Consider the following 479,612-nt stretch of genomic DNA (forward strand, 5'->3'; position numbering starts at 1 on the left):
ACTCATTCACTCCCAACTGAGTAAAAAAAAAAGACGTATTTAGCCGTCAATGGTATTGAATGAGTTAAAGAAACACAAAATGTTGGTTGTAATGTCACTAAAAACCTTTGAAGGTTTCATAAAGAGACAGTTTCCCTGGAATGACAAGCTAGATGACGATTTCAGCGACGACAAAAAAAAAAAAAAGGAAACTGAAATCTGCTGCTACTGTCTGGACTCAGGCTATACTAGAAATGTTCATGAACAAAATACTTTGACTCATTTTGACAAGATGATGCAAATTGTCATTAAAAACATTTTATTCATATCCATTTCTTGTCCACACGAAAAGAGAAACCGTTTTAGTTGAGTTGTGTGTTGGTTGGAGGTTGGGAAACGGAGCAGCACTTTCTGCGTGGACGTGTTTTCCTTAAGCTGAAAACGCTGCTCCATCACTCGACAACAGTCCCAGAAATGTCATTCAAGCACCCTTGCCTTCTTTGCTTCCCTAAACTCCCGAAACCGGCATCATTGAGCCTGCAATTTTAATGTAACGTTCAAGATCACGACATACAAGAAAACATCCAATTTTGCGTTTAATTTCATGTCGTAATATGAAGACGGTTTGCATCATGTACCGTGGTTTCATGACTTCCCGAACCATGATGGAAAAAAACTGCCGATTGTTACTTGCTAATGGTACGAGGCGTTTATTTAATTGCGGATGATTTACTGTGCTGGAGTGAAATTTCATTGAAATCCAATGAGAGGAGAGTTGAGAGAAAAAATTATAAACAACATGACGAGCAAGGTTTGAAATAAATATATAAGTGGACATTATACCTTTGACAAAAGTACTTGACCACATTGGTGTCCAGCAATTCGAATGAAACATTTTCAACATCACATTCTTCCAAGAAAATGGAATGTTTTTCATTCAAATTGCCAAAATGCTGGTCAGGGTACTGCCATGTAAACAAATCTAGAAATAATTAGATGCTCAAGCATCATTTAATTTTGGTTATATGATGGCCAGTTGTGGCCTGGTGACAAGCAATAAACGTGAGGAATTGTAAAACATTTCTTGTGTTATTTTAATGAATCCACAATTTGAATACACTGTTGCTGTTAGCCTCTTTTGAAATCCTGCTCACTTAAATGTTTACACAGTTCCATAGTTGTGCACCATGCAAAACTTGAAGTTGAATGCCTGAACCTTTGCACATATGTAAAGATTTTTCGTTCCGCACCAACTAGAACTTTTTCGTCAACATTTTTAAGTATTTCGATTTCAGTATCTAAAATTGCTCATTTATTTTGTCTTTTGGATTCTTTGAGTAGAGGGTGACTTTCCAAGGTCAGTGCTTTGTTTTATTATATATTTTAAATTTATTTTAATAACCCTGCTTAATGTATGAGATCTCGTGAGTTGTTTTTTTTCTCTTTTTGTTTTATTTTGCAAATTGTTCTCTTTTTGTGACGCCAATTAAAAGCAGCGAGTCTCTATGATGGGTGGACAGCTGTGAGACTTTAATTTGGCCTGGTTCTCTTTTCCTTGTTATGCTCACAAGAGGAATCAAATACGCGGTAAAAGTCATGTTGCTACACAATCTGCAGACATTCTCCAGTCCACATATGCGGATATGATGGCGGTTATAGCTTGTAGGACTTGTGGGTCACTGCCAGATGTTATTTCATCTCGCTACTGCAGCATCCCCAAATGAAAAAATGATGCAAGTTGATGAATGTTGGCTTGCTCGCAGGAGGGCAGCAAGCAGCATTTTCATTTGCCAGATGCGGGAGGTAACAAATTGGGTTTCCCTCTTCAAGTGTAAAGGCTTCTGCCTCATACCTTGAAATCTAATCATGATCTTCTTCTTTCAGACAGTACTGGTTGATATTATTTGCTCTTAATTCCCCTCCACAATAACGCTAGACCCAGATATTGGTTTTAATATTTGGTTTAACCAAACCTCCCACCTCAAAGTGCACACCATCAATAGTGTGGCGTTAGTCCATTCAATTAACTTTTGAATGAAAGTAAAGGAAAATTATTAATAGTAAAATTAGTTGTTGCATAATACATTTTAGATATTAAATTTTAGATTCAGACAGCACTGGGTTACCTGAATAGAATAACAAATTGATGTGGTTTTGTCATCAAAAACAAAAAAATATAAATAATAAATAATAGATTTACTGGTCACACTTGCAATCGTGGATGATTAATTTATTTAGGATGTGTCATATTTTACGAGTAAAATGCAACCATCTAGGGGCCATCTGGAGCCCTTTCTATTGTCACGATTGATATTTTGGCTATTTCAAAAGTTTATTTTTTTTTCTGTATTTACCTGTAAAAATAAATTGGTTTACTTTGCACATTTGCCTCTTCTAATAAGTGACAAAAAATCTGAAATATGAGATGATATACACACCAAAAAAAAAACGATAGTGACAGACATGACAACAATGTCTGATTTAAGGAAGGAGGCGGGTCTCGTTTTTCTGCAGTGGACGCCATCATATGGAGACAACATCCTTGTGACTTAATAGCGGTACCTGGCGGCCCTTCGGAAGTTTTCACTGTGCTTCAGATAGACCACTTCAGGCCTGCTCATTGATCATTCCTGGATGTTCACCATCCTTAACTAGTCTGAACTTGAATCATTTCTTTCACGTTTGGAAGCTCTCTGTCCCCTGGCAGTCTGTTGGCACCCCAAGGGAGACAGTTTACGCTCGCCCATCAGTGGGCTTCCCCCTCCCTTTGATGAATCTTACACTTGTGTAATCATCGACATATCCATACATAATGCGATCAGAACATGCCCTGCCGTTTGAAGACATTTTGCTTTATTTGGGAACCGCGTGAGTCTTCATCCAACACATTCTGAGAAATACTGTTTGGTGAGTAAGCATGGACTCATCTGTCAGCACCACAGGAGGAGAAAGCCGAGTGACTTTTTGTTCATTGAGATAAACTATGATTCTGCCTGGTATACACTTCCTCCAACAGAATTAATTCCTGCAGTGAGGCTAGATGAATGATCTCAAGTGCGCCACAGCGTTTGTTGTAGTGTGGAATTTTTATTCCAAAAGAAGCAGCAACGTCAGTCTTCACAGCGTTCACAGTGATTAAAGAGAAGTAGCGGCTTTGCAGCCGCTAACACAGAAACACCAGGATAAAAAATAATGTGGCGGGGAGGCAAAGAAAAAAAAAACACAATCAACTATGAGCTGACAAAGCCTGAACAAAAAACTGCCCCAAAAAAAAAAAAAAAGAAATAGATGGAGGCTAATGAGACAACAAAACCCAGCTGGACACAAGTAGAAAGAAGTTGCTGATTGATGGAAATATGAGCGCATCCATTGAAGAAGCATAACTCAGCGTCCTTTTTGTTTGCCCAGTATCTTCTTTTATTGTGTGCTTTATCTTGCGTCAGTAAACACCTTCCCCAAAACGCTCCAGTTCTGTTTCATCAGAAAATGACACTTCACCAAATAGGAAAAACGGAGGCGTTTCAGTCATGTTTCTGCTTTCAGCAATCTTTGTGGGTGCCGATAAAATCTCAAGAAAACCAGAGCATCCTGGAGCAAAATATTATGCCTAGTATTACAAAGCTACAGTTGATGTAACTGGATAATGACCCTAAAGACAGTTTAGGATGGACACAAGAATGGCGAAGAATATATATAACATGTATATATGTATATATGTGCCGAAGTAGTTTTGATACCTTGGTTAGCTAGTCGTTCACCACAAATTAATTGAGTTGCTGTGGTGCATGGTTGTCACCTGTTATGATGAAACAGTAACTTTGGAAGGAATTTTGCCAAAGTCTTTTAAATGTTTTGTGACCCATCTGCATCCCCATTGTTTCCCCATTTCTTGCAGAAAAAAAAAATCCCGTGGTTGTTGGTTTTGGCGCATTTATTGCAAGGAGTTAAACAATTGCTTTTTAAAATAAAATCTTTATGAGACTGATTGGACTCAAAACAACCAACTAAAGTTTGGGACCTCCTGACATAGGCGTTGGGTTTCATCTTTATTATGTGGACCGGGAATGCAGCACTTCACCCGTTGAGCAAGAGATGCAACAAGCTGCAAACAGGAAAGAAGAACGCGCCAGTTGGTGCAACCAGTGTGTGGTGGGAGCTCTAATGTCAACAAATGAGCTGCCAGCCATGGAAAAGACGTCCTACCTTGAGCACAGCCGGCTAATAAATGAATCATACTCAATCAATGCACCTTCCACCGCTACTGTAAGCAATTTGGAGCTTTGCGGGCTTGGGAGGACCCACGCTTGTACTGTACTCTGTTGAATTACTAACAAGACAGATTGTACATCGAAAAAGATTCTAAGAGCAGCGAGAAGGCCAAAGTTCAGTCAGGCATTCGTTCATTGCCATTAGGACAAGCTGTCTGAGGCACATTATTTAATAAGTGTCAATGTGCTCATATTACATCTATAATGAACATTTGGCTCCATCTGTTGTTTGTTTTTTATCTCATGATGGGCAGGGTACCAACTGGTGGCAAGCTGCGATAGCCGCGTAGTAATCTCTCTCAACCAGTATGAGATCAATTCTCAAAAATAGTTTTTTTCATTTCGTTGGTTCCTTGAGTTAAGAATTTAATTTTATAAAATAATGTTGAAATTAGTTGAAATTCCAATATTCTGTCCCCTCCCCCAAAAAAAACAAGTTTTTTTTTTAATGTCCTTTTACAGGGGAAATTAGCACTCTATATTACCTTTATAAAAACGCACGATGATAACATAAATAAAATACAAATAATTACATAGTTTTATGATTAATTAATTATGGCTCATTCGGTTGTGCATGGATTGGCCATCACAGGAAGGTTATTGGAAGACAAAAATTCATTACTCCTGGAAATGACTCAGTAAGCATCCATATTCAATGTTTTTTTTTTTTTTTAATCAGATCATTAAGAATATTTTTAAATTTGTGGTAAAGAATTCATGAATAACAATGAGGTAATGAGTAGCGCCGTGCAATGGATCATAACTGAGATCAACTTTTTGGATTTTGTCAAAACCTTTTTTTTTTTTTTTTGATACATGGGGCACTGTGACTTATTTCCCCAAATGGAAATTTGTCATGGACACTCAACTGGTCATGCAGTTTACATTTGGCAGCACACCACGGCGACACACATCAACCAGACAGGTTGCACCCACATCAAGGGTGATAAAACAGGCGCAGTCCCGGAATAACTAAATAATTTCAGTAAACACTAACCTACATATTTTCTCTTCATGATCTTAATAGATGTGCATATAAAAGAATATTCGTAACGGTTCAGCCTGCTCCTAGGATCTCTAAATCTCCTGCCAGAAGGAAGAAGCTGCTACTCTGGGTAGAGCATCTGAGTTTGATCAGACAGTATTTTTCAAGCCTGTCTAATAATGGATTGTTCATAAATAGTGATTGAGAGAAGGATGATTATTAGTGCCCATCATTTTCATGGCAAGGGATTTGCACAATACGTTCATTGCAGATGAGCACCAGCCTCAAGTCATTCAGAACTTTAAAAATGAACACCATTTCTTCAGTTTTCTTTCGATTTAGCATCAGGAAATTAGAGTCCCACCGTGAACTGCCATCATTGTGCAACAAACCCAGGATGCCAGCGTCATCTGAATATTTGATGATGTAATTATTAGGGTGGACTTTTATACAATCGTTAGTATATAATGTAAAGAGCATAGGTGAGCAAGATATGCCTGAGGGGCAGCAGTGCTGGAGAGTCTGAACTCAGAGAGCACATTATTAACTCTGACATGCTGCACACGGTTAGTTAGAAAGGACATAAGTCATATTCATTTGCATATTCTTTAGTTTTCTCAATCAGTAAATGTGGCTGCAGCGTATTAAGCGCTGAGCTAAAATCTACAAACATAAGCTTTGGGGTCTTCCGGATTTTTTTGTGACCAGATGAGTAATCGTATTAATTGCTTCATCTGTGTCATGCCCCTGCTTATCAGCAAATTGAAAAGGATCAAGTCGTGAGTTGACATCCTTCTTGAGTGAGGGCATGATTCTCTGAAAACATTTTATTTGTTAGTGCAACAGGATCAAAATCATTATTTTCCTTTTTACGATTTTTTTTCTTTGGTTCCGTAATATCGCTGATTTCTTCCAGCAAGTGGGAACGGTGTGCTTATTGCTGCCCTACAGATTTTTGAAAGACAGGACACAGTGCAGGTGAGAGTTCGTCCGCACAGATTTTAAAAAGAAATGCGGAAATGTCGTCTGGCCCTGTGGCTTCCTTGGCAACACTGTTTTTGAAAAATGACTGGACCTCTTCGGGGTCAATCATCAGCTTCGTAGAGTTCATAGCGTGAACTTTTTGTTCAATTGTATCTTTATGTCTCTTTCTCCCTTCCCTGAGCATGCAGTATTTTTTTTTGTTTAGTTTTTTTGTTACAGTTTTTAGTTGCATTCTCTCCTGGTTCTAAAATGCCAACTTTTTACAATTGTTGCACTCGTTCACCTCTTTGGTTATGTAAAGTTTATTGTTTTGGTATATAATTATTTCTTTATGAGGTATGACAATGTCCACATATAAATGGATGTAATCAGAAACAGTCTCAGTAGCATCATTCACATCCATGTCATAAAATATGCTCCATTCCTTCGACAGAAAGCATTATTTAAAAGCCTCAATGCTGTCGCTGGTCTGAGTTATTAACACTTTCGCTTTGCAGTTTGCTGCATGTGAGAGCAATTCTGTAGGTGAGGATGAGATACACCATATTGTGGTCAGAATTTGAGAGTGGGGAGGTTGGCTCTATCTACATAAGCATTGCTAACGTTACCAAAGCATGTATCCAATTTTTTGTCCCCTTGGTAACCACATTTAATGTATTGTTGGAAACCGAGATGTGATAACTTGAGTTTGCATTGTTTGAAATCTCCTAAAATGTTATTCGTTAGCCCATCTATGGCATTTTGTATTGTTAGAATTCATCTCAGAAATTTGCTAAGGCAAAGTTATGTGGTTGTTTTAAATACTCAGCATCTAATTCATCTTTGTCTGATGTTTACCTTGACAGTAAAATTCAACTGGGAGTGGCGTTAAACTTAAAACCTCCTTTTTGAAGAATTGTTCCGTAACCATGATCAGGCGTCTTGGATTGTTGTAGTTCAGTCATATTGATCATAGGGCGTAAGGCACAATATATTGGGAAATTGGGTAAACAAAAACTGAAGGGACCCGACCAATGTCTTGACACATATCCATTCTACTAATTAATCCTAATAAATAAATTAAACAAAAATGGAATGGCACAGATAGCAGTTTGGAATGAAAATGCAGTTTGCGGCCCATTTCAACACGGTTATCTTGCTGCTTGACATAATATTGGCATGGTAGACAATCGAGTCAGTACACAATAGAGTGTCATGTCAATATCCTCATTTTATATTTGCATTTTTGGAAAAGGGATACTATGTGGTCATACTTGTTTCTTCTTCCAACAAAGTGTCGCCTCCATGCAATGAATGCAAAGTTAGGCTTAGTTTCTGCAAATCAAACAAACAAACAAACAAACAAACCAAAACAGCCCTACACCTGAGCAGAGGAGTGAAAAGCAGGGATTTCTTTCCACCGGCTTGGATTTGTCTCAGCTTTTGTGTCTTGATGTAGGCCAGGTGTGAAGAGATTTACCCACTTGCAGTCTTGCAAATCCTCACCTTCAAACTTAATTAAATCAAATCGATTGGATCGAGAGCAGATGTGCTTTCCGAGCCGCGGTAATCAGAAGAGACACGGTATATCTGAAGGATTATTTGTTAGGTTTTTCCACTGCGGTTGCCATAATCCACTCACCGTTTAATTTATGCTTTGAAAGCTCCTATTGTTTAGGACTTGTTTGTTTTGTGGATTACTGTGTTTAGGATGTGTTTGTTAGGTTTCCTTTCAGAGCACCCACAGACCACATCTGCCTACCTTGGCCATTCAGGGTGGTGGGAATTAGAGACTACCCGCGACATGACATTTTAGTGATTCATACATGACTGTGATGAGCAGTAAATAAGAAACAATTAGGATCAACATGAAGTGTACATTTTGAACTCAAAAAGAAAATAGTGCAAATGGACATGGCATATTTATGGTGCAAAATCCTCGCAATAGGTTTTGCTTTTTCAAAACAATATACTACTTGAAAAATAAGATTCGGACCGGAGAGGCCAGGTTTTGATTTTAAACTTGTACATACCATACTGCTGACCTGGGCCCCCTTTTCTAAACGCAACAATCTCGAACTTGGGTCTTAAATTGCGCAGCAATTTTAAATTGGACCGGCAAATCTGAGCAGTTTTAAATCCATCTCCGGCAGCTGGCCAAGGAAAAGCCTCTCACTTCGCAACACCAATTTGAAACAGAAATGCATGCCATTGTCACATATTGGCTGCATTATTGAAATGTGCTTTATTTTGGATTCAGCCAGTCCTCCCTCAAGCGTCTCCAGGTGGTCCAAAATGCTGCTGCCCGTCTCCTAACTGGTGCTCATAGAACACATAACTCTGGAATCCCTTTACTGGCTCCCAGTAAAGTTCTTTTTAAGATTATTTTATTTGTTTTCAAATTGTTTAACGGTCATACCTCGCCGTACTGCTATATAATATATATATATATATATATATATATATATATTAATCCATTGTATCCCACATCAATCATGTTGGTCCCCGTCGATGCATAATGGGCTTCAGGGGCAAAGGTCACGGCGTTCCTGAACAGCCTGTCAAATCTCGGTGGAGAGGAATAGAAAATCACGAGGCTCATTTAGTCTTGTGACACCGAGGACCTTCATTTACATGCCGCTGCATGATCCTCAGTACTCTATCAAATGGCCTGAGGTGAACAACCAAGGTGAATAAATTGGATGGTTAACTGGTATGGATATTTGGTTTCAGGCTTGGTGAGAGTGCTGAATGTGCGAGTGAGAATGCGCCTCCGCAATTTAAAACTCTCTGCCTATTACGCTCAATAATCAAGTCCTCTTTCCGTCCTGTCAGCTCACTGATAAATTGGTTAAAGTACAAATCTAAAAGGTGACAGCGCTCTGCGGACATAATGGATTAGAAATGACAAGGAGGATAGTCGAGCTATAAAATGATAATCTGAGAGACAGAAAGTTGCTGGTCCTCAGGAGTACTTTGTTACCACCTGCTTAGAAATTGACTTGAGAGCCATTAGCCGCATGTTCCTTTTGCAATGGTCTGTTGATTTTGGTTTAATATTTAGTTTTTCCTTGTGCTCCTTTGTCTTGTCAGCTGATTGTGTTCACCTATGCTGGTCGTCCCATTCCCGAGTGTTAACCAATCAGCTCCCTCCAACCCTTTGTGTCTTGAAATGCCAATATGTATCCTAATTTTTTTTCTTATCTTCCAAAAATATTGCTAAATAACTTGGGCAATTATGTTATACGACCAATAATTTTCCCGTAGGAAGTAATGCAATTGATAATGACCCATTCCAAGGTCAAGCTGTTATAAATTTATCAATTAATAATAAATGACAAATCTTTTAATCTGGCCAAGCAATAAGAACAGATACTTAAAAATTTGGTAAGCATACATATAAATTAACCACTGTTCATTTGAAATCAGAAATCATAATAAAACAAATTCAGTCGGAAAAAGTGAACAAGCAAATGCCTTTATTTTTTTCATTCAAGTAAGTCAATTAATAATAATAATAATAATAATAATGCCTTTATTAGTCCCACAATGGGGAAATTTGAGATTCGAACCCAGGCCTCCTGGGGAGACTGGGTCCTGAACGCGGCGCCTTAGACCACTCGGCCATCCTGGCAGCCACGAGTTTCGAACCCAGGCCTCCTGGGGAGACTGGGTCCGGAACGCGGCGCCTTAGACCACTCGGCCACAATCAACAGCCACAAGTCTGCCACTGTTGCTTCTTTCCACAGATGCACATTAATCATTTCCACATCAGCCACCCCGGCTGCCACTTGCGTCTGAAAATGACACCAGTGCTCTATTTTGCCGACATTGTGACTAACTTTCACCTTCAATTGAGAAGACATTCACTTGTTTTGTTTTAATGTCTCTGTTTTCCTTGCTTGTCTTGAAACTTTGAATTTTGAATGTGCCAAATACAACGTTCGAGACAGAACTTTGCTGATATTTTATATTTTTTTTCAAATTACAGGACTTCCGAGGTACCACTGTGTGTTTCATTACTCAACTTCAAATTAACTAATACATCTTGAAGTGGTTGAGGTCAAGGGTTCTAAATCACGTGACCAAAGATGGCCCAAGATTCATATCTGCACTTTAGGAACATTTTTCCTTATACTCTCAAGGATTAATTATCACTTGAAATCGGAGCAGGAAGGTTTGGGATTTTGAGCAACATCTGTTGAGCGATCCTTATGGTAGCTTGAGAGGATCAATACGAGCCCCCTGGTCATATCCCCAGCACACCCATGAGTGGCAGCCCATCTAGTTGCAGGACATGGAGCGTTTACTGAGCCACCCCCACAGCTGCACATTATTATTATTATTATTTTTTTTTTAAGCATGAGTAAAAGGGGATATGGCGAGGGGAAGTAATAATTCCTTGATGGCAGCCAAGTTCTCCAGAGATGACCTAGACTGAGTATTGCTCCTGGCAGCCACAATTATCATTCGGCTTGACTCAATGACTCTGTTTGATATCTGCCAAGGTAATTTAGTGGGAAATATTGAACTGAGATTTTTTTTTTTTTTTTCACCCCCTCTGCATCGTGAATGCAATGAAGACGCTTTCAGCGCCGGCAGTGTTCTGCATCATCATCTCTCTCTCTCTGCAACAACATTTGTTTAAGGGTTTGTGAACTGGTATAAAAAAGGTCCTTGAGCAATATTTACTATACGTGATGTTGGTTCGGATGATGGCGGTATTAAAATATGCATGGAATGAGGAGAAGGTTAAGGTCATCCAAAGATGTTTATTATGACAGTGTTGAAAGTATGCCGCAACGTAAATTGGGTTACATGACGTTTACTGAATGCACATTTGTGATATAGTCGGTACACCATAAAATATCATGAACGTGAATAACCTCAATGGAGACTGGAGCATGCACTGAAAGCCGAGGCACACAAGCGATGGTGAGTGACGGGGCTTGCAAACCGTGCAGCGCCTCTAAGATAGTTTGGAGCCGTGATCAAGGTCACCTCTCGTCGTGATCCATACTATCGCTTCAAAACTAGTTTTGCAATTTCTCTCTATCTGCAGCTGGACTAGAACCGATGAAGCGCAGATTCCGAAAACAGAGTTGCCAGAGGTGAACATGATGGGATTTAGGTTTTTATGTGCATTTTGATGCAACATGGGTTTCTGTAGTACATGACTGACTTGGACATGCCAACGCAGTTCATGCAATCTTACAGCATTGAATTTTTGAGGGAATTGAATTTTACTTTTCTTATTGAGTTCATGTGCGGATTATGCCGCCCTCGTAAAAATAATCAATAATACAGAAAATATTAGTGTAAATTCAACTTATCTTTTTTAAGCATAACCATGACAAACGGCACATCCGATGTGGATTAGTTTCCTGAGCACATCCTGTGGTAATGTTCATCATGCTCAGCCAATAATCAACAGCCACAAGTCTGCCACTGTTGCTTCTTTCCACAGATGCACATTAATCATTTCCACATCAGCCACCCCGGCTGCCACTTGCGTCTGAAAATGACACCAGTGCTCTATTTTGCCGACATTGTGACTAACTTTCACCTTCAGCTTACTGTTGCACCTGAATAACATCTCATAAGATATGAATGATTCAATCAAGATAATAGTTTTCTCCAAAAAGAAGTTCTGCATGTTTCAACAACCTAAAAAAAATACCAAATCAACAGTGACGTTACATCGCATCAATAAATATGCAAGCACCCGTAAGCTTTCCCCAATTAGCATGTGTGCTTGCGCAGATGGTTTTAAAATAAAGGATGATTAGAATTTGTGTGAAGTGAAAAGTGCTGACCAAGCGGGCTCTTGCATCTTTCTGGAAGAAAGGGAAGTAAAAAGCAAAGGATGGAAAGCCGAGTTGGTAAAAATCCCAGAGGTAGCGCCCTTTGTGTGAATACAGCTTTGTCATTACTTGCAACAATTCACACAATACAAAAACACATTTTGCAGTTGTTCAGGCCAATATTTTGTCAGTTGTTTAGTTCATATATTAATGTCCAAAATAGTAGTTGAATGAATGTTTACTCTCACAAAAAAATGCTAGCAAACAACAAATTGGCAACAGGCATAAAAGTGGTGGAGACTTCCATTTTTGGAGTGGATTTTGTGCTTTACAGAGTTGCGATGGTTGTGAAAATTTGGGGGAACAAATGAAGTTTGAAGTGTTGAATTGGAAGTTTTAGTGTAAGATAAACAAAGCCGTAAGCCAAAGAGTTAGGCAGCAAACTCCACCTGTGATTTAGCCATCTCAGGGGGCGGCCATTTTGTCACGTTTTGTCGCCTGAAAAATCACAGTTGCTGAGGTCTCAGCCAACAATCAATCATGACTCAGTTCCAGAAAACAGGTGAGCCACGATTCGTCATTACCTGAGCCCTGAACCGCAGTGATATCATTTTCAGTCGGCAAAAAGTAACAAAATGGCTGTCCCCGAGATGGCTGATTGAAATCTGCATATCCAAACTACTTTGTAGTTTTGTCTTGGTGGCTATCAAAGCAAAATAAAATCCTGCCTCACAAATATAGGAGTTTGCAGATGAAACTAGGATGAAGGATACCCGAGTATTGTGTTTTGACTTTAATCCATAAGGCAAAGAGGTTTAAAACATGGATCCCAGATCAGTATCATTTACAACCTCAAGAAGTTCTTCGACTTAGAGTAGAGAAGGAGTTGCTTCACCTGGCTTCTTCACAAGTGGGTTATGGATCAATTTCTTTTCCATTCCAGAATCTTTTGTGACGGGGGGGATAATGCTGAACCTCTTTTGAAAGCTACACCGGTGAGTCCTACACCTGCTGGGAGAATGGAGTTCATGTTCTTTTTCCATAATTCCAGGTTGGTGTTCGAGAGCTGCAATCTTATCTTATCATTTGAAGGCAGTGGTCAACTATCCTTTATTTGAAAGATTGAGTCTGTCGAGCAGGTTTCATCAGTGTCACACAGGTAATCATGTTTTAAGTGAACTCTCATATTTCACAAACTAGTCAAGAAAGCCATGTAGTGTTCCGCGTGTTCAAGAAAAGGCATTTTTCTTCAGCTTTCATCTCCTCACAGAGCTGCTCAAACTGATGCCAATTAAGGGTGTGTGCTTTATTGTGATTAACATTAACCGTATCTTGCAAAACACTATCAAGCTCAAATGACATTTTTCAGCTGTCATTGCAAAAAAACAACCACTTGCCAAATGTGGGCACTTGACCCTTTTTTTGACACTCAGTCCTCCGCCCTCGGGCCACGACCTGGGTACCATTCAGTCCTTGACCCTCCAGCCTTATTCATAAAAAATATGAACCCCGGAGGGCCAGACCGTTTTGTAGCCATTCAACTGCTATACATAGTTTGGCAGTGGTGGCATTGGTGAGCAAAAATACTGCATTTTACGAATCCATCATCCTGAAAAATATTTGACTTAAAAACGAGTAATATTGTTTTGTCAAGATCAGTAGATTGATCTACTGCAATCTCGGACAATGGTGACTCATAAATCCTATTTAATAACTGCGTCTCAACGTTCTCCAATATTTCATCAATTCTTCTTTTTTCTGGTGCTTGCCGAAAGAGGGACAATTGCTCCTTTTTTCTTTTTTTCACCGCAGCCTCACCAAAAAGTTCCCCAAAGTCCTTGAAAGAGACTAAATCAGTTCTTACCGTAAAGGGCTCTTTCACTTTAGCGGTGTGTTCTTTCAGTGCATATTTGTTGAAGGGGTGAACCACAATAACTGTTTTTGGCCTTCCAAAATTACGAGGGCTTTTGAAGTAGGTTGTTTTGTCTCAGCATGCTGAAGGAGTTTGTATCGGGATTTATTAGCAAGTCGCTCACCACAAATGACATCTAGCAGGTGTGGAGCTTGTGTCACCTGTTGCAGTGAACCCATGACTTAGATAGGAATCATGGTGTTTTCTTTTAAATGCAACTTTCTTTTTGCAGAAAGCACGTAACCCGTCTGCAGGCCAATCATCTTCTATCAGGCACGGTATTTCAAGATGCAAAAGAAGCCATCGCAAAACGTCTTAGTTTCCATATATGCTAAATAAATGTACCTATACTAATCCTATAGAACACGCAATGAACTGCGCTTCAATTTTGCGTGTTTGGTTGACATGATTAGAAGATCGGCATCTTGATTTATTAGCATGAGCAGTCAGTTTTGCACATCCTAACATTTTTTTAAAATCAAACTCCAAGACTGTTTTAGCACAAAATTCTGTAAAACGGAAATGGTGAAACATAGTTTAACTCTTTATCTGCTCAATTGAGTAATCCATACTTTTCAGTCTTTGCACGTTTTCAGCAATTTTCTTCAACTCGGTGCTGTATTTAGAAACACTTTTCTAAATTTACTTTACGGAATTTTTAACCTTGGAACTAAATGCCAGGAGGGGCCTGTTCTGGTAATTTTTTGTCACAGCTGTGGTGTACGTTATATGAGCATATTCGATCCAACGAGCCCCCGCCTATTTGAGGTTCGCTATTCACGTTTTTTTCCGCTAGTTGCTTAAAAATCTATTTGCCGCATGTGCATGTTCTGAGCTCCTCATTGAGGCCACGAAAAATTTAATTTCGATCCAGTATGCTAGCTGTGTCTATATGCTTTACAGGACTGGAGCATTAAAGCGCTGCCAGTCAGCGTGCGAAAAACATACTAACGGATTCGAAATCAACTGAATCTACTTGTACAAGTCCTTACAGGACATTGCAATCTCCAAAAGCACAAAAACACCAAAGGCTGTGCTACGTCCGCAATGTGGGAAGATGTAGACTTTCGGAAATGAAACCTGAGGAATGAATTTCTCACAATCAAGTCAGACGTTGTGGAAATAAAAATGGCCACATACTTAGTGGTGTACAACCAGGGATGCAATGTTCGATCGCAATGTGCCTACGAATGGCCCGAGCGATGTGCCCAAATGGTTCAGCCCGTGAAATGGATGGTTGAACGACCGGGCACCACTTCCATTATAATAATGATCATAATATTAGGTCCAATGTAGCATCACTTATTTGAGGTTCCCTTTTCACAAACGTTTCCTCATGTCTCTTCAGCTACTTGCAGAAAAAGCCATTTGCTTGTACACATCTTTTTCCCAAATCAAATCATCTGTAAACCATTGAGAGTTGAAAAAAAAATAAATCATGTTCTCCGGCCTACTTACTTTGTGACAGGGTGTTTGATGACTGACTGCATCGCTACTTTAGTAGTTGATAAATCGAGCTGTCTAAACATGAATCTACCCGGCTCTATCCTTGTGAAGGAGTCCATGAGCTGACCATTGACAGTTTTGAATGTTTGAAAATTCGAACAACATCGCCATTACCCTGCGGGGCTCACAATTACCTTTGGCTGCCCTTCAATGAAGTGCTGAAGGATTTATAATCACCTTAATTTAAGCAATAATGATGTCGCTTTTGTTTCCCTAATTCAGGTCATTTCTCGTTATTAATTTGAAGGTTAAAGTCAAGCATATGTAGTTTGGCAGTGCTTGTTTCGTTGTTTAAAAACACATTACAACTATTTTGGGGAAGGCTGAAATGGATTCACGGCATTGTCGTTTATTTCATTGGGGAAACATTTTTGTCATCATGTGTAGGGCAATGTTGGCCAACCAGTCAGAGGCAAAGAGTGACAATTTTTATTGTGTTACTGCAAAGAGTCACATCCCACACGTAGGCACACACAAATTGCTCCATTTTTCACTTACAAGCTCAGTTTAGATATTTTTTTTATCATGGAACTGAAATTAGTCATCATTCCCGTTTTTATCTATTATTTTTGAAGAAATTGGGAAATAAGTGACGACTTGAAAAATGTCTACTTGAGGAATATAGCCACGCCCCGCCCACTCTCTCCATGTCTCGTTGGGAGTCCCGATTACAAACCCTCCATTGGAAATCATTGTACTTTCATTGTGTGATTGCTTATAAAGCCCAAATACGGTGATCAAATGGCACCAAAATTCATGTCGACATCCCTACCTATGACCACTTCAACATATCAAAAGGATGAACCTCTCCGTGACTGGTTTATAAGAGAATGAGGAACTGTGGAAGTGAGCAGAGGTACACAGATTATGCTGTTTCGCTTCTTTACTGATCACGATGAAAATGCATGACATTAAAGCACCAGTCGGGATATTTACAGAGACTGAAGTGGGAATGAGTAAACGTGCACATTTATTTGGATGAGGATTGGCCCCTGTTTTTCGACTGTAGACGACGTTAATACCTACAACACACAGTTTAGTTTGGAATGCGACAGCTCTGACGAGTTCTTGTATTCTGATTCTTCATTATCTGTGGCTATTGCAGTAAGATTCAATATGTTCCGATTTGCTTTCTCTAGTGCAGCCTTCAATATCAAGGAGTTCTTCTTTAATCACACAATCTTTTGATAAAGACCGTGCAGATATTGCCAACTGAGGGTCGTATTGCACGTCACGACACAAATTCAATGCGACACTGAAATCCTGACAGGCTTTAAGGTTGGAGTGCAGCTGTGATTCAATTGCCGATATTCTCTGTTCAATCGTGTGGCGGGGCAGTCGGGATGTCTCATGCAACACATTTAAAAAGAAAAGGACATCTTTATCTTTATCTTTAAAAAACTAATCTCCCACTGCGTAAAAAATGCCTTGTGCTCCTCTTTCTATTTTCATTTTGCTGTGCGCAGTTTCCCCGACATAGCAAATAGCATGCGTTCACGAGCCACAATGTTTGCACGCTTCCTTTTTTTCTCCTCTGTAATGATCGAATGCCTTAGAAATGGGCTTGATAAAAGACAAAACAAGTGCATAATCGGCCAATAATAATGATGTCTGAAAACTCTATCCGCGTACTAGATAATGAGAGCTCACACCATTGAACAACAGCCTTGAATAGCTAGATAAGAAAATCATTTTCTACTGCGATGATAAGTTAATGTTCATGCTTTCAATGACCTTTAGTGGGACTGTCACCCCAGCCAACACGGCACCTGTGTTAGCCTGCTCTAGTCTGTACTGTGTATATGTGGCAACCCTAACTTGGGTTTAAAACCCCCATTTGAAACATCAACTAGTTTCAAATCTTACTTTCAAATTCTTAACACTTATTTGAAAATCTAATGCAAATTTGAAATCCTATTTCAAAACCCTAATACTAGTTTGAAACTCTCGCTTGAATTTATTACCCTAATTTGAAACCTCAGTCCTACTTTGAAACTCCAGCTTGAAACCCTACTCCTAGTTTGAAACTTCAAATTCAGAACCCCTACTCAAAACCCATCTCTTATTCACTACTACTTTGAAACCCTAATTTAGGACCCAGAGTTCGGTTCGGTTTAAAACCTTAATTTGAAAACCTAATCTGTGTCTTAAAACTTTCATTTGAAACCTTAACTCTGGTTTAAAAGAGTACTTGGAAAACCTTGACCCTAGTTTAAAAACCGAATTTGTTAGTCTTGATATGCCCTGCGACTGACGACTTGTCCAGATAGACGTGGCTAGACGCTAGTACACCTTGATGAATAAAAACATAAAGTGGCATTGAAAATGAATGGCTGGATTATGGCCATTTCAACTATGATATAAGACCTACTTGAGTTTTTTTCCAGTTCTTCTTTCTTCCTCAATTAGAGACAAACTCGACAGGTACAGCAGACAAGTGATCGTTCCAGGGTTTCCACAACTTGCCATGATTTCTTCCTCCATTCAAATTCCATCCTGTTCAACAATTGCATTTTTATAAAAAGCACTTCTTGGAGACAAAATATACCGACAGAGTGATATTAAGGTTTTGTGGCGTAAATGGAACACAGCTTAGGCTGAGCGATGGACTGCGGTGAGTCATTCTAAGTCTTCAGAAAAGTGCTGACGTTGAGGCCAAAAAATGCTAATAAATTCGCAAAGGGAAGGACCATTACAGGAGAGGCATGCAAATGACAGGTGAAGAAATAATCTCCAAGGAGTTATTGATCACACCGTTTAATGTGGTGGGTAGGGCAGGGGAAGGGGCTCTGTCCTCATTCTCCTACACAAGCACCTTAATGGTCAGCTTTTAATTAGATATTGATTTGCATTGTCAATGAGTATTTCAGGATAGTGTCTTCCTTCTTGAGGCAATTCTTGTTAGGTCTCAAACGTAATGTCTTCATTTTTAGAGTAGAAGCTGAACTAGAGTTTTTATGCTAAGAAGTCTAAGCATGATGTAACGTAAAATCAATGCAATCTATATAAAGTGTACCATATCTGAAAATGTGCAAGATGGGTTCATTGAATAATTATTACTATTATAAATATTCTAAATCAGGGATGGGCAACTTAAATGCTTTGAGGGGGCCACAATTTTTCATTAGTGTTACTGGGAGGGGCCACAATGGACTGCACATGTCCTGACCAGATGCTTGACAAAAATAATAATAATAATTCAAATATGGACAAAATATGCGCACACCTGAAAAATGTGTGCACCGTATTATATAAAGGGTTCCCTGGCATCAAAATGTCATTCAAGGATGGCATAAGAATGCTGAACAAGAAACATTAATGAAGAATTCATTTTGTGATGATTTTCTCAAATATTAATTCAAATGCACTCGCAAGTTTGTTCTGTCATTCCAAATCCACCAAAAATATTAGCCTTACTCACGTAGTATATGGATGAAAAGACCCAGTATAAGTGTAACTAAAACATCTCTGCCATCTAGTGGTGTATGGTAATATTACCACTCAAAACTATAACCCCTGCATATTCGCGATTCAGCAATAGTTAAACATATTGAATGTTTAGGATTGTTCTTTGAATATTTTGTGATTGAATGTTTAGGATTGTTCTTTGAATATTTTGTGTTTGATAAAAGCAAAAACAAAATGTTTTTTTAAAAAAGAAATATCCACTATGCGGTCATGGACCACCTCCAGTTGCCCAACCGTGCTCTAAATGTTCAATCGATGCAAATGTGTGCTTGTCTATGACAATGTGTGTCATAAATGTTCCAGGACTGGTCTCACAAAAGATACATACATATGTGTTGCACATGAGTAGGCATTTGATCAATATCAATTATGTATAGAAACCAAAATCACGGTATTGTTTCTTGCAAAAATTACACATGCCTTCAGATTTGGAACAGTGAATAGTTAGACAGACATCCATTTGATCTTAAAACAAGCATACAGTATACATACTGTATGAGTGTGTTTGACTTCCTTGAGCCAAACCCTGCAGATTGCTGCTTTTTAGAGGATGCCAATGTGTTTCCGGCGACTCAGGGGACATTTATATCAATATGCTCTTGTTCCCAAAATGATTGCACCAGCGTCCATAAATTATTGATTTCTTGATGGAATTGGCCTCCGAGATACTTAAGACGGATGATGAGTCAATTTGAAGGCCGAGCCTAAGTTAAGACCCACAGCTCAATATGTCGATAGAAATAAAGGGTCTGAAACTACGCTTGCTTAGCGTTGATACAATGCAACACGTTTGACTGCAATTCTTGATAGAATTTTTTTTTTTTGGGCAATTGTCGAGTATTTGAGTCAATGACTTGAGTATAGGCGTGGGAACAACAAAATGGTATTGGATGGGTAATACTAATCTACTTTTACAGTGGAAATGTATTCTCCCACATTCAGACTCTAGGTATGCACGAGGAACGATTAGGGGTTTTGTTTTGGGCTGAAGGACACATTCACGGGAAGTTTTAGTGCAAAAGGAGCACTCACCCTAAGGACACTAGAAGAATTTTAATTTGTACAAGGTAGCACCAAGGTTATAAAATAAATTCACGATAACGCTAAATGGGTGTTTCTGGCTGAGAGAACAGTGTTGCAAAGTCCATATTAGATTCAGGCTCAAGCGTCAAGTTCTATGTTTGTCTAATTAGTTCTTGGTTTCTGAGCTCCCCCTAGGGGGTTGAAGTCTAATTGACTGTGAACGTCCGTTTGCTATATGGCTTATCCTGTTCAGAGCAGGGATGGCACTGCACCGGTGCTAAGGGGGGGGCTATAGCCCTGTCAGAAATCTGTGTCGCCACAGTTAAACCATCCAACATTTTAGTTGAATATATGTATTGGACTAAAGGACGACACCATGGACTGGTCAGTCGCAAAACACATCTCGGGACAGACAACAATTCACCCTCATATCTCTGTTCACACACACATAGGCACATTTCAAACTCACAAATGGACACATTTCTTCCCGTATAAATGGCTTTTATTATATAATTGCAGAGCCCGGAAGCCATTTCTCCCAAATTCTCCCCCACTCAGTGAGCTCACCGACCTGATTAAAAAACACCGATGCACCAGATAGTCCAAAATAGAGCGGTTTAAGTGAGAGCATCACAACCGCAGGGCTTCTTCAGAAGCTGCAGTCTTTTTTTTTTCTCTCTTTTTTTTTACCCAGCAAATCTTTTGATTTCTGTAGGTCCTGTTTTAAGTATTCCTTTTGATGACTTCTTTTATATCCTCCTTCATTACGTTCTCACATATAAGCTTTTTACATCTCCAGTGGGCATGTAATTATCCATGAATCCACAGGGGGAGAAGAAAATCATCAGCGCTCCAAGATTGTCTTACATCTTGCGAATATTTGTCTCATCAATTTTTTTAAGAGACGACTTGGCAGGTCCCTTTTGGAAGTCCCACACCCAATGTTTTTTTTATTTTATTTTTTATCCTTTGGCTTACAACAACTGCACTGCAACTACACACACACACACACACACATATACATATATATATATATATATATATATATATATATATATATATATATATATATATATATATATATATATATATATATATATATACATATATATATATATATACATCGTCATAGGAAAATAACACACCAATGATTTTCTTTTCTTTTTTAACTTACATGCACCCACTGAAAGCACTTTGATGTGCCGCCGTCAATCTTCAATGTTGGAAATTGCCTCATTTCATCCCCAATGTATGTATAGCTCATGGCACAGACACTTTACCACACTCCTATTTCACTCTCTTTCTTGCATGCACCTTAGTTCTTGTAATGTGAAAACTTTAGTTGCATGTAAAAATAAAATGTTGTGTTTTTAGTAAAGAAAATTGTTATGATCGCTTTTGTTGATTTTAGGTTTTGACTTTATTTCCTTGTATGCCTTGGGTTCCTTTGGCTCTTCTATCTTTTTATGCTGATTGTGTCCACCTGTGTTTCTTTGTTCCTTCTCTCATCAATGAGTTTGTATTTAGTTCTGTTTCCTTTCGGTTCTTGTCGCCTTATTGTCCATGTCAATATCTCCAGTCAAGTGTCTTTTAGTAGTCTTTGTCTTGAGCAAAGTTTTGCAACTTTTTTTAGTTTTGTTACTTTAGTCATATTGTTTTACACTTTGAACCTTTTGTTTGGTTCTTTTGGAAATTATACACTTTTTTGTTAACGTTTATAACACTGTTATTACATTTGTTAACCCGTTTCTGGTGTTTTGCATCGTGAGTTAGCATTAAGCAAATGAAGAAAAAGTTCTGGCACTGAATTTGAGCAGCAGAGCATGACCATTAAAAGGGACAGTGTCAATAATGTCTCTCCTTGTGCTTGTTATAAATAGGCCATTCAATAAGATACTGCAGTTGTTTCACTGATGTTAAACATGAAGAATAAGCATTGGCTCAAAACTAACACATTCCCCCTCGACGATGGTGTGCCGGAGTCCCATGTTCTCAAAGCAAGTCTTCCAACCCCTCTAAGCAACTCTCCAGCTGCAGTCAAAGCAGGAGATTTTCACCGCTGCAAACACAAGTGAGCTTGCACTAAGCTGCTGCTGGCTTATTCTCCTCCTAGTTCTTACATGCGGATGCTGCACTTCATTTACACTTTTACTGCGCAGATCTGTGTGTGTAGTGCAAGCAGCAGACTTCACCAAACACAAGTACAGCCCCACGTTCGTCTGCTACATCCAGCGGGCTCCCCGAGCGACTAATTCTTATGCAGAAACCCCGTTCGTGCTTTAAGAATCGATATCTGTATATGTCAGTTATTCTGTCTTTATTCGATAAACAGGAGTTGACCTTCGAACTCTATCTACCACTTCATCTTCATCTTGGCAGCAAGATACCATACTGTCACTCCTAAACTTGTCAAAACAAGAACATAGTTTTCATTTTTCTGTGTGAGATTTGATATGGTGTCAGGGAGTTAAAAAGTTTCTCGCAACTCTCTTGGCTGTCTGCGCAAGATTAACCTGGGAATGAAAAGGTAGACAGCAGGTTTATTACGTTGCAGTGAATTTATCTTTCATCTTTTGTCGTCAATAATCCTCATTCATTTTCTTCAGTTTTCTGCGTTCAGGGTCAAGATGAGGTTGAGCTTCTGCCGACTGACTTTGGGTGTGAGGCGGGATACACTCTCGACGAGCCATCAGCTCATTTGCAGGGTACTTTTAACAAACCATGGGACCATTCATACGAACGTGTTGGCTTGAAGGAGTTGAATCAATTCCATCTGCACGCAATTCAGGCGAGTGAACCAGTATGCCATCAGTGACCCATTTCTGCTTCCTTATATATCACATATCGTGCACTGATTAATCCACAGCACTGCTTCCGTTCCACCAACTGCAGAGTACGCACCACCCCTAACTGGTTCTAAGAAGATAGTGACGCTAATCAGCCCAGGTTAATAATGCACAAGCTCGTGTTACATATTACAGATCACATCTTTTTCTCGTTTTTCTTTGTTATTCAACTATTTTTTTTCAGTCAAAATGTAGCTCACACTCTTTAACGTACCCCACAAATGAGGTAATCAAGAGATACATCTCAGCCAATGAATTTGACTTGTCCATCCCTAATTGCACTGAGACACTCATTTTGCAATCAGTCAACCTTATCTTAAAGGCAACTTTGCAATTTACTACTATAATTTACTATTACTGTTTTTTAAGTAGCCACCGTGCCCAAGGAAAAAGAACCAATCAGAGACGGCGTGACCACCCTTTCAACCTCCCTCGTTACGTTTTGGGAGCGTTTCTGAAACCATAGTGAAAAAAAAAATGTCCTGCAGTGAAAGGCTTCAGGAGCGACCCAAAATTTGTAACATTTCTCCTCTTTTTGATTTTTCATTAAAAAAAGTCAAACATTTCAGCAGCTGTGACTTGCGTTGGCTTACACGTTGCGTGCAGAGCTCATCTCATGCATGATTACAATGGTGAGCTTTGATCAGAGACTCAAATTGGGGGCGAGATTAGTGGACTTAGGCTACATTCAAATCTTGCCAACTCACGCTCTAACTTTGACTCTGTCGGGAGATGAACTCAACTAGATGTCAGGCTGAAGACACTACGAAGATTATAGAATATTTACATTGTTTTATTTAGTCAGTGATATAGCGAACCATGGATGGTGATTGAGCACAAAACAGCAAAGTAGGTGATTTTTGAGTGGATAACGGATGATGGGCTCCAGAAAAAATCCGTTGCATTGTAAATTTGCAAATGCAGCAAATATGTGGGGCTGCTCACTGAACATAAGTCATTGTTGAGAACCCGCTTTATTATTTCTACAACACTACTCATGACAACCAGGATGTTGAGAATGTCCTAATAAAAGCAAAGCAAACTTCAACCTTCTGATTGTCATCATCTATCATGGTAAATGTGCTGAGTGGCCCGTCGTTCTTCCTCAGGGAAATAAATGCCTGAATACAAGTCCGCTTGACTCAGGAAAGCAGGCCCATTCAAATGCTCATAAATTACATTTCTGACTCCATAAACAAGGCCCATTTCGGAGTAGTTCACGGTTTTCATTTTTTAAGGTGCATGCTTTGGGAAGTAAACACTTCCACAACGTGAGGACCTTGTTTTAATTTTAAGCCCCCACGATCACAACTGGATTCCCCTTCAATATTGGCATTCAGCAACTATCAATAAATCATGAAGGATTTTCACCACGGAGCTTGTTGTTGACTCCCAAGGACATCGTGCCAAAAGTGCTGGTAATAGTTTTTCGGGGCTTTGTATTTCTTCCTAGTCTTAGAGAATTACGGAAAAACATTTTTTAACTTCTTTATTAATTGGGTACCTTAGTACTTGCAAACAAATACCAAAGTAATCCTGTTTTCGTGCTTTCTTAATTTTATAATTATGTTTACTTTTATTAGCAATAGTTATGCAAAGTCAATTTTGTATTAAAAAAACAAATGTTCCTCTGACTTTCATTTTCCACGTCCTTTACCGAGCTGCACTGAAAAGACCATTTAGATTTCTGCAAATTTGCCCTGGCAGGCACCCCAAAGAACAAAATTGCCCATGAAAAATAGCTACATAGCTTCATGTCATTGACATGTCAATGATTGCCATTTGGATGGGAAATGCGCACCTGCTTGTGGTATGAGGCGCCGTTCGGGACATAATTCAGGAATAGCTCTCACACTCACTAGTGAAATGCGCTCATACACACTAGTGAAATGCGCTCATATACATACATATACACATATATATACACACATATATATATATATACACACACATATATATACACACACACACATATATATATATATATATATATATATATATATATATATATATATATCCTCCTCAATGACTCTCCCTCTCCTGTCTGCTCCCGGGAACTTAGTGTCTCATTCCCGTGATTAAAGGTAAAGTTGACTCCCATCACGCAGGATTTCTTTGAGATTCCCAAGACCCACGGGATTCTCGAAAATATGTCAGCCGCTAGCGTGGGTGTGTGCGTTGGTCTCGCACAGGGTTCCAGTCAAGCTAGGCTTGCCACTAATTGAGACCGACAAGATAAGCACATGTTGCAACATGCTCACCTCATGCAAACTTCACCATATAAAAATGCGACACAAATCACGCTTTTGAAAAAAAATGAATGAGTGTATATTGCAAAAATCAAGTCATCCTAATGGAAAGAACTAATTTGTCCTAAATTAAAAAGAGCCTTTTACAACGCAATAAAATGCTTGCAACGCCCTACACAGCACATTACTAACAAAAAAAAAAATGGCAATGATAAGTTTCTGCAACACAGTGCAAAATAAGCCATTTGATCATGAATTCACAGTAACAGGAAAAACTACCATGTACTCAGTACACTACGCCCGCATGGAAACCTACCTCCTGCAAATCATGTGACCAAACACAGATCAAAGTCACTTTTGACATTCAACAAATGACAAGAAACACAGAAGCAGCAGCGTTTAAAAACAACGCTGAATCCTGTGGGTCTGAGTCTCTACTTTTTCTTTGGTTTTGTTTGTTTGTTTGTTTGTTTTTTACATCTTGGTCTGTGTGAATTCTCCCTCCTCATCCGAGCTGGAATCAGAACACTTCTCTTCATTACGACGCTCAACTGAGTCCTTTCCACCCATGTTCTTCTGCTTATCCTTGGGCTCCATCTCTCTGAACTGAGCTTCGATCTTGGTTGGGTCAGTGTACGTGTAGAAGTAGCCCATGATGGCGAAACTGATGCACACTCCCACCAGCAAGGAGGCAAAGAGAATGTATTCGGCCCACTGATAAATACAATTATTCATATTATTATTATTAGAGTTATTATCATCACTATTATTTATATTCAAACATTAGAAGGCACCCACCTGATCTTCAAGTGTTGCTGCCTCGGCAACAATGAGCACAATGATATTACCAACAGCAACTGTTAGCAGCCAACCAGCCTGCAGCACTGATTTCATGTTGCTGGGTGCCTGGGAAGAAGTTAGCGTGGACGTAACTTATTTCAACAAAACGACATACCATAGACTGTCCGTATGAAATATTGCAGTAAGCGAAGAGTGAGAAATGTTGATTTGAAAAAGGTTTGAATTGCTCTAGCGTCAGAGATAGTTGGAAATTGCAATGCAATGTCATGTAAAATTCATGTGAGTGAACACTCTAGGTGCATTCTAGGTCAGTGGTTCTGAATCTTTTGATACCAAGGAACACCTCAAAAAATATTTGGCTCTCCACTTGTGCACGTATTCACTAAAAATATTCTTACAAGGCATATTTAATAATATTGTAAGCTTCTGTAACACTACACGTATATATAGAAAAATCAAAATACTATACTCAATTAAAATTTATTGCACATAAAAGTTATATAAAAATGTAACTTCAATAAATATTACAAAACAAACAGTTCCAAAAGATCAAATGCAAATGTTGTACAACTAAAGTTAAATACAACTGAACAAATTTTGTTGTTTGAATATTTACTTCAGTGATTCTTGCATGTACCACTACGTCGGTCATATGATTCTTCATATTTGACCAATAAGGAGGAATATGTTTTATGACCGTCAAGACAGGAATTCTTACGAGGTTTATATTCAAAAGCCAAACTAATTGGAGGGTGACCAGTGCCAAACTGTTGCTTTAATGCAATGTCTGAGCTGTTTTCGAAGGCATGCAAATAATACCTGTGAGTAGGAGAATTCCAGGCCTGTAACAGAAAAGACCACTTCTCCCGCAGTGATGAGGAAGTACTGCGGAATTTGCCAGGCCATGTGGACCGAGTTTGGTCTGATGTCATTCACTTGACGGATATCCTGTTCACACTGGAGGACACCAACAAATCACTGTGATGCACATTCTTAGTGGATAAGGTGGCACACACGTGTCAATAAATATGCTCTTACATTTGGTCCAAATGTGAAAGTAGGCGGGATGATCAAGGTATAAGAGCTGCCGAAGCCTAGTTGCTGGTTATATTTGCACTCGCCTCCTGTATTGTTCTTGATCAGGAACTTGGCACTGATCACGTGAAGACAAAAAGCAAGAGTCATGGCATTTCTCGTTCATTTTCACATATGAGCCGAACATAAAAACTCCTCACGTACTTCCCATGTGGTACTGCCAAATATTTTGACATGTTTGAAGCAATGACACCCTTAAAGTCCAGATTTCCAACTGTTATATTCAAAGTAGAGCCAAGGCCATTGTAAAATCTGCAGAAGATGATCAAATTAGTTACAACGTGACAATATAATACAATATGAGTAGATTAAAATCCTTAACTCGCCTTATCGCATTAGCTCCCTGTTCTGGCTTGGCTGTGACATCCTCAAACTGTAGATAAGATCATTCATACTTTAGATTCAAGTTCTAGACATGCTTCCTTGACCTAATTTGCTTGCCTCCCTTACCACTTGTGGTCTGGGCAGAACCCCATCCTGAAGGATCACCACAGTATTCCGAGACCCGTCACTTAAACTGATCGGATAAACAGCGTTGGGGCCCAGTCCCAGCGAAAATGAGTCATCAAAGGTCAGGTAGTCGGTGTTGGCCTAATGAAGAGAAATTAATCAGTAGGTCTGGTGACTTGCATTTAGTGGATCATGTTGTCGGTATGCTTAATTACCGTGAAAGCATCCAACTTAAATGAGTGTGACCCAGCCTTGATGTCTAACGTCTCGTTCACCATGTTGAGAAACTTCACTTGGTGCTCAGTACTTAATGGAAAGGTGGGCAGGGTTTGCTAAAAGAAGAGAGTGAAAAAAAGGTCTGAAAAATGTCATGGGCTTCCTGTGTGTGAGTGTTTTTGCAGGTGTCACACTCACGTCAATCTGGATCTGGACCAGGCCTGCAGAAATAAACGCCAACGCGGCGAGGAACATACCCACGGTCATCCTCTTCAGCGGACTGCAATACAGCACAAATTAATTTCACTGACAGCAATCCAACCACTTTCCCGATTTGTGGGTGGTTTGTTTCACATGCGGTGCGTGGGTACGTCACGTCCATGTAAATATTTACTGTGAGAATAATTTCAAGACAGTGGCAGCGTAGTTTAGTGATAGAGAAAGTTTGGGCTAGGCTGTTGCCGTGGGAACGAAACTCCTTTATTACTCAAGGACCCCTAGTATACGATATTTCTTTTCAAGGTGAAAGGCGACCAGTGGAAGGCTAAAGGCGTTGAACATGACTGCAACACTCACGTGAAGTTTAAATTGCACTTGGAGATGAGTGGGTAGAGCAAACTGTCCACGATTGGCACCAGAATCAGGATCAAGATGGGGTTGACCGTCTGGCGAGCCACAAATTCACTTGCTCAATTCATCCAAAGAGAACCTGACAATGATTATTCACAAAAGAGCTCACCTGCATCTGGTCAGGCTGGATAACAAGGACTCCCTTTTGAAAACAGAATTGTGATAAGTCATTATTTTTGGGACTTTAAAGAAAGTTTGCGATCACTCGTGACTTACAAAGTCACCATCCATGGTCGTCGCCTGGAGGGTCCACCTTGATCCCTGTGGAATGGACACAACTTATATTTAGGCAGAGCTTCTTTGCCCATGTTTACTCCCATAATATATGAATAAGATGCGGGAGTGAGGAGTATTGGCTTGTCACCTGCTGGTCAAAGAGAGCCCAGAACATTGGTAGGGGGATGTAGAGGAACATAACCTTAAGCACCATCTTCACCTGGGCAATCAAAAGTTTCTACAACAAGCGGAAGAAAGAATGTTATTCTTGCATGTAATGACAAAGAAAAAAAAAACATGTGCATGATAAACATTTTACAATGAGCAATATCATCGCCACGGAATCCAAAAGACAAATTGTTTGATTGTTTGACAAGTTGCTTTTGTTTCCAGTCACATGATAAATGGGCTCATACATATACAATTCACATATATATTTTTTTCCAAATTTTTTTGCTTCAATTAATTCGACATTATGTTCCTGGCCACCTGGGGGCAATATAATACAGACATTCATCCAATTTCCATACTGATTATCCTCACTGGGGTTTGCCGGTGTGATGGAGCCGATCCCAGCTGACTTTGTGCCAGAGGCAGGTTACATCCTGAACTGGTCAGCAACCAAACACAGGGCACGTGTAGACAAACAATCATTCGCACTCACATTCATACCTGTGGACAATTTGTATTCAATAAACCAACAGACATACAGATATACATAAAGACGGTCACAGTTTTTTCAGTAAGCTGCAAAGATACAAAAGGTTCTTTGCTGAGTATAAAGAACATGTACCTATGACTATCATTACATCATCTGTTTACATATTTTGCTATACTGTGTAAAAATATCAGTTTTGTTGGTTTACATTGAGCGACAGCTTTAATTGGTGTGCTGAACTCAAATCGCTTTTCTGTAAAAAAAAAAAAAAAAAACACACAAGTAGTATGTCGTTTTTGGTGCTAAAAAATATTTTAAAATTTGAATTGTAACTAATTTAAAATGGAAATTATTGCCACTTGAGGCAACAGTGTTACATTGTAGTTAGCACAACAAAGCCAGCAAATTGTTTGCTGCATGATTTTTACAGATAGCGTTCAGTTGGGAGATAATACAAGTGACAATTAGTTCTTATAAATTGAATTTTGAGTTCTCATTTCTGTGTTAAAAATGAAGCAAAGTCAATCTTCACAGAAGTTTTCACATACCACTTTGAGGTGTGTGATTTCAGGTGTTTAATGTGTGAATATTCTGATCTTACGTCATATTTTTCTTCAGCCCAGTCCATCCAGTGCGCTCTTTTCGGGTATGATGGATGACGATGACTGAAGCGGTTACTGATGGCAAACTGCAGCAGAGGAAAATGCACAATTAATAAATTTTTTTCCGTTGAACCACACAGTCAAAAGTTACGGTTTCGTTAGGCGCACATACCCCGATGCATTTGCACACTTTCACCATGATGTTTCCCTGAGGAGCAGTCTTGTTGTACATTCCACTTCCCACAATGAACACAACTGGATATACACACACACACACACACACACACACCCACACACATGATAATAAAAAAAAGAATTGGCACTGAGTCCCTGAAAAAGTTTTAAGCGTTTTTCATATTGTGCAGGAAATTGTTCCACCGGGTCAACAAGGTCAAATTAAATATTTACAGTTTTGTGGAGGGAATAAACTGAAAATATAATCGGCACCTAAAAATAAATACCCCTCTCAGTTTTGACCCCAGCTGCCATCAGCTTCCAACAGTGGATTTTAAACGATATCGGATTCTTGTTCTGACATAGAAATAGAAAAAAAAAACAAGCGGCCAACTTCGCCTTCTTAGTTTTAGATGTATTCAAGATTACAATGTTCGCGCTTTAATCTAAAACAGTCTCGAAAAGAATGAGTTGGATACTGAACACTTAACATGGCTTAGCAAATGGATGTGTTCTTACTCAGAGCGACCACCATGAGGGCTGCGGGAACCCCAAAAGCCAGGGAGTAACATTTCTGCTGGCTATAGATCCCACATTCCTGAGCTAGAAAGCAACACAAACAAAAAAAAAAAAAGCATATTACTCCGGCTGTCCATTCCGCACCTTTCGTGCATTCCTTTTTTGGATGCATGCCAAGCCATACCTCTGAGGGTAGGGGTAATGACAGTGGACAGCAGACTGCCTGCATTGATGGACAGGTAGAAAATGGAAAAAAACGTGCTTCTTTGCTTCTCCTGTTGGAGACAAGATGTTGAAAAGGTCAAGAAGTGATATTATGCAACATGCAGTAATCTTTGTACTTGGCCTTGGACAATGTTATCAAGCGAGTGAGACAGAGGTTCCTATTGGTAATAAACACCTCAGCAAAAAATTGCTGAGAAGCATCAGATAAGTGCCTTAACGAGATAATAGTCAAACCCCGACGCGGTCAAAACTTGCATACACAGCAGGAAATTTGTCAGAGAAGTTATGATTACATGTTGCCAAACTGTAAGCAATAGCCTTTTTTCAAAGCGCAAAAGAAATGGTTTTACTTGAACTTTCAATAAATATTCTGCTATCCAATTCAGTTAGAATTTTCTGGAGTATCGACATTGGGACAAAACAGTCTCCCCTAGAACAGTTTGAGGGTTTAGATCAGAGGTGTTAAAACTATGGACTCAGGGTCTTTTGGAGGCCCGCGGCATTAACAGCAAACAAAGTTCAACATAGTTTTTTTTCCTGATGTTTTTTTTTATTCTAGCAAAAGACAGAAGGTTTTGTGCAAACACTGCCGACTACAATTTTGTATCTTTCAATCTACTTTTTCTAAGGCCCCACTTGCAGGTGATTAATTTTCTATATTGGCCCTCGGAAGAAAACCAATCTTGACCTTGAACCATTTCAAGGAACTTATGGTTTAGGCCGTGTTCCACTTTAGACTGCCCTACCTGATGGTCTTCAAACTGGTCTCCGCCAAAGGCTGCAACACAAGGTTTAATGCCTCCTGTTCCCAGGGCTATAAGAAGCAAGCCCACCATGGACAGAGCTCTGAGGACAGAATACCGCCAGTCGAGTTGAATACGTTTCACAATTTGTGCAATTCGGTGCCAGAGTGCTTACACGTGAAAAGCCATGTTATCCGGGATTCCGTCATGGTTGGTGTCGGTGATGTCATGGATGGCGCTGACTGCTAAGACCACCTGCCCTAATGTGTATACAATGGACAGGTAAATGATGGTCCTGCATGAGGGAAAGAGTGAAGAAGTTATGGAATCTTGTGTTCCGTTTGCCATCAGAAGAAGTGCCGTGAGACCCACTTGAACTTGCCCAGCCATGAGTCGGCCACAATAGCACCCATGATTGGGGTCAGGTAGCAGAGGGCAACAAAGGTATGGTAGATTGTGGTGGCAAAGTCATCATCCCACCTCAGGAAGTACTTAAAGTAAAGCACGAGCACAGCTGCACGCAGGCAAGGGGGAGACGGTTCAAAATGATTTTCAAGTTACATTTGCATTCAACACTGTCCAATATCGTTTGATTATTCCTGGAACTATCATGTTTGTCAAATTGAGATTCATTATCTGTCAACAAAGATACTCACCTCGCATGCCATAATACGAGAAGCGCTCGCAAAATTCATTGACCACAATAAAAAAGATGCTAACTGGGTAGCCACACACCAAAGTCTGTAAGAGATGACATTCAGATTGCAATTAGTGCTCTGGTGATGCCAGACGTACTAAGAGTAGAAAAAAGAAGTACTTATTTTTCAAAGTATAACATGTGAAGAATCTGGATTATGACTAATGTTAATATTGTGTACCGCATGAAAATAAAAAATATACATTACTTACACTTTTTGACTTGGACTTCTCCATTTCCTCTTTCCCTGCAAAATAAAAGGAATATTTAAAGTAAAGCATCACTACAGATTAATTTTACTCGTTTAAAGATGCTGCGTATACATATACCTGAGTATAGATTTTAGTTGTTCATTGATTTATGTCGTGACCATTTAAATCCCACTAACCTGCCATAGCTGAATGTCAACGGTGAGATCTTTTCCCCCTCGCTGCTCAAATCCCTTAATACGTCAAGTCTGTTCAAACTTGAAGCAAGCAAGGTGAGCTTTTATAACCTCCCCTCTGCCAATACCTTGAGTGCAAGTCACAAACTGAAAATGCACGTGGATGAACTGTGTATGCGTGTTATCAAGGCTAAACGTGCAGATAAGGTCGGTTATATACTGGCCGATCATTCACAGTATAATTGTGCAAACATGTAATGTCTGCATGTGTGTGATGTACATGTATGTGTGTGAACTTTACCTCAGTCGTTCAAATAGTAAGAAAGGGATTTCCAAAGCAATATTATTTTGATTGTGACGGTCAGATTTGTGAGGAAGCTGATGGGATGCCTGTGCCTCAATGAATCCAGAAAAATAATTATTCATCTGCGAGATTACTAACACATAATCAACCTGTAAAAAGTGCAGTTACTCAACTTTAAGACCTTCCCCTATGACCAAGCATCTCACACTATCTCTCGACATTCCATAAAGAAAACTCATTTTTATCTGTGATTGTGTTTTTTCTGTCCCGACTCACAGTTCAGTAAATCGAGAGCTTCAGCTCTCGGCTCAGCTCCTTACTTTAAAAGACTGATATGGAGTCACTTTTAAATAAGATCTCAGGATACTTGAACTCCTCCATCTGGAGAGAGTTGTCAACGCCGATATGGAGAGGATACGCCAACCTTTTTAGACTGAGGATCATGGTCTCAGATTTTTGTACCATCCACTTCACACTTGGCTGTGAACCGCTCCAAAGAGACGTGGAGATTCCAACTTGATGAAGTCAACAGAACCACATCTTCTGCAAAAGGTAGCGATGGAGCAGCCGTGGAAGAGTCCGACCCTCACTTGAAACCAATCGGAGTTGCAGCCGGTGATGCAGGCCAAACTCTGACACCTCGCCTGTACCTCCAATATTTTGTTTTGCATCTGTACTCCTTAATGTTCCTTTCTCCGGTCACATTATTAGGTACGCGTGTGTCTAGCCAGTGCTAGGGTGTGTGTTCTGCTCAAAATGAATTGAATCATATTTTTTTTGAAAAACAATTTATTTATTTCAAATATCAACTTCTTATATGTTCATATGCCTCAAATGTAATGGCATGTTGACCTCACACATAATAAAAGGCAAATCAACTGTACTGTCAGTTCCGAGGAAATTGTGCCGATCCTGCTAGTGTGCACTCCTTTCCCACCTTGGAGCAGGATAATACAGACAAAAAAACTATACATGACTATGACCATTGAGTAAATTGCAGAAATATTTCTCACAGAGGATAAAGAATATATGCTTGTAAGTATTGTTATATAAGTGGTCCACGTGCTGCTCACAAGTAAAAAAAAAAAACAATTTGTTTAGCTTGTCTTGCTTGTTCTTCAGCATTAGCCAAACACTGAGTAATAATTGTTTGAAGCTGGGAAAAAAGCTGCAGATATTAAATGCCAGACAGACATTGTGGGAATATACACAAGATGGATGTACGCATGAGTCTCTTGAAATCTGTGCCGTACATAATGATCAATAATGAGACAAGGCTGAACTCAATGGCGGGCAAATGAAAATTTCAAAACTTGAATGTCAATAACTATTCACTGTTGTCTCCACGGGAAACAAGGCAAGCACCTATCGATCACTACAGGAGGGTGCACCATAAAGAAATAGCTGCAAATGCTGGTTTTTACCCACTTATTTAGGAACTTAAATGGAGACGTGACTGAATCTCAATTGACAAAGATGAGAGAGACTGGAGTTGGATGTGAACATTTCCATATCAGAACATAGTTGCACTGTTGGGTGTGCCGCTAATGGCATTGAAGATGCCCATTGAGTCTGACAAAGAGGCTCTGGTGCCATCATTCACAGGGTTGATCTGGAAGAAATAGTTCATTATTAAAGATAAGGAATTGTGCTCACTTTTTAAGAAGACTGTGTCGTTAAATTTGTTCCATGACCATCCTCATGACAAAAATGGATGGAAATTACATGACATTTTTCAAATGAATTTTATATGATAAACTGCTGCTTGTTGTGAAGTGAGGATAAGGGCATTGTGACAGCTCTACGCTGATCTCATATAATTTTCAGGCAGTTTCTATTTCACAGTAAATAAAATGAAAATGCACCGCCATCACATCATCTAAAAGACTGATCCAGTATTAGCATTCTGATTACCTGCTCATGCATGATGTTTGACAGCTCCCGGGTCAGATCCCTGTAGTTGGCCTTCATTTCATCATGATACTCCTGCTGATCCTCTTTAATCAATCGCTCATTTATACCCAGTGCCTGGCCGCAGGCCTCTGCAAAATGTCTGCCAAAGCACAGCCAAAATTTTTAGTGCCAATTGAAAGCTACAATAAATGTATTCACAATGAAAGATATAAAAGAAAGTAATGGCATACGGTGCTTTTGTGCTTACCGGAAGACCTCTTTGAGCTGCTTGACTTTATTGTCCGGATATTTCTTGGCACTCGTGTCATCTAAGAAGGCTCTGGCATAAGCAAGAGGACCAGCATTGACCTGGAGAAGATGATTTGTTGATTGTTACTGTACAGATCCATTTTTTTACCCATCTTGCTGGTGATGTCAAGGTGTACAATACTTTTTTTCCATAAACCATTCATTAAAACATCTTTAACCCCAACATACAAATTTGACCGATTTCGACTGCAAGACCTTGAAAGTTAACCCTGAAATGTGATGGGATTTACAAAAGTGATCCAAAATGCAAAAGAAGAAAATAAAATAATTAAAAAAAATTTGGGGGGGGGTTATACAAATCGTGTGTATTCTTATGAAATAGATTTTTGATTTTACTCAAGTTACTGAGACACCATTAAAAAATTTATGCGACATTGGTAAGTGTTAATTAGCTAGAAACAGTCCCTAGAAGCGTCTATACATTCCCACCACATTTGCACTGGTTACCACAACATGCAATTGTGTGTATTTTTTGTAAATTATGGTAATATTTGATGACACCATCTGTGATTTTTATGGCACAATAGACATGGTAAACAAGTCCAAAATAAACAGTCTAGTGTACAGCACTCCTGACGTCACAGGGATTACATGAAGTGGTCCAAAATGCTCAATATATATCATTGTTTTGTTACTTAATCGGCTTAAACATTTTTTCAAGAAATCAGATTCCATTGTTGTTTGCACTTTTCTACCTTATGCACGCTGACTAATCAAATGCCGGACAATGTATTTTGACCAGTCTGTTCCTTTAATGCTTCATCTGTCCAGCACCTCTGAACACAGCCCAGCAGTGTTCTTTCCTTGAATTTAAGATCTGCTCTAAAAATATGATTTTAATAACATTGTGATCTGTCAATTAGGTTTTATATAATTGATGAATAATGAATAATTTTAAAAAACTATCCAAATTTCCTTCCTTTTATTATACAATAAAAGGATATTATTATAGGGGCGGCACGGTGGTCAACTGGAAGACATGATGGCCTCACAGTAAAGCGGTGCAGAGTTCAATTCCAGCTCCAGCCTTCCTGTGTGGAGTTTGCATGTTCTACCCGTGCCGGCGTGTGTTTGTTTTCTCCAGCTACTCCTGTTTCCTCCCACATCCCAAAAACAGGTCGATTGAAATACTCTAAAATGTCGCTAGGTGTGATTGTGAGCGCGGCTGGTTATTTGCCTTTGTGATCCCTGTGATTGGTGATTGGTAGAGTTTTGTGATGGATAATGAAAGGTATTGCCGACATATACCGATCACATCTGTGTCTAGCACACGAATCGGCCGATCGCAATCTCACTACTTGAGCGTCAATATAAATTGACATTTCATTCAACTCTTGAATATCAGAATCAGAATCAGAATCAGAAACCCCTTTATTGTCATTGTACTCAAGTGTGCAACGAGATTAGAGAGCTCCCCTCTCCAGTGCAATACAACAATAATTCAGATAAATAAATATATAAATTAGATAAACAAGAGAATAGTTAGTGCAATGGAAAATAATACTGAATAGGATATATAAAAACACATCACGTTGCTGTTCTGCAAGGTAAGGGTGGTCGTGTGTGTGTGAGAGAGTTTAGAATGAAAGAAACTGTTTCTCAGTCTATTAGTCCTTGATTTGATGCACCTGTAGCGCCTGCGAGAGGGCATCAGGTCGAACAGGTGTGAGTTTGGGTGGGTATTGTCTTTGACGATATTGAGAGCCCTGCTGAGGCACCGGGCGGTGTAGGTGTCCGACAGTGAGGGGAGAGGGCAGCCAATAATCCTTTGCGCTGTTTTGACTGTCCTCTGGAGCCTCACTCTGTCCGCCTCAGTGCAGCCGCTGTACCAGGTGGAGACACAGTACGTCAGCAGGCTCTCGATGGACGAGTGGTAGAAGGCCAGCAGCAGTTTCCTGTCCAGGTTGAATTTCCTGAGGACTCTCAGGAAGTGCAGACGCTGATGGATCTTCTTTACCACTGCTGTGGTGTTGTGCGAGATCAGATCGACCACTGTCGTGTCGTCAGCAAACTTGACGATGGTGTTGTTACCGTGGGCCGGGCTGCAGTCGTAGGCGTAGAGGGCGTATAGGAGAGGGCTCAGCACGCATCCTTGAGGGGAACCGGTGCTCAGCGTACGGGTGGAGGACATGTAGGGGCCGAGCAACACAGTCTGGGGTCTGTTGGTCAGAAAGTCCTTAATCCAGATGCGTGTGAGGGCAGGGAGGCCGAGAATGTCCAGTTTGGCGACGAGGATGTCCGGGATGATTGTGTTGAATGCAGAGCTGTAGTCCACAAAGAGCATCCTTGCATAGTTCTGCTTTTGTTCCAAGTGGCCCAGCACAACATGCAGAGCAGTGTCGATGGCGTCCTCGGTGGATCTGTTAGCCCGGTATGCAAACTGGTAGGGGTCCAGAGTGGGAGGAAGGCAGTCCCTGATGTGCTGGAGAACCAGCCTCTCGAAGCACTTCATGATGACTGGCGTGAGAGCAACAGGACGGTTGTCATTCAGGAGGACGGCGGGTGACTTTTTGGGGACAGGAATAATGGTGGAGGTTTTCAAGCAGGAGGGGATGACTGCTTGAGCCAGGGAGCGGTTGAAGACCCTGCAGAAAACATGTGACAGTTGGTGGGCACATGCTCTGAGGACCTTGCCTGGTATTCCGTCGGGTCCAGTAGCTTTCCTGGGGTTAATAGCCAGGAGCGCGCGCCTCACATCGTGTTCCTCTACGGTGAGTGGGGGGGAGTTGAGGCATGAAGTGCGGGGGGGTGACGGTTGGGGCGAGTCAAAGCGAGCAAAGAAGCAGTTAAGCTCCTCTGCCAGCGATGCACTCGGGTCTACAGAGGTCGTGCTGTTGCCTCGGAAGTTGGTGATGCTCCGTAGACCCTGCCACACCTCCCGTGGTCTGTTGCTGGCAAGGTGGGCCTCCAGCCTCCTCTTGTAGTTAGCCTTGGCTAGCTTGATGCCTTTGCTCAGGTCAGCACGAGCCACCCTGTACTGGGCTTTGTCGCCTGACCTGAAGGCAGCGTCACGGGCCTTGAGGAGAGAGCGGACCTGACTGGACATCCAGGGCTTCGCATTTGGGAAGGTTCGTATGGTCCTGTTTAGGGACACAGTTTCCATGCAGAACTTGACGTAGTCCAGTACACAATGCGTGTAAACATCAAGGTCCTGATGATCAAAGAGGTCCCAGTTGGTGTCTTGAAAGCAGTCCTGTAATTCACTCATTGCGTCATCACGCCAGGTTTTCACAGTCTTTGTGGTGGGCCTGAATCTGCGCCTGAGAGGGGTGTACGCAGGTGCGAGCTGCAAGGACAGGTGGTCTGACAGGCCGAGGGGGGCGAGTGGGAGGGCCCTGTATGCGTGCTTGATGTTCGAGTACACATGGTCGAGAGTGTTGTCTCCCCTCGTTGGGCACTTGACATGCTGGTGGAACTCTGGGAGTACAGTCTTTAAATTGGCCTTATTAAAGTCCCCCGCTACTATGTGAACGCCATCAGGGTCACTCAAACACGAAACCTTATAATGTTCAAGGTGGTGTTTGCGCCGTTGTGGGAGTAAACACAGTCAACTTGTTTCCAGGCCAATGGAAGTGGCTCCTCTCTTTTCCATTAAATTCGGCACAAGAGAAGCATGTGGACTAACATTGAAAATAGAGCCCCTAATGTCAAACTCAAGGAGCCAAGTGCGGACCGCCACATCATTTTATGTCTTGCTAAAGTACATGAAGTGTCTACTTCATGTTTTATGCTCAATGGATTTGTACTTCTCATTTTCGCAGAAAATAGTTGAATTTTTAATCCTTAAAAAAATGCAGTCTAGAGGGTTTTTTTTCTTTTCAACTGCGTGTTTCTATGACCTCTAAATCTTTAAATGGTATAATGTTGTGTTTTCATGTAAAACATGACATTTTCTTTGTCCGTTTTAGGATGCAAAGACCTCTGTGGACCGTGATGCATGCACCTGAACACAGACGCTGCCTTGCAGTTTAAGCTGTAGCCGGATCATGTCCACCTCGGAGGCTGAGCACAGCAACTGCAGTTCAGCCACTTTGGCGCTCATCTCATCTATGGCGACCTCGATGGGGCTGAGGTCACTCTGGTGTTGGTACATGACAGCAATGCGCTTCTTCACATAGGGGAAACAGTGGGTGGCTGAGAGGGAAAAACAATGACATCATCCAAACGCTAAAAGGAGAATCATCAAGCTGCATTTGTATTATCATGATTAAATCTGGACTTTGGGATGAATTAAGCAGGAAGAAACCTTCTTATTCACTTCCTGGCAGTGATTGAAGATAAATAGTTTGAAACAAAAACAATAATTCGGTGAGTATTTGGACACCAATAATGTTCAACCTACTGGTGAGAATAGTCCGTCGTTTGCACTGTTCCTCCACACCACCCTGTTTCTTGCCTGACACCGTAAAAGGCGTCTCAAACACAAAACGACGGATGTTGTGGCTTTTCTCAAAGTCAGTCTTCCTCTCCTCCAACTCCTTGTCATCGAGGTATGGCACGACATGGGTCACCTGGATGTAAGCGTACTTGGAGTCCAGATCCTTTGGGTTCACCTGCGGGTTTGGAATAAAAAAATTGACATTGAAATTGACAGAAATATTGGGATACATGACACTGTACCGACAGTGACGAAAAATGGAAGGACATATGATTTTGGTAACCTTTGCAGTATGAACACGCCATGCCTTGATGGACTATTTGTACTCGGACGTACTGGAGCACAAAAGCCCTTTTCTAAAACATTCTCCTCAATATTATGTGTGGAATTGTGCCTAAGGACAAATGCTTTTGACCATGTGAGTGTGCTTTACAGACACACTGTCTGAACCTTAAAATGGACAGTGCACAGCAATGCATGACTCAGTTACTTAACTCAAACATAAATCCTCAGTACCAGGGCCACTCTGCACCTCTGCACGTAAATTCAAGTCGCATATTAATACAGGCATGTTCTCCTGGGACTATTGCACAACACTTAGTAAGGCTCCACTTTTAATTTGTGCAACTCTGCAAATGTGTTCCCACCTTTCCTGAGTCCTGGATGATCTTGACATTCTCTTGACCAAACTTGTATGAGTAAAGCTTCAACAGCCTCTGTGAAATCTCAGACAGAGGTGTGAATTTTGGCTCTTTGTAGATGTATTCTTTGCCATCTTCATCCTCAAAAAAAACCTACATGAAAGTGAAAGTGGTCAGAAAACACTGTTCTTACAATTCCATAACATACCATTGAATTCGAAGCATGTTCAATTGTCATATAAAGACATGACAGGAATAAATCACACCCACACACACACACACGTATAGAAGCACTGCAGACTTTGAGCAGAGTTGGAATGGGATGGAGAAGAAATCTCAATAAAAACATTCTTTGGCACCACAGTATCATGAGTCATTCTTTAAGTGTAGTGCATTACCTGTCCAAAAAAGGCCACTCTGAAGTATGTGCCCAGCACACGTTTGCCAGTATGCATCACCTCCAAAACTTTAGTGTAGGCACGATGGAGGGTATCATACACGTGCGTCAGTCTCTGCAGCACCAAAACACAAACATTGCATTGCGTCAGTGTCTTTATATATGGGATACGTTTGGGTCCTTTGGTGGTGGTGATGGTCTGACGTCCATGGGTTGGCATAATGAAGAGGCAGCTGACTGGCAGCAATGAGTTAGATGAGCGCATCGGTCAAGCGCAACAGATATTTTTAAGATTGTTTTTAAGTCTTAAAATTCATGCCTGGCAAGTCAGTCTGTGTTTACCTCAGATATTTTATAATGGAGCTAATGATATATTTTATATACCACATATTCTGTCCTGGTTCTCACGGAAGATGGAGTGTATCCCAGCTGATTTAGGACTGACCCTGGATTTATCATCCATCAATAATTAATGTTGCCTATAACCTGTTCGACTCAATTGTAAAGAAAAACATGTTTTTGCTAGAACTGACCAGTCACCAAAGGAACACCACGCCTACAGTGAAGCATAGTGATTGCAGCATCATGCTCTGGACCGGCTTGAAATTTTTTAAATTTACGTCTACTGCCCGAAGGCAGCAGGGAAAGGTTCCAGCACCCTCGTGAGGTGAAGTGGCTTGGATAAAGGATGGATGGATTAAGACCAAACCAGTAACTGAATCATATTTCATTTATGTTTCGGCATTCTCTCTTTCTGCATGCTTTTCTTTTATCTAATTCATCGCAGAATGGAAACAAAAAAGTTTGGATTGTTAAAATTAATTACACCCTTAGTAGAATTTATAAAGCCAAAGTAAGTTTACACATTTGCACATATGGGAGAGGGAAAGAGGCCTGGTTGAAGCAGCTTGGCAGATGTCATCATCACATCATGTCATGTGCATATTTGAATGCTATTAAGATGTTGTCTTAGTGAGTAATAGTGCATAATATGCCACCTGCTCAGATGCCTTCTCAACAAAAATGGCAATGTTCTCGTAAAACAAGATGTGTGGTTTGTTTAACTGAGCTCAGGAAAGAGCAAAGTGAAAACAAGTGTGGCACTCGAGCCTCAAGAAGTACAGCACTCATAGCGCTGAAAGACTTCGCACCAAAGCTTCTGGGATTTTAGACTCCAACCGCTTACGCTATACTACATCCATGGATAGTCACGAGTGAACAATAAATCTTGAAAGATATTGGTTGCTTTTGAGACTCTTTCTGGCTCTCTGCGTCTTGGCAGAAGCTCAGAGCAGTTATTGACGACATGAATTTGACTGACAATTCCTTTCATGGCTGACGCGGCCGATGTTTGAACCTAGAATACACTGCCAATGAGAACATGTCAAGCGAATCATGGGAGTCCTACTCGGATGGCTGCACTGATTTTGAGACAATTGCCTTCAATTATGACTTCCTTTAATGCCTCTTCATCGGAACTAGGATCAAGTCATATTTTAAGGTGAATCTGTCCAATCTAGGGGTACAGTAAGATTCCATTTGTGTCCTTCCATAAATTAAGTACCTCAAAATCTCTGCGTTTCTCATGAATGGGAATGATGAGCCTGTAGACATCAGCAATGAGTTCATAGCGCTCTGCATTCCAAAGACCATCAGCACACTCCTCCAACAGCTCCATCAGTACCTCCTGTACAAATATAATCATTGCAGATTTTATTGTCTTATTCTTTGTATGAATTATCCATTGAGGTGTGGTTCACTGACACAGCGCCATAAGTGTGCTCAACAGCACACTAACCACACCCTGTGTCAAAGTCTGTTTTGAGTTTCCCATCATAATTTCACAGAACAATTAACACTCTCGACAGAGATAAGGGCAGTGGTGCGCAGGCATTAGGTGACGCGTGAGATAATGGAGAAAGAAAAATGCTGCATCAGGGCTTTGGAGTGACACGTAGAGGACGGACCTCGTTAAAATGCACATCCTGCATCCCTACGTCCTCCATCATGGCTGCCTCTTCGTCAATGTTTGGAGTGATGACGCGAAAGGCTGAGCAGCCGTGCTTGAACATTCCTTCCAAATAAAGAGAGGGAAGCCAAACGTCAGGCCTGTTCCTTTCTGTACTTGTGTAATCTAAAGTTCAGTGGGACCATAAAAATGTTGGAGCAAAGGGGCAACAGTAAGCTCACCTTTCCTCCACAAGTACTCAGCAACCAGCGCTGCGACATGCACGTAGCAAATGGCTGCCTAAAAGAAAAGCAGACAAAACAGAAGTGTTCTTCAGAATATAATTTTTTTTTTGTTTGTTTTTGTTTTTTGTGAAAGCACCTCTGAAAGGTCACCATTCTTGTTGTGGATCCGCGCCATGCTGTCCAACCAGGTCTTGCGGAGCTCTGGCGTGCTTGTGTACGACTTGGCCAGACTATACTGAAGGTCCACCAACATCTCCGGGTCGTTCTCGTGCTCCTTCATTTGCTCAGTGGCCATTAGTACCGTTCTGATTCGTTTGGTCAGGTCCTTCACATCTGATGGGAACGCAGTGTGCTATAGAAAACACGGCAGTGCACGTGCCACTACATTTAAGCAACGTAACCAAAATTCAGTACAAAGCACCACATGCTTTTAGTTCACTTCAAGATATAAAAACTTCCTTTGAATTGATTGTGGACTGAACTCAAGATAGGTAAAGTAAACAAAACAGTCAAACAAATCACTCAGTCATTCATGAACTAAAACGACCATTAAGTGAACTGAAGTGACCCGCATCAAGTGACATAAGCGAATACAACAGTATGTACTTTAGGACTGTGTGCTTAATTAACAATTTTGTTATTTGAATTGGTTGTAGACAAAGCCATAAAATCTGAGATTTCATTTAAGTGTCACACATCACCAACCCACCGCTGACCTTGATGCTTTGGTCACCGTTTGCACAATTGTTAATGATAGACAGAGACTGCTGGAAACGCGTGCTCCCGATGCCGATGACGTCGGCGATCAATTGACTGACAGCAATTACCACCTGTGCAGAATTCAGAGCAAACCAATCTGAGATGCAAACATGGACAAAACAGGAATGCTTTTCATCAGAAAGATGTACCTGCAGATGGGTTCTGACAAATGATTTACGTCCGGTGTAGTCAAAGTTGCTCTTCATGAGGATGTAAAGGAGATTGGCGGCGGCATTGCGGAGGGAGCTCAGCTTGGAGTTGCAACACTTGAGGATCTCATAGCATAAGGAGGCGCACATGTCGGCCCGGCCATCGAAGAAGGAGCAGGGGAACTGGAGGACACATGGGTGAGAAAATCACATTTGCAGGATCCGGCAAAATCTGATGTGTGTCAGAAAATTTCCAGGACTAGCATCACTAAATCTGCTTCACTGCATGCCAGGCAATCAACCAGCACATCCATGAAGAGATCCGGCGGAGTTTGCTTAGATGAATACCCAAGAAATTCGATTTATGGCTACTTCACCCCAGTGACCTGAGCATCTGACAGTTCCTGGCCAAGAAGAACGTCGCTGTGTTGGAACAACCTCACTTCTGACCCAACCTGGCTCAGCCTGATTTGTCTTCCTCTTTGCTAAGATCAAGTGGATCAGCAAGGGGGCCCGTTTTGAAAGCATGGATGACATCAAAATGGCTGTGACGACGGCGCTGCAGAGAATACCGGAATAATCCGTCCAGGAGTACACGAAGACCTGGCTGGGAAGGCTGGAAAGTGACTTTGATTCCAGCGGGATTACTTCAAACAGGAAATCTCTTAATTTGGATTTGAAATAAATCTTTTGTAACACCAGTCCTGGAACTTATCTGACACACTTTGTAACGTCCTTTCAAACACTGCATACAAAAAAAGAGAACATTCTCCATTCTCCATTGCAGTTCAACCCAGATGCACCTTTTCTTTTCTTTCACTCCAAATTGATTCAACCATGCCTTTATGGACCTTGCTTGTGCGGGAACTAAGTAGCCTGGTCCTAACAATGATTGATTAACCAATCAATAGCTCATTCATTAGAGGCTTTTTTCCCCATATACTTTTGTGTTTTTGAATCATCAACACACATTCCAATCAAGACTGTTCACCTTGTAGATGAAATTCCTCAGTGAGATGAAGACCTGCTTGAGAGCAGCCTCGGACTGAGGGATCTGCAGAAAGCACAGTTGCACCTCAAATACTTTCTTCATCAGTGGGTTGTGGCCAAGATCTGAGTTCAACTGGGTCTGAGAGTGGAAACAGTGCGGGTGTGTCAACATATTGGATGTGGCATCATAAGAATAAAATGACAAAGATAATAAAAAAATGACTGGTTAAATCTAATAATCTGTCCGAGGGGTATTTTTCTTTCGGTTCGGTGCAACGGCTCGCATTCAATGTGTTTCCAAGTCATCACTGCAAATACTGTACCTTGAATCCCATCATGAAAACGCTCAGTGTGTCGAGCACAGTCAGACACACTTCTGTCGACACGTTGGCTTCCAGCAAACATTGACTGTTCACATCAGCTTCTGTATGGGAGTGTACTAATGGCAACAACACAAGGTAGATTTATTATAGCCATATCATGTATCAGATAATTCCCAAGATATTGCTTGATTGCCCAATGTTGCTTGGGAGCAGATAAGTGTTATTGTAATTCTCGTGAGCTACCATTAATATTTGATAGCTTGTTTGAGTAGAGAAATAACACACAGATGAGTTTTACTCTTTTTTTTCCCCATGTTTTGGTTTCCATGGTTATTGAACCTCAAGCAATAATAGTTTACTGTCGCTCCCTTCCCTCATCTACAAGTAAGATGAAAATTATTTTCCAGGAGAACTCAAACATCTAAGACTTTTTCTAAATACACAAAAGGCCCATTTCTATTAATATACATCTTACAAATCTCTCAGAATCTGTGTTAGTGTGCACTTCTCCTTAGCCAAAATATTTCATCCTCCTCTCAGGGGTGGCAAGATACTATTGGGACAGCAGTGTAAGTTGTACTGTCCATAATAAAATAAATAATAAATAAAAAAACAGTAGAATCTCACTGTTGTTGAGCGTGTGCGAATTCTCCAACGCCCCAAGTTGTTGTAAGCGGGCGTGCAGGATCCCTGCCCTGTTTCGGGATACAGGCAGCGTCAAGGGCTTCCTGTCGGCACCCAGAGGCACTGCCGTTTCATGACTCCTGTTAGCAGCAAAACAAATGCTCGTCAGAAGACAATGTGCTTTCACAGAAACCAGATGTGAGGTAGGAGAACAAAATGATATCATAAAAAAAAAAAAAACAACAACATCAAGCAAAGTTAGCGTGAGTAGCTAAGGGCCATAACATTAACCATATCAATACTTCACCAGTAGCAGTAATGACGGCAGATCAAGCAAAAGGATTAAATGACTAAAAGAAAAAGGGGTAGACGATTACTAAATGTCAACAGATATTAAAAACAACATTTACTCCACCTGACAATGACTCGCTTCCCCATGTATCTAAACTGATGAAGACAGACTCTGCAGATTGGAGTAAATTAAATAAAACATGAGCTCAGGGTAGCCACTTATACGCAGTATGAGATGCTATATCTCCATACTTACTCCAGTAGTGTAAAAAAGTCCATTAGCTCAGATGATAACGCTTTGTTCCAGTATGCATAAAGGGCATCTGAGGGTAATAAAAGTGAGCTGTTATAAACTCCTTGCTCCTATTGTGTGAATGTTGTCACATCATAACATCCATCCATGAACCCGCTGCTCAGAGGTGGCTGAAACCGGTAGCTGAATCAGTTTGTTTGTTTCTTTCTTTCTTTGTTTAAATCAGTTTTGACCTTCTGTGCACTGTTGCTATGTGTTCTGTAAATTGCCCTTAAAGTCCGGTCATTGCCTAGTCATGCAGAGAGCGCTCACAGCTCCTAGAAGAGACAATGTATATCCAGCATCTTCACTTTCTTTCTTTGAGATTTCTGCTGCAGCAACAGGATTCGCACACAATTTCTGAGGGGATTGTCATTTGCCGGAAATGCGAATACGATAATACCACAAAGAAATGGACATACCTTCTGACATGCTTTTGAGGACGTGCAGAAAGCACATGAGCAGATTTTTGCTTTCATCTCGGTCCATTTTTTCACAACGCAGCACGGCGCTACACAGATTTGAGGAAGAGTGGTTCTGATTCAAAAGAGAAGGAAAAAAATCAAGTTAAACTCTCGAGAGTTGTGAGCAAATGAGATTTACTCGTAGAAATATACATTTTACTCAAAAACTCACAAGCAAAGATAAAAACTAAAGCGTATTTGCTGCAAAAGTTGCCAAGAAAAATATTTTAAACAAAACAAAAAATATATAAGGGGATAAATGGAGGAGATGTAGCCATTTTTCAAATTTAAAGCAAATCTGGCATTTTAATGAGGAATACTGAAAAAAATACAAATGAAAGCACACATTGCTGGTGAATGTAACAGTAAAAGTCAATAACATTATGCACGCTTTGAACACTCCCCGCTTAACTATAGTCAAAATAAAAAAAAAATGTCCATCGATACGTTTTCAATTACTGTACAATGTATCGCACATGAAATTGACATTGACAGAGTGACAGAGTGCCTAGATTTCTCCTTCGGGGGCTTTATGCTCAAGGTGTGTGGTTGTCACACAGCACAAAATTGAATGAAAACGTTTTTTGAACAACAACAAAACTGCAATGTGTTATCCGTGGAACTGTCTACCTTCTCCAGGGAGTGCGTCCTGTCGCAACTCTTTTCCAGCAGGCTGCTTTCAGAGTCGGTAGAGACCAGGGAGACTCTGGAGTCTGTAAGATGAACTGAACCAACATTGGGAGTAGAGCGTGTGAGGAGAGGCTGCAGTGATGAATTAGGGTTAGTGCACAGCTACATTAAAGTTTGCGTTTTAGAATTATCAGCACTCTCACATGTCGCACGGTGAAAAGTTATTATACAGTAGAAGGGCCCCAGCTGTAAGAGGGAACGTCCGAGGCAGCCCGTTAACAAAACATTGTGGCTTAAAATGTACTTTTATCTGAAGTAAAGCAGGAGGCCGGTTGATATGTCCGAGATAACTATTCTTAAAGATCCGGTCAAGTAAATTCAGATATACCGCAGACACATTTTGTGGAATATTGTGTTAAACTGGTTTTCACAGTTTTTTTGTGTGCGTGTGTGGGGGTGTGCGTGTGTGTGTGTGTTTGTGGTTTCGCAGTAGTTGGTGGTGAGAGTGGAGATAACGGCTTGAATTTTCATATTTCGAAGGTGTTATACAATTGGCAGTGAAAGCGGTTGCATGGCACAAGGAACAAAAGCACTCCTATGAGTTTAACGTTCTCCTGTGCAGTCATTCCCGGAAGGTAGAATTAATCTTTGCTGAAATGAAGTTGAAGGAACTCACTTGCTCCGAAAATGTCTTTGTGAAGAGCACCGTCTATGAACACGCTATGCTTTTGGGGGGTCACCACCGGTGAGTCCTCTCGTGGTTTCTGGAACCAAAACACAACAAAATAGGCAGGAACATTTTTTTTAAACATTCTGCACTTTTCCTAAATTTGTGGACAGCCTCTATTAAGATCCTATATTCAAACTTGTCATGTTTTAACAGGATCTTCTTTTTAATCTATAGTTCTATGTAAATACGTGCCAGAGCGGTTGTATGTTTTTGTTACTGCATTTTTTATTTGTTTATTGTTTGAGAGACAAATCAGCCGTTTTCCCTCAAGAATAAATTAAAAAGCGTTAAGTGCCTGCAAAGGAAGATTCAATATTATTTGGCCATTTTAGAATGCAAAACTAAAAAGGCAAAATTTTAATTATTGTTACACATATTGATTGTATTGTACTGATGTAACTTGGTCATGAGTCGACTTCAGATCTAAGGTTGCAGGTTCGAATCGCTGCTCTGGCCTGTGTGAAGTTTGCATGCGGTCCCCATGTTTGCATCAGTGTTCTCCGGGTATTCCATTTTAACCTCACATTACGAGAGCATTTATCTTATTTTAATTGAAGACATTTCCCATCGGCGATAGATTGGCAACTAATCCAGGGTGTACCTTTTTCTAAAAGTCAACTGGGAAAAGGTTAAGCTAACCCACGACAGTCATGAGGACAAGCAAATTGCATGGATAATAGAAAGTGATTTCTTGCGTTCATGAAAAGTGTTTTTCAACTCCGACGTGCCGTTATGCTTCTAGCTGCAGTTCGATGTGGTACCAGCAGAGGTCAGACTTACATTGATCTGGCATGGAAGGATAAACTCCTTGCTTTCCAGCCTGTGGGTGTTCTCTTGTAGTAGGCCAAACATGGGTAGGTAGAGGGTGGCAAGTCTGGCCTGATGGCTCTGGAGGTCAAAGGTCATGGCAGAATTAGAGGACATTTTCTGTCTCTGCCGCGATATTTCAAGTAATCCATAGACAAAACATGCATTTGTAGTGTAAATGAGACAAATTGGAAATGCAGCTGCAGTAAAAGTGATTCCTAAATATTATTTAGAATACCTAAAAGCTCTTGAGCAGCACCTAAAATGTAGTTTTCCCCCGCTTGTCCCTCCTTACATACTGTAGTTAGATTAATACTACATAAAATTTGTATTAAAGCGTACCATTGATGTTGCAGTTGAAAGTATCTAATAAGCTGATGGTTTATAACCTTTTTTTCTGACTACTAAATTTGAATTACTTATGAACTGGACACTCACTTTGGCAGCATAGCGGTCATCAAATGCGTGTTTAACCATCAGCCCCTTCAGCACCTGGATGGCGATCTGCTGAATCTCTCGGCTCTCCTGTAAGGCGCTGCCCACCTCCCTCAGCAGCAACCCCACCAAAAAGTGGTTTCGACAGAAGTCGTCAGTCAGCGAGTAGTCCAGTTGAAGATCTATGAACCAAAGTTAACAAAAATTAACAAATTGACTAAAACTAAAATTAAAAAAACTATTCTGGCAAAGAAGTAAAATAGAAGCGAGAGTGCTAAAAAAAAAAAGAGAGGACTAACTCAAATTAAATGTTACTTTTATAAAACTATAAGTAGGGCAAAAATGAACTTTACTTTATGACACAATATTTTGTGATATTCTCTTATTCCATATCCCTTGGCAAATAGCCCACATATTTAAAAAAATAATACTAAAACTAATCAAATCGAAACTAAAAGAATTAATAAAATAAATAAAAACGAATAAACCCATTCTAAAAACAAAAAAGAAAGTCAAAATTAAGTAGAAATAAGATTAATTGAAAAACCCCAACCAATTATTACCCTGCTATGAACAGCAATGGAACTCCAGCATGACGAGGTCTAGATCATGAGAGTAATACGGAATCTAACTTACCTTGGAACCTGTGCATGCGTCCTTTTCCGAATGGCATGGGAAGATTGAGAGGAACATAATGCTCATGGTTGCACACAATTCTCAAGAATTCAAACTTAAACTCATACAAAGTCTGAAAAAAAAATGAGACATTTTACAATGTGGCTTTAAGGGAGTTTAACCGAAAATCTGAGAGAAATGTATTTCAAAACCTTGGGATCTCCAGGTATGAAGCAATTCATGTAATTATTGATCTGCTTGAACACAAATCCACGGTCCATAAAGGTGAAGCAGCGCTGATGGGAGAACAAGGGGGATAAAGACAATGTTTTCAACACTGACATGTTGACCCCAATCCAGTTGGGAATATCGACCAAGAGAGACAGATGTTTTACTGCAAATTGTGAGAGTGAAACCAACCTTAATGAAAATTGCCAGGCTGTGATTAGCATTGCGTGCCGCATCCAGGTTGTCTTTGTATTTCTGGGTGATGTGAGGCATCAGCATGTTGACCAAAATCTCAACAGCATGGTAGAAGGAGGCAGAGAAATGTTGGTTTCTTGACAGCTGTACCAAGACAGGAAATTAAAGACAGACTTTGCGTTTGGGATGTGTGAGGTGGGCTGTAACAACAACAGAAAACTAACGTACCTTGACTCTACCACTCTCTGTGAGATAATGAGCCATTGATTTGACTAATGCTTCAAAGAAGTACCAAGAATGCTGCAATGTAAAGTGAAATCTGTTTACAAGAACATCCGACCAGTGCAAGTTTTAATGTAGACTTGCTTTAAAGAGTTTCATGAGTTTGGTTTACCTTCAGCAGCTTGTTGCTTGTTAGGAAATCAGTGGATGGCTTCAGAATTGCTGTCATGGCTTTAGTCAGCTCCTCGTGAATGTTGTTTTCATTCTTCGATGAACGAGGCTCTGGTTTAAAGACAAACTGTACAAAGGAAAGATCAACATCTATATTTTTTTATTTGGCGACAGCATAGCCATTGTTTATATTGTATCCACAATATACATTCCAACCTTGACATAAGACCTCAGATAATGTTCCAGCCCCTCTTCGTGGCATTGTGCTACAATGTGCACCATTACCCTAAAGAGAAAGCAAGAGCCATCTTGTTAAATGGGAAACAAAAGTGTAGTATAACCCATTATGCTGGTGGTTTTAGTCTCGCCTCGTCACATTGACAGCCACATCTTCATGCGAGGCCCCGGTGAGGACACAGAACAGCTGGTTGAGGATGGTGGGAAGAAAGTTCACCATGATATGGCCTTCCACAGCATGGAGACTCTGGCAAGGAAGGGAGTAGATGGCATTTAAAGGGACATGAATACATAGCAAATCTTGTTTTAGTTTAGAAGATGAAATATGTAACCTTTAGGAATTTCACCAGCCCGCCCTCTGGTGCTTGTTCTGACAATTCGATTCTTTCACAGTGGTGGAAGAAGTTGTGCAAATGTTGATCCTAAATGAATTGGGATTTGTTAAACATTTTTCACAAACAGACAATGCAATGTCAGTAGAAATGCTGATGCTATCTCTAGACAATGGACTGAAATGCTGTGGAATTAAGTAGAATGTGAGACTTGTAGTTGCAAAGGTTGAAATCAAATTTGTCAAAAAAATGTGAAAGGCAAAGTTAAATATTTATAATAACTAATCACTAATTTTCTTGTGAAATTGTGGGGATTTGCGGTATATTTTATATATATATGGTGTGTTGGAGGAGGGAGACATCTAAAAAAGTATGAATGGGGGCCGAGAACTGGACTTGGGCACCTCGGCTTTACATGATACCTGAGTGTAAATTGTGGAAACAAGATGTGTTGAGACTTTGAAGAGCGGCTTTCCTCCGTCAACCCACTTGATGTCCAAGCCAGAATGCTGCAATGACAAAAAGTGGATTGAGACTTTTTGTTAGAATGGTATTTTTTCTGTAAAAGCTCTCAAACCCATTTTTCAAATAGGAATGAGATAAACGTCTGTTCCGTAAACCAAATGTCCCTTACAAATGAGCTGATGTGAACATTTTACTTTTCACCTTATTCACAGCATCCTGACAAGTGAGGTAGCCCGCGGGCAAATGAGCAGCCACTGGTAGCTGCTGTTCAGTCATGTTGACTCGACCATCTTTTAGCAGAGGCCACCATGCTGAGCCCACTGTTGGAAGAAAGGATATATTTTTTACCAGTCGCCTCTGGATAACAATTACCATGAAAATAAAAGCACAGAAGCCACTAAGGTTGATGTAAACTCCATTTTACCTTACAAATTTTTCATAATGGTGGTCTTTGATTCTATAGCTTTATTTATTATTTAATTATTGCTACTAGCCTCGTACAACTGCTATCACCACTTTACCTTCTTGTGACCCATTCTCATAGAAGGGAAAAGATGGCGCAAATAACATGTAGAGTAGAAGCAAGAGGACGTACGTTGCGTGTATTACAGGTCAACGGTTTGCCATTGTAAAACCTGTTATTCCCACAGCGTAGGGAGAGACTGTATTTTGTCTGCATGTGTTGCTGCTGTGTTAAAGTCACAGTTTGTACCATAATATCTCTGCTATTTTTCTTGAACTTTACTATTATGTTTCATATTATGGGCACTATTTTCGCAGACAAGTACACGTGCGCTTGGTGTAAAAACTGGTGCATCTTGAGTTTTGTGCCGGAGCAAGTCTAGTTTGGCGAGTTTGGGAATTTGGCAGACCACACTACACCACTGTTGCTGTTCCAGCGGACTGAGCGGTGTTTACTATTACACACCCCCAGGACACCTGACAATTTAGTGACAAGAAGTAGACTAGACCTAAGACTGACTAAAATCAGGTCTAAGTTGTGGTTCAGGTGGTGTAACGTGATTTTGGATGGATTTGATCAAGTTGCAGGCAGACAAATTCACTCCACTGGCATGTTTGGTGAATGTCATCATATTTCATTCATAAATATGAAAAGAGCGTGCATCGAAAACTCTGAATCATTGTTGAAATTAATTAATTGAATGCATCATTATTAGTATTAACATCTTCAATATATTATTAAAAGCAGCCCCCTGACTACAACATAACGTGTGTGCGTGTGTGTGGGGGTGGGGGTGTGTGTGCGCGTGCGTGAGTGTTTGTGTGTTGCGGGTTGGTTGGTAGTCACACATAGATACAACTTTATATCATCCACAAATGGAGTTCCTTATGACAGTACATTGAGCGTGTTGAATCAGGTCGACTGTGTTCACTCCCACAACGGTGCAAACGGCTTTTTCTAACTTCACCTGTCTGCCGAAATGCCAAAATAAAGCTTCACCCACATTTGCACAGTTAAATTACACTTTGCACTTGAGTGGGCATGAAAAAAATATTGTCTTTTGTTGTATTTTCATTAATTTAGTATGTTATGCTCTGAAAACAATTTACCTGGGGTCTCTACCACATCTTTCTTCTTCTTGTTGTTGTCACAGCTAACGTGATAGAAGGTAAAAAGAAGGTGGTGCTTTTGGTGGAGTTGAGTTGGCAGTTCTATCTTTATCTGGGTTGCGGGAGAGAAAGAGATTCCTTGATATTGGTTCTCGTAGAGTATTCAGGTCGCACTGAAAAACAGTCTTATCTCATCAAATGAACACAAAGATTACTAGAGGGATAAATTGAGACAAAAAGTAACCTCATCATAGAATTCAGGGTTCTGGTGATGGTGCAAAACAGCTGCGTAGGCTTGCTTGATGAATAGAGAACTTCCAGGATGACCATAGATGCACTGTCGTTAATTGAAGAAAGCAGCATGAGGTTCATTAAATAAAACCTCCAGATAAAACAAAAAGTCAAATTAATCACATCATGCTGTTGACTGGAAATGACATCACAACTAATCACATGACCAAACTCAGAAAACTGCCGTGAGCAACTGCAATATCATTTTCAGTTGACATCAAGTGACAAGATGGCTGCCTCCTGAGATGACTAAAAACGGATGCATTTGTCTACTTAATTCAAATTCTAAAAATGCAATATTAATCAGGAAGCCATGTTCAGACTAATGCGGGTGCATTCGACATATTGTTAAAAACATTTTGGAGTTGACTAAACCTTTAGATCTTTGCTTTGTGTCATGTTGCGACAAAGTATGACTTGTGTTGTGACTCATGACTAGATTCAACTTACTCGAAATTCAGCAGGGTCTCATCTTGACTCGCTTTATTTTTACTACAGTAACTTGGGACTTGCTTGGTAACAAAGGTGGGCATTCGTCAGTGCGTAAGTGTGTCAGTGAGCTTTCGTCAGTATTTCAGGCCCCCCCAGTCGGTCCAAGTTTGCCAAACGGCATTGAGAACGGTTTTACCATCCCGCATAACTGACATGCAGCCAAATAACGAAAAAAGAAAAAAAAATGACACAGTGCTGTATAACTTTCAGTCCCACAGAGCGCAATGACAAATCCTATTATTTTTAGTTCAATGATTATGTTTTTTTTCCATTAGTTAGCTGCGTGTCTGCATGTGCGGCGGTGGCATGGAAATGATGTTCTCCACGCCGATTGTCTGTTGCCGGCAAAGGTTGGACTTGATACACGTGGGTCGGCTTGAAATGCTGACGGACTGACGATGCCCACCGCTTGTCAAGACTTGAAAATTACTTATGACGTGCACATACTGTAACTGACTTTCTTTTTTTGTTTCTTTCCGTTGAGTGTACATTTACTAAATCCCTAATGTATCCTTTTCATTACAAATTCTGAACTCGCACATACCATGTGGTGATTAATTCTCTTGATGGTTTTCTCTGCCAACTCCTTACCTGACATGCATAAAATCATTGTGTAAGCATACCCTCAGTGGCTGGGCTTCTTCTTTGTCACAATCCTTGAATTCAATGCAAACGGCAATATTCCTGGCCTGTGGAGACAAGAAGTACATCAGGGGAGGCTGACTCCGACAAAAATTTGGAAAAAACATTCTACTCAGACAGTGACATAGCGGAATCCTGCTGACAACTAAAATAAATGGAAATTGAAACAGAAACTTCCCCTGCCAGTGAAGGGAAAATATTTGGGGAAAACAGCGAGGGAAAGAAAATCTGCATGCTTCAATAAAAACAGGGCCAATAAAAAGGTAAAAGTAGTACAGGTGAATATAATCCAAATCAGTCAAATGTTCCTAATGCCTGCTTGCAGAACATACCTTAGCAAACGATTTCTGACCATCATATTTGAGGTGATTTGGATATACATAAAGATGGTTTTTATAGTTGGTAAAGGGTTGGGAGCACTTGGCAATGGAGGGCACAAATTCCTCCACCTCCAGAGCGGCGCTGCTTGATTTATTTACTTCAAAGTTCCTCAAAGGGATGTAGGAGGAAGTGAGGCAATCTGCAGTCAGACGACAAAAGCTGCTTTGATGTATATTTGCTCACATTACCTTACATTACATTAGATTATTTTTGTGACAACGATGAGTATATTTACTGGTCAAATCCGGAGCCACACATTCAATTGTTACATCCAGATTCCCCAACAGCACAGGAAGTTTAGCCATTTTCTCAGGTCTGTAGGGAAAACAGAATAATGAATGGAAAACAGCTGTGAGAATATCTTGCAGAGATATTAGCACAAAGGAAGGAAGGGGAAAGATTACTTTCTAAAATCACTGAGAAGTTTGAACATGTCCTCATCCGACAACTTGCTGCTGTCTTGACGGTAAAGAGCTGAGAAGAAAGCGTTTCTATCCAAAGTTCCTGATGCATCTTTGAACACTGGCCTGTGGGAATAAATAATAAAAAATCACATTTCAGTTTAGCTTCTCTTAGATACATTAAGTCAGCGAGGGCAGATCTTGGAATAGAGTGACTGAGCCTCACTCTGGCCTGATTGAGCCAACCCGCCCACTCGATGCACATAATAATTGTATGGAATGCTAACTTGCCTGACCTCTTAATATTTACTACTAATCAGGAGTTAAGGACAATGGGCTTTTGGAGGAAACTGCAAGATGATCGCAAAATGAACTACAACCTTAAACCTAATTTGGCCTTTAACTTTTAAATGCACATGTCCATCTTTTGCATGTTTCATTAATATTTGCTCTACTTACTGTTCTCGAAGAAGGAACTGAAAGGCAAAATTCTTCTTCATGCTGTTTACATTTTGATCAACGCAAGACAAAGACGACAACAGTACGCTATGGGGCTGTGACTATTTAATATTTTTAGAATTGAGTATTTTCCTGATTACTCTTGTCATCGCGTAGCACACTGCGCTATTTGTTATGTGGAAAAATGATCCCTGAGCAATAAACAGATGACATAACCCCGCTGATAATAATTAAACGTAACATAAAGGCACTGATTCTGCGACGATCTTTTCGTGTAATCAAGTTATTTGAGTTATTTAATTAACTGTTTCAGCCATAGTACGATCAATTGCAGGCTTCAAACACAATGTTCTCAGAGGGAAGTGGCCACTGAGTGTCATGAGCAGGTTGCAAACAAAGATTCCACAAGCCGTAGACCAAGATGTCTTTAGAAAAGATTTTAGCACCTACTCTGAGTTTAGCTGTTCAGCTCTTTAGAAGACAGCAAGTGGTGCAAAAAGTACTCAAACGGTGATTCGTTGGATATGTGCATTCAGTATTTTAGTTCACCTGCAAATGTGCATTTTAAGTTAATCCGCAAATGTACATGGAAGTATTCAGAATTGAGTGGGAAAAAACACCTTGCAGACCAGGCGAACGGCATCCGGTATCGGCCCAATCTGCTGCAGGCTATCTTTGCATTCTTCAGCACCCTTTGAGCCATCTAATCGGGACAGGAGATTATTTTTCAGAAAAAAATACAAATAAATAGAGGAAGTAGATTAACTTGCGGCAACTGTCATGTCGGCACCTTTGTGGAGTCTGAGCTTTTCATGTAGGGTTCAGTACAATGGGTGATACCCCCTTGGAGGACCTTCTCAATCCTCGCCACCAGAAAGATCTCAGGATGGGGGCACGTGACTGAAAACACAGCCTGCTTGGGGTATTGGAGAGCTGTCTCCGGAAACCCGCTGGCCAGCCTTTGGCTGCCAAAGGGATCCTCGCTCCTGCAACCATTCATGTGCAAGTCGTGGTCACAAGCAGAACGTGGTGTCATTTGTCGGACCGAAGGGTGATTGAGATCCACATGGAAATCAGCGGAGATTTTTCTGCTGTTCTGAACGTCAAAGAGGGACAGAACTACGTAGAAAGGTTCCACCTTTGAGGAAAGAAAGAACACATTTATCGTCATCTAAATGAATGTTTTAAGTCTTCAAAAAACGGACACAAGCTGTTTTCTGACTTTTATAAATTAGAGAACGTACATTAGTTGTTGGTCCTTCTTCATTCTCTGCAATGCAACATTGCAGGTTGAACAACAAGTCATGACAGCTGACTAACACGCTTTTCCCAAATTTCTCCTCAAACTGATGCACATCTGGTTCAATGCGAGTGAAATCCAGTTTCTGGGAATAGAGGCAGCCTTGCCATAAAGCCATTGTCAATTTATCATTTGGATTTCAACACATTACCTGTGTGTCAGGGTCCAATGTAAATAATTTCAGTCTGGCTTCACTCCTCATTTTAAACTCAATATCTCTGGCCGTCTAGAAAGAAAGCAAAACACGTAATTGTTACAAAATTCAACTGCAAACCGATACAACTTTATTTGTATAGTAGTAAAAGTGAGTGTTTCACAAATTTGTGTGTTTTGCTTTTCATTGCCATTGCTTTAATATTCTTGCAATGAGCATTGATGATGTTTCTAAAAATGATTTACAAAATAATGTTCGTGTCTCTGAGATTACTTCTGAAGAAGAGTTGACAATAATTGCTCAAAGCTGAAGATGGAGAGAGGAAAAAAAACAATCCACCTGAAAACTGTCCTGAAAACTTCCAGAGGACAGGTTAGCTTTTCCATCATCCTCATCTGTGGAAAAGATCAAATGATGGCATTATACAGAACATCTATCTATCTTCAAGGCGGAATTCTTTTTGGATGAATGAAAGGATATTATAGTGATATGTGGTGATAATGAATAATACAAAAACAAAACATACCATCTTGTATATCCCTGTGATGTTTCTCCTGCGCGGCTTGTTCAAAGTTGCTGTGGAGAATTTTGTTGAGGGTACTGATCCATTCCTCCATCTCCAGTTCACTCTCTGCAGCCAGCAGAAATGTGCTCTTATCCTGCATCTTCAGCTCAAAGCCTAACCTCCTTACTTTATTGTTCTGGAAAACCATGATATGAATTAATAAATGAGAAGTTTATTAGTTTATTAGTCTATTATATATGCATATTTCGAAGCTTTATGCATAATATCTATACAAAATGCGCATGTGAGGTACACTGTTATTGTTGTCTACTTGGGGTCACCATTCGCATAGTCTACACTGTAGTATATGCGACTCTGAATGTGTGTGGCTTTAAAAGTGATTATTTTACAAATTATTTTCTATTTAAATTAATGAGTGTAAAAGTGCTGGTATTCTTTGTCAACCAAAAACATGTTGCTTTTTTTTTTTTACGATTGTCGTGACTGCATAAGTGTGACGCTGACAAAAAAAAATCAGTCTTTACAAAAAAATTCTGTTTTGCTTGACACGGTCTGAGTGGTTTTACCTTAATGTTTGCATTATTGTGATTGTAATTTTTACTCGTGTGAGGAACTGCACTGCATCATAGTGAGAAGTGTTGTCCAAAATTTTTGTCCCTCCCATTGATCTTGATCAATTTCCCCAAATATTCCACATTCCACGCAGTTCAGTATGCAAGTCTACAATTGTGCAAACTATCTAATAATCACAACAATAAACATTGTTAATTCAAGTAATGTTTGAGTGTGTGTGCAGCCCTTCACTCCTAACCTGAACAACCCCCATACATGAGTCAAGAAAGATCGTTCCCTTGGGTTCCTTGGAGGTGTTTTCATCCTTGTAGAAATTTAGATTGTATGATCCGTCTCCAAGCTGAGCCAGGCGGAAGTATCTCCTTTTGAAGGACTATAGAATGACAATTTGCGGTGCGTTGTTAATGAGGCAGCTGTAAGAAAAGTATAACAAATATCTTGAAACATAACTGAAGGGAATATTTTGTGCTGGCCTTTAACACTCTAATCCATTACCCCCAGTTCTAGCCCTGATTAAGGAAAACTGCAGATCTGAAACCTACTATCAGTGTTGAGATGAGATAATCAAGAAAAAAAAAAGAACTGCACGTATTGATCTTAAAGACGTGAATACCGACCATTGACCGCCTCTGGAATGGGGCGAGACCATTGTTTTGGTACTCACTCGCATAGTAACACTGATTGCACTGTTCATGTTGCCTTTGTACAGCCAGCCGCGTTTAGACACTCCTCCCTTGTGAGACCCAAGCGAGACTGTGTCCTGCCAGGAAAACATGTGAAGACATAAAGAAAAATGTCCTAAAAAATACGAAAACAACTCACAGCAATAACATGATGGGCTACATATTTTAGTCATACATGCAGTATATGCTCCATTCACATTTAGTTTCTGGACAAATCTGTTGAAATGTGCTTTTAAGACGCCAGTACATCATCAATTTAGGAACAATATCCAATTGCTAGTTCAAGGGGGGCAAGGGGGAACATGGTCAAATTTGTTACCTCATCTTTTTCCACATCTTCATCCACCTCAAACAGGTGAGTGACCAGCTTCTCGGGCCTCAATATTTTACTGAAGGGAAGAGTACATTTGATCTGATTTGATATACACATAACAGTATTCAAAACTTAATACTTTTCACTTATTTAAAGGCACATGGTGCAGGAGTGCTTGTCAAGTGTTTTGTTTAGCTGTTGATTGTTTTTCCTTTGCTCCTTTCAACAGCTAACTTCCTCTGAGCATAAAGTCAGGGCCAAGGCCAGTGTTTTGCGGTCTTGTCCTCGCTAATATCTTAACCATGACACTCAACTGGTGGTCTTGTAAATGAAGCATTGTGGAAACACTTTTCAACTGTTAACAAATGATATCAGCATCAGTGGCCGATAAACAATAAACCTCGATTGTTTTGCATTGTTGCACACATTTCTCTGTGTTCTTCAATCCGAGATTTGCAAAACGTGCAAACTTGGCTTGTGCATCTCTGACCATGACCTTTGAAAGACTTTACCCAACATCCAGCTTACTAAAAACTCACTTGGGAAGCTGTCGAAAGTCTCCAGAATATTCCTCATACTTGTAATTTACCACATGCCAGTCGGACTTATATGTTTTCATACACTGTGGAGAGACAAAGTAAAATATTGCGTTGTAAAGTAAATATACAAAAGCCCAAAAGACTACTTAAGAAAAAGATACAGAGACATATGTCATGATTTGTATTTGTTATTTTTAGTTTAGTATTTGGTTTCATGTTTTGGCCTTGTATATGTGTCTTGTCTCGTCTTGTCTATTGTGTCCACCTGTGCTCGTTTACCCAAGCCCTAGTGTCAACCAATCCGGTCCTTCCAACCCTCCATGTCTTATTCAGGTGCTCCTCGTTGTCTCGTCAATTTGTGTGTATTTAGTTCCCTGGTTGCTTTCAGTTCTTGTTGGTTCATTGTCATTTTAAGTGTCGCTTGTCCCTGTCGCTTGTCCCGGTTGCCTGTCCCGGTTGCCAGTTCCTGTCGCCTCTCCCTGTAGTTGGTTTCCTGTCGTTAAGTTTTTCCAAGTTCCTTGTTTGCCTTAGTTTTCTGTTTAATAAATGCCCTTTAAGTTACCCCTGCCTGGCTTCCCTGCGTTTGGGTCCTCATCTTCCTCAACCCCGACAACATAACTATCGTGTAAATTCAGAACATGTGGAGTGAGGCAAAATCTCTGGAATCTGGAACCATTCCCATTTGTCTCCCGTATCCCAGGTCATGATGTCATTTCTGGCTCTTACGAAGACAGAATGTGCTTTACACTTACAATCGGGCCGCACCCAAACCAAACTCAGCACAGTCTGCTGAAACATGCGTAGCATCAAAAACGCCCATCTGCTGTGTATTTCATTGAGAGTGGAAAAGTTCAATCTGATAATAACATTTGCAACCCTTTCTGCCAATGTTATTTTTCTGATTCAGTCGACGCTTCTCCAGCCTTTGAAACTAAATTCAACGCATTAGCACGGTTGTTGTGGTGGTTTTACCTCTTGGACAAACAGTGAGTGTGCTTCTTGTTCTGCATTTTCTGGCACAGTGGAAAACAAAGTCCGGCCCTGGCGCCTCAGAATGGAGATCTAATGAGATAGGCACAAAATTCAAACAGAAGTGGGATCAAGCATGTTTGGAGCATAAAATACTGGTTCAGGATTTGCAGTCGCGGCAACTGTTTTTAGGATGTGCTTACCACTGCGACTTCACAGAATCCATGTTTTTTTTTTTTTAAATTGTTTTTTTCTGAAGAGCTGTAAATGTATCGCTTTGCTGTGGAGTGCATTAAAAGTCATCGCCACAAGGTTTCCCATAAATCAGATTTGGTAAATTATCATCATCAAAGATTCCCACACATGGCCGATTTAAAGGTTTCGCAATGAGAATTAATGGTAGTGTAGGATGCTTAGTTAAAAAAAAACAAAAAAAAAACTCTTCCATTTTATTAGACATAGAGCCAGAAAAGAGAAAATCAATGCTGGCGCCGCAGGGCTTGGAGAGTGCGATACCATTAAATGTTACTCAACACGGGCAACTTGTGTTGGAAAGAGCTCCAATGACCTAAATATGCCATTGCTCTTCAATGTCTCATATTCTGACGCAAGCAAGCATTTTTGGCACTCATTTGATGTACGGACAATGATCAGAGTTATATTTTAAGGGTTAGAGTGGCTGCTAAAGGGTATCATTTTAATAGAGAGAAAAAGATAGCCACAGCTCGCCGTTACAAATACAAAACATGAATACTAACGTGGCAGCGATTTTATTACCTCAGGGGGAAAAAAATGCCAAACATTGCAATTGCATAAAGACTAAAGGGCTGTAATTTCATAAACGTCACACCTGCACCTTGGCCCAAACGCCGGCGCATATTTTCTTTTCGTATTGGCGCAAAGCTCACTACACTTGTCGCTGCGATGGAAATTGGCAATTTCCATTGCATAGCAAGTGTGTCCTTGGAGATGTTCCCGGCAGAGTAACAATTTGGTGGCAGAAAGTCAATTTAAATCTTACGTCTTCTAAGGCACATCTAAATACTGTCACTGCTCGTCTAACGTGATTTCGGTCGATTTGATCGGAGCCCAGGCAGACAGATTCTGTTCTCCATGGGCAAGTTTAGTGGATGTCAAAAATATTTCATTCAATCAGATGTGTTTGGAGGAGAGAAACAGGATAGCGGCCCTCGAGAACCGGAGTTTGACACCTGTGTCATAGAAGATATTTCGCCTCTCATCTGAACAGGCTTAGATTATGAATCAAGGTAAGGACTGCACCAGCCGTTGAGGTGAAACATTAATGCATGCAGAGCTTGATGCATAAAAGAGATGCGAGAAGGGTGGCATTTTGGCGCGTTAAACAAAGCAAGGAATTCCTCAGTCAGACCACGCTCTCTTACACGCACACTTTGCGCGCTCACATGCACTTGCAAGAGGGCGGAATGTGTGCATGTAAACTCCTCTGAGACTGCCAACCTCACAATCGCTTCCTTCTCCTCTCCTCTTCTCTGGGGCCAGTGATTGAAAACATACGCCAGGTTAGACAGCAGAGCAAAAATGAATTTGATTTTCGATGCTTCAGAGCACTTGTGCTTGTGAGCACCAGCAATATACAAGTTAGATGGATATGTCTGGCTTTGAGCAACCTCCATCAGTCACTAAAATATTCACCCCTGTCTCAACTTGCCTAATGGATGGTGATTCCTGCAGCAATTTCTTTCTATTTACAATGAAAGGAACACTCATTTCAAGTGTTGCTAAAATTGCAAACACAGAGCGACACAGGTTACTGAGGATTATCACGCAGGCTAAGCCCACCCTTATCTCCATATGCCAAACCCATATGAGCCGGGCTGAGAAAATGAGCTGCGTCATTGTGGCAGCAAATCCGCTAGTTTAAAAACTTCTAAACTGAAAGCCAGAGCAGATTCCTTAGAAATGTAACTATCGATTCTGCCTGGTAATCTCAAATGCTAATGAAGGAGTGAGTCCCCACAGTGGGTATAATGCTGTAGCATTTCTTACCAGTACTTAAATATGCCCCCCTGGGCTTTCAGTAGTTTTGCAATCACATAATTGGAATCTGATTGCATGTTTAAAAAAAAATTGAGGTAATTTTTTTTCCGGATCTCACAATTGAGGCTCTTGCATTTTTTGTTGTTAAAGGGGAAAGCAATTAAACAAAATATTTTAAATTTGTTGTATGCGGCCCTCACAAGTCTAAACATGGTATTCTGATTAATAGTCGTTTTGTGCAATATGAATTAAGCAGCAAAATTCACCCCACCATCTCAAGGGGGTCCATTTTGCCACTCGCTATCGACTGAAAACGTCCAATAACGGCTCAACTTGAAAACATCACATGACCAAACTCAGGAAACACGTGAGCTGCTCGTTACCTGAGTCCTGAGAAACTATGATGTAAAAAACAAATAGTATAATGGCCGCTGCCTCAGATGCGGAATTTGCTGTATATTTCACATTCCACATTTGCTATATTATTAGACTGAATTATTCTATTATTATTTAGAAAATATTGGCTTGACTTCCCCTTTAAAAATATGTTTGTGTTTTGGTAGAGGAACTGCAACAGATTATTTGCCTTTCCATCCATTTCGGTGCAGAAAGATGATTTGAGACGTGAGTGTTTTAAGAAATGAGCATGATCCTGAATTAAACTCATAGCTCAAAGCACCACTGCAGGTCCCCGTCATGTATAAAGAAATAATCACTGGCTCCGTAACACCTTTTGAAAAATCAAGCATCTTATTTCTCTTCTCGTCTTGTATAACCACTCTGTTCAATTCCTTGATTAAGGTCGCAAGTTCATAAACTGAAGTTGCAATCATAAACTTTTACCTGAAAGTCATCCAGTGGGAACTGCAGCATGTCCCGCAGACTATCACTGATTATCTGCATTTTGCTTTGTATGATCACACTCTCGTAGTCCAGAGGCTCGATGACCTTGGGCTTGACCTAAAGAAAACAATAACAAGGCGTCAACATGTAGCAAAACAAACTTGGGACCGGTAACTGTAAAGCATATCAGAGAAGTTGTTGTCAAGAGGAGAGGGGTATTCAAACTGTGTGGACAAGTTGCCATTGTTCTTTCACAAGTGGTCAACAGTCCGAGCAGCTTGATACGTGAAGGGAGCGATGGAGGGATGAGCATGCTGTGTATGTGTGTGTATGACTGTACCAGTCACTATGTCATGAGCTCAACTACGAAACCGGCAACTAGTGGAGTACTCCTCTTAATCGTGACAGTGGACTAGCGGTGGGTAATAAAGTAGTAAAGTAATCTAGTAGTAGTAGTAAAGTACTAGTAGTAAAAAACTTAAGATGTTTCAGGTATCTACACTAAACTTGTTTAATTATTTTTCAGACAATTTTGTACTTCTCTTCCATTTACATTTGGAGATTTTAGTCTTTGCCAAAATAGGTTTTGTCCGCACGACTTCATGACTTCCACTTTTATCAGACTTATTTTACACAAGTATGTGTAGATCTCAATTATAATTGATGAGTTTTTTTTTTATTTAATTTTAATTCTCAATATAATCCATTCATCCATTTTCACAGCGCTTGTCCTTATTAGGGTTGCATGTGAGCAACAGCATGTCCCAAATTACTTTAGGTGAGAGGCAGGGTACATCTAAAATCAATTTAGAGTGATCAAATAACCTAACATGCATGTTTCTGGGGTGCCGGAGAAGGCGGAGTACATAAAGGCAGAATATCGAACGTCAGCTGTGAAGCAAATTTGCTAATCACCATGGCACCGTGCTGCTCTGATTAAACTCTCTCAGGGGGCAAGTACAATTTACACTCTGCTGTGTATTCTTCAGAGAACATTATACACGCAGATGAAAAAGTAGACGAGTGAAACTGCGAGTGATGGGGTTTGTGATTAGTTCAAGGGTCCCGTGACATTTATCAGGGCGTCAACGAATATCTTGCCAACCACGACAGAAGTTGCTGTTTTTTTTCTCATTTTTTTGCCCTCAGCATAAGTCCAACTGTCCTTACAAATGAGCTACGGACATTCAGAGGGTTGCAAATACAGTATTGTCAAAATTGTTCAATATGCAAAATATGGAAAATCGAAATTTTGAATGGAGTAAGAAAAGATACAAAATTAACTCAGAAGTTGAGGTCCTACTGCATCTCCAAATCTTATGTTTTTCCATTTTATATCAACAATAAATTGCATCCCCTCCAAACGTTCCAGCTTCTGACGTATCAGAGGCATTACAGAATCGGACCACCGCCAGCCATGATCCGAGTGCTCAGGCCCCTTTGTGTAGAAAGTATTCATCGCTGTCCCAGATACCGGAGTAGATAGTGCCATGCGTCCATTTTTCTGGCGAAGCCACAGTTTCTGCGGGTGCATTTCAGCGAGTTCGATCTGAAAGTGCGGGAAAATAAATGGCGGCTCCTTTGATGGGCAAATTTACCAAGAAGGCATTGAGTAAGCGGCCTAAATATGCCCTTTAATTGACTGGCAATAAGTCCAGAGTGTACCCGACGTCCCGAATTGCGCTGTGATGCACTGCAGCTCACCTGCCACCCGGAATAAAATTAGTGGTAGAAAATTAATGGCTGGTTGTATTTACCAGAATACAGTCTTAGACACACGGTGACCTTTGCAACATAATGTTTCATCAGGCGTGTTGCTGAGCGATTAGCACTGATACCTCAATGCAAGAACATTCTCAATACAGCTCTTGTCATTAGAGATGCATACCTATCAAATGGTTGGAGAGTGTATGCTGTATTTCTTACTTTTCTCTGTCCAAAGCATGTGTCAAGATTGCAAACGTCCAGAATCAGTGGCACGGGAAGAGTTAAGGAGCAAAAGGAACTCTAGCTCCTAAAAATAAGTATCAACATTCAACCCCCTAGAGAGGTATACCCCGGAGCTGCTATTTCCCATTTCCGTCCAGTCGCTTTTTAAAAGGCATCTTCAAAGCTGTTTTTAAAAGCCAATCTGGGAGAGTTTGAATGTGTTTTAAACAAACTGATCTGATTGCTTCTATACAACATCCGACTCACTCAATAAAGTGTACGATGGACTAACATCAGTAACTTACCAATGTCACGTGTGAACCAGCCTCCACCTCCGCCTCAATCTCAGCCAAGCACTTGTACTTCTGTGGCGACTCTATCACCATCTCCCGTTTGGGGGTTTTTCCTGCCCGGCCCTGCATGGCGCTCAGTGCCCAGCTCACTGCCAGCCTGTGATCTGGTGTGAGCTTCACTCCGCTGTGCGCGCTGTCATGTTGTGAGGTGGACTGAGACAGCTCCAATGAACTTTTCCTTCTATGCTAAATTACTGCCTGCCTCTCGCTGTCTCAGCAGAGGGCCCCTCCCACCTTTACAGCTGGGATAGAGTGTCCGTCTGCGTGTGTGAACGTGCATGCGCTTATGTGTGGTCTGTTATGTGTGCAAGTGGAAGGAGTTGAGAAACCCGCCTTTCCTCCATTAAAACATGTCAATGGGCCAACTCCACCTAAGTGTCTATCATATTATGAACTTTTTATTTAAACAAAGAAAATTGACTTTTTCCTGCAAATGCCAAAGTAACGGACACCCAAAGAGTTATTTATTATACTGCTAACAGTCGCTGGCTCAGAGGACATATTTTCATGGTATCAAGGGAGTGATTTGATTCCCAGGGGCACAGTATTGGACTAAAATAATAACACTTTTTTATTTTTTTAACCAAGACCCAGAATTATTACTCTGACAACCATTGTGGAATATACAAAAATGACAACACTAATAAAAACACTACAATACACTGGGTGTAATAAAGTTGTAATAACAATAAATAGTGTTTTTCTGTTGAATATGATGGATCTCAAAATCACAGTAGAATTCTTTCAACAGAAGAATAAAATAAATGATAGTATTGCTCCTGATTATATGTTATAGAGTACAAACAATGGGCAAATAAGAGAATTTCAAGCAAAACTAAAAACGGGGCATAAAAAAAAACCCAGTGTATAGAATTTATGAGTGAAATGACCATCAAGTCCAGAAAATGAAATGATCACGTGGAGCAGCCTTGCCCACAACGCACCTGATGGTTGGGTGACCGAAAGTTGTCTGCGTTTGGCGTAAAAGTGGACACATTCTCATTTTCATGCAGGGACAATGGTTTAGTTTGGCATGTTTGTGAATTTGGTAGACGCGCTACCCCTCACTGGGAATTTCTGCCTTGCCCCGCGAGGCATCAGCAAATTTATTTACAAAAAGTAGACTAGGGACAGAATGGACGTAATGTGCGATGTATAAACCGTTTCAGCCTCAATTGTACCTTCCAATGTGGTTACAAGGTAAATCTGTGAGCTAGCGACCCAGAATTTTAGCTCAGCGGTTAGTGCTTCCAAGCCGAGGGCCCGTCTGAAATCCCCAAGGTGTTTTTTCTTTGTTTCTGCAATGTCAGGCACGTCTTTATCGGCTCAAAGTCTATCAAAATACCAAACGACTTGCGCCTGGCATGCAAACAGGGCCCAATTGCTCAAATAACTGCTATTTAAAAACACTAAAGTTGAGTGGAGCATATTTGCCCTTCAACTCAATCATCACTGCTCTGATGTTTTCTTTTTGCCGAAAAGTAATTGATGTACCAGGCCAGTCTTGTTGAGCCAGTGATGGCATTGTCACTTCTTCATGAAAATAACCCTCTTGTCAAAAGGCCTCCGCTGCATGAGGTCATCCCTGTTACATTCATCAACATCTGACCAGAATCTCACACTATTTAACCTTCAAATGTCATTGTTGCTATTGTAACATGCAAATTGCATGTGCAAGCATATAAGAAAGTGGTGTTTACATTAGATCAGACAATTACAAGGGTTTTTTTTTTTTAAAAGTGGAGAAAGCAGGAAATGGAGTAAGATGATCTCCATTTGCTTTTTGCACAGCTTGAAACCATTAGGAAGTGTTAGCTTTCCACACCCTTCCCAAGAGACCGGCATGCTCATTCTCACATGCAAAGATGACGTTAAAGTTCTGAAGCACAGACACACATGCACATGCACGCCTACCTTATAAGCAGGTTGATGTAATGTTTGGCAACCGACCAAGACTGCAGGCACTCAGATAGAAGAAAGTGCAAAGGTTTGGCCTGAGAAGTAATCAAACTTCATTTTTTAACTGCTGTTCCTACATAGACAGAATTAAGAGCAGGTAGTGCATGAAAAACATGTGGGAGACGGTAAATGAAGCAATTTGAGAGGGGAGTTCCAAACGTCTCAATGAAGTGAGCAGTCACAGTGATGCAAATGTCCTTGGCTAAGATTTGGTATTGCTGAACAAAATTAAGAGCTGAGATTGATTTATCCAAATGTTACAAAAAAATACAAGCGTCTGTTTCTAATTTGCTCCACACAGGTTGTATTATTTTTTTTTTTGGTGCCACCTACTCTATGCTGCTGTTTGCCAATAACCAAAAAATTATTGTGAGGAGGTGGTGCATAGGCAAAGGAAGACTCAAAAATTATTTTACCATCTGTATACATTTAACTCATTCACTGCCATTGACGGGTATAGAAGCCGAAAAGTGCATTCATTTTACCTGTGCTGGTCGTGAATTTAAGAGTTCGTAGACGTGTCAAGATAAAAATACAAAAACACAGACACGAACAATCTGGGTGGAATGAGGTCTCCAAGTGCCAACTTCACAGATCTGTGATCTCCCTGGCCAACTTCAGATCATCCACCTGGAGGTGGAGTTGCAGCTCTTTATGACTGCACTTTATCTCATCAGTTTCTTCTTCTGTTATGTCAAGGACTGTGCGCTTCTTATGTGCCGATATGAAAGGGAATGAGAGAAACCACATGATTAGTGGTGAATCAAGTATTCACACGTACGCTGGCACAAAATGCTTATTTTTACCTGCACCAAGCTGACTGAGTCTGCTAAAACACCAAAATTTGGTCCAGCCTGCCTCTGCGCAGATTTAGACCACACCTCACACCAGACTTGCATTAAAATAGAGCCCAATGAGATGTTGTGATTAGAGTATGGCAGAAAGAGTACCTTGGTTCAGAAAAATTAGGCTTTTTTTTTATGCTTCGAGTACCCGCTTATTTATGAGTACATTGTCCGGAAGAAGAAGTCAAGCGACCCGCACACAACATGAGGAGTCCATGCTGCCAACAAGTTAACAAGACCAACTTCAAAATAAATATCAATGCCTAGATATGCCTTTTTTTTTTAAGTTGAGCTGAGAAAATTGTCACAGCTTCATTTTGGCCAGTGTGGCAGACTCAAGAATCCCCCTCTGTTTATTCACTGGCAATTTTGCAAAACGCGCCATTAACAGTATCACCCAGCATGGTGCAGCGCTGTCTACCAAATTCTCAAACACGCTAAAGGCAGCGTGGACCTGCAAAAAAAAGCAAGAGCCATCCAAGCGTATCTGCGCTGTCGACGAAAAGTGTACCCTGAGTGCATTAGGGACCGTGTGAGGGTAGTAATGACACATCAAGATGACTGACACACATTTGAATACACGTCCGTGATATCATCAGTTATCTATCCTCCTGTCTAATGACCCAGATACGCTGTGGGATACTAATACTAAAATGTGCAAAGCTGCAGATTATTCCTTCCAGTTATTTTATACTCTGAGCAGGCCAAATCCTCTGGAGAGGAGCTGTGTGCTGATAAATCAGCACAACATGGATACTAAAATTCGGGGGCTATTGCAAGTGGGAGTTAGAGGTAATGTGTGGATGTGGATGGTGTGTTGGTGGTATTCACGGTCAGTAGGTGTATGGTCAAAAACACCAACCTGAAGAAAAGAAACATCTATTTTCTGGAAAATTTGGAGAGGAAGTGTTTTTTTGAATCGGCGTAGATAATCAAAGTGAGTCGTTTAGAAATCAAGTATCCTTATCTGTGTTTTCAATCAATGATCACAAAATGTACACTTACACAACTTAATGAGATCCATTAAAGGAGCTTTATCAAACATTCTGCCGTTACAAAGATTAGATGCAGTTTTGTTTTATATTTTCCAAGAGATCTGAAATTGAAAATTCAGTTGCAGTCAGAAATCATTTAGGTCTGCAATACTGCAATGCATCATACTAAAATTTGTTGTCAAAAATGTCTCCCTTTTATGAACTGCAGCTAAATCCAGTGCGGTTGTGCAGGTGTACCTCATAAAGTGCACATTATATTTGTAGATGATTTATCATTGGCTGCTTGCAAGTATTCATAATTGATGCACCCTTGAGTGCTTATAGCATAACACCCAATGAAATAGAGGAGAGGTTCAAAATAGCCTGAACACCTACCATGAATCTATTAATTATTGAATATGACCATGAGATATAATCCCACATCAATTGTGGCACTCAACACACACGCACACACACTGGTGCAGTGTGGTGAATTAAAGTATTTTTGATTGTTTTACCTTATGGCTCTTTCAATGTTGTTCACACTTGAAGCTACTAACACCACAGTGATACAAAGTAACACAAATGCAGCGCTTCCCTATTCAGTAACAATAAAATGAGGTCCCCAAAACAGTTAAAACAGACAGTAAAAACTGCACGTTACGTCACAGCTTTATTAATTTCTCAATTTATCACTAGAGTGGTTTATTGGTAGTGTAGAGAATGGCAGGTTTTATAGCTGACCTGTGCTCAATTCCTGGTCAATGTCCAATTCCTAATCATCGTGTACCTGACAAGTGAAAAGTCGATGGTAGCCAACGGGCTCCATGTTGTATCAAACTGGTAGTCTGGTCGCATTAATCAGTACTCAATTTGCCTCTATCTTGACTCTGGATACAAAGTCCGAGTGACTATGGATCAGTTGTTTGCAAAATTGATGGATAGATGGAAGGGTTGGATGATTATATTACTCAGGTGTTTCTGTCAAAATTCTGCAGTTGGAATGGATACTTGGAGTGTGTGGTCGAAAGTCGGATGACAGAACTCTACCAATTAAATACGTGTACGCGCATTTGTGTGTCGCTTCATTGTCCTTTGTGAGTATGGCATGTTTTAGTTACCTGGCAACTTCCTTGCATCAAGAAGAGATGAAACCATAGTGCCTCCTGGCCACCTCTCGTCAGATTTTCAGATTATATCTAAAGAGAGGTCTGAGCTGTCCTGAACACACAACGTTTAGATTTGAAGTTGCAGCATCCATTGTTTTGTCAAAATGCCTCCTCAGTTCAACAGCAGACTAATGCTCCCTCTGCGCATTATAATCTTACATCGCCCTCTGCTGGAATATTCACATGTGTACAAGTGTGTGTGTGTAAATACTGAACATACTTTATACAGTATACATACATATACACGCATAGACATTTATACAGATACACACACGCACATATATATATATATATATATGTATATATTTTGCTACTTAACTCATATCCAACGAACGGAATATAAATCAGGATGCCATGATTAGATTAGTGAAGGCACATCTGTGGCAAAGAATTTTAGGGGGTTGACTTCCCCTTTTTGAATTTCCTTAATTGTGGATTAATACTTAAGTCATCAACATTGTTCAGAAATATTGATCGAATTATTTGGAAACAAATGTTTTTTTTTTCAATCAAGACAGAAAATGTTTAATAATTAAGATTATTCACAATAGACATATTTTCCATCAGTTTGGTATTTTCTCAGTCAGCTTTATGGCATGGATGAGTGTTTATAACCTGGAATGACTTTCATTTCTTTGATCAAGAATTATTATCTTCAACTTCTTGATCTCTTAATGGGGCATTTGAATTTGAAGGTGTTTCCAGACTTTTGACTGTAACTGTATACATACAGTGCATATTTATGTTTTAGGGGTTTGCATCTCTCCGATTAATAATAAAATGTATTTGATACACATCTCGATATTTTTTTTAAGTGGAATAATTTGATTCAGCTCGATTTGACGCGCTTGTATTTTTTTTTAATGAAAACCCATGTCTCTAAACGTTTTTTTTTTGTTTTGTTTTTGTTCTACAGTTAAATTAATAAATACACATTTTGGGAATAAAATAAAATTTCTCTTTTGGCCTCCAAAATAGAGCAGAAACATTTTGGTAGTACCTGGTGTAAAAAAATTCCTGAAGCAGAATTCAGTCAGTCAGAATTCAGCAGATACTGTATAATACCAAAAGTATTAGCTATTGTTGGATTGTATAAGAAAAGGTGTTCTTTCGATCGAGGTCAGGAATTTGTTAAGTGCAGTCTCATCCACACCAAAACTCTCTCATCCATGTTTTTATGGACTTTGCTTTGAGCATTGGCACTGTTCCTACAAAATTGGAGCATGCAATTGTCCAAAGTATTGTCCCAGTGAAAGGAATTTTGAATGTTTCCAGCATACCAAGATATTTTTGGGGTATTTCCATGCAGCCAACTTTGTGGGAACAGTATAGGGGATCGCTCCTCCATGTTCAAACATGGCGGTACTGTGAATACTTTCAGCAATTTTAGTAGAACTGTGTGTGGGGCCTGTGACGTTCCTTTCCCTTCCAGGGTGTTGTACGCACCGTCTGCGGCATAGCGGCGCTGCGGCACCCGTGTTTGGCTCACTTGGACTGCACTCCTCCTCCTCCGCCCTCCCGACGCCAACCCACAGCAACACGATACCGGAGACGAGCGGTCCAAACAAGCCTGCAAATAAATGAGGCGTTCCCATCCGCCCAGCCTGTCTGTCTGTCTGCCTAACGGAGCTCCAACGCGTCTAGAACGAGCGCAGTCGAGCGCCCCGGGGAAGATCAGCTCCAGAGATAGACGCCCCCCCCCCTCACCGTCGCTTGCAAGCTCCCGAGTGCTGTTTTTTGGGGGGTTTTTTTCGTGTGAGGAAAGGAGGAAAAGTCACTGCGTTTGGAAGCATTCCTCTCTTTAAGACTGAAAAATAAGCTCAGACGCTGAAGAGGAGGACGAACTCGCTAGCAGTTGGCTAACGTCGGCGAGCTTCCATAGCATTTAGCCATCTAGCCAAGCTAATTGGCTAACGTGTAATTACATAGGAACGTCCTGTTTGCAGTGCAGACGGTGGACGAAATAATTCGGTTTACACTCGAGAATGGTGTATGGATAATTCAGTGGAATATGCGTCGTATTAAGCGACGATTTTCGTCTTTAGCTAAGTTTTTAGAGCAGGAGACGGGCTTCCAGTGGCTAGCATGTCAGCTTGTAGAGATGTCTTGTTTTCGCAATTGCGTTTTATATACGCCAAACAACTCGAGCGCATAGATTTTATGCAGGAATCAATCACGGGACGGCGTTAACTTAAGTTGATTTCTCCCCCTTGACGGCACAGCGAACATCAAATGTACATGCCAGGAAGAGCATTTCGACGAATTGAGCTGACCCGAGGACTGAAGGAAGATACATTTGTGTGATAACTGCAAATAGAAGAGGACCAGAAAGTGCATCAAGTGTGTGGATTAGCTCCAAGAGAAAGACCAAAGTCGATCTTGACGATCATGCCTATGGGTCGAACTACAACCATGCAGTGTTTTGCAAAATTCGGCTTTTTCCTGGCTCTTCTCCTTACTCCGGTGGCTGGTAAGTGTTTTAGCTGTGTATGGATTATTGTCTTGTAAATATTTAATGTATGTACTGTAGTTTACACCAAACACGCCACTCGATATCACTTAGTGTTGTTCCGTTTTTAAGTCCCCACAGTGCTCATTTTCTCAAATCCCTTCCAAATATCATCTTTCTGTCTGCCTCCATCTCTGAGATTTCTGCAGGGCTCTCTGGAGCTCATCTCGTTGTTGTCCTGTAGCCTTCAGAGATAACTCATCTTGAGCGCTGAAGCACATAGCCATCCTGGCTCCTTTTGAATCGTTCTGTGTACAAAGGCCTGGAAAAACACTGCCAAACATACTGCAGGCCTTGTCTGCTAAGTTGTGCCCCAACCCCCCTTTGCCAGAGTCTGGGTTGAGGCCAAGCTTCTGTGAGACCTTGAGCATGATAAGATACTCGCTTGGACCGCACTGAGATGGAGGGACAGTGAATGCGGAGAATGTGTGGGAAGATGGGAAATATATGTACGCATATATTTACACATATATGTACACTTATATATACACACATAGTTTTAAGTTTTAATGACAGACTGATTACATAGCTTGGTCTGCAGTGATGTGCAGCGATTGGTGCATTTATACTGTAAATGTATTAACCTCAAGACATTCTTAATTTTACGCTGCCCTTCCTGCTTTTGGTATAGGAATGAGAATAGATTAATATCTAGATTATTTTAATTAACATGCTCATGGTTATGCCTGATGTTTACTTTTAGCAGGTACGTGGTTATCAGCGCCATAAAAAATGCAGGCAACGCTTAATTATATGCAGAGGTAAAACAATTAATCGATAAGTAATCGATTATCAAATTAATCAATAATTATAATTTATAGCTAAAGAATCTTTGCAATACCTTTTTTTTATTTAAAAATATCCAATGCAAGGAATTTCAACATCTCAACGGTAAATATTAACCCATTTCTATGAACCTATGTGAACGCGAACTGATTATCTTCGTCTTGCATCAAAATAGAACATTTACATTTATTTTGGAAAACAGTGATGAACATTTTTTTTCTTACGTTACGGACCGAACCGGCAACTGAATCCTAATTGTTATTTGTGCGTTTTCTACGCTGTCAATTTGATATGATGTCCTATTTTTTAATAATTGCCAAAATAATATAATAATCATAATAAACAGATTAATTATTGAAATAATGGCTACTTGCAGCACAAATATGTGTAAATGCCCAGGGAATGTTTAGTGTGCAAGAATAAAACACAGTGTACCATGATCACATGCACTGTTGTATATAAAATATGCATTGAAAATCTGATGTAGAAGAATGTTGCGTGACCTCTATTACGAATGCACCAGTACCACTTTTTCAGACAGAGTAAAAATACGACTACTTACTTTTGAGTACTTGTCGATACTGAGTACCATTACTTGATAATGCCATGAGATTAATACCGTCATTACAACTTGATAACATTAAGAGAATAAATCCCATATTACCAAAGTAAAGAAAACAAAATTCATCATTACAACTGTGAACATATTGTGTGTATGATCCAAAACATTCCAATACAAATGTGAATTTCCATTATATTGTCATGGACAGAAAGAAATATACAAATCTACTTTCATTTACAAAGTACATGAACACAGCTCACGCCTCAGCCATTACGTGACTGCCAGCATAAACATGAATGGTAGCTGCACTAAAAGCAAACAAGCATTAAATACAAGACAAAATGCAGCAAAATTGACACACAAGGTCCATATACACGACACAGAAACAACTTCACAAACAAATTCATGTTTGCGTTCACAAAATGTGAAGACAGATCACAGTTTGAACTCATAACAATTTCTAAAAGCTGTCATTATCATGTTCCACTGTAAAATCCGAAACGCAAACAGAATACGAACACGTAATTCTCAACTGTTACGCACCGTAAAAGGAACGCGACTCGTCACTCATGTGCTTGCGGAGTGGGCGACAGGGCTGGCAAAAGTTGATGGTTGGCGGTTGAATTGGCAGCTGCCTCAATCAGTGGCCTTTGGATTTGTCATCCATTTTGTAGAGCTAACAGTGTTGTCGCATGTGGAGTTTCTATTCACTCTCTAATACACACACACACACGATTGTCAATGCTGTTACCTTGTGTGTATCGGAACATTTTTACAAGAAAACTGGTATCGGTTTGGGTGCATCACTAGCTTGTATAAACAACCACAGAGATGGCGTGATCTTGCAATGTGGATGACACAAACACATTTTTAAAGTTGTTTGGAAAGTTGTCTGGTTTAATTAAGACTGGATTAGAGCAATTTAAAGCAAATATTAATATTGCAATGTCATTGGCAATATAGTATGGCTTGGCCAACGTCGATGATAAAAGGATGCTGTTGCACATGAGTTGGACATTTTAATGTCTGTGCGTCAATCCCATTTCAACATTGTTGTTGGCTTTTATCTGCTAAGTATTTTCAGGGTCTGATTGTGTGTCAATACAAATCTGTTAAAGGAAGTCATATTTTTGCGGTACCGATGGATGTGGAAAAAACATGTTTTGATTACATTATGACCTCAGTATAAAGTTGTGAAAATGTTATTTTACATATGGATCTGGTTGAACTAAGACAGAATCATTTCCAATCGAGTCCATATACTGTATGCACATTCTCAATTCTCAATATATTAATTATTCACACAGATAGTGATATTGTTTTCAAATGGAATGATTTCCCTATGATTTTAGTCTGTAGCCAGCACCGAAAGATGGTTACTTTTCGCAATTGAACTGGATGTTTTACTTAGCGGTACCTGGGAATCGATACTCAACTGTATAAATTTCCGTCCTTTTGGTCTGTCGTTTGTGGTGATAAATGTTCATTTATTTAACGCTACTTAACAATGGCGTAGTGATGGATTGTCAATTCCAGTTTTGGTTTGGCTTGATAAAATGATAGCCTGACAATGACGGACAGGTGGCCCAGCCGCTGGCAGAGGATGAATAACAAACTGGCAAAATGTACTGACCCGTCCACCTTTGCAATTAAGCTATTGCTGGTCCATTTAACGTGATACTTATAGTTTGGGATGATTTGTGTGACCTAGAAAATTAAGAAAAATGATCTTTTTGCCCTTATCCCGCTCAACAAATTGGCCGATCATCTTGCCCGTCTTAGTATTTTTCTATGATGAAATAATGATGACACTGAATGGAATTGGTAAAACTATTATGTGAGCATCGGTGTGTACCAGCATCCAAAAATTGTTTTGGGATTCAATATTTGGGGTATGGCACACAGTTTGTTTTGGTTTAGCTTCTGTTTTTCCCTCCAAGTAGGAAAAAGTATTGAGGAGACGAGTTAGGTATGTAAAGAGAAGAGTAAAACACAATGACAATTTCAAATATACAATCCGAGGAAGCGAGGTTGCTGATAATGTAAGACATACGAACAGTTGATGATCATCCTCACGCATTATTGCAAATGTGACAAGATGCTCTTATGTAGATGCACCATTTGAAAAAAACTCAATATAATTTGTGTCACATATCTTTTCATTTCAGGCTAAATGTTGATACATTACCTGTTTTTGCTCTCTTCGACAAATTTTAATAGTCACAGCAATATTGGAGATCTAACAAACACTTTAGCAAATGTTTTCTGTGTTAAAGTGTGTCGATAAAGACTTCTAAATAAAAATGTGCAGCTGCACATTAAATATAAATTAGAAGTTGATTAAAAAAGTCATTATCGGTCAAAAGTCAGCTCTCAAACAAATTACAGCGATGAAGTGTAATTACAGGTTTTCCCTCACTGCGAGATATCAAATAGTGCAAAAAGCAATGAAAACAATATCAAAACAAAAATAGCGGCCCATTAGTTTGATAGAGTAAAATTTTGGAGTAGATTGTTTTAATCCATAGCCAGTAATTTTTTGGGCATATCTCTTAAATTTCCAGTCTTTTCTAGGTATGCACAGCAACACATTTTTTCTGATGGTATGGACAGTACTTGATTCAAAATACAAATACTTGTTAATGCCATTTCCTCTTGTAATCGTGTTGAAAATGTGTTCAGAAACATAAAAAATGAACATTTTGTGGACGTGACGAGTTTTTTCAGATGGCTCCAGGTCCCCTTTGCGGGAAGCTTTACTGTATGTGCGGCTGGTGAAGTGCTTTCATCTCTCTAGTATTATTTGGAGTATGAGTACAGATACAAAAGCATCAATCTTTTCAACGACAATAACTATTGGAGTGCCATCACGGGTTTGCCTCCTGCAAGGCTTGCAAAGAAAAGTGTAAATGGCTACTGATACAAATCTGTGTGGGCCGTCTTGACAAATTTTGAAGCGGTATTAGGTATTATTTTTTTTACAATAGTATTGCATCTATCTCAAGTGAAACACTCCAGCATATTTGAACGTATTACAATTATCCAAGCCTAATTTTGGGGCTTTTGCAACAACAGGGATGACCCTTTTGATGCCCTCTTCGGGAGTTACAATTCTCACGACTTTTGGGGGCTTCAACGTTCCATCCGAATAGCTAGACAGCAGCACTAAATAAAACATATCCGTCAGAGAGGGCCGCTCCAACTCAAACCGCAGTGGGATGAGAGAAGTGGAGAGATTGCTGTAAAACAAGTCAGCTTTTTCCACAGAAAGTTCAACAAGCAAAGGCGAAGCGTGTTTATATGATTTGCCGTGACGACTTCTGTCGCGCATCAGGGAGGAATAACTAGAATATCATGCCGCAAAAGCAAAGTTGAAGAACATGAGTTGACCAAAATTGCAAAACAACCTTCAGTTTGAATTCTGTGATGTGTGTATTCTCAAATAACACCCCACATTACTACAACAAATACAAATAAATACCACTTCATTGAGTCACAGGAAATCTAAATCTTATGTGTTCATGTAAATGTTTAAGTTTTTAACTACTTTTTATCAACAGCATAATATCACAAAGACGACTAGAATGTGTGTTTTAATCTTTTGATTCACATTTTCAAATATTATTCGAGAGTGTGAGATGACTTATTGAGAAGGAAAAGTGTGGCTTGGATTTGCAAACTCACTCCAATGTTTACTTCACACTGTTTTAAGGGCCCCGGGGCCATTTGCAGCCCGCGCTCGAACACAGCCGACCTTCTTCCTGTTAACATTCTTGTGACCAATCGGAGAAGAGAGTTGCAACCAGTTGTTTGTTTTGATGCGTTCTGGCATCAGAATTGTTTTTTCTAACCAAACTATGTAAGTAGGGATTGAATTGCTGAAAATATATATTTTGGGGTGTTCAGAATCAAACTTACAATAGGCACGCTTTTGGCACATGTGTGCCGTTTACATTTCTGTGATCATTCAGATTACTAAATTAAGAAAAATGACAACAAAATGATGTAACAAAGTTTTATAAACTGTAGAAACACGATGCATCTTTACCATATTGATCGAAAAGCAAAAGCTTTTGAATATAAACAATCTGCTCATGATTCCGACCATGCAAGGCAAACTAATCTGTGAAATTTAGTGGAGAGAATGTCTTTGCTTTGGCTTTCATGGCTTCGTGTAAGACTTGCTCATTAATTCTTTTGTTGTAAAACACGGTGGCACCACACTGACTGGGAGATCCTTTACCATGCAGCAAGATAATGACCCAAAACACACCAAAGGGCTTTGTAAGGGCAACAAGTGGAAGTCTTTGGGCTCTGTCTTTTGCCAGCTCAAGAGGCGATTGACGGCAAGTAAAACTATGAAAGGTAATCCCACCAAATGTTGTGGGTTAGTGAAAATAGTTGCGGTTCCAAAATGAGACAGTTATCTCAATCTTAATGAAGCTATACACCCCACCCAACCCACCCCGGTTATATATTTTGTCTTTCAATGATGTTTTTATTTCAGCGGCATGTGGCAGTCATGTGCACTTGGCGAGAGGGGTAACAAAAACGTTGCTTTTCTTCTCTCTCTCTCTCTCTCTCTCCTCTGCCTCTCAAATTGTACGATTATATTTAAAGTATTTCATATTGAAATCAGATTACAGATACAGTATCACAAGAAGGACCTAGGGCAGATTTTCAACAGCCGCCTTTGAAGAATACTAGCAGTACCAGCATGGATTGCGGTTGGAGACGTACATATGATTTGTAATACAGTGTGTTCACACTTAATTTGATTGTCTGCTTCAAACAAAGCAGAACATTTTGAATTCATCATTCATCTGAATTTGTTTTCGGGAGCTATTTTCACCAGTTCAAATCGAACAATGTTGTTGTGCAACTACCAAATGCAAATTTGCTGTTTTCATAATTTCCAAAAGTACAGTTTTTTGGGGTTTTTTGGGGGTGGGGGGGTGTTCACTTTACATTGTCACATATTTACATATTTCGGCTTTACGTAACCAAATGTGAACCAACCGTAAATTGAATTTATGTTTGTTTAGTTCATTGAGTTTCGTCCAGTTTTAGCTTTAGTTTTGGATTATGCTTCATCGGAAAATTGCAACTACTAAATGTTACTTGGTTGTAATTTTGCAGTAATATGTAGGTTTTGTACAGCTCCAATAAAAGTCAAATTGTGAGACTGCAAGCAAATTAAAAATACATTACTTGTTGTGGTGAAGTGTATTGTAATGCTAACTTTGCAAGTGATGTTCATTTTTTCAGCTATTTTAAAATCTTGCCTCAATTTTAGTCCAGTTGTAATTGTTTTTTTTTTATCACATTTAGTCAACCTCATCCTGTTTTTATTCAGTTTTAGTCAAAGAGAAGTTGTGTATTTCAGTCCAAGAAAACATCATTTTATTTGTCTAGCTTTAGTCAACAAAATCGGTCAACATTTTAGACTAGTTTTAGTCAATTACCTTTTTATATGAAAGTATAGGTTAAAGTTGTTTTGCATGTGGCGTATTATTTCATTTTATCCAGATGAATTATTTTAGTTCATTTTAAGTTTTTAGTTAGCATCCATGTGTCGCTGAACAGCTGATTTGTGTTCACTATAGTTTGCTTGCAGCTCCTACATGTGCTCATATTTCTGTCTGCTTTTACACAACTTGTAATCCAACTGAAACCATAGTTGTCCGACCAGTATAACGACTCTCAGTCAACCCAAATAAATCTTCACAAACAATTATATCCACAATCGTTAGTTTGCTGTTGACTTAAAGTTGTTGTTGGAGCATTCTAACCGTTGTTTTAATGTTACGTTATGAACAATCACCACCAAAGTGCGAGGTGTCTTTTAAATTGTGTTTTTTTTGTTTTCCAGCCACCTTGTGCCCCCATTCCTTCTCTTTGACTAAATGAAGCAGAAGGATTTTTTTTCTCCACTTCAATGTAGCGGAAACATCTTGATGTGTAGCGTCTTCTCTTTCTCTCGAACCCCGTGCAAAGCATGGCCATTAATGCTTTACTTACGCTGCGGTTATTTGGAAGTCAGTCAAGAAAGTGGTACTCCACACCAAGAAAGCATATTATTTTTGTCTGGTCTTTGAACTAAAATTTCCATAGATTTTAGCCCATTCTTTCTATTATAAACTATATTTTCATCTCTTCTTCATTAATCCACACAAATGCATAATGATTTTGTACCACTTATCATTTATTAATGGTGGTTTTAGTCTCGGTGAAAAAATGTGCATTGTTGAACATATTTTTGTTTAGTGTTCGTTAACGAGATAAACATTTCATTGAACAAAAATCAATAATTTAAGAGTATTTCTTATTGCTTCGGTTTTGAGAGGCCCAAGTGCCGTGAATTGAAGCAATATTGAGCTCATAGGACTGTAATCATACAACCAAGTTAGGACTTCATTTGAATCTGGATTTCTGACCCATTCTTAGAAGCACAATTTGATTCTCTTTAAATAAATACATTTTTAATCAACATATTGTTGTGATATGCTATAGTTAATCCAATAAAATGATAAATAGAACCGCACAACTGCTTGATTTTCATCTCGGTTCACAACTGCAACACCGAAAGGCTCGCCTACTCCTGGAGGATTGGCAATTTCTGAGTAATTAGTAGTACTCGTCATGTTTCCTCCTCTCCTCTTCTCCGCTTCGCCTCATTGAACAAGCATTAGCGGTGTCCACAGTTTCGCTCACTGCAGTCAGATGACCGTCACCGGGAAAAGTAGTCGCATGACACGCAGTAAGAGGAGGCTTGCGAAAGAAATGTATCTTTGATCCAAGGTTACATTTATGAATTCTCTTTATGAAACAAAAAAAAGTTATATATGAATCTGTCACTTAATGTGACAACCTTTCTTCATAACGCTTTCACTACCTTTTAAAGAGATACAGCATATGCCAAAGTCCCATGTCCGTTAATACTTTATAAGACTGCTATACAATATCAGCGTCCCACTTCACTTCATTCTGCCATGCAGAAGTTTTAATTCAAGCATACACGAAAAAGTAAAATAATTTTGAGTTTAGTAGTTTGGTTTCAACCAAAGTATGTTTATTTTTTTCTTTTTGTACACCTGTCCTTCAAACTATGTTCTCATATGATTAGTGGCACTAAAGTCTTTGGGGCATGCTGCCTTTATATAAAAAATAAATATATATATCGCTGGCTTTGAGCCGGAACCTCCTCAGTCACGATTGTTGTACATGTAATATATTGTCTAAAATGTATTCTATTTCTCACTCCAAACGTATGGGCGTTATTTTTATGGACCAATCTAACGTGTTGAAAATGGCCTGATGATACTGTGTTAATAATGGTTGAACAAACATGCCATTTTTTGGGTGCTGCAGGTACAAGAATTCTGTCCGACGTCAACAATAAGCGTGTAATGAATCAAATAACTTCTTTTTTGGGTCCCCTGATGCTTAAACCAAAAATGATATCAATTACAAGCAGAATAGGCAGCAATTGGCAATTCTTTTGTGTGTGGGGAGCTTAGAATGTCATTAATTTTGTGTTCAAATGCAAAATAATAATACATTTTTAATCAAAAATAAATATTTTTTGCCAATTTTAAAAAGGATAATATTATCCAATAAAATTTGCCGGGCTCTACACTACACACCCAAAAACGACTACTATGAATCAACCAACTCTTTTTGGGATAGGCCACTGGTGATCACCATGTGCTTTGTTCATAAATCATCCGAGATTATCCCCTGTGCCCCTTGTTGAGTAACAGCACACCACCTCAGTCATCTGTTTTCATCACATATTTGGGAAAGTTTGGGTATGGAGTGTGGCTAGGGGGGGGGGGGGGGGTGGAAGCCCGGTTGTGGTACAAAAGCATTGTGGTCAGTAATCGTGGCCCTATGATTTGAAGGGAGTGTAAACTCTGGGATTAGCATAACTGTACCAGACCCAGACAGACACAGACAGAGTCGTGGTGGTGTTTTAAGGGGGTGCTAGTCTTTACGCAACAGATGGCACGGATTAAGAGTGTGCTTGCCCCCACCTCATCTCTCCCATCCTTAAACAGGCTTGAAATATTGGGGGTGTCAGCAAAGGCCTCTGAATCCAACCCATCCCACCTCAGCAACGAGAATGCACCCAAACAACAGCCGTAGAAGGTAGATTAGGGCTGATAAATAGCTTGACTTTCCGCAATAATAGAAATTTCAGTCCAGAGTGGTAAAAGTAATAACCTAAAATATTGAGTTGCTAGGAATTTAATTGAAATTCTTTAGGGACATAGAGTGGCTTTTTTAGTTATGGCTGAATTTTTTTTAAATCTCTCAACAATTCTCAAATTTGAAACCTTATTATAGGGGGAAAAAACAATTCTGATGGTCAGATGCTGCCCATATTACCTTTGAAAATGTTTATTATTTAGAATTAATGAGATTTATGTGAAGTCATTTATAATAATTAAAATTATTAAAAAAACATGTTATATTGATCACTTATACAACAGCCCTAGAAAATCACAACATCCCATTACTGGTGAGCTCTTTTTCCAACAGCAGGCTCACATTGTCCTTGGGGGCTACCTGGTGCCCACTGGTGTCGACAGTACCATAATGTGCATAAGATATGCAACCATGAATTTGCATTTCCCCTCACGAGACTTTAAGGGGCACCCAGTAGTATTTTAACTGCGGTATCTTGCATGTCTCCTATGGGCCTTAGCAAAAGGGTCAGATTAGATCTGTTGTTTTTCAGCAATGAGGCTGAGCGGAAGGGGTTGTTTGAGGGGGAGTGCGGGGGCACCAAGGGCTAGTTCTGTGGAGGAGGGTTTACTAGCCTGGAGTGGGGGTAGACGGACGGAGGGGGTGAGTATTAACAAATATCTGGGCCATGGGTAACCACTAAGTGCCAGCCATCGTCCAATGGGCAAGCTACACCCGAGCCTTTCTCTCTCATGTGTCACGCTTCACTGGGTTTGCCTGCACACTCTAACCCACTATCCAGGACAGCAGTAGAAGCAGAGCTCCAGCTCTGCAGAGCAGATCCAGGAGCAGAGTCTGCCATGACCAATCACTGATAAACACTGGGATTGGCATCCAACCAGAAATGTTCCAAAGAGATTGAAAGAATTTAGTCAAAGAACCATCCTCCGTCGAGCAAAGCTTCCTGGAGTGTTCCCGTAGTTGAAATTGCAAATAAGTAAAGCCTTGTTGCAGCCAGGGTTTGAGCACAATTCTGTGGCTTCGCTGTTTATTGCCTCAGCATTTTATTTAACAATCTTTTGCTTTTAGTATGTACATGCATACATGCATAGGCTAACTGCCATGTTACCGACTGTCCTGAATTTTATCCTATCAAAAAATTGGACAGAATAATCATCTATTCAGATCAACTACATTTTTAGTTAATGACAAATCAACCTATTGGTTTCCTTGAAATATGCTTCAGTTTGGTTCAAAAGCAGGCTCTAACTTGGGCTCTCATCACAATTATTTACAAAGGTCCCACCGGGACTGCGGTGTATCCTGTCTCCCGAGTCTCTCACCGAAGGAGTGGAGGCATATCTAAAAAGCCCTTGCTAGCGCCGTTCCTTTTTTTAAATATTCGGAACAGCCAGGACATGTTGTGGGCGTTACGGTTTGGCATTCCAGGATTTCCGTAACATTTGCCATCTCTGTTCCTGTTCGAGTAGAGTATGACTTTTGTGATCTTCAAATTATGGCTGCTGGTAAAGGTGATCCCCCCCCCCTCCCAAGCTTATGTTCAAGTATAGACAGGAAAAAAAATTACGAGACAAAGGTGATACTTGTGGATTCCCGTCAAACCATCTTTAGCCAACAAGGTCAGTCTGTTTGTTTTACCGTCTCGGGTGTTGTCACTGGCTGTTCACTTCCTTCTATTGTTTCTATATATTTCCTCCATTGCAGCATGTATCCTAATTTCCGCTCCTCCCTGCAGCAGGACATTTCTAGTAATTTCGAAGCATAGTCAAGGAAATGGATTCATGGAAGAAAGGATTTTTTTTTTTTTTGCACAAGAAATTTATCCTTATAAGAAAGTTTAAGAACTTTATTATTCATTTCGGAATAAGAAATAATTTTTTCCCTCACAGAGCCGCACACAGTTTTGAAGAGAACATTTTACAAAAACTAATTGTGGTAAATATAAATGGACAGTGGTAAATAATAATAATAATAATAATAATAATAATGCCTTTATTAGTCCCACAATGGGGAAATTCGAGATTCGAACCCAGGCCTCCTGGGGAGACTGGGTCCTGAACGCGGCGCCTTAGACCACTCGGCCATCCTGGCAGCCACGAGATTCGAACCCAGGCCTCCTGGGGAGACTGCGTCCGGAACGCGGCGCCTTAGACCACTCGGCCATCCTGGTGTGTAAGTGGTGATTTTTTTTTTTTTGCGTGAAACCTTCCCCTATAATCAATTCTCTTATTAGCGCAAAAGGCAGTGTTTTAAGCGACACTTAATAAATCGAAACATGTAAAAAAAAAAATAAATAAATAAAAACACGCACTAGCACTAAACAGGTTTACATTGGCCAATCTGATGGCTTTTCATGTGCATGGCACATGAGAGAAACCCCCGTCGACCACTCTACCAGGCTAGCTTGACCTTGAGCAGAACACATCCACCCTTGCCTCCATAAGAAGTGCAGGCCCCCACACCCTCCGCCCAAACAGGGGAAAGGGAGGATCTGTTTATAGGACATACAATATAGCATATCGTGTTTCTTATCTCACATTATCCATGATGCAGATGCATGCAGACCCACACACTGACTTTGGCTCAACCTTTTCTACTCGGCCATCATTTTAGCTCCGCTAAAGTGCACACCAGCAAGTGAACAGTTTTCTTTCGTGCTCATTGTTGATTTCAGAGCAGTGTTTGGATGGGCTGTATTGTACTCGTGGGGGGAGGCGATATGGGCAAAAAAAAAGAAGAAGAAGAAGAATTTGACGGTATTTGACAAAAAAATACAGTTAATCTGCCGCAGAACAATTATGGATGGACTGTTTATGAACAACTCTTGTTTATATTTTAAATTGCTTCATTTTTTACTACAAAGTTATAACACGTGCAGAATGTGGTTTGGCAATGTCTTGCTGACATGAGCAGGGGCGTCCATGAAAACAACGTTGCTTGGATGGCAGTATATGTTTCTCCAAAACCTGTATGTACCTTTCAGCATTCATGGTGCCTTCACAGACGTGTAAGTTGCCCATGCTTGTTTCACTAACACAGATGCTGGCTTTTGAACTTTGCTCCATAAAATTCTGGATTGTTCTTTTCCTGTTTGGCCCGGAGGACACAAAGTCCGCAATTTCCCAAAACAATTTGAAACGTGAACTCATCAGGCCACAGAACACGTTTCCGCTTTGCATAAGTCCATCATAGATGAGCTCGGCCCCAGGGAAGTCGGCGGCATTTTTGGGTGTTGTTGACAAATTGCTTTTGCTTTGCATAGGAGAGTTTGAAGTTGCACTTCCGGAATCAGAATCAGAAATCAGAAATCCCTTTATTGTCATTGTACTCAAGTGTGCAACGAGATTAGAGAGCTCCCCTCTCCAGTGCAATACAACAATAATTCAGATAAATATATAAATTAGATAAATAAGGGAATAGTTAGTGCAATGGAAAATAATACTGAATAGGGTCTACACACTTCTGTGTGGGTTCTGACCTTTACGCTAAAAATTAAAAAAAAAAAATGTAAAATGTCAGATGTTGGAATGGATTGTTCATATCCCAAAAGAAAAATGCATTTTGTCCGGAAATAACTGTTTCCAGTATAGTGATAAACCGCGATAACATTTTAAAGGACTAAGACAAAACCTGTTCTGTGCTGAATATGTTTTGCGCCACTCACAGTGTTGTTTGTTTTCATCAACTAAAACATTGCAGTGTGGATGAAAGGTCAAAACACACTTGTGATGAGTAGATGTTCAGCAAAAGCACTGCACTTTTGAATGTGATTCATACTCAAGTCCCCATCCTCTGTCTCTTTGTAGCGGCACAGGGCAAAGAGCGAGAGTGTGCCTTCACAGACCAGCAGCAGCAGTCGGAGGTGGAGCGAGTGGCAGGGGGCGAGGGCCGGGTCTCGCCGGAGAATACCACCATCCGATGCGCCAAGGGAAATCATTGCTTCGGCTTGTGGGAGAAAAGTCCACCGGGTGAAGTCCGACTAGTCAAACAAGGTAGGACGGAGGGCAGACTGGCAAAATAGGCTAAAGTGCCCATTTATGATAATCACAATGATGTTACGATTACTGCATTACTACATTCAAGTGCAGTATACCACTCATGCATCGTTTTTCATTGTGGCTTATGTTACATAAATCAGGGCTGACTTCATATGGGGCAGATGAAAATAAAACAAAACTGGTTTGAAAATACACACGGAAAGCGTTTGATTTTTATCTCACACTTGGAGGAAAAACATAGTCTACAATTCCCTGAATCCTGCTAGCATGCCACCGCTGGCAGATGTAAAAAATGTATAATAGCCTTGAAGCGAGATTGAGATGATAATGTAACCAATCATGTGCGTCAGTGGCCGCGTGGGTTTTTGGGATGGCTGTATGCAATTAGTATCCAGAAGTTTAAAAAACTGTTGATTATATATAAAAGAAAACCAATTGTTCATTTGTCATATTATTTTTTTATTGTTTAATAAAACATTTTCTTCAGGTAACAAAAAATTGCTCCTCAAAATTAGAAAGTTGCTCCTCAAATTAAGTGATTGATTAGCAAAACTGCTTCACCAAGACAAAAAGTTATTTCGAGCCTCGTCTTTTGTGACTGGAACCTTTTTGACACACCTCAATATTTAATTCACCACAGTTGATAGTCCCTTCCGAGTGGGCAGTGACGCGAAATCACAATCGGACACTTGGATTTAAATTCAGCCCTTGTAATTTCTCAATATCTGTGTTGTTGTCAACCCCCGACCAGGTTGTTGGACCCACCTTGGCGACCATCAAGATTGTCGCGATGACCGCTGCGTGGTGAACAAACTGTCTCCTCAGACCCAGAATGGGACGTACCACTTCTGCTGTTGCGCCAGTGACATGTGCAATGTCAATTTCACGGAGGACTTCTCGCCTCCCAGCCCCACCACTGCACAGCCAATCTGTATGTGCACACGCACACTCATGCACATTTACAGTACAGTACATGCTAGCAACTAACTATGGATCATAGATTAAGACAATTATACACTTAACAGTTAACTGCCAGCAAACTGGCCAAGTAGCTTAACACACGTGTTGAAATGCTAAATATTTTCAATAATGTGCCATGCACGGACACCTCCAGTCGTCATACGTTGAAACGTCGTCAGGCAAAGCAAGCCCATGTATTGCCCATTGTTCCTTCTTCAAGGTTTCGCAGTGAATAAAACGCAGTGTGTTGTGTGTGTAGGGGCAGGTGGCGGAACACACACGCACACGAGCATTCATGTTGCCACTCCACATTCCTCGGAATGCAAGGCGTCTGTGTTATCAGTCTGTCTGCGGGTGGGTTGGCGACTGTTCCGCTTAGCAGACAGGTGACAAGACAAACCCGAGAAGAAGTCAGAAATAATGATCGGATGTCTTCAATTAGTTTTGGTATAAACATAAGATTTGATATTGACCTGTACTTACTTATTGTTAAGTTTCTTTCAAAGTTGTGTAGTCTAAAAGGTTAAAATGTTCAAGATTAACTGGAGAACAAGATGGCACAAGTGACATTGCGTTTTTTCCAGAGAGGGAGCCATTTACTTTTTGTCTTATCTGTGAAAAAGTCTGCAAAGTCATTGTGTGATTTATTGGACAGTAATTTAGAAGCGACTGATGCTGTGCTACACTCGTTTACTTGCCGATGATGTCATAAGCCTCCGGCGTACACTACCTCTCTAGACATGAGCGACGCGCTTGCGTTAAAACGCTTTTTGGGACTGTCGAATGTTAATTTTTGTTATTTTGCTATTCAGTGTGCTTTGATGGGACGCAAAATGCAACATTTGCCTGAAAAACTGTAATGCAAAACCGCTGATTTCAAACCTTGCTACATGTGCTAAATAGTTTGTTAAAATGGCCTTGTTCAATTAAGATGCGCTCCTATCTATTATCAACCTTGCAAATCAATTTTAGGTTGGATTATGTTGTGCAGCCCCTTGGCTGCATCTGGCGCAGGGTGACTTAAATGCAGGGTACAATGAAATCTCAAAACAATCAAGGCATTCTGGAGCAGAGTGTGCTGCTCTCTGCTTGAGCTTGGTTTCAGTCACAGGTCATGGATCCTCCCACAGCAATAATGACCCAAAACAATCAAATGAAAATATATGAAAGAACTGTCTTACCATAGGCCCTGATATCAATACTATTCCCCGCCTGTAAGAAATGATGCATGGAGTCCGCAGAAGGCAATTTTCAAACCTGAAACTGTTGGATCAATGGGCCCATGTGCATAAATCTCGCTGTGGGTGACTGAAATTGTTTTATTGCATCAAAAAAAAAACAACATTAATAGAACCAGGCCATTTTATTCGGGTTGCTTTGAGTGCTTTGAAGGTAGAAATGTGCTATGAACGTTACCATTCTAACAAACATCAACATCATTGATATGAATCACTTTTTAAATCTCAATTAATATTTAAGGAGGAGTTTGAGATATATTTTGGAAATTGTCTATTTCGGCCAGTTCTGCTTTCTTATTTTCTCTTAGCATATGCTTATTTTTTTAATCTGTCGTCCTTGCAGACCCTCACACTCTGCGCTATGAAGAGACAATAATCATTGCCTTGGCAACCGTCTCTGTGCTGGCCATCGTCGCGGTAGCTGCTTTCTTTGGTTACCGCATGATGCGTGGTGAGTTTCCATGGCGCCACGTTGAGAGCAAAAACAGACCACATTCAGTAGCTAAGTTTGTTAAATGCTTTGGTGGGGTCGTAATTGCTGGAATAAATGGGATCAGAGAGGACCTTCTTTAAAGTACTTTGCGTGTATGCATGTTTTTTTTTTTGTCTCATTTTTTTTTTTACAGGGGACAGTAAGCAAGGTCTTCACAATCTAAACATGATGGAAGCTGCTGGTTCTGAGAGCTCTTTGGACCTGGATAATCTCAAACTGCTTGAGGTCTGTTCCTGGGACAAGATAATTTTTTGTTCCCTAGAGAAAGGATACTACTTATTCTGCATAGCACTCTAAGTGGGACAATTCCCTTTCACTTCCAACATCACTGATTCAGCATTCAATGGGTCTCATTTCAGGACAGGCTTAAAAAAAATGAAAACATAAAAATGATCCATCAGAATTTCGAGAATTATTCTTGTTCATTGACAAATGGATAAATTACTTACATTTTTCAAGTTTATGTTCAGCACTGTAAGCCAACTGAGAATTCTTTTTTTTCTCTGTTATCCTTCCATTCCCCTGTACTTGTAGCTGATTGGCCGGGGACGATACGGCGCTGTCTATTGCGGCTCCCTCAATGAACGACCTGTCGCCGTCAAGGTCTTCACCGCCAACAACCGTCAGAACTTTCTGAATGAATGTTCCATCTACCGGCTACCGCTCCTGGAGCACGACAACATCGCCTGCTTTGTGGCTGCCGATGAGCGGACGGGCCCGGAGGGCCGCACCGAGTACCTGCTGGTCATGGATTACTACCCACACGTGAGTCAAGTGACCCGCAGTGTCCTTTGGCAATCAGTGGAACATGCAGTGGAGTTGCAAATATGCGTCTTGCTATGAAGACATCGCAAAGGCACCTCTTATGCAATGGAGTTCATGATAAAATAGAACTAAAACAGGATGTATTTACAAAGTTTTGATAAGGTAATAGTAAAAAGGCGAAGCTTAATGGAAGCAGAATTATTTGCTCTGATAAACACAGTGATGAAATGTGTGTCATCACCTGGATGTGGCGCATGCGAACCGGTGAAATCAGCATGTCGCTTGCCCTTTGTCGAGCAGTGTTGTGAAGTGACAAAGACTCAGCGGTTTTCTCCACACACGTCGCAACTCGTTTTGTCAGAGCTCAAGAGCGACGCGGACAATTTCTTTGACTTTGCTGCCTCATCACCTTCACATCTCAAGACGGTGCCCCTTTTTCTTGGTCCTACCTTAGGGATCTCTGAGCCGCTACCTGAGCGTTCAGACCAACGACTGGGTCAACAGCTGCCGGCTTGCTCACTCCGTCACTCGTGGATTGGCGTATCTGCACACTGAACTCTTCAAAGGAGGTGAGCTGGCGAATACCACACACACAGGTTTTTGGTCCCTTTTTTTGTTTGTTTTTATGAGTTAGGCAGTTTTATTCGAATTATTCGTGAATCCTGCTCTTGCAGCCAAGAACTTAAGCCGCTTTACAGCCTGCACAGTACAACTGCGTGTGGGTCTTGGTTCACTTTGCATCATCGCATTTGGGCAAACGCACACTTCCTTGCCGCCTGCACGGCCAGGCCAGACCTATTTATAGATTGGCCTCTCGCCTGCATCCGAGTCATACAAAATTGGAGAGAAAGATGAAGTGAACTGATGTGAATATTCCCCAGGCTCAGTGAAATCATTCTTCTTAGGCAGAACTGACAGCCAAACAGAGCTACAACTCCTTTGGTCCTCCTCATTCTTCTCAATCACCAGGAGTACTCATCACAGCAGTCAGCGAGGCTTACAAATAGGGAGGAAGAAAACGAAAAGCAGGTGAATGAGCAAGTGACAGGCGAAGACTCAAAAGGGAAAGCGGAGTTGGCTGCGGTAAATGGAGCTGCGATCAGGAGAATCTCTCTGGATTCCGTACATCTGGTCAGTAAGATTGCACAGGCAGAGGATATTAGGCAATCTGGTCATAATCCTATTTTTGTACATTTGATAGAGGGGATGGAGTTCAGCAGCCTATTAACTGCGCATCCTGTTTTGGTAGGATGTCAAGAAGAGAACATGAAGCAATATGAGGGAGATTTGATTGATGTTGTATGATTCAGTACAAATATAATGTGGTACCTTGACTTACAAGTTTCATTTGTTCCGTGACCAAAGGTTGTAACTTAATTTCTTCGTACAGTGCACCCCATTATTTACCGGGATAAGTTGCAGGCTGGCCCATGAATACCAAAAACCAGCATATAATTGATGCCCTTTATGAATTAATGGAGGAAAAAAAACAAACACTTGTATGGGGGTTTTGCTGTGTGTCGTCAATGGGGGCGTGGCCTATTGGATGGTCAGAAGCTCTGACTCCGGCACGACTTGGCGATTTGCCTTTTGACTAACATATGCTTCATGCTGGGTGAGCGTTTTCATTCTGTACTAGTGTGTTTGGTTGCTTGTCACATTCAATAAATGATTGAACGTGCATTGGTGCGTGTGGCTCTACGTTTCTTGTTCCCCAATTCACTGATAAGGCAGCGCAGCTGAAGTTTTAGCTCCCATGTTAGGGCACTGGTAGGTCAAGGTACCACTGTAGTGTAGCTATCCCTCCCTAACTGCAACTAACGTTCTATTTTCTTTTAATAGCGTAACGTCCCTAAAATGAGTGAATTTTCTTCTTTCCTCCTTTCAAAGACATGTACAAGCCAGCGGTTTCCCACAGGGACTTGAACAGTCGGAATATTCTTGTTAAGGCCGATGGCACTTGTGTAATCATCGATTTCGGCCTATCCATGAAGCTGACGGGTAACAGGCCAGCACGCCACGGGGAGGAGGAAAACGCCGCTATCAGTGAGGTGAGAGCGGACCCCTCGTAACAGATACTCGCTGGTGAATTGAAGTATTCCAAATGGAAATTTCATTTCCTTCCATTCTCAACCTCTTTGTAGGTGGGCACCATCCGCTACATGGCGCCGGAGGTGCTGGAGGGAGCGGTGAATCTGAGGGATTGTGAGTCTGCACTGAAACAGGTGGACATGTATGCGCTGGGCCTGGTCTACTGGGAGACATTCATGAGATGTACAGACATTTTTCCTGGTAAGACTTCACTCATACGCATGTACACGGATTCTTTTATAGTATGAGCATAAAAGCTAGTTCCTATTAAATTTCACCTCTCTCTTTATTTACCACCTGTAGGCGAATCTGTACCAGAGTACCAGATGGCCTTCCAGGCGGAAGCCGGGAACCACCCGACGTTCGAGGACATGCAGGTGCTGGTGTCGAGGGAGAAACAGCGGCCCAAATTCCCTGAGGCCTGGAAAGAGAACAGCTTGGTATGTGTGTATAGCAGGGCAGAGTCAGAAGGGGAGCAAAAGCAATTCCAGAATAGCAAAGCTCATAGGAAAAAAGCCTGCTAAATACAAATGTTTGATGTCAGTGAGACACAAGTTTGATCGTGAATGTGAGGAAAGGTTTTGCAACGTCTGTTCACTCTCAATTGGCAACAGGGCTCCATCCCAATAACCCCCAAATACTCTATTTGCTAAATATTTTGCAAGTTATGTATATTGTTTTCTGGCGATCACCATGTGTCTTTTGTCTCTCATCTGGCAGGCGGTTCGCTCTCTAAAAGAGACAATGGAAGACTGCTGGGACCAGGATGCGGAGGCCCGCCTCACAGCCCAGTGTGCTGAGGAACGGCTGGCAGAGCTGCTGCTCATTTGGGACCGCTCCAAATCAGTCAGTCCCACCCTCAACCCCATGTCGACCACTCTGCACAATGAGAGGTAAAAAGCTTAACGCCGTTTTTTTTTTTACCCATTTAAATGCCTGCTTGCTCTTTAAAACCGGAAATACTTTCCCCGCCGTTTCCATTCAGAAACCGGGTGACGCCCAAGTCTGGCCCGTATGCTGAGCATTCCTCCACTTACATCGAAGAGCATGAGGGCGTGGCCAAAAACACGCAGGCCGATACCATGACCTCTGCAGGTGGCCGAGTGGGGGGCGGGACCGGGGAAAGGAACAGAAATTCCATCAACCAAGAACGCCAGCAGCAAGCGAACGCCCGGCTGCCCAGCCCAGAGGGAAGCAGCAGCAGTGGGGCTTGCTTGGGTCTCAGAGGGAGCCCCTCCGCCTCCACCACAACCACCACTATCATTTCTGAGTCTGAGGGGCCTACGGGCTGTGCCACGGTCCCCGTCTGCCTCCACCTAACTCAGGAAGACCTGGAGACCACCAAGCTTGACCCCAAAGAGGTGGACAAGAACCTGAAAGAGAGCTCAGACGAGAACTTGATGGAACACTCGCAAAAGCAATTCTGCTCGCCAGATCCGCTGAGCCCGGGGAGTTCCAGCTTGCTGTACCCTCTCATCAAGATGGCGAGCGAAGCCTCGGGTACGTCTGAACCGGCCGCCTCCATGCCTGCCAGCGTCTTCCCTCTGCCCAAGCAGCAGAACCTGCCCAAAAGGCCGTCAAGCTTGTCCCTGCGTAGCAAGCCAGCCAAGAAGGAGTCGTCGTCCTCTTCGCTCAGGTTCAAGTTCGGACGATCGGGGAAATCCAACCTACGGCAGGTGGAGGGATCCAAGATTAACAGCGGCGCTGTAACGGGCCCAAACATGGATGCAGAAGCTCATCGAGACCCGGGCATAAATAATATACCCGCTCTACGAGACTCGCACGTTAATGGCAGCATAAATGGCGCCATTAGCGGTCACAACAGCGGGATTGCCTCCTCGGCGGCCATAGGCGGAGATGCGGGTTTCGGGGGATCCGGCGTCATTCCCAGCGGAAGCGGAGCTTTGCGGTCCGATGACAGTCGCCTCAGCCTCGGCGTCATCACGGCCAGCCCGGACGAACACGAGCCGCTTCTGAGCCGCGAGCAGCCAGATCCCAGGGACGCTTCGTCGAGCGAAGCCGCGTTGCGCTCGGCTCGACCCAACACCAACAACAACAACAGCAACACAGGCCATGGCCGGGGCGACGGCGAGAGCGGGGGTGAGAGCGAAGGCGGTGGGGACGAGGACACGTGTATGGAAGGAGGAAGCGGGGCTCCGACGGGACCCCCGGGAGAAAGCGCGGGGCCCGGCTCCAGTGCCTCGAACTTTCCCGTGACGGTCACCATGCGAGACGAATCCCTGCTCAGGCAGCCCAGAGTTCGCAGACCCGAGAGACCAAACTCCTTGGACCTGTCCTTCACCACACAGGACCTGGCCTCATTAGGTGAGACAAAGGCTGATTCTTCCAGTTCGCTGAATACGTCATTGCCCGTCAATACAGCGGTACCTTGCCTTGCCAGTTCCTCAAATTACAAGATTTTTCACGTTACAAACCGACGCTTGATTTCCTCTTTTTTTTTTTCCCCTCGCTTCGAGTTGTTTGCTAACTGTGGGGGCACCAACCACTGAATTATTTATCAAATATTGTAGTATTTGTGTATCCCACTGAAAATTCTGGCAAATAATTGAGTATCAACATTTTTTTATTCCTTTTTTAAAGAACAATTCTGAATAGACAAGAAAAAATCCATTAGAGCATTAAATAAATGATCAATTGTTTTTCTCTTTTAGATAATCAAAAACTTTCTTAAATTTAAAAACTGTATTTTCTTGCCTAGAGACATTCAGCAGACACTCCCTATCTAAGTTGTTGGAAGTATAAGTTGTCCTTTCACCCTAGACTCAATAATTAAGCCTCCCAACTAATAAACCAATAATTTTTGGTCTTCAGGTGCCTCCAACACCATTTTTATGAATGGAATATTAACATGGGATTTTTCTTTTTTTTTTTGGAACATTAACATCAAAAGACAAGGACAATATTGTTACACTTAGGTTTACGTCGCTGCAGTTCATCATGCTTCTAATCGAGTTTTCGGCCTGAATCTATTCCCTTCGACATCTCTCAAAAATCACAATGCATGAACAAGTGTGCCAAGTACTACAACTGTGAAACAAAAACGACATTCATTTGACTCAACTAACTCCAATTAATTAACATTTTTGAGAGCAAAAACTTGGATACCTCAACTGTCATTTGAAAATATCCGTTTTGTTTATCTGCAGTGGTGTTGTTGATTAATTTAAATATCTTGTCCCAGGTAAAGGAAAATCAAACATGTCCTGCCACATCTTGCATGCATTGTACGGAGCTCTCCTGATTGACTTTGGTGTTAAATGAAAGCCATATATTGTCCAATTTATTATTTATTATTTACGCCTCTTTCCAATGTATTTTAACGCCTCGTTCATGCATCCCAAAAGTGGGACGCCATTTGTGGTTCGGACTTTCCTCTGATAATTCGGTTTCCACACCAACACTCCGGCTGTTAAGGCTTTGAGGAGAAAATCTTAGACAACCAGAACTTTCCAGTTGCAATCAAGCTCATACCCTGTTGAACAAATTGACCCGATGAATGAAAACATTCACAGATGTCACCGAATTTGTGGTAGTGGGGTAGTGAGCAATCCACCGAGAAGATTGCGTGGGGGGCTCCCCTATTGTCTTCATTGACCATTTCCATATATTTCTCGGGGATATGGCTGAGCCCTGCCTCGAAAAGTAAAAGCTCACAAATAATTGACACCCCAAATCACCTTCACATGATGCTAATAATGACTGTTAATTGCCATTTGCAGGCGGCAGTTTGGGGCACCCAGACAGCGCTTTGGGCACCGGCGATAAGATCAAGAAACGAGTCAAGACACCGTATTCCCTGAAGAAATGGCGGCCGACCACGTGGGTCATCTCAACAGACACCCGGGGGCTCGAGGTTAACAACAACGGGTCCGGACGGGGCCACGGCCACGGCCACAATCGGCCCAAGTCCGCTTCAGCCATCTACCTACGTGGCGCAGACTTGGTCGGCGAGCGCGGCGACACACACGTGTGAGCGTACCGTAACCCTGGCGAAGACTGAACAAACCCACTGAGCTTTTTTTTTAAGGGGGCAGGGGTTGAGCTCAACTCAGAATCAGCAAGAGGAAGCTACGGGGAATCGTGGCCTAAGAGTCGAGATGTCCGATGTACAGTACACTAATTAAGGTCTCGCTGCTGTGTGTCTTTTCCGATGACATCATTTGCTTTAAACGCAATCCAAGCTATGCAGCGTTCTCTCCCGCTCGTCCGTTTTTATGCGGTGTCCCTTAATGTCCGCTCTTCACAAGCATCCAAGTGTTTTTGTTTTTTTTTTCTACGTGCACTTTGAGCCGATGAGATCGGCGTTTGGTCCTGCCCTGCCCGTCGTGACGCAACACCGCACGGAATTCAATCATTCGCTCAAGTTTGTTTTCATTCAAGCACAATGCCCGGTTGAAAAGAAGAAACGGTCTTAAAAGACAGAACAACTTTTTATTTGTAATTTTTTTTTTTTTTTGATTTTTGTATGCAAGACTTGTTGTCGTGGACTATCCATGTTTTGTATCATCACATAAGTTTAATTGTGCAATAGGATGTAGCTTTTAGATGCTTTTTATGTTTAATTCTATCTACTTTTTTGGTTTTTAAACATCAATCATATTTTGAATATGTCAATCTCCTTTGCACTTATGATTAGTCACAATCGTCAACCTCGGCCCACACCCCAGACTGTTGCGGAAATGCAAATGACAATCCTTCATTTTCCGTCTCTGGGGCATCTTAAGGGGGGGCACGAACAATCAAGCTCATATGAGTGGTTGAGAATATTGGGACTTCCCCCCCCCCCCACCCTCTTTCCACACAATCGCACCATGATTTTTTTTTTTTTTTTTAGTTCAATCTAAGGTTCTTGTCTCAGTGTCACCTGACTTCATGTTTGACTTTATGTATGTGACTGAATTAGATCCGCGAGACTAAAAAAAAAAAGAATTGTCCTTCTTGGAACTTTACTGGAAAAGAGAAAAAAATAGAAAGACAAAGAATACCAAACCCCCTTCCAAAGCACGCTGAATATTATTTGTGCTTCTATTGATCACATTGCTTAATGTTTGAATGGATGTTTCTATAGTATGTTTGTTTGTGTGTTATTATAAGTAATTTTGTTTTGCTGGATCCAGTCCAGCGCTGTACAGTCTATGTATGTTGTACTCATTCTGTATTCTCAGCGCCACTTCAGGATCGAGTAAACAAGATCTCATTTATGTTTTTGTAATCTGTAATTTGTATGCAAGAAAAAAAAATACACTATTATTGCATTTATTTGCATATTTTTATGGGATTCCGTGTTGCATTCAATGGACATGGATGACCTTTGATTCCATTGCTTCACGTTTGCTTGATACAATTTCCCTAAACCTTTTCAAGACACTATGGAAGAAAAAAATCTCAATAAATGTATGAAAACTTGGGGTTCGTCTGTTTAGGTCAATTGGGGGGAATGTCCAGTTTTATATTTATAAGTATTTCATTATGGTGCAGGGGTGGCAACCAAAAAATAAAGCATGGCTCCATGCTCCAGTGACCACATCTGAAAACAGGGGCGGAGCTACATGGTGGTCTAGGCGTAACCATGGCCACGCCTCGTCACTCTAGCCTGATTTTTCTGCATTTTTTACACGAATGCAGCATTCATTGATACTCTGCCACAAATTATTTCTATACACTATATATTTAAAGGTCAAACATGCTTCCCAGAAGACGAACAACGCATCACCACACAGCACCGAGGCATTTTGCCGGATAACAGAACATCAGTAGAGCAGCTCACCGGACAATAAGCAATGCATTTCAATGGCGACTATCGTTCCGAGGTTCTGTAAATGACGTCATTCCCGAAGAATACCGGAGATTGCCGAACAAAAGCATTTTTGTTGTTAGGGCGTTGCTGTGGGCCTAACTATGAATCTAGGATGTTTGGGTTAAGAAAAACTAGTGAGTATTCTTAAAATAGATGTATTACTCAAAATATGGTTAGTCAAGTTTAGTTCACGCTTAGTCTTTAATATGAAGCCTTGGTGCAGTAGTCTTTCAAAATAGCTTTATAAAAAACAATGTGTCATTAGTTGATTGATTGGTTGGTTGGTTTTAGTGTGATTAATATGTTAAAATAAAAATGGGTTTCAAACTGACCCATCCTTCTATTTCTTCTGTAAGCCATCCAGCCACAACATACGATTGTGTATATATACAGGTACCGAAACTTGAGATCCAACAAGAGGATCCACAAAATCATTTTAAGTGCATACACACTGTGCATATGGGGGCCAGAAGGTCAATTGAAAAAAAACGACTGTAAACAATTATTTCCTACCTTAACTTTAGGGCAATTAAAAGCTTGATGTGAAAACCAACATGCAATGTCTTTACCCTGTTATTTTTTCTCTTATTCAGATTCAATTCATTTTAATTCCTCCTCAGTCCAGCTATTATTTTTGTTTTTACTTTGTTGTTTTGTTTTGTTCAGTAATAGTGTATGTCGGAATCTTGCCGCTCTGACAATTTAATATCCTCACGGAATGGATAAAATGTCTGTTTGCATCAAAGATTCGCAGAATAGCATCGAAGTTCGCCGCACGAGGGCGACATTTTCCTTCGAGCACACCCCCAACCCGAAAAAAAATTGTTTACGTCTCTGCTCTCTGCTCCCGCGCCCTAGCAACTGCAGCATCAGCACGAGCGACGAGCGTCGGTGTGCTACGTCAGAGCGCCATTGTCGGCCTCAAAGTCACACAACCTCTGGTAAGACGAAACGGAAACACGTTTTCGCCCTTCACAGTAGAATCAAGTAAGGCAACTATTTGACATGAGCTCATTCACTGCAAATAATTGTTTACGTCCAATCACCAGATGTATGTTGAGTCGCAATTTGGGTTCATTTTAACGAGCTTATGTTAATGAGGGTCAGTCTAGAATTGGAGGACAATTAAAGCACCAACATTTTTGAAAACAGATTTTGTAATAAATGTTATAATTTCTTATAATGGTTTCAAGAAAAAAAAAAGTTTAGTTGCGTAATTTCATTCATCGGCTCAACCAGCATTGTATATTTTCTATGAGATATTTTGTCATATTAGTATTTTTCATGTACATGTGTAATTTAAAAAATATTTTAGAAAATATTCTAGCTGGTCTACATGTTCATTAAACTTGTCATAGAATAATTCTGGACTAGACCAGACTAGGAATTAATCAGCCGAGCGAGAGTTCACTTTGAATGTGAAAGACCGATGATCATTTGTTTGCACAAAATACACTTTATCTCTATTTTTTTTACCTCAATATAGAGGTGCATTTTTCAAAGCTAAACTAATTAATTAATACCAATCAAACAACACATCTAAAATTATGGAAGACTCTTCAAATAAGTTTTATTTGAACACTAATCACATTTTAATATTATTCATACGACAGTAATAGGGTAGCAAACCAATGCTAATGGTAGCGTTTTTGCTCAATTACAAACTAATTGTGTTAGCAGCTATATTTACTGGTCGAGATTTTTTGCTTTTTATCAATATTTAATAAAAACGACTTTGATATTTTCTGATTATATGAAACTGTTGTTTGAGTGACATACTCCATGAGATTTGAAACATTGAAAGATTTGAAAAAAATAAATCTTACCCATAATCAGAGCAATTAGCTTGATTATTCATTTCTGTTGAATCAGCTCCTCCTCCAAATGACTAAAAACGTTTTAGAAATAGGGTTGAGACACACTTCTTCGGACCATATTTACTATTGATCAAATTGTTTTGGTTTGGTTTTTCATTTTGAAAGGTTTTGGGCAGAGGGTTTTTATTATTCAAGGAACTAATTGATTGTTCAAATTCGCTTTACTTGCAAAGAAATCTGGTGACATTGATTATTTTATTTAAAATTCATTTCTGGTGATGATAGAACATAATGTTTGCATTTATGAGACCTGATCATGAATGTACCCTCATATCCCATTTAATTCCCACAGATTTCCATCATCCCATTGAACTTTACAAAATGACCCTTCTTAACTTCTCAGATAATTTTACAGAAATCTTTCCAGAAATGTACTGGAAATTATTTCGATTTATTTAGTAATCCTTCAACGACGCTTGATGTTAACCACTGTGAAGCAAAAATCTATCCTCTCTTTTATTTGGACAGCCGTCACCGGAAGTTGCAAATATTTGTTGTACCTTTACACTGGTCCTCCTCCCGTCGTACCAAGCGAAGCTAGTCGAGCATCACCGCCCTCTTTCTACCTTCTTTCTATCCCTTCTGTCTTTTCTGTCATTTTCTATATAATTTCCGGATTCCACCTGACGCAAAGACTGCCTTTCTTCCGTTTCCCACATTTCATTACGAGCGCAAAGCATTTTTTCTTGATTTTCCTAGCCGCCCGTAACGCGACAAAAAAATCCATCCTGCGTCGCCTATTCTGACACCATATGTCTCGCCAGTTTGCACCTCGTTCACCTTCTACGTGTGTTTTGCTGTCGGCAAATGTCCTCCTCGTTTTCTTTCTACTCGCGGTAGCATTTTAGAAGGCGGCGAGCATCAGTCAGGTGGACGACGAGCTCCCATGCCGCTTTGCGCATCGCGGGACGACAACTCACCTTTGTCGGTAAGTCGCGTTGAGACAGAGCAGCACATGTATCGCTTCGACAGCTTCGAGGTCCATGCACTCGTGTGCTCTCGGACTCACTAGTTGGACACATTTGGCATACTGATAGGACCACTACAATCATGTTACTAGTGAGGTGGTTGCCTACATTTTTCCTACTACTAGTGCCCTAGGCATTCTCCTAATTTGCTGACTTGAGTGAGATTCAAGACGATGGGTGTAAAGACTATTCAGTGCACTAATACGACTAAGGTGCACTAGTACAATGACTGTTTTACTTATAATGTTTTCCACTTCTACTCTTAAAACATTTCTGTCCATTCGTGCGCTACTAGTACCACTTGTGTGTGCGCGTATATGTATACCAGCAAGCTTTTTAACTAATTAATCTAAAAAATAATAATAATAATCAGTAATTCATTCCGTTTAATCACATTTTTCAACTAATATTGTTGGTGACGCTTGTAGCTGATATTTACTTGAATAATATCTTGGAATTAAAGTAGAATATCCAAATATGAAGTATGTTTTAATGCAAGGCCTGTTCTAATAGCTTTATTTGATGATTGAATATGATCTAAATGAAGTCATCTTTACAGGCATTTTTTTTTGTGCAGGCAACAATTCTCCAAACGTATACAGTATATTTAGTACTGCCCACAAGCACCAGACTCCTGCAGTGTTTGTTTGCATGGCCGAATGGTAACTTGAGCAGGGTGTTTTGTTCTGAGATGATCTGCTAAAGATGTACAGCTAATATGGTACCATATTTGAATTTCACTATGCAAAGTATGCAAATTGTTTTTGAACCAAATTAAACTGAGTTAAAATATTCAACTGTGTTAAAAAAATAGATTATTCCCGAGAGGTAACGCTTTAATTTTGACAGTCATAACGTATGCATATATATTTATAGATCGACAGACAGATAGATAAATAGATTAGATAGATAGATTAGATATAGTGAGCTTGGCTGAAGCTAGGCAGAATTTGTATTTGTCCTTATTGCCGAGCAACAACTGCTGCACCGGTCAAAGACCCGGCCAAATTTAGTTGCAGAATCGGAACATGTGCTCTCTGGATTTCTGCTGATTTAAATGTTGATGCTACAAGAGGGTGTCAGCAGACCTTTATCAGGGTCAGCCGGGAATCAATTGCCCCCCTGTGTCTCCCCACTACCTACTCTCCCACTTTAAAATGTGTTAATGCCAGTAGGGATTAACATCAATCCTGTACCACGACACACAAGCCGAGTTCCTAAACGGGCTCATGCTGTCTTTTACCGTGTTGACGATTGACATGTTTACATTTCCAGGACGACCTTCCTCCTGCTCCTCAGAAAGCATCAGTGGCCTTAAACTAAATAATCCAACCTCCCCTTCGGCCGCCCTCGGACCTTCCCTCATTCTCCTGTCCGCCTCCCACCAACTCGCCCAGCTGTGGCCCTCACAGGGCGCGACCGCTGGCACTCACCTGGAAGGTCCTTGGCCTCAGGACGACTGCCAGCACCCGCACCTTTCCTACATGAGGGACAAGGCCACACAGGTATGCCTTGTTCAAGACAAACTTGCAAATCAAGGTTCCACTGGACTTGAGTGCTGACTGTGATCTTTTCATGTGTGCCAGACTCCCAGGGCCTGGGCAGATGAAAGGAGGCGAGGCTCTCACAAGCGTTCGGCCTCCTGCGGGAGCACCGACCAGCTCAAGGAGGTTGTTGCACTAAAAAAAAAAAAAAAAAAGTGTTTTAAAAAATGTCTGAGTAAAATATTTGGGCAAGCGAGCAAAAAAAGTGACTGATTATTTTGTTTGTTTTATAATCCATCACAAAAACAAACAGATATACATGGGCTTGAAAAATGTTCTGATACTATGCCATCGATACCACTTCACCAGCATGCCACATCCTCCGGGTGGAGCCATGTTAGCCATGTGGAGACACTCAACTTCAAGTTGAACGTGGTTGCCAATAGTTTAACGACTGCAAAAGATGTGCTCCAAAATGGCTAACAGAGAATGCTCAGAAAGTGACCGAGGCAGCAGCCAATTAAATTTAAATGCGCACACGTTAAAGTACAAATTACAAAATTGTCATGTTTTCATTGCCGAATGAAAATGGAAAGAAGGAATTATAAACCGATTGAAAACATGCATGTGTCAAACCTCTTCCAGATCGCGAAGCTGCGTCAACAACTCCAGCGTAGCAAGCGGAGCAGCCGTCATCGGCGGGACAAAGAGCGCAAGTCGCCCTTTAATGGCAGCCACACCATCATGCAGTCACAGGTGATGTATAGCGCGGGGGCGGCGAAGCAGACTGTGTCCCTGGTGTAGGCAGCTTGAGGACATCGTGTTTGTTTTTCACATTCTTGCACACGCCGCCTGCATTCACAATAATGGTATGACAACGAAACTGCCCAAAACAACCGAAAAGTTCGATTGAACATCCCTAATTCGGATCATATCCTGAGCTGTGTCTTTTGTTTAAACATTCTAGGTAATTCCAAACTATTTTCGAGGGGCATCAAAAACAACAGGAGTTTATTCTGCTTCCTTTTCTAAGTGTTGTGTGTGTGTGTGTGTGTGTGTGTGTGTGTGTGTTCCGCAGGCGCCCATGCCCAAGACCATTCTGATCCCCATCCCCATATCCAAGTCGTCCGCTCCTCGTTTCCGCAACAGTGTGGAGGGTCTCAACCAGGAAATTGAACGCATCATCATCCGAGACACCCCCGAGAAAGAGGAGACCATTCTTGTGAGTCACATCACGATTCATACCCATGCTCTTTTTTTTCCTGTTTTAATGAATTAAAATGACATTTCAGTATGTTGCCATGTTGATTTGACTTCAATTAATTGTTCAGCCTTGGTATGCGAGCAGCATCTTGTTTCCTCACCAACAAAATACAAGTTATGGAGTGACCATAGGTTTACGTACGCTGCTGTTCTGAACACCGTGCCTTGTTTGCGTTTTGCCCGACAGCCGCAGGATGTTCCGGATGGGCACCGCGCGCCGCCGCCCGTCCCCCCGCAGCGCAGCAGCAGCACCCGCAGCATCGACACGCAGACCCCCTCGGGGGGCGGCCTGAGCGGGAGCCACAGCAACAACAGCAGCCGCCCCGACTCCATCTCGCCGTCCTACCTCACTGTCCTCAACGATGCGGTCGGCGGCGGCAGCCCCTTTGAAGACAAAGGTGTGTAGACACACTAGAAGTCAATTCCCATCACTTCTTTTTGTCAGCCTGAACCTTCTTAAATGTGTGTGTGTGTACGTCTTCAGAGCTGGGCCCGTACTCGCCGCTGCCAAAATATGCTGCCTCTCCGCGGCCCAACAACAGTTACACGTTCAAGAGAGAACCTCCAGAGGGCTGCGAGAAAGTCAAAGTGTCTGAAGAGACCCTGTATGTAGAAAAACTGTTTTTTTTTCTTATTCTTCTCTCTCTATCGATCTATCTGTCTATCTTAATACAAACTGTGACTTATAAGGTTTCAGTCTGACGCCAGCGGTGTACAGTATATACAGTTGCTTTTAGTCAAGTCAAATATTAACGAACCAAGTATTCCAAAGCAGTCAAATGTTCTGCCTGCAATTAAAATATTTATTATAAGCAGTAAGGGCTCAAACAACTTATTCATAATGTTTTTAATGTATTGTCAGGTTAATTGGTTATCTGATTTCTATTCTGCTAAATTTTGGAATCCATATCAGTTGAGCCCGAATAATTATTCCACCCCCGTTGTGCAAGACCGGCTCACCATAAGGAGCAGCACAATAAATTGAAGTGAAGTTTTAAATCAAGATGCCTAACAGATTTTTTTTTTTTTTAATTACATTCTATTCAATTATGTTATTATACTGTTTTAATGTCTGTTTCTCTGTAATTGTTTTAACTGATAATAATAAAATGACTATGTGTGTGTTCCAGGCCCAGCGTGCACGAGATCCCGCCGTTCCTGTGTCCTGACCGCAACAAGGTCAACTTCATCCCCAACAGCGGTTCCGCCTTCTGCCTCGTCAGCATCCTCAAGCCCCTGCTCCCGGCCCCGGACCTTAACTTTCGCCCTGGGGTGGGCCTGCGCAGTCTGTCCCCGTCGCTGGTGCCTCTCTCCACCCAGCCCTGCCTCCTGGAGGAGCCCGAGAGCTTCTGACAAGCACCCTTAACACCTTCAAGCTCCAAAAAGAAGAAGCAGAAGAAAAAAAAGGCCTTCAGCATGCTCGCTCTCTGATGTCTTTGTTCAAACGACGCTTCCCACTGCCCCCCACCTCTGTATGACCAATCTCATTGCTGTCTTATTGTTTTGAAAGGAAAAGGGCATAATTTTTTCACCATATGATACCATGACGCCTTTCCACAGACATATCTTTTTTTTGTATCTCTAGTACTTTCTAAATAATATGCCTTCCACTACAAAAGGCCATGGTGCTGCCAGATTGTAGCAAAACTTGAAGGGGTAAAAGTAAAAAAAAAAAAAAAAAAAAATCGTGCCTGATATTTTCGAGGACAGTACTCGCATTTCCCCAAACTGATGTAGCGCCTCCACCTTTTCGTTGAGGTTGCACGGGGGCGGTGCCAAACAAATTAATACATTTGTATCGAAAGGCCAAAGCTAACTCAAAGCTGTGTAACCCTGTCCTTATTTCACATTTTTGGCTTGACAGTGGATACACGCATCTCTTGAAAAATGTCGATATATTATCCTTTAAAAAAAAAAAAAACATATCCCCCCCATTAATTGGACCTATAACCTGTACAACTTAATTGATATTTTGATTTCAAAGGGGGAGTAAAGAGTACAAAATTTGCAAAAGTGTGCACACCCTCAAAATTGTAATATGGTTGTGTTCAGCATTAACCGATCACATTCAAACTCATTGAAATTCGAATTTACCTCTCACCATTTAAAGTGCCTCTGATTAACACCAGATACATTATAGCTGTTCTAGTTGTCGAAGGTGTCACGATAACACTAGCTGCCACTTTGAACCAGAACAAAAGGTATGTCTGGCTCGAACACAGCACTGCTCATCACTAAAAGAACATAATTACTGTGAAGAATGATCGAAAGTAGCAGTTGAAGTTAGCACAAAACCTTCAGACGTCTTATAGAACGCCTACGAGAGCAGCATAACTGTTTTGCGGCACTTTAAATTGTGATGTGTAATGACTCCCAAAAGGAGTTTAAATTCAATCGTTATAGTCTTTCATTCTGAAATCGGGCACATCTCCATTTTCAATATCACCAAAAGCCAAATTTTAGACAGGGGGGTGTAGACTTTCAACATAGCCACCATCCAGCCAAGTCCATTTCCCTCATTTTGGTCTGCTCGTGGCATCCAAGTCCAAAGAGTCCATCTCGGCTTTGTCCACCCACACTACAGCGTGTGTAGTGCAGATGGCAATGGTTACCATGGCAATGAACACACTCATTGAACTGATCCTGACATGATGCATTTTGGGACAGTTGGCCATCATCAACAAATGGCTGCAGCATCTGAAAAAATGGCGCAACACACAAACAAGCCAATTCATGATGATCTTCTGAAACTATTTATAATGTTCCGAGAGCACCTCAGCCCTCCATGTGCCGTCGGAATGTACTGGGATGTAAATATATGCCGCATTGTATGAGCTGACGTATCTGACTTGAGTGAACAATTGTAAACACACACTCACACAGATACAATTCAATCCTGCCCCTGTCATTAATTGCTCCACTGAGTACTGTGAATTACATGTTATCATTATTGTGAATAGTAATGTATTTATTTATCAGACTGGGGTCAAATTAAGAATAAGCAATCGAGATTTGAGAGCACGACAAGCTACAAGTGCAACTGTGTGGAGTCTACACTCAACGATTGGAACGAGTAGCAGACAAGGAGTACATGGAAAGATGTTCAGCAACATGATTTGGATTTTTTTAATGCTTTTTGTTTGTTTGTTTTTTTAATCAAACAAGAAATAAATTGTCTTGTTCCAAATATTTTGAATGTTTTTTTTCCCCAAGTTCAGAACCCTCACATGGCTCCTGCTTTTTCCACCTTAAAAACATTTCCAAACGCAGATGTATAGTATCTCATTCCGAGCTACAAATAATCATCCATGCTTTTGTTTCCTCACGTCTTGACTACTATCATTTTCTCTTCACCTGGCTCAACAAAGCTTCATTAGACCACCACCAATTAGTTCCAAACGCTGCTGCCAAGATTCTGTCAAGATCTCATAGATTCAGTAATATCACTCCTGTTTTTGCCTATTTGCACTGGCTACCGGTTCATTTTCAGATCCAAAACAAAATTCTTAATATCACTTACAGGGGCTTTCATTGTCAAGCACCTGCATAATTAATAGATCTTGTGTCTTTTCACTGTGCTGTCAGATCAGTGAGGCCTGCTGACTGCCTTCAACCAGTTGTACAAAATTCAAAACTAAAGGTGACAGAGTTAAGTCGTTTGCTCCCAAATGGTAAAATGCACTCCCATTCGAACTGAGAGCCGCCCTATCGTATTTTGATTGCAAAGGACAACATTGAAATTCACGCATTCACCCGAGTACCATGCAGTCTTCTTGGCTGCAGCAGCAGAAGCGGTGTTCCTCTTCTTCCTCAAAATATGTTACAACTCACTGTATGAACGAACGAATACTTAAAGTTCTAGAGGAGTAAATCAAATAAAAACACGGCCTTCCTCTTCCCCATTGCCATGGTGACTGGCTTTTCATAGCTGTGGGGCACGTGCTTAACTCCAGACGGACATGCACAGGGTTGATTAAACCGATTCAAATCAGCTGTTCTGAAACCGGAAACTCAGTTTCCCATCTCAGATTAAATAAACTCAGTGTTCAGAATTAGTTTCAGTTTGTTGAACCTGCTTTGTGCAACGGACCCAAAGAGCAATAATTTAGCAGAATCAGTCAGCTTAGTCAACGCTTTGAGGTCGGAAATGGAATAATCATCAACCAACCATCCAGTATCCGTTCCTTTACTTGTCACGAGGGTTGCGGGCGTGCTGGAGCCAATGCCAGCTGTGTTCGGGCAGCAGACGGGGTTCACCCCGAATTGGTTGCCAGACAGTCGCAGAGTACACGCAGACATCCGAATGGGATAGTACCATTTCCCACCTACAGCGAACGTAGCATTGACATCACAATCACGTGTTACGTCAACGTTGGCAGCCATGTTGCATGTGGCCTATCAAGTAAGTATGTAGCATTCGACATGACACCTGATGCATAGAAAATGACCAAAATCTTCAAATAATTACCAAAGAAGCGCAAACGTATTTGCTCCAGTTTATTGTTAACCTGATTCAGTTTGTAAATCGTTAAGTTAAATAAAATGCATGAAATTAAGCATTTGTGATTAGATAAATACATTCTTCAAGAGTAAACAGACAGCAAGTGACAGAGTAAATACTACCTTCAGTAAATAACTTTTAAACTCTTCAAAGCGCAATATGACTGTAGCAAAAAGTACGGTCCTTGTATCACACAAAAATTAATTAAAATACAGAAAGAACAGTAATAATAGACTTTCACTTCACAGATCCTTCTCTCAAACCCTTACATATGCATTTAGGCATGCATATGGAAACCTCATTTAGTCATCTCAAAATAATTGTCCTTTGCTGTCATTTTTTCCTACCAAATTTTAAATTGCAATCTTGCTACGTTTGTAGTTCCAGTAGTTTGACCACGTCAGAATCTGAGCATTCACAGTTCAGAGATACAGTACTGTATTTCCGTTCAATTCCCTCACATCTGCAAAAAAAAGGTTCAGTCTAAAACAGAAGTGGATTGCAACTGTACTGAGATGGCACGCCCTTCATGCAAATCATAGAAGAAAACGGTGTAATCAATACAGGAAAATATACATAAAGCTAAACATACCAAAACATTTCATACTGGTGCTCTAGGTGTCAAACTCAACACTGGTCTGGAGTCAATGACCCAGTGGCACTTTATAGCTTTTATTTATGCCAATCACTGATTCAATGATTAGCAGTGAGGATAATGCAATGAAAATTACAATTAGTAGAGCACTGTCAAAACCATTCAAGGTGGACTCCTGTTGGTTATTTTCTGGTTGGTGCAGGGTTGGTTCAAAATTCTGCTGCGCTTGTCAGTTTGTTACAGAATGCATATGCTTAAATTGTATATAAGTTATGTGTTCTTAAACACACTTGGCCAATACATTTGACTCTGATCTGCATTTCACCGCTCTGGGAATGTGCTCACAGACTCTGTGTCCATCAAGTACTCCACTCACTGAACAATGGACACACATTTTTATGTAATAAAGTTGAAATCCTTCTTTGGAATGTGATAAAGCCCAAACCGCATCCAGGATGAAAACAGCACCCTGCAGACATAAGCTCAAGATGAAGAATGAATAGTGAAAGCACAAACAAAACAGTTTGTGACATTTTGTGCCCCAAAACAAAACAAAACAAAAAAACCTGAATATATTTCTATAAAATCAGGAGTTGACAAGCTACAAGTCTGGCTCCACAAAGGGAGCTTAAATATAGTTTATACCTTAACAAAAGCCTGACTATAACAACTAGAGGTCATGCAGGTGTACCTTGACTTTGAAGTTTTTCCAAGTTGTGAGTGAGCGCTTGGTTGATTTTGTTTTGCAATAGAAAACAAGAAAAACTACCTACTATGTATGGATATCAGCTAGCTTATGAAAAAACTAAATGTTTGTATATGCCTCATTCGAATCAAATCTACCAAATCCCATTCCCAACTCTAATAATTCTCAGGGAAGACTTAAAATGGGAATGATCCTCAATAACTCCCCATATTCATTTCCAATATACATTTACCATAAACATCCTTGAAATTTACTGGGCATTTTCCACACCTTTGCAACTCTAGTGCGGTGTTGACAGTCATCGTTGTGTGCATGCATGCGTGTTTGTACAATATATATAGATGTTCTAGATATTACCCTACACTACCTCAGGCGTTCAGCAGCTCGTCTGCGGAGCGTCCAATAGCATCGGGGTTGGAGAGTGGGTCTAAATCGGCGAAGAGGTTGAACCAAGCAGACATGTCTCTGGATCCACCTGCAGAAGTTACACCCACATTAACATTTGAATAACAACTAATGATTATTACGACATAGTAATTACTCAGGTTGGGTTTTACCATGGGCTACAGAAGCCGGAGCCGGCGTAGCTGATTGATTCTGTGCAAGAGGCGGCTGAAGGGGCAGTGCTTGAAACATCGGTGGTGTAGACCAGCCTGGTAGACAAAACATGCAGTGATGAGGATGAGCAGTGTTGGCAATTCAGCCGCAGGATCAAGCGCTCACCTGTGGAACTCAGGCTGTGATCCAGGAGCTGAGAAGGCAGGAAGCCAGTAGGGCTGGGAGAGGTGCACTGTGGTGGGGGGGCGGAATTGCCCACCGGTGGTGCTAGCCCGGTTGCTGCAGTCCCGGCGGCAGGAGTGTCAAAGAGCCCAAAAGCATCGTGCCACTCTCTGCTGAAGTCGTCAGTCATGCCCGGGCTGGGGCTGAGCAGGTCATTGAGGAAAGCCATGTCCCCCTGTTCGCCATCTTCATCTTCTGGTCTCGACCCCGTGCCAGTGGAGTTTGACAAAACACCTTTGGGAGAAGCAGGAGTCAAGAAGGAGCCAATGGCCACAACTAACACTGTGTCACTTAACATGCAGACTTAGCCAGATGACGGTCATCTAATTAGCATTCAATTTTGTGAAGTTGGCAAGCACTTGAAAGACTGCAAGTCAAAGTGTAGTAAGTTAACAACTCCAATTTTTCATATCACTTCATAGTTCATTTGCCTTTATTCTAGCCTAAACGTAACCTGTAACACCAACATATTTGTGTATAATAAATTAGCGTAGTAAATTCACAAATCCAATATTGTTTTTTTTGCAATCCACATTCATTTATTGCATGTGATTGTTAACAAAACACATGAGAAGCGGACCTTAAAAAAAAAAAAAAGAATTGCATATTAAATAGCATTTACAATAGTCACCCTAGCGGTCATTTTAACAAATGTTGTGAGTTGGTATAAGACAAAATCAACGCCAAAACAGTGATTTTAACCAGCGAGTGACAAGTAGGTATTCAGTGTACTGCAATTCATCCTCGTCCATACCTGCGTCAGCAGCACTTCCTGATGCCTCATCATCCAAGCACACCAGACTGGGGAGGATTAAAACAAGGCTACTTTGAATAAAATTCATCATGTATTTTAATACAATCAAAGCATGGACACGTCCCAGCAAATTGGAAAGAAATTTGCACCATCAGACGAAATATTTTTAATATAAGATGTTTCTAATACTGTACTAATGTGTTTTTCATGGACATTGAGCACAGTTCAATTTGAGATGTGCTCGCAATACTCAATCTTAGAAGACTCTTAACTATGAGTACAAATAAAATGTCTTTCAGTGGATCAAAGACGTCAATGGGTACTGTTAAAAACGTGCAGCACAGTATTTTTTTTCTTCTTTGTGTGTCCAACTGTTAGTAAACTAGCTCGACCTTATAACTATAACTTTGAGGTGATGTGGATCGCTCATGACGTGTTTCAAACAATGAAAATGGGGGAAGATAATTCCGCAAGCGTCCCATTTTTCTGGGAGTAAACCAAATTTTAGGTAGTTCACTTTTGACCTGTATATCAACACACTACCACACTTTGTTGACAGCCACTAAGGAACATTTCATCTTACTCACGCAATGAATAAAAACATCCATCCACCTTTCCATCTATGTATCACCTCTCACCATGTACGATTGACATTTTGGTTTTGTCATTTGGGGTACTCCACCTGTCAGTATTTCCCTGTAGAACCTTCTCATCTTTCTCTTGTAGTTGTGCTTCGGTGATTTGCTCCAATGGGTCCCGCAGGTCCTGCCAGGGATTGATTGACTGGATGAGTAATGAAGACAGAGCTAAAATCTGGATCTTTGGCAGAGCATCATCGACCCACCTTGAGTGTGGTGAACTGGTATGGCACGTGTCCCTGGAAGGCATCATGGATGCCGGACAAGGCTTGGGCCGTCTGTTCCCAGAAGTGAAGTAGGGTGGTCTGCAGGGACAGGGAATGCGTGTGAAATGCGGAGGAATGAATAACTGTATGGAAGGCTGCATTGACACTTTTCTTACACGATCTGCTGTCATCATGGAACAATGACTGTTGTTGATATTGCTGTTGTGGTGCTCTTTGTTCACTCGTTCCTCCACTGACTTTTTATCCTCTCTATCCTGCTTTATCTCGCAGTTAACCTTCTGTCCCTCTACTGTCTCTCTCCGTTCAAGGCAGATGGTCACTCCACGGGGCCTGGGTTTGGTTTGCTGGGCCAATGCAAAACGTCATAGCTGGGCTAACAAGCAGTATTGGTTTTACTGTTATGTATCGTGCCCTGCGAAAGTAGTAACACCACTTGAACTTTTTGAGCTTTTACCAGGCTTCAGCGGGGGGAATAATTCTACATGTCCCCACTTTTCAGTTTTTTATTCCCCGCAAATTTTTATTTAATTAAATTTAATTTAAAATATTGCCTAACTTTCCTTCCACTTAATTGTTGCTTCCCACTTAGTATTATACTAAGTATAATTGTGGAAAATGAAAACTTTGCAATATTGTGAGCGTTCAAGTGTTTCCACGAGGGTTGCGGGGTACTGGAGCCTAACCCGCGGTCTTCTGGCAAATTTTTACAATAATTTGAAGAATAGTTGAGGTAAACTATTATCCTGGACTCCAGATTTCAAAATGATGCAACCATAAAAAAAAATTTAGACTTGCATTGCATTTTCTCTATCACTTCATTCTAATGCTGCACAAAATTGTGTGTTTGTATGTTTCATTGCAACAATTTCTAAGTAAAGAAATGAGTCTAGTGCACCAGGAATACATCTCAGCAAGAAATGAAAAAAAAAAAACTGTTTTAACCTTTCTTCCAAGAAGGGGGGGATGATTTTCTGTTGAAATTACAACAGTGGAAATATAATTACTAATTGTAGCCTAAAGGACACACAAAGGTATATTGTACACTACTTCAAAACCGCTACCTCTTTTTTATGACATTACAACACACTAAAAGCAAAGCAACGTCAGTTCCCTTCCCCTAGTAGTTGAGTACAGAGTAGAGAGTAATTACCACATTTAAAGAACAATGGAGCCACGGTGGTGAAGAATGCTGAAAAAACGGGTCCAACCACTTGGGTTGACCTTTGGTCATGAACATTAGAAAATACAAATTGCTGGACTTGGTTAGGACATTGGCCCAAAACTATTCCAGACTGCCCTTCAAATTTAAAAGGGTAGAAAATCCAAAGGGCTGGGCTATAGACATTCTGGTGTTCATTTCTGACATAGGGAGAGCCATGTCTGGAAGTTAACTGTAGTTCGCACCTACAGGCTACCGTGTGCATCTGACTCAGCGCCGCTTCGATGTCCTGTTGTGGTACGCTAACATATTGTAGTGTCTACTGTGGATTATGGCGGCATTAGTCAGCGAACTCACGTTTATTAAGAACAAAAACATGGGTTTTGTATACCCGTGGTTGACATTGAACAGCAAGAGCACATGGCCTGTCATGATCACTCCACGGCGAGCACGGCATCTAACCATAACCTACGTTAGAATATACTAAATTACAGTGCTAAAAAAATAAGTTTCCACTAATCCTTAAAATTTTATTTTCATATACATGTCACATTTCGAAACCCTGATCACAGAAAGAATCAGACTTGGATCTCACGGCACCAGTGTATGTCTATCTAATGTATCAGTGTGGTTTTTGGCCAACTCAAATAGGCTCACGGCAACTTCTGTTGTAAACTGGTGCTGTATAAACATCATTTGAGACAGTAGTTGGACAAACCTGATAGTTGCAAAGTGAGTGGGACAGCATGTTGCAGCGGCTGGCACCCAGCATGTCCACCTTCTGGCACACGTCATTTTTTAACTTCTCAAACTGATTCTTTGTTGCCCTCACCTGGCCTTGAACCTGCCAAGAGATCCAACTGATCAGTCAAACCACCGTCCACAAATAAGGACCAAACGGGGCACGGGGGACGTCAACCCTTACCTTACGGAACTTTTCCAGCTGTTTGTAAGTGTCTGGGTCAAGTTCTTGAGAGATGTCCTTCATCCAGAGCAAAGCTCCTCTGTACTCTGTACGAGCTTTTTCCATCCGACCGACAGTCAAGAGCGTGTCCGCGATCGCACGTCGTCGGAAAGTCTCGACTTCCTGGTGCAAACGTTTCAGCGGCGTACAGAGGGCCATCCTGTGAATACAAAAAAATTCATTTAAATGTAGACCTGTGGGGTGCCCTCACCTACGCAGCCTTGTGCCACTCACCTCTTCTTGGCAGAAGTACAAAGGGCCTTGCTGGTGGCATCCATCATGTTGCCAGCCTTGGTGCGGTCGTGTTCAGCTTGAAAGCGGAGAAACAGGCCAAGCTCGTTTTCCTCCTGGGACAAACCTATAGAGAGCAAAGAGTTTGGCAACCTTTCCTATTGATAGTTTGGATGGAACTAAAGTTTTGTTCAGGTAGGGACTCTTAACTCACGTGTGATCCTATGCTGGTACCTCTCAATCACCTTGAGCAACTCAGTGCAGGTAGACTGGACTGAGCGGAAGAACTGAAGGAACCAAACAAGAAAAATGGCTGAAAAGGACAGTTGATAACCAACCGCATACCAGTTTGCATTTTAATTGACGCCAGCTTGACTGTGACACATACATTACTTGACATATACAGTATATCGTATGCTCCAGAGTGGCATTCTATGTATTATGCCTGCAAATAGTAACATAGTGAGAAGGGGGACACATCCATGCACCATGTTATGAATTGATGTCCAATGTCTATATTGATTTATGTGTTTTTTTAAGGTAACAATTTATTAAAATGTGTTGCACTATGAGAAAACAGTTGCATTTATTTGCCCTTCACTGCCTCATTCCTTTCTTTTCGTTGGAAGAATATACGCTACCAGAGACGGGCATTGTAATGTAATGTAACACATGCACGCACACACGCACACACACACACACACACATAAGCTGCGTGACAGAGATACGACGTTAAAAACACGTTTGGATTTTTGTTTTTTTAATTCCGGGGGACAAATTTATAAGACTATATTGGTAAAGCAGCGTTTAAATAGTTAAGCTGTGGGCAGTTTGTAATGGGAATTAATGAAGAATTTACGTATATGTTGCTGGCGTAGCACTAGCGTGCTAGCAGTTAGCGATCCTCCATGACAAACACGAGTCTGGATTTTGAAATTTGACACATTTCTTTATGAATGTTATTTAAAATTGATCATTCCTGCAGCGATCCAAAACAGTCACCATCCACTCCCTTCTTGTTTAGCCAGCAAGAAGACTCGACTGCGCGATCTCTCTCCCCCACATTGAAAATACTCGACATTATTATTTAATATAACTGTAATCTGCAACAGTAATGGCATACAGTTACAGTTTTGTTTCGTATGTTTTTTGGTGAAATGCAAGGACGTAAGCTCTTTAAAAAGACGTAGGACGGACGGGACGCAGGATGTTTATTTTATGAATAAGGACGTAAGGGTCACGGACGGAGGATGGACCAGCAAAATAGGGTAAAGTGCCCCTCTCTGTATGCTGCCAATTACACAAACTCACGTTCCCCACTGTATGTTTGTTTAAACAAAAATAATACAGAAATTGTTTGTTTTGTTTCAACAGGTTTCTTATTGTTTTTTTTGTTTTTTTAAAGAGGCAAAGTGCGAGAGGTCCTCGGTTTACAATTTTTTTTCGGTTCCTAACCTTCGAAATGTGCCATGTTTTAGCGGTAACCCACACGAACATAGCAGTACATAAAGTCATAACAGTATGAAAAACTATTTTAGCCAATAAATATTAAACAATCAAATGAAAAACAGGAACTTCAATAACTGTCTTCTTGTACAGCTCCAAATCTATCAGGAGCTTTGCATCAATGTGTCAAATATTTGTTGTCACCCTGAGACTTGCACCCTCCCCTAAAAAAACTGCAACCCACTTTTATTAAAGAGAAAAATTATATATTCTTTTTGTTCAAATATAGTCTCTGAAAACGAATGCCCACTGTTTCATAATTTCAAACACCGTTTCAAATGAGTTTGATATACTGCCAAAATCATATTGCTAGCCATGAGGTGGTGCTGCACTCTATTTTACTGGCAAGTGTACAAGGAACTAACATTTCGATAAACATAAACTCACGAGGTTTTGCAGGAATCAACTAAGCAGCTTTTGTATAAAACTGCTAACAACCAAAAAGTTAAAAAAAAAATTGCAGCAGCAGGCCGAGTAACCTGTTCATTTGATGTTTTTGACCATTAGTGCAAGAGTAACAAATCTCTCTGTGGTTGATTTGTGGCAGTCTTCACACCCCTTTTGTACCTCAAGCTTTGCATCCAGGTCGGAGTCAGAGGCCACCACATACTCGTCCTCCTTCTTGCCTGTAGCCTTGATGAGCACCTGCTTGGTCTTCCAAAACTTCTTCTGCATGCGTGCCACCATTGAGCTGTCTTCACCGAGCAGTTCCCCGACAAACCTACAGCGCGAAAAAAAAACTTCAATTTATGATACGTTGTTGACGACAATGTATTCCAAGGTGACTGTAGATGCATACATACCCATCCATGATCGGGTGTCAAGACTTTTCCACTCTGCAAGTATTAGAAATATGAAAGTTCTTTAATGGTTAAGTCCACCACTATAGTTAGCTAATCATTTCTCGGTCATATCGCTTTAGGAGTCAGAAGACTTTAAGAGTTTATGGAAAGGTTCACCAATTAATTTTCTTTCATTTTCATGGTTACGGGTAACATAGTTGTGTCTTGCGAATCGCTCACAGCGACAGAAAGCCAGTCAGTCTCACCCCTGTTTATTACTAAGGAAATAAACTAGCCATCGTCTCGCTACAAATCGTTATATTTATCTTTCTTCAAGCTATAAAAAAAAACAACATCGAGTGCGTGAACACTTTCCACTAATTGTGAGCTAATATGTCACATCTGCTACCCGAACACTGACAACAGCTGGCAGGTGTTCACTTCTCGGACACCGGAATTGGGAACAATGCAGTCCTCCCGACGCCTGTCTTCAAAACACAATTGCATTACAGCCATGTCGGCAGTTAAAAATCGAAATAAACTCATTTAGTTGTCGACACCTGCCCAAGAAGAAAAAAGGATGGTGTGCTAGTACGACACCTAGCTAGGTAGCTGCTCGGCTGTGTATTACGTTAAAAACTTCGCCAACTTACGTTGAACGCCGCCAAGAAAAACTAAAAAAAAAAAAGTCTTCGTTCTTATTTAAGAGTCATCGGTCTGGCGAGGCGATAGGAAACGTTATTCTGCTGTCGAATTTGTCGTTTAGTGCAAGCATCTGATAGAAGCTCGCCTACAAGGTCCTCTCGCGATATCCATTATTGAGTGAGTCAGAGAAACAGGATATGCAAATTTGCCGTGACGTTAACGAATCTATGGCAAACCAAATTTACTTATATATACACATATACATATATATACATAGATTATATATATATGTTACACATATATATATATATTATACATACACACATATATATGTATATAAACATATGTATATATACATATGTATATATATATACATATGTGTGTGTGAATTACTAAATGTATATTTAAAATTTACATATAATATATACACATATACATCCATATTATCTGTACCGTTTCGCCTCACCAGGGTCGCAAGGGGTGCTGGAGCCTATCCCAGCTATCTTCGGGCAGTGGGCAGGGTACACCCTGAACTGGTTGCCAACCAATCACAGGGCACACGTAGACAAACGACCATGCGCGCTCACACTCATACCTAGGGCCAATTTAGAGTGTTCAATCAACCTACTATGTATGTTTTTGGAATGTGGAAGGAAACCGGAGTACCGGGAGAAAGCCCACGCAGGCACGGGGAGAACATGCCAACTCCACACAAGAAGGCCAATCAATCCCACAACCTCCGCACTGTGAGCCCATTGTGCTAACCAGTCGCCCACCGTGTCGCCCCCACACATACATTTATTTATATATATCATCTCAGCAGTACGTCAGAGATGGCTAGAACCACGGAGAACGCTTTTTGGGGTCAAGCGATGTCCTCATTTGTTTACCACTCGCATCAGATTTCTTTCGCTTATTTGCCAACCGTGCTTAATATTAATTTAACTGATTTCAAGTCATATTTCAAGTGGATTACAAAGTAATTCAATCCTTGGTTTAAATAAAGAGACAACACTTGGGAGATCCATTTATGCTTGTTCGGGAAATTACATAGATGGCAACATTCCCACCGGAAATGTGTAACAAATAAAAGACAAGAGTCACAAAAAGGCTTTTGCACAGGATAAGATTCCATTGACAGGATCACTGTTGCAACTACGCTCCTGCGTCAGTCGGACAAGGTGAGTAATTGTAGGTGTACAATTTGTTATCAGCTCCCCCACTTAACATCAGCTGAAAAGAGAAACACAAGAGTATAAAAACAAGGGAGGAAAAAAAAATAGATTAATTTTCTCTCTCTACATTTTCTAAATATGCACATCATTGATGACCTTACCCCACTTTCTGTCCAGTCCACACAGAACACTTTATCTTTATGGGCTGCCAGGTCATACAGAGGCGCTTTACAGCTACAAGATACAATGGCAACAATTAAATCCACACTCGAATTCCACCTATAGAATGTATGAGCACATTGTAACCCACCCGGCATCATCCAATTAATTATCGACAGCATATCATACAGGACAGGTCCAAATAACGCAAAAATTATCAAACTTATACAGAGGCTTTTTATTTGGTGGTACGCATCTTGGAAAAGTGTTTTTGAACTCCGCATTTAGTAATGCTGCACACCAGACAATGCGGTCCAATACGACTCAAGTGGACCATCACGAAAAGAAGCCTAGTTGGCACGTATTCTACACACACCATGCAATTGAGAATCACACATTTGCTGATTACTATTTGGTCACATCAGGTTTTTGAGATTTTTTTTTTTAATTTTTTTTATTTAGACCTATACAAGGCTTGAAACAACATTTTTTCAAGGAGCATTCAATCAATGATGTCATTTGAGAAGAAACTTTGTCATATTGAGGAGGAAATATTTGCAGTTTAATCCCTCTGACCTGAAATAAGGGCTCAATAAAAAAAAAAACTGACAATATAACAGGTAAGTTGTAGAGATGCAGCCATTGAATATTTTAGTACTGAGTATCTTACTGAAAATTCTATTGAATAATAAAATATATTAAGATTAAATATATTTTTATTTTATAAAAGAGAAAATGAAACATTGTACTTACTAACAAACGATTAATTGGCTTCTTATACACAACTTCACATTGTGCAATGCTGAAAACTACTTTGTTGTGTAGCAACACTTTCTGTAGGGCAAATGGCTGAAAAGGGACCTAGAGCGCGTTGGGGGAGTGAGGGCATTTCGCTCTGTCACAATATTAGTCAATGACTAGGAACAAATCATGTCGCCATCTAAGGCATGTCGCACTACGCGGAAAAACAACCAGAAAATTCGGACACATCAGGCTTTCTGTGTTGTGGGCGTGCAACGTCCTCTACGCCAGATCGGTAAAGGGCTACTGTTATGTCAGTAAGGAACATTAACATATATGTCACTGATTTTTGGAACATTCATTTCTACTGTATTTTGGGTCCTGTGCAGTTTTACACTAGGTGTCTTCAGCAAAAAGTAATGTCTGTGTTATTACATGCTGCAGAAGTAGCCTTGTGTTTTAATCTGGAATGCTCCCACACTTCTGTCATCTTCCCGTGGAATCAACCAAATAGCTTCACTTCTGCATCTGACTTTCTGTGTGCGTGTGCAGTTTTGCTTTTAAATGTGTCCATATGGGACGCAATGTACAAATTCTGACCCACAAACTGCGATGCAAGACAGCTACAATATTTCAGAAAAAAAATGTTGAATCTAAATCTTAATTCATAAATAATAGTAAATATATTATTAGAATACATATATTATTGTCATTCTTGTTATTATTATTATGAAAACTTGATTCCAGAGAAATCAGATAACCATCTATTTACAAAAGTTTACTTGCATCTCAGTAAAAATGGGTAAACCTGGTATTAGTAAAACTGAAGGATGTGGAGTGATTGTGAAGAGAGAAAAATGGTGACCCCCAAAATAATAGAATAATTTCATTAATTCGAACCTTCTGGTGTCCCACAGTTTGACCAGGTTGTCCAGGGACCCGGAAATCAACTGGTGCTCATGTGACGGTGCCCACTTGACAGCGGTGACCCAGCCAGTGTGAGAGGTCAGTGAGAGCAGCACCAGTGAGCCATCTAAAGGAGGCAAAGACGGAGGAGTTTGTACAGGATGTGGAGATCCTTCTAACTTCCAAGAAAAGGTGGTAATACCTTTGGTGCGTGGGTCCCACAGCCTGATGTGTCTGTCAGTGCTGCCGGACGCCAACCGCCGACACAAAGGCGAGTAGGAAATGCTGTTGAACACTTTACTCCCCGTCTGTGAATTAGTTTCAGAGATCAATTGCATGACCTACTTGAAGTTTGAGACAGCACCCCAGGATATCTCAAATCGATTTATCTACCAGGGTTGTCTTCATCAATCCGGTCTCCACATCCCACAAACGGATCGTGTGGTCCCAGGATGCACTGCAAGCCTCCTCGCTGTCACGCCACAGAACCGAGGATATGGCCTCGTTGTGCCCAGACAACGTCATAAGGGGTGTCTGTGCAGCAACAGAGGAATATGTAAAGCCCACGTCAGCTTCGGCAAAACAATGAGCTCCACCAAATTCTGAAGACTTTATACTTACCCGAGTAAGGCCCATCTGCTGGGTCTTCTGTTTCTTCCTTGGCCTGTCAGCGGGCTCCTCAACCTCATCCGGCTCATCAGAGGGAACTGGAAAAGCAAGCAAATATTGCAGCATGAAATCCATTTTCTGCACTACTCTAGTTGATTTAGTAATCACTCTTGAGAGTAACATACCCGCTGACCATATCTTCAACATTTTGTCCCAGGACCCACTGCAGAACTGAATGAAAACAGAGAGGATTAAAACATGATTCAGTTTTTTCCACACTATTCTTGCAACCCGGGGTGTACCTTTGTACCCGTGGGGTCTGTGGCAACCGTGTCAACGCTCCCCGTGTGACCCCGGCAGCAGTGCCTGGCCACCACATTGTTCTTCTCAGAGTTCCACTCCCACAAGAGGATGGTTTGGTCAAGCGAGGCGGTCAGAAGCAAAGAAGTCAGGCCATCTGCAACATTTTTTTTTACTCACTTAGCATCATCAATACAGCAACAATTGTTCTTCTAAAATGTTTCACATGAGTTTAACAAGGTTGTTACCGGTAATACTTCAGTAAAAATATTTCTTCAGTGCAACACACTCGCAAATTAAATACAAAAATATCGGACTGGCATTACACATTAATGGAAAATCATTGACGCCCGAGGCGTTGTGCGAACACATTCCCCATTCACTTACACAAACACTTTTGTCAAAAAACTAAAAGCAACCCTACCAATTTTTGTCTCAAATCAAAAGTCAACGTACGATCAAAGTAAGATAATTAAAGAAAAACTAATTTACTTTAGTTTGCTGCGGTCAAATATGTTTTAAAAACGTATATGCTGCTGGTAAATCAATAGATTAATTGGATACAAACTGGTGGGAAACAACAAAATGTGCAGATATTCATGTGGTCCATTTCGGCTTGCCATCCTCACGTTCCACTCTGTAATATCTGTGACACTGAGTGTGTGTGGCTCTAAACGGTCAGGCCTGATCCAGTGAGTGACATGGGAGTCAACGAGTCATAGTGTAGAGCTGGTTGTTGGGAGCTGGCTAACTGTTAGCCAGTCTGCTTTGTGAACGGCTGAGCATCACTTGTGGCCGTAGGCGCTTGTGTATAAATGTTCTGATTTGCGTGTTTATCTTGTTTGTTCAAAAAGTGATCGAAAATGCATTGGCGTTGCTGTATATTTGTGGCCCCTTTTTAAAATTAATTTGAAATAGCTGTGGCTAGTCAGCTTTGTTTATGGTAAGTTTATGTTGCGTTAAGTTCCGCTTTACAGTAGACAAAATGCACATTATCTGTTTTAAATGTGAAATGGGACAAAACTTTGGACATTCTCTGTCTATTAAAGATTGTTTCCTCCTGGTTGCCATCACAGTGCAAACTTGTTTTCTTCACAAGTATGCAGTGACAGTCTGGGTGAAAAAATGGTCACTGTGAAACTTTGAAAAACAGATGACTTTTTTTGCAATGGAATTACTACTACATTAATTGTATCAGCGCTACAATTCTGTAGTATATCAATGCACAACTCTCTGAAAAAAAATCTACCCTCCTCACCCCTCTTAACCCAGGCGACATCTTTCACAACATCCGTGTGTCCAACCACTTTTGTCATAGCCTTTCCCTCTAAGGACCAGATACTGGAGGTCTTGTCATAAGACCCGGTCAGGATCCTGCCAAAATAAAAGACAAAAATGATAACTCGTTTACAACGTTGTTGAAAAAGTGCATCCATCATCTTACCACTCAGCATCTGCATCTACAGAACTAATCCAGTCATCATGCATCATACATTCCTCTGGTTGTGGAGCTGTGATCCGCTCCACATACTCAATCTCCACAACATCTTCCTGCAACACAATCACATCACTAAACATTAAGGCTTGAACTAAATGAATGGAGTCCATATTAAGCACTGCAGGAGAGCCATACCGTTGATATTCCTTCTGTTTCCATGTGATTGAGCAGTGACGTTCGGAGGAATTGGCCCCTGACCAGGAAGTCAAAGTCCACTTTGGTATGAGATTCTGTGGGGTTGAAAACGAACATATTTAAAAACAATTTAAAAATATGCTTCTGGGTCAGTATCACCATAAACATTTGGTATCCCGATCAGAATCATTCAGTCATCATGAAAATGTAGGAGAATAATCAAACTCTGAGGTCATATTATAGGTGACCAAACACTCACACTTGAACCACTACCTTGAAGCATTTTCTTCAGATTATACAATTTTTTTTGGTTGTTTTTGCATTGGATGTTCGTGATTTTGGCATGCCCTCACACTGCTGTGCTATCTACAGTATGTGGACTATGTGGTTCAATGATACTAAAGCAATTTTATATAGTTTCTTGTCCAAAAATTGTTAATTGATAACAGAAAGGTGTATTTTGATCATTTTTATGCCATTCTCCAGCCAATCATATAATTGTCTCCTCAATCATCATTATAGGTTACCTTCCACTTTAAGAATTTTGCCGTTTGCGGTTATTAAAAAAAAAAAAGCATAATATTTACTTGAGGGGGGGGTCAACAATAAGTTCAAACTTTCTTTGGATGAAGAATGTTTAAATGACAAATGCAATAGTGTTTAGAATCAAGACTTATCAAACCATTCTTGGCCTCCAGCAGCTTGTTGATGACATTGCTGAGATCTTGGACTTCCGAACTGGCTGGGATGGAGAATGGAACATCATCTACAATATACCTGCAACAAGACATTTTGTTAGACACAAGACACGCGATAAAGCAAGCATTAAGAAAAGCAGTAGCAGATCGTTGTGACGTTAGTACGGATTTCTCACCAAATCTTTTATTTACTGTACATTACCGTAAGCTACACAAACTTAGCTATCAGGCGAGAAAGGAGATTTGAATCCTAAGTTTCGGTTTGTACTCTTACCTTGGGTTTTCTGTGTAAAACCTCGCTTGTAACTGCGACATTATTAAAATGTGTCAGTGACCCGCTTAACGAACAGAAACTAATAAGTAAGGACGCCAAACGTTTTTGTTAATAACATGTTCCGGACTGAACGTGCCGCAGTCGTGCCATGTGGTAGCAGCAAGGAAAAGCAATAGATCTCAGAGCGACCGATGCGCGACCGCGTTACTTACCTACGTAGGCGCTGACCTCGAAATGCATTGTGGGAAATTACATGGCACTGGACTCAAGTTTTAAGCATCAGTGGATAACGTTTTTTTTTTTGTCCCCATGAGAATACTTTTCATATTTTATTGTTCATTTGATCATAGATCGTGGATTTGCAACACCATGAACGCCTTATTTAGCATCCACCCCCTTTATTGTGTGCCTTAAAATCAGGCCTATTTTCATTCTCAGGAAGGATATTATTTGCAATTTAAAAGTCAATAGAAAAATACTTTTTTGTTGTTTTTTTAGACCAAATGTAAGTATCTACAAACATAAATATATTTCATTTCTTTTTCAATCGAGTCCCAAATATCTATCTATATAGCTATCTCTCGCGGAGGGGAAAATGTTCTCATTGTGGATGTGACGTCATCACTCTTGGAGGAACGGAGAGGACAGTGAGGCAGGTGTAATCTATCGTACTGCCTTTTTCGGTTTTAGGAGCTCAACCTGTATACTATACTTAAAAAAAATCATCATGTTGGGCTATGATGAAACCAAACTACATCAAAAAGTATTAAAAAATACACTGGTCACACAGGCACAGACAGTGTGTTGTGGTGGCCTATAATTTTCTTAGCTGGTAAATTTTTTTGTTGTGGTCAATGATTTTCTTTGCTGAAATATGCTTTGTAGCTTCATTCTACGCCTTTTCGGTTGGCTTGTTTTCTTGAAAAACACTATTGACTATATCTATCTACTTCGTGGACTATACATCTAATCAAAAATGTATGTGGATCAAGTTTGTTTTATTTTGTGCAAACTCAAGACAATTTTTTCGGTGCAGTTTCGAAATCATTGGCCAGTACAAATATTTGGAAATATTACACTTAGTTTAAAAGTGGTTCGGCAAAAACAGAGCCAGATTTGACAGTCTAACCGTTTCAACTTCCAATTTGGATTTAGAAACACATGGGAATATGGCAACCTTGAGTTTGACACCTGTGTCAGAGTGGCAAGACATTTGCAGGTTTCTCTTGGGCATGTTCTGCAACTTTGAGCTTTCTTTATAAAACATTGTATTTTATTTTTAACACCTCGCTTGAAAAAGAATGTTATTTGTTGAATATATGTTTGACGTCTACTTTCTATATCTGGTGCTATCAAAACTTTGTGCTACCAGGATCATTTTTCAAGACCACTGTCATTTTTTAATTCCCCCCCAAAGTCATTTTCCCCATCCCCTCTAAATATGTAGATTTTGTGTGACAGACAATGCACATTACCCTGAACACCATCTCCAATGTGAAACATAGCAGCATCAGGTTGTGAGAAATGCCTTGCCCTCTTCAGTTGGGATGAGACAGCTAGACTAAGCTAAATAAAAGTCCGTCGCGAACAAATACATGTTGAACAAATACATGTTGGAGTCTGCAGAAGCCTGGAGCTGAGGTTCACCTACCAGACAACTATCTCACACAAACTGCCCAGCCAGAGCTATACTCTACTTGGACACACAAGTGAAAATGTTCCCATCTGCTGAGCACAAGCATGCCAATGTTAGTCAGAAGTCCCTTTGAGTTTCTAAATTCAAATTGACAATTGCTAAAAAAGTTAGTCCTATTCAGCAATTGATGTACCTAATACACACATTGTGCTTCATGTCTTGTCAGTTCCAAAAATCGCAAGAAATGTGTTGCCTCCACAATCATCAAATGCGTGCTTGCCAGGACGAAGGGGGGGGATTAAAAAAATGTACGAGATCGGATAACAAAGCAGCAATATCGTGGTGTCCAATAGAAAGGCATCATTACCATGTCTGAGGATATCTCACATTCATTTCCACGTATTGCACGAAAGCAGGACAAAAGACGGCCTTACTGCAATATATTTATTGCATTTTCAGTCTTCTGATTTGTGTCTCCGTCTGCACCGTAATGGATTTGTATCTGATACAGATGTTCAAATACATTTGAAATTTTTAAATGATGGTCAATAAAACTATTTATATGGAACTGTCTGAGTCTGGGAAAATCTAAGTGAGACAAAGCATTTGCAGTCACAAATGAGACGATGTTTGTTACAAAGTTATCATCATGGACAAAATACAGCTGTTTGACCCGTGAAAGAAAAAGAAAACCGTGTAAATAAAAAGAAAAAAAATATATAAAAATTGTTCATTTCAGGCTTTCTCTTCCTTAATCTTTTTCTTCTTTTTCTTTTTCTCTGTTGGCTAGAGATAAAAACATGTGATTATTAAAAATCCACCCAACTGAAAAAGCAATGCTGAAGGCAAGTTGTACCTCTGACACTAGAACACTCTCTTCCTCCACTTTTGGCTCGACAACATCAGCTTTCTTCTTTTTCTTCTTTTTCTTGGGGGTCTCTTCAGTAGCAGCTGCAGACGTTTCGTCTACTTCCTCTGTAAGACAATTGAAATTCAGATTCAAATAAAACACACAACTATTTGGTCACAATGCATTTTACTCCTAACTCCACCCACCTGAGGCTTCTGCTGCGACTGATCCCTTTTTGGGCTTCTTGGCTTTCACCACAGACGTTGAAGGCTCCTCTTCCGCCTTCTCCTCTATCTCTTCAAACTTCCTCTTCTTTGAAGTGGAGGGGATCAAAGAATCCCCGGACGGATCATATAGTCTCACTTCACTGTTTGGGGGTGAGTGGACGAACGGTTGTCAGAGGTTTACATTGTTTATGGTTGTATTGTGTGGAGGAAATGTGGAAAGTGTTGTTGATGGCCACATGATTTACCTCTTGTGCATATATTTGTCTGCCTGGGCTATGGATTTTCCCGTTCCACTGATCCTTCGAATCTGAAGAATATCAGAGCCGTTAAAATGTATGCACCTTAAACATGACAACAAAATTAAGAGCCAAAGCTTAAAACATTCGGCACTTGCAAAGTCACAGATTTACAACGAAATTAGTAGTTAAAAGGGAAGTCAAGTAAAAATATATACATATACATTTACAATTAACTGGTCTCGGCACCCCACCATTCTGATTAATACTGCATTTGTGGAAAATGATTTAAGCAGCAAGATCAGACATGCAAGAGCAATCGGCAAAATAGTCGCCACCTAAGATGGATAAAAACTGTTGGATTTTACTTCTTAATTGATATTTCACAAATGTGTATAGATTATTGATGCTGCATAGGACACATTGTAAAGATTTTTTTAACTTGACTTTGACGCTGTCATTTTTAATCCTGATCCAAAATATAGTCTGGATAAAAGGGAACAAAATATACTAAGACTATCATAAAAACAAAAAATGAGCAGATCTGTTGGATTTAGATAACCACTACGTTAATTTAAAATTTGAGCACTATGCTACAGTATTTAAATGATGGTCATGAGGAGAGCAAAATATTCTTTAAGAGTTAGTTGGTGTAAAACATTTGTGAACGACTGCTCTAGTTGGAGGACGCCAGCAAAACAATTAAGAAACCCGGGCCAACGGAAACAAATCCTGCTTGACCGAGGTAAAATAGGGGATGTTTCAACGTACCCCTGTCTCCTCTAAGTGTCGTAACCTGGCCTCAAGTTTGGCTCGGTTCTCCACACCCATTTCTGCGTTTGTGTCTTCTCCAAGGGCATCGTAGCGGACGGCAAGGGAAGTTTTGGCTGCTAACATTCTGGATATCTGGACAAAAATCACATTTGTTTCAAGCCCACATATTTTAATGGTTCTGGGAGTTTACTGTGAATGTACCTTGCCCTTGTTCTTGGCAGTGGTCTGGCCCACAAGAGAGGCGTGGTAGATGAGACCGTACTTGGGCGTGTCCTTGCGGGTCTTGAGTGCTCGGAACAGTGCCTTTTCTGCCCCCAGAATCTGAACTGTTGAGGCTGGGTGCTTTGCCAGATTCAATAGCGAACCTGGGTCACAAAAAGATTAAGTGAGCGAACCGTCTGCCTCTTGAGCCAAACCTCTCGAGTCACACTAATTTGAAAGCTCAGAAGAGGTAGTGACTTAAAAACATCAGAAATGTTTCAGTTCAAATTGACGTAGCGTCGTGATCGTCAGTGCTCGAGCTTGCGTTAGTGCAGAAATTCTAACGCGTCTCACCGGCATGCGAGATGAGACGAGCGCCAACCAACTCGCCCACCATCACTGTCAGATTAGGGGCGATTGCCATCATGCGGTTCTTGAGGTAGTCGTACAGCTGCGTGCGGTACTCCGAAATTTCTATCACCTGCACAGAAAGGGAGACTTTCTTTCAGGAAACGAAACAGGAAGTGGCTGTCAAGAACAAAGCCGAGAGACCATTCAGATGAGGTAGTGACTAAAAAAACCCACATAATTGCTTCTGGAGGAAGACGTTTGTCGTTATCATCACCAAGGCCACCTACAACCTTCCAACTATCCAAATATTGCTGTGCAACGCATACCTGTTCACAAAGGTGCCGGATGTTACTGATGTCCTGCTCTGAGACTTCGGTTCCCATGGAGATCTCGGCTGCCAGCTTCACCTCAGCCTCGATTTCCTCAGGGAGCAGGTCCGATAGGTCGCTGCCGGCCACGTTGGTGCGGTCGCCAATTTTGGAGACTGTCTTACAGTAGGCCAAATTGTCAGTGATGACCTTGCCCAGCTCGGGGAAGTGCCAGCCGTACCACTCTCTGCAGCGCATGATGTAATTGTTCAGCTCCTTGTCCAGGTCGTCCAACAGAGCTGCGGCGAGCCCGAAAAACAACATGAACATGTTGCCTTTTCACAACAGTACTTTTTTTTAAGCAAAGCTAGTACTACATAGTGTGGACCCTAAAACATTGAGCGCTCTTGGGATCACACAATTCGGATCTCAGATAGAGCAAATGATTCATTCTGTGCATGTTTTGACACGTATTTGCCTTTTGTGGCATTTCTGCAACAAAGGGTGAGTCAAGACTACCAAACTTACAGATAGCCTGCACGATCATGGTGTCCACCTTGTCAGGACTGAACTTCAACTTGTAGCGGGACAGACTGGAAAAACATGCAAACAAACATTTACAAATATGCTGAGGAAGAGCATATGTCAAAACATATTTTTGGGCTTTCCCTAGAGGTGCTGCCTCAGTGGTAGTGACGAATGCTGAGGAAAATCTACAGAGTGCTTCAGACAGCAACGTGTAATCATAGACAGCAGTTGACAAGATGAGACTAAAAGCGCATCGACGCCTACCTGTGAGCCAAGCCTAAGGACATGGCGCTCATCTCCCGGGGTGGAAGTCCCGAGATGAGGCCCTCAATCTGGGTCCTGATGCACCTCATGAGTTCAGCAACAGCAGGGCTGTGGATGCAACTAAGGTCCAGCTTTTCCTAAAAAAAATTGTCAAATGTCATTGTTACCAACAACATTGCAATTAATCAATAAGGTGGGTCAGTTACTTACTTTTATGACACCACCTAGTTTTGCATCACTGATGGCCAGCTGCTCATGAGCCTCCTTAGCAACCATCTTCTTCAGCACCTTCTTCAAACTTTTACTAATTTTACCCTCAACAAGGGCAGTGGCAGCTGAGTGGAAGAAATAAACAAGACTGCATTAATATAAAAGATCCACAGGATTCTGGAAAATACAAACAGTCTGGTCATCAACTCTTTGACTTTACAGTAAACGCTAGTACACTACACATGAAAAATTTGCAGTTTGTGGTCTCAGGGGTAGTGACGAGCAGGATATACTTCACCTTTGACTCAGCAACAATACAATGCAACACGGACCATATAAGTAACATACTTTGGCTGTGGAGAACAGGATGTGTCAATTACCTGCCAATGCCTCAGTCGTGTCCTGGAACTTCTCAAAGTGCTTTAATTTTACACTGAAAAATAATAATTGATTATTAACAAAACAATCAGCATAAACATGAAGTTCAACAACTTATAATTGATTAAAAAAAATGTTAAGATAAACAGCGTTCGAAGTTAACTTTGAAAACTGCTTGCCCATAGGACAAGTGCCACTAAAATTTGCCTTGCCCGAGTGGCCAAATTACTTGCCCAACTTGGGCAAGTGACAATTTTTTTTCTCTTGCCCGAAGATTAAATTACCTTGCCCTGAGTGACAAAGTGTCTAATTACAAATTGCATGAATTATTTGTTCGGACAGTTCCTGCCTAGAAAGAATTAAAAATACGTTACAATCATAAGCTTATATAAAAATGTATCATGTATTAACACATTAATTAGGTGTCTGCTGACCCAGGATTATGTTATTCCTTCATGAGTTCTATGTTGCAGACGTTGCAGGCATTAAGAAACAGTCAATGAAGCATATGTCCGTAAGGAGCTGGCAGGTAGAACTGGTCCTGTGAAAGCTAGACTAAGAATAAAACGTTTATGGTTGTAAAATGTGTGCCACAAATGTTAATAAACATATCATCTGATAAGCATAAATTAATCTTGTTTTCATCATCAACCATGAAACCCTACTCACAACAGCATGTATCATCCCGTGCAGTTATTGAAAATGTTAATTGTAGTTTTAATAATTAACAAATCTGCATGTTAAATTGGGAAAATGATATTACAGCAATTCAGATTATCAATTTTAAGTCCAGGAGAGCCTATTAATTAAGTAATCACATGAGTAAATTATGAGTGTGGGAAATTTGTGTATTCCTTTAAGACCAGTGCCTGTGGTGCTGCCTCCATAAGTTTCACAGCATAAACAGAACACAGTCACTGACACTATGTCAGGTCACATCCTGGAGCTAATGAATTAACAGCCAATAATCAAATATTACTCACTTCCTTACTCACAACTGAATTGTCTACTTAAAAATATTCGAGCTATTTTAGTCATGTCAGAGGAATCCGAAATGTTGGGATTTGAACGAACTCGTCGCCACTTGTAAACATGCGCAGAAAGATGCGCAGAAGGTAAGAAAACTTCCGGCTGTCAATTTTCGGAGTTTTTGTTGTCTTTTTCAAAATTCAAATGAGGATGCAACTACAGCCAGTTCCAATACTGCGGGATTTATTGACGTTCACTTTAACTCGACATTCACTGAACTAACTGATCCCCGTAGCGCCCGCCCATTGCCCCCCCCATTAAAATCAGTGACAGCCGTACCGTGACTTAGAAATGACCTGACTTATGAGTTTAGACATCCAAGCCATTACTGGGTTATTTCTTTCCCAATTTTTTTTGGTGGTGTAGCATGAGATGTTTGTATTGCAATTGATACGTTTTAGTTTACTAATGGTTGGGAAACATCAAGTTCGACTTCCCCAGCAAACAAATACAATATTTACTCACATTTTGTTTGCCTTTTCAGGAGTCTCAAACTCCTTGTACAAACTGTCGACTTGCTGCAGTTTAGATTCATCAAGAACCTGATGGGGGAGAGCAGACTGGTTAAGAATCATTATGCACACATCTTAATAAGTTGTTATTAAAAAAATACCCAGAGAAAATACCCCACGTCTCTGCGGAAAAAGAAAATAACGTCGAAATCATAACTACAGTTATTACGATAAATTGTAGTTCGGCCACGTGAGCCAACACACGTGGTTGTGAGGCCTTCCGACAGCCTGCCGGAAACTTTTACCAAGTACTATGTCACACATTCGAGTACAGAACGCCAATTACAGTTGCACAGTATGCTGTATTGAACTAAATAAGAATCAGATATAATCGTTTACATATTAAAAGGCGCAATCGAAGCTACACAAGACCTCAGCAGCTAGCGAAATTGCTAACGTAAGCTAACCCACGTTGCTGAAAATGGAAAAGGAGGGTTTGATGACGTACTTTAAAGATGGCAAAGCCTGCCGCGGTCTCAAACAGGACGAGCATTTTTACAACAAGCGGGGGTCGCTCCTTGTTTTTGAAAGCCTGGGTTCTCTTCAAGCGATTTCCATCCAACTTTGGTGCCGCTCCGCGACAGCGTCCCTTGACTGTATAACGCACACCACGTTTTGCCGCAGCTTCTTTGGGTAAAAAAAAACGACACGCGTGGGGAAATTCATTATGTTACTGCCCTCTGTAGGACAAAATGGTAACTGAACGACGATGAGTACGTTCTTGTACTTCCGCCAATTTCTCGTAAAAATACATTTACAACACGTGTATTGTTACCATGGTTGCTGTTTGTTTTTATTTTAGGTATTTTTTCACTGACAGTCAACCTTTTTTATTGACAACATATATCATACCAAAATTGCGATTTTGTATTATATATCAACGATGCCAATGAATAGCAATTATTGATCTTTATTTTTTTATTTGTAATTATATCAAGAGACTTGGAAACTATTATATAATAATGTGAAAATATTAATATTTTTCCGCAATGTAATCCTGTATTTTGTTTCGCACGTATATGGTTTTCAAGGTCGAAATGCGGCTCTAATGGGACAGTCATAAAACAAATGAGTCACTGACAGTCAACCTATTTAGCCGTATTTTGTGTAAATAACGAGAATGAGAAGACAAAACTCTCCATAGGTGACAAAAACATATTTTTTAAAAACGTATTTACATCGTTCACAACTGCACCTAAAAACAAAGCAATATTCAATTACTGGTGATCATGGCCTTTTTATTTATCTTTAGTGAGTTAAAACATGTTGCATTTTTTCAAATTCAGAGTAACATATATTGATATTTAGCTTACGTGATATTACGGAAATATTGTACTGTTTTAGTCAATGTTTTCAAGTACTTTATTCCGTTTCAAAAGGTTAAGTGGAAAAACGGATCTACCAGTAGATGGCGGTAGCGCTTCTTAATGTTCATAGCCAACCGCCACAAACCAAACAAAGAAGATTGAAGCAAAACAAGCACATGTGATTGTAGGGAAAAACGTGGACAGATACGTTTATTTTTCTTTTAACCCCGAGACTAAGACTTCGGGTGTGCAATATGGATAATCTTAGCTCGTATCCTCCACCTAACTTCGACTGTCCTCCTCTAAACTCCATCCAAATGTCAAGCCCGCAGCCGTCTGGCTCAAGAAGCGGTTTCCACCCCAGTATGTGGACTTGGAACGACTCACCGATCGAACCCGAGCCCAGCCGGGCCTACGGCGGCCAAGCGAACTGGAACTACCGACCAGGGTCAAGAGCGGTTTCACACTCAGGAAATTATGGATCTCAATATTCACACGGTGAGTGCCAACCTTAATAAGCGTGATTTTCAGATGATAAAACGTACTTGATCATTGTACAAGTCAGGTAGCCTGTCTGTGCATATGTTTAGTCAATTATAATAAGACCTCAAGGTTTAACTAATCTCCTACATTTCCATGATGACCAAGTGATTGTCTCTTAAATTGTTCAGGTCGTGAATGGTATCACGCTGGACAACAAAATTGGAGTAATTACGGACCAGCAAGCAACCGTGGGAGAAAGGTAAGTGTGACCATGTTTTTTTTTTAAACTATTTTTTTTGCCGCAGCTTTCCATTCTTTTTGGGGAAATCTTCCCTTTTACAGGGGAGATTTTTTTTCAAGGAGCCCTTCATAATATAATTGCCAAATGATCATAACTACAATGTGCACTAGTGTGCCATTGCACCCTGGTTGGAACCACTACAGCAGGGGTGCTCACACTTTTTCAGCATGCGAGCTGCTCATAAAATGACCAAGGCAAAATGATCTACCTACTATAAAAATGCAAATTTATATATATATATATATATCGAGAGAGAGAGAGAGGATTTTTTTGTACAATGTATGTAGATGTAGCCAATCTCTGTGGCGGCTTTCGCTTTTCAAGTAAGTTGTCTGAAAAATGACTGCTGTCCTGACAACTGGCGTTTTAATTCCTTCACCCTTTCTCTTCCTCAGCTCGCTTTTCGGCGGAAAGTCGGTATCATATTTTCCATGAACAGTCCGAAAATCCCGCTCCATATTTCCCTTCTTTGGTATTGCGATGGTAGACTGGCAGATGAGGCAAACGCACTTCAAAAATGTCATCGTGAAAAACAACTCCTCCTCCCATTCTGTATTAAAGTGATACGATTTTGTCTTCTTACTTGGTCCAGCACCCCCACTCATGTTTATACCCCCCTTGAGTTCAAGAGAATAAAACAAGGGCTTAAAATTGGAGGTAACCAACTCGCTAGCTTGTTAGTTGTGCTGCACTTAGCACCGATGTTTGCGCATGCGAAGTGACCTATGTGTCACAAAAAAAAAATCAGGTGTCATCTGACTGGGTGCCCTGTATCAATCACATGACGGATAATGATTGGCTGACGTCTATTTATCGACTGGTCGATCGCGATCAACGTAATGAGCACCCCTGCACTACAGTACATATTATTCCACAGTGCAAATTATATACTGCACAATATTTTTTCCCCAAATCTATACTGTGCCCCCCCTCATAGGAGCATAGTTTGGGAGATTCTTTCCCCCGCTCTCTTCCCTGTGTTTCTCTTTTTCATCTAAGAATGTAAGCGCCACCTGACATTGTAACCTCAATGTGTACATGCCATTCCCTGGTCTGGGGGGCGGGACTCGAGTTTTCTCAAAAGGGTGCTGTCCTATTTTGAATCTGAAAAACCTGCCTTTTATCTTTTAGCGTCAAAACATGAAAGAACTCCATTTTGTGCAATTTTGTGACACATGTGACAGAGGATTCAAAGACCATGAGAAGTATGAGGAACATGTTGCTCAACATGTCAAGGTAATATTTTTATTCCGGTCCCCGATTTTTTTCCTGCTTTACACCAGCAGATTGCTGTTTTTTAATCCCTACTCTCCTACCTCACAGTGTTGTGTCCCAGATTGCAGCTTCATGGCACACGAAAAAATAGTCAACATTCACTGGAATAATGTAATACACCACAACACTTGATCCTCTGTTATGTTGTGTCATTTGCGACTAATATAGCATGCTCTTTTGCAGACCCATGCACCGGGAAAGAAGAGAATTAAGCTGGACACTGCTGAAGAGATTGCTAAATGGAGAGAGGAGAGGCGCAAGTCTGTACTCACACGGATGCCGGCAAATTTTGAGTTGGTAGTCAATGACATGAGCTTTGACTCTTCTTTCCAGGAACTATCCAACTTTACAGAATGCTGAGAACAAGAGAAAACTGATGCAAGAACGGGAGAAGACGGGAGCAGTTCTGGAGACAGCTCAATTTGGGTAGTCAACTCTAAAACATCTTAACCAATTTCCAGATATTGCAATGCTGTTAAACTATTTCAAGGTTTTGAACATCTTTTATGCTATGTTTTAAAGGCGCATGAGAGGCAGAGGTCGGCGTGGGAGAGGTCGTCAGAGGTTCCAGAGGCAACATCCCCAAGGTCTGCATCCATCTGACGCTGGCCCTGCAGCAGAGAGACCGCCACCCCTCACCCAGCCTGGCCAGAATGGAGATCCACTGGGAGTGTTGGCCAAAAGTGACATTGGTGAATGCTACACAATGACTCAATTCCCCTGCCTTTTGTATGTTTGTTTAGAAAAATACAAGGGACGAGGGCCTTGAAAAAAGTATCGTATGTTAATCGCAATTGTAATATTGAGGAATAAATATCAGAATTGGATTGTTTTTCAGACTTTAATTAGAATTTTCCCCACATCTTCTCATTAGAGTCCGACAAAGATGATGCAGACGCTGACTCCACGACCGCTCACCTTGTTGTGGCTCCGAAACAGATGAGCTCTGCACTGGGGTCTCTTGTGGCAAACTATGGTTCCATGAGCGAGAGTGAAACTGATGAAGGAGCACACGGTGAGTTGAACTATTTTTCCTTTTTTCCATTACCGTGATTTTGGTGTGTTTCCCTACTCAGTGTGATAATTTTATCATCATTTAACATTTCTCTTTGTTTTCAGACGCGACAATACAAAGAGCCAAAGAATTGCTCCAAGAAAACAAGGAATTGCTTGACCAGAACAACGGACCAAACATGTACACCAAAACCTCAACACAAGACATGTATTCTTCCAAAGTGTCATGTCCTTTGTCCACCTTGAACACATCAAATAACCGAAGAGGACAAGGGAGAAGAGGAGGAAGGCGAGGTCGCCGTGGTTACCATGATATGCCGCAGAAAAGTCGGCCCACTTTGCTTGAGATGGTGAGGATTTACAATCTACATAGATTGTACTGTCTGATACGCATCCAGCCGCAAATTTTCATCCACACTTCGGGCAAGTGGTGTTAGGCATACAGACAAGTGATTCTCAAAGTTAGGATTTAACGCAATGACTGAATTAATATGCATAGTTACAGTCGCTTATTTATTTTTTAAAATCCAGTACAGTATATTTGCTACGTCTAGTTATGTTATGTTTAGCTTATAAGTACAATGCCTTTGCATTTTGGCTGGAGAAAACGCACGCAAACAGTATATTTATTTTTGAGAGAATGGTGAGCCTGTTTTTGTTGTTTTGTTCAGCTACTTGCCCCTGATATCCGCCATGAGAGAAACGTCCTCCTGCAGTGTGTTCGCTACGTCGTCCAAAACAACTTCTTTGGGCTAGAGAGCAAAACTCAACTCCAGCTGGGGATTGACCGGTCGCAACCTGGTGGAAGTTCAGACCTGGAAGTCAGGAACGGAAGCGGGACTTTGTCTTATTCTCTTGTTGGTAGCAAGAGATGTTCTGTTGAAGGTGGGACGTCAAGTCACAAAGCCACCACACGTCCAGAAATATGCAAGGAGGAAAACATGGAGATTGATCCAGCTAATGCGACGACCAAAATCACAGTTGAGCACTGCTCCACACAGAATAGCCTGGCCCAGGGACCACTTGGTGAGCAAGCTGGCTCTGCACTACCTGATGTCAAAGCTCTACCTGGTTCACCAGGCAACCAATCTGGTACAGCCTGTGACCAATTAGGCTGTGGTTTATCATGTCCAGAATCCGTCTGTGAACCAACAGGTGACCATGGCGTCAATGCTACGGTGCCAAGTGATTGTCTAAGGGATTCTATTGCTAATGGCAAACAGGTTGCAGAGGATAAGGAAGAAACGGCAACCACTTACCGCTTTAGCCATGATTCAATGGTACCTTGTGAAAGTACATCGACCAATAATATTTATGATGATGAAATATGGGAAACTCCAAACTGATTTCTGTTGTTTCGAAAGTCCCTGTATTATTATTTTTTTAATTATTCTTGCAAAGTAAATGTAATGATACAACACTTTGTCAAGTACATTGATCAAAAATACTTTTTTTTTTCAGCAATAAATGAAAGAATAATTTTCCAACTTTTTTCCCATTTACATTGTATTTCTATTTAAGTACAGTAACATTTGTTTCCTTATTTCATGAGCACTTTTGGTATAAAGTTGTGAAGTAACCACCGCTGTCTGCATTTAATTTTGGAAGAGGTAAAATATATTTTACATGGCCATTTTCCACCAGTGGTTCCCATCAATTTTTGATGTATACAAACTAGATACAGTATTTTTTATGGTAACAGACATCTACTTAAGTGCATTAATGAAATAGTAGTACCGTGTTCATCCCATTACAGGCTGCCTTCATTTTTTTTTTCAAGGTAACAAAATAACTTTGCCTGCATTATACTACTTTGTTACTACCACTAGTTGCGTTCAATTTCGCAATTTAGAAACAAGACACCATGTTTTATTGTACTGAATTTGAAAGCTGCAAAAGGTTAGTGAGTCATTTCCATGGCAACAAGTCTAGCGTCTGAACCCTGTCAAGGTAACGACTTCCAAGATACGTAAAGGTATGCCGGTATGGTTCATACCTCTTCGGAACAAGAAATTTTACTCACGTTCTACACTTGACTAGACACTTTACAGAAGATTTGACTATTTAAAAGACAGCTTAAACGTCACGCGTTACACGGACTGCTGCGTAACAACATTTCGTTGTCTGTCAACGCGTGTTCTATTTGATCTTTTACGCGAATGATGTTACCATAGCAACGGATGACCGGACGAAAAATCAAATACTAAGTCGATATCTCTAAAAAATACGAAAAACATAGATGACTTTTGTTGGGCGCTTTAGATAAGTAGTAAAGGATGGCCAAGAGTTGTATTCACGTTGACCCACCGTTCGTCGAATTCAAAGATGTGCAACTGGGCAATGTCTACAAAACTGTCATCACAGCCACCAATGTTGGAAGAATCACGAGGGAAATATTCTTTGAAAGCCCCAAGTTAAAGGTAAAGTATGTTGCCATTTTGTCACTGTCTGAAATAGCACAGGTTTATCAATACACCGGTATAATTAGCTTCCATTATCCCGATTTTTTTTCACTTAGCAATAAAACGCTCCAATTTGTCATGTGCAATATTGTTTTCAGTCTGCAGTGTAATACATTGAGAATTGTACAAACATTTCGCACGACAAGCATTGGGGAATCTAATGACAGTTGCACGAAAAAGTAGGCGAACCCTTTTGAATTACTTGGATTTCTGCAAAACAAAATGCAATCCAGAAAGTGATCTGATCCTTATCCAAGTCCCAAAAGTAGAATGTTTTCTTAGACACTCACCACACAAACATTTCTACAATAGGGCTGTTTCATGTTATTGAACATAATATGTAAACGTCAACGTTTGGCTATACAAGCTTGAACTGGGATATGAATGGGCCTTAAATGGGTTCCAGCTGCGAAACTATAAGTGAACCAAGTAGCCACACTCGTGTTTACTGATTTCAGGTTCCATCTGGTTTTGCTGCTCCCTGCGAACAACTCAATTTTGATTTCTATCTGTCCGCACAATAGTTTGCAAGTCCGACTTTTAGCCAATGCTTTTTGGACAGCAACGGCTTCCCCTGTTGTGTCCTCCGATGACCCGTTGCAACCAACGCTTCAACCAATCGATGCAGAAATCCAGTTCATTCTAGAGGCTCATCATACTTTTTCTTTCAACTGTATGTGCGATTGAGTGAATGGATTTGTCTTTTCCTTCTCTTCTTTTCTTGTTTTCTCACAGGTGTTTAAGTTCTCAGCGCCCAGATCGGCTAAGAATGTGGCGCCTGGTTTGTCTGTGAGTGGTTTACTGGAGTTCACTCCGGCGGAAGAGGAGGAGGTCACAGATAACATTTATGTTCATATAGATGCAACGGAAGCCATTGAAGTCCCACTGCAGATGTATGAAAGCATTAAATATGAAGAAACAAAGTCTTTAGTCAAAGGTGTGTGAAGAGTTTGTATTTGTTTAATTTCTTTTTATGAATGTGTTAATTTAGTTCTCCTCGGGCTTGCTCACTATCCATGGACTCAGAATTGGACTTCGGCTTTCTTCCCGCCAGCGGTCAGATCATCAGCAGATGTATTCCTATCACCAATCGAGGAACAGCCTCAGGTAAGTCAAGTTGGTCATTTTTGCCAAATCATTTCAGGTGTTTCTTTCTGAAAATCTAAAGCAGTTATTCGTATCAAGATTAATTCATTTCATTTTGGGATGAAGCTGTAACATAAAATGAGTGTGAATACTTTCCGGATGCATTGTCTTACTTCTGCAAAAAACAATTAATACTGCTGGTGTTTACTGAGCCGCTTAGTTGCGAAACTCATTAGTAACTATATTGTACGGCCCTCAGTAGCTAAGGCGCACACAGCAGAAGTACTTTGTCAGCTGGAATTGAAGCATTAAAATCAGGCTACAGAAACTGTCTGTTATTATAAAGTAAAGTGCTGTGGAGCATTTTTAAATTTTAAAAATGTTACACGCTGGAACAGATTAATAGTGTGTACATTAATTTCATTAGTGACAGTTTATTTGAGATACGTTTTGATTTAGAAGCGTGGACACGGAATGAATAAAATCGGAAGGCCCCTGTTTATAACACTGTTACAAAAAAGTAATTGCTAACTAACCGAGAAGTTTATTATTGAAGCAAAGTAAACTGCCAATTGCTTAGGAAAATTTTACCCAGGAGTTTAATAGAATATGCACAGTTTTAGTTTGATCTAAAGTTCATGCATGGTGCTTTAAGGTGTGTTCCAGGTACTGCACAGTGGCGATTCTTTGGTCCGACTTTCTCCTTGCAGTGGCGTTGTCGCGGCTGGCGCCAGCAGACGGTTGAAAGTTGAACTGCATGCTGACAAGCCGAGACAAGTTGATGAAAAGGCCCTGTAAGATTGTTTTCATTACATTTGATCTCAAACGTACATGGTAAATGCACTTGAGCATGTTTCTTTCTTGGATTTTTAATTAATGATATTCCGTGGAAATATTTGTTGTAATTTTTGTCTTTACTCTTGTTACGACAGCATCAATGGCAAGATATAACCTTTGGTGGAGGTAAAATGTTTTTACTAATTCTACTTTGTACATGTCATGACTACCTTAACAGAATCAGGCTTCAGAGTTGCTCCACTGTGGTTCTCAGGATCAGAGCGCAAGTGGTTGAACAGCATCTTGAGATCTTGGACTTGCAGGTACTGCAGCCATTTTTTGTCACCACTGTGCAACACAACTCAATGTCTTTACAATAATAAAGTAAATGTGCATTTAATTTGATTCCACAGGGTGCTCCCCTGTCCCGACTCTGCTTCGGACCTGTCTACTTTGGGACGTCACGTGTGGAGCGTGTGGTCTTGACAAACAATGGGCCCCAAGCATGCGACTGGGTCTGCTTACTTGAGGGTTCTGCTGCCGGGACCGAAAGTGTAAGTGATCATTGCGTAACTGGATCCAGTATTGGAACGAATGTGATGATGATGATGCTGCCTTGTAGGGAGCAAACCTTGACAAGAGCACAGATGTCTCTCTGCTGGCCAAAATGCAGCGGTGCAGCCCAGCCCCCCGCTGCCCATGTCCGGTAGTGGAATGTATTCCGAACCAAGGCCGACTGGGACCAAATAAGAAAACTATTGTGGCAGTACGCTTCAGCCCCATTTTCCACAGGTAACTCTAAAATTGTGTGTTTGTAAAAATAGTATTAAAGAAATGAATGTGATATGTTTCAACAAGTTGACAGCCATTTCAGTATGTTAAATGTGTTAAACTGGTGCCATGAGATACAAGTGACCCCATTTAGCAGTTTGTCGGACGATTATATGCCTTGAGTTGCAAGCAAAACTTTCAGATGTGAGTTCTGTATGTTGGCAACTCACTTCACAACAAACAGCAGTTTGGCAGATTGAATTAGTGAACAGATGTAGTTGCTTATTGGCAGAATAAAATTACAAAATATTTATAAAAAAAAGTTAAGGCACCAATGTATTGGTACTCATAAATCGCTAAATTACCGCCCTCAGATTACAAGTGAAGCCTCCATGCCAAGCCAGTCGGCATGACTACTGTCTTTTTCTGCACCTGGACTCAGTTCGAAGCAAACATGGCTTCACTCACCGAAATGGTATTCACAAACGCACACACTTTTTTTTCTTTGACATTTTCCTTAATTGCACAGTGACAAAATTGAAAGCACCGGTAAAGTGGAAATCTGTGAAGTTTTATACTGTAATTTGACACATATCCAGAATTTATTTGGACACATTCTAATTGTCGTTGCTGGTGTATAGAAATTCCCATCATCGTATTACCTTAATTCAGTGCTTCTCAATTATTTTCTGTTACGCCCACCCCCCCCCCCCCCCAAGCAAGAAGAAAACAATTCACCCCCCCTCTCTCCCCCGCAACTATAGATAATAGCATTTTCACTCGCTGCGCACAATGGGCAAGGAGAGCGCCCCTGCCAACTGCTGGAGTGGATGTGCAATTATACTTTATTGTAGTAAGGTGGAAAAAAAGATTGTTCCCCATGTTCACACACGCCTCCCTCAGCATCGCACCCCATCCCCAGGGGGGTCCGCCCCACTATTTGACAAGCACTGACTTAATTAGAAAATATTATTTGGGAGATAAAAGAAACTACTTGTTTTTAAATTTTGGTTTTGCCTCACAGTTTTGAGGTTCACATTGATTTGTCTCTTCTGTTTTTCCTACACTTGCGGAGATTGAGAATTAGCTTCAACCGAGTGAAAAACGTATTAAATGCAATAATATTCTTTCACTTGTCCCTTGTCAGGCAACAGCACTGTCGAATTGGCTGTTACGGGCACTGGGTTGCCTGTGGCTCTGCTTCCAAGTCCCTCCAGTAGATTTGACTTTTCCTCCTGTGTGGTGGGCCAACGCGGGGAACACCTTTGCGTGCTGCACAATCTCTGTCCGCATATTCCTATCCACTTCCGCTTCCGGAAGCTGGCGCATTTTGGCGCTCAGCCCTCGACCGGCACGATCGCTCCTGGACTATGTCAGGTAACACTGGCACTCACGGTATTCAATGTTTCCCAACCTTTACAGACGTTTTCATATTGTTTGAAAATTATAGGCACCTGGGTACTCAGGTATATATACTGAAATAGCGATTGTTTTGTTTCAAATTAATCATTTAATCACTAGTAAATTTACAAAATCAGTGTGAAATGTAGTCATTTTTTTAAAAGGAAAAGCACATTCACGCACTTTTTCTGTAATATTAATAGCAACAGATTCATGATGTGTTTTCTGCCATCCACTAGATCAGGCGTGGGCAAACTACAGCCCGGGGGCCACATGCCTGCCCGTTAAACGCATTAATCCGGCCCGCCGAACTTGAAAAAAATTAAATGAATAAACCCTGTTAATGTTTTATTTTCTAAAAAATGTGGTGTGTTAAAGACATATATTTTGTTGTAATGCTTTTGTTCACTTTCATTTAAAATTAAATGTATTTTCTCCGATGAGGTGAGGTTACCAAAACACTCCATCCATCTACTCCTGTCAAATTTTAGAACCCATTGTGGGCCACCAATCAAAAAGTTTGCCCACCCCTGCACTAGATGATCCTCTAATTGTCAGTTAATGTCACTTGCATGAATAGAAGAAAAAAAATTCTGACCAATTTGGTAAAAAAAAAAAAAACAACGTCCCTGTACACGGAAGCCCATCTGTGCAATGCATTTGGGAAAATTGTGTTGTCTCTTGCTTCCTCAGGAAATAGTTTTGTATTTCAACGCACGGCAGCCGGGCAAGTTCCAAATGTGCCAGAAACTTGATGTTTTGGGCTATGTCGCGCGCCGGAAGGCTAATGACACCAGTGAGGATGATGCTGAACTAAGGCTTGGCAGCTTTTACACCATCTCACTGAACGTATCAGCCATCTGCAAAATTGAGATGACACCTCCTTCACCTAAATTAAATCCTGGTAAATATTACAAACTCTTCTAATGCTCGAGTTAATTTGACAAAGTCAACTAGAACATTCAGTGCAGACTGTCGTCAACCCCGTAGATTGGCTATTGCGATGACATAAGAGAGTGGTTCTCAAATTATGATGCATGACCTGCAATTTGAGGGATCGTAAATGAATTATTATCTATCCAGCTGCAGAATCCATTATATTATGTGCTGTCGAGCTGTACAGGTGAAGTGAGGCAACTGCAGAAAAATATTTGTGGTTTGGAAATAAATACCTCGGATCCAAAGTTTCCAACCGTGGATGAGTCATAGCTTCTGCAATTTCATAGCAATTAACTCAATGATGGTCTTCCACCGTGTTCATTTTTTGCCATGCACAAAACGATGTGAAAATGATTTTGCGCCTGTTGTCTCTTTTCATTTGGGCAGTTAAACTAGCTAGTTTACTGTTTTAAAAATAGTCACCTTAGGGATAACAAACGTCAATATTTATTAGTTAATTTAGTTCATTTCTATGAAGCAGGTCATGAATATTTAGTTTGTAAAGTAATTTCCATGGCATTTAGTGGTGCATTTATGAGTAGTTATTTTTAATTGGCATACGGATTTTGAGGGGGGCTTGGAAAAATGACTGTAATGGCTCCCTGGACCCCCAAAATTTGAGAACTGTTCTTCTTAATAGGCTATCTTAAGCTGATTTATTCCGATTTCTAATTGACTATGACTCCAAGTGAGCAAGAACATGTTAGTTTAGAATTTCAGTTTTTTATTAAATCAGCGCCAAATCAAGTGTTTAACCTTGTTAACCCCCTCTTTGCAAACGTTATTAATTTTTTTTCAATGCAGCTACTCATAACTTTTATGTGAATAAATGTCAAACTGTCATTATATATTCACCAGAATTGTCAATGAAAATGTAAACTCAGCTCATGTAATTCAAGTCTTTTTTCTCTTAAGGTATTACGCCAACAGTGAGCAATGCCGCCGGTTTACGTCCTCACGTTGCATCCAGTGCATTGGCCTGCTGTTATGGAATGGTGCGTGCTGCTGTGGTCAGCGCTCGTAAGACAACCTTCCACATGCACGACAGGAAGAATGGTCAAACTTTGGCCGGTGAGGAGTTTCTGGCTTTGCCAAATGACCGAGCCTCTAGTGTCAGACCAGCTACACCACACACGCAGTTTAGGTATGGCTTGAAAGGAAATATTGTAGAAACGTTGCCCCAAAAAGTAATCAAAATGCTTTGTGTTTACTATACTCAGGACCATCTTCACTGGAGTACAGCGATACACCTTTGTGGATCCCGAATATGGCCTCACTCAAAAGGAAGCGGAGCAAAGACGCCTACATAGACAAAGTTACACCGACTTCATCAGACAGCTCAGACAAACACGCCTGCAGAAGATCAAGACAAAGTAAAAACGAAAAATATCCTTACTACGGTCAAAATTAAGATACATGATGAAAAGCAATCTCTCTAATTTTGGTTAGTAGACTAGAAGAACAAGGGGACAAATTTGGGATTATACCTGCTCAAGGCCTTGAGTCACCTAAGCTTGTCATCCGGGACGTGAAGCCTCGTCAGAAGCCAAGCAGCAGGCTGAACTATGCTTCTTGTGGCAAGCCCAAGAGCAGGGCCCTCAGTGCCAAGCAGGTCAGCAGCATGAACCACAGACCCGTCAATCAAAGCTATTGTGTTTTCTTTTCTATTCCAAAAATCAAGATAAAATTATTATTATTATTATAATATTATATTATATTATATTATATTATATTATATTATATTATATTATATTATATTATATTATATTATATTATATTATATTATATTATATTATATTATATTATGTTATGTTATGTTATGTTATGTTATGTTATGTTATGTTATGTTATGTTATGTTATGTTATGTTATGTTATGTTATGTTATGTTATATTATATTATTATAATCATATTTTTATTATTATTTTTTATTATTATTATTGATCTAGGGCTCGTTGGAATCACATGCAGTTCCTGCTACTCACCAGGAGGTGACAGACAGTGACAGGACTTTGACACCTCAGGAGTTATACCAGGTTATCATAGGTCCGTTTTTTTTCAATGTCCTGCATGTCCATATGTATTTGAACATTTATAATACATGGCATTAGTGGAAAAATGTATGCTCTGTCCGATTTCCCATAAGGCCCAACCTTTGTGGACTTTGGTGAGGTGTGTTTCCATTCGGTGTGCGAGCAGAAGGTGGAGCTGATCAATCCGCTGCCGACATTTGTGCGGGTTCAGTTTGAGGTGGACTGCTTTGAGCTGCAGGGCTCATCTCCCCTGTCTCACGTGCTGCCGCCGATTTCCCACAATGCGGTAACGCTGACGTTTCAAAGCAACAAGCTGGGTCAATTCTACAGGTTGGAAGAGGATGTCACATTGGATCTACTTTACTTTTAACCACAGCAGTCTTGTTGAAATATATTTTTTGATCTCCAGACCTGTGTCTTACACAGTGAATCAGCAACATCCTGGACAGATTCTGGTCAAGGCTCAAGTTGTCCGAAATTACCTGGAATTGTCCACGCACCTGCTGATGCTTGGTCCCAATGCAAGCCTACTTGCCTCATCAGGCTACAGAAGCTCAGTTACTCTTCGGAACCCGCGAAATCAGACAGCAGAATTCACATGGCGTCCTATTGTTCCAGAGAGTGGCATCCTCTTCTCTATTCGACCAGCTACAGGTTCAGTCTCCAGTTTGCAATGGTGGTCTTAATTTCTAGTCCCAGGGCCTTTAGTGTGGATTTAATCCAACTTTATTTTTTTAAAACAACCAGTCACACTTATAGAAACTAATACAAAAACGCAACTAACTGCAACTGTGCCACATACATCAATTTCAGAAGTTATTAATTATTATTTATCAAATAACAAAAAATTATGACAAAACATTAAACAAAGAAATAAAAAACATAATAACCAGCAGAGATACTGATTATTAAATGTATTGTAATTTCTGCACAGTGCGCTGTAATTATTGACTGTCTGTTCTGGGCTCAAGAGTATTAATGTGTGCAGTTTTGCTCTAACCAACCAATCAGACGAGCTGGGCACTTGACCCTTTTGTGCCCGTCTGTCCCCCGCCCTCCGACCGCTGTTGTCTGTAACGGCGACCGATCGCCACCAAAATGCAAATGCAACGGGCAGTAGACAGCCAGCAGGCGGGCATGGATCTTTATTAAACTATCTTACTGGAAGCAGTGCAATCAAAAATAAGTGAAGACATTTGACAAATAATGAATACAATTTCATAGCACAAATATAAGATTTGGGGATTCCATTGTAGGCCTTTGCTTCTCTTAGTATTTAATCCAGCGGAAAATTCATTTTACATTGACTGGGTTCTGTTCCTCTCCCTCAGGTATAGTGGAGCCATACAGCGAACTGGATTGTGAGGTGGTCTGGCATGCCTCTTTCTCATCCCCTCAGGAAGGAGACTTTGACCTCTATTGCGCTGATGGCAACATACAACGCCTACACTGCATTGCTAAGGTGTCTAATGATAACTGTCCTCGTGATTGCAGTTGTGGCGTCTGTGTGATTCTGCTTAAACTAAATTGAATTTCCTCTTTAGTTATTTCCTAAACTTTCAATATATTTTACAAATTCTGATAAAAAAATAGACCCCCCCCCGAACCCCATTCAATTCTTTCTCTCCTTCTAATGACACAATTATGCATTTAACTCAAGAGCAGAAACACTCCATATGAGGAAATTACCATCAGTGACTGCTACCACTTAATGAAAATATAAACAAAACCACACAGAAAAAAAAGGAGGTATTTCTGCTGGGAATTTTCATTGAAAATAGTGAATGCCATTCAGTCAACACAGCTTGAGTAATAGGAATTTAATTACAGTGCATTGGAGTCCTGAGATTAGGACTGAAACAAAATATTCATTTTTGAAATACAAACCTTTGTTTGTTATCGTGCTCAAAAATTTTACTATAGAGCGCTGCATGGTCAACTCACTTCATTTCTCGGCAAGCAGCAGTTTGCCCAATAGTGAACAATTCTTCTTCTTAAAAAAAAAAAAAGAACGAGCCGACAAGCTGTATAGGCCAATCCCAGATGAAATTTACTGTCAGATTAAACATAAAACCAAGAGGATTACGACTGCGTATTTAAAACAAGCACATAAGTTTGCCTTAATGTCTGCTAGCTTAATGCTACATAGATAGGCTAAAGTTTTCCAGTCGCAGTGTTAACAATTTGATCAATGGACATTTGAACACAAATTGAGCACCTGTTGTAAGACAATATAACAAACTCACAGGCATATTATTTATGTTCTGTGAAGGGCAACAACTATTACTGCAATTTACTGAGTCACAATAGTTGTGTAACTCTTCCCCAATTGTCTGTACGACTACATCATACTGCCCCCCAGTGGCTATGTCACGCACACCTGAAAAGGCTGTAGTTAATTATCATCATGCACAAACTATTTAATTCTTCCCATTCAATTGAACTTTCATGTTACTATATAAACCACCACACGTGACATCATCCAGGTTGGGGTGCTGCGTTTTGTCGAGTCAAATGAGTTGTCGGGGCTCGACATCATTGTTTGTGTCCCCTCAGATTGGCTCAACTTGCATCCGACTAGCGGAGAACCGGTTGATGTTTGAGTCTGTGCCTCTCAACATGCCCTCTATCAGAGCTATAATCCTACACAATAATGGCCCAAACCACGCCTACTATCGAGTAAGCCCACCGCCTTAGGTTTTGGCGTAGGTTACCATTCACATCAAGACAGCAAATGATTTGTCTGTTTTAGGTGCAGGATGTGTGCCCTCTGTCGTGCATGTTGGTCATCCCGTGCGAGGGAGTAGTGCCGAGTCGAGGGAAGTCTGTTCTAAAGATCCACTTCAACCCTGACTGCGTCATCAAGTTTGACACTAGAATTGCGGTAAGATAAAGTCTGAGTAGTGAGTGGAACAAAACTGATCATTTGATCTGAGTAAATAGGTTTATTACAGATAGCTGTGAAGAACATGAAACCCATTGAGGTTCGCGTCGGTGGATCGGTGGAGCCTCCTAATGTTGACATCAGTGTGGTGAGTGTTGGGACTAGTTAAAAAAAAAAAGATGATTCAATGGTTTTAATATTTTTGTTTAAAAAAAAAAAAAAAGATGCAGTCTCCTGCTTGAGCAAAAGTAGACAGTAGCAAATTGCCCGGGCTTCGGGTTGTGTGTCGGATAAAAGTATATGGGTGTGTATTGTTTAGGGCAAGGGTTGTACGAATCTTTGCCTTTGAGGGTTGTGTAAATAAAAATCCCCAAACGCAAGGGCTTTTTGCCATCCTTCACTCTAAATTTAACACACAACCCCCCCCAGAACACTAACAGGACTCCCCAACTATATAGATAAGTGATGTTTTGCCATCCTTCACTCTAAATTTAACACACAACCCCCCCCAGAACACTAACAGGACTCCCCAACTATATAGATAAGTGATGTATGATTACATACAGTCGTTGCTGTCCTGTGAAAAGCCAATTTTGTCATTTTATAATTTTACATCAACGCATAAATGCAGAAAACTCATTCAGGGAAAAGTAATAAAAATTAACATAATAGTTTTTCACAGGACAGCGACAATATAAGACTATAGATTTGTATTCAGTATTATCAGGCTAAATCCCCTTGACCCGCTTCCCACTTTGCAGTAACTAAATGTTTCCAACATTTGGATTCCTGTTGTCATATTTTGCTAATTTTTGGAAAAAATAGTTACCAGAGGTGTCAGAAAAGTCAGTAAATATAGGGAAAAGGTCGCTAAATTGGCAAGACTGCAGACACAAGTTATATCTAACTCCGGCTGATTACTTTGCTTGCACCAACCTCCACACATGAGCCCAGAAAAAAAAGCACAATTCAAAAAAAATTAAAGCACAGCATATTTTACTTTTTAATTTGACTTCAGGGTCTCTATGAGGGCCAATATGAGACAGTGGGCCAGACGAATGTGGTCCAGGGCCATATTTTGTAGTATATGGGCATTATAGCCTTGCTAAATAAAACTAATTGTTTGAATAACCTTTGCATGGTATGGTCGTGTATTGTATGGCTTGAGTATCATGTCCTTTGGTTAACTCACTACCCTCTACTTAGTCCCTCTTCCATTTCCACGGAGTCCATCTTGGTTCTGAGAGAGTGGTACCCTTTGCAGTGATCAACCGCTCAACAGCTGCAGCTCGGCTCACCTTTGACCTGTCCCAATATCCAGACTTCTCCCTGCGGCTTCCTCAGCATGCTGCAAGTATGCTCGCATCCCCACAGTGGGTCATTATGGAATTATTATTTGTTTTAACATTTTTTTTTTTATCAAATTTTTGTTTTGTTACAAGAAGAGAATCATTCATTTGTGAGGGTACTGGAGGTGCCGCGACACCAGACAGTCAACTGCTCTTTTCTCTTCTCACCTACTGAGGTAAAATGCTCAGAAAATCGACAGCACAGTGGTGCCTAAAGATACGAGTGACTCGACATCATGAGGCAGATTTTTTTTTTTCTTTGCTTCAACTAGCGAGTGCAAGCTTGAGATATGAGGGTTGTATGGTGGCAGTGAACTAAACACACTGTACAACAAGCAGAAATTTGGCAGATATAATTAGTGATCAATTCTTCAAAAAATTGACTTAGCTGTTTGTTGCCACCCACAGATGAAGTTTCCTGTACAAAGAAATATAAAACAAAGAGAATTACACGTTATGTTAAAAACATTAAGCTGATGCTAACAGATAACGGAAAATGCCATAAATGGGCGGGCTGACAAACAATGTGGAACTCTTCTAACCATTTAGGCACCCGATAACTGATCATAACACAAATGATCGAGCAACATATGTACGGTACAATAAAATACTTTGTGACATATTTTCTTTATCCCCTGCAAAGAACGAGTAATATTTCTTTGTGTATATACATATGTCTGTATTATACTGCCACCAAATGGCAAAGGCGAGCACGCCAAAAGGTGTTGCATGACTGTTGAATTCAAGCAAAAAGTATGACAAAAATGTTTAATTCCTTAAAAACTATTGACTTATGAAATTACTATATGTTTTTATAAAGTACAACATTGCTATGTTTACTTATTAGAGTACATGTGATGATTTATCTCATCTATTTTTTTTTTTTTTGCCATGACCATTAATTTCAATGAGAAAGGTTAATTTGCAATACAGGTGTTTTGAGTTATAAGCTTTGGTCATGCCACAAATGAAACTTGTATCGCAAGGCGCCACTGAATACTGTTACATTTAAATAGAATGACTTTTAATAAACGAGAAAGAAAATGTCTTTCCACAGTCAGCTGACTACGACTTTGACCTGCCATTGGTGGTTAACGGAATGAGATGGCCTATTGCTTCTCCACTGCCTTCCCCCTCGTCCTGCTCGCCCTTATTTTATTCCGGCAGCAAGTGTGTTATTAAAGTGATTCCCTGGTCTATCAACATGGCAATGCAACAACCACACATCCAAGCCACAGGTGGGCTAGCTCATGCAGTGATGATGATGATGGCCTCACACACAATCACCTAATGAAGTGCCTTTGCTAAAGCAGTGTTGTGTCCCCCGCTGGAAATGTCCCCATCAAGTCTGCAGTTCAATGTGGAAGCTTTTGCAAAATCGTCTGAATCCTACACAAAGGTAATCCCCTCCCCCCTAAATATTTTCATCGCCCTCAAGATGGTAACATTTTCATTCCCAAATATAACTCGTTGGGGGTTGGTTGGTGAGGTGCGGCATATAGTCATATGCGGTTATTTTAGTCAAATTTGGATCGTTCGACTTTGACTTTGGTCTGCATTCATGAGCGCTGTTGTACTGCAGCGTTGTTATTGTTGCATCCATCAATAGATGTCGCTGTGCTGTCCATGAAACCTTATGTAACACTGGATACCAAAAGACTCATTCAACTATCCTTCAACCCAGAGATGTGTGAAGGACAGGTCCGTCTCTCCTACTGTCAGACACTGCAACCAACTCAATAGCTTGTACGCAACTGTCCATCCATCCATCCATCTATATATAGATTTTCTAATGAGGATCACAGGCGAATGAGAGCCTATCCCAGTTGATTTTGTGAGTGGACAGGGTACACGATGGACTGGTCACCAGCAAATCGCACGGCTCAAACAGACAAACATATCTTTGCTGCTGTAACACTTCAGATTTCCCCATTGTGGGACTAATAAAGGACATCTTTATCTTTATCTTTTATCTTTAAACAACTATTCACACGTATTAAAAGTCTTCAATGTAACAATCATGCATGTTTTTGTAATGTGGGAAGAAGCCTGAGTAGAACATGCAAACTCCACACAACTTCAGAAATGTGAGGTGGATTTTCTAATCTCATTGGAGTGGTTGTTTTTTGTTGTTGTTTTTTTTTAACTGAAAATTGTGACCGTGTCAAGCCTAATATATAATAATAATTGATGCCCATTGAAATGCATTGGGGAAAAAAAAACATTCAAACTGAAAAATTATTCAGAAAACACTGATAAACATTCAATATACATTTCCCATGAAAAACACGAAATGGGTGGAAAAAAAATCCCTAAAAAAAACTGCAAATATGCAAACCTGCTAGTGCTAAAGGAGTATGCGGGTATCGGCTGAATTTTTATTTTTTGCTGCATACAATATAGACACATATAATATTTATCATCAATGTACAGAAGCCAAATGCACTGCTGATGCTTCTTCTGCTCATTGTTTTTGTATGATGTTGTGAATAGATACTTCTTTTCTGGGCTTATTCTTGCTTACATTTTTTACGGAGGTTCATTATCATGTCTTCTGAAAATGTTCTCTTTTTACATCAGACACTGGAGCTCAAAGCAGCATGCGAGCAGAGCGTCTGCTGGCACAGCATCCGTGGGAAGAGCGTGTGCTGGCGGTTCAAGCCCAACGACACAACACCGCCAGAGGGTGGAGGAGAGGGCGGGCAACATTTGTCTGTGTCTCCATCATCGGGTTGTCTGGGGCCCGGTCAGTCCATCTGCTTGGCAATCAGGATCTCGCCAGAGGCATTCGCAACTCGTGAGGAATGACAGGAAACACACATTCATCTCTAACAGGCATCTTGTTCTCAATTTTTTTCCCATTCATTTTTCATCCCAGTAGACATGGTGAGCAGACTTTCCCTCCCTCTTTACCTGGGAAACAAACAAGGAAGCAAGATGGGGCAACCGTACAAAATTCTTCCCATCACTGTTATCCACCATGTCCCCCGTATAACCATTACGCCCCCTCATTTGCTCCTCACTCCTGTACCTTTGGAAAGCAGCATAACAGCCAAACTTACCTTGCTTGCCTCAGGGTACACCAGGTTGGTTCCCAAGCAGTTAGTGATAGATACATAGATAGGTGGATACTTTATTTATATATTGTTACAAGCCGCTACAGTGAATATTCAAAAAGTCTACACACCCCTGTCCAAATGCCAGGTCTTTATGATATAAAAAAATAAGATTGGTTTCATCTCAGTGCTGATGTGGGTGTGTATGGTTGTTCACCTCTATGTGTGCCCAGTGACTAGCTGGCGACCAGTTCAGGGTGTAGTCCGCCTATCGCCCGATGTTAGCTGGGATAGGCTCCAGCACCCCCCAATGAGGGTTTGGGTTATAGGTGACATTAATGATGGAGAACTTTTTTTTTTTTAATTATTTTTCTCGGTCTCCTTCTTTTACATCACAAAAGCTTGCCAATTGAACGCTTGCGTGTATCCTTTTGATTCTACTATTTGTTTTGAGCTAGTGCATTGACTAACTGCACATTTCTCTCCGCATGATTATTGGGATCATGATGATGACTCATGCACAGCTTCTTTGCATATATTTGTCTCTCTCCCATTTTGATGCCGTATATACTACCATTACGATCATGTATTACTTGAATTGATAGTTATGTTTTTATGGTTATGGTAATTTACCAGCTGTATGGAGTTAACGTATTTGTAACAGAAACACAGAGGATTTACACGCACACACATACTTTTACATATTTTTATTTGTCATAGACTTACTCATCCTTTCAAAGCAGAAACCATTCTTTATACTTTGCAAAACAGAATTAAAATAGTGTATTTTAAAACTATGGCAAAATTCAAAGTCAGGTAAATAACAACAAAAAATCCATTTGCACAACAATGTAAAGTGGCAGTCCAGGATGTACCCCACCTTTTTGAATATGGTTGGGAAATTTGCAAAAGGCTTTGTTTTACTTTGCTTTGCTGACCTTTCTGTTACTTTCTTTGCAGTGGAACCAGTTTAACAGCTGAGATAGATGCGGTGGATCTGGAGGATGGAACCAAGGTGCAGCCAATCTGTGTTACCTTCCCGGAGGGTAACACTATTCCCGCCCAAGACCAGGTCAGGTTTCGACTGATCATGAAGTGGATTTCTCTGGACTCCAGTGTCCAATTTAGTCTCACTCTTGCAATAATCAAATTATCATTCTTCCAAAGCAGGCAGCCAGTGTGACCTCGCTGTTCTGCCGAGTGTCTTTTTTCTCCGCCGTGTCTCTTTCCATACGCACAAGCATCACCTTCACCGATCACCTAAACAACAGGTAACTGCCTCCATTTTATAAGTATACATATTATTTAAAGATCAATTTGATCAGTTTAAAGAAACACAAGTAAAGATTTTTTTTTTTTAAATTTCCTGCAAAAGTAGAAGATGCCAAGTTGCCATGGCAACAACATAAGTGAAATCTTCCTGAATCCAAGTAGCATTAAAAAGATTTGGGAGCTGTTATTTTGTGGTCAATTTTCAACATGTTATTGTTTGTTTGAATTTCTCGTGGCTGTCGCAGATTCAAGGTCAGGTTGTGTGCCACGAGTGACAACTGTTTGTTGACTGTGTGGCCCCAAATGGCTCTTGAACGCTCCATGCAACAAATAGTTCTCAGGGCTGGTACTGTGTTACAGACACACACACGTTCAAATTTGAGTGGGTGCCACATGCGTCTTCTCACCCAAGCTGACATTATTCTCCATTCAGGGGCCACGGTTATTGAAACCATCACGTATCACACTCCGAGTCTTGCATCTGACCCAACGTCCTCCCCCTCCTTATTTGATCCCATCAGCTCAACTCCCAAGAACTCATCATCAGGTCAGAAAAAGCCCAGGTTTGCTGTTTAACGTGACATTTTTTTCAGTGTTGTCGTTGATTGTCCAACTCAGTAATTATATTCTTGTTTAGACTCCTTTACACAAAGTGAAAGTGGGAGTCAGAGCAGCAGCCAAGGTTTTCGTAGCACAGACACCCCGCAGGCTGATATCGGTGTACCACTATTCCCTACTGCAACGTCAGTGGAGGGCCAATATTACCAGGATGTTTTATTAGCATTGGAGAGGTGGTTTAGCTTCTTTGGATGGCTCAGTGGGCCACACCCCATCACGATACCACACACACTCAGAAGGTATGTTCGATGCGGTCATACACATTTCTTTTCTTGGAAGTGTTAGTCAGTTTATTACTTGTTTCCTTCTGTTAGAATTGTGTCCGAAGATGCGGTAAATAATTCTAGTGGACAGGCACAAGGAGTCAGCCAAAAAAAAGACGCCAGGTGTGCAACCAAGAAACCGACAGTCAACTGAATCAGGCGGTCGGCATGGATCATAAAAGCTGGTTTTGCCGGGTTGCGTATTTCTAACTTGTATGATTTTTTTTTTTTATTATTATTTTCTAGGTCTGCAGTGGAGATGATTCATCATCTGGCGGGCAGACATATTCCCAACATTTCTCACTGTCAGACCTTTTCCACAGATGTTCACCAGCGCACTCTGCAGCTGCTTCAACAACATGAGGCCATTTTTGCTTTTCTCAGGTAAACTCAAGTGGCCACACTTATTTAATTAACATCCCTGTACCACATACTTTCCAGTGCATATTCAGACAAGGTAGAGGTAAAACCTAAGGTGAAGGTTGCAGCAGCAAAGCGTTCACAGTTCAAACCAAAGAAAATAAATTACAAGGGTTTGGTGTAATGTCTTCAGGTATTGTTTTATTTATGTATGACCAAGAAGAGTCTTAGCTGGTATCAACGGTCAAAACAGCACTCAAATAATATTATTGGTACTTGATTTGGATATTATGGTATTAGGGTTAACACTAAACCTAACCCGACCTAGTATTGGGTTTACTTGGAATCAATTAAATTCTCTTTGTTCCAAAACTAGAATGCAAGATGCATAAATGTTTTGTTTTTTTTCCATCTTTTGAGCCTTGATTTTGAATTCTGTGCTCAGAGTACAGGGAGCTTGTTTGAGTCACGTCCGAGCTGAGTACCTATTGGATGTGCTGGAGTTCAACCACTGGTGCACCCTGCAGGTATACTATACACACCCTCACTCAACAATTTGCTTCTACATTAAAAATGAAAATAATCTTCTTGAAATATTTAAAAGACAATTAAATTAGATATTATTATTATTATTATTATTATTATTATTATTGTACTGTTGTTGTATTACTATGTTATTACTGTACTATAGCCACCAATATGTATGTATATATGTATGTATGTATAAATTGTGCATGTTTGTGTGTTTTTCAGTCTGATGATAAAGATCCGGGTGTGGACTACAACAGTGTTGACTATGAGTCTCTGAGCAAACGGTGCTGGATTGATTTTCTCCTGCAAATATATAAGGTGGAGAGTTTTTCATTCATTTTGCATTTTGTTGGATTGTCAAACCTTAATGAATACACTCTGTGTCATGAATTATGGTGTGTTATGGATTTAAGTAAAATAAGCATTTGAGACTTTGTTTTCCGTCTGAGATTAAATTGCGTTGTTTTTCCTTTCTGTTTAAATTATTGCGATACATCTAAGGCAGGTTTCATGATTAGTTCACGGGGAAATTAATTTGGCAGTTTATTTCACCATATTAAGTCACATTTTGAATGCAAATGGGATGCTCTTTATGATGATGAACACTGCCAACATAAGGACTGTAAACTGTAAGCTGTATATTAGTCGCACTGTATATTAGGTGGTAGTGAATATGGGACATAACATTGCGTATATCATTTACAAAGATGCAAATTTCACGGTGTTAAAATGTACTCTTATGTTCTTTAAAACTTGTGTGAAAAAACGTAGAATGCTGTCCTTGATGTGCCCTGAAAGTGTGTTTTCGCAAGGTAGTTATTTTTATGGGGCACTAAAGTATCGTGTTATTGTTTTACAAAGTCACAGCTTACAATGTTAAAAAAAAGTCGATCACTGCTCACCATTTCTCTCAACTTCAGGCGAGTGTGTGTATGCTGCACCTTGTCGGTCTGTGTGTTTGTATGTGAGGGGGAGGGGGCAGGCATTTGAACAAGAGAATCTCCAAGGTACAAAAAATGCTAAAAAATCGGTTTCTTATTATCAATATCGATTTTAATAATTGGTCGAGTTCATAACGAAGAAAGTTACCAAAAACAATATATGCATAATAATTTTGAAACAGCGTGTCCACTCCCTCCAAAGTTATTACAATTTGTCAGATTTCTTTATTTTTGCTTTAGACTGAGCACACGTCATTTTGACCCAAAGAGATGATAGAAAATCGCACCTTATATTTGATGCCAACAGTGTGTCACGTGAGCAAAAGTATTGAAACGTGTTTGAATATTTTGACAGCTAGTGGTGTAACATCCAACATGAAAACCAGAGAGCTGCATGTGGGTGATAAATAAGCATCGGAGAAGCTAAGAGAAAATTGGAGATCTCATTAAAGTCAAGTCACATTGAAAGTTGCAGAAAGCATTACCGCAAACATTTTTTTTGTTTCGGCCCTGTTTCATTAGTATAAAAAAAAATCAATCAGTGGAACTACAAATGTAATGAATGCCTGATGTTCATTGGTTAATTCCTGTCTTTTTTTTGTATTACCATAAACACCGGGATTGTTCTTTTTTTTTTTTTAAACAGAACAATAATTTTATCCATGTGTGTCCATGCTCTGACTATTCCACCACCCAGGTCTTGGTGTTGCGCCGCGTGTCAGAGTACAGTACCAAACTAACTCGTGGAAAATCTCAGGAAGATGAAGACGGAATCTTCAACATCCATTCACTGCCTAGTAACCTCTACTCTCGCCATGAGCTGCAGCTCCTCTCATGGCTTAATTCACACTATCATCACATGAGGGACACAATATGGAATTCAGGTACGAGAATTTCTAATCTTGCTCAATTCAATGTCCTCATGGATTGATCGCATCTTTTACCTGAATGTGTTTTATTGATTTATGACTTCCTTCTGATGTCAGGTACTGTCCCGCCAGTACGCTGGATTGTCAATTTTGACTTAGACTTGACTGACGGACTGGTGCTCGCTGCATTGCTTGCTGCCTATTGCCCATACCTGGTCAGTGTGTCCATTTTTACGATCAAATTTACTTTCAGGTTTATGTCACAGCTTCACGAAATTAAAAGCACTTGGTAATTATTATGATATTCTTTTGGTGTTTTTATTAATGATGTATTTAGGTCAACAGCCACTTTCGGAGGATGTACACTAAAACCCCCAGCCTGGAGCAGATTCTGCACAACAACATCATTATCGTCCAGGCCTTAACCATACTTTCGCTCAACATGGATCTGCAGGTACAATTATACCTTATCTCTATAGTTGCTTGATGCTGTGCACACACCTGCCACCTCTAATGTTCAGATGGTCCACTCAGCTTTTCTTGAGATCTTCCTGGTAGAAGCCTGAGGTTTTTGCTCTAGTGGTATTTGGACTGGTTCAGAATTTCCTCTACCTTGACGACAGGTCCAGTTGTAGCTGAAGAAATGCATAGCATGAGGCTGCCTCCACAGTGCACCAACCTTTTGTAATCATGGCCCTAAACTTTATTAATAGTTTCCTCGGACCATGAAACAATTTACACAAGCTTTTGAGGGATTTCAATTGCGTTTTATTTTGATTGGGCTTCCGTCACCCCAACCTACCCCTTATCTATCAATTAGTTTCCTTCTGGTCTTTTCGTCAATTTTGGAGGCACATCAAGTTCTGGGTAAAGTTTCTTTATTTGACGATTGACTGTCTTCACTGTTACATACCTTTGAAAAATGCGATCCCTCTAATGCTGTGGAAGCTCTGCTGACCACGGCTCGTGCTGTGAAAACAAAAAATGTCAGGAAACGCTTACAAGAACATCTGAACATTATTTGGGGTTAATCAGAGGCGCATCAAATGGTGTCAGTTGTGTACTGATGCCCATTTAACATGGATTTGAATTTGTTTGCTCAATTCTGAATACAAACACACGCCAAGTGTTAACATTGCATTTAGCTTATGAGTTTATGTATGCAGCCCACAGACTTGTCAGATCCCAACCCGGTGCAAATGTTGATGCTGTGTGTTCATTTATACGAGAGGCTGCCTCAATACCAGCCTGTAAACACCATCACTCTCTCTGGAAGCCTGCACAGAACTTTGAGCAAGCAGGTAACACACAACATCATTATACAATAGCCGCCTACCTGTTAAATTCTATTACTGCTCAATAATGCAAATGACTTACACAACAACTAGAGGGTACAAAAGTGGAACAAAAATGTCATGGAAAGAAACTGATTTAAATGCTCAGGAAAGAAATGATAAAAAAAAATCCAGATGGACTATAAACCATGGCCAAATGTACCTGGTATTTGCTTATGGAAGAAGAAGAAAAAATGTGATTTACAAAATTGTTTTCAAATAGGACTAAACTCCAAGGCTTGAATTTTGAGAACATTCCCAATAAACTCATTAAGTATTCAGAGTAAATATGTGTTAAAAACTAAATACCGTGTATCTCATGACAATATTTACTGTTTCTCTTTTGAAGCAGAAACTCATCTTGGATTTCTTTGACAAAAATAAAATCTAATAGTCACAACCTATACATTTTCAGAATGAGAAAAAAAGCATCCACTAGAACACGCCAAAATTGATGTTTTGATCCACGCAAAATCCACGGGAGTGGAACAGCATTAGTGTGAATACCAGTTTCTCAGCTATCATCACAGAATAATACGGAACAATAATGGTCTGGGACAGTTAATCAATAATGAACATTGAACATTTGGATGCATATAAATGGATGGGTGGATGAATGTTTTTTCATTTGCAGCATCATACAGCGGACATGTGTCTTGTGTGTCTTGTTGTGTATTTCAGGTGCATTTGAAAAACCCATCAACTTGCCTTGTCCAATACCGGACCGTCCTCCTAGGACGGGATGCCAATCTGTTCTCTCTGCCCGATAGTTCTGCTGTCACCATTCCTCCAAAGTAAATAAGAACCCAAAAGAGCCTAAACCAATGATTTGTAATCATTTGTTGTTGCGCAAAACAATCAGACCTGACATCTTTTCCCATGAGTAATTTTAAGCCATTTTTTAAAATATTAAACACATTCTGATTTTGTTCATTCTCCTAAATAGTTGATGCGATTTAAAAATAACACTGGTCCACAACAAGGTCTCATTAGCGATGGCGTTGTATGTCCCTAAATGTATTTTTAATGCTGAGTTAAAACATGTCTTTACTTTATTTTCTAGCACATCAGGTTTTTCCGATATTTTCATTTTTTCGTGTTAAAATTTGACCTCTAAAAGGTTGCACAATACAAATTTCACCATGCATTTAATTTATAGCTATGATGTTTCAGAAAAAAACTGCTGACCCTCATTCTTAATTCATAATATAGTAACATAATAATCAATAATTGTATAGTTATCATTATTACGAAAAACCTATGCGGTAGAGAAAAAAAACTACCCGTAGAAATTATTTTAACATTTGAGAGGTGTTATACTGTAGTTATACTGTAGTCTTTATAAACTTATTCTGTTTTATTAATATAGTAATATTCTATCTTTCTCTCTCTCTCTCTCTCTCCATATATATATATATATATGGGGACATTGTCATTCCTTCAAAACAGAGGGTGTGTTATCTGAGTGCTTCTGTTGTCTTCACAGCGGGAGCACTGATCTGACTGTTCAGTACTGCTGCTCATTCCTGCAGCCTAAGGAAGCTATCCTACTGCTCATCTCTAGTTCAGGTTCTGGGCTGCGTGGCACCACTTTGACTTTCAACGCGGACACTTGTGTTAGTCACATCACACCCACAGTGAGTCGACCATCTATGTTAGCTTGTATTAGTTGCAGCAGATCCTCAATAATCAGTGTTTCTCAAACTTTGCTCCCCTGACCCATGATAGTGTGCTTAGTGTAGTTTTGGGGGTGGCTACAGGTGTGGACCAATGAGCCAATAAAAAAAAAAAATACGAAATCAATTACTCCTCCCTACCTTAACTTTTTATGCTTTGTTTTATTTTTGACAGTAAAGCATATTTTTTTGAAAATATACTTTTTTTTTTTAATAGAAGAATGGTGTCTCTCAACAATAACACTTTTTACATACTGTGTGTATAAAAAGTGTGCACACCCCTGTTCAACTGCAAAGTTCTAATATAAAAAAAGACCAACTTAAATCCACCCACTAACTCAATGTTATGATAATGTAAAACTCCCGGTAAAGTGAAAATAAACATGTCTTGTAAATTTAAAACACCACAGAAAAGAGTGTCGTTAAACACCCTGCCAAATCTGAGTAAATAAAGACTTCAAAATCGTAAATCAGGCTGTCCTCTCTCCTATTGAACACCGTGGGCGTCTGCTCGATGTGCAGAAACTGTCAACTGTCAATCAAATACTGTTAGGTGATAGCCACCCGCGCCAACAAGCATACGCTTTAAAGCTCTCATGCCAGCACAAAATCGCCTTTTCAACTACAGATTTTTTTTTGTGTTGCCCTCACTCTTATGTCTTCTCTCTGTGATGTGCAAGCACTTGAGGTCAACAATGAGGCACTCTAAAGCCGCTACGCCATCAAACTAGCTGAAAGCCAGCTGTAATTTCGGGATATTTGCCTTACTAGCTCATTAAACGCATGTCATCGTACCTCGGGGTTACCGCTTATGCAAACAAAGGTGCTGAGGTACATAGCAACTCATCCTGGTGCTCAGGTGCGCCGCAGGGACCTTATTTTACCCACACCCCATTGTTCTCAATCTTTACACATTTTCAGTAGTTCTCTTTAAACTTCTAGTGTATTTAGAATTTACTGGATTTTTAATAATGATAAGGAATTCATATCCATGATGCTTATGAAAGATTTCACAAATTACTCACTCACCACTGTGGCTTACTTGGGCATCCACCTCTCTTCTCAGAAAAGTGTCAGGTGCAAGACTCCATGCTATGTGCTGAAAGTGATTCAACTTCCAATAACAAACACATTTAATATGGAAGCTAACTTCAGGTAAGTGATTGGCCTGAATGAATCTGAAACAATTTGGCTCCTCAGACAAATTGCTGATGGTCTGCTTATTTAGGGTGACGCTGGTCGAGTCGACAGTGAACCCGTTGGAATCAGAAAAGGAAACCTACAACCTCATTCAACAAGCAGCCTTCAAAATCAAGTAACATCAGCATACTATGAATGAACTCTCTTAAATTGAACAGCATGACATCATGTTAAGCTCTAAAGCAGGCGTGGGCAAACTACGGCCCGGGGGCCACATGCGGTCAATTAATCCCGTTAATCCGGCCTGCCCAATTTGGAAAAAGATTAAATGAATAAACTTTGTTAATGTTTTAATTTCTTAATATCGTGGTGTGTCAAAGACATATATTTTGTTGTAATGCTTTTGTTCACTTTCATTTAAAATTAAATGTATTTTTTTTCTCCGATGAGGTGGGGTTACCAAGACACTCCATCCATCTGCTCCTGGTTCGGCCCCTCTGTCAAATTTTAGAACCCATTGTGGCCCGCCAATCAAAAAGTTTGCCCACCCCTGCTCTAAAGGGATAAGACCGTTTTTGAAGTTTTTCAATTCACAACAAATTTTAATAACCTTTGGGAGACCTCGAAAAGAAACACTCACTGATCTCCAAGTTTAGGTGCACTTACGCAAACAAAAGTGACTCATTGCAAAAAAATGTAATGCTTTAACACGCTGTTTATTAATTTGGTTGCACGTATGTCTTTTTTTTTTCTCATGCTGATGTGATCAAACATGTGCATGACAAGTGTGGTTCTGTCTTCTCTCCGAGTGAAACCCACTTCCATTCGACTTTGTTTCAGAGAAGAGAAGAAGACTTCAGAAAGGAGCTGTCACGAAGAGATGGCAGGAAAGGGCTCAGATCTTAGTTTGCCGAAACACAGAGAGGCGCACAAATACGTGTGAGTTCCTAAATGTGATGCATGTTTGTGTGTGTCTTGCAGACGGCGATGGTGGCGAATTTGTCAGCGCCGTGAGCAGTGTTAGTCTAAAGCCCGGTCAGTCCAACATAGTCAATCTCCACTTCCTTCCCTTCTGTCCGGGAGCCAAGTATTGCGCTGTGTTGCTCACTTGCCCGCAGGTTAGTGTTGCATATGCATCTGCAACAGTGCATTTGTATGCCATCTTTCGAAGCAAAAAAATCCTCCATTTTTTGTGATCCAAGAGGTCTGGTGTTGAAGAAGGGCAAAGTAGTTATTTTTCAAAAATCTTGCCTTCTTTGATAAAGCGATACACAATAAAGTGAAACTTTAGCTGTAATGGGTATAACCGGACACATTTTCCTGGGGTGATAAGTGCACGTGTTTCTCCAGGTCGGCGATATGGTCTACATGGTGAAGGCAACTGCAGACTTGCCTCTACCTTCCCCTCTCAGAGTTAGGCACAGTTTAAACATTTTCACCATCCCTGGGAACGCTGGTAAGAGACCGACAGATAACTATTGCCAAGTAAAATGAGAATTCTCGGAGAGAACTTTACCGCTCGAATAAACATTTTTGAAAAGAACGGCTGACTTGAAACCATTCACAAGTATGAGTCATGCCATAGCAAATGCAGCATTTTTGTTCATCACTGACTTAATTTGAGGACCAACTTTGTAATTTTGAGGTTCAAATTTTTGAAGGTTAATCCCAAGGACCCGAAGCAAGAGTCTTATCTATCCATTCATTTTCAAAACCGCTTATTCTGTTCAGGGTCATTAAACAATAAAAAATTGACAGTATAATGGAGGAGCTTGAGGGCTGCAACTATTGAATATTTTAGTATTCCAGTATCCTACTGAAAATTCTAATGAAAAATCAAACATTTGGTAAATTAGATTTTTGCTTAATTAAATGGCAATTATAAATATAAAAAAGAAGCATTCCTATTGTTCATAGCAGCAAACTATTTTATTCTCTAGAAACATTTTCAATTATGTCATTTCATACACAAATAATATAAAATTTCAGCATGTATAAAAAAAAATCTGGGTTTAATTAAAAAAAAAAAGCCTAACAGCCTTCAGGCAACTTCACTTGAGTAGAGAGAATTTTATGACATAATAATATAGTATGTATTAATAATAATAATACAGTAGTTGTGAATCTACCAATCCAAGGCTACTGAACTGCAGTTATACACGGGTCAACTGTAATTTTTAGGTGTAATATTACCATTCCCCACTAGATGGCAGACATGGCTATATATGCCCTATATTACAATGTGAATAGGCCAGATATGTTTTTCCAAATTTGGAATGACATGCAGGACAAACATGGTACATCAGTAATATTAATAATTTGAGTGAGTTGATTTTTTTGACAAAATATACCCAATTATTTGGTTTGTTGTTCAGCAGTTTTGTGCCGTTTAATATTCTACGAGCATGTATTTTGCATGTATGTACCTGCGCCCGTCTGCGAAAATAGAGCCCAACATAATGTTAATTATTCCGATAGTTTTCAGTGAAGTAGATCTTCACCTTAACATATTGTGAGCTGTTATATTCTTACAGTGAGATATTCTCATCAGCGTATCTCCCTCACCAGGGGGCTTGGGTGGCAGTGTGCCAGCGCTGCGCTTGCGCTGCTCTCTCGGGCAAACGTGCGAGGAGCTCATCCGCCTACCCCTGATCAATTCATCCTGGGAAAACGCCCTGGCCATGTGGGCGCAACACCAAATGAGCGCCATTGAACTCCAGAGACGAATGCTGACTTACACTTTGCATAGCAGCAGTGTGAGGGCAAGCATGGCAGCATGCATGCTTTCCAAAAAGCAGGTACTCACACACTGAATTTACATTTGATCGGGGAGTGTACAGTTTTGGATTTGTGGCCAAAGTGACAAAATATGGAGTGCTTGTTTGTGTGTCAGTATAAGAACTAAATTTTCACGCTATCAAGCATTGTTGTCCTGATTGGCCTCATGTCCTTTCCTCTAATAGAGCCAAATGAAAGGTGTTAACTCCAAAAACGGGGTAGTGTACAGCGTGGAGGTTTCATTACCTCGATACTTTGATGTACCCAGCACTGTTATCATGCCTATTAAGAAAGAGACCAATATCTGGAAGAATCCTGCAGGTACACACATTGCACATGTGAACTCATTCTGTGGACTGAACTGTGATCTGTGATCTCATATGTTGTGTCAAATGTTACAGTGAACAATATTTTGTAGTTGTTATTTTACACTATATAAAACATCTCTGGTAATAGTTTGGTTGAATGAATTATGTAAATATTTTTGCCTTTCTAGATCATGATTGTGTGGAAATGCCCTTGCGGTTCTCGGCGGATTCCGTCGGACAGTTCTCATGTCAGATCATTCTGAGGTCCTGCTTCGATACCAGAGTCTACTTAATGGAGGCGCTGGTCACCTCACCGGTAATTATTGTCTTAATCAGAAACGTTTGCAAACGTGTAAAGAGCTGATGCATCGCTGGTGAGGCACCGACATGAAAGTCACATTTTGGTATAAATATCGTGTAATATTTGTTACTCCAGGAAGGATCTGTTCATTTGGACTTTAGTTCACCCGCTCAGCATTCTGTCACCCAAGATATCCCTCTGGTGAGTTGTCCATCTAGCACTCGACTTTGTAATTGGAACGTATCATTTGAAGAAGTGCAAAAGTATGCGTATTATCGGTTCCCATTTCTTGCAGCAAAATGAAACCCACCAAGACTGGACCTTGAAGGCTGAGTTGTGTGGTGAAGGCTTCTATGGCCCAAATGTTTTGATTGTACCAGCCGGGACAAGAGCTTGTTACCCTCTCACCTTTCATCCAACTGCACAATGCGTTGTCATGGTTTGTTTTGTTCCTTTGACCTCCCTCTCTGAGTACTTGAATTCTAAATGTGTATGCTTTACACTATTTTGGAGACTTTCCAAATGTCTGCCTCTATGTGTGCCCAGTGATTAAGTGGCGACCAGTCTAAGGGAATGAATGTGATTAATGCGAAAGAAAATTGTCCAGTTACAGCTAATTTCACTGAAAATTATGATATTTATACTTTAATATATCTATGATGTTGACACATAGTGACTGGCAGAAAAATAAAAATTGTTCCATGACATGGCAGAAAGCGGAGGTGTCAAATCCAGGTTCAGAAAGTAAACAAGCTCATGAATTGCCGGTTGAGCAGAACACCTGTGGCTCAAGCCAAACTGTGCATGGTTTTTACTCTCTAGACCTGGATTTGACATCTCTGGAGGAAAGTATATTTGACCCCTCTGTTGCCATTCATCAAACTTTATGATCAACTAATCAAGCCTAGATTTAACGCTGAGTCATGTAAATTTGTGCGGAAAGAGAAAAAATATTTTGTCAGTATGTCCAATATACCTTTTCTAACACTTTTGTTTGGCCGTGTGCTATAAAATATGGGACTTGACTCATTCACTGCCATTGACGGGTATATACGTCAAAAAGTCCATTCATTTTACCTATGCTGGCAGTGAATGAGATGACTTAAGCTAAGTAAAAAAAAAAAACTGTTTCCATTTTAAGAGTGCATTTTCTTTAAATGAACAATCTCGATAAGAGAAATTGTCCTCATCGCTACTCTCACAGGGGAAGCTGTCTTTGCATAACAGCTACAATGGGGTGGATCATGTCTTTACCATCCGAGGGGTGGGCGAGCGCCCCTTGCCCGTGGAGCACCTTGTCCTACGCTGTCCAGTGGCCGAGACCACTCGCAAACAGCTGAGTGTCCCCAACTACAGTCAGAACGCACTCTCTCTTCAGGTTGCTTTTAATTCCAGTAATTCAATGCATTCAGATTTTGAAATGGGGAGGGGCCGTAGTTCATTTGTGAACAAGAGTGTGTATGTGTGTGCGAGCGGTAGGTGGTGACAGACCTATCCATCATCAGTGGCAGTTCATCCATAAAAGTTCAACCTGGTCAAAGCACCCTGTACACCCTGGCTGTGTTGCCACGGAAACGAGGGGAGTTATCAGGTGACTTTTGTTTGCTACTTTTTTTCATAAAATTTGAATCAAAGTTAAGGCAAAGGTGTAATGAATGTTAAAAATGTTTCTCACAGGTTATGTATCATTTGTTGAGATTGATCAGACTGATGAGAGAGATGCTGACAAAGGTAAGTGTTTTGTTGCTATTTTTTATTTCTTACTTCGCTGAGTTCGCACATTTGTGCCGGATAACTGCTGGTGCAAGCCAAGGCACTCAAATTCTTATGTTGTAGGGATGGGCTCACTCATGTCGGATTCCCAAGTATGTCACTGGGCACCGTTTTATCCACACCCAAAATATCTGGAAAACATTTTCACGCGATATCACCACAATGGGCTCTATGCACGCAGCATTTCTGCATTTCGGGTGTGACGGCATGCTAAATTGCTGTCGCTAGGCTAACACACAGCAATAACAACGACAGCATCAAACTCATTAAAATATAATTGCTGTTTGCTGTTATTGTAAATGACATATTACCTTTCTAATTGCTCCAGTCGGTGAAGCCATCAAAGCTTCTAAATCTGATTTAATGAGCCATTTGCAGTTTTATACCGCAAGGAGATCTGTGTGTACAGTACATAGTTGCCCGACTTTCTGTAGCACTCATAGAAGAAAGCCTTTGTCACATTCTATGGTGAAGATTCAGGAAAATTGAGGCTATGAAAATGTAAAAGACAAACAATAATCACAAGCTGTGACTCTTCGTAACCATAGCTTCATGAAAGGAACGACTGACAGCAGCGCTTCGCTCGCAGTTTGCTAAGCGAAGACAGTGAGAGATGGCGTTCTCCCATTCTTTGTTGCATCGTGAATTTGTTTTGCCCGATAAATAAATTATCCACCTCCTTTGTAGTAGCAGCTCCCTGGCAAACCTGTTGGGAAACAAAGCTGAGTTGACTCAATGAACATAACAGCCAGCTGACCATTGAGGAATGACAAGTCCATGATATCACACATTTAAAGAATGAGCGTATTTTGCTCCAGATGGTGTCCCAATCGCTTGAAACAACCGACGACCGTAAAAATCCGCACTGGAAATGTTTAATGTGTAGCCGTGCACATGATCCATTGAGTACTACCTATTCTCAGTCTTTGCACGTTTTCAGCAATTATCTGCAGACATGTATAATGGATTTTGAAACAACTTTCTAAATTTGCACAGTTGAGGTTGGGAGTCTCTTTTTTTTTTTTTAAGACCAAGTGTCTAAAACATCTTCAGTACAGATGGTGAGCATTTTTGCATCCTGTGCATTTCCTTTTCAGAAAATATTGTTGGACGTTACCAGGTGTTCTACACTCTGGATATAATTTGTGAACCAGGAGCTCCTGTGAAGAACTTGAATGTGCAGTGCACTGTTCACGTAAGCCCAACAAACCGACGGCCTAACTTTCTGTCCGACACCCGAGTATTAAGAAAAAATCCAAATCAGGTTTTGTCTTTGCAATGTTACCGCCATCCAGAGCTCAGTCGCCATAGAGATCCCTGTCCGTAACCCAGGAGGAGACCTGCTCATTCTCAACGTGGACCTGGTAGGAGATGACTTGTGTGGAGCGGACTGGGTTTTAATCCCCCCGCAGGAAACATTTAGCTACAAGGTCACCTTTTCTCCGGGACAAATAGGGAAGAGCAAAGGCAGGTTAGAACAGCTGTTTTTTGTTTTTCATGCCTGTAGTGCGCTAACAAATACGAATAGCATCGGTGTTGAGGTGTTATATTTGAAAAGAGCAACACAGCAAATAGAACAAAAAAAATTCAATTCTTTTTCTGTCCCAGTGTGGTGTTCCAGTCTGAACCAATCGGAGAGTTTTGGTACCAGTTGGATCTTTATGCCCTTCCCTCTGCTGTTGTGACACTACCACAGGCTTGCTGTCCATTGGGCAAGTAGGTTGCAACCCAAAAAGCCACAATCATACTGCAGTTATTGCATATTACTCATTCACCATTTGTCAATACTGCAAGCTACGGTGTGTGAGAAAGTTTATTTTCACCTTTGCAAAATAGACAAAAAAAATGCCATCAACGAAGCATTCAATTCAATAAAATGACAAAATCATCCGTGGTGGGCGAGAGTTTCTCCCATCTCAACTCTTGCTTCATGCTTTTTTGGTGAAGAACCTGAATATTAAACTTCCCACAAGGGTTCAGATTGCTTTAATTCCCTATTCTACTCAACTAGCCATTGCTATCGTTTGCGATGATATATTAATCAGTTTTACAGCCCTTAATTATTTTGTGGGGGGAGGGATAATGGATCACTTCGCATTCACAAGCATTTTTAAGGAAATTGTCTTTTCTGTATTATCTGTTTTTTGTTCGGTTCAGGTGGACTAGACAGTCCATTGCAGTGGTCAACCCAACGGCAGATCGGGTGAAAGTGTTTGTGTCCAACAGTAACCCCAGAAACTACACGATTGAACTAGGCTCGGACAGCACTGTTAGTATATTTTTTTTTTCTTGTACTAACTTGGTCTTTGTTCACTTTGTGGGACCATTATTGTTGTTGATCTTCTCTGGGGTAGAATTCAAATTGTTTTTGAATGATATTCAACATGAGCTAGGTTTAGAGGTGTGCAGAATTTTGGCCACTGCTCGCTACTGGTTGTTTTCTTTTCCATGTGATTTTTCATGCCGTGTTTGTGTTTTAGCTTACTGTCGAGCCCTACTCCGCCACACAACTTGGAGTCCTCTTCACTCCATCATCTATTGGAGAGTGTAACCACGGAGCAAAGATCACTTTCACCTGCCCTCAGGTGCAACTTTTGCATTACTCCCTATTTTTAATACATTTTGCATCGACTGAATTGGTTCAAGCAGTGGCTTTTTTTATTTGCTAAATCTCCGGCACTACATTATATTTCAACCTTTTTCGTCCTTGTAGTTGCAGCAATGGTGTGTGTTGTTGTTTGGCCGGGGCCTCATGCCTGGACCCGAGGAACCTCTAAGCATCTCCTCCGCTGTCGGTTCCAGTGAATCCTTCAACATTCGCTTCACAAATCCTATCGAGCACACAGCCACACTCGGGATCACACTTACAGGTCACATGGCAAATGTTGTCCTTTCATATGCACGCATGACAACCCCACCTTTCAAGTGTGAGATCTCATCATCACTTGTTTCTGTGTATGTGAAACAGATAAAGATCCAAGTGCTGCACCTGACTTTGTTCCAGTGACTTCTAACAAGGATGCATTCTCTCTATCTCTGAACCAAGCAGAAGGTGTGTTGACTTCTTCCATAATACCAAGAAACTTTTTTTTTTTTCAAACCAGCACTTTTTTGAGAATGCAAAAAAAAAAAGAATAGTTGTCATTCACTGTGTGAATGGCTACATTCAATCCAAATTTCTTTTCGAAATGCGATATTAAAAGTTCCTACATACAGTGCTCCAAATCAATGACTGCTCCCCAACAAATTTGTTCGAAAACCTTGAGGTTCTTTCAGGATAAATTTTATTTTGTGGCACAATATGTGACACATTCCATTGATTGCAAATGAGATTTGTCAAGGTGCGCACATAAAAATGTAATAGGTAAACCAACGAAAGCGAAATTTTACTTACTTCTGAAAATCATTTCATTCACTGAGACGTGGTCTTGCTTTTTTGCTATGACTTGCGAGCAAAAAAGTCTTCAAGCTGCTCCCAGTGACAGTATTACACATTGTGTTTTTAAAACAACCATATAGTTTTGCCTAGTACGTTTGCTTAGCACTATGCTAACAATCAATCCAAAACACCAAGGACAGGGTGTTAAGTTTATTCGAAACTTCTGCTTGCTCTTTGTCTGTGATATGATTTCATATGTAAATGGGCAGCAAGAAGGTTCAAATAACAGCTTACGTGTGGACTTGGTCATTGTCAATGATTTTTTTTTTTTTTTTCGTGAAATTACAGCTGAAGTTGTAGTCTTCCTTCCCTCTGAGACTTTTCTCAGTCCTGCCATTTAATCGCTGCTTCAGCACCCTTTGTTGATTGCTGCAGACTTTTCTGCACAAATTGGAGTTTTTCCGGCGGCATCTTGAAAGTCTTAACGATGGAACAGTGCATCACTAAAGACATCCCCTTGCTCAGTTTATCAGGAGGACAGCTGCTTTGGACTGTCTTTTTTAAAGATCAATCTATGTGGGAAATTACAGAGCGGGATTTTGTTCTTGTTAATTTCCTGGAAACAAACACACCAAATTCTTTTTCTGTGTCCTACATTAGCGCTAGAGCAGATAAATCGTGTTGGTCATGATTAATGGAAATTGGGAAAACTCTCTGTTTTGGATTTTTGTCGCAGGTATACAGATAAGTGAGCGGGGCAGTTTGGATGTGCCGGTGGTGTTTGCACCGATGTCTATGGACACACAACAGGCCTGGCTGTGCATCTCGATGAAGCCCCTCAACACGTTTACAAGTGGAAAAAGGTGCATTGTATTTACTTCTGACAGAATTCTGCATTGGGTACAACTTGTGACACAAATAGTAACTCAATATATGAAGTGATAAGATGATCAGAGCAATTAATACATTTCCAAAAGTGCAATACAGCGATCCCATGACATCATTTCTACATCATCGCTTTCACATCTCTATTTTATGGCAGATTTCTTTTAACATCTTTGAGATCACATCGTATTTGTACTCACAACCGTACTATTAAGCGCAATTAAGAAGGTTTAAGAAATGCATGACAACATGAACATTGATTATTTCAAAATATTCAATGCGTTTGACCTTTTGTATTTGTATTGAATATTTTGTCCGAAAAGAACTTTTGAAGGAGTTTGTGCAAAAATTCAGCCTGGCTGAAGGCTGTATTTGTGTTTTGACGGGAACGGATTTTTGGCTTGCGTTATTTGCAATTTGCAGCATTATATTATATATTATACTATTTGTATAATTTAATTTAACCATCCATCCATTATCAGATCCCCTTGCCCTCACAAAGGTTGCGGGGGTGCTGAAGCCTATCCCAGCCATCTTTGGGCAATAGGTAGAGTACAAACCTGAACTACATTACACTTATTAATAGAATAAAAAAATGTGATGCACGTTGTCTCCCTGGCTAAATATAACTGAGCACTGTTTAAGGCTTCTAATTGGCCAAAAAGCACTTGAGAGCTGACAAATGTGCTTTTAGACAAAGATCTTCTTGACTCTGAGGGACGAAAGAGGCTTTTAAGTTTCTAAAAACGTCTGCCTAACTGTCAGGACCTCGTTTTAGCTTTTTCCTTTTTTTCTCTGGCAGTCCCCAGCAAATGTGAAGTGGATATTTGGTTTAAGTGGATGCCAACATATTCGCGGTTTGGCACCAGCAGACCACCAATGCGCAGATTTTTTTTTTCTCAATATTAAAGAAAATTCTTATTGACTTTTTGGGTTATGAAAAAACATTCATTCATTCCTTTAATGTTCATAAATTCCAAAATACTCGTGCAATCATTTGGATATTTTCAGAGATTGATATGGGCATATTTAGAGACGTTTTCAAAACGATTGATCAGAGTTTTCTTTCTTGTGCGTACGCAGTTTAGGACGACATGTCTTGTACATGTCGGACCGTTACCTCACATTGGTCAGTTGTCGCAGATCGTAATGCGCCCCCTTGTGTAAAAGAAGCTTCCATAGAGGAGCGCTCATTTTACATCAGCTTTCTTTAGACCTTATTTGCGTCACTCAAACTGCATGTGGTTGTTAGCGCTGCATGGGGTTAGTGAATTAGATGTCATTTATCAATGAGGCTCATTTACATAGAGGTGGGCAATTTCTTTTCCAAGAATGTGCATATGACCTCATTTGAATTACACCGGTGCACGTGTTACATTTTGCTCCGCATCTCAGTTAATGATCCATTTTACCATCTCCATGCACATTGTGAAATCCATGCTGTCTGTTTGCTCCATTTTTACCTGTTAGCACCACGCAAAAGCCTTGAGTGAATTCAACCCTTGGTGCATTGTTCAAATACACCGTCTGGTTAAAAAAAAAAAAGAAATGTCGGTCTGTACCGATGCAAACAGTTGAAGCACGAGCTAGTAGCTGTGGCTCTATTTTTGTCTAAATGCTACTTGTCGGCTTTTGCGCTTGAAGTCTTCATATTAATTTCACTTGCTCCTAATGCCAAATAGTGAAGCATTAAGCATGCTCTGCACTCATAATTAAACAGGGCAAGGAAGAAGCTGTCGACCATCTGTTGGATCTACCCTCTCTGTGGGATTCCCGTGAGAGGGCCTGTTGATAACTCACCGTTCTGCGTGGTTCAGTGCGAAGCGGGCTGCCAGCTGGAGAAGAGGCTTGATGTCCAGCTCACTGGATTTGTGCCAGGAGATCAAATTCAACATGAAGGTGTGGCTCACATGTATTTTTGTCTTTTTTTGTAATGGCGGAGTGTCAACACTGGCACAAATTCATGTTTATGTCTTACTGAGCCCAAGGAGGTAATTTTGGGATTGACTTTGATTTCGAAATGGTGTTGTCGGTTTGTTGTCAACCTGCAACACACAAAGGTCACTGTCCAAGGTCAGTGCAAGGTCAAATAGACAGAACAAAATGCTGACTGGTTATTTGCACTGAAAATCCAAAGTCAATTTGCAACATTTTGCATCAAACAGCAGCTTTTATTACAGTCCCCGAAAAAGAGCTTTCATTATTTTGACAACAAAATGAATGAATGAAATTTGCATTGTGTATCCATTGTTCAAAGCCGAATAGATCCATGGACTAATTTTATTCGCACTATTTTCTATCCTTCTGTTGGTCTGAAGAGCTGCGCAATCATCTTTTTTAATGACTTTTCCAGTTTCACATGTGATTGCGGAAGACTTCCAATGTGAGGTGTGTTTCGAAAAAGAAAATGAGGACTGCCTGACTGCCTCCATCGAAGCAGGGAGGAGGGACCCCAAAAGCGGCATTGTGACGCTCACTGTCAATCTGCTCCACTGTCCGGTCAATCAATGCAGGTGCTGGCACAAAAATCACCAGATCAAGCTTTATGCACATTGACGGGAGGCACCCGTGCGCACATTTGATTGACGCAGACTCACACAGACATGCAGTTTCATATATCCTCACAGCTTGACACATCGTTGCTCATTTTCATATGGATCAAGGCCTCCAATATGTGAAGAAAGATGGCAGATTTTGCACCCCCGCTGCGTGCAAGCAAATATGAAGTCATAAAAAGATGCCATGATCCAGATGCACAACAGGAGGGGGCACGTTCAATCAGTTTGTCCTCCTGCTTTGTAAATAACAGATGACATGCTGGGTAAACTGCATTATTTCTTTTTGGCGTCATCTGTCTCGTCTGTTCGAGCCTGCATGCGCTAATCCTTGCATAGGTTCACTCTGGGTACTCCTGCTTCTTTCCTGCTATGGAAAATTGTGAATGTTGGGTTCATTAGAGACTCCTCTTTATCTACTTCAGGCGTCTAGAATCGCTTAGCTTTAAGCGTTTAACTGCAAATAAGACTATTACTGCCACAAAGGCCCAAGTCTTCTTTGTCTTGTACATTGCATTAGGCTTCCTGTTGAGAGAATTCATTCATCATGCTCGATCTTAATCTGCTGGTCCATTAATGTGCCTGGCAGAGTCGATACCTTGCAGAATTAGCATTCTTTGTGAGAAAATTATGTTCACTGCCACTGCCACCCACACACATTAGCATGCTACAACTTGTGATTGTCATCAGACGAGGAGGCCAAAGCATCATAAGTATCAATGGAAGATGTACGTCCGCGTGTGTTTGTGTGCAGGTGCTCTGCAATTCTAACGGTGCAGCATGTGTCCGGACAAATATGGGAGTTTCCCCTCGATGTCATCGCCACAGAGTCCCAGGTCGATGACATCATAGACACAGATGTCACGGAGTTTGGTAAAACATCCGCGCTGGGCTTCTACTTGACCAGCACGACTCGGTGTGTATGTTTGCTTTGTTGCATGTAGGTTGAAAGAAATGTTTGCCATCTCTCTTTTCAATTGCAGCTATTTCAGCAACGTTGGCCGGGGGTTGATTAATGAAGGTTGGGGTACTCGATGTTTTGCTCAAGGGAAAAAGAAGCAGACTGAAGCGTCTCTTCAACAGCTAGTTGACATTTATTTAGTCCGGTTCAAAAGCAAATCTAGATCAGTGTTTCTCAGAGAATTTCAGATAAGCGTTAAAAACATGGATGCCTACTTTGGCTTAAGCTTGGTTCTTTACTACTCCAATAACGGAAGATCCTGAGAAGCTCTGCACTTGAACAATTAATAATGTAACGCATTTGTCAGTCCAAGTCACTCCTTGTTTTTCCCTTTTTACATTGTTTAGCCTGTCCAGTATTAAACCGCTTAACAACCCACGTACAGTACAGCACATCAAAAAAAGAAAACTTTTAAATGTCTTTATTGTAATTGTAATTGTTTCAGATGTTCACTAGCTGGAAATTTTGAAAGGAATTATTAAAATTTATAGCATATTTTTTATAGGACTTGTAGGACTCAATACAGATGAGGAAAGATACACACTCTTAGAGTGTTATATTTTCTGCAATATTTTCCGCTATAAAAAAAAAAAAAATAAAACTGCGGCATAATAAGACCCCAAAAAACCCATAAACCTTGAAGCCAATGTCCCTAAACCTTTGAGCAATATATTTCTTTAAAGTAACCTTTTCCTCACCCATTTACTAGAGGTTCATATTCTTAAAACTAACAGTATTCATTTTTCTTGTAACTACCCCAGGAAAATATAAAATGCCAACTTTTAATGTATTAGTTGTTAAAGGGGCGAGCAGGTGTGCCTACGGCCACCAGGAAAGCTCCAAAGATCACACGAATAGCCCACCCACATGTTCTAAAAATAGCTTACTAGCGTTAGCATGTTGCGATGTCCTAGGAATGTTGTGAATATCTGTTTCATGTCAAATCATTGTTGATAATTAACGTGAGGAAATTGACAGTGTATTCACATATATTAATTTAATTATTAGTATTTATTTTAATCAAAGTTAATTTGGGAATTGGGTTCTTTCAGAAATGGGAAGCAAAAGTTTGTTGACGCCTTGTGGGAAGGCAGACTCCTGAATTTGTCAAACTGGTACTATTCCTCAAATAATACACCGTTTCCCCCAAAAGCCGTTCCGGATTGAGATATAAGCCTTGCCCAGCTAATCATGGAAGAATACGTATGAGCAGTTGTTTGGGCAACATTATAAATGGGAGCTGGACAGGCTACCCAATTTGTCCATCTGACTAATTTCAAGGCATACATTTCAATTCTCAGGAGGCCGGAGCCGTTCACTGCAACATTCCAGCCAGGCAGCAGCAATGAGTTTGTTGTAACGCCAACTTCTGGAATGTTGCCACCTGTCGATTCCAGCGGCGCTCTCATCAATGTGTTTTTCAGCCCCACCACCAAAAATAAGAGGCACAACGCAAGACTCATCATCCAGGTACTCGAAAGCATCATTTACTCTGCACTGTATATCAAAGTTGCACAATTAACAGCTGGCCAATCATTACCTCAGGCATCAGGCATGCAGTGGATGTATGACATCCGAGGCTTAACCCCTCCTCCGTTTGAATCGTCGCCCAAAAAGACGGCTCCATTTCTCGGACCCCCCTGTGAACAGCATTCCAACTTTGTAACAAGGAATCTTCGTATTCCCGCCTTGGCAAATTCATCACCGCTGAAAGTTCGCAGATAACTCTTCAACTCTTTCTTCATTTCATGCAGCGGTGTCAAACATACGGCCCGCGGGCCTATATGGTCCACTAGGACAGAGTCAACCCAAGTGTGGCGCTCTCTGCGAGTATTGGTATGGCGCCACCCACCATCAAAATCTCAGTGCTAAATGACTGACGCAGCGCCACTGATGCCTCAGTTACTGTTTTTGAGTCTCTTTCCTTCTCGCCATTGTGTCATTTTGGTGATCACTGCTTCAGTGTAACATGGCCTTAAGGTCAAATCCTTATATTTAGATTGCATTTAATTAAAAGCCATTTGAGGTTTAACACAGTCAGTCGTGATGAGCAGGAAATCAAAGAAATGGCCATGACATACTGGTCGCAGCAGTCGTTCAAATCAAATGTTAGATCTATTATTCTTTCTTTGCTGGATAACACCGCCATGCTTCTGAATCACATCATAAATCATGTCCCTTAAATCTTGAGCTTCTGAATCATATCTTGGTCGACTTTCAAAAAGATTGAGAGTTTGCTCTGAAATCTTATGAAATAAATATACAATACAGTACGTGTCTGTGAGGGAATGGGCGGGTTCTGCAGTGTGCATTGTAACGGCGCAAAAGGCTGAAGATAAATATTGTGAGCGCAAATAGACGTTGGTTTGACCTCCTGGTCTTGCGCCCTTTAAAAATGTCTGATGTTCCTAGTGCGTAGTTGTGTTTGATGTTTTCTGTTATCACTGGTGAAAAACTGAAAAGGAAGAGCAACTTTCTCCTCTGCTTACTTTGATCTTGTGTCGGAAATCACTAAAAACAACTCCAGTGAACTTGACCCTCTTGTGTTGTCTTGAAGGTTACATGGATTTTGGAAAAACATACTTTTGAATTGCTCGTATGGAAACCCCCCAAATATAGCCTGCTCCACTTTGCTACAAAGAGTGAAAAGAACAGATATGTATAGTCCCCTCAAAAGTATTGGAACGGCAAGGGTATTCCTTTGAATTTGACATTTGGGTTACAGATAAAAAGATGAATTATGTTGCAAAAGTAGAGCATCTCATCATGGTATTTACATCTAGAACTCAGGACAGAGCACCTTTTGTTTGAAGCATCCACTTTTCAAGGAGCAAATGTATTGGAACATGTGACTGTTGGATTGCTCGTGTTTCTTTTTATATTGATTGCTTAAACATTAGGTCGTGCTTCTTTTTGGCTTTGGGTTTTACTTGCCTATTTGAGGAAAGCAAGCCGTTTTGAAGCCGAGAGAGTTGAGGGGAAATCGATCAAAGCTATTGCACAAACATTGGTCACAGCCAGTACAACAATTTGAAATGTCCTGAAAAAGAAAGGAACTCCTAGTGCCCTGAACAACCGACATCGAACAGGCTGATCAAGAGTCGCTCAACAGCCGTTGAAGACAGAAACATTGTGAGAGCTGTGAAGAAACACCTTAAGACTTCAGCTGTGTAGCATTGTGGAGGTAACGTCACCCGAAATGTCTTCAGTATACAACAAAAACAAACCTTACACCTCGCAGTTCCAATACTTTTAGAGAAACTTTATATACATGCAGCGTAAAATGAGACCATGAAATGAACTGGTGATGATAGGGGGTCTTTCGTTTGTGTGTGTGTGTGTGTGTGTGTGAGAGAGACAGACTGAGAGAGACGATAGCTGATTATTATTTCGGTTCATTAGCATATTTCATATCCTGCTGCTACAATACCAGTTTATCAGGTGACTTCTACACACATACAAACACGCACACACATCTAAGTCGTCATAACGGTCGTCCTTGACATACACAAGTGCAAGCAGCAACTCAATGAAGCATGTCTGAACCATTTTATTTTGTACACGTGAGTGCTGAGTTGAGCTGAGGAAAGATGAAAGCCTTCCCCTGTATATGCATAATCCAGTAGTGCATATGCATGTGCAGTTAGGAAATTGAATTTAAAACCTATTTCAAATCTGTTAATTCAGCATTGCATGTGAAAGCGCTCGAAAAATAGCGCTGAATTGCAACTTTGAAAGTGAAAGGCAAAAGCGTCGCTGCATTGTTTTGCTTTTGTTGCTTGATTTCATTCTTATTTTCTTATTCAGGCAACAGAACATCCCGTAATTGCTTTTAGCATGGCTTATCTGTTGCTATGCCAATACACCTGCTGAGGATGTTAGTGGGTTGGGTGGATGTATAGCCGCTTGCCTGCATTGCCTTGTTTTGTCGATAAATATGCAAAATACATGCACGCCATCTTCCTTGAATCCTTGTTCTGGCATGCACCTTTGACTCTCTTCACCCCACTACCACCTACGAGTCTTAATATTCCTCTTTGAACTGTCCACACTACATCCGCCCAACATTCCTGCCACATGGCAAGTCAGGTCTGCATAATTGACTGTGTGTAATTGCACAATGGTTCTTTAAATGGAGATGGGAGCATTAAAAAGGGTGAAGGAATTATGAACTGTCCAAAACCTTCAGCTAAAAAGCAAAAAAAAGCAAAAAAAAAGGAAAAGCTTACTAGAACAACTGAACTTTATTTGTGGTAAAACAGAGGCTCTTTAAATGGTGACGGGATTGTGCCGACCAAAGTTATTTTAGGAAATGAAAACCAATGAAATTGAAAAAACATCTTCACTAACGGGGGCACAGTAGACAACTGGTGTGAACGATGGCCTCACAGTTCCAAGGTGCAGGGTTGGATTCCCGCGTCGTCCTTCCAGTGTGGAATTTACATGTTCTCCCACACGGGTTTTCTCTTGGCACTCCGGTTTCTTCTCACATTCCAAAGACATGCGTGGTAAGTTCAATGGGACACTCTAAATTGGCCCTGTGTGATTGTGAGCTCGAGTGGTTGGTTGTTATCAAAAAACTATAATAAACCTGGTGCTGACTCACGTTTTACATTAATTTTAACGTGCAGCCTAATTCTGAATAGACAACCCAGTTATAAGAGGGTGTGCACACTTGTGCAACCACTTTTTTTTTGATTTCCTTTATTTCGTTATGGTTGTGATTTTTTCGTCTTATGTTCTCAACAATGCCCACATTCAGTACAGGAAGGCAGGGCAGAGCTGCTGGAGAGCAGAGCTCATTCAACCACCTGCAGGCAATTAGAAGCCGTCTTCCAAATCTCATCCTTTGCCAGACGATTTCGCCCACCTGTCCACTTCACACGTGACTCTGCTCTGCAGGTGTTCTCCAGCCAGCATCTTATTTCCAGTCGTGACTGTAGTGCATCTTTTTCCCCTCATTGTGAGTTTTTTTTTTTTAAAGAACTGATTTTTTTCCCCTGAGAGGTGATGCACAAACTTTTGTCACTGATTCTGCTCCTGAGTTCCTGCCTCTGCATCTCTGCTCAAACTTTAAATATTCAAATAAAAAAAGGAAAATATCTTCAAAAAAATAAGAAAATAAAAGAAACCTGATGTGCTTGGGAAATATATATAGACACAGGGTTTTTCTTTTTTTTTTTTTTTAAATCAGCTTCAGAAAATATCTTTAGGCAGGATCAGGGGCGGCCAGATCCAGTCCTGGAGTGCCGCTTTCCTGCATGCTTTAAATCTGCCGGCTGCAAATAATCAGCTCATCAGCAAGCTCTGAAGAAGCCTGATAAGTATCCTGCTCATTTGAATCAGGTGTTTTTGCAGCCGGGAGAAATGGCAAACATGCAAGACACTGGCCCTCGAGGACTGGAGTTTGACACCCCTGCAAATTTGCTGTTGACCTATACCAGTACCCGAAGAATCTCCTGACAATAAAATTATTTGTACGTTATCTCCACAACTCTGTACATGTTTTGAAATACAAGGACTTCAGTTAAAAAGGTGTACAGAAAACGCTCAAGTATAGCTACCTGGTAAAAAAACAAAAGTACAGCAATAAAGGATTTTTACTTTTTTACTTCCTAGTCTGTCTGTCTTTAATCGTAGCTAGTGGAAGTAAAAAAAGTACTAAAGTATTTGCTAATTGTTTTCCATCACTGAATCGTCGTAGGGAAAAAATACTTAGATTACATGCAGCTGCAAAAAAACGCATTTATTCATCGTTACCTCCTACCACATGGGAGCAGTGACGTCAGCGGCTCCAGGTTAGCCTATCAAGCTCCGTTGCTCTGCTCGAGTGATGCCCACAAGGCACACGTCCCGTCCGGCGCGCGGGATACACCCACGAAAAACAAGCGACTTGTCTTGCTCGGAATTCTTTCATCTGCATCCGCGGCCCCCGCCATGTCGTCGGCTGTCACCGAGACGGAGGAGTCGGCGCGCAGCTCCCCGCTCACACCGCTCAAGCTGGTCGGGCTGGTTTGCGTTTTCCTGGCGCTGTGCCTGGATGTGGGCGCCGTGATGAGTCCCGCGTGGGTGACGGCTGACGACCAGTACTACCTGTCCCTGTGGGAGTCCTGCTGGAAGCCGACAAGCACCGACAAGTGGCAGTGCAACACCACGTTGAGCTCAGGTGAGAGGAGCGCGACCCTGCGGACGCTTCATTAGGCACACCAGGGACATGCAAAAGGTTGGGGGGGCGGGGGCTCTGGGTGCCTGGACGCAAGTGTACCTGGTGCAATTGCACATTCCAATAATGCATGAGCGCTCTGCGTTTTTTTCTTTTGTTTACAAAAACTGAATGGTCGTGTGGTTCCTAAACTTTTTGGGGTTTTGCAGGCCAGCACGTTGGACTCATGTTAGAAAGGTTAGGACTGAATTGTCTTGCAGAGAGGAGGGGCATACTCTAGATTAGTTGGCAATTCTAATATTAGCGACACAACCGTTCACACCTACAAGTCTTGTTTTTGAAATGTGGGAGGAAGCTAGAGTATATCGAAAAAAATGCAATATTTATCCCAGTTGTTTATTTACGTTGACCTGCACTACTTCCATTAACAGAGAGGACCTCGTTTTTAAAATAATGTTGCCATTTTAGCAATTCTATTTCTAGATTTAACAACATTTCTGAACCCTATTGTAACCATTGTTAAAAAAACAAAACAACTGAATGTCATTCCCATTTTCTAAATTTTCTGCTCAAAATGCTAAAATGTTCTTTATATAACTTTGTTGTGTGGTGAAGAGGACCTTAAGCTGCAACATTTGCACATTATCGAAAAGTACATTTATATTTAGGAGTGTTTGACAATTATTAATTTATTCATGCCGTTGAATCTTGATGAATTGGAATATTTTGGAATCTGGGCTCAGGCCTTCCAATGTGGAGTTTGCATGTTCTCCCCATAGCTTTGTGGGTTTTCTTCGGGTACTCCGGTTTCCTCCCACATTGAAAAAACATGCATGGTCGGTTCATGAAACATTCTAAATTGTCCCTGGGTGTGATTGTGCGTGTAAATGGTTGTTAGCGTTTGTGTTCCCTGTGATTGGCTGGCACCCAGTTCAGGGTGTACCCCGCCTACTGCCCAATGACAGCTGGGTTAGGCTCCAGCACCCCCTGCGACCCAAGTGAGGAGAAGCAGCTGGGATAATGGATGTCTGAATGTATAGTTCAAAAAGTGAAAAACATATATACAGTAGATTCACAACACTAGGGGTGCCACAAACAGTTATTTTGCTCAGAAACAGTTGGTGATTCATTGGATCATATATAAATCACAGCAGAAAGCAGCTGCTCTTACTGTAATTCAATCTTGTTGTATACTGAGTACAATGACAATAAACTGTATTCTGATCATTAGCTTATATCTTGAATTCTTTAAGGTATGTACAAATTAATTAAAAAAAAAAAAAAAAAAAGATAATACATTTTTTGGAAAAACTTTGCATCTTGTACCAGCATTTCTGACAAGTTTATAAAAGGATCAACTTGACAACAAATTGATGGTGATACTGCGGCCTTGAACTTTTTAGCTGTAATTGTTTCATGCATTTTAAAATGGAACCAAAAATGCAGAGTTGCACTAATACTGTGTAACTATGACTAGAAAAAGAAATAGTTGCATTGTTCAATCTCCTTGGGCACCAAGCCTTTTTTTTATGTAGAAGGCAATCAAATGAGTTGAGTAGAATTAGGACAATGGTGTCACAATATTGATGCAAAGAATTGTTGTTTTTTTTTTCATTTTCTTTGTAGATTTTCAGTCATTCAAGTCAAGGTAATCGTCGCAGCTTGACTTGAAACGTTTTCTGAATTTATTTAACATTCCGAAACTTGGGTAATTGTGCTAATGACTTTCCCATTTAACAAATCTGTGAGTTTCACTTTTTGTCTGCAACTACTAAAATCATTCAACTTTTCTTCAACATTCAATTTTTTTCTAATAGGCCTGATCAGAAACATGACAGGAGATGACTTTGTGAGCCTTTTTAATCCGACATAGCCGTCTATTTAAAATCACAATTATTTACGCCCACTACCCAGTGGGAGCCAACTGGTACTAACTGAAAGAACGCCATCATGCCTATGACTACCCTTCAATTATTCTACCTTTTCAAAATCCACAGCCGCTACCTGGAGACTGTGCATTGTCTGCTGCTGTTGGCATGGTGTGTGCGCGCGCGCCAATATTAGGCGACCATATTGAGCTGACCTATTTGCGGACAGCCTCCTGTGAGGGCGAGCTGAATATTTCATGTCACATTTTGATTTCTCTCTTGTTGCAACCCCGCATCTCCTTTCCTCTTGCATGGCTTCTTCACAAGTTCATAATATTAAAGTTGCTCGCTGCCATTTGCCATCTCCCCTGGCGACTCGGCTGCCAGGCTGTCTCTGCTCATCCTTTAATTGGCACTGAGGGTATATTTTCCAGAGCTGCGATGCACGTCAACGAGGACAATTGTTCTAACGATATTGGGCGGATATCAGCAGTGTTTCCATTTAGGTTTTGGTGACATTTTGGTAACTGGAGCCTATCCTTGGTCATTTTTTTTGGACACAAAACAAGGTAAACCCTCAACTGGTTGGGAGGAGTTCAACAACTTTAGATTTTATTTTTAGTCAATGCTAAGGTGATTATAGTTGAGCGAACATACACTTATCGTTAATGTCATTAATATTTTTCTAGTGTCAATTTGCTGTTCTTGTGACGATTGTAAATTCACAATTTTCTTCAAACCACGCTTCAATACAATATTTACAAACGTGACATAAAATTACATCATTCCATCCAAACGTGTTATGTTTATTAAGTATATTAAGGGCACGAAAGAGGCTGCAGTCCTTTTTCAGGTGTTTAAATTGGTTCAATGAAGTACGAATTAAAGCTCGTCTTATGTAAATAAATCTAAAAGAACACGTAAAACTATTGTTTTAATATAGAATGCTTCACCTTTTGCACTAACGTACATGTTCATTGTGCATCAATGGTCGAGTATATCGAGCAGTTTTTTTTTTTTTTCTTCATATTTTTGGCATTGACTAACTGCTTCAAATGGAAACTGAGGGCCGAGCAATATGTCCTAAAAGTCATATCATGATCAAATCATCTCGAATAATCTGTTCTAATTTCCTGCTAACTTATATTACTCCATTAGGAAAGCGCTTCGTTACAACTCCAGCTGTTTTGAAATGCGCTATATAAATAAAGTTGTTTTGTATTGTGTCATGATATAAACTCAAAACATTTAATAGAAATTTCTGAATGAGTTGCTTACCAAAAAGTTAATATTTAATGTTAAAAGAAATTTCCGATTTATTTTTCTACCTGCTTCTTTTAAATGTTTTCATTTTCATGCGGACGTAGCATATGTCTGCTGTTTCCATCTTTGCATTTAGATTGATTTAGAAAACAAAAGATGCTGTGTGATTTTGAAACCGAATATTGTGCAGCTCTCAAAACGGGTGTAACTCAGCCTTTCCTGGTTCGAAATGTTGCGAAAACAATGCAACATCTAATGTTATAAATAATCAATACAGTACTTTACTGTAACATACCCTCCCCCCCGTCCTGGCTGACCTAACTTATTTATTTCCGGGTTTGGGTGTGTGTGCTATGTAGCTGTTTGATTTTTCTATCTCTATCTTGCTTTCTGTCGCCAGTCAGGCGTGTGTTAAAAAAATAAATAAAAGAAAAGAAAAAAACACCCACAGACTTGGCAATCACATTATCGCGTAGTCTGGAATTACAATTTCAAGACAAAAATGATAAATCGTTCACCTCTAATAGAAGGGAATGATTTTCACGATTGTAACAAACCTTTAGTTGCATTCAGTGGGTTGTTGGAAGAGTTTTATAAGATGCGACTGTTTCTGAGAGGCTGAACTTATTGTATCTGTCAACGGGTTCGGGTCTCTGCTGCAGTCAAACAGAGCGAGTTGGCAGATGGGAGGAGAAACGGCAATTGGGTGGTCGTTTTCATAAATTATTCCTTTTTACATTTTGATCCTTGCGCCTCACTGTTGCATTGTATAAGCATACGTTTTTTACAAGCCAATCATTTAGGGTCGCTCAAGAACATTCTAGGGATGCTTCAGCAATGGCAATGATGGACTCCATTTACATAATGAAATCACCAATGATCATTTCAAGATATGAAATGTATAACTGTAGATCACGTACACACACACACACACAAATGAAAGCTCCCTTTTGTGGCTCATGCATAACTTCAGAACCATTTCTTTCTTTTGCTTGTCAAGCATGATCTATGTTGCTTCTTCGATTCAAACAATGAAAGCATGGCATTTTACTCCCGGTACCACAGCGTGACCTCGACCTGACCTTGAAAGATTGCAGACTTGTCAGACCATGAACGCATGATATCAACTCACATTCCCTCCTCTATGGAAGAGGGAACAGTTGGCGTTTGGTATTCGTTTTTGTCTTTATTTCTTTCCCAACATTCCTCCTACAATCCCTCCTTTGTCCAACCAGGAAGGCAGTCATTTCAAATCTGATGCGTTTTCAACTTTTGTCCATTTCCCACCAAGATGTGATGTCGAAGATGTGACTATTGGAATGTTCTACTGCGGTGGTACGTTTTAAGCGCCACCACTGACATCTCATCAAGTATCACCATTTTGAAAATGTTTATAATACAATTTTGTTGAATATCAGCACAGCACCTTAATATGGGGAAAACAACTTTTAAATGTATTAAACTTAAAAGTTAAATACAACTGAACTGTACGAAGGGTGCACGTACCACACACAGATCACACTATGAGTAGGTTGTCTCACAAACTAAAGTATTCTCGGTCTCATGATGAATACACTTATACAAAGACATGAACTGACTTGACGGTAACATATGGTACTGAGACTTGCATACTTTGTTCTCGTTCTGGATTGATTGCAATATTTTGAGTGTAAATGTGACCCTTTAAAATCTTTTCAAATTCAAGCCAATTGGCTCTCCCTCTCTGGCCAAGCGCTTTCCCCTTTCCAGCAGAGACCCTCCAAGTCTCCAGAGATGCTTATTTCTATTCGTGGCAGCCAAAGATGGAGCGGGAAGTGATGTTGCACTCAGCTGTGGCAGACAGACAAGAAGAAAAAAAAATAGCCGGGAACATAAGCGTCTGCATGCAAGGCGAACACAAGAGACGTTTCTGCTTGATCCCATGTCACCAGAACAATGACACAGATGCTTTTCTCCATATTACAACATATGTGCAGTGTTACATTCAGTTAATTATTTACACCGTGCATTTGGTGGATGTTAGGAACTGCATTGATTTGCATGCAGAAAACCCTGGCATGTCTTTTCTTATTTTTCCCTTCTCTACTGTGTTTTTTAGGGCTACATGCTAATGTTAAAATCGGGTTGTGGCAGACGTTGGATGGGATCAGTGTAATGTTCTTATTGATGAGGTAAAAGAGGCTCACTTGAGGCCTCATTTTTATAACAATAATCTACTGAGAATTATTTTCTCTTACTCGGATTATCAGCAGGAGGACTACTAGGCAAACAATCAGGAAAAAAAAGGGCTAATTTGAGTGGAGGACCATTATTTATACAAATATCAGACACTGTACAAATATAGTATGCAGGCGGTCCTGATTCAAATTTGCACAAAAGGCCACAGGCCACGAATAGAATCAATCAAATAAAACAAAGAGAGTGCATTATCAGAGGTTGCCTTCTTGTGTTGGGCGACAACTTATTCTCATGCTTTTGACTTTTGAGCAAACTATTTCATAATTGCACTAGTTGGTAATGGTCCAACCACACGAGTCGGGATCGTCAGAAACCGCCTGTGTAGTTAGTGACTATTTTGATACAGTTGCCTCATGCATTATAAGAGGAATGGATTTCATAGGTTAAAGGTTTTCTCTTCTCTTTCATTCTCCCTTCAGCTCCCTGTTTGAAGCGGACTCTATCAAAAATTGACTTTGGAAATACAGCAGACATCCTCATATTTGTGAATTAATTCATTTTTTGGGAGGAACTTATCCCTCGTTTTTTTACGGAATACAACGTACATCTTCCTTTTTTACCTGATCCTCACTTATTCATCAAAAAAAAAAGAATGAATGGAAAAAAATGATGACAATTATAGTCACTCAAAAATGCCGACTGGCTTTCCTACACTGTTGTTCGCTGGCGCCCACGTCACTCACCTGGCCAGGCTCTGCCTTTTAAAGGCACAAGCACTCAAAGTTGCAGATGGTTGAATAGGACGCGAGGGTGGTGATCCAAAGTCGACAAAAATAATGCCTTGATAAGGTCCAATAATCCGTTTTTATCTGATTAATTGATGAATAAATCGGATAAGCAAAAGAGTGCTCATTTCTTAAAATATTTGATAGCTTCCCCTCTAATCAATTGATCTGCTTATTTCTGAAAATGAGCGAGTCGTTCTAAATTTCCACAGCATGTTTGCTTGACTTGCATGAGACATGCTAATTTCAGGGAGAAAAAAAATCGAGTGGGTTATATTTAGAAATATATGAGTCCTTTATACCTTGATAAAAATACATACAATTGTGAAAAAGATCCAAAAGGGTCTACTCCCTCAGATAAAAACTTGAAAAGGCAGAGTTAATTCCAAAGAAATGGAACTATGGAGAAAATCAGTTTTATATTCGCTTTTTCAACTCACTTTCAACACATCTCAGCTTTGAATTTGTTTCTATCTGGCTTGATAAAAGATGACGGGGACAGCACAAACTGGAGCTTGATGTTGAGATCTGGAACAAGGTCTGTGTGCTATTTAAGTGCACATGGAGCTACCGTTGCCCACTATATCTAAATGTGTCTAGCAAAGATTTTCTAGTGCAGGCTTTTTGTCAGCTTAAGTGAACTAAGTGCTCGCTCTCTTCATTACCTTTCACTTAGCTTTTTCTTGTCTCCTTCCTCCACTCGTCTGCTCCTCCTGTCATCTCTTTTCACGCTGCCCTTTCTCTGTCCTTGTAACGTTAGCCCTCTTGTTTTCACCTTGTATTTGTTACCTCCCCTCCAAGCGCTTCATATTAAGTCTCTCCTTTTGCACTACATTAGTGCTTTTTTTTTTCTTTATTCAGATGAATTCTTTCTTTAAATCTTTCAACTTCAACTTTTCCTTTCCAGGTTTTCATTTTCTTTCTTTACTTTTCGTTGCTTCTTTCCTGTTCTCCCTGCTTATCTGCCTTTTTTCCTTTTTTCTTTTTGAACATCCTGTCAAGACAAAAATAATTATAGTGGGTGACTTAATATGAAACTGAAAATGATAGTATGAGCTGATCTTTTATTTCGGTGGCGGTCGGGTTCTTGCAGATCGATGGAGCCACCCACTGTCATAATCGTACAGTCGACCTTGTTCTGACATGGCGTTAATACTGAACACTTGACAGTACAGTGCTTCCCCAAAATTATTTTATCTGACTACTTCCTACTATCCTTTTACTTCCTACTACAGCAGACAAGATGTTGTTTTTCTTCCTCACTAAATTGAAGGAGTTTATTGCTCCCATTTTTGACCCATACACACAACCACCTCCCACCACCGGTTTGCAGGTTTACGGTCCTGCTGTTTTGTGAAATGCGCTATATAAATAAAGTTGTATTGTATAGTTTTTGTACAGTTCGTAACTATTTTTTGTCTAACTCTTCTTTATATGTGGAGTAATTGCTTTATTGACCACTAGGTGGTGGCACACTGTGTAGTTTGAGACTAAATACAACTATACAGGAAATACTGTATTTCAGCACTTCTTAGTATCGGCTGAAAATTATTGCTGCTGTAATCCTGCTTTTTTTGCGCATATATATATATATATATATATATATATATATATATATAAGGAAGTACAAAAATGACTTTGACAATGTACGTGCTGCTCAGGTGTGCACACCCTATTATCATTTGGAAGTGACTATCTTATCTTATGGAATAAGATTCAAAAACCTATTTAAAGTGGCTGAGAATAAGCTCAAATAACAAGCTGTTCAAGTAGGCCTGCAGAACAACACTGCTCATCTACAAAAGAACGCCATGCCTATAGTGGTGCATGGTGATATCATGCTTTGGGGTTTATTTTCTTCAGATGGAACTGGCAGCTTAGTGAAGGTGGGGGGGATTATGAATAGTCCAAATTTGCAGTTATTTTTAGCATAAAACCTTCAGGTTTCTGACAGAAAGTGAAAGAAAATGTGAGCAAAGGTGAACAGTTGAACCTCATCCAACGCACATCAGACCTGTGGGGCATTACATCAATCATCAAGCCTTCACTTTTTCGCAATCACCCAAGACGGATGTTCCTTAATAGGATGTTTCCGTTTGATGAAGTGCGGTAATTGGCTTGCTAAATAATAATGCCTGAAGTCTGCATTTGATTTCGATTGTTGAAGGATTTAAAGACCTATTCGGTATTTATTTGGTGAACCACAAATTATTAAACTTAGTGTTTGGAACCACTTTAACATTGCTTTGGATTGGATCATCGATAACTCAACTTTATTTATAGAGCACTTTAAAAACAATCAGCGCTGCATACAAAGTGCTGTTTTAAGATGAGCTTTAAAAATGGATAAAGGGGACTTGCCTAGCCTAACATTTGGTGTGAAGTCATTCCAAAGAGAAAAACCGGCAACGAAAAAGGCTCGAGCCCCTCTGAGCCTCTACTTAGGGCCTCGGTAGCTCCAGTAGCATCTGGTCCACTGACCTGACCTAACGGGCAGCTGCGCCTAGCGTGGAGGAGCTCAGAGAGTGAAGGTGGGACATGACCTTTTTTAGATTTAAAGACAAACTAAAGCGGTGAGCAGCTGTCTGGATCATTATCAGGCTTCTACAGAGCGTGCTGATGAGCTTGTCATTTGAATCAGGTATGTTGGAGGAGGGAGCAGTTCTCCCGGACGTACAATCTAGGATGCTTGGTTAAAGAATTTTGAGAAGCGAAGTTTGACACCCCTCGTTATAGTATGTAGAAAACACTTTTATTCCCCCTGTGCTGTTGTCCCAGATTTTTAGATGGTACAGTCCAATTTGAAGTCAATCAAATGGAATCTGTCATGGCTACAAAATACTTTTTTTTTTTTTTTTATGGCTGAGGGTACTTCCGATGGCTCCCCATTTCCAGAGCCCAAGGTCAAACATTCCGGAATTGGAATGTGGTATACCTCTGTTGGGGCCGCTACAAACCATTTTTTTTTTTTTTTTTTTTTTGTACTTGTGTAAAAATTTAAAATTATTCGCCAAACCCGATGTGTGTGCGAAATTTGGTGAGTTTTCATTCATGTTTAGCGTCTCAAAAATAGGATTCCAGAATTGGAGTTATGTGCTCCTTGCTACAACCTCCAGTTAATAGGTGAGCAGCAGTATTTTGGACCAACTGGAGCTGCTTGAAGGAGGAATGGCTGACTTTATAAAGACAATCAATGCTGTATAGAAAGTGCTGTACATGGAGATGTTCAGAATGAGCAGGATTTACCTCGGATGGAAAAAAAAGATTTAACAACAGGCAGCCGTTTTTCCCTCCAATTTAACAGCATTTTCCAATTTAAAACCCGATGTTGAGACTTTTGGCTTTAGATAAGTTACCAAGGGGCCCAACTCAACAAGGTGTGATGTACAAGGGCCACTGGGACCAGACATCATGACTCCATGATTTACTCCAGACAGGACCAGAGTGGCCTTACGGAGGAACGTGTCCTTTTTGCGCAGCAGCAAATGATCTGATGCTCATCTGTATAACCGTGAAAGGAAATACCCTGCTTTATTAAGATGGCACAGGAGCAGCAAGTACAATGAAAACAGCAAGTGCCCCCAAATCGAACCCTGTGTAATGCCATACGACAGTGGTGCAGAGTGGTACTCAGTGCAACCAAGGCTATCTCAAAATTTCTGTCTGCCAAATAGGATTCAAACCACTCTCAGGTAGGGAGGGTTGACTATGTATTCTCTTAAAACCTGACTCCATGACCTTATGTTCATCTCAAAAAGATTTCATCAGATGGTGCAACACGCCCCGCCCAAAAAAAGATAAATAAATGAAAGGCAGCTTGGATCATGACCAGGTTTCTTGAGCGGGAGTTGCACTGTAGCATGTTCAAAATGTTGGCCGACGACACCAAAAGACAGACTTCTTCTGACAATGGCCAAAACCGGTCGCCCAATCTGAAGGATGCCTTTAAAGAAATGAGGAGAAACAGAGTCATAAGGGGAGCCAGGTTACTTAATCTGTCAAACCATATCCTTTAAAAACCTCAAGGAAACAGCTTCAAACGAAATATAACACCACCCGAACAAGGGACACGGAGAGAGGGGTCAAATGTGGGGTTCGAAATGAGAGCCCTATCTTATCCATGAGAAAGTGTTCTGTGTTCAAAGAGGCTGAAGTGTGTTAAAAACAGAGCCATTAGTTTTAAATAGTACACATGAATTGTGATGGTAAGCTGGAAAAAGCGTTGACAAATCTTATTCTCTTTTGGCCTCTCTACCAGTGCTCTTTTAAAATTGATAAGAACTGTAGCTTGTCTTTCCTTACACCTAGATCCAGCTGTGCAGCACTCCTCTTTAGCTGAGCGAGTTCTGTTATTAAACCAGAGCCCAGGTCTGACTTTTAACTGCACAGCTTTTAATAGAGCCACCAAATCCAGAATAGTCCTGCATCATGAGTGAAACCAAAAGCTGGCTTGGTCTGCGTTTGAAGAGGTGACCCAAGAATCATCAAAGGCGTCAGAGAACCGACCAGCAGATAGAGGGTTAAAAAGCCAACGGCTTCACTCAGGAACGGACGATTTAATAATGGTCAGGAAAAGACAACATCATAGAGCACAGCCGTATGGTCGGAAATTACATTGTCCAAAACTGTCAAATTAGACACTGGTGGATCAGAATCAAAAACTAGATCTAAATTGTGTTTTAACTAAAGGAGTCACTAAAGCTTAAAATGTTTTTTTTCAGGACAGTCCACATGAATATTAACCCCCCCCCCCATAAAGACGATGTGATTGTTCATACATGGGTGTGATTTGGGGAAGAATATTAGAAAAGTCATTCAAAGGTGCTAATTGTGTTGGTCGGTAAACGACTGCACACAGCACAGGAACAGCTCGGCCCACTTCAAAGAGGATGACTTCAAAGCTGATGATAACAAATGGGTGGATTTGATTTAAAATGTAGATTTTTTTTTTGGTTTAACATAGCTATTCATGGCATGATGGTGATACTTTTGAAGTTGGCACAGATCTTTTCCAGGAGCTGCATGTGATTCAAAGATTAACTTTACTCAAACACATTTCATTTGACTTGACTTGTCTTTGATCCACATCCATGGTGGCGAAATGAGACCGTCTCCATCTTCGCCCAGAGACCTTGCTTGTGTGTGTTTTTTTTCCTGTTCTACATTGTGAATTTAGTCAAAAAGTGTTCACCTGACTGTGCTTCTGTTTCCAGATTGGCAGGTTGCCACACTGGCGCTGTTGCTAGGAGGCGGAGCCCTGGTGCTGATGTCATTCCTGGTGGCTCTGGTTGCTGTGAGCATCGGCACCAGACGGCGATTTTACAGGCCTGTCGCCTTCATGCTTTTTGCTACAGGTGGGTCGGCGGCATGCACACATCACAGCAAAAAGGTCAAAGGTGGCCACTAGCCGTCTGCAAACCCTCCTCTCCACATTTGATAGTCAAATCCAGAGCAACTGCAGATTTTCCTTCCTGTTCCATAGTTTTTTGTCCACCGTACACCTCAATAAAAGCAAAAATTAAGCCATGCAGGCAGACTGAATCAGTTTAATCTCTACAAAACACTTTAAGACCCCTGCATGCTACCCGACTGCATTCGTATAAAAGTAGTTATTTACTGATTAAAATAAATTGATGAGGCTAACTGCACAGAAGCTCATTATTAACTTAACAATATATGGCGCTTAATGACTGACGTGGAACAACTGATGCGTTCTTTCATTTTTTTTCTTACTTTGTATGGCTTTATTTTATATTATCATTTGTAGTAATTGGCAGGGTTATAAATTTTTTAAATAAAGGTAGTTTTTAGTCATTTGTGGCTTATTTTAATAAATTTTTTTCAAGTCGGTTTATTTATTTTTTTTTAAAAGATTTGTTTTAGTGTTTAATAGTTTAAGTGTTAGTCTTATTTTTGTTTTGATTATTTATTTAATTAGTTATTTATTTATTGTGTCAAAAAGTGAAAAGAAATTCCCAAACACATGTTCAACCTTAATTTTTCTGTATATATCAATATATATGAACATTTAAAATTCAACCCCGCAAGTTCATGCATGAATGAAATGACAAATGAAAACGAGGAGATTTTTGTTATAATTAATTGCTTTAGTTTGTTTTGTAAATGGAAATGGACTTTTAGTAAATGTTTTTATCTCATTTCATTATTTTTTTTATTTTACTTTTAGCTTTTTCATTAACTTTAATAACCTTGGTGGTTGGGCATTGATTTACATTTGAATTTATGATAGACTTTCCATTTTGAGAGTCAATAGTGCAGTAGTAAGGAGTAAAATTCTAATCACATTGAAGGTGAATTGGACGATTTCATGGCAATCCTTTCTGCACACTTGTATCCTTCTTTCATTCATCCTTTATGTCCTTCCCTACAGCCAAAACTGATTGCTCATGACAATCTATGATGTACCATGCATTTTTACGAAGATAAACATTTTTATTTGAACCACTCTTAGTCCCTCTCACTGGCCCAATCCCCAGTGACTTGACATGTTGTTTCAAGGAACAATAAATGTCTCTTCTCTAGTGGTCCTGCAGGCCTGCAGCTTGGTGCTCTACCCCATCAAGTTCATTGAGAGCATCAACCTGAAGATTTACCACGAGTTCAACTGGGGCTACGGCCTGGCCTGGGGCGGGACCATCTTCGCTTTTGGCGGGGGCGTCCTCTACTGTCTCAACCCCAAGAGCTACGAGGAGTACTACTAGCTCCCATTTACCCTTCCATGCCTGGAGAAGCTTTCGGGAGATGCAGTGGGGGAGGTTGGGTGCATATGACTCGCTCATTTGCCAAGAGCTCTTAGGGATTGTTGTACACACGTTTACACTGTCATCTCCATTCTGTCATGACATAAAAGAACTGTTGTGATGCTGCCAGTGTCAGGAAAGATGATGAGCATGTAACTTATCCTCCAACCTGCATTCACTGCCCTGCGTATCAGAAAAGAGAAAAACTCTCCCGACTTTTATATCATGGACATGATTCTCATTCTCTTCATCGTCATAAATTGACTCAGCACTTGCAGACGATTCCTCTCTGCCAATCCGTTGTCAACTATTGAATGGAGTTTTAGTCACCGTAGCAACCCTTTAGGGTACACGCAGAGACTCGTTGTGATCTCCTGCAAGCTCTGTCAGATTTCAAATTGGTCAGATTGTCGCCAAAACAGTGGACAGATTCATTTAAAGCTTTTGCGCTAATGAAATCAGCCGGCGATGATAAAAATGCAATTGTGCTTTTGTGTGATTCATTAGAAAAAAATGCCAGACTGGGACAAAATCTAAAAGCTAAGCTTGCAATTGACTGGCAAGCAGTCCAAGGTGAAAGTGTACCTCTCGTCTAGCCCAAAGTCCTCAAAGACAATCGGTTTGAAATGATCCTCAATGTGTGGCAGAGTGATACGTTGGCTCCCTCTAGTGGTTTGAAAAAGAATAAATGAATTTAACCTTTAAACACTGCATAATGTTTCAGTGGATTCAACTATTAAAAATAATAATAATAATACAGCACAGTACAATTCGGTTGTATTTAATTTATAAGGGAAATTTAGTTCCATTTAATCATTTAAAAACAATTCTATCAAACATTTAAGAGTACTTTCCATTAAAATTCCATGTGCAATACATTTTCATTGAATCAATAAGTGTAGTTTTGAATTTTCTTAGATTTAATTTCAATCTTAACATTGGAACTGTGAAATGTTACAGTGGCTATCAAAAATATAAAATATTCTTTTCAGGAATGAAAACTCTGCCTTGTTTTGATGAATACTTGGGCTTACTGCCCTACGGCCTACTATAGTTGAATGATTGTTATTATGGTGGTACTTGGAAAGGCAAGTATTTTTTTTAGGTTCTTGGTGTAAAAAAAAAAAGTCTGAGAGGCACTGGTACTGAAAATGCTTCAAGGCATGGATGGACAAAAGAAAATAACACAAATCTAAATATTAAACTGAGCTGACTTGGGCCAGAGGCGGGTACTTACAAAAAAATGTCAAGGCTATTACATTTAAATGACATCACACAGCACCATAGAAGGTGTGATTTTATTTTATTTTGTTTTATGCAGCTACTCAGGATGACGGTCATCCTCCATAAGTCATACCTCATAACATCACATTGTCTTTCTCATCTGACCTTCGTCATTATTGAGAGATGCCGCAGCTCAGTGGGTCACGGCCAAAGAGGGTACAATATCACCTGACAGGACGTGTCACCCCTGCCGCTGCTTGCAAGACTGTTTAGCTACCTAAGAACATCTCGTGTGTGTGCTTAGTGGTGCGGTAGATCAGTTTTAGAGACTTGCAACAGACTGTGGTTCCGATTCTTGAGAATGGCGACTGCATTTTAGTGTAAAAACAGACAGTGACATGTTTGTGTGCTAAACAACCGAAGTGAATGACTGACTTACAAAATATGTCTGTGATACATCATGTATAGTAATAAAGATTGTTTGCAGAAAGTTTGTTGTAGAGGCACTGCATACACTGGCTTGCCTGCAAATATTAATCAGAGATGGCTTTATGTGTCCTTAAATGTACAAAGTATTTTTGATGCTGGTTTAAAAAATATTGACTCATACTTTTTTTTCTAGGACATCACATATTTGAGATACATTATTTTTTTTTGTTTTTAAGTTTGATCTATAAAAGGTTGAGGAATATGGGTTTTACCATTTGTTTTAATTTTAGCCATGACATTTCAGAAAAATGTCCACATGTGCCTGAATTTAACCCTTAATTCATAATCATGACTAAATATTAGTGTTGTCAAGCAATTCAATTTTTTAAACTAATTAAGATGAGGTGGCTCGGGCATCTGAATAGAATGCCTCCTGCACACCTCCCGGGTGAGGTGATCCGGGTATGTTCCACCGGCAGGAGGGCCCGAGGATGCTGGAGCATGCTGGAGATGTCTACCGCCTGGCCTGGGAACCACATCAAAAAGGTAACAAGTAAAACATACAATGTTGAAAAATAGTACTCTATTATTTTAAGAATATCACACTCGTTAGTGTAATTAAGTTTAATGAAAATGTGTTTAACCCCCAAATTATTATGTGAAGATATGACACTTATATAATCATTTTCAAAAGTTGAATGTCCCAAGATGTAAAAAATGTTTTATTTCGAAACATACATGCCCCATTAATACTCATAACATTTTGGTTTGTAACCAAGAATGGCAAGCTGCCATTGTTTAAAATAGGATTAAAATGTTCAACTTCCTTTGCTTATGTTAACCTAAATTCAATTGGTTTAAGCATGTTTTATAAAGAAAATGAAGTGAGTTTTCCTTCCTTCCATTTTTCTGGATGTAGCCCTCTGTTCGAGAGCCATCCCCTACATCCTTCTTCCCAGTTGGATGGCGTTGAATGTGTTTGTCCGTACGGTGTTTAGGACTCTGAGATGTGTGGGTTTTTGTGTACAGGAATGTGAGTGAGAGACAATATGGGGTGGGGAGTGATAGCTGTTGAATGATGAATGTTTTTTTAACCAACAGCAACATTGATGTAACTGCATTCACCAAGGTTGAACTGTACTTCAATCTGCGGCTATGCTGCCACCTGCTGGATTAATCGAGCAAGTGCAGTACCTTCCCGTTTATTTCCCATAATTCAACGCAACAAAGCTGGCTGTTTTTTTATTTATTTACTTTTTTAAATTTTGTTTTAAAGAGACATTTAATTCTACCTAAATACATTCATGAAATAATCATATAATATTCACGTAAAGTTCAGCGTGATTTACTGTATGCTGCCTGTATCAGGTGGATGTCCTAAAATGATATGTTCCAAGGTCAAAATAAAAATCAGGCAACCATTTTCATTTGGTTAACAGTTATGCGCAGTGTTAAAATAAGGTGAGCAAAGTAAGTCAAAATTATTCACCCTGCACTCGGATGACAGATAAAGACTAGTGAGCAGTGATCAACAGGAGAATCTTAATGCTAATGAAATGGTCTCATTAAAACATTTAGTCTTTATTTTCATGCGTGTCGGCAGACCTGCCTTTGAAATGTTGAAACTTGAAATGTGGTTGTACAGACCTCATCTTTCCCAATCTGTAATCAGGGACCTATAAAAGTGTTTGACTGGGATCTTAAAATAAACGTTACCTCACTCGGCATGTACAGTATTCCTGTTGCACTGTGACTCAAGTTTCAGTTGAAGTATTTGCCTGGCAGATTAGTTCATCATCATTGTTTCAACCAACAACTTAGTGACAGACTACAGTGCCGCGTAAAATACTTGCATACATTCAAGTATTACAACAGTAATTGCCTTATATTTACACCCTACAGAGTTTTCCATATATTAACTGCACCTATGACTTTTATACTGCACTCTCATAGGTTAGTGATGGACATACAAATTCCTGTGACATTGCCATCTTAAGAAGGGAACTCAGTCATATAACATTAGTGCATTATGAATTATCCACCAACCAACCAATGAACGTATAGGTTAATTTGAGGCTAACAGAAGGTCATTTTATAATGTTTATAAACAAAAGGCACCTGAGTAGCACAATGGCCTCACAGTGCAGAGGTCGTGGGTTCGATTCCTGTGTGGAGTTTGCATGTTCTCCCCGTGCCTACGTGGGTTTCCTCCGGGTCAGCCGGTTTCCTCCCACACCCCAAAAACATGCATGGCAGGTCGATTGAACACTCTAAAATTGCCCCTAGGTATGAGTGTGAGCGTGGATGGATGTTCGTCTATGTGAGCCCTGCGATTGCCTGGCAACCAGTTCAGGGTGTCCCTCGCCTACTGCCCGAAGATAGTTGGGATAAACTCCAGCACCCCCATGACCCTTGTGTGGACAAGCGGTACAGATGATGGATGGATGGCACCAGAGTGTACTACTGGGTGCAAGTAGGCAAAATGTTAGCGGCTACCGCAGATCTCAATTGAAATGGCGAAAAAAAACTTGTTTGGGGTGGCCAGATATATCCCAGTCTTTTTTTTTTCCTTTTCAGTTTTACTTGAAAAAAATCTAAATGAATCCAGTGTAAATGGTTCTATAGACAGGGTGGCAAGACAGACGGGGAACCAAGTGTACATCTTCAGGTTTGTGGAAGGTATTGTCTCACAGGTAATGTTTGGTTTGGTTTGGTTGTCATTCCTCAAAGCATAATGGCTGCCAGCTCTATCGCATTCTATCCATGCCACCGTTAAAGGAGCATGTCTGTGCCATTAATGATATTAAATTATATGAAATACGATAGTGTTGAATGATATGGAATGTTATGAGTGTTCTTAAATGAGCTGAACAATTTGAATGCAATTGCTTCAAAGGTCAGAAAATGTTGAAGCAGCAATTAATGTGAAATACAGTGGACCCCTACATAGCCGCAGTTCGGCACTCTTTGGCTTCACCTATCTACAGATTTTTTTAATTTTTATTTTTTTTTGTTTAGTTTATTTGCAGGGGACTAAATTGACTTCTATTGTGGAACAGGCGTAATGGAGATATAAGGATTTGTGAAATACATCAACAAAAAATAACCCGAACACATTTCAATGGGTGTCAATTATACGCGGATTTTGGATGTTTGTGGGCCGGCCCGGTGAGTTTATGCCGTGAATATCAGTGGTCCACTGTGTATCTTAATTTAGAATTTTTGAATAGTTTTTCGACTGGAAATATTGTCAAATGACTTGTAACGGTTGCGTTAAGTTGAATTTTTGCCTACCAGAAGTACGTGAGACGTCATAATCGTACCAATTAAAGTCTACCGAACCTTGTAGCGTTTCAAATGCCGGAAATAATGTTTTAAGCGCGTACCGCGTGGTGTCGGTTTATTAGCATGGCGTCTACTGACGAGAACCGCCAGACAACTGACTATTTCGAGATGGGAATGCTGCGGCGACAACCCCACGCCACCCCACACCCTGGGCCGCACACCTGCTTGGATCCATCTTGCTGGGCGAGACACTTCTCCGACGTCGTCGTCCCCTCCTTGCCTGGAGTTTGGCTCCCGCGTCCAGTCTGTGGCTGCCGCTTCAGGAGTCTTAGCTCCAACCAGCTCCCCTTTGGATTATCCGCTCCTTTGACCCATACGGTACATTTTAGACCCGGTTTCCCAGTGGACCCATGGCGGAGGCTGTACGACCTGAGGACTATTGCGACGAGGTGCTGGAGGACGAGTTTGGAGAAATCATCAAGTGTCGATCTGGTAGGACAAGATAACGTTTAGTATATGCGTGTGTGTTTAAAGTCAAATGCAAATATTTTGACAAGTTTACCCCCCTAAAGAAAACATACTTTTTAAAACTTTTTTTTTTTGTTTACAACATTTTTACAAAGGATCCAAATATTGCATGCTCATATTGTGGACTGCACTCCACTTTATGGAAATCAGTGTGGCATAACAATAGTTAAGTACTATAATTGGAAGTGTAAGTACTCCTGCTGTACTTAGTAGTCAAAGTAAAACGTTTTTTTTTTCTTATATTGAAGGGGATGTCAAGTCAAAAATTGTCTTTACAATAATATGTCTCATATAGCCCCATTACTTTAAAGACGGTTTGCTGATTAATAAAATATAAACTATATGGCAAAATCCACTCAGTTTTATCCATTTCAGTGGCGGCTATTTTGCTACTTGCTGTAGACTGAACATGACATCACAGTCATTACCAGAGTTTGGCATTCTGTCAGAACAGACAGAAGGTCCGTCAGTCTGTCATTGGTGGACTCTTGTTTTGCTGCCGAATGACAGACAAAAGCGCTTTTCGCATCACTACCCCCAGTGGTTGGCAATCAGTCAGTACCGATCTTTGCCAATCAAATCGTAACTACAGTTGACGTTGCCTTTCACTGATTATGTCCTGAAGTTGAAAAAAAAAGCAAGCTTGTTCAGACAAAATCAGGAGGAGAAAGAACAGATACCTGTTTTCTAATGTCGGGAGTAAAACTAAATACAGTAATCAAAAGAAGCGCAGATTGCTTGAAAATCTATTGCGGACTTCCCAACGCCTTGCTCGAGTACAAGGGTCCTACAAATCCCACAATGCACTTTGCTTGCGTGATTTTGTTTTGTGCGCTTGATCTGACCCTGATGGCATTTCTGTGGCATCATTAGTTTTCAGCATGGAGATCGTTTGAGCTCATGTGAGAACACATTGTAACATTTTGAGTCGTGGATAAGAACTAATATGTTGTCTTCGAAGTATGGCTGTCAGTATTAGATATTTTTTAGAATAGATTATTCTCTTGATTATTCCATCAATTTATCAGATAACATTTTAATTTGCATTAAAGTGTATTACAAAATTTTTTGCTGTAATAAAAGTTCAGTTTCCAATTATTATTATTATTATTTGGTATTGTTTTGTATAAAATTGTCAACAAAACAACAGTTTATCAACATAACATGAGAGGGATTCCTGTTGTTCACACCAACATTTGAAAATTATTCAGTTACTGGTTCAGTCGTTGTTTTCCAAAGTGAAAGCAGATCCCTGCAAATGTCTTTAACAAAACACAAAATTGTTCATTCATTTGATCATTGATGAGTTGTCGATTCATATTCATATTTTGTTACCCGTACTTCATAATACTGTAGTACAATATGATTTGATTTAATCCAGTTATATTATTCAATTCATTTCAACCAGCTCTAGATCTAGTGCAGTGTTGATTGGTTTCGTGTAATTTGATTATGAATTGAATATAAATCAGATTCTTAATTACTGAGGATTTATTTTCACCCAATCACCATTTTCTTCCAATCTGTACCAAAATTGCAGCTTTAATATCCTGTGTGTATGATGCAAGTTGTCATTCCTGTGCCTTGCTTTTTTTGTGTACAGTTGGTTTTGATGCACTTTGTTTTAAAAACAAAAACAGTGTTGATATTGGTCTTTTTCTGCCCTAAAACTACGGGAAACTCAGTATGCTGGTGCAATAGGTTTCTTTATTCAAGATGGCATGACATGCTGAGTTTACATTCACGTCTCCCAAGTGTTGCTCCTGGACAATGTTGTGTGAGTCATATTTTTATGTATTATTTTCAGATAATATAAAGGCATAAGTTCAATGAAATATTTCCCTTGGCTTCCCTTTCCTAAAAATGATATACTCCGTTTTTTTTCATTACATGTATCATTAATAAGGCTGACGTGAGGCCTTCAGCATTTGACAGCTTTGGAATCCGCAGTTTTTGCAAGCATATAATTCCCCTCAACTCGCCTCGTCAATTGACACTGGAGCAGTGTTGAAAAATTGCCAACTGGGAAGTAGTGTTTGAGTCCCCGATTTCACTTCACACAGCTCCAGCGCATAGTGCAATTTACGCTGTCCATGTCAAGTTTATCGAAACAGGATCTGTTCTTGACAAACTACGCAGGTTGCCCTGCGACTACCGCCACTAATGAAAACACCAAACTCTGAGAGCAGGTGTTTCTGCAAAGCCAGTGAAAATCTATTCGGAGAGCTGCTCTGGGACTGGGCATCGATAAAAGCTCGATTCAGCCGATGCTTTGTGATTGCTCGTGATAACGCTTTTCATGTACCGACTTCAACTTGTTGTGCATCATAATCTTCTGCTTGAAGCCTTGGAACGACATCAAGTCAGTGAAGGTCAAGCTTTATCACACAAACATCTGCTCAATCAACCTTTTGTTGATGCCGACTTCCAGTGCAGTCTTGGACGCCCGGTTAGAGTTGAGTGTTTTCATCGCTGGTGTCGCAGTTTGTCACGAACAGATCCTGTTTCGAGAAACTTGCCATGGATAGTGTGAATCGTACTACACGTTGGAACACTGTGACGACCATAAAGCTTCGCAAACTGGCAATCAACTGCTGTCGCAGACAGAGCGCCTTCTTGCCAGGCAACAATTTTACAACACTGCTCCAATACTGCTCAATTGGCAAGCCATGTGCAAGGAAATGATATGCTTTTATAAACTGCACTGCCTAAGATGTCACATGCTGATGGCCTCACTTCTGGCTGGATGATTCAACCTTTGTTGCTAGGTTTGTAACTAGAGTTACGAAAAAAAACAAAACAGAAAAAAAATCGCGCAACTCCACTAGATGTGATGTCTACAAATCTTTGCGAATGGCTGTGTTAGCAGAAGCCATTACCGGTAAATTCTGGTGCAAGGAATTTATTTTTATTACAGCATACTTTCACTGCAGCCAAGTGGGGGAAATGTCCCACAACATCCAGCTGATGGTGCTGTGTTGAAAAAGGACTTACTTAGTTTGGAAGAAGTGTGTGAGTTTCATATGACCAGTATTTGGCGAATGTCTGCGCTCCACTGAGTGCCATTTACTTATTTTTCCTTGAATAAAATCCCCTTAGTTGTATTGAATACGGTAAAGAAAAAACATTTGGTGAAGCAGATTAAACTGGTGTAAGGAAGTTTGAGTGGACACCGAATCCGTTACATTGTGATGAGATGAGTCTTGATGTCCTCTTTTAGAGCTTGTAAATACCAAATGTCCTTGAATGGTGTACTGTTGGGCGAGCTCCACTGAAGTGGACAGGCTCTCTCTCTCTCTCTCTCTCTCTCTCTCTCTCTGTCTCTCTGTCTCTCTGTCTCTCTGTCTCTCTCTGTCTCTCTCTCTCTCTCTCTCTCTCCAGCTGGTGGGTCATCTCATGCTGTAAATAGCAGTCAGCTTGCTTGTTGGACTGTTGGTGTGGGTGTCAGATAGCTTATTGGGTGGTTGCCATGTTCTCTCCCTTCCGCTTTTTTTTTTCTTTTTCCAAGTCCCCCGCCACCATAATTGTATTCATGTCACATACTCTTCAAGTGCATCCCATTTCCTGCTGGCGATGGTTATTTGGCTAATTGCGACTTCATTATGAGAGAAGAAATGGAATGTGATCGTTTGTGTTGTGGTATGCCCTTCCCCGTTTAATCTTTGACCACCCAAGTTGGCACTTGGTTTCTATATCAAGCTGCCCCTGCATTGCTCAAACCCAGCCACTACCAAGCCATAACATTCCACAATATGTGAGTTACTCTAATTCAAATCAAAAAATGTTCTTTTGATGAATTTGCTTTTTAATACATTTTTATTTTTGTCTAGTCACAGTTAAAGTGGTGCACAGCATGTGAGGCGTAATTCGACTACAACTACAGCAACCTTTTGTTTGACCTGGTTTTCCAGAACATCTGTTAAGTGGGTTGGGAGAAATATCGGAATCATGTTGTATGGTTTTATCTAGATGCAAATTAAAAAAAAATTCATGAAATAAAATTAACTATAATTAGAGGAAAAATGTCGTCTTTTTCATGTGTGAGCTTTCTGGCTTCTTTTTAAATGATCTATTTTAGTATTGCTGTAAGTCCATACAGAAAACGGATGGTCAAACAGCTGGTTGAGAATTGTAGTTTACTTTATTGCTTAATACTTAGTGACCATTTTTTGTGTTAAAAAGAAAAAAATAATACTAAAACTAAGAACACATTTACTAAAATCAAACTTGAAAAAAAAAACAGACTTTTCCAACCAATAATTAACTGAATTTAAAAAGCAAAAGTAAAAAAAAAACTACACTGAAAATCACAAAACTATTCTAACCCGGTGATTGATGGACGAACATTCATTATTTCCAGCACTTCTACTCATAAAAAAATGGGGAAAAAAACCACATTTATTGTGCAATGCCACTGATATTGTATTGCGCCACTACAGGTAGCACACCAAAATATCCTGATAACATTGTAAGCTAAGTTACTCTGTGATTCCCACCTTCAGCCCACCCAACCAGTTGAATAATCAACACTATTGTTTCATGTTGGCATGTGACCATTCAAAAGTTAAGCGGGTGTTGCGCCTATGAGAGAGATGGTCAAAGTTTTCCCCTTTGCTATTTCAGACTGTGGGACCACCACTCTTCCACTTGAAAATTACAGCAAACAACACTTGACTCCATCCGGTATACATAATTTGAATTGTAAGCACAAGTCATGGCAGTTTGAGCCAGAAGATGGCAGCACAGTCCTTTGGCCAGCAACCACTGTGTCACGTATGTGTGCAGTAGAAAAGTTTGAATGGATTTCTGCAAATGTAGTGATGGACAAACTTTGATATTTAAGTGCCGCAGTTGACAGATAGGCCAGGTTGTGAAAAGAGGTGAACAAACAAAAGTTTATTTTAAAAATAAATATTACCTTGTTTATTTGTACCATTTATTAATTGGTTTTAATTGATTAATATCCTAAAATATTAAATGTATATATAAAAAAAATAATCTGTTTTACTCTATTAGAAAATGTACATGAATGAGCATCAAGTTGTTGTAGTCTATCCAAGCATTTCAAAAGGGTACATTTTCAAGCTGTAATTGCATAACTGTGATATTCTCGCTCAAGGTTATCATACCGTCATTATCTGATACCTGTCTGGTTTGCCAAATTTGAAACCACGCCTCTAAATGCTGATTGGTGTCAGCAGGTCTTGCACCTTCCAGTTAGCCTCATTCGTTTAATGAGGTGAGTTTAGTTACTTCATTTTCCTGTCATTCATTTGCACTCCACCTCACCTTTCACTCACCTCTTGCCTCTGCCTCGCTTGCTTTCATACCAATTTGTTTGTCTTATTGCTTCTAGCTCCTGCCCTGGTTTCATTCATCTCCGCAGCATGGTATTAAACCATTGTCAGCAACGCTCGTTCCAGTTTGAATGGGCGTCTCACGGTTAATGAAAAACAAACATGGAAGAAGAGCAATGATTCATTAGATGTAATTGAAGCGAGGGAAAGGTGGGACGCAAGGATTGACTCCGAGAAATGAGACAGATGGCTGGGGGGCAGATCGAGGTGGAAGGTTTGAATGTCTGATGTAGAGATGAGGAGGCTGGACTCAGCAAAAAGAATGAGCAGCTCACAGGTTTTTCTTCTAGAAGGAAATTGGGAGACGTGTCAGGTTTGACAATCGTCATATATATGGGGAATAAAGGTGGTACTTCATAAACTTGACCGATGGAGCTACTTTCAGAGGCTTGTGTTTACATTTGACAAAATAATCGATCAGTTCTGAAGCACTTTCTTTTCTCACCCTGGAACTAAAATCCCAGCATGTGATTGAAAAACACAATCATTTAAAGCTTCCTAGGTTCATCCATCTCAATTTTGTAAAAACCAGAAACCGACTTCTCATGTCAATGATATTTGTTGTGCCAGAACCGAAGCTCTCAAAGTCCAAACATGAAGCAGTTTATGAGTCTTCGAGACATGCACAAACGAGCGGGACTGTCACAAAGATGAGAGAGACTCAGTGGTCGGGTGGGGCAGTTAAGGGACAGGCTCTGATTGCAGTTAATTGCTGTTCACATGCAGGGCGGGTCTTATAGTAATCACTCTCCAGCTCCAGTATACTCATTCTCCCGCCAGCCTCTGGGTTTAGTTTTGAGCTCAGAGGAGCGGCAGCACGGCCGCGCTTGAGCCTGGCATTATAATTAGCATGTAGATTACATTCGAGCACAACCACTGCACCCTCCACGCCTCCAAATTCGAAAGGGAGCCTCCTTGAAGACCGAGACAGGAAACCAGGACGAAAGATGACACCTTTTTAAAAATAACTTTTATAAGTCGTTGGCGAGACTGTCTGGTTTAAACGATGCATCGGGTGGTTGTCTACATGACATGGCAGTGAGGTGACTTCCTCGTATCTGTCATCACCTGACCCGATACTGCCAGAAATTGGGCTACGACAAAAAACTAAATTGATGTCCCTATTTTGTACCTATATTTCAAGATGTAAAATGATGATGACATTTTCTATACACCCTGGCATTACAAATATATAACGATGACGACCCCAAGTGGACAAAAGTAATACTTGGATCTCACATGCACATGTTGTGTTTAATAATAACGAATAAATTAAACTAATCCATACTAAAAATAATCAATAGATGTAGCATAACTCAAACCCTGGGAATTGCTCATAAGTAGTCCATCTGTGTATGACAAATGTGTTTGCCAAATAAACTGGAGCACACTAAAGCACCCAATGATTCACGTCTGTTGTGGTGGTAGTTATTTAATTAGATTTAATTTCACTCAGGCAAAGGTGCAACTCAATTAAGGCCAATTTTGATTAGCCACCCTGGCTCTGCTCATGTTTCCTGCCATGGGGGTGTGAGTTGCATTTTCGATGACTTCTTTGTATGCCACAAAGCAAAAATTCAATTAATGACTGAGTACATCACAATTGACACGTCCTGACACGTGGTTGATAATTGTGATTAGTGCCCCATCAAATTTGTTCTTCCTATAACAATGCTTGTGCCTAAAAGTGCTCAGAAGGTGGGTCGGGCTCTCTCAAGTCGTTTTGGCCAATTAACGTTATTTTCTCTGCAACGGGTTTTTAATCTGAGAACATCCGGTTTCACGTTATGTTTTTTAAATTTGTTTTTGTCAGATTTGGTTCTTCAATCTTAGTTTAGGGTTTAGTGGTGGAAAATATACCCTTATACAGTATATGATGATAAAAAAAAATGTAGTTAGAAATGTACCGTAACTGCCTTTTATTTCAAACATACTATAGGCTTTCTTTCTTTCATTCATCCCCAAAACGTTTATTTCAAGTCCCTGTCAAATGAACAAAAATGTCTTCAGAATTTGGCACCTCATAGAAGAGGCCGGTTAAATTGTAATGATTAAAAAAAAAAAATCTCAAAGAATATAGTCATGAGGTTTTCAACTGTGACAAATTGAATTATGTGGACTGAATACAAGTCCACTCAATTGTCAATCGTCAGTCAAATATCAGTGCGACCACATGGAATAATGCATGACATTTGTCGAGATGATTTCTTAGGCCTATACATTACTACATGTTTGAGCCACAAAAATATATTCACTGAAAGCCTCTGATGGCTTGAATATATCCCACAATGAGGCTCTCCTTTTTACGAGTGTTTCCATCTCATCTCTGTGATGTTCGCATACTCGCAAACAACAACGAGGCACTCTAAAGTGGCCACGCCACATTATAATGTATTAAGAAACAAATCTCTGAATTTACAGACTCTTAAATGGAACCGTAGGAAAAATATAGTTTTGCCGCCCGGCCCCCTGACCAGTATAAATGGCTTTTACGCCACTGCCGTAAATATCAATTTACAGAGGTAAACACGGATTTGTTCAAACATCATCGATCATCTCACTCTGTTTGGTTATTAATCCAATGTTTTATCTCATTGAATCATTTTAAATTACTATCGTCTTCACCTATGAGTCATATTTCCAGTATGCTGGGTGTTTTCATTGTTTATTTTTCGACTATTTTTAGATGAGTCCCGTACACATCTTCCACTGCTCCCCAGGGTGTTTGTCATTGCTTTAATTCCAAATCACTCCACCTAGAGCGGAATCATTCATTCCCCACGGGCAACATCCAGTTCATACTTTAACCACACAATAAAGATGGCCTAGCAACTAGAGCCAGGAGGCGATTGAGAGATCCCTCGGCAACACAGGTACCTCGCTCGAAAATGTGTTTGTATTCAACATGTCAAAAGATGTTTTAAAATTGCAATGCACGGCAAAGCTAAACAGAAAAATTTCTGTGTTGTATCATTATTTATTGATTGGCAAGGGAGCACATTGTACAGATTTAAAGTTTGATCATAAACAGACCCATCAGCTAAGAATATAAAATGGGTTCCGTTCTATATTTTTTGCTCATTAAGAGCTGAGCTTCACACTTTGATGTGGCTCAATCAGTTGGTAGTTCAGTCCAGTTCAACTTTGTTTGATGCACGATTGATAGATGAATAAATCAAGGACTCAAAAGCCTGAAAACTGCAATGCGACTTGGAACACTGTTTCAAATGAATAATTTTATAGCACACACGTTAAAACAAACATTTCAAGCAGAAATCAGAAGTTGGACCAAAACATTAATGAAGCGCAAAGGATTTTTAGCTTACTTATTAGGGTGTCGGTCAATTGCAAATAGGGCGTGCAAACGACTTTGCAGTGCGAACCACTATGATCAGCTTCTTTTTACGTGAACGATCCATCCAAGTTTCTGCTGCATTTCCCAGTCGGGGACCATCACTTGCTTTTGGGCAAGAGGCGGTGTACTCCCTGGCCCGTTGCCAGTAAATCGCAGGGCACATATAGATAACCCTTCACACGCACATTCACACTGATTGGCAATTTAGAGTCATCAAATAACATCAGTTCAGTCTGAAATTCACACACGCGCACGCACACCCCTACCTATAAGGGACCCCATAGAAAACTGGCTGCTTAACGGCTGAGCTCCTGAGTCCCCAACTGTGATAAGTGAAGTTTAATTAAGGGAATATTGAGAATTGTAATAAATTATTTTAATAGCCTGCAAATTGCTTCAGTTTTCCGTGGTAAGGACGAGGAGGAGAGAGTGCACGAGAGCATGCATGTGTGTCAAAGAATGTGGGAGTGTGCGTGTGTGTGTGTGTGTGTGTGTCAAAGACGCCGTAATCTGTGCTGCTGTTCATGCTGAGGCTGTAGCAGATTTGACTTCAATCAATGGGTTCTCATTTTGTTCACAGGTGTACATAAAAAGTGGCACATCTTGAGTTTAATGCATTATTTATTTATTTATTTATCTTTTAATGTTTTAGAATTTGGCAGACCACGCCACACTGTGCATATTTTCTTTTACACGCAATATGAGATAATGTAACTGTCCGAGCGTTATTAGAATTGTTGATACGAATTTTTGTATTTGAATCTCATTAGTGAGTATGTGTTTCTAATGAAGCAGTGCGTAGTTGACAATCATGTGCTTTTATTTGTTTGCCAACTAAAACTGGAAATGAAAGATGGCCTCTGTGAGTCAAGCCTTCTAGTGAACAAACATGAATACGCGGGGAACAGAACCAATTCCAACTTCACAATGGGGGCCCGGCATCCCGAAGCCAAGGAGCGGATAGGAAACCTTGTTATTTCCAGCCCTGGCTGACAAATGGACGCTCTTTAATGACGCTTGTGATTGCAGTGAATAATGACATATGGCAACGAGTGCCAGACTATGGCAACTAGTGCCAAGCTGAGGTTTACTCAGCTGCTGGGTCGGATGGAGCGGGCAGTTGCTTGTTGTTGTGCTTGCTTTGGCAAACAGGAAGTTGACACAAGCAGTTCTGCAGCAGTCTATAATCGTAATGTACGAATGTCTCTGGAGAGGTCATTACAGTGTATTAAAGCCAGAAAGACTGCTGTGCACTCAGGGTTGAACGGCAAAAGATTTTCAATTTATTTATTTATTTATTTTTTTAAGATGGAACTTGACTTGGTGGCACTGCCCTCGTTCCTCACCGCCAGTCTCATGCTTCTGCCTTTAAGAATATTTTATCATAAGTAGTGATTAAAATAGCTAAAGCTAGCGAGGCTAATCGGTATTTGTTATTCACAACTAGCTTATGTTCTTCCTCTCTGACCAGCTCAGACGTTTGACCTTGTTGCCCGAACATTTTGCTGCTCCACTGAGCGTTACAGTCCACTTATGGTAGCAGACAGGCAAGTCAAAGATCCTCTTTAAATGCACTGATTGTAAGAAGAGATCCCAAAAAACAAGTGATTCGCGATTAGTCAACTTCAAGTTTTAAATGCTTTAAAGTCATCAAATCGGTTCAACGCTTATCGCACACTTGGTTAGCATTTGCGATACGCGATAACGAGTCTTTTGCATCGTTGCGGGGGAATTGAGCCCACTCTTCACTGTGTAATTGTTTTAACGCGGTCATTTAGGAGAGTTCTCAACGTGAACTGCATTTGAGGTCAGACCAGAGCATCTCAATTGGCAGTCTTTGACTTAGCCACTCCAAAAGCTTCATTTTGTTGGGTGTGTTGTCCTGCTGCATTACCCGAGAGAGCTTGAGTTTGAGGGCACAAACTGATGGCCAGACGTTCGCCTGCAGGATTTTCTGGTAGACAGTAGCATTGATTGCTCCATTAATCACAGCAATGACTGGCTATGTCCGATCATTGTGTTTACAGATAACTGATACGTATCAGGAAGAAGGCTGCTGGTCTGGTCTGATGCTATGCGTTTCCATTTGTTTGCTTTTTTTTTTCTTTTCCAGTTTTAAGATGCCAGGACTCATATCTGTACAATTGAGCCACTTCAGAGCAAAAAAAAAAAAACCTAGTTATGTCACACAAACCATACAGTGTGAATAAATTCTAAAGAGTGGCTTAAAAATCTTGTCCTGAAAGAATGGGAAAATTCAGTTTGAGGAAAAATCACGATTGCTAAATAATTTTCAAAAAGATGGATTGAATTGTTGAACCATACAAATTGATTCTAAATGAATCCAAGATTAATACATTACAAACTTGTTTTGGTAATCCCTATTTTTTTTTTTTTTTGTATATGTAGCTGCACTGCAGTCTGACTGCATCAGTGTGTAACAGGAAGAGCAAAAATGTTGCTAAGTGCTTCTCCTTCCTGCTTCTTCTATGGATGTTGGCCTGCCAGCCAATTAACGTGGCATCAAGATGACCCAGGAAACGAGCTGATATTCTGTTCCTAAACTGAAAATACACTTTTCAGAGCCAGCTAAATCAAGTCACCTCTGCTCTGATCTTTGCTCTCAATAACTGTCCCTCATTTAAGTTTGAAATGCACAAATCAAATAATGCTTGGCGGAATGTCTCTTCTATTACAGCTGGTTGTTTAATATGTTTAGTGCGCTTGTGAGAGCATTGGCGGGGTGGATCGCTTCTCCACCAAAGTTAGCTGAGGATAGGTTCCAGCTCACCTGTTTTACTATCGAGGATGAGTGGTAGTGATAATGGATCAAGTGGAAACACATTTACTTTCTCATAAAACAGTTCCACACTTTTGAGTTAGTTGCATGAGTGCGTCTTTCACTCTAGAGATGAAAATTCACCGTTAGTGTTTTGGGGGGAAAAAACTGCTACATTAAAACATTTCACTAATGGCGAAACAATGGATACAATTTCTAAATTTGCAGGATGCTGGTTAACAATATAATTTACATAAAAAAAATAAAAATATATATATATATAAATATATAAGCCTAATACCTTCTTCAATTCAGGGAAATTGAAAAAATAAACTTTGGGATTCTGAATTTCTAGTGTAGAATTTTGTGAAGTTGTCAGAGTGAATGTTTAAAAGACTCAAGTCGAAGTGTTTGGTACGTTAACAATTTTAGTTGAAGTATTGTTATTTAGATTGATTCATGATTGATTTGCCTTCATGTTGTGTGAGCCTATAAACCAATAAATTTATAATTAATTTGATATTGTTTATGGTAATGCAAATTATTTTATCGGTTGTGTTTTTTTATATTACACCAAATGGAAAGTGCTTTGTTTCAGCTTCAGCTGTTGTGAAATGCGCTGTATAAATATAGTTGTATTGCAATGTATTGTATTTTAAATCCCAGGGAAGACCTTGAAAAAATATTGCATATTAAATCACAATTGCAATATTGAGGAGAAAACTGAAATGACAATTAGATTACTTTTCAAACTCGTTCACTCCTTATTCTATTGTCTTCCATTCTAAGCCGCAAACTTTGTGGTTAGGCTGTACAAGGTCTGAGGAAGAACTCATTACATTTTGCTGCTGATTAATGTGACAGCTGGAGTAGGTTTCTCGGTGAATAATGCATGAATCCTAATGAATAAAAATTCTTGCATATGCAGCAGGTGGGTGGAAGTGCGTCTAGGTGAACCAATTTATTGCTGCTGATCCGAAGTTGTTAGCCTCCTCGTGTGGGAATCAGTTGGGGGCTCTCCTATGGCCTCCATCCAATCATATTTAACTTTAAAGTGACTCAGGGATGGAGAGCTCGTCTAATCCAAAGAAAGAGAGAGGAGGAGGAGGAGGAGTCAACGGCGCCGGGACTTCAACGGGACTATTTGTGATTTGTGACAACCGAGCGGGTTGCTTGACTCCCACTTGTCCCTCTTCAGAACCTCGCGGACGTTGTGATACTCGCGAAGCAGAAGTGGATTATCGCATTTTCACGAACGCGCCGTTCGACGGGCAACATTCGGAGGACGCCCGGCGTTCACCTGTTCGGTTTTGTTGAGCTGCGCGATCGGATTCAAGGCGGACAACAAACATGTTGGGGGCATGCTGGAGCGCCGCCTTACTCAGGTACGCCCTCTTTGTGTTACCCCCCCAAAAATAATATTAAATAAATGGCTGATCGCGTGTGACATTTTCAGTCCAACAAAGTCCGCTTGGGTGCCGGTTCCGGACATTTGTTGCTGCGCAGTTGACCGAACCGAAGCGAGCTCGAGCCGCTTCTTGAATAAAGTCCATATGCGCGCGCCAGGCGGGCTGCAAAACATTCCTCTGCATGTGCGCGCGCGTGCATGCGCGCGTGTTCCTTTGCAACAGGCGTGTGCGTCTCGCCTCCTCTACCTGTCTGCTCTTCTTTAGAATTTACCTGAAGGAATAAGACGCTCCCATCTTCCCTTGACTTGGATATCAAATCAATATTTCCTTTTGAATTGCACCGAAAGCCCATTAATTGGTACCTCCCCACCCATTTCTTGTTTCATGTTTTTTTATTTTAAAACTTGCACTGTATAGTCGAGCCCATATATTTATGGTTCGACAGCCTCCCATGCACCCAATTGCAGATTTGAACAAATATTTCAAGTATATATTTTTTAAATATATATTAATGGCAGTATATCCTTTTTAGTCAATATGTATTTTTCTTCAGGAGTACATTTCATGTCATAGCTCAAATGTAAGCCGAGCTGCAGCGTTAGCAGCGAATTAGCCTCAGTTAACGAAATTATCAGCATTACATCCTGTTAACCAGCTCAGTACTTGGCACACTTGTTGGGTGTTGTGTCCGTTGCATGCGCCACATGCCATAGTTCTGCTCCGCTAGTATAATTTAATAAAGTATCATTTTCCCTGTTTGGTGACTAGAAGTACTGTCTCTGTGACTGAAAATAGTAATTTTACGTGTTTTTGGGGAGGCTTGATAATCTCTTTAGACTCTCAGCTGTTTGAGAATTAGTTACAACACAAAAGCCATCCACAACATTGTAAAGCCTGGCAAGGTGAGCAGTGGCTCATTTGCTTGAGACAAACCAATTGATTTCAACCATTTTGTGGATGAGTTTGCTGTAATTCCTTTTCCTTTGTCATGTTTGGCCAAAGACCGTCAAACCCTGTTTTAAATTATCTCCTTTAATCCAGTGGGCCGTCATATTGCTAGTGTGGAATTTCATTCCTATTAAAACTCATTTTCTGCCATTGACAGTATAGAAGCCGAAACGTTCATACAGTTCATCTGGTTTGGCTGTGATAATAATTTCAAAGATAATAACAAAATAGATGGTACAGAAAGGGATGGATCGCAAAATCATTTGCTTTCTTGTGAAGCAGTGCTATACTGAAGGATAGTTTAGTTAGTATGCCAGACACTCAAAGACACTTACTATTTGACAAACAACTTTTGGGAAAAAAACATTTTTTCGCCTACCCACAAAACATTGTAAGCTTTTGAAAAATTGTCACCACCCGGAGGCATGCACTCACTTGCATTTGACTAATGAAGGAACACTGGATGCAACTTTAGAACTTGCAATATTCTGCTTGATGATGCATATAATGAACAATAAAAGCAAATATAAGGAGATATGTAAAAGCAACTGCTTGTTAATTTTGGAGAGGTTATACAAAAAAAATAAGGATTGGTTCAAGCTCAGCACGGACATTATCGTGAATAACTGGATGGGAGTAACAGGAAGTAAAAAGAAATCCACTCGATATTCTGAGCGAATGCTCAACATTGCAAAGTCATCATCCAGGCCTTGACAGCGTGAAAATGTGTGTTTATGCGGTGTGATGCGTCCCAGGCCACAGGTGCATGCTGGGATTTGTCACGCTGGCTCGGCTCAGCTCCACTCAGGTCCGTCATGATCCTCTTTTAGACAAGTCCACATATAATCTCGGTCTTCCCTGGCCTCCTTTTCTACCTTCCCTGCATAATCTTCATTTAACCACAACCCTCTAGCTACGTGTCTGTTAATTTCTTTTTGCCCAATTTATCCTACGCCGCTCTCTGTTGGTCTCATTTTGACACACTATGGTGTCTTGGTCTAGGGAGAACCCACTCGTCACGCCTTTTTTGTGGGGTGATCCGAGCTCAGGGGCAGTGAGAGGTGGGGGCATTCTTGAATGGCTCAGTCCTAATTTGGTTCAGCATCATACTTACTGCTTACCTTTATTACGGTCATTTGCATATCTACCACCTGCATATGCCTGCATTTCGTCATTGGAATTAACCCATTTACTGGCAGTCGTCCCCCGTGTTGCCAGCTGCTTTGGAGCATTTCGACTGATCTTTCAAGACCCGTAGAATATTGTGTTGTGTGACAATAAACAATAAGCACCAAAGCTACCAAAAAGAATGAGTAGACTGTCTTCTTTAACCAGGGAAAAAAAGTTGTTTTTAGCTCTTGTCACCAAAAGGTTTCAGACTATAAAAAGGGATTCTGGTGGCAAAATAATAATTTACTATGTTTACAGATATGCAACTAACAAACGTGCTGTGAGCGATGCTGGCTCACAACATAGCTCGAGTTTTTCCAAATGCCGTTCGTCATCGTTTCACGTCAATTATTTGCAGACATCCGCTATGAGCGGTTGGGCTCGGTCTCTGTATGCTGGGCATACTGGGGGTCCGCTGTGTTTACTGAATATGCACTGTAAAATTGAGCTGTTAATAGTTCTGCCAGACATGAAAGTTGATTTTTTTTTTTTTTATCATGCCCAATTAAAGTAAAGTATTACCACGAGCACGTTTTAATTTGACCATTGTGTTTTTTAATGAAGTTTTTTTTATAGTACATTAGATGATGAGACACATGTTGTTGAGAAGAACCTTAATTTGTCCCTTCTAAATAGTTGTTGGGAAATGTATCACCCGAGACAGAGTTTACCCCACAATAGGCAAATAATAAATAATAAATCACATTTTTTGAAAATACCTGTTTGTGACTTCAGTCAATAAAGAATGCACAAAAGCAGTTTATGAAGATGAAACTTAAAGGAGGCCTTTAAAATATACATAAAGTTTGTTTTCCTAAATTATATTAAATAACCTCTGATACTTAACATAAACTGAAGCTGTCTGAGTTCCAAATGTTGTAACATTTGTTAGGACGCTATTGCAATATGTTGTTTTAGCAATGCTTTGATTTACAGTAAGACAAGAATTTCCCCCCGGTAGCACCTCAAGCCAGGCTGCCAATGAGACGAGTGGTAATATTTTAAATCTTATGGGTTTATCAATCAACAAAGTTTTGTGGAGTTTGGTTTCAAGCTGTCTACAAAGCTATTTTTTCCCCTCAGGCTGAAGCCATGTCGAACATAAAAATGCTGCTTTGCCACCATTTAGTGGAATCTTGGGGGCCTCTTCAAATTGTTGTTTGTGTGTACAAGCAGGAGTACCCGAAATTACGTAAGAAATTAGGAAACTTACCTGGATGCAACCTTCAACCTTTACCAAAGGTTTCTCCTTACTAACCTTTTATGAGAGCATATTATCCTCAATTCTTTCCCATGCAACGTTTAAAATAAGGGCCAAGATGTTCGTTTTCACATTTGAGACTTTAAAAACATGTTAATAAACACACTTTCTCTCCCAAAAATATGAAAAATACTTTTTCTTTTTGCCAGCGGTGGATAGTCAATGAGGTCAGTAATCCAAATAATTGAAAACCATTATCAGTGATCCTTTCATAAAAATAATTAGTATCTGTATCTTTTTCATTTTTTTATTCACTAAATGTTTTCAAGGTTAAGTCCGCAAGGTAGAGACTTGTGTCACACAACAACTTCAGTTCGGAAAAGTGAAGTCAAATTCATTTGAAACAGTGCTGTCCTTTCCTATTTTGGAAAAGGAACCACATTCTCATCTCTTTGACCTGATGACATAATCTAACAAAGGTGAAGCAAAGGTGGCATAAAGATTAGAAGATTTTACTTCACGAAGACGTCCTTCGTGCCAAGACGCTGATGAAATGAGGGGAGGAGATTCGTTTAGTCAGGTCATAAGATTATTTCGTAGAAAATAGCGATGCACTCAAGTGCACATTATATAATCTACTCATTCAAAATACGTCTATGTACCTAGAAAAAAAAACCTTGGGGTCACGTTGTGTTCCTTTGAGTGCTGAGATTTCCTAGTTTATAAATGTAAAACATGCTACGTGGTCGCCTTCAAGTGACCGATAGCTTCATAGCACGTGACATTGCTGTTCGATCGTGTTTGATACACGGGTATACGAAAACTGTTTTGTTTTAAATAAACAGGAGTTTACTGACTAATGCTGCCATAATCCACAGTAGACGCAACAATATTTTAGCGTACTACAACAGGACATCGTGTGTGGCGTACCATCGGACGCACACCGTAACGTTTGCGTGATAACTGCAGCTAGCTTCCAGTCTCAACTGTCCCAGAAATTAAATTAGGCATCAGTCGCAATGTACTTCCTTTGTCACCGCTACGCTGTTATGAAATTGAGGCTTACATTGTATTAAGTAATTTGGCCAAATGCGCTCAATTTCGGAGTCTGTTGCTAAGGCTAGCACGGTTTATCCGTGAAACTACACTACCCTCAATCTTTCTGTTTTGGATCATGGATGACCCAGATTACCACTAATGCCAATGTGATGTACAGATAGGGCATTGTGCGTGTATGCATTTTTTTTTTTTAAATTTTTTGCAGCAGAGACATGAGAGAGCGGCTCTGTTTAACATGGCGTTGCGAATCAATACTTTTATTTTTTACATCGATGCTTGTTTTAAGAATTTTAAATCGATTGCATTTTTGATGACTCTCTACATCCCTAGTAGAAAAAATATTTCGCCACCACTTTGAGGCATCTATAGGCATTAGAACCCTTTTTTCTTTTTTTTTTTTTTAACTCAAATAGTGGGAGGGCACTTAATGTCCAGGTTGGTTATAGACCACTAAAATTGGGTATAAAGAGATTCTATTCTTTTTATTGCTTAATGTAAAATCCTGCGGCTGCATCTTTGCTATTTTATAACCATCATCCTAGATTTTGTTGCTTTAGGGGGATGAACATTTTCAGGTATCTGAGGATGATGGAGGAAGTGAGTCTAGGTGGAAAATAAATTTTTACAGCCCATGTCATAATGTTTACTTTATATTGCTGCTCTGGTGTGCGAGCGTGAGCGTGTGTGTGTCTCAGACTGTAATAGAACAACAGTCAGTCTGCTGCCATTTTCCTCCCTTCGTGGCCAATGTGCTGGGGGGCCTTGACTCCCCATTTAGCCTGCATCAGCATCAAACAGAAGAAAAATTACCTTGAAGCTGGCAAGTCCTTTTTATTTGTTGTGACGTCATTAAGCTTCAAGGAGAGTGTCATCATTTCCACTGTAGAAGTGACAGCCTTGGTCTTGGTCGAGCCAACCTATTGCAAACTGTTGCTTCATTTTGTCAATTTGAGTCTCCTGCACTACACGACCCAACTCCATTTACTCCTCCCATCCGCCCTACTCAAATTCAACTTTACCATAGTGGGGGTTCAAAGAGCAGCTGAAAGTTGTATTTTCATAAAAAAAAAAAAAAAAGAAATTAAATTCGTATGAAGAGTCTAATTTGAGAGAGGAAGTCTTGAGATACTACCACACACAAAAATGTATTTTGATTATTACTATAATGAGCAACATTAAAACGCAGTAAGAAGATTTTGGGTAAATGCGTTGTACTTAAAAGTTAAGTACAACTGCATCTTCAAAATAGTCGTGTACTTAAAGCTAATGGCAATCAAAAAATTAAACAGGCTGTAATCATAACAAACATTATTCTTTACTCAAATTATTTTAATCAAATTTGGGTTGCAAGGCATTTTCCATTGTGTGGCTGACTGCATCATTCCCAAGGGAAAAAAGCAGTTTTCCTGCCAAAGTTTTCATGCACAGATCCCAACCAGTCTATTTCTGTTTCTGCATTGTCAATCACGCCATACTCGAGCGTACTGCATCCGCACCGCCCTAAATTTGATGCAAATGAGGGATGACGCTAGGATTGGCTGGGAAAAGTCACAGCTGTACCACAATGGCACACATAGGCGCAAATGCCCAATTTTACTTGTGCAAAGTCAACAAAATAGTAAAAGATAACTCCAGCCATGCGCATAGTTAGCCGGCACTTTGCGCTAGACTTGTGCACCGCATGAAAATAGGACGTGCAGTGTAGAGTAAGTAGCTGAAGGTTTAGATTCAAGTGATTAATCGAGAGTCAATTCCACGATGGTGACAGAATTCCCGACAATCAAAACAATCAAATGATCTGACATGCATTGCTGAGACTGTATTGGACTTGAGGTCAAAGACACGGCAGCAAAATGATGGAGAGAAAAAAATAGTAAAATAAGGAGAAGCCTTTTGATCAGAATACATCAGAGCTTCGCCTTCCAAAACAAACACTAACTGATTTGCCAATACTCCTCTGTGAAGCGCATCCTTTTGCGGAGTTGAAACACTGAAAACAGGTCTCATTAATACCGTAACAGATAACACCTAATGTGAAAAATCCACCTTTTAAGGTCACCGGTGGGCATTTCTTCAAACTGCGCTCAGCATGAAGCTCTCATCCCTGCCTTGATTTCGATTTATTTTCCATTCAGTTTAGCTCAGCTCAACACGGGCATGATAAACAAAGGCTGCAACACATTTTGGCAGTCTCCAACAATTGGTTGGGAAAATAAACCACGGCAGCATCTTTGGGGGATGTTTGACAAGCAGAGCATCGCGGAAGCTTGCATGCTACACTGCTTTCTAAAACGAATAGCATCATGTTGTTACCATGGTCATCTTAAATGGCCGATATCAGTGGTCGAATGATAACATCTTACTTTTTTTTTTTTTTTTACGGTTTGAAATAACGTTTTGGTGGGGACGCTTTTTGTTACCATGACAACAAGGCGGACTATCTCAGTCTTGGGAAGTTAATGACTTTTCTGACCTTTCCAGCATCTAATAAAGCGACTTGTTGCAGCGTAATTGGAGACTTACGGACATTTTGAGGCCTCCAGAGCTGGAGATGCCCCCCCCCCCTCTTCTCATGCAGATTGCAAATGTAAACAAATCACTAGCTAATTTAACCATACCCCCCTTAAAGATTCGATTGTACTGTATGTTCACCTGTGGAGCCAGGCATCAACAAGCTAGCGAATTACTGTTAATTAGTGATGTGAATTTGGTCCTGTGGTGCATATAGGTCGCTTGCAAACTAATTTTTGGAAGTAAGCAGCGAACAAAAAAGAGATTATTTAAATTTGGATTATTTTTGTCCCTCAATTATCAATATAAAATTAAATTAAAAAGTCAATTTTATATAATATCTGCCCTTCAAAGAGGGATATACAGTAAACCCTTGCAAAAACAATGTTAAAGCATATATTAACTCATTCACTGCCATTGACGGATAAAGACGTAAAAAATCTTTTTTTTTTTTTTCGACTGGAAGTGAATGAGTTAATAGTAAAACAGTAAATATTGTACAAACTCTTATCTCAAAACACTTTAATATAATTTTAAACTTATCTTCTATAATCGCCCTTAGAAATGATTGCATACAGACGATTTGATGATGAAAAATGCGCCACGCATTTTAGAGGAGGCATATCACATCAGAATACTTCCATGACACCAACTACCACATTTGTGTTGACCAGGGCGTTGGCGCCATCTTTTGGCATCTTAGGGAGATTTGTTAAAAAGAAAAACTGGACTGGAGAGTAGAGTCTGCTCGCCTTGCACTGCTGGACAACTGAGCTGTGATCACTGTACAGAAGGAGCATGAAGGTTAACAGAAAAGTGGTTACATCTTGCTATCCTGCATAATCGAATGTCCTATCTTGCCTTGTTGGTCACCGCCTGCCTGTTGCCTGCCTTGATTAAGTGACAATCCCCAAATTCGGGCACCTCCATGTTTTAATGTCTTGCGGAGCCCAAATTCCATTTCCTCTCCTTTTCATTTTTGAGCTCATGTGACAGAGCAATTTGCTTTCAGATAATCATCTGTCAAGCCCACTCTCGGGCTGATGTATTTGCTTTTTATGATTTCTGGAACACACAGAAAGAATTTTGACAGTGTTGCCAAATTTGGACAACATTAAAAAGGAAATTTTTGACTGTTGTTGGATCAGTGGGCTTTTGGCACAAACATTGCAGCATTTCCATTTCCTAGCATAATCATCCATTATCCAAGCCGCTTCTCCTCACGAGGGTCTCGGGCACTGGAGCCTACCCCAGCTGTCTACGGGCAGCAGGCGGGTGCAACCTGAACTGGAGAAATGGAGAATGAAAAAGAAAATGCATCATGAGGGAGAAAAAAATACTAATAAATAAGTCGCATTGTTTGCAGGTAATTCGTTTTTTACAAATTACTTGATCCAAAACCAACATTTCATCTTGGAAGTCAAGTTAGAACGTTAAAAGAACATATTTGGGTTGACCTCCGCTTCAAAATATAAACGTCTATAAAATATGAAGCTTTCCGAAATGACTGCCAAATTGCTGCTTTTCCAATTTGAACAATGCATTCCACTACATTGTGATGCCAATTTGAATGAATTTAATTATTCATCCCAAATCCGAATGCATTACGATAATGATCAACTATATGTCACATAACCACAACATTAGAAAATAAATTTACCTTATATCTTCATATCCGTGGATGTAAAAGCGGCATACATTAAGGCCTTTCTCTAATTTGTTTCTTGGGCAAGTCCTGCATGGCGTGTGGAATAATGCAAATTTTCAAAACCGAAAAAGACAGATTCGTGTTTGGACAACATGGGAGATTATGTTTGTACTCCTTGTAGCAGTATCGTTTGCTTGTTGTTGACCCTGCAGACACCGGGCATATGCAAATATGCAATAACATGAGTGTGATGGCTCACCTCTCTCAGCCATCACACAATAAATACTTTGGACGCTCAATATCATTAACTTCTCAGCCTTTGCATAATAGCCTCGCTTCCCTGCTTCCCTCTGGGCAGCAGAATGTTTGCGAAATGAAGTGAACATATTGAGGATGGCGCGGCATTTGGCTTGGTTTTATACATCATGGTTCAAGAGACACAATTACACTTTTATTTTCGCCTTTGCATTTGAACAAGTGGCATGGCAGTGGAAGCATCAAAACGGAAGGGGTCATGCATTTTTTTGTTCAGTCTCATACTGTGAAAGGCAGAACAAATCCAGATTTCAGATGCATATGTCAGTCTGTTGAGATGAGATCACCGTCACTTCATGAGAAAGGATGATCATGAGTCACACTGTATTTGCTGATGTGTTACAGCTTGCTATATTTCCAAGATAATAGTTCCGAACTTCCAGTTACCTTCGAATGGTAATTTTGTACCATTTAGATTTTTTTTTTTTGTTGTTTTGGACTTGCACGTCCAACAAGTGAACTTTCTTCCCGTGTATATTTTTGTGACCCAAAGGGGAAGTCGAAGAACTTTGAGAACTTGAACATCAGAAATAGACAAAATCATCAGTCACAAAATTTGGACCAGAGAAAGCGAACTGATATCATGAATCCATCTGAATTTTGTGCAGTCTTGTATTTTGTTTGCTTCCCTCTACAATTTGTAATGTGCAAACATTGTGGATTTTTCAATCAATTAGGATAAACTGGGTACAGCGCCTCAAGCTAGCGAAATTCTATTCCTTACAATATGTGTCATATGGTGGTTTTAACCATGTAAGCAAATATTTGAGGAAAAAAATGAGACAGCCCAAGCACAAATGAGAACATATGGTTGGGGAAACCTCAGCACTGATTCACTTCACTCATCCATCACAGGAAATTTAAGCAATTTCGTAAAGATGCTGATAACACACCGGATTGGAGAAAACCAGATTTTTTTTTTGGTTTTACAAACGTGATATTACACAGGAATATATTTAATCCATTGATCTTTTTTTGTTCCATTCAGACAAGTGTTGTTTTGGGCTGCATTTGACAAGTCCACTTTAGCGATGACAGCCTGCACTGCATTAGTTTTCATTGTGTTAACTCACATCCGTTGATTACTTTGACAAGGATGACAAATTCCGATTGTTTGGCGACCATACATTTTTTTTGAATGTATGATAACCCCGGAGTACGTAATCCACTACAATATCCCGATTCAGACTCTACGCCCCAGGATCCTGATGGATTTCTATTTTCTTCTATTTTTATTTGCAGCATCCAAAGCCTACCATGTATTGTTTTTATTGAATTGAATTGTTCTGAAGAGCTGTAAACACTCAGGGCCATTCCTTCGACTTCCAAAAAACGCTGCCACCACCTGTAATCGAATCACTTCACCTCTTTACGTTAGCTCACATTTTTCATCTGCGTTATGTCCTCATTGCAAGGCCTTAGCATCGCCCCCGCTTAATAGGACAAAAGATGTACAGTAAAGCCCCAAATATTAATGGTTTGGCCTTTTTTGATTTGTTTATTCACAGAATTATTTATTTATTTATTTTTTAATTGTTCAGACAATGGAGGTTATTTTTTTTACCTGTACTAGTTTCAACGTTCAACTGCCATTGCAAATTATTCTCTGGATCAAATGTCTTGTGGTCAGTATATTAGAAGATTTTGAAGTCCTTTTTTTTTTTTTTTTTTTAGTATGTGGATTTACTATTACAGTAGGTTCTCTAACAGTTTTTTGACCAAATTGTTGAGTGTGAATGTAATTGTGGTATGGTTGTTATCATCATGGACTGTGGGTTTATTTTTTTTTAATGTTTTGGTGACTTTTTTTTCATAATTTTGTGGACTAGTTGCCACTCTGGAATTTTTGTGTGCTTGTGCGAGGTTAAGTAATCAACTTGTCATGTCGCAGGTATGCAATTTCTCCTCCTTGTCTTGCAGCTCTAAGTTTAGGCACCAGTTCTTTTCTTTTCCTTTTTACAGCATCAGTGTTGTCCTCTTTTATGACGCTGTAACACCGGTGATGCAACACAGTGGTAAACATGGCCCTGTCACAGCTTTTTTGGGATGTGTTGCAGCCATACATTTCTAAGTTCTTGACTATTTGCTAAAAACAATCTATGGTTGCTTTTAAAGTTCACTGTCATCTTTACCCATATTGGCACGTGGTATTGAAATTGCACGTTAAAATGTGACAGGGAAAGTTGCAAACAGTCTGTGTTGCACAAATACAATTCTTCATAAATCCTCTTTGTATTTGTGATTCGATTTTATTCTGCCCAATTTTACATCTGGATCTCCAATTAAACACAACCGAAACAGTGATAGGGCAGAAGTGAACCGTGGACAATTTACAGATTGGTATGTGCATTCATGTGATGCGAGGAGCAAGGAGTCTATCTGTTTTGTTGAGCTCCACCCCTCCACAAATCCTCTCTGATCCCTCAAGCCAGTTAGGGCTGAGAAGTGAAAATCAGGAAGCAAATTGCTCTTTTGGTGAAAGAAGGGTCAGCATCTGCCTGTTCAAATCAGGTGTCAGGCTACGGCGCACTTCTGGCCACTATTGTTGACAGCCAATTTTAAATTATTTATTTATTTATTTTATTTTGGGTGGGAGGCGGGGGGATCTTTTACAAGCCTCCACAATAAATTTGGCCGGCATTAGAACTTTTTAAATTGGAATTCTAAACTAAGTTATTGAAAAATGCTGATACAATTAAGAAAAATAAATACATCTTATTAAATACTAATTGATAGTAGTAGAACAAAATTGCATACATTTGTGATGCTTTAATGTCTTATGCTCGTATTTTGGTTGAATAATTGTGATTATCTCACATTGGTTGAGGACTTTAACTAGTCATGATGGTGTACTATTGCTATTATTTCTTAAATTAGTTTTGGACTATTACAACTAGGCCTGAAACGGGTTCTAGAGTAATTTGGGAAAATGCTCAAGGCTTTTTTTCCCCCGCTTCGAGTACCGGCGTAGTTACGACACTGCCCAGAAGAAGTCAGAACAACAATTATTTATGTTATGCATGACCGTAACACACCACCAATGGACATCAATGCCAAGGTGCTCTTTGATTTTGAAGTTATTCCCGGCTTGACTGCCTTTCAGACTTTGTCTGCTGCACGTCTTGTTGTTTTAGCTGGCAGAATCTCTACTGTGGTTCTGATGTCGCTTTGTCTCATAGACCCAAATCTATGCCTATGGGGAGAGGTTTGTATGAAATCTTACTGTTTCTATAATGTTTAAATGTTAGTAGAAAATAAAAATGAAAACCAGTTGGCCACTCCTTATGAAGTAAAAATGTGGATTTTTTTTTGTCTTCAGTGTTTATAACCACGAAGAAATATATATATCAGTAGTTATTTTTTATCTGAATACCAGATTATTCACTATAATTTTCATTTGAATATCTAAATTAGTGATAGGCCGATATGCTTTTTTCAGGGCCAATACCGATTAGTAGTAGTCATGGAGGCCGATAAACGATATTTGAAGCCGATATTCATTTGTAGAAAAAAAGGGGTAAAATGGTGTCAAAACTTTGCAAAATAAAAACTCCTAAACTTGGCTTAGTTCAAATGCCTTTGAAAACATATTTGTCAAACAACTTTAGTGATTTACAACATGTTGAAGCTTTATTAGAACTTAGAAAATTGACAACTTTTTTTTTTTTTTAAATTCCAACAAAAAGCGCAAGGTGCTCCCAGTCTCAGCTGTATGTCTTAAGATTCAATGAAAACATGCAACTCCTTAAAGTTTACTACGATAAATATTTTTCTAAAAATCCGCCATAACTGTAATGTTTATCTTTCACACATCTTTGTTTTCAAATTCAATAACAGAAAAGTGCAGCGACTAGCCAGGAAAATAAACATCTCACGAACGCGGCTGTGTCTCCTCTCCACTGCCTTTTTGTGGGTGTTCTGTTCAGTGTCATTGTGTGTCACACACTGACTTTCTGTGTAAGCAGAAAAAGTGAATTGTTATTTTTTTTTTTTGCTCGAAATGTTTCACTTGCAATACTTCACCGTCAATTTTGTATGGAGCGGTGGTTGCATTAAAGTGCTATTTATTTATAAATAAAGTTGAGCTTAGTTTCCCTATCAGTATTATCATCAAATGTATTTACGTCTGAAGCCATGTTGTTCAAGTAGCAAATTACCTCTGCAATGTGACAATGGGGGAGTGATTAGATTCAGCCTCAAGGCAAGGCAGCTTACTGTGGCGAGTCGAACTGTCCCTTTTGTTTATATGACGTAATGTTACAAGTGGTAGTTAACTGTCATTTATTAAAATTTAGGCAAAGTCAGCACCTCCTTCTGCTCGCGCTCTCTTGTGGCTGCATCCCTATTTGCAACTACTACTATTGCTACTAGTACGAACAAAATGCACATTGACAATAACAACGTTCTTATTTTATAAAGTAGGAGATGCCATTAAAACCTACACAAAATGTAAAATCACATTGTCCAGTCGACCCCGAGAGTTGATTTTAAAAACAGAAGCAGATAAATAAAACATGTACCTTGGCTAAGGTTTGACTTTTGAAAAGATATCCTCGCACTGCAGGATTTGTGAGGGTGCTTAATAATCAGGACAAAAAAAAAAAAAACACACAGCTAAATATGTATGTTTACTTACTAGTTACATAATTTGTCATAGTATAGTTTATGAATATTATTAATGTATTCATTTTTAACTGTTGTATATTGCTCACTGACTGTTCTCAAACCAAGTAGCACCTCAATAAATAGCTTAGCTCGCCAAGTAATTCCACAATGACTGAAATTCAAACACGGTAGTGTAGTAGGCCAAAGTGCTCTTTAAAAAAAAAAAAAAAAAAAGGAAGCAGAGGCTTTATTCCTGAACAGTATGTTTAGTATTACTGTAAGCCAATGGAACAGTTTAACCCTTGATCTGAAATGAATGGTTGAATGAACTGCTGCATCTTTATTTATTTATTTATTTGATGCACTTAATTGATCATTTATACTACAGTATCTTTTAAGAGCATTTAGAGCTAGACAAAAACTGGTATGGTATATAGAAAATCCACTTATATTTATGTCATCAAAAATCCATTTACATTTTTGTCACCAAGCAGTCAAAAGATGAACTTGCGAGGGTCAGTAGGGTCATTTCAGCTGAGAATATGATTACGTGCCATCTATGTGTTTAAGTATAAACATACATTTATCAGCTACACTCGTTTTTCAAAGCATTTTCCATATACAACACATCCATCTGATAGCAGTGTGACTAATCCTTCTTTAAAGAATATTCAAACAATCTTAGAGTTAGACGGATATAGAGGAACTACACAAAGCCGCGGGTAAATGATGAAAGGGTTTGATAGCAGGGGACATTTGATGCGAGAATTTGATCTGATTGAAGAGCTTGAACATCCCTTACAGCTGCAGCAAGACAAACCTTTTAGCTGGACAAAGCTATCTTGGTATGACGTGAATTCTGACACTGCTGCTGATATGAAGAGCCCGCTTTATGCATTGTTTCTCGTCCCGTACTCATCATGCTGCTAAATATTTTGTAGAGTGTATGCTTACATTGCTACTTTTTTTTTCTTTGATACACAGACCGAGACCGTGACTCAATAATTAGACTACATTTATATATTCATTTTTCCAAACAGTTACATGAACAGTAAATTAAAGCATATTGCTGCTTTAACATGTCACATTATCTCATGGGCATCTTTTTTCGATTTGGATAAATGCTTAAAAAAACTGGCATGAAATAAAAACCCCTTGCCAGGCTTCCTCTCTGATAAAACACAAGAAGAGGGAGAAAAGTCTGACTTTATGAAGATGTAAACCGCTGAGTGAAAATGTTGGGAGGATATTATATTGGGGGAGGCAGACAATATATGAGTGAAAACGGACCTTTTAAAATGTAAACAACTCCAAACTCATTTCTATTAGTCACATCTGTAAAATGTGGTTTGGAATCAGTTTTCATCAAGACCGATCGTTGAACCAGATATCTGAATTGTGTTCCACGGTCCATCACTCAGACACCAACTTTGATTCAAAAGGGTTGAAGCTTAGAAAGTAGGAAGAGCGTGACGAATCACCACCTACCGACCCCCTGGACTTACAAAATGAATTTATTACATGACTCAGGTCATAACTTGTAGATTTTTACGCTTTATCGACTTGTACTGTATTTCAAATCTGTTTTTCCCATGGAATCTAATTGACATGCCATTAATACAGGATGTTCTAGACCTCCCAAAACACCACACCTTTTATTTTTTTTTCAAAAAGGGCAAAAGAACAGCATTTTATTTAAAAAATAAATAAATAAATAAAGCCGAATGTAATAAGATGGCTTCATAAAGTGTTACTACTCGGGCCTTAGATTTTATTTAGGCTGATGTTGATTCTGAAATTTGACAGAATAAAATTTCGTTGCTGATTGATTAACTGAATATTTAGCCATCCATTTTTCAAACCAATAATTAAAAAAATAAAATAACATTTCTTTGTTCTCTTAACTTTTACAACTATGAAGAGCTGAATTAAAGACACAAAATTTTAATGTTTTGCAATACTTCCAGTATTTGTTTAACTAATACTTACTTTACATGCTGTAGTATTTGTGTAATGAGTATGAGCCTTAAGATGCGTGTGGAAACAGATTCACAGCAGATACTTAAGTGTCCTAATTTTGTATTTGCGTATTTGACAATTTTTTTCCGTCCAGTATACATTTGAGAATGCATCTGCGACTGTGGCTCTCCTTGCCCATATGCGAGGGCATTAACTGCAAAAAAAAAAAAAAAAAAAAAAAAAGAAAAGAAAAATATGTGCATGCATACATTTCATTTTGACTTAAGAAGGCTTCAAGGGCCGGTCAGAGACTGTGGACAGGCTGGATGTGGCCCACCAGCAGTACTTTGCCTAGCTGTGCTGTGAGTCTTTAAGTTCATGTGTGAAGTCAATGGGTCAGGAAAAAAAACGAGCACCAAACACCAACCTCTGGTGCTCGTTTGAGAACCACACCAAAATTGTGGAAAAACAAAAAAATATTAAAAAAATATTTCCTTGAGTACATTTGGCCTGTAACTCATTGACATCATCAAACGTTTGTATTCTTCTACTGTGATGCTCTCTCAGGCTTTAACGTAACACTACTTTGTTTTGGGGGGTTATTCCCTCCAGTTTAGTGGGTAACGTGTACATGCTTTCAGGTCTGACTAGACCAGGGGTGGGCAAACTTTTTGACTGGCAGGCCACAATGGGTTCTAAAATTTGACCGAAGGGCCGGACCAGGAGCATATGGATGGAGTGTTTTGGTAACCTCACCTTATCTGAGAATAAAAATACATCTAATTTTAAATGAAAGTGGAAAAAAACAAAACAATAAAATATATGTCTTTGACACACCACAGCATTTAGAAAATGAAACATTAACAAGGTTTTTTCATTAAATTATTTTCAAGTTTGCCGGATTAAAACGTTTAACGGGCCGCATGTGGCCCCCGGGCCGCAGTTTGCCCACGCCTGGACTAGACCATTCGAAAATGTCTTGCTTTAGTATTTTTGGTCATTATTATCTTTTGTTGACAGACAATATTTGTGTGTATTTCTAAAGGTCTTTTCACACTGCACTCAGCTCTCCTGATGCTCACCGTTGGGCAGGGTTCATGGACGTTGGCGCTGCGGCGCAAATTTTACCATATTTCAAAGTGGTCACTTTATGGCCTACCAGGAATTAGCATGGATGCTTTTCTCTATTGTTGGCTTATTATTGTTCGCACTGTGAAATTACGAGTCGGTTGACGGCACGCTGCATCCTACTAAGAGCCGTGTGAAAGAACCTTTAAGTTCATTTTGCTGTTACTGTCGTGTCATTCCTCAATGAGGACTCGCGAGCCTGTCCCAGAAAAAGCAATGCAAGCCCAATCCAGGACACTCAGCACTGAGTTTCATAAATAAGCTTGTGTGAGATCGTAAGCATATGCTTTCTTTCTCGACGCCTCTCTCAGGCTTTCCATCATTTCTGTCTCATCAGTCCTTGAAACTTGATCCAAGAATTTTTCAAGCGCTTATCAGTACGGTTTCCTGTTCCAGTCTGGCTTCCTATCCTGCTTTCTAACGATTCATTTACATCTTCTTGTGTCACATCTAATTTCGTAAACAGTTATTTTGTGGCCGTCTTTCAAGCTCGCACAATGTATGACCTGTCACTCACATATTCGAATAGTTTTGTTCACATGAAAAATTAGTTCAAGCAAAAAGTTCTTTGAAGTTGTGTCCAGATCCAGATATAAATATCTGATAATAATAGCCTTGATTTCCTCTCATCTCATATTCATCTTCTGATGTCCAACCAAAAATATTTTCAGTTTGTAACAAAGATAAAGGTATAGGCTCTACACAGTTTAAATACCAAACACTTTGGGGTGGGAGTGTCGCTATACAGTTTCATCATTTGGAATCGAAGTGAAGCGGGAAAACATTTAATCATTTTAAATGAGTGTTTGCCAAACCAGAAGTTTTCTCCCACACTTTTTCTTTTAATTCTTTGAGGTGGAATGAACGAGAATTGCTGCCGTGCATGTACAATATCTGATTTGGTGCCAATAGAAGTTGTTTGATGACGTTTATGTATGTAATTTTGTGCCTGCATGGGTTTATGTCCGCTGATTTGGCAGTGATCTTAATCCCTGCAGGAGTGTAATGGTTAATCTGGAACAGGTGGAAGTGGGGAAAGCGGCTTAAATAGCTTTGTGTGGATGTGCATGTAACATTATGGTTGTCATGTGTTGCTTTATGTTGCAACGGATCCCTTAAACATTGCACGATAGACAGTATTAATAATCACAGTAGTATAACCCTTGAAGCAACACATGTAGACAAACATTATAACAATACTCTTGAACGGATACATTTTTTTTTTTTTTTTTTTTATTGTCCGTGGAAAACGACGACTATTACTGCAGCATACTGAGTCACTTACTTGTGTAACCCTGATTGGTTTGTGTCTGTAGGACTGTACATGAAGGAGCAAAAGGGCATTTTGATTCATTTCAATGGGGAAAGGTGATTTAACGACCAAGTGTATTGATTTGCAAGCTTGGTCAAGGCACTAATATATTGTCCACTCTGCACTGTATCTCTGAGATTTATGTCTACTTTTTTCCAGTTGGTACAAGAATGCAGCAAGCACAGTAATTTCTGATCCAATCCTGTAGCAGCTGTGAATTAGTCGAGTGATAATCTTTATAGAAGTTCTGTAAGTGATGATGTGCATATTGCAGTCAAAATAATGGGTAACACAAAGTTTATCTGTAAAAATTAGCAGAGTGGTACAGAGGCCAGATCATGTTGAGCATTAGATATTTTTTCAACATTGTAAAAAACTTTATATTATCTACCAATGTTTATATTAAATAATTTAATCTCATGACGGCCCGGTGGCCGACTGGTTAGCACGTTGGCCTCACTGTGCAGAGGTCCTGTGTTCGCTTCTGGCACCGGCCATCCTGTGTGGAGTTTGCATGTTCTCCCCGTGCCTGCGCAGGTTTCCTCCGGGTACTCCGGTTTCCTCCCACATTCCAAAAGCACGCATGGCAGGTTGATTGGTCACTCTCAATTGCTCCTTGGTATGAGTGTGAGTGTGAATGGTTGATCGTCTTTGTGTGCCCTGCGATTGGCTGGCAACCAGTTCAGGGAGTTCAGGGTGTACCGCGCCTATTGCCCGTTTACAGCTGGGATAGGCTCCAGCAACCCTTGCGACTCTTGTGAGATAATGGATGGATGGATGAATTTCTCCTCATTCTAGATGGGACAAAAATGTAAAAATTCATCTTTACACTCCTAACTTGTGCTACTGTAACCAAACCAACACAAAATTATAGTTGTGCAGGCTGCTCAACCAGTATTATAAAAAGCACAAAGAATTGTATGATTTAATATATTTTTTGTTTTTAAATTTTTTTATTTATATATATTTTTTATATAGTATGTGCAATATTTGATTCCTTAATAGTTTTGTATTATGTCTCTCCAAATTTAATGACATCGACTATCAAGGATCGCTACACCAGGTTGCCATATAACATTAACAATAATCACAATGTTAATTTAAGGCTAAATGTATTCATATTGCTGCTTTAAAAAGTGTGTTCTAGCCAAATTCCCCCGTTTCCTCTTCACCTTTCTGTCTCTCTTCCCTCCCATCACTTCCACCTCTAGCACATCTCTTGCTAACAATCCCATCTGATTGGATTTTGGTCTCATGATTTCATCCGTGGCTTACGGCCGTGACCGTTGCCAGGCAACTGATGCCCAATCCGTGACAAACGTGACAGTTGCAGTAGTGCCACGCGGACCAAAGAGATGGATCTCTTGTTTGCCCTCACGGGACTTCTGCTTACACTTTGCTGAACTCCATTAGGGTGGTGACAGGCCGTTTGAGACTGACGGCTTCAGACATCCAGCCCCTGTATTCTGAAATCATTCAATGATAACATCTGCTTTTTTGCATGCATGTATATGTGTGTGTGGGGGTGTGCATGTGTGTGTAATATATATGTATAAATGTGTGTATGTATGTATTTATTTATTTATTTATATGAATAGCAACATTTGATTCTAGTTGCTGCAAAAAGGAGTTCTTGGATTTCCTGGTCATCTAAAATGACAATCCGTTTGTTCCCCTGTACATATTAATGTGACATCCTAACAGTGTGATGCCCGAAGGTAGTATGGTTTATTTCTGGTACAATTTAAAGAGTTATGTGGAAATGTGACACTAGTTCCCACTCAGTGAAGATCGGAATTTGCGTGAAAACCGGTGTCCAGTCTTGACTGAAGAAGCCCTTTCACCAAAAGTCTGGTGGGATGGGCCCTTTGACTCTAGACAGGACACGTTTTATAGCATATGGATGGATGGAAAGGGAATGCAACTACAGTTTTAGTTTTTCTTTCTTTCTTTTCTTTTTTTTTTTTTTTTTGCTAGACTGTGAATGTATTGATCGTCCACTGACTACAGTAAAAGGAACAAAATCATGAGAGGACTCCGGTTTGACGAGTCCTGCGTTGATCACACTGACAGGAAAAATGATCATTAGTAGTGTGATGATTGATGAGATGAGAATGCAATTAACCCCGAGCTTGATTGGAGAAGCCTGTCATGCTGAGCACAACTTTGTGTGCGTGCGTGCGTGTGTAGGAGTGTCTGCGTGTGTGTGTGTGCGTGCGTGTATAATATCCTTGTATCTATTTCTAAATTCATTGTGAGAAGCCATGCTGATTCTGTACTTTAATGTGTTCTTCTCACTGTTAGATGAAAGAGAAGATGTGCAGAAGAAGACTTTCACAAAATGGGTCAACTCACAGTTATCTAAGGTAAGACAGATTTCGACTTAATGCTTCATCATTAAAGAATAGAATGCAAAATCAAGTCATTTCAGGTCCATCATAATTCCAGGATATAAACCTGTCCAGTGTGGAAGCAAACAATTGTTTATCAATTTCATTTCCTAGTCTGCAAATGATGGAGTGGAGTGGAAAGACAGTCCCTATGAATGAATGTGGTCATTTGCACTTGCCACTGTAGCTCCCCCAAGTTGCTTGGGCTGCAAACAAATAACTGGAATAATTGCATTACAAAAAAAGAATTTTAAGCAAATATCTGCCTCAAATGTTGTTAGTTCCCATGTCTAGTTGCCCTTGAAAATGATCGAAGATAAACACAGCCGCTGCTTTATTGAACAAACAGTAAAAAAACAAACAAACAAATGCCAAATAACCACATTTATATACGAGCTGCCGAAGGCCATAACTCACAGAGTGACTCATCACGCAGACTGCCTAATAACGGAATAGCCAGTGAACAGCCAGCCAACTCTACATTAACATTCACTGACGTCCATGTCACTCCACAGGCCTGGCCTTTAAAGCCATACTCACTCAAAGTCACAGATACTACAGTGCAATGTGAGGATGACGACCTCAAGTTGGCAAAAGAAAAACCTTCATGTCTGTTTAAAATTGAAAAGTTAATAATATCTGATTCATTTTGAAGAATTGATTGAGTAATTGATCGCCCACTCTATTCTAAAAATATTTGATAGGAGGAGCCTTACTTGCTCAGGCAGTGCAGCGCATCTAGAATGGCACAACAGTGCCGTGGTCAGATTTATATAACTCACGGTGTCTAGCACATTGAGGAGATGCCAGGTCAGTTCACCGGGAGAGATTCAGCGGCCTGTGGGAAATTCCCACAGGTACCTCTGCTCCAATCCTCAAATGTCATAGAGGATGCACACAGGCATGTGGTGCAGTTGTCTCGTGGAAATAAACAGTTGGATTGGCCTCAGTATCTGTTTAGTCAAGACGCACATAAAAAGACGAGATGAAAGTCACTGTCCAAGGCCAATTAGCTCTGATTCCGGGCGCACGGTTGTAAAAAAGGTAGGTTTGAATCGCTGCTGTGTGTGGGTATTCTCCAGGTACTCCGGTTGGTTTCCTGCCATAGTACAAAAATATCTTTGGCGCAGGGCAGAATCCTCCTACCTTCAAAATCCTGACATTTTTCAGGAGACCAAACAAATGACATGTTTGTTCAACCATTTACATTTTATCGTAAAAGTGAGCAAGCATTTTTTACACTTAACAAATTATTGATTAATCTAAAAATAACACATTAGCATCAAGTATATAGTACCAATTATTAGGATTTCTGAAATAGTCTGAAAATCATTAAATTGTGACATAGGAGGTTTTCGAAGTTTCCGGGATTAACCTGCAAAAAAAACTGTTCCACAAAACTAGAAAGTTGACTCTCAATTAGTAGCAAAGCGGTTCCGCATTGAAAACGTTGTTTGTAGTCTTGGGTTGGAATGGGGAGTCTTAAAAAAGTGAGCTTGTCGCGATCCCCCATAATATGGTTAATGACTCAAAAAGTCCGAAGCATCGAGGAGCAAGCAGGGTTGTAAATAGCAGACATGAGATGCACCCTTGGTCTTGTGACGCCAGCGCTTCCTTGTACTCATTGACGAACAACCTCGGGTCATTTGGAAATGAGCAAGATCATATGTTTACCTTTAGGCATAATACAATTCATCATCCAATTTTCCTTTTTGAAAAAACAAATCTTAGCAATTTTTTTCCCTCTCATTGGTCCAATATTGTTGTAAACCATCATAAATGGGGTCGCCATGGCAACAACCCATGTGCTTTTCTTTTCTTGATCATACTTTATTGATCCCAAAAGAAGGTCACTGATGGTTCAATTGTCTGACTTGGATGCAGGCAGAGTGGGTTTGATTCCCATGTAGTGACAGTGCACACAAGAGTTCATAAAATAACCAGAAACATGTTATAAATGTTTCATGTTTGTTGAATTTGACATCATGTCACTGATTGAAAGCGTGTTCCAGACAGGGAAACCACCTGTGGAAGATCTCTTCTCCGACCTGTGCGATGGACGACGCTTGCTGGAGCTGCTGCAGGGTCTAGTGGGAAATGAGCAGGTGGAGTTTCACATACAAGATGTGGAGAATATGACAAAATGTGGTCGTTGCATGGGTGGCAAAAATCATGTGTGGGTCGTGTGTTTGTGTTTGTAGGTGAGGTTGGAAAAGGGCACCTCTCGTGTCCACTCGCTCAACAATGTCAACCGAGCTCTGCAGATCTTGCAGAAGAACAATGTAGGTGTCCAAATTCTTTGACCTCTGTCTCTTTTTTTAATTTTGTCTGCTGGGTTGTGAAAATGAATATAATTGTGGAGTGAAACATTACATTTGACTGTGGGAAATAGTGACAACATTTGGGCTCATACTCAGGCGGAGCTATTAATCAAAGTCAAGTCGACACCACAGGGCAATCTGACTAAAATTTGCACTATACTCGAATTCGGGGAAGTTGTGAACAATTAAAAAAAGACTGCTATTCAAAGTGTTTAGTCAGTTAACAACTCTAGTTGAAATAAACTCTTTCATATGAATTCATTTTTCATTTGCCTTTACTTTTGCATAAGCTTAATCTATAAAACCCCAAAATGTATGTATAACGAATCTGCCATTGTATGTCATTTTGATTAATTTACTATTTGTGTGTTTACTTCATTTCCATCTCAGATATTAATGAAAAAAAATGCTTGAACATCGCCGGTCATTCTTGTGGCCTTGGTTGAACAGCTGTAAAAAAGTTTTACCTCCTTGCTAGCTATGCCTGCTAGCCTTCGTCTGCTCCTTTTTGGCTCGTATCAGAAGCTGGTTGTGTTTTGCAAGTCCTGGTACGAAGTGATTTATTTATTTATTTTTTTTACACCTGGCATGTATGTGACGAAGTAAGCACGTCCTCGAAGCCGTTTGGCTCTCTTAGCAAAGGTTCACTACATTTGTCAACAACCGAGCTATATCTGTATTTGTTGAAAAAACACGTCCGCCTGCTGGTTGCATCTCTGATTGGCGATATTTTCGTGGTCGTGAAGTCACGTAACTTACACTAAGTGATGAAAGCTATTTTGATTAAAAGGGATGTTAAAATTGAAAAAAATAATGTAGCGTAATTTTTTTTTTACATAAATAAAATGATTTTCAACCTTTTTGACCAGTTAAAAAAAAACAAAAAAAACAAATGCTGTTACTTTGTTATTGGATGGACGAGGGCATGGATGCTTATGTCTTATTTCGATGATCCGATCAATGACATCATTGATAGATCTCATAAATTATGACACTCCAGTCAATCAGCGACTTTCCCCAAAATGCAAAATATCGACCGATTTTGATCCAGTTGGTCAGATTGACGTGAAGTTTAATCTCACAATAATTGAGGGGAAAAAAACATTGAAATTACCTTATATTTCATAATTGTTCACTTTTAATTGTTGTACAACTATGGACATCGTTATACTGTCGAGCATCAAAGGCCAAGTTCACACTGCAGGACCTGATGCCCAATTACAAAAACAAATGTGATTTGTAATGCGTATGCAACGCAGGCATACAAAGCATGAGGTCGAGTGACGCCCACCCAAAAAAAAAAAAAAAAGGGACGTCACATGGAGCACTGTTTACGGAGCTAAGTATGGTCATTTTGTCATCTCATATGGCCAGAGTAGCGACGTAGGAATAGGTACATATAATTTGGGGATATTTGGCGACGCCCCTCGATCATCTCATTTAATGGAGCCGTATACTAAAGATGGCATCACTTCATTCCCGCGTGTAATAAAAGAAATGTCTGCAGGGCTGAACTACTGCTTATTGGACTTTTGATTACGTATAGGTTGGATGTGTGCGTGTGGATCAGCGTTCATACTGCAGATATACTGCATATAAATATCTGATTTGTCTCCACATAAAAGCGAGGCCCAGGTCAGATTTGAAAAAAAATTGTATTGTTCATACAGCATGAAAAAAAATCTGATTAAAAAAATCGTGTGTCAACTCTGAATCAGAGGCAGTGATGGCTTCATAGTGTTTATATTAAGATTGAGATGAAGAGTAACTATTTCTTTATACATTTAATTGCTCTAAGGTCACAGCAGATATGTTTGATGTTCAAGTCTGAGCCCAGACTCTCCTTTGTGGAGTTTGCGTGTATTCCCTGTGCTTGTGTGGGTTTTCTCTTGGGCAACAGTTTCCTCCCATAATCCAAAAACATGCATTTATTAGGTTAAGTGAAGACTCCAAATTGCCCTTCGATGTACGTATGAATAATTGTTTGATTTAATCTTCATTATTTCACCTTCCCTAGGTTGAGTTGGTGAACATCGGCGCGACGGACATCGTTGATGGCAATCACAAACTCATTCTGGGCCTCATCTGGAGCATCATTCTCCACTGGCAGGTGTGCGTGTGTGCGTGGGTGTGTGTGTGTGTGTGTTTGAGAATTTGCTTCCTGCTTCAGTTATAAATGATAAGTTATATAGTCAGTATATTAACCTTGGTCACTGTTGCAGCAGCAGTGTTTTATTAATAGTTCCGTGGTACCTTGAAAAAGAGTGAAAAGGCACTGTAGCAATGTTGTTTTTCTCATCCATTTTAGTTTTGGGCTTGGGTTTAGTCTTTTGGAGGCACATGCTTATTAATCCGTGTTGAAATTTAGTCATCTCTTTATGTGACAGTTTTAGTCTGCAAAAACCTTGTGAGCAATTGCCAAAAATATAAATTATGGCCTCCTAATCAAATAAATTTCCCTCAATGTTTTAGATACTCACCAGCTAAGAATAAAACATCTTCACTACAAAACGGTAGCTCATGAATTGACATTTGCTACTAACATTAGCCTGGAGCTAGCTAATGATTAATTAGCGGCAGGTGTTATGAGGAAGACCTTACTATGAAATTTATAAATCTGATTCTCAAGTGAGTTTACATGTTTAAGGAATTGTAACAAACTGGGTTATACTCTGTTTTATTGTTGTGTGTTGCTGCTGAGTTTCTATTGTGACTACATCGAGTTCTGTTATGCTGAATGCTCATTTCCAAGTTCTCCTCATCCTTCTATCGGGGCATGTGTGAACGTTTGAGAGAAAGAGACTGGAGGCAAGGCGGGCGGGAGGTGAGGGGTCATGTTTGTGGAGGGCAGCTCTCTGTTTGCCCCTGAAAAATTGCCTAATTCATTTTCATTCTCTGTTCAATTTCTGCGGCACGAACGGGTTGGTAATGGCAGGGTAATATGGCCTAAAAATCATATCTTGATATTTTTGGGCCAAAGGGCAGTTATCGCAACATTTACACAAATATTAGCATAAGTGGTTTAAATAGAGCTTCCTTCAGAAGTTCTATTCTGGCGGTCCATCTTTTCACCAATAAAAGCGGTGCAGTGCAACGACAGATTTTGCTTGCCTGCAAATCATCCAAGTATTCATTGAACAACAATAATTCAAATCTCTCAAAACTGTTTTTTGCATATTCACCCTGTTTTTTTTCGTGACTTCTTCCAACTATCCAAAGTCAGTCTTTTTGTTGGTACGAGCCCTGCGATTGACACGCGACCATTCCGGGGTCACCCCAGGATAGCTGGCTAAACTGTGTGATCCCCCAAAAATCGGAAAGATTGATTTAGGGGTTACCGCGCCACCTGCTGCTTTGGCATGAGCTTGACTGCCTACCTATTGAATTTCAGTCTGTTCAGTGTGTGTCAGAGTTAGAGAGTGAAAACACTAAAGCAGTCTTTGTCAAAGCATCCCTCCAATTAAAGTGGAAATGCATGCAGTGACCTACTCCCAAATGAGCACCCATTGCCCTTTTTTGCCTTCCCAGACCACATTCGTTGGAGCATGTCTGTCTAACAAAGTGTGTGTGCATCCAATTGTGTCTGACTGTTTGAGGGAGACCCTTGACTGCAAACTCTATTAATAGATTTAGTTGGTTGGGGTGCTGAGGCGCATACAATTGTGAGCTAATATTTGTCTTGGTTTTTCTTTCTTTTTTACACTCTTTCAGTATGAGTGTAAATGCACATGAGCAGTTGCCTGAGGAAATAAATGTAAAAGTAATACACTTCTGGCCAGTGAAAAATACAACACCTCCTCCGTGGCCCTGAACAAGTGACCCAAATCTGTCACTTGCAACAACCAACCACACACATAGACACTCACATTTCCGATAGTGGCATGTATGCATTACATACGCATTTCCTTTGCTTTTTGCATAAATAATGACATGTATAAATGTAAACATACGCAATATTTTGTCAATGCCACTACATTGTAGATAAAGTCAATTTCAAGAAATAAATAAATAAAAAAAACGAGTTGGCGAGTGACTCATCTTACTTCACAACACCAGATAGACAATTAGCATCTATGTGGCAGTGTTATTACCCTTTAATCCAGTGTTTCTCAACCTTTATTGAGGTACATAATTTTACATTAAAAAAAATCACAGCGCAACACCATTCCAAAAAGTATATATACAGGTTAATTATGTACCTTAAGTAATTTATTGGATGAGCATTTCATTGTTTTGCCTGTTACTATATGTGGTGAGCAAAGATAAATTAACACAAAAATAGTTAATAGGAAATCTAAAAATGAATGTCAAAACAAGGGCGGCACAGTGGCCCGACTGGTTAGCACGATGGCCTCACAGTGAGAGACAGCAGCGGTCGTGGGTTAGATCCCGGCTCCGGCCATCCTGTGTGGAGTTTGCATGTTCTCCCCGTGCCTGCGTGGGTTTCCTCCGGGTACTCCGGTTTCCAAAAACATGCATGGCAGGTTGATTGGACACTTTGAATTGCCCCTAGGTATGAGTGTGAGCGCGGATGGTTGTTCGTCTCTGTGTGCCCTGCGATTGGCTGGCAACCAGTTCAGGGTGTGTCCCCCGCCTACTGCCCGAAGATAGCTGGGATAGGCTCCAGCACCCCCCGGGACCCTAGTGAGGAGAAGCGGTATAGATAATGGATGGATGGATGGATGTCAAAACAATTGATATTGGATAATTTTAACAAGTTTTGGAAATATTTTAAGTTTTGTTTTTAATCTTGAAAAACTGATGTGCTCAAGAAAAAAATGAGGGCTGATTTGTAAATAAATAAATAAATTAATTAATTAAAGTAAAGGTTTTTTGCCCAGTGTCAGATAGCAAAACTCATACATATTCTTTATCTCCTGCAAAGAATGGCTGATAGTGTTGCCATGCTTGAGAAGCCCATCGAGGAGCTGTTACTCAAGTATAGTTGTATTTGTGTCTTATATTGCCCCCTGGTGGCCAAGAGCTACACACAAGAATGAGTACCACAATGTGCATTAAAGGTGTACACAAATCAGCACTTTTTTTTTGATAACCTTTGATGCTTACATGTTTTAACTTCATTTGGAATGGCATGTGATCATTTCATTTAGAACTTGACATTTTTAACCATGACTGTAAGTTAAGGGTTTTTACGTGGCACAGCAATCAGCAGCCTCAGCAATGGAGGTAACAAATACTCAGAATCCCCGGCTCCCTTCAGGATGGATACAAAATTCTTCTGGAGGTGTGAAGTTGAAGACTTGATAGAAAACTCTGCCAGACGCTCCCATCGCACTCCCTCACTTTGCTCTTGGGCCTGCCAGGTCTGTCTGGCATCCTCCCCCGCCATCTAATCCAGCTCCAGAGTCAAGATTAGTTGAAAGATCGTTCTAGGAGTGGGCAATTAATTTTCCAAGGGGCCTTATGAGAAACTGGAATGGTTGTCGAGGGCTGCGCCAACAGACACTCCTCAATTGTGTTCAACATTAAATTGATTTTCACGATATCAAGGGAAAATTTGTATTGTTTTGAATAGATGTTACTTGTGTACAATTTAGAAATGTAAATGTCAATACATACTTTGTAAAAATGTCAAATTCAGACGCTCAGAACCAGGCTTCAATTGTACACTTTTGGTTTATTTATTTATCTATTTTTTTAAAGGGTGTACTTACAAATTGTAATCACTAAGCAGCAACCACCCACCTCAATCTTAACAAATCGTTACAGGGAATTGCTTCCCTTTCAAAATAGAAGCCTCACATGCATTTAAGTTTTTTTTTTTTTTTAATTCAGAACTATCACAAGCTATGGATGAGCCGTGAAATGAATTGTCCGGTGAGTGTTTATATGGATTTGCTCAGAAAGCCTTTAATTGCATTTTCAGGTAAAGGATGTGATGAAGGAGGTGATGGCTGGCCTACAGCAGACAAACAGTGAGAAGATTCTGCTGAGCTGGGTTCGTCAGAACACAAGCCAGTACCCGCAGGTCAGTATCATTCACTACGGCATTTACGGCAATTTCGCTTATGCGTGGTTCTACGAATTAGGCAAAGGCTGATAAATGTTTTACTCGATTTCTGAGGGTTTGAGTTCAACTGATGGTCATTCAACATTTTCAAAATAACAAAAAAATTTACTTTTTCATTTTTGTGTGACATTCATATATATATTTTCTGAACATGATACTACGGACCTCTAGAAGAGTAAAAGTATCTGAACAGAAATTACGGTTAGTAGAAGTTTGCCACTTGGGAGAATGCTGTCTTATTTGTGTAAAAGTCTTAAAGTCGCATTTTCTGTCCATAAGTATCAAAAGTATTTATTATCATTATTATTTTTGTTGTTGTTAAATGTCTGTGTGTTAGCTATCATGGTGTCTCCTGGCCTCAAGCAAGAAAGAGCATCAGAGACACTGTCGGTACAGCCATGAAAAGACTTCTTGGTTGTTTGCGTCTCATTTTCATTAGCTACCCCAAATGGTCTCCTTAGTGCATCTCATTGTTCTCCGTGTTTCAGGCATTACTTCAGCAAACATGTTCTTCTGATTTTATTTTGCTGTAGTAACAAAGACGGTTAGGAGAAATTAGTTAAAGTTGACATTTTAATTAGAAAATGAGGTGGAATTAAAGTAAAAGTTGCTTGATATACAAGTATACAAATATGTATCCGAATAGTTGTGAGCCCGCTCATTGTTGTGCTCGTCTCACAATTGAGGTGAGTTCCTCTTCATTCTTGCCTGTCTGTGTCCTCAGGTCAATGTGGTCAACTTCTCTAGTAGCTGGAATGATGGGATGGCGTTCAATGCCCTCATCCACAGCCACAGGTACTTTGGAATATCTGCTAGACATCCTTACTTTTAATGCACTTGCTTTTAAAATTTATTGATTTAACAGCGGTTGTTTTACATGTTGGACCCGATAGAGTTTATTTCTAGGTCATCTTTTTTTCCAAACTGTCACACATGCGCAATAGAATTCCTAAAACTGGAGCAGATTATTAAATAAAATATCATTCATTGTCTCCCTCCAACAACTCAAGACCAGAACTGTTTGATTGGAGCTCTGTGGAGGCCAAGGTGTCGGCGATTGACAGACTGGAACATGCTTTTAGTAAGGCAGAACAACATCTGGGCATCGACAGACTGCTGGACCCAGAAGGTAACTCACAAACGCACACACATGCTCTGGCGATATTTCCTCAAATAAAGCAACATTGACTCAGTGCTCCTTTTTCTTGTGTAACAATGTGTTGATTTTTCATTGTTCATTGTTGAACAAACTTTTCATTTCGACAATATGCCAAAAAACATGCTCTATCACATCAACTTAAATTTTTATTATATAATTAGATGTGAAATATTTGCTAATTATATTAGATAGGGTGGGCCTCCTGACGGGAAACTGCCATGTTTCACCGCCATCTTTCTGCTACGGATATCCAAAGGAGACAAATTAGTGAACGTAATTCTTCAACATCATGACTACAGAATGTGTAACAAATGCAATGGACTTCGTCGCCTGAGGGAATATAAGAAGTGGTTTGTGATGACATTTTTCTTGCAACGTCGAAATTGTTGGTAGGCTTGCCAAGTGTGGTCTCTCGAAGGCGTGTGCATGTGCTTTGAACGTAGGTCTTTGCATTCTACTAGTTCACCACTAGATGGCACTAAATTCTATAAACTGTACCTTTAAGTTTCTGGCCATGTCATACAAGTAACTCAGTATAGGTGAAATGGCGAACCCACCCAAATCCAATCTTCAACCCAATTTTCTGAGACAAAATAATTAGCTCAAACTTGGATAAGAGTAAACCAATCTTCTTAAATCCCCAAACTACTCAGCAAGCAAGTTAGGAAAACAACCCAGCGTTTTTTTTTTTTTTTTTAGTGTGTATGTATAACAAATATATTTGTATACATATGTTAGTTTATTCCCTTTTATAAAGAGCGGAAGCTCAGCTGTTTCCTAAACAAATATACCTGGTTTAAAATTGTATTTCCTCTCTGCGGCTTCCAACCACTGCCCTGATCATTTCTATTCATCACCAAGAGAATTTGCCAACTAAGGACACAAACATCTGTCATCACAACATTCTAGCCAATCATCTAATTGGAAGATGAAAAAGATCGAAATAGTAGACGCAAAAGTAATAAAAATGAGGGGCATGCTTCAAAGTTTGCCATCACACCAGAGAGTCCACTTTGCTTTGATGAGTTGATTTAAAACGATTTTGGGGGGGAAGCATCAGAAAAAGATCAGACATCTAAAGGGATGACATGAAAGCAATTAAGATACTCTAGTAAATAACTGAAAAGCTTTCATATGACAAAGACCGTTTTAAAATGGGCGGTTAGTAGTCGCAGTCCTTGCATATATAATTCCACATGGTCGTCTCGTTTACTCTGATGAATGAACAAAACAAATTTTAACACAGTGACGCTACATTTTGAAGCAGTCATTTGTTTTATTGTCAAACAATCATCAATAATTTACACTCATTTATCATTTGACGCCTGTACATATTTAAACAATTTTGCCATTATCCATAACCCAAAGTCAGTTCATGTAAACTCCAGATTCCCGTGACCATAAACAGGATGAGTGGTTATAAAAAGTGGATGACATGATATAATCATAACCAAGTATCAGCATTTGTTTTTAAATTGTAGTAACTCAATCTTTGTTACGCAAACAATAACGGACTGTGAAGAATTCTGAAAACTAGTGATAATAAAAACACTTGACTGTGCAAACAAGATGCACAGAATTTACGAAAAATAAAATTGTTCTCTCGCTTGTCATTGTTCAGATGTGGCGGTGCCTCATCCCGACAAGAAGAGCGTCATCATGTACGTGACGTCGCTCTTCCAGGTGCTTCCGCAGAGCGTTACCATGGAGGCCATCCAGGAAGTGGAGACGCTGCCACGGCCCGCCAGTGCTGCCAGCACGTCTCATGTCCTGTCTGGGGATCACTACCAGATCCAGACCCAACAGCGCTACTCCCAACAGGTATTGTTGGGTATGGGCACACACACACGCACACACGCACACACGCAAACGGTACCTCTCCTTCCGTTTGAGGACGTCCCACAAATGGTCAAACAAGTTTAAGTCTGGAGACGTGCTTGTCTGCTGTAATCCATGTCTTCAGTCGTCTTGTCTTAAACAAGCTGTCTACGCGATTTATTGTGCTTCATCTTTAGAAGAGGCTTCATTCTGGCACAATTGCTACGCCAAATTTAACACACATGCTCCACATTCAGACTAGAAACATTGTAACACTGATGAGTTATATATCCCAGGGAGAGAAAATGACTATTTGGGCCCAATTTGGACATTTTCACTTAATGGTGTATTCACTTTTTTTTGCCAAAGGTTTAGACATTACCTGTGTGATACATTACACTGACGTGACGGTAAATTTACGGTTATACAAGGTTGTGCACAGACTACCTGACATTGTAGCAAAGTGTAATTTCTTTGGAGTTGAAAAGATATTACACAGTGTTTACAAAAATGTGTCGTGTTATGTCTGTGGCAAGGTCAAACATAGACGATGCTCGTCCTTTGTAAACAATGGATAACAATGCCAGTGTTATATGTTCCTCAAGGTTTGGGGATAATTATTTGCAGATTGAAAAAAGATTGATTTTTCTACTCCTTTGCAGAAAAATCAATTGATATTCTTTCCATTCCATTTCCATTGTTGCCTGATTATATATTTTTTTTGCTGTTGTCAGCCAATCACAGTCAACAGTCTTTGTCTTGCTTTACCCTTTGTCTATCATTGTTGTGCATGTGCAAGTGTTCCAGAATAAGTGATACGACATGGAAGAGCCATGAGGGCGCTTAGCAAATGAAGTGCTCCCCAATTGGAACCAAACTGTACTGCTGCGGAAACAGAGCTAAAATGACTTCCATGTACGCTCTTCATATTAAAGGGTCCAAATGGGCTTTGCGCTGCCAGCTAATTGTCGATACAAACTAAAGCTTTTAATCATAGTTACACTGTTTTGGGACAGCTCTTTTGTCAGATATTACTCTGCAGAACATCCAATCATTGTGTTGGCGCTGCTAGTTTCTGCCAAGTAGATTATGCAATTGTTTGTCTGTCTGTTAGCAGGATTACACTAACTCATTTTGGCCAAGCGGGAGTGCATATTTCACTTTTAAGGGGATCTGATCATTCACATTTTATTCTCTCAGAGCTCATCTGGACCCTTAAAATTTGTCAGAAAAATTTCAGACGAGGCGGCGATTCGCCCTTAATGCAGATTGTCTCCTCCACCTCAGATAGAAATCCAACTGTCAGCAGAGTGACGAGTGTGTAGCTTGCAAAGACATCGAGCCTGATTTAGCCATGAAGCTGATGAGAAAATTGATTGGGGGATTAAAGGCGTGAGAGGAGCCCTCTTGTTGAGCTTTAATTAAGGCCTCAACTTAAAATAAAAATCTATCACTGCGCCTGCATCTTTCCTCCCCATCACAACTCCCTTGCTGTAGTCATGCCATCTGAGGTCAACTTTTTTTTTCTGGTGAATTGTCTCTTCAAAGTGTTTATTGTCCCTTATGGGTTCTCACTTGGATCCGCAAACGTACGCTCACTGTTGAGACGTGCGTCTTATGATGAACGATGTTGTCAGCTTTATAAATGTGATGTTAAATCAAAAGTATGATGCTGTCAGTCAGCATTATTCACATTGTAATGAACCCTCATGGCTCACTTCTGATTGAAGGGATCGATGTCTTAACAACTTTTTACGACATTACGCAGTTCTCTATTCAATGTATTATGAGAGCTGAAAGCTTATGTGTCTTTATTTTTGAACAATTAATGAATATACACAGTAGGCGTTGGTGTGTGTGTGTGCAAATGTGTGCATATCTCCTTCAATAGATTGAGGGTTCTGCGCAGGATCTTAGCCGTTCCCAGTTTTGTACTTTTATGCGCCATCCATCTGGCTTGGGGGTAACTGCCCCCAGTCCCCCGATCTCCAGTGGCACCGCTGTTGCCTTTATCCTCCACATTTTCTTGGTGATGTTTATGCCCCACCATTATGTCTGGCTGGTTGGCCATCACCCGTTTGTCAGGCTGGATCTGGAAGTCCCAGACTATCATGGCCAACCTGGTTGTTCTCAACCATCTTTGGAGGTCTCTCCCATTTTGATTCTGGGACTGCTATTATGTATATATGTAACACTATTCCAACATCTCACACCTTGCTATTTAATGCTGCCGTCTCTGGGTCTTCTTTGCTCAGCCTGCTCCTGGGGTCCTGTCTGACATATATATTAGAGTTGGGCGATATTCAAATTTTGACACTGTTTCAATGGCTCCTCATTACACCGGGGTGTACAGTATTACCGTTGCTAATTTTAGACTTATTTTCTAGCTTGCGCCAACCGTGGTGAGTCTCTTTGGACTTTGAACATCAATAGCGAATTTATGTTACTTTACCTTTTAACCAAGTGACTTTGGTGCAAAAGAATTTGATAACACCTACAAAGTCCATCAAACGTTTTCGTCATGAGCTCTAATGGACATGGTAAAGCCAGGCATTGTCTTAAGTCCAACATCAGTGACTTTTGAACACACCTACTCGTAAGTCGTGGGGGGGAGTCTTTCCCAGAAGTGTTGTTGCGATGCAAAGCGTGGAACAATTCCATATTGATTCACTTTTGTTTGTGGAATGATCACGTGTCCCATGAGCATTGAAAATTAACTGCAAATTGAGACAGAATTGCTGAATGGAGACACTGCCGTGAAATCGGGGGGGGGGGATCAGATTTCCACCGGTAAATTGGATTCCCCGCCTGTGACCTTTACTGGTCAGTGTCCCGCTATCACACTGAATCATGGCAAGATTTAGAGTACTTCCTGGAAGTAATGGTTGGTAATATTATTACTGCTTAGTTTAATGGCACCATCAGCCTTCCGTGCAAGCTCTTGCAGAGGAAAAAAGGTATCAACTTTGAGAGCCTGTATGGTGAATTAAGATGCTGAGTGCAGACATGAAGAGTTGGCGCAGACAATTACTCAATAAAACTGTTGGCGAGGGAGGAGGAACAAAAAAAAACCAGACGAAAACAAGGGTTACTATTATCTGTCTCCCCCCTCATATGCCATCATCAGAGCAAAGCTGTCACCGCCGCGTTGCATCAGCACCTAGGTTGTGAACAGGACCAGACTCTCAAGATGTTGAGGGTTATGCTAACTGTTTAGTCAACTTTTGTTTTTGCAGTGCAGTAGTGCCTTGAGATACGAGTGAGACGAGCACACTATGGTGGAAATAAAGTCCACTTGCTTCATAACAAGCAGTTGTTCGTATATTGAACAATTCTTCTAAAAAGTGGCTTCCTTCCGGTTAAAATTTACTAAACTCGAAACAAAGAGAATTGCACATTGTGTATTTAAAACAACCACATGATTTTGTCCCCTAGCTTAATGCTGACGCATTCACAAATGAAACGCCATAGACTGGCTTCTGAATAGCATTGGTTTTGTGGGGTTGTCACCCTTGTCACAAAAATATTTCAACACTGACTGCGGAACAAACAATACAGACCATACTTCATAACAGTGCTCGCACAGTACTACAATATTCTAGAGGGTTGTTGAAAACATGACAAAAATTTTGACTTTTTTTTTTTTTTAACAGGGTAGAACAGATTGAGCATGTGTTTTGACTTACGAGCATGGTCTCTGAAATGAATTGAACTCGTAAATCAAGGTACCAGGATAACATCTGTAGGTTATAGCGATCAGGACTTCTTTGCTGATTAGCCAAGGGCCATCTGATGGGCCAGTGTTTTGCTCTTTGTTGTTTGTGCCGATTGAAGCACTTGATCCACCTTAAAAGAGCCAGCGGAACAAGAGACAAAGTGTGACAGATGAAGAGGAAAGACGGCACGCAGGCGACAGTGTAGACAAGATTAGGGAGGTGAGTCATAACTCCAGAGGTACAAACAGAGATGGCGAGACATGAAACACTCTCATGGGTCATGTGAAAACAGCTTGTTGAATACAGTAACTGGTTAAGTGAGGCAATTTGGACTTGCAACCCTAATGTGAGTCCACATCTGATCAAACCAACACTTTAATCACTCGGACATCCTTGAAAAGACGTATGCTTCTTGGACACAGCCAGAATCCTTTCTGTTTAGAATGGGAGTCCTCTTAGTTCACAATTACTTCCCGTCCATATTCTTCTCTTTCTTTTCTTCCTCCCTTCTCACTGTTGTCTTTTCTTAAAAGAAAAAGAGTCTCGAAAAGGCAAAATACAAATGCAGAGTTAATCCGTTAGTGCTGGTTAAAATAAATTGAATGAAGCATAGAAAATTGCCTACTTGTCCCTGCCTGGTCATTAACCAGCAATGTATCATCGCTTTTAAAGACATGGAGTGAATGTTGATTTTTTTTTTTTTTTTTTTCATTCAGTATCTTTAATTAGTGATGAAATAGAACTTGGTTGTGGTTCTGTCCCCAACTTTCCAAAAGTCAATATCAGCCCTTTGAAAGCTAACAAAACAAGTTTGATGTTTGCATGATTAGCATGTGCCGCCGTTCTGAGTTATGAACTGATCCGATCTCGCCAGTGATCAAAATGACCAAATTAGTTTGCGGTTAGCCTCCTGCTCCATTCAAAATGAAGAGAAAGAAAAGCTTGAGCGCTTTAACGGCCATCAAAATGAGTTCATGTAATGTGAGGGATACTTTTACATTCCATAAAACATTGAGTGGCTTAAATGGCCATTCCTGTGTGTTACTATGCAACGAATCGCGTCATTATAATAACAAAATTAGCTTCAACGGTTTCCTTAACGACAACCCCCATCCTTGCCCTTTGGAAACAAAATACGCAGAAGGCGGGTTGTTGTTAGCAGATATTTCAGCAAAGATCACATTTGTTGTACCGTTAGGGTTGGACATGGATCGCATTTTAGAATAATTGGACTCAGATGACAATGAGGAGGGTCAAAGGTGAAGAAATGATGTCTGCTACTCTACATAGCATCTGTGGATGTCAGTAGATTGCCTGATGTGAACCACGTTGGAGACAGCGGATGCCTCCATGATGGGGTTCACAGAAAACCCATTCGCTCTGTCCGATATTTATTCTTTGATTCCCACCAGCCACTTGGCATGATCACAACGGTACAACACAGAGCTGACAATGTCCCAAGCAGCCCACAGGCCAAAGAAAATGAGCAATGGCAACTGATTAAAGCCTCAAAACTTGTCGTTTACCACAGCTGGTCATTTGTGAACAGTGCATCCAGTTCCGGACAGGACAAGAGCAAAGTGGATGAGAAAGAAAAGTAGCAATGTTGTCATTCCTCATGTATCATGTCTATCTGACAAACTCAAAAGGATTTTCCGCCAACACAACATTGTGGTACACTTCAAACCTGATAACACACTGAGACAAAAGCTGCTACACTGCAGACTGGACACCCCATACCCATAAAAGCAATTGAAATCCACTGACGCGTTTATTGAGGAACCTCTGAGAGGGACAAAAATGTGCATATTCTGGACAGAGATTTTAAGGTTGAAAGTTCATCTCGAAACAGCGACAAAATCTCCCACTTGCGATGTCTTAATTTTTTCCTTTCCAAAGAGACTCAATACTTCAGCCACTAATGAATAACACACAAACAACAATTCCACTTTTGCCTTTTCGGTACTTTTACCACCATTCTTACTACTGAATGAAATATTAATGAGTGAGTTTGCACCCAACTGCAGCTGACTGGCAGCAATCTATCGACAGGGCATCGTAACGACTGTCGTTTTGCATCCCCAAACAGTGATCAAATTTGTAGTTTGGGTCGTGACTCTAATTGGAGGATAAATTAGTTAGCTTTGTACCCCAACACGCAGACAAGCGCTGTGCTAACTAGCCTTGCGCGTGAACTGATGACGCCTGCACAGATGAGAGGCGAAACATCGAGAACTACTAGAACAGTCCATTTCTGATCGATTCAATGTTCTGTTGAATGAAATGATCTGGATGAATGAGAATATAAACAGGCTCGTCTGCTATTAACTTTGTGAACTGAGTGAACCTCTTTTGTATTCTGGGATCCTTAGGAAAACGCTAAAAGCTAATTTTGCTATTATAGTGACTTGATCCGCGGCACAAAGGCACACAGCAATGCTAATTTGAGCTACCCACCATTTTCTGGATCTTAAAAATATCTTCCAGGGTGCTGCTGCATAGGTCCTAGCCAAGAATTTCAGCACATGCTAATCATGCTACCATCAATCTCAGCATTCATAGGCCTGTTACTGTTCTGCGGAAATTTGAAGGTAAAACCACAACCAAGTTCTGTTTACACTGAATGGACAGAAAACCTAGAGACCTCCTCCCTGATGTTAATTTTTAAAGACATTTTGACTTAGGTTGACGGAAACAGAGCTGATGTCCTTTTATTCATATTAGTTTTTCATTTGTTTCTGTTCCTTTCTCTGTCTTTTGTGTGCTTTCTTGTATCCCGCCGCCTCCTACAATGTGCCTTTTGTGTTGTGTGTTCTTCCACCTCCCTGCCTTTACCGTCCTATATCCATCCAACTGTGTCCTCTGTCTGGCTCTCAGATCACAGTGAGTGTGGCTCAGGGCCGAGTGCAGAGTCCCACCTCTCAGCCTCGCTATAAAAGCTATGCCTACACCCAGGCGGCCTATGTCAAGTCTCCTGAGCAAAAGAGGAGGCGCTTTACTGATCAGGTCCGTGTCTCCCCACCCTAACACCTCATACTGAATGTCCATCTGTCTGTGTTTTTATTTTTTTATTTTGCTGTGTATTAATGTTAATCTAGTCTCAGTCAAAGCATGTATTTCTTCTGTGGTTAGGTTTGCCAGTAAGCAACTAAATGTGGTTTGTGGGTGTGTTCTTTACTTTCCAGGTTAATTTCATATGTCTAAATTCAATAGGTCTCTGCTTATCTTTGGGCTTTTGACTCAAAGCCAAAGCTCCACGGGGACATTATGCAGTGACATTGTAATGATTTCATGGCAGTGCGAAAAGAGAACTTACAATATGCACATATTTGCACTACTTGGGATCCTTGATTTGTGTGAACCTCACACCAAAACAGAAAAAAATCTACATAATCTACATTTTTTTTTTTGTTAAAGAATTTTGCAAGTTTAAGATCTCAAACAAAATCTGTTGAAATTTGAGTCATTTAAAGTAAATAGTGGGATATTTATGGGGGTTCACTGAACAATTGTAACATAATTGCATTTAGTACTGCATACTCAAGAGCAAGGGTGGGCAAACTTTTTGATGGGCGGGCCAAAATGGGTTCTAAAATTTGACAGAGGACCAGGAGCAAATGGATGGAGTGTTTTTGTAACCACCTCATCAGAGAAAAAAAAATACATTTAATTTTAAATGAAAATGAACAAAAACATTAAAACAATATATATGTGTCTTTGAAAAAAACCCCACAGTATTTATAAAATTAAATAAAATAAAAATACTTTTTTTCAAGTTCGGCGGGTCCGATTAAAACGTTTAACGGGCCGCATGTTGCCCCCGGGCCGTAGTTTGCCCACGCCTGCTCTAGCAGAACTAACTACTAACTGCACTAATGACTTCAAACTAGGTTTACGTTCATGCGAGAGAAGAGAGTCGTTTTGTAAGTGTGTATTTCTTAGCAGAGGGTTGCTGTGCGCAATAAAAGTTACACAACTACTATTAAGAGAAAATAATTCATTATTTCATCTTCCCCAAAGTGCCACATATTGCGAATATATTCACAAGAATGATATTTTAGGTCACATGACATTTTGTGAAAAAAATAATGCTTTTGTGAGCCCAATTAAAGTATTAAGCACTCTTGTGAAATTGCATTCTTGTGGATGCTTGATATTGTGGGGTAAATACAGTTATTTGATCTCCTGTTGAATTTGCTCATTATCAAAGCAATTAACTGCGTCTAATAATTATGCTCATTTGTTTATTATGTTTATAGACCAAATAACTGTACAAAAAAACCAAACATTTGAAACAAGTGTCACCCTCTTTGTGATTCTTTGTTATGTTCAATGACTATTTTTCAAGAAAGCAACCAGCGAGTTTAATTCCTGCTAAAAAAAAAGGAACAACATGAGTGGACTAATTTTCACCTGGTGCCCATTTGTGTTTCAAAAGCAGTGATTTATCCACATTGTGGCATTTTGCAGGCGGTATAGAAACGGCATCAATAGCAGCACCATTACCTAAAAGGTTTTAACTCCAAGAACAAAGTGTGTCTCATGCATAATGGCTGAGCTATTACAGTTCCAGTCCTGCGTTACACGACTTGTAGTATTTCAGCTCAGCACTTTCATGTATTAGCATTCACACGGAGTTTCTGAGTGAAATACCTTTTGTAATTCAATGTGTCTGTTTTCTCTTTCCTGTTGTGTCCTGCTCTGTTTGTCTCTTTTTTTTTTTCTGCATCCGATCATATCCCCATCTTCCCCATCACCTTCTGCCACCTGCCTGCTTCGCCCTCCAGTTTCTGACTCCCAGCCAAGAGGAGCTGCAGCGAGGCCTAAGTCCTTTGCCTCCCGGCTCTACCAGTCTGGAGTCTTACCAAGCGGCCCTGGAGGAGGTACGCTAAATGAAGATGACTGGCTTTGTTGTTTGTTGTTTCATCTTGTGGCTTTTTCACCTGCAAATGTCAAGGTTCTCACGTGGCTGCTGTCGGCTGAAGATGGACTCCAGTCCCAGCCCCCCATCTCAAACAGTGTGGAGGAGGTCAAGGAGCAGTTCCACACTCATGAGGTGAGGATATTGATGTCGGTCTGTAGCCGAAAAATGAGAAATATTTTTTTAAAAAGCACACGACAAACGCATTGCATTTTGTTGATGTTAGTTCAACATGCAGTTTGCATCCTCTGGTTTTCATCACCCATTGTCCTCGATAGACTTCAGTACATCCATTCTGCTGCCTGCTTGCTTACTCGTTCGCACTCAATATACCGCCGCTGCCATCCCATCTAAGACAACTACATATGTCCCACTTACTGACTATACTTGGAAATTCCACATTTTAACACAACTAGGACATTATTGTTGGACATGATAAGTTGTTGTACTTCTTTTTTTTGCCCCTAACAGTACATTTACAGTAAAACTTTTCGTGATTGTTCCCAAGTTCGTCTTACTAAAACTGAGTTGTTTGAATACTGATGCAATGTGTTATAGGCCCTTAAAGGAACACTTGATCAGGCTTAACTTTGGCAAGTTGTAAGTCAAGGTGCCACTGTATTTTCTTTTTGGTATCTGATCTATCTATCTGATACAATACATTTTCTTCATCAACACGTTTGAACGTCAAACTCTCCAGATTCAATGAACCCTGACTGTTCAGCTCTCTGAACATCATATACTGTACGAGTAAAGTCCTTCAAAATGAGACAGGGGCGGGTTAATGTATTATGAGAGCTCTTAAAACAAATGGAGTCAGGTCATTTAGTGCGGAGTTGTAGGAGTGCTGCTATCAGTTAATTAGCTCTACGTAGCGTAACTTTAGTGCAACGGTGAAGTGTTTTGTTGCCTATTCTCTTCACAGGGCTACATGGTGGAGCTCACAGCGCACCAGGGCAACGTGGGGCGTGTCCTGCGGGCCGGCGCCGCCCTACTGTCTGAGGGCAACCTGAGCGAGGAGGAGGACACTGAAGTGAGGGAACAGATGAACCTGCTGAACTCTCGATGGGAGCACCTCCGGGTGGCCAGCATGGAGCGGCAAAGCAGGTGCTCGCCTGCTCAAACAACAAATTTTCTTCTCCGCTAATACACACAACCAGTGGCAGTGTGGCCTGCTTTTGAGCTTGTCATATCCTAAAAAAATTGAATTTGTTACATGTTTTATAAAATGTTGCCATAACAGTTGTTAAGTTGTTTCATAAGTTTGATTTGTGTTGTAAGTTAAAAGATATATATAAAAATATAAATACTGTAAATCCCCTCCCTTTAGAAACTCCCTAGTCATGGTTTTATACCATTTAGGGCAATTTTTTAAGAGTCTATAAAAATAATACATGTTTTTTTTTTCAAATTAACATATTGATCATCTCACAATATAAATCAATAATCATTCCCAAAGATGTAGATTTTAAAACAGCAGTTCCTTTCTGTTGGTGTAAAAAGCAGGATGAAGAGGATTTGGCATTCAATAACCTTCGATTTGAACTAGGCCCATTTACCGATTTCACTCTTCTGCTTTTAAATTGACAGTATCAAACATCGTAGTGTGCCACCATCTAGTGGCCGGCAGTGAAATTATACCCAAAACAAATTTGAGGCAGGACAAAATTGTGCTATAACTGGACAAAAAATGTTGCAAAATAGCAGGATGTCAAACCCGAAACCCGCGGTTTACTGAAGTTGCTTTTCTCCATTGATGAATTGCTAAAATCCAATGTCGATCACCAATTTACATTGAGTGGACTTAAAACATTAAAATTACCTCATCTCTTCTCTTCCCCTAAGTACATTCAAGCCTTTACATTTTTAATATTCCTCAAGTTAAGGAGTTGAAGGAGTATCTATACTTTTACCCGTGTCTTTTTCTACACACATATCTGTACTTGTACCTAAGCAGAGTGTGTGAGTAATTTTGCCACCTCTGATCAATGGTCTAAACTTGCCCCACTCACCAGACTCCACCAGGTCCTCATGGACCTTCAGCACAAGCAGCTGCAGCAGCTCACAGACTGGCTGGACGCAACAGAGGCGCGGGTGAACAAGATGGAGGCTCAGCCTCTTGGCCCTGACTTGGAGGACATCAAGCACCAAGTGGAAGAGCACAAGGTAGCAACCTTTATTCATATGCACATGTAAATACATTTAGTGTCTAGCTTAATTCAGTCAGTGCTTAAGAAGTGCAGTCCAAATTTTTGTATTGTCGTTACATGAAAAGTTGATGTCATAAAACCACATATTTGGTAGCATTTTTCTTCTAATCGGATTTATGAGTTACTGAGTTACTTATGTAGACGGCGCACTTGTTTGGTAGAAATATTATGGAATGAAAATCATGTTCAAACCACACAAACCATAATTTACTCACAGCCAACAATTCACAAGCAAAATCATGATCAGTTGTAATGTCATAACGCTATTTGTCTTTGTTTATAAGCATATAGAGTCAGAATTTTATTTTTCCCAATGTTTTATTTTTTTTTTTTTTAGACGCAAAGGAGTCAGGTTGGACCTGGAAAAAAAAACATATTTAATCGTAATATAGAGAGTGGGGCAAAATCGCTGTTATTTTTTTTAAATGTTTTTTTTCCATCTACCTAACGTGTGTATCCACATTTTGATCCTTTTTTCATTTTTGGTGATGTGCAGTAAATATTTTTTCCTAATATATAATGTGAATCTTGGATCAATAAATATTAACAAATACTGCCTTATACTGTAATGAAACTGCATGAAGAAAAACTCGATTGGCATATTATCTGCAGCTTTTGCAAGAGGACCTGGAGCAGGAGCAGGTACGGGTCAACTCGCTGACCCACATGGTGGTGGTGGTGGACGAGACCAGCGGGGACAGTGCCACCGCTGCCTTGGAGAATAAACTTCAGGCAAGTTGGAGTAGCACTTATTTACTACACACTCAATAATTGTCCAGAAATAAAAATAATAAAAATAAAAAAAACGTCAAAGCTAATTCAGTAACTTTTTGGAGCATATCTGTTACTGACACAATAGTGATGCCAGTGTGGTAAATAATTCACTCAGATAAAACAATTGTGAACCAGAACACCAGAGATGCTGCATATAATCACACACGTATATTAAGTGCTGGTTCTTTGTTTCAAGTGGAGCTTTTGTTGCGTTACCGCCTGCAGAGCAGTTTATTGCAGAAGGGAGCAAAAGCGGGCTAAATGGATTAGAAGCCTAGGAAGGGAAAAAAATGCAAATTCAAGTCGACTTTTTCAAATTTCCTCCTGCTATGTCCTGGCATTTTTGGGGAGGATGATTGGACTCTTAAATCTCGGTTGCCTCATAGTTTTGGACATTCATGGCCTTGGGATTTTTTTCAAACAACTTGATTTAGGCTTTGCAACTGAAAAATGTCTGAAATCCTGTTTGTGTTCAAAACAGATGACAGATGTGAGAGCATCACAACCAAAATGAGTTAGAAAAGGGAGTGTCCAGTGGAGTCACATTCCTCATAAACACTGAACATCTAAAACAAATCTATTTTAGAGGGATACAGCCGCCTCTCCCCCCAAAAAAATAACGTAAATAAATATACATTATATGAATAAAATTATATATAATTTCTTCCCATATATTTGCTACACTGATGAATTTGTTTTAGCATGTTAAATAAATTAAAGGTAAATAACTGCTCAAGTTGCCCTTGCATCCTTTCATTTTTCTCAATAGTTTTGGAGCTCCTCCCCCCCAGCTCCTGTTTTAGTTGGTCCCCATTACAAGGTCATGTTCCCTTTTGTGCCTTTGGGAGAGTAAGTCAGTCACCCACTAAATTAGGCAGCTGTAAGAATTTAATTGGCACGTGACAAAGTGTAGAGACATTGGGGCACCCTGATGTAAATCTAGAATGTTTTAGCCCTTCCGATGCAATAATTCAAAAGGAAATGTGTGTGTGCGGTGTGTGCGTGATCATGTATGTAGGTGCTCGGTGACCGCTGGGCAGCCATCTGTAGATGGACGGAAGAACGCTGGATTCTGCTACAAGAGATTTTATTGAAATGGCAACACTTCACAAATGAGCAAGTACGGTCCGTGTGTACATCGCTTGTTTTGTTCAATTTCACATAATCTGTTTGTGAATGGGACCCTCATCTGTGTTTAATATTGTACCCAGGATATTATATTTCTTTTCGTGTAATATTAAAGTGAGCATAATACCGCTGCCAACTGTTGTTTTCCCTTTTCATTTTCCATTAGTCTTTATTCGACTCGTGGTTGACTCAGAAGGAGCAATTGGTTCGTTCGATCAGCTCCCAGGTACAACACACACAATGTACAACTGTAGACATTATTATGTTATACAACATGTAACATCTGTGCCCTTTAGCCTCTTAAGGCAGTCTGAACGGATAGGGCAATTCCTAATAAATCCTAAAAATGTCCTTGATTTCTTCAATCACTGAGCATTTACATTACTGTATAGTTGTTGACCAAGTTGGTCAGCCAGCGGTTCATTTCTTTCATTTTTCTAGCACTTTGCCAGATCAACACTATATTTTACGCAAATCTGATCCAGTGGATGGAATTCAATCGATATTTTGCATTTTATGCAAAAGAGCTGATCGATGATAATGTCATAATTTGCATAATCTATCAATTGGTCATTAATATCGAAATAAAACATTACGGTAAAGACAACGAAGTTCAGTCCAGAGTCGTAGTGTATACGTGAGGCCAAAAGCTAATCTATTTTTAGCTTTGTCTTGTGTCATTGTGAGCAGTAAGCCTTTGCACAGGGGGGGCAAAAGTTACGCCTCCGCGCCCTCGACCATCCAATCACAAAATTATGGCGTTCTTTTTTTTAACTGGAAAAAAGTCGGAAAACCATTTTATTTATTTTTTAAAAAAAAATTACAATTAATGAAATAAATTAATTCTATTCAAAATAGCTTCCATCACTTAGCGTAGTGAACTTCCGACCACGTACCTTCAGCCAATCACAGATACAACCAGCAGGCACCCGTGTGGTTTGAACTACCAAGCAAATAGTTCTGTTTTTGACACACACACTTTGAGCTAATATCGCGACGCTCTCTCATTTGAAGTGAATAAATGTTGTCTGCATAGATAGGGGCGTATATAGACTGCTGCTCCGAAGCCAAACGCCTTTGAGAATGTGCTGCTTCGTCACACACACGACGGGTAAAAAGTGGACAAACAATGTAATTGCAGGACAAAAGCCATCTGAATGATTGCCAATGTTCATGCATTTTTTTTTCATCGTAAGAGTAGGAGTTGTTCTAAACATTATGTTTTATAGGGCTCTGCTGAACTCCAGCGGATGTTTTGATCTGGCGATGTACAGTGGACATTTAAAAAAAGTGTCCTGTAAAAAGCTCCCACTCTCTCTTTGTGTGTACACATGTTCAGCTCTCACCGGTCGTCTCCACGGCAGCCCCCGAATCCGAACTGACCCACTCAGTCACGACGAGTGTTACCAAGGTGACGCGGGAGAGTGTATCGGCACTACGCCAAGCCCGAGAGTCACCACCGCAGAAGAAGAGGCAGGTGGTGGTAGACTCTGAACTCAGGAAAAGGTTAGTACACTTCAGGTGAACTTTGCTCATTTTCCAATAACATTTCATATGTTTTCTAACTTCTGTGCATTATTCAGTTGCATGCACCCGTTTCTGCTTTCATACCTTAGCAGGTAGGTCTTGATTTTCAGCATTTGTTAAGGATTAGCATATATTACTATAATAAAAGCAATCTTGGTGATGCACAAAAATGTAAAGACATTTTCTTTCCCTGTCCCAGGTTCAAATAATGATTAAAAAGAAAAAAAAGGTTTTATTCTTTCTTGTAAAAAATAGCAATATTGCACTTGAAAAAATGTAGTCATTGGATATTTAAATATAATAATAATTAGATATTTAAATGAATAAATTTAAATAAACTAAATAGTTACACTGTTTATTCCACTTATTTAAATTTCATTACATTTACACTTAAAATAATTGATTCGCTAACAAATAATGTACTAATTTGAATAAATTTAAAATGAATACATTTAAATAAACTAATTACTTACACAATTTATTCCACTTATTTAAATTACATTTGTACTCAAAATAATTTATTTGCTAACGAATAATGCATTAATTTGCATCTACGTGTGCCTGGATGTTTTGTGACAGGCAACATAATTAAATGTTCTTCCACTAGATGACAGAAGGTGCAATTAACCTTTATACGCACCTGTTGCCATTCCTACAACAGAAATATGTTGGTGTTCAACTGAAGATATTCAAATTCCTCGCTCACGTTATGTGTGATGAGATCATTATTTCAGTATAAAGTATTTTCAACCTGGGTTCAATAAAGCACCGGTGCGGGTGTCAGTTAATTTTGCCGGTCCGTCATCGTCAGTCCGTTATTTCAAGCCGACCAAATGTGTCATCGTAATTTTACCACACTTCCATCATCGCTAAATTACAGTTGCCCACCACTATTTTAGGACCATCAGATCTTCTGCAATAAAGTTTGGCAAACACTGCATTAAGGGTAAATCATATTTCCACAGTTAAGTTTGATGGTGGTGGTTTGTTTTTCCATTACGTTAAGTGGAAGTCACTTTTGAATGATGCAAATACTTGAGCATAATTTGATGTATTTGGTCAATTATAAAATAAGCACATTTTTCATCTTTAGTTTGTTCATCCCTCAGATTCGATGTGGACTTCACCGAGGTCCACAGCTACATGACTCGAGGCGAGGCAATCCTGCAGAGTCCGGAGTTCTCTGTATCCCGCAAAGTTGGCAGCATTCAGGACCTATATGACAAAGTGCAGGTAAAATACTGTGCGTGGACTAAAAAAAAGCCATTTTCAAGTGGTCGATTTTTGTTTTTATTGGTCAGCCGATATATGCAGTAGACCATTTTAAGTGGAACACAATGTTTTGTCTGGATTTTAACATTATTTTCTTCAGAGGCTATGTTTGGAAATACAATACAATGCATCTATCCCTGAGGCTGAACTTTTGCTATCTTAGAACCTTAAATTACGGTTCAACCTGTGCGGATGCATTCTTCATAAGATCGGTTCAGATTCAAAGATGAACTGATGGTCAAAAGCCGTTTATCAACCTTGTGGCAAATTTCATCCAAAAAGGTCGAGTCATCAAAAACTGTTTATTTCAAGCCTGTCGCATACCGAGCGCCGTAGCTGAAAGAGACTAGACTGGACAATTGGGAAAAAAATAGTCGCAACTCCCCGCTGCACATCAGGTCATCCATGTGCCAACTTGCTTGCGAATCTGGAAACATTTTGAGTCGTTACATATATTGTGCTATCTTACACTTTGTACACTAAAACAGAATAGATTTTATTGTCTCTAGCGTTGAGTGACAGAACTCGTCAAGCTTTGCTGTTTCATCCACAGTTCTGGGAGAAATTCTAAATCTAACATATATATTCAACATATATTCATATATATGTGAAATATATATAAATATATGTTATGATATATAATAACATATATTCACTGCACTGTACTTAACTTGTACAGATTGGCAGCCTGTCGCTCGCTTATAACCGGAAAAGTTTATTTTAGTTGTCATTTTTGATTGGCCAATACATCTGCAACATTGATTCAATTTTGGAATCGCAGCAAAACCAGTGATTGACAGTTGGCCACTCATGACAACAAATCAAGTTTCTCATCTTTTTTTTCCCGTGTCATTCTTTGTTGTAGCTGATAGAACGGGAAAGACCAGAAAAGTACCGGAAGCTTCAAGAAGCGACGCGCACTGCACAGACCCTTGTTGAGCAAGGTATTGTGTACACGCACACACACACACACACACACACACACCCACACACACCCCCACCAGCATTCACATGCATTCACACCTATTCAACGGGCACCCTGTCTGTCCCCATGGCAACGCCTCCACCTGTCCCACCCTCTCTCCTTGTCGCCATAGTAACACTGATAGAGAGTCTGATCCGTGCTCTTCACTGCCCTTGTTGGGTCTGTGTAAAAGCGCAGAATCATTCAACTTGTACTTTCCCATTTCTGTCTTTTATTCCCGCCAACCAGCTCACCTTTAGCCAACAAAACATAATCTTCTTCCAGCTATGCAGCACTCAAGTTCTGCAAGCATTTATTTCCTTTCATGCTGTTAAAGCATGGCATTGTGGGTTCAGATCAATTCTGCTCACCAATTCAAGCATGTCTCTTGGGCCCACACTCATCATGTCTTTTAGACCTTTGACTGTGTTTGTATAATGTTGCCTTTATTAGTCAATATTTTCCAAATGTGCCTTTGAGACAAAAAAAGGAATGATTTTCCATTGAACTGTATATTCACTAAATTAAGTTGCTGTTATCCTTTTAGTTATGCATATTGGTTGAGCATTTTTATTTTAATTGCAACATAAGCAGACAGTGTATCCAAACAACAAAACATGAGTTTGCTGACAGGGTGGATAATTTTGGCTAATCTTAGCTTTTAGTGAGCATGTGGTGGACGCTCACCAAGCAACATGGCATTGGCAGTTTGTTCTTCCTGTGCCGTAATTACCATTTAATTCTACCGAGTAACATTTGAAGTCCCTGTTAAATGCCCCGTTATGCCCAATTCGGTCGGCCCAAAGTGTAGCAAAATATCAAAAGAAAGAAAACTTCACCCATGCTAACAGTTAGTCTACAATTTATATTATACTTGCGACCACAACAAAAGCACTGCATAGTCTTTCAGTCTTTGTACATTTTCAGAAATTATCTTCAAAACTATATACTGTATTTAGATACAAATCTATGACATTCCTAAAGTTTCATGGAAATTCGATGTGTTCAGACTAACAAACGAGCAATCCAACCCACAAGAAATGTCAATCAAAACAATACTGCATCTCTGGTGCTTTTGTGCTTAGAAGCTGTCTTGCTGACCTAATTCAACTCAAGTGTCAGGAACGAATCAGTACTATATTATTGATATAAAAAATGTAAACCGTGTCTTAGCTGTGTCAGCAAAAGTGCCTCCCACTTGTTTTTCTTCCCTTTTTCTACTATACTTGCTCCTTCAATTCGGCCAGAGGGGACTCGGGCTGAGGACATTGCCCAGGCTGCCGATCAGCTGAACCAGCGCTGGGTCGGCTTTTGCGCTCTGTTGGCCGACAGGCTGGTATGGCTGGCCTACCAGACTAAGGTACACATACACGCGCTACATTCATTAGGATTTATTTCCAAGGTAGCCAAGGCAGTTACATGTCCTCAAAAATTAAGGGAAGTGAGCTCAGTTACCAATGGTCAAACCTTTTCAAACCTTCACATTCCCACTGAGCATTTTTTTTGTTATGTGTGACAACAGCAATGGGAAATGTTTTAAAGCCGGGTCGGTATTTACATTTCCCCGTGTTTATTATGTCCTCAAATGATGTCGTCAAACCAAGCAATTGTTTTACAAAAATTACAAAATAGCCACACTTTTATCATATTTCAAATATTTATTTGCTTGCATATTTTCTTTTATGTTGCTTTATTTTTCTCGTTTTGAAGTTTAATTGAATTTAATTTCAATTTCCCTACTTCAGTTTAATTGTGTTTTTATTTGGTTGTAAAGCACTGAGTTGAATTGCTTGAAAGATGCTATATGTTTACTATTATTCTTAAATGGTTTGGTAATGCAATTGTTCAAGCTAATGGTTCTCTCTTTTTTTTTTTTTTTTTAATTTCCAAGTACGACCATAATGAGCAACATTAAATACACTAGTGTAGAAGACCCAAGTGTACATTAAAACCGAAGCAGAGCTTTCATTCCTAAAAAGTACATTTAAATTATTGTACGACACCATAACATTACACAGTTTCAACCTTAACAAACCAACAGTTCACAAATTTATTGCAAGGGTATTTTACTTAAAAATAAATGTAATAAACGTAAGGATTTAAAAAAAAAAAAAAACAACAAAACAATTAAGACAGTCTATCGTTGCACTGCTCAAACGTTTAATTCATTGATAGAGAGCCCACATACCACTGGCCTTGCAGGTCCAAGTGACATGAATCTCTTGTCATTGCTCTGATTCCTCGAATGAGTAAAAACCGCCTCTGGTTGTGTAAAAAAAAAAATTCCAGAATTTTCTTATCAACACTTCAAGCCCAAGCTGTCACGTTAACGCGAAACCTTGCCTTGAGCACGTGCCCTGCTGCTAACATTTTGTGCGCAAGGTCTTAGTCAGATGCTGAAAGAGGAGGACACATGTTATCAATAGATGATTTTTCCAACACGAGCGTGTCTAACTAAGCCTTTCACACCGCATAGGCTTGAATTTGATGAAGTCGGCTGTGACAGGACTTAATCTGAGGCCAACACAGCTGGAGAATGAGTTCACCCCGCTGACTTATCAAGGAAATAGTTTGTGAACCAAGACAGATAGAGCCTGGCTTTTTCTTGTCTCTTGAGAATTAAAGCGAGGCTTCCTTATTTGAACTTGTATCCTGCGTGTGTGTGTACAGGTGCTCGCGTTCTACAACTTGTACGAGCAGTGTGTGCAGGCAGTGGAAGTCAGTGAGAATTGGCTGAAGGTTCAGCTGCCACCCTCACCAGAACCCGAGACGCTCAAGGTGCAACTGGACCGATGCAGAGTGAGTCAGTGGTTCCACTTTCCCGTCACCATCGTCACAGCAACGCATTCATGCAAATCTCACTGATAAATCTGACACAGTCTCGGAGCTGCCTCAAAGGTATTTGTGTAACTAAGTTGTTATTACTATGGTTGTAGAACTGAACTGCATACTGAGAGGTTTTATCTATTGGTAAGGAAAATACCCCTCGATAATTAAATAGGATGTTAAGGATTAAACAGTTTGGGCATCATGATTAATTCATGGTGACTTCTTCTGGTGTACGTGACTTCAGCAACGGAGGGGGGGGCAGTCCGTTTTTTTCACAGAGGATAAAGAACAAATATCTGTGAGTATTGTTATATTGTCTGTTGATGAGTTGATTTAAAACACCTCAACTATCGATGCGCTGGTGTGTTACATTGTATGGAGCGTTCAGGTAAGGGAAAAGAACGTGGTTGTTTAAAAAAAAAAAAAACGACGTGTAATTTTATTTATTTTATTTTTATTTTTTTTTGTTTAGTTAGACTGTGAAGTGGGAGTCGCATTAAAACGCTTGAAGGTCAAGCATTGTTAACCATCTACCAAACTGCTACCCTTTTTAAAAAGAGTTGAGTTTACTGCCGTCATACAACGTTCCTATTTTGCGAGAGCACTGTGATAGGAGGGTGTGCACACTTTTACAACCACTTTATCTCAATTGTTTGTTTTGACTTTAACGCTCAAGATTATTTTAACACATTTTTCATTTGTGTTGTACAGACTATAGGTCACATTGATGGTGCAAAAGGTTTTGAAGTGATTTTTCTTTTCTTGGTCACTTTTTAAGATGACAAAAAAACAAGCATTAAAACAGGGGTTCGTAGACGCTTCATATCTACTGGAGCCAAACACTCTATAATTCCAAAATGAACCCAACATGCGTGTTTTCAGAATGTGGGAGGAAATGGGACAACCAGCACAGGCAGAGCAGGCAAACTCCAGGCAGAAAAGTCATAGCTGAGATTCAAACCCAGAACGTTTTGACTGTGAGACCAACGTGCTGTCCACATGCGTTACTGTGCCCCTCTCCTACTTTCAGTGCTTTTTCTTATTTATCTTATTTGAATTTATTTTTCCATTTCTTTTTTCCCATGCATCTGTGTGTCTCAGTATTTTTCTGTGAGTATGGCAGTTTCTTATTGAAACAAAGGACACCTTTTGTGCTTCAGCTTCCATTTAGGGGTTTGTTGTCATTTCCTTTCATATCCCGTGCTCCTTTTATGTTTACTTTCACTTGGATTGTACTCCATACATGTTGTGCTTTTCTTTCCTTTACTTTCTTTATTTCTTTTGTTCTTCTTTCTCTTTCCTTCCTTCCTTCCTTACTGCTGACTTTCTTTTTATTTATTTATTTTTTTTTTAAATCTCTGTTTAGTTTAAGGTCCAGAAACCCTCTCAGAACAGTTTGCCTTTTTTTTTCCACTCCTCCAATTTCTTGCTTGGCTTCCTGCTTATTAGCATCGGGGCCTTTATTTAAACATTTCCGTAAAAATAGATTTAACATAAAGTCAACTGAGTGGAACCCAGGAAATGAAAAGCCAATATATTTCCTGAGTAGCTAAACATTGTCTCTCTATCTTGCAGGAGGAAGTGGCCCGTCTGGCCTCTCTACAACCACAAGTGGAGCTCTTAGAGAAACGGTTGAAGGAGCTGAAGGGGGAGAAAGATGGTGAGGAGGACGCGTCGGCCTTCCTGGATGCGGACATCAAAGTGTTCAAAGAACACTACCACAAAGTTCTAGAGGATCTAAGGGCGAGAGAGAGGCAGCTACAACTAAGTGAGACTTTTGTTTTCATGATTAGTATGGCCACAATATTGTAGTTATTTTTCTTTTCTTTTTTTTTTTTTTTAATGCAAAATGTAGCACAACATCAAAATGTTTTATTTTAAGCTGCTTCTAACATCAGAACTGAAATGAACTGATGTTAGCAACGCCAGCAGGTCTACATTATTTACTTGACCAATTGTGAAGTAGCTGGTTGCAAGAGTTCATTTTAACAAAGTGTGAGAGTAATATTTTAACGTTCCATTGAATCTGTCAAAGAGTGATGGGCGGCACTCTTGTGAATGCAAATGTCGCTTTTTGCATATCCTTCCTCTACCGAGCCACATGATCTGAAAAAAAAGTTCCCAAAAGTGCTGACTTTGTCTGCGGATTTTATGAATTTTAAAGCTGTTAACGAGCACATGCCAAGTTCCAACGCACTTCCTTCAGTCAGAGTTATTTAAAATGTTTTTAGCAAAGAAGCATTTGTTGGCAGTGATGTGTATTCCTGCTAACAAATGGAAACTGTGCCATACGCTACATTATCATGTTCTCTGGCCTGAAGCTTTTGACGAAGCACACTTGAATGTCCCATTTAGCGGAGAAAGATTACATTTCATTCAGTCAGCACACAGCAGAGACTCGTCATCTTCAGCATATTTATTGTCTGACCGTCTTCTCCTTTTTTTGCTCATGCAGTTTTGGAGAGCTTACCCCCAGCTCGGTATAAGGAGACTATTTCCACGCTCTTAGCTTGGTTACAGGAATGTGAAGCCAAACTGGCTATTCCATCCACAGCTGTTACTGAGTATCCTATTATGGAGCAGAGACTGAAGGACATGGAGGTACGGTGATACATTTCATGTTTACACATAATTAATTACAGCTGCTTTTCAATGAAGGCTGTGCGAGATGCTGTGCAACAAAAGCGGAAATGTCCTGAGTTGGAGACATATAATGCAAGTGAATGGACTATATTTATGCATCACATTTCTAGATACTGTGCAAATATGCTCATTAGTCAGTGAATGACATGCATTCTGTATTTTGAATTTGAATACCATTTTTGTGGGTAGACAACAGGATTAAAGTGAATATTTCACTCACCATCCATCTCTCCATCCATCCATATTTCTACCTCTAACACTTATGTGCATCCCTGAACCTAAAGACCGCCCGCTGACTTTACGCCATATAGACAAACAACCAACTGTAGGCACTTTGGAGTCTTGAATTAATCAACCGTGTTTGTCTTGAAACAAAACACACAAACAGGAATTGGGGGGGGGTTATTAATGGAATTATTTGTCTCTACCAATACAGGAAGACTGATCAGCATTTTTTCTTTTTTGAAAACATTTTCCACAATCAGCAATAAGCTTTTCAACTTTAAAGGAGGCCTTCTATGGAATATTGACTTTGCATTGCTTGTTTACAAGTAGTTGGGTCTCTGGAGTCCCTCCCCACCCGTCAAGTGTGAAATTAAACAACCTAGTGAATGTTGGATGGAGCAAAAACCATGCGTGGTTGGATAATATGCATAATACGTTCCTTTTAAAGGAAAATCTGTGTGAAAATTGGTGAAGCCAACTGTCTGCTTAACATGCGGCAAGCCGGCCGCCTTGCTTGTCTCGCTTTGTGTGTTTGACTGCAACGCTGTAATTACGAGAGGAGGATGAGCGAACTCCCAGTGGAACAAAACAGTCCCTGGTAATGATCACAATATCTGCTGTCTACACTCCACTCTAAACTCCAACAAGATACAGCAGATATCAATATACTACGTTTTTACAGCTTTATTTGTAAGTAGAATTGAAAAGTGGTTGACAATTAATAATTCATTTCCATAAAGTTTGCGGTTGATGTCCATGCCAAGTGAACATGGGGATTTTGGAACGATTCCAAATTAGACATTGGACAATATAATGGAAAGGTATCATATTCAAGCATAAGTATAATCAGTTTGTTCATTCATAAGCGACACCAATGCAAAACAGATAGCGCTATAGATCAAATTGTAATACTTTGTCAGTCGAAAAAGGTGACAATATATTTACTGTGTGCTAAGCTATGGCACATATTTACGTGCTATCTTAAAATCTTCCATTCATCCATTTTCCAAGCCGCAGGCATGCTAGAGCCTATCCCAGCTGTCTTCGGTAAACCCTGAACGCGTTGCCAGCCAATCTCTTTAAATCTTTGTTTTCAAAACGTATTTAGAGAAATATATTTGTTGCTCTCATGAACAGTATATGCAGTCATTTTGACAAGCACTTATTTATCTGGCTTCTCCAGGCACTCCAGCTGGCGCTGACCAGTCACCAGGGGCAAGTGGACTATCTGACATCTGCTGTGGAGCAGGTCTTCCAGAAAGCCCCACCTGAAATCTGCCAGAAGTAAGAGTTTCTCACAAGAAACCTTTGTGGATTTCCATATGCCTTCTGATACCAAATGAAAGGTAAAATCCATGATTTTTTTTTTCTTTTTTTCTTTTTTTTTAAGGTATCGCACTGAGATGGACAACATCTTGGCACGCTGGAGGCGACTCAGCACCATGTTGACAGATAACACCAAGACAATCAAAGAACTCATGGCCAAACTCATGCAGTTTGAGGTGAGACTCGAACACATACCCGATCAGCGCGGTCATTTATTTCAAACTCGCTGTTACTCTGCTCTAGTTGACATATATGCTAGTAAAAGTGTATGTCAAGAGGAGAAAGACTCGGGTTCATGTTCCTAAAGAGTCGAAATGCTGCAGTAGTTGACATCTGCGCACCACTAGTGGTACTAGTGAAGTTCTAAATGTTCACTAGTGGTATTCTATAATTGCACTATTAGAATGACTAGTGTACACTAGTAGAATCCTTATGTTACTAGTCCACTATGGTACGAAATTATACTATACTATTAAAATTCTTTGTCACGAGTAGTTCCAAGAGCATATCAACTAGTGCACATTTTAGCCTCACTAGTAGCATAGTGGCTTGACTAGTACACACTAGTTGTAATTAGTAGTAAAAGGCAGTCATGGAAAAAAAAACATTATGAGTAGTTGTTTTTTACCTGTGCACTGAATTGTCCTACTAGTGAAGACGAAGAGTGTACTAGTACCGGGACATTAAGCGGAATGTCAATAAGATCAAATAAATGCTTTAATGACTACCATATGCCAAGTGGTGACCAGGCCATACTAGTAGGACAAGTTATTAGTGAGACAACACTGTGCCAGAAGTTGACATATTTGCGCTATGTGTAATACAAGTGACGCGCTATTTGTTCATGACTAGAATTGTATAATGTCAGTAGTTGTACCATGACGTTGCGTGCATCTTCTTGTGCAGTTTTGCTTCATTAGTAACATGTAGTCGTTTTACTAGTGCACCTTAATTGTTCTAGTAGTGTGCAGAAACTGGTGGAATGCAGTAGTGGAAAAAATGCTATGCTAGTAAAATATAGTCATTCTACTAGTGCCATGAATAGTCTTACTAGTGAGGACAAAGAGGTTACTAGTACGTGGATGTTGAGTAAATGCTCAAGTGGCTTGCCAGACCCCTATTGCATTAGTTTATTATAGCTATTAGGCTTTTTCCACATTTACATAATGCTGTTTCAATTAGAATGATGTGAAGACGTTAAAGAAGTGGATGGCAGATGTGGATGTCTTCCTGAATGAGGAATGGCCAGCACTCGGAGACTCTGAAGCACTGGAGAAACAGCTGGAACAATGCACAGTGAGCAGAATGCCTGCTATCCTTTATGAGTTAACTCGCTCAAAATGCTGACCAAAATTGATTGGCCAGGCCTTGGTGAACGACATCCACACCATCCAGCCAAGCGTCAACGGAATCAACGAAGTGGGCCTGCAGCTAAAGAAGGAGGCGGAGCCCCCTTTCGCCATTCACATTCAGAAGGAATTGGATGACCTGAATGCCCAGTGGGAGAACGTTTGCAAACAGGTGGGTACATTGAGCACTCACAGGCTATAATATCTTCTGCGCATTCAACTTCCTTCTTTCATCGGTCTTCATGCAATGTCCCCGTTAAGGCTTATGCAAAGAAGTCAGCTCTGAAAGGTGGCCTGGATAAGACCATGGCTCTGAGGAAGGAGATGCAGGAGATGCAGGAGTGGATCAACCAGGCTGAGGAAGACTACCTGGAGAGGGATTTCACTTACAAAACACCGGAAGAACTTCGCAAAGCTGTGGAAGAGCTCAAGGTACGTTGGATCTTGTGTGTAATAGTGTGAAGCTTTAAAAATGATCTTAATTTCTGATTTTGAAGACAGTGGACCTCTGAATACTCATGGTTGGGCAGTCGCAAATTCACCTTATTCGAGGGATAGAAAAAAAACTGAATATTCAAGATTTTCAATAGTGTGGCAAAAAATAATGTAGGCCCACATTTTAGGTACCTCTATTTGTATCTAGGGATTTTATTATTTTTTTGATACGTTACAATGGTTAACATCTGCTGCAACAAACACAGGATCACATGGGGAGGGGGACATATGAGTGGATTTTCCCGCCCCATCCAACTTACACAGAAAAAAAATCCCGAACCGGACCATCCCATGGTAAAAAATAAATAAATAAATAATAATAATTTAATAAATAAATTCAAATCCTGTCCTGTCCCGTCCTGGTGAAAATGTCTTCCTACCCGTTCTCAGGTTGACTCCCATCCTACAGGAATCCCGAAAATTCCGTTCTCTAGTGTGTACTCCGGTGTTTATGTGTGATGTCATACAGTTGAGGTAATGCTATAGGCTATTTGTTATTAAACTCAACCACCTGAAAGTCTGCCGCTCATCTTGTTGTCGAAAGACCAGACGTTGGCTAGCAACAGGCTAGTTAGCGGTGGTTGTGTAGCTATAGCCTTTAGCTTAGCATGTAACATGCCTCTCTTGCCACATATTTGGCATTGTCATCTTTACGGTTATTCTGTCCACTCGGGCTCTGATTATTTGGAGAGAACTGACACGAGCACAGAACAATTAATGCAACACTTCATAAAACTGAGAGCCCTGAAATATGTCTTAAGTAGAGCTTGTCTGATGTCTTTAATAAGTGATGAATGGAATTCATCCCCTGCTAATACAGCTACTATAATCAGCAGCGACAAATATTAGTATTAACAGACAAATAGAACAAATGTTTTAGGTAATCTTGTAGTTGACAGTAAGGATGATCTTAGTTGGGATTGCTCTGTGACTTTACATTTCTTCTGTCTGTCATTGTCCTCAAGTGGCCTTTTATTGCACCTTTCCTAAGTCTGGTTCAACTACACAGCATTTCGGAAGGCTACAATTGGCCCAATGAAAGATGATTCAAACCTGAAACCATCCACTAAATTACAGCAGAGCTAACTATTATCCAACCATGCTCCCATCTTCATCTCTAAATGGGGAGATTTAAACAAGTTTTTTTTTTTTGTTGTTTTTTTTCAGATGAGTCGATAATGTCTCATCTGCCTGCATCAATTGATATTGGCGTAATAAAATCTCTTCGCCTAACCACAGCTTAAAACGATGTGCCTCCATTTCTTGGACACGTCCCCCCTCAATTTTCCATCGGCATCGTTTTGCAAAACATAATGAGTATTTGTGATATGGATTGTTGACACCGTTATTACTGTGCCGCTCCCACAAGACTTTTCCGTTCAGCCCCCTTCTCCGTGGAGAGGAGGATTGCTCGAAAGAACTGTAATCTCGTGACTTCTTATTCCTTCTCCTCTTGTTCCTTCTATTATCAGCGTTTTCCTCCTTGAGGATGTGTGGGCGTTTCTGCTTCAGTCACTGTGGCACACAAAGCTTTGTCAATTGTGATGTGTTTGATGGTGCATCCTTCCCTATTAAGCTTACCCCATCGCATCGCTTGTTCCTCTCCTCCGCTGTATACATCCATCCTTTGACCAATTCCATTGCCTCTCCCCCAGAGAGCCCAGGAAGAAGTCCACTCCAAGGAACTCAAAGTCAAACTCTTGACTGACAGTGTGAATAGTTTCATCGCCAAGGCTCCTCCAACGGCTCATGACGCCCTGCGTTCAGAACTTGATGTGCTAAAGGTCAACTACCAACGCCTGTGCAGCCGCCTGGACGGAAAATGCAAAACTCTGGAGGTATTCTTCTTTTTAACAAGTGTTAGCCTAAAGATGTGACAGTTTTTTTGTTTTTATTTTTTAGAAACACTGTAATACTAATTTAAGCCCCTGTATCATGACGCGCAGTTTGAACATAAACACTGCACTTGAATGAAGGAAAATGGGGAAAAAATGTAATTAAGTAATAATATTAAAATGGATTGCACATTAACATTAAATAAAAATTCTACCTTGTGAATGAAATTCTTTAGATGAGCCTGTTGAGCAATGGCCCTACCACAACTTGTGGTAGAGAGTAGAAAATGAAACAAACAAGTATTTAATGACCGAAATCGAGGTGCTTACTGGTGACGTAGAGATAAGAATGTGTTGATTTCGTCCTCATTATCTTCCATTGACGAATTTGTTGCCTAATTTTTTCCGTCAATGCATTTACAGCAATTTGTAATTATGGCTCATGTGTGATGCAGGAAGTTTGGGCGTGTTGGTGCGAGTTGCTGTCCTACCTGCAGCAGGAGAACGCCTTTCTGGACCAGCTAGAGCGCAAACTTGATGAAACTGAAAACCTTCCTGAAGGCGCAGAGGAGCTGCAGGAGGCGCTAGACGTGAGTGTGCACAAAAATCAGCCTACTTAACTTTTTACACAGTGCACTCCTCCCCCGAAGCAAGGGTGAGCGTTACATACAGTGGCACGGCAATGAAGAAAACAATTTGTTTTATTGTCTTTATTTTGGGAGCAAAACAAACACAAAAATAACGTGGCTGTAGTTGGATCCCACAAGGCTTCTTGCCAAAGTGCGATACAGTTCTGGCTCAGAGGCAGCAAATGATGCAGTCCCCAATAAAGTCAGAATAATTGCACTTGTGTTGTCCGTGCATGTAGTTTCAAGGCTATGCGTGACAGATTGAAGTGCAGCGTCAAGTTACATGGATCATATTGACTCATGTGATGCATTTTCAGGTTATGTGGCTCATCTTAAAGCTACGTGTGTGTCAAAGCAATCACTCTCAAAGCTACAGTGTGTGTGATAAAGCAATGTAGATGCTCAAATGTATCACCTCATAAGCCTTGAGGCTGCAACATCACTCATATGAAAACATCCCTAAGTGAAAAATCAAAGCAAATTGATAGAATAATAAATGACGCTCAATGCTATATGTTAAATTAATGAACAAAAATCCCATTAAATCAGGCAACTTTATTAAAGGGACAGTGTGTAGAATGATTTTATTTTTCGCGTTTTTATTACGTCAATGTTCAACTTTTTTTTAAGACAATTGTAGGTGTAGTAATTGATCATTATATTACATGTCTCACCGCTGCATGTGCAACAAATTCAATGCATCTACTTTGTCATTTAAGGTAAAATTAGAAGTTGTATAAGATAAAGTTTTGCTTGCACCTCTGCTAAATAAATTGTTGGGAGGCTTGTGAAGTGTGGTCTCTCTGAGACACCGTAGTGCACATGTGCTTCAATGCTCATGCTTTGAATTTAGGTTGTTGCATTCTATAAGTCCGCTACTAGCTAGCATTAAATTCTAAAGACTGTCCCTTTAGGTAGGTTATCATAATGTGATTTACAATCAGTCATAACACTGGACAAAAAAATGCAAATTTTTTCGTAACATTTTCTAGATTATTATTTTGCACTGATTCCCAATATGTTTTTATTTTTCTTGAACTCATCTGGTTTTAATAATAATAATAAATGTAAAATATTCATATATTTAGTAATATTGCTGAATTAAGGATTAGGTTCACAAAACATGGAATCTTTTTATAAAACATTAATTTGGAACGGGTCAAGTCAAACCCACAAGTTTTAAAAAAGAAAATATTCAAAAATTTTATATGCGAGTGAAAAAGTTACATTTTTTTAAATCTGTGTCAAAAATATGTTGCGAGACACACAAAGCCAGCTCATATTAAAATTTCCTGTTGACCAGTGTAATCATATTTCTTAAATGAATACCTCTGAAAGTGGAGGTCATTAGACAGAGCAGGTGTACCTAATGAAGTGGAGCGCCAGTGTGTTCACATCGTAATACACCGTACATTAATTGATACAGTGCCTTAATGGGGAAACAGGTGTACCTAATGCTAGACCTGGTTAATGACAGACACGACGTTCAAAATAGTCTCAAGTCAAACACTGCAGACCTGCTAATTAAATGGCTTTGGTATATTTGGCCAGATAAAATGGGAAGATACTTTGTTCTTTTGGCCTCATGTGTAGGTTAACATTTAGGCTACATATTTGCCCCTTATTTTGTGCATGTGTTTGTGTGTGTGCGTGCGCCTATGACAGGGACTCGAGGTTCTCCTGCAACACCCTGAGCACAACAGAAACCAGATTCGGGAGTTGGCACAGACTCTGATGGACGGCGGTGTTTTGGATGAGCTAATTCAGCAAAAACTGGATGCCTTCAACGCACGTTGGGATGAGCTCATGGCGAGGGTGAGATATGACGACCACGCGTCATGTTCCCCAGGGTCACACTGCGCTCACCCAGGGGGCCCGCCCCACTATTTGAGAAGCACTCTTCAAAACACACGGTGTAATGCCAATTGAATAGAATATAAGTAAATGAAAATGGGCTGGGGGAAAAAAAAAGTTGCCAAAAACGGATAAGTTGACCGCAAAAATAAGTTGACTCTCAATAACGTTGTCGTCGCATCTGCCCCTAAATTTCCGGTCAACATAAAACCCCATTGCACGGTATTCATACTTCTCTTGACTTTATCGCAGTCTATTAGCACCCTCCATTAGTGGAAAGTTGCTACTGCAGTCAAACAATCAAGTAATGAGTGGGACTCCGTACTTACAATCTCAAAATCACGTTGGATGCTGTAACGGGGCATAATGCACAAAAAAGTTCTCATCTTTCTGCGTAAACAGGAATTTTAATCACATTCAACAGCATGTATGTTCTCTTCATGGGAAAGCATAACATCAGTAGTGTTTATTTTTTAGGAAATGAAGCATGTAGAAAAGTGGAAGAGTTGCAGTTTGGTCAGAATTATGATGCTATAAAAACACCAATAATGGCGTTTGTTATCGCTTTTGCCTCATCTGAAGAGCCTGAGCGTGTGTACTGCGCTAGTATACAAATGGCTAGCCATGCCTTCTGCTTACACTGCCCTATTGCACACTTAGTTACCTCCTTCCTACCCCCTCTTGCTTTTCATGGACCGTCCTTTCGGCCACTGGCAGCATTGCTTCTTAGTCGCGTGGCGGATTAGTCACACTTTTAAATAAACATACCCAAAGACACTTAGACCCCGCCGGGTTGATCTCCCCCTCACAATAGCCCTCAGATTAATGTTCTCCTTGCAGCCTGATAAGCTTCCCTTTGTTTGTCAACCCATTTGAGACTGTGTGTATGTGTGTGTGTGTGTGTGTGTGCGTGCGCTTTTGTCACATTCTGTATATCCAACATTGAGTGTGTGTATTGTCTCGGGTGTGCGTGTGTCAACATACTCATATGAAATGAGAGCCGGCAGCTCTGAGTCGACTTCGTCTCTCATCAATGAATGCAGCCCTCTCATTTAATTTGAAGTGAAATATTTAAATGTTCTAAGGGTTCAGTCTTGGAATGACAAAAAGGTTATATGTGAATATGTTTTATTATTCACTTGGTTTAGACTAGGGCTCTTTGTGTGGGTATAACCCTTTAAAGCTAAAGTAAGTAATAGTTGTGTTTTTTGCTCTGACTGTTTAGTGTAAAATGGAATGTGAATATTTTTCAGACTATAAGTCGCAATGTATTTGAGCTTGCATTGGCTCCCCAAATCCTCGTTCCCTAATCGTGTTTGAGTCCGGGTTGCATTTGAAAAGTTTTCCTTTTTAGTTGAAAATGGTTTACTTTAACTAGAATCCCGCATCACCATGGGCGTACCGGGACCGAAATTATGCCCGGGAGTATTCATCCACCGAGGCAATATGTTCGTTGACTGGGGCCAGGGGGAGTAGCAGTTCGATTGGAATGGCCGTGATGCTGCAAATTTCTACATTCCTGATGGCCTGCTTTTGTGGAACCTAACCCTTAATTCATAAACGCTGTATTATTATTATTATTATTGTTAATATTGTTATTATTATAACATAACATAAAATAGAATCAGAAGTGCGGTAATTACATTACAATCACAGATGTGCAGTAGACAAGACAATCACGTCATGCATGAGTGCAGACTTTTTTTTTTTTTTTTTTTTTCACCCTTACTGATGCAGAGAAACATCCAAGCAGTGCAAGTGTCAAATAACATCTCTTGCCGAGGTCCAGAATAAAGGCTGACGCAGTAGCATAAGTATATAATCCCATTATAACGAGGTCCCAAATTTATAACCCGTGCCGAGATAATTCAACCCGCACATGCTCTTATATGTCCCACATTTGTCGGTTACATGTTGCACAAGCATGTTTGCCAAAACGAAAAGTGCTTGTTGGCAAAATACGCAACACGTGGGCTGCTTAACTGAGAGTGTTTTTTTGAGAGCCAACATGATGCCACAGGGGATGCTTGTTGTCGGTGGTTGTGTCAATGTTTCATATTGTTTCAAGTTGTCATTTCATTTATTAGAAACTGAAAGCCCACTGCTCAAACAAATGTGTGGGTATGCATGCGTGGGTGTGTGTGTGTGAGGAGGGATGTGGAGGCTGAAGGCTATACTTAGTCATGATCCTTCTTTATGGGATTAGCATGCATACAGTTTGCCTGTCCAGCGCACACATGACTTTCAACGAGTTTATGACGTAAGTGATCTGACTGTAGTAATCCCCGAAGCAATGACTCGGGAAGGGAAGGTGATTCTTGTTATGGGTAACATTGATGCGGCGGCTTCGCATTGAGACGCCATGAGAGAGATGCCTCGGAGTCCATGCGGCAGGAGGGCGCACGCCGGGTGTGGGAGCATGCTGGCGGTGGTGGGTGTTTGCTTTAGTCGTGTGTGTGTGTGTGTGTGTGTGTGCGCGTGTCTTTTTAGCAAACAATGTCAATTTTTGAAGGCCACGTTGGCTTGGAAAAAAGAGCATAGTATATCTGTTGTTGTCATGGATCACTTTTTTTTTTTTTTGTAACTTTTTACTCGTATTGGAGCAGCCTGAACATCTTGTGTTTTGTTTCGCACTCGCATCTGTGCTGTCATCTGTGCTAGCATGTGCACAGAATTACACTTTACAACCATGGGAGGAGCCAAGTCTGGTGATAGACTACTCACAAAAAAGATTAGGCGTTTTAGGGTGAAATGTCAGTGTATCTGGGGAAATACACAACAAGTTGTGTTTTTATCCAGGCGTCCCTCAAGCGTAAGGAACTGGCAAAGAGCCTCCAGTGGGCCCAGGAGAATGACAAGACACTCAGGTCCATCCAGGAGTCGCTGGCCAACACTGACCGCCACCTGAGGGCATACTTGGCTGACAACATTGATGCTCATCAAATACCGCAGGAGGCTCAGGTAGCATTCCAATTGCGATCGAAAAAAGAAAAAGATGCTTTTCAAGTGTCAGTTGGCTTTAATGATGCTTGATATAGTAACTTTGTTTCTTGCTGCTCCCTACTGACATTTTATGGTCCAAACAGGGAACAGAATCAATTGTGAAGAATGTTCTTTGAAATGCTGTCACTTTTAATTGTGTGCAATGCAGAAGATCCAGTCAGACTTGAGTGGCCATGATGCCTCCTTGGAGGAGGTGAGGAGGAAGAATCAGGAAAAGGACCCATCCCAGAGGATGACTGGACAGCTAGACCTTACACAGGTGCCCCCTTTTAAACTCAAACTCAAACGCAAACACACACCCACTAGCTCACTTATGGCCAAGTATTCATACTCTGTACTCCAACCACTTCCATCCAAACTAGAAAATGCTGGCAGACGTGTGGACCAAGTTCCGCCTCTTCCAGAAGCCGGCCAACTTCGAAGCTCGCCTGGCTGAGTGTGAATGTGTGCTAGCCGGTGTCAAAGGTCAAATGGGGGTGCTGGACATTCGCAGCGTAGAGCAGGACGTGGTGCAGTCTCAGCTGGAGCAATGCATGGTGCGTGTTCACCACGCACACGGTTTGATCAGTTGACGGACAAAAGAGGATGACGGCCGCTCTGTTCTGTGCCTTGCAGAAGTTGTACAAGGTGCTGAGTGAAGTGAAAGGCGAGGTGGAGACGGTGATCAAAACGGGCAGGCAGATTGTGCAGAGGCAGCAGACTGAGCATCCCAAAGAGCTGGACGAGCGTGTGACTGCACTCAAACTGCTGTACAACCAGCTCGGAGCGCAGGTGTGAGCACATGCATGCAAACACACAAACTAGACATTGTAGTTGCCTCAAAAGTTTCAAGTGGATACTGAGAGATGCTGCCATCCAACTGAAATGAGTAAAAAAATGAATAAGGAGCATAGCAATCTATAGTATTGTACTTTTTAAAACACACAATAATAATGAATAAACGTATATTGTGATTATTTGATTGTGACTCCTTCTGTTGTGCACTTCTTGGCCACCAGGGGGCAGTAAATACAGTCTTGCAGAAGTAGAAGTTCTCAAGAAACAGATTTGTAATAGTGCAGGTTTAGGGGAATTAAAGGAGGGAGTGTTTTTTGTTTGGCTTTGAAAAGTTTAGTTTTTTTTTTTTATTACTAATCTGACAATAAATTATGCTGCTTTTATGTGTGTTTGAAAATTATGAGAGGAATTTATATCATTTTGGTCCTACAATGGCATTAGTAGAAATTGTCTTTCAGCATTCCTCCAAGTTGTTTTTTTTTTTCTACAGATAACAGAGAGTAAACTGGAGCTAGAAAAGAGTCTGAAGCTGTCCAGAAAGCTTCGCAAGGAACTCAATGGGCTGACTGAGTGGCTGGCGGCCACTGATGCCGAGTTGACCCGGCGTTCCGCTGTCGACGGTATGCCCAGTGACCTGGAAGCCGAGGTGGCGTGGGCACAGGTACGCTTGATACAAAAACAATGAAAGTCCACCAGGATTCTGAATTAAACAAAAAAACACATGACCACACTGATTTTTTTTTTTTAAATATAAACTTTAGTGTACTCCATTATCAATAAGTTTCTTTCTGAGGTAACAATGTTCTACTGTCAAAACACATGGGCTGTTAATACATGTTCTTGTTGTTTTTTTTTTCTAGGTTAAATGCAAACTCCCCCGTTAACTGTATAGTAACAAAAATTACCTCCTAATCATTTATTTTCCATCTTACACAATGCAGTCCATCCATGGCGAGACAGAGAAGCGTCAGCCACAGCTGCAGGCTGTGGTGGATTTGGCCGAGGCCCTGAAAGCCGTTCTACGGGTCCATGGAAGCCTGGTAGATGACAAAGTCAGCCTGCTGCACTGCAACTGGATTGCTGTTACATCCCGAGCGGAGGAATGGCTAAACCTGCTGCTGGTGGGAGTGCACTTCAAAGATCTGTTTTTCATTTAAGATCAGCTTGTCTTGTCAGAGTTAAGTCGTCCTGAAAACAGCATTGTCTGTCACCTTGTCTTCAGGCCTACCAGCAGCAGATGAGGAAGTTAGATGCACAGATTGAGGAAGTGAACAGATGGATAGACGGAGCGAATAAAAAGATGGATGAGATTGACAACCAAGGACCCAATGATGCTGCGCTAAGAGTGGGTATATTTTTCTCCAATATTTCTAAACAATAAGTAAATACTTGATTGAAGTACACGGAAAAAGACAGAAGATGGCTAAAATCATCATTCAAATATGCCAAATGATATTTGTTTCGTGTGTCCATTCAGGTACTGCGTGCGGAGCTGGAGCTGACACGGAAAAAGATGGAGGAAGTGAAAAGTTTGGCACAAGAGCTGATGACAACCAGGGGGGAGAATTGCCAGGCCCAGGTGGGGCCTAAAGTGGAGCTTTTGACCCAGCGATTTGACACGATTGCGCAACGCATCACCTCCGGACCGGTGGGACACCACGACGACAACCTGCAATAATTCTCTCAAATCTTGCTCTGTTATATTTATAACAGCTTCAAAGGCTGCTGTCGGATGCTGACAAACTCTTTCCTGACAAAAAACACATTTCAGACAGCAGCATCGGCCAAAGAACTGGAGCAGTATCACCGCGAAGCTCAGATCTGGTTGAATCTCCTGGAGGAGGAAGCAAGACAAGGGGAAAACCTCAAGGAAGAGGACTTCCAGGAAGACAAGGTCAGTGAAATCGGGAAAGCAGCTGTGCCATCTTTGTGACATTTGACCCTTTAGTCGAAAGACTTAATGAAACATGTATGTCGACGGGGTTTAGGACTGTGAGGAAGTTGCGGTGAATGATTTATTGTTGAGAGGAGAGAATCTGCAGAAGAGAGCCCCGGATCAGGACAAGAGAGAACAGATCAGACTGAAACAAAAGCAGCTCGGCAACAAGTACAACACAGTCAAGGTAATGTGCACATGAACACCTACAGATGATTAGTCCTTTATATTTTAATTTATATTACACCACGTGGAAAGCGCTTTGTTACAGCTTCAGCTGTTGTGAAATGTGTTATATAAAGTTGCGTTGTATTGTATAAGATTTTAAAGAACTAGCCATACTGTTGAATTAAAGCTACCAAGAAATGGGCTACGAGGGTAATATCAGTCTGGCTTTGGTTAAAAATGATAATACAAATTTTATTACCAACAATTTCTAAGAAGAAGGCGACACACCTTTCCACTGTCATTCACAGTGACTCACTCGCATAATATGTTAGGTCCAGTTTGACGCAAATGGGTCGGCCATCCAGCCTGACCGAGATTTGAAACGTACTACAGTGAATATACTTCAATGTCGGTAGTACAGTTTTAGTGTTTATGTCCACCTAAATCCTATCCAACCCAATCTGCCCAGTCAAAACCATGAACCCAACATTGAATAAGAGAAACCCAATCTGCTGAAAATCCACAGCAACCCAGCAAGTCGGTTAGGAAAACAACCCTTCTTTTACGGGGTTGTCAACTATTCGTCGCAGGGTTCGGCTCCTAAATTTACGCCTCTCTATTCGTGACATCACTTGCTGCATTCAGTCCGTGCAGATCTTTGAACCATGTGTATATGTGGCAGGACCTTCGCGTGCTCCGGAACAGGAAGGCGCTCGCCATTGCCCCTCAGTGGTACCAGTACCGAAGGAAATCACATGACCTGCTGGCCTGGCTGGACGACATCCAGCGAAGTGTCGACCAATTCCCCGACCCTCCCGAGGGTGATAGGGTCAAGGTGACAATGCACGCATACGCACACACACATAGCATTTTGACAAAAAACATTATGGGGACATGCACTCACACACACATATACACACAGCATTTTGATTTTAAAAAAAACTTAATTATGGGGACATACACTGTGTGAATTATTAAGTAGGGGGTGCAATACCAGGTCCTGCCTACAGGGGCGTTTCTCATACACAATAATACACATGGGCTGTGTCCTCGTAATTCTAATTATCCTTGCAGTGTTGCGTGTATTCAGGTCAAATGTCCCCGTAATGCATAAAAACAAACACAGACACACACACACACACAAGCATACAATGTTAAATACATATTGTATACTTTATTTTTCTGTCACAGTGACCTTTAGGTGCAACCTCTGATGTCAATGCTCCATTCTCATGCTTTATTCTGTTTCTATGATAGCCTCCAAATCCCCCCAAACACACAGTTCTCCACCCCACCTCCTGACTGTACATGTTTGTCTTTTGGCTTTCAGATGATCACTATGACATTTCGCTAAGTGGACATCATCCTTGCCTGTCAGTCTCGTACTGAAATTCCGCACTGCTCTGTCTTTTATTTTTGTCTACATGCTTTCTCTTGTCCCATTCCCAACACACACGCACGCACGCACACATTCCAGTGATTGTACTCATCATCAATGCTAATAAAGTCTCACAAAATAATTGTCCCAGACGTACTTGTCTCACTATGCTTCCCCTTATAAGTCGCAGACTGTCCCTACCTCGCACACACATAAAAAAATGACCCCCTCGGTTGGTTTTCGCCCACTAGGAAATTGTCTCACAGATGGCCCAGAAGAAGGACGCGCTTAAGGAGTTGCAGGGCTTAGCCAATCAGCTCTCAGAGGTTGGAGCCGCCAATCTAGTGGAGCCCCGGCAACTCCAGCTCAACACACGCTGGGCTGAGGTGGAGAGCAAGCTCAAACCCTTTCAAAGACAATGTGTGAGTTCCAGTAGGCACCACCACTTCTACTTTATGCCAACGGATGACTTTGAAGCTCCATAGTAACACAAATTTTTAACTGCACTGTGTGTGTAACTAACTATTACTAACATTTGCCATCTGTGCGGTCAAACGTCCCATTTTAAAGCCTTACTACCAAAATGTTTGCATGCATGGAAATTATTAAAGGTACGCAATCATATTTAAAGTACACAAATATGAGATACTGAGTAGATAGTAATTTTAAAAAAAATAAAATAAAATAAAAATAATAATAAAAAAAACAAACTATGGGATACACTCTTGTGATGCTGTGAATGGGTCAGTCAACAAGCTCTGAGAATTATCAGAGTTGGCCATCGTCAGTCCATCACTAAGTTCCCACCAGTATTTCAAGCCAACCCACGCGGGCCCAGTCCATCCCTCGTTGGTGACAGCCAATCGGTGTCAAGGACATCATTTCCTCGTCACACGTAGGCGCTGTGCAAGCAGACTCGCAGCCAAATGGAGAAAAAAAAAAAAAAAAAAAAAAGCAAATCTGTGAAATCAGACAATATGGGACACATCATTGAGGTCTCTGGGACCAAAAGGGATAAAACACTTTGATTTTTTTTCTATTTGTTTGGCTGCGTGTCAGGTGTGCAGCACCTGCGTGTGACTTGATTTCCCTGATTTCGACCGACTAAGCGGGCCTGAAATTTTGACAAGATCTCAAAGATTGACTAAAGCACTGACGAATGCGCACCTCTGTGTGTTAATATGCAAGTGTTAATATAATGATATAGCAATTTGAATTATAATTTAGGCTATATGCACTTTGTGCCAAACAAGTCAAATATATGTTCACATATCGCTGGCTCCCGTTGAACTGCTCACACCTCCAAAATCATCACTTTTCATGGGACCATAAAAACGTCAAATTTGCTCACAGATTAACATCGTCAAAGAGAGCGAGCCATTTTCAACATTTTAGATCGGTCAATAATTGATGAAAAGAGAGAGTGATCTGTACTGGCAGCCCTTTTAGAGAGTCTTGACTGACCCACATAATATTTGTAGGTCTTTCTTCTTTCTCCATAAAATAAAAATGTTCTACCTTTTTCTGTTCTTTAGCAATCAGCAGTACATGGGTGGTTTCACCCAAAACACCAATTTCTGACCAAAAAGCAGCGAAAACTTTTTTTTTTTTTTTTGTGAAAAAATATGTCGAGCACAGCCGTGACTTTGACCCAGTCGTTTAGCTTTTTTTGATACCTCAAACTATAATACAGCAAAAATACGTATGAGGAATGTCTTTTGATGGCAAAATAAGTTATTTACAAATACAAAACGTGCTGTGAGCGACACTGACTCATCGCATGGCCTGAATTGAACATCAGTAGCATTTTCACCAGGCCTAAACCTGTCCAACTTCCAACGTGTTTGCATTTCATTCCCTTATAATTGACGCGACAACTTCAGATACACCTCCTAATCTTTATCCTCCACTCAAAAGCTGTGCTGATCTCAAATCCAAAGCGATCCAACACTGCCATCCACAGGGATCTGTTAGTCATGACAGTGGCAAGCTGGGTGAGACTGTCTTCCATGCGTATCTTTTGAGAATCGTACTCATTAATCAGTGACTAAGGGCTTGGATTCCAGTTGAGAGATGATGAAAGATGAACATCCCATGGCAGTGAATCACTTTATAGTTAGAGCTACTAACGCCTACATACAAATCTTTAAAGTTATTAATCATTAGTTACCTACTTCAGTCTTTCCTTTGGTCAAATTCTAATCACAGTTCCAGTTTGAGTTTTTTCACCATGTGTTGAGTGTTACTTAAAAGAAAAGTCACGTGTGAATCTCATTGTTTTCTCTGTCTGGTTCTGTGTCGCCGCATGTCAACCAATGACATTATGCAGTCTGCCGATGTGCCAATCAATGTATGTATCCCTCCATCAAATCATGTGCACCCACCAACATACACTTACTGTGATGAGATTGGACAAATGCACATCTTGTCAGACGAAACGTATGTTTGCACCTTGCAACGTGTCTTTGATTAACACCCCACTGGACAGCGAGCAGTTTGTTTTCTGCGCTCATCTAATCACTAGACCTCCCGCAGCTTATGTTGGGAATGCAGACGTTGATGTGGATTTTGTCCAAGTATAAAAAGTCGTCATGAAAACAAGGGAAATTTGTTATTTTCAAACAGTTGTGACCCCAGACTACCGATGCACACTTAACACCTCAGGGGGAAGCACATTGTCTACGCTCACACACCCTTTGGCCTGTACAATATCATTACTATGCTCAGTTTTGATTGCAACTATCATTTAACAATATATTTTTTATTATGGTTGTACTCACACCCAGACATGATAAGAACAAAAAAAAAAACCTTCTCAGTAGTATGATGCAGTGTATTTCTAATTCATTCATGATTGAGTAATCCCTGAATACCGAGAGGTGATTTAATTTGCATGATAACTGGGAATGGATTGGATTTTCTTTGCTTGGTATTAACCAACGATATTTCACTTTGGTCTGCAACTCTCAGCATTCACTACTTTTCAGTCATGAGAATCGTACACCTTTCTTGGAGATGTAACAATTGGAATTAATTGCATGCATAATTGTGCTTGAAAAATAGTCTTTCATATTATTTATTTAATTTTTTAATCGGCTTCTTTTTTATGTGACACAAATACTCAGCTCTGCTCTTGTTAATGTGGTGCATGCTCATTTCTGTGTGTGTGTGTGTGTGTGTGTTTGCAGGATTACCTGGCAGAGCTGCAGGCACTGTTACGTTCCGTGGCTGAGGCAGACTTCAAACTGAACTCACCCGAGTACTGGCCCGCAGCTTATTACAACCTGCCTCAGCAAGAGCACTGCCTGAAGGTCAGTGCTACGTTGCGTGTTCGAATCGCAAGCGAACCAAAAGTGAAAAGTGTCATTTCCAAAAAGTAGATGAATTAATCATCTCCAGCAATGCATACACAGGAAGTGAAGGCAATCATTGACAAACTGCGTGGTCCAGTGGAGACAGCGCTCTCCCGCAGACAGGAAGTGGCTTCTGATGCTCGTCCTCTTGAGTGCCAGCGGATCCACGAAAGCGCCGCACTCCTTGCAACCAACTGGGACAAACTGAACAAGCTTCACAAAGACCGGCTAATGTAAGCAAGAAGAAACTGGAGGGAGATGATTCCCAGAGGTTGGAAAAAAGCTGTATGATGTGTGTGTGTGTGCACTTTAAGGCGCTGGCAGGACAGCAACAGCAAGTGGCAGAGGTTTGTAGCAGACCAGCGAGCGCTTGAGGAATGGCTTCATGAAGCTGAGGGTGCACTCAAGATTGCAGAGAGAGAGCCAGCAACACAAAGGCAGCGCCTCAGGGTATCTTACACACACACGCACAAAAAAAAAAAAAAATCATGATTATTAGAATCTTTTGGTGTGGAATCCGGTTTGTTGTCAGGCTTCTGTAAAGTTTGCTGATGATGTGATCAGGTGAATCAGAGGCGAGGGAAACATCTAAAACATACGGGATAGGGGTCCTCGAGGACCGGAGTTAGTGACCCCTTGCTATAGAGTGTGCTCTTCATTTACTGAAGACAAAAATGAAAGCAGGAACACCCACACACAAGCAGCAGGATAGCGGTGAAGGCCTGAAAAAACATTTCTCAATAGAAAACTCAGATTTTAATCCAAATTGCAGGTGCTTCTTACTTGCAAAGGATTTGAAGTTATATAATATTTCAAACACGATGATTACAATTATTTCACCTTTCCAAAATGGTCTACTCTGAAATGCTTTAATATAAAAAATGGTAAATGCTACATTTGTCAAACCACTTAATTGGAATCACAAATTGATTGTTGATGTATAAAAGCAAAATCATAAAAACGCTGCTAGTGTCCAAATATTTGATTTTCGATTGCTATCCAAACCCGTTTTATGGGGACTGTCGATTATTGTTGATTGCTAAAAGAGAAATACCCCGTTGATTTGAAATAATACTCTATAAAATAGTCAAGCTGATGAAGTGCATGCGCCGTACAGACCGAAACTTGCAGCCCAAACTGTCAAGGAAGACAGCCCTCTAACAAAGTTAGAAATGCAAGAATTCTGAAAGGTACTCCGCACAAGATGGCCAGGGTAGCTGAAGTCAGTGATCAAAAGAAATGTGTCCAGTCCACTTTGCAGGTGTCTGTGATCAGCTCTCACACTCCTTATACACAGACAGTGATGCATAGGAGACCATCTGCTAGTCGATACTCAATCTGCCCCAGCCCCTTTGAATGCATCGACTGCTTTTAAAGCGCTCAACAAATCTTTCGGCAACTTTTTAAAGCAACAAGATGTTTGGTGTGAGTCTAAACTGGCTCTCTATTTAATTCTATTGTTCTTTTTCGGGCATGATTTACTAATGCAAAAACTTGATTGCTCAAGCAAACCGATGCGCTACAAACCGGGCACATCCAAATTGCATCTGGCAATGCGTAAATTCAATCAAATTCACATTCTAGGAGGAGAAAATGCAATCATGTCATATCACCTATGGCACAACTTTATTCAACTGTGCGTTCTTTCCGTCTGGGTCATTTCAGCGCACAATAGTTGCTGGCCTCTCTCAGTCCCAAACACCATATTACGCAGGATTGGCAAAGCCATCAAATACCCACTCACGTGGGATGAGTTAAATCAAACACGGATTTTTTTTGTTTTTGTTTTTCATGTGGTTGCTGTCTTCCCCAGAATGATTGGAGTAAAAAAAAATATTTTCTCTAACTCAGTAATATGTTTATTTGCCTCTTCCACTAACACTTCCAATTCCATCACTTCAAACTTGTGATGCTCTATCAAACATTCCATTTTGAAAACCATCAGCTACCAAAAGCACAAAACCATCTTCTTCTTCATCCGTTAGCGTGTTAGTGCCTATTATTTGCAATCTTGATAAATCCAGCCCTTTGCGAGCAACAAGAACATCTAAAAGACTGTATTGTGTGTGCTTTTGCAGGACCTGACCGAAGCGATACCACTGCAGGAAGTGGTGTTGAATAGAGTGACTTCTGCAGGCGAGGACATCAGCCAGAAGAGTACGCCAGATGATGTCTCCCGCCTCCGAGCGCAACTCAAATTCCTAAATGCTCGCTGGGCACATGTCTGTGACCAGCTCAATGAGCGCAAGACAAGGTGTGTGCGAGTGTTTATCTTAAGACAACAATTTTTGGGGAGATACACCAAAAGCAGTCCAGATTTGATTTTACTGTCTTTGTCAACATGCATTCTTCTGCTGCTCTGCAGTTTGCGTTTATGTTCAAGTACCACCTTCCTTCCTGCACACTCTAGGTCTACCCGTATTGGTTGACTTTTTATTCCTTGCTCATTGGCTGATTCATAGTGCATGTCAATCATTTTATTATCACCACTGATTGACAGAGTACATAAAAAGAGTAAATAGAAGTTGAGTGATCAAGGGGAGGGAACGAGTAAACAATGGCACGACAACAGCCGGTGTCATCAACAGTAATAATCCCACAATGACAGTGACGTCCTGTCCTGCAGATCGGCCGAAGCGCACACGACAGCGGCACACCTACAGGAGAACATGGGCTCCGTGATGGGTTGGCTGGACAAGGCGGAGGGGGTTCTGGCCATTCCTCTGCAACCTGCTGAGCCTCGACACATCAGAGACACGCTGGGCAAAGTCCAGGTAGCTTCAACACACATTCCACCAGGTCCCTACTGCCATTTGAACATTTATTAAATAACTTTGATATCCAGCTTAAAGTGCATGTACAAGTATGTTGTTTGTCTTCAATAGTATGGCAAATGTGGCTTACTAGTAAAACAAATGTTACGAGTGACACAACTGTGCACAATTTGACCACTAGAGGCTACTCGTGCTTCTAATAGTTAACTTCGTTATTGCGACTTTTATGAATACTAGTCGCACACAGATGATATCTAGTGCACCGTTTTGCCACTCCAGTGACATTTGACATTTAATGTTACTACAAGTGATATGCAGTCATTCTATTAGCATGCTGAATTTATTTATTATCAATAATATTGCACAGTGAAATTCATCCGATCATCATCCACAAATTGCTCACTGTCAACATTTAACTAAAAGCATTTTACCTTAGCAAAAGCATTTATACTTAATGCATGTTGCAATTTTTTTACACATAGTCTACATGTGTGTGCGTGCGTGTGTCTTTAATGTGTGTGTCAGGCATGTGTGGAAGAACTTCCCAGCAAGAAAGCAGCGGTGATGGACCTTAACATGCGACAGATTCCTGTTGACAAACATAAAGACATCAGGATCATCAACACTCGCTGGGAACAGGTGAGCAAGCACAAATTGGAATTCTGTGGCTAACAAACCAATGATCCCAGCACTCTGGGTTTTACTTACCGTAAGTGTCATTTTTTAAAAGCGTTGTTTCACTTCAAAGCTAGCTAGTAATGATATTCTTCTTGCAACAACATAGAGTAGCACTCAAACAATTTAGATGTCTGAATGTTGTGGTAATGCGGTGTAGCTTTAACTTCTCATGCACCACTTTCTCCTTACTTAGGTCTCCATGGCTCTGCCTGAACGGCAGCTGGAGATTGAGTGTTGGCTGAAGGAACTGGATTCTCTTCAGGTTCAGTTGGACTATCTGTCCGGCTGGGTGTCCAGAACCAGAAGTCAGCTGGAGCATAGTCCAGAGGAGCCCCCACGCAGTGTAGGACATACACATTTCAATATGGACGTGTTGAGCTGTGTACATAATGCATAACGTCCGTACATTATGGCAGCTCGTCGACGAAGTCCAAGTCAAGCAGCCTGAAGTTGAGTCCGTTCTTCAGCGAGCAAATCAATTGTACAAAGACATTTCTCCAAACCAATCAGATAAGGTGTGACAATCTATCACAAAGCACACAAGAAACATGCTGAGTATTTTGATGGGACGCAAATGTCTTTGTGTCTGTCGTGTGTTGGTGACCACAGGCCAGGTATATGAAGATGAGAGAAGACTGGACTGTCATCATGGAGTTGTTGAGGCTGCATCAGGAAAGGAAAAACCTCCTTGTGGCCAAGAAAGCCAGTAAGTCGTCAAAAGATTGAACACTGCACTTCATTTCCACACTTGAAAACAGTTCCCAGCAAAAAAAAAAAAAAAAGTTAGCTCACATATCATTCTTAAAAACTTAGTTATAAAACTTACAAATTTAAAATTTGAAGTAATTTTGTATGAAACCTTGCGTGCACTCCAGGTGAAGTGCTTACGGGGACTTCCCAGGCTGATTCTGCCGCCCTGGCACAGTTCAATAAATCATGGGCGGAGCTCACCGACTGGCTGACCATGCTGGACAACATGGTGCAGAACAAGCGGGTGGTCGTGGCTGACCTGGATGACATCAATGAAAATATTGGCCAGCTCAAGGTCACCAACTCACGCTTGCTTTTATTAGTCCTTGCGCATCAGTTGAACTAGCCAGAAATGCTTTGCATTAAAAAAAATACAGATTAGTAAATTGCTACTATTTTTAAGGTCTTCTGTAACTGAAAGGTTGATTTTTTTATTTTTTATTTTTTTTTATTTTTATTTTTTTTTTTTTTACCGGTCCAGGCATCCTTGCAGGAACTGGAGCAGCGTCGCCCTCTGCTGGAGAGACAAGTCACCGCAGCCCAGAATCTAAAGAACAAAACCAGCAACCAGGACACACGAAACGCTATCACTGAGCGCAGTAAGACGCATTCACAATTGGTCAGAAGTGGCAAAAGTACCTACTCTGTACTAAAATAGAAAGTGGGTTCAGAATGGCATGAATTTATTTCCCTGTATACGAATATGATCCTTATAATTTTATTGAAACAATACATACTAGTAGATTTTTTTGCACAATTGTTTTAAATGAGAATTTTCTCGCCCCATTTATTTCATGATTTTATTCTGTGACTGATAAAAAAAAGTTCAGAATTAGCTAATATGTGACTTTTTATTTGGTAGTTGACCGGCTTCAGACACACTGGGAGGACTCTCTGGTTAAACTCTCAGCCAGAAATAAGCAGCTTCACAACATGCTGCAGGACTCCACTGAGTGGCTAAATTCCAAACAGAGGGTGGATGCTCTCATCAAGCGTGCCAGCGAGCGGTTGGAGTCCTGGCAGGAGGTCACCTACACCGTGGATGCTCTTGCAAGACAGAATGCCGAACTCAAGGTGTGCTTGACATGAAGCTCGATCACTCACATTTGGGCCCGCAAATTCCTTTCCAATGAGTAATTCATTGTTGTTGTCGTGTCCTCCCTCCCCTTAGGGCTTCGCCAACGACCTGCGACAGTGGCAGGGTCAAGTGGATGAAACCAATGCGTTGGCCGACAAACTGCTGACACGTTACGCCAACGACGACACACACAAAGTGACTCAAATTAATGACAACATGGTGGCTGTCTGGACACACATCAGCAAACGGTGCCTGCACTTTTACTCACACTGTCAACCATTCGGCAATACTGGCGAATGCTAAGGGCACTGTGATGTCCAATTTAAAACTGGTTATTACTATTAACTCCTAAAATGGATAAGCTAACTTATTTAAATGCCAAGCAATTCCCAGTTAATATTACTGAAAAGTTATAATGAAAAAAGTCATCCTCCAACACTTCGGCCAGTCTTCATCAAAATGAGTCACACTGGCAAGACTGCGAAGACTGCGTGTGGTCAGGTGGCTAACTGGCTCTGTTTGATTCATGAAATGGAATCAAACGTCACCAGTGATTGCGTTTGATTAGCGAACAGTGCCCGAGCAGGGAGTCTCAAAATTTGACCATCATGTGTCTTAGTTTTCGGTGTAAAATGACTGCAAACCATTGTAAGCCCAATATATTTTTTATGTTTTTCATTTTACATCATGAACTGTAAAGACAAATCCCGGATGTTTAAATCTTCTTACGTTTGTACCTTTCCAGTGTTTCTGACAGAGAGTCGGCTCTGGAAATGGCTCTGAAGCTGTTGCAGCAATTCTACCTCGATCTCGACAAGTTCCTTAACTGGCTGACAGAGGCTGAGACAACATGCAATGTTCTAATAGATGCCACCAACGAAGAGAAGCTGGCCGAGCACCCTGAAGCAGCTCGGAATCTTCTGGCCCAATGGAAGGTGGGACACATGTTCACAGCGTGACCAGCCGCTTAGTCTCAAGTTACCTTTTTTACTTTGGCACTTATGTGGAGTATTTGTGGTTCATTGCAGATGGATTATTTAAATTTGGCCTTCATTTCGGGAATATTAGCAGGACCGAAATAGGCAAGGCACCTATCATACACAAGGCAAGACGATGTGCTCCACATAACCAAAAGCACGTCTGAAATTATTGGCTGAAAGAGAACAAAATGCCTAAAAGCACATTTTTGACCTGGATCGAAAAGCATTGATACTTGAGAATGATTTCACTTCAGTCGGCAACTTTTTCAGTTTGCATGCAGCATAACAGCTATATGCTGCTTCACCATGTTTGCTTTGAAACCTGGGCTCCACTAATTGACCCATTTCTGCAGACAGCGGAGCCCAGCTGGGTTTATATGCAATGAGCATTTAGTTCATGTATTTAGGACACAAACCATTCACTGATTAGACATGAACTATTTTGTTAATTAAATAGATGAATAGAAGCTTCAACCAATGTCCTTTTTATCAAAATTCTAAAATGTTTTTTTACAAGCACAGTTTTGTGTTCCCAGTAGCAGTTGACTGATTTAAAAAATTCAACACGTTTTGTTCTCTTACACACAGGTGGAAAAATGAACATATGAAGTGTTATGCTCACCTTAGATGTCAAAACGGCTTTGTGGGTCTGCGTAGTTTATTTCTTTTTGTAGTTTGCTGACGAAATAGTTCTTTGAGCATTTGCTGACCCATGTGTTTAAATTATCCATCCATCCATCATCTATACCGCTTCTCCTCACTAGGGTCGCGGGGTGCTGGAGCCTATCCCAGCTATCTTCGGGCAGTAGGCGGGGGGACACCCTGAACTGGTTGCCAGCCAATTGCAGGGCACACAGAGACGAACAACCATCCGCGCTCACACTCATACCTAGGGGCAATTTCGAGTGTTAAATCGGCCTACCATGCATGTTTTTGGAATGTGGGAGGAAACCGGAGTACCGGGAGGAAACCCACGCAGGCACGGGTAGAACATGCAAACTCCACCAGGATGGCCGGAGCCGGGATTGAACCCACGACCGATGATGACTCTCATTGTGAGGCCATCGTGCTAACCTGTCGGCCACCGTGCCGCCCCAAAAACACAATAGTCCACCGTGCCTGTTTAAATTATGATTATTATTATTATTATTAGCAATTATTTTTTTTAAATAAGAAGGGAAGCACTATAAGGGCTTTAATGTTCCAACCAGCAATGCTGTGACATCAGTGGATTACTATCTATGATCTTGCACCGTTGCACTGATCATCAGTCAATCGTCGGGAACATAAGATTAATTCACATACTCAGTCATTCTTTATTAACCAAACTGGCACATGGGAGGAAGCAAAAACGTCCATAATTTGATTCCATCCCCAAGTCTGGACTTGCCAACCTGGCTGGCACGGCAGGAATTCTGACGTGGCAACATGTTGAAAACCGATTGGCCGGTGGCAGAGAAACGGCAAAAAAAAGGGAACCCACAGCTTTGTGGGCGTTATAAATTGAAAGCTCTGTTCTGCCAGAGAACAGATTTTGACCTTTGACCCTCCCACACGCACATTCCGGCAGAGCATCGCACTCACACGACATGCATGTCGTTGTAACGCACACACATAAAAGTATTTTGGGAAATTATTTTCCAGTACGTGCTGGTTGAAATTCACGCCTTTGCACACATCCTTCACATCACACTGGCAGCTCCTTGGGCACAACAGCAGCCCTGTATGCACTGCTGAGATAGCCTTCTGTGCCCAATTAGAATGGCGGATTGCAGCACAGCCTCAATTCCAGGGACACGCACACGCACACGCTGCAGTACTGCAGGCAGATAACATTTAATTGGAAAATGAGTGTGCTCATAGTTGGGTGCATCCTTTCAAGTTCTGGACTCATCATCTCCTGACTCCATCTTTTTTTTTTTATGCCCCCCTTTATTTCTTTGTGCTGCTTCTTGTCCACAGCACTCTTCCTCTCTCTCACTCGCTCTCACACACACACATATACAGAAGCGCACACACATGCATACACGCCTAAACAGATGGCATTGTTTCACCCACTGGGAACTAATCTTCCTGAACGACAAGATGCAATAGATGGTGCAGCTCTGTCCTTGTTTACATGCGGGACTCCTGACTTTTTTTTTCCAGCATGTTGCGAAGAAAGGTCTACCAGGTTCAGGTTGGCAAAGACAATAAAGATCTCTTCTCTGTTGCTCCGAGCTCATCACCTCGTCCTCATACTTTGTGTTGCCATGAACTGATGTTCTTCTTTAGTCTAAAAAAAGTTGTTTTGTTTTGCTTTAGCGACTAATTTTTTATAATGTGAAGCATTTATACCAATGAAAACAATGATCCTAATTACTGAAGATTTGAACGGCTTTTCCTGCAGAAAATGTGAATCCTGCTTGGTGACCGGAGGTGTGAATGGTGGTTTGTCTCCAATATTTGCTCTGTGAATGATTGGTGAGAGTGGATGGGTAGATGGTCGTGCTTCTATTTGAGCTCTTGTTCAGAAAATTGGTAAATGGTGTAGCAGGTAGGAGGCAAAGGGGTGGAGAAATTCCTTTCAATTCCCACAGAAGATAAGATTGGGAATTTTGCTAATATCATATTTCCAATTGAAAACTTTCCATTAGAATTCATAATGCGTAATTTAATGGATTGGTATTAAATTTAAGCGTACATAGGTTAAAAACCTTGACATTTCAACTGATTTATTTATCCGTAGAATCTAGTCATAAGAGGTCTTCTTGAATAATCAAATTTTTCATGATAGAGCAAAAATGTTTTTGAGATTAGGGCTGGAACTAAAGAGTATTTTAATAATGGATATTAAAAAAAATAAAAAAAAACAACTTCACATTACTTTGAACTGACTGAATAATGATTCACAACAACAACCACCATTTTTTTTATTGTTTCCCAAAGTACAAGCAGATGTTTGCAAATGTCTTATTTTGAAAAACAGCACAAAAAAGAAGAACTGCAGAAATCAGCCGAATATTTACTGTTGAGAAGCAAAAATTCTGAAGATTTGGAAAATTTGGGATGAATTAGTGTATCAAAGTGATTAATTGATATCAAAATATAATACTTCTGACGGAGTCAAGTGCATGTCATCGTCTCACCAGCTGCGTGTTTTGTCAGGACCTAGAGGCCGAGGTTGATGGCCACACAGAGCTGTACCATTCCCTTGATGAGAAGGGCCAGAGGATTCTGAGCTCACTGGAAGAGTCGGAGGATGCCGCACTCCTCCACCGACGTTTGAACAACATGAACCAGCGTTGGAATGATCTGCGAAGCAAGACGCTTAGCATGAGGTAAGGGAAAGGTGAACTTGAAAAGATGCTTTGAACATATTCACTCGCTTAATAAATGCATGTGTCGGGATGACTAAGTGTCTGTTTGGGTTCAAAAGGGCTCACTTGGACTCGGAAATGGCACCTTGGAAGAGGCTCCATATGTCGCTGCAGGAGCTGCTTAACTGGTTGAGGCTGAAATCTCAGCAGCTGGAGCGGGAGATGCCAGTAGGCGGTGACGTTCCTGCTGTCCAGAATCAGTTGGACACTCACCGGGTAGGATGACCCCGCAACTGTCATACGCATACGGTTGGCAAAATTTGACTTGGCTAATGGTGGCGTTGGTAGTTTTGGAGTTGTTTACAGGAGAACATTTGCACAAAATAGATTAAATGCGGTCTTTTGACAATGGCACTTCAAACATCACGTGGCCTTCTTTTTTTCTATCAGTCATTTGATTAATGTAAGAAATGATTCATTTACATTTTGCCACGATAACATGCATATAAAAATGTCAAATAGTACAACAATGTATATTTTATATATGAAAATACATGATTATGAGATTACATTAAAAGGCGGACAAATCTGGTTGAGATTTTGACGGACTAAGCTCTTCCAAACCAAATGTGTTTGTGTCTGTTGTGTTTCTGTCCGATTTGAGTTCCCCTTACTTACATATTTAATTCTAAATCCACAAACCAAAAACAAAGTGAGAGGTTTTTAAAAAGGCTGTTTGTGATCAAATATGGGAGAATAAATCAGTCGTTTCCGCTGACATGTATAAATAAGGATCAATTTGCCAACATTGTTGTCATTTTCAAAAATGCAAATAAGACTGTAACCATATTCACAGATCGCTTCTGCTCAAAAGATAACATTACTATTCCGTAAGGTATGTGGCAAAGCTTTTTGTGCAAGAGAAGAAATACAAAGTATTAAACAGTCTCTGAATAATGAATTATACGCAAGCCTATAAAAGAAATTCTCATCACGACCCTGAATCGTTGTTTTCATCAACAAAATCAGACCTCACGATGTTGTGACATTAGACAAACGGAGGCATGATTTAATGGAAAATGAAGTTCTGCGGGTTCAATTAAAATGCTACTTTATGCAATTTCAACCAAAAAAAAAAAAAAAAAACCTCCAAATGTAGATTAGCATGGCGTGTCCAAATGAAGCGCGCATCTGTCTTGTTGCAGGGCTTCCGACGGGACGTAAGAGGCAAAGAGCCTGTTGTGACCAAGGCGCTTGATGATGTTGGAGTCTTCCTCTCCCAATTGCCCCAAGAGCCTCCCTCACCTGAGCAGCGAGGTAACATACTCAAAAATTAATCAAACACAGGCACCTTTCAGGCAGCGCAACTTACTTTGATGTTTCTCACACTGAAAAAAAATCATCGAGGGCATGATTGTGCAAGTCATGCTGTTAAAATGAAATAATGTTGTGTGTTGAATTTAAAACAGTAGCGATCCATTTTCTATACTTGTCCTCACTACGGTCCACACCCACAATTTCAACTTGAATTTAGTCTTCAATTAGGAATGCGTGAGGGAACTAGAGTGAATTTGAAACATGAAAAGTAGAGCAGCTCAAAAGTTTGCATACACTTCACACTTGGTAGCATTTCCTTTTACAGCAAGAACCTGACTCCGTTTTTGGAAAACCACCTTCAAGTTTCTTCCAATATTCTTAAGCAATGCGAGCGATGGCTTACTATCAACGTATGTTTTGGATCATTATGCTGTCGGAACATTCAATTGCGTCCAAGCTTCAGATGTTTGGCCGAGGCCTTGACAATGGTCGTCAAGAATCTTGGCATAATCTCCTGAGGTTTTCCCGTGCCCGATGGAGCAAAGCCATCCCTAAGCGTGATGCATTCCGTGCACTTCTGTGTCTTGGAGATCCTTGCAGAACAATTTGAGGTTGATTTTTACCTAGCTTGGTCAATGTAGTCCCAAGGTCCTTGTACTTCCTGATGATGGTCGGAACAAGCCTTGGGCATCAGCAACTGGTTGGCAAGTTGGCCTAACGAAGTGTGAAGATCAACCACACATTTTCTTGGCTGTACTCTTTGGATATTCCCATCTTGTCTCTAATATTTGTGACACTTGGAAAAGGGTTGGAGAAAGTCTTTCTTATGTCGCCACTATGGGACTTCCTGGGAAATCACATAACCGTTATTGTGACATTGAGGCCTGAGGCCAATTTCCCCAATGTTCAACATTGTGTTTTTAGAGTTTTACAAAGTGGATGTAAACTTTTAAGCCACTGGATTTTTGACAGACAACCACTTTGTTGCAAAAGTCAGAAATAAAGACATTGTAATCATTAGAATGTAGCAATAGAAGAACTGTTAAACACTGCGAAAATTGGTGTAGACAGTTTTTGGCCCGAGTGTATGTAAACTTTTGGCCTCAACTGGAGCTAAGTGCATGCCGAAGTGGTAGAAATGGGCCAAGTAATAATAACTCAGTCTGCTCCAAAGCTGCATTGTGTGTCTTTTTCATTTGCTGACACTTACATACCAAATTGTAATTGGTATTTTCTCAATAAACACATTCGAGATTAGGTTAGAGATTTGGACCTTCATTTCCCGCTAAAATTAGTCACGATGTGTCCAAGCTCTGAGGTCATCTGTGGTCTTTGTTCCCTCCAATACTGATTACAATTACATTGAGGAATATTTAAATGAGTGCTATTCTATAATATTCAGATTCAGTGTTATAGTCCTCCATTTGTTGTGGGAATTTTACATTATAGTTATTCCTTGTTGGTTCTTTTTTTAGAATTGTGTAATCGTGGCCTCTTTATCTCTAAAGTGTTTCGCCTCGGCATTCACATCGCAATGGTCACATGCGGAGGTTAACAAACAAACTTTGTGGTGCCATGGCAACAGCCCAGTTACTGCAAAAGTTTTATGAGCCACTGGGCATAATGGAAGGAGGGAGGCTGGAATCCAGCTGTTAAGAACTGAAGGCACAAAGCACTTTCCTGTTGCACTGAGAAAGTTCACACAGCATCTTTTGAGTGAGTGACATTTTATTCGGTTTACGTGTCGGTGCTCAAGCTGCGTCTTGTTTATTTGGCTTCCTCAATGTCAGCAGGTGTCTTTGTTTTTTTGAAGAAATCAAACTTGTCTCCACTTTTTTTTTTAAATGACAGAACATTTCATGATTTGAGGAATGTGGTTGTCATGTCATGGTGATCTATGACGATGGACTTTTAGCTGCACGACAATGCTAAAGTCTGTAAACGACATGCGACACAAGATGTCTTTGGCTTTTTTTTTTTCTATAAGCCTTTTAACTACTACAGTATAGAAATTTACAACACAGAAGTTTACAAGCCAGTGTTTGCCATATCACACATGACATATCTCAACCTGAATATGATTTGAGTCCCTGTTTGTATCTCAGATATCGGTATCGGTTCCATGGAGCGTGCCCAGAATGTCGGGCGAATCCTGCGTAAGGAAGCAAATGAAGTGATGACTAAATGGGAGCAGCTTAATAGCAACTCTGCTGATTGGCTGAGGAGGCTGGAGATTGCTTTGCAGCGGCTGATGGAGCTCTTGGAGGTAGAGGACCTGGTGGATGGGCAGCTGAGGCAAGCCGAGATGGTGAAGGATGCTTGGGAGCCGGTCGGTGACCTCCTCATCGACTCGCTGCCTGAGCACATCCAAAGAGTCAAGGTGCGGTTTGTGTTTTGGCCACACAAAAAGTCATTGGCTTTACTACATCTAACTTCCTTGTGCTGACATGTGTGTGACAAAGGAGTTCCAGGAAGAGATTGCTCCCATTCAGGAAGACGTAACGCATATGAACCAGTTGGCGTCCACTTTCACTCTGCCTGAAATCCAGCTGTCACCGAGCAATCTCAAGCGCATTGAAGAGCTCAACACACGCTGGAAAATGTTGCAGGTACTCAATTCTGCCCTCAGAAAGGACTCATTACATGAACGTAATGTGAGATTTTTTTTCAATCCGTGTGCTCCTGTGGCGAGCCCAGATTCAGTTGAGATTGTGACCCTAATGAAGATGGCACTACATAAAATGGATTGAGGGATTGTCGCAAAGACAGGAAACGCTAAAACTAAAGGAGAGAGTTGAGAGTTTTAGAGACTTTTGACAATTGCTGCACCCCAAAATTACCGTCCAACATAAGATATTAAACTAGAAATTCCATTGCATTGTAAAATATCAATGGCGTACGATGACCATGAGGTCTGTGCATTCAACATTGTTACAAACTGCCAGTAACAGAACATTAAGACATACAGCGCACACCAACTATACATGCACGTCATCGATCTCAAATATATAAAACAAAGCACATTTGCTTTCTTCTTTATTACAGTTTCCAAAATTACAAATATGCTTCCTCTCTTGGGTTCTAACAAACATAAATCACAAAGCAACTTGCTGAGGAATGTTGTTTGCGCTTGTTGATCAATAAAATAGCTTACAGCATTTCTCCGAAAACACACACACACCCCAATAAATATTGAGTCACAAACCAGTTCACAGTTTAGTTTGGATTTGTTGTGCTAAAATTGTGCGCAACGAGATACTTCAGTCAGTCAGTCAAAATAATTCTGCCTCTCGCAGGTGGCTTTTCATCTGGCTCACAGATGCAGAGTAAAAGTAAAAGAAAACTGACTGATTATTGCCCAAGCTCTTGAAACATTAAAAAATGGTCATATTGGTACAGAACATTTTTTTCTGCTCCCTTCTTCAAATATTACTACTATTAGGATAGATGAAAAGAGGGGAGCGGGTACCTGCATGCCGAAGTCACTTTAAACAAATCATCAGGGTCCCTGCTCAAACACTGCGATGCTGGCCAGCACAAGCACTCACTTATTGAGTAATTGCACCAAATTCCTTGTGCTCCTATTAATTTGTACAATTCCAACTAGGTTACTATGACTACGGGGGTAAAAACAGTGGGGCAGGCATGAAGGTACAATATAAAAATCACAGGCGGTATACTTTTACATCCTCATCTGATCCTCATCACACATTTACTCATCCCCTCTCCCAAGTGTGTCCTGCAGATTGTTATAGAGGAAAGATGGTTCATTAATTGAGTGATTCATTCTGGCTGGATTACATTCTTGTTCTATTAAAGAATCGCTGCGAGACTTCTTATGATTCACTTATTTATTTTTTTTTTAAGAAATTTTGTCCTTGATCAAAAATAATCAGCTTCTGCTGCCTCACTGTGGGTGCCCATGTATGGGAACATGGGAACATTATCGGGATTAGTACAGCTTCTGTCGACATTTTGTGGGTGCTTCCTCAGGGAACCGCACTTTTATACATGAGCTGGCTTTGCGTCATCTTTCTTCTCATTTTAAAGGTTTAATTTCTTCAGAAATATTGTAGAATTGGGGTGCCGCAGTGGCTGAATAGTCATGATTTTCTATGAATGCCAGCTCACTGCAGAAGATATGTCACATATCGTGTGGCATATACTGAAAAACCAACAGAGACACACCCATATATGTATCTATACACACAAAACTATAAATTGTTCTTTTTCCCATCAGGTCTCAGTCAATGACCATCTAAAGCAGCTGATGGATGCACACCAAGACTTTGGCCTCATTCATGGTGAGTAAAAGATTCTATCACTTGATGGTCTATTAATGTGTTTTTTCAGTCATGTCAGTAAATTTCAATATGACCCTGGATTCTTGAATTCATAGTGCTGTCAAGTATGATTTGGCTTTTATATTGACATGATGATTTTTTTTTTTAAAGGTAATCGAAAAATACAAAAAAGCCAATGTGACTCAAAAGAAAACTGATTCTAAACAGACTCAAACAGTAGAAGAAAGTAATTGTCTTTTAAGGATTTTGCGCATGTGCGTGTCACGTATGTGTTTGAGTGCGGTGTGCACACGTGATGAGTTTCAACTGCAAGAATGTTACCTACGAGGCACAATCCCACTGACATTGGGTCATTTTAAGATAGCTGAGACTTGGGGTTTTCAAATCTGTTTTATGAGTGCCCTGCACTTGTTTTTAATGAAAATTCTGCACGCTACTTGCAACTGCACAAGTGGTTTCTTTTGAACTGTTCAAAAGCCAGCCCTCAACTCCTGTCTCTGCAGGATCTGTTGGCAGCCCATTCGAGCAGGGTGTCTCTCCAAACAACGTGCCCTACTACATTAAGTAAGTACATCTATTCCAGCGGCAAAAATATGACTCTAAAGTCAAGCAATATGATGACGTTTGGGCCATTGAATCCAAATTGAATGTTTAATGACCCCTATTTGCTTTGCTCGCTTCTCTGTCGAGTGAATTTGTGTGGCATGTGACAGTTATTTCTGCCTATAACTAATTAAACATTAAAAAACATATTTACAAACGGTTTGCGAGGCTGATTTTACATCTTTAAATACCCCATTTGAAAGGAAGGTGCAAACCATCTCACGTATTCGTAACGATAACTGCAGTTAATATGGTGAGCAGGCGATCTTTTCTGGTTGCATAAACATTTTTTAACGCCAGAAAAAAAAAAATCATTGTGATATTTCATCTTGTCAGCAATGCAATTTTGGAGCTTCTGAATAAGGGCTGACTTGGAGCTAGTCACAAGAAGGAGTCATGCCATATCAATTATGATTAAACTCCTTAATTGTCCATGTTCGTGCATCTGCGTCATTTAAGCACAAGGGGTTAAGCACAACCAACTTCCGCATTTGGCAAAACAGGACAAACCACTTCCTTCTGGATCAGGTCACTGGCGGAGCTCTATGGTAGGAGACCCGGAAAAAGCACCTTTAGAAATATTAATAGAATGTCATTTATTTTACACTAGATGGCTTCAAGAGCTATCAAAAATGATCATATCTGATGTTTATGCATCATTTGTATTCAAATCTATCATATCATATATGTATGAAAAAAAAATATATATATACTTGTATTTTACTTTTATCCAAATGCACCAGTGGTAATGAAAACAATATTGGAGCAAGTTCGAGTTCAAACCATCAAGACGGTGATTGCAGATTTCTCCAAAATTATCATAGCGATTAAATTGCTTTTCTGTAATGTAGTACTAATTTTTATTTTTTAATTGCCTCTTCCACTAACACTTCCAATTCCATCATTTCCAATTGTCATGCACTTGAGGTTCTCTCCCAAATATTCCATAGTGATAACCTTCAGCGATACTGTACCTACAGTGAAATACTCACTTTTAAAGATCACAGTCTCCGCCACCCCTTTGCCAACAGCGAGTACAATTTGTTCGAGTGAGTTAACAAGCAATTTAGCACCGGTTATTGGGATCTTAATAAATCAGACCCTAACTGTGAGTGAAAGGTGGTTGCATTCTCTTGCACGCCTGCATGTGTGTGGTCTGCTTCTGTGTGTGGTGTGCATTGAAGATATACGACTGAGTGTAAATGGAATTTTCCTTCGGGGCTTACGATAACATTGTTGTTTGGATTGAGACTGTGTCAAATATTAATATGTGCTGTTTGATTCAGTACGTTTGTTACATTTCATTTGAGAAATTTCTCTTAGGGTTAGCATCTAGAGACAGATTTTTAAGACATGTAGCTCTTTTACAGGGCAAGGAACCATATTTGGGAAGTCAAAAGTTATGCCACACACCTCACAAAAAGCAGCAGAATTGTCGCTATTTCTCCCAGTTGCTGAAAGTGTAATTCATTCATGGATTGGATAGAACGAACATTAGCTCAAGGTGGGTGATATTAAGCCTGGTCTATACTTTGTTTTTCGCAGTCTTAGAAGATGAATGAAAGCCACATGGCTCAGCTTGAAATGACTGCATAATTTCTCTACTTAATGTTCACACTGTGGGTTGATACATAATAATTGCTATCATAGAGTGAATTTTAAGATGTCTCTGTGTGTGTTGTCCCAAAATACGAAAAAAATAAATAAAAGATCCCTCGTCCACATACAGCAGGCTTTTAAAAAAAATGCATTTGTGCTCTCAAGCACTTTTTGGCCAATTAGAAGCCAAAAAATCCAACATCAGCTGACTTGTCACACATTTTGATGTTTCCATTCCTATTTGGTTTAAAATCAGCTCGCTTCTACCGCGTGTAAGTAGAACCTCAGAGTCAGTTTGGAAAAAATAGATATTTTTTTAGTTAGCCATGCTTACCTTTATAATAAGTCACACGCAAGTCTGCCGTTGCATGAAATGAAATCTGGCAGGAGTTTCCACACACTGCAAATTAAGATAAATCGCGTGGGAAAATATGCTTTTTCAACATATTTACTTTATTGTTGCAAAATACGAATCTGACTTTATTGTCATGTAGTCTTCATTGTTCATCCATTTTCTTTACTTCCATTTTCTATACATTTCTTCATAAAAGTCAATGCCAGCTTGCATTTTTGGAGAGGCGGGATGCACCCTGACCTGGACAATTAATCGCTGGTGAAGCAAATTAATTAGTAAAAAAAAAAAAGTTTTCTTTGAAAAAAATTTAAAAAAGGACAAATCACAAATATAGTCAGTTTAGATTTCACAGTGACATAAGCGTGTGAAAGGATGGATTTTGATTTTTCACTATTTAAATTGCTACTGTTGTGGAATTTGGATAGATAAGTGAACCTAATTTGTCTTAACATCTTCGTACCCTCTTTTCATGTAGTATTGTTCCCAGTTTGCTGAGGTGGGATGTTTAAAAGTTTCAAAGATATTTGTGTTGATCACTATAGTCACCGTCATTCTTGGTGCGGGGAAATCCCTCCTTGAAGGAATATCTTTTTTGAAGGTGGCCTATCAAAATTATAGCCATAAAATCTCTGATGTAAACAGTACATGTTGTATTCATGCATGTTTTCATGCTTTAAGTGTGCCAAAGAAGCACTGCATTGCATGGTTAACATTTTTCTTTCAAAACATGATCTCAGGATACTACAGCTGACCTGCCCCCCAGCCTACTTCCCATGCTGAGCTCCTTTCTTGCTTCTGTCGCAAATCAGACAAGCGCTGTGCTTCATGTCATTTGCATCTTTTCAATGTGTGGTTTAACTGAACAATGGCCGTGACTAATTCACTGGAAGCAACACAGAGAAAATCAAGGTTAAGGCGAAAAGTTGCATGGAGGAGGGAAAGTGAAGTGACAGGGTTTTTTATCTCCAAATACAGAGAAAAAGCTGGACCAGACCTGATGACCAAAACACTGTGAGTGTGCCATTTGAACACACACACACGACGCACACACACCCCCCCCCCACACGCACACACACACACAGCAAAATCGCCATTTCAATTAACCGATGATTCAGCAATAAATAGCAAAACAGTACACACCATCACGATGCACACATGAAGTGCGTATGGAAATGAGTATGGCCAACCAATCCTGTGGTGGGAATTTGCCCGCACTTCAAACCAGTACTTTTAGATTAGGGATTGACATGTTAAATTCATGTAATCATCTTTTTTTAAACAATATTCTCAGTAAAAATTATGCTGCTTATCACCAATGTTGTATGTTGCTGTTTAAATGAGCAGGTCCCAAAATAGTCCGTTTTTCACGGCACATTTTGGCAAAAGGGCAAACAAAAGTCTAAACAAATTTTAGTGAAGCTGTGGCTTGAAAATGGCGGCTCTTCGCCCAGCCTAGCTTCCTGGCCACTGTCATTACGTAAATGTATGACTAGCTCATGTACACGTTTTTAGGAGGACATAAAAATGTAATCTTGACTTTCTAGAATATGTCCCTTTTAAATCATTTGTGAGGAATTTATTGACACACACACAGGTAGAAACAGGCAACCGTTGTGGGAAGATCAAAGTTGATCTTTGGCAAATAAATAACAGGGTGAGTCGCTATGTGGGGGATTTTTTTTTTTTTTCAAGACAACGCGGCAACACAAGTTGTCTCCATTAGAATACAGCAGGAAACTTTTAAAATTCCTCTTTATTTCACACTTCGACTCCATCCCAACTGGGTGCTTCCACGTATGCCCTTCTTTCTCTCTCTCACGGCTTCCTCCGTGTTATTTAATGTTGAAAAGCAGCGAGCTTCCCTGGAGCACCTCAGCTCCTTTTCTTTCACTTATTACACTGTGATGGGGGAAGGGGAGCGTCACCATAGCTGAGATAAGCATTGAGGTAAAAAAGAAAGCTTGACCAGAAGTGGGGTGTGAGTTTCAAAATAAATGCTTCAGCATTCACCAGTGCTAGGATGGCCATTCCAATTTACATGTAAAAAAATGAAAATGAAAAATTTGCTTTTTTTCTTGTGTACAATTAAATACAGATGCATTTTATTGGAATACTTATTTATTTTAGCACTACTCTAATTACATAATCATTTTGCTCTATTAAGTGTAGCTGTGTTAAATGCTAAGCTATGCGGTCAAGAACGAACGTTGCGATATTCTAATAAAAAAAAAAGAAAAGAAAAAAAAAAGAAAACTGGAAGGTACTTTTTTTTTTATAATGATAACAGGGTTGCATTGTTATGAGTGACACCCTCCATTAGTGGATATATTCACTTTTTTTCACCCTCTGTTTCTCATGGTGGCTTAATAGAGTTGTGGGTATGTTCAAAGGCACAACTGTAGAATAATTACAATATGGATGTGATGAAGTAAAACCTTTTTCCAAGAGGATGACAACAAAAATTATACCAAAAAACCTCAAGCTTAGTTTGTTTTAATTAATATGCAAGTTGGTCATCAAGAGGGAGGGACAAGAGAAAAAGCCATTATAGGATACTATTTGGGTTTTAAAATAACACTGGTCAACATTTTTTTTTTTAATCAGAGGTGCAAGTAAACTTTTCTCGATGGATTTTTTTTTCATGCTGATTCTGAATCTGCCATCTTTCTTTCTCCATCTCTGGTCCTGCCTGTTTTCCATTCCTCCCTGCTGCAACACGACTGATTCAAATGATCATCTCATCAGCAAGCACTTCAGAAGCACGATAACACTCTGATCATTTTTAATCATGTACGTTGCAGCAGGGAGCGATGGAAAACATGCAGAGTAGTAAGTAGGAATGGAGTTGGTGACCCCTGCTCTAGGTTATCTGGTTTTCATAATAATATCCATCCATCCTCCAAACATCTTATCATCACTCTGCATAATTAGTAATATTTATGAATTAAAGGAGGACAGGATCACAAGAGATCATGTTTGATGTCAATAAATCCAAACAATTTTGCAGAACGCTTTTCTACTTTCAGAGGTTGAAGTGGGCAAGAGTAGTAATGTACAATTGCATTTTCGTGGCGATCAGTCGCCATTTACCTCGCTTGTCTCCCTGCTGTGACGCAGATGCTGAAACTGGAAAAAAATATCAAGGCAGGCTCCGAAAGGGGGCATGCCAATTTGTCATAAACCTCATCACAAAATAGCCTTAAATCACTGCAGAGTCTTTTAGGTGGGAGAATTTTAGTTCTGATGTCATTTTTACATGCAAACCTATTCTATAAGTCCCAATGTTAATGTCAGTGAAGTGCTCCTTTAAGGAATTCGGTTCAGCAACAGCTGGATTTTATTTTTTCTAAAATCTCATCGCTAAAAATGACAATGCATGGTGAAAGCTTTGATAGGCCAAATTATAAAACAAAAAAAATGGAAATTCTAAAAAAAATTAATAAATAAATAAATAAAAGATTTCCTGGGGAAAAAACAAGATGTCATAAAATCAGCTTCAAAAATACATTTAGGGACACATAAAACCATCTTAGGACTTGCTGTTGACCAGTGTATTATTTAGGACTCATCTTTATGGCTCCAATTTTGTCTCAGTTTACACAGTTTTTTGATTGTGGATAAATTAAAGTTTCAGAAAATCTCCTCCAAATTACAATTGTATAGCTTACTTGTGATGAAGACATTCGCAGTTTTGTGCAGACATTCACAGTTTTGTGCAACCTGAAGATACTTGAAGATAAATTTGGACCCCGAACAAAACAAAAAATAAAAAGTCGACATTTATTTTGAAAAGAAGTGAGCGGAAGTGGCCTATTTGTTTCGTTGTATCTTGGCGGGCTTCATTCGGGAGTCATCCTGCCACCCTCACAGCAAAGCCAACAGTGCTCACACGCGGATAATCACAAGCACGGGCAAGCTCCGGCAAGCTCCGGCAAGGTTGTCCTGGTGCTGCTTAGACGCTGGGTCGAACCGTGGAAACAGCTTTCGCCGGTATTGGGGGGCGGCATTGCCGGCGACATTGGGTGCTTTCTGCTGCTGTAATCGCTAGCGACAATGCGGGAGCAGCTTCGGAAGTGAGTGATGGTTTTTATTAATTGTGCTTGAATAATTGTGGGGGTTCGTGTGTGTGCGTGTTTTTTCTACGCCGCTGACGTCGGCTGCGAGTTTTCACGGTTAGCACAGAGGCGCTGAGCTGAGAATTTGTAAATAGCCGAGATTTGGCTTGAGGGTCATTTGGGAATGAGAGAAAAGATGCACTTACTTAACATTTGGAACGTGGCATAAAATCGATAGGTATCCCCTCTTTCTCATCCTTGCACACCGCTAAGGGGAACGAACATCATTGGATATAATGCAATGCTTTTAACTTGTAATAGGCTAATAACTTCCGTCGCGGTGGTTGGGTCTTGCGGCTTTGGATACCTGGATCGGGCATTTCCTCATTCGGCGTCTTCCTAAGCACATTTGTGGCCCATGTTCGAATATGAAGAGGCTCCTTTGTGCTTAAAAGCAAACACACTGCAACTGGATCGCTAGGTGTGGGCGTGCGTTTATTTGCGCGCGCCTGTGCGTGTGTTTAGTGGTGGACGCGTGTTGATTTGTGCACGCGCGGCGCATCGCCCTATTCTGCAGGCGGATGCATCAGTGCGTTACATTCCTTTACATGCACGCAAGCGCCCCCCCCCCACCTCCGTAGTGACAGTCAGCGTTTGGAAATGCTCATACATTAAAAGGTGGGATGAAACGTGCTGCCTAAGACGCGTCATAGTGTGTGAGTGATGCTTTTAGCCGCAGTGTTGAGCCTCGCGCACTCGCACGGATCTCATTGCGCGCACACACACACACGCACACGCATTCACAGTTGTTGAAAATAAAGCTGCTGGATGGATGTTGCAGAATGTTGGCACCAGGATGCACTTGTGCGTGCGTAGTCAAAACACAGATGATTGATGTATCCACACGGTTGAACCTGGACCTACTCACTTGCTTTTGTTATTTTTTTTTAATCATTTACAAGACCTTCGCTTGGTTTATATTCCTGTTGTCTTTGCTCGCAAGCTTATGAGTCCACCAAAGATTGCTTGTGGATGTGCTCGAAAGGTCAGGTACCGTAGTGTTTCCTCACTTTTATTAGGGCAAGACGCATTGTTTTGTGAATCAAATTTCATAACGCTCCATACAACAAATATTCTACATAAATTAGATACATAGGTTAAATACGAGAACATTTAATTCCAGTGGCACAGACGGATGAACAAAGCTATATTAGATCCATTAATTTTTTGACACTTTGTAATCGGGCTGTGTGAAAATTCAGTATCACTATGTGTCACGATAGACACGTGATTCATATCAAAGGAAAATAGGCTTGATTTTGATATTGATTTAAAAGAATAAATAAGAAACAAGCCCCGAAAATCTGTGTACTGTCGGGAGAGGCTACATTATGATGTCAGATTTGTGCCACAATTACAATCACCTAAAGGACATTTGGAGCACAAAAGTCTAAGTCCAAAGAAGACATGCCAAATCCATGAAAAAGTGTGTGCATGCGAAAGTAACTTAGGCACTTGGATGTCATGTGATTCAAAAATACAAACATATACAATAGCTTTTTGCTAATATTCTACCTTTCGAGGTTGAAACATCATCAAGTTAGTTTTTATTTTATTTTTTTTTTTACTTTTCAAAGATAATTTTCCAGCCAACACTGCAGCGCGCCACCGTTCACTGTCAACTCCATTGTCAGTTTTAACACATTTCCCATTTTAACACTATAAGTTTCTTGGCAATCGTGGAACTGCCATGTGGAGTAAACATTTTTGACTGGCAAAGATGTTTAAACAAATGCTATTTTTTTAGCATTTCGCCTAAATTATACAAATATTTCAGAAAGTTAAACATTATGTGTAAATTATGATTTATTGTGACTGCTTTGCATAATATCCGTTGGGCATTTTAGTGAAAAAGAAAAAAAATGCATTTGGCCTATACTATTCAAAAGTTAAATACTTCAACATTATTTGTAGTTGTTTTATGGTTTTATTATTATGTCTCCAATGCATGATTTCTGTTGGGCATTTTTCCCCATTTCATTTCATTTCCTCATAATGACACGGGGTATAGACTTGTGCATGCCCAGTGGCATTCTGGGAAAAATGCCAACCAGGATTCATGCACTGCAGACAAATAAATCATAACAATTACGTTTTTACCGTTATATCATTTGGCAAGAGACTGGATGATCGCTGATTGCACCACTTGTAAACAATTCCGTCCATGCTATTTGACAAAGTTAAAGCGATTGAGAAAATCATGTCAATGGCTTGAATGATGATTTTTAGCCTTCCTCTCTCCTGCCATAGCTTGAAAGTGACAAGTGTCAAAAAGATGTTACGTGGAGAAAATTGCTTCCCAGGGACACGGGATGGCAGTAGTAATTTACATTTCAGCGGTTAAGGTTGATTAAAAACCGGCGTGGCAGAAATGTAGACATAGGTACCACGATTATTGAGGGACCGGGTATTGGGCCATTAAGGACTTCTCTTTTAATGACACACACGTGCTGTTTTGATGGTAGAATGGATACAGAAGCATGCTGGCCTCTCTTAGCCCGGCAAACCATCTTTTTTTTTTACTCATTTATGCCAATGCAACTCAAACAAACATTTCATATATATCTGACGACGGATGTTTAGTTTCCAGTCTGTGCCCTTAGAAGTGGCAACAACATTATAACATGGGATATTTGCGAAGAATGAGGTCACACACATGATTGGATTTTCCCAAAAATGTATTTACCGTATACACCAGAAGACATTTTTTCCCCCCAAACAATGTGTATAAAAAATTCAAAAATAATCAGTTTCACATTAAAAGCCGTAGGGATTAAAGAGTGGGGGGGGGGGGAGCATCTTATACTTACAGTACATGGGGATAAAAGTGGGTGCTGTAATTAAATGACATGAAATCAGAATTGGGCATTTGGATCTGCATGTAAATCCAGCCTTGGAACGCTCAATTAACAGTATTGTATTTTAATATTAGTCTTATTAGTACTTGCTTGGAGTGCTAAATATTTTATTTTGATTTTTAGGTAGTACTCGTAAAATGTGTGTGAGCTATTACAGTCTAAAAATGGGGGTAAGGTCTGGAACTCAGGAGAGCAAAGAGATTCACCAAGGCCAAATAATACAAAGCACATATGTCTGACTGTCCATAAAAAAATAAATGAATAAATAAATGTGCCCCGACAGCTCTTCCTACTCGGTCTAGTGAAGCATTGCCCCACTACAATATGTCCTAGTGCAAGTGGCTTTGTGCTTGTTACTGGGCGATTAATGCACTCGATATAATTTTAAGTCAAATCCTAAACACAGAAGTAACAAAAAAAAAAAAGGAACATCATAATAAAAGCTGGTGATGAGGAAGAATGCTAGATCACAAGATGCAAAGGAAGTTGAGTATTATTAGTAGTAGTTGGCCCGCTGTACAAAATTGCGAATGGGGCGGCAGCACATGCACGACTCTTCGTTAGCAACTAGAGTCCCACAAATAGTTCCAAGTCAAACCATGCGTTAAAATATTTGAACATTTCTAATTATGATGTAGCAGAGTGCATTGTTTGACTGACATAGCTTCAAATTTTGGCTTTTAGTTTGTTTTTTTTTCCCCGAGCCTCCACTTCCTGACCTTTCTCTGGCCTTCACGTCATGGTAGCGGCAGATTTAATTGCTCCTGTGAGAAAATAATTTCAGGCTTTTATCGAAATCTGATGACCGTGAAACTTTTTTGCAGTGTTAAAGCAAGACTGTAATGCTCTTCTTTGAAATAGTGTCAACTTTAAAAACACGATTTGATTTAGTTTTTGCTTTGGGTTTTTTTTTTTTTTTGGGGGGGTCCAACTTACGAATCTGAGTGAGACATCAGCTCGCTTGTGGCTAAACTGCAGGCAGCCATATTGCACCAGTGTTTGTCAGGATAATGTCTAATAATTGTGAGTTCACGGTTATTACGTGTCTGCATCATGCCAATAATGAGTTGAGTTGGCTGAGCTATTTTTGTGCAGGTTGTGATTTTCAAGTACCTCGGGAGTCCTCACCTCTTTAGTGAGAGTGCAGGGGACATGCTGCAAAACTAGGCGTGCGTATGGATTATTATTTTGAAGTGCTCCCCTGACAAAGGTTAACTGCAGCCACGCTTGTGTTCGACAGACTTCGACGTGTGCACTTTTAAAAGCTCAGCTGGATATGTGAAGAATGGAGGCAAAGCAAATTTTTTTTAATGATGCGAATGCGGAACTGTGGACAGGCTGTGTCCTGAAAGACGACTGTTTTGTCATGTCGTCCCATTCCAATTATGATCATTCAAGCACAGTAGTATGCTGTGAGACTTAATTAGGTGAACTGTGGGTAATCGTCCAATTTCCCTTAAATGATCAGAAAATTAATTATTTACTGGAAATATCTTTATTGGTCTATCTATGCCAGTGACATATGGTGACAGCGAGGACAATTACATTTTCTTTCACTAGAGGGAAGATGGTCCAATTAACTTATGCATCCACTTGTTACTCATCATAAATCTATATGTATTTATACATTTTGTGACATTTTTGTCATTAGAAAAATATATGCCTCACATAATCTTGTTTTACGAACTAGTAAGAAGTTAAAAAAGTAGACCCCATTCTTCATTGTCTGATATTGTTTTATCACTTCTCTGTAAGATAAAGTAAGATGTCGGGTATTGTACAGTTTAGTTAATTTGCTACCTCTTGACTAGGGCTGGGCGATATGGCTGAAAAGTATATTGCGATATTGGTTATTCATATTGGTCGATATCAATATATATTGATTTATTTTATTATTTTTTTTACTGTTGGACCCATGGAAAAAAGGGTTAAATTTATGTAATTTTATTTTACGATATTGTCTCCGTCCTATAAAAAAAAATTAACATGAAAATGAAAAACAAATATGGCAAAATTGGACATGCACGCTTTTACAGGACAGCAACAATATAACATTTATTAAGACTTAAAGACGTCAAGGCAATGATGAAAAAGTCAACTTAACTGGTCAATATAAATATTAAATAACTCCTTTCATGTCAGTCAATGTTGATAGTTATTGATTTATTATTATTTTTTACCTTAAACTGTGTACATTGTAACGTAATGCAGTTTCACCCCCACCGCGATACATATCGATATTGAAATATCGTCCCAGCCCTACTCTTGACACTGGAAATGCAAAAATGCATACACTGTGAAACAGCTGTGTGATGGATTGGAGCAGTCACAGCTTTAAGCGAGCAAGGCCGCTTAAAATGTGCTGAAGAACTCAACTCAGACAGTCATGACAAATCTTTTCCTCTTGTGTTTCCCACTCTTCAAACAGCCACCAGACCCAGACAACATGTTGGGACCACCCCAAGATGGCAGAGCTCTATCAATCACTGTGTAAGATGCTTTCTCCTTTTACAAGAATGCTTCACACTGGTAAAAAAAAAAAAAAAAGTGTTTTGTAGGCTGAAAATGCAAATATTTGCAAATGTGTCATTGTGGACATTTTTCAAAATAACCCAATTTTCATGTAAGGGCTGAAAACAGTAATGTTTGGAAGAGAAAAAAAATGTTGCTGAGTTTATAACTGCTGAAACCCTTTTTAGAAAACGAACATCTTTAAACAGTGGAGGCCTTTCCAGAAAGGTTGTCATGGGTATCCAACTACTTTCATTTGAGTGCTCGTCAATGCCGGGTACATCCTCCAGTTGTGCTGAAAATGTGTATTTATTCTAATCAAATCATATTCAAAACCAAGTCTCATCACTATGTATTTAGTGATCGATGTGTGCAACCAAAACGGCAGAGGTACGCCCACGGCAAGCGTGTGGACAAGCAGTTGATGGTCATGCACTTTTCAGCATCACCAAAGTCGTGTCAATGTAAAAGTTATAAAAATAGCAACGGCAACTATCGGAGTTATTTTCATGTAAACGTACCCACAGACTTTGCGTTATAAAAAGATTGCTTGTGAGTGCATTTATTCTAAGCGGTGCAACGCTGTCACTGTTCTGACTCATGTTTTTTTTTTTTTTCAGCTGACCTGAACAATGTTCGATTCTCAGCCTACCGAACAGCCATGAAACTCAGACGCCTACAGAAGGCTCTGTGCTGTGAGTGCTCTTCTTTACGCATCTAATCCATTTTCTGTACACTTTCTCCTGGTCAAGGTCACGAGAGGTCAGGGGCCAATTAACTCCGAGTGAGAGACAGTGTGCACTGAGGACAGCTCACCTGTCAATCACTTTTGCACTTGACCACTTAATCACTTTGTTAGATTTGTTTGAGAAAAATCGTAAACCTTGCCGTGCTACCTCATTGCCCTCTCACCACCATCCTTGTTGCTTATTTGAAGAACACCAGTGTTCTCACCGTCTTCTTTTTTTCATGTCAGTGGACTTGCTGAGCATGCCAATGGCATGCGAAGTGTTCGACCAGCACGGCCTGAAGCAGAATGAGCAGCTGCTCGACATCTCGCAGCTGGTAGCCTGTCTGACCAGCCTGTATCAGCGGCTGGAGCAGAGTCATGCGCACCTGGTCAGTGTCCCTTTGAGCGTCGACATGTGCCTCAACTGGCTACTCAACGTCTATGACACGTAGGTGCACTTGAGGTTATTCACTGCTTTGAAGCTATGCCAGACTTTGTAGTTGTCATGGTTTATTATTTCACAGAGGTCGCAGCGGAAAGATTCGCACCCTATCCTTCAAAACTGGAATCATCTCACTCTGCAAGGCCCACCTGGAGGATAAATACAGATGTAAGTTATCTTCACCCTTGAATATTAATACTAGGATTGTTGGTTTAGAATTGTTTGAGAGCCGTGTAAATACAGAGTGATGTCAAAGAAATGAACTCTGCAAGCGAATCGGTGGTCCTTGTCAGCCTTCTTCTCAACTGCCATAACTTAAATGTGTGAAGTGTCAGTTGGAAAGATGTTACATATCATAAATTGCTTCCAAGGGAGACAGAATGTCGCTAGTGTGTGGTAAGCTGATTTAAAAAAAAAAAAAAAGTAATGTGGTGGAAACTCAACAATAGTTAACATTATCATTGAGGGACTGACAATTAATTGACTTTTCTGTTGCTTAGATTCTTTTGAAGCTGAAATAAAAAGTGTAATGTTGTCTTCTAGCAGGCTACCATTTCTCAAAAACAACCCAACCAAATGCAGGTTTGTATTATTATACATACCTGTAAAACAAATTCTTCCACAAACCCAGTAATGGAGGTTTGGCTTCTTTCAAAGTAGCTCCTGGGCAGTCTTGCAATCTTCACAGTTCAACTATTTACGACAGTCACGCTTTATTTGATTTATTTTATCTGCAGATTCCTCTAGATTGTTTTTTTTTTCATGGAAATAAAAAAATATCTGAACCTTTTAAGGGCAGGCGTGGGCAAACTACGGCCCGGGGGCCACACGTGGCCCGTTAAACGTTTTAATCTGGTCCGCCGAACTTAAAAAAAAAAGATAATTAATAAACTTTGTTAACGTTTTATTTTCTAAATGTGTTTTTTTCAAATACATATATATTGTTGTAATGCTTTTGTTCACTTTCATTTAAAATTAAATGTATTTTTTTTTTCCGATGAGGTGAGATTACCAAAAAACTCCATCCACTTGCGCCTGGTCCAGCCCCTCTGTCAAATTTTAGAACCCATTGTGGCCCGGCAATCAAAACGTTTGCCCACCCTAAAATTTAGGGTACATCTGGTGGCACAACCCTTTTTGTGATCACTTCCTTTTCAAACCAGAGGTAGGCAATCACTTTCTGCCATCCAGCAGTGCCCTAAAGCCTATTGTTTACAAACATAAAAAGGTCTACAGATGCTTTATGACTTTGCCCTCTGGGGTGCAGCGCAAGTATGACATCAGAGTAATCTGAAGAAGTGCTGTGGCTGTGTTCTGAGAATGCCATGCAAATTATGGCCCGGTCCTCGGTTCAGAGAACGCACATTCGCGTGTGTTGCTAAGCGGTGCTAGCACAGTAACAAAATGTCTTGTATGAGAACTTAGCATTGGCTTAGGCTTGTACGTGTCATTACTGAATTGGTTCCCCCTTTGACAGTCTTGTTCAGGCAGGTTGCGAGTGCCACTGGTTTCTGTGACCAGCGTCGCCTCGGTCTTCTCCTGCACGACTCCATTCAGATCCCACGGCAGCTTGGTGAGGTGGCGTCGTTCGGCGGCTCAAACATCGAGCCTTCTGTACGAAGCTGCTTCCAATTCGTAAGTGCCGTCCATCTGCTGAGTGCTCTTTCTGTTGGTTGCCATTTTGCAGTGTTGTTTATTTATTTAAAAAAAAAAAATGGGCACAAATTATAGTGTAACCTCAATTTTCTTTCTTTGACTCTTTCCAGGCTAACAACAAGCCAGAACTGGAGGCTGCCATGTTCCTGGACTGGATGCGTTTGGAACCTCAGTCCATGGTGTGGCTTCCTGTGCTGCACCGTGTGGCAGCCGCTGAAACGGCCAAACATCAGGCCAAGTGCAACATCTGTAAGGAGTGTCCCATCATCGGCTTCAGGTCAGCGTCTCCTTAACACGTATGAGCAGACATCGGAGGAAATGTTGACGGATCATCAGTTTTGCTTCATAATGGGCAATAAAGCATGAAATTGATTTAGTTTTTGCTGAAGCCTAAATTGAAGCAAAATGAGACTAATGTTCTTGTCTGTATGCATTGTCGAGTGCTGGCCGTGAAGTTATTATAGCACTCAGTGGTCCCATCACTACAGTCTTAATCATGTACCAACAGCCCTGTTTTTTAAGTGATGAAATCTATTCTTTTATACATCATTAATCTTTATTTCTTTAATGATCAGAGAAATGTTTGCAGAGAAAATGCCACAGTTCTCCGTGTTGTTTCCTTGTTAGATGTCATTTTAACGGTATGCATTACTAGCGATGGGTAAATGAAGCTGCTTCATGAACCAGTTGTAGTATTTTTGGACTCCAGTAGATGGCACTCTCTGTTCAATATTGGGCTGAAAAGACATTGACTGGCCATTTTTTTAAAACCACGATTTCAGCCAACAGTGCCACCTACAGGATTCAAAAATACAACAACTGGTTCATGAAGCAATTTTGAAGCTTCGTTTTCGCCATCACTATTCATTACACCACATACGTAGTGTACGCCGGTGATGACAATAATGTGTCACTAAGTAACATGTTACTCCAAAAATGTGCACAGTTTTCCAGTAACAACAAATCGAAAGCGTTACTATTCCAGAAAAGTAATCAGATTAGTTACTCTTCAATATATCACCAAACGCTACTGCACAGAGAATATATTTACTTCCATTTGACGGTGCCATCAATATTTCAAAGAATAGTAAATTTGCATAGCAGCCACGGTGTTCTCTCAAGCATGTATTTTGCACGCGGCAAAAATAATAATGACTAATAAAATACAGCAGAGCACTTGACTCCTAACACCAGAGTGCTCACTAAAGGTACTTAGCAAATAATTACACTGTAGCACATGTAAGAAAGGGAAACTGATATTTACAGCTTGAAAATAGCGAGACATTGTGCCAGTCTTCAACTTCACATTCCTGTCTGAGGAAATGACATCATGTATGTGTTGTGTCATGTTTTCACCGTTTGTGTCGGCTAAAAACAGTGCTCGCTGTGTTGTCAACAGAATGTTATCTAGCGCAGTTAGTTAAGTTTTTGATCTTCGGGTTTTAAACATGCTTGTGCTTGAATAGCTAATGAATGTCTGTTCATATGGCGCCACTCAGATGGAACACAAGTTTTGTCTTTGGAAGTCAATTGTGCAACCAGGAAAATAACTTTAAAGACATTTTTATTCTTTGATGCAAAGAGGATGTGGCTTGCTCTCTTTCCTGATGAGTGGCAATATCTTTTATTGGAAAGTCCAAAGGACGAGGAATAAATTGTTCTCTGTTTCTTGCTTGAAAATCTTGTAACTACTGCCTCTATGTGTGACAACAGGGCCATACATTCCCTTCTTGTCTTTCTTTTTTTTGCCCAAGAGGCATCTTCCTTTTTTGACCTCTCCCTTGGTTCTCTCTCAATGCAGATATCGCAGTCTGAAACATTTCAACTATGACATTTGCCAAAGCTGCTTCTTCTCTGGTCGTGTCGCCAAGGGACACAAGATGCAGTACCCTATGGTGGAGTACTGCACCCCGGTATGAGCACATCTATATTCATCCTCTGTCGCACTATGTAAAAAAAAACAAGAAAAAAAAACGACACACTTAAATGGTGCCTGAAATCTTGCTCAGCTGTACAATTACACGGGCTCATTAGCGGACGGGTTTACAGATAGCATTACGCTTTTCCTTGTGCAAACTGAAGGCTCCTAACAATTGGAGTTTAAAAGCCCAATTCAAAACCAAGATTGAAAGCAGCAACCTCATTATCACACAGCACTTTAACCCCAAATCTCTTCTTAATTTTTCTTGCATGCATACTGAGAATCAAGCATTCCTAGCAATTTCAATTATTGTTGAAAGAAATCACTTGTGCCAGCTCAAACAAAAATTGATTATGCTGTCATTGAGTAAAATGGCAGGACGCGTCGCCAGGCCGTCGCCAGCCATCCACTTGAAATTTTGCTCTCATGCCAACCCTCTGACCAGACAAAAAGCTTTGAATACGTCACATAACGACTGCGGTTACATTGTCTTTCCAAACTATTTCTCAAAGGTCTTTGAGCCACGAGTGATGCAATAAATAAAATGAGCTCTTAAGCAGTTTAATCTGATGAAAGGAATTGGCATGCACTTTAGTGGCTCGCCAGTTCCTTCTTCACCGAAGCATTAGAGCGATCCATTTGATCAAAACAGACTGAACCGAAAAATGTCTACACTAAATATTTTCACTCGTCATTGTCTAAAGAACATCCAGACGATGTAGTGCTGCTCTCGAACCTTCAAGAGCGTTAATAATTAGTAAGCGTTAATTTTGCAAGCTATGGGCCCTCATGCCAGATGTCCAAGTTATTCACTGAGCGCTGTTTTAAGCCCCTCCCAAAAATCTGGGAAACAGTTTAACGCTATATGTCCAAAAAATTGTGATACATAGCTGACGTATATTAAACGTGTTATATATTTGGAAACACATCTCTGAATTCACTTTACTGGATCTTTAGATGAAAGAAAGAAATGGAGGGGAATAATGCTGTTTAATACCCCGACTAGAGTATATAAGCTGAGTCACAATGACATTGAGGCAATGTGGTGGGGCGCTTTCGAAGTGCCATGATCTTCGAACAAAGCCTTGGTGATTGATGCATCATTATTTTTCTGTCCATGATTGGGGATTTAATCCGCTTGCGGAAAAAGTTCAGTATTTCAGACATGATAATCAGGCTAAGAAATTGAATAGCTCATCCTTGGCGAGTATCTCATTTATTTTTGGGGCGGATCTGGGAAATGAACAAAGGCAATGCAATGACACACCACGTTGTTAATCATTGTTTAAAAAGCCCCCATTTTTTTCCCTTCCAGACTACATCCGGTGAGGATGTCAGGGATTTTGCCAAGGTGCTGAAGAACAAATTCAGGACTAAGCGCTACTTTACCAAACATCCACGTATGGGCTACCTTCCTGTACAGACCATCCTAGAAGGCGACAACATGGAAACGTGAGTCTCTCGTTTTCACAAAGCCTATAGACCCGTTTTCAGTTTGTTAACAAAGATGACATAAGCAGGATACACGTGCATTGTTGGCTGAGGTTCACAAAGAACGACGGGGTTCGTTAATATGTGCACAGAATACTGAGCTCTCCTTGGACCATCTACATGAGTGTCAAATTCCTTTTTCCTCATGGGCCACATCATAGTTTTTGTTTTGCTCTGTGGGCAATTATGACACTGAGCCCATATAAATTCTTGTTATTATTACATATACATATACACAACAAACTGATGGATAACTAGCTTTTAATATAGAAATCCAGGAAAATGATGTTTGTTTAACTACGATTCAATTCATTTTTATAAGTGTGTATGGTAACGAAGAAAAAATGCTTGCAATATTTTAATGTCTTTAAAATGAATGACAATTACCAATTTTGGTATTTTAGCAAGAAACAGAAAGTTGCGCCTGATTTGCCTTCGCGGGCCACATAAAATGATGTGGCGGACCGGATCTGGCCCCCGGGCCTTGAGTTTAACACTCGTGATCGACATCCTCACAGCTAACTCTACTTGCGTGGCAGGTTGAGTGATGTAGCCAGCCAGTCTGCTTGTTTGTTTTGTTGCTTGTTACATTATATAAAAGGGAACTGAGAATCACAGAAAATTGTTGCGACGACCTTCTTGGTGGGAGAGCACAGTAGGGCTGATTTTTAAGTTCTTGAGGTGTTCTAGTATACCGAGGTGTTTTTCCACATTTAACCAAACGGGTCGTCTGCTGTGAAGTATAACTCATTGCTCCTCACTTCCCAATGACTGCATTTGCTGTACTGGTGCGCCAGTCTAGAGTGGCTTTTCAAAAATGCCCCGTTAGCATCACTAAACAGAGCAATAGACATGAGGTGTGTACCTATTAGAGGTAAACACTTTTTTTTAGACATCATTTTTAAAGGTGCCCATGGTAGGAGGTTACAAGATAGTAACAGATTTACAAAAAGAAAAAACGTCACACCAGTAGCACCTTTTTAGACCATAAAATACAGTCAAGCTTTCATAGTTCCATCTGTTTTTTAGCAACCTGATACCTGCCAAGATTTTGATGAAGTACGGCTCTAAAATAAATCAGTAATTACGGAACCCAGATGGTGATGCTCACTGTGTAATTAAAAACCTTGTGTGAAGTAAACTTTGTCCAACCGTCTTTTGAGTAATGGAACGCAATCCAACCATATTCATAATCTCCGGTAATCTCCGTCGAGTGATGTCATTTCAAAAAGGCAGATTCGCCAGTCCGCTATTGTACTGAATTCTTGATTGCCGTCTTTGATATTATCTTGTTTTTGGGCTAAATGCCTCGGTAATCCGCTGTGTGGACGATGCATTGTTCACAATTAGCCAGACAGTTTTTTGTTTTGCCAACAGGTAAGAATAGGGCACGGAAATTGATCATAAAATGGAAAAACAATCATACTTTATTTTACTTTTGTGTTTGGCTTGTACATTGCTGATAATACAGTATGTTGCAGTAGCAAAAATATCTCATCCCTGTCCATTAAACAATGTTTTAACACGGCTAATTTATTTGTTTCTCAGTCAGCTCCCAGCATGCCTCGCTGGATATGGTTTTCCACCTCTCATGTTTTTTTTTTCCCTTCTGTTTTGCAGCCCTATCACACTGATCAACTTCTGGCCCGTGGACCATGCGTAAGTACATCTTCTGGTTCTGTATCTGCCATGATAGAGGATAAACTACTGTGTAAAACAGTGTTTCCCATCTGTACTGAGCCAAGACACATAATTCATAGAATAGAAAAGCACCAATTAAAGTAGAAAAAAAAACTAAATATACATGTTAACGTTGGAATATGTGGGATTGAAGCTGCTGAAGATTTGAGCAAAGCCTCACTTGACTCCTCCCACCCCTCCTCGCATCTCTGCCTAAAGGAACGACCCCAGCAGCAACACGCTCAGGCAGCTACATTGCTTTCATGACTTATTCATGACGGAGTAGTGGCCAACATGAAATTGCATTTTTTGGGGAACATTCAATCAATTCAAACATGAGAAATTTGATCAATTTACCTGCTGACCCCTTAAACGCCAACACTATATCTTTAACTTTTGTAACTAACCTAGAGTTAAATAACCAGCCAAGAAACTATAATAATGTTGAGCTGTTCCAAGGAAATAATTTCTCTCAGAATTTGTCATAAAGGGCCGCTTCTACTGAAAGCATCATTTTTCAAGGACAAATACGCTGCATACTTATTACAATCCTCCGAGAGGGCTGACTCTTATTTACACGCGTCTCATGCCCACGCTGGCCTTCTGTGAGCTTCCGCGGCGTACGGGAGCATGTGGATTAATGAGTCTCCCGGTTGCATTTCACAAAGCTCCTGTCTTTTTCTATTTCAAATTTTTCCGGCAGGCCTGGCACATCCCCTCAGCTCTCGCATGACGACACGCACACTCGGATCGAGCACTACGCCAACCGGTAACACACACACACACACCCCCACACCCACACACATGCAAACACATACGCAGTCAGCACCTGCTGCCGCGCGCAGCCTTGTGAGTCTTTCACATAATCGCTTCTCCAGAGAGCTCTCTCAGACCCAGGAACATTTTTGATTGATGTGATTCAGAATCATCATCATCATTTTGGAGAAATAATAAAGTGCTGCACACTTCTTCCTGCAAGGGGAAGCGCCTCTTCCCCTCCCCCATCCCACCTATGTAACCCACATGGGATCAGATGCCCTGATTATTTCCTGACGCAGTGCTTGTCCAAATTTCAGTCCATAGTCATTTTACTTAACTCATTCGCTACCATTGACGGATATAGACGTACTTTCATTTTACCTGGGCTGGCAGTGAATGAGTTAAGGAATCTAAAAGTTAAGTAAAAGCATCTTTCAAAAAGCAGTTTTTTTTTCTTGGTTTTAAAAGCACCGCGGTGCTTCAACAGAGTGACTGTAAATCATTTTGTGCCCCACATTAAACCTTTCTGGGTGTTGGTGGCCCTCCCAGAACCAGCACTGGCCTTATATTTGGAATACGGTAATTTTCAATGATTAGTTCATGTTCAATGTCTTTATACGGAATTATTTAAGCCTTGAAGAATATATTTCTTTTGTGTAGTTACTTTTTTTTTGCTTGTCTTTTTTTTCTTCCTCAGTATAAAATCTGAGAATTTAACATTCAATATTCTCCGGCCTTTATATATTTTTCAAGCCAATCCTCTTAGAAGGACTTAACCTGATGCACACACAAAAAAATGTGCACAGCGCAGTAGCAAGGTCAATGGCGTTTGATCTATTAAAGTTAATAATTGTACGTTCAGATCGAACGTGTAATATTGCGACTCGTCTCCTTCCTCTTCTCGGCTTCCGTGTTTTTTTTTTTTTTTTTTTTTTTTTTTTTAAATAAACAATCACAATGTTTGTTTCTAGTATTCTGCTGGCTACTTTCCAACACCAGATATGCCAACCACTATGCTTATTTTCCTCCAAGCCATTTCTTTTCTGGCTCCGTCCCAGTACATGTAGCGAGCCGTGTTGTACCACAAACCCCAGCGATTAAATTGTCCTCCATTGCTGGTCTGGATAATGAACTTTGGCTGACCTGACGATCATGTAGTGGTCCCAGGCCACTGTTAATGTAGAAACCTGTCATTCCAAGAACATGCGCATAAATAAAAAATACTTGTATCTCAAATTATCTTTTCCCATTGAAATGAGTGGAAATGTCATAAATTTGTTTAAGGCTCCCCCTATTTCTTATGTGAATAATATCACACTATAATAAAATATTTAGGAATATATTTATGTTATATTAAACAGTAGGAAATAGTTTTTATCACACTGCTTATTCGAGTGTGCACACCTTGGCCATCTTGGGGCAGCGTAAGACATTCAGTACATACAACTATACTGCACTAAAGGCTCAGCTCCTCTCTCAGCTTCTCCGTAAGAAATTTAAGGTAAAACTGTGGTGAAATGGATGGATCCAACCTATACTTTTTTTCACAAAAAAAAAAAAAAATTGCTTTGGTGGCATATTGGCCACGGACACATTTTGGAGTGAGTGGTGCAGGGAATGATTCCTATCGTGAATAGCGGAAATCGTGGCGTTCACTGTACACCTGTTAGAGTATAATAACTGGCCAACAAACCTAAATGTGATCTACCTAGATGGCTAACTAGCTAGCAATGTAAATATCTATCCATCTTGCTAGTTAGTTATGGAAGTGTAATGCTGTCCATATGCTTCCCAATTATAAATTTTGCTTTAGAGAAGCAGGAGGACTGTCGATCCCCGCAAAAAAAGTTCCTATTTCATGTACTTTTTGTCATTTAAGAGTGACAACAGTTACACCTACCATGATCAATATGTTACATATGAGTCATGACTTTAAAAGTTGTGATGGTGCCGCCATTATCGATTAAATCCAAGATGGAGAGTGAGGACATCTTGGGAAGCTGCTTGCATCATGCAGTGTGTCAGCATGGGCCTTTTAAACCTTGGTCAATACGCCAACTCAGAAAAATCCATTAATATTGTCGGGGTGCCACAAAGAGTCAAGTTCGTCGCCATCTAAAAGACATTAGCGAAGGCCTGAGAAACATCCATTTTCGGTCAAATAGTGGGCAGTTCAACAAAGTCGCTAATCAGTGCCGACCTCGTGGTATTTGCTCGCATGACACATGTTAGATCCCCAACAAAAGGCTCTTGAAAGCAGTTCTCGCGCCCCCAGGCTCGCACCTGCTGTCTTAATGACACCATGCCGACAGTCAACTACACAATTGAGCTGTGCTTTCATACACACGACAGCGTACAACTGCCGCAATAGTTTTGATTATCTTCCGCGGTTTAACGAAAGCCAGTTAGATCAAAATATCTGCCTTTACATACGTTAGATGATGCTCAGGTTTGACACTTTCAGAGACAAATCCATTTACGTGGTACCCACCCTATTAATGAAATAAAAGCCAAAAAAGTGTTTAGGATCAAGTTGCTAGGAGATGGTCTTATGCTCTTGAACATTTTCTTCATAAATGTCTTTGTAATCTCCTGCGACAACTCTCCTTCACTTTTTCTGGTCCATGTTTCGTACACACCATGTCACCAAACAACACAGTGAGACTTGTTACCCTTTAAATAGGCCGACTGACTGATTAAAAGTGTGAAGAACACCTGTGATGCTATTTAGAATGATTATTTTCAATTATTTTCAACCTCTCTAGGGGCGCCATCATTTTTTTTCCAGGCTTATTTAATGAGGTTTTTTTGTTTTTTTTTTAATAATGATTCTGTTGAACCACAATTCAAACATGTCTCGTGTACACTGGTTAATTTGAATGACATTTTTAGTTACTTCTTTTATCAGGTTCATGTTATTTCTGGGACTACTGTGGGTTTTTATTTTTTTAACAGGGGTTTACCAATAATTGTGTCCACATGCGATTAAGTGTAGATTGCAGTGGTATAGAACTGGATTTGTATCATACTGGCAGCCGTTTCTAAAACATGTTTCCTTATTTCGAGAGAGTCAAAAACTATGGGAATAACTTTCAGTATGATGACAATTTAATTTTTTTTCACTACATCAACGTTGTACAGAGACACTTAAAAATATTATTTTAAGGTAATGTTTGCAACTGACTGCTCTGTTTCTTCCACAGGTTAGCAGAAATGGAGAACCGTAATGGCTCTTATCTGAATGACAGTATCTCACCCAATGAGAGCATGTGAGAAACATTTTCTGTTTGCTTTGTTCTTTATTTTTTTTCGTCATCACTCTGATTGGCTGACTGCGCTTCCTTTTTTTTGCACCCATTAGTTTGTTTAGAAAGATGGCCATCACTGAATTTGCGTAGTGTGCACGGTCCTCACTGCATGTGCATGTTAGAATTCATTTGGTTTTGTCGATGATATTGTTTGCATTCAATTTTAGGTATGTGCAAAAACGATTGCACATGACATATGTCATTGTAATTTGCTTTCCCAGCATTTGTATGTTTTACTTGACCCTTAAATTGTGGCATTTTTTTAAATACCTTACACTAAACCTGTCTCTCTAGCACATTACTCTTCTCCATTTCCTCTTTATCACCTATTCACAAACGATTTATCAATGTGTTCAATTAGAACTTTGTTACATCACCACAAGTGGAAAATGGGAATAAGTGATTATTTTCCTCTGAAAATATTTATTGCAAATTTGATTTTGTATAGAAAGGGTTTTTTTTTTCTCTCGTGTAGCCAGGGTATCTGAAAATGTGGCCCAGTTACCATCTGATCTGAAGCCTTTCTGTGTTGATGAATTGCTCTGCAGTCCTGCAAAACAGATTTTGGGTTCTTTTTTTTTTTTCTTTTTTTGTGAACCCTTGTTTGCTGCCTCCACAAGCGCTTTGTACTTATTTTTGTGTGTTTGCTGTGCATGTTTGTTTGCAGTGATGACGAGCACATGTTGATCCAACACTACTGCCAGTCTCTGAACCAAGGCTCTCCCCTCAGCCAGCCCCGCAGCCCGGCCCAGATTCTCATCTCCATGGAAACAGAGGAGAAAGGAGAGTTGGAGCGGGTCCTCAATGACCTGGAGCAGGAAAACAGGTCAGTGGAAGTTGCCTTTTGACCATGTCCTTTTTCAAAGCCTGTGTCTAACTGCTGCCAAATACCTCCTGTATCGTGCCTTGCCGTGTCTCTCGGCTCAGTTGGACTGAGTGATCACATTGCCAAATTACTAATGTTGTTATCGTGTCTGCCTGGGCCGCAGAAAGCTGCAAGCCGAATATGACCGTCTGAAGAAAGCGCACGACAGGAAGGGTCTGTCCCCACTACCGTCGCCCCCGGAAATGCTGCCGGTGTCGCCGCAGCGCGCGCGGGATGCTGAGCTCATTGCCGAGGCCAAATTGCTGCGCCAGCACAAGGGACGCCTGGAAGCCCGGATGCAGATCCTCGAGGACCACAACAAACAGCTGGAGTCTCAACTGCATCGACTGAGGCAGCTCCTGGAGCAGGTTCATCATGCTCTGATTCATGTCTACAGTGGTCCTTGACTTCCAAGTTGAATTTGTTCCGTCACCAGGCTCAAATCACTCGTGTCTCAAATAATTTAATCATTGAACGGAGTGTAAATGCAATTCATCCGCTTTGAAATTTCACTCATATTTTTGCAATATTTACCATGCCTTATCTTTGATGCCATGTTTTAATTCAAATGATAACGGTTTCTTCTCAACAGTCACTTGCTTAGAACCAATGGTTTAAAAAAAGGCACTTTGCAAAATACCCTCATAAAAAAAAAAAAATGGAAAATGCAAGCGTGAAACACAACCTGTACTTTCACAGAGGGCGCTTTTAAGTTAAATTACCAGTGTACTTTGCAGTGTCTATTTTTACATTTGGCTGCGTGTCTGACGCGTGTTTTTGTCAACAGACGGATTCCAAGGTGAACGGCACCGCTTTGTCCTCCCCTTCCACCTCGTCTCAGCGCTCTGACTCCTCCCTGCCTCAGCTGCGCGTGGCTGCCAGCCAGACCACTGACACAATGGGTGAGTGGACACACGCTCATGCCTTTCATTTGCAGGACGCCTCAGATGCTCATGGATATTCCATTGTCTGTCGCTGAAATAACTTGGAACGTAAAACGGAAAATAGCTCAAACTGGACTGTCAATGGACTAAAACAAAAATCAGGCTGTACTTAATTTGTTGTCAAAGAACATTTAAAAGGTCTCTTTAATCTGTGTAGGGTTCAATGAAATCTCCAGATGGTGTTTTATTCAATTTTGGAATCGCATGCCAACTATATTTTAATTAGCATATAAATCTAACTCAACCATTTTTTCCCCAGTGTTCCCCAGAGTAATAAATCTGATCTTGTTTTTGTAATACAGATTAATTTGTTTGTTAAAAGATACACGGGAAAAGGACCTAAAAAATGCATATTAAATCACAAGCACCATATTGACGGGAAAGAATTGAAAGAGAAAAAAATATTTATTTTTTTTTCAAAATCGTTGAGCCCTCGTTTCGGTTATACGCAGTCTTGCGGCTAGATGGGCGTTTGTGAAACAAAAATCACATTTAGATTTTTACGTCGACTTTGTATGTACAAAAAAGAGAATCCTACATGTCCTTAATATATCCCCTGTTGTTGCTGTTTTAGGTGATGACGAGCTGTCCACCCCTTCCCAAGATGCATCTGGTCTGGAGGATGTGATGGAACAGCTCAATAATTCTTTCCCTCATAGCCAAGGTGAAGAAATCTGTTGTTTGCTCAATTGCAATACTCAGGCCATTCTTGTAGCGCTTTCTCTTCGACTTTATCTTTCTTTCCTCTCTATGACTAATACTGATTTTTCCTCCTTCCTTATCTCCCTGTCTTACTTTTGTTTGTGGGCCAGGAGGGAGAAGGGGACACCAATAAGAGGTTAGTGGTTCTACTCTCTTAACTGTCCTCCTTTTGCCGGCTTTACACTGTAGGATTCAAGTTAGGCAATTTTTTTTCATCATTTTCATATGAAGAAAAGGACAATAAAAAAACGTGAAATGAGATATTCTCAGATGTCTGCCCGAATGTGGGCCTCCCCGGTCAATGCGAGTGTCACAAACAGTAATCAATGATTTATGCACGTATGCATGTCTGGACAATGGTGCATGCGTACAAGCAGCCGTACTGTAAGTTAAAAACAACTTCCAAAGAAGCCGTTACCTAATGCTATATATTATAAAACTTCTATTCTCGTTGTTCACTTAGTTTTCCCAACTCTCTCCCACTCGGCAGGTCCTAGCATCGGAAGTTTGTTCCACATGGCCGACGATCTGGGCCGTGCTATGGAGTCCCTGGTCAACGTCATGACTGACGAGCCAAGCGCCATCAAGGCCTTGCCCTTCTGACACTGCACCCCAACCCCACACTCACCCATCTCTTCCCATTTCTTAGTCAAGAAGGCTGAATTGGAGACAGACTTTACAACAAAAAAAATGTCTATTTTTGTGAAGGATTGCGTTTCCAGCAATGATGAGATCAAATTTAAAGAATAAAATAAATAACTTGTAGATTTAGTAGTTTCTTAAATGCCCTGAAGTTGTTTTATTGGGCGGAGGGAGGCAGGTTTTTAAACTTCTATGCAATTGTATTAAAAAAAAAAAAAAAAAAAAAGTTTTTGGGGAGGGGCGGGCAACAAAGAACGCTACAATTAAGTGTGTTTAGTGTGGTAATATGTTTGCATCGCTTTGTAACCGGAAAATAAGCATTTCAAATGTTTGTTTTACAAAAACAAAAAAAAAGAGAGAGAGAATGATTGTCATAATAAGGGTGTTTACTAAGAGGAAAATATCTTTCTATAACAACGTACAATACTGTTAAGGTAATGCAGGCATCCCGGAACTTTACAGTACGTTGTGTGTGTGTATGTGTGTATTGGTGGTCCCAATGCAGTACAATACTCACATTTAGTTTGGTTTGTCATCATCCATCTTAAATAAGCTTCTCATTATTGAATATCCATATCCAATAACTCATTCAGCCATCTTTCGATGGTGTTTGGAAAAAAAAAAAAGAAAAGTGCATGTCATATGGAATAATTCGACTGGATTGGATTTCTTCTGTAACTTTGAGTAAGACCTAACATTTATTACGGTTGATTGGCCGCCCAAACATACAGTAAGTTGCAATATAGCCTCGCTTGCTGAAAATGTTGAGGCAATTTCTTTTGATTTGTCATGATGGCTTTATTTGAGTCATTGCGTTTGCTTGAGATTGTAAAAGAAAACATAGAGGTTCCTACACTGGCACGCGTGACAGTCGAATTTAGTCACGGCTTTTTGGTTTTAAACTGCACACTGGCTTTTAGTTTTGTAGTTCAATCTCTTCCTGTTTTAAGTACTGTACCATTGCTTGTTTGTTTTTTTTTTTGTTTTTGTTTTTTTTTTTGCATTGAGGCTGCTAACTTTAAAATGACTCAAATTGATCAAAAAAATATTTAAGTTTCCAATGCAAACTGTACTTGACCATGTATCAAATGAATACAGAGGTTGTTCTACTGTAGCCAAGTCCTTTCATGGAGCTTGAAAGGTGAATGTATTGAACGCATTCACTGCATTTGTCTTCTCTGTCGAGACTATTCACTGCTCAACAGCTACGACTACTGTCATACCTGGGTCATCCGGAACCTAGATATTAACTGTCGATGCATTTTAATAGTGTTTGTCTTTGTTTTCAAAGTCTATTTTGTTTTGTTTTGATGTTGTGGACTTATTACGAAGCATGCATGTGTGACTAAATGAAATCCATTTGTAATCGTTGAAAGAGTGACAAGACACATACACACACACACACAATGCTGCATGACCCAGCATCATTTTGTTTTGATCAAGACACTGAATTAGTTTTATCATTTCTAACTTGTATGTGTGTCATTCTTGCAACACAATACTTCACAGCATATCAGACTCCACCAAATATATGCCTTACTACTACTGTATTATTAAAAAAATGCTTTACTGTACATCAATAAAGCACGCAGTTACGTTGGTTTGACTTTTTTGACTTTTTCTTCTCTAGGTTATGCTCACTTTGAAATGTACATCTGCGTGTCTTAAGAATTCATTTTATTGTTTCATTTCACTATTGGGCTTGAAAATGTGAACAGGGCGTGTATTCTTTTTACGGGTTTTCGAGGTTACTAACAAACAGCCGGCACAAACACACCCACTCAGTTATGACCGTACCCTCTGTTTGATTTATTTTATCTAAACCCTGTTGAGCGTTTTCAGACATAAGCTCTCTTACATCGACAAGCTCAGTGGGGTCATTAGGAAGCATTGGGTGAGTTATACGAGCAACCTGTGAAGCTCTGGTGAACTCCATGCCTGAGAGGATAGTGGCTGTGCTGATGGCAACACCAATTACTGACACTTTGGGTCTTTTACAGCTCCACCTGTTGTGAAATGCGCTTATTTTTAAATAATATATAATTTTATTTATAAATAATATTGTATTGTATCGTAGTGTGGACTTTTCCCAAAACTCACTTTTGCCATCAGTTGTTTAGACATTGATTCCCGTGTATTGCCAGAATATTTACAGTTTTACAAGCTGCCCAGGCTGCGTACTTTACAACCAAATATTGTGAGTGTTCACTTTTGTCACAAACTAGAAATAAAATGGAATTGAATAATTGCTTTACTGCTATGTTATTACCGGTTGGTGGAATGATGTTGGGGTATATTATTCTATAAACTAATTTTGATATTCCTTTAGTTCTCTTCACTTAACTATGAAGACAGTGGGGGATGATTAAATTAAAATATCTGAAGGCACTTTCAGGGTCTGCGGGGTGTTGGATCTTCAAAGTGAAGAGTCACAACGGCAGACATCTGTAAATCACTTGGAATCCCTCCTCTCGTTGTAATCCGATCATCCACAAAAAAGAGATGTGGTCTTGTGTAGCAATATCGTGTTGCCCATTTGAATCTAAGGAGACATTGAGGGGTGACTCAGTCCCCTTAAGGGTTTTGGAGGAGATCAAAAGACCAAGATGTTTTAGGTGCGGGCATTGCAGATGCATTAAGTAAGTTTGACTAGTAATACCGCTCGCTTTAAGAAGACTGACGCAGGAGAGAGGGACCAAGCACCCGCGCACGACATTTTGGGAGACTTCTTTTGACATCAGCGTGTGACCAGAATAAAATCTGTATCTAACCAAAATGGCTGCGTCAGCGAATTTCATTTGGGTCACCAATCCAGCCTTGCTCTGCGGGCTTGCCGGAAGGCTGCTGAGACAGACTCCTCTAATAAGGACACATACAATTGCAATTAACCTGTTGGCACTTTTATGTTCATAGTTTTGTTCGGTAAATGACCCCAGGACTACAACGTTGGCGTCCTTCGTGACATTACCATTTTGCACCACAGGATGTCGCTGTTACATTGAGTTGTATTTGACGCCGGAAGAATTACAGTCACGTGGGTAATTGCTCCCGGAAGCAAAGCGAAATTAAACAACAAAGTTAACGCGCTCCAATGTTGTCGATGCAAACGCGAACACGTTGGTTGGCTTGGAATGTGATTTGCTAATTTGTTTTATTTGCGGTTGATTGTCAAAGCAAAGCAATATGTCTGGCTTCAGCGCCGAGCTTATCGACTACCTGGAAGGGAGGATTACATTTGAGGAGTTTGACAGGAGGAGAGACGAGAGGAAAGCGAAGGTACTACTGCTCCCATCTGGTTCTGAGCAAACCTTACATGCTGGAGTTCAGGTAAAATTAGACCACATTTGTCCTTTGCTAGAATTAAAAAAAATAGATGTCGGAACGTTTGGCTTTTTCTTAATGATGTCAAAATCCTCAAAACGATAAGATTTTCTATTATTATGCTTTGGTTTAGGTGCTACAAGATTTGTAAATGTGACACTTGTCCAACGAAAGACAATTTCAGATCAGTAAATGTGAAATCAAGGAAAATTATGACATTATCCATGGCATAAAATACATGTGCATTTTGTTTATCGGATAGTAGTCGCAGTGTCCCAAGAACTGTCTAAGTGTCCACCACATTTGCACAAGTTCTCTTGCAAACATGCACCTGGTTAAACACGCACACCATATTCATGAAGTTTCCATAAGAACTATTAAAAAAAAAAACATGTTTTCGATAGGCAAGAGGAGTTGTGCTGAGCTGTGAAATGTCTGAAACAAACACCACAATGTCTGCTAAACACGCTTCTCTGACTTGTGTATAAAATTTATGTAGAATTACAGAATCTGCACGTATTCATAAAGTATGAAAGGAAAACTTCAAATGAGGAGAAAAAGGTATTTACTGCCTATTACTTGGAATTGTAATTGATAAAATATAATTTTGCAGGTATTTTGAAGACTTACTGCAGAATAATTTAACATGGAAAATAGATAAATGTCAGTTTACATTATAGAATTACTAAAAGAAAAAAACGGCTTTACTCAATAACATAAAAGTACAGTAAGGATTTATGACAATTAAACACAAGGTCATCCCTTGAACACTTAAATATGGAAATGCTGTATTACTACTATGTAGAAGATAAACTTATATTGTGCATTCATGTGATAACTTGTTACACTATACAGTAGCTAGCAACTCCCAAATTCTTGTTTGTCTTTCAGGAGCCAGGAGTGTCTGTTGAAAATGAGGAGGTGGTGCAGCCTTCCACCTCTACACAGACCCACGAAAAAATTGGTAAATTATAGCCACACTTTTCTGCCTGTGCCATATATGTCCCTCTTTGATATATTAGTCAGTGGCGTCATGTTTCTCAGAACCCAAGAAAAACAGCAAAACAGTGATTGTCAAAGTGTGCTTCATGGGCTCCCTTAAGCCGTACGTGAATAATCACTCATTTAAAAGTGCATATTTTTACAGTTCCTTAATCTAGTATTCCTGCAGTACATTTCAGTAGAGGTTAATGGGGGGAATCTTTTTTGTTTTCAGACATTTGGGTTCAACTTTTATTTCAACTTTGTGCAATACATTTTTTAAGTAAAGTTTATTCTTTTCATATATTGAAGTGCATTAACTGTATTATGTAAATAAATTATGTTAAACTGTGATTAATGTTTGAGTGGCTTGAAATAATAATAAGTGTTTTTTAGGAATAAAGCCAAATTTTTTCTTAGTCCTACTAAACCACAATATTTTAAAGGCTGATGACGATGATACTAGAATTTTTTTTTTTTTTTTTTAAGGTGTTTCTTAGTCTAACAATTCTAAGAACCACTGAAAAAGAACTTTTCATTTGAAATGTTGGGGTTCAATATGACATTTTTCCAGTTCTCTGTTGGCACCACTCCAAGCAGGTTTTGGGTCCTTGGAGACGTTATAATCTCTGGAGATGGGGCTCAATTGTGATGTGTGGTTATTCAATATAGCCTCTTAGATTGGATTCGGGGATGGTCCCAGTCATTTGAGCAAATAATATCACTCTGCACACCACCACTTTTAATGCCCAAAACTTAAAATATGTTTTCAGAGTCATCAATTTTCTTTAACTTTGTGTGCCCTGATTGGAACTATTGTTAGTTTATTCTGTCTTTATTGTCTCACTGTGTTTGACTCCAAGTTTCCCCCATTTCCTTCTCCTCCTCTCCTTTTAGAAGAGGGAATCAGCCCTGGGGTTCAGCAAGCCTTCGCCTCAATGCTTGGCGAATCCACTGACCAAGTATTTTCAGATGAGGATAATGACAGTTTGGGATATGTTGATGACAAGAACGACGAGGATTTCGCTGTGGAGGGCGAGGAGGAGGAGGAGGAGGACTATGAGGAGGCGGATGAAGAGGAGAAGGAAAAATGTAAATTAAAAGTAAAGGATAAGAAGCCAAAGAGGAATTTTGAAAGTGAAGACAAGGAAGGTGAAGACATGACGGTGGGAGACGTGCTTGCGCTGGAGATGGAGCTCAACCGTGAAAACAAGAAAATGATGAGGGTGAGTTGGGTTTCTAAATTCTTGGCGAATTTCAGAGTCGGAAAATTTTCAATTAACAGCTTTGAGCCTATGTCTCAATTTCATCGCCTCCCACAATGCCTCCAGGAACGACGCAACCGCAGTAAACTTCCCCGGGCTCTCAGAGGCCTGATGGGTGAGGCGAACATTCGCTATGCCAGAGGAGAGAAAGCCGATGCCATTGCCATGTGTATGGAGATCATACGACAAGGTAGTGACTTGTTTTTGCTTCATGGCGTTGCCCATCATGTGCCAATCATCATCCATACTTGGCCCTTCCAGCGCCACTGGCCTACGATCCTTTCTCCACGCTGGCCATGATCTACGAGGACGAAGGCGACATGGACAAAGCACTGCAGTTCAGTCTGATCGCCGCCCACCTGAACCCGTCCGACTCAGAGGAGTGGATCAGGCTAGCAGAGGTCTCATTGGAGCAGGACAACGTCCGGCAAGCTCTTGTCTGCTACAACAAAGGTCTGCCCTGGCAATTAATTGCCTTTTTTTGTTTGTGTGCTTGCAATGTTTAAGGGGAAGTCAACCCCACAAATAAATAGTTGCAATAATATGTTCTATGGGCCTTCACTAGTCTAAACATCATTCTGATAATATTGGGTTCATGGAATATGACTAAAGAAGCAAAACCAACCATTTTTAGCCATTTGGGGGGGGGTGTGACCATTTTGTCACTTTGTTTCCGACTGAAAATCACGGCTCACCTGTTTTCTGAAGCTGAGCCGTGATTGGTCGTTACCTGAGCCCTGAGCAACTGTGGTGAAAAATGTGTGGGTTTTACTGTTTAACTCATATTCCACAAATGCAATAAAAATCAGAATGCCATGTTTGGACGAGTGGCACGGTATGGAACATATTCTTTTTAAGAGTCACAACTTAGGAATGTTCGAATGAGGATAATGGTGTCACTCCGTAAATGGTGTGACTGCATATCAGCACGACACCGTGTCATCTAGTGATTCCCTCCCAATGTGCCGTGGGAGTTCATGAGGTATGGTGTGGAAAATTGTCCATAATTGGTCCACAACTTTTTTTCTTTACTCCAAATCAAGTCTTCATCTATCTATGCCAGTGACGTATAGTGACAGGCACAACAAAATGCTCTTTCATTCGATGGCAGAACGTACAATGAATCTGTTCACTGATTGCCATTTTTTTTTCAGATTTTTGTACAATTTTTTTATTCTTTGGCTTTTGACTCAGGATGAAACTTGTGTTTTTGCTTCTACTGTTTTTTGCTTTTTTTTGTCATAATCTATTTTATTGTTTATTGTTGTCTGACTTTCTTTAGCTCCACTTTGTATACAGCAGTGGTTGTCTTAAAGTGCTCTATAAATACAGTTGAGTTGAGTGGAATATGTACTGCATTCTTTCTGTGAGAACACTTCTAAAATAACCGATCGATCCCACAGCCGTCAAGTACGCCCCCACCAACGTGCGCTACCTGTGGGACCGCTGCAGCCTCCTCATACGTCTGGGGGAGCACAAGCAGTGCATGGATGGCTACCGCCGAATCCTGTCCCTGTTGCCGGCGGAGGAGGCCGACCACTTCATGCAACTCTCCAAGGACATGGCCAAGTAGGGAACTCACTTTGATGTGCTACTAGACTTTCCACCCATCTGATCAAATGATACTTTGCTATCTATGCACATTCTGTGATCACTCGTAATGTCTTCAACAAATGAATTGTGGTCGCTACTAAAACATTTTGGTGCCTATTTGTAACTCTTGCATTAACTTTGATTGCCGCATGAAAAGCTGCTCTGCTACAATGTGGTCGCAGTCCGAATTTCCATTGTGATATGGTACTGCTTATACAGTGATCGGCCCCAAATATCCTGATCGTGTAAAGCATTAGCGCTCACACTTGACCACGCCACATTTTGGAGATGTGAGGATTTTGCCCTACAGCGACGCTCTTTTCTAAACGGCATAAATTTGCATGTGCTTGTGCACGCATGTCTGAACTCCTTCCACATATCGTCACTGCTTAGGAGTTATTTTGAAAGTGGCGACCTGTCTTCGGCACTCGGCGTAATTGAGGAGGCTCTGGCACGACACCCCAATCTGGTTACCGATGACATCATCAACATGGCCGCTGAGCTCTACATCACCAACCACCAATACGACAAGGCTTTGCAGGTATTCAGACACGCATTACAAAAGCAGCAGATCACATTGGTGAATGTCATATACTGTTGTGTCCTCCTTCAGCTCTTGGTCCGTTTTGAGGGGGTGGTTCTGATCCAGGATGAAAGTAGCTCAGAGGTCCCCGTTAAAGTTGAGGAATTGTGTGAGAATGAGGCGAAGAGGGAGGAAGCACAGCCATCGACTACAACAGAAATGCCATCATCGGACAAATGTGAGTCACGTACGGTAAAATTGAAGGAAATCTAATGAACAGAATAGCAATGATTTTAATGTCTTGATGAAAAGTAGTGTTACCCGAGCCAATCTGCCCAATAAGATATAGTGCAGGAACGGGCCCTTGAGGAAATTAGAAAATCTTCCACATTCCCGCTGTTGAAAAGCACACGATGAAAAGCTGAAAACATTCATGGAAGACACTGAAGCTTCAAGTGACTCAATCAAGATGAAGTGTTTGACAAGAGTCCAAGACGGAACTGTCAAGGAGTTCAACTAGAAGAAACTGATTAACAAAGATAGCTCGTTTGCCCAATGCCCAACTTGTTGTCGAAGATTAGTCAACCACAGTAAATATAACCAAGGATGTTGTCGTTTTCCAGCTGAAATCAAAGATGTTCAGGTTCCAGACACCATCCCGGTGGACCTGAAGGCCAAGCTCATTGTCTGCCTCATCCATATGCGCATCTGTGGACCTCTGGAGGTAGCAGAGGATTTTACAACCCTGGCATATTACAGACGGAGCACACTTTGAGCCTTTTACTCTAACTTTTACCAACCATGTCGTAGGCTTTGGTGACCTCATTGATGGAGCAAAATGCAGAGGAGATCGGCGACTTATACCTGGACGTGGGAGAGGCCTACTTGGAGAAGGGAGAGTACCTGGATGCCTTGCCTTTGCTGTCTGCGCTCGTGATATCTGAGAAATACAACCTGGCCGTCGTCTGGCTTCGGCACGCAGGTAGGCTCACATGGACAATTCTCATTGTTGATTAAGAAAATATTTAATATTTGCTTTATGTATATAGAATTGTTTCCAAATGTTATTTTGCCGAGTATGCTTTAAGCTGCGTAATGAGACCTCAATTGGGGGTTTACTGTAAAACCAAAGGCACCGCAAAAAGAATTACACGTATTGTGGTTTTCAATACAAGACCTCCTTTCATTTCAGAAACATCGCTAGTGCTAATGCTCGCACTCGTAGACTAAAATCCCATTGACCGGTTTATAGAACATTGCGTCCACTGCATTATAAACTACGAGCTACTTGTAAATCCATTACAGAGTGTCTGAAGGCATTGGGTGAAATGAAAGCAGCGGCCGAAAGCTACACCAAGGTGGTGGAGTTGGCGCCGCAACACCTGGAGGCGCGGCTGTCACTCGCCACCCTGCAGCAGCAGCTGGGTCGGCCGGAGTGTGCCCTCAAAGCGCTGGAGTCCATGTACGACCATGACACGCTTGCTAAAGACTCATCTGCAGCGCAAAAGGCATGTGATATTTTTGGTTTTATGACTCTTACATTAAGATGCAGGCGCTCACATCATCAGTGCATGTCACTGTCTGCAGGAACTAAAGCTGCTCCTGCATCGGTCCACTCTACTGAAAACGCAGGGACTCACCCAGCACTACTTGGATTCTGTGATCACTATGATGTCCATACTGCTGAAGGTTGCACCTTTATTTTCTCAAGTGCTTCTCCCCTTTAAAGTGGAGCCTGTAAAAATGGGTGCAATGTGTGTGTTTGCACATCCAAGGTGGCCATGCAGCGTGCCAAGGTGTGTGTCCGCTCTGTCATAATCTCAGGAGAGAATCATCTCCGCTTGGTGAAGGTTGGCAACATGCTGTCGGACATCGATGACCAGGAAGCCGCCTATTTGGAAATCACATGTACGTATAGTAGAGACCTTTTTGGAATGTTTTCAAATGCCAGTGTACTTTAGTGGCCAGAACATGAGTGACTACCGTTGACCAGAACCGAAAACAATGACAAAAGCTTGTTTTTGGGGAACACTGCAGATTTCCTTGGGGAAAAAAAATATAATTTGTTTCATCTGTGTTAAATGACAGTCGTGTTTTTTTACTCTGAGAATGAACTTTTGCCACCCGGAAGTGCCCAAAGGTGTGACGTAATGCCTGATTGGTTGATTAATTAATTAATTTATGTATTTATTCATTCATTCATTCATGTATTTTCATGTCAACCAGTGCAGTTTGTTGATAGTAAAATAATAATCTTGACCATTTTGTTTGATATTAAATTAGCTTTAATTGACTTCAAAAGTTTAAAACTTCAACTGTTCAAAATGATCATTTTAACTTTATGCCTAAGCATCCCTGCATTTTGAACAATTTATTCCTGAATACCCGATTCTTTTTATCAAAAATACTAATCGATCTTGTAACTATCATGTTCAATGTTCCGATGTGTCCTGGAGAATCTGGAAAATGATTGACCAATTTTTGTGTCGTCATTGAACACACATGGAAAATAGGAACAAAAGCAAAATGTCCTGTCGAAGCTTGAGCTGTCCCGTAAAATTTATATTTCCACCCTCTGCTTGTCTCTGCCTTGTAGATGAATCCAAATGTGTTACACGTTGTTTTGTTTTCAGCTGCCTTTGATGAGCAACACTGAGCTTTCGTGCTTTTCTACTTCGAGCCGACAGCGCACCACGTGACGCTACCACCCAATCAAATCACATATTTTCTTATAGCTGTACTGCGGCTCAGTTTTTCTATGTTGCTTGATTTACTGATTGGGATAAAGTTCATTTGGAATTCAGCTTTATTAAAATACTGTTTTGTGCAGAGCTCTAAATTATCATGCAGTTTTTAGCTAAATTGAACACCCCTGTGCTAGTCAGCCTGGCTGTGGCAGTGCCATTGATGCCATCTTGAGTTATGGCCTCGCGCCAACCTATCAGCAGCTCATTAGTCAATCAGCTGTCGTCCATCATCTTGAATTACTTAGCAATGAAAGTCATTGAGATGTTAACAGCCAAGTGAGATCTGATTTATTGTTGTGACGTTGACGAAAGAGGCAAACCCTTCTTAATGGCTCTTTTGGGCTAACTGATGAGAATCGATTAAGAGCTGGGAGACAGCCGTTTTTGTTTAGTTTTTTTCTAGCCAATTTGCTGTTGTATTTACTAAACACTGAAGCAATGAAGTTAAATGTGCAAAGTGTAAGATACTGAATGCCTGTCATACTTTGATGCCAACAATAGGTAAAACCAAAGTCCTGTCCAAAGAGGACTGGTGGCAGCTGCTGCTGAGCTGCGTGCTGACGTTGTGCGACGTGCAACGCTACGAAGAGGCGGAGCTAATGGTCGACTCCGCGAGGGAGTTCTACTCCTTCTACGACAACAAGCCCAGAAGGAAGGAGCTGGAGTTCCTCGGCCTCTCGGCCAGCATCCTTGACCGCAGCCACCACAAGGCCTACAACTACATCAGGTATGAGAAGTTATTTGTATCGCCTCCGTGTCACCGTTTTCATTTATGTTTTTTCCTTTCCAACAGATTGATGCTGATGGATAATGTGGAGCAGCCTCAGCTTTGGAATATATTTAACCAGGTAAACAGACGCAGTGTTTTGTATTAATCTCCTTACAACATTTAATACGGTGATTCCCAACCACTGCGCCGCAGCACATTAGTTTGAAACTGCATAGATTTGGAGTGCGTCACTTTGGCCGAAATTTTTTAAAAAATGAGATCACCACTGCCACCTACTGTAATGGATGTGGAATTACACATTATTCTAGTACAGCCAAAAAACAAAAGCACGTTGCCCAGGTTTACCCGCGCACTGTTGTGATCCCTGGCAACATTTCTAATGTGAAATATGTGCCTTGGCACAACTAACATTGGGAAACACTGAATAATGCAGACATGTACAGCAGAGCACTCACGTCTGCTCTCCCTTTAGCTGACAATATCCTCCCACCACCAACGTCATCATCGCTTCTGCCTCCGCCTGCTTTTGAAACATCCTGATAACCAGGCCCTGTGTGTCCTCTGCGGACACAACGCCATGGTGTCGGGCAGCTTTAAACACGCCCTGGGTACCGCACACGCCAACCGTAATTAGCGCTCATCCGATCGCAAATGGAGTGCTGTGCACCTGACGTCGTCTTTTTTTTGTTGTCTCCAGGCCAGTACATTCAGGCCTTCCAGTCTCAGCCTGACGACCCGCTCCTCAACCTGTTTGTGGGCCTCACCTTTTTCCACATGGCAGCTCAGAAATTTGTGGCTAAGAGGCACCCACTTGTTGTTCAGGTATGTTGTGTTTGGCTGCATCTGTGCTTTTGAGAACGTGTCTTCTGATGTTTTATTATTTATTTCATTTCTTTTTAGGGTTTTGCCTTCCTGCGGCGGTACGTGGAACTGCGTGGGGAGTGTCAGGAGAGCATGTATAACATGGGCAGAGCATTGCACCAGATGGGCCTAACACATTTAGCCATCCATTATTACCAGAAGACTCTTCTGCTGCCTGCACTGAAACTAGAGGTACTTTTCTCCATTTCATGCAATCCTTAACAAAGCACACCCATCTTTGAAAGGACCTCCTCTGTGATGCAATGCTTCCCTCTCCTCCACCTAAACCAACAGGGTATCGCTGATGACCAAGTGGACCTGAGGAGGGAGGCCGCCTTCAATCTCTCCCTAATCTACCAGGCCAGCGGCAACACTGAGATGGTCCACCAGCTCCTCACCACACACTGCGTCATCTGATAGTGGGTCAGGCCCGGAGCGAGAAGGACTATCGTCAGTGTTCGTATCAGCAGTTTGGAATTATCACACCTGCAACATGAACTATGGTCATTTAGAGATTTTGTTAGATGTTTTTTTTTTAACATGTAATTATTTTTACGATAAAAGTTTAATATATTTTGTAAAAGTCTGAGTTTGTCATTAATTTTATGCTATATTATATTCTCTTTTATCATGACAAAAAAATGGATGGACAGACTTTCTGTTGTTGCAAGGATTAAGGCGCTGGGGATTACTTGCCAAATCCCTGCATCTCGGCTATCCCATTCCCAACCTTCTGCTTGCTTCATCTTTCCTACCCGGGTCACTGCACAGCATTTGGCCTCCGGGTACCCAGCGTGTTTTGTTTTTCTTTTCTCTATTCACACACACACACACAAAAACTCACACAAATTATTCTGAAAAGACTAAGATTACCTTAATTACGTGCATACTTCGGATAGCTCATTGTCAGTTTGATTCAAATAATCCATGCACAAAATACAGAAAGTTAAATTATAGTTATCCAGAGACAAAATCTGACTGCATCTCTAGAAATAGTGATTCTTAAATAATGTTTAAAATACCCCAAAGCTCATTAGCGTGTCCTAAAATGCCCCCCCTCAGTCCCTCATGTTGGAATGGAGAGAGTATCAGACCACTGCAAATTTACCAAGACGTAGCCGGTCCTCGAAACCGTATACCCAAACAAGGAGTTATGCAGCCAAGAGGCCCACGATCACTCAGTATGAACTGAAAACATCCACTGTGATCTTGGGAGAATCTGTCTATAGGACAACTATTAGTCGGACACACTGCTGAAATTTGACCTTTAAGGAAGAGTGGCAGGGAAGTATTTTCTCAAAGACAACGAGAAAATGTTTTCCATAGCCCACCTGGAAGACGAAACAAACAGAAGAAGGCGCTCTGGTCAGATGAAATGAAAATTGAACTTTTAGGCCAAATACAAAACATAATTTGGTGTAAAAGTAACACAGCACATCACAATGGAAACAAAACACCATCCCCACTATCAAACATGGTACCGGCAGCATCGTCCTCTCTGACTTTTCTAATGTGTATATCGCATGTAAATAGTATTAACAGTTTATTCGAATAATGAAGGATATGCTTGGGAGTTGCTGTAATTTTTTATTTTATATATTTTTTTGCGACAGGGAGGATCGTAAGAGTTGATGAGAAGATGAATAATAATTGCACACTCCACTTTTCAGATTTGTATTTCTAAAAAAAAAATAGAAGGATAAAAATACAGCATGAATTCTGTTCCAATTCATCATTACAATATTTACAAGGGATACAGCAATTAATATTAATGTTGAATTGTGAACGTTTTTTTTCCAGCAATATTTTTGAAGCATTTAACCAGCCACCTAAGTGTATAACAGGGTCATAGTAAACACAGCAATATATGTATGATATGACAAAACACCTGATCAAAGGTGCACCATAGATGGTTGGGCTGAACGGATCTAATTATTTCAATGTTTTTCTCAGCAACCAATAAAATAAAATTATCAAAACAATACTCTGTTTTTCTAAATTGTTAAAATTCTGGAATGGCCCAGAAATTAATGTGACATGTGAACCCCCTCCCAAACAATAACAGATTGGTGCTTTTTTTTTTTCTCATCCCTAATCACATTCAGTATGTGCCCCCGTGCCGCCTCTTAAAGGGGCCTGAACGCGCGTTTGGACACGTGACGCACAAAGAGGGCAGGGGAGCGAGGGAGGGGGGCGGTGTTGTTTTGACGTTGAACTCGACCGGAACGCACTCGCAACCTGGCCCCAAAACATTCAAAGTTGTTCATCTGCACTTTTCATCCCAAAAGAGGGGCTAACATGACTGCATCGGGGGCTTGGTTTCGCTAAGCAAGCCTGGAAAGCGCAGCGGAAACGGGGCGCCGGATGTAGGGAGCTCCGGTCCAATAAATAAGACATGAGGCTGGCTGGCTCGCTGCTCCGCGACGAGTCGAGAGGGAGACAACCGGCCATGATGAGAGGCTTCCAACCTGACATGTTTGCTCGTTTTTTGTGAGTGGCGAACGAGTGTGTGCGGTAGCTTTTGACCGACTATCCCACCCTCCAGGGGGAGGCGGCGCCTAGACTGGGTGCTGGCCGCGAGGACGCCGCTGACAGGTCGCTGAGCTCCGGGGCAGAGCGAGGCTCCGTCGTGCATCGGTGAGGGACTTTTTGCGGGTCTATTTTGTCACGCGGAGGCGCGTCGAAATCACCGCGCCAAAGGTGAGTAAACGTCATTCGTTTCTTTTTCGATTTTTTTTAGACTTATTGAAGATGCTTGATTTATGGTGTAAACCCACTGCAAGGTATTGTTGTTCTCCGGGCTGTCCATGTAGTGATGGGCTCACTCTTGCAAGTAGCATCAAAGGCCTGTTGAGGGACATTTATCAACAGTGTTTAAATTAAAAAAAAAATAAGGCTAACTTGATTTGTGTGTGTGTTTGTGTGTATGCAGGGGGGGTGCGTATGCAAAGACAGCAAGCAGTATTGTGCTTCTACTACCATATTGATCCCAGAATAACAACTGGGCGGCTCACATTTCCTTCCTCAAAAGCCTTGTCCTCCTCATCATCTCCTGTAAGAACTTCATTACTCAGAAATATGCCTTTTACTTTTACTGTCTTCAGCATACGTAAAAAAAAAATCCATGTTGCAGTCTTCATTGAAATATATTACTGTAAGGCTACTATATTGTCATTATATTATAATATGACTTGATTTGTAAATTACAGTCCCTGAGCGTATAATGCCAACTCTATTGTTCTTAAATACTTTGAGATATTTGTTAAGTTACAGTAGTCTGCCATCCTTTTCTGCAAAGCATTACATCCTGTAGATCAGCTCTACCCAACCTTTCTTGAGCCCGTGCAGGCACATCACCAAACAAAAATGTTACACACACTGGATATTTAGGTGGAGAGCATTTTATCATCCTGCCTGCCATTACACGTTGCTGGCATAGATAGATGAAGAGATACAACGTGTAGTAAATGGGTAACTTTCTTACCAATTAAGTGAAGTTGGATAATTTCCTGCGATGTACCTGATGATTGCTCACACTGGTTTAGAATTAGTCAAGCACTGCTAGAGACTATGACTTTGCTTTACATGACCCATAAAAAGTGTTGCGAAGGGGTGGAAATTAACAGTAAAAATTGCATGTGAAGTTAAGATGGGTGATTTGGAAATATTCAAGATGCGATACATTTTATGGGAATTTATGGGAATTAAAGGGGGCGGGGTTGCTGTTGTTAGCCTCTCTACATTTTTATCCACACCCACGCACTGGAGTCTGCACCCTTCACTGATGTGCACGAGCGTTCAAAATGCATAGCTGCAATAAATGGTAACAGGAAAAAATGGAAATAGTCTCGTTTTGGGAAGATAATGTCAAATCATGACTGCCTATTAGCCGTGCGTTTAGTTGCTCATACCGTCATTGTTTACTTCTCGTTTTTTTTTTACCTGAAGAAAGAAAAACTGCATTGTGATTGGCTGCTGTCACGGACATTTCCGCAGTATCACTTACCGATGCTCACAACTCACAGCTGGTCACCATAATATCACGATTCTATGGCATGTAATCACAAAGCCCTACTTTTATGGTGTTGTATTTTTGGGGCTGCTGTATATACTCCACATCTGTCTTTCTGTGCAGCCTGGTAGCAAGTGGATGGGCCGCGTACCAGTGGTTGAGAATCGCTGCCTCAAACGAACCCACTTCAGCCACAGCTGATTAATATCATGACCTAGTTTAATAGCACAAATTAATCACGAACCTTATCGATTTAATTTTTAAAAAATTTTTTTTTTTAGAATGTGTGATCAATTAAAAGTCAAAAAGAAGTGATAAACGTACCTGTCGAGCAAAATGTTGCAAATTCTGCGTCGCTTCAGAATTCTATCATCTGCCGTCACTCTGCTTCTGTTTGTTAGTCTTCTCCAGCTGTTAGCATTTTTCTAAAATGCATGAAATCTGATTGCCTTTGTCGGAATTATGCTCAAATTATCTTCCCCAATTATATTTAAATTCACTATGAAGAGCAAAGCTTCTATTTTATAAATGCCTGCTTTATTCCCCTTCTATTCCACGGGAAAATCTCTGACTTTAATCATTCCTGGAAATTTGAAACCCAACCAATAATCGTCATTGTATTTATTAATACCAAAAGTATGCACACATATTGGTGAATGTAAATGTAATGTACTGGAAAAGCGTAGCTCTGCTATCAGTGTGTGGTTTTTGGTCGCCGTACTGTATAGCTGAGATAGTTTAGATTGTCCTCAGTGGACACACACACGTTGGTTTGGATCATTGGGTCAGAAAGGCGCCAAGTCCCTGACTGGCCCGCTTTGTCCTTCGCCAATCCCCTTTCCAGCTCTTTAAGTCAGTAGAACTAGCAAGAAGCTTGACTGTGTTGGTAAATAATAACAGCGTTTATGTCACATGTCAGACTGGCCGCAAACAGGTCACATTGCACGCATATCTTTATGGCCCAGGCCATACTTGTGATTTCATTTTTTGAATGCATGGAAGTTGTGACACTTTTATAATCCAGTGATATAGCCCTTGACCATCCCTCTCCCGCAACCTGCTTAGAAGATGGCTAGCGGTTTTAAGCTTGTGTTTTTTTCTTTCGTTGGAATCCAAAGGATCAAAACATCTCCAGACCACAGAAACATTTGTTTTTTTATAGGAAACACATGCATGTGTGCGCATGTGCATGCGTGCACACCCTCCAGATGACATACTATACAAGCACAAGCTTACTCTGCAGTGAATATTGTTTTGCAAAAAGTGCCTGGCTCGGTTTCTGCACTTATGTCTATTTTTAGTTACAAAGTCGCACCATTTATAAATAACCCACAGACTTGATGCTTGTGCCACTCACATGGTTAGACTGCTCCCACAATTGGGCTCACTGCATGTTTTATAGACACCACACTATGTAGTTTGAGCCACAGGCGAAGATATTTGCTTCGATGATGCAGTGAAGATATCGAGGCGGTTCTGCGCACGTATGATGAGCCTTTTTAAAATGAAATATTCAGACTGAGGCAAGGATGGAGTTAATTCTGTTGAATTACATCTAATATTTATGTTGCCCTATATAATAGTGGAAGTTGGCCTTTGACTCTATCGTCCAAAATTCCATCTAAATTATAAATCCATTTATGTTCATTTGAGTTGAGCTGCATTTTATCACAGCTGACTTTGTGTGAGAGGTGGAGTACAAACTGGACTCATTGCCAGCCAATCACAACGCACATCGAGGCACGCAACCATTTGCGTTGACATTCACACCTATGGACAATTTAGACTCTGGAACCTAACACGGAACACTAAACTACCTTTCTGCCACTTGAGTGTTCCACTTCTCGAAATTACTTTGAAAATAATTGCAACTGCGAGAATTCATCAAACAATTTGAATATTTTCATCCGTTGCCGCAAATCTCTGCTTCAAAGCTGCGCAGGGAACATTTTAACTCGCAGATCAAGACTGTAACCGCACGCACCAGTCTGTGTAGAAATGCCGTAAAATCCTGTGTACAATGTGTACTCCCGTATAATATGCCCGTCATTTGTTGGCATCCTTTATTACACTGGTTAACATTTTTTGGGGGGTTTCGGAGTAAATCCTGGCTGCTGAGTCCGAACATCAGTTTTTCTGAATTGGCTCTAGTTTTAAAGGTTCATAACATTCATTCATGACACAAATGCAATTTGTTTATTATTCAATAAAAGTGAAACAAGGTTGTTTTTATTACTAAAATGGCCAAATTTCTCTTTTCTCGTATCAATGATTTAAGGTAATTTTGCTTTTACATGCCTTTATAACTCTTTGGTTTGTAAATGCTTTTAAAAGTTATACTTTTAATTATCTGAAGGTTTCTTTCTTTGCTTGGCTTTTAAAATGTCTTGAACACATTGTTTGAAAATGCTTTTAAAAGTTGTACTTTTAATTAGGGCTACAGCTATTAAATATTTTGCTATTTAGATTGGATGGATTGTGATGTGATGGAAATAATCAAATATTTGGATAAAAAATTCATAGCATATATTTTTGTTTGGTGAGGAATGACCAACTGTTTTTCATTTTTCGATAATAAACATTTTAGTTAAATTAGCTACCATTTTTTTAATTGCTACTTCTTGTCTTCTTTGATACTGCCACATTACAGCTCCGTGTGTCCTCATGATAAGGTACCAGTTGATAGGCAGCTTTCGATTGCTGCAAACTGTCCAGGATTTAACAGTTGGGAACAATGATAAAGAGCACCACGCGCAGGAGTGAAGAAAAGCTAATGGTGACAAATGTTACATTTTATTTAGGGAAGATGGCGTTTGCGGCTTATTAGCAGGCTGTAGAAAAGTGAAATCAATCTTGATAGTGAACGCAGACCTTCTGACAGACACAGGAACCGAAGGGCCGATGCGGTGGATGTTAACATAATTACCAATGTTTCATTCCGATCATTGCGCCAACAGGCCATCACATTGGCTGAACACGCACAAGGAGTAGAGCACTGGAACTGGTTCGCCTAATTGGATTGGGGGGCCGGTTCAGGGAATCGTTTTCACCAATTCCACCCTTGCTTTGCTGTAAATTTCATGCACTTAATTGCCATGTTAGTGTTTGTACCCATCAAGGTCCAAGTGGATGTAACAGACATCACTTACAGTGATCCCTCATCTTTTTTTCCGCCACGGACTTAGAACTTAGAACTCAGAATGATCCATGAGGCAAGTTTCCAGGGTCATAATAACTATATTTTTTTAAATGCCTGCCTCCTACAACTTCTTGATCTAGTAGAAATAAAGCTACAGGGGAAAGTTTAACTTTAGAAGCAGGAGTGTTCAAACAACCTCGACAAGAATATGCATCTCAGTCCGTAGTGTAAAAGTTTGGAGTTGACGTAATGATCTCAAACATCATCCGAGCATGAGGCTCAGACTGATTTGATACTAACAATGAAATAAAAAATAGAACCGTTATACAATTTATTTTCTTGATGGCCATCTAGATTTGAACTCGATTCAGGAATCTATTTTGGCAACTGTCTTTCGCCCGTAGTCATCTGGGATAGGCTCCTGACCCCTCCCCCGACCCTTGACAGGATAAGCGGTGTGGATGATGACATTATGGCACCTGTACCTTATATGAACAGTGTGATTAAAATCTTATCATTTCTTCTTTTATCCTCTCCTCTCTTCTTTCCTTACAGGTCTCCACCTGCCTTCCTCCCTCAAGTGAATAGTGGCAATGATAGTGGATCATGTTCAAGGCCCTCAATTATCTTTCTTTGTTATATGGAAGACTTTTGCAAATTAGGAGAAATACGTAAACAACAAAGAGTGATAGTGACTCGCCTCGTTATACGTCCAATCACAAGATATGGAACACTGAAGGATTGCAGCCAAACAAATGTATGCCGAGGATAGCAAGAAATTTCAAAGTGCCTTGGACAGAGCACTTGATTTTCCCTAATGCCCCTTCTCGTTATCGCCAATGGTTTTCCTTCTTTCTTTTTATTTCCCTTCCATTTTCTTCCACCTGCTTTCCACCGTTAACCCGACACGGCAGTCTTCTGCTCCCTCTTCTCAACTGCTTCATCATCACTGCCATAGTCTTCACAGTCAGTAGCGGCCTCTGCTCACAGCCTGTGATGCTGTGGTAACTATGGCAACAGCCACCTCTTCCTCCTCTCCCCCGCCACCCTCACCGGGTACCAATGGCAGCGCCCGGGAACACCTGATGGCGGTGAGGCGCCGTCACCCTCTTGGCCGGCCGTACACGATCGGGCCGGAAAACATTCGCAGCCTGTCGAGCTCTTCTTCTCCCGCGTCATCGGTCTTGACATCAGGTGGTCAGACGGAAGCTGCGGGGGTGGGGCTACAGCGAGCCAATAGCGACACTGATCTTGTGACGTCAGACAGCCGCTCCTCGCTAACGGCGTCGACGTATCAGCTTATCCTTGGCCGTGGACACCTCGTCATTTCGTGGGACATCAAAGAGGAAGTGGACGCCACAGACTGGATTGGACTGTACCACATCGGTGAGCAAACATAGAGAATGAGTAACTTTGGGGGGGCAACTTAAACTTTGTACCGTTATAGAATAATAATTCCATTCGGCATTCACAAATCTAGCTTTTGACAGAATTTATGCTAACAAACACACATATTTGCACTTTTTTGCTCCACCTGGTGGCATCTCGGTGCTGAAGTGAGTTTATGAGTTTTATTTAGACAAAAGTAGGCATTTGCCACCATCTTGTGGCAGTCCTTGTACAGTAGAAAGTGTTTGCCGTGGGTTAGCGTGAATTATTTTCAGATTTTCACTTTTCTCTCTGTATTTTTTTATTTTTAGCACCGAAATAAGAGTCTAATTCACCATGGTGGTCTCATCATTTAATGAACTGATTATTTGTGGTGGATTTATGATACAATAAAAATAAATCATTTTACATTAGGGACCATTGACCACTTGAACTTTTTCTCAATGGACTGCATGTAATGAAGGAAAAGAACAGTGTTGAAAATCAAGAAACTTTTATGGGTCAGGGTCAATTGTGGAGTTGTGACATGTGTCGAAGTTGGAGTACAGTATAGTTGAGCAGCATCGAAAAGTCACATTTGCTAAAATGTCAAGTTGCCGAATACATATGTTAGAAACTGGCGTTTTCAACTTCCCAATGTCACAAAGGCACGAACGCTGGTCAAGGGTGAGCTCCATCTATTCCGCCACACACTCCTGAGCACTTGGTCGGTATTGCTTCAGACCGTAAGGAAGGAGAAGTTTTCACTTTGGGATTGCGCCAAGGGATGAGGGCTGTACATAGCTTGGCTTTCCCTCCAGTCGGTTGCAGTGGAGCCGTCATCCCATCTGACCCGTGTGTTGTTACTACTGTGACAGCTACACATTCTGGCTGTCAGCTACAAAGCTCTTTAATGATGGTGACCTGACAGAGGGCAATAGAGGGACTATGCGCACATGTGTGTGTGTCTGCGTGTGTGCCTGCGGGCATCGATGTCTGTCTACAGGGGTGGTTTTTGATTGTTTAGTCTGACACAATTTGTTTTCCAATATCAAAACGACTACAATTAATAATGTAATGAAAGCCATAGTGGTGACCTGCAGAAGCAGTTCAGGGGTGACTACTGCCCGGAGATGGCTGGGATAGGCTCCAGCATGCCCGCGACCCTGATGAGGAGAACCGAACCGGACACACGCATGCACACACATTAGGGCTGTTAAAGATTTGGAGATTAATTTACATTATTTCAACCGTTTTAAAAAAAAACAAAAACAAAATGATCACAGATTTATTTTCTTCCTGTGGTGGCCGTTAGCCTTTGCTCACATGTGCAGCCAAATTTAGGAGAGCCACTGGCGCAAAAAAATGGACGTACACGGACTAGCTACAAATACTTTCAGTTTTACTTGTTTGACATATGTTGAAGAAATCGACAGTACTTTGCATACTTTGCAAAGCAAAATTCAAATACCTTATTAGTTGTACATACTTGGCGTATAATCCCAGAGCAAAATAACATTAGAAGAAAATTGAGGTAATTGTCTTCTAATTGGAGACCAAACCTGTCATTGATCCAGTTGTTCATGTGTTCTCCAGACGAGACATGCGTTGCCAATGTGTGGGACTCCAAGAACCGTGGCGTGAATGGCACTCAGCGAGGTCAGATTGTGTGGAAACTGGAGGCGGGGCCCTACTTCATGGATTGTGAGTAACATGTGAAAGTAGAGAAATACACTCAGCTAAAGTGTGTATGAGGTCACTAAAGGCCTCTTTAAACTCCCGCGTACACGCAGGCGACAATGGCCGCAATGCATCACGTGACAGCAACACGTCTGCGACATGTGTCGCTGTCACTTTGTTCGTTGTTCGGCAAAGTAAAAAGGGCGACTGGAATTGGCAAGAAAATGTAAGGTAAACTCCACCGTTTGGTGTCCTAGCCAATCTTTGACGTAGAGACACGGAGTGATGGGTAAATGAAGCTTCAAATCTGCTTCATGAACCAATTGTAGTATTTTTGGACTCCAGTAGATGGCACTCTCTGTTCAACATTGGGCTGACTTTCCATTTTTTTAAAGCATTTATTTAAACCAACAGTGCCATCTTCAGGATTCAAAAATACAACAACTGGTTCATGAAGCCAATTTGAAGCTTCATTTTCCCATCACAAGAGACATCCTCTAACTTGGAGTGAAAGTGCAACACATTTTCAACACAACGCCTCTAGGTTGTGCTCTAGTAAAAAGACAAACTGCGCGTACCATAAGAGTTAAACCGTGACGATGAAGACATTCTTTACCCAAAATGGATTGACGATTGAGAATTCAGAAGTGTGGATGAAACTGGTAAGCCTCCACTCTATACGGATCACTTGTAGTCCAATTAAAGTCAAACTAACCAGCAGAAAAGGAAAGTGGCCAGTAATGATGCTCTCAGATAATGACTCAATAGACGTGGATGGACGAAAGAGCATGTGCAACATGAAATGTATGCATTTACCTTGCCAGATAAATGACACGAACATGAAATCACTCCATACGTGTGAATGATTCTTTATTATCTCTCTGCAGATGAAACTAAGATCTGCTTCAAATATTATCACGGTGTGAGTGGAGCACTGAGAGCAACAACACCTTGCATCACTGTCAAGAACCCCGGAGTGACGGTACAGCGGTTTTGCCATACTAGTGTCTCATGTCCTTTTAATAGTGTTATTGTGCAGGGCGGCACTGGTACTCTTGCTTTCATGCTACAATATCCGTCAGTCTTGGATGTATTCGAGTCCAGCTCATCCTGATGGGATGCCAAAGTGTTTCTGTCTCCAGGTCACCCGAGAGATCTGGTATCTATTGTAAATGTGTTTAGCTTTGTTACAGCTCCAGCTGTTGTGAAATGCGCTATTGAAATAAGATTGTATTGTATTGTATCACCATAGAGGCTTCCCGGGCCTCGTCCAAAGGTCATTAGGAACAGAGTAGATAGAGCGATAAATGAAGCGCTTCCCATTTTGGGTCAGTGCCTTCTCCACCACAAGTGACCAATGCAGACTTTGCATCGATGCCCCCGGTGCATCCGCCGCTTCAGAGCCCAAAATATTTGAACTCCGCTTGGGGCAGGATATATATGAGAAGTTAGCTTTCAGAAGAATTATCTGACTTTATAGGCTTAATTTAAAAGAAGTGCCGCTGGAAGAGTTGCTTTTTCAGTTCATTCAAAATTCTCTTTTAATATTTTTTTTTTTGTGTGACGAATGCTTTCTCTCTCCCCAGGTGGACAATGAGGGTCAACTTGAGAGCCAATCAGGGGCAGAGCACTGTCGCAAACTGGTTAGCTTCACCCTCTCAGGTCAGACGACGCATATTAGCAGAACAAAGTTCCCTTTAAATACACACAAATGCAAAACGAGCTCATTGTGCCTTGTCCACTGCAGACATTCGGGCGCTGGGCCTGAAGAAGGGCATGTTTTTCAACCCGGACCCGTATTTGAAGATGTCCATCCGGCCCGGGAATAGAACCGGCCTCCCCAAATTCACCCACCATGGCCAGGAGAGGCGGACCTCCATTATCGCCAATACCACCAACCCTGTGTGGCATGGAGAGGTTGGCAACTTGACACCTTGTCGCTCCCACAGGCCAATTCTGATGGCTCTTTGATGGTCCTTCACTGTTGTCCTGTAGAAATACACTTTTGTGGCCCTGATGAGTGACGTAATGGAGATTGAGGTGAAAGATAAGTTTGCCAAGAGCCGACCGATCATCAAGCGCTTTCTGGGTCAGCTGATTGTACCCGTGCAGAGACTTCTGGAGGGGCCCACAGCGGAGTGAGTCCAAACGCATTGTGTGTGTGTGTAAACTGGATGTTCTCAGGTCTTTTTTTCATTTTTTATTAAATTCCGCTCTTTGTATGTACACAGCCAACACCCGGTCAGCTACAGCTTATGTCGCCGCCTCCCGACAGATCACGTTAGCGGGCAGCTGCAGTTTCGGGTGGACATTACCTCCACTGGACATGAAGGTCTGTGCTTATTTCACGCTGTGTCATGTGATGTCGTTGTTGTTAACAAATCCAGCTAAAAGATGAAGAAGCCTTTCTTGAGTGTTAAGAATGGCATTGAAGCACAGATATAAAAATGGCCACTTGACTCTGGATCGAGGACGTAATCCTCAAACAATATGTTCTTCCATCATTATTATTATTTACTGTTTTATGGGTGGTGCACGCAGCAACCAGCTTTAGGTCGACGTCATGACATAGGGAGATACGATGGTTACAAATATTGGAGATAGTTTTGCTTACGTGGACGCGGGTTACCAGGACCTCCCTCTGGAATCAGGTCTGCAGGCGGGCCTCAAAGGCGAGCTCAGCCTGAAGGGACAATGTGGGTCACATGGGCTCATTACCTGTGGGAGGGGCCAAAGAGGTTGGGTGCCTTGTGAGCCAGACGGCGGCGAAAGGCAGCTACTTTGGCGGTCCGATCCACGGCTACAGAAACTAGTTCTTGGGACACGGACTGTCAACTTTTTGACCTGGCGTGAGAGTTGCTTCAATTGTGAATAGGTGAATTTGAATCGTTAATGGCGGATATGCGTGATTTACTTCCATTGCCTCCTCAAGTTGGAAACGGGAACAGTATTTTTTTGGACAACTTTGCAAACAAAACTTGGGCAATGAAAACATATACTCACCTTCGTGGAAATACTTGAATTTACAAGCCTGCGTTCCTCTGCAGATGCAACAGGAACCATCTTGGGCAGCACCGTGAACAGCGACCCCGGGAGTCCGTCTGACGATGAAGACCTCCCTCACCACTCTTCTCGCCTCGCATGTGGCGCTTCCCTCACAGGCTCAGAGGCAAGCCCCCTGTTAGTGAACGGCGCTTGTTACTATGGCAACAGCAGCGCATGGCAGGAGGACACAATTCTGGCAGCTGCAGGTGGCCACACCCACAGGCAAGTGTCCCTCAATGACTACTTGGACGCCATTGAGGCCTCGGGGAGCCCCGTGGAGCGACTTCCTGCAGGGACGTCGCCAAGACTTCGCTCCAGCTTTCCGACAGATACACGCCTCAACGCGATGCTCCACATAGACTCGGACGAGGACGAGGAGAGCACGGGGCAGCGTGGTACCCAGCAAGAGACAAGATCGCAAAGAACTGCAGATGCAGGCGTTGCCGAAGGGAGTGAGGGCAACCAATGTGAGCACACCGGATCAGAAACAGGCCCTCCTGTCGTTGAGTCGGCTCAGGCCGGAGGTTCAAGTAGTGCAGCAAAGCTACAAATGACGGAGGGGCTGTTGATGATCATCAGTGCAGGTGCTACCGGCGCATCGGCATGTGTTAGTGGAGAAATGGAAGCGAGTGGTTCTCCTCAGGCTTCACAACCAGAGTCTGCAAGCGAGTGCACATGTGGCGAGCAAAGTTCGAGGGTGAACACCAACCAGGACGGAGCCTGCAGTTCTTCATATAGCTGTGGCCCACTTTCACCCATTCAGGTAAGATGCTGCAGTTATTAGAATTAGAATTAGAAATCCCTTTATTGTCATTGTACTCAAGTGTGCAACGAGATTAGACATGGATTTATTAGTTCTGGTTAACACTGTCAAACCCAGAGGAGGGCAATTTTCAAAAACATCGCTGTCATAGTCATTTTCTTAAGCCCAACCAAACTGTCATGATCAGGTGGTCAGACCATCGTGTGTGTTTAACCGCGATTCATCGCTTCTGTCTGTAAATTTCACCGATCCTCCAGTCCCTCTATCGTCAATTTGTCAGTCAGTCCAATCCCCACCCCACCCAACAAAACCAAATTGCGCATTGATGACTGCTGTTTTAACTCTTAACTCATTCAATCCATGTATACACATTTTCAAAATTGTAGTCCCTGCCTCCCGAAGACGTATTTATACGTCTTGGACTTTTTTAAAATTATTTTATTTTATTTTATTTTATTTATTTATTTTTTGCATCATAGCTTCATGTTATTATCTTTGGAACACAAGATTCTGTAGGCCTTTGCAAAATCAGTCAAAATCCCGAAAAAAAAAAATGGTGTGATTGAGGTATTTCCTTTCATGAAAACGGCTGGGATTGAATGAGTTAAAATGTCTTACCCTGACGAGAATCCCTCTGCGCATTGTGGTCAAGGCTAAAATCCAATTCAAATTGCTTGAATTCCTACTCCTGTCTATAAATGCTTTTCGTCGTCGTTTTCGTCTCCTCATTCTTCTTCTTCGCCTCCCTCTCTTTCTCTTCCTTCTTCTGTCTGTCTGTATCTGTGAGTTGTCTGCAAAACAGCCATCTGGCAGTGATTGTCTGAGAGCTCCTTCGGTACTTGACCCGGTTAGTGCCGATTATACTGACGGATAAACACACCATCCTGTCAGTGCTAAGACTGTCATTTCTTTTATGTTTCCCGTCATTCGACAATCGTCAGCAAAACGGGCGTTTGTCAGTGACGGACTGATGGACATTCCGGCAGTACTGACATCAACTCATCCAACTCATCTCAAAAACAATCGCTGGAACTCACATTTAAAGTAGCCAGACAATTTAAGATCCAATGGCGACACTGAACACAAAAAATCAGTAAAACATCTTTCTTGTCAGCAAAAGTGAACATGTGTTTTAATGAGCTGACAAAGGAAACTTCATCAACTTGGTTGCCCATTTTCTGTAATGCCAAACTTGGCTTGCTCTGATCATCCAGTCAGAGGATTTGGACCTGTTTTTTAATTTTAAGATTAAATAAATTTGGTTTGTCTTAGCATTGTTTCCATTTATATATATATTTTTTGGACCCCCCAAAAAAATTTGCGTTTGAATAATCGTGCTTTATATTTTTTTCAGAATCAAGCAGCCTGACATGGTAGTCCATAGAGACTGAAATTTGATTGGGGAAAGAACATCATGCATGTACTGGGAGCAGTACGGCCATGAGAAATGAATGAAGAGACAAGACAGTTGGGAATAAATGAATAGATATTCAAATTTAGGTTGTAATTATAAAGCAGTGCTTCTGAGCAGAGAAGGCCTTACTGTCCCTGACCTTCCAACAGTGTGAAAAAACGGTAAAAATAGCACAAGCAAGTACTAAAGACAGAAAAAGAGCTGGACTTGCTATAAATGAGTCATGGACTATCCAAGTTAGACACCGTCAAGCATCTTCTTGTGCCAGGAGGTGGAGACGAGGGCGGAGGTGGCTCCCAGGGCTGAGGAGGAAGGAGCGGAGTTATCAAGCAGCAACAGCTTAGCGACTACTGCTATGACAACTGGAAGCGGCACTGGAACCTCTGATGCAGGTGGGTCAGAACTCTGGCACAAATCAATTCAGTGTTCTCTTAATGACGCTGACTTTAATTCCACTAACATTTGTGTCAAAGTGTTTTTGTTGAGTTGAAGCAGAATACTGTGTGAATTCCCTACCTACCTATGATTTCAAGGCGTGCTGTGGCATGTGTCATAATTTCACTTACCTGATCTGAAAATTATTATGTACTTTTAATAATGTACTGTCTTTGTTTATTTAACGATATCGGTGCTGGACAGTCACAGGCAAAATAATTAAATCATCTGCCATTAGATCCAAATAACCACCTGGAAAAATACCCAATAGCTCTTCAATTATGACCATCATTGAAATGCAATAGCAGAGTGGTCATCAAAAACAAGATAGCTGATTCATTCTTGAAAGGTATATTGGATATTGTTGCAAGCCACCCCAAGATTAACACGGTGTTTAAAGATAGGAAATTACACGACTTAAATACTCTCTAAAATGAATTGCAAAAGTCAAAGTGACATTTTACCAAAATAAAAGTTGAAAAAGAAACAGTTCTTATAGATTAAAAACAAATGTATTGCATGTAAAAGTTAAATACAACTGCACTGTGCATGAAGGGGAAGTCAAACCCCAAGAATTCTTTGCAATGTGTTCTATGTGCGTTAACTAATCTAAACTTGACATTCTGATTAATATCACGTTTGTGCAATATGACTTCAGCCGCAAATTGCACCCCTTTTTAGCCATTTTGTCATTTTCTGTCGACTGAAAATGACATCACAATTGTTCAGGGCTCAAATGACGACCACTGACGGCTCATCTGTTTTCTGATATTAAACCAGGATCAGTCAATACCTGAATCCTGATCAATAGCGATGTCATTTTTTTTTCGATAGCAGTTGTCAAAATGGCTGCCGGTGAGATGGATAACATTTTTTACTGCTGAACTCATATCCAACGAATGTAATATTAATCTGGATGCTGTGTTGCGACAAGAGGGGCTGTATAGAGCATATACTTGTTAAGATATTTTGGGGTTGGTCTTCCCCTTTAGGCAGTGTTGTCTATTTTTTTTCTGCCCTAAAAATATATTGATTTATAAATGTGTGTTGGGACCACTGGTGCAAACAATGATCTGCAGACAATGAATATGGCATGTGCCATTTGTTTTTATCCAGAAGAGGCCTAAATGGACTGTCGTAGAATTTTGATAATCAGAACTAAGGCCACATGTCAATCCCACTTTGTCTGTTGCAGGGGCTGTCGGCCCCGAAGTGCAGGTAGAGGAGGAGGAGGAAGAGGAGGAGGATGAGCGAGGAGAGGTGTGGAAGAGACGCTCTCTGCGGACCACGGAAGTTGCAGCCCACAACCAGGTGGCCTGCAGGGCCAGAGATGGATTGAGCATGACGTTACCAGAGAGAGAACCCGGTGAGCTCTCTTTGAAAACAAAGACAGAGAATGATATAACATTATAGAAAAATGAATAATTGAATTGTTTTTTTTTTCCACAAAGTGCAGCCTAAAACATACTCAGCTCCCCAAGCACCATGAGAATGACCAACATTAAAATTCAGTAGTGACAAAGGCCCAAGTCTATTCTGAAAAGTCTCAATATTATCTGCAGTTGAACATCAACACTAAATATAGGAAAGCACAAAAATTGTGTAATGATTCAATCAAAATATATTTCACCACTACCAGTCAACTTTTACGAGTCACTGATCCAATGGCTGTGGAAAGATTGTTCATGGAGGTTTTTTTTTTCTAGGTTGAATTGGTCAAATTGTGGGAAACATTGCGCAATTATACGCCCTTGTAGGAATGATGTGCGGTTTCAAAATTTTATATTTCACTCAATTTTGCTTTGCTTACTGGCATAATCTGTCATATATGTACAAAGAACATGTACATTAGTACAAAATGTAAACCATTTTAGCTTTAAAAAAAAAAGCATTTCATATGCACAATTACTCAAATACCAAATTATACTTGACGGAAAGTAGTTTTTAAAAACTTGAGAAAGAACTGCGCCCCTTACAAAATGTCCTTAGTTTCCTTGTACTATTAAAGAAATTGTATCTATATATAGCTTTTATTGTTTTAATGGTATAAAAGCATTTTCTGTCATGTTTGTAAATGTCATTGTACATAGTGAAGAGAATCACAAATTAAATCGAAATCACAATATCTGTCAGAAAAATCGATATACAATTTTTTTTCCAAAATTGTTCATCCCTAAAATGGCTGGAGCACTTTAGCTAACTGTAATTCAAATGATGAAATATAATCATATTGTGTGTGTGTGTGTGTTTGTGTGCATGCTTCCACAGCTCAGGTCAATGGCCACATTTCTGTTCACACGCTGCCATCTGTGCGCCATGACATCAGTCGCTACCAGAGAGTGGATGAGCCCCTCCCGCCGAGTGAGTGTTCTTTCGTATTTTCTGTATTTGTTAGATTGAAAAAATATACAATGTAACCTCCAAGGTCAAACACAGTTGGTTGCAGGATGTTGCTTGACCTCCAACTTGTTTGCATTCGGAAACTCTTTTCCCCACAGGAAGTGATGCAAATGGAAAGCGATGCATGGGGACAGGCAAAACTCAACTCAACCTTATTTATAGAGCATTTTAAAAACAACCACAGGTGTTGTAGGCATCCAAACTGTAAAGGAAAAATCAGACACATAAAGAAAGACAGTAAAATGTTCTTCCTCAAGCTGGCAAAAGAAATAAATAACCTCTGTGTCCACTATGGCTGCCCGGATTAGTCAACTAATCACAACAACATCGATGATCAAAATCGGTGACATTTAATTTAAATAGTTGACCCATTATGTATTTATTTATTTTTAATAATCAGTGCATTGCTTCTCTCTTGAAATATGCCTCGCGGGCACTCATGCGCAGTAGTAGTGATCCAGGTCATCCGTGATCCAAACAGTAGCATTGTGGGTACTGAAGTGTCATGGCTAGCTGGTATTAGCAACAGAGTCCTAAAGTTACGGCACATTTCACCCACAAATACTTAGGATGCAAACCTCCCTTTCATGGCAGCACAACAGGGACGTTGTGGTTGCTGCCTGATTTCATTTCGGACACAGGGACAGTCGTGGCTAGAAGTTAGCTGTAGTTAGCACACACATGTTACGGTGTGTTTGATGGAACTTTGTAATACAAACCCGATGTTCTTTTTGGTGTGCTAACATATTGTAGCGTCTACTAAGGATTAAGGGGGAATTGGTGAGTGAACTCACATTTGTTAACGACCAAAACAGTGAGTGTTTGCCTGTGTTTCACACGCTCTCTGGCAACCAGAGTGATGCATTCCTGAACTGGGAAATACCATTACTCACAGTAACATCAATCCATACATTATCCCCTCAACTGAGTTGCGGGGGTGCTGGAGCCTATCCCAGTTGTTTTCTTGCAGTAGGTTGGCTCCACTCTAGACTGGATGCCAGCCAGTCGCAGTACACACAAAGACAAACATCGGGACGGGAGCGGAGACATGTCAAGCATTTTGCATCCACATCCGACTTGTGGTCGAGTCGCAGCATGGATCCCTGTTTGAGCCTGAATGTGCATTACATAGACGTCCAGTGGCGACCGCGCACCAGCGTACTCGAGACGGCATTTTCCCGATGAAGCACACTTGTTTATTTGGCACTGGCATTTCATTGACATTTTTTTCATTCTATTTAGCATTTTGTTTACAGGTGACTAGCTCCTTTGCACATGGCATTATTTATATTGTTTACAAGATACCTTTACACAAATCTAGGCCTTTGCAAATGGCATTACAGCATCTCGGCACAATCTATTTGCAGAAAAAGATTTTGTGAGAGGTACCCTTTTTCTCCTGTTCTTTGTGACATTGTTCAAATCATGCAAAGCAAGCTATTTGGAATGTTTGTACAACAGGTTTTTGTACTTTTATTTTTCATTGAAAGTAATGTGTACCAGTTGGTCAATAAAAAACAGTTAATATGCATTTACTGCATTTATTTTGATTTTGGTCCTCAGGGGGAATTTATCGCGCATTTATCGTTATCGAGGTAAAATTGCCCAATTTACCGCGATATTGATTTTAGGTCATATCGCCCAGCCCTAATCCATTGTCATTCATACAACACTCAACTTACACAAAATATTTTTAAGTAGTAGTAGTAAGTAAATTGGAGGTGAGACCCATCCTTAATTCAGTATTGATTTGTATTTGTTGAAAAAAAAAAAATGGGGGATTATATTGTGATGATGGCACAGTAAAGTTTGGGATACACCAGGATAGGCGACATTTTGAGTGATGTTCAGCTTCTTGTTAGAAAACAGCAAGTTGTGCAAAAAGTATTGAAACACTGAACAGTCGGCCATGTGCCTTCAAGCGTTTACAGAAGGTCAAAAAAGGTCACTTGTAAAGGTTATACTGGTTAGGTTCATCTGTAAATCTCACCAGCAAATGAAGTATCCTCAACTTTTTGCAACCAGTGTACGGAACATATGTGCCGATCACAAGAAGTACCAAAGCGCAGCTCAGTCTCTTCATGCATGTCTTTGCATATCAGACTGGGAGGCGCGGATTGACAGTCACGGTAGGATCTTCTACGTGGACCACGTGAACAGAACCACCACCTGGCAACGTCCCACAGCCCCGGCTGCCCAGCAGACACTCCAGAGGTCCAGCTCCATCCAGCAGATGGAGCAGCTGAACCGCAGGTGGAGACCATTGAAACCCTGAAAGTAATTAAATGCATTTCTCGTGCAAGACTGTAACCACGGCGATGAACACACTCACCCGCAGGTATCAGAGCATCCGAAGGACAATAACCAATGACAGTAGAGCGGAGGAGGTGCCAGCCAATGAGCAGCCAGCAGACGAGACCGATCTGCAACCCGCCTTCCCAGGTTAGCCTGAGGAGAAGTACTCAGTAAAAATTGCTCTCCAAATGAAAAAAAAAGCAATTCACAATACATTATTGAAACATTCTTTCTATAGACCTTGTCCATCTCTGACCTTTTGCAGAGCTGCGTCGAGACAGCAGCACGGCCCAGTCCGGCTCCAGATCCCGCCTCTACCTGCTCCTCCAGTCTCCCAGTGCCAGGTTCCTCACCAACCCCGACTTCTTCACTGTGCTGCATTCTAACCCTGTACGTGCAAGAGGAATTTCTTTCATTTTTATGTCGATTCAGGTCAAGTCATACATATGCAGAGATTTCAGGAGCTCCACTTAATCTGGCGGTTGGGGATGGCGATTTTGTCGTACTTATCCTTCCCTCTCTGCTTCCTTTCTGCTAGAGTGCCTATCGCATGTTTACGACCAACACGTGCTTGAAACACATGATCAGTAAAGTGCGCCGAGACACGCACCACTTTGAGCGCTACCAGCACAACAGGGACCTGGTGGCCTTCCTCAACATGTTTGCCAACAAGCAGCTGGAATTGCCTCGAGGCTGGGAGATGAAGCACGACCACACCGGCAAGGTGGGCCATCACCATCATCATCATCGTCATCATCATCATAGCTTGCATTGTATTTATTGCGATGTAAACATGAAATGGCTCGAACTGTGTTGTGCCACAGCCTTTCTTTGTGGACCACAATAGCCGCGCGACTACCTTCATCGACCCTCGGCTGCCCCTGCAGAGCTGTCGACCACCGAGCCTCTTGACTCACCGCCAACATCTGACCCGCCAACGCAGCCATAGCGCTGGTGAAGTCAGCCCACGGCGCCTGGTAAGTTCTGCAGAACAGTGGCCCTCAACTATTGTCAGCCAGGTGTCGCTAAGTTGCTTCCCTTTATTTAGTTTTAAGAACAATAAAGAAAATGTATTTTTCAAAACTAGCCTTTGAAAATATGTCCTGCATCTTTATTAGTGCTAAACGTTTTTGAGAAACATCAACAATAGTTGTGATTTGTTCTTCCCACCTTCAATATTGCGATTTAGGTCTAATAAGCGATTATTTTTGTATGTATTTTTAAAAAAAACACAGGCAATTAATTAAACTCTCTTATGATAAACTATCATATTTATCGGACTTAAATGTTTTGGTTGTATAGTTTTGGTTTAGGCAAATGGACCATAAATGCATATGAAAGTCAGGATGTTTTTTTTTTTTATCTACTTCAATTAGTGCTGACAAAAAACACTTTGACTTACGGTCTTTTAAGTGTTTACTTTGACAACTTAAAATCCTAACGAGCGGACTGCACTTCTTTATCATATAAATAAAATAATATATGTACATATATAACAATAAAAGCCCAGCGACCAACTGAAATGAAGTTGGCATGGACACTTTTTTTTTTTTTGGGGGGGGGGTGACGCAATGGTGGAACGCTAGAACAGCAGGACTATTATTTTATGAATGAAGACAGAAGGACGATGACGGAAGGCTGCTCAGGTTGCGAATGGAGGACGGGCGGTAAAATAGGGTAACGTGGCCATCTCTGTGTGAAAATATAAATTCCATTAACGCGTGTATTATTTATGAGACATTGGCGGTGCTTGAAACAGTGCTGAGAATTGTCTGTGTGGCCACCACATTTGCACCGGATCCTGCAGAAAAATGCACCTGTCACCAGTCACAATTGAGTCCAAATGGACCTCTATGCATGCATTAGAAATGACCAGTAAGTAAGAGCTAAAACCAAGTTGGAACAATCCAACTCTGCAGGTGGGCGAGGATTCCCGTCATGGTGGGCCGCCTATCTTGCCGAGGCCCTCAAGCACCTTCACGTCCGCCAGCAGGGGCCAAGGTCCAGATGTTGTCCCAGTGGGTCAGTATGCATGAAAGGCTCACGATAGAAAATTGATTTCAGTTTGTTTCTATTGATTTGTTTTGTGTATTTCTGTGTTACTGTAGCATACAATGACAAAATTGTGGCATTTCTGAGACAACCCAACATCTTTGAAATTTTACAAGAGAGGCAGCCAGATTTCCACCGGAACCATTCACTCAGGTAAACACACGCTGTATGGGAAATATCTTGTAGAAGACGGGCCCTTGTTTTTTTTTTTTCACGTCGTGCATGGGTGGTGTTTTGGAGGAGGAAGACATCTAAAACACGACAAATAGGAGCTTTGGATGCCGGACTTTACGTAGTATTTTAATGTTGCACAGGGAGAAGGTCCAGCTGATCCGCTCAGACGGAGCATCGGGATTGGCGCGGCTGTCAGGAGACGCCGACCTCGTTATTTTGCTAAGGTGAGGCCTTCTTTCAGCGAATGCCTGAATTGTCTTGTCTCCTTGTTGGCTTACTGCTTTCCTGTCCTCCGCAGTCTGTTTGAAGATGAAGTCATGTCCTATGTGCCGCCTCATGCCTTACTGCACCCCAGCTACTGCCAGTCTCCTCGGGGCTCTCCTGTCTCCTCCCCACAAAACTCCCCCGGTAATATCATTCTGCATAAAAAAAAAAAAATATATATATATATATATATATATATATATGTCAGCATTTTAGTGCATCAAGTGGTTTCAAATCCCGTATGTAACTTTTACAAGTAACATTTTCAGCATTTCTAGCTCTGCCCAGTCTGGGTTACTAATATTGTGTTGATATTGGCCGTCGCTTATATAACCTTTTGGAATGTCCTGTGGAATGAAATCACTGGTGAAGAAACAGATGTCAAAATTGTAGAACAATGAAAACAAATGGGGCGTAGGGGAGCTGTAAAGAAAAACCCCAAAGCAACTGTAAAAGACCTAATTCAAAGTGTTCACGCTTTATGGAAGATCAGCGGAGAGCTCATAAATCGTCATTGATGTACAACAAAGTGGCTGTGGCAAAATGAACTCATGAGGCTATAGAAAGGCTCGCGACACAACTAAACTGGCGGGGTTCATCGGGTAGAGGTGGGATAATTTCGGTTTACAGTAAAATAACAATGATAATATAATATAATAATTTTAGACTTTTGCCAGTCAAAAATCAAAACATATTGTATCTCCAAAGTATTCACAGCATGAAAATTATTTGATCTTTTGACAGTTTATTTATCTACTTCAACAGTCCCACTTACTAAACACTTTGACTTGCATTCTTTTAAACCTTACCTATGAATGCGAATCTGCAGCATGCCAAACCACGAATATGCAGGTCCCATCCATATATATATTTAAAAAAAGCCGACAAACTGACCATAATTAAACTTTTTTTTGTCTTTTAAAAAATTGTGGCCCTTGCGATTTGAAAATTGCTTTTGACTAAAATTCTACTACATTGTGATGTTGTTTTGGGTTCTTTTAATTGTTCAACCCTAGTCATAAGTTTAAAAAGCAGTGTTACATCTTATTGACTCTGGCTGAGTAAAAATCAAACAAAAAATATTTGTACACAACAGCACCTTCCCCAATTTGATCTTTTCTGCAACTCAGTAAAATGTTTTTTCTTCCTCCATTAACACTTCTAATTCCATCGCTTTATACTTCATCTTGCACTGGTGCCCTCCGATATTTTCCTTGGTGAAAACTATCAGAACTATCTTGCGCAAAACCGTCTTTTAAATACAGCGGTCTCCACCACTTTTACACCTGTTGCCGTAAGTGTGCTGTGGTGTTTTGTTACAAATGAATAATGCCAACTTCACTAAGATGTTCATTGGCTAAAGATGTAAAGACAGAACCTCTAACGAATATTTGCAGCCTGTAGAAAACTAATGGAATGAGAATTATTGTTCCAATACTGTCAGAATTAAAATGAAAAAAAAAGTCCAAGTTATCAGAATGATGGCAAAATGCCTCTTTTTTTGTCTTGTAGGTACTCAGAGAGCAAACGCCAGAGCTCCAGCACCTTACAAGAGAGACTTTGAGGCCAAACTGCGCAACTTCTATAGAAAATTGGAGACCAAAGGCTACGGCCAAGGACCAGGGAAACTCAAGTAGGTGGCGCCTGTGAGGGAGAATGTGAGTGAGTGTTCATAATTGACGAGGTTTGTACGCACGTGGCAGGTTGATCATTCGTCGCGACCACCTGTTGGAAGATGCCTTCAATCAGATCACATGCTACTCCCGCAAAGATCTGCAACGCAGCAAGTTGTACGTCAGCTTCGTGGGCGAGGAGGGGTGAGTAGTGCGTGGCCTGACACCAAAACGCATGACGGAACAAAATAGGTGTATCATTTGTTCTTTCCATTTTTTGGCAACCAAAACCAAAACATGAAAATGTGACTTGTTTATTTAACTCGCACTCCTTGTTCGCTTTTATTACCATTTTCAACTTGTTCGTTTTTGTTTTTCTGTTTTTGCCTAAGTGGAAAAGGTTGTTGATATAGTTTAAGAAGTGGAAAGTCCATGCGGACTGTTGAAAGACTGGGGTTCAAGGTTGCAATCAGTTTTCATATTTTTTCTTGTTAAGTACAAACGTCCGCTCCTTGTGGGATACTTTGGCATCGTGCAAACAAACTTGTTGGAAATCAACCTAAAGAAAAAAACAAACAAAAAAAACACCCTTATCCTGTATTTACAATAGTAAATTGAACAGTCCGCATCACTTGAGCATTTCAAAGCTTCAAATCTTCAGTGGTACTTGAGTTCCTTCCATACAAACAACGACCAAGGGGACTGAACTTCGCACAAGTTGCTCTCTTAGAAAGGTCAGGAAGTCTCGTCACGCGGTCCGACCGGCCTTTAAATAGACCGGCAGAAATTCCCGATGGCCAACATGCCCATGATTGTTATATTTAAAAAATACACCACATTCGCATTAACACGGCTAAATTGTCCAAAAAAAAAAAAAAGAAGTTGACACAAATGGCATGAATAAAAGCTAAAAAAATAAATAATAAAAAGAAAAATCACAAGTCTGATTTTTCTCAAAAATACAAAATGGTAAAAAAAAAAAACAGCAACAGGCCTGAATCTGATTTTAATATTGAATTGCATGTGTTTACCTTCATGACTCAGATGTTTGGTAACTCGCTTGTTCGTCACCACAATCAGTCCAGACCGAGTCCACGATCCATCATTTGTTTTATATCAGTCGTGTATGAAGGATAACTGTCATCGACTTCAGGCAGCACGTCTTATGCTGAAGATAAATTTTCTCTTCTGTGTTACTGAGGCACTCATGTCGTGACATGACATTATTTTTATTCCTTTTTCTAGTTTTTTTTTTCCATAAGTGAGCAACTCTGTGTATTTTCAATCCTGTGTTTTTCCATTTTGTATTTTTTTAAATTGAGTGGTGTGTAAAATCTGGCATTAGTGTCACATTTAAAAACAAAATAATCATCCACTTTTTAATTTGGGATTTTTGAGAGCCTATTGAAATTGCAAAGAACAAATGATACCTGCATTGGAAAAAAAAAGTAAAGAAAAAAAAAAAGAGCAGCAGTTAGAAGGTTTTAAGAGTTGTCTTTTTTGCAGATTGGACTATAGTGGACCTTCACGAGAATTCTTCTTCCTGGTCTCAAGAGAATTGTTCAACCCTTACTATGGCCTCTTTGAATATTCGGCCAACGACACATACACCGTCCAGATCAGCCCAATGTCAGCCTTTGTGGACAATCACCATGAGTGGTGAGTGGCGCATTTGCATTTAATCGTACTTTCTGTTTTTAAGCTTTTATTTAGATTCAATATCTATTTAAATTGTATGTGTAATACATTTAAATGGAATCAATATTTATGTACTGTTTTTTTATTTGCTTGTATTTAAGTGTAGTCCTCTTATTCAAACTGTGCATAATGGTACAACGTCTTGTTCCTTGTTCTCGACGTTGGTCATGATATTTGTATTTTTTTTTTTTTTGGGTGGTATAAATCAGGCTAATATAATTCCATGTGCACTTTCAGGTTCCGCTTCAGCGGCCGCATCCTGGGTCTGGCTCTGATACACCAGTACCTTCTGGATGCCTTCTTCACCCGACCCTTTTATAAAGGATTACTGCGCATGTATGCACGCAGGGAAAACACGCAAGCATGCAACTCAACATTCCCGCACCAATCTCTGTTGTTTTGTTGCGTGTAGCCCATGCGATCTGAGCGACCTGGAGTATCTGGATGAAGAGTTTCACCAGTCGCTTCAGTGGATGAAGGACAACGACATTGAGGACATGCTGGACCTCACCTTCACTGTCAACGAAGAAGTGTTTGGCCAGGTCAAAATCAAAAATTGACTTCAAACAAAATTTTATGAAATAAAATCGGTGAAAACTTAAGTAAGCGACTGGAGATGCTAATAATTAGTCAAAGACATTTTCCATTGCATGTTGTTTGTTTTCTCAATATCAAGTAAGGGTTTGCTTACTAGTGGAGTACTCGTTTACACTGGAAGTCGTTCTGTCTCGTGCCACCAGGATGTATGGTGACGTTATTTTGCAAATATCTATTTTAATTAGAAATTAAACTTAAAGAGGATTCCATGACGTGTGGTTCTCCTGCAGATAACAGAGCGTGAGCTGAAGGCTGGTGGAGCCAACATCCCCGTGACGGAGAAGAACAAGAAGGAGTACATTGAACGGATGGTGAAGTGGAGGATCGAGCGTGGTGTTGTGCAGCAGACGGAAAGCTTGGTCAGAGGCTTTTACGAGGTATGAGAAAGTTTATTTAAAGGAGACTGTTATGTGCTCACAAAAAACTACGGTAAGTCCTGTTTTGCATTTTTGCGCTTTGGCAGGTGGTGGACGCACGGTCTGTGTCGGTGTTTGATGCCAGGGAGCTGGAGCTGGTGATGGCGGGAACGGCTGAAATTGACTTGTCCGATTGGAGGAACAACACAGAGTATAGAGGAGGTGGGTCAATTTTTTTTTCCACAAATTATTTGGTTAATTTAATTAAAGTGGTCAACAAATCTTTTTGTCAGAGTTGCCAGTATGAATATAGTTTGTATTTTCCATAATGCTAATAATAATAATAATAATAATTTAATACTGATGTCATTTTTACATGCAAAGCTATTATATAATAGCCAATGTTAACGTTAATCAAGTGTCCCTTTAATATGCGCCCATTTTAAGAGTTGAAATATTTTTGGAGAGCAGATTTCTTTCACTGCGTAAACATGTTGCCTCAAGATGAAAAAACTTTTTAAGTTGAGATATATTTGAATAAGCCTGTTATTGTTAAAAATGGGTAGCTGTAATGACAACTTTATTTATCAGCACATTTCACAACATCTGGAGCTGTAACAAAACACTTTCCATATGGTGTAATCAATTGATTAATAAATAAAATAAATGTAAATTAGCAGGAAATTAGAACGCAAACTAAAACAAATATAAAACACATATACAAAAGGTACCAGAAGAACAGCCGAACAGCAACAGCCTCATATTGAGTCAAAAGCTAAATAAAATACAGAATAAAAATATGTTGTTGGATGACTTTTAGGTTACCATGACAACCACATAGTCATCCGTTGGTTCTGGGCAGCAGTGGAGAGATTCAACAATGAGCAAAGACTTCGGCTCCTGCAGGTAAGAATGAACGTGCTCAGAACTGTTCTGGAAACTAGATGACACTCTGGTTGCTCTTCTTGGTTCTTGTTCTTATGTGAAGTTTGTGACTGGGACATCAAGTATTCCCTATGAAGGCTTTGCGTCTCTGCGAGGAAGCAATGGACCTCGACGATTCTGTGTGGAAAAGTGGGGCAAGGCCACGTCTCTGCCCAGGTATGAATGAGTACGAACGTTGGCGCTTTTGGGTGGAAACTCCAAATTTGTGACCTTCCAGCATAAAATCGATCGGAAGTCACATGGCCTTATTCTGCGCTAAAGCTCATAAATCTTGATGGAATTCCAAATTGTACAAATTTAGAAGGTGTGTCTGTTCTCCACAGAGCGCACACATGTTTCAACCGCCTGGACCTGCCTCCTTACCCATCGTTCTCTGTGCTGTATGAGAAGATGCAGACCGCCGTGGAGGAAACCAGCACTTTTGGACTGGAGTGAGACCCCTCCTGATAGAGTCCAGGCACTTGAAATAATCCCATCACCCCCACTCACATGCGGTCATAACTGAGGACATATTCCAAAGCACTTCGCATGAGCGGGCGATTCGGCTTTGGAAATAAGGCACCTTCATGGTTTGGTCTGGGCCGCGGCCGTGATGTAGAAACAAACACAGACCGAAGAACCACAGCGCCTTGCGGACCACAATCAGGGAGTGTGAATGGACCTATCGGAGCAAAAGACTCCAAAATGTGGTGACATCCTCAAAGTGAGCATGGCGCGTCCGGACCGCAGAACTTTGGAAGAAACAATTATGTGTAATGGTTGTCATGGCGATCAGTCCTCTAACTGCTGGTAAGGATCAGGGCCTGACGCTAGACGGTGTTAATTGAATGTAGTGATTTTGAAGGTAAAATATTTGTATCTGTTGTGAATCACGTGGTTTCATTAAACCTCTGCTGAATTTAATATTGGGCGCGACAGTCCCACACCTTTGAATTGTCAAATGTTTTTTTCACTCCTTTAGGAATGAATGAAGAAATCCGTTTAGAATTTGTGGTTCATATATTTGTTGCTATCAGTATTCAGTCATTGCGATGGCACATCATCAAGTCATAATTTGGTGTAAATATAAATGCTGTAAATGTTCATTTTGTTTGTTTCAAGCGGAGAAATAACAGTAGTTATTTGTGCAAAAGTCACGGTGCATTTCATGATTCACTCTGCCCGTATTTCTACTTTTAGACATTGCCAGACTGATCCTGACTCCACGCTCGTGTTTTTCCACTTGTGGTTTACTCTCAAAAGACTGACTCGAACACTTTCACAGTTGTTAAAAGCATCGTTATTGTTCCCTCACAGAAGACACTGCCTTCCCTATTTCCGTACGAGAAGAACCAACCAAAGTTGTGGACACAACCTAAACCAACCTTGTCTTTGTAGACACCAGACCTCAATTTTACATAAGAATTTTGGCTGCACTGTCCTAAAATAAAATTCCATCTCTATCTATGCAAAACTTACTTTGTTGTCCATGCTGGTCAGATGTTGGTATCAAGTGTGCAAACTTCCATGAGTGAAATGTTTTATTTTTAGCATCATTCATTTTGACGACCAAAAACTTTTCGCTGTGTAATTGTCCATTTCATAAATTATCTGTATTTGAATAACATTGAACACTATAAAAATAGCAACTGTTTCCTGTCAGCACTTCATAAAATTAGAATTGACTATGAAATGTTGAAAATTATTATATTTTGTCTTAGGACAGTACACATCCCACCTCTTTTTTTTTTATTCACACAAAGCAATTTCAATTACCTTAACATGTTACTCAATCTGATCATTGTAAAAATTGGTCACATGGCCCACAGGTAGTTGCATCATTTAGATCCTCTGCAGGCCTTGGCAAAGCCAAAATCAAATTCATTCATTCTTGTGCATTCAATATTTCAGCTATAACTGGGTGTAAAAAAATCAGCATGTGTTCGAGATGTAGATTAATTTAGAATCTACAATTTTTAGCTGAATCACTGTAATGTCCTTCTTGTCAACATGCACTCGTTACTTCTGACACGAGTTTCAGTAAGAAAAACCATGACATATAAAGTTGCCAGAGATGCATCAATACACATTTTAGTTCAATAGTCCTTGGAATGAAAGACGACGTCATTAACTCTTTGGCTTTTTAATATTTTACTGTATTTACATTTGTATTGATCACACACTTTAACATTATTGCATATTTGACACGCAACTGGAGTGTGATGTCGAATAGTTAAGACAACACATAAAACCCACACAACTTGCATATTGGTTTAATATGTCTAATTGTCAACTGTCACCATTTGCTAAATATTTTACATCACAGTGCACAAAATCACAGTTACACAGAGGTCTTCACGTGAAGCCAATCATGCTTCAATGCTCACCCACGGCCATATTTCTTCTTTGGCTGCTGATCAGGGCAGGAAAACGTTGATTATCTACTCGTCGTAAATAGCACGCACAAAATAGAGGCCACTTAGCTTGAGAAGGATGTGGCCTTTCCGTTTTTGCGTACAGCTCCTGTAGTTCAAAGGCCATTTCAAATGAGGTAGGACACCCCCATCATTTAATCACTTCAACTGAATTGTAATATCCTGCGAATGCCGAGTGAGTCTAAATGACAAAACATGGAGGGTGATAGTGCCGACATGCGAGTCATCCAGTTGGCGAGTATTAAATTGTCCAGAATTGTTGATTTCTATTCACACGTTCTACTAATTTTTGAGGTTGTGTTCAATGGGTCTACGGTGGATATAAAGGCTACACACCCCTGTTCAAACGCCAGGCATTTCTGATGTGGAAAAAAAGACACCACCCTAAGGCATTTTGACACATTTTCCATCAATAATGTGATCTATAACCTGTATGTTTCAAGTGGAAATAAATGGCATTTGAACAGGAGTATGGAGAAATTAAATGTATATCCGCTGTAGCCTTTATTCCTAATGTTTAGTAACAACAACACCCTTCACAAATGAAAGCACATTTTCTTAGTGTTCATGTCACAAGAGGTACAGTACAGAACATACAGTATGTCTTTGTTAATTAACAACTGCACTTACATTTCCCTTTCTTTTACCGCAGCAGATGAGTCATTCTTTTCAAACTTAAAAATTAGTTCACTTTCACGAGAAATCCCAGGACACCTCAGCACAATCACCCGTGGCTGCAGTTGGAGAGTGGCAGGATGGGGTTGGGGGGCAGGATAATAGCATCACTTCAGAGCTGGTGAGTGGCATCGCTGGGTACACAAGGCTGAGAAAGGAGTCTCTGGTGTGCCTTTTCACCTGTACAAACACAATATTGTGTCAAGATTCTGCAAGTATCCGAAAAATTTAATTTAAGGCAGGTTTTAAGACCGTTTTTGTTTTTTTTGTGCAACTTACTCATGTCATACTGCACATACATATACGAACAAACGCATGTGCACACACATAAATTATACATGCACATATGGTGCTCAGTGGATTAAAATGTTTTAATGATGGACGTTCGAGGCAGGGACAGTGCATTTTTCTTTTCAAATTAAGAGCAAATGAATTGGAACACGAAGCAACTCGTGGACTCATGCCCATTTTTTTCATTGTGCAGTAAAATACAACCGAAAAACTAAAACACAAAAAAACGGGCACAAACGTGGTTCTTGGCGCTCAAAGGCATCTGGGTATGCTCTTGCAGACCCGTTTGAGAACTGTTGCAACCAACCTCCAGGCTAACTGCTAATGGAGAGCCTACAAATGGTGTGTTAATTTAATTAATGCTTCTGGACATTGTATTTAATAAATGTCAATACAATTTTACATCATTTTTCAAATATCATTCAGCCCTACTCAAAACACAAGAACCCACCTGTTTGAAGAAGGCGTGGGTCATGAGAGCTCTGGCCGACGGTCTGAAAAGGGTACAAAATGATAAGGCAACTGATTCCCCATTCATCGAGTCTCCATCAACGAGAATGACCTGCGCTCAGGCTGCTGCTGCAGACACAGTTGCACCAAATTGTGCAAGGTGGCAGAGTGGTTTTTCGGTCCGGGACTCCGAGGTCCTTCTGTGGTGGGCGGAGGAGCGCTGGTGCTGTGGGTTGCGCTTCCAGTGGCTGCGCTCTCTCCCATGCCTGAGTCCACCCCGGACCGGGACACCTTCAGCCCCCCCAGCTCACCCAGCGGGAAGAGAGCGGTGTCGGGCAGGCAGCGGTGCCAACCGCGCAGTTTCAGGAGCAGAGTCTAAACACCACACATTGAGCAAACTGTTACTGTTACTGGCATTCACAAACACCCAAAATATCATAAAACTACAAGTATACACTACAGTGCCATAGTGTAATATTACACTTATCTGCTAATTCTTCACTTTCCTAAATGTTTTTCTCGAAAACTAAGGGCAACAACTGTACAATTCAATTCAATGTATGGGTCGTAAGGTATGACTGTGTAAGCTGGATGAGTAGTATCCATTTTTAGCATGCTGTGGTTTTACACATTCAGTTTTATAAATCATCCTTATTTGGATATACATTCTTATATGAGGTGAGCCAAATTTAGAAGATATATTCATATTCACTTTACAGGGACTTAAAAGTGAGAGCGTGTAAGTACTTTTGCCACCTCATTTTACCTGCGTGGGTGCCATGTCCTGAAAAGGCACCCTGCCGCTCACTAACTCGCAGGCGGCAATACCCAAACTGTAGATATCGGACTTGACTCCATAACCATGGAGATCCTGCCAGGGGACGCACCAAAAGGGGAGAAAAAAAAGAAAAGAAAAGAAGTTACACGACGCAGAGAAGAAGCACTTTGTGTGGTACGGCACAAACTTGCCTGTTGCAGTAGTTCTGGGCTCAGCCAAGGCAGCAAGGCGGGACTGTGGTGGGGCATATCGAACACCGCCGTCATCCTTTTCCCTTCACGCATCATACTGTAAACGCCGTGCAGTCCCGACAGGTAGACACGGCCTTCTTCTGACAGCAGGATGTGACTGGCCTTCACACCTCTGATGTTGTGGGCATCAAATAACTTTTTGGTGTTATTGATTGAATGCTTAAAGAAGAGCAGCATATCAACATTTGAATTTTCTTAAATGCAGGTTTACTGGAAAGATTTCATAAATTCCAACGCAAACATTCACATAGTATCGTTTGCTTTTTCTAAATTGCATCAGTTAACCGATCAGGTTTCTTTTTTTTTTTAAACAATCCCAATTATTATTGCTGGCGTAATATCCTTCTTCACAAAGACACTGCATTCAGATGTCTTTACTAAACAAGGCAGAAAAGATATATGTCGACATGCTACGCAACTCCGGACATCCACAATGCGTCATTCAAGATTTGTTATTTGATAGTTGGATCAGATTGACTCGAGAAGAAAATGAACCACACGAGAGAATCCAGCGAGGGGGGAATTGGCGATTTACAATAAAAATTCAAATCTCATTTTTATTTTTTTTTGTGTGTGTGGTTATGTGTGAAAACCTAAGAGTGACCGGTAGTAGTACAAGAGTAAAATGATCAGCGGGTGTGAAAAAAAAACATTTGGATTCAAGTTGTCAACACCTCAAACTAACATTAATATTGTGTTAATGTGTCCGGCAGTAGCGTAGTCCCACACTTTGAGTAGCCGCTCATTAATTAATTAACACATTTTTACAAGCGCTTAACAGTGAGTTCACATTCACATTCAAATGACGCAGCATCAGGAGCAACTGAGGGTTTAGTATCTTGCTCAAGGACACGTCAGCATGGTCTCAAGGGCTGGGGATCGAACCCACAACCTATGGGTTGGGAGATGATCACTCTACCACCGAGCCATGCCACCCCCAAAAGACATTATTCGAAGTTTGTGAGCATTTTATTTTGAAATATTTTATTTTAGAGCCCTCGCAAAAAAATTAAATTAAACACAAAAAAAAAAAAATCAGAGAATACCTGTGAACGTAGCCCATGCGATGCAGGTACTCCAATGCTTGCAAAACGCCATACAGGAGATACGCGATTAAGGACTCGCTCATTCCATCAGGGAAATATGTTCTCATTAGAAAGTGTGCAGAGCCTGTGATCCACAAGTAAGGATGGACATGTTCAAACCAAAGATGCCACCACTGAGAGCTTTTGGATGGGTATTGACTGACCGTAGGCCATGAGCGGTGTGAGGACCCACAGCTGGCAGCAAGAGCTGAAGACGAGTCGGAATGTCAGCAGGTTTGGGTGACGGATCCGCCTGGACAGGAAAACCTCATTCTGTGGCGGCAGAGACAGAAGGGGACATCCAACTATAAGAATCCAAAATGACCTTGGGGATCAATAAATGACAGGCCTCGTCCTAACCCAAAAGTGGACTGGAGCTCACCAGGAGCTGGAGAAGCTCCTCCTCTGTGCACTCATCCAGGTTTGTTTGTTTTATCGCCACCAGCTGCCCAGTTGGAGTGTGGCGCGCCATGTGCACCTGGCTCAGGTTGTTGAAGCCCCAACCTGTCACATACATGACGGACACATCACAACCTAGACATTGCATGCTTTCAGTGTGTTAACCCTTTAAAAAAAAAGATACTGAGTTAGCGGAGTTAACTTTTGAAAGCAAAGTTTAACTTTACTGAGTTAACATGAAATAATAACCTTCTGCCTTGTACTAGTCGTAACTACGCTTTGAACTGTTGGAATTGTCTCACTCAAGATATATGTTACGTAATGTGAAACCATTACACATGTATGCACTCTTCGAAGGCAATACTTGCCCCACTACAGTAATCTGACTACACTTATTTAGGGTCACAATTCATTACTGGATTGCAGTTAACAATGATAATACGCGCACATAAAGCAATCTGCCACTGACTAGTCATTTTCAAGTGACAGTACCATTATCTGCCTGTGGGGTGCAGCAGTGAGTTACATTGGACAACACAAATAGGAGTCACGCTTTTCAATCATGGTTTTCCCTCAAGTTGGTACGTCAAGCAAAACTAATAACAGAAACTAAAATACAAGAGGAGACCCCATTACTTGGTAAAGCAAACAACTGTACATTATAGAACAAAAAGAATGGCGAGCTACAGTGTTTCCAGCTTGAAGTGTAGCATTCTGGGACTTCACAAATTGCATTCCGCTGAAAATACAGTCACTATTTTGAGTAGGTGTCACCAAAAGGAAATATTAAGGTATGTGGGAAAAGACCCACAAGGTTGTGTGGCTGTAGTGACATCTATAAAGATATTTTTAAGAATTAGTAGCCGTTTGTGTGACGTGAAATCCATGACTCTTTTTACAAGTAAAATTATGGGTTGCCGTTATTTTATTTAATTACAAAACAAACTTCATTCTTAAATATCACTGTTAAAAATATCATTTCAATTAAGTATCGTCTAAGGATGTCAATTTTAAGTTAAGAGGGGTTGTTGGTAGTTGTTCAATGTAAATAGAATGTAACTTGCAATCCAGCTTTGTTACTAATCAGTACCTTAACTAGGTTACTTTTAAAGTCAAGTAATCATCAAAGTAACCAAGTTACTTTTTCAAGGTAATGCAACAGTGGAAACACAGTTTGTGAAACACATGCTGAAGACTATTTAGCCCGATCACTACTGCAAGTAAGTCCTGGTCTCTACTAGTCTTTTATGCAGTTCAATAAAAGTAAAATTGATCATAATACAAAGCAATAATTACAATAATCATAATAATAATTCCATTTCCAGTTCTCTCACCCAGCTCAACGAGGAACTTGTAATGGGCAGGCTCAGCGGACAATGCTGCGACGTCGTCATCGCAGCATCCCACTTTTGCGTGTAGAGGGCTGCTCCCAGAGTCCTGCGGTAAAACGCATCATTCCACAGCTCAGATAATAACTGTCAAAAACACCTAATCAATTAACATGGTGCATGTATGCCGTTTTATTTCAATGTTTGTAACATGGGCACAACCCGCATTTTCCTGAATGCAAAGCCAGAAAAAGCAACCACGCCAGAACAAATAGGAACCTGCGATGAGATTGGACAACTATCTCGATTCGGATTACAGGAATGCAAGTGAGAGGACAGGTGAACAAGCCAGAACATCCATCAAGCGTCTTTCTCTCTGTCCAGTGCTACTGACCACGAGATGCTGACCGGTGTCCTCATAGCACTCTTCTATGTCCATGGGCTGGACCTGAGTGTGGGAGATGCAGGAGCAGTCCTGGTGAAGGAGGAGCGGGGAGGCAAGCACAGGTGAGACACCCGGCAACAGGGAAAGGTGGGACAAGGAGGCGGAGCCTAGGGGAGGTGTCTGGCATGCAGGGAGGGGGCGATGACAACAGAGAAGCTTCTGGCATGTGATACAAGCGGTGTGGGGTGAGTGCTGAGCTGAGCGACATGAGTGATCAAAAAAGTGCAGAACCATTCTCATTTCCACCTACCGGGACCGTCTTTGTGTTGGTAAAAAGAACATTGTATTTAATCGTGCGATAATAGTTCGTTCAAAAATCAACAACAACAAAAAGGCTTGTTATTTTTATGTTTGAATTTTTTATTTTGGTAAATTTGAACACACACCAACATAAGACAAAGATGAAGACTGTCAAATATTCCCCCCAAATATAGGTGGGAAATCTGCCAATTTTTGGACATTTCTCACTCAATGGACGGTATTGTTTAACAAAAAAAAATAAATAAATATAAAAGTAAAATGCTCTGCCTGTATGTCTAATCATTATTGTTGGCATTAAAAAAATTTTATTTGTTTCATTTATTATTTATTTATGTATTTATTAATTTACTTACTTAGTTATTGAAGTATCTGAATTTTAGCCTGCTAAATACCGGAATCAGCATCAAGCTAAAATAAAATCCATTTCGGTCAGCCTAAAGTTATTATTTTTCAATTAGCAATTAATGATATTGATTTATGTGAAGCCATTGATCATGTTAATAATTTCTCATAATGTTTAGAAAAGATGAATATCTATTTGTAACATTTTGTTTCTGTAAATATCAGCCAGTGTTTCCATTTTCAAATCACAATTGTATCATCACTGGCCAACTATTTTTAGAACCAGGCCACCCGCTTCTCATGTTACCCTTGGGGGTGACCTGGTGCGCGCGGGCACCATGTTGGTGACCCCTGGCTTATACAATATCTTTTGGAAGGTCTCTGAAAATGCAGTTATCAAACAGATTACCAAATACAAAAATTAGTTCAAGTTTTCATGAGCTGAATTATACTTAAAGTTAGCTCAAGCATGCCTGTCTGTTCATACGATATATAAAGTGGTGCGATACAAAAGTGTTTAGACAGAGCTACGGTTGCCACATATAACGACAGTGGCATTCATTAGAGAGAATACATTTCATTAGTTGCAATTATCTTCTTAAAAAAAAAAACTTTCATTATTTGTAACACTGCCGTGTAACCCTTTAAAGTACAGAAATTTTGAACAAAAGATTTTTTATTTCTAAACCGGCCAGTTAGTATTCATGAAAGGCATGCACAGCCGATGCACTGCAATAGCTTCCGTTCTGCCATTTCAAAGCATTTCTCTGATTGGAGGACAGATGTGCGTTACATCATTGCAAAATCCAAGGAAATCAAATCTGTCAAAAATAAACATGGTCATGAATGACCCGAAAACTAAAATTTTTTTCTAAACTTCGGAGAGTAATATAGGAATAAATGTCAACAAGAAGCTGTTACAGTTTAAAACGATGGATGTTACTGGACTGGACTTTTTTTTTTCTGAACTGTGAAATGTTTGACATAAGACTGCAATATAGTGCCGCTAAGGACTATTCATTATGGTGAACTTCATGGTCATCGTCCTCGAAAACATCTTTGCTCTAACAGCAGTAGATCAAACATGAATTATGCCAGTCCAAGACCACCGCATCACGGTTTATTAAAAAATTGAGTTTGCATGGATTCAGAATCAAATGGGTGTTTATGCGCCAACAACAAAATGCCCATCCTGAAGAAAAGACAATCTTTCTAAAAGAAAACGGAAGTTTAATCTTGATTACGTTAAGTACCAGATCAACTATCATATCTATCATATTAGAACTAGCACACAGTTTTACAACCAACTATCAAAAATATTAAATGGTTTATTGTTATGATCGTAAAATGTTTCATCCTAACAACTTTAACATAATCATGCTCTGATAACTTGTCTCACATGCCAGGAGTAAGGAATATTTTTTGGGATGTACTTACTTATATAGATTTTGACCAATTTGAGTCAAATGCACTTTTTATCTGCATAAAAACTAAAATCGTATTTCATTTTCCACAAAAGATGTGCAAATGCTAATGTTATACATTTGTATGAAATGTAAGTCTAGAATGGAGTCCTGAATTTCAGAAGATCAATTTGGCCATGCTCCACTAAAGTCTTACCAAGAAAGACATGGAGTCTTTGAGGCGCCGCTCAAATCACAGGTTTTGGCATTCATCCACCCAAGCACTGCAGAAGACAGTTGGTTAGACACTCTTAGTTGGGCAGGCAGAATCCATCCAACCTCAACCACCCATCAATCAGCTATCACTATAGAAAGGTGCTACATAAGTGAAAGCCCATTTAGCATTTAATCAAATGATTTAAAAAAAAAAATTGGCGAGTGAGAATCGAAGCGACAATCTCCAGATTCATTAGCCACATTGAAGGTCCAACAAGTTCTTGATAGCATGTATATCAACAAATGTGTTAATTAATAATTAACTTACCTCCACTGAACAATTCACAGCCTAAAATGCAAATACACCTGGAGATATTTTTGAGAAAAAAAAAAATCTGTATTCACAGAAGTTGGCTGGTTTGTAAAAAAAAAAAAAAAAAAAAAAAAAAAAAAAAAAGATCATCTCCGTATCTATAATCCATCTTCCCTCTTACCTGAAAGTATCAGCTGACCTGGAGGAAGCAGCCAAGATGGTCAACTCAGCGGCTAGGTAGACATTAGATGGAATTATACAATCAATTCTGTATCCCTGTAGGATCCATTTGTTCACGAGATATTAAAAACAAAACAACCTCGCCAAAAAACAAAACAAAAACACAACAAAACCAATACTACTTAACTTGGTTTGGCTTGTGTTGATTAGCTGCACGTGTTTTTTTTGTACATCATAATAAACCACGTTTTGGGACGCAGCCTCATGAATATTTTCTAACACACCCGCCTCTATGTATAATTGTGTCTGCTTTGAAGTGTGGAGTGCAGTATATGTCCTTCCTTACCTTGTCTACACAGCTGAGGGTCTTCGACGCATTTACGTAAGCGAACTGAGCAAAAAATTTGTTTTTGCCAACACATTTTCAAATTACATCAATAATGCCGTGACCAAATTGCACACACTCAACATTGTAAGCACAATCGGGTTATATTGTGCAAGACTTGAAATCAAACACAGATGACTGTCTGTCGGGTGGTGATGACATCATACAGTTCGCCGTCGCAGATTGATGTCGCGGTTTCTCTACTCCGCCCCTACTTCCTCTCCGCGCTTGGCGATTCTTGTCAAAAGAGACGTACCTGTCAATCTCCCGGCACGTTATACTGGAATTCCTCATGTGGTGGAATAATATCGACAAAGGGTAAGGCCGCTTTTAAACAATGTTTAAGAGGTCGAGATGTTAGTTCTTAGAGAGGAAGTACTCATTTGTATACGCACGAATGAAGCTGTCATCGTCGCCCATCCGAACAAAAATCCGACAATTTGTAATTCATAAAAACGACAATTGCATACATTTGATGGAGGGGGGGGTTAACATCTTAGGATACATAAACTAATTCTTAATCTAACTAGGAATGTCTGCACAGAAAAGAATAATAACGTGGTCGCCATACGACATTGTGTGACAGTGGCTAACGAAGGGCTAGCATCCTTGCGTTTAATAGTTTACCAGCTTTTTTTGTGTTGTTCTTTTTTTTTTTTTGCATCCATGGTCACCTGTTAGGTTATGTGCACTTCAATGCGCTAATTAACGTGTTTTCGTGATTCTGAGGTCACTTCAATGTTCGGTTCGTGTGTTCCTCTTCCGCAAATTCAACAACGATGTATAGCGGATTTGTCATCAGCACCGAAAGCAATTCCAGCTCAAGGAGAAATGTTGTTTTTGTTTGCAGCCCAAATTGCAAACAACCTCGTAATAAAATGAAAATGGCTGCAATTGAAGCAAATGTCTGGATGAATGTGACTCATGGGATGACTCACACACGGTCATAGACGTTCGTTTACTCTTGGCACTTTCTCTGATGGCCTATGATTATGTTATTGTTAATAAGAATAATAAATGATTAATGGTATAGATATGAACCAGCTAATATTTTATGAAAATCTCTTTAAGTGCTTCCATTTTCCAATGACCATTTGGGAATCACAATGCCCCATCACTGACAAGTTGTTTTTAGAACAGGCCTGAAGGGCTCTCGTGTCCTTGGTGGCGACCTCGTGCCCACGGGCAACATGTTGGTGACCCTTGCCCTGCAGTATGTGCCAACAACACTATCGTGCCCGAGGTTTCTTGTGCGTGCAACTATTCATTAGTCAATCAAGTTGTCAGATGCTATTGATGGGTCAAAACAGTACAGTCATGCGCAACATGGCTGCAGTGTTGCATCTAACACATCAATCTGCCGAACACTTTTAGGCACCCTTCTCTTATGTAAGCTGAGGACAAGCTTTTCCGAAGGATTTGCTATCTCTCTCTTTCTCACAGACACGTGCGTGTATCCGCGAGCGTGTGTGTCTACTGTGTGTGAGCCTGACCACAAGGTCAACAATGATGGCAGATCTGCTTGAAGGCTACCGTGTTTTGGAGTCGCTTTCACTTTATTTTGTGAAGGCATCTTTTTTTATTCATTTATTTTTTCAACATATTATCACTTGAGTTGTCTTGTCACACTGATTTATGTTAGATCTTGTGGTATTGTCAAAAGCAGTTTTTCTCACTTTTTTGCGGTGAAAACACAGACGTAACATCTATAGTCATACTTGTTTATGTCCGCCGTCGTCTTTTATTGTACTCCTTTTATTTTGTACCCCATCGTGTTCAGACTGAGGCACAACATAACTGAAATGCCTTTTGTTATAGGCTACATTTCAGTGTGATATGTGGCAAGAATGTAAGAAAAACATGTGATTGGATGTTAAAATGTTAGTAATGACAAGTGGTATTGGTGCAACCCTCAGCGTGTACATATCAATCAAATGAGTAACAGTAGAGCTCGTGTGATGTTTTCTAACATTAAAATAAACCAATTTGGCTTTTCTTTACTATTCTCAAATAAACTAAAAACAATACTGCATAATTCACTGTTGAATTAAAAGAAGTATCTTTTTTTTTTGTCTTCTTCAACACCTTTGTCCCCAGGTAACGGTGTGAGGCCACCATCCACCACTCCCGGGGCAAGACGTGATGTGAGCCCACACCATCCCCCTCCTCCTAATATGTTTGAAGTCAAACCGCGAGCTGTGGAGAAGAAGGAGTCCAGCACCGAGACAGGTGCGTGTGTGGTAGAATCTTTGTGTCACCATGTTTGGGTCTGCCACTCCAAGATTGTGCTATAAAATTGAAAATGTACATAAAGTTTCGATTGATATTATGTCCTGACGTCATGTATCATGCCGCACAGATGAGGGCCTGGGGAGCAGCAGCAGGCACTATGGCTCCAGCTCAGTGGGTTCTGCTTCGGTGGAATCGGGGTTGTTCTACTTGTCAGACAGCCAGGACTGGGTGGTTTCCCCAAGTTGCTCCCCCGATGAGGGCCCCGCCCAGCACAACACTGTCTCCCCCATGCTAGCAGAGGAGACGTTCCGTTACATGGGTAAGCGTTTCAAGATCACTTAATGTGAACGAGGAATGAATATTCATTCAAAAAAAAAAAACGCATGCACAAAACAAGCGTTTCTTAAAAATTAAATGCATACTGTAGTACAGTGGTGCCTTCACTTAATCGAAACAGTCATATCTGAAATCATCTGTATATGTGTATGTATATTTTTTTCCTTGGATCTATGTATGTTAAATTACATTCAGCAAATTAAATTGTCATTGTACTCAGTGTGCACTTTGTCACACACTTAAAACATGTTGCTTGAGAAAACATTAACAACTACCCCAAACATAGTGATATGTAATCCTGCCAGGCAGAATAAATCCTTTCTGATGGTGTAAAACTCTATTAGAGATGTAAGCGTGTGTGTGCACGTGCACGTGTGTCTGTGAGTGTCCATTGGTCACGTGGGGGTTCCCTTTTTACTCGATGTACATCCTCTTTAATTCCAATCACAGGGAATTACAGTGGCTCTGACTCTGCACATGGTCGTCACGTTGGCTTTCACATTATCCCCTTTTACGCTGTAAAGCTGTTCCTCTTTTCTGCCTTTTTTTTTTTTTGTCGTATGGAATGGGGAGACAAAATTGTTCCTCTCATGTTCCGCCTTTGGTAACGCTATCCGGACAATGCCTGTTGTCTGCCTGCGGGGGACAGATTGAGACAAACTGGGAGTGAAAGTCTTCTAGTGACTCCCTGGCAGCTGCAAGGGGGTCATGGGATTTGGAAGCATGTGTGTGTGCGCATGTGTAGTAGATTCAATCCTAGTCAAATACTTGGAAAACAGGAAATTCCTGTTTGTGATTCACAGTCAGAACAGAATAGCCGGACAAGATACAGTACAAGTAGGCGTTACTCCCTTACTTTGCAATGTCACAATTTTTCCTAGAAATGTCAACATGATCATGACAATGCCAGAGATCTCAACATGGCGCACATTTACTTCAGTTTTGACAAACAAGTTCCACTTCTTCAGTGACAATATAGTAGGGCAGCAATGATTAATCAAATTACTTGAATAATTTAATCACATAAAAAATTGAAGCAAAATATGTGCCTTGAAGCTTACAACGATAATTTGTCTACACAAATGTCACTGCAGTCGCACGCACCACGCTGTTAAAATAAGATCAGTCCTACACGTGCTGCCGATGGCGACATCTCTCTCACTTTCATTCACTGACACCCACATCACTCACCAGGCCAAGCCCCACTTTTTCAAGCCGTACACACTCAAAGTCACAGATACTTTACCAGAAATTTGAGGGTGGCGACCCTTGGTGACAAAAATCATAGTGCACCTCACGTGCACAAGTTGTTTAATAATGCAAGCATATTTGTATCCAATCACTCAATTAATAGATTGGATAATCTGTCGAATACTTGATTCAACAAATATTTGATAGCTGCAGCCCAAGTAACATGTACATACTCGGCTTGACCTCCCCGCCAATTATTAGTGTTGGCATTTTATTGACAGGTAGGACTAATGAGTGATTTAGTTCCTGGGGAAAGTTCTTGACGCAGTATGATTGAACCTATAGAGTAACACAGGGAAAAAAAAGATAGTACATTGAATATCTATCTAAATCAAAGTATTGAAGTCCAAGCAATAAGTCCCGACAGAAAAAGGAATGTAACGAAGATGACAGCCAGTTGTTTTTTCATTGAGCTTGGTTGCGGTTCTGTGTTTACATCCAGAGGTCAAGGTTGGACTTGGATTACAGTACCATCTGCTGCGCTTGAAAGATACCTCTGACAGATATTTCATTCTCCAAATGAATATGAAGCACACGTCAGGGCTCAAGACTAACCACCGCCGTATATGTATGCGATACATAATTTCTGCCTGTTTTTTTTTTTTTTGGCAATATTGACTGCTAAATGTTTATCTAAAATGTGCTCACCATTAAGTTATTTATTTGAGTCACAATCCCTCATGACTGCTAATGTGATCCAAATATTTGTGCTCTGCATCAGATTGTTGGTTATGACTTTTGAAATGATCTAGCCTGAATTTCACATTCAAGAAGTTGTCAGTCGTCCTTATCATCTGCAGCTATTTTCGTTCTATTTTTGACGGGTGTAGGTCACTCACAGGCTGAGGCCTGACCCAACAACTGACTTTTTAGAATGAATCATTTTAACCAAAAATGATCATGATTGATGATAATATCATTCTTGTTGGCTTTTTTATGCTGCTGATAATTTGACGGAGCATCTTAAAATGACCATATCATTTCATTAGAGAGCAAATCACTTTTTATTCTCAAGAATATTGTACATGGGCACTGAAATTTAGAACAATAAATCAAATACATTATATATATATATATATATTATATTATATATATATATATATTATATATATATATATATATTATATATATATATATTATATATATATATATATATTATAACTGACTCTGGCTCACTTCTCAAAAAATGCACTTAAGCAAATGTTAAACATTTGATTCAGAAGTATTTAGAGTAACTAATATGTTCCTCTCCCTCTCCTCAAAAGGCTGGTCTCACTGGTGCAACCTTATTATTTTTTATTTATTTATTTATTTTTTGAAGTACTATTGAGAAATTAGTGTGCCGAGTTGCCCAAATTGTTCAATAATCTAGTCTATTGATTGAATAGAATTGCGTCTTTTCTTCAAACAGGTAAAAGGCAGAACGGCACACAGCTGGTGACGCACACTCAGGTGCTCAATGTAGACTTAACCAATCAACATGTAGAACTAGCATGTTACCTGGATTTATGGAGTTTCCACTTTCTCTCCGCATTCCCTCACTGTTCTGCTGCAATATTTTTTAGCATTTTTCTCTTCCCCTCCCCCTCTTTTTTTTTTAATCTCTCACTAGCATATCTCTCTTTGGACCCCCCCTCTCATTCACGCTCCGCCTCGCACAACTTCTCCAAAGGTATCTTTCTTGACCTATCTGGTTAACATTAGTGTAAGGTTGGGAACTTGTGTGTGCATCTGCCTTTCTAGTTGCTTCTTGATTTTGTTTTCACAAGTTGTCAATTCAGTCTGGTGCTGTAGTAATTCCGTGTAACGTGTCACAAGATGACCACTCGCAACTACTCTATGATAGACAATCCTACTATGAATGGCTCTTTGACGGAATTTAATTCCTTGATGATGAGGAAAATTAAAATGTTAGTATTGACAAGTTGTTACTCTTAAAGGTGTTATATTTTAGTGACATTTATGCCATGTTCAAGAAAAGTTTGTATTTTGTGTTCTTGACCAATATTTGGGAAATTTGAAACATATTTTTATCTCAATTGGTTGACATAATGGCTTTAGCAATTATCTGCAAGAAGTGGCCCATCCCTAATTTATGGCATAGTGCAGTTATAAGATGATGATTTTTTTAGCTGCATAATGCTGTATCACTCGTTTAAAAGGTTGTTTAATATCATTACTATCCTATACAGCTATTAAAAAAAAAATTCTAAACCTCATTCAGCAGTTTTTAAAACATTGAGTAAAAATTATGTATAATCCAATATTTCACCAAATATACTCTATAAAAATGGAAACATGACCAAATATCACTGAAGTTGACATGTATGTAATTTTTTTCCCCTCAACGGGTGAATTTATGTTGCGTGTGGTCAAAACATTTTTACAAGCTGACATGTTACACAAGTGCGTCTGTTCATCCTTGTGGGATTTCCTGAACGCATGCATTCTACATGCATCATTTACATGACATGTCCGTGTCATTTGCTGGGACGCTCCTCTGAATGATCTCATTGTCTTGTCAGTCCTCAGTTCCGATCGTGTGGAGCAGATGACCAAGACGTACAATGACATTGAAGTGGTCACTCACCTACTGGCCGAGGTTGGTATCGTACCGTGCGCAGTTGTTTTGGTTACAACCCGTGCTCACATCAGATTATTCGCATGATCCTGTGTCTTTTCTTATCACTGGACAGCGCGACAGAGATCTGGAGCTGGCAGCTCGGATTGGACAGTCGCTTCTGCAGAGGAACCACCTGCTGCAAGAGCGCAATGAGGCTGTGGAGGAGCAGCTTGCACAAACCCTCGACCAGGTAGTTTTTAATGCTTTATTAAATACCGTACAAAATATTCTTTTAATTTTGATTCCTTAATATTTCAAAATAACTATCTCGCCAATCACTCAACGTTGAGTCACTCGCTAAACAATTATTACATGCCTGGACACATCACAATCAATGTGAATTTTGTACATGATTTATAGCAGGAATAAAAATCATTCAAAAGCAACAATCAAAATGATATCTACAGTATAAAAAGTCTACACCCTTGTTCGTATGCCATGTTTTTCATATTCATAAAAAAAAACTGTCACCAAGATAAATTACACTTGTTCCACAATGAATGTAAACATGAGATAAATCCGAGAGGGGAGTTAAACTTCACTCTAGGCGTTTCAATCTGCTGGTGATAAACTCTGTTATGTTTGTGCAAAACATCCCTTTTGGAATTATGCCCAAAAAGGTTTCAGTGGAACAGAACACATTTTTTTCAAATGCGTTTTGGATATTTCATTCTGGTCCAAGGTGGAGGAAATCAGTTAACATTTAAAAAATAGCAATGTTAGTATGTCTTATTTACATTCATTAAGGTGCCTAATCATCCCTTGATCAGTCCAGTGTCCTGGGTGCCATATTCTTTTCTGATCCTCTCAATGCCAAACATACTCTATGCCCAGGTTCACCAGCTGCAGCATGAGCTCAGTAAGAAGGATGAGTTGCTGCGCATGGTGGCCAGCACCTCAGAGGATTGTGAGGGAGACGCCAGTGCATCAACCCCACTGAAGCAGCCTCAGTTAGCCGGTGCAAGCGCCACTGCCGCACTTAGCCAGCTGGAGTCAATGCAGTGTAAGCTGCAGGAGCTGGAGGAGGAAAACCTGGCTCTGAGGTCTGAGGTTGGTGAATCCCGACATTGACGCTCGTGTATGACGGAGGGATTGGCATATTAACATTCCAAATTTTCCCAGGCCTGCCAACTGAAAAGGGACACCATCACCTATGAGGAGAAGGAGCAGAAACTTGTGCGCGACTGTGTCAAGGAGCTCCGTGAGTGTTTTTTATTTTCATTTTGTTGTATTTTTTGGTTGAAAGGGATTTCCCATGTTAAAGTCGCATGCCTCCATATGAAAAATGTTGATCAGTTTATGCCATACGGATACATTGGATATTTAGTTTCTCCACATCCCAATTAATGCCAAAAGTATGAGAGAAATTGTCCAGTTTTAAAGAGAACCATTTGCATATTGACTAACATTAAAGTCATGTGCTCATCAAAAGTGACATTTGCTCTTCTGTCAGCCACTGTAACATTGTCCAGTTTAAACATTTGCTCGGACCTACGACATCCATCCGTTTTCTGAACTGCTTATTCTCATGCGGGTTTGTTGTGTATGAGCCAGACTCATGTATAGCAAAATAAAAGTCCAAAAGTCATTGGATAAAAATAGGTATTATTATACGTATTTATTTATTTATTGGTTGTATCATCATTTAGTTACTCCTCTTTGCGCCATGTGAACGTTACATATTAAGAAAAGTAGTAGATGATGAATGATATAGCAAGATCATTTTAAAATATGGCTTTAATCTCATCTGGCAAATTACTCTTTATTGCTTGTTGTTGATTCGTCACACGTCGTCCCAAAAAAAAAAAGAACTGTAACCAGGAAGTTATACACACCAATGACAGCATGAAAATTGTGAAGACAACAACATGCTTTTTGCGCTTGCTCCCCTCAGGTCAGTCCAACAGCCAGATGGTGTCTATGACTGATGAATTGTCTCAGAAGCACGAGGAGCTGGTCAAGCACCAGGAGGAGATCGCCCAGTTGCTCTCCCAAATTGTAGAGCTGCAACATCGGGTGAAGGAGGTGAGGAACTCAGTCCAAAGGTTTATAGCGTCTTGCATATACTGTATATGCTAGGGCTGAATGATTTTAACAAATAATCTAATTGCTATTTTTTCCCCTAAATAATGCAATTGTGATTATTTTTTTTTCGATTTCCTCTTCCCCTGTGTTATTTAACAAACACAAGCAATAAGCAATGTATAACAATACACAGACAACCCCCCAATTGAAGCCTTTGCAAATTGAAAATTGCAATGTGCTACATTGCAATGCCAATTTGAATTTGATTAACTGTTCAGCCCTTATGCGTCCTGTATGGCTTTGATAACTCAGCCAGCAGTCCCCAACATTGTCACTATTGCTTTTAAGCTGGCTTTGGAGAAAGAGGAGCTGAGGATCCATTTACAGGCTTCCAAAGAGGCCCAGAGACAACTCACAGCGGAGGTACCGTGTCAATGCCTCTTCACAGACACATTTTCAAGATGTTTTCATTGAGTGGTAAATTTTTATGCCGATGTAGTTGAACGAGCTGGCCGAGAGGAACGCCGAGTGTGTCGAAATGCTCCACGAGTCCCAGGAGGAGGTCAGGGAGCTACGCAACAAAAACACTTCCCCGTCTGGCATGCGACGGCATCTCTCCTCTGGCCTCTACCCCATGGTGAGAGGACACCCTTTTGAAGAACATTTCTGTATTTATTTATGTTTCAGTTACGATAGACATTATGCTTGTGTGCATGCGCAGGATTCACTGGCTGCGGAGATTGAAGGCACCATGAGGAGAGAGTTATGTGTCGAAGAAGAAACTGCCTTTCAGGACCAAAGGTAAGATGGTCACTGTAATACAATGTCAGACCTGTGTGTTTGTATCTACATGTGTGTTGAAAACTCCCTTTCCACTAACAACCCAGGCTGAAATTAACTCTTGGCCAAAGATTGTGAACATTTCTTCAAAAAAGGGGCTATAAGCTGTTTAGTGACATTGTCATTTACTGTCAGGCAAACAAAACTGTATCATCATGATAGTGTCGTGTACTTTTGTGGTCAGTCATATCTAATGGATCTTCTACCCCAGGATTTCCCAGAAGCGAGTCTTCCAGACTGTCCGCTCCATCAACTCTTCAACATCTCGGCCCCATTCAGCAACGCCGCCAATTCCTGGTTCTGCACGGAACTCTCTGGTGATGACTGCGCAGCCCTTTCCTTCTTCTCAGGGGTAAGACATATAGTAAGGCAATGCAATCAGACAAGATGGATTTGAATTTTGTGTTTGTAGAGATGAGGCGCCATTGGGCCAGCCGGGCTTCCCGGGTGGGAACGACCTCACGAAAGCGTTGCATCGCCTGTCACTTCGACGGCAGAACTTCTTGTCCGAGCACCAGTTCTTCAAGGCAGAGCGGGAGAAAAAGCTGCGGACCCTGGCTGGGGCAGAGACTCACGATGCAGGAAGCGGCTGCAGCTCGCCAATGGGAAGCATGTTCTCCTCCTTTTCCAATCTGTCGGAACTCTCCATTGGCTCCAGCGTCTTCAAGACCTTCCTGCCAGAGAAGCTTCAGATTGTCAAGCCTATGGAAGGTGATCATCGCGAGCTATGACTTGGCCTTGACATTACTGTAACATTTTCACCTTTTTGTCTTCAGGCTCACTGACGCTCCATCATTGGCAGCAGCTTGCCAAACCTCACCTGGCCACCATCCTGGACCCGCACCCTGGAGTTGTCACCAAGGGTTTCCGGCCGCTCGGCCAGGATGCCGTTTACCGGCTGAATGACATGGAGGAAGATGAGGAAGATGAAGCACACAGAGACGGGGAGGCTGGCGTCTTGGAGAAAGGTGCAGCGGAGACAGGAAAAGAGGAAGACGAGGAGGAAGGCGGAATTGTCTTCCAAGTGCGCTGCTCATCTACGCCTGAGGAGAAGAAAGACAGAAAGCTTTCGGGTGCGCCTCTTCCTGCCGCTCCTTTCTCGCCATCCCAGCCGCTGTCCACTCCCGCTGAGGCATCCAGCACATCTCACTCTGCTCCAAATGTTTCCTCAACGACAGTCCAGTCAAGCACAGGTAAACACTATCGGGCAGATGGATCATCACATTTTAAATGAATGCAACACATTTGTCTCTTGACCAGGTACTTTAAATGCTCCGTGGGCCATAAAAAAATGGAACATTGCCCCATCAATCCGAGCAGTTGATGTCTATGTTGGATTTCATTTCAATTTCTTGTTTGTGTGCAGTCCGAAATCCAGTCAAGTGTCAGAGTTCCACTTTCTCCACCTACACTTTCACCACCTGCCGCATCCTGCACCCTTGTGATGTCACACAAGTCACGGAAAGGTCCGTCCGCCTGAACATTTCCATGTACTGTTAAATAGCAAGAAAGCGGTTTAATTCCTAAACAGTATATTTAATATTATGTGTAATCCACTTTAACTATGCACACTTTGAACACATCTTCAATATGGAAAATAAAATAACTTAAATCAATGACAAATGTATTGCACGTAAAAAGTGATAAATATAAAATAGAAATTGGACTTCCAAAGAAACATTTGAACAAAACACTAAAGATGAAATGCTAATGTAATTTTCAATTTTAAATGAAATGGAATTGTACTTAAAAAAAAAAAAAAGCTTAATTCTAGTAGGTACAATTTTAGTTTGTCTAAATGTGAATATTATGTTTACATTAATTATGTGATTCTTTCTCATACCACTAGAGGGAGCTTGATTCTTCTGCTCCTCCTTCTTCTTCTCCTCCTTCTCGCTCCTCCTCCTCCTTCATGAAAAACTTGTTTTACCACAATTGAGATACTTTTCGATGACCTTGAAAAAAAACAACCTGTTTAAACCTGTTGATGCAAAGGGTCATTTAAGTGGATGTCATAAATAGTTGAACTGAAAGACTGCCTGCTTGCGCAGTGGCAGCTTCGAAAGGGACAGGCAGGGAACCAAACTCTGACTGAGCGATCAAAGCACATCTCTTTAACTGAGAATATTGTGCAGTGATAGTACCGCTAGCAAGATTTGAATGTGTCTCAAATGATGTGTGACGTCATACCAAAATGGCCTTTAAGGATGACTTATATGGTGTCTTTTTATACTCTATAGTTCACAGTCATCTGTCAATGTCAACACGCCCAGCTCCATGAGGACAGGACCCAGTACCCCGCTGACGCCTTGCCGACTGAGCCTGGGAGACGCCTTTCCCGTCCGGCGCCCCCCTGTGGCCGCCAGTGGTTTGGCCAAGTTGGTCCTGGAGAGAGGCATTTCTGCACAAGTCTCCACAGAAACCCCGCCTTTATGCGCAGGACCTACGCCCCCGCAGCCCCTTCTTCGACTCCTCCCGGGCACGCCCCCCAACTCACCCTCACACACACCCGGATCCGAGGGCCGCCAGCACTTGGCTGACAATTTCCTGGCGTCGAGGCCGGCCGAGGTGTTTCTGCGAGACGTTTACGGCTTGAACCTGGGCCGCTCCCCGCATCCCGACCTACCCAGTCCCTCCCGGGAGAACTCCACCCGGGGGGTGCTCCCGGACCCGCTTAATGTTAGCCTTCTGGACAGGCTGCATCAAATGGGATTAACCAAGGTCCCACAGGCGTCCGCCACTTTTGTGTCGGCAGGCGGCGGGAGCCTGCTGGATGGTCTGAGGCGCAACCAGAGCCTTCCAGCGATGATCGGCGCACGGACGGGAAAGCAGGCAGGTCGGCCCTTGCCTCCCCCTCACCCCACCTCCCTGGCGCTCCCCCCGCCACCGTGGGGAAATCTCAAACAAAGATGCACAAAAGTCACCTCGAACATCCCGCCACGTTCGGGGGAGTCCTAAACTCCATCATTGCCCCTACAAGTCCAGCTTATGTTGCCTGATCCCTCTCCCGCCTGTTTTTATGACTTGATTCCAAAGCACAACAGATTTGAACTGAATTTTTAAACTGCAGGCTACCTGTTAGCCATGATTCTAGTTTTCAGGCCTTAGCTTTTGTCTTAGTGGGCTTGTGGTACCATGTTGAACGGCTCTGGATATTTTGTAATGGCGGAAGATATACCACATGGACATAATTATCGTGAGAGTGTGTATTGATATGGCGTTACTTAAATGAGAAAAGAAGGTTTTGTGGACGTGAAAGAGAAGAAGGTGTTTCAGGCTATGGTGATTTCAGAAATGATGGTCTCTGTATGTTCATTCATGTTTAACTCCAGACTTGTTCCAAGGGCTTCTTCAGTCGTGGCCTCAATATGAATTTAGGAATTAAAGTACAGGGTGTGCCCCAAAGTATTGGCATCAACTGAAATATGAATGTCTGAGTAACTACGTTTCCTAAGCATCAGGTTCATTATCTTGAAGTCGAGGGAAATAAATCCACACGTCTCCTTCCAACATAGATTTTACTCGTTAAAATTTTAGCTAATTTCCTTGAGAATTGGCTGTTCTTCATCTAGAAATACTGTACTTATCTCTCCAAGTTACTATCATATTGACCAATGTTAAAATATAGTAGTGTGGTAGTGCGTGTGTTCATCAAAAATAAGGTAGAGAGAGGTTTTATTCCTATAAAGTGTATTTATCATTATTATAACATTGTGCACACTTTGAACATTTAATATAGCGATCCCCAAGTACCCCCACCCATGTATCACCTTTGTGAGTCTAGGTACCACAAATTTCGAATCACTATTTTAGACTGCTAAATGATGGGCAGACTTTTTTGGGGACACCCTGTTTTTAGACAGCAAAGGCCTTTTAGAAGAGACATGAGCCTTTGGCAGGTTCATTTTTCGTCATACCCAGCTTCTGACATAAACTCGTGTACAATTTCACAGTCGACCAAAGTCCCCTTTCCAGCATTTTTGGATGCCTACGTGACATTCTCATTTCCAGGTCTTCAAGTCCCAGCATGTTCATGGGAGCTGGTTAAGGTCAGAACCTGACAACGAAAGTTGGGTATTGTGTGTGTGTGTGTGTGTGTGTGGTGTATTATTTTTATTTCATTTCTATTTTTAATTATAAGCTGCCTTACGTAGAAGTCGGAAGTGTTGCTGTCTTGCCTTTTCACCACTGTTTGTGTATTATTTGCATGTTTTATTTTACAGTCCGTCCAGACTCACACTGAGTTACTGCACTTTGATGTTTGTATTTAAAATTAGTTTTTTCTTAGGCTAACCTATTGAGGAAAAATATTTCTTTCACAATATAGTGTAGAATTGTCTTTTTTGTCCAGATCTGGAAGATTACCAAAATCATGCCATTATTTTTTTTTATTTTATGTACTTGCTTTCATGTATTTTAGCTCAAAGATATTTTAACCCGCATAAAATGCTGGTGTGTTTTTAAGACTGAAGGTAGACTGTTTATATCTTGAAGCTTTATGGTAGTTGGATGTCACCTGGTTAAAGCTTATCCTTGCAGAAGTTTCTGTAAGCAACTTATAGCTGTTAATTAGTCACCTGCATTTTTACAATAAAACAATGGAAAAATGAATGTCTCCTATATGTGTGTGCTTTAAAGATTTACACCAATGAATTAATATGAGAAAAAATATACGACGGGCTATAACGTCATGCTACAGCATGAGTTGATGCCAATTTGAACTTTATACCGTGCGGCATTTTAACAACATAACAATCAAATGCAGGGGGTAAGTATGTAATGATGCCCCTGATCAACAGAATATTTAAATTAAATGGTTGGAAGTGTGTTCAATTATAGACACAAATTAAGACCAACAATTTAAAAAAAAAAAACATCTCTTGCTCTATACGGGTCCTCCCTCACATGGGACACAGCTTGATGCTGTCAGAGGTGGAGTTGAACTGTCCAAGTGCAAAGTCCAAACCCACTCCGACTCCACTCCCCACCCCAAAAACAGCATAGAGGGGCTGGGTAAAGTTTGCCCGGAACGTGTGAAGGTGTGTCATGCTCTCGGCCACCCCATAGAACGTCAGCGTTCCTGCGGACAAATCAACAAAGATGCCCATACGGGGGGAGTAGGTGACCGCTATGTCCCTCTTTGCGTTATCGTGCAGCGCTGAGCAGCAAGTGTCGGAGAGCTCCAGCGACCACGACTGGGCGTTGTAGCCGATTCCCGCCCTGGCGTCCGAGCCCTTCCTGCTCAGTGATCCGTACGCCACACCCATGGTCGAACCTCGGCCTCGCCACTCCACTTCCCAATAGGAACGCTGGGAATACAGTGGGGTCCCGCACATGACCTGGGTCCAGCCATCAAAACGTTGGGGGGTCTCCGGATAGGGCGCCATTTGCCCTTGCAAGGTTGCTTTGGTGTTGCCCTCAGTGAGAACCAGGCGACGGTGGGCGCTGTTTGGATCAAGGGTGAAATTCACAGAATCTACAAGAAAGAGAGAAAATAATATGAAGCTATCATTCACACTCAGTTGCTCATTCTTTGTCTGCACAGTGACCCATAATCCATCTTTTTCTCTTCTCTTGTTATGTCCTATTAGACCACAACAAATATAATACAACAAAACACACAGGCATATTTTATATATCCTCTGTGAAGAATGACTAATATTAAAGCCGTACTGAGGAGCTGAGTTTCCATTACAGTATATGTCTCTTTTTAACCAAGTATAATCAGAATGTGCTATTGTTTCCCTCATTTCATAAACCCATTGGATTTTTTTGTTGTTTTCCTTGGGAGGCTGAACAGATGAATGACATTTGACCATTCAGTTTAATAGTGTTGTGAGTTACCGGAACTGGGCGGTCGTTAGTGCTTTAGTCCATTTGTGAGTTCTTGTCAGTATTTCAGTCAGTTCGAGTCACCCAAAAGGGGATTTACCGCACACCTCACACATAGCCAAATAAATAAACAAAACAGTGTTATATACATTTTAGTCCCACAGACTTTCATTATTTCACTGATAACCGGGGTGTGTGTGTGTGTGTGTGTGTTTGTTGCTTTTATTTATTTTTTTCATTTATTTGGCTGTGTGTTTGCTTGTGTGGCGCCTACGTGTGATGTAGAAACTATGTTCTTGACGCCAATTGGCTGTTGCCCACAAGGGCCAGACTGGGCCCATGTGGATTGCCAGAAATACTGACAGGAACTTAATGACCACCTCTTTGAGTTACAAGTGTGATTCTGGAATAAATTATGTACTGTATTTTGCTGTATTTTAACAATTGTTCTACCATTACTAAGGGATCAAAAACAAATGGAATTCTCCAAAAAAAAAAAGAACGTTGTCAAACATCAACGCAACTAGTGGGATAAAAGTAAGTCAAAGTAAGTCACAATACCAGTAATGGCAATTCGACCAATTGAAAGTTATTTAACGTACTGCTGAAAATGTTCAATCTTTTCTACACTTGTACAATATCTCAAGTAACCAAGACAATTTCTTTTAAATTGAGATTTAATACAAAGGTGATGTCAAAAACATGCTGAATTTACAATGCACACGCAAATTCTTCAGCATGGCCAAAGTTGGTTTGAAAAGATATTTTTTTTGTTTTTTTTGTGGTCGAAATGCAATGAATAATGACAAATTATTAAGATTTAGGGTAGTTCTTCAAAATACATGCGAAGTTGATATAATAACAGGTACAAGTGAGACTTACATTGCAGGAACTCCTCTCTTGCCCTCGGTTCTGGAGCCTGGAAGCTGTCAAGGCTGATTTCTCTTACTGATGGCAGTAAAACATAAGAGATAAGCAAAAAATGTCTAGTTGTTGGTGACCACAATGTGGTTAAGTGAATCGTCATTTCTGTACATTTATTTTCCAATTAATCCTGTAGTGCAGTGTCAAAGTTCACACTATGTGATATTACAATGGTTTACAATAATATTGAACTCAATTTACCACTGTCTTGATTTTTTTTCTCATCTCTCCATCTTGATTACTAACTTCCAAAATAAATACAGTATGGCTTCCCTGACATAGTTGTTGCCATTTTGTTTTATCGCAGACATTGGTGTAATGTTTTAGTCACGGGGTTAAGTTTAAGTTGAGAGGCACAACTTGAGTTGAAAGCATAATTGCTACCATTTGACATATTAACTATCGAGAGGAGGAGAGAAAAAATGCTCTGACCAAGAGTAGACCCAAACAAGTCATCTCCTCTTTTTTTTTTTTTTTTTTTTAACGGACTGTGTCACTCAAACCAATACAACACTCTTAACAATAATGTGGGAAAACACAACTGAATATAAAATATACACGGAAAGGTTTTTCTTAATTATTACTTGGTGACGTTTGGTCTTGACAAGTTAGCATAGCGGCTAACACAGCTAGCTTGCATTCTTGAGCCAAAACTTTAACATCAACATGTGATTTGCAACCAACTGTTACTGAAAAATTAATTTACCATTTAAATAGAGTTTACATTTCTGCATTTAATCAAAAATGATTTAGTAATGAATATTTCAGAAAATGTTGCTTTTCTGGTTTCTGCTTGTAACAGGGGTGCGCCAAACACAGCAAAATATGTCAGAAAACATACAAAATATCTCATGAAAAGTGTTTAGTTGATGTTTGTGCTGGAAGTATTGTAATTAGAAATATAATTAAAATGCATTCTATAATTGTGTAATTAACTAATTACAGACATTGCTTTGTCATTTCACTCACTTGCAGGGAAAGCAGGATTGTTATTAGTGGCAGTGGGGCCGGGTGAGTCCAAGAACAGACCAGGATTAACTGTAATGATAAAATGGGATTCAGAGGGATTCCATTCAAGTGATGAAAATAGATTTTGGCAAGCCATGGTATCTTACCTTCCATTGGTGTTTCAGACACAGCTGGCATCCCCCCTGTTAAACAGGAACATGATTAGAATGTGACAACATTGCATCAGCGAGAGTAAGAGAAGTCTGAGCTCACGTACCTGCAAACGGTGTGGTGGTTACGGGTGTGTTGCCACGACGGGACCGGAAAATGCTGCTGATCGATGACATGCGACTGAAAGCTGATCAAACAAGAGTGAAAAACGTGTTTTGTTAAATCATGTGTGCTTTTCAAGTCAGAAATCAAAATATCATGAAAAATATCACCCTGCAAATGTATATATGTATATATATATATATATATATATATATATATATATATATATATATATATATAATTATTTTATTTTTTTTCAAATTAAAACATTGAAAGAGTAGCACATCATAAGAATTATCGTAAATACGATAAGCATCAGGGACAAAAGTTAGACTGAAGTCAGAGAGCACCTTGGCACAGGTGTGAAATCTGCACCTGCAAAGCTATATTTTGAAAAGATGTATTTCATAATTTCATTGAGATGCTATTCTTGTCCTGTGTCAAAATTGATCTGAACATATTATGAATACAATATAAATGTAAGGTATGTCTGGGTTTTGGCAGTTTCATAAGACAACAAAATCATTTTTGTACCTCCAGACGATGCTGGCACAAGAGCAGGAGTCTGGGTAGGGTTCGGGCTCACTGGGGCGGGAGTGGCAGTAGTTGGGCCACCCTGATTGTGACTGGACCTGCTCCACAGAGACGGGGATTCTCTCCTGCTTGGAGTCGGACTGGCCGTCGGGCTGGGTCTGGGGCTGGGTCTGAGGTTGGGCTCCCGCCGTGCTGTTTACAACAATAATAAAAATAGTAAATAAATAGGAAAATGTGGATCCAATTGTGACAACAGTTGAGAACCACTGTTTTGAATTACATCAACCATTAATGATTCTGAAGGCACTGGAAAGTTTAGATTGACACATTAAAGCTGAAAATTGACTGGTCAAAAATGAGCTAAGATCCACACTTGATACAAATGAAGACAATAGACTGAATGAATAACAATTTTACACCCACCTGTACTTGACCCTCTTTCATCTCGCCGTCTTCTGTCCCATAGCCTGGGTGACCTCTGAGGGACCTCTGCAACAGAAAGGAGGCATGATCCACCACGGCGACATGATTAGGTTTTCAAGACTCACCTTGTGACGTGTCTCTGCTCCTCACATCTTGACCTCGAAAGCCTACAATGAAGTTTGTTTCAGATGTGAACACTTTGAAGTACTTTTTGCCGCTCACACACAAACAGCGTGTTTGGCGAATGTCATTACCCAGTCCTCGCCTGTCTGTACTTCGCGATGTAACGGAAATAGTTGGTGTTGAGCCTGCAGAGTCATTCTGGTATTATTTTCTGAATTGTGATGATGATCTTTGAACATGGACAGAAAAAGATGAAGGGCATACTTGCTGAACGGTTGTTTGCGTTCGAGTTGCGTGATCCCAGAGCAGAAAATACTGGAGAGGGAAAAAGTGGATTTTGGTCATTGAAAATTTCTTGTCGTTGTTATTTAACATGCAGAACAAAGCTCACATTTAAAGAGGCCACCTCTCTGATTGCGGATGGCTGAATGACAAAAAAAAATACAACACAGAAACTATTAGTTCTCTCAAAATTGTGATTTTTATAGCAGTAGTTTCAAATTAGAAGATTATATTCTTACCACCTCCCAGTGTGAATAACGTTGTTTCATTGACTGCAAAACGGAAAGACAAACGATAGCTGTGGTTATTCTGGTTTCCTCTCACTTTCCCAGAACACACATTTAAAAAAATGGATGGACGTCAATAAAATAAATAACTAAAATGTCAAAGTTGATTTCAATTTCCATTCAACAGTTAAAACTTTGAATGCAGTATATAATCATAATAATCATGTGCATCCATTCTCACTCTGTCTCTCTCACTCTCTCATATTTAAATTAAATGTCTCTATTTAACTGAAAAGTCATGTTTCATGTATAAACCCCATTATTTCAGATAGCATTCACATTTCAATGAAATAGTCACATTTGAAATATTTCCTTCAAATTCGTCTTTAATCCAGACCTTTTTTGGTGATCTTGCCCAGCTCCACGTTGCACAAGTTCTCCACTTGCTCCCGAAGGTCTAGAATGGCATCCCGCACAGTGTCAAAAGAAGCGTCATGGTTGACCTGCACGGCCGGAAGGTCTCCCGACTCAAGTGGACTGCACATGCTGTCATACATCTGATAGGAATTGTAAGGCTCCTAATTAAATGTGGCCTTTCAAAGCAGAGAACATCACCTTGGGCGGAAAGGAAGTGAACCTCAAACCTGCAGGTAGTAAATGTGGTCCTCGCTTTGAGCCAGGTCCTTCATCTGCGCCTCCCTCCTCTTTAGTTCCTTGATCTCTGCCTCCAGACTATCAGTCACCTCCTGGGCTTGTTCCATCTTTTCCCGGCCGGTCTCATCCAGCACCTCCTCAATCAGTTCCTGGAGTCTCTCCACCGAGCGCTGGAGCTCCATCAGCACTTTCTCGGAGTCGCTGTGAACGCGCTCTGCAGAACGCTGTACGTGCAGCAGGAATTGGTCTCAGTACACGCGTGCTGGATGCCCCAGCAGTTACACAATCATATTGGGGGCAATTTAAGGGTCTATAGGCTAGTGATTCATACATTAGAATTTAAACATTCACACTGTCGATGAATAAAGGAAAACAAAAAAAAATGATGATTGATGATTCAATTAAAATGTGACCCCTAACTGATTTTTGAAATGGAGTGAATGTAGTAAATACAGTAACCCCCCCCTCTTTTGTGGGGGCTATGTTCCAGACCTCCGCTGCAATAAGTGAAATCCACAATATAGAAACAAATACTTGGTATGATTTTCCCTCCAAGATAGAAATTTATATAAATCAATGTACGTGATTACTCATGCTAAAAAATGTTGATTAAAAAATGCGCCTGCATTGCTTTTAGTAGGGATAAAATGCAGGATGGCAAAGAATTGAGACATTCAATAATCTCTTCCTAGACACTTCAGAAAAAGTGAGGCAGGTTTGAAAATACTTGCTGTTTTCATTCTTTTTCTGTCAAGTTGACAGTGCTAAACACGTGACCTAGTGACTGGAAGTGCAAATACACCCAAAGTAAACCACAAAATTGAGGTAAAGCAGGCCAAGAAAAATAGTCAAAACCGAAACCCAGATTGCGGGGGCGGATGGGGCCAGGCAGGGTTAACTGTTCCATTTCTTACCTTCATCCCATCCATCATCTTCTTCATGTCTTTCAGCTCCTGTTGTCTGTCTTTGAGCTTCTTCTGATTTTCCGCCTGCATTTCGGACAGCGATTTCTGCAGTCGAGAGAAAAGGACAACCAGTGACATCAATCAGACGCCGCAAAAAAAACCCGCCAGAAGCTGAGTGTGATAAATGAACAGGAATGTCGTTAGGAATGTCTTCAACCTGGCTGGTGACTCTGCAAAAGCCTGACAGTCCGAAGCTTGGGGGGGGTCGCATACTATTTTTCAATTATTGCGTTGCATCATTTGAAAAAATGCTCACCAATAGTATGGGCAATGACATGCCAGTAAAGCAAACATCCAAAACCAGTTAGTCTTGCCTACATTTGCTCCAGCCAATTGACGGTGGTGAAACAAATCTGACATGATTCCTGTGCAATCGATGTATTATTCCAGGAATAGATTTCTGTTGAGAACAAAAGTTACATTTATAGAAAATACAAAGTGTCTTAAAAAGGTGTAATATATATAAAGTTGTATTTTTTATTTCCTTCTCTTTTAAACTTTGCCTTTAATATTAAATGTTTATCTTGATTTTATTCTGGTAAGATTTCATCTTATTTTCCAGACAAAATATATAATTGATATATCTTGTGATTTTTTTTTTGTTTAAAAAATAGGACTATCTTCTCATAATATTACTTTAACCACTTGATAATATGACTTTATCATTGTAACATTGTGACATTTTTCTAAAAAAAAAAAAAAAAAAAAAAAAAAAAAAAAGCAAAAAGGGCTTTTTGGTTTAATTCATATGACATTTAGGGGTGCGCATGAAGGTTACGTTTATTTGGCATTTTGTTCTGACCAGTCAGGGCTGCCCTAATCCTCTTTGAAGAAACAATTCTAATCAAGAAATGTCATTCCCGATCTTAACGATTCAGCCTCACTCACCTCTTTCTCCATGCGTTCAGCCTTGGTGGAGACGCTCTCGTGACCTTTGTGCTGGTTACTTGTGCACAGCCAACAGATGAACACCTTACACTGGCGACAGAAGAACTCCTGCAAGTACTTGTGCTGGGAGCAGATCTTCTCAGCCAAGTTACCGGTCGGCACTATCAACTCGTGTTCTTTGAGGGCTTTGGTGGTCTGGTGAGGTTTCAGGTGGTTGTCGCAGTACGAACTCATACACACCAGACAGGTTTTGACCGCTGCCCTTCGCTCTCCTTGGCACAGGTCGCACTGCACTGCCGAGGAGGACAGACTATTTTGCCTTTTTAGTTTCATGCTTCTAGAGACCTCAGATCTTGGGATTCCTCTGCGCAGCTGCTCCACAGCTTCGGCCAGCATGGTGTTTCGGGAAAGCGAAGGCCGCGGACAGAAAGTTTGACGGCACTGAGGGCAACTGTAGACACAATTGGGATCATCCTTGGTCCAGTAGTCCTTAATACAGGCCATGCAGTAGCTGTGCCCGCAGGGGATGGTGACCGGATCGTTTGGGAGATCCAGACACACGGGGCAGTTAAACTGCTCTTCTGTCCACAGTTTATCACCCATGGTCCAACAAGCAATTAAAAAGGCTGAAAGTGTGGCAGTGGAAGGCACAACGATTGAAATCAGGGAGTGACAGGAGGAAATATCAAGTCGGTTAGAAAGGCGAGAGCAGGGAGGGGCGTGAGCCACCAGGCAGGTTGAGCGGGTGTCGTGGAAATACTTCTATATGAAGAAGGGAGTGAATCCTTTTATTGTGTCAGTGACCCCGACAGACATATTTGCGAGACTGATTAGTTAAAACATGTAACTCGGTATCACTGGAAATCACTGTTGCGCATACATTATCATTGGAATGTAAATTTCAGATTGAAATGTCCGTATGATGAATTTCAGAGATTTGTTTCTAAATGAGGTGGTTATAGGATATTTTATTCCTTTTCCTATTCAAGAAAATAAGCCAATCGAAAAGGTGTCGAATAAGGTGATAGCTTGTCAAACATACGTTTTTTTTACATGACAAATCACATTTCAGCAAAAAAGGAAAAAAGATCATTGACCACAACACGCCAACAAAGTTCACCAGCAACATATTTCATAAGAACTTTTGATTTTTAATTTGTTCAAATTGGCTAGGCTTTTTTACAACACTCTTCTGTAGTGCGTCAAATTGAAAAGACATTTATTCACATAAACTAGTTTAACCCTTATAGGTCATATGTGAAGCCGACAGTAATTACGGCCATGACGCGTTTGCCAATGCGAGCAAAGCAGGAAGTACTGAGGGGTGACTCCTCTTGCATTTCGCCGGTAGCTTCTTTCCGGTGTTTCGTCTTGTGTTTACCACGTTTTAAATTGTTTTATTGCGCTAAGCAGAAACGGTGTCAGATGTCAGATAACGCTGCGAGACGTCCCGGGGTTGGAGTGGGTGTACTGGTCACAGACTCGGCTCATTCAGGCTGTGTTCTCCTCGGAAAAAGGAAAAGTGTGATGGGAAATGGGAAGTACCAACTTCCTGGCGGGCACCTGGAGTTTGGGTACGTATTAATGGAACGGTGCGAGTAAAAAAAAAATTGGAAATACTAGCTGTATTCTATAAACTAGGATTATACGAAATCTGTGAAATATTTGTGTTCACACCTTTGACTCTCCCCTTTTTCTGTTGGTGTTTATTGCGAGAGGTAAACACAATTTATAAAAATAATGATTTCGACACTTTAAAAAAATGCTACATTGTTTACCATACTGTAGCTGGTATGGTTCACTTGTAATGAGGATTTTTAAATATATAATGTGGACTTTTTTTTTTATGAAATGTTTTGACTCTCTGGTGGGAGATGTCTACCATTGATCCATATTTTTATCAAAAAGACTTTGTTTTTTTTTAGCGTGGATATTGCATGTGCTGTCCAAATTCACATGAAGCCTGTCCAAATTCGTCAAGGTTTATGTGGTCCATCAAGGCAACATAAGACAACATAACTTTTGATTGCGTCGAAGGGCCCAGCCTGCGAAGTGTCTTTCAAAATTTTGAAAGTACCGTGCAGTCGAGTCACAGCAGAAGTGATGTCATGCAGCCGTAAATGCTGCCTTCTTCGGAGGACGCAGCTTTTGAATTCAGTCACTTATAATCATCGGGTTAATGGATAGTTATAAATAATAAATATCTGACCAGCGGACCAATTGCGGGCCTTGGAAAAAAAAATATATTTTTTTTTATCTGTTCCATTTAGGAACAGCATAGGTAAAAACCAAACCAAGGCTACATCATTCAGGATTAAAATTAATTGTTATGTCTCATTGGTTGGGTTTACATGACCCATGTGTTTCGTGACGAGTGTTAGTTAAATGTCTTATTGCTTGTACAATGCATACCGACTCGTGATGGCCAATGTTTGTGCAACAGCTATGATCAATTCTTCCTTTTTCTCACACAGCTTCAAAATAGTTTTTTTTTTTACTCATAGACATGCCCCTTGTTTAGATATGTTACGCCTCTGACTTATATGTAATGTATAAACATTCCCGAATCAAAAACTGCGTATTCAGTGCTATGTTTTTGTCTGTTTGACTAATCAGTATTATACACCTGGGCAATAAAACACATCTGTGAGTTACATGTACCAATGCTTTTATTTACATGCTTAATGAATGGGTTCATACAGAAGCTGCTATCATCTTGGTTGTGTGTTCCTGAAAATAAATGCTGAACATTGATCTATTGTCTCATACTTGTTGTCAATCCTAAAATGTCCTCAGACGACAGTAACAACTACTGTTCCTATTTTGGAGGGCCGTGTATATATAAATGGTGGTTTGAGGAGTGCACAGATGACCTCCACTGAAGTGACTTTGTTCTTGTCCAGGGAGACATGGGAGCAGTGTGCTCAAAGGGAGGTGTTGGAGGAAGCTGGCCTCCATTTGGTGAACGTCCACTTTGCCTCGGTGGTGAATTCCATCAGACTGGAGGAGCAATATCACTATGTTGATATTATTATGCAAGGAGAATTGGACAAGGAGCGATCCAAAGAGCCCCAGAACTTGGAACCTGACAAAAATGAGGGTGTGTAATGAAATATTCAGCAATAACAACCTCACAAGTTGGTCCTCTATTTGCTACAATGATTACCATGTCATTATGGCACGGAAAAGTCGTTCCCAAATTGCCACAAATTTGAAACCAGACAATCATTGAATGTTTCTGGCATGTGCAATATGCATAAAACAGGGCAGTATTTCTTGAGGGTCGGCAAAGCATCCCAGTAAAAATGCTACGTGAAATGGTTTTCTGCTGTCATCATAACATGTAAATAATTTGCCTTTGTATGGGGAATTCGCAGACAATTGAGGTACTATTAGGATAAGGGTTCTTCAAGGATTTGGCTAATAAACGTTTAAGGGAGAGGTTATCGAATTCCCAGCGAGTTTGATGTGTTTGCTGTTTCAAGTAGTCTGTTTGGGGAAGGAGCTTAGGTTAGTTCATTGTTGGTGGAAAGAGACTGACAGCAGGTGGTGCATACATTGAATTATCCATAATGCCTTTCAATGGAAGATGAATTAAGTTTCCGTCAACTGAAGAATTTAGTCTAACTTCTGTTCAATAAATTAAAATCAGCACTTGTGTCAACTTAGTGTATGTCAATCTCCCACGGCAAATGTTAATTGGAGTAACTTTCCTATTTCTATCCTATGCCAGGATGGACATGGACACACTGGGACAAGTTTCCTCCTGAAGACCAGCTGTTTTTGCCACTGGCTCATCTGAGACAACAAGGATACCATCCCTTCACTAGCACAAAAGCAGAAACCTTGAAGTAACTGCAACCCACCCAGTCCAAAAATTCTTGTGCTTTGCAACGCCATGTTGTGTTTTACTCTGTAGTTGCAAAGTGTACTAGGGTACATAAGAAGCTACACATGGGGTCTTTATTTTCATCCAGACAGATGTGTGCATTTTTCCATTTGACATTCAGGCGTTCACATGAACAATACACACCCCAAAATTTTGGGGTGTCAATACATTCATATACAAACGATGGTTTGCATCCGAACCTGTGTTTTGTGACTCTTGAATTGTAAGCGTAAATGCTACTGTCACCCACTGGCACTTGTTTTTCCTTCAACGCGGTTTGCTATCATGCTGTGGTGCAATTAAATGAAATTTAAATATCTTATTCAGACCCTTATGTCCATTTGTCAACATCACATGATAGTTGTGACACCAACCACCATCAAGGGTCGTGACCGAAAGAACAAGCGGCCTAAATGAGTGTGTCCGGACACTTAGAGATAGGGTGAGAAGCTCGGTCATCTGACTCGGAGTCGAGCCGCTGCTTCTCCACGTTGAGAGGAGCCAGATGAGGTAGCCTGGGTATCTGATTATCACTCCCGGAAGAGATTTCAGATTTCTTGGGAATTTTAGCTGTTCAGGTTTCATCCCGTCTGGGCAATCCTAGCCACAAAAATGTTCACAAACAACATCCAGTTATGAAAAAACGACAAGTGACTCACTTTTCCAGCATTGCAGCTCCGGCCAGTGAAAGCAAACTCACAAGAGCGACTCCCACATCACCGATTGCTGTTATTTCGTGGAGAGTTCTTGCTTGTAAACTTTAGGACCTGCACTTCCTTTTTTTGCTGTAGATAGCATAAAATCAGATAAACACGCACCTTTGCCTCAGTTGCAGATGTTGAACTTTGGGTTGTTGTCACTTGCTTTCAATTGTTATTTGGTTTTCAAAATAAGATGAAATGATTTTTGACTACTATAATAATCTTCCTGTACACAGGAAAAAAGTATAAATATCACAAACGTATATAATAAGATTTTGAATTTAGTATTGATATTCATTGCCAAGTGTAAGGATGGCGAGGCATTTGGTGGAGGTGGCAGCTGCCACTTCTTGCCAACCTACAAAACTGCCCACGGGGTCCACCATCAGCTGCCCACCAATGTTCCTTTCCAGGATCCCAAATATTCCCGTGACGTCGTCATCAGCCCCGTTTCCTTCGTCAACATGTCCATTACGATATCCACCAATCCAGTGGCTCGTCGCCTGAGATGCTCAGAGCTAATTGGTCTAGCTCCTTCCACAATTTAGTTTTCTCTTCTAGTTCATATCCTACCTGTGGGTAATAACCACTAAATACGTTAAACCTGTCTCAATCCATGTCAAGTTTCAGCCTATCACTCAATCCGACACATTCTTAACTAATGCTTCCTGATAACCCCTGCTACTAATATAACTTGAAACCCCATCATGTTCACATTTGGGCACCCCAAGATTTGTATTTTCATTGATTTATTTTCCACCCAACATTTTTCACATATTTTTTGTTTGCTCTGAATTTTTTTTTTTGACCCACCATTCTCAAACACAATAGCAAAAACTTTGAATGAACGGGCAATTATTTTCTCTTCTGAGTCAAACAGTTCTTTTGCTTTGTAATGCTGCTTTGTGTTTTAATCTGTAAAGCATCCATCCATCCATCCATCCTCTGAACCACTTCTCTCGAGGTTTATGGGTGTACTATATGAGATCTTTATTTTCATTCAGACAGATGCATTTCCTCATGTCTCTTGATGCTCACCAGCAGCACAAAAAATATTTCCTGTGTATGACTGGATAGCGAGGAGTCACATGAACAATATGTACAACAATTTTTTTTGGTGTCAAAACATTCATATACAAACACTTGTCAGCTTCAAAACCTGGGTTTCATATGACTCTTGAAATTCAAGCATTGGCGTGGACGCCACTGGCACGTGTTTTTCCACTAGGATGGTTTGGTTTTATGTTGTGGTTGCAATATGCAATGTGCAATGAAATTAATGTAAATATCTTATTCTGACTGTTCTGTCCATTTGACAACATCACATGATAGTTGTGACTCCTACCGCCATCAACACAGTCCAAAGCGTTGGCGAGGTTGGTACCACGGCGCCATTAAAGACCTTGTTGTGGGCATAGGTGATGATGTGGAGGGCGCCTTTGTACGCCTCCTCACAGCTGGGCTGGATTTGATCCTCAGGGAGCTCGAAGCCGTAATTCCCGTCATCTCTCAATTCAAATGTGTAGGAGAAGGGGATTTCTTGAAACCGAGCCCAATCTCTGGAGGAACCGGAGTTGGGATCTATTGAAAATTGGACGCACATTAGCAAACAGCATTTCAACCATTCATCAGTTTATCCTCCGTCCCTACTGGCATCTCAGTCTTCAATGAACCTAACACACCCAAACTCCAAAGACCCACATGCAGATACCAACCCGATTTTTTTTTTTTTTTCATTGAGGCAGCAGTGCTGACGTATAAGAACAGTTCCTTGGTGATATGTCATGTGTTCACTTACATAAAATGTCTGGTGAGGTCCCGACTTTGTAGATCTTCCCATGGACCTTCTTAATGGCCTCGGCGGCACCCATACCAACTTCCATCTAAAGAACCGGAGAGCGACATCTTTTTTTTTTCAATTTGACCTAATATCTAATCACAGCAAGAAGTCGGGAGATGCACATTTACATACAAGTTCCTTGTAGTTGGTGGCGGTGAAATTAGGATGTCCGTAGGGAACTAGAAGCAGCTGGCCATAGGAGTGGATGGTGAGGAAACACAGAAAGTCTTCTTTCCTGCTTCCTACAAAGTACCTAACAGCCTGTGTTTCAGGTTCAGACTCAGGAGCTCTGCCACAGAAAATCTGTTGGCAGCAGTCATATGACACCCCAACCGCTTTGAAGAGAATTAGAATCATATAAATATAGGATCCGTTACCTCATCCAGTCAAACTCGTCTAAAATAGTGTGTGACATTGCCACTCAAATTATCGTTATGACGAGAAACACTCACTGCCCCAATTGGCGTTGAAGTTGCGGTTAAGATCAGTTCCGGAGCAGTTGCAGCCCGCAGGTCCTGGTGATCTGTTCTTCCTCCAGAGACGGGTCTAAATGGGTCAGATTGGACGGTTTTAGCAAGATTGTTGTTGTTGTATTGCTAATGCTGGTTGGCAGGCTGGAGTTGATCCCGAAAGATTTGGGGTATTCACTGAACCAAATATAAATGAAATAAACGCTCGTACAAAACCAAGTAAAGCAAGAAATGTTGTGGAACGGGTACTGTACATACAGTAAGTGATTGACCAGTCAAACTGACTAAGATATTTCGCAAAGATTTTACACTATTAAAAATCATTGACACAAGGTCAAACAATTCCTTTCAAGGGAGTGTGTGAACGCATTTGAAAAGGTCTACATTCATGTTATTCATTTTTGTACTACTCGCCTCGGCCGCAAATTGAATTTAGAATGGTATTTGTTCTACCGTATTTTCCGGACTATTAGGTGCACCTGTATATAAGCCACAGCAACTCTTTTGGGGTGAAAAACAAAGAAACAAACAAAAAAACGATATACAAGCCGCACCAGGCTATAAGCTGCAGTTTTCTGTGTTGAAGAAAATGGGTTGTTTACTGCACGTACAGAACACTTTTGTACTGAGAGTGCACATAAAGGTACATAAACAGATTGTTAAAACGGTGCCTTTTATCACGACAGCAACATTGCTAATTAAAACACAACAGTCCTAAGAGAAAAAAAATCTAGATTTATTCAGTGTATTTTCTGAACTATAGAGCGCCCCTACTGGTGGAAGAAAAATCCACAGAAAAGCCGCACCGTTGTATTAGTCGCATGGTTCAAAATCTAGGAAAAAAGTAGCGGCTTATAGTCCGGAAAATACTGTAGTTTTTTTTTTTTATGTTCTATGTTCCTTTTTTTTTCTCACCTCATCTTTTCATTGCATTTCCCATTTTACTCACGCAAAGAATGGAATGTTTGACTCTCGAGGAAATGAGCTCATTAAATTCTCTAATTAGATACTTCTGACTTCATCCCTTTACGACTATTTTCACACTAACGCTATGCTATGTTTTGTTGAATATACTAATCCTCAATTTTTTTCATTCTTATTTAAGGATAAGAAGTTGACTTTTAGTTTTTTACAAGAGGTTGTTTTGTACTTCATTCAGGGACTGGACACAAGTTTTCTGAGTCATTATCCAAATGAAACGTAACACTGACCGTGTTGTCTTTCCACGAATAGATGTAACCATCCACGTTGAGCACCGGGGTGACATAAAAGTCCATGTTTCTGATCATCTTTGCCATTTTAGGGTCTGTCTTGTACGTCTGCAAGATCTGAAATGAAAAGATCACGACCTGAGTCTTTGCTCATTGAATGTTACTGTCCGTCAATGCATGTTTGGATAGGACACGATTACCTGGCTGACAAAGTACTGACAGAAGGCCGGAGCAATCCATTCCCTCGCATGAATACCGCAGTCCATCCAGATAGCTTTCTTCTTCGCTCCAGTGTCCACACCAATCTGCAAAGCAAACAGGACTACTTATATTTGGGTCGCGCTATGACTTGCAATTTAGCGTTAAACATTTGGTTACCTTGAGCAAGCTAATTGTCCGCAGCTCGTAGGACTTTCCATAATCTACTCTGGTCACAATATCAGGATATTCCTTTGCAAGATGAGCCATCCATTCGGAGATCTGTTGGATTAAAAACCTTTAACTCATTCCCTCCCATTGACGGGAATATACGTCAAAAAGTCCATTCATTTTAAAGGCAAATACGTTATTTTTTAAAAAACAAATTGGGCGTACTACATATCTCTGAGAAATCAATTCAATTATTGTTCATCAAGTGGTTGCAAAAATTGAAATCATATGTAAGTAGACCATCGACTTAAAAAAACATCTTGAGCCAGACGACTTTATTTTGTGCAATCACTTGACTTATTTAAAAGTAGTACATTTTTTTCAGTGTATGTGGTCTGTGATCTGTGCTGAAATCAGATTTCTTGTCATTTTTGTGGTTCCGATTTAATCAAATCAGGGCCGATGCAAACTGAACATGACAAAAATCTGATTTGCCTCAGAGTCAGGCAATCTTTGCATGTGCGTGCGTGCGTGCATACCCTTACCTCTGACATGGGATGGTATTTGTAGTAGTTGTACTCTGGTCTGTTACACACACCAGGCAGGATTAGGGAACATTCTTACATACTAGCTCCATTTTAGAAAAACATACAAATGTGCTGTAATATATTTAACGCCAGACATTGCTCATTGTATTTCAGCAACAATTGTGATTTGCAGACAAATGTATTTGCCATCACAATAACAAGATAGCCAATTCATTGTATAAATACAAGTTGGGATGATATTAACATTACTGGACCTTGGATCTAGAATTGATAAAGAAAGAGTACAATGATACAATCCGAGCCTCAGAAATGTTCGTAAAAAAAACATCCAGTTGAGGAAAAAACAACAAATGACTCACTTTTCCAGCATTGCAGCGCCGGCCATTGAAATCAGAGCCACCAGAGCGACTCCCGCATGTCTGATTGCTGTCATTTCGAAGATTGTTCTTGGGTGTGTTAATGATGTGCCGCCCCTTTCATCCTTTGTAGCCTCAGAATAAAATCTTCACTTCTTCCACACTGTCAGACGAGACAGGTTGTGTGCAGTTATTCCTCTGTCAATACAGAAATTCTGGTTTGCTGATCCTGAAAATAGTTGGACGCGATACTACTGCTGCGTAGTACCACTCTGCCAACAGGGTGTAAACTTTAGGACCTGCACTTCCTTTTATACTGTAGCGGAAAACCAGATAACGACACACCTTTGCTTAAGCTGCAGTTGTGTTATCATTATTATGCTGGTCATGTGGCAACTGACTTTAATGCCCAGTTAATTTGTAATCAAATTTGAAGGCTACTTGATAATCCATCAGAATAAATAATTATTAATACTGTGACAATAGATAGTAATCGGTACCCATTTAGCTATTCATTTTCTTTAGCGTTTGTCCTCATCAGGTTTGCGAGTGAGCTGGAGGCCGTTCCAGGTGACGGAGGGCGATTATTTTTATTATTTAAGGATGAAAGACACTTGGCATCAAGACACCCTAGGGCGCGGTTTGATGATCGACTTTGTAGTACCATTGGATTTGCGGCCACAAATTTTGGACACTCGGATGAATAGTGGGGCGGAGCTGTCAACTGATCACCACCTAGTGGCGTGTCGGTCGAAATGATTTTCCTCTGCGGGGCGTCCTGGATCTCCCTTAGAGATAGGGTGAGAAGCTTGGTCACCCGAGAGAGTTGAGCCGCTGCTTCTCCGTGTTGAGAGGAGCCAGGTGAGGTGGCTCGGGCATCTGATTAGGATGCCTCCTGGACGCCTCCCTGGTGGGGTGTTCCGGGCACGTCCCCCCTGGCAGGAGCCCCAGAGGACAACCCAGGACACGCTGGAGAGTCTCCCAGATGGCCTGGGAACGCCAAGACAATATAACAAAGGATTTACAAGAAGTAAAGGTCAGTATACAATTCACACAGAAGGAAGTTGATGACATTAAAACAAATCTAACTAAGCAAACAGAACATTGTAAATCTAGAAGCTATGTGACAGTCTACTTGTAAGAGCTTTACGCAATAACCAAGTGGGAAAAAAATTGTTCCCACCAGACGCGTAGTCTGTTTCTCATACACTGCAAAATAAATATCAATATTTTCATTGAACTCATTCACTACCAGCCGAGTAAAAAAAAAAAAAAAAAAGGATCTTTGACATTTTAAGCCGTCAATGGCAGTAATAATCATTTTATGAGCATGAAGATTCAATATATTTCAGAAAATCACTGCTCTGCAATTTGCAATCACCATAACAGCAGCGAGGGTGAATTAAAAAGAAAAAAACATGTAATGAATTACTCTCCCCATCTGTAGTTTGAATTCACGCGCTGCGTGTATCCTGTATCAAGGCGTTTCATAGGGCAGAGAGTTTGGCAGCGAGTGACTCGGTCGTATCCGTCGCCTTTGAAGGCCTTATCGTGGGCGTAGGCGACCATGTGCTGGGCTCCGCAATAGGCCTCCTCACATGTGGGCTGGATCTGATCGTCAGGGAGTTCAAAGCCATGATGTCCTTTATTTCTCAGCTCAACGGTGGAGCAAAAGGCAATTCCGTGTAGGCAAATCCATTCTTCAGATAAACCCGAGTTCGGGTCTGTCGAATGAAAGATTTCGATATGTAAGCTTTTAGTTACAACTTGATCGGGTTTGTTGTTGAATTCTTCAAACCCTGTTGTCGATCTCTGTTTAAGTAGGAGAGGAGTGAGACTTCCATATTATATCTGTTGAAGTTCCTACATTATTGAGCTTCTCATGCACATTCCTGATGGCCTCAGCAGCACCTAAGCTCACATTCATCTGAAAAATCCGCCCAGCTCATAGTGGCTGCAATAAACCACATTTTGGCGTTTGTGTTTCTCTAACTTTGCACTTGTTATCTTTGTCATTCACATTGCTTCTTTTTTTTGTACATGGCGTTAGAGGTTGACGAAAACCCTGTCCCTGATAATATTAGTGGACAACCTCCATACATATTAAATATATGTGCTGAGGGGCTTTATGTTTGATATATCCCTTTCTCACAAGTGCTGTATAGCTGTAATATCGATGATTCTGGGGAAGTCGGTCACGGCCAGGTTCTTGAGGATTTCATTTCCTGGCGTGATGAGTCCTTCCTTCGACTCAATAATTTCTAAGACGGAAGAGGTTGCTATCGATTTTAGACGCTCGCTCGTCACTGGTCCATCCATTTACTACTGCTTATCCGGGGCCAAGTCGTGGGGGCAGCAGCTTTGGCAGGGAAGCCCCAAATACGTCAAAGTGACAGAATTGGTACTTCTTAACACGACTTCCCTCTCACCAGCCACTTCCAAGGTGTTCCCTTGCCAGCTCGGAGACAAAACCTCCATGGTACAGCCACACAATTTTAGATTGCTCCAATCAAATATCACAGTGCCATCATTCAACATGTATCCTTTTCTCTTCTATTTCTGTAAAAAGTCTGAATGTGTGTGTCAATTAAAATGTAAAAAAAAAATTGCACTTGGTGAGCGGGTATTTCTACGATACTTCCTTTATGAGTTACATACACTTGCAAAATAAATCTCATTGCATTGTTTTAGATCATTTGAACTGTATAGTAAAATACAATACAATTGTATTCACAAGTAACCTTTGCCAATGTTGATGCAAAGGTTGGATGGATGCACATCTCCTAAACATTTCGTATCCCAACAATCTAAGTACATCAAGGTCATCTCGATTGGACAGGATACAAAAGGAAAATTTCTGCGCACAAACAATGAAAGAGGACCCCAAGGGGCCCTTGCCTAGCACCTCATTACTTAAAGCAGGTGTGCCTCATGATGCTGATGATGAATGGCGCTCATGGTGTCGATGAGGGTTGGAAGCAGCATCCCGATTGGCTGTTTTGATGCTGAGGGAGAGAGAGCGGAAAAGAGCGAGCAAGAAAGCTCGAGCTTCATTCCTCTGTAGTAGAGCCTCATTCTCTGCAGTGCACGTTGTGCGTCACCGCACAGCGCGATCATTCCAACAGCAACTGTCTGTGTGAGCGTGTGTGCCTGTTTATTTTATTTTATTTTATTTATTTTCATTTGAACTTGGCTTCCCACCCAAGTTTCTCCCATCCTTGACTTGGATACCCCAAAGGACGACGGCGTCAGGTGCGAGCTCAGTCGGCGGAGAGAATGTCCCTGCAGGAGGCAAACGTGAACGCGTCGGAGGCGTCCGGCTGCGTGGAGCTGTGGAATATCAGCGTGGAAGTGACCGGTTTCAACATGAGCTGCACAAACAGATCCGCCGCCCCCAAACCCACTAACAGACCCAAAGGTAAAAATTATATGTAGAATCATAATACAAGGGACTTGTTCTTTATACCGCTACTCCTTTACTCCTAACATCCACGATTGTCGTCACTGGACTCTGCAACCGTGGAATTGAACTAAAAGTTGTCTTTATTTAAAAAAAAAAAAAAAAAAAAGAACTCCCTCCCCTGTTAATGTTGCCTCTGAATTCTTGTTCTCTCTGTTTTATTAGTTGGTGCAGAAATTAAATTATTGGGATTAATTATTCACGCTCATCTGAACGTACGTAGCGAATTAAAGTGACATAGACTGCAAACGAGCCTTCAAAAAACGATAACTTCTAACTGTAGAGTTTAGTTTTTCACCAAATAATTTGCAAAGCATCTATCTATCTATCTATCTATCTATCCACACCCCCAAGGGGACACATACTGACCTGAAAAACAAAAAAAAAAGCATATTACAATTATACAAGTCATTATTACCGCCATTATGACCAACATTAAAATACCCCAGACCACAATGTTCATCTACCACACGGTTGTAGTATGAAATATTTGTAACATTATCCAGTTTGAACACTGGCACTAAACTTAAAAATGCTCAAATTAATGTGGGTGTTTTGGGATTGGGGGTTAAATTGCTCATTACATTAAAACATGGGATACTCCAAAGTTTGAAAAACCTACAAAAACAGATTAAATGCAATTATTGGAATTTAAGTTATACAGCGTAACAGTAGTTCGGCAGTGAGTCTTTCATGTCCTCCCCAGGGGGTGTCCAGGTGCCACTCGTGGTACTTGAACTCCTTTGAGAATCACAGGAATCATTTCTTTGAAATTTAAATTGTAGTTTATTTATAATTAAATCAATACAAACATATGTTCATGTAAATACCATAAATTAAATTACAGTACCCCCACCGCTTCCAATCCCTGGTTCATGGGCCTGCTATTATGCAGAATTATTTTTAGTACCGTTAGAAACACCGTTTTGGTCCAACTGTTGTTTAGAAGTTTGTTATCTGAGGAATATAAAATGTTACACTGTACAATCAATTAAAAAAAAATAAGTGCCGTAATTTCCATACAAACATACATAAGCAGTATTTAAATAGGATATAACTGTCATGACCCGTGTCTGCCACGTCAGTGTTTTTGTTATTATTTTCTTCCCTCCTTCCTGCCATGTGCCTTTTGTTATTGTTTTCATCACCTCCCTGCCATGTGCCTTTGTTATTGTTTTCGTTCTCACCAGCTACGCACCTGTTCCTAGTCATCATCACGCACCTGTTCCTAGTCATCATCACGCACCTGCTTCCCATCTGCTCCCCTAAGTACCCGGACTATTTAAACCTTCCAGACCGACAACGCAGTGTCGGGTCATTACCCTGTTTGCCTCCTGTTGCCACGTCACCTCGGACTCTCACGACTTGCGCTTCGCTCCCGTTGTTGCACTTGTCTTCGTTCCCTGTCCGCCTGGCTCGTTCCCGTCCCGTGTTTGGTCCTTGTCATCGTCCAGTTAGTCTCGTTCAGTTGCCTGTGTTGTTTCTTTGCCCACGCCCCGTTGTTCGTCCCCACCAAGCTCCACAATAAATCTCCTTAAAGCTTCACCTACCCCTGCTTCCTCGCTTCTTGGGTCCACCTCCTCATCGCCGCAAGGCGACTCCTGACAGAATGACCCGACCTCGAAAAAAGGACCCAGCGAGGGGCTCGCGGCGGCGTCATGGACACCGCCGCACGGACCCCCCCCACCAACCCGCCGATCAGCTCAGCGCCACGTCTGCCACGCTACCCGCTTCCCCAGATTACGAGGACTTGTTCGAAAAGACCGCCTACCTTTTGGACTCCCGCCGCGCTGAGTTGGGCGCACGACTGGCCCAGATAGCGGAGCAGGTGGCCTCGATCGCGGAGAAGGGCGCCGCCGCGGTACCACCCCGGGAGACTATCATGGAGCTGACAGCTCAGATGGTGGAGCTGGAGGTCAAGATGGTGGAGAGCATGAGGCTGGCACAGCTGGCCGACCGACAGCTGGCTGAAAGGCGTCCCGCTTCCACGTCATCTGCCGCAACCCGCGTCGCCTCCACGTCCGTAGCAGCAACCCACGTCGCCTCCACGTCAGCTGCAGCAACCCATGCAGCCCCCACGTCAGCTGCACCGACCGTGCAGCCTCCGGTGCCTGCCCCTCACCAGCCTGCCGACCAGCCCCGTACCTCGTCTTCCTTTCACGGTAACGCCCTCGTCTTCCTTCCCGACCTTCCTCCACACTGTACCATTGATTCCGATTACGACGACAATTTTGATCACCAGGCCAATTCACCCACTCACGCTTTAGTTGATAATGATTTAGCAGATGATTCTGAGCACTATGCCCCGCACGTTTTTGTCGACTCGGATCACGAGTACGATGCAGACCACATCTACGCCTTGTTAGACGCTCAGCGCCACCCGGACACAGTTAGTACCAGTCACTTTTTCCCCCCCGAACCATTCCTGACACCTTTTTCGTTTGAGTCTTCCAAGACCACCTCCCAATCCACCTCGCGCACTTCACGTCCCAAATCACGTAGATCACGGCCACGTCGTTCCCCTCGTTCACCATCGGTTTTAGCACCTGCTCACGTTCTCCTGGCACCCCCTAGCTCGCGTTCACCAGCCCCTGTAACCTTGGTCCCGCGTGTTCCCCATTCCCCTGATTCCCTATGGCGGCAGGCTGATAGGGATCAGGGCCCCCGGTTCGGCTGTGCCCGGACCGACTGCTGCATCCGGCCCTCTGTCGCCCCCCCGCCAGCTACTGAACTTTGTCCCGGCTCCTCTCCAGCCGCAGCGTCCCATCCCGGCTCTCTGCCAGCTGCTGAACCCCGTCTCAGCTCCCCGCTAGCTGCTGAGCCCCGTTCCGGTTCCTCCCCAGCTGCCGAGCCCCTTCCCGGCTCCCCGCCAGCTGCTGAGCCCCTTCCCGGCTCCCCGCCAGCTGCCGAGCCCCTTCCCGGCTCCCCGCCAGCTGCCGAGCCCCTTCCCGGCTCCCCGCCAGCTGCCGAGCCCCGTTCCGGTTCCCCGCCAGCTGCCGCGCCCCGTGCCGGCTCCCCGCCAGCAGATGAGTCCCGTTCCGGCTCCCCGCCAGATGATAAGCCCCGTCCCGGTTCCCCCCGAGCTGCTGGGGCCTGTTCTGGCCTCCCGAGAGCTGCTGACCCCCGCTCCGGCGCCTCGCCAGCGCTTCAAGTTCCTGTTCCGGCGGAGCACGTCCTGCGTCCGCCACAAGTCCCTGTTCCGTCGGAGCACGCCCTGCGTCCGCCACCAGTCCCTGTTCCGGCGGAGCACGCCATGCGTCCGCCACAAGTCCCAGTTCTGGCGGAGCACGTTCGGCGTCCGCCACAAGTCCCTGGTCCGGCGGAGCACGTCCTGCGTCCGCCACCAGTCCCTGGTCCGGCGGAGCACGTCCTGCGTCCGCCACCAGTCCCTGTTCCGGCGGAGCACGTCCTGCGTCCGCCACAAGTCCCTGTTCCGGCGGAGCACGTCCTGCGTCCGCCACAAGTCCCTATCCCGGCGGAGCACGTCCTGCGTCCGCCACAAGTCCCTGTTCCGGCGGAGCACGTCCTGCGTCCGCCACAAGTCCCTGTTCCGGCGGAGCACGCCCTGCGTCCGCCACCAGTCCCTGTTCCGGCGGAGCACGCCATGCGTCCGCCACAAGTCCCAGTTCTGGCGGAGCACGTTCGGCGTCCGCCACAAGTCCCTGGTCCGGCGGAGCACGCCCTGCGTCCGCCACCAGTCCCTGTTCCGGCGGAGCACGTCCTGCGTCCGCCACAAGTCCCTGTTCCGGCGGAGCACGTCCTGCGTCCGCCACAAGTCCCTATCCCGGCGGAGCACGTCCTGCGTCCGCCACAAGTCCCTATCCCGGCGGAGCACGCCCTGTGTCCGCCATCAGTCCCTGTTCCTGCGGAGCACGCCATGCGTCCGCCACAAGTCCCTGTTCTGGCGGAGCACGTTCTGTGTCCGCCACAAGTCCCTGTTCCGGCGGAGCACGTCCTGCGTCCGCCACCAGTCCCTGTCCCGGCGGAGCACGCCCTGTGTCCGCCATCAGTCCCTGTCCCGGCGGAGCACGCCCTGTGTCCGCCATCAGTCCCTGTTCCGGCGGAGCACGTCCTGCGTCCGCCGCAAGTCCCTGTTCCGGCGGAGCACTCCATGCGTCCGCCCCAAGTCCCTGTTCCGGCGGAGCACGCCATGCCTCCGCCACAAGTCCCTGTTCCGGCGGAGCACGTCCTGCCTCCGCCACAAGTCCCTGTTCCGGCGGAGCACGCCATGCGTCCGCCACAAGTCCCTATCCCGGCGGAGCACGTTCTGCGTCCGCCCCCAGTCCCTGTTCCGGCGGAGCAGGCCCCGCGTCCGCCACAAGTCCCAGTTCTGGCGGAGCACACCTTGCGTCCGTCACAAGTCCCTGTCGCGGCGGAGCACGCCCTGCGTCCGCTACCAGTCCCGGTCCCCGCTGCGCCCGGCCCGCCGCGGCTCCAAGTCCCGTTCTCGGCGGCGTCCGATGAACCGCCGTCGCCTCTCGCCTCTGGCCCTGCGGTGCCAGATGAACCACCGCCACTTCTCGCCTCCGTGTCGGCGGCGTCCGACGATCCACTACCGCTCCAGATTCCTGCCTCAGCGGTGGACGATGACCAGCCGCCGCCTGCCGCCCTTGCCTCGGCGGCATCCGACGAACCGCCGCCGCTCCACGTTCCTGTCTCAGCGGGGTTGGAGGACCAGCCGCCGTGCCACGTTCCGGTCTCGGCGGGGTTCGAGGACCAGCCGCCACTCCACGTTCCTGTCTCGGCGGGGTTCGAGGACCAGCCGCCGCTCCACGTTCCTGTCCCGGCGGGGTGCGATGACCTGCCGCCGCTCCACGTTCCTGTCTCAGCGGGGTTGGAGGACCAGCCGCCGGGCCACGTTCCGGTCTCGGCGGGGTTCGAGGACCAGCCGCCGCTCCACGTTCCTGTCTCGGCGGGGTTCGAGGACCAGCCGCCGCTCCACGTTCCTGTCTCGGCGGGGTTCGAGGACCAGCCGCCGCTCCACGTTCCTGTCCCGCGGGCACTCGACGATCATCCGCCGCTCCAAGTTCCCGTCCCGCCGGCGTTCGACGACCAGCCACAGCTCCACGTTCCTGCTTCGGCGGGGCTCGACGACCTGCCGCCGCTCCACGTTCCTGTCTCGGCGGGGTTCGACGACCAGCCGCCGCTCCACGTTCCTGACTCGGCAGGGCTGGACGACCAGCCGCCGCTCCACGTTCCGGTCTCGGGTGCGCCCGGACGTCCGCCTGAGTGTTCACGGGTGGACTTGTTGATCGGGCCTCCCGGACGCCCGCCTGAATGGCCCCGTCGGGACTCGCTGGTCTGGCCCCCTGGACATCCGCCAGACTGGCCTAGTTCGCGGGCCTTAGTCCCGCCTCCCGGACGTCCGCCCGAATGGCCCCGTCGGGACTCGCTGGTCTGGCCCCCTGGACATCCGCCAGACCAGCCTAGTTCGCGGGCCTTGGTCCCGCCTCCCGGACGTCCGCCCGAATGGCCCCGTCGGGGCTCGCTGGTCTGGCCCCCTGGACATCCGCCAGACCGGCCTAGTTCGCGGGCCTTGGTCCCACCTACCGGCCCCCTTCCGCCCACCCTCGTTCTTGGACTTGGTTTCATTTTTGACTGTTTTCGTTTGGGACGTCTGGAAGCCGTCCCTTGAGGGGGGGGTACTGTCATGACCCGTGTCTGCCACGTCAGTGTTTTTGTTATTATTTTCTTCCCTCCTTCCTGCCATGTGCCTTTTGTTATTGTTTTCATCACCTCCCTGCCATGTGCCTTTGTTATTGTTTTCGTTCTCACCAGCTACGCACCTGTTCCTAGTCATCATCACGCACCTGTTCCTAGTCATCATCACGCACCTGCTTCCCATCTGCTCCCCTAAGTACCCGGACTATTTAAACCTTCCAGACCGACAACGCAGTGTCGGGTCATTACCCTGTTTGCCTCCTGTTGCCACGTCACCTCGGACTCTCACGACTTGCGCTTCGCTCCCGTTGTTGCACTTGTCTTCGTTCCCTGTCCGCCTGGCTCGTTCCCGTCCCGTGTTTGGTCCTTGTCATCGTCCAGTTAGTCTCGTTCAGTTGCCTGTGTTGTTTCTTTGCCCACGCCCCGTTGTTCGTCCCCACCAAGCTCCACAATAAATCTCCTTAAAGCTTCACCTTCCCCTGCTTCCTCGCTTCTTGGGTCCACCTCCTCATCGCCGCAAGGCGACTCCTGACAATAACAGTATTGCGGGTTTCACTATATCCTGGGGGCTGGAATGTACCCACGTGATGGAGGGGTTACTGTATTTAAAATGAATAAATTTTTAAGTCTTCAATTTGAGAGAAAGAATAGTTACAGCAATGCAACAAATATGACGCGTAATAAATGCATGGTGGACTGGATTAAAGAATGAGTGGGCTGCAGGTGGTCCGCAAGCCATAGTTTGCCCACCACTAGTGCGGCACAAAGATGAATTTATTGAATATGTCATGCATTCTTGCCAGAAAGCCAAACTTGAGAATTCAAGCTCATTTAATTCTTTTTTATAATGAAGGAGAAAATGGGACAATTTTTACCTCTCTCAGTGTCCTATTGATCTTGCTTTGGCCATCTCGTCATAATCATGCAATCGAGACTCAAACTTGGCTCTCCGACTCAACAATTCACAGAAAGGCCGTGGGGGTCGAGACATAAGATTTACACCGTTTATTTCACAACCACAGCTGTAAATTATTCATAGAATTCACTCTGATTTGCACATATACTGTAGTAGTCTCTATAGAGGCAGACGGCCAAATGCCATCTTTGTGGATTGTCCACTTGTTGAAAATGAAATCAATTATTATTGCTAATCACTGCTGCCACCAAGCAGAGCTTTGCTGCGGAACGGCAACGTGAATGTTTTAAACATTAAGCAGCCTTTTGGCATGACTTGGCAGTGATGCGATTCGCTTCAGAAAATCAGCTCAATCGTTGGGTCTGTATCACGTCGAGTGCATCTTCAATGCACAATAGCCCGACTTGACTTTCTACTTGTGCAGGAGTCAGAGTTGGGGAAAAATATGTGAGAACATTTTATTTATGTGGCACCTTTCCAAGATGCATGCTACATACTGACTGAAAGTAAAAAAAGGTGACAATGAGGAATATTGCTAACTTGGCGAAATAAGTCATCTGTAATTTAAAATGATTGGAAAGGTCGGAAAAAGCCTTCAGATCCCTTTTTTCTTTTTTTTTTTTTTCTTTAAATCAAGTGATTGGAAAGGCAATGGGCAGGTGCACGTGGCACTTGGTAACCTGAGCTGTTTCACTGGGAGGAGGTGTTCTGCTTGGCGATGGAGGATTTTTAATTGGGTTCTGCAAGAAGCGGGGAGCTGGTGAACAATTTGTGAACAGCTGTGGTATGAGGCTATGGATTTCCCATCTTGGAGTTGAAGAAAGGGAATCGTCCTGGAGAGTTAATTACTAAGCGTTAATTGTCTTTACGCTTAAACTTGTCGGAGCTAATGGCATAATCAGGCGAGGTGCTGTGGTGCTTTAAAATATGATTAATTCGTTCTGCTTCTTACTCAAATGTTTTCTCATTGAAAAGAATGCAAATGCCATTCTTCTGTTCCATCAAAAACATGTTTTGATTTTTAACAAGGAAAATATCCCTTTATTATATTGTATTGTTAAAAAACACGGCAATGCAATATAATGTAAAGAATGAAACTGTTTTTTGCCACATTTTCTACTATTAAACTACTGCACTTTCGGGTATGTGCACCCTGGCCGCATGTGGCCAGTAAAATATTGACAGGCGTACATGAAAAGTTTCACAACGGACTCGGTAAGCTGAAGAAATGTTAATCGTTTTTCACAAAAGGTAAAGAATATCTATGAGTATTTTTTTTGGGGTGATGCTAATTGTGGTCAAATACATGTGGTTGGGGCCACATCAATGTAGGATAGCAAGCTTATTTTGAATACACCACGTGCAATTCTGTTAATAACAGGAAACTTTAGCGTGTTGTGAAGTGTTTTCACTGCCGAAAAGTCAAAGCAAAAATTTTAAATAAAAATCACCCAAATGATGGCTTGTATTTAACAACGTATCCTCCTATGGGATGGTCACATACCACAATGTACACTTTCAGAAATACTCATCTCCAGTATGCCATTATGTGTGAATATTCTGAGACAAATGAAAATGTCCGATATTCTTGCAATCGCTTACCGATCCAAAACGTAATGTGTCATTTCCTGAAATGTATTTCATTTTGGTTTTATGGCCGTAATGTGCTCATGGTGGAGACAGTTTACGTGAACATTGTGGCTCTTTAAGCTTACATTTGCTGTTGGGAAGCATCGTGGACGCGGAATTTACTCAATATGTAATTGTCCAGAAAAGCTGCAGTGCTGTAATTCAGCCTCCGCTTGTCTCTCCAATGCCCCCCTTTAAATAGATGTGTGCTCACGCCTCCAGTACATGTTTCTTGCGTCCTACTGTTTCCTAGTTAACAGCGACTCAAAATTCTCACCTGCTGACAAATCACAGAAATTGATAAAGGAATGATTAACAAACCCTCCCGATGAGGCCTTGTAACTAATTGAATATGTGCTGAGCTTGGCGTTAACGTCACCAATGGCTCTCTGAAACATCGAAGGATGTCCACACAATGGGGGATCAATGCATGCCCCTCATGGGACTGCACTGGAGAAGAACTACGTGATTGAATTGAATACTGCTGTATCAGGAAGTTGCCTTACAGAAATGAGTGCGGCTCGCACATTGAGTGCTGTCACAGGTCTCATTTGCCTGCACTTAATGAGAACCTGCAAGGCAGTGCCGTGCTAAGAGGGCAGAGCTTTGTATGTGTAGAATTAAAAAAGATTTCTTCGAAAATAGCCGCCTGTTTCGAAAGGGCTGCTAAAACTGCAATCGTCCAATTTGTGTTGCGGGAAAATTGGCATGTTGATGGGCCAAACGGACAACTTAACCGTTCTGGTTCTTGTTATTTTTATTTCCTCCTCAAATTTGAGACGCAAGTGCTTTATGGTGGTTGTGAATACAACTTTTGACAACAAGCAGCAGATAGAACACACACGGTGGAGCAGCACTTGTCGACTGTTAATATAATACTCACAGGCTTTCTTTATCAGCTGCAAAGAAAGACTATTGCTGCAGATTACTAAGGAACAGGCCAACTATGAGCAGTACAGCAGTTTCCTCTTATACTGCCCCCTGGTGGGCAAGGAGCTGCACAACATCCATTGAATTAAAACGAAACGCTTTTTCTTTACATTCTATTTCAGTTTTTCTGAAGTTGAACATTTTATAGTGCCCTTTGTCTTTAAAACTATCAGACTCTTGCTCCACCCCATTTCAAAATGGTGCTCAAAGGTTGTCTGGGGGATTGCGAGTTGGGTGTGACAAACCGCAATTGACATTTTTTTTTATACTACGGCAGGCTAAATAAACTAACCAAATGTTGAAAATGGAGAGCAAGATTTTTGCAAAGGCAACTATTCCAACTCTGACTCATTACAGAGGTGTGCACGGGTGTGGGTTAAATGCAAGGTCAGAAACATTTTAAAAGGACGAAGACGGAGGCGATTATTTATTTATTTATTTATTTATTTATTTGTTTGGTTTTTTTGTTTCTTTTTTTAAGCATCACAGTGTATTGAATTATTGGCATGCGAAAAATGGATTTATCTCACATTGAAGCAAAATGTTATGTACTACTTGGCCATATAAAACAATTGAAATTCATACCAGAAAACTATTAGAGCTTTTTAAACAGCGGTTAGTCTTTTTTAGCACAATATGTTGAAGCTTAAAATTGAGTGAGTACTGTGTCATAATTGGACAAAGCTGTCAGTTAGGGCAATAAGTACAGACATATTGCATCGGTGGCCTTGTCGATTATTACTGCTCATTACCAGACAATCTTTGTGGAAGGTTATTTGACCCAGTCAATCATGCTTGGCAGTCTGCTATGAAGTGTCTCATCGTAGCGCAACGATAAAACCAAACGACACGAGGTGCTGAAACTTTAATGACACCGCCCGCACCCCCCGTGAGGCAGCAGAATTATGGCGCAGCCGGCCATGATCCTCAGTCAGACATGAAGCGCATTTATAAACTTTGCTCCAATGTTTCATGTCAACACTTTAGAATGTGTCTTATGTACAAGCAACATTTATAAATGTGGCACACAGTTGTCAGGCTTGAGGGAGTCGATGCAAACAAAGTGGGTAGACTAGCAAGGCCCAGGGGGAGCTCGCAGAGTGCTGGTGCGCAATAAAGATCAGCTAATTTTTCAATGCACACCATCACAAGAACGAGTCCTACTTGGGTGACATCTGTGTGGCAGCACGTCTTTTTATTTTTATTTATTTATTTTTTTTCTCATCACTGCCAATTTGGTGGTCACACGCAGGCAAAGCAATACTTTCATTTTCTTAACTTTTTTTCTGTGAGGTTTGATGATTTATTCATCTATGAATTTAAGACCTCCAGCATGGACAACGTCAGCGCGATCTGATTTGGATCATTCGTGTGACGACATGATTATTTTTCTTTTGCACATTTTCTTACCTTGTCGAGTACATTGGACACCAGCTATTTGCGGGGGATGAGCAATATGTTGGCCCAGTCAAGAGATGTTCATTATAATTGCATGGGGGTGGGGGGCTCTTGGGGTTATTCAGCTAATAACCTTTTTACACACTCCCAAAACACAAAAATCTATACAGGAAAAGCAAATACGCAAGTGTGGAACCGACGATATGCAGGGTCCAGTGTTGGGTTAAACCAGTGGTCTCAAACTCGCGGCCCGCGGGCCATTTGCGGCCCGCGGGATGATAGTTTGCGGCCCCCCGCCTTATTAGGAAAGTTTAATGTTCGTGCGGCCCACGAATTTGATATGACTGGCACTTAACACTGTAAAGTGCCAGTCTGTAGTTATAAAGCTTTAATTACAGTGTAATTAAAGCTTTATAACTACAGAAGTAGGCCTATTCATCCCAGAACTATGGTTTATGCTTAGGATCTCTGCTATTTGACAAGATTTTGATTTGATTGACAGGAGACCCATGCGCGAACAGGATGTGCAGTCTGACGGAGCTTTGCATCAGCACTAGCACAGACGGGACTAATTATAAAATGTAGGATTACCTGATCACAGTGGATAAAATTGAACCGCGGATTATTGTTGGGCACATCTTCAGCTTTAAAACGAGGGTAGGATTGTAATTTTTTCTCTGTGTCTTAGTAGGGGTTTGATTGATGAATGTTCCACTCATGTTCAGGACAATTCATGTTCAGAAGAAGATTAAAGAACTGTTAATACAGACATTTGACTCATTATTATTATTATTATTATTATTTATTACTGATTAATTTTCTTATTAATTCCTTATTTATTTTCTTATTAATTCCTTATTTATTTTTAAATCTTATTTTGTGTTAAAAAATAAAAATAAAGACATTTGAGAAGATTAGATTTTTTAAATTCTTTTCTTGTGGAAAACCTGATGCGGCCCAGCCTCACCCAGAGTCTGCCTCTAGTGGCCCCCAGGTAAATTTAGTTTGAGACCCCTGGGTTAAACTGTATCGACAAAGCAATGGGTAATGAAGCTGCTAATGTATGCATTGTTGCTATTTATGCTAACAGGTAAGTCGAGTTGACTAATATTTTAAAATGACTGCAGTAGAGAAGCTTCGATAGCAGTGATGCAGTGTTGTATTACACCGACCAAGCTCGTAACGCCATTCTCTCGTGAAATCGTTTGACCCGTTTTGAAATAAAATTTTTGAAGGTAAATGACTCTATTGTAAAATGTTTAATGGAATGCGTTCATGCAGAAAATGTCCCTTTTGGGGCGGCATGGCTCAGTGGGAGAGATGTCATCTATCAACCCCGAGGTTGTCGGTTCAATCCCTGGCCGATGTGTCCTTGAGCAATAAACTGGCATTGTTTTTTTTTTCTCTTTGTTCCCCTCATGACTTAAACAACAGTGGAACTAAAAATCACTCAATAGAAATTTTGTCTCAAGAAAATCAACAAAGCAACGGCTTGTAAGTTGGGGCACTTGGAAGCACACGGAACTACAAATGAACGCTGATGGTGAATTTTTGCCTCTCATTTGGAAAACTGTTGGCAAACAACTGTTGTTGTGCCCATTGTTCTTGTCCCGCCCCCAGTCACCAAAATGATCTTGTCCGTCCCTCTGCAGTAAGGTGCACAAACCCCGGTCCTTGAGGGCACCTATCCTGCATGTTTCCCATCCCTCCCTGCTGCAACACACCTGATCTAAATAACCAGATCTCCAGAAGCTTGATAATGATCCTAATCATTTAAATCAGGTGTGCTGCAGCTGGGAGCCATGGAAGCCCTCGAGGACCGGAGTTGATGAATCCTGCACTTCAGTGTCCTCTATCTCAAACCAGCCAGTAGAGCTTTGGTTCTGTTTGAGGTTTCTTCAAGGAAACACGAGTTTCCTTTCCTGCATCACCAAGTTCATGCTCATGAACAATTTTGGTTAAGGAATTTCATCAAATATCGGGACGTGTGTGTGTGGGGGTGTGTGTGTGTGTGTGTGTGTGTGTACGCCTAATTTGGAAAAGGCACGGTGGGAATATTTGCATGATGGTTAATAAACACAAGTGCCAAATCTAAAAGACGGTTAATGCTTAATCATCATTGGCCAGGATGCAATGCCGGCTGACTTGGCGTGCCAAAATGTGTCTCGAGGCTTTGCCGCAGACCTTGCGACTTGTGCCTCGTCACCATCGTTAATCAGAGTGCGCAGTCAGCGCCACGCTCGGCCGTTCTCGACCTCGTCCTGTCACATGCTCTCACTCTCAAACGGACTGGCAGTGACAGGCTGGGGCGAGCGAGAGGAGAGCCCCGAAAATGATCAACGACAAAACGCTCTGAGCTTGCGTTTTAGCATCTTTTGGGGAAAACCCCGTGTACAAATATTGACGGCGGATATTTAATTTCAATCTCCCCTTTCCAGTTTGACAAATGCTTCCTAGAGCAGTATGCTAAACCTTGCTTGTTGCTTCATCTTCAACCTGGCAAATATTGACATGAAGACACTAATCTGTTTATTTTGTGACTTAAGTCTTCAATGTAGATCTTTCCGTCCTCTTTGCTCGATTTTCTTCATTTTCGAGCATGGCATGCGTCATATGGAAGGCGTCGGCATTTTTGTCAGTTGAAATTAATGTTCCAATTACCTTCTGACATTTTATTCCGTCTTCATCTGTTCTCTGTGGGCCCGAGTGTGAGAAATAATTCTGATGAATGACTACTTTGTAATTGAGTGCGCAGTCTATCGTGGCTGCGGTTTGTGCTTTCTTTTAAATGGAATGGAAATAAGATGTTGTAAATCACATTTGTGCTTGCGGTCTCTCCGCAGAGATGGACGCACTGCGCATTGTGCTCTACACGCTCATCTTCCTCCTCAGCGTGTTTGGCAACCTGCTCATCATCGTCGTCCTGATTCTCAACAAGCGCATGAGGACGGTCACCAACTCCTTCCTGCTGTCGCTTGCGATCAGCGATCTGATGATGGCCATCTTCTGCATGCCCTTCACGCTCATCCCCAATATCCTGGAGGACTTTATCTTCGGGGCCGCCATGTGCAAGACGGTCGCCTACTTCATGGGTGAGAACGCTGATTTCTGACCTAGCGACGGACTGCTGATTAGGACGACAATAAAAAAATTTAAAAAAATAGCTAATCAGCTATTTGATTTTTTTTTTTTTTTTTAAGTGAGGGGGCGGGGGCTTAAGTCTCTTCAAGCACAGCTTTGTAGCATTGGGGTTTTCCACTTGTAGTCTAGCATACGTAAGTAATGCACCAATGCAGGTTGATTCTTTCCTCAGTTGTTACATTTTTGCTATCATGAATGCCCAAAGCATTTGAAATTTCTACCTTCTAAACGGGGAGCAGCTTCTTTGCAAAGCTGGAAACAGCGGAGCCATTACTGTAATCGGCAATTTCACCAAATGGCTCCTTAAACCATTTGTTCAAGCGAGCGTCAATTAGAACGTGAATTTTGTAATTGCTTGCATACATGTAGTCGGGACTCTTGGGTGCCTGCTTGTGAAAATTATGAAACCAATTATTTTGTAATCATATTTCTCATAAATCAAGGCGTTCAGTTTTGTCGATGTTTGGCATTGTCTTCTGTGTTGCTACTCGCACGGATCTCATATCGAGTGGATTCCTGTAATTCATGTACTTGTGCTGATCGCACCAGAACCATAAAAGTGGATCATCGTTGCACTTATGTAAACCATACAGAACTTCTAGATCTTTTCACAAATGAAATTGAGTCTAAATGTCATTTATTTTTGGGTGTCTTCTTACTGGCAAAATGAGGCGTCCTCCTGTGGCTGACAGCCCATCAGAAAATGTGCTGCAGCTTTAGAATCCCCTCTGACATCTACTTGACGTCTAACAAGAGCCCGTCTCTCAAAAATGCTTCACTCAACTCGTCGAAGGATAACCATCGAGTGCCCAGACGATCACGCGTCTTGGCAATGGGCTGTCTGCCATTCCACCAAAGTTGAGCAGGAATCCTTGTGAGGCTTTTAGTCGGGGTGACGCATAACGGATGGTTGGCTGCAATCCTTTGACAACTTGGATCGAGCGTTTCGTCGTTGATTTTCGCTTGCCACAGCCAATCTACTGAGATTAAGTCATGAAAACCTGGCTGACATTCCCAGCTGGGTGCTTGCATTCTTTCATCAATATACAGCGAAGAGACATAATTACAGCCCCTTCCAACACAGCCACAACTTTAATCTTAATTTATTTGGCTTATCACTAAACTCAGAGCGCTGCAACCCAGCCTCATTAAGTAATGAGGTGAAAAACCTCATGTGGGGCTATTTATGTAAATTACCTGAATACTTTATAAGTTGTTAACATTTGGAAGAGCTTGCCTAGACACAGATAGTATTTGTATAAGCATTCTAAAAATACATTTATTTACGGGGGCATTGAAGCTCTTGCCGGGTCTAACCACTTTACTGATTCAATGTCATGATGTCATTGTATCGGAGTGAAAATTCACAAATTGACACCAAACAATTGACACCAGTGCAAGACTTGAAACAGGATGTTCTCGGAAGTGTCCGCTAAAATTCCGAGATATCAGTCGCGTGCAACAAACGTTGGGTCAGGAAGAGTCACAAAAGTTGAAGTTGATGTCCTTTGAAATTCATTAGTTAATTTTTGGATCAAACACATGGTGAATTTTGCCAACAGAACAGCAAGTTGGACACTGGACAGATGTTATTAAAAGTTTTAGAGAAGGTTCAATTAAGTTCAACTTGATGTTGAAATTTCACCCAAAAAGCTGACTTTTGTTGAGACTTGGGTAATTTTCTACTTGACTTGAATCGAGAAGAATCCCCTTGAGTAGTTTTTGATCACCATGCCTTTTCAGTTCTCTGTAGTTTGATTGCTTACCATTTAAACATAAAAAAAAGCTCCCGAAAATACAGAGTAATCAAAACTATTGGGTAACGATTTGATTTATTTTCTTAGATTTCATAGCGATCGTCTGAAAGTTGCGTGATCGTCCCGAATTTTCAAGGACATGATAGTTGGATAGTTGAAAACAGTGACAAGTGCTCTCATTTTTATTTATTTATTTTTTCATTTTCCGTAAATCTTAGTCAGCGAACCCATATAGCCTTTAGCAGATTACGTTTCTCGACTCTAATATATCAATGAGCCTTGTGCCCTCGCATCCATCCATTGACTCTTGGACGGAGCTTAATAATCACGTGAATCATCGCCCCACTACTCTGCTAGTGGCAGTTATTAGCTAAATTTAGCATTTGCTGTGAGTGCGTTGTCTTGAATCAAGTTTATGACGCCGTGTCGTGCGGTTCCTGCTGCTGGTGTGTTGCAATTAGCAGTCAACGTTGAGGCTCAGTCTCACTTTCCCCCCAAAGCTACCTTTTGCATAATGGATTTTGGTCTTTGGCGCTTTCCAATGAGCCGGCGCAGAACTGCTTTGCAAGGACAGCCGTTGAGTGAAGTCATTCATGTTTTAGAGCCTCATCGGGTATGAGCCGAGTTAATTTTGCATAGTTTAGGGGAAATGGATACGCGCACGAGATGCGCAAGGTGCGAAGAAAACCTTCACTGCAACTGTTGAGCAGTCTGCTGTGAAAATTACTTTGCATTCTGTTTTTCGCCCGAACGACTAAATGATTGATGATAGAACCCAGGCAATGCTCCCTGGGTGAGAAATGATCTCACCAGTGCTTTCGATGTCCTCGAGCAATTAGTTCTGGAGCAGAGCTCACCTTGCATGGAAATGTTATTATCCAATAATAAACTATAGCCAAAAATGGAGGCGTGTCCAAAGAACAATTTGACTGAATCTGGGTTAATCCTTAAATCGAGACGCACAATCGACAGTTTGGAACTTTTGAGGTGTTTGGCAACTGTCCACCGTGAAATGAATTCACTCGCGCCTTTCCCATTAGATGGCACTAAACTTGTGAGTCAGTGCGCCATTTGCGCTTGTCTGGCACACCTAATCGAAATCAGCGAGATCCCAGCCCTGCAAGAAGTGCGCGATCCCTCATGAAGTGAGAAAATAAGATCAACGCTGCAACACATTTTAAGAAAATAAAAATTTACTCTTGCTGGGCATACTGTAGTAAAACCGGAACTGCTCGATTGCTGACTATAACGTATCCTGCTAGGCATAATCGTGTTTATGGTTAGTCGTGTAATATAAAAAAATTAATGATTGCTATGGCAATTTTTTTCTTTTGTGCATCTATTCAATTTTTGGTCCTGCCAAGGTGCAGGTGTGCTCTATTGTAACAATTAGCCAGGATAAGACTCAGACCTTTCAAGGTCAAGTGTCGAGATGCCTTCATCAAGAATACGATATTTTTGAGAGTGGGTTTCGGGTTTAATTTCTTTTTCATTATGACCACCTCCGTTATGGGACAGTGGTCCCTTAAAGATCTCCAAAGTGCAATATGCCTTTATTGGCTTTTTCAGTGACAGGCAATCCTGCTGAACACAAGACCTTGATTTTTTATTTTTTTATTATTAATCTGTGGCAGACTGCACGCACAAAGAAAATCAGGAATTTAATAATTTTGGTCGTACGGTCTGTAGTTTGCTCAGATGATCTCAATGCACAGTCCCATACGTTATGTCCCACAATCGATCTCACAATAAAGTCCTCAGAGGCAGAATTCTCATCATCACGCGGTCTCACAAAAACAAATAACAGTCTTCCGAGTATATGCGCCGATGTTTCCGAGGATGAGCGGCGGTGGGAGCGTTGTAAAATGGCAATGTTGGCAAGGTAAGATTTGCTTTGGAAAAAACTTCTTGGCATCTGGGGAACACACTTTTATGACGTTTACAGTTTGTTAAATTTACTTCCTTGTTTGTCAGTCAGGGTGCTTCTTTGAGTGCCTGCATTCCGTTCACATCACTTGAATGGAGTCAAATAATTCAATAACTCCCGTTTAAGAGTCAGCCTGACCTGTTTCGGACCCTATTAGCCGGACAAATCCACACTTAACACACAAGAGAGACGGATAATCTTATAAGATATCGGCGGGTTGAGGTCCTTGGTCAGGAAGGGGCAAAAAAAAAAAAAAAAAAAAAAAAAAAGCAATGAGTTGATCTTGATGGCCCATAGATTAGCACTAAAACTCTAAAATTGATCCATGTGGTCGTGCGGCTCACAAATGTTTTCTGTGACAGCAAAAACATGATTTCAGCTCAGGATGCATGATGAATGATCAAAGTTCAACGATAAGGCGTGACTGCTTATTTCCTGCGCTCTCCTGGAGTGTGGGGGGGGGGGGGGGGGGGGGGGGGTTATTCATGTTATTTATCACATGCTGCCTCCTGGCTAGGAAGTGACTTGCAGCTTGTGCCTTCATCTGAATGCATGACGGCTCACAGTTAGCCCTGTGGGAATAGTCTTGCTAAACTACAAAGGGCGACGGGCAGCTTCAGTCTTGGTTGATGATTTGAAGGTACCACTGAATAGTCAGGAAAGCATGAGTGTCTTTGAATGATTTTTTTTTTGACCATTTGAACGTTGAACGTATGAGACAAGTCAAGTGGTGATGCGGCTTGCCAGGATTTTTGAGTTTGTGTTTATGGTGTGACTTGTTTGCTTCCTGTAGGGCTCTCCGTCAGCATTTCCACCTTCAGCCTGGTGGCGATTGCCATCGAGCGATACAGTGCCATCTGCAACCCTCTGAAGTCCAGAGCGTGGCAGACGCGATCCCACGCATACCGCGTTATCGCCGCCACGTGGGTGCTCTCGCTGCTCATCATGATTCCCTATCCGGTGTTCAGCATCATCAAGACTTTCCCCAAGGCCAACGGTACCGTTGGCCACATGTGTCGCCTCACCTGGCCCAGTCACCACGCGGAGCAAAGCTGGTATGTATGCGTGTGTTTCATTTTTAGCTCACCACAAAACCTGGTCAATGAAAAGATAACAAAACGATTGAATAGATTTTAATCAACAAGGTTGCTTAAAATGAAAAGAAGTGTCAGCCCGGATTGAGAATTAATTAACCATAGCATGAAATAGAGTTATGAGTCGAATATGATGACATCCAAGAGAAAAGCGCCCAATTGCTGTCTCGGCAGGATCAATTTTTAATTGCTCAGCGTCTGCAAAGCAATCCGTCCACCTGACATGTTGCCTAAAGGTCTTTAAAAGGCAGCACACGTCGATGGAGACGGAGAAAATATTCTCCAGCAGGGGCTGGTTCAAATAGAGGAGTCATAATGTGCTGTGGGTGTGGGGGAGAATATTACAGCAGATTGAAAAGGGCTCGCTTAAATGAAGGCTGTGAGAGGCTTCAGATCAAGAAGGAGCAGCATCGAGTCAAGTCCGAGGGCTTCGTGAACTTGGGCATTCACTTTCAGTTTCGCTCACCAAGGCCTCCAACGTTATCTGAGCCTGCTTTGAAGTCAGATTAAAGCTTTGCTCACCAATGGTTCCCCAATTTGGTGCCAACGATTCTGCGCTGTCGCCGCCAGTTTGACCTCCTTTATCCATTCAGTCGAACATTCTGGAAACAATGCGAGACATCTACCGGGGTTTAGGCCCTTTTTCAAACGACCAGCTGACACCAGACTGAAGGCCTCTGTTCTTTCAAAAGGGGTGTGATGTGTTCAAAGGGTGGCCCAGGAAGTCATTACAATATCAGAGGTTGGACTAAACCTTGATTCATAGAATTATTTTAATCAAAAGGACACTTCTTTTTTTCCCCCCTCACAGGAAATCATATAATCATTTATTTCATCAATTGTTGGATGAAGGGTGTTTTTGAAAAGGATGAAATGGTTTCACCGACATTGAAAGCAGAACCGAAGCTTTTAATGTCCTCATGTTCATTGTTACCATAGTATGAATGTTGAATTTATATTTCCGAAGCCGACTTGGAGCTGTTTGTGTGCAGTGTCCAGTCTGTAATGCACGATGTGTAATGTTCACATGCCTTCAATGTTCACAAAGTGGCGAGAAACAAGACTAGTGACGTATCATGACCTTATTGCAGTCACTGAGGTGAGAGAAAAAGGTTCAAAACAATTTGTGCTTCAAGTGCAAACCTGTCACTTGCTCATTTTTCACAGATGGGAGAGAAGACATTGTTCCGTTTTCAGAAATAGGCAGCTCCCAGAAGATTTTAGAGCGAAGACATTCCAGAGAGACAACAATTTGTAGCCTGTATAAACAATTAATCGGGCCACAACTTCCAGTTTCCTCTGTACTGATCCCCAAGAAAACGACAACACAGCTTCCACATCTTTGTCCATTCATTTCTGTGCTTGCCTGAGAGCCTTCACTTTATAAAACAATGCAAAAATGTTCAATCATATTAAATAAAATATTCATCCAATAAAATGTTGTTTAGCACCTATAGAAGACAAAATTTTCAGTTCCATGATTTCCAAATTGAAACCAGTCTATGGTCATTGTCACAATATTTGAGTTGCCTCAAAAATTATGGGCAGAATTATTATTGTATAAGTCCTCTTTCGCAAGCGTCTCTGCACCGTCACCAAATCAATCGTGACTGTATTCTGTATCTCCCTCCCCCTCCGCTGTTTTCCAGGTATGTGCTTCTGTTGTTCATTCTGTTCTTCATTCCTGGAGTGGTGATGGCCGTAGCCTACGGGCTAATCTCCAGAGAGCTTTACCGGGGCATGCGCTTTGAAATGAAGCAGAATGAAGCCGAGACCACTGGTGAGATCCGAACTGCAAACAAAAATGTCACCTTCCTCAGGACTCGTCGATTTGATGTTTCACATGCCATAGATGTTGTTGCATGGTACATCGACAAAGAAAAAGAAACAACTTTGCTTCATATGCTAATGTATTTGCCTTAGGCAGAGAATTATTTATCCGCTATCCTCCGGTTCTGCACCGGATTCCAAAATATCCTTGCACTTCACTTTTCATCCCTGCATAGTACGATTCAAAAGCTTTGAATATGAATGTGCACGCTACTTAAACAGTCCCTTGAGGTGAAGTGAGACTACGGTGCAGTTCATTGTTGTGCCCTCGCTGTACTGGAATCGTTTTTAATTGGACTTTAGAGTATATGTGCTACCTGGAATGCCCTTGCATGTGGGAACGGACAGTCAATTTTAGCCATTTGAGCGGCAGTAGAACAGTTAAAAACACGATAAGCTGACATTTACTGCCATTGACGGCTAAAGACGTCAAATATCCATTTTTTTTTTAACTTGGCTGGTGGTGAATGAGTTAAGAATGAAATGAGAAAACGGCATTATAAAAGTGGTTATAGCCAAAATTCAAATGAAAATGCGTGTTTTCAGGAGTGATGACTCTATTATTTCTTGATTGAGCAACTTATTTTAAATTGAAATTAATTTTATTTTGAAGTATTGTAGCCTGTGGTTTTCAATTCACTTCTGTTAAAAAATGTGAAGTTTTTAGTCTGACAAATGTTTATCCTATTTGGCCTCTGACCTAAAGTGGCCACCTGTGTGAGTTTGACATCCTTGCTCTAGTAGATGTTTAAATCTATTTTATTTCTAGGGGCACTAGCAAATTGATGTACATAAAAAGAAAAGAAAACGTTATAATTAAAATGGTAAAATAGTATAGTAATAAATTCCAATTATTTTCCAATTAAAACATATTTGAGCTCCCTTTCCCTTGACATTTCCCATTTTTTGAGGTGCAGACTTAAATTTCTTCCTCCCTTCCATGTTGCACAGTGCGCATGCTGTGCAAAGCCATTTCGTAGATGAGAGGAGCAAAAGACCAGCGCAAGGATGCCAGGATCATAGAAGTCTCTGGCTGGGCTGCTGAAATTGTAATCTTGCCATCACAGCGTGTTTGACGTCACTCAAGTTTGCAACAAGCTGAGTTTGAATGCTAACAAACAACTGCGCTTGGCTGATAGGTCGTCCGTTGGAGAATAACGCGCCTACAGAAGGAATGGTTAGATTCTCCTTGCCCATTTAGTCCTCTTTACTTGACATTTCCTTATTGCCGATTGCTCTCGCTCTCACTCACTCGGAATGCTTTCCCTGCAGAGTGGTTCTTGCCAGCCGCCTCCTTATTGGGTTTATCACCGTAGACTATCAGCAAAAGTCCAATAGTGTCAGTTTTTCTCCGCTCGGTAAAATACCAGAGCCAAAATGCTACAATAGTGCGAACAGCCCAGCATGACGCAAATAAAATAGGTGGGAAAGTAACAAAGCTGTTGGAAACAGGCTGCCGATGAAGGCGCTGGCAAAGAATGACACGGCCCAAAACAGGTTAGCAATGCGTGAAACACACATGATGAAGGAGAGGCAGGGGAGAACCTATTGTGGGTGAGGCAAAAATAGGTGTGGGCAAACTACATCCCGGAGGCCACATGCGGCCCGTGAAATGTTTTAATCCGGCCTGCCGAACTTGAAATAAATTAAACGAATGAACCTTATTTTCTAAATACTATGGTTTTTCAAAGACATATATAATGTTGTAATGCTTTAGTTCACTTTCATTAAAAATTAAATGTAATTTTTTTTCTCCGGTGAGGTTACCAAAACATCCATCCATCTGCTCCTGGTCCGGCCCCTCTGTCAAATTTTAGAACTCATTGTGGCTCGCCGATCAAAAAGTTTGCCCACCCCTGGTGTAAAACACACATTATACTCCGAAATAAACAAATCAATGAACCAGCCCCACAAAGTTGGATGTTGCACCACTCAGTGTTGAGATCTGCACTCAGACACGTCAAACCTGTCCTCCACAGAGCTGAGAAACGGCACGATTGCAGAGTCACATGACGAGGACGATGACGACGGTTGCTACGTTCAGGTTCCGCAAAAGTCCTCCACCATGGAGCTCCCGACCCTCCCTGCCTCGTCGTCGTCGTCATCCGCCGCCGCTGCTGCGTCCACGCCGCCCAAGACTGAGCGTGCTCGCAGCAACACCTCCAACGCCAAGTTACAGGCCAAAAAGCGAGTCATCCGGATGCTGCTGGTGATTGTGGCGCTCTTCTTCGTCTGCTGGATGCCGCTGTACTCGGCCAACACCTGGAAGGCTTTTGACTTGAAGGCGGCCTCCAAGGCCCTCTCGGGGATCCCCATTTCCTTCATCCACCTGCTGTCATACACCTCCGCCTGCGTCAACCCCGTCATCTACTGCTTCATGAACACCCGCTTCCGTAAGGCCCTGCTGTCCACCTTTGCCCGTTGCTGTCGCAACCGTCTCTGTCGCAAGTGTTGCCCGTCCCTTCTGGAGGCGAGAGAAGACGGCACCACCGGATATTCCATGGCGGCGACGATGGCAACTTCGGTGTCAAAGTACAGCTACGCCACCGTTGGCTCCACGCCCACCTGATTCATATTCATGCATCGAATCGTCTGCTGAGCAGTTTTTTTTGTCTGTTACTCATTCTCAGAGCATGTTGTAGAATGTTAGACTGAATGCGCCTGTTCAATCGGCAGCGTTTGCTTCGTCATCCTGAAGAAAAGTGCCTAACTTTTTTTTTTATGGATTATTACACTAAATCGTTCTCCTAGAAACGCCAAAATGGATATACTGAGCGCCCTCCCCGCAATGCAGCTCTTGTTTGCTATTATCGCTTTTGCTGTACTGTATCTTGTCGCAGGCACTGTGTAGCGTTGTCCCTTGGACTATGGGCAAAAGGAAGACTACACTGGACTGGTTGCCTGTCAATGGGAATTGATCCATCACCAGCTGTACAAAAGTCGTCCATGTAAACAGCTGATTTGCCAACAGCCTTTTGTGTATCTGAATACTCAAGTTTTGTTCCTCTGCATGCTTGTACGGGGTGTCAGTAAGGTCTGGACACATTGGTAAAAATACAACTTTGAACGTCTTCCATCATTTGCAATTCAAATGTTAATGCGTTGAATTGAATTTGATGCAATACATTCCCATTGCCTTAAATTTCGGTGCATTCACTTTATTCGTTAAGTGAGCTAATTTAAATAAATATTAACCTTTGAGTCAATGTCTATTCTTCCTTTTGCCAAAGCCATGCTCAATCTATGGAGGGGAAAATTATTTGAATTAAATGAAAAATAACAAATTATCCTATGAGTTCAGACTTTACCGCCACCCTGTATATTAATGTCTGCAAATATGAAACCCAACTCACAGCAATTTTGCCTTATTACCTCAGATTGTTTTGAAACGAGCTGCATTCTTGTTGTTCCCTAACTAAACTGAATTTCTAATATTCTTCAAAGTGTAGTCCGCCTGAGAAATGCCGCATAATTATGCTTCCATGCAGAACTGCTTTGGTCAGCTGGATTAGCTTTTGGGGCTATTTTCTATTTTTTGGCCACTGTCCTTGAATTTGCCTAAGCGCAAAGATATTTCTTTGCCGCATAATGTTGGGACGTTATATAATGGAACGTTCCTAAGTAAAAATCCGAATCCAAGTAAAAGCATCAGGCCGTAAATAGTCAAGTGGTCGTTGTACAAGACATTTAATGCCTTTATTCAGAGCATGGTCATATCCCGCACGCATTCTTTATTTCATTAAAAATACTTTCGGATAAGGTCATGCTGCAAATTTTTCTCAATTGACGGCAAACTTTAATCCTGATCTCAGAGGCGCTTTTTAATTCACCACACTCTTAATCCCTAAAGGTGAAATTTGACTGGCACCCTGCCGTGCACAGGATTTGTTGCACATGACATAGAAAAATCACACATGCAGCCATGCAAGGAGAGTTGTCTGAGTAAAACGTGAACGATTTCATGGGACTCAAACCATGCCCATCCATCCCAAAGACAAATATTTACGCCTGCCTTTTAGCCCTGCAACAACACAAAACTGTCTCAATTGACAACATCCATTTTCTACACAAGGCAGACTGAAGTGGTGAGACTGACTCTTGCAACTGTCACTGTGTGGGCATGGTACCCATGCTGCTTGCGTGGAAGTCCGCAAATGAACCACTGCACCATCCGTGACCTTATTAAGCTCTGTGGAGCAACACAAACCCGTCCGTCATAACCTCCAGACGGGAAACATCAAAATGATGGATCGCCTGGGGAGCACATTTGGGATTGATTGCCAGCTCCCAAAATTTGAGAAAATGAAATTTAAAGCAATTTGTTCTGTATCGATGCAAGTTTGGAAACGGACTCGAAGCAGTTCATTATTCAAAAGTTTGAAATCGTGGAAATGCAAAAATATTCATACAGCAATCAATAGTGTCAATTAGAAGTTGTCTATTATTCATAATGACTTGCTGAAATTAGTCAAATTGCTTTCAGTTTTTTTGCTCAGTTTGTCCACATGAAACATCCGTCATCTGTTGTGGAATTGCGCCGTGGCTCGTGTTTGCGTCTTATAAACATCTTGTGAAAAACTAAACTTGATTTGGGTACAGAAGAGAAGGGAGGGGTTTTGGACCTCATATTTATTAAGATGGAATATTTGTTTATCTATGTCTATGGTAACCAAAGCTTTCATTTATTTTTATTTATAAGAATGTGCTCCATCTGGTGCCTGCTTGTGCCATGTTGCAGTCGTGTACAGTGTCGCTGTTTAATGTGAACATGATCTGTTGTAAATATTTGTGGGCTTATTGATGTTAATCACGTTTAATGTGTTGACTTTTTCCCACGGTTTATGCTCTTGTCTTATTTACAGTTATTTAATGGAATAAAAATGGGGAGATATACATGCGTATGTGTATATGCTGTATAAAAACAGAGCAGTGGAGTTTATTTTATTTTTTTTAAATGTAAAACTTTTTTTTTTTTTTTTTACGTAAAAATGTTCCCAGGTGTTATTAAAAATGCATTACTCAAATATCCCAAATATGCCATTGCTATTACAATATCTTTCTTTGCCTCTCTGTAATTGGTCCGTTCTGTGTTGGGCAGTATGATGTCAATTAAACACTGTTATGTCACAATGTGGCAGAATTCAGAACGACAGGCGGATAACATTTACTCGTGTCATTGAATACTTGGTCAAATAATCATATACAAACATTTAAACGAATATTTGCCATAACATGTCCAATTAGATGACATTGTGGTTTCACTTGGAATCCTCAAGAGACATTGGCTACACAACACACTAAAATCCATACTAAGCCTCAAATGGAATGGCTGCCATAGCAACAGTGAGTGATGCATCATTAATCAGATGTGTTCGACTTGAAAAGTCGGGGGAAGCATTTTTATTTTTTATTGTTATCCCTCAAGAAAAATTTCTTACCACAATTGAAAGGCAGTGCCTTTTTATTAACCCCGTTATTTTTTATTTTTTTTCAAAATTAGCACCAGGAACAGATTAGATTGGTGATTCACACTTGATTTAAATTGGCTTTTGAATGAGACAATGTCGTCATTGTCACACTAAAGCGCGCCATTGTAATCGTTTACTTAACACCGCTTTTAAATTAAAACGGATAGCAGCGTTGTTATTTTGGATGTTTGTGTGATGGCTATGTTTTGTAGCCTGTGAAAACAGACCACATGCGCATGGGTGTTAATTGTAGGCACGCGGGAGTGCTAAAAAAAGGACTATGCTGTTGTAGTTTATGCTATGATAATGCTTCTCAATCATTCAATACACAGCTGCTGCTTACTGAAGAATGCCGAACACTGAATGGTACTGTTCGGGATTTCATCAAAAGGTCGGTATTGACAGCCATGTAACATAATGAGTTTTGTTTTATATATATATATATATATATATATATATATATATATATTAGTGCTGTCAAGTGATACATTTTTTTGACTAGTCACAAATAAATCCATGATTAATAATGATTAATCATATTTTTCAATTACAATTTTTTGCGAAGCTTCTTACAGAAATTTACTTGAATAATATTTTGGAATTCATGCAGAATCACCAAATATGAAGTATATTTAATTCAAAGACTGTTCTAATAGCTTTCTTGGATTCTTGAATACGATCTAAATGGAGACATCTTTGCAGACATTTATTTTCGAAACATTTCTCAAAACTGTCTACAAGCGCCACACTCCAGCAGTGTTGGTTTGCAAGGCCCAGTGGTAACTTAAACACAATGTTTTGTTCTGAGACATGCTAAAGACAGCTAATATGGCACAATATTTGCAAAGTATGCAAATTATTTTTTAAGTAAATCAAACTGAGCTGAGTTAAAATATTTTGGATTAATCACCTGAGTTAATGCTTTAATTTTGACAGCCCTAATATATATATATATATATATATATATATATATATATATATATATACGTATATATATGTATACTCACTCTTTGCCCAGCAGGGTGTGCTAACATGCACTTCCAACAGCTCGTTGATGACAAGGGCTGATGGACGTGAGTGGTACTTTGTCCATTTAATGGACGCATCGACTGACAGGGCGCTTTGTTATTTTTGGCTGCCAGTATGGCCGAGTGGTCTAAGGCGCCGCGTTCCGGACCCAGTCTCCCCAGGAGGCCTGGGTTCGAATCTCGTGGCTGCCAGGATGGCCGAGTGGTCTAAGGCGCCGCGTTCAGGACCCAGTCTCCCCAGGAGGCCTGGGTTCGAATCTCGAATTTCCCCATTGTGGGACTAATAAAGGCATTATTATTATTATATATTTGAGGCTTTGAGGCTTCACAAAATCAATAGGTCGTCTACACTATTAAAGATTTGTCGGCTGAATGCCTGAAATGCCTGAAACCAGTCTCAGCTGAAAAATGGATGCTATTATCTGGCAAATTTCTACACATCTCGACCATTTTCAATTCACTCCTATATAGTTTCCAGCTGTGTTTTCTTTATATGATGTATATAGAAATAATTCTCTGGATATACTTTAGAGGGTCTTTCATAGCCTTAAATGGTTTAAATCCTACTTTTACATGCCGAGACCTGTTTTCTGTTTTTGAATGCTTCCCCTAGGCAGTGTTATTTAGAAAGACTTAGCTTCTGCTTTTATGCAGATGACACACAACTTAATTTCTTAATTAAACTTCATGAACTAAATTAGTTAATCGAACTTAAAGCGTGCCTTACAGAAATCATGAATTGTATGAGTGGCAATTTCTTCCAACTGAATTTAGATGAAACCAAAATTATAGGTTGTTGAGGAATGGTCTTTAATGACGTTATTGCTTTTGATTGCTTTCGCCTCTGGCAAAACAGTCAAAAATCTTGGCAATAAACTTTGATCAGAATTTAATATTCAGCTTCCACGTACAAAAACTGCCAAGGGCAGTGGGGTCCAAACACCAATTGTGCACCATTAAAAAAATATAAATTCCATAACCCTATTTAATGCTGAAAAACCACAGCTTTTTTTTTTTTTTACCTCTAACTCAGAATACTGATTATATTAAAGAGACGTGATATTTTTTCCCAAGTGCCACCTTCAGTCTACTGCCTCCATGTAAAAAATAAATAAATTGAAATTGAAATCGTTATCCTCGCCTACAAAACGTTAAATGACCTTGCACCATTGTTCTCAAGTTGACAGTGAATTGAAAAAAAATCGGTCAAAGTGCTGTCAAGCGGGAGGCAGACCCTTCAGTTATTCTGTTGATTTAGCTTCCAGATTTGGTCCGAAAGGTTGAAACTCTCTGACTATTTAGGAGCAAACTTAAAACCGTCATCTTTGAGCAAGCTTATAGGCAGGTCCCACTAAGTCTCTCAAGACCTTAATTCTGAGGTCAATATCAATTCCATCCTGACAAAAAAGCCAAGGAGAGTATCTACAGGACTTCCTGTGACTGCTGAGGAAGCACGGAATGCCACAGTAGCTGTTGTTCTACGCGACAGTCATCAAAATCAGTCCTGTGTTCATCCTTCAGGTTTGGTGTCACCACAAAAAAGCAAAATCATCGTTACCCCCCGAGCCACTCTTGAGGACTTGCACACTTTCAATAACCAAGAACGGAAAATTCTCCTGGACCCTCCACACCCTGTCCACCACCTCTTCCAGCTGCTCCCCTCTCTGGTAGGCACCATTGAGCCATCCACACTAGAACCAGCAGACATTCAAACAGCTTCATCCGTCTTGTCATTAACTCCCTAAATAGTTGACTCAAACTCTATAGTGGCGCTTTGCAAATGTTTGACAATTTTGCACACCCTCGTGGGACAGGATTACTGCACGGATCATTGTAGCTTCAGATCTCTACTTGAACAACTTGATCATATTCTGCAGCACTAGATAATTTAAAGCGCTCAAGGACTTTCTGCGTAATTGCACAACCCAAAGTTGCATTTCATGCACTGCTACGATTGTAAGTACTGCACCACTGATAACTGCTCTTGCCATCTTACATCTGCCAACTACTTTGTACGGATGTGGGATGAATATCGCAAGATCATTTTTGCATAGAAACGCAAAATCCAATTGAAAAGTTGAAACACACTCTCATGCTTCAAATAAGTTTTTTCTGTAAAAACTATGGAATAAAATGTAAACGTGGTTTTCAGTGAAGTTTCTTTCTTCACTGACCACAATGCTGTCTGTAAGTAAAGCCTTTCATTTCCTCTGTAACAGCAGCATGGACCATGTAGTGTACATCATAAACCTCCATCTCTCCAAGCTATTTGTCCAAACTGCCATCTGCAACCGAGATGAGTAATGAAGGCAACAGCGGAGCGTCGAGTAAATGGACACAACCTATTTTAACCCCGCCCATTTCCCCCACGGCATAACCAAAGGCCCATGGACAGCTCGTTTGTCTTCTTCCCAACCCTCTTGCAGCGCTTCCTAATAATTTATTTACCCTCTTCTGCACGTTCCTCGCCTTCCTCTGAGCCTCCTCTCTCTTTTGCAACACATACGAAATCGTTTGTTTGTATGTGAAGGGAAAACACTAAATATGTATAGATTTCATCCCATTGTGGTGGGGGGGGGGGGCAAATGTTTTGCATAGCTGAGCCAAATGCCGCATTTAGGTAATGTTTCCCATTTGTATTCTGATAGCTGGAACATAAATGTAATTTTCATCTCACATCAACCCGAGTGTTTGTGTGTTTATTAAGGAAGCCAGTCATAAAAAGCCTGAAGGCTGTGAATAACAATTATTTTGTCCCGGTGCCAATCATATCACATCTCAGTGAAGATGGTATAATTAAACACATCGGGCCGCAATCACTAACAGCTCTTATGAACCAATACAAATGCGGCAACAACAAATTATTTACAGTATCTTCAAGATGCACTCGCGCGTTTCAAGTGCTCTGGCTTGTTTTCTTTACATCCATGATGTTGTTTAAATGATACCTTCTAATTAAAGCCCCAATAAAAGGGGGCGTTTTTAAACAACTACCGCAGAAACAGGATTTGTTGATGTGATTAAATGTGGTTCATTAGTAGTGGAGTGTATGCTGCTCAAGATTACAAAGCACCTGGAGCCCAACCGAACAAAGATTGGCTCCCCTGTCAATTCAATATCTTGTCACCAGCGTCCAGGTCCAGTATTATATAGTCTGCTGTCAGCCTGTCACCTGGAATAGACTCAAGATTTGCAGTAATAGGTGTAATTGTGGTGTTGATTATGGCCAGATGGATGTGCAAACTAAAGTCCTTGGTTACATGCTGTTTGGGAATGTAATCCTTACAACCACTTTGTGTCTGACTTCTCATAAGGAAGCAGAGTTCCTGAAGACTCTGGATATGTTTTGGGGCTGTCCTGGTTGACACGTCTCTGCAACAAGGACAGTGTCTGTGATGGACCAAAGGGTGTGTTCCAACTCCCTGGGAAGGTCTACTCTGGGGTGCTGGAGAAGAGGGTCTATCGGGAAGTCGACTGTCAGGTTCAGAAGGGGCGGTGTGGTCTTCGTCTGTGCTACAGAACAGTTGATCAGCTCTACGCAACACTCAGCTGGGTCGTCCAGTTGGCCAAACCAGTCTCTAAGTGCTTTGGACCGTGTCCCCATGGGGGTTATGTTGGGGACGCTCCCTGTTTCTGTGCAATTGATGTCCGAGTTTGGTCCGCATTGCCAGCAATAAGTCGTATTGATTTCCAGTGAGGGTTGCACTGGCTACCGATTCTGTTAATTTTATGAACAGTATTTCATGGCACAGCCAAGGCGTCAAGGGGTTTCAGTTTGGTTGCCACAGTCTTGCTGATGATGTGCTTCTGTGGCTTTCTTCAAGCCATGAGCTTCAACTCTCACTGGAGCAGAGTGTGAAGCATTTGGGATGACGAGACAGATGATGTGGATTGGGCATCTAGGATGTCTCCCATCTGGCCTAGGAATGCCTCCGGATTCTTTATGGAAGTGCTGGACAAGGTGACAGTGGAGTGGAAAGTCTGAGCTTTTTTGCTTAAACTCGTTTTATTTTCAATTCTTAGGTCAAATTAATTAATGATTTATTTACCAGACAGCTTATTAAAACATCGTGAAATGCCGATTATGAGAATATTCTTGATCTGTGCCCATATGTAGGAAAATGAATAGTATGTAAGGCTTAAGATTGAAGATGAAAAGGGTGGGCTTGATGGGGGCGGTGGCCCTCCGGCATCCCCCGCTCATGACCACTGCACCTCTCAACCCCCTTGTGACGATCCTTGATGAAGCGCTATGAAAAAATGATCAATGGGCACCCGCTTGTGATGTGCAAATCTTACGTCCACCCCACTCAGATGCGAGTGTTTTGAGTTATGATCAGAAATAATTCAACTTGTATCTCAAAGCGGAAACAAAAACAGAAACTTTTTAAGTCGACAGCATATTTCATTATTTTTGGAGGAGTGTTGGTTCGATTCCACCTCCATCATTGCGTGTGACTTTCTAATTAAGAGCACCAAACTGGATGAATAATTACCGCAAGAAAGTGCACGGCCATGCCTCGTAACGAGATCCAGCAATGCTTTCAGCAAACCAGCCGTCACAACGGCTCCGGCTAAATTGTTCATTTATGATTCATTTGATGAAGTTATGCAGCGTTTGTGTTCTACACTTATTGAACTCGGGTCATACTTGAAGTGCATCTGGATTCGCTCTATCAATTTATCAAACCATGTAAACACATCCGAGTTGCTGTAATGACTTTACCGCCCACCCGTGCAGAGTTAATGTGTCAATTTCATTACAATCTCTGCAGCAATATGCATCGGTAGCAGAAGGCCGCTATGGTTCGAAAGACTTAGCAGAAAAGGAACCGGGATCAGAACAGAACAGAGGAATTTTGTCATTGAAATAAAGTATGCTTGTTTTTTAGCTTTCTATCGGAAAAGCAAAAAAAAATATATATAGCTCCAATCTGCACCTTTGTCTGGTTAAGTACATACTTTTAATGGCTTTTTCCCCCATAAACCGGAGGTCTTATGCTTCTACTGCTTTTTTTTTTTTAATTATCCTGCTCACTCCCACACCAGCATTAATATACTGTAACCTCACGGTGAGGGAATAAATTGTACTATAAGATCCCAGCTTCATCAGAGGAACTTGATTCGAAAGTCAAGAGTTCAGACAGATCCTTGGAGGAATGTGAGGAGGCACACTTGCGTCAGCCGATGCCTGTTGATGATGAGAGGGAAGCAAAAACGTGCAGTAACGCTGCGTCAAGTCAAGTCAAGTCAATTTTATTTGTATAGCCCTTAATCACAGACAGTCTCAAAGGGCTTTACATAGCCACAATCGACATCCCCGATCTTAACCCCCAGGAGGGCAAGGAAAAACTCACAAAACCTCATTAGGGGAAAAGTGAGAAACCTTGAGAAGGGACCACAGATGGGGGAATCCCCCTTCCAGGATGACCAGGCTGCAATGGATGCCAACTGGGCAACATTTGACACATACAATGATGCTATGCAATGATAGATGAGATAATATAAGAGTCAATTGAATGAAGTGCTGCAGGAAGATGACTTCAGTGGAGTGGGTCCTCATCCAGGGCCGTAATATCCATGGCAGCATATCCGAAGATGAGCCTTCGATCTTGTACCGGTCAGTTGGTGTAAATTCAGTACAGCCACTTCCAAGTGAATCGCCATCACCTAATTCGGGGAATTGGGAACAGAAAAGAAAGAACAGAAATAGCAAACAGGCCAACAAGTAGTTCAATGAAGTGCTGAACTATAAGGAAATCAGAAAAGGCGCTGCATGAAGACGACTTCGGCAGAGCAGGTCCCTTCCCGGTTCGTCAGTGCCGTAATCTTCAAAGCATGTCCCCATCACCTAATTCCCAAGCAGGGGAAGGAGGGGGCAGAAAAGAGAAGAAGCGGCAGTAAACAGGCCAACAAATAATTAAATTAGATGCTAAAGTATATAAATAAATTGATCAAATGTCGCGCTGCAGGAAGACGACATCACTGGAACAGGTGCATGCCCAGTTGGTCAATGCCTTAAACTTCCTAGTGGGTCACCGTCACCTAATCCCCCAGCCGGGGGAAAAGGGGGCAGAAAAGAAAACAAAAGAAAAAAAAAGCGGCAGTAAACAGGCCAACAAATATTTCAGCTAAATGCACAAGAGTATAAATGCGTCTTTAATAGTGTTTTGAACATTTCTACTGAGGTGGCGCCTCTAATATCTGAGGGAAGTGCATTCCAAAGCATTGGTGCCCGAATAGAGAACGCTCTAGAACCTGCGGACTTCTTTTTGGCTCGCGGGATCACTAAAAGACCAGCATTTTGTGAGCGAAGGTTTCGGGACGGAACATATGGTACCACGAGGTCAACGAGATAAGAAGGTGCTAAGCCGTGCAATATTTTAAAAGTAAGTAGCAGAACTTTAAAATCACATCTCAAGTGGACCGGAAGCCAATGCAAATTGGCTAATATCGGGGTAATATGATCAAACTTTCTCGTCTTAGTTAAGAGTCTAGCTGCTGCATTTTGAACTAACTGCAGACTTTTAATACTCGACATGGGGAGACCCGAGAGCAAAGCGTTACAATAGTCGAGGCGAGATGTAACAAACGCATGGATTAAGATTTCCGCGTCACACGTTGATAGAATTGGGCGAATTTTAGCAATGTTACGCAGATGAAAAAACGCAGTTCGAGTAATATTTTTAATGTGCATTTGAAAAGACATAGTTGCGTCAAATATAACACCGAGATTTTTTGTTGAATCCTTTTGGATAATATTACATTTATCGATATTCAGAGTGGTGTCTTTGAAAAGGTACCGATGACGCGCTGGTCCAATGATGAGCATCTCGGTTTTATCTGAGTTAAGACGCAAAAAATTGAAAGACATCCATTGTTTAATTTCGGCAAGGCACGCCTCTAATTTATAGCAGTCGCGGGGATTCGTTATATCCAACGGCATGTATAATTGCGTATCATCAGCGTAACAGTGAAAACTAATGTTATATTTCCGTATAATATCACCAAGCGGTAGCATATAGATGCTAAACAATAGAGGTCCAAGTACCGATCCCTGCGGAACTCCACATATGATCTTACAAATATCCGAAGTCGTATTGCCATGAATTACACGGTGCGTCCTCTCCGACAGATACGAATTAAACCAAGAAAGCGCTGAACCTGAAATGCCAACACACGTTTCAAGGCGTTTTAATAATATGTTATGATCAACGGTATCAAAAGCGGCACTAAGATCGAGTAAGAGTAATATTGATGAGGTGTCGGCGTCCATAGCTATGAGAAGATCATTAGTAACTTTAGCAAGGGCCGTCTCAGTAGAGTGGTCGGCTCTAAAACCCGATTGGAAAGGTTCAAATTGATTATTAACAGTCATATATTCATTAAGTTGTTGTGCTACGACTTTTTCAAGAATTTTTGCAATAAACGGAAGATTTGAAACCGGCCTATAGTTGATGAGACTCTCTGGGTCAAGGTTTGGTTGCTTAAGTAACGGTCGGATAACGGCGGTCCTAAAAGCTGCTGGTACTACACCCGTGGTAAGTGATAGATTAATTATATTTAAAACAGACGGTCCTAGGGTCGTAAACAGTTCTTTAATTAGTTTGCCAGGAAGCGGATCGAGCACACAAGTTGTCGGTTTTGCCGCACTAACCAATTTTGTTAGGCTCTCAAGAGATATTTTTTTAAATTGACATAAGGTTATCGGACAGTTATCAGCCCTAATGTCCCTATTAACACAATTTGTCGCGGAATTCGACGGAATTTTAAGAACAGTGTCTTTAATCTCATCACGAATACATTCTATCTTCTGAGTAAAAAATTGCATAAAATCGTGAGCTGAATAGGAAGAGCTATCCGAGGTTGGTCGCTGTTGCGTTAGCATTGCTACGGTATCAAATAAATATTTAGGATTGTTTTTATGTAAGACAATTAATCTAGAATAATAATTAGTTTTGGCTAAATTAAGCGCTTCTTTGTATATTAGTAAACTATCGCACTACTGCCTCATTATCACTAGTTGCCGTCGTCAGAATTATGAGGTCACAATTGTCTGCACAAAAACTACTAATTTAATAATAATCATTAAAAAAATACACCTGGAGGTGGCTGGCAAGTATAAATATGAAAAAATGCACACATTCTTCATGAGCTGAAATCAAAGACTTTTTGTGAGGAGTGGGTGTGGGCAAACTACAGCCCGGGGGCCACATGCGGCCCGTTAAACGTTTTAATCCAGCCCACCGAACATGAAAAAAATTATATGAATAAACCTTGTTAATGTTTTATTTTCTAAATGCTGTGGTGTGTCTTAGACAGATATTTTGTTGTAATGCTTTTATTCATTTTCATTTAAAATTAAATGTATTTTTTTTTCTCCGATGAGGTGAGGTTACCAAAATACTCCATCCATCTGCTCCTGGTCCGGCCCCTCTGTCAAATTTTAGAACTCATTGTGGCCCGCCAATCAAAAAGTTTGCCCACCCCTGGTCTAAATCCGCTCCTTTGCCAAGATAATCTAGCCACCTCAGTGTTGTGGCATAACACGATGCTAATTAGCATGTTTATTGCACAGAGAGAGAAAACGATTTATGCTTTTTCTTGCCTTCTCTAAAGGAGAGAGGGAACGTATTTTATGGACAATTTGGGGCTATGACAATAATAAAAAAGAGAATTGAATACAATTGACTTTTTTTTTTTTTTTTTGGAAATTAAGTACATTACAGTCTGTACTTTTTTTGTCTTTTACGATTCCAAAATTTGGAAATGAATCATGAATTTTACAAATTGTATATAGTGTATAACATCTAATTGTCTAAAAAGGTCACACTGTCAGAAATATCTTTCAGGTACTGTCGTTCCATTATTTCACATCATGTTTGAGTGACATGACATTTGTTTTCCTTCAGCAATCAGTCAATATTGAGGATGCCATTTGTAGTCTTGTTAGAGTCACACGGCAAAGTAACTCGTTAACTGTGTAAACGAGCCTTTTACCTTTCTGCAGTTTTTTGCCAACGGGGAAGAATGAACTCACCATCATTTGACTTCATGTTTGAAGTCAATAAGCCTGGTTCACTTCAAATATTTGTTTTACATTCGGCATGTGTGCAAGCCCTGCAGCATGGAGTGTTTTTCTTCGCTTTATTTGGAGGACACATTTTAGTGACACATAAGGAAAGCTTATGAAATTGTGCTGTCGTCATTCCAGCGGAGGAGTCACCGCTTCAAAAGCTAACATCAGCGAGCTCCCCCATTCCACTATCAAAAGTCAAAATTAGAGCAAGAAAAAAGTGACTAATGAGACAGTTGCTGAGTCATGTCAAGTATGTCTGAATTTCCTATCAAGGATATTTTTGAATAAACTTGAAATGTTAACATTCCGTCCCGCTTTGATGCAATTTCCAGTGAAAAGTATTCACAGCCTTGCACTTTTTCCACATTTTATATTACAAGCTCATCCCAAAATGGAACCGATTCATTTTCAACTCACACTTTCATCCAGGTTGTCTCTGTACATATCTGCATTTATCTTTCCCTTAATCCTTACTGGTTTCCCAGTTCCCACCAAGAAAATCAAGCCCGCCATTTAATGGTTCTGCTGTAACATGAGAAAATGTGGGAAAAGTGAAGCACTGTGAATATTTCCCCGATTCATATACCTTACAAAACATTTTCCCGACTGACACTCAGCAAATTCACATTATCATGGCAGAGAAGGCTAAAATCATCATTCAAGCCTGTCAACCTGTTTTCTCACTCTACCTTGTTCAAATGACATGAAGGGTTTTGCCACCTACAGTCAAAGTACGTGTGATGTCATCCTCTAATTCTAATTCTATTTTTTTACAGTATACGGCAAACCCCACTCCATCACGGGTTGTGAGTTCCTGGTCTCAATTTTTTCCATAATTTTTGGGGGTCCAGTTATAACTCCGTTTTGGTCTGTATTTATTTTGGGATGTAATTCCCCTTTTGGCCAGTTGGTGAACAACATTGTCAATTTTAAAGGAAAGGAGAAATCAGGAAGTGTTTCAAACTCAGACTTTTTTGGGTGAACAGATTATAAAAAGATTAATGAATGTTGATTGAAATTCTCAGTTTGCATTTTATGTATACAAAAAGCAACGACTGTAGGTTCGTTGAATAGTGTACATCTTTGGGCATGATTTATCATGTATATTGAGTGATTTTTTTTTTTTCCCCACAGAGGATGAAGACAATATGTCTCTGAGTATTGTGATAGAGCCATTGCCTAAAGGCTTTTAACACCTCGACGATCGATGCTCATTGTCCCCCCATCAATGCTAGTTTAGACTTTGTTAGCATTAGGCTAGTGGATGTTGAGTGCACGTATGTGGTTGTTTTAAATACACAATGTTTAATTGTCTTTGTTTTGTGTTTGGTTTGACTGAAAATTTCAACTGGGAGTGCTGTTAATTAAATAGATATTTTGGGGGATAAAACTCTTGATGGAAATTTTTATTTAGCTGGCGGCTATACACTGTACAGTACACCTTGGGAGGAAATTCAGATACATTACTTTGTATTTAAGGCCCCTAGAATGTGCTTTTACAACATTGTAGACTACAAAGCAGATTTGACACCTTCATTTTGTGCTGAGATGAGAAGCCAAATGCTCCCGAATGAGTAGTCATTCCTTTCAGTGTTCAAAGCAATGCGAAAAATGGTTTGAAATTGCTGAGCTAGCGTCAATGACAAATAATATAAGATGATGACAGGATAAACAGGCAGCCTCTTTGGAACACATAAAAGGAGTTTGGCTTTCATGATATAAAGCTCCTACATTCAGCATTTTTTGCATCTCGACTTTATATCACTGTTGGGCTGAAATGAGCAGAAAGTCTCTCAACAACATGTTTTCATTTTCTTTTGTATTATTAATTATTAATTATTTTGAAAAAATTTAAAAAATACATTTAAAAAAATATTTAAAATTGTATTATTATTATTATTATTATTATTATACCTTAGATCCAAAGGAACACTATTTAATAATCTACACAGTACTCATAGTTAAAATCAATAATTTGGGTTTTAATATATATTACCTGGTGGTTAGCAACTCTGACACTTTGGCGCTTTTGCAGCGAGTCAGCGCATAAAAACAACTCAAAGGGTAAAAACATAAATCTAGGAACCCCCCTATAAAAGAAAAAAATTGAAACAAGAAATCATGCATTCATCATATGTCTGACTCAGGCCTTCCAAACTATTCTAGAAAATCAAGATAGTTATACTAGGATGTATTGCAGCCGCTCGAGGCGCTCGAAGTCCTTTACGAATGTTAATAGTGTGTCAACACTTTATGTTTGTTCTTTGACACAACACAACTCAACGGGAGAAACTCTTTGTAATAATAGAACCCTCACTAATAAAACGAAGTTATGTCTTATATAGTGTGTGGTGTACTTGAGATGACCAGCACACTGCACGCATAACCATTTTTCTTACTATAACAGATTCTCACACACACACACACCCCCACGCACACACCCTCCCCCACCCACGCGCACACACATTTTCACTTGGGGGTGCACTCACTTTTGTTGCCAAATGGGTTAGACATGAATTAAATTTTGTTATTTACAAGGGAAAATTATTGACTAACGAACACAAGCTGTACATTGACTACAATTTCACATTATAGAAGTGTTTTTCACGTTTTCCCATGAAAAGCCTATAAATACAAATATTCACCAAAATGTGAGGGATGTATTCACTTTTGTGAGATTTTTTTTTTTTTTTGAATGAACTATCTTACCCGTGTAGATTGCCATATTTAACAATTTATAATTTAAGATACTATCATGGCATTTATTACATGCCTTTCCAATTTGGACCACTGTTGCAGGTTTCAGCCACATGTAGATGTCAACACAAATTTATTTTATTTTTTTTTTCTTAAGCGCATCCATTCAAGATGAGAGAGTGAAGTTTCATAGCTGATGACTGGTTTGAAAGAAAATAAAATGTACTGTGTGAGCTAACTGTGCTTATGAGTTTGTACGTTCAAATAGTTCCAACCCAGACTGGTTTGATAATACAGATTCAGTTGGCCTAAAATAAAAAGAGGGAAGCATCTTTGTTTGTTCGGTAATTTCTTCTTCGAATCCAGACAGCAATGTGTTTGTGAGTTATATAGATGCCATGATGTACACTTGCTTGGGAGGAGAGTGAGCAGGAAGACGCGTGGGTGGGGTGTTAGCATCTCATTTAGAGCATGAGGACACTGTAGGACCCCAGTCAGCACAAGCTCCATTTAAGTACTGTGAGCACACCAACGCGAGGAATGAAAAGCTTTCCACAAACCAATACATGACCTGGGTCCAATAGAAGAGTTGTATCAATGTTTGGGTCAAATCAGTGAATACTTGACAGCCTCCTGAAAAGGAGTATGTAATTCTGTATAGATTCCAAAAAATGACAGGAGAGCACTTTAAGGGGATCATGAAGCATCAACTTCATGCAATCCAGCACATATGTTGCATGTACAGTATCCAGTCATGAACACGTTACATAATTAAATGCATTCAAATAAGTAAATTATGAACAAAACCAAACCACCTTCACATGACGCTGATCCATTGTTTTAGCAAGCACACTAGCTTAAATAACCCACATATGGGTAAAATAATATATGCAACTACCAAATTGCAAACTTCAGGCACATTAATGAACCAACTTTGCATAAACTGTATGCTAAATTATTCACCACATACAAACCAGCATTATTGGAGGTTCAACAAAAGTATTAGCTAGCATACTAGCCTAAAAAGACGATAGTACGTTAAAATATATTTTTATTGCTTTATTGCTTTGCCCTGACAACAAGTAAATACAACCCACAAACAGCAAATAGCGCCCCTTCAACAGCCCCCCACACTCCGCCAGTGCTTTAGATTTCATACAAATAAGCCAGAGCAATTGCAAAAACTGGATAAATAGCTTGAATGATGATTTTAGTCCTCTTCCCTACCGCACTGGTTTAAATGTGTGAAGTGTCAGTCAAAGGGAAGATGTTACATGAGTTAAAAACTGCTTGGAAAGGGGATGGCAATTTACAATAATTGGTGAGTTGATTCAAAAATAGACATGGAGGAAATTCCGACATAATTGACATTTTTCACATCACTTCTGTCGCCTGGATTGATAGCACAGACGTGCCCTCTTGACGTTTAATTAAATGGAGAGCGCAATTTCGTCGACTAGCAGGTTAGCCATTTAGTTTTGATTCAATTTAACAGGCACAGACACTGATTAAATGAATCTAAAGAAGTGCTGTCAAGCGATTAAAATTTTTAACAAATTAATCGCAAAAAAAAAAAATCCTTGATTAAATGCGATTCATCACATTTTTCAACTGATAGATTTTTGCGACGATTGTACAGGTATTTACTTGAATAATAACTTATAATTAATGGACCAAATATTACGTGAATTTTAAATCAAATACTGTTCTAATAGCTTTCTTTGAATACAATCTAAAAGGCGTCATCTTTACACACATTTTCCTTCGAAACAATTCTCCAAACTTAATACATTTAGTTTTGGCCACAAGCACATCACTCCAGCAGTGTTACTTCGCAAGGCCCAGTGGTAACTTGAGCAGAGTGTTTAGTTTTCAGATGATGTGCTACACATTTACAGCTAATTTGGTACAGTATTTCAATTTGGCTTTGCTAAGTATGCAAATTATTTTTGAAGTAAATAAAACTGATATTGAATCGTGTTTAAAAAAATTTATCTCGATTTAACGCTTTTATACGTCATAAATCAAAGTAAAGTAATTTGAGACAAGATCATCATTAATGTCAGTATTCATACATTTTCTGACACTTTGGTGCGGCGAAGTGCTGTGATAGTTTCCAAAAGTAAAATGGGTACTTTGGCTCAAAACAGGTTTGGAAAAACGTCTTGTAGAATATTAACCTTTCCCTGGGCGCCATCTGCTGCTTAAAAGTTGGTATTGCTAAAAATAAACCACAAAAGTGCCATTTGTTGCCAGGGTCAAGTCAACTGTCTGACACGGCTGTAGTTTACCGCTTTTAGTACGGCAAGCACACCTAAAATTTAAGTTTTTTGTTTTTTTAAGTTAGAAAAATGAATAACCATTGTTGCTGAAAGTAAATATTAAAAAACTAAATAAATAAGTCACCTTGCCACCAAAATGTTTTGTTCTATTGTGCTCTTTTCCAACTGGGCCTGAATGCGCACTCTGCACTCATCAATACGCTGCCTTCCAGTGATATAAAGTTTTGGTCGAAGTACCTGTCTTAAACAAGTCTGCCGCTTAGGTTTGTTATTGCATGTATTATGAGTGTCAGGCAAGTTTACTAAATGTATGCATTTTATTTCATGAGACCGTGACTGTGTATGGTATGATATACAATGACTTCTCAGCCATGTTGTTTCGCTTGCTGTAGATCAGGGATGCGAAAACATTTTGATTTGTGGGCCACAATGGGTTCTAACATTTGACAGAGGAGCAGGACCAGCAGCACATGGATGGAGTATTTAGGTAACCTCACTTCATCGGAGAAAATAAAATACATGTAGTATATCGAGAAAAAGCCGTAATTTTAAATGAAAATGAACAAACGCATTACAACAAAAATCTTTAGAGTGCGCCCCCTGGTGGGCAGACATTCCAATTACAGGGAAAATAAAACATGAACAAGGTTTACTTATTTAATTTTTCAAGTTCGGCGGGCCTGATTGAAACGTTTCAGGTGCCGTAGTTTTCTCATGTCTGATGTAGAGTAATGATTTTGGATGTTGTTTACTGAGGCATTTTTTCTCTGAATATACATTTACTCAAGGTTAATCATGATCGACTAAGAAGAAGAAGAAGGGATCTAAATAAACTGCATCCATGTGAAACTGGCAGAAACCCGCTATCAAAGTCTTCCCTTGGGTGTGGGCGTGGCCAGAGAGTTACAAGAGGTGGCCAAATTTCTCAAAATGTGTTATGCTTCAGTTTGATAGAAATTGCTTTTAAAAAGTACAAGACAGTGAAATTAAACCTCTGATTCGAGAATTGCCCCCGCTTCGTGTCATCACAGCAACGACTCACAAAAAGACCCAAATGATAATAATGTGTAACATAATTTATATTTATTTTTTATTTCGAACAAAATGTTAATAAATACATTTTTTTACGTCCAAAAAAGATCATGACTCGAGGGACGCATTTTTATAAATAATTTCATTTCATCAAGTCTTTTGTAGAAAAGAAAGGAAAATAGCAAACTAAAGCATCTCTAGTATGACAATATGATAACGTTATCATTTTTTGTCCGTATGTGAACCCTTTTTCATAATTCAAGTGTTGTTTTTTGTACGTTTTTTTTTTCACGACCTCTTTCATCGCATCTTTTTAGACATCCAACTTAGTCCTACTCATCAAGTCACACCACTGCAGTAGACAACATAAAAATGCGGCAATTGACAATCTCCAAAAGCAGACGAAAACCGAGGAGGCAAACAGAAATCACAGTGAGATTCAAACAGAGGTTTTCGAGAAGGACAGGATGCGAGTCTGCAGAAGGCAATGGGAGGCCATTTTGCGAGGACATATTTACAACAGAAAGCATCTTCTGCATAGATGCACGCAACATGAACAGGTCGAGATCTGGGGAACGAATACATCCACTGCTGTCTTCCGGGGGAATGTTCTCATTATTCAGGCAAAGGGGGTCAGACATGGGTCAGGAGGAAAAAGTTGATGAATGGATTTTGAAAATCAACAGTCAGAAATGGATGTGACCAACATTGCTTTTGGGATTCGAGTTTAATGAGGAAAGAGTTGTGCAGTTGCATCTAAAAAAAAAAAGAAAACTGAAGAGGATTTGGTTTGCATTCTGTTAGGATTTAAATTTCTATGAGAACATTTTCGGGTTACACCGAAAATAATTAAAAAAAAAACATCAATTCAGTACAGTTGGACTCAACTTTTAAGTACAAGACACTGGCATTTTGTATATTAGGTGTGTTTTATTGAAGTCGTTTTGATACAACCTTTATGTGCAACGCATTTTATTTGTCATTGTTTGAGTGCAGGTTTTTTTCCCCCAATATTTAAGCAGAGTATAAACATTCAAACTGTGCTTCAGGCTACAGTGTCTTCTAGTAATCACTGTAAAACCTTTGCCTTGTTTGTTTTATGATAATGTAATTTGTGTTCCTAAAGTCCAACAGTAATTGTCTAAGAAGACAAAGTGTGAGGTGTAATGAACATTTTCCAATTAAAAGCCAATTGGGACAAGTGGGGCCACGACCAACCACATCCAGCAGATACCTGCATCGACTGCTGTTGGATAGTCTGCACATGGGCCCTTTTATTTTTTTTTAAATCAGACCTGATTAAGGTTGTTCTTTCTTCAAATAACAAGTCTTTAACTTTTCTCTTCTAATTCCCCAATTCCTTTACAGTGTGGCCCTACCACTCATTTATTGTTGGCCTTAGCAAATTGTGTTTGGGTCAGTCCTTTGCCAGCCAATTCAGACGGCACTTCTCACTTTAACGGAAGCTAACTGATGATCTCATGAGTCCAAACTCAGTCACCATTGTGCGCTTTACATACAGCAGAAGGCCAGGGGTAAAAAAAAAAATATTCAAAAACACACACGGGTGGGATGGATCAGCCCTTGAATTCTCCTCACATGCCGATGCGAATGGAGCCCTTTGCTTGTCTGGGTCATCAGTTTGCTAAGGGTGGCAGAAATGTTGCCAAACACACACATTTCTTTGATTCGTTTTAAAATAAATAGAATATTGCTCCCTTGCCAGTACTGGCCTTACTTGGGGTGTACAGCATAGAGGCACTCAATATGCGGGGTCTCAGTTATCAACCTGCGTGTAACAGAAAGAAAAGTGTTTGAAGGGTTGATTTTCCAAATGTTCTATATTACTGTGAGCTAACTTTATTTCAGTGCAGTTTTACGATACAGACTCAATCCGTTCAGCAACCACGCCACTTTCTCAAACATATACTAATAACCTAATTAAATAGAATGTAAAAGAATAAACAGTTTGTGCATCATGAGTTGTTCCTTCTGATGTGTGCAACTTTGCCACCAGGGGGCAGTAAAATACAGAAAGCAGACAAAAAAATTGCATCGGCAATCATAGTCGTGTTTCAAAGATAAACGATAAAGTGGCTTGCTAAAGTATTCAGCCCCCTTGAACATTTTGACCTTTTGTCACGTTTCAGTCAAACATAAAGATACAAAATTGCATTTTTATTTGTGAAGATTTGTTTTTGTTTTCATGGTGATGTGCAGTATTACTTTTGAGCCAAAAATGTTTTGCATTTTTCCCAAAAAGTTCAACCTTGATATCATCTGACCAGAGCACCTTCTACAACATGACTGACAGAACAGTGCTCCGCGAGATGTTTAAAGCTTGTGAATTTTTTTCATGTCCTCATCCTGGTTTGAAATTCTCCACAACAGTATTTCAGACCGGCCTGGTGTGTTCCTTGGGCTTCATGATACAATTTGCGCTTTAAACAGACATCTGAGACTATCACAGAGCGGGTGCATTTATACTGAGATTGATTACATGAAGGTAGAATCAATTTGTTAACATCAGTAATTTGGGTCTACATTGAATCATTCAGAAATCCTCAGGGAACTTCTGGAATCACTTGGCTGCACTGACAGTAAAGGCAGCAAATAATATTGCATCCCCCACTTTTCATTTTTTTTGGGGGGGGTGTTAAAAGACTTTTGAAGTAGCAGATGAATTTTGTGGAACTTCACGATTGTGTCGTTAAGTCCTCACATAAATTCCAATTTCAGATCGATATGAATACAAGTCTGAAATGTGGAAAATGGTCCAAAAGTTTGAGGGGGGCAAATACTTTTGCAAGCCCCTGTATATGCCTGCACATTTATATGTGTTGCTGCACCATTTGTGTTCAAATAGCCGTTCCTCAACTCAATCGAATGCTGTCATGTAGATGCTATTGGTTAGAGCGTATAATTGTCTTATGTTTAGTTTGAGTGGGAATTATTGAATGTCTGACAAACTACTGCCTGTTGTGAAGTGGGCTGACTACACTATCTAATTTTTTTGCTGGAAAGTCCAAATTTAAAGAAAAAAAAAAACTCCAAACAAAAAACAGCTTGTATCTGGAAAAACTCACTCGCATTGTAAGGCACAACTGTATTTTTGGATTAGTTTGAAATAGAAAACAAAGGAATTGGGAGAAAAACAAATATGTTTTTCTGCAAAAGGTTTAACCCAAGCACCTAGCGATAACTACTAAATGTTTTTGTGGCCAAATGTTCTTTCATGTTGCACTTAATTTGCAGCTGTACCACTCTTATATCTATATTGTGAATACTCTTAATATAAAACTGCAAAGGAGGGGGAAAAACACAGTATTGTGCCGTGTTCCCCAACCACCGGGCCGTGGACCGGTACCATTTTGGACTGCGCCATGGCGGGCTGCTCAGATGAAGGAGGGGGAAAAATAAAAAACTTGTAGTACTTGCTGAAAAAATATTTTATTTTTAATTTATATATTTGATATATATTATATTCATTTTATTCTTAAACGTGAGCGGCTTCTCTCAGTTAAATCCATCTATGATGGACTCGTGACATGTCGAGATGCTAATTGCCTTGGTCGCATTACGCTAAAATTAAACCCACAATCTAACAAATGAGGAAAAAACAGACCGCGTACAAAGCCCGCTCTGCACAATATACGGGGAAGCAAATCCCCCAAAAATTCACACCCCCTCAAGTTATCAGTCCACACAAACCTTTGGACTTGTTTGAACCGGTCCGTGGCAGAAAAACGGTTGGGGAACACTACCATAGTGTTTACAAGTATAAGAGGAGTAGATTCACTAAATACTAAATTATAACCCACACACGTGAATGAGAGTTGATTTTGTGTGTGGTAGAAACGAGTATTTTGCAAATGCATTGTTGATAAATGAGGCCCCGGTGTTTTGGTTTCAACAACTTTCCTGTTTTCAGTCCCTCCCCCCTTTTTTTTTTAAAATTCCAACAGTGTCACAGACAAGTCCATGAACTAGCTATCAGTTTAGTGCCACTACTGCCATTATGAGGTAAATTTAACACTACCAGGCACACGCAATGCTCGGCGCCGTTACCTTCAGTCTCGGAGCACTTGAGGCCCAAACTGATGAGACATGGAGCATCAGAGGAAGGGAAGGAGGGAAGGGCAGATTAAAGAAAATATCCACGAGCTGAATTTTGAAAGACCCATGTGAGTGATGGATGAGTTACTACAAGGTCGGAAGGAAGAGTGAGGGGGAACAGTGTGGATTAGTCAAAAGAAGGGATAAAAAAAAAAAATCGAATGTGATAACAAGCAGGGGGCACACACCTTATCGCTGTCCAATTCGACGTGCAATCCAGACACAGAAACACAGAAAAAAACAAACAGAAGTAGAGGTGAGGTGGAGGCACGAGATGCTCCTAAACATAAGGCTGGAATAGAAACAATGAGCAGGTTTTAAGTGGCAAGAGGTCACTTGTTTAAAAGGGCAGTCCAGTTCACTCCGAGCTTCAGTGAAGCCCTCCGACGTCCTGTGCTGGGTGTTTTTTCGAGAGGCGTATCCCCGGACGAGACATTTGCAAAAGCAATAAACCACTTCAACCTCGGCCAATCCCGACGTTCAGTCCTCGTTGGACGCGCTCTTCTCCGGTGACAAGGTGACGGCCGCGCCCGCCAACGTGGAGTTATGGGAGGCCGAGATGATGATGACAGTGTGCAGGAGGACGAGCGCCAGCAGGCAGATCTTCAGCCGCCCGCTGCACAGTCTTGGGGTGGCGGTGGAGGTGACCGAGGCCCCCTTGGGCCGGCAGGAGGAGGCAGTCCTTTTTAGCGTCTCGCCCGAGGGGCCGTCCATGTTGGAGTCCCATCGGACGTCGCAGCACTCCGCCTGGCTCTCTGATGGATGCTGTCTCAAGAGTCCTGAAATGGGGCGACATGAACCAGAAAAACATATCTTTTACATAAACGTTGAAAACCGGACACTTGCGAACCACTGCAATCGCCAAATAAAGTGGACAATAACCCGTGCAGATGAAGCTGGGGCTGCCGCCGTGGATCAAGTCGTCGTTGTCCGGCAGGATGAACGGACAGCTCTGTTGGACCTCCAGGCAGTACTGGTGGCACGAAATCTTTCTTTGACACGACTGCTGCATGGTGGGGAAATACTGAGCACACAACCAGGGCTTGTAGGCTGTCTGTGAGGAAGAGAGAGGAATTCATTATTGGAGGGGAAAACAAACATGCTGGTTTACGATACAATCAGTGACCATTCCGCCTACAGAAAATGAAATCCCCAGTTCCCCTCAGTCTTCTTGGGAGACTTTTTCAAAGAATTTGGGAGGATGCGTTGCCCATTCATCCAGAAGAGCAGAAATGACGTTGAACCTGAGAGAGAGCATGGCTCACCATTTCTCACGTTCACCTACGTATAGACAACCATCGCCAATGTAGATTTGGGAGGAACATCATTGTTGCTGTCATCATGCAACTGTTACCATTGCTGATATGGATGCCATTGTGCCCATTGCTCTGTCGTCACTTTGGTTTTTTTCCCCAAAGTTATTTCCAATAAATTCTCTTTTCGGTTTCGGCTGTCACTCCAGCCTTCGTCAGAGCTGTCACTCCTTCCTTGAGTGACGCGTCTAAAAAGAGCTTAATCCAGTCAGGAAAACTTCAAATTAAAGTTCCCTGACCCGAGTAAGTCTGCGCTCGAAGCAAACAATGAGGATTTTCTCCTTACTGAAAAAAAAAAAAAAGAAAAACCAAAACTCTTTTAAAAAAGACCCCATGAGCCTGGGTTCTGTTTGAGATTTCTTCTTTAGAAGAAGTTTTTCCTTGCATCCGTCACCAAAACATATAAATACATTTTTCAATTGTGAAGTGAAAAAATAGGTATAATTTCACACAAAGAATGGCAGCGGCACAAAATTTTATCGCCATATGTATGCCGACAACAATTAACAACTTTGTTGCACGCTCGCAAACTTCTTGAGGATAAGTGATTTGGAAAATGGATGGAAAGATGGATAGCAAATACTTTGACACTACAATTTATCCTACTGTACTTGTTGGAATACAAACGGCCACAGCTCGTTGAATTGCAGCTGGGGTGACTGTTGTTTTTAATCATTTCTTTTTATTTTGGTCGTTGAAAATGTCGTCACATGAAAATAGCCTTTAGCATTAAAATGGTTGGAGACCGGAATGTATTTAAAAATACGTGTGCGTGGGAGTATATGTGTGCCGTGTGCATTGTTGAAATGTCACTGCCAAGTAAATCATTTTGGGAGTGATTTATTCTTTGAAGCATTCATATTAAATATATATAAATCACTAGTGTGGGTGATAACAAAATGCGACCAACTTTATTCATAGGTATGGATACGCATCAGACCTTTTGAGTACACACTGTGTGTTTACTCACGTGACTAAAACAAGGCATAAAACAAATACAAAACAAGACAATACTTGTCAGACAGAAAATCGGGGTCTTCCCAAAAATGTATGCCAACCGTTACCAAGGTAACGTCCGTCTATGCTTTTTGCGAGCGCTCAATAGGTGCTGCTCTACTCACAGTTGGTCTTCTGCTCCTGTGCACAAGTGGAAGTCTGTGCGTGCGTGCGTGCACGTGCGTCTGCGCGTGCAGCGTAGAAAGGGAAGCGTATGAGAGCAAATTGAGTTAGTCAGGAAGCAGGCCTGCAGTCTGATTTGATCAGCCTAATGTGTGATCATTGTGAATGGGGACCTGGCACTCAGAAATCCTCTGTCACCTTGTGGCTTGGTGGGCCGCCAGCCATCTAACGAGACACTCAACTGCTTCGAACAGTATTGAAGCACAGACTCCATTATGAGCGTTCAACTTGCGAACATGTTGGACAAACGAGTAGAATAATTTGGAATAGAACAAGTTGTAATAGGTTGATAACCTTCAATTTAAAGAGAAAACGATATACATGAAATAAAGTTCATTAAGCATTTGCATTAAGATCGCCTGTCTGAGTGCAATAATCATCTGTTGCACAGTCAGTCGCATATAAAAGCCAGCTCAAACCCATGACTTAAATGACATACAATCAAATTACAACAAGCAATCAAAATTAGACTTGTCTTCAGCCAACCAGTGGTGCTGTTGTATTGGCCTTTGTCTGGCGTCCACAAAGACGGATATATGTATATTTTTTTCAACAGAAGTTTGATTCAATATTTCATTTTCTAATTAGTACATGATTGTATTATCAGGACACAGGAGTGGTGTGGTGCATTGGTTGACGTGGTCATTCAGGATTCCCAGCTCCAATAAAAATTTTTGTGTGAGTACATTTTTTCCCACAACAATAAAAACTCAATTAATGCATTGTCCTCCACCTTTTCCATGTCAATTTCATGTCATAATGAAAGAAAATTCGAATCAAAAATATGCACAAGAAAATCTCTTCGTTGCGTGCTGATATACTTTCTGTCCACTTGGTGGTGCTAGAGAGGCTTGAACCACATTTGAGGCTTTGACACATGAGTCAAACCAATTGCATGAAAAGCCTCAATGCTTCAAGGAGCTCGTGGCATTACGCCTCGTTTCCAAGAATAGTTGAGATGGCTTGCTGAGATATTTACAAACATTTCATGCCGCGTTTTCTCAGGGGGTGCAACAGTAAACGTGGTCCCTTTATAGCACTTCCTGGAATTTTGGTCCCACCTGCTGTTAATGTAATCAACCTCTGCAGGTTTGGCGTGTATCCTGAATTTGCGCAATTGTGGTTTGGCATGTTGATTGCAACGTGTGGATGGTTTCCTTACACATGACTTGTTTTGGACACATGCATTGTTTTTTGTTGTAACAGTGTTTGTTAGAAATGCACTTGCTAGACTTCCAAAAGTCCACATTTTGAGGTCTACACGACACATTGAACAGTGACAATATAATGAAGAGCAACAAGAAGAAAACACAGTTTGTCTAAGAAGTTTGACCCGAAAATGATGCATGCTCTCTTTTATTAGCTCACTGTATGTTTGACCAGTGCAAAAGCCTCCTTGGATGCTAAAGTGATGAAGAAAATGATGACGAAGGTCGTGAAGTTGACAACGTCTGGCTTTTTGGTCAAGCCCAAGGGCGAGGGTGGCTATTGGGAATTTCAGGAAAATCCTGAACGGCCGGTGCATATGAAGGCCCGTCATGGCTATCATGGCCACCAGCTGCAGCAAATACACTCAAATTAAAAATTAAAGTTTATGTGGTATATATCAGTCAATACTTATAATAATAACAATAATAATATGCTTTTTTTCTCCACTAATGGTCCATTTAGTTTATCTACAATATTACGATCCTACTTTGTCTAAATGTATGTTGGGTTCAATGGCGAAAAGTTAAAATATCTGGATCAACACCCACGTGTTTTGTTTATTTATTTATTTATTTTGCTGTCTGATGCACCACCACCCTACGCCTACTGTATGCTTTTCCCTTTTTCCATTTTAACTAAACAAATCAACAACAAATTCACCAATCAACAAAATCAGATCTAAATGAAAACGTCTCACCTCCTCCAATTTGCAGTTAGAATTGGAGAAAATACTGTTCATCTGATGGTAATCTCTGCGTTCATGTGGACATGACGTGAACATATATTGTCACTCAAAGACAAATAAATTATTAATGATCTTCCTTTATGTAAATAACTTGCCCATGTTGTTGGATAACAGTTCTAATAATCACCCCAAAACACACAAATACTGACATTGCAAAGAAACAAAAGAGGGAACATGTTTACAGATGAAAACAGTAAACAGTGGCCTAATTAGTATGTCCAGAATTATATTGACCAGGTTCCGGGGATTTCCAGAAAGCCAAAGATGTTTACTGGAAATGCCCTGTTGAGCATTGATGGAAGCTCAGCTGTGACTGGGAAGTTTGTTGTATTAGTGGTCTCAATACAAATATTTTGAATTTGATACTATATATCTGCGTAAAATAACTCCATACCGGTACTGAAACAAAACCGCGTCAGTGAAAAAAATTGTTAAATAATAGCTGACAGCTAAAGAACTTTAAATTAGTATCCTTTGCATTAATACCAAAGAGAAATACTGTGAGAATACTCTTGATAAAATAAGAGATGCGGAAAACAAATTTTTAACAAGGGAGAGCTGATTTTTCCAAGATAAGTGCTAGACACGCCTGCGCAACGTGATAAGCGGATCTAAGATGACTTCATTTTACCCAGAAGACTAATGCAAACCTCTATAGAAGATGGTAGTGTTGGAGACAAATATACACTGCTTCCAAGTGTTTGTGGAGATAAATGGACAATGTGGTGAATTAAACTATGTTAAAGATGTGTCAAAACAGTGGACAGGAGCATGCTAGCTAACTGACAGCTAGCTAGGTGTGTCCGATATTTCGGAGAAAGTAGAGAACGACTACTACTGCCGCTACTGGGCATGAAACTGTCTGTTATGATACACAAGGGAGCAATGCATGTCTTGAAACAGCAGTCAGATGTACGGAATAGGGATTTTATTCTTCTCCTTAGCAAAGTGCTGAGTAGATTCATGCCAGAAGTGCTACGGGGAGATAAGAGCTTCGGCAGGTTATTGCCTCTGAGTAGATGGTTGGCAGTTGTGTTTCCATGACACTTCTGCCATCTCAAAAAAATCATTTCATGAGAGCGTAAAAACATTTTTGCGATATTTGAGAGGTCTTTCAAAATGTCTGTGTTTCCATTACCTGTGTTTGCTATTGTGCAATTTGCATTGCATTCATTCAGAATACTGCAGCTCGGGTTATGACTAGAACGAGCGAACAGATCAGAACACATTAGTCCATTCTTGAAGGCTTCACACTGGCTCCCAATCAGTTGTACACCAGATTTTAAAATTCAGAATGGTTTAGGTCTTGATTACAATAAAAATATGCTAATGGTTAATTGTAATTATGATTATTATTATTATTGTAATATTTGTGTTAATTAATGTTTGTTTGTCCTGGGTGTAAATAAATAAATAAATAAATGTTTTCTAATGGAATTTAATAAAGTGATGATCATGATAATAGATTTGTTAATAAAGTCAACCAAGTTAGCCTAAAAAATTGGTGGATACTTTTTTTTATTTTGCCCCGAGGCTTTGGCGGGCATCCTGTACGCCAGCTTCACAAACATTTCCAGGCCACATAAATCCGCATATGTTATCTGATTTACTCATGATCTTTTTCACTGTCTATTTGCACCCTCTATTGCTAGAAAGTTGACACTGCAGTCGGTGAGAGTTTCCATGTTAGAGGGACCTATTGTCATGTCTTGCCATAGTTTTGACACCAGATGCCCTTCCTGCTCCATCAAACTCATTTAAACACAGGCAGTGGCTTGAAATTAGCGTCTAGCATACCCATTGGACATCCCATTGACTGGGATTTGAACCGTGGTTATGTGTGAAAGGCAGCAATACATCCACATTGCTCATCTGCAAAGTATCGTTTTTAATTTACCAATCGACTGTTGGAAATAGAAACTCATTTGTGTTAAACTGCAAGAATGTGAAATTCAGCTTCGCATAGCTCGACACCTCTGTCTTTCAGCACATGACTAAGCAGAGACCCAGTGTGATTGTAAGTGATATGAATTATTGTGGGGAAATGTGTACATGAAATCAACCAAATCGCGGGTAGTGGGCTAACTCACGGCCGCTGAGATGCACCCTTAACGGGCATGCCATCACAATTTAATAGTCCTTTGGTTCCAGCAGTGGTGAGGTGGAGATTACTCGAGTAATCAATAGCATAATCGATTCCAAAAAGATTAGTTTGTGACAGCCCTAGTTAGGGCTCTGAGGTCTGCAGACTCAGATCATAACATAGTTGCCATCACCTTGCCTTCAAACGGAGAGGACCATAAAGCGCCAACTCCATGCATAGAGCTTGTACAGTACACAGTCATGAATCCGCGTTATATAACAACTATAGTCAGTAGTTCAATTATTCAACACGTACAAACCACCTTCAAATGAGGTTCACAGTCGTATATTAGTGTGCATACTAGTGTAACTAACACACAAGCAAAAACCGACGTGACAGTACACATGGGCAAACATACAGGGACAATAACACTTTCCACAAACATTAAGTTATTAAACTCATCACTCAAATATTGTCTTTATAGCACACTCATATAGCACAACTCAAAGTGCTGTTCAATTAAAACAAATAGATGTTAGGGAAAACTGGCAAATCGAAACAGCAAAGTAGACTAAACAAGCTTTTGGAAGTGGCATTGAGAGAGAGGCAGAAACACTTTCACTTTAATTTTTGAGGGTGCACAAGGTGTAGTCAAGGACTGCCAACAAACAGGACGTCTCAAAAGCAGACAAAAACACTATCAATGAATGAAAACTAAAAACAACACAGAGATTACACCAGATGGCACCAAAGCTTTGGGCTGAGCACAAACAAAGCGAGTCGATAAGATTTTCAGCGAATGATGCAGGATGGCTTAAAAGAATAAATTTAAAAAATCTACAAATGTCACAAATTTGGGAATGCTGAGCTATGTTGGGGTTCACAGTATAACAGGGCTGTAACGATCGCAGCAATATCGTGATATCACAAAATTTAAATTGCCACCATAACGTTGGTATCATGTCACACACGATATTAATAGCAGCAAACGTGTTAAAAAGTTCAAGTTGTTTTCCGTTTGTGCAGTTCCAGCACCCTCAGGTTGTCAGTTAATTAGTGCAGTTTAAATTTAATTTGGCATGTTTCGGCCCCCCATGTTTAACACCCATCCTAATCGCCAGATGACGGGCAACGTAACATGTTTGAGTTCTTCCATAAATTGACCCGATTCACGGTGTGTGTGCATTATCAAGTAAGTGCCTGAATATTACGTGTTATCAGCCATTTATGTTAAAGTACTTTTTAAACTACGGTATATGTATATTTAGGACTAAAGCGAAATTAGCATTTTATGGAGACACTTACATGCAACTACTCATGCCTATTTTATTTGTGTTCTCTACAGGAACCAAACACACACACACACACACAAGCAGATTAAACAGGCCAAATAGAAAACCTGGTCTGATTATTGCCCGCATTAACAAAACGGTTCTAACTGATATAAAGGTTCCATAAATAAGTCATACCAGCAAATATTTTTCAACATCGCCGTCAAAAAAAACAAACAAAAAACAAAAAACACTTTTTGCCCGCTTCAACCAAACACAGCATTGTTTACTACATAGACCATGATACTGTACTGAGCCAAGAGTAGCACATGACAATAAATTCACCGGCCAATCTTATTTCTTTGTCAATGCTGTTGTTCTGTACAAAGAGACAATATTGAGATTTTAATTTTTTTTATAATATCAGCTTTTTCTATTAAATATCTTTTTTATGACGGGGCAGCGCACTCCACATTAGGAGAGCGATCATTTAATTTAAACAGTAAATATGTTCATCTTACTGCAGATAGAGTAGTCCAAAGTGACATTAGGCTTCAGTTGCGGTGCAGGAAATCATAATGTTCAAGTCCCTTTAAAAAAAAAAAAAAAAACTAACAAAAACTGACTCACTCATTCCTCGGTGCCCAGGTGGACTTTTGAGTTGAGCTGCTGTTGGCTTCCATTAAACTAAGTTGAACTCCTATCCTACTGCGTCAGCACATGCACTAACCCCAAGCGAACATTTGCAAAATGCGTGTTCTCGTCAGGGTTCGTTCAAGGTCACAAATGCTTGTAAAACGTTCGCCAAAAGTTCCTGCTTTTTTTTTTTGTCAGGAAAACATTTTCGAACAAGTTCAAAATTCCCTTGCGACAAGAACACTACAAGCGAATGTCTGACAAACGTCTGATGACCGAGCCTCAAACGAACCCTGATGAGAACGCAGCATTCGCTCGTCGCTACCTTCGCAAACACTTTAAAATGCTCGCCGCTTAGTGGAATAGCGGCATTAGGCCTGCCACAAATCACTTTGCTTCCACGTTTCCTGTCCAAACTTGTTTTGTACTTAGTTTCCAGCTACTTTCTAAATATTGTCGCGCATGCAAATCTGTCATTGGTACAGTATGATGCCAATTGCAGACAGGACGCGTAATGAGACGCCCAAGATAAATATACTTGGACAAGAGAATTACTTTTTTAATGGAAGCGATCGGCGTCATGCAAGGTTTCACAACTCAAAGGTTACAGACAAAACAAATCGACACATAAGTGCAACCGTGTACATGTTACATGCTACTACTGATCCCGTATGTAAAATGTGCTGATTTAGATGAGAGGTCAACACATTAAATTGTGCTAACTAACACATATTCTAAAAAAAAAAAAAAAAGCGCTGCACACAGCCAACCTCACTTCACTGACTGCTCAACATGGACGCGCTGCGGTGGCCAGCTTGTCACCCTGGATATGCCAAGTGTTGTTTTCGGCAAGGTGTCTTGAAGAGACAAAGCCATCCCTCATCACAACAAAGACTACAGGACGGCACACGGATCGGAATCAGAAGCAGGTGATTGCTCCACCAAAGCAGGTCAAGAATATAATCCATCAAAACAAACGTTGCTCTCCATAAAATAGCAACACAGACACTGTGTGACCCACAATGAATAACTATGAAAAGGCAGAACAGGTAAATAATGATCCCAGGTAGAGAAACATCTTGGGCAGCTATTGACAGCAGATGGCAACATTGGATCTCTTTTGGGTGTGTGTCCCAATGATGTGTAAGCTCCTAAAACAAATTAAATGTGACCAAAAAAAGCAGATTGTGTTTCATCAAAGTTGAAAATGTTTGTCACATTAACTCTACAATAAAGAGCGCCACAAATGAGAGAAATGATGACGGAGATTATTTCAATTTAGAAATACAGTAGAAGCGATGACATAATGCACATGTTGACACACAAATACACACACACACACATAAAAATCCTGAGCATAAAAGTCACTGTTGTGGATGAAATATATATATTTTCACTTAAAGATTATTTTCCAAAATCATTCAGCTTATTTTTTCCAAAGGAGGATCACCGTTAAAAACCACAACCAGCATCTGAGTGCACTCAAAAATCCCCATCTTCAGCCTTCGAGTACCTGACACAGATGGGTTTATTAGAATTCATTTAAGAATGAATTAGATTTATGTTTTTGCAAAATGCCACCACTATGAACTATATGGATGTCATTTAGTGCATTTTGTGGGGTATTGAAAACATAAAATTCACTTTAGTATTTGTTGTTCATAGTTTCTAATGCCAAAGCGTTCATTAAGATCTTGATTTTTTTTTTTTTTTTGCATTAAAAATCTAATGTGATAATATCCGATACAGTTTGTTTGTAAGAATGCACTGGCTCCGCAGTTAGAAACAGTTCTGAAAAAGAAATTGCTCAAGTTAGTTGAGGATAAATGTTCTCATTGTTGTTGAACCCGCAAGCTTCTCTTTATGAACCTGATGCTATGGTGAATACTAATCTTTGAACAATGTTTTTTTTTTTTTTAATGCTGCTTTTTTTTTCTTTTTTAGAATAGCGTTACAAAAAATATTGGATGAACGAGCAGCTCACTGGTGAGCTATATTTTGAACGGCCTCACGTGCTGCCCATGTGGTCCTTGGAGGCTACCTGGCGCCTGTGGGCACCATGTCTGTGACCGCAGGTTGAAACTATCGACGTAGGTAACTATAAACCATTTTTAGGGCCGTACCAATTATTTGCATGCATCTCAAATCATCATATTGACCATGACAAGCAATTCATCTCAGGGCCGCCACACACTGAGCGATACGGTGGACTTCTGCCACAACCTTTCACAAGTGGACAAATCTTAGCTGGTTTTGCAGCCATTCCAAATTAGAATCACAATCACGTGATGTGGCAATGTGGCAAATTATAGCAAAATGCATGGAAGCTTTCACACAGGCGGAAAATCCATTTCCGGTTTATATGTGAGCAGCGGGACACACATATTGGGGTTTCCAACAATACGTAACCATATTTACAATTTCATACTGTATGTACCTATATTCTCGCCTATGTCTTCTTTACATAGCGTCTTTCTTGAGGGACACTCCATCTTTTTACGATTTAAAATAAGTGATATGGTACACCACATTGCATGAGGAGGCTCAGAACGCAAACTAGGAGTGATGCTAAATCACAGGGGGGAGGAGTGGCCAACTGCCATCTTTTGTGATGGTCGCATCCAAGTCGGATTCGGAAGCAATCCGCAATGTGCGACGGCCTTAAAACATCTGCACCAATTTTATGCAACCTTGAAGGAAAACTCCTTGAAGGAGGTCAGGAAAAACAAAAGCTTTGGTACTCGCATAAACAGATTTGTGATATATATATATATATTTTTTTTTTTTTTTAAATCGGCAATCATTAAAGGAGAACATGCATTGTGCGTCTTTGTATTGCGAAAGGGTTACACAGATAGTCCACATGAATTCATGATGATCGGGAGGCATGGCATATCGTTCAAGGTTCTATCAACAGATGATTCAAGAAAGAGTATGCAACCGTCGAAAAAAAATGGATGGGATACAGCCTCATTTTTTGAAGTGTCAGTTCACAAAGCATTGTCGTGTTGGCATCCAAACGAGTTTGGGTTCGGTTTTTAGAGGCAAGCAGATGGCTTTGTGGGATTTTCGACATGGATGTGCAGCCTCGCTGTCAGTGTTTGGGTGAAAAGAGGCCATCTGGGATTGGCTGAGGCTTCTGTGAATGGAGCCTGGCATCACCATTCACTAACACCGAGAGCTCTGCTCAGTTATTCAGCTCTTCACTCCCTCTTTAAAAAAAAAAAAAAAAACAGAGCTGGGGCACTATGATTTTTTTTCAAGGGTGATACCTGAAAAGATATAGCTTCTGACAGTTTGGGAACATACTGTACCTATAATAATCAATATGGGGTACATGGAATATTAAAAGTTAATCAAATTAACCCAAATCTGTACAGACGTTAATGTCTGCTGCACCCCAATAATAAACAGTAAATATGTGGAGTAGTTTTAAGTTGGACCCCCTCAAGCGTGAGCTAATCCGTGGCTACAATCAAATCAAGCTGGCCGAGAGGCTTTTTAGTGTGTCTGGCTACGAAGAGCAAACAAGAGCCTTCCGCCACATTAGGCCGCCATACCACCTCTTGACTTCAACAACTCATTCTCCATGTGGAGTGGCACGGGCCCGGAGAACACCTGGCGACGGCCAGCGAGGTTGATCATTCCAACACCTGTTCCAGTGATGTCGTCTTCCTGCAGCGCGACATTTGATCAATTTATTTATATACTTTAGCATCTAATTTAATTATTTGTTGGCCTGTTTACTGCCGCTTCTTCTCTTTTCTGCCCCCTCCTTCCCCTGCTTGGGAATTAGGTGATGGGGACATGCTTTGAAGATTACGGCACTGACGAACCGGGAAGGGACCTGCTCTGCCGAAGTGATGGCGATTCACTTGGAAGTGGCTGTACTGAATTTACACCAACTGACCGGTACAAGATCGAAGGCTCATCTTCGGATATGCTGCCATGGATATTACGGCCCTGGATGAGGACCCACTCCACTGAAGTCATCTTCCTGCAGCGCTTCATTCAATTGACTCTCACATTATCTCATCTATTATTGCATAGCATCATTGTATGTGTCAAATGTTGCCCAGTTGGCATCCATTGCAGCCTGGTCATCCTGGAAGGGGGATTCCCCCATCTGTGGTCCCTTCTCAAGGTTTCTCACTTTTCCCCTAATGAGGTTTTGTGAGTTTTTCCTTGCCCTCCTGGGGGTTAAGATCGGGGATGTCGATTGTGGCTATGTAAAGCCCTTTGAGACTGTCTGTGATTAAGGGCTATACAAATAAAATTGACTTGACTTGACTTGACAACAAAGCAGCTTTCGGGGGCTCAAAGTAGTCAAAGAAAAAGGGGAAGAGGTCGTCCGTGTATCTTTCATTCTTACCAATTCCATTTTAACATGTTTTTAAACACACTGATTTTTATTTTACTTTTGTGCTAAACATTTTAATCAAAACATTGACAGTTAGTACACTTTACTTTTCTGAAATTCAGTGTTAATGTGCAAACAGTGCATAATATTACAGTGGCTAACAATAACAAATACACTTTTAAGGGACACCTACTATGTTTCTGTATTTAAAGGTTTGTCATTATGGTGGTACTTGGAGTGACTCTAAATTGAGGCATGAATGATTGTTTGCCTTTAAAGCACAGTGCTGCCTTGAGATAAAAGTTCAATTCAATTAAACTCGTAGTGCAGCGCCTTTTTTTGTGCCAGCCACCTTAGCCATAAGGAGCCTGGGTAAAAGAAAAGTGATACAGACACAAACTAAGAAGCCAACACTTCTCTTAGTTCTTCAATAAGTTGCAATAATAGTTGTTTTTGCAGAGGATAAAGAATATCTACCTGTGAGTACTTTGATATGTGATACAATAGCCACCGTTTATGTTCAAAGATCCGATGCTTATAACTTGGCAACAAGTGTGCTGATGTTTAGCTTACAGAGTTTTCTAAGATAAGCTAGCATTAAGCTTGCAGTGGGCAAAGTACACAATATGTCGTTCTCTTTTGGTTTTATGTTTAGTTTGGAAGTAAATTTAACAACTTGATGCCTCGTTTTTGAAAAATGTGTACGCTGTCTTCCAAATTGCAGATTAATGTGACGTGAGTTAAGTTCGTTGCCATCATGCAGCACTTTAAATCTCAAGTTTGTGCTTGCAAGTCGAAGCAAAAAAAACTTGTCGAACAGCGATTAATTTCTCGAGAAACTTGTATCTCAAGGCACTACTGTACGTGGCCTTTGATCGGCTGGGAGCCAGTAAAAGGTACACCACAGCTTGCCCAAACTCAGCTGGGATAGGCTCCACTTTACTGCAACCCTGGTGAGAATAAACGCTGAAAATGATGGTTTCAATGATTTTTAAATTGGCAATGTAAAAAAAAAAGTGCAAAGATTGTAAGATACACGGATTGGAGGTGGCCTGTAGTAGGGCCTCCGTGTGCATGTTAGCATGGGACAGGCAGCAACATGAATGAACATGAGGCCGGTCCAGCTCCGAGAATCTGTCACCCGTCTCCATGGCGACAGGAGGAGAAGGGGGACCACAAAGCTGGCGTCCATCCGGTTCCAAATCAACAGATGGCCTCTGCATCACCCTCACCAGCAGCCAAAAAGCACAGAGGAGTCCCCCCCGCCCCCCCCCCCCTCCCGTGCCTTCCCCCCAAAATCCCCTTGCCTACCTTGCACTGCTCCATGCACGTCCGTACTGAATACTCAGCTGGCTCGTATTTCCGAGTGAGGAGCTCAAAGTCGTCGTACTTCTCCTGGGCGTGCTGGTCGTAGCGCTGGTACGCCTGCACGCACAGGCTGCATCGGGTCGTGTCGCCGTCGCGGAGCACGTCCAGGCTGCAGTTCAAATTGTCCGGACTGGTCGAGCCGTCGAACAAATCCAGCAGCGAGTAGGAGTTACAAAAGGAGAGGTACAAATCGCTCATATTTACAGCCGACGGGCCCTCGTTATCGGAGAGGCCCCTGCACAAATGCTCGGCGTCGGCGAAAGTCAAGCAGGTGTTGGACAAAGTGTCCGCGTGGCAAGTTTCAAGCCGCCACAAATGCTTGCTCGTGTTTCCTACAAAAATAGCGAGTGGGTTTTCTCTGAGGCTGCTGTGTGCTGAATGGGTCTGGGGGGAGAGGAGGCGGGACGATCCGAACTTGTCCCGGGTCCTGGCCAATTTGGCCTCGGCGCAGAACCACAGGTGATCAGAGAGCAGGATGGTGAGAAACAAGAGGGATGCCAAGGACAGTCGCCATCTCTGCGCCCTCTCGGAGTCGGTGAATGGCTTTTGGTTCTCGCGGGGGGGTTCTAGCCAGATTTGGAAGCCGTCGTCGTCATCTTGCTGCCAACACGTCCCAGCACCCCTGGTCATATTTTGGGAACCGGCCGACTCCACCGTGGCGGCTCCTCTGCCGCAACAGTCATTGACGTGGGGTCCGCTTCGCGTTCCTCCCCCTTCAGGTGTCGGCTGGTGGCTTGTCCCGGCTTGCCTCGGCCTCCGCGGCTAATTCCCATCCAAGTGAGCGTGGGCCGGCTGGTAAATTAGACGCTGGCAAGCCCGGGCCGCATCCTCCATGGCTGACCGACCGGGGAAAGCCGCCGCCGCTGTCCTAGCCCCGCGTCGAGACGAGCCGCGTCGCACCGCGCAGCGCGCCGCTCGACTCCGCTCCTCTCCTCCTCTTCTCTCCTCTCCTCTTGCGTGGCCTCGCGAACGCGTCTTATCGTCACCACACGCTCACCGACACCTCGGTCGCGCTACGCTGCAGCGGCTGTCGTCTTCCAACATGGTCTTGGCTCGGTGTCGGCGGATAGGCCCGCAGCCTGTGACGGACCTCTTTGCTTTTTCAAGCCCTCACCCTCTTCATCCTGCTGCCTCCGTCAAGTCGCCGCCATATTGGCCAAGGAACTGTGCGTGTTCGCAGGAAGCTGTCAGGCCGCCCGTAATAAGGCTCGCCACTTCCGGTCCCTCTTCTACAAAATGAAAGTTCACCTTTCGCTCAAATATTTTAATAAGAAATGGCTTTATGTTGCCCTAAATGTATTTTTTTACGCTAACTTCCATTTTTCTAACACATCAGGTTTTTGAGATTTTGGGGGATTTCTTTTTTTTTTGCTTTAAACTGTATGGATTTTACCCTGCAATGGAATAGCTATATGACGTTACGGGGTAAAAATCCACCTGTTATGAACCTAACATGCCTTTATTGCCATATTACATGTATTATTATTATTATTATTATTATTATTATTATTATTATTATCATTATTATTATTATTATTATTATTATTATTATTATTATTATTATTATTATTATTATTATTATTATTATTGTTATTGTTATTATTATTATTATTATTATTATCATTATTGGGGCACTGTGGTCGACTGGTTAGCACGATGGCCTCACAGTTCAGAGGTGCAGGGTTCGATTCTGGCTGCGGCCTTCCTGTGTGGAGCTTGAATGCTAAATGGGCTGTTACTTGTGTAGCGCTTTTCTACCAACAGTACTGAAAGTGCTTCACACTATTACATCTACATCTACCTACTGATGACATACCATCCGGAGCACCTGGGGGTTTAGCATCTTGCTCAAGTATATTTCAACACGGTCTCAATGGTTGGGGATCCAACCCACAACCTCTAGGTACTCTGGTTTCCTACCGCATTCCCAAAACATGCATGGTAGGTTGATTGGACTCTCTAAATTGCCCTTAGGTATGAGTGTGAGCGCGGATGGTTATTTGTCTTTGTATGCCCTGCAATTGGCTGGCAACCAGTTCAGGGTATCCCCTGCCAACTGCCTGAAGACAGCTGGGATAGGCTCCAGCATGCACGCGAACCTCGTGAAGCTAGGGGGCTCGGATAATGGATGGATGATAATTATAATTATAAAAACCTGATGTGCTAGAGCAAAAAAAATAATCCATAAAAGTTTACTATCTGTGATTACAATATTTTGTAAAAATGTGTTAATGTGTAATTAGTGTAGCAGTGTAATTAGTCATAGTTGGTTACATAACTGGCAAAACACCCAAACTACGACTCATTCAATTTAATGTTACTGTGTTGCTTTGAAATACAAGTGACCTGACTTCTGTGTTTTTCGAATTATGAGCCATTCTCACACAGGTTTTCACTTTGACTCATTGAAGTACATGTGTGGTGGCAGTGTCTGAAAAAAATAGCCAATAACTCATCAAAAAAGAAACATCAAGCTGCTTATTGACACTCCCAGTTGTAGTTTACTGTTAAACTAGGTGTCAAATACAAAGAACTTCACATTGTGCATTGGAAAGAACCAAATGCTACAAGGGACAGTGATTAGCATCTCTGTAATTGTGTTATAATAAAACAAGGGACATTTGAACACAAATGGTGCAGCAACACATACAGACAGCCCATGTAACATTAATCGCTCATATACTGTTCTTTATCCTCTACGAATAATTACTTAATGAATCCCACTTGCATTCTAGTCAGGACACAACCCACTGCAGTATGATGGGCTGGTGCATCCATGCAGGAAAGTAAGTATAAAGTATGAAATTTTACACAGCCCTCGGGTGGCCGAGGCGCACACTCATGCATAAGTAGCACAATGTGCAATGAAATAAATGTGTCAAAACCAGTTAAATTATCATTAGTGTATGTTTTATAGAATATCATAGTATTGTATTATTTTTCTTCTGAGAAAAATCACATTGCAATGTATTTTCTGTTTTATGCAGGCTTCAAACGGATTAATAGCGTGCCCATACACTTTTATTTGAAAATATGATTTTTGTTATGAGTGTTTTGAGTTAGAAGCATGGTCAAAGAACAAATTGAACTCATGTCTCATGGCACCATTGTAAGTAAATATAGGCATACTCATTATAGGCACTCAAGGGGAAATTTAACTCACTCTGATCCATACTTTGTGTTCCTCATCACACATGTAGGCATCAATGAAGAGATGAGTGAAGGAGATGTGCAAAGAGTGTTGCACCACTTGAGCTGCAGTGATGAGGAGGATGCCTCAGCTTGCTCAATGGCACCTTTACATGAGCCAGTACGCAAGAAAGAATCTCTCCAACAACTAGTTGCCATGCTGTTTACTGTTATTTATTTATTTGCCACAGTGGTATTGGAACCCACCCCATCTGAATCTAAAGGCTGAGACCTTACAGACCGAATTACCGCTTTTAACACCTTCCCAATATTATCAACGAGTTTACATGCCAACCGGAAGTTCACTATCCACTGAACGTCGAACGCGGAAGTGCTGCGTGCGTCGAGTCCATTATCGTTGCTACAGTTCAATTTACATTGAAAAGCCACTCTCCCTCACGTCCGGTTGTGACGCTTCTCATTCTTGCGCACTTGATATGAGATCGCCAGCTCTGACGTTATGCCGCGCACCGCAGTGGCCGCATCCCTCTCCTCCACTTGAGGCGAGTCAAGTCCAAGAGAGTCAGAGAGAATTTCCACTGAAATGTGAAGATTGCCATTTCAAAATTGCGATAACACAGTCTACCTTAAAGAAAAGAAAATAACAGTATACGAATTACACTGAAAACAATGCATAGCTGATTAAAAAGGACAATCCTGGTGTCTTAAATGTGTTGTTTTCATGTTATTTTCAGAAAAATGTTCGAGCACCAAAAGCTGGTGACGACGCACTCAAAAAATCTTTATCAGAAGAAGCCTACAAATTGTAAGGGGTCGAAGCCATCATAATAAAGACTTCAATCCATAACACTGTCAACAGCAATTTTTCATAAGCGATGGATCTATCTGTCCCTTAACGTTTTTCTGATGCTAATTTAAAAAAAGTCTACTTTTTTCTAGCACATCAGATTTTTGAGTTAGGACCTATAGAAGCTTGCGCAATACGGATTTTACACTGATAATAGGTTTGCATGTAAAAATGACATCAGCAGAAAAATGCTCCCCCATAAAGACTCTGTAGTGATTCAAGTTTTTCTAAAACTAGATTTATCACAAATTGGCACACCTCTTTTTGGAGCTTGGCTTGTAATTTTTTTTCTGGTTTTAGACACAAGGGACCAGGTTCACGAGCACGTGTAACCAATGGACCCAACTAACAGGACAAGACATGAACCAAGAAAACAAGACAACCCAAACCAAATACAATTCTGAACAATAACATGCATCATGACAGTACCCATTTAAAGGGACGTAACCCAGACATCCCAAAGAACAAAACCAACAAAAGTAGGGAGGGCGAAAGAGACACCAAAGACAGGCACAGGGCCCACCTATCAGGCCAGTCTGGCGGGAGTCCCGGACGCCAGATTTGAGGTACCTGGTGGTGCCAGTCAGGACGTTGGCCTGAACAGCAAGCACACAAGTAATTGCATGGTCATTTGGGAACAAAAACGGTCACTGGACGTGCGCCGCCGTCTGACAGGTTTGAAGGGCGGCGGCAGGACGTGCAAGGTCAGCTGGTGGCCGCAGAACATGAGCTACCAGGAAGAGGTCAACTGGTGGAAGAGGATCAGGTGGCACCTGAAGGTTGTGTGCCACCGGGAAGAGGAAGAAGTGGCAGCCGCAGGACGTGTGCCGCCGGAATTTGATTGGAGAGCGATTGGGTGCCACTATGAAACATCACTCCAACTGCGTCCATTTTTGGTCGGATCAATCATGGATGTTTCAGGGCCCAAGTGGAGAGGCAGGAAAAAAAAGCAATATTTTTTTTCTCCAAACATAACACAATAGGGCAAAAATGGTGTGTTTAATTGTAAATACTAAATGAACACAAGTCCAAAAGGGAAGATACAGAGAAACAAATCAAAAATAGCATTGGACTCACCAAGCCAGGATGCAAGACATGACAAAGACAAGAAAAGAACGACATAACTTGAAGCAAAACCAAATCCAAATCTGAACAAACACTGCTTAGACGCATCATGGCATCAACTCAACTACTGAACCAAAAGCGGACTAAACCCTGGATTGGTCACCAACCAATCACAGCGCACATAGAGACACAGATCCATTCACATTGTCAAATGAGGTCTGTCGTTTATTTATGACTTGTGTACTATATATTTGTTCTTAGGTGTTTTGGTGCACTGCTGCTCCTGTGCAGACTTCCTTCATGTTCCTCACTCCCATCGGATTTGCCACCTTCCAGCTGCTTCTTCCCAGTAATTTTCAAAAGAGCAGAAATTGAGCTTTAGGCTCAACAATGTGCTCCATCCACACGCACACGAATGCCCTGCAGGAGTAAATACTAGTTCAGTACCTCTAATTAAAGCCTGACAGTCATACTAAATTCTGCAATACCTGGAAATAGTCCAGTGTGGGAGAAGCATTTCTGTGTTGTGCATACTAAAGCACAATGTACTCTAATTGTAAGAAATATTGAAACAAAGACTACATTCTTCTCACAATTGTTACATTTCTGATAGAATCCCTTGCCATGCTAAAATGTTTCGGGCGGATCCGCAATGTGTTATGTAATCACACAAGGTATCAAAACCTCAAGGTTGGAAAAAAAAGCTGTTATCTGTTGTATTGTATTGTTTGTGCTCTAAAGTGTCTTTGAGCATCTAGAAAAGTGATGATAAATAAACGGTGATGGGAGTTAATTCATTTTAATGCTACACTGTACTTTTCATTGCAGTGTTTTAACTTGTACATTTTAGGGAGCCGGACTAACTTGTATTATGGGAAAAAGTCTTTGGTATTATTTTTGATCTTCACAGAAACTGTCTTGATGAAAAAAAACTTTATGATTTCTGGATGTGTTGTTTTTAGAGGACAGTGGACTGAATATTTTACCGGAAGATTTTCTCTTAAATTCAAGCAGTCAATTTTCTCCATCAACCACACCTGAAAACCCAGGAAATCCAAAGAGCACATGACAAGGTTGTTTCTAATTTTTCCTCGAATAAAGAAAATACGTTTATAACGGTCACTTATTATAAATGCATTGAATGAATAAAATCCAATTTGAACTCCCCCTCAAATTCAATCAAATTATTTAAAAATAATTTAAATGCCAATATAGCCTTTTCCACGAAAAACTGGGGTTGGCTCCCAAAAAAATGCATCCAAACAAAAAGATAAAATATTTAAAAATCTTTTCAAATTTTTGGAAAGAAAGGAGAGAATAGGTAAATCCTAGTGCGCCGAACTGCGGGTATCCAGGGTTCCATCCATTCTTGTGGCAACTACAAGGCCTGGCCTTTAGGGGGCGCAAGAAACTCAGGGGACGGAAAAAAAACTTTTATATAATTATATCAAAACTACATATTAATTCTTAAAGTGGAAAATCAAACACTAATCCTTTGTAGAGATTAAGCCAACTAATTCGGTGTCCTCTCACAAATCCCCCAAATCAAATAGCACAAGAATGTCTCTTAACACATAAATGCAAACATTGTCGCCAACCAGAAAAAAATCTAAATGACGCCGCACTTCAAATCACCCAGGAATAATTCAATTACCATGACAGAATTTGATAAAGTGGATAACAGATTTGGTTCAACAGTTGAAACCAACAATAGTTGTCTTGACTGAATACCATCTTACTTTTTCATCGTGATATCTGTTCAAACTTAGTTACAGCAAATAATCGATGGCTCACTTCAGTCAGGCAAGTTTCCAAAACCCCTGAAAGTAGTCACCGTTTGCTCCTTCTAAAAGAAGCGAATGCTGGATGCGTCCTTGTTAGTAAATTATGGCCCCATCTCAAACCTTCTCTTCTTATCCAAGATTGAGTGTAAATGCTTTTAAATCCAGGTTAAAAACGTTGCTTTTATACGCAAAACTTTGATTAAGGTCGTCCATAAAAAAAATTAAATTTAAAAAATAGTTTTTTTCCTTTTATATATTTTAGTAAACCACTTTTATTTCTTTACCTTACTATTAATGTTGTGTCACTAATGTTTTTAAAGTTTTCTGTTAATGTCTAATTAATGTAATTTTTGATTTCTCTGCTTTGCTTTGTAAATGTCAGAGTTGCGTCTCTACTTTTGTGACGCCCGTTGAATTGCCTTGCGTATAAAATGTGCTATATCAATAAAATTTAAACTGCTGTTTCTTGCTTCTTTGGCTTTGCATCTGCTAGTCAACATTTCACAGGAATGACTGCAAACCCATTGCTTGCATTGCTGAGTAGGACCTCCGGGACATAATGGAGGAAAGTGATGAAGAGGACCTGCTTGACATCTTTACGCGGATGGGCTTTCACATTTTACCTCCCAAGAATAACATGCAGCTTGCCATTGAAACAATTGCCCATAAAGACCCAATATAGAGTTGATTGCATTTTGTCACCCAAGGTACTTGTACAACAGAAACTAGCAGATGAGAAAAGCGTGTTGTCCCTGTATGACTCAAAGAAAGCCACAGGCAAAAGGAGT

The 479,612-nt window shown here is 40.8% G+C and overlaps 20 protein-coding genes and 1 non-coding gene across 36 annotated transcripts; 11 read left to right on the plus strand and 10 right to left on the minus strand.

Moving 5' to 3' along the window:
- Positions 1 to 25,477: 25,477 nt before the first annotated feature.
- slc15a1b (solute carrier family 15 member 1b) lies at positions 25,478 to 32,482 on the minus strand. The gene is made up of 23 exons (XM_088289462.1): positions 32,418 to 32,482; positions 32,242 to 32,276; positions 31,989 to 32,073; positions 31,705 to 31,846; positions 31,508 to 31,627; positions 31,336 to 31,435; positions 30,549 to 30,639; positions 30,365 to 30,448; positions 29,844 to 29,926; positions 29,671 to 29,757; positions 28,560 to 28,649; positions 28,412 to 28,456; positions 28,305 to 28,337; positions 28,142 to 28,230; positions 27,764 to 27,845; positions 27,565 to 27,681; positions 27,350 to 27,490; positions 27,226 to 27,272; positions 27,044 to 27,151; positions 26,843 to 26,957; positions 26,624 to 26,761; positions 25,802 to 25,909; positions 25,478 to 25,717 (listed from the first exon to the last, which is right to left on the minus strand). Exons 1-23 carry the CDS (start codon positions 32,422 to 32,424, stop codon positions 25,478 to 25,480), a joined length of 2,187 nt encoding a protein of 728 aa, XP_088145588.1. The 5' UTR covers positions 32,425 to 32,482.
- Positions 32,483 to 33,538: 1,056 nt separating this feature from the next.
- On the minus strand, positions 33,539 to 66,111 carry LOC148340325 (dedicator of cytokinesis protein 9-like). Of its 4 annotated transcripts, XM_088289781.1 has the most exons (52): positions 65,901 to 66,111; positions 63,667 to 63,783; positions 60,808 to 60,897; positions 59,836 to 59,918; positions 59,303 to 59,372; positions 58,965 to 59,060; positions 58,539 to 58,673; positions 57,728 to 57,902; positions 57,541 to 57,596; positions 57,199 to 57,273; positions 56,992 to 57,132; positions 56,538 to 56,885; positions 56,368 to 56,450; positions 55,292 to 55,414; positions 55,123 to 55,202; positions 54,839 to 55,026; positions 54,488 to 54,553; positions 53,326 to 53,418; positions 53,082 to 53,193; positions 51,711 to 51,829; positions 51,467 to 51,553; positions 51,045 to 51,134; positions 50,844 to 50,959; positions 50,692 to 50,761; positions 50,477 to 50,602; positions 50,311 to 50,382; positions 50,080 to 50,226; positions 49,872 to 49,955; positions 49,681 to 49,792; positions 49,048 to 49,226; positions 48,583 to 48,690; positions 47,749 to 47,836; positions 47,073 to 47,167; positions 46,401 to 46,515; positions 45,943 to 46,009; positions 45,811 to 45,858; positions 45,399 to 45,535; positions 44,772 to 44,887; positions 44,450 to 44,587; positions 43,459 to 43,641; positions 43,267 to 43,380; positions 42,687 to 42,902; positions 42,548 to 42,605; positions 42,325 to 42,431; positions 41,922 to 42,044; positions 40,359 to 40,472; positions 39,967 to 40,113; positions 39,284 to 39,494; positions 38,885 to 39,075; positions 34,880 to 34,980; positions 34,633 to 34,771; positions 33,539 to 34,330 (listed from the first exon to the last, which is right to left on the minus strand). In XM_088289781.1, exons 1-52 carry the CDS (start codon positions 66,015 to 66,017, stop codon positions 34,232 to 34,234), a joined length of 6,165 nt encoding a protein of 2,054 aa, XP_088145907.1. In that variant the 5' UTR covers positions 66,018 to 66,111; the 3' UTR covers positions 33,539 to 34,231. The 4 variants fall into 4 exon arrangements, 3 of the variants coding, with proteins under 3 accessions (XP_088145907.1, XP_088145905.1, XP_088145906.1); XM_088289779.1 differs by having other exon boundaries at positions 43,267 to 43,641; XM_088289780.1 differs by having other exon boundaries at positions 42,687 to 42,883; positions 43,260 to 43,641.
- Positions 66,112 to 72,400: 6,289 nt separating this feature from the next.
- Positions 72,401 to 97,355, plus strand: LOC148340326 (bone morphogenetic protein receptor type-2-like). The gene is made up of 13 exons (XM_088290808.1): positions 72,401 to 73,365; positions 86,770 to 86,955; positions 87,713 to 87,892; positions 89,503 to 89,610; positions 89,786 to 89,877; positions 90,187 to 90,417; positions 90,872 to 90,986; positions 92,308 to 92,468; positions 92,562 to 92,709; positions 92,812 to 92,948; positions 93,229 to 93,401; positions 93,494 to 94,833; positions 96,249 to 97,355. The coding sequence occupies exons 1-13, from the start codon at positions 73,284 to 73,286 to the stop codon at positions 96,500 to 96,502; spliced, it is 3,207 nt and encodes a 1,068-aa protein (XP_088146934.1). The 5' UTR covers positions 72,401 to 73,283; the 3' UTR covers positions 96,503 to 97,355.
- A 3,338-nt stretch (positions 97,356 to 100,693) lies between these two features.
- fam117ba (family with sequence similarity 117 member Ba) lies at positions 100,694 to 105,377 on the plus strand. Its single transcript, XM_088292265.1, has 8 exons — positions 100,694 to 101,131; positions 102,447 to 102,676; positions 102,758 to 102,841; positions 103,301 to 103,411; positions 103,734 to 103,877; positions 104,106 to 104,316; positions 104,403 to 104,523; positions 105,049 to 105,377. The coding sequence occupies exons 2-8, from the start codon at positions 102,656 to 102,658 to the stop codon at positions 105,269 to 105,271; spliced, it is 915 nt and encodes a 304-aa protein (XP_088148391.1). The 5' UTR covers positions 100,694 to 101,131; positions 102,447 to 102,655; the 3' UTR covers positions 105,272 to 105,377.
- A 3,023-nt stretch (positions 105,378 to 108,400) lies between these two features.
- ical1 (islet cell autoantigen 1-like) lies at positions 108,401 to 117,594 on the minus strand. Of its 2 annotated transcripts, none has more exons than XM_088292041.1 (14): positions 117,415 to 117,594; positions 116,783 to 116,815; positions 116,547 to 116,700; positions 114,688 to 114,760; positions 114,477 to 114,600; positions 114,204 to 114,402; positions 113,997 to 114,122; positions 112,099 to 112,197; positions 111,937 to 112,019; positions 111,255 to 111,301; positions 110,444 to 110,734; positions 110,278 to 110,373; positions 110,088 to 110,195; positions 108,401 to 109,483 (listed from the first exon to the last, which is right to left on the minus strand). In XM_088292041.1, exons 2-13 carry the CDS (start codon positions 116,788 to 116,790, stop codon positions 110,089 to 110,091), a joined length of 1,407 nt encoding a protein of 468 aa, XP_088148167.1. In that variant the 5' UTR covers positions 116,791 to 116,815; positions 117,415 to 117,594; the 3' UTR covers positions 108,401 to 109,483; position 110,088. The 2 variants fall into 2 exon arrangements, with proteins under 2 accessions (XP_088148167.1, XP_088148169.1); XM_088292043.1 differs by having other exon boundaries at positions 110,078 to 110,195.
- Positions 117,595 to 118,421: 827 nt separating this feature from the next.
- On the minus strand, positions 118,422 to 124,098 carry wdr12 (WD repeat domain 12). Of its 2 annotated transcripts, XM_088291128.1 has the most exons (13): positions 123,902 to 124,098; positions 123,612 to 123,706; positions 122,930 to 123,024; positions 122,741 to 122,847; positions 122,555 to 122,670; positions 121,299 to 121,453; positions 121,182 to 121,227; positions 121,009 to 121,094; positions 120,781 to 120,921; positions 120,590 to 120,695; positions 120,382 to 120,514; positions 118,743 to 118,815; positions 118,422 to 118,639 (listed from the first exon to the last, which is right to left on the minus strand). In XM_088291128.1, the coding sequence occupies exons 1-13, from the start codon at positions 123,940 to 123,942 to the stop codon at positions 118,562 to 118,564; spliced, it is 1,272 nt and encodes a 423-aa protein (XP_088147254.1). In that variant the 5' UTR covers positions 123,943 to 124,098; the 3' UTR covers positions 118,422 to 118,561. The 2 variants fall into 2 exon arrangements, with proteins under 2 accessions (XP_088147254.1, XP_088147255.1); XM_088291129.1 differs by lacking the exon at positions 120,382 to 120,514.
- A 1,869-nt stretch (positions 124,099 to 125,967) lies between these two features.
- nop58 (NOP58 ribonucleoprotein homolog (yeast)) lies at positions 125,968 to 132,082 on the minus strand. The gene is made up of 14 exons (XM_088291127.1): positions 131,854 to 132,082; positions 131,359 to 131,435; positions 129,867 to 129,919; positions 129,487 to 129,611; positions 129,277 to 129,413; positions 129,013 to 129,077; positions 128,503 to 128,783; positions 128,180 to 128,306; positions 127,826 to 127,989; positions 127,622 to 127,756; positions 126,860 to 126,921; positions 126,594 to 126,754; positions 126,394 to 126,512; positions 125,968 to 126,323 (listed from the first exon to the last, which is right to left on the minus strand). Exons 1-14 carry the CDS (start codon positions 131,896 to 131,898, stop codon positions 126,273 to 126,275), a joined length of 1,602 nt encoding a protein of 533 aa, XP_088147253.1. The 5' UTR covers positions 131,899 to 132,082; the 3' UTR covers positions 125,968 to 126,272.
- Positions 128,374 to 128,458, minus strand: LOC148340331 (small nucleolar RNA SNORD11B). The gene has a single exon (XR_015842720.1). It is a non-coding gene; the product is annotated as a small nucleolar RNA SNORD11B (small nucleolar RNA).
- Positions 132,083 to 132,853: 771 nt separating the features above from the next.
- Positions 132,854 to 137,365, plus strand: nufip1 (nuclear FMR1 interacting protein 1). Its single transcript, XM_088290974.1, has 10 exons — positions 132,854 to 133,210; positions 133,384 to 133,454; positions 134,628 to 134,732; positions 134,820 to 134,882; positions 134,955 to 135,031; positions 135,105 to 135,197; positions 135,294 to 135,463; positions 135,646 to 135,786; positions 135,891 to 136,135; positions 136,457 to 137,365. The coding sequence occupies exons 1-10, from the start codon at positions 132,967 to 132,969 to the stop codon at positions 137,129 to 137,131; spliced, it is 1,884 nt and encodes a 627-aa protein (XP_088147100.1). The 5' UTR covers positions 132,854 to 132,966; the 3' UTR covers positions 137,132 to 137,365.
- Positions 137,366 to 138,061: 696 nt separating this feature from the next.
- LOC148340333 (cilia and flagella-associated protein 47-like) lies at positions 138,062 to 176,394 on the plus strand. The gene is made up of 67 exons (XM_088291258.1): positions 138,062 to 138,205; positions 138,983 to 139,140; positions 139,239 to 139,354; positions 139,989 to 140,127; positions 140,349 to 140,433; positions 140,524 to 140,664; positions 140,733 to 140,902; positions 141,256 to 141,356; positions 142,029 to 142,258; positions 142,976 to 143,186; positions 144,137 to 144,365; positions 144,442 to 144,594; positions 144,674 to 144,833; positions 145,170 to 145,266; positions 145,367 to 145,583; positions 145,663 to 145,907; positions 146,585 to 146,715; positions 147,810 to 147,932; positions 148,006 to 148,137; positions 148,208 to 148,285; positions 149,344 to 149,491; positions 149,580 to 149,662; positions 150,544 to 150,724; positions 150,800 to 150,885; positions 152,067 to 152,283; positions 152,368 to 152,572; positions 153,503 to 153,614; positions 153,713 to 153,813; positions 154,060 to 154,160; positions 154,248 to 154,361; positions 154,452 to 154,671; positions 154,747 to 154,818; positions 154,942 to 155,079; positions 155,501 to 155,582; positions 155,809 to 155,904; positions 157,225 to 157,411; positions 157,514 to 157,611; positions 157,734 to 157,850; positions 158,563 to 158,697; positions 159,412 to 159,524; positions 160,217 to 160,367; positions 161,473 to 161,561; positions 161,635 to 161,721; positions 162,387 to 162,439; positions 162,528 to 162,664; positions 162,897 to 163,002; positions 164,115 to 164,344; positions 164,510 to 164,645; positions 164,821 to 164,948; positions 165,069 to 165,134; positions 165,229 to 165,372; positions 166,138 to 166,311; positions 166,413 to 166,524; positions 166,611 to 166,664; positions 167,804 to 167,901; positions 168,002 to 168,177; positions 168,315 to 168,422; positions 168,864 to 168,975; positions 169,187 to 169,291; positions 169,420 to 169,576; positions 169,675 to 169,758; positions 170,822 to 170,948; positions 172,691 to 172,869; positions 173,324 to 173,483; positions 174,280 to 174,441; positions 175,788 to 175,956; positions 176,032 to 176,394. The coding sequence occupies exons 1-67, from the start codon at positions 138,062 to 138,064 to the stop codon at positions 176,209 to 176,211; spliced, it is 9,150 nt and encodes a 3,049-aa protein (XP_088147384.1). The 3' UTR covers positions 176,212 to 176,394.
- A 3,859-nt stretch (positions 176,395 to 180,253) lies between these two features.
- LOC148340334 (transmembrane protein 47-like) lies at positions 180,254 to 193,631 on the plus strand. Its single transcript, XM_088289263.1, has 3 exons — positions 180,254 to 180,652; positions 191,957 to 192,097; positions 193,287 to 193,631. The coding sequence occupies exons 1-3, from the start codon at positions 180,424 to 180,426 to the stop codon at positions 193,463 to 193,465; spliced, it is 549 nt and encodes a 182-aa protein (XP_088145389.1). The 5' UTR covers positions 180,254 to 180,423; the 3' UTR covers positions 193,466 to 193,631.
- A 5,130-nt stretch (positions 193,632 to 198,761) lies between these two features.
- Positions 198,762 to 327,718, plus strand: dmd (dystrophin). Its single transcript, XM_088289733.1, has 84 exons — positions 198,762 to 198,934; positions 232,031 to 232,092; positions 234,129 to 234,221; positions 234,318 to 234,398; positions 236,455 to 236,547; positions 240,325 to 240,426; positions 241,193 to 241,263; positions 241,479 to 241,597; positions 243,249 to 243,448; positions 250,039 to 250,167; positions 251,949 to 252,044; positions 252,119 to 252,217; positions 253,008 to 253,189; positions 254,098 to 254,248; positions 254,905 to 255,024; positions 256,085 to 256,186; positions 256,361 to 256,420; positions 257,534 to 257,700; positions 257,778 to 257,813; positions 258,831 to 258,954; positions 259,859 to 259,937; positions 261,205 to 261,317; positions 262,628 to 262,756; positions 264,362 to 264,554; positions 265,242 to 265,387; positions 266,838 to 266,938; positions 267,045 to 267,156; positions 268,163 to 268,276; positions 268,346 to 268,501; positions 268,591 to 268,761; positions 270,480 to 270,662; positions 271,115 to 271,249; positions 272,954 to 273,103; positions 275,942 to 276,103; positions 276,294 to 276,404; positions 276,508 to 276,681; positions 276,761 to 276,916; positions 277,413 to 277,583; positions 277,864 to 278,043; positions 278,145 to 278,267; positions 278,400 to 278,570; positions 278,694 to 278,816; positions 278,911 to 279,045; positions 279,709 to 279,861; positions 280,656 to 280,826; positions 282,734 to 282,754; positions 283,593 to 283,715; positions 283,818 to 283,990; positions 284,072 to 284,207; positions 285,836 to 286,011; positions 286,384 to 286,531; positions 287,057 to 287,170; positions 287,403 to 287,552; positions 287,626 to 287,724; positions 287,819 to 287,915; positions 288,085 to 288,254; positions 288,441 to 288,558; positions 288,822 to 289,033; positions 289,131 to 289,285; positions 289,783 to 289,972; positions 293,165 to 293,337; positions 293,436 to 293,592; positions 294,522 to 294,633; positions 296,739 to 297,013; positions 297,096 to 297,242; positions 298,874 to 298,937; positions 299,441 to 299,501; positions 302,470 to 302,505; positions 310,896 to 310,957; positions 311,599 to 311,673; positions 311,955 to 312,156; positions 312,233 to 312,318; positions 313,628 to 313,785; positions 313,917 to 314,083; positions 315,608 to 315,719; positions 317,043 to 317,179; positions 318,839 to 318,877; positions 319,602 to 319,667; positions 322,861 to 322,926; positions 323,633 to 323,791; positions 323,955 to 324,198; positions 324,618 to 324,732; positions 325,349 to 325,438; positions 325,967 to 327,718. Exons 1-84 carry the CDS (start codon positions 198,853 to 198,855, stop codon positions 326,077 to 326,079), a joined length of 10,779 nt encoding a protein of 3,592 aa, XP_088145859.1. The 5' UTR covers positions 198,762 to 198,852; the 3' UTR covers positions 326,080 to 327,718.
- Positions 327,719 to 329,178: 1,460 nt separating this feature from the next.
- Positions 329,179 to 338,722, plus strand: gtf3c3 (general transcription factor IIIC, polypeptide 3). Its single transcript, XM_088290736.1, has 19 exons — positions 329,179 to 329,445; positions 330,331 to 330,403; positions 331,318 to 331,646; positions 331,752 to 331,875; positions 331,947 to 332,138; positions 333,089 to 333,254; positions 333,672 to 333,819; positions 333,892 to 334,039; positions 334,425 to 334,525; positions 334,612 to 334,783; positions 335,107 to 335,309; positions 335,389 to 335,490; positions 335,577 to 335,709; positions 337,050 to 337,275; positions 337,342 to 337,396; positions 337,751 to 337,886; positions 337,976 to 338,100; positions 338,179 to 338,331; positions 338,434 to 338,722. The coding sequence occupies exons 1-19, from the start codon at positions 329,302 to 329,304 to the stop codon at positions 338,554 to 338,556; spliced, it is 2,853 nt and encodes a 950-aa protein (XP_088146862.1). The 5' UTR covers positions 329,179 to 329,301; the 3' UTR covers positions 338,557 to 338,722.
- A 1,628-nt stretch (positions 338,723 to 340,350) lies between these two features.
- On the plus strand, positions 340,351 to 367,846 carry hecw2b (HECT, C2 and WW domain containing E3 ubiquitin protein ligase 2b). 2 transcript variants are annotated; one of them, XM_088290398.1, is made up of 32 exons: positions 340,351 to 340,839; positions 341,072 to 341,193; positions 345,846 to 346,676; positions 348,255 to 348,362; positions 349,226 to 349,320; positions 349,925 to 350,000; positions 350,086 to 350,255; positions 350,334 to 350,476; positions 350,570 to 350,670; positions 351,386 to 352,146; positions 353,829 to 353,952; positions 355,191 to 355,361; positions 356,264 to 356,356; positions 358,498 to 358,648; positions 358,734 to 358,837; positions 358,956 to 359,080; positions 359,229 to 359,414; positions 359,515 to 359,667; positions 360,610 to 360,712; positions 360,799 to 360,895; positions 361,057 to 361,140; positions 361,215 to 361,324; positions 362,693 to 362,813; positions 362,884 to 362,997; positions 364,300 to 364,452; positions 364,729 to 364,827; positions 364,904 to 365,033; positions 365,319 to 365,465; positions 365,552 to 365,666; positions 366,265 to 366,350; positions 366,433 to 366,545; positions 366,713 to 367,846. In XM_088290398.1, the coding sequence occupies exons 3-32, from the start codon at positions 346,301 to 346,303 to the stop codon at positions 366,822 to 366,824; spliced, it is 4,521 nt and encodes a 1,506-aa protein (XP_088146524.1). In that variant the 5' UTR covers positions 340,351 to 340,839; positions 341,072 to 341,193; positions 345,846 to 346,300; the 3' UTR covers positions 366,825 to 367,846. The 2 variants fall into 2 exon arrangements, with proteins under 2 accessions (XP_088146524.1, XP_088146523.1); XM_088290397.1 differs by lacking the exon at positions 341,072 to 341,193.
- A 649-nt stretch (positions 367,847 to 368,495) lies between these two features.
- stradb (STE20 related adaptor beta) lies at positions 368,496 to 377,831 on the minus strand. 8 transcript variants are annotated; one of them, XM_088289204.1, is made up of 14 exons: positions 377,567 to 377,831; positions 377,222 to 377,273; positions 377,056 to 377,093; positions 376,729 to 376,795; positions 374,455 to 374,535; positions 374,067 to 374,169; positions 372,716 to 372,837; positions 372,498 to 372,606; positions 372,295 to 372,418; positions 371,189 to 371,360; positions 370,986 to 371,090; positions 370,332 to 370,594; positions 370,221 to 370,263; positions 368,496 to 369,658 (listed from the first exon to the last, which is right to left on the minus strand). In XM_088289204.1, exons 4-14 carry the CDS (start codon positions 376,738 to 376,740, stop codon positions 369,497 to 369,499), a joined length of 1,296 nt encoding a protein of 431 aa, XP_088145330.1. In that variant the 5' UTR covers positions 376,741 to 376,795; positions 377,056 to 377,093; positions 377,222 to 377,273; positions 377,567 to 377,831; the 3' UTR covers positions 368,496 to 369,496. The 8 variants fall into 8 exon arrangements, with proteins under 8 accessions (XP_088145330.1, XP_088145335.1, XP_088145329.1 ...); XM_088289209.1 differs by lacking the exon at positions 377,056 to 377,093 and having other exon boundaries at positions 377,222 to 377,239; XM_088289203.1 differs by lacking the exon at positions 377,056 to 377,093.
- Positions 377,761 to 391,523, plus strand: trak2 (trafficking protein, kinesin binding 2). Of its 2 annotated transcripts, XM_088289199.1 has the most exons (17): positions 377,761 to 377,923; positions 379,703 to 379,834; positions 379,965 to 380,156; positions 383,037 to 383,096; positions 383,950 to 384,026; positions 384,121 to 384,237; positions 384,882 to 385,097; positions 385,170 to 385,248; positions 385,942 to 386,072; positions 386,421 to 386,495; positions 386,572 to 386,709; positions 386,794 to 386,873; positions 387,124 to 387,264; positions 387,325 to 387,623; positions 387,689 to 388,105; positions 388,279 to 388,378; positions 389,153 to 391,523. In XM_088289199.1, exons 1-17 carry the CDS (start codon positions 377,761 to 377,763, stop codon positions 389,868 to 389,870), a joined length of 3,135 nt encoding a protein of 1,044 aa, XP_088145325.1. In that variant the 3' UTR covers positions 389,871 to 391,523. The 2 variants fall into 2 exon arrangements, with proteins under 2 accessions (XP_088145325.1, XP_088145326.1); XM_088289200.1 differs by lacking the exon at positions 383,037 to 383,096 and having other exon boundaries at positions 377,784 to 377,923.
- trim25l (tripartite motif containing 25, like) lies at positions 390,586 to 399,656 on the minus strand. Of its 2 annotated transcripts, none has more exons than XM_088289202.1 (16): positions 398,986 to 399,656; positions 398,047 to 398,142; positions 397,123 to 397,356; positions 396,876 to 397,035; positions 396,494 to 396,523; positions 396,361 to 396,393; positions 396,234 to 396,284; positions 396,101 to 396,154; positions 395,972 to 396,013; positions 395,847 to 395,912; positions 395,424 to 395,615; positions 394,894 to 394,974; positions 394,784 to 394,819; positions 394,638 to 394,706; positions 393,627 to 393,692; positions 390,586 to 392,388 (listed from the first exon to the last, which is right to left on the minus strand). In XM_088289202.1, exons 1-16 carry the CDS (start codon positions 399,586 to 399,588, stop codon positions 391,814 to 391,816), a joined length of 2,388 nt encoding a protein of 795 aa, XP_088145328.1. In that variant the 5' UTR covers positions 399,589 to 399,656; the 3' UTR covers positions 390,586 to 391,813. The 2 variants fall into 2 exon arrangements, with proteins under 2 accessions (XP_088145328.1, XP_088145327.1); XM_088289201.1 differs by having other exon boundaries at positions 396,491 to 396,523.
- A 602-nt stretch (positions 399,657 to 400,258) lies between these two features.
- nudt15 (nudix (nucleoside diphosphate linked moiety X)-type motif 15) lies at positions 400,259 to 403,196 on the plus strand. The gene is made up of 3 exons (XM_088289212.1): positions 400,259 to 400,559; positions 401,889 to 402,085; positions 402,719 to 403,196. The coding sequence occupies exons 1-3, from the start codon at positions 400,267 to 400,269 to the stop codon at positions 402,838 to 402,840; spliced, it is 612 nt and encodes a 203-aa protein (XP_088145338.1). The 5' UTR covers positions 400,259 to 400,266; the 3' UTR covers positions 402,841 to 403,196.
- A 1,607-nt stretch (positions 403,197 to 404,803) lies between these two features.
- On the minus strand, positions 404,804 to 408,730 carry cpo (carboxypeptidase O). Its single transcript, XM_088291496.1, has 9 exons — positions 408,373 to 408,730; positions 408,011 to 408,050; positions 407,475 to 407,576; positions 407,297 to 407,401; positions 407,097 to 407,213; positions 405,868 to 405,961; positions 405,548 to 405,750; positions 405,374 to 405,458; positions 404,804 to 405,156 (listed from the first exon to the last, which is right to left on the minus strand). Exons 1-9 carry the CDS (start codon positions 408,444 to 408,446, stop codon positions 404,897 to 404,899), a joined length of 1,080 nt encoding a protein of 359 aa, XP_088147622.1. The 5' UTR covers positions 408,447 to 408,730; the 3' UTR covers positions 404,804 to 404,896.
- A 2,604-nt stretch (positions 408,731 to 411,334) lies between these two features.
- Positions 411,335 to 437,259, plus strand: LOC148340343 (cholecystokinin receptor-like). The gene is made up of 5 exons (XM_088292034.1): positions 411,335 to 411,787; positions 425,207 to 425,455; positions 429,982 to 430,243; positions 431,932 to 432,062; positions 434,092 to 437,259. The coding sequence occupies exons 1-5, from the start codon at positions 411,646 to 411,648 to the stop codon at positions 434,679 to 434,681; spliced, it is 1,374 nt and encodes a 457-aa protein (XP_088148160.1). The 5' UTR covers positions 411,335 to 411,645; the 3' UTR covers positions 434,682 to 437,259.
- Positions 437,260 to 453,727: 16,468 nt separating this feature from the next.
- Positions 453,728 to 473,166, minus strand: nalf1a (NALCN channel auxiliary factor 1a). Its single transcript, XM_088291440.1, has 3 exons — positions 471,922 to 473,166; positions 458,697 to 458,868; positions 453,728 to 458,593 (listed from the first exon to the last, which is right to left on the minus strand). Exons 1-3 carry the CDS (start codon positions 472,606 to 472,608, stop codon positions 458,295 to 458,297), a joined length of 1,158 nt encoding a protein of 385 aa, XP_088147566.1. The 5' UTR covers positions 472,609 to 473,166; the 3' UTR covers positions 453,728 to 458,294.
- Positions 473,167 to 479,612: the final 6,446 nt, after the last annotated feature.

This window comes from Idiotropiscis lumnitzeri, chromosome 3 (genome assembly GCF_059441095.1).
Source record: "Idiotropiscis lumnitzeri isolate Australia: NSW breed Sydney's pygmy pipehorse chromosome 3, RoL_Ilum_1.0, whole genome shotgun sequence".
In the NCBI taxonomy this organism is placed as follows: domain Eukaryota; kingdom Metazoa; phylum Chordata; class Actinopteri; order Syngnathiformes; family Syngnathidae; genus Idiotropiscis; species Idiotropiscis lumnitzeri.

What these genes read in the sequence shown, in the direction of transcription:
- LOC148340334 (XM_088289263.1), top strand. Translation starts at nt 180,424, where the DNA reads ATGTCGTCGGCTGTCACCGAGACGGAGGAGTCGGCGCGCAGCTCCCCG. An exon ending in CAACACCACGTTGAGCTCAG is followed by an intron (nt 180,653 to 191,956) that starts GTGAGAGGAGCG and finishes TTCTGTTTCCAG; the next exon opens with ATTGGCAGGTTGCCACACTG. An exon ending in CTTCATGCTTTTTGCTACAG is followed by an intron (nt 192,098 to 193,286) that starts GTGGGTCGGCGG and finishes TCTCTTCTCTAG; the next exon opens with TGGTCCTGCAGGCCTGCAGC.
- ical1 (XM_088292041.1), bottom strand. An exon ending in AGCTGGAAAAGTTCCGTAAG is followed by an intron (nt 114,123 to 114,203) that starts GTAAGGGTTGAC and finishes ATCTCTTGGCAG; the next exon opens with GTTCAAGGCCAGGTGAGGGC. An exon ending in AGGAAGTGCTGCTGACGCAG is followed by an intron (nt 110,735 to 111,254) that starts GTATGGACGAGG and finishes CTTCTCCCAAAG; the next exon opens with GTGTTTTGTCAAACTCCACT.
- nop58 (XM_088291127.1), bottom strand. Translation starts at nt 131,898, where the DNA reads ATGCTCGTCCTGTTTGAGACCGCGGCAGGCTTTGCCATCTTTAAA. An exon ending in CAGGCTTTGCCATCTTTAAA is followed by an intron (nt 131,436 to 131,853) that starts GTACGTCATCAA and finishes CTCCCCCATCAG; the next exon opens with GTTCTTGATGAATCTAAACT. An exon ending in AACTAGGTGGTGTCATAAAA is followed by an intron (nt 129,414 to 129,486) that starts GTAAGTAACTGA and finishes AATTTTTTTTAG; the next exon opens with GAAAAGCTGGACCTTAGTTG.
- dmd (XM_088289733.1), top strand. Translation starts at nt 198,853, where the DNA reads ATGGCGGAGGCTGTACGACCTGAGGACTATTGCGACGAGGTGCTGGAG. An exon ending in ACCAAGTGGAAGAGCACAAG is followed by an intron (nt 254,249 to 254,904) that starts GTAGCAACCTTT and finishes TATTATCTGCAG; the next exon opens with CTTTTGCAAGAGGACCTGGA. An exon ending in GGCTGGCCTACCAGACTAAG is followed by an intron (nt 261,318 to 262,627) that starts GTACACATACAC and finishes GTGTGTGTACAG; the next exon opens with GTGCTCGCGTTCTACAACTT.
- gtf3c3 (XM_088290736.1), top strand. Translation starts at nt 329,302, where the DNA reads ATGTCTGGCTTCAGCGCCGAGCTTATCGACTACCTGGAAGGGAGGATT. An exon ending in TATGGAGATCATACGACAAG is followed by an intron (nt 331,876 to 331,946) that starts GTAGTGACTTGT and finishes TGGCCCTTCCAG; the next exon opens with CGCCACTGGCCTACGATCCT. An exon ending in GGCACCCACTTGTTGTTCAG is followed by an intron (nt 338,101 to 338,178) that starts GTATGTTGTGTT and finishes ATTTCTTTTTAG; the next exon opens with GGTTTTGCCTTCCTGCGGCG.
- trak2 (XM_088289199.1), top strand. Translation starts at nt 377,761, where the DNA reads ATGACATCATACAGTTCGCCGTCGCAGATTGATGTCGCGGTTTCTCTA. An exon ending in GGAGACGTTCCGTTACATGG is followed by an intron (nt 380,157 to 383,036) that starts GTAAGCGTTTCA and finishes ATCTCTCACTAG; the next exon opens with CATATCTCTCTTTGGACCCC. An exon ending in CCCTTTCCTTCTTCTCAGGG is followed by an intron (nt 387,265 to 387,324) that starts GTAAGACATATA and finishes TTGTGTTTGTAG; the next exon opens with AGATGAGGCGCCATTGGGCC.
- cpo (XM_088291496.1), bottom strand. Translation starts at nt 408,446, where the DNA reads ATGACAGCAATCAGACATGCGGGAGTCGCTCTGGTGGCTCTGATTTCA. An exon ending in GGACAATTAGCTTGCTCAAG is followed by an intron (nt 407,402 to 407,474) that starts GTAACCAAATGT and finishes TTTGCTTTGCAG; the next exon opens with ATTGGTGTGGACACTGGAGC. An exon ending in ATTCGTGGAAAGACAACACG is followed by an intron (nt 405,962 to 407,096) that starts GTCAGTGTTACG and finishes TGACCCATTTAG; the next exon opens with ACCCGTCTCTGGAGGAAGAA.
- LOC148340326 (XM_088290808.1), top strand. Translation starts at nt 73,284, where the DNA reads ATGCCTATGGGTCGAACTACAACCATGCAGTGTTTTGCAAAATTCGGC. An exon ending in TCTCCTTACTCCGGTGGCTG is followed by an intron (nt 73,366 to 86,769) that starts GTAAGTGTTTTA and finishes GTCTCTTTGTAG; the next exon opens with CGGCACAGGGCAAAGAGCGA. An exon ending in ATGTACAGACATTTTTCCTG is followed by an intron (nt 92,710 to 92,811) that starts GTAAGACTTCAC and finishes TACCACCTGTAG; the next exon opens with GCGAATCTGTACCAGAGTAC.
- stradb (XM_088289207.1), bottom strand. An exon ending in CACACCGCTCATGGCCTACG is followed by an intron (nt 372,419 to 372,497) that starts GTCAGTCAATAC and finishes TGTGGATCACAG; the next exon opens with GCTCTGCACACTTTCTAATG. An exon ending in CCCACGCCTTCTTCAAACAG is followed by an intron (nt 369,659 to 370,220) that starts GTGGGTTCTTGT and finishes GTGTTTGTACAG; the next exon opens with GTGAAAAGGCACACCAGAGA.
- hecw2b (XM_088290398.1), top strand. Translation starts at nt 346,301, where the DNA reads ATGGCAACAGCCACCTCTTCCTCCTCTCCCCCGCCACCCTCACCGGGT. An exon ending in TACCTCCACTGGACATGAAG is followed by an intron (nt 350,671 to 351,385) that starts GTCTGTGCTTAT and finishes GTTCCTCTGCAG; the next exon opens with ATGCAACAGGAACCATCTTG. An exon ending in AGCTTCGTGGGCGAGGAGGG is followed by an intron (nt 362,998 to 364,299) that starts GTGAGTAGTGCG and finishes TCTTTTTTGCAG; the next exon opens with ATTGGACTATAGTGGACCTT.
- wdr12 (XM_088291128.1), bottom strand. Translation starts at nt 123,942, where the DNA reads ATGTCGCAGTTACAAGCGAGGTTTTACACAGAAAACCCAAG. An exon ending in AAACAGAAGGAATATCAACG is followed by an intron (nt 122,848 to 122,929) that starts GTATGGCTCTCC and finishes ATTGTGTTGCAG; the next exon opens with GAAGATGTTGTGGAGATTGA. An exon ending in GTTGAAGATATGGTCAGCGG is followed by an intron (nt 121,095 to 121,181) that starts GTATGTTACTCT and finishes TTGCTTTTCCAG; the next exon opens with TTCCCTCTGATGAGCCGGAT.
- trim25l (XM_088289201.1), bottom strand. Translation starts at nt 399,588, where the DNA reads ATGGGTGATAAACTGTGGACAGAAGAGCAGTTTAACTGCCCCGTGTGT. An exon ending in AGATGATGGATGGGATGAAG is followed by an intron (nt 397,357 to 398,046) that starts GTAAGAAATGGA and finishes CTGCACGTACAG; the next exon opens with CGTTCTGCAGAGCGCGTTCA. An exon ending in ACCACATTTACTACCTGCAG is followed by an intron (nt 397,036 to 397,122) that starts GTTTGAGGTTCA and finishes AATTCCTATCAG; the next exon opens with ATGTATGACAGCATGTGCAG.
- nufip1 (XM_088290974.1), top strand. Translation starts at nt 132,967, where the DNA reads ATGGATAATCTTAGCTCGTATCCTCCACCTAACTTCGACTGTCCTCCT. An exon ending in TGGATCTCAATATTCACACG is followed by an intron (nt 133,211 to 133,383) that starts GTGAGTGCCAAC and finishes TAAATTGTTCAG; the next exon opens with GTCGTGAATGGTATCACGCT. An exon ending in TGGAGAGAGGAGAGGCGCAA is followed by an intron (nt 135,032 to 135,104) that starts GTCTGTACTCAC and finishes TCTTCTTTCCAG; the next exon opens with GAACTATCCAACTTTACAGA.
- LOC148340343 (XM_088292034.1), top strand. Translation starts at nt 411,646, where the DNA reads ATGTCCCTGCAGGAGGCAAACGTGAACGCGTCGGAGGCGTCCGGCTGC. An exon ending in GACGGTCGCCTACTTCATGG is followed by an intron (nt 425,456 to 429,981) that starts GTGAGAACGCTG and finishes TGCTTCCTGTAG; the next exon opens with GGCTCTCCGTCAGCATTTCC. An exon ending in GAATGAAGCCGAGACCACTG is followed by an intron (nt 432,063 to 434,091) that starts GTGAGATCCGAA and finishes TGTCCTCCACAG; the next exon opens with AGCTGAGAAACGGCACGATT.
- nalf1a (XM_088291440.1), bottom strand. Translation starts at nt 472,608, where the DNA reads ATGACCAGGGGTGCTGGGACGTGTTGGCAGCAAGATGACGACGACGGC. An exon ending in CGTGCATGGAGCAGTGCAAG is followed by an intron (nt 458,869 to 471,921) that starts GTAGGCAAGGGG and finishes TCTTCCTCACAG; the next exon opens with ACAGCCTACAAGCCCTGGTT. An exon ending in CCCCAGCTTCATCTGCACGG is followed by an intron (nt 458,594 to 458,696) that starts GTTATTGTCCAC and finishes GCCCCATTTCAG; the next exon opens with GACTCTTGAGACAGCATCCA.
- fam117ba (XM_088292265.1), top strand. Translation starts at nt 102,656, where the DNA reads ATGAGGGACAAGGCCACACAG. An exon ending in GCACCGACCAGCTCAAGGAG is followed by an intron (nt 102,842 to 103,300) that starts GTTGTTGCACTA and finishes AACCTCTTCCAG; the next exon opens with ATCGCGAAGCTGCGTCAACA. An exon ending in AAAGTGTCTGAAGAGACCCT is followed by an intron (nt 104,524 to 105,048) that starts GTATGTAGAAAA and finishes TGTGTGTTCCAG; the next exon opens with GCCCAGCGTGCACGAGATCC.
- slc15a1b (XM_088289462.1), bottom strand. An exon ending in GATAACATGGCTTTTCACGT is followed by an intron (nt 31,436 to 31,507) that starts GTAAGCACTCTG and finishes TTCTGTCCTCAG; the next exon opens with AGCTCTGTCCATGGTGGGCT. An exon ending in GGGCTGAAGAAAAATATGAC is followed by an intron (nt 28,650 to 29,670) that starts GTAAGATCAGAA and finishes CGCTTGTTGTAG; the next exon opens with AAACTTTTGATTGCCCAGGT.
- nudt15 (XM_088289212.1), top strand. Translation starts at nt 400,267, where the DNA reads ATGACGCGTTTGCCAATGCGAGCAAAGCAGGAAGTACTGAGGGGTGAC. An exon ending in GGCGGGCACCTGGAGTTTGG is followed by an intron (nt 400,560 to 401,888) that starts GTACGTATTAAT and finishes GTTCTTGTCCAG; the next exon opens with GGAGACATGGGAGCAGTGTG. An exon ending in GGAACCTGACAAAAATGAGG is followed by an intron (nt 402,086 to 402,718) that starts GTGTGTAATGAA and finishes ATCCTATGCCAG; the next exon opens with GATGGACATGGACACACTGG.
- LOC148340325 (XM_088289779.1), bottom strand. Translation starts at nt 66,017, where the DNA reads ATGCAGGGCCGGGCAGGAAAAACCCCCAAACGGGAGATGGTGATAGAG. An exon ending in CATGTATGGGGGTTGTTCAG is followed by an intron (nt 57,903 to 58,538) that starts GTTAGGAGTGAA and finishes ATGGTTTTCCAG; the next exon opens with AACAATAAAGTAAGGAGGTT. An exon ending in TGAGGAATTTCATCTACAAG is followed by an intron (nt 43,642 to 44,449) that starts GTGAACAGTCTT and finishes TGTGTCCTCCAG; the next exon opens with TTCCCCTGCTCCTTCTTCGA.
- LOC148340333 (XM_088291258.1), top strand. Translation starts at nt 138,062, where the DNA reads ATGGCCAAGAGTTGTATTCACGTTGACCCACCGTTCGTCGAATTCAAA. An exon ending in AGTTTGACACTAGAATTGCG is followed by an intron (nt 148,138 to 148,207) that starts GTAAGATAAAGT and finishes GGTTTATTACAG; the next exon opens with ATAGCTGTGAAGAACATGAA. An exon ending in CGAAGAGATGGCAGGAAAGG is followed by an intron (nt 162,440 to 162,527) that starts GCTCAGATCTTA and finishes TGTGTCTTGCAG; the next exon opens with ACGGCGATGGTGGCGAATTT.